The 487587-nt window shown below is 41.2% G+C and overlaps 7 protein-coding genes and 2 long non-coding RNA genes across 11 annotated transcripts; 3 read left to right on the plus strand and 6 right to left on the minus strand.

Moving 5' to 3' along the window:
- Positions 1-13682: 13682 nt before the first annotated feature.
- Positions 13683-29662, minus strand: LOC137676856 (V-type proton ATPase subunit S1-like protein). Its single transcript, XM_068423926.1, has 7 exons — positions 29568-29662; positions 23303-23343; positions 22421-22482; positions 20431-20672; positions 16152-16202; positions 15206-15449; positions 13683-13985 (listed from the first exon to the last, which is right to left on the minus strand). The coding sequence occupies exons 1-7, from the start codon at positions 29660-29662 to the stop codon at positions 13683-13685; spliced, it is 1038 nt and encodes a 345-aa protein (XP_068280027.1).
- A 9012-nt stretch (positions 29663-38674) lies between these two features.
- On the plus strand, positions 38675-40715 carry RPS23 (ribosomal protein S23). The gene is made up of 4 exons (XM_068423323.1): positions 38675-38755; positions 39037-39196; positions 39990-40110; positions 40520-40715. The coding sequence occupies exons 1-4, from the start codon at positions 38752-38754 to the stop codon at positions 40664-40666; spliced, it is 432 nt and encodes a 143-aa protein (XP_068279424.1). The 5' UTR covers positions 38675-38751; the 3' UTR covers positions 40667-40715.
- Positions 40716-50644: 9929 nt separating this feature from the next.
- ATG10 (autophagy related 10) lies at positions 50645-137906 on the minus strand. Of its 2 annotated transcripts, none has more exons than XM_068423260.1 (9): positions 137893-137906; positions 135852-135977; positions 130800-130919; positions 82864-82990; positions 75101-75198; positions 52192-52289; positions 51796-51915; positions 51526-51696; positions 50645-51411 (listed from the first exon to the last, which is right to left on the minus strand). In XM_068423260.1, exons 2-8 carry the CDS (start codon positions 135975-135977, stop codon positions 51681-51683), a joined length of 705 nt encoding a protein of 234 aa, XP_068279361.1. In that variant the 5' UTR covers positions 137893-137906; the 3' UTR covers positions 50645-51411; positions 51526-51680. The 2 variants fall into 2 exon arrangements, with proteins under 2 accessions (XP_068279361.1, XP_068279360.1); XM_068423259.1 differs by lacking the exon at positions 137893-137906 and adding an exon at positions 137414-137784.
- A 24115-nt stretch (positions 137907-162021) lies between these two features.
- LOC137676655 (uncharacterized) lies at positions 162022-163245 on the minus strand. Its single transcript, XR_011050112.1, has 2 exons — positions 163031-163245; positions 162022-162637 (listed from the first exon to the last, which is right to left on the minus strand). It is a non-coding gene; the product is annotated as an uncharacterized lncRNA (long non-coding RNA).
- Positions 163246-200395: 37150 nt separating this feature from the next.
- LOC137676664 (uncharacterized) lies at positions 200396-205034 on the minus strand. The gene is made up of 4 exons (XR_011050116.1): positions 204757-205034; positions 203948-204155; positions 203717-203843; positions 200396-201425 (listed from the first exon to the last, which is right to left on the minus strand). It is a non-coding gene; the product is annotated as an uncharacterized lncRNA (long non-coding RNA).
- Positions 205035-208792: 3758 nt separating this feature from the next.
- On the plus strand, positions 208793-403092 carry SSBP2 (single stranded DNA binding protein 2). Of its 2 annotated transcripts, XM_068423879.1 has the most exons (17): positions 208793-209006; positions 251728-251800; positions 257589-257650; positions 259347-259431; positions 337916-338005; positions 354740-354799; positions 357741-357807; positions 357988-358058; positions 362124-362191; positions 367959-368007; positions 369958-369993; positions 374504-374558; positions 377763-377833; positions 379165-379243; positions 382271-382299; positions 387119-387217; positions 389976-403092. In XM_068423879.1, the coding sequence occupies exons 1-17, from the start codon at positions 208948-208950 to the stop codon at positions 390003-390005; spliced, it is 1083 nt and encodes a 360-aa protein (XP_068279980.1). In that variant the 5' UTR covers positions 208793-208947; the 3' UTR covers positions 390006-403092. The 2 variants fall into 2 exon arrangements, with proteins under 2 accessions (XP_068279980.1, XP_068279981.1); XM_068423880.1 differs by lacking the exons at positions 377763-377833; positions 379165-379243.
- Positions 403093-407066: 3974 nt separating this feature from the next.
- ACOT12 (acyl-CoA thioesterase 12) lies at positions 407067-438380 on the plus strand. The gene is made up of 15 exons (XM_068422962.1): positions 407067-407199; positions 409856-409925; positions 413945-414005; positions 415066-415167; positions 416943-417075; positions 419269-419419; positions 423027-423146; positions 424504-424654; positions 426250-426305; positions 426696-426756; positions 428239-428322; positions 433644-433777; positions 436028-436156; positions 437281-437407; positions 438246-438380. Exons 1-15 carry the CDS (start codon positions 407067-407069, stop codon positions 438378-438380), a joined length of 1647 nt encoding a protein of 548 aa, XP_068279063.1.
- Positions 438381-441844: 3464 nt separating this feature from the next.
- Positions 441845-448861, minus strand: ZCCHC9 (zinc finger CCHC-type containing 9). Its single transcript, XM_068423090.1, has 5 exons — positions 448528-448861; positions 447408-447558; positions 447011-447103; positions 445813-445881; positions 441845-443680 (listed from the first exon to the last, which is right to left on the minus strand). The coding sequence occupies exons 1-5, from the start codon at positions 448852-448854 to the stop codon at positions 443565-443567; spliced, it is 756 nt and encodes a 251-aa protein (XP_068279191.1). The 5' UTR covers positions 448855-448861; the 3' UTR covers positions 441845-443564.
- A 13659-nt stretch (positions 448862-462520) lies between these two features.
- Positions 462521-487211, minus strand: CKMT2 (creatine kinase, mitochondrial 2). The gene is made up of 11 exons (XM_068422036.1): positions 487106-487211; positions 480892-480965; positions 475956-476128; positions 474493-474691; positions 473238-473333; positions 472381-472602; positions 470446-470531; positions 467823-467946; positions 465913-466047; positions 465430-465555; positions 462521-462763 (listed from the first exon to the last, which is right to left on the minus strand). Exons 3-11 carry the CDS (start codon positions 476105-476107, stop codon positions 462644-462646), a joined length of 1260 nt encoding a protein of 419 aa, XP_068278137.1. The 5' UTR covers positions 476108-476128; positions 480892-480965; positions 487106-487211; the 3' UTR covers positions 462521-462643.
- Positions 487212-487587: the final 376 nt, after the last annotated feature.

Below are 487587 nucleotides of genomic sequence, written 5' to 3' on the forward strand. Positions count from 1 at the left end.
CACCCTCTTTCAGTTTAAAACTGCTACCCCTCGTACTATCACTCCATGCCCTTGTAAAAAGTCCCTCTCCTGCTTTCCTGTAGCCCCTTCAGGTACTGGAAGGTGCTAGAAGGTCTCCCTGGAGCCTTCTCTTCTCCAGGCTGAACCGCCCCAACTCTCTCAGCCTGTCTCCATAGCAGAGGGGCTCCAGCCCTCTCATCATCTTCGTGGCCTCCTCTGGACTCGCTCCAACAGCTCCGTGTCCTTCTTATGTTGGGGGCCTCAGAGCTGGATGTAGCACTGCAGGGGGGGTCTCAAGAGAGCAGAGTAAAGGGGCAGAATCACCTCGCTCAACTCTATACACGCAGAAGCATATGCACACACATACAATGCTATGGAGTATCAACGGGGAGGACTGTTGTCCTTTCTCCTCCAGCTTACTATGGGCGGATGATATACTCCAGCTTCTCAACCAAATACTCCCCCAGCATCGAGAGGAGGACACTGCATGACAGAGGAGGAGATACGGGCGTAGGCAGGGGAGCAACAGGGCTCTTCCAGATGGTGCATTCCATCTGCAGAGTAGCAGAGCCCCTCTCCTGCTCCATCATCCCATGTGTCGGACATAGCCAGCTCACATCTGGGGAAAAGGAGGAGAGGATTGCAGCCCCGTGCTGCACATGTGCTCAGCATGGGTCCATCCGTGAGGACGTGCAAAACCAGAGCCAGCTACGTGAATCTCTCTTTCTGCACGCAAAGTCTGGCAGTGCAGTCGTATTCCTTACACTCCTGGATTTCCTTGTGTCATTCTCAACCACACATATGCACGACACAAATAAATTCAGCTGACTTGCCCAAAACATGTTGCCCTTATATGCTGCAAAGTGACCCCATGTCCTTAGATCAAGGGGTTTATTTGAGAAAATATCCCTTGCTTGGCTGTCTTTATATCCTCCAATAAAGGATGTCGCACTATCATATTTCCTCCTCCTGTTCGCCTTTCCGTACTAAATAGTTCTGGTCTTTTTAAAGTTCTCCTCATGTGGTTTCTCCTCCCCAGGCACTGGGTAATTTTCATTGCCGTAGTCTGGACCTTTTCTCTCATACAATAGCCTCCTTTAATCTCTTCTCCAGTGAGATGCAGTCATCTGCCACAAGGTTTTCAGGATATGAGGGGGAAAAAGATTTTCCACATCTTTAATTGTATCGAGTTGGGATTGTAGAAGAGCTGCCTTCTCCCCAAACATCTGCATCCCCTTATTAAATGGATTGCCTTCATCAGACTGGCAACGCTCATCACAACCAGCCTTGACCTGACCCTCTTCTGAAAGAGGAAGAACGCCTGAGGCTTGTGATCGCTCCTCTGCTTTGCATCGTCTCTGTAAGGGACCATGGGAAATCACATCTGACAACCACAAGGAATGAAGAGGGGAAGTGCAGACCCCAAGGAATGAATCTATGGGAGGGCAGACAGCAGCAGTGTGCAGGCTTGTTAAGTACAAAACCTCTCAGAGTTCAAAAAAAGGTTGGGAGGAAAAGGAGGGGGAAGAGAGCAGGAGGCAGACGGGAGAAAAATCCTTGTTGTCCTGTAAGGTGGTCCACCAAAGGGTGGGCTCTGGGTTACTCAAGTGTCACTGGTGAGCAGCTACGGAAAAGGTCCAGTAGGAATCATATGACAAGGGAACAAGCGAAAATCAGCAGAAGGAAGGCTCTCACCAGCCGTCTGAGTGGCAGGAGACAGAAACGGGAAAAAGACCACAAGAGGGATGCTCCAGGGGCTAATTAAGGGAGCCGTTCTGCACACGGCAGATGCCAATCTTCCTGACTGACAGCCAGGAGGGGAAGATCACATTGTGAGAAACCAAGATGAACAAGTAAAGAGAGGGAGAGAGAGATGGGCAGAGACAAAAATTAAGGTCCCCAGGAAACACGGAGCAAGAGGCTCCTCTTGCTGCCGGAGGGCACAGGCTGTGCCCCCACGGGCAGGGCTCCCCTCGGATGGACCGCACGGCATGGACTGCTGGCGTCACCCCAGGCTTCACCTAATCCCAGACTCCCTTGTCATCCACCGCTGATGGAGGGAGGGAGATGATAGACCCCTTGGTCTGACCCACCTGCACCGACTCCAAAGACCACTAAATCCCTGGAGAGATCACCACTGGCTTCTCTGGTATTTCAGTTAGATTCCTATATGAAGTGAGGAATATTCTATAGGAATAGACTCCTATTAAGTGAGCATGTGGCCAGAAGCGGTCAGAACACATAAGGCAAGGCAGTACATACATCGCCTAAAATTGATGACATGCCAGATGAGAGTCTGCCTCGACAGACCCAAGTGTTACGCCCAGTAAAGCCTTTTCATAAGGCAGAATATGCTTTGTTTGGGTTTTTCCTAAAAGTGGATCCAACAAGAGCAGTCAATCGGTTGCTGTGGCAGAGGAAAAGACTAGGGCTGATGAGGCAAGGCAGGAACGGTGTGGCAGCAGCTTCTGCCTGGGCAAGGAATGAAGGGGTCTTAACACTCACAATAACTTTTCCTTCTCTCCTGAGTTCATTTCTCCCGTCTCCCAGCTGGTGACTCAAGGAACCTAGAAAATGGCAGCAGGATGCCAGGCACAGTCTCATCCCATTTGTACAGAGCAGGAACTTGCCACATTTCTGCATGTACCCCCAGCTCACAGTGGTGTTTTCTTGCCTCATTGAGTTCCTAGGCAGCTTTTTCAGAATAAAACTGACATTCCTACCTAGAGTGCCTTGGGGCAGGTTAAAAGCGACTGTGGCGTTTGGTCAGCACGGACACCTATCACAAGTAGACTGATTTAAATTTATTTAAATAAAATCCTGTTGGCTGTGAGAAGCCACAATGAGGGTGTATGAACACTGCAGCTGCAAAATAGACTCAAAACACCTTACCACTGAGATTTCTGCATTATTTTCTTTTTCAGTGTGCTGGACTGAAAAGCTTAGACTAGAAATAACTCCATCTCCTGTTGAAATACTTAAAAGCTGCCTATTTTTTTTGTCCAGAGGTCTTGTTTCAGCACACAAGCAGAGGCTGAGAGGGGATATTCTCTGTTTTGTTTACAACAGACAGATGAAACTCCTCTGTGTTCACAAAGGGATGTATTTGAACCCCCTTGAGCTAGGGTAGGTGTTCATCCCTTACTGGGTGGATCTACCAGGGCAGCTCTCAGATCAGCTTCTGGAGGTTAACCATAAGACATCTTGAAGCTCTGCAGCTCCCAGTTGCCTTGGCCACTTCTCTTCCCTGGTCTGTCCCACAAGCCACACCAGCTGGTTCCAATCCTGCCCCAAAGGAGGGTGGGTGGCAGGGAATTTTAGCACTCTGGGTAGGTTTCCTTCTCTGGAACATGGGACAAAGCAAGACAATGGCTAAATCTTGCCTGAAGACAGTCATTTGGACACAGAGGGGGACAAATTAGTCAATATAAACACTTCAGGACAGGGACAAAGGGCTCATAGACTATAGAAAGTAACTGACCTTCTAATCAACATGTACTATCTTTTACTTGGTGTTTCCCGCAACATACAGCACAACGGGGACCTGATTCTGCTTGGCAACTCTGGGCTCCACAGGCATACAAATAGATAAATATCCGTAACCGATCTCACTTCTCACAAGAAGTTCTGACTGGATTAGAGCCACAGTCAGTTTCCACCCCCATCTCTCATTTCATTAGTCTGAAGACAGAAATTGTTTAATTTCTGTGGCAAAGAGTCCTTGTGTTTCTCTTTAAAAGTTTCTAAATTCAGAGTTAAGAAAAAATAAAGTCAAAATGTCCTCAAAATAATAAATAAATTCCAGACTTCAGAGAAAATGATGGTGTGTCTGAACCTTCAATGCTAATACCAGCAGTAATTTCATTAGCTTATAAAAAAATTATAGAGATTTGTTATAGAGAAAACGCCAGGTGAGGAAAGAATGTAACATTTTACCAGAGGCATCTTCCACTCAAGGAATGGATATTTTCTGGAAACCTCGAAGAACAACCTAGCAAATCTACTCTTGTATACCAGCTTACAGCAAGTGCTTTTTTTTTCCAGCTCAAATTACTGTTAAGGCTTTTCTGAGTATTTACATGGATGTGGGATCTCTGCTTTCCTGTGTGTTGTCCTGCTCCCATAAAAGACAATAGGAAATTACTCATGGCAGCAAGGCTGAGTCCACAGCTAATGACGGTCAATTAATTTCCTCATCAATGAATCTGGACAAAGTATTGAATCTGAAATAGAGACCTGAAGACACGAAGACAATATGTCCACATTAATGTCCTCAGTGATAAGGTCCAAGGTGATAAGGAGAAACAAAGACACTATGTTCACAATAAAGTCCTTGAGGATAAGGAGAGTCTAGCAGATTTTTGTTGTTGTTGTTTTATAGAAATTTTCTGTAAGTTTTCAGCCCTGTCTCAGCACCTCCTTACACAGCAGTTTTCTCCAAGGAGAAGGCGGTTACCTCACCACACATCTCCAATTTAGACAGCAGAAAACTGCATTTTGGGACATCCTGATGACTTCTGCTGAAACATGAATCTTGTATGCATTTTTGTGCAGTAGAAAAAACAACCCGGGGGCCTAGGATAGACAATATAAAAACAGCTGATAATCAAAATAAATATAGACAGGTTTACCATTTCCTTGTCTGAACTAAGAAAACAGGCTTTGCAGGAAAATTACCTGGTTTTAATGAAATCATTAAAAGCTTATTGCTACAGTTAGGATCTTGCAGGATCCTTTGAAAAGCAGTTTACACTAAAAAGCCTACTGCATATATCTGAGCAAGACTTCATACTCCCAGACTTGACTAGTCCTACTATCCTGGGATGAAAGGAGAACAGCTGAGTAGGTTTTTACAAGACTGAAGACTCAACAAAAAGGCATCCCAGTCTCCCTGTAACTGCTGAAAAGATGAAAAGAGATAAGAAATCATAAAGCTTAAGGAAGAGCATAGGAGATATTCAGCCAGGTCTTGCTCTTCCCTTGTTCCACATAAAACACTGTAAGCGTCTGAATGCATGGGTCAAAACTATTGATACTATCTTTTTTCTTTATGGCTTTACCTTCCCAGTATCAGGTGGCAAGTAAGAGTGGCTTCAGGCAGACGTTGTGGAAAAGGTATTGAAATCAGGTACCTTCTGGAGGAAAGAAGTATCTCCTGCCAGCTCCAGAGATGACAGGTCCACCAATGAAAGTGCCACAGGCACATTAAGTCTCACATTTCCAGCCTTGACCCAGGCAAGCCTATGGAGATTATTATTGTATTTAAAACCACCTGTGAGGAGTTATCAGAGGTACATCTGTCCTTCACAGAAGATGGCCGTCTACCTACAACCACCACCTTCACCCAAGTGACATGATGAAGCCTCCAGTACTGCTGAGAAATACCCATGAGGCAAACTGAAGGAAAGAAAAAAGGATAAAATAAACACAATATTTTCGAAAGTTTAGGATCCTTTTCGTATTATACAATGTTTTACTGTATTTGGATATAGGAAATCTGTAAATAATTATCTGTCTCCAGAATGAGGAAATGAAATCATACCTGTTGATTTTAAATATCATTTGTCACATTTTTGGCATGATTATACACTGGCCCCAGTCAAGCCAGCTTTCTGCTACGGCCTACTTATTAATGGCTGTTAAACAGAAAATTTATCAGAATACATGACTTGGAAGGCAAAATTAGCACCTAACAGAACTTTTTTATGAATGCTCTTGTTCTGTGAAACATACAGAAAACTTTTACTTATCTACCCTTTCAGGAATCAGGATTTTAAGTATGTGATAGAAAATAAGCTTTGACTGGATTATGTTGAGACATTAAAAAAAATATATATCGAGCACAGCACTGTGGGAAGGAGCCCCAGAAGTTTTTGACTGGACAACATCTGTTGGAAGTGATAATTTGGCTCCCTCAGTGGCCAAACTGATTACAAGAGAAGCAGAAGGATATACAGGCATTCTGGAGTCTCAACACTAAACTGAATGATTTTACAAATTTTTCCCAGATTTTACCATGGAAGAACATAGCACTCTATACTTATGTAAGGAATAGATCTCATCTAGATTAATAGTCCTAGTGGAATTTTTTCTTGTCTAGTGCATTTATTTTTCTATCCTTCTGCATATAACCACAACCAGGCAGGAGTGTATTAACTCTACAACTTCAGCAATATCATTCTTCTTTGCTTTAGTACTTGAAACTCAGCTTTATTGAAGACCAACCAAGCTGCAACAGGTGCTAAGAGTCTGCCAATGATTGAATTTTTTTCTTGTTTTCCCTGTGCCAGTCAAGGAGAAACATAATTGTCTTTAACGAGCATTGCATGACATTCACCAACATCACACCCTCCCACGTAGGCATCAGACAGTTGCTTGGGTTTGCACAGCTGTTGGCTCCACAGATAGGTGGCTCCACGCTAGGCGTTTTTCTCAGGTTATTGAGAAGAAATTTAAGTCTAGAAGATCACTGTGGTTGCAGTTGTAATGGTGGTGCTATTATTTTTCTTCACAGTGCACTGTATATTGCGCTAGCAACATGCCCCAGTCCCTTGCACAGCCACAGAGCACCAGGGTGGGCTTCATCACACATGCCATGGGCTGCCTGGAGTGGGGTGTTGCTGATTTGCAAAGGTCGTAGCCCTGAGTACATTAAATCTTTTAGAATTATCCTGTTAATTTGTAATCTGAGATGCTTTATAAATCTCAATTCTAGAAGTTTATGTAAGCTCTGCTGGTAATACATGGTGTATGGTAAGTTGGTTAAGAAGAACAAATAATGCCCCTAGCAAGAACAGAAAAATAAATCTAGATGAAGTTTACATAAACTGATGTCAGAGAAGCAGTCCATAAATTAAGCGTCTTGAATTTGGGATTGATTTTTCAGCTGAATTTTTCCTCCACAGTGAAGTCTTTTTGTTAACACATGTATGCAAACTAATTGACCTAATGAAGCTGTTCTGTTTGTAGAATTTTAATACAAGAAAGGGAGGTCACTTTTCCAGGTCATTGGATGTAGAGGGCCAATAGAAATATAATTTATTATTTGGTATTCGCTTACTAGAATTAATTTCAGATTGTTCTATAATTGCTCTTACAAAGCAGGTCCTACAGAGCTAGGGCTAGTCTAGCAATTCAGTGATGTCTCATGAGTTTTTACTTAATTTATTGGAAATGAAAGGGTGTCTGACAAAATGTATGACCTGAAGAAAACTTCTAAATCCATAATATTTAACTGAAGCAGTGAAGGTCCCCTGCATCATTAGAATCTCAGGGAGATCAAAAAGGGCTAATCAGACTCAGGTATCGATTAGTCCCAGTCTTTCTGTGCATTTATTAAGGACAGGGAACTGAAGATGTTGCTTCCTCCAGGAATAAGGGCAGGAAGAACGTGAACTCTTCAGAAAACAACGTGAGATCAAAAGAGAGCTGTCAGAGCCCTCGTGGACACTAATGGGCTTTCATGTTCCTGACCAGTACCATGGTCTAGTTGACAGGGTGGGGTCAGGGCAATGGTTGGATTCGATGATCCCAGAGGTCTCTTCCAACCTGACTGATTCTGTGATTCTGTGATTCTGTGACCAGTCTCCCCGACCCCTGCCCATTTCCCAGGGCCCCACTTCAGCCCAGCCCGGGCCCTCAGTCCCTCCTCAGCGTGCTCAGGGGCTGTGGGACACCTCCCTGACCCTTAGGGAGCAGCCCTCGCTTCACCCTGGCAATGGCACTTTGCTTTGTCCCAGATCATATCATGCTAAAAAAAAATCAGATATGTCGCTGCATGGAAACCTTATCATTTGTCTCCCCAGTAGTGGAGGTGGCACCTGGTCCCACATGGCAGGAGCCTTTCATTAGTCTCAGATCTCCTACTGGGAGAGCTGGGGGGGGCACATAGGCTTAGGCGATGAGATTGCCACCATTAAGTTGGAGCTAAGGTCCAGCCCTCTCTCTAGAGGGGCCCTTGGAGAGAGTTTGGTCTCCGTGGTGTACCAGTGTCTGTCCTTCAGCCCAGCAGATGCTCTCCTGCACCAGGAACAGCCATCAGGCACATCTCCAGCAGCAGCTTGTAGGGGTTTTCGTTCTCCATATATGAGCTCGGAAACAACATCTGCAATTCCTTTGAGATTCCCAGCTGCTCTTTGTAGTGTGTCCTGGAAGCAATGAGACTTTAGTAATTCAGAACAATTTGGACATTAGGCTTCCTAATGGGCCACAAAACATTTATTAATAATTGCAACCATTAATGCACTTTTGACTTCGGAAGTAGAGAAAAAAAATGAGTGAGATTCCAGCTCCCAGCCCAGATCCCACACACCTTGCTTGTGAAGTGAGGGTTCCTGCTGAAATCAGGTACCACTGAAGCTGACGGCGTAGCAGTAGTCTATGGCTTGATGTCACCTATTTGTGTAAGTGGTTTGCAGTGTCCTGCACCTGTAACCTTCTGATTTCAGTGGGGCTTATAGAGACGACGGACTCCCTCTGCCTGGAATTGCTTGCAAGACCCAGACTGGTGTGAGCAGCTCCCTCATGTACCTGCCTTTACTGCAACGGGGAGCTGCCATGATGGGAGGTGATTGGGGAGCTGCAATGGTGGGAGGTGATTGAGGAGCTGCAGTGGTGGGAGGTGACCGGGGAGCTGCAGTGGTGGGAGGTGATTGAGGTGCTGCAATGGTGGGAGGTGACTGAGGAGCTGCAATGGTGGGAGGTGATTGGGGAGCTGCAGTGGTGGGAGGCGATTGAGGAGCTGCAATGGTGGGAGGTGATTGGGGAGCTGCCATGGTGGGAGGTGATTGGGGAGCTGCAGTGGTGGGAGGTGATTGAGGAGCTGCAGTGGTGGGAGGTGACCGGGGAGCTGCAGTGGTGGGAGGTGATTGAGGAGCTGCAGTGGTGGGAGGTGACCGGGGAGCTGCAGTGGTGGGAGGTGATTGAGGAGCTGCAGTGGTGGGAGGTGACCGGGGAGCTGCAGTGGTGGGAGGTGATTGAGGAGCTGCAATGGTGGCAGGTGACTGGGGAGCTGCCATGGTGGGAGGTGACTGGGGAGCTGCCATGGTGGGAGGTGGTCAGGGAGCTGCAGTCATGGGAGGTGATTGGGGAGCTGCCATCGGATGCATTGAAAAAAAGTCCTTTATTTGGAAAACTTACTTTGATAAAAGAACATCTAGGTGCTGGAAATGCTGGAGTTTGCCTCGGAGCAGAGGTCAGTCCCTAGAGGTGGTTTCATCGCCCATCAGCCCACTCATCAGAGACGGACCACAGTGCTGGAGGCAGCAGACCCCAGGACACGGGAGATACCTCGGGTGGATGGATGGCACTCGCTCACAGCCGGGTTGTCTCTTTTCCTCCCAGCCCAGAGGAATGAAGGGGTGCAGAGCTCCAAGGGTGCTCGTTAAGTGCAAGTTGGAAAAATCTGTCTCTGCCTCTTACAGCAGGATTTAACGAAAGAAATGGAATAATGCACTTTGCTCTGACTATGAACACTGATAAACTAGTTCAGAAAATGGATCATCCAATCATGGTATTAAGATTAAGAAAGCTCTGTCATACGTAACCGGAGAGGGTTATAGAGCAGGTAAACGAGCAGAGAAAAGAGCTGTATGCAGAAATCCGTGCGAGTTTCCATCCTAAATCAATATTCCTTTATGTTCCCAAGCAGCAGTACTTACCTACAAACATGCTAAGAAGTTATTTGCAATAACTGATTCAAATCTTTACGTACAGGGCACGCTGATGTACTGAAATTATAAAACTATACCCAGAAAAAGCATTCAGAATTAGGCAGACACAAAATATTCAGGCAGGCTGTTCCAAAATTCGCAGGAATGTAATAGCTTTGTTAGGCATCCAAAATAACATGAGTCACTAGCAAATTTACACCACTGACTCAGAAGAAACAAATTACATTTTCTGATAAAAGATAAGCTATCAGCTTGAAGGAATAAAAGTGCAAATATATATATAAGGTTTAGCACTTCCTTCTGGTTTCTTATCTCATGAATGGCTTGATGTTAACAGACTGTTCCTCCGAGGTTAAGCCCACATCTAAAACTCCACCACAGGAACATTATTTATCAGCTTTTGTTCTAAGTTCCCATGGAGGCCAAGAACTAATTGTCATGAAAAATAGAGTTTCCAGCAGAGCCTGAACCTGTGTTGACAGCCGTCTTTCCGGAAAACCTGATTACTGGCATAGCTGTTCTGTCTCTCTGCTTCTGCCTTCCTGTTCAGAAGCAATACATCAGTATTACCTGTGGAAACGCTAAAGACACAGAAAATTGCATTTATTGGAATTATTTGCAGCATATATTGTTACTGTAAAGTTTGAGATCCCTTAGGTGGGTTACGTTGTTCACTTTAGGAGATACAAATTCTTCCTCAATAAAATGCTTTAATTTTAGAGCTATTCTACGATGAGGCTTTACCTGCACAGACAGACAGAGAGCAGCACTATACCAGGGCAGGAACAGAGTCCTCTCAGATGGTGCGCCTGCTGACTTGATGAATCCCAAATCAGCTGTTCAGTGCGTGTTCACTTCTCTTAACTCTCTCATGGCAAGCAAACCAAGCTTAGACCACCACACAGCGTGTCAACCCAACCAGTGTGCTACAGGCAAGTCACAGCTCTTGATGTGCTCCTTCAGCTGGGGCAAATTTTGAGTTTTAATGAAAAGTTTCTTACAATGAATATGATTCATAATAAACGACTGGCTGTTAACAGGGTTTGCACAGCTCTGAAGGTAGTTTTGAAAAGATGCTATAAGGCCTTTGTTTGAATGAATGTACACATGTTGAAAAGGCTGCTGTGTTGTCAGGCAGCAAAAAAATTTTGCATAATGTGGACCATGTAAAAAAGCTTATCTTTTATTAATGAGTCTGTTGATGTCAATGGAGCTTATTTTTGTAGCAATTAAATTTAACTTGAATTTTCTTGTTTCAGGACCAGAGCAAAGGAATGCCTCTGTTGTTCCAAAACAGAAACCACAGCCTACTGGGAATGCAAAAATCCACACTGTCTTTTTCAACCATGGGTGCTTGCTTCTACACATGGCACGAGGTGACAGAAGCTGTACAGATGATGATTTTTCCTTCTGGTGCTGTTTTTCCACTAAAGCATCATTAACTCTTCACAAATACGTGGCTCATAATTCCAGTCTTACAACTGAACGTTATCTTTCCGGTCTAACTCAATTGGTGTATTTATCCTTTCTAACTCTTGCTGTCACCTGAGTAGAAATGTGATGACACTGAGCATACCTGGTGGAGTAGAATCATCTGCCACTGCCAGCCAGGACTGCAACATGAAAAGTCCCAGCAGAGAAAAGATAACTCCTAATTGTACTCCTCCACCCAAGAGACCCTGGGTATAATATCAGTTCTGTCATAGTTTAGAAACAGCTGGAAAAGTAGAGGAATTTTCTTTTTCTTGACCTTTTTTTTTCTGCATTCTCTTTTTCTTGTGAAGTTTGCCTTGTAAACAAAAATTAATCTGTCTTGTGCATTCCTGCTGAAAGGGCCCCATCCATCTTTTAATTCTGCACCAAAAATTCTGCACTGACGCATGCAGGAGATTTGCAGTGCTGAGTCTCTAGAGCATAAAGCCAGCAGGTATCGCCTCACTCTCAAAACCAAGATAAGGTGAAGGGAACATACGCGGGTTGGAAAACAGCTACGGAAGGAGGTTTAGAGGGGCACGAGGAGCGAGGGGCACAATCAGAGGGAATTTCCCTTATTCCTGATTTATCAGTCTCATTAAGCACCTCTTAGAGCAACGGTGCTAATATTGCCTATTTAAAATTTACAAGAAAATCATACGTAAGAATCATACTGATGGCATCATCAGACACTAACCAGAAGGTTAAATGAGCTCTGCGGGATGGACTGGCACACTTGTGCCTCAGAGAACATGAGGTCTGCAGAGCACTGCCGTGCCCAAACCCACCACGCACAGCTCTGTGGAGTGGGTATTTTACATCAGCGAATGACGGTGATTTTGCCAGTCAGGCTCCCACTGATTAGTGTCAGGTTTTTATTGCCTGACAGGCAAGCAAACCCCAGGCACAACAGCACTGCTCTCCAGACTCTGAGGAACATCACTCATTTAGCACTGGCATCCTTGGCTCCTTCTCACATTGCCATCAGCCTACATCTGTCATCACTGTGTAAGCAGAGGCAACCAAGCCGGCGAGTGTTTCGCCACTCCACGTAGAATACTGTTGTTTTTATTTGCACCTTCTCATTTTACCTCATTCAAGTTCCCAGACATTCATGTTTTTGCTTGCTTCCTTTATGAAACAGATAAAGTTTGGCAGTAACCAGCCATGGGCAGTCTTGCCAAGTCCCCAGAAGCTTGTCTTTTATGTCTGGTTACGATTCAAAGATGTTTTTTTTTCTTCTGAAGTGCCTCTCTAAACCAACTGCCTGCTTTGGACTCCACATCTAGTCTGTGCATCACCTGTGCTAACAAACAGGATATCTTTGGACACTTCTCAAAGTATTTAAAGACCACTGCAGTATAGTTCACAAAGACCACAAACAACTAATTACATCTATTATCTAACATAAAAAAGGCATTTGTTTACTAAATCTGGTTTTGCAGAAGAATTTCTAACATGCTGGGTTTTGTACTACCTGTGACCTAAAAGCACTACAGTTAGTACATTACTATGTTCTTCCTTGCTAGGAATGAGGGCCAAATTACAGGCTAATTTAGAGCTCCCTAACTTTGACTCTAACAGAAGAAAGGATGAGTGGGAAGACAGTGTCTTAAACGCTCAGAAGGAGGACTGAAAATTAAATCACAGTATCCTTTTCACTGCTGGGGAACTTCCACCACTTTGTTTATATGTATTTTCAATTATAGCACTGGCTAGCTCCATTCAGGTAAAATCTCCAAGGGAGACTGATGGGATTTAATAGAAAAGAAATTAACCCTGAATTACAGGGTATAATGCTCATAATCCGTCTTTTGGCATGGAGTTGAGCCGGGAAGTTAAGGGTAAGCCTTTGACCAGATGTCTACTGTTCTCCCACTAGATCCTTACAGTAAGCACCCAGTTCAGACAGAGAGAAGTAACAAGATGTTACTGCACCGGAGCCATCACTACTTCATCAGTGTAGTGGATAATACACAGCTTATATGGCCCTGAAGACCCCAACGGAGGAAGAGGAGTTTATGAGGACAAAGAAGAAAGGATGTAATTTGGAAAATAAAAGGAAAACATACACTGAGAAGGGAATGGATGCTATTTTGTCAGGACACAGAGCAGGGTGGATGAAGCAAATACAAAATCAGGAAAAGTCTTGCCTTCTGAAAGAATAAGCAAAGAAAGTTTTTTTTAATTTTGCAATTTTTTTCTATCTTTATTTAATTTCAAAGGCTCCATTACTGATTCTCTCTTCAGGACTTGGTAAGCTGGCTGAAAAGATAGGCATTTTGGTTTTGTACTACAGGAATAAATTCCTATCACAAGAAAGCCCTTACTCACAATGGAATTGTTTTTCTTTCATCTTGTCTTCTGAGGCATCTTTGAGATGGTTATCAATAAACAACGGACAGTACCTGGCACCTGGCTAAAGAGTCTGTTACCTACTTTTCCTTTCATCAGTCGGTGAAAAAACCTGCACAAACTACATACAACAGTGCCAGCAGAAGAAAATACCACTTATTTCACTGAGACAGATGCATACTGCTAAATATAGATTTTACAGAACTGTTGGTTTCTAAGTTCATAGGACTCATTCCCACTGCTTCTCAGCGGCTCTTTCTCATCCTCCATGTCATTGTCTTTCACCTGTGCAAAATAGGCAGGAGAAGCTTTGCATTCATAGTGCCTGTCGAGAGATTTCAGGTGGATCAACATATGAAGAGCATAGGCAAGAACCAGCAGCAGAATCAGCGACATAACCAATCCCATAAGTATTGCTGGAGAGAAAAAGGATGCGCAGTCTTTTGCGTAGGCAAAATGTCCTTCTTGAATGTTAAAACCTTGAATCTACAAAGAGAACAAAAGAGCTCCTATTAAATAAAGTATTTGCTGTCTTGGTTACAAACAACTTCATGAATTTGCTCCTGATGTCAATAAGAATTTTTAATTTAGTATCCGCTTATTGCAAAATTGTTTCTGTCAATGCTAGCTGGAGTTAATGCTCAGAGTTTATCCAGGTCAGTCTTCTAGAAACCGCCAGTTATTGTAATCCCCTTCACTCTGCTGCCCAAAGGATTTGCAGTTGTGTTTTAAACAAAATCCTCTATGATCACTCTTGATAGCCCAGTAATATTTAATCGTAAGCATGGTACCTGTCAAGTTAACGGTGCATTTCCAGCATCATTTGTTGAGAATCAACAAGGTCTCTGTTTCAAACCGCATAAACTTCAACACAACAAACAAGGAAATACTCTCAATTGCCTACCCTAATATTAGATTTTTCCCACCACATCCAAGTGTATATGGTATATGGCAGCAAATCAGCTAAACTACATGAAGTTGCATTCAACTGTGGACAATACCAGTAAGTCTTACTTGTGGCTTCAGTTCTAACTTGAAGTTTACCACACTGGTATTCAGGGAATTGACTGTCTGCTCCACTAAATCGGTCCGTGGGCATTGATCACATGGTGAGAAAAGGGGGATCAGCTTTCCCCCTCAATCCCCTTTTTCAGTTATTCATGCCCTATGACTTAGGTGTTTAAAAGCAAGACATCCTAGCCCCGTTATCTTAGGCTTCCTTACTGCCAAACACAGAAAAATAGGCACTTTCAGAAGATGATTAATCTCATCCTAAAATAAGGATTTAAGATGAGTCAGGGGAATTATCCACTGGCTTTAGAGGCAGGCTGGGGTGACTATAATCAGGGCACAGGGTTAAAATTACTAGGCATCAAAATTTAAGTGAGACGAATCCCATACTCGGTGACTGATGCTGCTACTGACGCCGGGTTTAAGAGCCCAGCTCAGAGAGATGTAACACTGAAAGTTAAATTGACTCCTCACACTAAAGAGAAACCCAAGCAAGAGATGACAGAAAATCTATATAGCCTTTCATTTCCTTTGACAGGAAGATAAGTATAATAATTTAAGTCTTCATTTCTATTTCAAGTTCCGTGGAGATCCTGTAAACTACGTGGAAGGCCATTACACTTTCTTGGCAACGAAGTGCAAAATTTCCCATCAGTCTACCTGTGGGATCCATTTCGCTTATTCCGCGACATTACCTGGAAATCAATAAAAGTGACTTCCCAAAGCTTTGAAAGATCATTTGCAGAGCTGGGTATGAGGAGTGCATCGTATCTCTGCAAGCTGCTCACGTGTTCACAGTGGTAGGAGTAACTTGCTGGTGCATGTATTCTGGTAGCATTAAATGTCGCTTGTATGGAGTGGTTGTAAAGAAGTTGCAGTCTGTGTAAACTGAACCAGTTCTGAACAGACAGCTGGTAATAGCTGGTTGTTAATAAGAATCTGAAAATATTGGATGGGAAGAAAGATGAGTAAGAAAGCAAGTCTAACTAAGAGCTGGAACTACTAAATTCACATGTTTAACAATCTTAGAAGGCACACTGGTATTACCAGAGTTTCATCCATTTATATCTGTGTTAGCTCTAGCTCCTTCTATTGAGTCTGGAAAATTATTTGAGTTTCTTCATTGTTGTAGCTGAAGGAGATTGCTGCTCTCCCACATAGTGAGAGGAGAGGTGAAGGATTTTTCCTAAATCATTGAGAAAAATCTATATGTAACATTGGTTTTGTACTTCCATCCAAGATATAGAAAAATATTGAGATATGCTGTTTTCTTCGATTGCCAAGAAGGAAATATAAAGTAGGTCACAGTCTGATGCTTGAGCAGCCCACACTATCAGTTCTTGCGGCAAAATTCCCAGACAAAAATGTAGCTAATTAGCAAGGTTTAGCAAAAATCTCAGACATGGGAAGATTCTATGCAAAACAGATTACCCGAACTTTTCTCATGAATAGAAAAGTGAACATAGAAGAAGAAATGACTTAATAAAACAAGGCAGGCAAATGACAGACCTATTAAATGCAGGTGTCTTGATTATACAATCAACAGTTCTATCACATTATTTTTGCTTACACAAATTCTCCTAAAACAAACTGCACAATGGATATTAACATGCAATTATCTTCTTTATTGTATAAACTTACCGAATAACAAGTCCCTTTAGATTGCCAATGTCACCAAACTTCAGAGAAAGCCTAGGTCAAAAAGCAAGTAAGATCAGGCTAGATAAAAACTTCAGAAATGTTAAGAGAAAAAAGCAGTTCAAAAGATTAAGCATAGCTATACATCGAGCCTTTTGCTCACTGTACCTTTGAAATCAGTGGGAAAAAAAACTGAAAGGATTAAATCTTCCTGCAGTGAAATCCAGTAGTTCAGCTGTTAATTTGAAGGAGGCTTGGACTATCCAGAAAGAACAGAACTGCACACTCAACTTTCAACACAACTCAATTCCACTGCTTCCAACACCGGCTGGCAATTAGATTCATTTGACCTGTGTTCTCCTTCCCACGCCAGGGTATCTTAGTCATGAATCACCTCTGTATGTCATTAGAAAGTGTAAACAGACACATTATTCTCATCTTTTTAGATACTAGAGCATAACAAATGCAGATGACATTTGAGTTCAAATTTCATACCTGTGCATCACTACAGCAATATAAATACACCGACTGTGAGGTAACTCTGCAAACCTTATCTGCAGTGAGCATGGGCACCAGGTTAATTGTAAACTAATGCATATTCTACTATCCTTCTACCATCTCTGGAACTAATGCATTCTAGCACTGTATGATTAAGTGCTATGTATTTTTTTGGCTTAACAATATTATTTTCCCTCTTAAAACCTGCATAAAAGATTCTCACTGTTGACATAACATTTTCAGACTAAGCTAGAGACAAAACATAGTGAAAACCAAGCAGCATCAGAAAGACTTTTGAACCTAAAACTGAAGAAAATTTTAAGAAAAAACAGCTAGCCCTATGATTTCATACGAGTTCTAGACTTCTTGTACCTTGACTAACATTGGTTCAATAAGCCAGGACACTGAATCTAGAGTATCCCTTGCTTCATTAGAAAGGGAAATCACAGACAGTTGAGGATTAGACACAGGCAAATACAGAATTAAACTCAGTGGCCTGATCCAGAAGTTGGTGCATTAAAAAAAAACCCACAGGTTGGACTATTACATTCGTATAGCAAATACATGTAAGTTCAGTGCCAAATATTTTTTCCTGGCTCCGGCTACTTTGCATTGATCAGACAGTACAAAGCAGCTTGAAAGCTGACCTAAAGCCACAACAGATATCATCTTAACAGAGAAGGATGGAGAAGTGAGAAGTTTAAGGGACTTTTCTGGGATGAGAAAAACTGAGCAATGCATCATGTGAGCACTCAGCCATCAACTGGCATAATTTAGGTCAGTCCTCAACCTTGAGATTACAGAGCAACATTCAAGCCAGTTTTTCCCTTTCTTCTCTGCCGCAGTCAAATGCAGGTCGACTGAAAATCTAACCAAGACTTGTATTTGGCAATTACACTAAATCTAATCCTGATTTATGAGCCGAGATTATCCATTTTCCTACCTGTAGAGCATGATTTCTACATACAAGGACTTGGATCAGTACTTAGATGCTGTCAGTGGCAATGAATGAATGGATACTTGAAACATGCAGTTTCTAATGACTGAGACTTGGAATCTAGCAGAGATGCCACAGATCTGTTCATGCAATCTGTCAAATGACCTGACAAACCCCTCCTAGCAAATGTTCAGAATAAGCTAGGCCCTTCTTGGTTAGGATTCTGGAGCACATTCAAAGGGCAGGAGTCAGTGGGACTAGCCTTTCTCAGTGTATCCCAAATATGCAAAGTATAGAACATGCAAGAAAGCATAACCATTGGGAAGGGGTAGCATTTTCCCCTGTCCCTCCACAGAATGGAGGAGAAAAGGCTCAGTAGTCACAGTATATTTCTTGACCCCAGCAAAAAAATGCCAGCCTCAGCTTCAAACTAAGCATCAAGGTCCTGCCTGCCTTTAGCAGCTGTGTCCCTAGTTCAAGGCTACTCAGAAAACTATGGGAGAAACAAAGAGAAAGGCAGAATGCATGGCAGATTAGATGGCATTGGACCTACCGATTTTGAGATCAAACCTCAGATATTGCGAAACACTGATAAAAAGGCATGTCAAGAGTATGCTGTAGAATAGTTCTGCTTCCTGACTCTTCCTGAAGCTTTTTAAATGAATAACGTGTTCTATAAACTCTGAAATATCTTTCAACATAACGCATCAAGCAGAATATACAGCCCTGTGGTGGGCTGACTGCAGCTAGCAGCTAAGACCCATGCAGCTGCTCACTCACTCTGACTCCTCCCTGCCCAGAATGACAGGGGAGAGAATAAAAAGAGTAAAAGAGAGAGAACTCATGAGTCAAGATAGTTCAGTAAGTGAAGGAAAAAGGACAAAAAAAAAAGACCAAAGTTTTGCAAGGGCAATCACTGACTGCCTCCCATGAGCGGACTGATGCCCAGCGAATCTCCGAGCAATGGCCACCCTGGAAGACACAACCCTGACTCACTTCTTCTTCCTTCACCCCAGTGTTTATTGCTGAGCATGACGTTATATGTCAGGGAATATAACTTTGGCCAACTCGGGTCAGCTGTCCAGGCACTGTCCCCTTCCAGCCTCCCACCAACCTCACCCTACTCACTGCGGGGGCAGTGACAAACAGAGAAAGCCTGGATGCTATGCAAACATTACTCAGCAAGACCCAAAACACTCGTGTGTCGTCAACATCGGTTTAGCCACAAATCCAAAACACAAGAGAATTACCTCCCTCCCAGCCAGAGCCAAGACAAGTCCTAATTTCTCAGAACTCTGTATTTACAGAATGAAGCATCCGCTACTGTAACCAGACTACAGAGGTACCTGTGACAGGTAGTCAGAGTAGCCTGCTCAAATCCAGCAGTCTCCAAAAAGCAGCTCCAGTAGGAGTTTGCAGTCCACCACTGCACCGTCTTTCTGATTTTTCAGGCTTTATGAACAACTATAAAACTATACTTTGCTTTTTGAAACCCTTACTTTTGCACGAGTGTATTTTCTATTAGGTTACAATCATTACTAACAAGACTATTTCTGAATTGCAGACCAGAAGAGAAGAAAGAATGTTTGTTATTACTTCTTATTTTTAAAATAATGTTATTCCATTCTCTACCTCTGCCTGCAAAACACAGTGCTGGATTAGTTCACATGCTGATGACATAAAATTCAGACTGCCTTATTGAATACTGTGATAGCACAGGCAGAAAACCTGGCTTCTTTTTCAACTGCACTTTCAGTTTTCTTGTAACCTCACTAAAATTTCTGTGCACCTTGGGTTATTCTTCACAGATGTATAATGAGAAAGAGACAACACCTACTTTCTGTGGAAACATCTTTAGATGCACAGGTGAAATGTTGTATAGGAGCTAAATGAAACTGCTGGTTTTGATCATGTTATTTTTATCCTTGTGTGCCATTACACATTTAAACACCATTTATGGGGTAGACTCAACGCTCATGTTCAGCACACGCACAGTTAGGTATTCACCTCCTAACTTTTAGACTCTTGCCTACCAGAGTGGAGTCAATGACCTGGTATTAGACATGAAGCCAGCCAGCACACTACACGGAGGGACAGAAGTGGTCAGGTACATGACAAAGGAAATAAAGAAAACTACATGCCTTTCTAGTATAGCCATGGGATTGAAGGATTTTGGATCCAGTTAGGTTAATATATAGCTCTCACTCGGGTTTAGCAGGAGCAAAGCTGCTAAACGCTGTTCATGCTGAAGAAATTCATGACAGACTGGGATGTAGAGTTCAGGTTTTTGGAGACTCTTCAGGTCACATGCAAACCTGTACTGAATGCACTCTTTGGCTTCAGCAGCTCACGGATCACATCCTGGGTCTTGGATCTACCTGTCTCTGTTTCTAAAAACATGTCTGCATCTTGTACCAATGGTTTACATTATTGCTGGCACACATCCTATGAAGGGATGTGTCATGTACAGCCAGTCCCTAAGCCCCCATATTCAGCATAGGATCCACTATTCAATCTCCCAAGCAGCTATGTAAAACAGCTGGCAACTAAAAAGATCAACAGCTTCAGCCTCATAGGCACTAAGAGCAAAACTGGCTGGCCGCAAGGACTGACCACACCACTGCAAGAGATGAAGACAGCTACGTACATCTATGTGCCCCATGAAAGACCAGTCTGAAAGTATATAACCCATGCTGCCCTGCCGCCTGCAACCTCAGGACATTACAGGAAGGAGCTTGCCCCTGGGGCCCTACACCACATAATACAACGTCTTTTCTCCTTCATTATGTATTTACTAGGCTTGTTATGTGGTACTAGTTCCATTGGCAGAGTAGAATGCCACCTTACATTGCACTGTCTTCACTGCAGTTTGAATCTCCAACATCCACTGTTGCATGGACACCAAATGTCTTCTCCGTCAAATCCAGCTGCGTGTGGTTTTCAAACTTAATCATGATCCTCTTGGCCCAGAACAGAATGCAGGGGATGCCATTAACTGTGACGTTGAGAGGGCTGTAGTGGCTGTGGGTGAACGGCCTCCAGGATGCTCTTTCCCACTGTCCTTTGCTGCTCAAGTTGTAGCTGACAACCTGATGGACCACATAAAAGATCAGTATCAGAAGACGTGTATTTCAGGAGTTACTCTGTGTCCTACCAGAATAAATGAGGCCAGCACTTGGAGAGCATCTCTGGAGCCAGCTCTCAGCCACAGAAGTACTGAACTGAGGAAGCACAGAAACTTCTGTCTAACCCCTTCCCACCATGTGAATGGCACCATACAGCCTCTAGCTCCAGCACAACTGGCCAGAGAGCCAATATAAGTTATACTTATTCTACTAGGGTAGAATCCCTGGGCAAACACATTCTTAGCATGCTCCCATCTCACTGTAGAGCTGCCCAATATAAAAAATTGAAGCAAAGATAGAAACACAAGGTGGTCACTCTAGCAGAAGAGACTCTAGGATATGTGTAAGAATTACTTCAACACTCTAAAGAGGACTCAGCTTTGGTCAAGGACACAGCCTAGCTGTGCACAGCCTAGCTGAAAGCACACTAGGCAGCTGTCCAGCTGAAAGAAATGTCCAAGTCTACAACTACCTGCAGGCAGTTTGGGTCCTGATGGTTTTAAAATAGGAAAAATGCCTGGTGCAGAAGAGGATGGCTCAAGTATGGATCATTGCCTTTACAAAATCAATTGTTCACAAGATTGAAACCTGGAGACTGCAGCTTCCATGTCATCTGTAGCCATTAGAAAAATACTACCCCTTCCAAGCCAAATTTCACAGCAAAGGGAGGACAATTTGGCTGTCAGGCAATTTAATTTGAGACAGTGAGTTAGGGCTCAGAAAGGACTTCAAAATTTAACTGTCATTTCCATATTTCAAACTAAAATTTCTAGATAACAACCCTTTTCCATCTCTATATATGTCCTATCTGAATATGATAACATACACATTTTTATATATGTTTTGCACGTCACATGATTAAGTAAATTCAAATCATGTACAAACAAGAGAGGTACTCTGAGCCCCAGTCATAAACAGCATCTTACCAGGCTCCATAAGGGACGTGGTTAAGCCCCAAAGCTTTGTCGTGGCTTAAAGACAGATTTTTTTTTTTCTCTTCAGATTAGCGAATCACGTCTCCCAGCTCAGGCCCCGAAAGACCCCTTTTGATACTTGACCTTACATGTGCCACAAGACTGCTTTAGGATTTAAATTAGTAAGTACTCACAGCAACAAGCTGAAAGCAAGGTAAATCATGGTCAGAAAAAGCAATGCAACAGCCAGCAAGAAACATTGACTATACCTGTCGTTTGTATAAACAATAAGGCTGTCTTCTCAGAAGTCCAGATGAGAGAGATTTAATCAACAGATTATTTACACTACATTGTATCATTTGCAGGGTTTTTGATAAGGAAGCCTTTTATGCTCAGTTTTTGCTAACACCTACAGGCTGGACTCACGGAAAACTCCCACTAAATTTAAACAATCAGCAGTTTTGCTTCAGCTATTCTTTTAGGACTAAGTGATATAAGCAAAATACTTGCCGCAGCAGTCAAATGGCACTGTGCAGAATATGGGTTATAGGATTTGGTTCGTCCAGTAAGACCCTGTGCCCAAACCCACTGCCAGTCAGCACCAGCGACAGCAACTGAAGTCTCATCTCCCTTCTCAGAAAAGCAGAAAATATCTTGTACAGCAGGTGGTGAAATCAATGATTTAGACAGATTTGTTGGCTATTTCTTGTAAACAACATATTATTTAATTCAATAATGCAAACTAAAAGATCTCATGCTATGAAAAAACTTCACAGTTCCAGTTCCTTCGAACATTACCTGTGTAATTGCTACTTGATTGACATTAAATTTTGGCTTCACACCACCATCGTAACGTCGACCTGCAGAAGAAAGTGTGTTATTAGCCTACAAAGAAAACATCCAACCATTTATAAAAGCATAATCTTGCATGTTCTCATGCAAACAATAGTTATCCCTGCACGAAATGTGTATTTCAGAATAACTGATTTTGGTTTGGAAAGTATTCGGCTTGGTGCAAATACTGCCTTCAACACATCCATTTTCTAGTTTACCTTACTCATACAACGAGGTTTCTCTTCTTTTCATTGAACATCTTGCCATCCTTACTGGGAAGAACTCCAGTGCCCAAAACTGACAGGATTCAGCCTATACGTGTATTTATTCATCCCAAACACACTTAACAAAAGTTTCTACTTTCTTTATACAGCAAACTCTGTTGTCAAAGGGTGTGTGTTGAACTACATGGCAAAAGTGTGTAACTATGGGTGTGAATTTCTTTCCCTGCACTAGCCAGAGATGGGAAGGTGTGACAAATAACCTGATGGCCTGACTGCTTGCCAGGAGAGTGAAGTTTCACAGATGACAGAACATTTCATGGACACTTTCACAGCTCCATCCATCAAACATTTAACTCTCTTTCTATTCGGTTTAAAAAAAAAAATAGTGAATATTTCTTTCTTCCCCATTGTCAGACATATGTCAGAGTCAGTCAGTAAATGATTATTTTAACCAGGCAAAGCCTTTAAAAGGTATTTTTTAAAGAGGGATATGCTTTAACAACACGTTTGATAGAAGAGTCACTAATGCAAACAGAAGCAACATCTGTGAATTAAGACCTTTTACAGCCACACTAACAGAGCCAGTATTCCGTCATTCAGCCCACTGAAAAAAAAGCCTTACCATTTCTTTGCGGAGAATCTTCATCTGAAAACGCACGTGAACTAGAAGAGAGGAGAAAAATATTTAGTGTACAGCATCTGGATTTAAACTCTGCAGCAAGTTTACTGGGGAGAGCTCCTGCTCCTGCTTCATTCAATAAAGCATTCAAAACACAACTCAGATCCTTGGTTGGTTAATGTCACACGAACAGGGCAAATTAATCCCAAAGCCAGTGTACCCAGGCTAAAAATGCCTCATTTCCAGAGATCCCTCGGGGGGATCAGCCCCACCAGGCATTCCCATGTCCTCACCATATTGACTCAAGGCTTCATTACCCCTCTTGTCCCTTTCCATGGGACATCAGTTCTGGGTTAGAGACTGAACGAGTTCCAGCCCACAAGCAGGTGAACACAAGGACAGCGCTACACCATCCTCAGCCCCCAGTGAGGGTCAGAAGGAACATGTTGAATTCCTCCAGGACAGAGCAAATGCACTGGGCTAGTATGCCTTAAGCCCAGATGTACAGCCACCTAAAGACAGCTCCTGAACGGTCGCAGGCAATCGCAAATCCCATGGAAGTCAGCTGCAAGGTAGGAGCAAGTGAAACACACCTCAAGTAACAGCTACCAGGCTCGTGAAATTTTCAGCCTTTGATTTTCTTCTTTGGTATCATTTAGGGGTAAGACTTCAGCTGGTGTATGATCGGCTCTCCTGAACTAGAGAATAAAGCCTGGTAGATTCATGTACATCACCAGAAGACCTACAAGACCAAACAAAGCCCAAGAAACCAGGCTCTCCCTTAGGACCAGACTCCACTCCTTTAGTCACAGGAACACCTCCCTGCCCCCTCCACAACACGGCAGGTTCCTTGGGACCTGCAGCCCCCTACAGTCCATTGATCTACTGATCTAATGACACGTGTTCACTTCTCACGTCTGCTGCCAGCGCTTCCCAGCAGGTGAACACATCAGCCCTCCTGCACTCACGGTTGAGTATCGTCCCACAGAGACTCTGTACACCCTGCCCTGCTTTTGCCCACACAGTGCCTCCCAGGCCGTAAGCAATGGTGGGGCCAGAGCTGCCTCACAGCCACTCCACACGAAAATACACTTCCATCTTCTCTTTGTTAGCAATGGGGAAGAAAACTCACCCACACAAAGCAGATCAGCAGGCACTTCTTTATTGCAGCGCTGGGGACGCGGGGGATAGCTCCTCCGTATGTGTCCAACCAGATATTAAAACCCGCCAGGTTTCACACACTAAGTCACTATTACATAAATTCTTGTACATAAAAACGCATACTATGCTCACCTTAATTTTAACCTTTACAACGATTGGTTCTGTTAATTATAACCTCATCAATATTCTTATTCTAAAGCAATCATTGGTTAGTTCTGCTCTACTGATTGGAAACTATCCCTGATATTCAAATCAGGATGGGAAGGGGAAGGGGGTTTCCAAGCAGCACAACTGGTGTTCGTGATGGTCTCCTTAGTTTCTTAAACAAACATAGAAAACTCCAGTATTTTCCTGGTGAGGTTTCTCTGGTTATCAATTTCAAACCTAACAGTTACCTGTTTCAAACCTAACAGTGCCTATGGTCCCCTGTCTTAAATCTGACTCTTCTATATGATCAAATCTTGATTATTTTATCAAGAGTATTTGCAACATTTTCTTGCCTTGTTTCTTACCCGTTTTCCAACCCACCACAAAAGCAAAACACTTGAAAACATATACGCAAACATCAGCACATAAGGACTAGGAATAAAAGCAGTTTTCAGTATTTATATGTAAATTATACCATAAGTATTTGAATCGCAGGGTCAAGCCTTGGCCTCTCTGGGGAGCCCTTGGAACAGCTGGGTGAACCCACTCCCCAACGGACTCCCTGGGTAGAGGGATCTGTGTTATCCACTAGCACGTACTGTAGGAGTGATCCCAACCTAACTTCCATCGCAGCATCATTCACGGCAGATAAATATGAGTCTGAACAATGTAACGCCAACAAAGGAGAAACATGGGATGGCTTAGAGCCTGCCTTGCTTGCTGCCATGCCCATGCAGCTCTGGCAGTCAGGGAGTTTGATCACACTGAACCTGGCTCGCCTGAAACCCGTGGCAGTGTTACCAGCTCCAGCAAAGCCCAGATCTCACATGCAATGTCTTGTTTACACTTGAGGTTCAGGAGGGCAGCAGGCTCTTTCTTCTGACCAGTGTCTCTCCAGCAAGAATACCCTTTCGCAGGCATACTCGCTCCTGCCACAAATAGATCGGTTGTGTCCCCTTGCAAGCTCCTCAAACCCAGAAGGCAAAACAGACAAATGTGAAGCGGAGTCTGTATTCCAGCTTGTCACTTTGCCGCCAAACACCAGGTCTGATGAGCAGCTTTGCTCCACACCATCGGGCAGGCTGCTCAGTCCCTTCAGCAACCAGGGCAATAGAGCAGAAGGCAGTCTCCAGAGAAAACGTTATGCAGCACAAAAAGATGGCTAGGCTCTGCAGCACCGCAGCGGTGACTGTGATCTGAGCTGAAAGGACCTTAAAAAGATCTTCAGTTCTAAGAAGTCTGATGCAGGTAACACTGTCTAAAATCAATCTGGCAGTTTTATTTACATATAGTGAGACCAGCTTTCTCCTCAGTCGTAGCTGTTAAGTCCCAGTGACTTCCACGAGGCTGTGCACTTTCAGAGTGGGTCCCATTTTCTCCCACCATCCTCTGGGTGCCAGGGTTAGTGCTGGCCTGAGGTCTCCAAGCCACTCGAAGCTACGGCTAAAGCGGACCAACCCTTGTCTTCTTGCTCAGGCAAAACTCTCTCTCAGGTTGTTTAACGATCAGGAGCATGCATTTTGTGATTGGATGCAGCCTTATTTTTCTTTCCTAGTCTTCCTTTATGACAGATTGTGCCTTCAGGCTGGAAAGGCAATTTTGCAGCATTTTTTTAATCATAATAGCTACAAAAATGAGGCACACCAAAAGGAAATTAAATTATTTTGTTACGCTAACTTTAGTTATATTTAGTTGTACCCATATATATTTAGTTATGCTTAGTTATCCTTTTAGCTCCTCCCTATACACATTATTAAAAGCTCATAGCCCATTACTCCAGTTGGGAAATCACCATGCTGCAGTGTGCAGACTAAAACATTGGGATGAGAGGAGACTGGCATAAAATTGAGTAATTAATTGCATTCCCTCACTGGACTGGAAAGGTTTTTATGTTGTTCTGGGAAGAGGAAGGGTTATTTTTGCTTTCATGATTGCCAATTAAAAAAAAATAAGTCATCACTTAGCTTCCCATCTGGGATAAGGCTAATACCATGGTCGTGTCAATTAAATTGCCTTGAGGAATGCTAATTGATAGGCAACATCAAGCCCTGAGGAGAGCGTGCACTGAATGTACGAGGCACAACTCATTGCAAACGCCCCTGTGGGGTTACATCCTGAGCAGAATGGTTATAACCAGCCTCCACGCAGCCTGCGGGCGCAGGTTGGGAGCTCGTGACAATGCCATTCGACTCCTCTCCATCACGTGTGAAACCACAGCAATGAGCAGCCATGCCGCTCCAGAAGAAATGTCACATTTCTGCTCTCAGCATGAAGATACTCAAATATAGATGAATGTGCACAGCTAATGAAATATGCATGCTTTCATGAGGAACGCAGTGGAGAGAGTGACCTGAGAACCACTGCTAAGTACCACAGCATGACAAATGTGATCAGCCACGTGGCAGGCACACTTGGGAGGCAGGCGGAGGCATGCAAGTGAAGTAACCCCACCTAGGTACTCCCGTTCGTTACTCTGTTTATTAGTAATGCAGGCTGCCTCCTTTCTTCCTGCACAAGGCTGCCTTTGACACTCATAACCCTGACGTATCACAGAAGCGTGTCACCTGTGACAGGAACGTGTGGCCTTCAATAGCCATGTGGCTGTGAGATCAGCAGCCTTTCCAATCAAAAGGCAACCTGAGGAATTCACAGGTGATCTCTGGCAGCAAGGCTGAGCCCTCAGCTGGAGCATGTTTCATAGAACAAAAGCATTATAAGAAGAAACGGGAAAATAGCAACACATTAAAAACATGTATTCCCTTTTTTATATAAAAATGTTAAGTACATCTGTAAGAGACAGGAAACTAGCTAGCACTACACCTGCCTTCTCCACTGCCTGCAAAACGATCAGCAGCAGCTAGACCTGAAATCAGTGAGAGCAAATAATTTTTAGCACACTGAATCAGAGATTAGACTTTTAAATTTATCATTTTTTTCAGCCACTCTGCCCTAAAACTTCAAATTCAGTTGCACACATGGTATATGTTTTGTGGACTAATATTTTTCCTTACCAATTAATACATAACTAGCCCAGATACACCCAGATGTATGTTGTATGTTGAATTTACCATACCAAGTATGTCAGGAGCCCACAAGAAATTGGATTAGCCCTAATTCAAAGCACTGGGATTACTAATCACTACGTAAAACCCAATTAAATAAGATTATAAGTATAAAGAAGTGTAAATTCCCTCTTATCGGATGACATTATCCATCTACATAAGATAACCAAGTCTACCTTGTTTGTCTGAAAAAGTTTATATAGGCTCCAGCCCTTGAAGGCTTTCAGGTCAGCAGTCTTTTGTCCACTCAGATGAGCCATGCGAGTAAGCCTGGCACTCAACAGTGATTTGAGTGTGGAGGCCATAGACTGTTTTCACTAGTTTGCAACTAGTTTCAATTAATTTATGAAGCATTTAATTGGAAAATAACATGTGAACCTTCAAACGCACTAAAAACAAAAGTTATGATGAAAGGTAATGAATGCTTTCTGAGCACCTCGTAGTAATGAACTGGTTGCAGTCCCAGGGACATTCGTCATAAGTAATTTCAATTAAGTTATTAAAATTATAAATGTGTAAGCCTGGGAGCCCAGATTCAGGGCAAAAGCTAGTTCCTTCTAAGAAACATCCTAACAAAAAATGTTATTAGAGTTTTAAATGTATCTATTTAAGTTCTACCATTATGAAATATCCACAAAGCCCATGACCCCTACAGTTTTTAAATTTTAAGTATTTTGTGTCATATTTGTAGCCTCATGTGTGATTTGACACAGGGAAACAGATTTACGTACTTATTTTACAATATCCTGAGCACTGAGGTTTGATCTGCACTTTAATGGATGTCCAGTAAGAACTGGATCAGAATGACAAGATACTCAAGCATTCATTTTTAATACAAAAAAAGAAGAAACGGAGCTCATAGAACTTCGAGCAGATTAACACTGTGCAGGTACGACCCCACCTCACTGAATGCAAAGGCAAAATCCCCATTCAATTCACTGGCATCAAGATTGCAAAATCATTTCTTAATATTTATTAGAATAAAGTTCCTGTAATGCTCCTCTGCATGCTCTCTCCCAGATTTTAATGTGATTGCAGAAAAGTGCAATTATACTAAGAAGACACTAACAAATCTGAAAGCTGGCAGAGAACAGCAAGCAAGCTATTTAAATGAAAACATATTGTAGTATTTATTGGTAACTGACTACCAGATCTCTTACTACAAGCTTAAGCAAATCACCACATGTCCTTCTTCCCTTAATGCACAGATTTTACTGCCAGCTGTGATCTTCATCAGCATATTTGATCTGTGTGTTATTAGTGACTTTGGGGCACGACTCATCTAATGTAGTTTAGACTGTTTTCACTTTTGTAATGCTTGGCTCTAGAAAGCCCTCTTTTTCCCCTGCTATGATTTGGGCTTCCTATTTATATTTCATTAGGGAATGAAATACCACTATAAACAACGATAAATCCAAATCTCTCGTAATTTTATAAGTTTAATACTTCTTTGCAATATTGAATTCATGCTTCAAATATTCATTCTACATAAGCAGATTATTTTAGCACCTATGATTCTTGGAGTAGTTTTCACACCCTTGCTATTATTCTATTTAAAACTTTGTTTTTACAGAACAGGGAAAGTCAGTGTGAGAGTCATTAAAATGTAATGAAATATAAGACAGATGCCCAGAAAACACTCATTTAAAAACCATTTCTAGTATTGTTTATAAAATTGTTTTAAAGTTACATTTTTAATGCACTGTACTCTTCAAAATAACTCATTTCTGTATTAGCCGCAGGTGTTTTCAAACCCGAAAAGACAATTAAAACCACATCCTGGCATTCTACATTGCGATCGAATCCACTTCCACAAGCACAAATGACCAAATCACAACATTTAAAACAGGCACTCAACTCCACCAGCAGAGTCTGTGGACACGCACTCGGTTACTGACCTGCCAGCCGCTGTCGCGATCATTTGCTCCACAGACACTGCGAATCCCACATAGAGAAAAAGCAGCAGGAAACGAAGGGCAGCGCTTCTGTCCATTGAGAAGAGAGCCAGTCCCTCCACACCCAGCACATCTGCTCCTCTGGTCCAGCGGGGTGCCGGGCGCTCTGGCTGGCAGCGTGACAGGCAGCAGATCCAGCCAATTGCGGGAGGGATTCGCCACTCCATCGCTGCACCGCTACCCACGGGAGAAATCCTTCGTGTGCACAGATCTGTTCTGACGGCGGGCACCTACCGCCGGCACGTTCCAGCTGCCTCGTGAATTAAAGATCACACCTTCTGGGGAAATTGTACCAGGATGTGAGCTGTTTGTTAAGGAAGAAAGAAATGAAATCAGATGGTCTCTCCAGGCTCTAAAATCACACTGAAGAGCACTTCTTATCTGTGCTCAACCCTAACCTTAAAGAAAGGTGAAGGTGCTGTTTCCAAACACCTCTGAGATTTCTCCTTCTGTATGACAGCCAAAGAATTACATGTATTTTGAAGTCTTATAATACCTTCAGAGTAACAGTATTATCCCCATTTTACAGATGTGAAAGCAGACATAGCAAACTTAGAAGTCAAGTATTTGGAAGTAGTTTCCTTTCTTCAGCACTAATTCAGTTTGTGCGTGTCCAGCTGCCTGGCTCAATTGTTTTTATACTTACAGATAACTCTAAAACAGACCACAGTGGTTAAAACACCCACAGAATTACAGTGCCTCTGTTTCTGGACTGTCAGACCCAGACACCAAGGTGCATACACACCGCTGTTAATATGGCGGGTTGGTTCTGGGATGGGTCATTCTCAAAAGGTACATGGGTGGCAGCCACTGACACCTCTGCTGCAGACCCTCTGTCCTCATCAGCTTTCTCAAAATATACATCAGCTGTGCTTGTGATAGCAAAGAATAGGGGAAGGCACAGGAGCTGACTCCTCAGACCCTATGACCCACACGTATTCTCCACACACTGCTCACTAACTCAGCTTGCATTCAAAGGGTCTGCACAGGGCCAGGAAAGCTGAAATCAGGATGCTTACTGGAATGGTGGACCAGGTTCAACAACAGTGCTCTGCAGCGTGCTCATGTGCAGTCTGGCCACCTTCATCAACACAACCATGGATTTGTGACCAGCCTGGAGGGAACTCTGGGGCCCAGGCAGAAATGGGTTCCTGGTACCCACCTTCAACGCGAGCAGCTCACTCATGAAAGGAAGCTCAAACCAGCACTCGTCTGACATTTCATCACACTGCAACCTTCTCCACTTAAGCATCAGACAGGACACAGTCACAACCTGCTCCTGCTAACAGCTATGTGATGCCTCTCTATGTACACACAGACCCCCCCACACACACACACTGCTTTCTTGCTCAGCAGCTAACGTCAGCTACCTGCTGATGGGATCACACAGTAAACCCTACTTCACCGATTACAAGCTCCTGTCTCTTGCATTCCATATATAAGATAAAGATAGGGGCTTTAGCATCGTAACTATTAAAAAGGATTTACCTTCTTAATTAATTTCTCCTTCAGTGATACGAAGAGTATTCGCTAATCTTAAAAATCTCTCAACAGCCTGTCCTCAGTAGTACTGCTTCTACCCAATTTAAGAAGGAATCCAGATACTTATGTGAGAATCTCAGCTTGAAAAATAAGATAAGGGAGATTAGTGACAAAGAAGTAGCAGCTGCAAATAATCTCTAAATTTTCTCTGAAATACCAGAAATGCATAATGCTAAACTTAGAACCAGTACAGAGACATGGCTCAGCTGAAAACTTTAAGTCACCCTGGGAAGAGGCAGAAGTGTCACACACTCTTCTAAAAACTGAAGCCACTCATGTCACTGGCCTGTTAAAACATTTCAGTGCTCCTGACCCGTAGTCCCTCCTAAACAAGTGGGGGGAAAAAGGCACAGAGAGGCTTTCTGATGGTGCCTTGAGACTTCATTCATGCGCTGCTATTTTCTACGTGTTCTTCACCAGCATGGGAGCAAAAGCTAGGAAATAAAAATACTGAAATACAAACCAGTATGGCACAAATGAACAAATAATGTGTCCTTTGAGGGCAGAGAAAGTGAGAGAAAGTAGCATAAATAACACTGTCACGGTTTAGAGCTGGGCTGTCTGTTAAACTGATGGCAGATGAGCTCTATTAACTCCTTTCCCCCACCCAGAAGGGGAAGGAAAAGAGAAAAGGAAGAAAGACTTACGGGTTTGAAAGTTAAAACAGTTTTAATAAACAATAATAATGAAAAAGAGTATAACAATAACAATGGAAATAATTAAATGTATACAAATATATACAAATCCAAGGTCAAGCTCCCCCAGTGACAATCACGTCACTGCTGGCACTGCAGGGCAGGCTCCGGGGAGGCCCAGACTGGGCTCAGCGATGGACGGGAACTGGATTCGGGAACACACAGACTGGGATCAAGGGCAGGAGAAAAACGGACAGAGCCCTCTTCGGACACCAGCCACAGAAGAGAGCGACTCTCATGGTCCCTCAGCTTCATACTGGGAATGACAGGTATGGGACAGAATATCTCGTTGGCCAATTTTGGGTCACCTGCCCTGTCTGTTCCTCCCTGGAGGTGCGACCCCCCTTTGGCTCTTCACTTGTCATCAGTGGGGAATTTAGCAGTGACCTTGGTTTCTACAGGAGTAAGTCTAAGCAAGATCCTTTCTGCATAACATTCCTACTGGTACCTCAGTAAAAACTGTAAACTTCGAGCGTTATGAGTCCTAGGAGCAGACACTGTCTGCAAAACATGCAGTTAGTTTTAGAAAGTGCAGTTACTTAGAAGAGACTGAGCTGAAAAGGAAAATCACTGAAAGGAAAATTGGTTCTGTTCTGGTCCAAACCAGAACAAGCACGTGGCAGGCCACAGCTAATGTCAGTACAGGCAGAATCCAAGATAATGTCCTGTAGCCCATTCTGTGACAACAGAACGTATCTTTAATTGTACTTCCAGCCTCTGTGTTTCCATGGTGCTATCAACTCCTAGATGGAACCTGCCTTCTTAGACCATCTTTTCACATAGTCAAAGAGAAGAAAAGTACATGTCAATTTGCTCAGAAACAAAGGGTTTTTGCAGACAACCACGAAAACATGTAACGCCACACGGCTAACACAGGTTAAACCCATATAAACCAGTAAAAATATACTGTCTTCCTCACTATACACTAATACTATGGATGCTGATAGTAATTCAGTCATCAGCAGTCATCATCTGAAATAACAGTAGAAGGTAATGAAGAAAAGTCTTTCCTTAGCTCTTGACACTTGCTGATAATAATTACAACAATGATAGCAAATATGTGATACTGTTCTTTAAAATGTTGCTTTTTTGTGAGGTTCAAGCACAAACAGACTCACGTGGTATCTAAAAAGGAATTAGATCCACCGAAAGCAAACAAGTGATCCTAAGCATTTACTTCATCTGGTGAAGAATGATGACAAAATCACCACCTCTGCATTACTGAGTTTAAAAAGAAAACTCGAATGGAGCCTTACATGCAGTAGTCCTGACAAAGGCATGATTAGATGAGCTCTTGCTACTCAGTCGACAAATCACTGTTGTACATTTGCCTATTTTATGTTGAAATCAACCAAACAAAGCTTGCTCGGCCACATGCTTCAACTACATACATAGACAGTGGACAAAGGCTGAACAGAGGATCATGGGCAAACCCCACACACTGTTTTATGGAACACATGAGGTCAGGTCCAACTCCACAAAGGCATCTGATGAAACTCCTGCAGGACAAAGTCAGTGGGAAGTCAACAGTTTTGTTTACATCCTGTAAGATGGGCTATGGGGGGCTGAAAGTGGCCAATATTCCAAATAACAAGATTAAACTGTTGTTTATCATCTTTTTTTCCCTCTTTGGCAGTAAGTTTTTGCTCATGATTACTCTTCACGCAAAAATTGTCCTTTGATGATAAAGCAGCTACCACTCAGTTGTTTTTTAACTTAGTATCACGGCAGTTCAGACATTTCCACCACCAGGGAAGAGGCACAGCAGGAGATCTTTCTGTACTTTAAACACTGCTCTTTTTTTGGATCTACCTCGCAGAAAAGGTAGTTAAGAAAGCAGCTGGCAATTATATTCAGCGTAAGGGTTCACAGTTTTGCGAGGTTTGCGAAGCAAACAAAAGACTGATATGTTAGCCAGTCGATACTGCTGACATCCCACACATCCCCGAATGTGTCACCACTGCCCAGCAAACCCCCTGTCAAGCAGGATGATCACATAAACGTTGGTGGAGACCCCGAGATGACAGCTGTTCTGCCTGGTGCTGCAATTATACACATACTGAGTCTGCATGCAGCAAATGACACTGCAGACATAGTTTTAAATATGGATAATCTATCTTTTTGGCTAGCATCTCCTCAGGCAGACAACGGCACAATTTATTTTCAACACAGTTTATAGTTACCTGCAGATGACATATCAGGTCACCATGAACTGAGTAGCTTTCTAAGATAAGATGTCTCAACGAAAGTATGAGGTATCAGCCACTGTACAAGGTACTAGCACATTACTATTTTTTTCCTTTGAGACATGCATTGTTCCTCTGATTCAGATACCTTTACAATGCACTGACAATGCAACAGAAGCATGGACAGAAAATTTGCCTTACTATACAGAAAAAGTTTGTCTCAGTTTCAAGAAAATCCTCTCTCTGGGCAACTCATTTGCCTGCAGGCCTTTCAGCCTTCACCACGCACGCTGGGATGATGCAAAAATTAATCCTGTCACAACTCTCTTTCCTGCCTGCCGTCTATCCCTTGCACCCTTCCTAACAACCCCAAAGGATGCCATCCTATCCGAGAAATCTCCATACAGACTCCAGGCCCTACCGCAGCTGGTATGGATGGAGATTGGATCAAGAGGGTAAATTTTGATTAGATATTTGGAAGAAATTCTTTGCTGTGAGGGTGGTGAGACACTGGCCCAGGTTGCCCAGAGAAGCTGTGGCTGCCCCCTCCCTGGCAGTGTTCAAGGCCAGGTTGGATGGGGCTTGGAGCAACCTGGTCTGGTGGAAGGTGTCCCTGCCTGTGGCAGGGGGGTTGGAACTAGATGATCTTTAAGGTCCCTTCCAACCCAAACAACTCCGTGATTCTGTGAAGAATGAAGCTCCTGATTCTTGGTGTACCTTGGTGGGGGGGCAACCACACAAAAAAACCTCACTCTACATTGCAAGGTAGCTCCACCACTGTGGACGAAGGTCCCAACACTTGAGTATCTCCACTCCCCTGCAGAATGTAGCCGTGGCATCCAGAAGGTCTGGTTTGTTCGTATTACACCCATCAGCATTTTGTAAAGTACTTACCGTTCAAGTGAGAGCGAGCCACAGGCTCTGAGGTACCAGACAAGGTAATCAAATCCCTAACTCTCCCTCCGTTTTTCCCTTTAACCTCCTTTTTGTCGAAAGCATTTCACACACTCACAGACGGGGCCGTGCTAAGCAGAGCGCCGGCAGCGGTCTGAGCACAGAGCCGCCCACAGGACGTGGGGGGGACGAGGGGCAGGAGGGCCGGGGACGTGGGGGGGACACGGGGCAGGAGGGCCGGGGACGTGGGGGGGACGCGGGGCCGGGGGGATGCAGGGCAGGAGGGCCGGGGAGCGAGGGAGCACGGTGGGGAGGCCAGCGCCAGCTGCCCTCCGGTTGAGGCTTTTCGTTTTACGTCTCTGCGTGAAGTCAGAAACCAGATTTCCCAGGGAACGCTGGGGATCTGATTAAGTTTTAAGATAAATTGTGGGATTTCGGGTGGATTTATCTGCTCGGCTAAGCGAAATATTTAATTTTAGAAGCGCTTACGTAACAGCGCTGGCGTTCTCCAAAGAAAACCACCTGTTTCCACCCCGCTGCCAACAGTCCTCCCGGGCAGCTCTTTCCAGCAAAGTTACTAATTTGGGGTATTTCACGGCAAAAACACCTCACCAGGGAGAGGAGGGACCCCATGAGAGCGGGGTCTTGCAGCCGCCTTTGCCAGCACGCCTCTGCAGCCAGGGAGCGTCAGGGACAGGGCCACATCCGTGCCGGGCACGCTGAGTACCGGGGTGCTGCAGGGACAGGCCATGGGGCTGCCCCAGGTGAGGAAACTGCTGCTGGGCGTGTGGTTCACTCCTCCATCAAAAGGACCTGCGGAAGCGAAGCAGCCCAGCTCTGCCATCCGGCAACGTGCTGGTGTCCAGCTGATCCAGAACAGCAGGAAAATAACGGCCCTTGTTCCCAACCACGGTTGCCAGAACTTCATCGAGGTAAATAACCCGCATCCAAATCCAATATAGGTAACTGTCCCAGTGTAACTGCTCAGAAATATGTTACTCACCCTGCACTTTGCGGGGTGTAGAACCACTGTGTTCTGCTGGTCAGTAAAGGCAGAGCACGGCATCGCTGAGCTCAGATTTCCCAACTTGAGGCTATTTCAACAGACTCAGGGTGCAGCTACTCCACTGTCCATATGCATGTAAATCTACCACAGCGAGTCTTGGTTGTTAGCCTTTATTCTTATTTCAATTAAATCTTACAGTTGTTTTTAACAATCTGGTTACTGCTGAATTCTGGGAAAATGACAAAGTTCTGGTTGCTGGTTTTGCTTGGAAGGGTCACCCTGTTGGTGACCTTCGTGGAGTTCAAGGTTGTCAAAGCAGCCACGGCTTCTCTGTTGGCCTTGTAGAAGGGCAAGAAGGAGAGACCAAGATCCTAAGTTCCTTTTGTGCAAGCTAGAGAACTAATAAACATTTTAATTTGATGATTTGTGTATGCCTTTCTGTGCCATAATAAATGGTTTGTGTCTACAAATATATCCTCTGCATGTTAAACACTGGGTGACATGTCTGAGTGAACACTTTTGCAATGGGTGATGCTAACTGAACCTGAGCGCTTCTCTTTGGTTTTTGATCAAACAAAACTAATTTGGAAGAACACAGTGAAATGAAAAAAAAACTGTCGTAACAGAAGTGTTGCAAAGTCCTACTAAAGTTCAAAAAGAAACAGCAAAACCTACAGTAGCATCATCTCAAATCACCTCTTTCCTAGATCTTAAAGTCTTAGTGAATATTTGTGCACCCAATGCCATAGTTAATTCAGTATGTTCATTTTATGTATTCATCAATATCCTTCCTAATCAGCTTTTAAGTATTCCTAATATTTTTAAGACTGTAAAGCAAAGCTGTAGCATTTTTACAAGATTAACTTCCCTGTTCTTAACATGGCCAAGCAGCGATTGCATTCTCCACAGTGGAATTGCATCTTCTGAAGAGCTGCTTTTTATAATAGTAACGTGTTTGGTCCTGAAACTATTGCTGGGTTTTCTGGGTTTTGTTTGTTGTTTTCTTGATAGGGTTTTTTTTATTATTTATTTAGTGTTTCTTGATTATTTATTCTATCCAGATTGAATGTAAAAACAGCCCTGTATGAACAAAGTATGCATTTTTTTAATTTAAGCTGTAAACACAGGTTGTGTTAATAAAGGTAGATTTAGACCTAATTACTGCCCCTTCACAGCAGTCCCAAAGAGGGAAGTGAATGTTTATGACTTTTAGGGAGTGGATTGCTTGAATGAGGCAGCTGTGCCTGTTCAGGTGGCATCTGCAGATTGCTCAAGTTGGACTAACAGCAGCTTTCAGAATTCATAAATGCTTGTTTCTGTTACAGGGTTTTACTCTGGTGTAGATCCACTGGAAGACTTAGGGGCAGCGCAGGTGTTTAAGTCAAAAGTTGGGAGTGAGAAACCCTTGCTCAGCTGCCCTCAGAGCTCCTTGGTATCTTCCTCGCTCACCTAAAATACACCGTACCTGAGATTTCTGCTTCAGCTCACGTTGTGAGCGGCCTGGCAGGCGCCCGCTGCACACCTCTGATGAGGATGAGGAGGAACCGAGGGGCAGGGCGAGCCCCAGTGTTACCATTACTTAAAAATCAAATGAAAATTTAATCACAAAACGATAAGTTTGTGTTCTGTATTAGGTTTGTAATCTAGTTAAAGGATTGTTAAGTTTGAAACAAGTAACCACTGTTAGGTTTGAAGTAGGTAGCCATAGAAACCCCACTAGGTAGGATGCTGGACTTTTTTGTGTTGTTAGAGACCGTCACGGACACTAGTTTAATACAATAGAGTTACTTACTGGACAAACGAGTTACAACATGTTAGAGAGCCAAGATGCTACAACGCCTGCGCAAGAAGGAAAGGTGAAAAATGCATAGCGAGGAAGACATACGGCCTTCATCTCACAGACCCCGGCCCACGACCACGCGTGCGCAACCAGGAGTTAAAGGCAGAGACTATGGAAATGAATTCCCGGAACTCACTATAATAAAGACCACCTTTTTCGGGATAGGTTATGAATATGTATAGGCGTCCTTGGATACATGATAAATGTGTAATTAACTTACCATATAAATACGAAGTGAACTACTGACGCGGCGCGGGCGCGTTTTGGAGGGCTACCTCCCGTGCCGCCCAGCTGCAAGAAAGGTGTGCCTGCTTCTTAATGCTACATTGGTGTTAAGAGGTTTTATTCCCGATTTCTGTGACACCAGGAACGCTGCCGCACAAGAAAGCGGCCTCCCAGGCCACCCCTGACAGAACAGGGGTGACACCACCGCGCCCTCCTCACGTCGAAGCCTGCTCCGCGCCTGTTCGGGGCGTGGGAGCCATCCTCCGTTCCTCTCTCCCATGGAAAGCCCTGCGAGCATCCCTGATGCCACGGAGAAGGGCCGCGCAAGCGCCACTTGCTGAAGACAACCCGAACCCCCGCGGCCTTCGCGCCTCTGAGCCGCTCCTCCCGCTGCCTCAGACACGCCGGAGCTCCCCTTCGCTCCCTCGCTTCGGGGAGGCGTCCGACGCGCTGCGCTGCGTGCCCGCCCCGCTCCCCACCGAGGTCGGTAACTCCCACATTAGACACGCTACACCCCGGGACGAGCCGCCGCCGCCGCCGCCTCGGCGGTGCCCCCCCCCCCCCCGCCTCGGGGAACCGGCCTCCCGCGCTCCTTCCCGCCGGGCTGCCCCAGCCGGTGCCGGGCGCCGGTCCCAGTCAGGCGCGGCGCGGGCAGCCCTAGCGGGGCCTCGCGGGCGCAGCTAGGCGGCGCGGCGCGGGCGGGGCTCCCTCTTTCTCGCTCGGCCGCCGCGCAGGAAGGATGGGTGAGCGCCGCGCCGGGGGCCGGGCCGCGCCGGGGGCCTGGCCTGGGCTGGGGCGGCGGCGGGGGGTCCCTGGCGCTCTCCCCTCGCTGCCCCGCCAGCCTGCCGCCGGCTCAGGGCCCTGCGGGCGCCGCCGGGGTGGGCGGTAGCGGCGCGGCCGCCATTACCCACCGCGTTGCCGCCGCTCCTCGGGAGCGGCGCGGCCGGGCCCCGGGCCCTGAGCGGGGGCGGCGGGAGCGTCCCCCTCATCCCTCCCCCTCATCCCTCCCGCTCTTGTTCCGCAGGGAAGTGCCGAGGGCTCCGCACCGCCCGGAAGCTCCGCAGCCACCGCCGCGATCAGAAGTGGCACGACAAGCAGTACAAGAAGGCCCACCTGGGCACGGCGCTGAAGGCCAACCCCTTCGGCGGCGCCTCCCACGCCAAGGGCATCGTCCTGGAGAAAGTGTGCGTAGAGCTCCGCGGAGTGTTGCCGCCGTGGGGTGCGGGGCGGGGGGGCCGCACCCGCCGTGTGCCCGGCTCCGCGGCCCGCCGGTGCGCGGCGTGGGGCGTCTGGCTGCCCCGCACAGTCCCCTGGGCCGGGAAGTGAGGCCTTTGAGAGGCACCTCCGGAAACAAACACCGCTGAGCTGTTTCATTTTCTGAATGTGTGAGGGGTTTTGCTACCCGTAATATGCCACGTTTCTGTTACTTTCTATGTGCTAGACAGAAAACGTGGTTTATTTTTCCAAGTGGCAGTGCTGAAAGGTATTATTTCTCATGCACGTGTCACTTTAAAAATTATTTAGAACCAAAAGAATAAAAACAACCACTTAACTCAGTTTAGGATTTGGGGTGTGGTGGTTTTTCTGTGTGTGCCTTGTGTCAGAGAGCCCATTTACGTGTCTGCTGGCCTTTTTTTTTTCCTTTCATAATTGATAAGCTTCATTGGGACACTGCCAGGGCTCCACGGTGGAGTCTTTTGGGTGCTTTTTTTGTGGCATTTTTTTTTCCCCTTACAGATTTTTATGTACTGAATTACTATGTGTCTGTAGGTGATTAATTTTCAGTTTTTACTCAGCTTAGGAACTGTGTTTTTATATATTGAGTAGCTCTAAATTAGATAACTAGTAGTTTTTTGAAGTACAGATACAGCTTGCACTTAGTACAAAGTAATACAGTAATTTGTGGTGGTGTCGTGAATACCTGCTAGTATTTCAAACTGATTTTTGCTCATTTATTTCCATGCGCTTCCATTTCAGTGGAGTAGAAGCTAAACAGCCCAACTCTGCCATCAGGAAATGTGTTAGAGTCCAGCTGATTAAGAATGGGAAAAAAATAACAGCTTTTGTTCCCAACGATGGCTGCCTGAACTTCATTGAGGTGAGCAATTTTCAAGAATTGACCTGTAAAAAGTTGTATATCAAAGTAAAGAAGCACGTAATTGATGGTTTTAGGGGATGCTTAGACAAGGTTTCATGGTATTCTGCACCACATGTATCTCAAAGCTGTAGTGGCAGATGAAAAATGCGAGAGATGTTTTAGTACTTTTCTCCTCCCCAGCAAAGCCAGTTCTCAGCTGTGCTGCTGCAAGCTAAATGACACCTCTGCTTCAGTTTCCTTTCTCCAAAGCACTGAAGGGCGTAACAGTCCTTTATTAATGTATATCTGTCAATAGCCTTCAGTATTTCTAGCTTTTGAGCCGCACCCTAGACCTTCCAGTGTTCCCCATTAAAAAGTGTGTACTGGTTTAATGTTTACAGCTTTGTGACTCTCTGGTCTGTCATTGCAGGAAAACGATGAAGTTCTGGTTGCTGGTTTTGGTCGGAAGGGTCACGCTGTTGGTGACATTCCTGGAGTTCGCTTCAAGGTTGTCAAAGTAGCCAATGTTTCTCTGCTGGCCTTGTACAAGGGCAAGAAGGAGAGACCAAGATCATAAATTTAGATTATTTTGCCAAGAATGTCAATAAAACATTTGATTGGAAAAACTTCTGTGCTTGTTATTTAAGCCTTATGATTTTTTAACGTGTATCTGCAAGTGGCATACCTCAGAGACGTTGGGGCCTGCTGTCTTCTTTGTTGTCCTGTAAGAAATGCTTTGCTGTTGAATTGACAGCATCTTTACAGCCAGCAGGTGAGCTTGAAAAGCACTGCATTTCCAAATTTGTGTTCGGAGCAGCACAGTGCTCTACCAGCAACTTCAGGGGTTTGCTTTGTGGCATTAAAGGGTATTTAGTGCTTTGTGGACCGTCACTCGCTGACAGCGCTTTCATGAAGGCTTCTTCAGCTTAATAATGAGTAGTAACTGTCCTGCTGTCAGGATGGACTGCCACATCCCTCAGAGGCCTTTGTCCCCTCATAAACCCTTCTTCCTGAAAGCTGTCATGAAGGGGCCCCAGGACACAATTTCTGGACTTGTTAACACTGCCAGTGGTGCAGAATCCATAAAGATTTAGAAACGGGTCCAAGTATGGCCCTGTAACAGCTAACTGGGGCTCTGACCTGAGGAAGTAGGCTGCGTTGTAGAAGGGAAAGGTCTCCAGTGTTTGCTCTGTTGCCTACAAGGGCTGGAGTGCTTTAACAGCACAGGGAAGGAGAGCATTGTGTCACCCTGGCACACACACTCTGTGCACCAAAAGTGAGAGGGGGCTAATGGTTGCTTTGGTGTCACAGCCTGAACGATCCCAAGGGGGCTGTGCCATTGCAGACCTGGCTTCTGCACTGGAAGGGCTGGGGCAGTAACAAGTTCACTGCCACATCTTGGTGTTTCCTTGCTTTCCTCTGTCAATAAAGGTCTGGAGTGGGTATTTCTCATTGGATGTTAGCACAGCACTTACAGATAGGATATAACTTAGAATTAAAGTCAGGCAGCAAGATTAGATCTTGTGTATCCATTACAGCTACCGTGACCTTTTGCTAGTCATTCAGTATTTCTTTTTTAAAGAGGTAATTCCAGTTTTATAAAATACCACTGTCCTCTACAAAGAAAGATCTATTACTTTTCAGGAGCACAGGGTAAATGTACTTTTTCTTTGGACACTAAACAGTTCATTGTGTAACCATGTAAAGGTGGTTGGCTTTTTTTTCCCTGAAGCCTGAAGTATTACATATTATTCCCTTGTTTTTGCCTATCTGTTCAGTGGCTGAGCGTAGATACTGTTTGAGAGATGTTTGTATTAACTGTAACAAATACTATACAATCCAGAACTTAATTACAGACTCAAGTCTTTTCTAGAAGAAACAGACTGATGTAGCTGGAATTTTATCTTCAGTCATCACCCTTCCCATAGGAACTGAAATGAAATTTCTTACTGCTACGTCTGTCCAAAAAAACCCCTAATGCTTCTCTGGGACTATGAAATCCACCAGGAATCAAAACGTCCCCTCAAGCAAGTTGGGAGGAGAAATTCATGAATTTTAATGCGTATCTTGAAAAACAGCCTTCCTCAAATGGAAAATGGTCACAGTAGATGTTGAAAATGGTATTTGTTCATGGTCTTCAAATGATGACAGCATTTCTAGTTTCTAGTGTGAAGACAGGCAATGGCACCTGACACATAATTCATCACGTTTAGGTCCTGAAGGGATTATTAAACCATTTATCTAATCTCATCTCTGTCCTTCTCAGCCCATAGAACTTCACCCAGTTGCTTTCGTTTTAGGTGCAAATTAAGTGTAAATAGTTGGACCTGGGCAAGTCTACCTGATTTCAAGGCACCCATTTCTTTTAGTGCATTCCAGCTGTTTTCATTTAACTGCTGTGTTGCTGACTTGAACCTGTGTTTGAGTACAGCTTTTTGGCTTTCTTTGCTAGATTAAAAGAAACTTCTAAATAGTTGGATTGTTTTTTACTTTTCAAAGATGTCTGCACCATAATCAGGCTGCTTGAAAAACTGAAGTATTTCTTCAGTTCATATCTTCAATCATTTTTCTGTCCATTTTTTCGACATCACGTTAAAATGTGGATGCCAGAACTAATACAGAATTATAGAACAGAACATCAACCAAGAAGCCAACATGTCCCTCTGTATCAGCCTTTAAATCATTGCCAGATCTTCTGTTCTGTTCATACTTGCAGTTGTTTTTTTTTAACTAGAATTTGGCCCCTTGAAAGTACATTTTGCACAAAGCTTATAGTGGAGGGCTGGGTTCTTTGTTTCATGTTAGAGCTATTTCATGCAGTAAGACCTCAAAATATTTATTTGTCTGGAGTTAGAGTGTAAGCAATTCCCTCATTACAATCACAGTTAATCTGTGTGTTCATCCAAAAGGCTCTGCTTCAATTAGTATTCATTTATTTATATGAAAATGGAGTAAAATTTAAGAACAGATTGAGAATCTCTACTACTGGGTATCTTGTAGCATAGTCATCTGGGAATTTGTGAGATTTGGATTCAAATCCTTGCCCAGGCACAGAAGCGATGTTGAATTTGGGTTTCCCTTATCCTTGTAAGAGCCCCAGTCATGACGTAAACGGCTTTCGCTGCAGCCCCTTCCCCACTTTACGGGGGAACTTTGTAAAAGCTGCTCTCTGCCATTCCAGGATTGACTCCCTGTGGTGGAACCTGGCTTAAGCACCCTCTAAAATCTTCAGAGTGAGGCCTTAACTCCTTGACTAAGCTTGGACGCAGTGTAAATGCACACGTAGCGCCTATAGCACACTTCAGTCAAGGAGGACGTGGGAGCACAGGCGAAGAGGCTGGGCTGACCATGCCATCAGCTATCCCCACGGCTCCCCGGGGTACCTAATATCACCACTTTTTTACTGTGCTTTCTGGTTTCCTAGCCCTCCTGTTTTCTTGGACAGTAGAAGGTTTAACTGCTTGTAATTTTTTTCTTTCACGCAACCATATGTGTGTTCTGGATGTGTTCTCTTTCACCCAAAATGTTATGCGGATGGATTTTGAGGATCTTCTACACCTGCCCGGTATTTCTTACAGCTTCACTGAATCAAAGCAACTGTTTATGCACAGTAACTTCAACCATGCTATTGTATTCCCAGAAATCCCAGATACGTCCTTATCACGTCTGCTGTGGCTCTGCCTAATGCTTCTGTGAAACTTGGAATACATATGCAGTGATCTGAGGTAGCACGTAGTAGAGATACATACATATTCTACTACAAAGTCTCTGAAATCCAGCCTTCATCGAGGAGCTGAACAATGTGAGTAGACAGCCAGGTTTGAAAGCATTGGCTGCCATCAGTACAGCTATATTTGCTGATAATACACATCAAACCAACTGCAGGTACGTGAGAGAACTCAGGTGCACAACTACACGCAGAACAGCTAGAACGTCACCAGTTTTTTTCAGGTGATCCTTGATTACAGTAAGACTGGAAGGTACTGGATGAGCGAACCTCAGCACTGAACTACGCGTCACAGCTTGCAGATCTGACAGCAGTTCCTGGTGGAAGAGCCAGATCCCAGTCTGCTCGTTTAACCTAGAAATCACGGTCTCATGTATGCAAATGTTACCCTACACAACTGCGGGTGTTAGGCTTCCAGCTCAGTTCCTACAGGAGACACGCTACTTCAACCCAGAAAATCAGCACCTTTGGTTTTGTTATCACAGCAAATTGAGTCTGTTCGGTTTTGTTGTTTTGATTTGCTTTTCTTGTGTAGCAAAAATTATTAGTAGGGCTGCCAGTGATACTCCTTTGAAACAGAAGGATTTTACCGCAGCCAGCGAAGAGGACTATCAAAGTCCTCGCGGTTCAAATTCTTTTCAAATTCTGAAGTCAATCTGGCAGCAGAGGAGATGAAGATTTACCCTGAGGTAAATGCAGCTCGACCAGTTTCCAGAAGTAGGGCATTGTCATGGGGTGATCTTGCCACTAGATGTTGCTACCGGTACAATGAGGGGAAAAGCTGAAACGTAAGAAGTGCAAGCCAGAAAGTTGTTTACGTGGACTTTAACAAAGGAAATCTTCAAAATGGGAACTTCAGCTTTTAACTGATTGAGTGAGTTCCTGTTAGGAAAATGGGACACTTACAGCCTTGTGGCCTTTGCGTACCTAAATGGCTGCAGAATGCTACAGAGGAGCACAAGAGCTTATGGAGTAAATTCAGCTGAAATCTTGTTAGATGAAAAACATGGAAGAGAAGAACACAGGTGCTTATTACTCCATCAAGCATGTGCACATTTTACAGGTTTGGTTGAATTAAGGGCTTGTTTTGTTTTTTTTTTTCTTAAACTTCTTGCAATGTAGCAGAAGTGAGACTGCTATTAAGGTGAAGGGATAATAATAGTTAACCAGGAGTAGGAGAACACACAGAACTGGGAGCAAAACGAGTAAAGCACGTTATTAAAGCTAGCTGCACATTTTGAGTTGCATTTTATTATTTGTTTTACAAGCATGTTTCACACGTAACATCTAGTCAACACTCGGGCACCACGATTCTTCTAGCAAATGTGTCTGTGGACTCTGTCAGCACCCAGGAACAACTTGGGTGATCTGTAAGAAGTCAAAGGAAGATGAGCCAAGCCAAACCTCATCACCAGGTGATGAGGGGTTTTAAGCCTAATAACGAAGCCTTGAAAATGTGTTATAAAACCCAAATCCTCTGTAACAGAAGGGAATCCACTGAGATCAGAGAAGAGGTAAACTCGTGCAATAGATATGGCAGTCCATGTTTCTAATTCATTAGCAAAGCATGTGTAAATATTAAAAGACTTGGCTAAACATGTGAAGCTAACAATACCTGACTGCTGGATGCAGGAAAATGAATTCTACAAAGCCCAGAGAAGCAACCAATGCTTGCTGGAGTGAGGCCTGGCTGGAACACACCAAAATTCAGTTCAGCATTTCGATCTGGGTCAGGTGGTGCAAAGCAAAGAAGGATCAGTTCATTTCCACAGTTTGCCAAATCGTTTTCCACCAGCCCACGTTCTCCCCTGCTGTGGGCTCTACCTGGAAGTGGAGTGGCATCGACTGCAGCGCTTCCTCAGTGGAAGCAAAAATCATTAATACCAGCCTCTGCCTTTTAAGGGGATGTATTCCAAAAGAGGCAGACCCAACATCAGGGATTGTTTCTAGTGATGCAGATGACTGCTGGTGAAAATATCCTTACTGGGATTCTTCTCTATCCATATATAGCCTAATCCTGGGCAGTAGCAAAGGTGGGGAAAGGAAGCACCTGAATAGTATCTCCCTCCATCCGGCCTCTGCTGCTGAGGCTGATAGCGCACGGCTGCTCAACCCAGCAGTGCACAAAGCACGCGGCCTCGTCTCTTTAGACAGGGCTACCTCTCCCAGCGTGCTGCACTAACATTACTGAAAAATAATACTACAGGAAAACGTTGTTTTCTAACAGGCTTGAGGGAAAAGGTGTTCCAAGGCAAGGCTCTGTAAAACCATCCTCTTTTCAAACACAGCAGTAAACTCATCATCTCACCTTAAGCTGAAATTCATGACAGTTACAACAAGCTCTCACGTGGTGAAGTGAAAGTGTTTTTTAAGACTCTAATGACATGTAGGACATAAAGACCACAGGTGTGACACCATCCTAATTCTTCCCAAGCACTCCATACATGGTTACTCTCTTCGGGGCTACTCTCCTAGCATGGCTCTGTATCAGCCTGGCTTTTTAAATTCAGGAATTAACGCTGCAGCTACTCGACATGGGAGTTTTGTAGCTATGAACTTCAGATACACATTTCTTTATTCTAGACAGTAAGAACTTCTAAGAAACGCTCTAAACTCTCTGAAACACTTTTAAAAGCCTAAATGTTACTAAAAATACACACAGATACTCAAACATACACTGTTGTCTAGAAGAGAGTATTTTGGAGGAAATTGTTGTAACTTCACAATTCAGAGGAAAGAGCAATCGTTCTTCCTTTGTGCTGGAACTGAAATGCTATGGAATATAAATATAGATGTCGAAACAAACTCATTAAATCACAGTCATAGCAAATGGCAAAAAAAAAAGTTATTGAAAAAGTTTTGCTGACATTCATGGAGTTAAAACAAGAATTGATATTGATTACTTCACTATATTCAGCTCTAATGAACTAGCTCAACATTTACTGTTGTGAAAACAAGCATGCAATTTGACCGAAGGAATGTTTCTTTGAGTAACCAAAACCAACCAACTACAAACCTTCTGGCAGACCAGATGGGGGGTTAAATTCTAACCTGATCATGCTGACACAAACGAGGGGTTATGTAGATAGCAATTGCATTCCAAAGAAAAGCATATTTTTGGCTTAGTTGAACACATAATAGTCATTCTTCTTGCTGATCCTTGTAACCAAGGGCAGGTATGAGTCAGTTCTCTTAAAAAGAAGTCCCCAGAAGCAATGGTCCTCAATGTGTCTTCCCAGATTAGCAAGGATGAACAACTGAGCAAATTTACAAAACTGTTTGGAACTGGAAGTTTTCTTTTTGGCAGGCTGCAAGATTTCAGATAATGTATGTAGCCAAAACCCAAGTTCAGATCTAAGAATCTTCAATAGATTTGCTAAACAAAATTACAAAATGGTGCTGTGATTAACTTGCTTTTGAAACAAAATAGGATTTTTGTACATAAACATTCTGTATAAAATATCCTATAAGTCATTAAGGCACAGCTGTAAATGGGAAATTAGATGCCTACCTATGACTTAAGCCATTAGAAAGTAGATAGATACCTAAACAGGATTATATCTCTCCTTGATCCCAAATATTCATGTTATCCTGTATTTGTTTCTCCATGTAAGCTTAGTGTATTTGTACTAACTGAGCTGAACTTCTGTCTAGTGGTATTCTGGATAAATTTCAGGGAAACATCGACACTGACGATGACACTGCTGTGTTACTTCGTTGTTTATGATGCTAAATGGTTAAGAACTGTAGCGAGGCAGGGGAACTGTCAGCTTGCTTATCCATTCCACGTTCCCCATTATTACCATCGTGTCTCAGTAACTGTGGGAACAGGATCAAGGCACTGAGGAGGAACTTGGAGGGGCGTTATCAGCAGGAAGGAAGCAAGGCAGAGACAGCTTCAGAAACTGGGAGCAACTTGTGTGTCCAGCCAAGTGAATGTATGGTTATAGGATAACTAGGAGGAAGAGTGACTGCTGGGAGAGGACGTCTAGGAGTTAAGAGTCGACTGTCAGGACACTGACAAAGCAGCATCCCGCTGTGTGCAGCCATCCACTAGACAAGTGCCTAGGGCTGTCTCTGACAGAGGGAATCTTAAGTCTAGCACAATGTGCAATGCCCTGTCCAAATAATACTCGATTTTGTTTACAAATGCTAAATTCAGGTAGAAAGTAACGGACGTTGGTAATTCCTCCATGTAAAAGAAAAATATTTATTTATTATTTTCATACAAATTTGATTTTCCATGTAATTCTTGAAAAAAAATAAAAATAAGATTAACGTGCAATGGAAGGCTGACGGAGTGGAGAAAGTGACTGGAGTATATTCTCTCAGGCTTATTTCATATTTGCTTTGCCTACAAATACAATCTGTAAGCTACACTGTCCGATGCGCAGTGTCACATGGATGAGATGCTGACATTCTGAGCAGAGCCATGACTCTTCACAGACTTGCAATAAGAAGTCTTGCCTGTAGTGAAGAAACCCAACTGGCCAAATCCTGTTACGAATACTGCTGTTGTACTGCAGTTACTTGTTCCAAGACAGAAGCAGGAAGAGCTGGTCTCCAAGAAACACCCATGAAACTACGCTTATAAATTCTGCACAGCAGCATCTTAGCAGCTGAATCTTCTCAAGGTCTCACAACTAGTACTGAAAATAATACTCAAAGTTTTTCCAGGCTCTTTTCTTTTCCTTTATCAAGGAACAGCTCTTGTACACGAGAACACTAAAACTAGCATTTCAGCTGTAAGTTATTCCAAAGCCACTCTGTATTCAGGATTGCATTTTATTATTCCTATTGTTTAAAAGTGGGATTTCTTTCTGTTCCAGTGTACCACAAATGAAGATCACAGACCAGGGATGAACATTTAACAGCTCTTAAAACTGCTGTTACCTGTTTTTTTTTTATTTTTCCTCCTGTGTAAGTCTCCCTTAAATTTGAAAATGGGCTATGGATGCAATTATCAAGCATATTTTACCAAAAGCATTAAAAAAGACAATGTAGCTACTGTCGTGGTGCGTGAACAGAAAGCTGTATTTTATATATCTTACACGGAAAAACGGCTTTTCAGGTTGTTATGATCTAGAATGGGATAAATTATGTGCTTTCATTATTAATTCCCAACAGCTTGCAAAATAATTCTGCACCAATGGAATTTTAAAGACTGCACTGCATTTCAATCCACCAATAACATATGATGCAAGTTAAAAATATGCAACCAATCAACATATCTGAAAACTCAGAATCTGAAACCTGATGCATTTCACATTTCCAGCTCTGATGTGGCATACGTCGGACTCCGGATGCAAGTGACATATTGCTGAACACATAAAGTAAAATCTCTAATTCCATCTCAACTGCTCAGGACTTTTGGTCTGGTTTATACTGCAAATAAAATGTGATTGGGAAAGAATCCCAGATGACTTGTATGGAAGTTACTTCTAATCTGTTTTTTCACTGATTGCACTCCTATGCAATTCCTACTTGCCCAAAATTCAACAGCTGTCAGGGGAGGCTTGCATAAAGACTGCAGAATAGGGAGCAAACCTGTGAACAACTACTACTACAATGAGAAATACTAATTGACTACAACAGTAACTCCCACAGGGTATGGCAAAGCTTCCCTTGGAGGCAGTGAAGCACGGAAAAGCCAGATGTTTTAATATGGTAGCATTAGGCACCTTGAACTATAGAACTGTACATGCTTAGTCACATGTAGACTCTAAGTACTCTGCTTGCCTACAGTCCTGATCCTGTTTGTTCCCTGAACCATGACCTACAGAGAATATTCTCAGCAAAGTGTTACTCAGTCCTGGGATTAGGATATTCTGTGCGTGGTGTGGGACACAGCGATGGTTCATGCATCACAGAATCACAGAATCACAGAATCACAGAATGTTAGGGATTGGAAGGGACCTCGAAAGATCATCTAGTCCAATCCCCCTGCCGGGGCAGGATTGCCTAGACCATATCACACAGGAGCGTGTCCAGGCGGGTTTTGAATGTCTCCAGAGAAGGAGACTCCACAACCTCTCTGGGCAGCCTGTTCCAGTGTTCAGTCACCCTTACAGTAAAGAAGTTTTTCCTCAAATTTAAGTGGAACCTCCTGTGTTCCAGCTTGCACCCATTGCCCCTTGTCCTGTCAAGGGATGTCACTGAGAAGAGCCTGGCTCCATCCTCTTGACACTTGCCCTTTACATATTTATAAACATTAATGAGGTCACCCCTCAGTCTCCTCTTCTCTAAGCTAAAGAGACCCAGCTCCCTCAGCCTCTCCTCATAAGGGAGATGTTCCACTCCCTTAATCATCTTCGTGGCTCTGCGCTGGACTCTCTCTAGCAGTTCCCTGTCCTTCTTGAACTGAGGGGCCCAGAACTGGACACAATATTCCAGATGCGGCCTCACCAGGGCAGAGTAGAGGGGGAGGAGAACCTCTCTCGACCTGCTGACCACACCCCTTCTAATACACCCCAGGATGCCATTGGCCTTCTTGGCCACAAGGGCACACTGCTGGCTCATGGTCATCCTGTTGTCCACTAGGACCCCCAGGTCCCTTTCCCCTACGCTGCTCTCCAACAGCTCTGTCCCCAACTTGTACTGGTACATGGGGTTGTTCTTGCCCAGATGCAGGACTCTACACTTGCCCTTGTTATATTTCATTAAATTTCTCCCCACCCAACTCTCCAGCCTGTCCAGGTCTCTCTGAATGGCTGCGCAGCCTTCCATTGTGTCAGCCACTCCTCCCAGTTTGGTGTCATCAGCGAACTTGCTGACAGCGCACTCTATTCCCTCATCCAAGTCATTAATGAATATATTGAATAGAACTGGTCCCAGAACCGACCCTTGCGGAACTCCGCTAGACACAGACCTCCAACTGGACTCTGTCCCGCTGACCACCAGTCTCTGGCTTCTTCCCTTCAGCCAGTTCACAATCCACCTCACTACCCGATCATCCAGACCACACTTCCCCAGTTTAGCTGCGAGGATGCTATGGGATCACGCTGTGGTGGAGAAGGTGGTCCCTAGGCAAAGTAGTCTCAGCCCATACACTGATTGCCACAAGCTTAAACCACATCTTACAAGTATTTTGCTGTACGTATCGCTTACAGATGGTGCAGATTTTCTAGAGACATGATTTTTAGTAGGTAAATTTAAGAGTTTAATTGGACTAGATGATCTTTCGAGGTCCCTTCCAATCCCTAACATTCTGTGATTCTGTGATTCTGTAATAGATCCAAACCCAGCATCTCAACCCTGTATCAAGGAACCACAGGCTTGTGCATTTGTGTGCAGTCTTACTAAGTCCATAACCACAGTAAAACAGAGGTAGGGAGTGACTTCAAGGGGTCAATGCAATCGCAAGGGAGTTCAGCTCTTGGTGGTGCTTGCAGTTGCTGTCACAACAGCAGCCAGTTCCTAGGTCTTCCACTGTAACCAGGCAAGCTCTTGCCAGAGAAAGAGCCACGAACAGTTATTTTTCCACACTGCATTGCTTACCAATCAGGAAGGATTCCTTTTTTGATTTCATCCCTAGGACAGAAAGTCTGCAGTAGCTTTGCTACAGCTAGCCACCATCTGTCCTTCAGCTCAGAGGTCTGAAGACATCAAACAGAAAAAAGAGACGAAAATAAAATCATTGTAGCAGAGTTATGCTAGATCACACTGCCAACCATTTGCTGGAGGGACCACCATAAAATGCTTTTACACACCTGAGAAAGATCCCAGGACATCAGGGACCTTCTGACAGTCATGAAGGGTGTCAGCAATGTGCCAGGAACACCTCTCTCAGCACAAATTCTCATTGCAAAGTAAGCCAGCCAGTAAGGCAGTCATGTAAGCAAAATATCGAAAGGTGAGTCCTAAATTAACTGAACCAAGAGCTCCAAAGAAGAAGATAATTTTTTTGCCAGTTATCCATCCAATCTTTTTAATTTCATAGGAGGATGGGAGAGAAAAATGGTGATTTCATTTTCTCTTACCTTTCAACTGAATCAGCATTTGTACTCTGCTCAGGTGCTAGTTTTGCATAACTCAGGGGCAGATTTAGACCCACAACTGGGCCTACAGTACTGAGCCACAATATAATGTAATTTGTGTGTCTAAGGAAAAAAAAAAACAACAAAAAGGCACCATAAACATATTATCCCAACCTTTTCTGAATTGCAGACACACTTGACAGTCATAAAGTAACTTCAGCTGGGGCTATTCCTTCACTTTATCTATATCAAATGCATTTTAACTTTCAGCCCTTAGGTGACAATCCAGAATTTTACTCTATTCGGATCAAGGAAGTTGTTTTGACCATTTCCACTCCCCATCTGATTTACTTCATCTGCATTGCATAAAGCCTTGCAAGGCACAGTAGTGTTTCTCACCTGTTCTGTTTCCGTGAGCTGGTCAGTACAGAAGACATGAATTCATTAGTCCGGCAAGGGTGCAGAACAAAAAACGGCTGCCCAAGTAAGGGGTGCTCCTAAGAGGGAATATCAGTTGTTTTATCATGCGAGAAGAGAACAGAAATGACACCATTTGCATTTGGAAGAGACAAAGCAGGGGCCAATTAATCCTTGATGCAACTTTTCTCATTTCAGAATCTAACCCACATTGCTCTTCCACTGATAGTCACTGACAAATTAATATTTGAGACCATATTCTCTTATCTTAAAAGGGAAATAAGATCACCAACCAGGCTATGCCACCATTTTTGGTTAAAATGTAATGGTTTTCAAAAGTAACTCAAGTTATCAGCATTACCTGAATGCAAGTAGGCAAAGCTACTGCGTAAACAAGTATCTGATCAAAAGTAATACATAACACAAATCCACTCCATGGAAAAGCTCTTTAAGAACCTTGACCCCTTATCCTTGTATCATCTTCTTAAACTGGTGCTGGAAAGTAAACATGGTTTAATCTGGAGCCTGTAAAGGGGAGCAAGAAGGAAGAAGGAAGAGCCCTCAAGGTGGCTTTAACTTCCACTAGGTGGCATATCCTCATTTTAGGCTGTTCTACAGAAAAAGGCCCTGAAACGGTTGTTCTTCAGGAAGGCCAGTCAAAATCATCCTGAGGAAAAAAAGAAAATCATTTAGTGACAGTTAAGTTTGCAGTCAGACACACTCCCTACAACATGGTAAGGCTCCACCTTCACACTGCACAAAACTCAACCTGCTGCCAAAACTCAATCCAACGCTCCATAAAGCTTCCACTTTCATCTCCAGCCAGCACTCACACAGAATAGGTGTTCTGACTTCATCAAGCTCGCACTCAATGCAAAGCCATAACAGTGATCTCATCAGCTCTTACATGGGTGATACCACGAGATCAGCATATCTGACTATGAGGATTAACATCATGGGTGTTTTATCCTGGGTAAAAACCCTTCTCCTTAGATGTGCTTCTTGTTGTGGCTCTGTTTCTCAACGGGAAAGAAGAAGAAATACTAAATTTATGCTCTGACACAGATTCCCCTTGTCCAAGCTCATACAGTTGTAGCCAGACTCCCCTGGTTCTGTGATGGCATTTTATCTCAGCAAGTGGTAAACTGCCTGCACTGAGGAGAAGATGCTCTCAGAGTAAGTCTTCCTGCTACACAGTAAAAACTCCTTCTCCATCCCCTTGCCTAGAAACAAAAACCAAATCCTGACCTGTCATGTTCAGCACACAGGACACGTTCTGTATTATTAAAGATTAAACAGGGTCTCTTACAGCTCAAGGACACTTGGTTCTTACGCTCAAAATGTAGTCATGAGGATCAATCATTTTATGTCTAAGAGAACTTTAAAAAACTTCCAGAAGCTTCAGAAAATACAAAAATAATGTCCAGAAAGCTTTGTTTTACATTGCAGTGCAGATAACTTGCGCAGGAATGCTACCACCTGCTGTTGGTAAAAGTGAACTGATGCCGTTTTCTATTGAGAAAAAGTGGTAGCTGGAATTAAAAATCCTTTCTAATTATCTGCTAGCTTAAATCAGCTTAGGTCTCCAAATAATTCTAGAAAATACATAGACTATGCCAATGGTATTCCTCAAAGATAGCAAAAAAAGATAGATAGTTAACAATATTTACAAAACTATTAAGCAAAGGAAAAGAAAGTAGATTGGGCAGCAGTTTCAGCCAACTCCCTTACACAAAGAGAGAGGGTAAAGGGGTAGCACACACCCACAGAAAGAACAGAGAAGATAATCTGGGCTTTTAGTGACTTACTTAGCGCTCTGAACAAGGCATAAAGATAATTCCCAAAGCTGGATCTTCAGCCTGAAGTCATTCCCGACCATCCTGTCACCTGGTATTTGATTCTATCCTGCACTTCTTGCTTCAGCAAACCACCCAGTGAGTGACAACTGGAGGCCAGACTTGATTTTTTAAAATAATTTATTAACTTCACATTCTATGTCTTCTTTTAGTCCTTCTTCTTACAACGTGACAGAGTGACACTGAAAAAATTCCCAAACTCTAACAATTAAATGTCCATATGAAAAAGCAGAGTGCATTGCTACTCAGCTTTTCAAAAAGGTAACATCCTTGGTCCCACCATCTTTGGCATCAATCTATGACTTACAAGCCTGTGACAGAGGCGAAATCTGTTCACACTCTGAAATCCCTGCAATCCCTCCTCCACTCTCCTTGAACAGGTGGAAAGGCTCTTTCTTCCCCTCCAGATCCAGCGGGTGTAAAGGGAGAGGTTTTTGCTAGAGGATCCAGCCACCAGCTTCTGGGTCAACACGGAGGCTCTGAGGACACTGGGTCTTGGTTAGTCAAACCCTCTTGTCTCCTTGTTCTTTGAATTATCAAGGGTTGCTTCAACACATCCTGAAGTAACAGCTGTGAAGGTGTGGTGTAAATGTCACTACAATCCACAGAATTTTGAATGGCAACAATGAAAAAACCCAGGGGTTTAGCTAAACTCATGCTGCTCCTTGGCTGGGCTCTGAGAACAGCACGTGCACTAGAGCTGCGTGTCTGCACATTCAGGAAGAGTTGCTTTGGTTTCCATTTAGCAGGGTATTTTTGAAAACTAAGTGCTGTCACTTATTTGTTTACCTCTCATCCAGGAAACTGAAGTTCATTATTACACAGATCCTTTACCACCAAAAGTCCACAGGCACAATGTCACGCGAAACAGCTGTGTCCAAAGTCGGACTTTTTCAATAAGCTTGCTGCATGTAGCTCTCTTACCCTAAAGAAAAGGCATGAAGCTGCAAGAATGCCATGCTGTTTATTCAAAAACCTGAAAGATAGGAATAGGTCACACACTGACAGGAAAAACACAAAAGAAATCCCAAGCCAAGACCCATTAAGCAGGAGCCTCTAAAAAGGGAAAAGGCTGAGGCAGGGAAGCAGAGCTGTTGAGCACCAGGGAAAACACTCTGAGAGCATCAGATCTGAGTCAGTCAAATCCTAAATTCCAAATCCTGTACATAATGGCATCCCCATGAGGCTTTAATGTACACTCAAGGTTAAAGCACTGACACAGCAGCTCTGCGGAGGAAGTACCAGACAGCTGCCAATAAAAATGCAAGAGTTATCAAAGCCCTGAATGATTTCAGAATTGGTACTGGGCTACAGAGCCTTGTCACTGCCAGATCACCAGTTCACAGAATCACAGAATCAATCAGGTTGGAAGAGACCTCTGGGATCATCGAGTCCAACCGTTGCCCTGACACCACAATGTCAACTAGACCATGGCACTAAGTGCCATGTCCAGTCTTTTCTTAAACACATCCAGAGATGGTGACTCCACCACCTCCCCAGGCAGCCCCTTCCAATGTCTAATGACCCTTGCTGAGAAGAAATGCTTCCTAATGTCCAATCTGAACCTCCCCTGGCGAAGCTTGAGGCTGTGTCCTCTTGTCCTAGCGCTAGTTGCCTGGGAGAAGAGGCCGACTCCCACTTCACTACAACCTCCCTTCAGGTAGTTGTAGACTGCAATAAGGTCACCTCTGAGCCTCCTCTTCTCCAGGCTAAACACCCCCAGCTCCCTCAGCCGTTCCTCGTAGGTCAGACCCTCCAGACCCTTCACCAGCTTGGTCGCCCTCCTCTGGACTCGCTCCAACACCTCAACATCTTTCTTAAAGTGCAGGGCCCAGAACTGGACACAGGATTCAAGGTGTGGCCTCACCAGTGCCCGGGCTGGCGGCAGCTAGAACTCATTACTGTACAATGGCTGTATACGCAATTGTCAGGTTTTGCGCAGTCCAAGGGCCATTAATTAGTGCCCTTGCTGGCAGTCACTGCAGATGAGTCCAGAACTAAAGATGATGGTTTATCTTGTCACGCTGAAGTCAGGAAAAGCAGGAAACTCGCACTTCTGCTGCTCATGGCGTGCCCTGAGAGAGGGCTGCGCGTCCGCCATACGATGAATCCCGAGTGCTTCTCAGACACTATCAGAAGTGTGAGAATGAATGAAAGCTTGTGTTGCATCAGCTTCACGAGCACATTTACTACCTGCTGCAGTCACCTGGTGGAATGATGATATTCCACATGCAGTGAAATGTATCTGAGCAAAATATTAGGGCAGCAATAGCAATAGCCCTAGCCTTCAGCTAGCCTGATCCATGACAGTGTCCTATTGGGACTTCATGCAAAAAAAAAACCACTTTAAATAGTATAAAAGAGTCTTCCCACTTTTCGTTTACAATTTATCTTTTTCCAATCGGTCATGTAGCAGTGCATTTTAGAGAGTAATGAGTTTCAAGTCAATTCTCACAATTACTCGTGGGCATTGTACAGCAAGAACCCATTTGTGGGTCGCCCACAACTCTTCTGGACAGTAATACACTGACACACAGTTTATTTGAAATCAACAGCATTATTTTCTTGTATCTGTCTATGATCTTGTATCTATCTAGCTATGAGGCTGATTCATAACACTGTTCAGCACTGTATGCTGGAGTCCATCATACATCTGCATATCCCTCTGACTTTCATGGGAAATAAAATTTTTACAGGCAGCAACTAGCTCCATTGAATTTGAAAGCTCAAAACATTACTTCATTTATTTTCTGTAGAAAGAGCTCTTGACCAGGCGACTTCAAGAAGGATTTGTAAGGATGTTCTGTACCCATTCCTGTAGCTGTTACCTCAACTCCTCCCATACAAAACCATGCAAGAGACGGATGGATGAAAGACGTGAAATGTTTCATTGGGTAGTTTGAAAATGAATCTAGCTTTGTTTAGGAATGCTACACAAGAATGTGACTGAGCGCCGGCAGCACAACAGCTTACTCTGCATCAGGTGCCCAACTATAACCATCCGTGCACAGGTGCTGGGCTGCCTCGGTTGTAAGGTCAAACTGGTGAGCTTAAATCTCTTCCACTGAGGTTTATGTTAGATAGTGTGCCTGAGCCCTTGGCAACAACAACAAAAAATGAATGCTACAGGCTCCCAGAGGACTGAAAAACGTTTCAGCTGAGCAGCAGCTTGTTCTGTGTGGTGTAAGAAGGCCTCTTCCCATAAAGTCCATCAGGGATGTGAAGGCTCGACCAGCTGGCTTCACCTGTCCTGTTATCATTTACTAATGAAACTGGACTGTCCTTCACAGGATCACCAAGAGTTAAGATGTAAAAAACTAACTTCATCCCCTCTTCTGTGCAGTGCCTGTAGCACAGTATAACGTTAAGATATGAATCTGAACAGTGGCAAAGGTTGGGTAGTTCCTAAGTAGAATGAAGTATAAAACTTCCATCAGATTGGATTATGTCATTTTATCAAGCACTGCATATATAGGAAATACTATCCCTGTCAAATTTAAATTAAAAATAAACATTACTTCAGGTAACGGGTAATTGCCTGTAGGTATCTGCACTGTGTTCTGCTCTTCTTCCCCAGCCAGCAGGTATTTTGTTGTCAGTACATCTCTTGTAACAGCACCATTTATTTTCTCTGTCATAACTGGAGCTCTTCCAGTAGTAATGGCTTCTATTTTCTCCAGTGCTACATTAAACTGCCTTCGAGCATCCATTGTAACATTTATAGTCTCTCCATTTGTGATAGTGCAAGGGATCTCTGCCTGAAACTGCCCCTTCCTCAATCCAGTCCACATGATGTGGCTTTGCAAAAATAAATTCATGGAGGGGTGTGAAAACTTTCATGTAGTATACTACCTCCAAGCACCACAGCCAGGACCAATTTTTTTCAGGTATTTTCCCAGCAGTTCACAATCCCAGTCATCAGGTCAGAAAAAGAAGGCAGGACTAATAAAAACCCCATAATCTCTTCCATTTAGGGAAATAGAAATAGTGATACAATGAATAAAGAATTTGCATGCCTTTCCCTTTTCACCAATGTCTGACCACACTTACTGAAACAAATGCCTGTTTTTAAGTAAAAATCCTTCACTCAAGATTATGATACTGTAAGTGTTTTATGGTCTTGAATTCACAGTCTATCTTCTTTTTCATTCCTTATTTTTATATACACCAATAACAACTTACTTGTTAATAAAATCTAACTCTACTCATTCAGAAAGGAAGTAATAAAATTTTACTCTTCAGATTGGCTGTGTGTCCCACAACCAGAACAGCAACTGTGCACATGTGGAACTTAAACCGTGTCAACTCGAGGTCAAAGGGATTACTTTATGCTTGAATTACACATGTGCTCATGTTCAGGTGTAAAAAGTGAGTAACATTTTTACGAATGAGGGCTAGGGAGACTTCAAGCCTGAGCACTGAAGGCAGATGAGTACATGCACGTTGTGTTTACAAAGACGAGTAACAGTGCTTGCAAAGTTAACAGGACAGCAACAGCTGTCACAAGAAAAATGTTCCAAACTTCTCTCTCCCCTCTTCTCCTCGAAGATTTTCCTCCAATAATGGAATTACTACAACAGAAACTCTATTACCAAGGAATCGCTATGTTGCAGACGCAACGTTAAGGAACTGTAATTACACAGGGAACTTTTATCATCCTGATAGAAGGTATAGATCACAGTAATAAAGCTGTTGTTAGGATAGTCATTGTACAGGGCTTCTCCATCCTACTGCCATAGGTCGCAACATTTCTATTAATACAGCCATTTCATTAAAATAACGTTTTAGTAATAGGATTGGTATTGCTTACAGAGAAATTGTAATTTAAAAAATTTTCAGAGAGGGCAAAATGGCTGTTGAAAGAAATGTGCTTGCTGTAATAGCCGTCAACTCCAAAGCCTAAAAAGAAGTCATCAACTCAAAAAAAAAGCCATTCATCCTAGTGGGCATGAGATACAGTTTATTAGCTGGGACAGGTAACATATTTATAGTCGCCTTGATTTCCATTTACAAGCAGGAGGCAAGTCATCCTGCTGATATAACTGAGGAAAGTTTCTATAACTTTGCCGTAAAACCCAGAGAAGCACTCCCACTGCGAAGCCTGTTGAAGATGAAACAACCTACTTCTGTCCGTAACGGTTGCTGAAGAATGACTATGGAAGTGCAACTATTGCTGTTCTACTGTATTTTCTTAGGCAATCAAAATAAATCTGCAACGGTACTGAGCAAGGGAAAACTTGAAGGGACCCTGATGAGACAAAGAAGTGCAAACTAGACCAAAAAAGCAAATTTCTACCATTACTGAACCTCTTTTTGGAGCAGAAGACTGCAGAGGGATTTTGATTTATGCTCCAAGTTCTTTGCAGACAAGCAGTTGCAATTGCCCTTATGATTTAATGTATCTCCTCCCTGTGTATTTCGAAAGATGTACCAACTGACTTTAGTGACAAGTTTTTATTAATACTTTTACTACTACTAACCCCACACAGCCAGCTAAGCTGGGTCCTATCCTTCTTTCATCAAATACGAAGTCCAACCTGAACAGGCAATTAATCAAACGGGTAAGTTTTTCTGAGGAAAATGGAGTTGCTTTGGCAGACCCTACAACACAAACACGTGAGGAGACTTAACGCAGCCAGAACTTCTGTAGGGTGAGCCATTCGTACCACTTTGTACCTGCTGTTTCAAATCCTTCATGGCCACGAAGGTGGAAATGCAGGTTCTGAATAAACAAACACTTCATAGCACAAACTGCTCTTTCCATAAAGGACATCTTAAAACCCTGCTAATCATACAATCGTAGAATGTCCTGAGTTGGAAGGGACCCACAAGGATCATCGAGTCCAGCTCCTGTCCCAGCACAGGACAGCCCCAGAACTCACACCCTGTGTCTGAGGGCATTGTCCAAATGCTTCTTGAATGCTGCCAGGCTTGGTGCCATGACTGCTTCCCTGGGAACTGCTTCCCTGTCACGAAGCCTGGCTGATCACAGCCTGAATGCTGCGTCTTGACTACAGCTTGCGATAAAACTGTCTTTTCCTTTGGAGAGAGCTCTGACCACCATGCTCCATGCACACATCACTTCTATATTGCTAACTTATTGCCACTTACATTGACAGCTGTGGCTTCTGCTGAACGTGACTGCTGACTGCATCTACAGTTCGACGCCCCAAAATCATCAGTCTTGCTTTTCCATTTGTAAAGCTATCAGAACTACCAGGCTGCATCCAAAACAGGAACAATACCTCTACCCACTATCTTTGAAGACAGCTTTACTCCTCTTGCGTAACGCACAGTGCAAGTTAGAAAGTCACAGGCAAAGCCAGTTTGCCAGAAGTAAGACGTTTTCAAGGGTGGCAGATGGAAGCGGGTTTAAATCAGTTCTACTTTAGTTTACTCTACATCTTTAGGCCCTTCCTATTTTGGGTGTATTCAAAAGACAAACACATTCTCCATACAGTGATTTCTATAACTAGGACAATGATAACAACAGAGAAGACTGCCATAAGATCTGATGTGCCTATGCGCTTTTTGGGCAGAGCTAACTTATATTGTAATACTTGATACTATGGAATACAAAATATAATAACTAGATGGCCAAGACCTATTTCATCCCCAAAAACAGTTTATCTGCTTGATTTCTAGAATATTTATGGTTTTGAGGGGGTGCTGGTCCTTTTTTACAATTTATAATTTTATTATTTTTTTGAAAAGTTATTGCATAGCTAACACAATATTCCTGAAAGGCATACCTAAGAGGTAACGCAAGACAAGCACAACATTAATCAAGAACAGCCAACACTGCTGATATTTATACATTTATATATTTATATATTTTAGAGAGAGATATATATAAAATAAGGTTTTACTTCTTAATTTTAAGAACAAGAGGGATCAAAGCACTAGGTGACGCTCAGACAAAACTATGTTTTTAAGGCTTAAACTCCTCACAAGCATGCAACTTGCATTTAGGATTCTTTAAGAAAACTTTATAGTTAAAAATTGGCAAGTCCATAGTTACATTGTCAAGAAATGGCATCTCAGCCATTTTCCTAAGAAAATAAACAGATGATTCTTCTTCCATGCTTGCCAAAATAAGATTAATTCAGTTGTCACCATTTTAGTTATGCAGCATATAGTCTTAATTAATTACTATTTAAAATCTGTTCTTAAGTTAAGAGATTCATCTAAGGTGCAAAACTGAAAGATCCAACAAGCTGTGGAAGTATGAAAAAGATACTGGAGACAGATTTCCTACCCTGAACAAAAAATGGTAAGTTAAGAAAAAAAATCCATACTGGCATTTGACAAATGTGCCCCGAAAGGGTTCATTTTATAATCCCAGGAATTCCCAGACAAAAAGATATTGGGAAGAGAGATTTCGTAAGACTTATTGAGTTCGAAATGTTGTAACCAGCAAATGGGATGGCATATATTCCTACCTCCTCTTTACAGTTCATCAAGAAAGTGGTATGACTGATAGCTGTAACAGTCAGAAGACAGACAATTACCACAAGGTAATGAATGGAAAGAAAATTTTTGCTGCAGCAGAGCTAGAACACTAATTTAACTACATCAAATATCAGGAGGCAATGACGTGTCCGTAGAAGTGTGACTCAACCCTCATTTTGAGTTCAGGCCAAGAGAAGACTTTCTTTGTTCCTCATCTCTCCCTATAGCAGCAGATGTCTGTGCTTCCCTCCTCCAGTCAAAGCCTCTTATATTACCTATTATTTGAAATAACATTTGTTGGACCAACCACTATTGAAAATGAATACCCAGTGTTCTTGCACAGACATGGTAGGACTGCCAATATTCATGGTAACGCTCCTAATGACAGACTCAATATAATGCTACAAACTTCGTACTACCTAAAAGCCAGTTCTGTCACAGATTTGCCCAAGGTACTTACGGGTCTCTATTCGCAGCATGGTAGAGTCAAGAGGTTTGAACAGCGATTAGCAACCACCAGAACAGCGAATGCTGGCACAACAAAGGGGGGCAACAGAAAACACCAAAAGGACACCAAAAGTGCCTCCTGCCAGGCTAAAGTGCCTGTCTCAGGACTGTAGTTAAACGCTTTGATGAAACTGGTGTTTGGAGTTTAGAAAAGACTTTGATCACACCAGTGTCTCAGTCAACACAGGACCGAAACGCTGAGCTCTCTTCTGAGAGCACAGAAGAGCTACAGCTTGAACCCACCATTTCTATAGGAGCCAGAGCTCCCACTCTGCACGTGGATTTTGGGTGGTCTCTCTCCTTATTCTTGAATCAGGCTGGTACACAGATTAAACACTATACACAAAAAGAAGAAACAAAAAGGGACTCCGGTTGACTTTCAACATCAAGGGCTCTCAGCTGGTTTTGTGAGCCTTGGAGATTGTGTACAGCTTCATATACAAGTCTGACTACGTGCAGTAAACTCATCTCCTTTGAGGAGTTCACCTTCTTTTTTGAACATTTTTGAGCCTTATATTTTTAAGAAGTGCCTGACTGAACTGGACCAATGGTCCATCCAGCAATGCATCCTGTCTCCAACAGCAGCAGCTGGAAAGGGTTTTTTGGGAGAACATCAGTCTGGCGTCTTTCTGTGGTTCACTTCCCTTGTACTGCTCCAACATGTCTGCTGTGTTAAGGATGATGGAGGACACATTCCTGCCTGGTCATTTTACATCCATTTACGGTCAAGTGGTCTCATGGATTTGTCTAAATGCTTTTGAACTGCTGATACCATCTGCTTCCACAACTTGAGAGCACAGGTGCCTGGGCATAAACTGCTTTCTGTTAATATGGATACCTAACTTCCATTTAAATGGCACTCATAAAGCTTTATTAAAGAAAAAAAAATCTGCCAAAAGGCTTGACCAAAAGCCCTTGCTGCAGAAAAGAAAAAGGGAAATTGTTATAACGATTTCAACACCTTGTGACCATACCAGTTGCCTCTCAAATGGAGCTGAATGTGTCATATATGACACACACTTCTTTCACCTTGTCCAACCAATGTTGTTGTGTACTTTAGAATTTTTCACAAAAACATTCAGTAAGGGGGAATGTTCAGTAACCAGCTTCATTCCAGTAGTGAACTGTTAGAAGTCATGGCAGCGGGAAGACAGAAGAGCAACCCATCTCAACCTACAAGGAGAAATGCCAGACCAGGGAGGGAACATGCTATTACCACTTATTCCACGCAATCTCAGCTTGGAAGCTCTGTGGAAACAAAGCCACTGCTAGATAAATTATCTGTAAACACAATGTGTGGCACTGAAACAGTTTTTCTATAGAAGTAGAAAAGAATCAAGAGAATCAATACTGTTACATTGCGATTCATTCAATTAATTACATATCTGTGTGGAAAATATTATTGAATCTTCATTTCAGAATAACTGTTTAAGTAACAATAGCATGAGGAACTGGAAGTCTATCCTGAATTGTGCCCCAGAAACTGGCAAGGATCCTCCTACTGCTTTTTATCTCTACCTGTGAATTATCCATTAATCCTCTGTATTTATTCTACATCATTTAGTATTAGTCCACTGTTTGGTCTCTTCCTCCTATGAAATTAGCTGGACTAGGTTAATGTCCATAAAGTCTACTAGAAAAGCATGATTAAACTGCAGGGCAGCTATACATTATTAATTAATGCCTAGTTTTAAAATAAAACCTACTTGCTAGCTTGTACAATACTACTGCTTGGTTTAGACCACAGAAGTTCAGTATATCACAGAAAACTGTAGTTGGAAATAAATACCCACCCAGCTTTCCCATTCTTAGATTTCTTCCTGTGAACCAGCTTTCCAGTCTTTACTGGTTAAGACTCCCTTTCCTCAGGAAGTTGTACTAATAATTTTCCAAAAATATTAGCAGGGGATCCATAGCAACTGTTGATATGACTCAAAATGATTTAAGAGCCATCTTAGCAACCTTCTGTTAAGATACACTGTATACAGCCTCCCCCACTTAGCAAAATCCCACAATATGGCAAGAAAGATTTGTATGTCTAAGAATAGCTACCTACACACATTTTTCAAGATGACTGAGCCATAATGATTTAAATCCTCCCTACCACAGTTCCAGCAAGATGTGCCTCTACAACACTACATCAATGTGTTCTGTTCAGAGTTTTGAATCTTTCTCTTTTTTAAATCACACCATTAACATCCCTGACATTTCAGAAATAATGTTTATTGATTTTTCTGTTAACACTGCTATAAATTAAGTGATGTAATGGACAGGATTATTGAAGTACTATAAAGAATATGTCTTCCAGATTCTTAACTACATATTGAAAAAGAGCAGACTCTGGATTAATATAGAAATAGTGCAGTTCTGTGCTGTTATTTGGGTAGTTTGGTTTGGTTGACTACTTTTTATATGACAGAATGGACGTATAACAGAGATGATATTACAAATACCTGCTAAGTATCAAATGACAGACGAAAAACATCTCATTCAGATGAAATTGAGAAATAAATGTTGAGAAAAAAACAGACACATGAGAATTCCTTATCACTTACTATTCTGAAACTTAAGATGAGTACTTTGTGGGACAGAGCTGCTAACTCGTCTCTCTTTGTAGTAGAAGTGCTATTAGTAAACGGAATCAGCTCTATTCATTGTAGATGAGGACTCAAAAAAGGGTTGAATACTCCGCACCTGAAGATGCATGAACAATGCAGAAAGAAACCAGCAGAATCACCTTCAGACCTCACTTGACTAGCATTGCTATCAACGGTCCACACCTTTTTATTTTAAGGTGAACCTTTAAGGTAAGAGTTGAAGCACTGTGGAGGATCTTTTAATAGACCACCACATAGACAACAATGATCTCCTGTATTTAAGAATTTATTCAAAGTTATAGAACAGCAGGAACACACCAAAGGAGAAACAAACTTTGAAGGAAAGTGTATTTGCAGAGATTGCTACTCATGCATTAGACCATGAGGTTTATCTTTTCTGCAGTACCATGAAGGAGAGGCTCATGAAAAAGAAGTTTTATGAGAAGACAGAGTGGCAGAATAACACAATCAATGTGACCACAGGGAACTTCTCATTCTTAAGAATCCAGAAGGTTTTTGCACCCTTCTGGAAGCAGAATTCCAGACTGGCAGAAGATCTCAGTTCTTGCACTCCTGAGGCTTAGATTTGCTCTGTCCTCACAAATTGCTGCATTTACAGTCAGCATCAGGATGCCCTGAATGTCTTTTTCTGGAGTGACAGCAATGCTCTAAACAGGCAAAATGCTGATTTATTGTTGGCACATCCAGAACCAAGGCATCACACATGAAACACGTCCACTCCCATGGCTGGGGGGAGTGCCCTGCACACACATCTCTAAGTCACGTTTTGGTAATAGAAGTAACTGCATCTAAACAGTTTTGGTTAAAAAGGGCAGGAGGGGAAGGGATGTATGGACACATTTGCTCTGTAACTTCCATACTCCTTCAGAGTTCTGACTCTCAGATTAGTTTTTTAGACTATTTCTGCAGGACCTTCAAGCCACCAAGCTTTCATTCTTGTTTTATGGGGCAGTTTTTCAACTGTTGAGCCTCCTGCAATAATGCAATTCGATTTCTATCCTTGGATGTTTGATTTTGCATTCCATCATCACTAAGCATTGATTAAGCCTTCGCACGTATACTTGATTGTGTTTATGACTTTGTTTTCTCAGGGGAAGGTCAGGCTTTATGACAACATCACACTGTTAGAAACAAAATTTTCTGTGATACTTGGTACTGTGATCAGGTTCATTCATCAGCTTCTAAAATTCTCTGGCTAGTTTGCTTCCACACAGGAAAAAATAACTAAGACATGGCACCTATTTCAAGGGCTTGTACCTAAATTCGTAAAATTATTACTCAGCTTCATCGTAACCTTAGAAATGCATGTTTCTCAGAGTGTTGTCTCTCTCCACAGGAAAAAATACCCACATTTCTGTCACTGGACATGTGCATAAACAACTACATCTTGTAAAGGTGCTCAGTTTATGGCCTATGCCCTGATATGACTCCCAGGGTATGCCTGTGACAGCAATGCAGGTAGCCCGTAGGCATTCACACAGCACGCCTACCAAAGCAGGTCTGGCTTAAACATAAAAAAAGAGAAAGACGAGAAGGCAGTTATACCTCCCCTTTACTCTACAAGCAAGTAGAGAACTCACCTGAGACACAAGAGACCTAGATTCAAATTTCTTCTCTGCTTGATTTAGAGTAAATCTCTTGACTTCCTAGGAGAGCAGCTCACCATTGACCTACATGGTATTCTGAGGTGGGAATGCTTCGTTTCCCCCACGGGAGTCGTTCTATTATAAATACCCATCAGGGCAAAGAAAGGATGAAAATTTTTTTCAATCAATAAATATTCTACTATTCTTAAAGAAATTTCAGAAGGTGCCTGGGAAATAAATGGGTCTCAGTTTACCTTCTAGTAAGTGACTGTATACATCACCACTCCAGCACCATTTCACACTCTCTGCAGAAAACAATGACTCAACTGCATGTGGAGACTACACTACTGTCTTCATCCTTGATGCAGGTACTTCAAGTGGTTTGGAGCACCCAGCCACACCAGGATGAAAATTCATGCACTGCCAGTGCCTATCCCATACCCATTCTAACAAAAAAGGGCTTCAGACATGAAGACTGTCATCTCAGCAACTCTTCATAGACAATCAGTTATCTTATAGCTGGAAAAATGTAAACATGGATCACTAAGACAGCTGAGCATCTCTGTTCAGTTTTTTAATTTATATTTTTGAATAGTTTAATTATTATTTGAAATTTTGGCCATTAGACATACATTAAGATTTTCAAAGCAGCTCTGCTGCTGTGTGCAATAACGTGTATAGCTTACACACAAGCGTGTATACAGTATCTAGTGAAGTTATTATGCTCTTAATTCTTCCGGATTACTAGGCCACAATTTGAAAAGCAAGCTTCTAAAAATTAGGGAGAAAATCTGATATTCTCAGGTACTTATGGCCTCTGTATTTCCAACTTCTACAGCAAGGACCAAATACCACAGTCTGAAGACAGAAGTTCTGGCTATAACCACATAGTCACCTTCTGCTGCTTCACATCTCCTATTCATGTTGGGAGAGATTTCCAAAATGACAGAAGGTAAAAGGTAGCCTTTACAGATTAACTAAACTTTAGTTATCCTTGTTTTCTAAATTCCTGGTGGTTAAATCACGCACTACCATGTGGTAAAATATGTTCACCTTTATAATCAGGAAGATGTCTCCCCCTTTGTTTCATTTCTTTTCTCTACTCTGTTCTTTGTTTTGGAACCTTTTTTCCTGTTCTTGTGTTTTTTTCTTTTCAAGTTGCCTCATCATTTAGCATTTGACCATAGCACTTTTGGACTCCTGACAACTTAACTATGCTTCTGGTATATTATACCTGGATTTTGATGTGGTGGATCTGCTGTTCAGTTACACAAAGAAGGACCATTATGTTTGAGCTGTTTTACACAATGCCACTATGTATTTACCTAAAACTGTACTGGGCTCCTCTGCTGAATATCAGAGTACATGTAAGAGAAATACATGTCTCTCTTGCTGCCATCCTTTACCACGATGACTGACTTCATCATTCTTTCGTCTAGACTTGTCTTCCCATTTACTGTAACTTTCTTTTAGCTGGACACATTTGCCTGAGTTTTTGGAGAATGTGTCTTGGTTTTGTTTTGAAATCTCTCCAGGACCCCTAGTGTTATTTTTACATTCATTATTTGCAACTTCTCTCAGTGTGATATATCTTTTTCTCCCCCTGCTATTTTCCAAATATCTAGATCTTATGTGCTCTTAAGGCTGATATATAACTGGCTTAATAAGTACTTTTAAAAAGCAACGCAGCCAGGAAAAACACCAGCCTGAAGAGCCCAGAAGGTTACCCAGCATGGTGGTATGGGGGATGTAGGGCTGGGATTCCATCCTAAGTCAGGTTGAACGGGAAAATCCAACTGAACAGGAAAACCCAAACTGTTCTGTTTGTTTGTCTGCAGCTCAGGAAAGGCTACAAAGATTTGGAAGGGAGCTTCTTGTAAAGAGTACATTACTAGCATGCATTAATTCAAATAGGTGAAGAGAAATTCTTTTGTGTAGAATGTGTAGAGAGAAATAACTAATACGGGATATCCTCAAAAGCACCCACCAAGTTCACAGAATCAGAGAATCACAGAATCACAGAATGTTAGGGATTGGAAGGGACCTCGAAAGATCATCTAGTCCAATCCCCCTGCCGGGGCAGGATTGCCTAGACCATATCACACAGGAACGCGTCCAGGCGGGTTTTGAATGTCTCCAGAGAAGGAGACTCCACAACCTCTCTGGGCAGCCTGTGCCAGTGTTCGGTCACCCTCACCGTAAAGAAGTTTTTCCTCATATTTATGCGGAACCTCCTGTGTTCCAGCTTGCACCCATTGCCCCTTGTCCTGTCAAGGGATGTCACTGAGAAGAGCCTGGCTCCATCCTCTTGACACTTGCCCTTTACATATTTATAAACATTAATGAGGTCACCCCTCAGTCTCCTCTTCTCCAAGCTAAAGAGACCCAGCTCCCTCAGCCTCTCCTCATAAGGGAGATGTTCCACTCCCTTAATCATCTTCGTGGCTCTGCGCTGGACTCTCTCTAGCAGTTCCCTGTCCTTCTTCAACTGAGGGGCCCGGAACTGGACACAATATTCCAGATGCGGCCTCACCAGGGCAGAGTAGAGGGGGAGGAGAACCTCTCTCGACCTGCTGACCACACCCCTTCTAATACACCCCAGGATGCCATTGGCCTTCTTGGCCACAAGGGCACACTGCTGGCTCATGGTCATCCTGTTGTCCACTAGTACCCCCAGGTCCCTTTCCCCTACGCTGCTCTCCAACAGGTCTGCCCCCAACTTGTACTGGTACATGGGGTTGTTCTTGCCCAGATGCAGGACTCTACACTTGCCCTTGTTATATTTCATTCAATTTCTCCCCGCCCAACTCTCCAGCCTGTCCAGGTCTCTCTGAATGGCTGCGCAGCCTTCCGGCACATCAGCCACTCCTCCCAGTTTTGTGTCATCAGCGAACTTGCTGACAGCGCACTCTATTCCCTCATCCAAGTCATTAATGAATATATTGAATAGAACTGGTCCCAGAACCGACCCTTGCGGGACTCCGCTAGACACAGGCCTCCAACTGGACTCTGTCCCATTGACCACCACTCTCTGGCTTCTTTCCTTCAGCCAGTTCACAATCCACCTCACTACCCGATCATCCAGACCACACTTCCCCAGTTTAGCTGCGAGGATGCTGTGGGAGACCGTGTCAAACGCTTTACTGAAATCGAGATAGACCACATCCACAGCTTTACCATCATCTGTCCACCGGGTAACATCCTCATAAAAGGCTATCAAGTTGGTTGAGCAAGACTTCCCGTTGGTGAAGCCATGCTTAGTGCCCCTAATGATCCCCCTATCCTTGATGTGCCTAGAGACAGCACCAAGAACAAAGTTGCTCCATCACCTTTCCGGGGATGGAGGTGAGGCTGACCGGTCTATAGTTACCCGGGTCCTCCTTCCTGCCCTTTTTGAAGACTGGAGTGACATTCGCTTTCCTCCAGTGCTCAGGCACCTCTCCCATTGCCCACGACTTAGCAAAGATGATGGAGAGTGGCCTAGCAATGACTTCCGCCAGCTCCCTCAGCACCCAAGGGTGCATCCCATCAGGGCCCATGGATTTATGGACGTCCAGGTTGCTTAATTGGTCCCTGACCCAGCCCTCATCAACCAAGACAGATTCCTCCTCTATCCTGACTTCTTCTGAGGCCTCAGGGGTCCAGGGCTCCTCAGGACAGCCTCCAACAGTATAGACAGAGGCAAAGAAGGCATTCAGTAACTCCGCCTTCTTTTTATCCTCTGTCTCCAGGACCCCCACCTCATTCATCAGTGGGCCTACATTGCCTCTAGTGTTGGCTTTACCTGCAATGTATTTGAAGAAGCCCTTTCTGTTGTCCTTGACCTCTCTTGCAAGGTTTAATTCCAAGGAGGCCTTAGCTTTCCTAGTTGCCTCCCTACATCCTCTGACAACAGACTTATATTCCTCCCAAGTGGCCAGCCCCTCCTTCCACGATCTGTACACCCTCTTCTTCCACTTGAGTTTGCCCAGCAGTTCCCTGTTCAACCATGCAGGTCTCCTGGTACCCTTCCTTGACTTCCTACCTGTTGGGATGCTCTGATCTTGAGCTCGGAAGAAGCAGTCCTTGAATGCTAACCAACTATCTTGGGCCCCCTTACCTTCTAGTACCCTGTCCCATGGGATTTCCCCTAGCAATTGCTTGAAAAGGCCAAAGTTGGCCCTCCTGAAGTTCAGGGTTGTGATTCTGCTAGCTATTCTGTTCCTGCCACATGAGATCCTGAACCCTACCATCTCATGGTCGCTACAACCAAGGCTGCCCTCAACCTTCACCTCTTCAACCAGACCCTCCTTGTTAGTGAGGATCAGATCCAGCAGCGCTCCTCTCCTAGTTGGCTCATCCACCATTTGCATCAGAAAGTTATCATCAACGCACTGGAGGAACCTCCTGGACTGAGGATGGCTGGCTGAGTAGGCCTCCCAGCAAATATCAGGGTAGTTGAAATCCCCCACAACAACCAGGCCCTGTAACTGCGAGACTGCTCTCAGCTGCCTGTAGAAGGCCTCAACACCCTCCTCATCCTGATCCGGTGGCCTGTAATAGACACCCACAACAGTATCACCCCTGACAGCCTGCCCCTTAATTCGCACCCACAAACTCTCAACTCGCTCCTGATCCGCCCCTGGACAGAACTCAATACATTCTAGCTGCTCACTCACATAAAGAGCAACTCCACCACCTCTCCTTAGCGGCCTGTCTTTCCTGAACAGGACATAGCCATCCATGACCACATTCCAGTCATACGAGGTGTCCCACCAAGTCTCTGTAATTGCCACTAGATCATAGCCCCCCGACCGAACACGGATTTCTAACTCCTCCTGCTTATTCCCCATGCTGCGTGCATTGGTGTACAGGCATTTCAGGGAGCGAGCTGGGCACACCGGTTTCATCCCAGATTCACCCCCTGATTTCACCCCAAGTTACAAGTAAACTACTCAGGAGATGGGCATGCAATGTCTGCAATTCCATTTCTGACTCTTCATAAAAAGAAGCTAAAATCACAGTTGGCAACAGTTCTGAAATGCAACAGTAATCCATAAATACTCATTAATTTTCCTATCATTGCAGAATTAAGCTACTTCCAAGCTCACACAGATCTTACCAGGTGTGCTAAATTAATGTCATTATAAGCCATCAGGAAATACCCACAGAGACCTGTAGCAACATTTAGAACTTTTGTTAAACAGATGTGAGTTATAATTGACTTGTATTATTTAAAACAGCTAAAGCAAGTTATTGCCGGATGTAGAAAAGGGATGACTGAAGACTCCAGGGAGATTTAACTCAGAAGAAAGCCAATCACAGGAACTTCATTTGAGCATTTTAAGATTATTACTAGAGGAAGTGCAATTAAATCATCACCATTTATCAATCATCATTATAAAATACTATGCAACCTTATCATATTAATTTATTTATGAGAAAGTAACCAGTTGACTTCTGGTTTTTGCAATAAAAATAATCTAGTCAGTAAAAATATTTGAAGATGCTTTCTCTGGAAATGAGAAATGACTTACCACAATAATCAAAAGTAACTAAAAAAGTTCAAATTTTACCTAAATTTTGGTTTTGGCAGTGTTAATTCTCAAAAAGCTAAATTCTTTGGAGCTTAGGCAATGTCACAGTTCCTGATTTTAAATATATTTTACCATACAGAGTGTAAGCCAAAATATAGTTGTATCAAAAACATGCACAGGTGTGGCACTTACATTTCATAAAATATATAGAATATAAGTCCCAAATTATTAGTGTAAGATCCTGAATCTGGAAGCAAAAAAAGGCAATATGACTTTCTTTTCCTAATCTGCCAACTATTGAATCAAAGTGCAAAATCAGCCCCCGTTAAAAGTTAAGTAACATCATGCATGGACAGTGGTAAGCTCAATTTTTCTTCCCAATGGTGGATTGCTTGTAGAATTAAAATTTGAATCTGTTTTGGAGCAAAACCCTAAACCTTTTCTCTCTGCTGTTCATGTGTAGAGTTCAAGCCTGATTTGGTGAGTTTGCCCAGTGACTTGGATTATACGATCTGTGTCCCTGCAGGCAAAGCCTAACCCACATAACAAAATGGGTCAGCAGAAAAGGAAGAGGGAACTCTGTATTTCAGTTCATTTGAGGGGGAAAAACCTAACTTTTGGGTTGATCTGAGCCTTGCAGGCTATTGCTTACAGCATGTTTTTATTATCTTTTGTAATTCCTTCGAGAATACTCTGATTTTTGCTGCTGTTTTATATTTGGACTGGCATATGCATCTCTCAGTTTACAAGGGAACGGGTTTGTTGCACCAGTGGCTGCTGGCACTGAAAGTACAATAGCGTTGACACTGCTAATTTTGCTGGTGCTTTCCCCTGCTCCGATTCAGCTCCAGAGATGTACACTTCCACAAACCACACATCCCTTTGTCTTCATATCACTTGAGTGAATGACCATAAGCAAATGCACCCTCACAGCCTGGTGCCTTTCTGCTTTCATCTGAAGTTAAAACTGTAGACCTCTTAAAGCTGCCTTCCCAGAGGCTCTCTCTCGCAGCCATGTGGTAAAGTGCATTTCCAACCCAGGAATGCAGCTGGGGCCTTTGGACCAAGTTCAATACTGATGTAAAGCAGGCTAACCTCACTGAAGTCAGTGGAATTCAACAGCCTTGAGCCACAGGTACACGGTCTTCAGGGAGAAGGCATACATACAAATGGTGTAGGAAAAAAAGTAAAGTAATTCCAAATTATGTAGTGGGATTGCTGGAGGATCTTAACTTCTCTGGCTTCTGCTACCTGCCAGCAGTTTCAGTACTGTGCTACCAGCCTGAGCTACAGTCTGTAATACTGCATTAGTTTGTAATCTCCTTATTTAATGGAAAGTCACCCTGATGTTATGTTCAATATTATTTTGCTCCTATAACTTTGCTAATTCTCCAAAATATTTTTCCTTACATCCCAGTTTGTGCTTCTCACTGGACTCACGTTGGCTGAACAGCCTCTGGAGAGGTGTCAGAGAGACAACAGCTTCAGCACTCCACACGTTTTACCACCCATACAACCTGTTTCGGTGTATCTGTCTCACACACATCTCTAGTTATTAGATGCAGGACAGTTTTACTTTATTGTAAAATAATCTCTGCGTGGGGGTAACCTGGTTTTCCTTTTGGCTTCCACCACTCTGATTTTACACACTGCAAACATACTGTTTATGCTTTATTCTCAGTGGCATTGCACTATGATTTATTACCTGTACAGAGCTGTAGGTTCTTGCAGTGCTTTGCAGAGGAATAGGAAGAGGCTGTGCTTTCTACAGAGGAGCCTGGATGTGGCTTCAGGCCATAGTACAATGCAAGCATAGAGAAGGCACACCGCCTCTGCAGTGCACATCGCAGATTCTCCTGCACGTTTTTGCAGGTGGGAATATAAACTATCCACAAGCCAGGACAGCTCAGCTGGGAAATACCAGAGATGTCAGCCCTAAAGGATACCTAGCATCTGACCGCAGGGTTACTGGTCTCGGTCTACTAGGAATGCAAGAAGGTCGATGCAAAGTAGGCAAAGTTAGTTGAATCTTCTGCCTCTCTACGCAGAAACAGTAATGATTTAGCAACAAATCTGAAACTTCAGCTATAAATCATAAAACTTAACTGAAAAATCTAAACTGCAATACTTTCTTGCACAGAAAATCAGTTATCTGCTACCATATTACATTATTTTATTAAAACCTGATTTTCTCATCTTCATTATGCAGCAGACAAGTGAGGTAATTAATACTTTCTGTAAAAGCGTGTATTTAGAGAATCTGCAAACTCACAACTGGAATTCAGACATGCACAGCAAACACAAGAAAACCAATGCTTGTTAGGTTCTCATGGAGCTATTTTAATATAAATAATAGTCCATGGCTGCAAAAACATGAATGCTGCTTGTGTTCCCATGACTGAGTGCCATCTACAAATCGGCATCCTGTAATTAAATTGCATTAGTTGAATTAAAGAAACATCTGTAGAACTCGGTTGAGGTTACATCCCTGTGGTGCCAGCTGCTGTGGTAAGAGACCTGTGTACCTGGAAACAGCTAAAATCAAAAAGTCAAGGAAGGAAAGGGGAGGAAGAAAGGACACATTAGTATCTTTGTCTGATGACAAGAAATTCACACCTGGAGAGTTTCCATTCCTTGTCCCAACTTGCACTGGAGGCCTGGAGCAGAGGGAAGAAACCAGAGTAACCAACTCAGCTCTGAACCATATCTCACTCTTCCTTGAACAAGCGTGACTGTTTTCAGGAGCGCCATCATCACGAGTCTGGGAACGCTTGCTGAAAGATCTAGTGACTGTAAAACCACTTTAAATAAAAGTGTTTTTAATAGCTCTAAAAGGAGGCCATGATACCATAGTTCACTAATCTGCTTCCTCTTGTAAAACGTGACATTCATTAACTACTGATTCTTAAGGACATTAGTCAGCAATAACTTACTATTTGATTGAAAGACTGATTTTCTCTCCTTCAATCCTAAGGACTGCAAGTCTATTTAAAACTGAAAATTACACAGTCTTTTTTGATTAACAGAAAATCTGTGAAATGTTACACTAATATATTTTGCTTACATAAATAAGTCTACTCTGTATTTACCCAAATCCATGATTACTCAGAAATTGCCTGAAGTTTTCAGGATTGGCTTTGGAATTAAGTGAGAGATACTGTCATGTTAAGTCTTACATGGTGAACACCTACATATCCTTCAAAATCCAGGACTAAAACTACTGTTGATTACCGGCTCAGCACAACCTCAGTTAGACTTTTATATATTTTACTTGTGTCCAGGAGGGGAATAAGGCCATTGAGGATTCAGGTATATACCGCATTCATCAATTTTGTAAAGGACCAGTGGTTTCTCACCTGCTGTGTAATAGTGTCCCAGGGCCCTTCCAGCAGACGAGCCTGGTAGCATGCATGAACACTTCTCCATATTTCATCCAGAGTTAAAGGTCTTCCATCTGGGGAGAGAGGAGGGAAACAACCCCCCACAGTCAAAGCTCTTAAGCATGCTATATCTTTAATACAGAATAGCAAAAGTAAATCTCAAAATACTGATTATCTGGAAGTAGATGGGAAAAATAACAGCAAAATGTGACCGAGCCACTTCGGGCCCCTGAACTCCAAAGCAGCACTGCTCAAAACCTGACTGAAGGTGCATAGAAAACTATTCTAAATTCCCTGTTCAGCGTTCTTCTCTGTCACCTGAGAGTAACAACTTACTGTTCTGGTTGTAAGGTCTGAAGTTGAACTCGTTTTGTAAAACAATGCTTGGATAAGATAAATTTAAAACCACAAAATATTATCAAGAACAGTTATCTCACATAAATACATGCGATTCACAGTGAGAGAGTGGAAAAAATCTAAGGAGGAAAATTCTGCAGGCAAAAGTTTACTGCATTTTGGTAACCCACATGCCCATATTTTTTTCTTGAGCTATATTTATATAGCATTGTTGCATCAGGTTTTTAGTTGTGATGTTAGAATTATACCAAGATATTAGCGTCAACCACTTAGAAAATAAGCATGTCAGTTTTCCCCGAATATTTGTTTTTGGCAATCAGCAATAGAATATTTTGATATACTTTCAATAAGTAGCTTCATCTTGGCATTTACTAGGTGTCAGAAACCAGTATCCTGTGATAAACAGTGTTATCCTACTGACATTTTCATGTCTGTAAAATGAACAAGATTTATTCACCCAATTAACATTTGAATGCCACGTTTAGATGTAAGTTAAAACCAGCTGCCTACATCCTCTGTTTTATCTTATTTTCTGCACATATTTATAAAAAAGCACTGAACTTATATAAGCACCATATACCAGAAGCATATGGCAAATAAAGTATCTGAGAGGGTAACGGCGTATTAACTACCTATACTATGCCATCCTCATGAACGTGAGACCTGTTGGACCATCCTGCCCTCCGTCTTATGATGGCAGATACCAGAGCTGTGCTGGAGATGCTCTAACATTTGCTCAAAAATTTGTTACAAGAACATAAGTTAACTTTAGAAGGATGTATTTATGCTCAGATCATCTGTGTGCTGTGCAGGTAATACGAGATGCCACGCACACTTGCCATTTTCTGTTTTCTATTTAACCTGCAAAGACAATCCAGAGGAAGTCTAAATGTAAAATCTAGAACAGCACAGGTTCTAATGTAAAATTTTATTTGCCACTCTAGATTTTCTTCTGCACACCTTTGTATCTGTGAGTTTTTATAGTAACACTTGAACAAATTTAGATCGTACACGTGGAATGGGTTACTCTGACTCTAACCGTTAATCTCATTTACAGAAACGATCACGTATTATTGAAGCATTAATCATATTACAGTTAAAACTGAGCTTTGTCTTTACCTCATGGATTTTATTACTTCATGTATGAGAAGCAGTATATCTTCCATCACATTTCAGTATAGATTTATTTTCATTTCACAGAAAAATACAAATACATCCCAACTGAAAGTTTCACTTCACATTGCAGTGAGATCACAGACAGTAAAATACTTAAATAGTTAATATACAGTAAGTGCAATGTTTCACACAGGAACAAAAAAAATGATCTGGGCATTCTGATTATGCACTTATATATTGAAATATGCTTGGATTTAAATTTCCCTAGATTTTTTATTTTCTGCACTATTTTAATATATTTCTCTAAGCTTTAAATGAGTTTGAAGTGTGTTTTTTAAACTGAGTAAGCTTTCACACATGGTCCCAAGCGTTGTGTTCCCATAAATTCTTATTGAACTGACTAGCTCAGAAGATGGGACAGATGCAGCAGGAAAGAATAAGATTATCCATACTTAAAACGGATGTGAGGTTCAGCTATATAGCTGGGAACTGCAAGACCCTTGCAAAAGGAGAGGGGGCGGATGGGCAGTTTCACCATCCTCTTTTGTGGGATGACGGACCTGAAAGTCTATTGACAGAGTTCTCTCTCTCAATAAAATAAAATAAAATAAAATAAAACAAAACAACTACTCTAAGAACTTAAAATGACTGACCGAAGGACCCATTTCAGGTAATCTGGCTGGAGGTCTGTTTTGCATTTTAAAACTCCTCAGTTTGTGTGGTCATCTGCTTAGGATGCTGCAACTGAATCCATTTTTTCACGAGCTCCCAGATTTGCACAGAACACACATCTGTATTCTGTGGGCACTTTTAGACCCCTTTTTCCAGGGCTGCCAGCGTTCACATGTTTAACAGCCCTGTTATACATTCTTGCAGCCTACTGAGACCTCAAATATCCCGTCTGTAATTGCTGCTGCTAGCAACAAGGAGCCACTGCGGTACCTGCAGAGCCAAGCAGCCTCTCTGCTTCTTGTCTCATTCCTTCCTGTGATGGAGCTGAACTCAAAAGTTCAGCCAGAAAAAGAAAGCAAGAGCAGCATCAAGCCAAGAGAAGTGGCAGCAGAGGGAGGTAGAGGCTTCGTATTCCCCCAGCAGTGCGCTCACCCATCATCCACCCACAACACACAGCTGCTGAGGTGCTTGCAGCTTGTCCCAAGTCTTATCCCAAGCCTAGCTGGGAGCGGGTGTGCAGACAAGTGGAAGTTTGTGGTTGTATGTACATTTTGTATAATTCAGCTCATTAAATAATTACAGAGAGTGAAAGGAAATAGCTGCTTGTGGGTCACGCCAGATTTACCGCACCTTTGTCTGAAGATCCATTCCTGTAATGCCACCAGTCTGGCACACGACACATCATCAGCCCATCAGTCCTAACCCAGGTTCTGCAAAATGCAGACTTTGACACAACAACATCTGCCCAGCAAGAAAGGCCAAAAGAGGCTGCGAAATAAGCAGCTAAGATTTTTGTTGAGAGAAAGGAGACAAAGGATGGGAGTCAAGAACTAAGTATGGGTTCTGTCTCTGTTATTGACTAACTGGGGTCTTGAATCAACCAGTTCATCTGCCTTAACAGTCAGGCAAGAACAACTACAGCCTTTCTATCACAAACTCAGATTTTTATTATTTAAACTGTCTAGACTACAACAAACTTTTCTGAGAAGAGCTTCTTGATGGTCCACTTGGGGTTAACTCCTTTATGTCACCACAAATAAGAAATAGTTAAAAAGCAGATGGCTGAGTGCCCCCTCACAACAGCAAGGTGTGGCATCAAGACAACATAAGAGTTGCAGCTCTCAGCTGACTTGGCACCTTGTTGCTGTATTCTGTCTTCTTGATGTTTACTGAGTGCTTTTAATAATGTCTTAGATTTCTAATTAAAGGTTATTTGACACTTTTGGTGAAATGGTGCACAAATTGTTTGGAGGCTTCATTCTGGCGTACTTTCCAAAGAAACAATAGGCTTTTGTACTATCAAGAAACCATACTCACAAAAGAAAAAACACTCTTACAGCTTAGGAGAATATCTGATTATAAAAATTATTCAATTTCATTTATGTCCACAGCCACGACAAAACCAGTTCATACAGGACATGGTCTTACGAGGAGATATTTTTCTGAGAAAGGACATAGTGGTTACATGCTTCTAAGTTCAGGGAGTAAGTCTACATTCCGGAAAGCGCATCAGTCAGGCTCAGTATGGTTATGAATATAGAAAGTCATGCCTTCAGGGCTGGAGGAAGTTACATTATCTTACAAGCTTCCTCTCTCTAACCACTGGTTCGCATATTTTTTATTGGCAGGGATCTATCTATATGTCAGAGAGCCAGACGTATTTTGAGCAGGTCAACTTGAAAACCCCATTCCTTCTCTCTTTTCTAGAGGACTTCGGCTGCAGTCCTTACTGACTCCCATCAGTTCTGCTCTTTCTTTTCAGTGCTTAGCCAGCATTCATGATTTTTCCTCTACCTTCGTAGGAAAAATAAGAGGAGAAGTGTGAGACAAGCCATTATTTTCTTCCTGCAGGGTGATTCCTGAATGATGCTCGTGTCCACCTGTGATTGTGTTGCTGCTACCTCACTGTTGGTGCAAGAGGTTTTTGAATGTATGGCTTCAGACAATGACACTTCAGGAAGAGACCGAAGTTCCTTGACATCCTCAAGACTAAGAAAAGGGGAAAATACTCTGCTGGTTAAAGAAAGCTTACTGGACCCAGCCCAGCCCATCTGGCTGATGCTAGCGTTGCAGGGGAAGGCTAATTGCCTATACCATCTGTCTCTAAGAGGGCTAATTGCTGACATCAGATATCAGCAGGGGTTCATGCATTTCTTCAACTACCTATTGGTAATCAGAAGCCAGAGAAAGAAAGGAGGACTCCCATTTCTGAAAGGTACAGCATGCATAAGACTGATTTTGGAGAAATGACACTTAGTTCTCTGAGACTCTGAGGTATTGAGGACCACTGCCTTGAGCTCCTGACACAGACTGGGACTTCAGTGGGTCTGAATTTAGGAATACACGCCACGTGGGAAGTATCATGAGGCAGTGAAAAATGTTTCTTACATATATATATATGTAGCCTAAAAATATCTTCTTGTATCCTATAATGTTCCCAGACATCTTTCCAGACAGAGTCATCACACTTAATCATTATTTTCAGCTGAAGTATTTGTCCTTGCACAGAACAAGATCTTCCCTGTAAATCTATCCTCAGAGACTACCAAAAAGTTTACATGTCTCTCAAAATGTTTTAGTTCTTGCTGCAATTAAAAGTTCAAACCCTTACCTTGCACTACCTTACATATCAAACTTCGTCTCACTAAAAAAAGAGTTCTAAAGATGAATTCCAGAAAAAAAGTTATTTGATCCAATTTAGACAGCAGCAAGGCTAAGGATACAATGCAACTTTTGCCCTCCTGCAGGAAGAACTGATCTGTAATGTTTGAGCGCAACTGCTAGCAGAGGGGAGTGAAAACTGGATGTCCTCACTGACACAAGCTCCTGAAGATGCCACCCATGCCGAAGACGACAGGAAAATGTCCCCAGCAACTCCACTGGCAGCCTTTTTCCTAGGAGGGACTGCTGAAGACCAAGTCAATGAAAACTGGACTCACATACGATGGGAGAAAGGCAGGATTTAATTGTTCTAGAAAAGTTTTTAAAGAGTCTATTTGGAAGAGCGCAGATTTGGACAGGCTGGCACCAGCTGCTATTATAACACACAAAGTGAGGAAATGAATATTGCAAAACAAGCAAAACTACTTAGTCAGGTTGAACAGAAGAATTATTATTTCCTAGGCAGGCCTCGAGGTGTAATGGCCACTTAACATACTGCCAGAGAGGAAGTGGAGATTTGAATTCAAACTCTGTGCCCTGCTGCTGGGGAAGGCAAGATGGGGCAGGGCTGTGGAAACACTGGAAGGATTACAGCTCACCTTCACCTCCTGCAACAAGCTCTAATTAGCATGAGGATCAGTATGGACAGGATTGAAGGGAAACCATGAACAGCTCACAAGAGACTTGTGAGGAACCGATTCTGTTACTTAATCTACAAATAATGGTAGGCATTTAGACTGGGAAATTGATGTAGGTCTGAGAAGATTCTTCCCTGATTATTTCAGATGAGGAATGCAGTTAGTATTGCTAGTTGTCTGAGAAACAAGGTGAGGAGCCAATCACATGAAGACTATTACCTCAAAGGAAAAAAATCTCAGGGCATTACCTAGAGCTTTCCTCATACCAGGTTCAGGACAAGACAAAAGATACTTTGCTTAGATATCTCAAGTGATTGTGAGTGACTGTCATCTACACGTTCCTGAAAACTCCATGTTGGGACCTTCACACACTGCAGGCAAATAACTTGCAGGGATGACAGAATTTTTCATTTTCAAAAGTAAGCCACGCATAACTAAAATCAGAGAATATTAGCTGGAAACATCATAGGAAAAGTACTTATTGCCAGAATTTTGCATCCTGCTCTCTTCAAGAGTCAGAGAATGTTAAATGTTAAAAGAGAATGTTAAATGCTGAAGAAAACCCAGGTGACTTTAGGAATTACCTAAAAAAAGTCCTTGTTTTCCATTGTGAAAGGTTCCCAAGAAGCATTTTAGAGCGTAATCGTACTTGTAGGAACAATTACAGTTTTGTACTGCAAGGGGAGCTGTTGGCACGTAATACCACGATTGTGCATTAGATCATCCACTAGCTTCTGTAATATCCACTTCCAGCTATAAGGAGTCATGTTTCAACACCTCCGATTCCCTGATGCTGACAAGCTAAACAACTTGTTTTGTCTCTGGGAGCTCTTCTCTGGTGATTAACTGCTTATGGTGAATACTAATTATATGAAAGTACAGTACAGTAGAAATAGCGTCCTATTTCCTCTACCTGCAGCGTCTCCATCCCCTTCTGTAGAGACAGTGCACTATTAATGCAGCTAAAACCAAGAAGATGACATTTTTCAGGACCACAAATAGGTTAATCTATCTCTCACAGCAAAACTTTCTCTATCTTCCTGTGTGCACAATAAGTTTAAAGGCAAAACATTGCACATTTGTAAATGCCTGTAATAATTCTAGAAATAAATTTGCAGCAGGATGTGTGCAAATGAGTTCTGCTGGTGGTAAAGGCAGAGCAACGTCCCCAATTCCCCACATCCCACTTTGAAAATTTACCCCAAATTATCTATTCCTGAAACTGCACCTCAGACTAAAATCTTTCCACCAGGGAGTCTATGAGAATTTGTTCTTCAATTTTAAACCTAAAGTGTCTTTTAAAATGCTAACACTGCAAAATTAGAAACCATTAAACAATATAAGGCAGAGAGTGATTAAATCTACCAAACACTTTCAAAGCAGCTTAAGCTACTTTTTAATTAAAAAGCAAAAGATATCACTAGCAACATTCAGACATCTTTATCTAGATAAAGTCAGGAGATTATTCAAAACACAAAAGATGCTGATGCTACCATGCAGGAGACTGAATGAAACGACTTGGAAGATTTCAGTCCCTCCACCCGAGGTACACAGTCTTCGGGCAGAGAGGAACAGAGCACAGCCAGTGCTGCAGCGTGATCACTCTGTGTTTGCTGATTCAATAAGTGACACTAACAGCGGCCTTGGAGGGAGGCTGTGTGTTCCTCCTTCCTTCCTGACAGGATGGTGAGTGAAATCACAGTGGCTGCAGCAATTGAGTAATGGGTAACAAAATGTACGTATCAGGGAGGAGAGGACATTAGTTAGTGTTTCAAGAGCCAGTTTTAATAGACAGAAAAAGGCAGTACCTTATTGGTTTTGGGTTTTTTTAAGCAGCAAATTTAGACAGAAAACAATGTACGCTTTTAAAGGTACATTTAGACCCCAGCCGTGTGGCTCAAATTCAGGCTCCAAAGAAACAGACACTGTTCTGCTGAAGCACTTTAAGTACGTCCACTTATTTTGTAGCCAAATTCAAACCCGCACCTTTAAGTTTTGGTATTCGTTTAAAGAAAGGAATGAGAAAAATGACCAGCAGTTTTACTCAACCACAGGCAAGATGCCAGGAGCCAAAGATCAGTCTCCTTCAGGCTGAGATGATATCATCTACTCCAAGGTCCTAAAGCTCTGTGCTGTGAGTATCACAAAATTTACTGGTGAACTTACTCTTACTTTATTATCACATATGATCGCTACAGTGTTCCTCAATTTAACACATAAAATCTGTGTTTTTAACATCTGTTGCATCCAGCATATTTTTATTCTTCCCTTTGTCTAATAGAAGATTGGTCTTACCTAAAAAGCATGCCCTAAAATAAAGCACAGGCACTTGGTAGCTGCTGGAGTACAAGACATGATATTCATAGCGAATCACTTCTTCTGTTGCACAAACTCCAGCTACTTGAGAATCATCCAAAGACTCCTAAAACAACAAACATGAACACAGTGATACACCAACTTCTGTATTTGTATCAAGGGAAAAGTAATTACTACTACTGTAATAAAGCCAATAAATATACAGAGCAGAAATAACGGCAATCACCCCTTTCACAGCACTACTCATTTGAATTCCCAAAGGAATTTTTGAATACTTGCAAGAAAATCACGAAAGTCCAAAACTTACAAAGGCATCTCACAAACTGTGAACTGCGTGTCAGCATTTGCAGAATTGAGGTCTTCCTAAGCGCAGGCTGCTTTTGTAAGCAAAAGACAAAAGCTCTCTAAAATCTTTACAGCACAGTAACTGGTACAATAAGGTGACTACAGCTGCACCTCTCCTCATTAGCTTTAGTATAAACCATTTTAAAAGTGTATCCTTAAATAATCTGCTTTTGCTTGCCAAAAGACAAATCAAATATATCTATCAAAAACTCTCTGTTCTACTTTCTTTAAAGGCTTTTTGCCAGAGGTTGTTTTTGCTAATAATATATTTAAAACTGGGACAATTTTTTCCTGGTAATATATATTTCAGGTGTAAAGTAAGTAAAGTTTATTGTAGATTTGAAATAAATCAGAAGAGACAGAACTTATTGCATTGAGATATACCCCAGTTGCGGCACAAATTTCCTAACATTTCAAATTAATATTCAAGCAGTGCTAAGCACCCAGTTGTTTTGACTTTTCTAAAAATCGTCGATATTCAACACCTCTGAAAATGGAACCACTAAATTAATAATGTCATTAAGATTAAATGTTAGAACAAACTTTCCAAGAAGACATTATGGGTGTGGACTTGTTCGGTTTTCAAACCCCCAAATTTACATGCATGAACTAAGCAACCATAATGCCCCACAGGTTGGGTGTGCATTTCACAACTTGGCTCCTGCCAAGCAACTCCAAATATTGGCTTACTGTGTCTGTCCAAGCAAATTAAAAAAAAAGACTGAACAGAAAAGAAGAACCAGCATCCTTTGAACACCATTCTGGTTTAACACACATGAAATTTAAAGCTATTTTGCATTTTTATCTCATATCCTTAACTCAACTCAACAATGAATCAATCTATGAAGAGATATAAGAACTGATAAAACATAACAGTAATGACACACAAAATACTTTCAATTTTTTTTGATAGCCCACATAAAAGTGATTTCCCCAAAATTTAGTGTATTAGACAACTAGATGCTGCTGAGGCACATCAATAGAAGACCACAAATGGCAAGCCCAGACGTTGGGAAGGGACACTCCAAGGTACTGTAAATACATTTTTGGACATTAAATTAGAAAATCATAGATGCTCACAGAACAGAAGGTTTCTGGGAAATTCTGGACAGCTGCAGAAGGGTTGACTTTAGCTTATGAGGAAACAGATATCTAAAGCACTGAAAGGGAATGTTAAAGAAAGTGCTCTTGTGCTAACCTAGTTTTAAAAACTATATGTGAAGTGATACTAAAGACAACATGCCAGAAGGGACAATGATGATTACTGTATATGACTTCACGGGTAGGTAAAGTTAGGTATGCTATGCCCAGTTCCCATGTAAATGTGTAAGAGACTAAGAAGGCAAGCTCTTTTTCTCGTCACACATGTCATACCCTCTGATCAGAAGTGAAATACAGAGGCAATAATATTAAAAAAAATTCTCAAGGAGAATAGACATTTCTTCTCTCCAGTAGGCTGAACTTTCTTGAAAACAGATCCATTTTCAATGCTTTAGTGAGAACAGTAAAAGAACAGCAGCAGCATGTCTTAAAAGACAAAAGAAAACCAACCAGAGATTGGCTTTCAAGTTTGCAGGGGTGGGAAAGAGTCCATATTCAGAACTGAACCTACATTAAAATTTACAAAACCCTTTCAGATCGATCTCCTGGAATCAAAATCATACTGCTTTACAGACATTAATGTTTCATCAGATATTATGGCCTTGCCTATTGCTTAGTCCCTAGCTTACCTTGCCCTAAAAAAACACTTCTCCTGGAAATGGTAAGACTATCTGTTCATGGCAAGACTACTTGTTCATGGCAAGACTACCTGTTCCTGTATGAAATACTATTGTTCTAGAAAAAAGCTGTATGTATACACATAGTTATCCCTTCTGCTTTCTGTATATAAGGGTAAAACGACTGTATATCCTTACATAAATACTTGTATCTCATTTGTGACGATTTTAGACTGAATGATAAAGAAGCCATATTCTTTATTACCTCCAAATACTTAGGAAAAGAAGTTAATACTCACTCAAAAATGAAACACTCAGATCTGTATTCCCTTGGGGAAAACATGCTTTATAAAAACAGTACTTACTATCTCAGAAAGTCATAAACTAAGCTAGGAACAACTTCATCATAAGAATTCAACTTATTCGGTTAGCATGGATTTCAGCTGGTAAACAACTTCTATCTTCATTTTCTGGATTAGGAAAAGGAAAGCAAAGGAGAGACTTTCTAATTACATTGTTCCATGAGATGGCCACTGAGAAATCTTAAGAATTTCTGCCATTACCAGACAGACATTAGACGGTGAGGTACTTCCCAAGACATCTTATTACTTTCAGAGGAAGGCAATTTCACCCAGAAGTGGCCTTCCCAGAACATGTACATAGTTTGATGGCAGGAGAGGCAGCAGAGAAGGGAAGAAGGCGGCTTTACTGCTTTACTCTTTTGGAGAGCAGAATATTTTTGGACACATTTATTTTGCATTATCCTGGATTTTTTTTAATGATAAGTTTAGGCACTTTCTGAAATCAAGCATTCAGCTGAATGCCGTGCTCAAAGAGGCTTTGACACTGAGATTCTTCTGCTCTGCAACAAGATGGACTTTGGTCTACAACAAACCTTGTACACTTATTCAAAATAAGCTCCTGATACTCGTATCTCTTTTTCTGCTGTTTCTAGTGACAAGTGGGCGCATTGTATTTGTGATCTGCATATGAAGACAGATAGCTGAATCCTTCTTAGGGCTACCTCTAATCCCCTTTCCTGTCGGTAAACAGCAGTTTCAAGATTTCTTACATAAAAAGATACAGCGTGGATGTGTAATCCTGTACTTTACAGTCTCTGTAAGTACGATGCACAGTATTTATGCACGGGAAGTACGTGCTGGAGCCTAAAAGTTTCAACAGTATCACTCTAGCTGATGAGATGAACTTTGATGATGGGATAAATAAAATAAGTACAGTCATTTTAGATGATTTTTGGAACAGCTAAAAATCTATGCATGGCTGAATAAAGCCATGGAGCCTCAGAGAGTTTTATACATGCCCAAAAGAAGAGATTTATTTTTCACTCTTTAACCAACTACTGATAAAACCATAAACATAAAATGCAGGTGTAACATAAAAAAAAAACCCACAGAATTTTATTTTTATAGGTCATATGATAGCCTATTTAAATTTTTTCTTCAAGTAATTGCTCTACTTTCCTTTTTTATGTATACTGTTGTTCTATCTCCTTTTGAGCTAATGCTGAATTTCAGTTACTGTAGTGGACAATATAAAAATCAATTTTAACTTTGGAAGACTTTGTGACTGCTGCAAAACATGTATACATGCACACAAAACAAATCCGTAATTTTGCTTAGATCTTGTAAAGACAAAACAAACACACCTGCATTAAAAAAAAAATTAAAACATTAACAAAAAGGGGGTTTGACCAAATGGCAATCATTAAAAATGCTATGAAGTAATTTGATTTCTCACGTTTTTTGTTCCTGCCTTGCAAATTTGCTTGCATGGTTGCCATGCTTCAAGTTAAAACTGCGAATCCAGAACTCACTGACTGCTTCCTAAACAAATTGGGAAGTTGTCATCAGGAAGCATCTGCCTCTCTATTGCTCTCATGTAAAATCATTCTCATGCTATCATAATGGACTACTGAGCAGATGTTTAAAAGCAACGTATATATTCAAAAAAAGACAGGCAGCAACGACCTAATTAATTGTATTAGTTCCATCATAAATGAATTATCACTAAATTTAAGTGATATGAAATTGTTCTCAACCTTTAAGTATTCCCTAAACAAATTAAGTTGATTTGTTGCTTTTAAAATGCTGAATTATTTAAATAAATAGATGAGAAACGCCATTCTGAAGGCAAAATAACGTATTTGTACTATTTTTATTCATCCTGGTGAAGTGGGCAAGTTAAAAACCCCTGGTAACAAGTTAATTGAACAGCAGGAGAGAGTTAATAGTGTGTTTTGATACGCTTCAGTAGTAGCAGTGCTCCGCAGCCTGAAGAGCAGCAGGAAGGTATGGGTTAAGGCAGGTCACCTTCGGAGGCAGGACTCAGAGGCACAGGGAAGGGCCAGGGTAAACTGGGAAGGCGACAGAATTACCTGATAAGAAGGGATTTTTCTTTGCTGGCACCAAACACTTCCCTCTCCCCACCTCACCCACCGAGCCAGCCTTCCTCGCTCAGCCCAAACTCCCTTTGAAACGCAGCAGCAGGCCCTCATGCCCCTTTCTGGGGGAAGAGCTGGGAGAAGCGGTTTGAAGAACAGCAGGTCATTTCTCCTGGATCCCAAGTCACTGTCGCCTTTCTCCCGATTCCCATGTTCCTCATCTCCCTTCTCGCTGTCTTGACCTCCGTTTCCTCCTGCCGCAGCCCAGCCTCCCAGACCAGCAGCGGGGCAGGACTGGGCTGCGGGCAGCAACGGGAGGAAGAGGTGACGGAGGCACATTACTGGTACTGCTGGTTTCGTTGTGAGGAGGGGGGGAAGGAGATGCAATCCAGATTAGTAAGCAAATCTGACTGCACTGCTTGGAATACATTTACACTTAATTTCATTTCAGCCTCTAAAGTTGAAAACAAATTCATTGCTGTTTCTCCCGTGTGGCGTTTCGCTTTCTTCAGAGGCGACCGTGAGCTATCGTGTGAAACACAAGAGCTTTTGGGGAGCAGCTCCCCTCCCGGTTCAGCCCTTTCCCTTTGGCAAACAGGGGGATCTCAACACTAAAACTGAACAGTAGGACAGTGTTCATCAGATAGAATTAAAACAGAGCTTAATGCGGAGGGTGCGGCAGCGTGGTGAGATTGTATCTGCACTCTTTATTCTTCCTGCTGGGTGTTCTCCACGTTTACTTGGACCGTGTCTCACTTTTTTTGCCCGCAGCCCCCACGAGTCTAGTCTCTGCAGGTCATTTTGCTGCCGGTTTTCGTCCCTCCCATGCAGAGTCTCAAGTCATCCCCCGCCCTTACACAGACTTCGAATCTCTGCATCCCATCCTCCCTTTCCCTTCCATACTGCCAACGCAGCGGGGAGTCGCAGTGGTGACCCTGGTCGGAGAGGAGAGCGGGACCTCCGGGCAGCAGCCCACCTCACGCCCCCACGACCAGCTCCCACCGTCCCCATAAGCTGGAGGATGGCAGGAGACGGGAGCTTGGCTGACTGAGTGAAGGATGAACCGCCAACATGCCCGGTGCCTGGATTCAAGTCTCAAAATGAAGTATTACTTGAGAATTGCAAGGAGGCCTAGGAAATGAAAAAAAATCTCCTTGCCAAACTAAACGTGCCGAGGAAAAAACCCCCAACAAACCAAGACTTGCAAGAACCTCAAAGCCACCCTAGCACATGGGGTTTTTTTAATATAGTAGAAGAATTTCAGTTTGCATTAAGTGATTGTCAGTATTTTCTGTTCAATATTAAATATTCATACTGCACTAAAATTTATAGGCTCTAATCAAACTTACCCCACTGTATCATGGCCTGTAAAAATGCATAAAAACGTGCACATCTTCCTGAATAATTTAAGCGTAAGACGAATGGTGCACAAATGTCTTTGCTACCAGTTGCAGCATTTTTACACACATTAATAAATTGCTCTTCTATGTGAAGTACGTATGGTGAAACCAACAATCTCCATGTGTTTTCTGGGGCTACCACCATTAGTGACATAGGAGGCAATATGAGGGTAACAAAAAAGCTCTGAAGAATAACAAAGTTACCTTACAGATTTATTTTCTGTACACAGCTACAAATTCTCCCCATTCTTTTGGATTTCTTCAAATTTAGTTACCAAGAACCTGCTTAATAACAGAGAAAGAAAGCGTCCCTTAAATTAGACAGTGATGTTTCTAAATGCCACGTCCAAAGAGCCTTCTTTTTGGAAGATGCAGCTACCTTGAAAAGCCACTACGCCACCAATGCAAAAAACTCAGAGCTGAGTTAATGTAAACGGGGAATGGGTTCCTACAGGCACACAGATCCCTGGAATACTTCATTTCCCAAAGGAAAATCATAGAATCATAGAATGGTTTGGGTTGGAAGAGACCTTAAAGACCATTCAGTTCCAGCCCCCCTGCGACAGGCAGGGACACCTTCCACCAGACCAGGTTGCTCCAAGCCTCTGACTGCAAGTCAGCACTCTGACCGTGGCACCGTTAAACCACCCAGCCATTATTAGAATTACTGTTTTCCCCACAAAAATACAGGTTACTACCAGCCTTTTGTCATTCAATGCATACCAAAAGACCAAAACCAAGATCACCCCAAAAAGACGCAGCACATAGAATTGCAGTAGTCCCTCATGCCTTAACAATCGCTTCTAATGGCTGGAAATTAGATTTGCCTTTTGATTGCTTTAAAACCGCTATCACAAGTGAAAGCAAAACCTGTTCAAGCAAAAGAAGCAATGGACCATGAAAACAGAACAGTTGTGAATTTTTTCTTCATATAAAGGTGGGGAATTCTTTCAAAATCACTCTTCCCACGTTGTCACATATAAAATGCAGCATTTGGTGGCTTCTCCCCTAGAAGAAATGTTTTCTCCTTTTTTATGTAGGATGTACAAGACTCCACTCCGAACAGGGCTGAAGCACTGACAGACAGTACATTGGGAAACCTCTTCTGGTGGAAACTACAGTTAACACCCAGCGAAGCCAGGAAACGAGGCAAGGTAATCAAAGGAGCAGGAGAGACATGGCCCACCTGATGAGCAACGATGGACCAACCTAGACTATTCGAAGTTCTTAAAAAAGCAATTAGAGATGGTGGCACCCATACCTCCTCTTTCTGTAAGAAGAGCCATGCAGGACAGATAAGGTATGGAGACCACTCTGCATATGCCCCTCTGCAGGGACAGAAACTCCAGCCTCTTCTTCTGAGTACTGTAAACATCAGCCCAAAGTCCCCTTCCTGTGTCTCATCCAGTGTATGCTTAATTATTCCATATAAAACAGAACGGCTTCCACAATACCTTAATACCCAGTGGCCCGGGCTCTTTCAAAGCAGTTTCCAGTCCCTCTGCCGAAGGAGAGAACTGAGATCAGGCTCGCCTGTAACTTCCCTCGTACTATGGGCCCATACAGGTCAACCAGCATCTCCTCTGGCCATCTTTTGCCAGGCACATTTTGGCACTCGTGTTCTCAGAAGCCTTGCTAGATCTTGTCCTGAGGGCGAGACGGGCCGTGGAAGTTCATGGCGTGACCAACGTGGCACTGGACTCCCAGGACCCCCAGGCATATCCCAGGTCAAGGGGCAGGTGAGAAGGGATTCTGTCAGACCAAATTTTGGCCAGAACTGCCAAGTGCATCCACATCCTTTGGTAGATACAGACTCTAGTGATTTAGATCTGTCAATTTTCCTACTCTAGGATTACAACAAAATAACTACGTTTAATAGAAAGTCGTGGAATTTCATTCACAAGCTTTCATAAAAAATACTTGCAAAACACACCAGTTCTCAACAGTGCTACTGCAGGAGAACAAACTACGCACATACACAGGGGTGCACAGAGTTTTCAAGGCCCATGAAAAACAGATCAAGTAGATGTAACTACACATTGTTGCAGTTAGTTTGCAATAATTATTAGAGTAAAAAAATTAAAAATCACACAAGCACAAAGTTTTGTATCATTGAGTTTTATCCAGACAAACATAAACCAAACTGCAGTATTTTCCCATTTTTTTTTGTCATTATCTTGCATTTTTACAAATTGGGAAAAGTCACTACTTCAAGGTTAAGTACTATTTCACAAGATTATTGCTTTTTTTGAACTGAAGTGCTTCCAGGATTGGGCTCGATGCTTCATAATAATATGCTTTATAATAGGCAAAAAGAAAAAAAATCGCTACACTGGAAGACAAAGGTAGCAGTTCAGCTGTATTTTAGGTCAAGTTTTATTTTTTTTAGAACAAGGATTATTATTTCTGCTTAGAGAATCTCAGCAGCAACCCAGTTTTGGCCACGCTTAATTCAATAGGGAGACTGACGGCAAATGCCTACAAACCTTTACTTTATAGAAGACAAACTCAAATCCTCATTAATTTCTCAGATGGGAAACTGCATGAAAATGGTGCCAAGACTGACAGACAGTGTTTAGCAGTAATTGAAGTGAAAAAGTTACAGACAGAAAGGCACAAATTGTCACAAAATCTGGCATTACAAAAACAAGAAATCTGAAGTTAACAGTTACAATTAAAAGCGGCTGGAGGGGGAGCAGGGACAGTGCAGTTCTGGAGTCACCTGGACAGTGACTTACCACTGTCAGTGTCATAGTTGCATGCTGGCAACTTGAAAAAAGGAAATAGCATCCGATTAAGTGAGTATCAGGCAAAATGATACAACTTAAAAGTCACCTGAGATGCTAACCTAAGCTTGGCCACAGCCTATAAGCACCACAATTAGAAACAATAATCATAAACTAGCTGGAATTAAGCTACATTGTTTATTTGAATATGAGAGATCCAATTAAATTAACTATACGTTATGGCTAAAGCATATATATTATTCTCTTATTAAGATAACAGGAAAAGAAAATTAAAATATAATGATCTATTTCAAATTCAAAATAATCTTAATTCAAAAATTTTATCTATCACTCAAAATAATTACGGATTTCCTTGTAAATTCTCAAAAAAAAAAATCTGAATTTGTTGCTACACTTATGTAAAACTAGTAGCATATTAGGATCCAGTGATGTTTTCTTTTTGGAAACATATAGATATAATAAATATATTTTTTACGGAACAGGTCCAGACCCTACCACGTCAAATAACTTCAGCTTTTGCTTGCTCTGAAAAAGTGTTTGTTTTATTAATATATGATGTAATATAGATGTACTTACTTCCTAGTCTCTAATCACTGTTTCATAGGAAATGCAAAGCTCTGAATTCGGATTTGGGCAGGTCAAAAGCCCTTCAGTTCATTTTCAAGCCAAATACTCTGTATATTCAAAGTATTTTTAATAAATATAATGTTATCAAACGCCATTGATCACAACCAGCCCAAATGTATATTGCAGATATTCATAGTGGCTGGAAAGGAAGTACTGAATGACTTCTTTTATTAATGTGATCTCAAATGAAAACTGCCATGCGGTACATAATAGATCTCAATGCAAATCTAACTGCTAGCAAGCTTTACAAAGAAGTAATTGTAGTTTGACAAAATGCAGCTGAAATTCACAGAATTCAAATGAGAAGACACAATGCAACACGTTCTTGCAATTAAAAATTGCCTGTTAAGGCATTATCTAACAATAAAGAGCTATATTATATTCCTATGGCTGAATAATATGGTTAAGAGGCTCCTATGAAAAAATAAAGAAAATAAGGAAGCAGAAAAGGATCTCAGCTATAGTAATACACCACCAAGAGTTTTGTACAACTCAATACAACTGCACCTTGAAGCCAGCTATACTCCAAAAGTAACGATTTGGAATTTGCTTTACAATTCCTTAAAGCGAAGTAGAAAATCTGTATGAACTATTGACAATGTTTCTGTCCGGAATGAATCTTCTAACAGTCTCCATCTCATGCAAACTCTCTATTATTTGACAACAAAGGCCAGAGCAGAATACCCAAGTATTTCCACCGCAGTATGTGGTGGAAAACACCTGTAATGGTCAAAAATACCACATAAATACAATGACCAGACAACACCTCTGTAGCAGAAGGTTTACAAAAATCAAGGAATGGTACACACTGTACATAGCTACGCTTGGCCAAGCTCACACATAGTGTTACTATAGAAATTTTACATAGATGCAAAATCCACATAATGGGCGAGCTGTTAAATACACTAATTTATGCCATTTTAGGGAATTCTTGCAGTTGAATTTTTCAGTACAAGGTGAAGGAGCCTGAAGAGATCGTTCTGTACACAACTGTTCAACAAGCATTTCTAAATTCTCCTTTATAAATAAGGTATGTAAAATACTTTATAAATAAGGTATGTAAATGTCACGGTTTAAAGCTGGGCCAGCTATTAACCAGGTGGCAGATGCTCTCTGTTAACCCTCTCCCCCCCCCGCCAAGGGAAAGGGAAAGGGAAAAGGGAGAGAGACTTATGGGTTGGAAAGTTAAAACAGTTTTAATAAACTATAATAATGAAAAAGAATATAATGACAATAGTAATAGAAATAACCAAATATATACAAATATGTACAAAACCAAGATCAAGAGCTTGGAAATCCTCCTCAGGCAGAGTTGCTCCCCCCAGTACAGGCAGAGGGGAAAAGGCAGTACCTCCCCCCAGCACGGGCAGAGGGCAAAATGCAAAAGCTCCCCTGCCATCACACCTGCAGGCTTTTAACTGGAGATTTGGCAAAGCTGGTACCAATCAGTGGGAGACAGGAGGGCCCCTCCCTCCTGGGCCCCACCTCCAGGAGGCAGTGGGTTAGTGATAAACAGGAAAGTGAGAATGACATGTATGGGATGGAATACCTTGCTGGTCAATCCTGGGTCACCTGCCCCGTCCACTCCTCCCTGCAGGTACAACCCCCTTCGGCTCTTTACTCGTAAGCAGTGACCTTGGGTTCTCTAAGGCTATTTGGCCTGGTTTGAGCCAAACCAGGACATTCCACCCCTTATTCCATACCATTCATGTCATACTCAGATCACCAGTACCTTTTCATTTTCAAATATATATATACATATCACTAGTCTATGATTCATCTTTATGCGAAAAGTCCATCAAGTTCATTTGGTTCAGGATTGTGGGTTTCCATCTGGCTAGCAGTCTCTCAGCAGTCTCTCTGGCTAGCAGTCTCTCTTTCGTCATGGTTCGTGCCCACGGGTTGCAGGTTAAAGATGTCAGACTCGAGGAGGTTACTGGACGCCACTTGATGAAGCTAGTTCCGGTCTCATCAACACTGTCTTAACCTGAAAGACACTTATGCAACAACAACATACAGTTCAGGCTTAAGTAGTCTCACCCATAATCAGATCACCTTCAGGGACACATCGGACTTCACCATCTTGCAACATCACCCACCAAGTACATCCAGGTCCCTGAGCAAAAGCAATCCCACGAATGGGTTTACCTTTGCCCATTACAGGAAGAATCCAGACAGTTTTTCCCAATAGATTCCTTTCATGCACCACAGGGACTTTATCTCCTTCTACTGTATGTAGAAGGTCTGACTGAGCAGGGCCAGCTCGATTGATAGATCCCCTGGTGTTAACTAACCAGGTAGCTTGTGCCAGATGTTTATCCCAGTTTTTAAAGGTTCCACCCCCCATTGCTTTCAGGGTAGTTTTTAACAGCCCATTATACCGTTCAATTTTCCCAGAGGCTGGTGCATGATAGGGGATGTGATATACCCATTCAATGCCATGCTCTTTGGCCCAGTTGTCTATGAGACTGTTTTTGAAATGAGTCCCATTGTCCGACTCAATTCTCTCTGGCGTGCCGTGTCGCCACAAGATTTGCTTTTCGAGGCCCAGAATAGTGTTTCGGGCAGTGGCATGGGGCACAGCGTATGTTTCCAGCCATCCGGTGGTCGCCTCCACCATGGTAAGCACATAGCGTTTACCCTGGCGGGTTTGAGGGAGTGTGATATAGTCAATTTGCCAGGCCTCCCCATATTTATATTTCAACCACCGTCCCCCATACCACAAAGGTTTTAACCGTTTGGCTTGCTTAATTGCGGCGCATGTTTCACAATCATGGATAACCTGTGCAATAGAGTCCATGGTTAAGTCCACCCCTCGGTCACGAGCCCATCTGTATGTTGCATCTCTCCCTTGATGACCTGAAGTGTCATGAGCCCACCGAACTAAAAATAGTTCACCTTGTCCTTCTGTGGCTTCTGCGACTCATCATATGGGACTCCATACAGCAGCTTTCCACTTCCGATGCTTTCCTACAAGACGGCAGGATCCATCGGTGACCAGGGCATACTGCTTCTTATCCTCTGGTAATTCATTATGTGGTGGGGCTCCTTCAGCACTTGTCACCTCAATTAAGAAATGGATTCGTGCTGCTCACAGGGACTGGACCTTCATTTCTCCTATTCACACTTGGGAAAAAGTGATTTGAGGCCCATCTACCCTGACTGGGGTCCTGCTCACTGTTAACTGGAGCAGCCATCCTCCTAGAAAAATTCTCTCTGGTATTTCTTTTAGCTTGCAACTCACGTACTCGTGCCTGTAGGGTACTGGTAGGTTGTCCATGCCATCTGTTCATGTCCTCCCCATAACCACGCAGGGCAAACCACAGGATACCTCGTGATGTGTTCTGTTTCCTTTGAGCTGGTCCTGTAGGAGAACGTTTTCTCTTAACGGCTGCAACGCGCACCTGTGTAGGTAGAGAGTCAAGTTTATTCTCGATCATGGACAGTTTGTCTGACAGTTGTTTAAATGAGTCCTTGTTCTCCTTAGTCAGTTTTTCCACAGCCGAGATGCGTGCCTGCAGTGGGGAAGAAATACTATCTTCATACTGTCGCATACAGTTAGCCATTTCGCCCACACTAGATCGTGCCATAGCATCTTCTCCCCAGACTAATATTGACAATGTATGGGTATATGTCGGTGGAGCATTCTTCACAACCTTCCGGAACATGGATCGGTTGCATTCCACTTCATCAGGATCTACAGGATCTACAATTTCCCGTGGGTGTCTATAAATGATCTCTTGCACAGCTAGTTCTCTAAGGTAGTTAATACCTTTTTCTATAGTGGTCCATTTGCTCAGGTGGCTCATAACATCATCTTTATAGGGATACCTGCTCTTTACAGCTGACAAGAGTCGCCTCCAGAGACTGATAGTGTTTGACTTTCTTGCGAGCGCCTTATCAATACCACCATCTCTGGACAGGGATCCCAACTGTCTGGCTTCTCTGCCATCCAATTGCATGCTGTCTGCCCCATTATCCCAGCATCGGAGCAACCAGGTAATAATAGGTTCACTGTCATAACGGCTGAAGTCTTTCCTTATATTTCTCAGGTCCTTCAGGGATAAGGAGTGGTAGGTTATCTCTATGTCCGAGTCCTCCTCTTGTGATAGTTCTGCTTTAGAAGGACCTTTCTTCTGTGATGGGTCTGCTTTAAAAGGACGATCAAGGGAACCCCCATCTGTGTCAGGCCCTAACTCTGCCTGAGAAGGGCCCTCACCTGGGTCATATGATGGCTCTGTCTTAGAAGGCTCCGAGTCATCATCCTTCTCTTCACGAGCTGATTTCTTTTGGTATTTCTTCCTGGTTACAGGAGCAATTGGTACAGATTCAATAGATGCTGGGGTCTGAGTAGATGCAGTGGCTGTCGTGGGAGTGCTGAGAGTCTGAGTAGCTGCAGTGGCCATCTTGGGGGGTGTAGCAGCTGTGGTACAGGCTGCCAAGGTGTTAGTGGGTTTAGTGGCTGTAGTGGCAGTACACACTGTAGGATCTGAGGTGGCTGCATAACACCTACAACTGTCCCTGCACCGATATTTAATCTTATCCCACATCAGAAACACATTCAGGACAAACAAAAATAAAAACATGCCACCTAGACAGCACCATCCTAATTTCGCAAAATCTAGTGGAATCAGCTTGGCAGAAAAGGAGAAGGTACTATTTCCCAAAGTAAAACTGGAAGTGTAATCATTAACAGAATCAGCTAAAGGACGCCTGGAGCGTGCAGATGAAGTCGCTGCTACTGATTCGCGATTAAAGCTGCCCATCATTGTGTCATAGAGATAAGAGATCGGAATATTAACTGCCCAGTTTATCACAGCATAAATCAGTATCAAACCCCATACCAAAACAATACATTTCGACCAGCGCCCACTGCTAAACTGCATGTAAACATTCATAAGAAGCAAGCAATAACACAGTGCCCACGGCAGGTAAGGCATCATTGCAATACTCAATTGTGAAAGAAACTCCATAAAAAGATGAGATAACACAGCATTCAAAAATGACATCACCATCTTCACTATCTGTTTTAACTTTCCAACCCCTCGTAAATCTCAAAGGAAGAAATCTGATATTCTCTCAGCTGAGCTCTCCGGGTCTCCTCCCACCAGAGCCAGGATTCAACTTATCAGAACAACCTGTTGGAGCTTCTCTCTTGCCCCACGTTGGGCGCCAATGAAATCTGTCACGGTTTAAAGCTGGGCCAGCTATTAACCAGGTGGCAGATGCTCTCTGTTAACCCTCTCCCCCCCCCGCCAAGGGAAAGGGAAAGGGAAAAGGGAGAGAGACTTATGGGTTGGAAAGTTAAAACAGTTTTAATAAACTATAATAATGAAAAAGAATATAATGACAATAGTAATAGAAATAACCAAATATATACAAATATGTACAAAACCAAGATCAAGAGCTTGGAAATCCTCCTCAGGCAGAGTTGCTCCCCCCAGTACAGGCAGAGGGGAAAAGGCAGTACCTCCCCCCAGCACGGGCAGAGGGCAAAATGCAAAAGCTCCCCTGCCATCACACCTGCAGGCTTTTAACTGGAGATTTGGCAAAGCTGGTACCAATCAGTGGGAGACAGGAGGGCCCCTCCCTCCTGGGCCCCACCTCCAGGAGGCAGTGGGTTAGTGATAAACAGGAAAGTGAGAATGACATGTATGGGATGGAATACCTTGCTGGTCAATCCTGGGTCACCTGCCCCGTCCACTCCTCCCTGCAGGTACAACCCCCTTCGGCTCTTTACTCGTAAGCAGTGACCTTGGGTTCTCTAAGGCTATTTGGCCTGGTTTGAGCCAAACCAGGACAGTAAAATACTTCAAGCAATTAGCAAACTGTTCCAAAAAAAATGTTCAAATTTTTAGTTTTGGTGAGCAGCAGCCAACTTGAGAAGGAAAGGAGAGTACATTTTATCTGCTCTTACTTCCCTCAAAAGCCACTCTACGGCTACTGGAGTTAATTTATTCCTTCAATTTGATTAAGGTATCTCAGGGACTATTTCACGTGTTCGTCCCTGTTTACAACTAACTGAAATCATAGCTAAGACGATGAAGTATTTAATTGGTTAAATTGCTCTCGCTTTTCAAAACTGAGATATTCCAAGTGTCCCAAAGGCATTTAATTCCAAAACAGGAAGCCAAAAGGAGAGCTCTCAGTAATTCTAATCGTGTGCGGATCTCTTGGAAAGTATTTTCCTAAACATTTGCTGAAAGAACCTTTTCTTGTACTGCGTGCTGCTGCATGTACCCTAAGTAGGGTCCCACAGAAACGGCAAGATATTTACTACTTAAATTATTTCTGGTTATGTAAAGAAATCAATCTAGAATCAAGTAAGAGCACGCATTGCTAAATATTAAACTTCAGCCATGTGCAAAACAAAGGCTGTAGGAGAAGAAAAAGTATTATATTAAATATATTTTTAACATCCTATACAATAACTTTATTCATAAGGCAGAGGCTATGAATGGTAGTGCTGCACCAAAATCAAAGACACTATTTAATTCATTTTTCTTAACTTCAGTTTATAGGTTTCTGCAACTCAACTGCAATCCCTGAAGGAATATTTTTAGAATAAAGACCTGGTGTCCATATGATATTTCAAACTGCTGAGGTCCCTATTCTGTCATGCTTCAGGTAAAGGAAGACCTCTTCATTTTTGACTTTGCTGAGTCTGGAAACAATATGTGAGCAGCTCAAGAATTTATGGCTGTAGGAATCAGTTCCCAAGTACCACGATCTTTCGTATGTTGAATTCTACAGGACTGTATGCAGTTTACAGGAAAAAGGCAAATGTTGGCTTTTTATATCAATGCGTATGTTTTCACAAACATTTGCCAACTTATGCACAGCATGGGTGTAGAGATGTAGATTTTTTTTTTTACAGTAGACAGTAATTTTTTCCCAAAGGACTCTTCACCTTGTTCAGCACACAGGACAGAGAGTCAGCAGCAGTACCATACTTTTTATTCTTGTCACTCAATAAGCAACTTCCAAGCCCTGGATGGAGACAAAGTGTGGGAAACTCCACTGTCCGTCCCTCATATTGAGACAAACCATAAAACTGCATTTCCACAGAAATGACTCACAGACAACTGCACCAGGCAGAGGAAAATGCTCAAAGGAAGGTTTCATGGAACTTTCAGTGGAAATTTTCTAATTCTTCAGGATTTGGCTTTTCAAGGGAAGGAAGGTGGAGGCATAATATCATAGCATTGACTGGTAGATGACTTTCCAATTAACTCGGAAGGTTTGGGAATGTTTCATCGTTGGTAAACATTCACACAAAACTGAATTATCTCAACAAGAAGACATCATTTCAGCATGGGTCACTCATGTTTACAGTCTTGTCTAGCATACTTAGTAAGTGTTTTAAAACAGGAAATCAGGAGAAAAATGTTGTGAAAGATTTGTCTGTCATCCAAATAGAGAAGAAAACTAATTGAAGAAACAGTAATATATAAATAAAAATTTAAAAAATAAAAGGAAAAAAAGGAAAAGTTCTGGAAACATTGTTAGCAGAGAGGAAGTATGATCCTTGAAACTAGTGTTCACAGCAACCGGGCTGTATTTGAGTTATACAGGAGATGGGGAGAGGTCAAAGGGAAGCACTCACAGTGTCAGTATACTGATTCAAGAACTCTGGGAACACGGGAAGAACCAGAGACTTCTGGTGGATGGCTAGTGCAAGACTTGGAGGAAAATATTACAGTAGGTTTTCTCTTTGAGAGAAGATGATTTCAGCGCCTATATTCCCGCTCTGAATGCTGCAGAGAAATACAAATAATGCAGACGGAGATACCTCAGCTTGGGTGAAAAATCATCTGGGGGAAGAATTATAAAAATAGGGTCTATAAGAGTACAAATAGGACAGATAGGAATCCATTTGGATAGAAATCTCTCAAATACTGTTAGAGAGGCCAGTACTGCCAGGAACTGCAGGAGACAATGTTTCGAATATCGGCAAGACTCACTTTTTCTTAGATGCAATGCTTGAATTATTTCTTCACTAAAAGTCACTGAATTGACAAAAAAAAATTTTTTTGTGGATTAACAAAGTTTCAAGATGATTACAGGATAGCTGCTTATGTAAAATAAATCTGACTTAAAGATTTCAATTACATGTAAGTACAAACAAATACAGAAAGATAGGTGCATACATGATATTAAGCTTATCTGACTGCTGTGTCTTGCTCAAACTCTCAAAAACAACCAATTGCAAGACCATAAATCAGGTGGGAATCTCTCCACCGTCAAACTGGCAGAGATCATTGAAATTTTAATGCCTTGGACAGAAGAAATATGCTTTGCCCTGCAATATGGAGATGATCACAGAACAGGTATTTTATGGATCCTCCTGTACTGAGTATCTGTTGAGAGAAACTGTCGATGATAACCCTTTCTAAATCTATGTTAAGATTTTTTAAAATATTTGAGAAATTAAGGGTGATAATGAATTAAAGCAGTCAAATTAAAAAGGTAAAAGGACTGGAATTTGGAAAAGGCTTACATTTATTTAAATCAGAGATACAAAAACTGCCTAAAATTTGCACCCTGAAGCACTGAAAAACCTCACTGTAGGATAAAGCTGCAGACTGAACTGAGTGAATAATCACCTCAGAAAGGATACCAGGAGTATGCAAAAAAACCCCCTACAGAGAACAGAAAAGAGGAACAGCAAAGGAAAAAAGCTGCATCTTGAAGTCGAAGTTAGAAGGAGAAAGTGAGAACTGCCAAAATTCAAGCTGGATTTACACTTACAAATGGCAAAAGGCTCGCCAGACATGAGTAAAAGAAAAACAAGGAGAAAAAGTGGTGCAAAAATTAAGTAAGCCTGAGGTTCAAACGAGAAATAACAAAGGAACAGCCCCAAGCCTAATTTCAGACTTTGTCTCAGTGCCCAGTATGCACACTCAGAGCACTAAGGTAGAAGATGGGAGCACAGTGTAATGGTTAATGAGGATGAGGGTATGTTCATCCCATGACACATGACCAAGACATGTCTTGGTCACTGGTAGGAGAGCCAAGGAGGGTGACCAGAACAAGCTCCAGTCTAAAAGAACGGACACGTGAAGGTACAGATCCAGCAGCAAGGTTTTTTTATAAATGAGTCATGCTGGAGTGACAATACCTGAATGAAAAATAACAAATAAAGTATCTGCAATTTAAGGAAGGGGAAAAAGCTACTCGGGTAACTGCTGTCTGACCTCAGTGCATACAGGGTTTAGAATCATTTTTGAAGGAAAGAATAACTAAACATACAGAGCTATATAGAAACTGGGATAAAACATAACATTGGTTTCACAAAGAAAGAGTATGACAAACTAACCTGATATCTTCCTCTGATAAGTTAACTAAATTAGTGGACAAGGAAATGCAGGAGGTTTAATCTGTCTGGATTCAGTAAAACACTTGAAACTGCGCCAAATGGGAAATTATGATTTAAACTGGAGAAGATGGGGATTATGTTAAAAACGTAATAGATCAGAAACTGGAAAAAGGGGATATAATAATGGAATATGCAAAAAGCAGAATTATTGACCAGGAGACAGTTGACTAAGCACCTCTAAAACTGGTCTGTACAACGATCTTAGTTAAAATATTCCTTAATAACCCAAGCACAAAAGCAAGAGATTGTTGACAAATTTTGCTGATGATACAATGCCCGGGAAGCACAGTCCGTAGAGCAGGAGACAGAAACTGTTACAGGAAATAGAGTTTATAACACAAGTGTTGCCACATCAAGATTACCCACAAGCTGATCTCAGCTCTACTCTCCCTCTTTGTCACAGAAATATTGACAGTATCAACAAATCAAAAGATGAATGCCCCTCATCCTCCTATTGCAACTAGGGATTCCCCCCACACCTCACAGATCTCATTTGCTCAACCATGTTTTACACAAAGAGAAGAGAACTAGAAATGCTGAGATATGACCAAATACTGCAATTTACATTCCACAAGAAATTCCAGCACTTTAACACTTGTCTTTTTCTTTAATCAACATACAAGTTAAATACGAACGCTTTTCACATGACAAAAACTTTCTGGTTAGAGATGGTAAATATTAAAAAAAGAAAATGTCAGTATTTCCAAATTAAAGTGTACCATATAAGTCTGCTGAACTGATTCACCTAGAATCAGCTGGACATTTGGTTTGATAATCCTAGTAGTGTGCACAACTTAATGCACGGCTGATTCTCACCCATAAAACAGGGTTTCTAGCCAGCCTGCCTCTACCTTGAGGCATTCAAAGGCACTTCGCTACTCTAATGGCTATATAGTCAAAGGAAATACTATACCACCAAAAGTATAATGCCATTTTTCCCAACAGAGCATTGGTGGGGACAGATCTAAAAATCACAGTACTGTTGGGCAATGCAGCATATTGTTGAACTGTGGCTAAAAAAACTTTCATGAAAGTTTAATATGTTGTCACACTTTCAGTAAGATTAAACTGATCCTAGGTAAACTACTTCGTTTTCATTTGTCTAATTAGAAAAATAAATTCCTGAAGAAAATCTGAGTTTGTAGAAAATGAATTTTCCGTTAAAAAATTCTCTAACACCTTCACCTCTGCCACAGCATTCATACAGCACTAAACAAAAGAGAACTGCAGGGTTATAAATCTGACTGCAATTATAACTCTGAAAAAAGAAAAATAAAGCCACTTACTAGTCAAAGAAAATCCATGCATTTCATATTGATACCATGGACATTTAAAATCCTTTTATGAGGCTTTTACTACATGGACATACTGAGCATACTGAAAAATTACTTCAATAGCCAAAAAAAACCTGAATCAAACTAAATTCAAAGGTCTAACTTCCAAATAGCCCAGTCCCCAAGGTCTAGAGTTAAAGCATCCACCACCTCTACAGATCTGACTCATATATCACTTAAAACACCTAAGCTGCTCAATAACGTGAAGAACTGAGATAGCAGCAGCCTCTAATACGGCGCAGGAGGTGCAGTCATACACATAAATCTGTGGTTTTATCAGCCAAGTTTGTCTCATTTGGGGCTGAGGATGGTTCTACCTACTACCGCAGCAGCAATCACTAATGGTGGCTCTTGAACTATGCCCACGCCAGCAGCACTTTGCTGGTATGGCCTGATGGCAGAGCTCGCTTGGTGCAGACTTGCCATATTACTGAGACATTTCCAAGTAGTTTCTTACATTTTTCTAAAAGAGCTTTTTAAAATTTCTGTATTTCAATGGAATTAGAAACAATGTTCCTGTATTTCCCTCAGGTATTAACGTTCACACGAACCCGTTCCACCCTTCCCAGCAAGTAGAACACATCCAGTAAGAAAAAAAAAAATCGTATTTTCCTCCTACTCCCGCTAGAGACGCAGACCTCCAACAGGAAGCTGTATTTCAAACTAAATTTGAGAGTAGAGGGGGTTAAGGTAGCCCTCTAGTCCTCCTCTAATGCAGTTTCTTTTTCTTCATTTTGAATTGTCCTCCAGTTGCTCAGATATGGGTCACCAGAGAAATGCGTTGACTACTTACAATACAGTATGTTAGTAGTCAAATAGAAAACATCGTTGCTACTCAAGCCGAATAAACAACCTGCAGCAGGGGAATCCATGATGATAAACATGCTCTCATTACTACAGAACACGCAGTAGGAATTCCTCACATCATACACTGTGTTTCATTTGTGCAGCGTAATGTTTCCCTCTCTCCTCCGCTCTAGGAAAACTGTAAAATTAAAATTGGATTACAATAAAAACAAGAAAATGGGGTCAGATTTATTCCTTGCTTAATTCTACACGTTTTAATGTGTCACATGGAAGAAGAATGTAGACCATTGTACTAACACTGGTTATATACAATTCTATTGTGAAATAAGTTTGTTCTAACTTTAAGGTATAGGTTGATCATTTGTAACATAAATACCAAATAGCTCAGTCCTGAGATTTTTATTCTCACAAACAGTCTTTACTCATATGATTTTTTTAAGTTGCACTATGTTGGCTTATTCTACAGTTCCAGCTTTAAAAAAAAATTAGGCACAATTTTCAGTAATAAGCCCAGGAGGACCAAGATATAACAGGGAGACACAAAGTCCTAACTATATCTACTCCTTGTTTAAGATGGGAGTTGTTGAAAGGAAAGTAAACATCACAATGCAATGAGCGATTAACTGAAGGTAAAGGTCTTGCCTTAGTGGTTTTATTGGATATTATAAGGAGTTTTTTCCATACAAAGTGGCATTACAAAGTTCATTGCATATTCTGTATCAAGATTACTCTTTTATAAAGTTATTTTTGTTAACTTCTACGCCCTGCAAACACAAGCTGCTCTGAGAAAACAGAGACAGAAAGGTGAAGTGCTTTGATCAAGCTTACATGGTAAATTCACAATAGAACTGAGAGCATAATTTAATTATTCTGATTCCCAGTGCCAAAATGATGTGTATTTCCAAACAGTCAAAACAGTAATTAGCTACCTTACAACTCAGTATTTTAGCAAAATAACTTCAAAACCAGTTCTGAAGCTTCGCTAGGTAAACCATTTATGAACATTAGCAACCTTTAACACAAGGGATGACAGTAAAATACACAAGACATATTGAAGATGTTTTTGTTTTCAAAACCAAACATTCTAAAATGATCACATATTACAAAGCTGTAATCATTCAGTGGTAAAATATGAGGGTGTTTAGAAAGCTCAAGTTCAATTTTAAAATTGAAATCAGTAGAAATCATGCTTCACGACTTACCAAAGGCTGGTGCCACCTTTAACCACAGGACAATATTAACATAACCACGTCTCAGATGACCTTATAATACAACCTGGAACCTTCACAGCTTTAGCCACTGTCAAAACTGTGCTGTGAAAAAATCTAACAAATAACTTAAGAATAATAACTCTCTGTACTAAATACCTAAATTTAAGAACAAAAATACTGCCAAATTGTTCTGTGAACTAAGACAACGTGCTTTTGAAAGCTGGATGCCCCAACATTAGCAAAGGTAAAATTCAGTTTTCAGCAACCTTGAAGAACAAAATGCAGTGATACTTCAACCTGGTAACACCAAGATTTGTGAATTTCTTCAGATTGTGAAAGACTATGACTAGATATAACCAAGGAAAACCATATGACTGTGCCTGTAAAACTAATATTATCATGTTAGTAAGCAACCTCCAGTGTAAATGCAGGCACAGAACTTGATGCCAGAGAAGCAACAGCAGATACAAGACGTGTTTGTATCGTTAATGTAGAAGTATAATTTAAACACTGATACAGTTAACTCACAAATTTGTCTTCTGTTCCAGTAAGGATTAATCACAGAAGTAGGAGCTGAAAGCTTACTTAAAATATAGTTCAACGTGTTCTGATTAAAAATTATCTTCCCACAATTTCCTCTATTAGCATTCCTGTTAGCTCTTCAATCATACATTTTTTCCTTCTACAGAAGGATGATGTGTGTGTAAAATAGGACTGGTATCAGCTTTCTAAAACTGACTGACCAGCTACAGCGTATTTGCTTTGTTTCATTTTGCCATGGTTCATGGTGGTTGTACATGAGCAATCTTCTTGATACATGACAGAGTTTTACACAATTCTGTTTGATTTGGAGTAAAAAGGAAAAAACATACAAATAAATGCAGAATACCTGAATCATGTTAGCCTGGTAGATTCCATGTTGGGCTTTACTGAGGTCCAGGTTTCCAAAATGTGTAAATGTTAGATAAAACTCCTGCATGCACATTAACTGAAATACTTGAAATGTGAGTTAGGTGATCATGAACAAGGAACACGACGCAGCATCAAGCCTAGTACCAGTCTTGCACAGCAATTGCACATCATGTGTTCTCTTAGAGATGCTAGCTCCATCTTGAAACCATTACGTCTCCTTGCCTCACCCCTCCTCCTGACAGTCTTGAAATTTCATAGTGAGAAACAATCTAACTTTCAACAGGATTTCTGCAACTTTCATCCCTTTGATATCAGGTGCTCTCAAAATAACTAACTTTTTTCTGGCTTCTCTCTTAATCACAGTGTTATTGAAGGAACTGTTGATATTGCAGATATTAAGAAATATACATATAACTGAGCCAAAAGATACGTGCCATTTGGTACGTACAAAAAACCAAATCAGATGCTAGATAGAAATATGTAACTTTGCTAACTAAAAATGGAAAGAAAATAGTGACACTTAATTTTCTGTTACAGAAAGAACTCAAGAAAACAGGAAAAACCATATGCCATGTTGGGAAGTTAAAAACATTAGTAGAGATTTTATTTTGGTTTTAAGGTTTAAGGTTAGACACTGTTTTTATGTATGTATGTATGTATGTACTTAACACTGTTCTACTTTCACATTAACAAGCCTCTCTGAATGCCATGTAGAAGCTCTGCTCTGTTTTGAATTTCTAAAGGGTATTTATAAAACATCTGTCATCAGGTACTGCTACAAATGTTTAGCATGACTTTTTAGATGTCCATTCTGTTTTACATTTACACTTCTCTATTCTTACATAAGTCTTTGTCTCTGGTACATTACACATTAATTTCTTCAGCCCCCATGAACTCATTCTTTAGAAAAAAAGCAGAGCAATCATGTCTCTATCTGTGCAGAAAAGCAAACAATTATACTGTCTGCTCTGAGGCTTGTCATTTTGATGAAGAAACATGACTTAGTGCTCATATTATTGCTATTGATTGCCAGTCACAATTGGGAACTGTATGAGTCACTCAGACAAAATTAACCTAAAAAGAGCACATTAATATTAGATTTTCTTGTATAAAACCATAACTCTATAATCAAGGTTAGTGGGGGTTTTTTTCAGTACAAACCTCTACTAAGACACTGACTATACAGGTGGTCTATCCTCTTCCCCACTTGTGACTGCATGGACGCGCTGTAACAGGCACACCTGACCAAAGGACAGGCTTCCACGAGCCTGTATGGAACATATACAAACCTTGTATGTGTTACAGCTTGTCTCCTGGGGATCCTCCCAAGGCTTCGAGGCACATCACGGGGAGAACACCAATATAAACCAAGAGATCAGTGCCTACACAAACCCAGAACTTAGTCCTAACACAGAGATAAAGGCTGCTGAGCAGTTGGATATTAAAAATGAAACAAAAGTGAAGATAGTTTTTCTGAAAAAAAGCAGAATCGTCTTCCGGTTTAGGAAAAAGGAAATGAAAATTCAACACATTTGTAGATGACTTCTACACAGCCTTCATTTCATCATCATCAAAAAAGCATTCACCTCAAACTCCTTACTATGTATTGGCTCATTTTTCTAACATGAAAGTAAAAGAATAAGCTTGAACCAAGTCCATGAAGATGCATGGGGTTGAGAGCAAGGGCAAGGGAAGTTAAGAACCATGTTAATATTCAAAACTCATCTATTTCACTAAGGCAAGCTTTCGCCACAGATACGTAAAATGGCACTTTCAAAAACATTTGTTCTTTTTCCAAACAACTGCACTTTGAGCCACTAGAAGGTAAGTAATATGGACCATTTAATGGCACATATGCTTCAACTCACAGCATGGCTCCTGAATACCAGTCATTTGTAAAGACTGGGTAAAAAGTGCTTTTCTGAAGGCGGAAGTGTGCAGAAGCACGTATCGATCTGGGGGATTGCCCGCTGCCCTGACTTACTCCACCTGTACCCTGCCTGCCAGGATCTTTTCCTACCAGTCAGCAGCTGCTACCAGGTACACATGGACCCCTCCAGTTGGCAGGACTCATGCACAGCTCCAGAAAATCCCAGCCTCCTCTCAGGCTGTAGATCCCTCCTGCCTGACAGCTTTACATGCTGCTTTCCTAGGATACATCTTCTCTGGAGAAGTCTGTCTGTCAGTTCTGTTCATTTTTAACACCAGATGACTTACAAATAATAACAAATTTCACCTAGGAAAGCAAAAGATTATGTTCTTGGTAACAAAGTTGGAAACAAGATTACCAAGGAAAAGGTAAAGATCTAAAGCTATGGATAATCTAAATTGTATTCCATTAAAAATAGCATTTTTAAGCACCAAAGTGTTTTCTCTGCTTCAAGGCAAAGCTCGGCTACAAAGGTGAAGTAAATGACTAACCTTGCAGCACCCTCCCTGTTCAATCCATCGGGGCTCAGCTGCAAAGCTAACTTGCAAGAGCAGGGACCAAGCTTTTACCCTCTGAGGCTGCTCTCTCCACTCTCTTTCTCTGCTTTGTGTTCAGGATAGGACCTCTCAACCCCTCTGGTCCCCAGCTTAATAATCACTTCATGGTTCTTTTTACTGGATAAGAATGTAGTTTTTAGACTGATATACTATAAATGGCTATGACAACTTGCATTTCCAGTCCCAGGGGGGAAAAAAAAAAACAAACCAAAACCAAAAACAACCAAGGGGATTTAAAAATTTGACGGTCTCAACCCATCACAGTTCCTAAGTGTCTAGTGCTCATTACAGAGTGGACACAAGCCACCTGAAGCCCATGGGCCCTGCTTAGCATTATTAATAATAATACTTCTGAGTAGCTGTATCAGGTCTGAATCATGGAAGCACAAAAGTTCCCTCTTCAGCCTCTGGGGGAAAAAAAAGCAATGTGCATATTAAGCAAGTTTTAGCAGGGAACAATCTTAGTCCATACCAATGACTGTCTGCTTATCCTCTTCTTAGTCCAACTGTAGCAAACACTCCTGCCCTCTTTCTCACACATATGAAGGGTGACCATGCAGTCAGTCTCACCCGCAGACTCTCAGCCCACTTCCTCTTAACTAAACCGAATTATTTCCTTATTTTATTTTGAAAGCTTACCCTAAGACAGGCATTCCCCATGGGACACTGGAGTCCCAGTGATGAAGCACGACTCCAAACAAGGTGAAAATTCTAGTTAGCACTGTGAATTGTTAGCCTAATTCTTGATACACTTCCTGTATTTTCTTCCCTCTGTTTCCTCTGCAGTGAAGGTGAAGTATCGCTCAGATTTGTTTTGGGAAGGACACAGAAGAAGGAGAAATTCCTAGCTAAACTTTACATGAAAACAGAACTTGGGACACAGATTTTGTAAGAATGAAATGTGAGGGATTTTGAGGACTGCATTTTCTCAAAATCTGATCCCAGGCTTTTAGGACCCTTTAACTAGGACAAGAGTGAAAATCTCTCTCACACATAATGTAAAGATGAGGGTCCTGTTTTACAAGGGAAAATATGCATTCTTGTGCAATCTCTTCTCTAATTTCCTGACCCTCCAAGCAGCCTTGCAAAATCTGAGAAAGACAGATATAGATATGTATCTCAACACAGGTATTAGCTCTAAATACCTGTCTTTCACCACAGTCATGGATAACACAAAATGAATAATAATGATGTGTGAAATAGGAGGGCAAGGGACCTTCTGGGTCAATAAGTTCACTACCTCATTATCACAGGTAACAAACACCACATAATGCCTTTTACTAAATTTATATAGTTTCATCTGAAAACCAACTGGCTTCAGGATACTAATTGTTTCTTTTGGAAAGCCATTTCAGCATCTCACTTCTCCTCTGGTTGTAGTGCAAGTTTACCCAAGTTCAGTTTATAACTTTTAATTCCAGTGCCAACATTTTACTTCAGTTTAAACAGCTCTTTCATTCCCTGGCATTTCAAACCTTTTTTTCCCCAATGTATTACCAGAGATAAATCATATTTCCTTTCAGGCTTTGTTTTCTTCCTAGGCTAAACAAGATGAACTCCTCTGGTCTTCTCTCATAAGACAGGCTTTTCCCAATCTGATTTTCCCAAACACCACAACAATTCTACTATTTTTTTTTAAATTCCCTTTTTTTTTTTGAGTGGGAGTAACTGAAATTAAACATACAGCATGACAGACGAGTCCTCAACATTTTTGTTGTGTAATACCAACTTCAGCTGAGAACAACACCCAGACAGAACCTAAAACTGTCTTTATTTCATTCATGCCCATTAGCAGCTCACAGTAATCCTACGATCAACTAAAACACCCATTTCTTTCTCCTCCTTGTAATTTCCATCTGTAATTCTTACTACATGCTAAAACCAAATCGGAAAGAGTTTCAGGTTTTGCTCATTAAGAAACCCAACTGCTGAAAAAAATCCATCAGCTGTTCCATACAGAAGACTCCTACCATTTTTAGAAATAATACCAGAATAATACTTAAATTTAATAATGCCATAGTTATCAACAAACCACTTGCAATACACTAGTGGGGAAAAATAATTCCACACGTTTGCCTTCAAATGCTACCACCAACATGGTAAAAACTTCTTGTTTCAACTGTTTTTTTAATCTAAAAAGTTGTAAATCCCCCAGAACTGATTTCTAGTTCGGTAATAAATATTCTTCCTAACCTATTTTTGGAGAGACGTGTTGAGGAAGCTTTCTGTATTCTTCCAAAAACTATTGATACAATTGTTTATTTGTCTGCCATTACTAAAAATACTCAAGAAAAACATTATAAAGTGCAGCAAAAGGAAAGATGGAAAATAAGGACAGAGAAAGGATTACATGTATTCCTGTTTATTTTACAGTAAGATTTAGGGAATAACACACTATTGAACACATATACGGAGAGTATGGACAGATGGAAACAATTCAGTATATGCAGTCATTTTACTATATGGTTTGGTTTCCTGACATTGTCAGAATGAATCATCTGTTTCATCAAAGGCATGTGCACAACTTTGAGAGAGATGCTCAGGTACCAGAAAGAACGTAGCCATATTAGTACAATACTCTACCTGGGTTAAATAATATCCTACTTCTCCATGGGGCTAATTTTGTCTTACAAAGCAATGCATGATAATAGGTACTCTGCCTCCAGAAGTAAGCACTTATAGCTCCTTCAAAAAGAGAATAAATAGAAGGTTCCTGAAAACCAGCTTACAACCTAAGTTATTTCCTTATTATAGCCATGTTTGAAACACGTGGAAAATGTTTTCTCTTTTTATCTCTTCTGTGTTATTTGCAACATACAATACATAACTGCAAACTGTGAGTGTAGGGGGAGAATCCATTTGCATGGGTTCTCCCCACTCTATGTGGCATCCACTACTGGCTAATTCAATACATTTCATAAAATTTAGTTAATGCATTGAATTTCTAGCATTTTACTCAATTATTATTTAAGGACAAACATTTTATTTCTGTATCGGCTGAATATAACTGTATTTACTCTACAGTCAGAGATAAGACATTTTTAAATACCTGTTCTTTGATACTGGCAGGGGAAAATTTAAGAGACAGATCAAAATATGGAAAGAAAGAAGAAGGGAGGGAAAACCCACCATTCTTCTCTCCTGATCCTGAAAATGAAACTATTTGTAATCTAACTTCTGGCAGTCTGAAACTGCTCTAAAAGTAGTCTCTAACTTAACAGAACGGGCTCATCCCCCTCCTTACCAAAGTATTGCATCAGCTCACTTCCCTCGTACTCTTATTTCCATTCATCCACTCACTCCTTGTATGTCTACATATTATTAGTAAGTTCAGTTCAAAGTGTTAAATGTTCAGTTCTTAAGAATTATTATTCAAAAAATTTTTGAGGCACTTGATTTTGATTTGATTTGCTTAAGCACTTTGTTGTATTACTCATGTATGGTTGTTAAATGTTCTTCAAACACTAAACAAAACTGATTATGCTTTTTAATTATGTATTATTTACATCTTTGAAGAGTGCTGTCCTTTACGAAAGACTTCACACATATAAGGGAACAACTCATCACAGCAAGATTTCTACACCTGACTGAAAAAAGAGATGCCATTTACTGGAACACCTACAACATAACCAGCTGTCAGTACGGTAAACTCCTATAAAACTGATGTTTACACATAGTTAGGAGGTCTATGATAAAGGGCTGCCTTTCAAAAACACAGGTAGAAGTTAATTCTCATATGTGGCTTAAAATAATACCAATGGACAAACTCTGAAAGGACCAGCTAAAGAAAACACAGTGAGGACACCTTCCAGAGCAATGAGTGTATCAGATTACAACAGGGATTCCAATTGAAGATAATGAAGTGCATTAACTGAAAGACATCAATAACAACCCCACTCATGTTATTTTTCTGTTTCTTCCTTTTTACCGACATTTCTGTCACAGTAGTATCTGGGCAGCTTACAGAAAGAAGACTTTTAAAAAAGGATGCTAAAGTCTAGCTATTTTTAGAGGTATTTCTAGAGATGGGCTTGAAATAAAATCCTGTAATGAGACTCTGCTGTGGCAGCAGAATGCTCTTTTTGTGCAGAGACAAAATAAGTAATGTTAGTAGAAGAGGTGAAAAACCTGGAGAACTACCTGGAGCAGCAAATAAAGTCTGATACAACAAATCTGATTAGCAGTGGCAAAAAATACCTTGTCTAGACTACTGATGGCCAGATTATTCCGGGTGCCCAAGAAGTTCTACATAAAAGAAGTTCATACTAGCCCCAGTGTTTGAAAACATGGTTTAGAAATACCTTTACTTCATCAGTAAGGTAGGATTCACTTTAACTCAAACACTTGGATATGAAAGAGTTTTGCGTGTCTGGCTACTAAGACTGTTACCTGCAAAGCAGAATCGGATACGGTTCACGGTACAGTGAGTCCTTACATTAACTTCTGTGAAAGCTGGATAGAATTTTACTATATCCTTGCTCTGAAATCTGCTACAGCAACCAATGCCCATGCAATACTATAGTTATAAAATTATGAAATCAAGCTGAAAAAAACATCTTCAAATACGCAAAGAGACAAGGAAAGTAAGTATTCCTCACACTGAACTAAAAAAGAGCATTTCCATTACATCTTTCTTTCAGAGATAGCCACCCACCATAAGTACGAGAGACGCTTAGCACTACACAGTGCCTGCACAGTAACTCCAGTGCTTCCCCTGGAAGCATTAAGAATTTTTGCCCATGTGAAGAGCTGGATAATAAAGCTTGGTGGAATCACTGGGCTTGCTGTATAGATTATGGATTTCCTTTAGTACCACACACACAGCAGCTTTGGATAGAATCGTATACGTCCAGAAATTTAGGACAGACTTAGCAAGTCCTGAATGTTTATATAATATAGCGTCAAAAATACTACCAGAAAGATTCAGCACAGTTTCACTATTCGCAGCCATTCAAATCTTCCATTCACAGGGACAGATGTTGTATCAACTAAAGGTATGCTGGGCTTCACCAAAGAATGCAATGTTTTACTGTCCATCTACCCAGCATATTCTGACAGGGCTACAAGGCTGCCCATCAGGAGACTTTACTCGCAGTTAGTCAAATGCACCTTCTGTCTTCCCAAAGCGCAGGTGCTTGAGGAAAGAGGGAAAAAAAAATTCAATAACAAAAAAATGAATCTTTTATTTATGTAAGCAGAGTTCTTTAATCAATTCATGTTTGCTTTTTAACACTGCATCAAATCCACATGACAAAACATTTTGAAATTGCCCATCAAGTTGCTCATTAAATACCATACACTCAGAGTTACCTGAATTGTTTTGAAATGTTTTGTCTGATTGATTTTTCTTTCCTTCAGATTTGCATCTTGTGGTCAACTGAATTTTAGGTCCAAGGAAGGACAGGGCTTTTCCTTCAGCTAGGATTCTATAAGGTCTTTCTCATGTGGATTCTCTGGCACATAGTAAGTTATCAACACATGCTGCAAGTCTTCCCTCAGGCAGAGAACTTTTATGGTCTCTGTCCTCCACTTGGCCATTTAATTCCATAAAAATTACAGGAGCTTAATTATCTTTAAAAACCTCTACCTTGCTCAAATGCAATTAACATCATTCCACTGATGGAAGAATTTCTGAGTAGAGGCAAGGGCAGAGACAGAAACACACACCAGAGAAAATCGGATCAAAACAGTTTTTCTAATATAATCCAAAGGACGGTATTATACCTTGATAACTCTTGGTATAGCAGACCTTTTGCATTCTCATCTTTCCAACATTTAACATTTTTCTTAGAATTCAAATTTGTGCAGTTATGGTTTACACAAAAACTATGTCTTTGATGTTAAATGGCAAGTATGTTTCTACCCTTTCAAAATGTGTGAAAAAACCTGGGGAAAGTTAAAACAAGCATCTAACAACAGCCAGCAAATAAAATATTTTAAAACTTAGAAACTTGTGAGAGTTTCTACCATCTCCATTTGTATTTAAATGGCTGCAGTTCTAATACCTACTTTTGAACATTACATAATTCTAGCTAATACCAGACCATAGGATCAAAATTTTGATTTCATACTCTCTTCAATTGTTCTTTAATTGCATTTCTACAAGTTAACCATAGGACTAGTCAAACATTCATTAAACACACGTTAAACATATATTAAAACACATGCTGTGACACTGCTGAAGCACAAGGAGCCTACAAGGGAGATACTTAAATGTATTCCATGCATCCTACCTGGGATTTAGGATTTCATATAGGTAGCTTTTTCTTGCTTTTGTGTTCATTCTTGCAAACCCATGTAACTACTCAAGACAATTAACCTTGCCCTAGCTTCAAAATTTTGGACAAAATCCTCAAAATCAGAAACTTCCATTTAGATTAGCAGATTTCTATTTAAGTGCCTATGTGGCCTGATTTTCCAAAGCGTCATGTACTCAGAAACTTCCACTAAAGATATCCAAGGACTCACCACTGCTAAGCATCAGGTGAGATCAGAAACCTACACGTAGCTTCTAGAGACTGCTGAAAATCATATGGCCCAGATGCCAAAAACAGGATGATCACTAATTCTTCTGGCACACCTCACTTCTAACATGATCAGTATTATCTGCTAACATCCCAAAAGTGTGGATTTGACTGAGCAGTGCATAAAGGAGGGAAAACAAAAATTTCACAAGCTGAAGAAGTAACAAAGCTGGAAGATGGAATTCAGCTTGCTTAAGCTAGACACTTAATTCAGATTCATTAGTTTAGATTGGGACCTTAAGTTTCAACCTAGTTGCTGAAGAAACACATGGCTGTGAAGGTATGCAAAAGCAGACCACGTCTGCATACCTGCTGCCTAAACTCAAGCAGACAAGATCTTTATTTAGAGATACTAAAAAGCACCTACTGCTCTCCACTGACTGCACAGGAACTTGGGTCCTTATTTTAGGAGGACTTCTTTACTAGGCACAAGCGCTGGCACATTAAGGTACTTAGGGCTATGCCTGCATCAGCAAGTACTACAGCATTACAGGAATAGAACAAGGGCATCAATAGCTGGTACACAGAACCCAAAACCTACAGTGTATGCAGCTCCAAGATTTTACTGCAAACTGGACTTACTCTGATTCTCTGAACTGAAAGACCAACTACACGTGGTTCAAAGCTGTACATAAAAACCTCTCATTGGTTTGGACTCTTACACCTCCATTAGGAGTTGGTGCTCATGCAGTACGTACCTGGAACAGATCTCCTAGTTTAGTTTCCTCCAAAAGTCATCTAGTTCACATGCACCAAACCAACCAACTCATGGCAAGCGGGGACAGTTGTGGGCTTTGCTCCAAAACTACACTATTGCCCTGAACTGCAGTACTCATGTAGACACAGGCTAAATAAATCCCAGGATCTCTCTATGGCTTCCATTCCTCCCTCCTCTTTTCTTCATCCCTGAGTGGAAACCAGTTGAGTTATTACCAACGACTTTCTTCTCCACCTCACTGACTGGTATTGCAAAGCTTGTTAGGAACTTAGCATCATCAGAACACGAATAACCTCTGCCAGATGTGAATGATGTTGGAAACAACTTCAAAAGTACATTGTGGTGGAGTTGGCAGATAGACAGTATGAGCTCTCAAGACCATTTCCAAAGGAAATCAGTCAAAAGATGGTTACTCACAACCACTGGCCTATATTACTGCCTATAGGAGCTATGCTTCATCCTAAATGTCCTTGATACTGAAACCCTTTAGAGAAGACCTCAGCATAAACAGCACTTTATACAAAGTTTCACATTTATTTATTTTGAAATCTTGTAACACAGTAGCTGATTGTTTGAAATAGAAATGTGCGTGTTATCAGCCTATTACAATCATGAACTATAAAAAGTGCCCAGGATGTGAACATTCTAAAACTGTGTAGGGAGAACACACAGTGCGTGTTTACAGAAACTTTTACAAGCACATTTACTGCACGGGTGCGATGCTATATATATCTGTACGATGTTTATACCCTCCCAATTTTTTTTACAGTACTGCCATGCTACCAATTACAGCTTATTTTTTCAAACTTCTCTCACTAGCTGTAAGACCAAATGGGTTTCACTTAATTGAGCCTTTTCCTTTCCATGAAATATTGATTTTTTTTTCCTCCCACAAGGAACATATCAACAGCAGATGAACACCAGTGATGTTCTAGATGCTGCAAACTGCTCCTTCTTCACAAGGGCTCTGCAGTCCAGTAACTGGCAGTTAGTATTTCAGTCACTGCACCTGTAGCACATAGGTATACAACACAGAGTGACAAATTCCACAAACTACTGTCATAGTTACATCAACAGAGAGAACACCAAATCCTTCAAGAAAAAGGTGAAAAAGACAAAGTTACATAGTAAAGCACCTAAAAGCTTCCACGTGCCAAAATGAACATTTCCCATGTAGTCTCAGTTCACTCCCTTCTTGCTCACACTTTCTGAAGGCAAGACAAGATTTACATAAATGCATATTATTATACGACATTTAACTAAAACGGGCAGAATGCTAGGAATTCCTGTAATACTTTCACGAAAACTATTAATAACTTCATTTACCTGCTCCCTATTGTGGGACTGAAGACATTAATTCTGGGAGAACTGAATGTAAGATAGGTGATGGCTAACCCAGCAAGCTTGTCTTGCTACGAACATATCGTCAAAGACTTGCCATATGAGCACAGTTATTTCAGATGTTCAGGGAGGACCAACAGTTGGACATTTTTAACTGGTTTGTGCTCAGAAATTACATATAAACTCCTTTATCTCCTGGTCTGGCAAGAAATAAGTGTCCTTTCTCTGTCTTCACTCACTTTCCTCCTAACAGAACTCTGAAGCTTTTCCTGTGAAAGCTGTAAATACTAACCCTGCCAGCAGGCTGAGGCCCATCTTTCCTCCAAATATTCCTCATGAGGACCTAAGATGGTCCTTGTTCTGCAGTAAAGTGACAAAACTGGCATCCCTGATATTGCCCCAGCTGGCAACCAATATAAGAAAATGAGGAAGTATGTTCCAAAATAAAGTTGTCTCATTTTGCTACGGGGAGTGAAAAGCACCAGCTCCAGCTCTTCCTCATCCTTCAGTTCACGAAACCATTCTTCCCTCTCAGAGTGACAGCTTCCTCCCAGTCAGTAGCTATCTCACAGTCCTGAAAACTAACCAGTCCAGATGTAACAAAGAGAATAACTACAGAGATTCTACGAAAAGAAGGAATTTTAAGGCTGGGATGTTAGCTAACATAAGCCAGGATATTTAAAACAGAAATTGAAATTTCAGTCTAAGACAGACATCTTGGCATAGATATCGCATGATTTTCCTTTGAGTATTGTCAGTCAAGATCCTCGCTCCTAGGACTACACCTTCACAGTACATTCCAAATATATACAACATGCGGAGATGCTTTGAAATCTGATGACATTTGCATTCAGACTGACATCTTCTTGTAGTGTGTTTGACACTGAGCACTTTCGTAACAAAGAACTGAGCCGATTTCAACCCAAGTCTTTTCCAAAGAATAACGGGCAGCTACACATGAATGAATAAGTGAACAGTTTGCTACAGCAATGAATGCCTCTGAAAACAGCAAGTTTGCAGGCACCAGATGGAAGAAGAACATTATTGCAATTCCTGCATCCCATTGTGTAACAGCCAACAGAGCCGTTAACGCTTTCTGGTGATTTCTAAGCTTTTTAATGTGCTTTCCTTTGAAGGTGTTTTTTTGTTCCCTGTCAGTCTGCAAGCTAGGTTCAGATGTCTGGGAAATAAATTTCATTGGCAAGCTGTCAAATAGGGAAAAATACAAGATAGAGATGGAAATAAATACTAATGATCGTATTACAAAAATCACTAGATGGACACAAAGCTTATGTTATAAAGTATGACCTACAGCACACGTCTTTCACCTCTTACAAACCACAGCTTCCTCTCTTCTATTCAAGAGCCGTCTGCCTTTCTGCAGCTTAGGTTATCATTTACCCCACAGAAATGTCTATCTCATGATCCCAAGGAGTTTTTACACTCTATTGTTTTCTTTTTCAGAAAGTAAACTTAAATCTTACTTAGCATATGACATTATGTCTTCCTCCAGAATTCAGAGCAAAATGGTAAAAGATGTTTCAGTCAATTCAAATTACTTACTTTCATTGCTGCCACCAGGGATAATAATGAGAAAGCTACCCACTGAGCAAAATACGTCCATTTATGTTAAGCAGTATGTTTTCCTGTCCTCAAACATATATGAACATTTAAACAATGCTCCCTTTACTTGGAATGTGCTTTCAGTATCTTGTATACAGTAGAAGTGGGAGTGTCTCATTTAAATTGTCAACAAGCATCACTAAGCGATGTCTGAACTAGTCCCTGGCAAACCAGGGCAGAGAGATTACCCAACTTTAACAAGCTGAATTCAGGTGAAAAATACCTGCAATGTATTGAAGATATATTGTCTTGCTCATTCAGGAAAATACCTGTATCTCATACAAATTCACAGAACAATTTCTGCTGTAAACCAGAATAATAATAATTTTTAAATTGGAGCGGTCACAATCACATGAGTACCAAATTCTAACACTCTGCTTTGGTATTATGATAAGTATCAGTCCAGTACGAAAAAAAGTCTTATTTTCATAGCTACATTTTTAAAGGCCTTACACTAAGACTTGATTCCTAAAAGGTAAGAGAGCAGTGTCTCTTCGTTGTGTGTATGTCCGTATGAAGAAAGATAAGTTTTTGTTATTATCAACAACAAAACATTTCGTAACTCTAGAATATATTTTCCTGCAGCAGAAGTTCCTAAATCTCAACCAACTTCAATGCTATTTAGTTATATCTAGGAAGGACTAGACCTCAAAATCACACACTGACTACACGGTATAATTCTATAACGTCCTCGAGGAACACGTGTTCTGATCTCAAGAAGAAAGCTAAATCGCTATCTTTACAATATTAACATAAAACCAGCAGTGGCTGCTTCTTAATTAATAAGGCTAACAAACAAGATTGGCAATATAGAAAGATTTAGCACGCAGGAAAAAAGTATGGGACTGCATCTTTTTCTAGAGTAGGAAATAATAACTGTTCCTTGTAACAAAGGGGAGAAAAGGATTGTTTCATGCACCTTGAGAGTCATCCAAGTGAACCCTTCAGAGACTACGATGGTGAGATGGTGTTGGGGAGGAAACAACACTCACCGTTAGACATCACAGCTAAAAGGACAATAACAATGATTAGGGAATCTTAAAGGTGGGTAAACAAACTGGAAACTAGGATCACAACTGTGCGGCCTAACTTTGCAATAACAGCAACGACAAGCACATTTAAAGATGGCATACTCTTCTTAACTGTGAAGATAATTCGCTGCTTACATTTCTGATCTATTTAAAGCTTCAGTAGTATAACTGAAGGTGGTCTAACCTCAATAGCCCCAGGGGATGGAGTCAGATCTGGCATCCCCCTGCTCCCCATGTCCCCCAGCGTAGTCCTCTCGATTGCCTGCTGGACTGCAGTCCACGCTACACAATTTAACACAGCAAAAGGGGAAATTACTTAAGAACCTTTTTAAGAGTAGTAAAATAATTTTCAGAAACAAATAGAACAAGAAATCTATAAGCTTTTCAACACTGGAATTTTCTACAAAGCATCAACATGTGGACGTTTGGCCATCTTGCCTGGTTCTCAGGAAACCACTGCTCACTCTAAGGCCCTAAATCTGCAGTACTCACTCCAAGCCACCATGACCTGTGTGCTGCAGGCGAATAATCCAAACACACTGAAAGATGAATCATGTAACGCTGCTACAAAATACAGGCACTTGGCCAAAACAAGAGTATTGCTCCAATACAGATGAGCATTGTCCCTAGAAAATTAGAGCATAACACTGTATCAGTATAATTTAATTTAAAAGGAACAAAGGAAGGCATATATATTCGAGACTGGCAACACAAAGTATTCTGAGGTTCAACATAAAAAGTAAAATGCTAACAATTGACTAGATTGTGATTTTATTTCCTTTGTGGTAAAACAGTATTGACAAATACTATAGTGTCATGTTTCTTGTTTGTGAGCTTATGTCATAAACATTCAAAAAATACAGGCTGGACAAAAAGACAATGTTCTGCCCAGAGTCAGGGCAGCGCATCATCAGACTGTCCCTGGAGCAGCCAAATGCTGAAATTATTATTACGGTGTTGCAATCTCCCTCGGGACTCTGCTGACGCTCTGGGAGGGAGCAAACTAATCTACACCTGGCACAGCATATACTGACCAACGTGCTGGTGCAGCAAGGCCACCCAGAGTGCTGGGAGCAAGGCTCATGCTTCTCCACTTCGTCCATCCCTATTTGCCACCGTCACTAACTGATGACATATGCAGGGGCATAAAACAGAAGCACACTTTAAAACCCAGGCTTCCAAAAAGTTACATGATTCAGGTGCCTCTCTTACATCTCCATACCCTACATTGCCCAAACCAAAATTTAACTCTGTATCAATTAATTTCAAAAGTATTTCCATTGCTCAAAAATCCCGTCCCTTTACCTTCTTAAGGCCAGATTACTCCAAACACACGTGAAGAATTGTTTTTAGGAATGCAAGAATTTTAACATTAATCTTCTATTATATTTAACACCACTGTCAGTTTCAACGTACGTGCTTCGAGCATAATGCTTTTGCACTTTGCATATCTCAGTGATTAATCAATTCTGAACAATTACCACCAATATGTATCGTGTTCTAATGAATCCTGAAGTGTATAGTCTTAATATGAAAATGCACACAATTCAGAGGTAAAGCAAACTGTGAGAGTAAAACTCAGAGTAATGCATGTGGGTCTTTTCTGCATTCTAGTGAGCTTTCATCCATGCCTGTCCCCGTTTATGAGTTGTACTGAGTAAAAACACTGTAGTGTACAGCCTCTTTCAACTCCTAAACAATCTAGTTTTGGAGGTTTAATTGGGAAGTGTTTGGTATCTACTTACTCGTACGTGATGAAGAATCATTGTATCCTACTGATGGGCTCCCTCCAAATTCCTCATTCCCGTTATCCCCAAGTACAGCACTGCTTACGAAATGCCACAGTGGTACTATGTTACAACACACATGAGTTTTAATATATTAAATAATATAATAAGATGCCATATGTGCCACCATAAGCACTGGTGACATGCCCACCATCCATCACTTCAGTATCTCTTCCACTCACAGAAGCTCAATTTGAACATTTTTTAGAGGGGGAAAAAAAACGCGGGGGGGACGGGACAGACCAATATATTGTAACAACAAACCACTGTACTGTGAACGTTTTTTTTAAAATAGTAACATGACAAACAAGAAATGTCTATTTTTTAACAGTTTTTCTTATTAAGACTACCACAGTAATATTTTCGAATTGAAAACAGAAAAACAGATTTCAATTTCTCACACGCCCTTCCATTGCTAAAATTGTAGTAGTTGGAATCTCTGGATGTTTTGCCCAGGTATCAAGGCATGTCAAGCATGTGGCTACCAAACATTTGATGCAAAAGTCACCAAGCCTTGAAAAAAAAAAGACATTACCCTAGAAAACTGAGAGGGGAAACACACAGCCCAGGTAGGTAACTATCCGAATGTGTGGCCTATGTATCTCCGACACTTGTTCTGTATATGCAGTTACACGCAGTTTTAAGGTAAATTAGTCAGAATAATTTACAGAGCAAAGACAACTGTTGTTGAAGTCCACTCTGGCACCATTTTAAAAAATTATTTTTTACAATTTCTTAATAATGACTTAATTTATTAAAAAGGCACACACAGAAAAAGACAGACTGTACATTTATGGAATTAAATCATTCTTTAAAATTATTTAATTAAATTTCAACTTGAAGAATTAAGAAAGTTTAAAGACTTCAGTCTGGATTTCTTTTTTTTTTGTCCAGATGCTCTAAAACCACCCATATAAATTTTTCAAAACAACTTTCTAGATGTCATGAAAAAATGCACTAAAAGGAAAAAAATAACAATAATCCTTTTTAATGTCTGTAATACAGGATCACTGGGCCAAATGAGGGAGCTTATAAATAATTTTGTCAGTGGTATTACCAGTCTCTCAAAGTTCACATTCTGGGAGAACCAGCTTCACTTACCACAGTCTCAATGTGTGCTCCATAGGAAATGGAGGTTTATTTATTGCAGAAGGAAGACATTCTGCTGGGATTACACCATGCCTTCAGCCATGGTAACTCTAACTAAACTGTCACATTCACTTACCAAATCTGAATTAGGGCATCTTCTTCTGTGTTTGATGTAGCATTTGTTTGCTAATATTAAGCGACAACTCTGAATACTAAGATAGCAGCGAAAAGTTGAAATCACTGTATGCTAACATCTAAACTAAAAAGAAATCACTTTTGGAGGTCATACAACGTGCTGCTTCAGTTCTCTCAAAGGCTTCATAATCAGTTTATGTATTTGCTTTGATATAATTTCTAAGGTTTGTGAAAACTTATTAAGCATATCCTACTGGGTAAAACAGAACAACAACCAAAGAATGCGTAAGATGGAGAAATAAGATCAGAGTCCCACCACCCACAATGATAGTCAAGCCAACAGCATGTCATCAAAGCTGTTGAAAACTAAATGTAACTACTGTTAACAAGATTTGCCAGGATACCAAAGTGACACACACAAAATGATCTACCAAGGTCTGTGCGTGGGAGACAAAAAGTTCCCATGCCTCCAGAACTTCACAGGAGCAGAAGCATTTAGCCTCTTCCATGAAGACTGAGACATCCCATCAAGGAAGGAGTCTAGAAGCAGGACATATCTGGGATTCAAATGACTTCTGTCACCACAGCATTCTTCCTTTATTGAGGTCTCTCCAGCTCAAGGAAGGGGTATAATGTCTACACCAAAGTTTCTTCCAGCCTTGATATTTCTAAACAATGTAATTCTTTTGCCAAGCCTTTTCATGTAGAACACAGTTAATAAAATCCACAGCAGAATATTTTTCTTGTGGTTTAATAAAGGCTAATTCCATTTTCAGATCAGTACATTTTTAAGCAAAATCACAAGTATCTTCACTGCATTTTGCAACACACTTTAGATCTCCTTAGAATAAGTGGTTTCTTGACTTATTTTTTCCAGGTTTCCATCAACAATTTGTGTTTCCTTTCTGTGACCTGGCATTTGAAAATGTTGCTGGTGCATATGCTAGACAATGAAGCATTAAGGAATTTGGAAGATGGGGCCAAACACTGGCCTGGTTAACACAGAATTATAGGGCACAAACGTGTACTGTGGCCCAATTAAGGATGACTAGCAACATTTTGGACAGCAGCACCAAAGGAAGAGCTCACTCCCAGGAGACCTAATGGAACTGGAATAGGAAGCCAAGCATGATGAAAAGGGTCTGAGCAGATCTGAGACAAAACAAAATTAGAATACTTCCTTCCTATCAAAGTTACCAAAGCTTCCCACATCAGTTTTTCAAGGGAACATATTTTGGGTTGAATACAGATGCAGCGTGATTCACTTGTGTTCTCAGAGCAACAGGGAAACTACTGAAAAGACATGGGGTAAACTCCCCTGTTTCTGAGCAACTGCCCTGCTCTTAAGCTCAGATCATTCATTACAAACTGATGTTTTAGGTGAGTACGTAATACTTGATTTTCTCCCTCTTTACTAAGGTCCTTTCATTATTTTCTGCAGTGACTGCTGGATTCCATTAAATGTATTTACATTTTTCTCCTTAAGTACTGTTTGCTGGGTTTTCACTTCACATGTTTTAACCATCCAACAAATACTGTGGTTATGCAAATGTTTACACTGAGTTCATCTTATTTACTTTTGCACAAAAAAAAGGAGTTGCTCTTAATTCTAAAAATACTGGATTTGTTTAGAGAAAAAATGATTAATCATTACTAAGAACTGTAATTTTCTAGCTGTTATAAACTGAACAGCACAGCTGAACAGTAAATCACATAGTATTATGAAGTTCAAGAAAGATGTCAGACTCATTCCCACATCCTCCATCAGGCAGATCTTCACTAACACTAATGAACATCTGCCAGCAAAGGTGGAGTCCACGTAAAAGTAAATATATACCTTAATCAACATGTTTGTGAAGCCCAGTGCTCATTTTCCAGAGGCAACATCAGGTATTAACAGACCTTCAACATTCCCAACCTGCCCACTCCTCCATAAAGTAGCAATGGCTCTAGCTTCAGAAATGGTTCCACGCTGACTCACTTCTTCTGCAATACCCAGAACAGTTCAGACAAACCACACACAGAGAATTATTACTCCAAGTTATTGCTTCCCTTGAGCTATTTGAATAACAAACAAAACGAATGCATAAAGCGAATCCAGATTTTCCTATTTTACTCTTTTAGGATATAAAGCTCTTTGAGGCAGGAGAACTATCTTCTTTTTGAATTTTGTACAGTACTTTTCACCTTATCAACAATCCACGTAAGAATATATGTAATTGTTCTGTCCTTGCTTAAAATGTGTCTGCATGGCACTTAACAAAAGCTGGAGCTGGATGGTGGTAAATACTAAGGTCTAGAATGAAAGGCATTGTTTCAGTGCAGTTGGCTACCTGGACTCATAATAAAGTAAGTTAAATATGACTTTGTAGTATTTGAATAGTTTCAATCATAGGGAGGAAAAAACATTATGTTCACTATGATCTACTTAGACTAGAAAAAAAGAAGGATGATTGAAAAAGGAAAAAACCCACAAACATAGAAGGGTAAGACTCCAGTTTAAGCAGAAGCTACTGCCTCACACAATCAAGATACCAGTGCCACGGTATCCCTCAAAACCAAGCCAAGTTCACCAAACTTACTACCTCCCACAGCTGGTCACCATTGCATCAAGTCTCAGTGAAGAGCTTGTGATGAACAACTTAGATGAATCTCTTTTATAAATTTGGGTAATATGATTGTCAATATAGAAGTATTTGAAACATGTTTCCACATATAAAATAAGTTTTTATTATTTTAAAAATTTTTTCTTTTATTAAAAGAAGACATGATTCTATGATCATTGATACAGACCCTGACAGATCTCTTGGCAGGACAGATTTGATTTGGATCAAGAAAGAATATACACTGAAGATTGTTGTTGAATTAGACAGAACGCAGTACGGTGGTTACACAAGATTTATGCTGTTTGCAGAAAAGTACAGATGACACTCATCTGGCATAAAGTCAGGACAGCACAGAAAGACAACAATTGATTCAATAAAAATTTAACCAGACCAAAATTGCAACTTAAAAATTTTCAAATGGCTCTGTGTGTTTGTATCAGTTCCTTGCTTTGCATGTCATGCTATTTTTACTCTATTGGAAGATACTCCATAGATTTATGAACTCTTCAGCTCATATCCTAGGGACTGAATCTGATCTCACTGGATAGAAGGGTGTCCTCCACAAACTCGGTCAAAAGTTTGTTTATGGTTAGTCACAATGTCATTAGTAGTTTCTGTTTACCAATCTGGATGTTAAAACAAACATCCTGATTAAACGAAATCCACAGAAATCAGAGAATGGCCTTCCAGAGGAACATTCTCAATCATTTCCTAGTAAGATGGCAAATGGAAAGACGGGGTCTGCATAGAACAGGATCCCCAGGCACCTGGTTAGATAAACAGCTTAACAACTCAGTTACTGCCAAGCATAAAGAGAAAAACTTTCTTAAACTGCTCTAAGTAGATATTAGCATTTAAGCATACTTATCTCCAGATACCGTCTTTATAGTGCCAATGCATCTATGTGGACATAAATCCTTTTTTACATTTACCCTCACCTAAGCTTGTGTTAAGGGTCATTTCAATACAAGGAGTACAATCCAACTCATGGGGCTTATCCTGTACACACTCAAAGCTGTGAGCTTTCTCACAGCTCCCAACACCCTACACAGTCCTCACATGAGTTCATAAGGTAATTCTGCTACTGCCTAGGACAGCTCAGGAATTAGCAAGAGTGTGTCTGGAAACTAGCAGATATCAAAGGTTCACCGACATGCGAAAGGATAACAAGGAGACAGCCTGAATTCCGCAGGCTTGCCAGTGAGCTGAAGAAACCATCAATTAAGTGCATGGCAGAAGCCTTCAGGTTCCAGAAAGTGGAAAACCTGCTTCATACTAGATAACATGCCAACATGCTGCAGTACAGCACAGTGATTCCCACACCTGTTCTTAGCTTCTACTGTATTCCTGCTGGTCCTATAGAGCAGGTTGCCTCCCATCACAGCAACTCACTGCCAATCAGCTGATCCTTAATATCTCACAATACCTGCAATACAGGAACCTCTGTGCAAGTAAGAAGTTCCAACAAGAGCTGGAATACAGCAACTCGCACCACCATCCCCCCCCAAAAAAGGGTGGTCCTTTGGCATACTAGCACGTGCACATCCATTACATGTACTGACTGTACCTGCCAGTTCCGACTCCCAGTATCACAAAGGCCACAGCATTCCACTGCACAAGCATGCCAGTCTCAATGCAAGGATTTCAATCAAAGCCTCAGCCAATGTCAGTTGGTCCAATGGTTTATCCTTAAATCCCTTTTTTTTTTTTTTAGTTTCTACTTTACAAAATACAGTCCTCAACTAAGTATAAGCTTTACTGTCAAAAGTGAAATCTTGGCCTCAGTGAAGTCACCAGCAGAAGTTACTATTGCTTTTAATGAGCTCAGATCCATATTTTGTTGTATGAGATCCACATGCCAAAATGCAGACTTCTACATCCAGGTTAACCACCTAGCTTCCCTTTATCATCAGTGAAGAAAAACAGCCACTTCTAAACTCATCTTCTCCTACAGAAAACACCTAAAATAGGTTGACTGATTTATATCAAAAAAATGCTTTTTTACCTCCTAAGGCTGAAACAAAGATTTAAGTGACATGCTCTATATTGCAGGTATCTAAAATAAGCAGAAAGAAACCCACACAGAATTTTATTCTTGGTTTTCAGATGAAAACACGACTTGTATAAATGGAACCAGGCATACCAGATAATACAGACTGCTCTGTAGAAAAGACTACAATACATAGTTATTCATCACTCCTTCACCAAGGAGGCTACAAATATTTAGATACCAGACAATAAGATGGAATGCTGGAAACGTTAACCGTCCATACGAACAATGAGCTGAAATCAACTTTTCAAATAATTTGATCAGGTTCCGTGGAGATCCCATAAGATTAGCGCATTTTTCATACTGTGGTAACTGATAATTGATTTTCTATTTGAATAAAGTTACTTCAGCTACTCTGTGTTATCTTCTGCACTGTATCATCATACTTCAGTATCTCTTCACAGATTAAAAATTAACAGAACAGTAATAATTTTCCTTCTCTGCAGTTTCAACGTCCTAATTGTACTCTTTGCTTCAACAGGATATACTCACTGATTCATTCAACATCATCTCTTCCCTGATGAGTCTTCAACTCAATTACTCAAATAGGAGTTATATCCTCAACTACGGATAACTTTCCTGTATTTCCCTCCAGCTTCAAAAATTTGTCTGCTAATTTTCCTCCTAATTTTCACCTTGTCTGCCAAAACTAACATTCTATTCATATCTCTGAACGGGATTCCCAGGAACAGGAGAGGAAAACCTTGTGGTCTCTTATGCCCTGTCATATATCACAGTACATTTTTTCCCTTGTCTTTTTGTCAGCACTGGTTGTTCCTAACAATGGATATTGATTACTTGGACCTTAATTTCCTAATTTTTCCTTTCTTGCTCTTCCTAGTTAATTATCTTACATAAAACTACGGTCATATCTCCTACCACACCTTGAAGGAGAAGATCAGACTACTGACAGATGGAAATATCTCAATAAGACACAAACACCAGAGACACAATATAGAAAAATCTAGATCACAACAGTGATTATGAAACTGAAAATGGTGAAATATGCAACTAACAGACAATGGCCACAGTTTTTCCAAAACAAAATAAAATCCTTATCTAGAGCTCCTTTAGACTTCAAGTACATTAAAAAAAATATATATATAATTTTTCTAAGGGAAAAAAAAGCTAAATATTGAAGGCATATAACCAGTAGAAACCTTTTCAAGTTCTACCAAGACCACAACTTTTGCTGAACCCCATTCATGAGAACGTATTTCAATAACATATTGAAAGAGATTGCAGTAACTCCATAACACCATGTCATTTATGAGTGCAATACGTATTTTTACAAAAACAAAACCTATTTAATTAACACACTGTTGACACAGTGCAGCAGGACTCTAGCATTCAACATCTGTGGAAAAGAACTTGACTCTTACGCATGAACTGCTGTGTTTGAGCAAATTTATCTCCTCTAGAGTCACTGTTTCCATCTCTCTCCTTAGTGTTAAATATATAGTTTTACTTTATGTATCCATAGCAAATTTCATTTTCCAACTTGTTGGTGTGCTTCTCCCATTTTCTAGATTAAATAACTTTAACAGCCTGGTTACCCTTCATTTCAATGAAGAACATAAATCTGACATAATCTCTATCAAGCAGGGAACATTTTGGAGAGGAAACTCAATTTTTTTCTTATGCATAATCTCATGTCTTTTATCTACATAATTTTCTAAAACCTTTCTCTTGCTTCACTATTCATCTTCACTGCCACTATGCAACATGAACAAGGGCTCCTTCTCAAAGAGGACCAGCTAATGTTCAAGGTCCCTTCCAACCTAGACATTTCTATGACTCAAAACACCAAAATCTTATTAGTTTGCGTTAGTATCCTGATAAACAAGAGTTTGGCCTGGAATCATATTTCAGTATATTAAGGACTGTTTATTATTATATTTTAGTATATTAAAGACTCTGCTTCAGCACCTTACAGGCTCTGAGGCCTTTTTTCTGTTGTGCTACTTTTTCCACAGCTGATATGTCTTTCCAGATGAAAGACTCAAAAGAGGTTCTCTTAAAATACACTCTATAATGAAGACTCGATTCATTACCAAAAAAAAGTCATAATCATCAAAAGCAATTTGGAATATAAACACTAATCTGTTCTTACAAGTCAGGACTGAAGTATACAAACACTATTGTAGTGACAATTAAGCAACAACCTCTGAAGCATTGATATTAGCCTTCATTTTAAGAAATAACTAGAATTTAAATTAAAGGAAAACTTAAAATGCTTCAGCTACCCTTCAGATGACTTACATACTATGCTTATAATTGGTACTTACCAAACAAATGCAAGGTAATGATGCTAAACATTACATGGATTCCAATTCATATCAAAGCTGGTGTATCAGCAATGAGGTTGTAAATTTTTTTTTTTTTTAGTGGATCGAACAAGTTGTCTTATTGGTAACAGAACCACATCTTGTTGCCAGCTCACTTGTGTCATTTGAACCCCAGCTGTTCCTCACAGCACTCTGAGGGGACCAAGGTGCTGCTTTAGTCCAGTCCTGTACTTGCACTGACTAGCCAAACAGAACATAAAGATCAGACTTCAACCTGCCAGTAAAAGTCATCATGCATTTAGCCAGCCATCTGCTTTCACAAAATTTGTAAGAACTAAATACTTTTTGATATCTGCTCCTCTTTAAAATACAGCTGAAATCTGTGAGTGAACTCAAAAATCAGTAGAAACAACTACATCACAGACTAACAGACAGCATGACTGTTCTAAGTGCCATTTCCTTCAGAAACCAGGCCAAAAGAATACTCATTTCAGACCCTGTACCAGAGTCTCTGTGGAAAAAAAAGAAAATAAAAATCAGTGGGCTGATGAAAAAAGAAAATGAATTGTTGAAGAAAAAGGTAACTGGAAAATACACCATGTCCATCTATTCAACAGTTTATAATATATAGAATACATTGTTTTCAGTCCATTATAATCCAAGATTTCGTTTCATATTTATGGCAACAACATCACAAGGGAGTGAATTTCTACTGTTTATATCTTGATTAGTTAATAATCTGGAGTTCTAATGCAAAGTCAAACAAGCAAATAATTATTCAGATCAGTTCACCCTGAGTTTAAAGAACAGTTTTCATTTTCTGGAAGAAAGAAGTTTATTCTCCTTCAAGAGCACCAAATCTGTTTTATTTCCCACCACCAGTTTCAAAAAATTGCTCAGTATTTTAAGTTAGTTCCACAGTGGGAAAGTATACACTGAGTATAAAATTCTTACACACAACTTAATTATTCAGCAAATATCACGTCAAAGCAATATTAACCTCAAAGTTTTATTTTTTAATTAATATTTACCTCTGAGATAACTAAATCTTGAAGCTTAACCTTTTTCCACTAAAAAAAAAAAGTTTCCTTAACATTAGTGCAATGTGCAAAGAAATATTATCCTTCCATGAGGAAAACATATAAAGATGCTGGAGCCTTTCCATTTCCTCCCAATTTTCATCACCAGTATAGCTGTACACCTGAATGAGAACAACTGTAGGCAGCATAATTAAAAGCCACTGGTAACTTAAGATCTGAAATCTTTCTGGAGGGACTTAATTTAATAGCATAGTATTTTAAAAAATCCTGTTCATGGTTATTTTATAAACACAAAAGTCTAAAATCTGTACTTACTTCAACATGTGTAAATAACGTTTGTTCAGCGTTATCATTGTTTTTCTCCTTGAGATCTGGTGGGATGTTTCTACTTCTTACTTGGAAGTGTGTTTTACTAAGATAACCATCACCAAGGTCCTGCATTCAGAAAACAAGAAAAAAAATTTCTGTAAATAAAATGGTAAATGTTCTAGAAAATATAACGCTGTTCTAGAAAATAAACAGAGCGTGGTATTTAGGCATAAGCTCCAAGTCTCTTTATAGGCACCAATGATTGCATTGCTTTTCAGCACCTTCTCACAGGTAGTTTACACTAGACTAGTTCTTGATATTAAAGGAAGTCAAAGACCTGAACAGTAAAAATAAAATTTAACATAGCTATTAATTGAATTAGACAACTGCTACCTGGGGATCAGGATGAGAGCCAAAGAACTGGAAGACTGTGCACTAAGGTCATGAAGAGATGAGCAGCTACTAACAATTTTGACCTACCTATTTCAAGCAATGCATTCATGCCAGTATAAATCTCCCAGTTCTTGGCAGATTGGTTTATTTTTGCTCCATTCCCCCGCTAACTTTCTTAAAGCCCTGGCAGGGGAGGGGCAGGGAACCAAAACCCACTTCAGAACTTAGGTCTGCAGAGTCACAATTTGTTCCCTTCTCTTGATCACCTCTGAGGGTCAAATGTAAGAGAAAACAGACAAAGCTGTACCTTCTCCCAGTTCCCTTTTTATCATTCTGCTTCCCAGGTCACACAGTCTACTGTTGTAAAAAGCCCTTGTGCAATTTCAGAGTGGCAGGAGAAGGTTTTAGGAGCTTTCCCCCCTTGCTGACCTGACCATCTGCAAATATATATAATTTTTTTTTAGATTAGAAGAGGAGAGAAAAAGTTTAATAACAGATCACTGGAAAAACATACACTCTGAAGGGGAGAAAGAGTGTGAAGACCACAAAGAACAGTAGTTACATGTTAAGAACTTATTTCTCAAAGGAAACAAATAAATTGGGGTTTTATTAGCTGTTTCATTACATTTTATTTTCGACAAACACAGAAAGCATATGCACAACATCTGATGAAAAAGGATTCTATTCAAAACAGTCTTTCTACAAAATTCATTAATGTAGCATTAAATTGCTCAACAAGGCTACAAATTTAACTATAATTCAACTCTTTGGTTAATCTGTCATTGCTGACACTGTTTATTTCATGTATTCTAACCTTTAAATCAACGTGGGTTTTATTCTGACACACTAGTTCTCTCCTTTCAAGGACACTGTAGAATATATGTACCTCCAAAATCTGCTATGGGCTATTTGTTTACTTCATTCTTATCAAGTTTCACACCTGATAAAAAATGATAATGCTCTCTACATGTATTTTTGTCCACGTATTTTTAAGTATGAATCATACTATGAGCAATTACCTTGCTCGTAACTTCTCCTACTGCTCGTAACTTCTCCTACACTTATTTTCTCACTAAATTTCATCAAGAGCATAAATCCACCAAACTTTGCTGGATGTCCTAGCTGCAGAACCAACTTCATCCTGTGCAATGAAGAATCAAGCATGCAGAGGACAACAGCGACAGAAAAACTAAGCCTAACTTGGTGACACAAAGGCCACCTCTCTCTCTCAACACTCAAGTCTCTCCTTGTGGAGCTTCTTGTGAGCCTCAGCAGGAGTAAAGCTACCTGCACTGGTATTTATCCCCCTGAAAGCATCAAAGAAAGTACTACAGCCACCCACAGAGGTAAAATGCCCCAAGGCACAATGTGTTTTGCCAGAGAAGGGCTGGATACAGCATTCACCTCCCTGAACCAGTTCTTCCTGTCAGCAGAAAGGAGCCAAGATCCATAGCCCTCACATTCTATAGCATTTGAGTGCCATGAAAAATATCCATGGATAGCTGGAAAGGTGGAGTTAGCAGTCTCTGTATTTGATAGTTGTATGCCAGAGGCTAGAGGAGAGGTGGCAGGAAAGAGAAGCATCCCTCCTGTTGCACTCTCCGTAGCGTTATGTATTTTGTACACTTCTGCCCCTATAAATAAATCAACAAATTAGCAAGGGCTTTGATCCCATTAACGTGGAAAGGGAGTCCCCTTCTACTCCAGCTGTCTTCTGAGTATCATAAGCAAAAGTGAACTGGTATAGCCTTTGATACGATTACCTAGATTGACCTAACTAAATATGAAACAAACATAAAGCAGAAAGCAAACGGGGGGCAGGCTTCACGGACAAGATTTATCTATCCAGCCCTAACAACAGCACCCACATTTAGCTTCATCATGTCCTACAGCAGAGGTGCTCTTGGCTTTTTTACAGCTTTCTTCCAGGGAAAAAAAAAAAAAGCAGATTATAAAAATAACATCGTTTAGAACATTTCACTTACAGCTATAAATACAGGGTTCTGCTTGGGCCATGTGAGCTTATGCCACAAGAGCCAGCTCCACAAAAACAATGAGAATTTCATCATCTAAATTTAATCTCTACAGAAAACACAGGAACACAAGAACACAGTTCTACAAGCCTGGTTTACTTGTGTGGTCTTATTGCTATCAATGGGTCTATTCACGTGAGTATGGAATGAGGAATGGGATCCAAGTGCATGACATCAGCAAAATTAAGAGCGCCCAAAACTACCCACAACACATACATTGGTAAAAAAAGCAAAAAGACAATGAGACATCTTGTTAACAGAAAGCTTCCTTCCCAGGCCACGTACTGTAAATGGATGGTCTCAGTGGTCAGGTTTTTATCAGACACTGAAATCACAGAGTCGCCAACTCTACCTGTTAAAAAAAAAAACCTCTTACAATTTTTTTATATGTGAGAACAAAAATCTATCTCATTCTGCTATTTCCAGCAAAGCTTCTTATTTCACAGAAAGTTCAAACTTTGACCCTTGTATTAAATTCCCAATAGAGGCTCAGAGCATCTTTCTTTGTTGAATAAATCCTCACAAATATAGCCTTGGACTGAAATCTAAAGTTTCAAATGGTTGCCTGTAAGAAAGGGTGTATTGTAACACTTGGCTAATATTTGCACTCTTTGAAAAACTTCTCAACAGAATGCATCTAAGGCGAAGATCCTGCTTCTTACTGAAATTGTGCTTCATCTCTGATGAAAGTGTTACAAATGCTAATGTATAACTACTTATGTAGAAATGATGGCATACATTCATTCTGGGACTTCTTGCATTTCAAAATGGTACAAGCATGATTTTTCTCCCCAAAATTCATGAAAGCATGGGAAACCACTAAAGCCATTAAAGTAGGGGGAAAAAAGCTAGAGAAGTACATTTTCTACAGCAGAAAGAAGAAATACACAGATAATGAGTATCTCAAACCATCCATTATTGAAAACCAGTCAGAGAACAAGAGAACATATGAAAACCTACATCACCCACACATCAAAAAAAGTGTGGCAAAAAGAAATCCTAGAGCAGTGTAGATTTATTATTAGATGGAAAATAACAGAAGCATTCAAAGTAGACAAAGCAAGTGTTCAAAATATTTCTGTTGCTATTACAGAACAAATAGAAATTATGTAGCCATAAGCCATAACTATTACAAAGTTTTCATTTCAGCAGTGGTTAAGCAGGACATTAGCATGAAGTGGCTAGCATTAGGTATTTTTAAATCAGCATGTAAGAACTGATGATTTTCTTTAAGTCTTTAAGCACTGTGGAAGTTTCAGAGAACTTTGGAGAAAGCCAGCACGTACCAATATATCCTTATATACTGGCTAATTTGTATAACTATACAGATATCAGCTTGACATCATCCCAAGCAAAATAACAGAAGACATCATATAGAATTCAGTAAATAAAGAAATGTATACAGTAAATGTAGTTATTTTTTAAGAAAAATAGATTTTGTCAGGGTAACTTAAAAAGACATGTTTGGTTGATAAACATGAAAGTTGTAACAATATATACTCAGACTTCCATAAGATGACTGTTGATCCTACAAGCAGAAATTAAAATAATCCCACGCTAATCTGACACACACTAAAGGACGAAAAAATTATTAATTCACAGATCTCAAATGTAACTTAAAAATGGGGAATCATCAAAAAATAAGTTATTCTAATGGGGTCCTGTGAGACTAGTCTTGGCCCCGCACTACTTAAAATTTTGATTAATGACCTAGAAACAATATGTAATTATTATTGGTGAGGTTTGAAAGTTATGGGGAAGTAGCAAATAATGAGGATTGATCATTAATACAGACAGATTCTTCTGGCTGCCGTATGCAACTAACATGTATTTTAATACAAAATATTAAGTCACATCTAGAACAAAGACTGTGTCCTATTTCAGCTTAAAAGGTTAAAGTGATCCTTGGATATATAGCCACAAGCACTTGCCCAGAGTAGGACAGTTTGAATTTCACAGTGATACCACATTCATTATCTAGTTTTGCCCACAGCTGAAAAAAGGATTTTTATATACTGGAAAGGATTCAGAGGAGATTCACAAGAATGATTAAAATATTGGAAAACACGTCAAATGGTCCGGGAGCATAACATGTTTTGCTTTTATACTGACAAGGTTAAGGGATGAATTGATCTGAATCTGAAAGTACCAAAACAGGGAGAGTTCTGATAAAAGAAGGGTCCTCAGCTTAGCAGCCAGCTACCAACGCCTGGAAGATGAAGCTAGGCAGTTAAGATTAACAGCTTTTTTTTCTTAATTCAATTTTAAGCGTAGCCAATCATTCTAAAGGCTCATTGGGAGCTGTGACTGATTCCCCATCATTGGGAATTCTGAAAATGAAGACTGCATAATGCCTTAAAAGGTAATCCTCAGGTAATCCTACCCCTTTGTTACACAACAATTCGCACTAGACTATCCCAGCAGCTGTTTCTGGATTCATGAGCCCTATTCAATCCCAAATCCTCATGTAAAGCACCTATGCACTGCTTTGTTCTCAGACCAGCTGTGTAAAATGCCATTTACTTCACGTGATGTAAAACCCCCGTAAAGGATGTTCCAGCTTGTGGTGGCTGTCAACAGCTCAGAAAGACCAGTAAGAGTATCTAAAAATTAACACTATGATTATTTTTACCTTGCTAGTTCTCCACTCCCAACCATCTCCTATCTGCTGTGAATGTTTAATAAATTCTTCACAGTACTGCTTGAATCCTTTTTCTTCCAAAAAGAAGTCCTCTTCACTCGCCATGCTACAGGACATCTGCAGAGTAAACTAAACGTTAGTACTGACAAATAAAATGAACACTAAAAACTTTCACTGATTTATAGCAATTGGAGAGTAAAATAACAAAGCACTGGGGAAAAAAAACCTGTTTCTTTAAGTAAAACGACACGTTTCTTTGAGTACATTAGGGAATCACAGACACACCAAACAGCTGAGGCTGGAAGAGGCCTCTAGAGACTATTTATTCCAATCCCCCTGCTCACAGTAGGGTCAAATAGAGCAGGTTGCTCAGGATCATTTCCAGTTGGGTTTTGATTATCTCCAAGGATGGAGATGCCACAACCTCTCTGGGGAACCTCTTCCAGTGTTCAATTACCATAGAAGTGAATAATTTTTCTTCTGTTTAAATGAAAAAATGTATGTATCAGTTTGTGCTCACTGCCTCTTGTGCTTTCACTGCATAGTACTAAAAAAAGTCTGGTTCCATCTTCTTTATTCTCTCCCAGCAGGTATTTATACACATTTACAAGATCACACTGACCTTCCCCTTCTCCAGGCTGAAGAGTCCCAGCTCTCTCAGCCTCGCCTCGTATGTGAGACACCCTTAACCATCTGTGTCCCTTCACTGGACTTGCTCCAGTATGGTGTTGTCTTGTATAGGGGAGCCCAGAGCTGCACACAGTACTGCAGTTTTGACATCTATTTCCTTCTGGTCCAACTGGCGACCAGAAACCTGAATCCATTTATGGGCTACTTCCGTGGGCCTACCACTTTTTCATCAGGGAACTTGGACGGCTCCACAAAAGCTTAACATCTCTAGTGTTTGTGGACCCAGAGCCTACATGATGGCCAGCAGAGGACAGCTGAAGCAACTGTTCCTGCTCATGCCAGGAGCACAGCTCTCAATGGCCCAACAATGTGGCTTCAGGAGGTTACAGCGTGCTGCAAATGAGCACGTTCCCTACTCCTTGAATGCTTCCCTCCCAGGGTCTTGAAGATAACAGAAAAACTCCCTCAGCGAATCGTCTAGTTTTACTTTTTTCTCCCCTTTCAAAGAGGTTGTATCACAAATATCTGTCCTAGTGTTTATAAACATCAGGCATCACTGCAGTACCATCTACTAATCTTCAGTAACTGTTACAACCAGACACACCTTATCTTAACAATAAATACAAAGGACACAGCACCTCATGGGATGTTATTTTTCAGGACCTGGCCCCAAACAGCAACATCACCCTGTCTGCCCATCACATAAATTATTTATCTAGCACTTGGAAATATATTATTTTCAACAGCAGTTAACCCAAGCCGCTGTTAATCTGTTCGTGCTTCCTGGATGTCAATAAAGAGGAAAAGTGCAAAACAAGACACTGCACGTTTCGGCGATGCCCAGATTTCCCAGGCGATGGACCACAACGCTGCGGTAAGCGCACGTAACGAGAGCGTAGTTCTCACACACGATTTAAGCATACCTATGCGCTTCAGGAAACCAGCAGCTGTGAAGAGGTACCAGGCTGCTGGCGCCTTGCAGCACGCCTCCCTTCCTCTCTTAAACTACCTCGAAAACAGTGACGAGCAGCTACGAGCAAGTCCGTTCCCCTCGGCCACGGGCCCCGCAGGCACCGGGGACGCCACGCAAGCCCCGTCCAGGCCGACTCCTTCTCCTCCTTGCCCGGCCCCGCCCTGCGGAGCCCCTCCCGCCCCGCCGGGACGGCTCCCCCGGCGCGGCCCTCGCCCCCTCAGGCCCCTCGCCGGGGGGTGCCGGCCGGGACAGCCAGGCGGGCGCCGTGTGCTGGGGGTAAGGCAGCGGCGGGGCCCGGGGGAGAGGGGCGGGCGCCCCGTCCCGCCTGAGGCACAGGCCGCGCACTGAGGTAAACGGGGCCGCTCCGCCGAGGCCGGCGCCGAGCGGGGCACGGGCGGGAGCAGCCCCGCCGCGCCGCCCCCCACATACCGTGCCCTCCTCCTCCCGCCGCCTCCGCGCCGCGCACCCGCCCCGCCCACTGCGCATGCGCGCCCCGTGGCGGCCGGCGGGAGGCGGCTGCGCATGCGCGGCGCGGGGAGGCGGCGGGGGAGGGCGCGGTGTGGCGGCGGCAGGGCGGGGCCCGGCGGGGCCGTGTGGCGGGCGGCGGCCCGGCCGTCCTCCGGCCCTTCGTGTTGGCTTTGCGAGGCGGTGGGACGTGAGCGCTGTCAGCAGGGGCTTGGGAGCGCGCAGCGAGCCTCTGGACAGGCCCAGCTCTCCTGTCAGCCCCCTCCTCCCGCCCCAAAAAGTGCTGGCCCCGGATGAATTCAGCCCAGGCTGGCCTGCTTCCAGGAGCCCGACAGTGCCGGTTTTGTCTGGATGTTTCTGATTCGTTTTGCAGACTTAATCGCCCTTCTCTCCCTACAATATAAATACATAATGTTACTACTTTTCCCTCACGAGGAGGGGGGAATGTGAAGTTAAAATGTCCGGGTCACCCAAGCGCTGTCTTGTAACATGGGGGATAAGTAGAAGAGTAATCCAAAATGGTTATACATTTGTCAGGGTGTAAGTAAGAAGAAATGCGGGGTCTCGCCAAAAACTGTAATCCTGAGCTATTTCCAGGGGATACCTAGCGTGGATTTCAGTGCCCATTTTGTTACCCAGCTGTGTTGTCTTTATCTGGTAGGTGCACAGAAGCTGTTGTGCTACACAAATGTTAGAAGGACTGTTCTTAAATTTACAAGTCTATTAAATCATACATTTTTTCAGCAGTAAGGTCTTGCCTGGCATGACTAAGCTATCCAAACTATAGTGTGTGCAGAGCGCGCAATGTTTGCATAGGCTTCGGTGGAAGATAAAATGTTGGCTTTACCTATTTCACTGTAAACTGCCATTTTAAAGAGTTTTATGACTTGCATTAAGAGTAAACAGGAACTGTCCCATCAGCTTTGGAGTCCGTGCTGCTCAGGGGAGAGCCTCCATATGCAAATGGCGCTTTGCTCTACCTGGTTGTAATGTGACATTCTCCGACTTCTGCAGTTCCTAATTTGCTTGTAATTTGCTGAGTGTGGAGACCTCACAAGGGCTGAAGCCTTTTGCTGGAATATTCCTGAGGTAAACCATTCATCTTTGTTCTTAAATTTCCATTTTCTAGATTTTAGCTGTTAGCAGCTGAGTTCTCCAAATACGTACCACAATTCATATAAAGATAATTTTCATTACTCTTTGTGAGCAATGAAATGTTCCATCTAGGTCTCTAGTTTCCAACATTAGGTATATATAAGCAAAGTTTTGTTTCGTGAAGGTATTCTGGAGAATGATTCATTGTGTGATGTGCTTTGAACAGATTACGGTACCTCCATAGATTACTATTTTGACTGCATATATTATTTTTGAAAGCAGTTGCATAGCTTGGGTGATGCCATTATAACTATCAGTTGTGATGCTACAGTCATTATTTAATAATCAGAATTAATTATTTATATTGTTCTTCACTGTTTCTTTTAAATGTGGGGGTTTTGAACTTTGGTAAGTAAACACCATGTTGTCATCCAGCCCTGAGTTCTGAAGGAGGATTTTTACATTGTGGAATATATTCTGCCGTTTTTCCTAATGCCTGTGGTATTGAAAAAATGTCACGTAATGTGCATTGCTGTGGAAGCTACAGCTCCTGATTTCTAATTTTAGCTTTGTTACTGTCTCTGTGGATTTTCTTGGAGAAGAATCATTGGGTTTAAGACATAGCTCATTTAAAAAGTGGCTGATAGGGCCCTGATTTTGCATTGCAGTTAGCACAGGAGTTGCCATGACTGGTAGTTTCCCAAAAACTAAGCCATAGTTTCAATATATTCAGATCCATTTACGTTATTCCAAACTGTGACTACACAGCCCCTGTAAAAATCACGGACACCCAGTAACTAGGATCTCAACACTAGTGGTCGTTTTTGAAGCATATAGGCTTTAGCTATACTGTTGGAGTATTGCAAACAGGCAATACTATCTATGGACCTTAAACTGGACATATACAATGTTAAGTGATTATGTATTGTTAAAAATAATAAACAGTTGGCTGAATATCCCCTTTCAGGACTCGCTGGCTTCCTCACGACGAGCATGACTAGCTCTTTGCCTTACAGAAGTTGAAAAACTGTTAGTATCCATACATTATTGCCAACAGAAATATTATATACCTCCATCTAGACAGGATACTGTACCTAGTAGAGGTGGATTCTAATCCTGGCTCTGCTATTGACAAATGTGGGCTCATAGTTTCAGTTTTCCATGTCCGTTTCCCTTTTTGGCTGTCTTCAGAGCAAATCAGACTCATCATATATTCCTACAGCATCTAGTATCAGCTTGGTCATCTCCAGTGTTGTTGCCAGGGCATTTCAGTAAGTTCCAGTGAGTGCCTCTTTATCAAGGGAAATGCATTTGCTGTAGTTCTAAAATTACTGGACAAGAGGTCCCAGCTGGGGGTTTCTCTCCTTTCTCTTCCTTCTCTTGCCTGTACTCTGAATAGATGCCTCAGGTTTCCATCTCGTCTCTGCCATGCAAAAGCATTGATAGTCCTGTTTCTTGTGTCACCACTTAGATGTTTATACAGCTAAAACAAATGCATAATAGGTCATCAGACCAGTTTGGTTTATTCTAAACTTATTAATATATTATCTATATTAACATAGTAATACATAAGATATTATCACATATTGATAATTTTTGAGAGTAAAATACAGTTGTCGTAGCAACTTTGTTGGTTGGAACTTTTAGAACTAAACTGAGCAAAGACCATGGAGAATAATCCTTCATCAGCCAGGCAGGGAACTGGATGACCTCTAAAAGGTCTTTTTCATCTCTTCATCCTGTTGTTTGGTCCCAAGAAACACAGCTTCATTCAAAACCCATTGATCAGTCGAGCAGTTCAGGCAACACTCTCCAAAGGAAAAAGGTAACATTATAGCTCTCAGACTGATAGAATTAACACAATGTACGTGCAATTTCACAGATCCTCCTTAGTATGGCTTGGATCCTGAGCAATTCACAGCAATTCTAATGCTGTTTCCTCCACTTTGATTTCTGATTACTCTTGATTTCTGATGCTGAGCAATGTTGCTAAACAAAAAAGAGATAATAATCAATTATTGCCGGGGCCTGGCAGTACCTGGGTTGCAAAGTTTGATAGTAAAGGAATATTGCCAGGTGAGCCAAATAAGAAATAATGGTATAGCCAAAGCACAGTGCTTGTGAAAATGTCTTGTGAGGCTATCTGACAGCATGTTCAAACCCAGCTTATCATTTGTGCTATAACAAATCGTTTCTTCATTCGCTAATACTAATATGGTCACAGGACCAAATGTACCCTATCTACAATTTAAGAAGAATTGCATATAAGGGCAACATCTGCAAAAATTAAATGCTGGACTTCATTCCAGTTGAAATTGGTGTTAGCAAACATTCACCGTGGCTACCTGCTTAATTTAAATCTCTTTATTGTCTGTCATTAAATTAATAGTGCTTATGGAGATTCTGCACCAATAATACATAATAAGAATTAAAACTAACATGTTCTGCATTCCTCTGCTTCGTTTGCCTAGGGGACTTAATAGTTGAAATACCCCTGATAGAACTTGGTAGGTGGAGAGTTACTACTTCAAAATTGTTAATTGAGTAACAAACCTTATTTTCCAATAATTGCAGTAATACTACAGTGCTCTGATGAAGTAAACAAGCAGTGTTATTTTCCTTTTGCTGGCAGAAAAAGAGGAATTGAGTAACTTGTTGAAGGCTGTGGTGACTGTGTTAGGCTGGCAAATGGAGCTGAATTCTGTAGATGCACAGTCTGTGTCTTCAACATACTTGCTCTTGGGCCCTGTGGTTGTTCTGAGAGAAAGTTCAAAAGGAAACAAACCGAGAGGTATACAAACAGCATACATTTTTCATGAGTATTTTTATTCCACTCCAGCAGCTACCAACCAGCACTGAAGAAAGTACTAGCATAATGCAGCAATTGTTGCCACCTTCTGTTTTTGGCCATTTTTCCTACTTCTGTCTACTGATTTTATTTTATCTAAAGTTTCATAATTCCTTCAGGCTTCAGATTTTTTTTCATTTGTTTTGTATTCTCTTTCTCTTTCTGTTATTCATGCTCCATTCTTGATTTATCTATTTTTTTTTCCTATTAGAGCAATACATATTGAAACCAACTCAAGACAGGCTACATATGAAATATGCAGGTCATTAATATAAAGGGTAATAGCAGTTGAAGGCCTCAAAAACGTTGCTCCTGAGCAGGGAAATTGGATTTGGGGGATGTTGACAATAATGAGGAGGACTAATTGATATAGAAAGAGAAATTTTTAAATCAGCTTCTAAGTTCATGGTCAAAACAGCATTAAAATATCTGCAGATGGTGGAGCAAAGGTCATTATAACACAGGGTTATATGAAATTACAATAACAGAATACTGTTAGAACTTATAGTAAATATATATAATTGTAATAAATAAGCAAGTTACCGTCTGTCGCTCTTATTAAACGAGCAAACCTACGCTACCACTGTCCGGTTTGCTAAAATCAGCAAATTAGAAATGAGTTCAATGTACAATATGTGAAATATTTTTGTTCAGGACGCTAGCTAGATCAGAACTAGGATTCATTTTACACATATAAGGTAAATAAAACCTAGTGCTAAGCTCCAGAGTAAATTACTCCAATTATTCATCTGGTATAAGTCTTCAGGCCCACATATAAAATTAGCAGCTCATGATTACCACTGAAGTGAGTCAAGATGGACAGATATTGATGCTAGGAGAACAGGATTTTATTCTTGATTTTTACAAAATATTATGAACCCCAAATGATATAACGTAACGTGCAAAGCTGTGTTTTGAGAATAATTTCCTCAGATGATGGATAGAAAGGTCAAGAGGGAAGCTGGCTGGATAGGAAATGACAGGGAAGAGCAGACCAATTATCATCTGCCTTCTGTAGAGGAAAGACTCGGAGCTTAACTTGAAGGTTTACTGTAGAAATTAAGAACTCTGTTATTTAAGGAGACTGACTGAATTGAAGAATGAGAGGGCATTTCTTCATGAATGAAGAATGACAGATTGTACATTTTTTGGTAAACAATTCAACAACAGAAACCTTCCAAAACTGAAAAAATAAAAAGCGTGCACCTTCCACTATCAGTTTTGCAGAGAAAAATATATGAAGAAATTGTCCATTTATAAGCCAAGCAAAAAAGTAGTACAAGTAGTAGCGGGCGTCATGTAACGTTACTGATCGTCAGTCAAAAACTGCAGATTAATTCCTATCATTACAAGGCAGATACTTTTGAAAAATGAATGGTGACAAGAGTTCACATCCACCAAAATGCGTAAAACATTACTCTAAACAAGTGCTGTTTGGTATAAGTCATAACACCCAGGCGTATTTACTAAGACATTTGGGCACCTCTTTCTGACCAATCTGACTAACGTGCAGCTGCTAAAGAATTGTCGTGTGGGAAAGGGCATCGAGGTGATCTCCTCTGTCATGGCAAATTCTGGCTGCAGGTGTGCACCCTCATCCAGGGAGGTTTTTAGCAGTACTTCGCTTCATTCTTAACAGGTTCTGTTGAGGTGCAAGACAAAACATACTCCGAACCCTGCCTGCGAATTGCGCAATGAATCAGGACATTAGCCTTGCCTGTGCTGATGCTGTGGCTAAGTGAAAGAAAGCCGAGGGGGCACAAAGCCACCTTTCCTCATTCCAGGCTGACTAGGGGACAAAGTTTCCCTTATGGTCGCTCTAATTTACGCTGCCTGAAATAATCCCTTCAAGGCTGTTTTCCAATCCATACCAAACCCTTTTCCTGCCTTGGAACCCCCTCTGAGCATTCAACACACAGCCAACAACATCACGAGAGGTATGGCTGTTAAAAAGTATTTGCGTATAGTTCACTGCACGTTGTATCCCAGCAAGTCTGACTTAACATACATTATTCGTGTCACAGCATTGTATGCACACAACATCCTGCACCCTAGGGATGTGTATGATCTACGTGTTTGATTTCTGGGGATCATCATAGGTGTCTTTCCAGAAACTGGATCGTTTCTTGGGATTCATTTTGCTTTGCAAAGCCCTGTGTTTTCCCTTCTGGTCCCAAAGGGGGAAATAAATGGCTTTGAGATATGAATGCTTTTGTAGCTGAGCAAGGTCCTGGATAGCTCAGGAGATACTAAGTGACGGCAGATGCCCCCGGTTTGTCCTTAAAGTGTTACAACAGCCAAAGGAGCAATGGGCTTAGCCCAGTAAAGGCGCAGTGGGTGATAAGGGTAGTGTTCTGAATAGCAATGGAGGAAATGCAGCAAGGTCTGTGACACCAAAGTAATGAACCTTAGTGCTTAAGCTCACGGGGAAAATGAGGTCCTTCCCAGTAATGTTGTTACCTGTGGAGTAGTACTGCTCCCTGTTATTTTAGTAACAACTAATTTCTCTTATTAAAGATCATGAAATCCTTCTCTAACTGCATAGGCGTCAAGAGAAAAATCAGTTACATACCTAGCAGTGGAACGGTAGAACTGGAGTGTGCATTTGGCTGAATGAAGACACACTGCTGCTGTGAAAATAAATTCTGATGTCAGCTAGGTAAAAGCTGTGGATATGTCTCTGGACTTCTGTACCCCAAAAAAATGTTTTTTTGGGCTATGAACATGGACCTACAATACTTGAAACTAAACATGTTTGCTCTGTCAGAAAGTGTGCCTAATAACACCAGTGCAGGTTTCTGAATGGCATATTGGAGATACTTCTGTAAGAAATTTACAAGTTTAGGTGGAAAAAATGTTATTAAGTATCTGTCAAGTGGAGGTGCATAGCCTGGTGATGATCTTTCTGTTGCCAGTTCAAAGCCACTTTTCGGAATGTAAGATAAATGGGTGCAGAAACAAAGTAACCTAAAACATGGAACTTGAAGTTAATACGCAACAGAGAGAGCAATAAATAAAACTGCAACCAGATGGAGTAAGAATTGTGCTTGCTGTCTGGTTGTGCCCCTTGTCTGTCTTTCCTGATACCTCATTTCACGCCTGTTGCACTGGTTCAAGCCAAGGGTGAAGTGTGCTGGCCCCTTCCCATGCCAAGGCTGAAGGTGTCTGGTCCACAGGATTTCCAAATCCCGTACAGCTGGTTACAGCAGTGAATGGGAGGGATTTGCACTTGCACAGCCCTTCCTCTTATTTGGAAGTGCCTGTCACAGAAATGGAAAAAAAAGAGTATTTATCCAGTTTGATGTGAAGCACTGGGAAAAAGCCCCGTACTTTATTGTCTTCATCAACATAAGATCATGGCCTCTAACTTAACATTTTTAGTATACCTCTTTCTCCCATTTGTGAGAAATCTATCAAGTGAATAGTCTCAGCGTGGTAACAACATCATAATCCTTTATAAACTTACATTTCTTTTATCATACAGCACGTATTACGAATCGAGAACAAGGCTGATCACATCACCTTTTATTGTCGTGAGTCCTGTTTTCCAAACTTACCACAGAAATTATAAATGCACTGAATGTTTCAGAACGCAAGACAAAAATGTCATTTCAGCCAGTGATGGAGTTTTCATCAGCATGTGCAAATGAGATTTTTAGAATCCCAGTGGTTTAGAAGTCAGTCTGCTGGGTTTGTTTCTTCATCAGTTTGGACTGACAAAGAACATTCTCGATGCCTGAAAAAAATATGTGTCTGTCACCTTGCCAGGATTGGAAAAATCAGAAGCCGTCCTGATAAAATGACAAAGTGAGCCACGAGCAATTGACCATTCAATGGACACCAAATTATTAGTGAAAAGATTTTTCTTTACACCACAGAAAGGGCCTGCCATTTAAAATGAACAGGTTAGCATGTCTCTATACTAGACTTCACAACACTCTCTGTTAACTAATATAACTTAATATACAACACTCATGTTTTGTTTATCCTTATTTGGACAAGGCCAAAGGCTTTTTTTCATTTCTTTGAATTATTATACTCCAGAAATTAACCAAACATTCAAAATTCAAATCAGCTGTTAAATTATTGAGATGTTATCAAATCCAGTTTGTAGGGGTTTTTTTCCCAGAAAAATCATGCATTTATTCAGGCAGAGTTTAACTTGCAGTATGGCTGCATAAAGTCATTGCATGTATCAAGATGATCCTTTGAATGATGCTGGAATGCTTTCCTGACCCTGAAACTGCTGATGATTGCCACCAAAGAAATAAGTGCAAAAAAAGGATTCGTAGGGATCCAGTCCTACAAACTGCTGTCAGCAGAGCTCCAAAATAAGTTATCTTGCATTCTCAGTACTCTTTTTTCAAACCCCAGTACTCACCTTGTAATTTCTTACTTCTTGTCTACGATTCCCAAGTGCACTCACCCAGCTGACCAAATTTACCCTGGCCTAAGAGGCTGTAACCACTTTGTTCACTGAAGTTGTATTTACCCATCACACCTGGGTAAATACAGGTGTATTTACACCTGTAAATACTCCTGCTGCGCTGGAGTATTTCACAGAGGGAAGGTGTAGAGGGTATCCAAACCACTGCCAGTCCTGAGCTTCTGCCATTATGCTTTAGCCGTGTGCAGCGTTTTCACAAGGTAAAACAGTAAGAGTCAAAGAAAGTCAGGAAGACAAGAGGATGAAGAGCAGACTGTCGCTGAAATTGGCATGATTTATTTAATAACACTGTGAGGTGGCACACTTGAGCTTCACCAGCTCATCGGTCTCAGCTCCCGTCATCTACACGGCACTGACAGCTTCTTAACATAACAATGAAATCCACGGGACAAATTCACCTCCAGTGTAACTCTGCTGAAGTCGATGAAGGTGTGTCAGAATTAATTTGGTCCAGCGATTACACTCCATTATCTGGAGTAACGGTGGGGCTGCAGCACCTGATGAATGACAGACCCGGATAATACAGGCACATGGGTGAAAGCATCACCGTGACCGTGCTTGGAAACAGCTGAGATCCAGCATAGCCAGCACGGCCCAGAACTGGAGGTGAAGTGACTTCTGCGGAACTTCTCGGGTGTCTTTGCATGCTGTTCCAAAATGCTGTGGGCCAAGCACAGGCTGCAGAGCCAGCACGTCCTCCCTGAGCACAGAGGAGCATAGTGCAAAGGTGCAGCCGCCGGGTTCCCTCTGGCTGGATTTTCTAGCTCCATTTCAGCGTCAGCCAGGCAGGTCCATGCAGAATCAGGAAAGCAACCGCACCCCCATGCTCCTTGTAGCTGGAGGACAATGCTGAGACATGGTGGCTGGATCTGCACAGAGCTGACGTGGATTTATAAGGGGGGTTTAGCTGATGGATAGCTAAAATACAGCTTGTAAGCATTTAGCTTACATACAGCTCTGCACCAAAATGGGCCACATCTGGCACATATTGTCCGCAGGTAATTGAGAGTTAACTGGATATGATTCAAACTAAATCATGTTTCAGAGACAGATTTCTTTTCCCAGGAATTTTCACGAAAACAGCCAAATTCAAGAAGCAAAACCGAAATAAGACATAAATTTAAACTGTGGATCCCTAATGTACAATGTATACATATTATATGTGATTTGTAATTTAGAGGCCAGAGAGGTAGTAATTTCATATGTAACAATAGTGGAATGTACCCCCAAGCACCAATTCAAATGAGACCCACCCAGCAGAAGTGAACTGGAGTGCTGCGTTTTCCCAGCCCTGTTTCTTTTGTCTGCCATCCAGAAGGCTCACGCAAATCCAGGTCGCTTTCTGTTTAATCCCCTTTATCCTAACACTTCGTAACTTTTCCTGTCCTCTTACCTGCTCACAGTCAAGCACCATGATTTTATGGATGGATGTATTTTGTTTATGTAAAAAACATTTCCATGCGTGTTTTCAACAGCACTTAGGATTGTTGTTTGTGTAGTAAATGTCTTCTCATTTACTTCTTTGCTGTATTCACAGCAAAGAATTTTTTCCTAATACCTAATCTAAATTTACCCTCTTTCAGTGTAAAACCATTACCACTTATCCTATTGCTACAGACCCTACTAAAAAGTTTGTCCCCATCTTTCTTATAAGCCCCCCTTAAGTATTGAAAGGCCACAGTAAGGTCTCCCCGGAGCCTTCTCTTCTCCAGGCTGAACAGCCCCAGCTCTCTCAGCCTGTCTCCATAGCAGAGGGGCTCCAGCCCTCTGAGCATCTTTGTGGCCTCCTCTGGACTCGCTCCAACAGCTCCGTGTCCTTCTTCTGTTGGGGGCCCCAGAGCTGGACGCAGCACTGCAGGGGGGGTCTCACAAGAGCGGAGCAGAGGGGCAGAATCCCCTCCCTCGCCCTGCTGGCCACACTGCTGGGGACACGGTTGGCTTTCTGGGCTGCAAGCGCATATTGCCAGCTTGTGTTGAGCTTCTCATCAACCATCACCCCAAGTCCTTCTCCTCAGGGCTGCTCTCAATCCCTTTATCTTCCAGCCTGTATGGATATCAGGGGTTTCCCCGACCCAGGTGCAGGACCTTGCACTTGGCCTTGTTGAACCTCATGAGGTTTACATGGGCCCACTTCTCGAGCTTGTCCAGGTCTCTCTGGATGGCATCCCGTCCCTCAGGCGTGTCAACTGCACCACTCAGCTTGGGGTCATCTGCAAACTTGCTGAGGGTGCACTCGATCCCACTGTCCAGGTCAGTGATGAATTAAACAGTGCAGGTCCCAATACAGACCCTGGGGGGACACCACGGGTTACTGGTCTCCACTTGGATGCTGAACCATTGACTGTAACTCTTGGGATGCAGCCATCCAGCCAGTGCCTTATCCATCTAACAGTCCATCCTTCAAACCCATCTCTTTCCAATTTAGTGGCAAAGTCTGACTCTAGTGAAGCCTCACGTAGAGCTAAGTAGTTCCCCTGGCTATAAAGACAGAAATTATTTAGAATGCAAAAGAAATCTTCTGTCCTACGGGGAATAGCTGTATGCTTAATTTTGAAAGTTCAGAATTGCCTTATGGCTAAATATGTGCATGTGTGAAATCTGAAATTCGTGTAGATGGTGGCTGTTTAGCCCCAAAATACAGAAAAGAAAAACAGGAGAAAATGTAAAAGAAGAACATTTAGGAATGTATCCTCTTCCACAGTCCCAAAGAATTCTAAAAAATGATTGTCTTTTGAAAGAATACTGGCTAAATTTTGTATCTAAATTCAATTATTAAAGATATCTTAATTCTGCTTTAAGGGCCTAATTACTGCCTCATTGAAACTAATGTGGAGGGGCATCCAATGAAGAGAGAGTATCTATAAATAGAAATCCCAACTAGAGGGCTGCCACTGGAGTGTTCACGATACTGTGTAATCCAAACAAACAGATAAATTAAAGAACGTTCAATAAATGAAATGTAGGGTAATATAACCTCCAATCGCTTAGTGTTATATCTCATTTGTGTCTGACTTTACATCATGCGCAGTACAGTTACAGTTCGATCTGATTTGTGGCAACCTGAGCTTTATAAATGTCATCCTTTTAGCCTTTTCTGGATTGAGTTGTATATACTCCATTTGGTGAAGTACTAAATGTTCTCTGAAAAAGAACATTAGTTACAGAAGTAACACTGGCTTCTCAGGAGCAGCCAGGGGACTTGAGGGCAATGTGGGTTAGTTCAGACCTTTCATCTCTAATAAATCCAAATATGGTAAATCTTCAGGTACTTTTTGATTACATAATTCTTAAAAAGTCTCACAATTGTAATAAACTCATATTGTCTCCAGCAGACCTTTATCTGATGATATAAGCAATAATAATAAAACAGTAGGGACCTAAATCTGTGCTTACCTTGTTAATGTTGCATTCACTGGGAGTGTGAATATGGCTACAGGACCGGGCCCTTAAAATTCTATTTTGCAACTTCCTATTTCCAATCGTACTGCAACATCTTACATCTTGTTTCAGATACCAATATGAAAAGAAAAAGAATAAAATTAACATTGCTTGCTAGGAAAACCCTCCCTAAGCTCAGTTAAGTGTTGTGCTTTTTACTTGTTTAGTATCATGTCTCAAAATCCTTCAGTTCCAGTGGTCTGATTATCTCATCATCCTGCCTTCGATTCCCTTTTACTCTAAACAATAATGTACATTTTCATAATAATTATACTTTGATTTTCTATACACCCGTGTTTTCACTTGAGTGTCTGAAAGGGCCTTAAGTACTATTGAGTTAATCTTCAAAACACCTAGTACGTTATCATCCTCATTCCGCAGTTAGATGAAAATAACAGCAAGCAGCAAGTAACCTGCCAAAGGTAATAGAGAGAGGTAGTGGCAGAGGTGGAAGCAGATTTGAGCTGAAAATGGATGACACCACCCTCAAGGACACGGAGCTGTTGGAACGAGTCCAGAGGAGGCCACGGAGATGCTCAGAGGGCTGGAGCCCCTCTGCTCTGGAGACAGGCTGAGAGAGTTGGGGCTGTTCAGCCTGGAGAAGAGAAGGCTCAGGGGAGATCTTCTAGCAACTTCCAGTACCTGAAGGGGCTACAGGAAAGCTGGAGAGGGGCTTTTTACAAGGGCAAGTAGTGACAGGACGAGGGGGAACGGTTTTAAACTGAACGAGGGGAGATTGAGATGAGATATTAGGAAGAAATTCTCTCCTGTGAGGGTGATGAGACCCTGGCCCAGGTTGCCCAGAGAAGCTGTGGCTGCCCCCTCCCTAGCAGTGCTCAAGGCCAGGTTGGATGGGGCTTGGAGCAACCTGGTCTGGTGGAAGGTGTCCCTGGCCGTGGCAGGGGAGTTGGAACTAGATGATTTTTAAGGTCCCTTCCAACCCAAACCATTCTGTGATTCTATAATTTTAAAGGAAAAAAACAAAACCAAGAATTATTCAATCCTGAGCACACTTGCAGTGCAGCCCTTAGTGCAGCTCTCAGTTATTGTAGCTGGTGCTATTAGCAACATCAGGAGTGACATTACAGATAAACATTTCTCCATCACCATCTCTTGTCTGACATTAACTCGAACACCAGTTAAGAAAACTACGTGCAGTAGTTTTCGCTATGTAATGTATGCAATCTGTACTAACTGTGCTTATTGTCAAAACCTAATTGTACATGCTGTGCCTGCTCAAGGTAGGGGGGTTCAGTATGTCAGCTGCGGATGGTGGGGACGACATGGCAGAGGTTTGGAAAGGAAACCTGTGAGTGTGCAGGGGGGTTGAATGACATCGCTGTGTATTTCTTTCCTCTGACTCTTTGGGCTGCTTTTTCAGTGTGGAAATTTTACTCCAAAATTACCTTTTTAGTGTGTGGGAATCAGACAGAGAGCAATTTGGTGAATGTCTTGAGGGAGCAAGGTGATTTGAGTGATGAGACTCATAAGCCTTGTAATTACAGTAATTATGAGACCATACCTCTACAGGTAAGAACTCATAAGTAAAAACATTAGCATGACCATTTAAGCAGCTCGATAATTCATTCCAGGGCATGTGGTTACAGTGCAATGCTTAATGTAAACTTCATGACTCTGTTGGCACTTGGTCTCACCTGTGAAGCGTGTATCCATCTTGTAAGTATAGGTCCCTTTGTGCTGTACTATTTGTACGTCGTCTTTTTAAGACCCTTCTCTAGCGTCTATAGCAGCTGGTTATAGGTGGTCAAATCTTACGACGTGTTTCAGACATCATTTGCCCTGCAGCTTTATAAAGAAATAGCCTGAAACACTGGAATGTTCTGACTCAGATTTTACTCAGAGAAATGCACGCTGGAAAAAGCATACACTCCCCAAAGGGAACTTTTCTGTCCGACGTGTCCTACATCTGCTTTACTCTAGCCCTGACCTGCTGCCTAATGGGATGGATGAGTAAGGAAAGTTCGGTAGTATGAAGGAATGCCTCCTTCCCAGTCATTCTGTGCTCTTCTTCTGAGTTATTTACTCAGCACTTCAGTGCCAGGTATGTGTTGTGTGAACTCGTAACGCCACAAACCTTTTGAATGGAACTGAGAGAAGCCTGTTGGAAAGAAGAAAGCCTCTCACCGAGCAGACATGCCGAGACAGAGAACATAAAAAACACAGGGTCATTAGATGGGATATTGTTAATATTCTTCAAAGTTTGTATCCATGAGCTATAACGCTAAATGCCAGTCATAAAATGATGGTATCATATGGAAACTGCAGATGATCCTTTTGATCGCAGCAGTGTATAATATTTCTTGAAGGTGTGTGCAGGACAAGTTTGTACAAATCTGCGCTTGTTTAGTTTTTTATTTAGATTCGTTTTGCTGAGTTTTGTTCTCATTGGGGAATACCTGCATTGTTCATCATTTACATTTATGATGCTAACAAACGTATTTTATCATCCAGTGATTTTTCTATTTCAGTGTTACAATTTTGTTTGGAATTTGGAGCGGTCTAATCATAAAAAGTTATTACTCCATACTAAAATCACTTTCAATATCTATCAGTTTCAGCTACAGCTGAAATTACATATTTATTTAAAACGTTATCAATGAGGAGTCAGGTATAACATTTGCAATCTGATTAAAACATGCTTTTTTAAAAAATCAGTGGGCATAGGCTGAAACAAGAGAAGTTCTGGCTTAGATACTGGGAGAAAACTTTGCATCATGAGGACGTCTGGAGAGGTTTTCCCATCTCCAGCCTTGGAGGTTTTCAAGACCCAACTGAGAAAAGCCCTGAGCTACCTGGTCTGATCTCATAACCTGCCCTGCTTTGGGCAGGAGGTAGGACTAGGGATCTCCTGAGGTCCCTTCCAGCATGGGTTATCCTACAAGCCCGTGAGTTGTTCCGGTTATCTGAGATGGTTGTTGACAGTGTGTATCTCACACTCGGAGCAACAAGTACGTATTACACTCCTGAACAACTACCAGTGTATCCGGACATCTTAAAACTCCTGTCACAGAGCTCAGTTTTACTGTACGGTTGTTTATTTTGCAGTTAAAACATAATTCCTCATAAAAGCTGCCGTTTTCAGTCAAATACGAAATCACTCCATCTGTCTTTCCAAAACCTGCCATATGAAGCAAAACCAGCCTCATAACCTTTTCATTATCTCTGTCTTCATATTTGTGGTGATCTTGCATTAAAAGGTTGCAATTGCTACTTTCCAGATAAGGTAAGAATTTGCTTTTTGATATAAACATATTTTTAAGCGTTTTCTCCCCTCTGGCCTTTTTAGCTTCTGTGTAATAAAACAACTCCCCCTAAAATATTGCACCCTTTCTCACTTCCAGATATGTTTTTAAAGGAGATTTTGGTAAAAATATATAAAATAAGATCCTGAATGCACTGTTTTGAAAACAAGCTCAAAATTCTTTTATTTTTGTTGTTGTTGTTTTATTTTGGCTGAACTTTTCTCTGGAATCTTTGCTTTGATTTTGGTTGTGTTGGCCTCATTAAGGAGAAGTGCCCTTCAGTATTTCAGGAAGACTGCTGAGGGATTAAAATACATATACAGGCTTATTTCTTTGGGTACTTTTATGTTTATTATTTCTTTGGTTTTATAAAATGGGGATTTTAAGTGACCCTCCCACCAGTAAAGTGGCCCTCTGAAGAGCAACATTCGTATTAGCAATACTATCAGCATTTATACATATTGTACACAAAAGAGCATGTTGGAAGAATATTATTACATTTGCAAAGTCAAGTACTCAACAGTCACAAAAGACAGAATTAAGCTTTCATTTGTCCGCCTTACACATGAGCATTCTGGTATAGTAATTAGTGACTGAATTGTACAGTACCTGCCCACCTGTTTGGGGCACAGAGTAGATTATGTTCTTTTAATGAGCACATGTACATTTTTTATGCTTTTCCTCGTTCTCTAATATGTTGTTGCAGGTCTTATTTACTGTACTGAATTTAAACTCTGTTTGGAAGACTGAATTATTAATTGCTTTTCAGAGCGTCTCATAAAGCAAGCATTCCACTTCTCCAGAGGAACCTTCACAGTTCCCGTGTGAGATGGGGCAGTACTCCCTATGACCTTACGCTGCTTCGTAAGAGAGAACTGCAGTGCACAGAAGAAAACCAGAGATATCTGTTAATTTGGTATGCCTAGGACTTAACTTTTTTTCAGAGAACTTACGTGTGCCAAGGACAGTGCCCTCTGATTTTGTTTGCAACCATGAGCACGCACAACTGCCAAAAATTAGGTCGCTGAGTCTCCAGTCAGGAAGCTAGAAAAAGAGGAGGGCACAGACAATGACCACCTGTGATAACTTTGGTCAAATGACTTGCTTCATGTCACATATGAATCCCATGACAGGGACAGAGTCCTGCCATGGGATTTACCAGAGTAGCATTCAACAGTTTAAATATGAAAGCATCTTTCTGTGTTAGCAATATCCTGACTCCAAATAGCTTCCACCTTACAGACCAAATGAGGTAGAGGTCCTACAGAAGACATCTTCTTACAAGCCATGGTTCATCTACAAGCAGGTCCACCCTGGCCACTGACAAGGGGAGAGTGCCTGTGAAAAACACTACAGGATCACCTAACTCCAAGATACATGTTTATGTGTCTAAGTGGGATGTGCACAACTGGCCTGGAATACTTCAGCCAGAAGACTGGCGAAGTTCTTACCAACTGAACACACTCATGTCAGCAGGAAATGTGAGTCTCAGTCACAGGAAGTTACTATCAACACCTGTGCTGGTCTTGGCTGGGGTAGAGTTAATCTTCTTCACAGTAGCTGGTATGGGGCTGTGTTTTGGATTTGGGCTGAAAACAGTGTTGATAACACAGGGATGTTTTAGTTACTGCTGAGCAGTGCTCACACAGCGTCAAGGGCCCTTCCTGCTCCTCACCCCACCCCACCAGTGAGTGGGCTGGGGGTGCACAAGGAGTTGGGAGAGGACACAGCCGGGACAGCTGACCACAGCTGACCCAAGGGATATCCCACACCATATGGCGTCATGCTCAGCAGGTAAAGCTGGGGAAGAAGAAGGAAGGGGGGACATTTGGAGTGATGGTGCTTGTCTTCCCAAGTCACCATTACATGTGATGGAGCCCTGCAGTCCTGGGGATGGCTGAGCACCTCCCTGCCCATGGGAAGTGGCGAAGGAATTCCTTGGTTTGCTTTGCTTGTGTGTGTGGCTTTTGCTTTACCTATTAAACTGTCTTTACCTGAATCCACCAGTTTTCTCACTTCTACCCTCCCGATTCTCTCCCTCATCCCACTGTGGGGGAGTGAGCGAGTGGCTGTGTGGGCTTGGTTGCCAGCTGGATGGGGTTAAAACACGACACTACCATAACACTTACAATAAACTTTTAGCAACACAAATATTGATGAAATAAGTGGTCTAATACTCAGGATTACCAGAACACATGAACTGGGTGTATTAGGCCTGGATTAGGGGGAAATACAGAAGGGACAGAATACATCAGAGCACAAAGCTCAGCGAGCAGAGGCTTGAAGAGATGCACGCAAAGACCAGGGACAGGAGACCAGGAGCACACAGAGAGCAGTTCACACAGATGAGGGGTTTTGTAATCCCAGGAAGGGGTTGGCTTGAAACCCTCTCCATGGAAACAAAGATGAAGACGTTGGTATACTAGTGTGAGAACCATCCTGTGACTGAACTGCAGCAGCTCCTTTGCCGTTTAAGCACCAGAACTTTCTGACAAGACCAGGAGAAGGGTGGTTCTACAACCTGCGCTGGTGGGTAACCTGAACCCCAGAGATGGAGGGACCAATCCCATTGTCACTTTGGGAGCTGTTTTGTCATCCCCAGCCTCTCTGAATTGCTCACTGATTATCTCATGATTGCTGTAACCCACAAACGCATGAAGACTTTCATAGCGAGATCCAAATTCAGGAACTGCTTTTCTGGTACTGTCATCGCTCTTGCACAAACCCACAAGAAAAGTCTGGGCTAGCTGGGTATGGGGGATCCTGGGTCCCTTGGGAATCCCTCTTCTATTGCTCTCCTTCCCGATGTGCAAGAAAAAACTTCCTAACACATGAAGAGCGAGTTTTGGTTCTACAAGAAGGAGCAGAAGTTCTAACTATTCCCTTTACAAAAAAAATCCTAAAGGAACTGATTTACTCTTTTTTTTCTACTCTCTCTTTCTCCAGGCAAAAGAAAGTTGCCCAAACATTCTCTTTCTCCAAATTCCTCACACACCCTTTTTTAGAAAACAGCAGCACGAGCTCTGCTTTGGTTTCACTTCTTCCTCCTCCTCTCCCAGAAACAAGCCTGTGATTATTACACCCTGCTCAGCTATTTTTTTTAGAGGGAATACAACTTACATTGTACAACTGAGTAATCTGCTTCTTTAACGCTGGCTACAGTGTTCCATGCTTATATTATTCCCTCCCAGTTTACAACATGTACATTTTTAGAAAACTTGCATAGATCTACGCAAGTCTGAGGATGTGACAGCCACTTATTCTCCCCGGCGGAAAACAGTAGTATCTAGACTTAACAGTGTAACAGTAACAGTAACCGTTTTCCCCCTGGAAAGAGAAAAGATGAAGGACACACAGAACAGTCCACACAAATTATAGTGGTAACACAGAAAAGTTAAAAATACAAGCATGCTAGTCTGCAATAGCTACATAATCATAGAATCAACACGTTTCCTAGTACCAATCAGATCAATCAGTTTAATTCTGTTCATAAAAAAACTCCTTTACTACTAACTCCTTGCTAATCCCAGCAGGAGCGCACCTACAAACTAAGCCGATGCCTGTTAATATACTTTGGAGAGATACTTCTTTTTACATCTTTGCTACATCTAACTCCTGGTACACAAACAGACAGGATAGGTCTTTTTACTACCACAGAACAGTAAATGAACGTTAAGGCGGAACAGGGTGGCAGCAGTGATGAATGCTTTCAAGGCTACAGGGAACACGTTAGCTCTCGTGGGACTTTTGTAAACAGTATCTGGACATTGTAAACTGGTGGTACATGTTTGTAACAAAAACATAATATTAAATTGGCTTGTTAGCTGAGTTCCGTAGCCTTCATCAAACTCCGCTCTTAGATGACAGATTTAGTCTTTCTCATCATCAGTCAAAACGCTTTTAATTTTGGGACACATTTAATATGCAATCTGAGAGCACCACAGCACTGCTTCAAAAAATGTACAAGCAAAAGACCGAGAGTGCTTTCCAAGTGGCATGCCATTTATCCCCGGTGTATTGCAGCATAACTCCAGCTACAGTTAGTGGGAGCTGTGTTAGCACACAGAGGTGTATGAAAACAGTCATCTTGCACTACTCTGAAATAACCTTTTCCAGACCGCTCCAGGGGAGAGCCACGTTCACTCCTCCTTACCTGAAGAATGGCTCCTGCTATGCCACCTTGCTGTCAGCTGGCGTGGGCTGGCAGCACCGCAGGAGACCCGCGCTCTTGGCAATACAGTCCTTGTTCGCACTGCGTCACGCCGATCCCCTCCCCCTGCAACGGGCAGTTCTGCACACCCTGACGTCACCGCAGGGGTCATCACATCAGACCTTCGACTCACACGTTCTCCTGATCAGCTGTGTGCAGACCATGACCCTTCTTTTCAGCAGGGAAGAAACTCTCTCAAGACCAGTCTGACAGTTCTCAGTCATGCCATATACCTGAGCAACAGAGGTGCACGAAGGCTCTGAAATCGCTCGACACTTGGATCAAGATTTGGCCCCTAACGACCGATCAGAGGAACCAAGTACTTCCAGAGCGTCCCCCTAACTCACCAGTAGTCCAGCCAGGATTCAGAATAAAATTTTCTGACATATGTTACATATTGAAATGTTTTAAATAGTCAGCAAACTTACTTGACAGGAGCTGCATCTTGATAGTTCCAGTATTTACCTCCTCTCTGTCTTCTGTTAGATTTATTGCAAACAGAAGTTAAGATTAATATGACTGTTAACTTGTGGAGCTAAAAGAAATGCAAACAGATGAAGTGCATGAAGAAAGAACAGGGCAAGCTAGATGTTTGTTAGTTTTATGCATCATACTTCTAGTAAGCCTCTGCCCAGACAATAATATTTAATGAGGTAGTGAGCAAAAAGGTTTACCTTACGTATGGACTGTCAGATACAGGATTGTGCGGTCACTAGTGGCATCCTTTACTCTGTGGTTCAGACCTATATCATCAGTGGGATATACATACAGATTTTAGTTCTCTACTGAGTTCATTTGCTGACTGTGTTCACATTTTAGAGAGCCACTGAAACGTTAAATGCACACTTCAGGTGTTTATGTTTTCTTACGGTATGTATCAGTGAATCAAGCCACATGCTAAATGGGCATTTGGTGCATTATTTAAGTAATTTCCTAACACACAGTAAGCAAAAACACTTTGGAAGTTCTGCCATAAGAAGGAAAGATTTAGATTTTGTCCACAGGGGTAAATTAAATACTCTGCCGTGATTCATGACTAGAAGACTGGTAGCCACTGTACCGGTAAAACTGCTGCCCAAATCTAAGGTACTTCAAGAGATAATAACTGTCAGTTATCAAATTATTTTTTTCAGCATTTGCTCCTTCTACGCTAATAAATTTCTCTAACAGTTAGACAACACAATGCCATTTTTTCAGAAAAAGTGTACATTGAGAATTTATTATCATTTAATCCATTAGCAACTGCTTATCCAGACCTCATTAATCTAGTTTTTACCATCTTCATTTTCAAAGCTAAGCATTGTACGTGTTTAAGCTAAACATAAAATTAGCACACCCTCTACGTATCATACCTTCATTAGCACTGCTGCTAAACATGTAAAAACATGACAGACATTTTAAAACAGCCACAGATTCCAACTTCAGGCAAGGAATTCTCGGGTTAAAACTGGCATCAACACTAACATAAAATTACTCTTGCACAAAACATCATGGAGATGGTTATCAACTGCAGTGAAGAACAAAAAGTGAGCGTGAAAACTTGAGAAAAACATGAATTTCATCTGCATGGGCCATGGAAGAGCTTGTTTTTCCAGTTGTTTACTCTTCTCTCCTTTTATTATTATTGTTTCTGTTTATTTGTATTACCATCATATTTTTAGAAAACTGATCTCGTGAGATCCTTGGGAGTTTTGTCACCAACTTCAGTGGAAGCAGTTGTAGGGTCCTGTAAAGATACCTTATGTTTATGGGCTTTGATTATCACTACTCTGCCCAGATACCATACTGCCCTCTTCATGAATGGTAAATACTGCATTGGAATTGAAAGTATGCACAAGTTGTACTTACAGTTACCAGGCAGTTAAAATAAAAGTATTTTTTGTATCAAATATGGAACAGATTATAGCTCAGATTAGATTTAGAAAAACCCTTTAGCTAATTTTAGAAGTTTTGCACACTACCTAGTTACCACGAGGTAACACGCAAGGAAAATAAGTTGTATCTACTATTTTGAGGACTCTTTTAAAACATTAGTCGATTATTTACAATGCAGTCAATTCTGACGTTTTTCCTCAGCTGCAATTGAGTTAGGATTTTAGGATTTAGCCTTCACTGAATATACAGTGGTCGCACTCTAAAAAGATTAAACCTTTTTCTTCCAGTTACTTTCATTTGATCTGTATATTAAATCATTACACCAGCTGTGAACTGAGTGTAGTGCACAAACTGTTTCTATTTATCTTAGCTGTGTCTACTGCCCACCGTATTTCTTTTGTGCAGAACAATGCTGCACCAGACCTATCTTCACTCTCATGCAACACATTCTCTATACCTGCCTTATTATTAAATATGCATAAAACAAACCCTGCAGGACATGCTAATATATATGTAACTGGGTGTTTGTTGTAAGAAGAGTTAAAAAGTTACAGCATGAGAATACTAAACACTGAACTGAATATCAAAATATTCCAATAATTCCAAAGATGGTTCCAACATTTAAACAGTATTTTTAACGGAGATACTAAATAAATAAAAAAAGAAAAGGTGTGCACTTAAATGCTAACTATTGACAAGAACAAGAAAATCACGATTACTGTGTTCTGGTCAACCTTGTGTGAATTCACTCTCAACTGGTGCTGATGATCAGCTTCTGCTAACACTGTTATAAACAGAGATGTTTTATAAACACCATTTGTTAGGGTGACGTTAGGCTGCAATGGGCGTCTACAAACTAAGAGTACAGAACACAAACCATCACGCTGCGCTTACCTTTCACTCCCCACACTTTTATTTTCCCTGTTTACCTCAAGTTAGACTAAATTTACCAAAATTTGTCATGGGATCTGTGTGATTAATGACAAGAAAATTCGAATGTTTGCTAGTTTGGAGTCCTCTGTGCAGGTAAAAGTTATGCCGCCTTCTGTGTATGAGGATCAAATTCTGCTCTCCTAATTATGTGCCCTGCAAACAAAATGGTGGCGAGTGGGTGGAGTACAGGCATTTATTTGTCATTTTCAAAGAAATTTACGTAGGCAGCCTCTAATATGCCTCAGCAAATTTAGGTGAACGAATGGGTCATCTCAGCAAGCGCTGATATTATACACTATATAAGCATACATGAGGCCACGAAATTGTTTAGTCATTCACTTTCAGTTACAAAAGTGCTTCTATAGGTACAGACTGGAGAAGGAACCCCTTAAAAGTCTCAGGAAATTTCTCACAATGACGAATGTGTGCCTCGAGACCTCATTCAGAAACAGCTTTGATAAGCAGCTTGATTGAATAATTTGTGCCTCTTCCAAGGAGATTTAAAAAGTCCAACACACAGAAGTCACTATTTATCTACAACGCTAAAGCATTATATTATCCACAGATTTCTCCACGGCAGATCCACGGCAGTCAAGTGAGGCAACAGACTGAGAGCCCAGGGCCCCATCCATCAAGATGCAAACCACCTCGTGCACAAAGAGCACCACTGCTTCCAGCAGAAGCCGAAAGGACTGAAAACACCAGCTCTGCCAGAGGCCTGAGCAGCTCACAGGGTTTGGTGTTTAAACAGACCAGTGGTCCCGTTAGAGCAACACAAAATCAAATACACTGGAAGGATCATACGGAACGATCCCAGGGTTGTGGTTCATATGGGTTATGTACTTCCAACAGGAAGGTACACATTAAGATCCCAAAGCCAAGTGATTTCCTTATCAGTTCTGTAAGCCAAGGGTTGTACCCACATGATGTTATCTTAAAATAGGCCTTAAAATAAAACCTTTTTGAATGAAAATCATATAATTACAACCTATAATTAACATACAACTTTAAAACGCGATAAAAAGTTCCAAGGAAATATGCAATTAACAATCCATTTCAACATCTTCAGCACCCAGCCCCACACACGTTCTGTACTTGGATGTCCTACTTTGGCCCTACACTGACTAAAGCATCTCATACCAACATTTGCAAATTAATTTACTATTTAACTTACAGGTAGTTGAATCCAAATGAGTACAGTGCTCAGAGTTTTCACATAGGCCAATACCTTTCACTAGACCTGGCAATTAACGTTGGAAAAAAATGCAATTAGAAGGTAAAAGCATCACAAAAATATGAAGCACTGCATATTTCAAATGTGTACAGCCCCACGTTCATTCATTATTTTCCTGAGCCAGTCAGCAATTTTTGAAGCTTTTAAAGACTAGGCACAGTTTTCATTGCTAGTATAGTTTGTTACAGTTAGAAATAAGGGCTGGGTGAAAATGACTTGGTTGTGTATCTGGAAATTCATCCTGAAGCACTGTCGCTTATGTCTCGTCTGCGGCCCACAGCTGGCAGAGCCAGAAGCATATACCAGGCAAATTATTATAGGAACTCCAACTCCTTTTCCCCAGAACATAACTGTACTAACTAGAAAGACACAAAAAAAAAAAAAAGGAAAAATAGGTCAGCATGATCATCCTAAGCACTAACACAGTATTTTCCAGAAACTTTGTAAGAGGACGGTAAGATTTTTCTTAAAGAGCAGTGAGAGCATCTTTGCTTTTTGTTCAGCTTCAGACATTTTGAAATACATCACTGATCTTTCATTTGCCTAATCATAATTTTTATTAAAAAACCCCAAACCACAGCTATTCACCAGCTCTTATCAAGTTTAGAGGCACTTAAAATATATCTCTGATGGCCCCAAAATAAGGAGGAGAGAGATCTGAGGAGTCAGAGACAAGTATTCCCTCTCTACTGAATGGGAAAATGCTTCTTTGATAGTTTAAGGTAAATATTCCTCATTCAAACTGTAACATATTTCTTCAGGATGTTTTTATTGTTAGTAGAGAATACAAAACTACTATTTCATTCAAAAAAGTTGATCAGGATGAACGGTCTGTTGTCTATAGCACAGCAAGTAAAGGTGATCATCCTGCTCGGTCCCTCATGAATTGGTTGCCCTCAGCCAGCCCTCACAACACCCCTCCTCACACCTCCTTCCCCGGCACACGCACACCCACAGGCACGCTTATTTAAATATTCATCTTCTCCTCCTAGTTCCTTTCCCCGTATTAGGGATGCTGGACTGAACCACTGCTACATCCTTATCAGATACCATAAGATCACTGCAGACAGATGCTCAGTTTAGGCTGAAAATGCACAGCATGTTTGGGGCACTGCGGGCAGCGGGGTTCCTACACAGAGAGCACCGCGATTCCTCCCTTGCAGGACCACATCCTGCCAAAGTGAGCGGGACTGCTCACTTGGTGAAAGAAAGGTCAACGTGTCCTTCGAGCCCTTCCTCAGCATGCGCCGCGCTGAAGGTCAGCACTTCGCAGGCCAAAGCTTTCCAGCGTTTAGGCTTTCTTCATACAGACGAGGGCACTGGCGCAGGCACGCTTGCATGCTGTCTGCTCACCGACCATCCGATGCTGTAAAACATAAAGTGAGAGGGGGGGAAAACAGCCATCACCAGTAGTTTCAGCTGTTACCACTTTGCCTGCTCTCCTTCCTCCCTTCAGTCATGACCCTCAGGTATGCCCAGGTTATGGCTTTGCCAAAGAGGCCCATTATTTTTAAGAGGTCAGAGCTGCAAAGGGCTGTTTGTGTGGAACGTGCATTTTGAGCCCTGCAAAGAGTTAATCTTCCTTCCACAAAGCCTTCAGAGGACTCAGAGGGCACGAAGCCAACAGAAAAACCATCCCCCAGAAACCTCCAAACCCTTAAGATTATACAGAAGCAGCTTCAAACAACCTCGGTCCCATGTGAGCGGAAGGCATCGACTGAAGTCTTCGGCCTGCCTGACAGCACAGGTGTGGGCATACCTGCTGGTGCACCACGTGTGTCTGCGCGTGTTCGTACGCTCAGCATTGCTCAGTTCTGCTCAGTTTCAAGAGGCGAGGACGGACGTTTTTGGCACCTCTCTTTGTGCGAAGGATGGCCACTGCAGGAGCGGATGCCTCCATGTGAACTCCACCCCTGACGTGGCCGGCCTGACCTCTCCAAGTCACACAGCGGGAAGCCCAGAAAGCCCTGTCACTTTCCCCACAGATGAAAAAAGAAATCACAGAATCACAGACTGGTTGGGGTTGGAAGGAACCTCTGGAGGTCACCTAGTCCAACCCCCTGCCAAAGCAGGTTGGAGCTGCCTAGAGCACAGGGTTGCATCCAGGTGGGTTTTGACTATCTCCAGAGAAGGAGACTCCACAAATAAACACCAAAAAAGAAAAAAAAAAAAACCAACCAAACTAATGGGCAGAACTGGACTGCCTGCCACGCCTGCCCGCCCCCCAAGGCAGGCACAAACCTCGCCTCAGAGGACACTGCACCCCAATCCCCCACCACAACAACCCACAGCCCACCGCCTCATATAAGACACCCTGCCCCACAGCCCACCGCCTCACACAGGACACCCCACAGCCCACCGCCTCACACAGGACACCCCACCCACAGCACACCCCACCCACAGGACACCCCACAGCCCACTGCCTCACACAGGACACCCCACCCACAGCACACCCCACAGCCCACCACCTCACATAAGACACACCACAGCCCACTGCCTCACAGACACAGGACACCCCACAGCCCACCGCCTCACACAGGACACCCCACCCACAGGACACCCCACAGCCCACCGCCTCACACAGGACACCCCACCCACAGGACACCCCACCCACAGGACACCCCACCCACAGCACACCCCACAGCCCACCACCTCACATAAGACACACCACAGCCCACCGCCTCACACAGACAGGACACCCCACAGCACACACCACACACAGGACACCCCACCCCACAGCACAGCCCACACACACCACCCCACAGCCCACCGCCTCACACAGGACACCCCACAGCCCACCGCCTCACACAGGACACCCCACCCACAGCACACCCCACACACAGGACACCCCACAGCCCACCGCCTCACACAGGACACCCCACCCACAGCACACCCCACAGCCCACCACCTCACATAAGACACACCACAGCCCACCGCCTCACACAGACAAGACACCCCACAGCACACCCCACACACAGGACACCCCACCCCACAGCACACCCCACCCCACAGCACACTGCCTCACAGAGGACACCCCACAGCCCACCACCTCATATAAGACCCCCCACCCCACAGCCCACCGCCTCTCACAGGACACCCCACCCCACAGCATACCCCCCACACAGGACACCCCACAGCACACTGCCTCACAGAGGACACCCCACATCCCACCCCACAGCCCACCCCACACACACAGTCTGACGGGGGGCGGCGGGGGGGGGGGTCGCCCCTTGCTGAGGGGCGTCGCGTCGCCCCGTTCCCGCCGGCGGGAGGAGCGCGCGGGCAGGGCGGCGCGGCAGCCAGCCTGTGTCAGCACAACTTCCAGCAGGAGGAGAGGCAGCGCGGCGCGGGGCCGGCGGGAGGCGGCCGCCGGGACGGAACAGCAAATGCTATTCAGCCCGAGCAGTTTCAAGCCGCCCATGCTGGGGAATTACTGTAGTCGAGCTACGGCTCTGAGCGCTGCCTCCGTGTGTGTGTGTGTGTGTGTGTGTGTGCGAGCGAGTGTGTGCCCGCGCGTGTGCCCGCGCGCGCCGGGCGGCAGCTCGGAGTTGCGGCGCCGCAGCCCCGCGCCCGCCTGAGGAGAGGGGCGGCGGGAAGGGGGGCAGGGGGAGGGCGGGGGCACCTAACTTGTCCCCGAAAACTCCCCTCTTTGTCCCCCTGCGAGGACTCTCCGAATTTAAAAATAATAATAAAAAAAACCCCACACACCACCCAAACGCGTTCTCGGGCAGAATGACAGCCGGGGTCAAGAAACAGCTGCTGGAGTTAATGTTTCTTCCTCCCACTCCGTCTGATGGCGGTGCCCTGCCAAGACGAAGTGGGAGCGGGAGCGCGGCTCCAGCCTGCCCGGGCTTGGGGGCGGGCGGCACGGCGGCACACGCCGGCCGCAGCGCCGGGCCGGGGCCGGGGCCGGGGCGGGGGGAGGCAGAAGGGGTCAGGAGGCAGCGGTGTGGGGGGATCTCCCGTCGGTGGGTTCTTTATTTTCCCCCTTCTGCCGCCTCCGGGCACCTGGCAGCGCAGGGAGGGCGCTGCGTCTGCTGGCGAGGGCTGATTCACGCTGCAGAGCGCTGCCCGGGGAGGGCTGACGGGCACCCAGCCCGCCCTCCGCCGCCGGGCCCCAGCCGCCGAGTTGCGGCCGGACGCCGGTCCGCCCCGCCACCAAGTTTGGGGCGGCCGGTGCCTCCCTCTCCCCCCGCCGCGGGGCTGACCCCCCGCCGTCCCCCCGGCGGGGCAGGTGCCGGCGGAGCGGTGGGTTCCCCTCGGGCTCTGCCCTCGCCCGCGGGTCCCACACGGCCCAGAGGCCCCATCCCCGGCACCGCCCGGCCCTGCCGTGAGCCCTGTGCCCGGCCTGCCCGGGGACCCCAAACCAGCCGCCGGGCTCCAGCCCCCCGGAGGTCTGTCCGATCCTGGCGGACCCGGGGGTGGCTGGCCGTGGGGGGGCTGCTGGGCTGGTCCTCCTGAAAGCACGGCGTTTTGGGTTCCGAAACTAATGTTTGGGACACATGCTCAGAGGCCCGTTTTGAAGTTTAAAAATGCCCGCTGCCAAACAGTTCCCCCTGAGCCAGCTGCTCAGCACCTCCTGAGGACCAGGCTCCTAAACAGGGACATACGGACCTACCTTTGGGCACCCATTTGTAAGGAAGTGGGGCTGTATTTCATGTTGGGGAGCAGTAACGTTTTGTCGCTCTTGTTTTTCCCACTACAGACGAGGCGGCCCCTCTGCTCACGGTTTATGCACGTCAGATCAGCCCCGCTATCTGCAGAGTTACGGTTGCCGTTAGCTGCAGCATCCTGATACTTCATCACCACATCAGCCACCGCTTAATGTCATGGCACGTTTTACCGTGTTGTGACACAGCTTCATCATGTAAAGGGGTGGCGTCGACTGTTATGGTTTTGTGTCTTTGGAATATTTATGTATTCACCATTGCCACAGAGATGTCTATTCATAAATAAAATAAATGCAGCATGAGTACTATTGACATCCTGCAAACATGGCTTGCAAGAGACTCATTAAAATCAGAGCTGTCCAGTAAACCCTGCTGCCTCCTGGCAAGCTGGCCTATTTCATTTCTTCTTAACTCCCTGTCCAGGATGGTTCACTATTCCAGCCTATCGCTTTATATCATTCTGTGAACTCCGCTCCGTTTGCTGCATTTTCCAGACTGGTCCACCTTGCTCTTCCAGCTGTATTCTCCATGCAGCTCTTTGCCCAGCTCCACTACTTGCTGCTAATTAATGCCTGATTTTTTACTATCTAAAAAAGATAGCACTTTCATTAGGCACACATACACATGCACGTATACCAACATTAACTCTTCTCTTTCTGAAGAATAAGTGACGCGAAATCCAGATCCTGAAATATCAGTTCAAAATTCCCATTGCGTTCAGTGACAGGAAGGTTTTACACATGGCACCCAGAGTTATGTACCTTTAGCACGCTCTCATCAAACGGATGGGCCCCCATTACCCTAATTCAGCCTTCCCATGCCAGACTTGCCCATTGCCCTAATTCAGATTCACCCATTACCCTAATTCAGCCTTCATGTTTAACTCTGTAATTCTAATGAAACATCCATACATACTTAGTTTGTACTAACCAAGGGCTTTTCTGAGCCAAATCCTTGCCACTGTAACCTGTACAAAACTGAATTATATTTTTTTCTTTTGTCAAGTTTTTCTACAACCTCAGAAGAGTTGACATGTTTGGTCTTGCTATTTAGAGACTTATTTCAAGCACTCAAGTTGGAGTTCATGAGAATTAGCTCCTTGGCTTTTTCAGCCATCTTTTTTCACTCAAGTAGCTTCCAAGCGTTAGCTGCTCTATGTCCAAATTTCCTCACGCACAAACAACATGGAACTTGGAACAGTATCTGGAGTTGGGTAAAGGAAGAGTTTGGTCCAGAAGCTCCAAGAAGCTCTCTAAGAAGATCTCCAAACATCCTGAAGGTCATGAGAAGAAACCATCCACTTATAAGGCTTAGTGCCACAGCACAGTGATCTAGCACACCAAAAACCTGAGTTTGGGAACGGGGAGTAGGAAAGAAAGAGTGTTTTCAGTCTCAGGCTGGGGAGAGACAAGCTATGACATGTACTGTTTCAGTCATATTGGAGGAGCTCTTTGCAGGAGCTATTTGATAATGCTGGATGAAGACAGATGTCCTACAGGAGCCTGCAGATCAGTCCATGAGCGGGCATCTCCATTTGCAGAGTGAGAAGTGTGTATTTATGAGGAATTGGTGGACTGCACGTAGGGAGTCCTAACGCCTGAAGCCAAACAATTCTTCATGTTACACCTTTAGAAACTAGCATAGCACAACTGAAAAGTTACAGAGGAGCATAGGACCCCATTAGAGTCTTTATTTTAGTGTTTTTCGGAGCCTCTAAGAGTTATTCATAACTAAAAATCAATTATTTTAAGATACTGTTTCCAAAAGATGTACAATGTTGACGCACGGGCAGTAGCCAGGCAGCATTTTGGACAGTTAGGTCTGCGTAAAGATCGCTCTGTCCTTACTTGCTATGCCAATGCTGATTTCATGGTTTGTTGCAGAAAAAAGATTGAAAGCTTCTGTTCCCACAGTTTGATACATGAGGACAGTGGAACAGTCACTGAAAATGAAAGTTTACAAATTCACTACCAATGAAAGAAAACATTTTATCAGACCACATGATTGTGGATGAGGGAGTGCATTGCCACAATAGATAACTGAGGTCAAGTAGTTTCAAAGCTACAAAAGAAAGGAATGGTTTTTTATGAGTAGCAGGAACATTCAAAACCATAATAGATAAACTAAAACAAACATGTACAGAAGGAGATATAAAACCTCAAGTTCCAGATCATCACTCAATCGGAGAATAAACAAGTGAGATAAAGGCAGATACTGGGCAGATCACTACACATCTTTACTGATGGTTTCTTGAACTTTTATTTGAAACATCTGATTCTAGCAACTACTGAAACAGATTAAAGAACCAAAGAGAACAGGAGATCTAATCCCTAACTGATACACCTATGTTTGTTTTGAACAAAGAAGAAATTGCAAATTAATGGGTTGTTTCAAACTGTGTGGTCACTTTCATCTGCTGGAAAATACCTACCGTGGAGACATACTCTTTCAATTACATTTGTTGGGGCACGTGACTTGGGTTTCTCAAGCCAAGAGACTAGTATTAACCCACTTTACATCCACCAAAACATTTAGTCATATCGCAGAGTCTCATTTTACAAACTTGGCTCTTGCTTTGATGGCTAGGAAGTCATCCATCTCTGTTTCAGGACAGTAACAGTCTCGCTTCCACTGTGACACTGTGTTAGGCCAGATTGCCTTGGGGTGTGAACACATGGACAAGTCACTGCAGGGTGAGTTAGGGTGTGAGTTTGCAACAGTCAGCTCCTGCGGTGGAGCTGACTGTGTGCATGCATAAAATGAGGGTTAAGACTACCTTGAATTACCTCACTTTTGTCCCCGAGCAGAAATGTACACACAAGCTGTTACCGTGGAGTGGGTAGCACACCTTAAATTCACAGTTTCACTTTCGCCTGTGCTCAGGGCCAGGATGAGGTTCTTCCACCCCACTGAAGTGTCTACCTACCACACGTCACTTAAGGCTGCTGGCAAAGGCTGTGAACAACCTGCTTTCATTCCTCCTGCTGCAGGACAGAGCAAAGAGCCAGGGATGTCAACCTGTTGAACCAGGCAAGCAAAGCCATGGTAGCCTGATACAACTCTGTACCCAACGGCCTGCCTGCCCCTGTGCACGGGACGACAGCACAGCTCTACCACCAGCTATCCCGGTCTGCAGCCTGCACTCCACAGCCTGTCGCTGGTGGGATTGTCAACATGGTTGGCTAAAGGGCAGGTGTATTTCTGGCCCCGTACAGCCCACTGCCTCCCCCATCCATGGGTCCAGCTGGTCCTGCCTGCTATGGCTTGTCTTGGGTCTGCACCCTTATGTCAGAGAGATGTACAACAGCGTCGTTAGGGAGCAGCCGAGTATCTTTCTAATTTCTACCCATGTTTACATCAGGTGAAAAATAACAATAGAGAAGTGAAAACAACTAATCTTAACAGAGCGTTTTTCAGTATATCTGACTATGCTACTCATATTTACCCCAACACAGACAACAGAAATTTGCATTTTAGCACTCTTAAAAGTGCAGCCTATGAACATCACTGTTGCAGGGCACAAGGTTGTTGCTTATCAAATCCGGTTAGTCATTACTGAGATCTTCGCTGTAATGATTATGAAGGGTGACAGGCCTACACAACTTCTGTCACTCCACTAACCGAAAGCTGTGTGCTCCATGCTCTGGTGCATTTCCACCAACTCAAAGCTTGCTCTGGTGTCCACAGATTTGACATAGATAGTGACAGGACAAGGGGGAATGGTTTTAAACTGAAAGAGGGTAGATTTAGATTAGATATTAGGAAGAAATTCTTTCCTGTGAGGGTGGTGAGACACTGGCCCAGGTTGCCCAGAGAAGTTGTGGCTGTCCCCTCCCTGGCAGTGTTCAAGGCCAGGTTGGATGGGGCTTGGAGCAACCTGGTCTAGAGGAAAGGTGTCCTTGCCCATGGCAGGGGGTTGGAACTACATGATCTTTAAGGTCCCTTCCAACCCAAACCATTCTATGATTCTATGATTTGTCTCCTACTGGCCTTGGTTCTGTAGTTTCATCCACTGGCTGAAGTTTCATCAGTGTACTTGGACACTAAGTAGTCCTCCACATGGACTGATACAGCCAAGGAGTCATGGCTGGCCGTAGGGTGTTTTATCCTCCCATTCTCCTAACGCTGTCCCCAAGAAGAGATGGGCAAAAGTGGCAGAGTAGTTGTGCTGAGTGAATGCCTGGCGATGGTTTTAAATGCACCAAAGGAACCTAAGCCCTGTATGCCACCACCGCGTGTATTTCCTCAGCGTGTTAAGCATCCCTCCTCGTTCCCAGCCCTTGTTCCCGTACCGCCCGCTGCATTGTGCTGGCACAGCTGTTTCTTTGGCTGTGGGCGGCCCAGAGGTGGGAAGAAGCAGCTGGAGGGGTGGGAGAGCTGCTTACGCTGGAGATCCGCGGGAGGTGCTCAGGAGGCAAGACCCTACGGTTTTCAGGTCGCATCCGAGTCGCCCCCGTGTTTTTTTCTGAAGGTGTGGTAGGCGATAGCTGTAGTATTCCAGACGCCATTGTATGGTAATTGTTGGTAAATGGTCGCTTATTCATGGCGACTGCTACGTATCATTTTTCTTTAGAAACGTAACATAAACTGGAAGCACTGAAAAACAGCGAGAGCAGCAATTATGCATGTGATCATCACAGAGAGTTTTAAAATCATGCTTCAATAAAGCCTAAGTAGAGAGAAAGAAAATTCTTCCACATGAATATGATCTGGTTTTGCTTTTACTATGTGACAGCAATTACCAAATATATTATTTTGATATTTTTCACATGATTTTGTGACAGGGAGTGTTCTACATTATAAAAACCATCTTCTGCTAACCTTAAAAACACCACCATACCCTAGCTAGTAATGTTCTGGAAAAATCCCAGAAAATAAGAACCTGTCTCCCAAATTGTTAAAAAATTTCCTGAGAAGCTTCCAAACCCAGTCCCTGTCATCTACAGAAAAAAAAAATGAGATTAATTAATAAAAGTTCCTCTTAATATTTGATCCAGAGAAAGTGCTTAAGGGGCTTTCAGAAGACAAAGATTCCCATGCAGCTGATGATTCAATGGAATCAAAATAAACCTTTTTTTTTCTTTTTTTAAAAACATCTGGTAGAAAATGTGCTTTCACAAGATGCTGAAAGGCTCTCCTAAATCCACCCAAATTTCTTCCTAATAGCTTCTCTAAGTATCTGTAGAGCTTCAGTAAGACAGGGAATTTTATTATTATTAAATAGCACAAATTTTCACATTTTTTCATTATTTCTTCAAAACCAGGCCTTATTTTAACAAGCATTTCAAAAAACACCTTTCAGTTTAGCCCCTAGTTCAGCCTACTATTTTATATATATTTTTCAGTAGGGTTCTTGGTGACTTCTGGTAAAATTACATTATTTTAAAGGAGTCTTTGTGATTATCTCCCTTTGCAAATATCAGGAAAAGGAAAGAAAAAAAAGCATCACTCATCTTCAAAAAAGTAGAGAAAAGGCAAACGTCAGAATTCATGATTTTTCACACAGCTGGTGATAGTTGTGGACAGGTCAGAATAGTGCCACTGACGTGCCATTTTGAGTTCATGATGTGGGCTGCCTTCAGAGGTCTAAGTGAGATACCCAGGAGCTCCCCAGGTTTCAGTTGTGCTACGGTTCAGTGAGTTTCTTTTTACTGGTTTCAGTCTACATTTGTTCTAGGTCTATATTATTCTGGGGCTTAAGCACACGCCTAAGTCCCAATTCTTTATAAAGCCTAAACATCAGCTCACTGCTGTGCCACTAGTCTTGAAAAAGCCGTATGGCTTCTGTGTGTGAAGGAGCTCAGGTGTAGGTGCAGAATGACTCACGCTTAAATTCTGACTCTGCACCGAGTACGGATGCACAGCATGAACGGCGTGGCGGTGAGACTGACGCCCAAAGCCAGGCATGACTGTGGAAGGCAGGGCAGTAACCAGCCAGTGCAGCCCCCAGCGTCAGCACTAATGTGTCAGCCCATCCTGGGGAAATCTCATTTACCCTTCTTTCAGTCATGGCCAACGTACTTGTACCTCAACGAAACATCTGCTTAAAATTTTCCCCTTTGCCATGGTAATACGTAGAAATTGGGCAAGGACTGCTAACTTAGCAGTAGAATAAAGGATTTGGGGAAGAAAGACCTCCAAAAAGTAGTTTAAATACCTGTTTATCTTATCTAGACCTCTGTCCTTCCTGACCGCAATCCAGACGTCTCTCTGTGTCTCAGTCTGGTTCCCTTGAACAAGTAACTTCCTCTGTGTGAAGGCTCCTTTTTAAGCCTGCCAAGTTTACTCGGATCTCCTGGTTTAGCCAGGCCTTTCCTTCCTTGCTTCTAGCTACCTGCAAGTTAGGTGGAGAGGAGGAAGTGTCTTTAAAATGAATCGTTCTGATTTGTCTTTGTTAATTGGGATGGCATAGGCTTGCAACCCTAGTTATGAGGACATTAAGTTAGAAATAATGAGAATTTGTTACAAGAATCCATGTGTTTGTTAGAAAAGAATAAGTTCAGCTCAAAGGCCTACAAGTAGAGTAGCAAGGGGTGTTCATAATGGGGTTATAGGAGGGACAAGGAGGAGGATGAAGCCATCTAGTCCAGTTGACACAGTGGTGTCAGGTCAAAGGTTGGACTCGATTATCCCAGAGGTCTCTTCCAACCCGATTGATCCTGTGATTCTGTGATACTGTGAATTGTTCTAAGGTGCAGGGCGGGAAAGAAGACAGTTGAGTTGTAAGTTTGTGGGTGAAAGTAGTAGGAAAAAATGAGGGCACTGTCACAGCATAGGCTTTTGTATGCCACTGAACCAGGAAGATGAAGTGAATTATGCTTTTGTAAACTGATAGAATTGTGTGAAAGCACTGGACTTGGTGAAATGCAGAAGTTTAACTGGTCTGGTCATCTGGTAGGAAACCAGAAAAATAGGAGACAAATCAGCAAGTTCTAGAAAAGTGTTGGAAACAATTTTATAGAATTGTGGGGTGGAAAAAAGGAAACTCTTCTAGATTTTATTCAAGCCAGCCATTGGGGAGTGATTGAGAATGTGAAGGTGTAAAGCAGCTTGGGTGAGACTGACCACAAAATGTCAGGGTTCCTAGACCTTAAGCTGGGAAGGCAAAACAAAACCGATGAACATCAAGAGGTCATTATTCAATAAATACACAGAATTGGAAAGATTTTCTGGGAAACAAGTCTGAGATATCGAATAGATTTGACAGTTCCTTTAGAAAGTTACATTAAAGGCAGAAGCATAAACTCTTCCAATGCAGAAGCACATTAAGAAATGAATGTAGCTAAATCATGAGTGTTTCAATGACTTAAAACACAAGAAGAGAGGAAGTTGGAAACTAGGTCAGATGACAAAAAAAAAAAAGAGTATAAAAACATGGGGACAAATTAAAAAGGCTGAGACGAAAAATGAAATACAATTAATGAGAAATATAAAGCATAGCAGGAGTGTATTCTAAAGGTGTTGTAGTAGGAAGAAGGAAATCAAGGGAGAAAGTTTACTTCTCAAAAGGAGGAGAAAGATACTGATACTAAAAAAAGCCAATTTTTAAAATTTCTATCTTAACAACAGCGAAACCCATGATCAGACCACAAAGGTAAGTAACACCAAAGATAAAGGGGTAAGAACTGAGACTACAGTTGGGAGCGAAAAGATCTGGGATACCTGAACAACATGAGATGTATTAAAATGGGTTGTGTGTGATGAAATTCAGCCTGGGTATTATTTAGAGATCTAGCTGTGGTGGTTGCAACATTATTACTAGTTATTTCTGAAAGTGCAGGAAGGATGGTTGAAGTTCCATCATCAAGAATAGGAAGAAGCAGTAGACATCATACATCTTTGACTTCAGTGGGTTTTTGTCACTATGCCATATAACTCTCATATCCAAGGCAGAGAAACATGGCTACATGAAACTACTAAACAGTTTACCGAAAATGTATTTTGAGAGCATAGGTGTCAGAGGTTCATCATTAAAGTAGAGACATATATCACATGGGGTTCCACAAGGGTCTTTTCTGGTCCAATACTGTAGAGCAGTTTTAGTAATGACTTACGCAGTAGAATAGAAAATGTTTATTGAATCTGAAGATAACAGTAAGTGGAGGGCAGTTGCAGTCATGTTCAAGGACAGGGTCATAATTCAAAATTTTGTTGAAAAATCAGAAAAATTCTGAAAAACAGGTTAAAATTCAATTAGGATAACTGCAAAATTTCACTCCCAGGAAGTAGTAATCAGCTACACAGGGTAAGGATGGACTTTGTACTGCAGAAAGAAATACTATAGTTGTAGTAAACCTAGGTTTAACAAGACTTAAAACCATCCGACTGTTGAAAAAAAAGGTGGACATTATTCATGGGTACATATTTGTGAGTGTCGTCCTCAACACTTGCAAAGTAATCCTTCTGCTTTACCCGGTGCTGGTAAGGCCTCCTCTGGTACACCCTACATAGGCTTGTGCTCCACAATTTGATAATCTAGAGAGAGTGAAGAGACAAGCAGTGAGAATGAGGACTAGAGAACTTCATCTGTGAGGGAAGAGTGAAGGAAATGGGGTTGCGTAGTCTACATAGAAGAAGAGAGTAGCATGGTACAAGACTTCAAATTCCTAAAAAGTAGCTGCCAAAGAAAGGCAATGCATTCTTTTCCATGTTCACTGGTGGATTAAATTGCAATTAAGGAGATATAGGCTAGGTATTAAGAAAAACTTTCTAGCAGTAAGGCTAAAGAAACACTGAAATAGCCTAGGATGAAATCTTCATCACTGGAGTTTTCTAGGATGAAGTTAGACAGACAGTGTATACAGAATGATGTGTCTGGAACTGAATCTGCACTGAGGCACCAGCATCAACTAGAATATACTCCAGATATTTCACAGAATCACAGAATCACAGAATCAATCAATCAGGTTGGAAGAGCCCTCTGGGATCATCGAGTCCAGCCATCGCCCTGACCCCACCATGTCAACTAGACCATGGCACTAAGTGCCATGTCCAGTCTTTTCTTAAACACATCCAGAGATGGTGACTCCACCACCTCCCTGGGCAGCCCCTTCCAATGGCTAATGACCCTTGATGAGAAGAAATTCTTCCTAATGTCCAACCTGAACCTCCCCTGGCGAAGCTTGAGGCTGTGTCCTCTTGTCCTGTCGCTAGTTGCCCGGGAGAAGAGGCCAACTCCCACTTCACTACAACCTCCCTTCAGGTAGTTGTAGACTGCAATAAGGTCACCTCGGAGCCTCCTCTTCTCCAGGCTAAACACCCCCAGCTCCCTCAGCCATTCCTCGTAGGTCAGACCCTCCAGACCCTTCCCCAGCTTGGTCGCCCTCCTCTGGACTCGCTCCAACATTTCCTGTGACTTGTCTGATTGAACAACTTTAAATTATTATGGGAGAGGTGGGGCCAGTCGATTCAATTTGTCTTCAGCTGCCTAATTTTTTTCAGTCACTCTGCTTTGGGTTAAACTAATATAATCATAAACTACTGTAGTAACCGGATCAACATACTGGAGCTACTGCAAACCCTCTCCAAATCTGTCACAGCCCAATGTGTGCTGCGAGTTAAAATTTAAGAAGTTGTATACTACTTTTTCCCCATATGTGGATTCTGAGGTTTTAATAAATTTACCTGCACAAATGCAGCAATTTTATTTAATCTGGTTATATTAGTCTCATATGAGTGCCGCAGATGTCTGCAGCTCCTTCTCAGTGACTGTGGTACATGTATTAATGAATAAAAAATTGATGAGCTTTAGGCCTTCCTCTTTGCTTCTCTTCCCCTCTCCCATCAACAACTCAACCGATGAGCTAATAGAAACTTTACTGAGAAACAGAAACCTTCACGTAAGTAACTGCCAGTCTGTTGCAGAGGATAGAAACACATGGATAAGTTGGAGAGACATATGAGGTGCTGAAAAAAATACCCAGGTGCAGGGAAGTCACTAAAGGACAAAAGCATGTTTGCTGTTAAGAAATTTGATTTTTAATATTCAGTAGTTGTGACACTTTACTGAGGTTCAGTGGGAGCCAGGATTAAAATGCGTTTAATCACTGGTGTCTACAAAACAACATATGACTTAAATTATATGTGCGAAGGCATAAGCCACAAATATTTAGTCTGTTGCCTTTCTTGAGTCAGGTAGTAGCTGAAGTTTATAATCCTGCAGGTTTTGTCTGTGAGGAGAGAAACAGATGCGGCAGCTGACACGATCCAGTTTATTTACCAAGAGTGTACACAAGATGAATAAAAAAACCAGATTGTTTCTTCACTTTTCCTTTGCACTGCTCTGCTGTCTCTGATGCTGTGCCTGGTGCTTCCTTGCTCGCAGCTTCCCCGCATTTTTGCTCACTGCATTCATAGGCGTGACAACAAAACTCAGAGGCTGGTAATTCAGACAATGCCCAGCCTCCATACGCCTCTGTGTCGGAAGTACACAACCTCCAGTTGGCAACACAGTCTAGCCTCATTGCATACCTCTGCTCTTCATGGTGGCCTCTATTGTTTAAATTACCCGACTGCACAACAGCAACCAGGTGATTTTAACAGCTTCTTTACATTTGCACCACATGGAAGACGCCTCTGAAACTGATCAGTATTAGCTGTGCTTAAATGAGCCAGTAACATCATCTGTTGCCTCTATTTAGATGCATTTTAACAACTATTCACAACAATTACGAAAAAAGCACTGGGAATTGAGCGAGTTCAGGCAAATGTACCTGCACGTTCACCCTGGGCCTGATCCAAACTTCACTGAAGTCCATGGAAATATCCCGGCTGATGTCAGTGGGTGTTGGATCAGGACCAAGGCTACTCCAGCCTTTGCTCACATCTTACTCTGGCAGTTCTCCCATTGAAGTCAATGAGATTATTCCCTGCTACAATAGAGCTCACTGTCAGGAAGATTTTAATGACATTCAACCTACATTTTCCATGTCTTCATATCACCCCATTATTCCTAGTTATGTCTCATTATCTTCTTTTTTTCAGGGACCCAATCCTAACCTCCTTACTCAGGCAAAACTCCCACTGACTTCGATGAAGGAAGCAGGATCTCACTGTCATCTTTACTATTCGGAGGCTGTTGTAATGCCCCACCATGATGTCACCATGTAGGCAAACCATGCATGGTATTTTTGCTTGTCAAGACCGCGGTATTGAGCCTATGGCAATGCTGAAGAGGAGAGAAAAATGAAAAGATCTGCCAGTACAATTTCAAGACATAGAGCAATATGAATTTTTAAATAACATTTGATCTTATAAAAACATTTTATCATCTTTCCATCAGACGTACATCCTCACAGCTATATAAAAATCAGTAGTAAAATTATTGTAAGTAGTTTCTTTGATTAAGAACTCAACATTTGTGGTTTAGAATAGCTTTATAATTTGCTGTGGACAAGACAGATAACGTGATACCTCTTTCTCAACCATCATTTATTATGTATAATTTGGCCTTTCTGGACGGTTGGATTGGAACATGTCCTAAATTACCAGAAGTTAAATACTTCTTATATGTGCTAAAAATGGTAATTTCCTATAAAGTTGTATTAAAAGCTTGGATTTTGTTTAGAATTAAGACATCACATATCTCCCATGGTCTTCATGCAAATAAATTTTTTCACACTTACAATTCTGCTAGCTTAAAAGGTTAAACTCTGGTAGTGGAATCGCATCATTTTCTCCTCTCGGTCTGCGATGCGCCAGAGAAGAGTATGCAGAGTCCCTTGCCCTCCATCTGGTCACTGGTCAAAAGAGTACCAAGGCAGGGGACACTACCAAGGCAACCTGGCTAAAACACTACAGCACATCAGCGTAGAGCAACGCCGAGCCCCAAATCCCCTGGTCAGGTGTCACGGGTAGCTGTACCTTTGCTTGTTTTTAAAGTTCTTGGAACAAAAGCCCTGGTTTTGTCCATGTTTGCACATCAATGGGCACTGAATGATGGGGATTTTATGGTAGAACAGCAACACTAATGATCATATTGATGGTAAATAATTAATCCTAACTAAAAGAAAGGGTGTATGGGCAGTACATAACAAATACTCCAAAATATGTTCCCATGCCTGATGCCCTGTGCTTCACTACTCTGTTCTGGAGACATAGTGCTAATTCCTCCAGCATACATACATGGGACTGCCTCGTGAGGACCTGATTTTTCCAGTTAGGGGTATCAGCTATACCCAAACAGCTATTGTAAATCACTTTTTCTCTACATGCTATATTTCCCCTTTTTTTTAATCATATCCTAGTAATTAATCATTGCAGATATACATGGGTATTCCCTTTGCTATTAGTTACATTCATTTTTCAGTAACTGCCCGGACATCACATACATTAAGATTAAAAATGTAAAACATTATTGCACGCTCTGTTCATCACCGTTGTCCTTATTTGCCCTACCCGCTCTAATGTTATGCTGGTTTACGGCAAATGGAGGTCCAGCTCTCAGGTGACTGTTCAGACCTATTTATTTAATAAGAGAAATCAAAACACTCTAAAGATATTGGAGTTACGGAATTCTTCAGGAACACTGCTCTGAAATTCAGCGTATTCAAGAGGCATTTACTCACCGTCTGAAGAAGTGTGCTTCTTTATTCCAGCCCATCTCACCTTTGCAGATATGAGGAAGCACAGATAACTAATATGCAGCAAGGTATGCTACGGAATGATCTGAAGAGTCCATCTGCATTATCATTTTTAGTTCAGACCAGTTTGCTTTTCAAGTGGATTTCCCAATTATCTGAACTTACATTTCTTTTGTTTGCATCGTGAAGCGTGCAAATTAGATTCCTTCCAGATAAAGCTAAATGAAAAGATGCACCCTAAGAGCCCATCCAATTTGTTTCAATACAGCATTCAGTCCATGGGACGAGACTTGAGCGAAACCTGCAAAAATACACTTCAGTGAATTTCACTTAAATGAAACCTGCAAAAATACAACGTGGACATCGAGTCCACAGCACCAGCTCAGTGGCTCTGTAGATCTTCGTTGCACTGCGCTAATGGGGACATACCCTTTGTTGTCTGTTTCAAAGAAACCATTCCTGAAGTGCCTTTTCTCCTACGTCTTTTCCACCCTATCTCCTGGTATTTAACCTGAACCTTATTTGACTGCATGCGGATGGTGGGGCTTTTTCAGTAAAACAAATGAGACAAAAAATCAGCAGGTAAGGAGGAATGCGTGTCACCAGAGCCCAGACACCTTCTTAGCTTGTTTACAGAACAACTAAGAAAGAGAATGGGGATGAAGTTCACCCCTCAAGCTTGGGTATACTGTATGAGAAGGGCATTATCAGCTTGTTCAGAAACAGCATCCGCTTGGATGTTGAGCCATCTCTAACGTTTAATTGTAACTAGTGAAATTAGGCTGTCACCTTAATGCACGATGTGTCTATCTACTATTTATATGTAGCTTTCGTGTCATATTCTAAAAAAATGTGCGGTTAAATTCAGACATGTTTGAAAAGCATCAGATTTTGTAATCAGCATGATACGAGTACTATTTTTATCTGATGTTACATGGGTTTCACAGAACGATAAATGCTGGACTGTCAGCATCTCCTATTTCCATTAACCTTCTTTTCCTCATTAATAACTGACCTAGAGCAGTAAGAGCCACCCATGAATTCAAGCAAATAAAACAATCCTCTAGGCCCACTGCTTTTTGCTGCATTGAGCCTTAACAGAGTAAGCAGCAACACGTCTGCTGGAAACTATTTACAGCTCCACAGACAACAGCTTTCTACTGCATTTCTTCCGTTTCACCCATTTAGCCCCTCTATCCCTAATATAATAACCTAATCCACGCATACTAAGAACCCTGTTAATATTCTGGACTGGGACAATTAGCCAAAAATCCTTAGAAAGGTAAGCATAATAGAACACAGATTATTAACACGTATGCTTAGCGTAACGGATCCTGGTATCAGTGCCTCCTGTATATTCTTTCCAATTGAGACCAACTTTGTAAATCTCGACCATGAGGTTACATCTGATGAAACAGTAAAGCTACGCTGAAGAAACAATGCACAAAAAATGTTCGTAATGCAATGTGAAAATGGTGTTTGGGATTTTAATACACTGTAATTGACCACAGGGATTTTTTGTGTGAACAGATAATTTGGTTTTAAAATGGTGCAGTACTTAAATAATGTAATTTTGATAATGACAGTAAAATATTATTTCTGTAATGCAAGTGAATCATAAACTTTTTCTCATTCAAATGAAGTATGTAATATGTCTGAATGCTGGCGCTATTATACATTTTAAAAAGAACTCTGCCGTGAACTATTATTGAATACTATTATATTTCAGATATGTAACACAAACTGGTGAAGCCACAATATAAACATATTGAAATGCCATGTTGCATTTATTTGGGAAATAATGAATCCTGTGGGAGCAAGTCAAACTTTTTCTCCTAGACAGTTTTATTACAGGCTTTTTAAAGAGCTGAACCTTAGGAACCCCTTCCCCATGTTAAGCTGAAAACTGAAACTGTGATGGGTTTTGACCTTCCAAAGATAAACATGACTTCCCATGGATACGCAGGGTTCCCATTACTTCTTGCATCGTATCAGGCTTCTGAGATGAAGGGTTTAGACTACAAAGGATCTGACCAGAGTGAAATTTCACTAATCGTAAAAGTGCTTCTTATTTGTGGTGTTCATCCTGAGACTTTTTCGCTGCTGTTTGTGCCAGGGGTAGCGTTGCACCACTTCTGAGAGATCCTAAAGGGATTTTAATGCATGGAGCAGTTAGAATGAAACAACCTATCTGAGTAATTTCTGCAAGTTAGTTCAGTTAGATTTTTATATACAACATTCCTGCCTTTTTTTTTTTTCCCCAGGTCTCCTTCCTCCTGCCCTGCACAGGAGAGGTGCACTCTCCTTCCCCATGAGCAGAACAGGCTCCGTTACGAGCTGTGCAATCTGGGGCACTGCAAAAGCAAACTTTGATGTTTTTAACTTCTGGTGCTTTTCTCTTTGCAGCTGGCAAGTGGAGTGGTGCAGATAAGTCTGCACCACATCACGGGGATCTTTGTGTAAATTGAGGTGAGTGTTGGGTGGATTATGACGTGCATTGTGCCCCCTTTGATCTGTGTGTATATTCGCATTTGATCCCTGCACAACACGTTCAGCTGTGTACGAAGAAATTCTGTCTCCTTTGTCTATGACTGCTAGATACTACACTGGGCATTCTCTTCTGTTTTCTCAAATGTATGTTTAAAGTAGGAGATATATATATATATATATATAATGTTCCCTTAGGCTGCTGTATTTCATTTTCAAGGATATGCTTTATATACTGTAAATTTTACTTCTTACCAAAAATACGTTATCCTGGAAACAAACTGAGTCAAGTGTTCTCAATGTGCCTGTAATTCCTTTGCAATTGTGTAAGGTGTGAAATTCACTTGACTGTTCTTACTGAAAGATCTGAAGGGTGGAAGATGATAAAAAATTGTTTCAGTTCTGCCAAGCAAGCATGGAGAAGCAGAGATTATGTACATCATTTCTGGAAAGAAGATGGAGGAGATGTGGTTCCAAAAGACATATAGAATCATAGAATCATAGAATGGTTTGTGTTGGAAAGGACCTTAAAGATCATCTAGTTCCAACCCCCCTGCCACGGGCAGGGACACCTTCCACCAGACCAGGTTGCTCCAAGCCCCATCCAGCCTGGCCTTGAACACTGCCAGGGAGGGGCAGCCACATCCTCAAGAGAAAAGGTCCTAGGACAAATATTTTAATTTTTTTTTCATCGTATGTATCATATATGTAAAGAGAGAGCAACAGTTTATTACACCAAAAGATAAAATAAATGGTTGATTGAGCTAAAGTTTGAAGTAGAAAAAAATATGCAGAATGTCCCTGGTACAAACTTCTTAAAACAAGAGATTTCTCTAACTCGTGATAGAAACCAGAAACAACCTTCCTGGGGGTGGGCGAAATGGTCTTTTCGATTTTTTCCCAAGTGGATTTAAGATCATTTTCACTCTTTATTTGAAAATGATGATCCACCCATAAAAGCAGGCGTTAAATTTCATAATAAGAAATTCACTCGTCAAGTAAATGCGGGACTCACCAGAAAATATCTGCGCTGGCATCGGTGATTTGGTATTTTGCCTTCTCAGTCATTACCTTAGCGTGGCACTAGGAGGCAATCTGCTATTAGAGGTGTCATCCCTCAGATGTCGAGGTCTTCGAATACTGCGGCATTTCAGCATCCAATGGCGCTGTTCACGAGGAGTTCTTTGCGCATCAAATCCCAGCCTGCATTACCACGGTCTGCCTTGGTGTCTTCCATATACCTCTAGAAAATGGCAGACTGGTGAGTGAGAATACCTTCCTGAGACTCTGACCACAGGTTTAGCCAGTCACTCCAATTTCTAATACACCAAATATCTAAGCGAGGTTAAGCGAAGCGATATTTAGACTGCCGGTCTTGGCAGGGCTGTGATAGCCAAATTGCTTGTGTTGACAAGACATACGAGTTTCCAGGTATGCCCAGAAGCAGATCAGCTTAGATAACCATAACAGGGAAAATTTATGCATATCTCTCTCTACTGTGGACATCTCTAAGGTAGAAAGTAGCCAAAAAGGGTTGAAAACGCACAGTTTGGATTCAGGTACCAATGGGGCAAGTAGGTAGAGTTTAAGCTCTTAATGGAAATGAACATACAGAATAATAAAAATGATAACTGGTCAGAAGGCAGAACAGGGACACTCTCAAATTGGGCACCAAAATCATTCCTTTTTAATTTCTGTTTACCTCGGTTTGCTTCCTTGTTATTTTGACAGTTGTTCTGAAAACGAACGGATTAATACTTTTGTGCCTCCAAATGTTATAAACATATGAAAATCATAGGCAAGACCAGGAGAAAGGTAACGGTTCTGTTTTCACAATAGGGTCAAAAAAGTGCACTATGCTATACATAAGGCTGTGGTCACATATTGAAAAATTAGGTTGAATAAATATTCATTAGCTTGTAAATCTATTCCGTGTGCTAAATTAGCAGGTGGTCTTTCAAAAAAAGTAGCCTAAGTACGTCCTGCATGACTGCGTATGGGTAGTAAGTAATGTTTCATGGGCAAGAGTCATGCCAGCTCTTCCTGGCTGTTGAGTGCTTGACTTTGCCGCCTCACATAGTTTTATTTTTATAAAAGTTCTTTTATTGTTGTTTGGGAGCAAATGTATATTTATACATTTTGTAATTCTGTAAAGAGCAGCGTTTAGAAGTTTTGCAAGTTCCAATGCCTATCACAGAGGGGCTCTCAGAGCTGGAAACATGCTTTTAGAAATGCTTCTGCAAGTGTTTACCAATACAGAAAGTTGGATTTGATTTGGCTGTGTTCGTGCTCCTTTTGTTTACTTTTTGAAAATATTCTAGCTAATAGGTTTACTGTTAGGATTGTTATAGAAACAGCACATTTTAAGCAAATATTTCAAAGATTTCATGGATAATATATTTTAGACTGACAAATGTAAATGTTTTAACTAGAAATCTAATTATAATTTTTACTGTTTTTAATGTATGTGTTATTATGTAATCATTAAATCAGGAATTATGTCTACGCACACATGGTGTTACGTTTAGTTAAGAACTGCTAACTCCTGGGTTAAATAGCAACTACAAAGAGCATGCAGATCACCCACTTGACTCTCAAGGATTCCAGATATTAGGCACTTTCAACAACGTAATATAAATCCTCAGGCCTTTTCATTCCCTTAGATGCTGCCCTTTGCATAAGCCAGTCTTAAAGTATGTGTTTCAAGTTTTGGGAGGTGTTGTGATATTGTTAGGTAGATCAGCGGATTTCAAGAAAATAGATGATACTGCGCAGTTTTCAAAGCAAACGAAGAATCCTGAACTGGGATCGTGACACATGTAACAGCGGAAAAAATTTCTAATAATTTCAATTTTCAAGGCCATTTAAATGTAATTGTCTACAAATTCTCTTGCAGGTTTGAAATCTTATATAGAATTTTGCCCTGTTTTTTAAAACCTCTCCCTTCACCTTTCAGAAAAGAAATAATAATCATGTTTGTGTCTCTCTCATATAAACATAATTAACATCAGTGGTATATGGAATTAATGCTGCCTGTAAGGAAAGAGCTTCACAATTAAATCTTAGATTTGCTGCCGTGCAGTTTGAAGACGTGAGCTTCGCTCACGAGACAATGGGTTTATACGCCATATTCCATAGATTCTCATTACATGTCTTGTGTCAGCAAAATTATATTAAGCAATCTCACCACTTGCATCAGCTCACATTAATATTGTTTGTAAGACAAAATGGTCCTTGATATTATGCTTCTACTCATTATCAGAAATCATTTTGCTCTAGAATGTTAATATTAAAGTTTATATATGATAACATTACTATTTGTTTTAATAATTTCCAATAAAAACAACTACTGTTTTAGTGACTCATTTTATTTTCTTGTATTTCCTGGCAAGTGCTGCGTGTCTTTTCAAGGAGCACAAAACCAAGCTGGCTGCAGCTGAGCCAGGAGGCTGATTCCGTAGGCTGTGCGTGGTGGTGGCTTCCATTCAAACCACTGGTCTGGACAGGGCATGTAGGATGGGCTACCTTTTCAGCTTCTAAATCATGCTCTCTTGTACTGAAACACTATCAAACAACATTAACTAAGACTTAAACTGCTAATCATGAAATAAAAGTGAGCCAGGGAAAGAGAGAAAGACTGAAAAAAAGAGGTGGAATACCGTCAGGGACACGCCATACCAACGTCAGCTCGTGAAATGGCAGCTCCTGGGGCACGCAACAGCATCGTAGACGTGCGTTACCTACAAAACTATTAAGCAATAACTATGTGTGTAGAATGTGCTACCAACTGCAGGGTTTGTTTTTTTTTTTCCTCGAGGAATAATACAGAATAAAAAACAAGTTCAGAGTGCATTTTGGCATAATTAAACATACTTCGGTTTCAAATTCAAGAATAAATTCACTGTCCGTGCGTAGCCAAAGCTCTCAGTGAATATAATGCATACGTCTTGCCAGATCATTCCACATTATATAATAATTGAAACGTTGAAGCCTGCTTACAAAAAAGAAATCATGGAAAATGTAATTGTGTTGGTATATTTTGAGAAGTTTTGTTAATGAAGAAAACTGTAAACCCTGGAGTACACAAATGTAGTTCTAATTACTACCCTATCAAGGATATTTCAGCAAAAAATTGAATTTCAAACCTTTGTAAATTATTTTTTGGCCAGTTTAACATACTTGTTACTGGTCATCGTGATTTAGGACAGTAAACATTTTCACTGTTATCTCTTTTCAGGAAGAAGCAAACCATTCAGACCTAAAATTGAGGGCTGCTCTTACTCTGCTTGGATTTTAGTAAGAATGTGAGATCATTTTCTTTCAGCATTTATATTTGTTTCAGTGCTCTACTTTGGCTAGTCTGGTTTATATTGCCACCTAAAATGGACAAATTCTACAGTCATTTAAATCCATCCAACCTTATCGACCTCAACCATATTCTTACCCTGATTTACAGCCTCATTAGGATTTTAATGATGTAAATGAAAGTAGAATTTGCTCCTAAATCTTCACTCTAAATTAAAGAGTGTGTTCACCTCTCAGTGCAGGATGTGGGAGTATGTGCCTCGAACAGAGAACACACAGCTAAAACTTGGCAGGCAAGGTCTCGGCTAGAGGGGGGATTTTTTTTTTTTGTTTTTTAAACGTTGAGCTCACTTCTTTCCTTAGATAAGCAGGCACACATTCCCTTGTATCTTGTAAAATCTTTAACAGTTCTACAGTTGCATGTACAAGTGTAGTGCTGTTTTTACAAGACAGACAACAATTCCTACCTACATATCTTCCTGATGAGAGAATCAAGTCATCAGTCTAAATATATTTGGGTTTACTGAAGTTGCAAGACTACGGAAAGAATAAGACACTTACCAGCTCTTGGTATTTTCCTGGAGTATCTGTAGTACAAAAATAGGTCCTCTTGCACCAGAGGTCCAGTCCTGAAATCTCTAAATGGGTGGTGGATGAGAAAGTGTGTGTGTGGGGGGGTATTTTTTTATTATTTTTTTATTTAGAAATCTTAGCCTTAAAGCCTGATCCAAAGCTCAGAGAAGAATTATTCCCATTAACTTCAGTGGCCTGAATCAGTTCCTGAAAAAGAAAATAACATGTATCACTTTCAGTATCTTCCATATATTTAAGCCAGAAAACCTTTATTGCTTCTAACACACCGTATATTAAACAGGAGCTATAAAGGACTTAATATTTATATTACACAAATCCCATTGTGTTTAAATGCATTTTACAGCACAAACAGGCAAGTGCCATAAGCAGCACATTTACGGTGCCCTTATGCTCTTTGTAGCTTAGATGTATGTGTAGCTCCTGGCAGAGACGCACGTTACCTGAAATCATTCTCCTCTCACCCTCAAAACTGCACCTATCACCAAAGAAGATATTTGCCAGAACTTGCTCCAGAAGAGTCATTTCCATACAGCCTTCTCTTAAAAAAATTAGAAAAGCAGAATGATGGGAGACCAGGATGACCCTGGGCAGCTGAACTGATATGCTGAGCTGGAGCTCACCCAGCCATTGCCATCTGAATGCCAATAAATTGTTAACAGTTGTCACGTATATTATATATCGTTAATGGGGAATGATGGTGTAGCTGGTTACAGGCTATGGTTGGGGGGTGCCTGACCAGGGACACAGACCCACAACTGCAGCAAGACCATTAGTGCGAGGTCAGGCTGCGTGTCATACGGGCAGGTTTGAATAATTAAGCACAAGAGGAAGAAGCTAAGAATTTCTTGCTTATATTAAATTAGGACTGTTTGGTTCTGAGTTTATTTTAAAGCATATTGAAGCTTGATTACTTTTAGTAATAGGTGAAGTGCTGCAGAGTCAAGAAGCAGAAGAGTTTTTAAAGATCTTACATAACTCCAGCGATATTTTTAAGCATATTAATTGGCAGGTGCTTCTCACAAATAAGGAGGTGACTTTCTGAAAATACACCTGCCCCTTGAGTACAGCATGGCTTATTTTGCAGCTTTTACCAACAACAGAATTCATCACCCGTAAAAATGGAGAAGGTGGCACTCATTTCTAGACAGAAGTAACCAGAAGGAAGCTTTCCTCCCCAAAACAGAATGAAGCTGCGAATGGACCAGACCAGGATGGGAACACGAGAAAAAACAGGTGGTTTTTGAATTCTGCACCAGAGTTCAGGCTGATTATTGGCACCAGTGAAGTCTGCAGGACCTGGTCAGCGTGTGTCCAGCGTGAGCGTTGCCCCAGCGAGCCCATGGGCGGGCGGTGGCGAGCCCCATCGCTCGGCTGCCAGTGGTCCTCGCAGCTGGAACAGGCGGGTTGTGGGAAGACAGGGGAAAAAATCGAGTGTTTAATAACAGTGCTGTCAGTAATTGTCAGTAAAAATTCTCATTTTCTCTCTTTTGCTTGATAGAGCTGCCCTAACACCCAGCAGAGAGAAACACCGGGATCATGCAGCGTACACGCGGCTGAGCAGGGGGGAGAACTGTGTCTGCTGCGTACCTCACCTCGAGGGTGACAGGCGGGGCATTTGGCTATCAATGTTTATGCATTAATACGCAGAAACCTGCCTTGGTGGGGTTTTTTCTGGGTATCTTGATTCTGCCAACGCGAAGCGAGAGTGAAATTACAGGTGCCGGTTTGCAATGTCGAGCGCTGATAAACAACTTGCCATTTCGCAGTGGCTGGTCACATCTGGAGCCTTTTGGGATGCAAAAGTACTGGAGGATTATTGCAAAACTTAGAGACACTTATGTTACCATAACTTTTGTTTTTAACCTAAATTTGTAGATTTTTCTTTTCTTCTGGAGGGATTTTATGGGTTATATTATACTTATTTAGCTAACCGGCTAAGTCAGCAGCAAAGCAAAAAGAGAGGCAGACCTATAGCTCTTGTCAGGAAACTTTTCTAGTTTGACCTTAGACTGAGACAGGCTGGTAGAAAACCCTGGATCGGTGGATTGTGATTCATTAGTTTCAGCATATTTTACAAACTCCATAATCTACAGCCCCCAACTCTGAGCTAGTGCTCTAAGTCAGAGCGCAGTGTTCAACACCACCGTACCATGTCAAAAAAACCCTGCGTGATAAATTTGCATTTTTTTTTCCACCTTTAAATTATTGTAACATTTCCATAATGTAGAAAATCAACAGATGCACTTATAGAGACAGATAGATGGATCCACGACACAGACTGTGAAGGCTATGGCAGTAAGAGCCCCTCGCTCTCGCATTTTGTTATTTTAACAGTTATTCCTGTATGGACTATGTTGATATAACATCCAATTTGATTTTAGGTATCACTGCAGTCTTCTACCATTTTCAAAGCGCTCAGTTACTCTCTCTTGAAAATCCCTGCTGAAATTTGAGAGGCTGTTATGAATTAATATCTGTTTAGAATATTATTTGTCATTTCTATTTGTTAGCATGTGTATGGAAACACAAAGGGGCTCAGGAAAGGTTTCACTCTTCGTGTTCCTAGCACACAGTAGTATTTTGAAATCCTTGCAAAATTTCCATCAGGTCACTGTAGTAATAATTATGCATGTATGCAGTTAATGTTCCCTGACTGCTTCTGATCCGCTATGTCTGTTCCCTTTCTGTGCTCTCCTGTTGAGATCATACAGTGTGAATGCAACACACAGCAGACTGGTCAGAACTCCACGCCCTGGCAAATTTATAAACCCTGCTCGTGGAAGAAATATTCCAACTCATACAAAATAAAAACCTAAATGTTAATGTGCACAATTTTCTCCCTAACATTTAGCGTGTACTTGTTGTGTTAGAAATATCTGAAATGGCTTTGATGTCTTTTCTGTGATTATCCACAATTTCCTGTTATGTAAGGTATCTCTCAGGAGACTTTATACTCAAGAATAGGTTGCATTGGGAATTATAACTAAGATCTGGCCCAATCTGGTTTTTTAGCTCACTGAGCATTGCTGTTGTGGAGAGCACTGCATTTTTCCTATACCGTTTAGTGTGTTTATATAAAATATTCACTCTGAAACTGAGAATGCTCCAAATTTATCCTCTTGTGGCACACGTGATCTTTCATGAGAATCCAGTTAAATATAGGTTTTTTGCTTCAGAGAAGATATTGTCAAGTCGGGTCTGGCTTTCTTCCCCCTTCTGTGTGAAGGTCAGTGATCATTTAGGACAGTTTTCTATTGTGCATTTCAAGTGCTAAGGCGATGTTTGTAGCTGGATACGGGCCATAATTTATCAGTGAATCTCAATTTGTTCTTCAACCCCTTTCTGGTAACGTGGTGCAGAGAAGCATGGTTTCATTGACGTTCCTGCTTGATGATGGCAAATATTTATAACCGTGTGACTTTAGTCTTTAGTCCTGTGACAATGCTACACACGCTACTTTATGCCATCGAGAAGTATTTGGTTGGGCATTAATAGTTGTGGGAAGAGAAATCTGATGGTTCTTCCCCTTGACCGTATGTGCTGGCTGCTGGTGTCACCTTTGGTACCTTTCTTGGGAAGAACAGTGTGGGGGACGTAATACTAAAGGTGGACACACGCCTTAGAGTCATCAGCCTTGCCACCTCCCCCATCCAAGCATATCATCATCCTTCCACTTTTGTGCATTTATTGTACCATCTCCTATCTCAACTTCATACCTGACAGTATCCTTGACTTTCAGTGTTGTCCTCTTACTGTCCTCTTACAACTGCTGCATTCGAAGTCTGTTCTGCTCCTGATTCCATCTTATTCTACTCCTCCAGCACAAAACAGCTTTACACAGAGCCTGTATGTGTGTGTCTGCAAATGTTAAGTGCATGTATGAAGAAGTATCAGCACATGCAGGATTTTTTCCCATTGTTTCCCATACCTGAAGCTGCCCTTTTTGCCTTTCTTGACGTTTTCTGTGCACAAAACATCATGAGACAACTTCTTCACAGTTCCACGGCTCAGTGCAGAAATATCTATGGCTTTAACATTTTGCCAGTAAAATGTTTTAAGAGATATTTAAACCTTTAAACGTGTCACATATATTCAGTTTTTATTAACTGAGCCAGCTAATAACATACAGATTTCCTTCACTATTTTTGGCCTACCTATCTGCAGACAACAGGGCCCCAGTTACGCTCCTGCTCTTAGTGCTTTCCTCTTCTCCATTCCTGCCTTCCAGCACCCAAAACGGAACAGAGAAACTTTCACATTCAATTAAAATATATTAAAAAGCCATACATGCTATCTTGAAGGGAGGTTGTAGTGGAGTGGGAGTCTGCCTCTTCTCCCGGGCAACTAGCGATAGGACAAGAAGACACAGCCTCAAGCTTCGCCAGGGGAGGTTCAGGTTGGACATTAGGAAGCCTTTTCTTCTCAGAAAGGGTCATTAGACATTGGAAGGGGCTGCCCAGGGAGGTGGTGGTGTCACCATCTCTGGAGGGGTTTAAGAAAAGACTGGACATGGCACTTAGTGCCCTGGTCTAGTTGACAGGGTGGTGTCAGGGCAACGGTTGGACTCGATGATCCCAGAGGGCTCTTCCAACCTAGTTGATTCTGTGATTCTGTGATCTTCATGCACACAAAACAAAAATGCAATAAAGCACTGGCTCAACAGTATCCACAGAACCACCTCTTCAGAGGGCAGCACGGGCGCTCGCCACGCCATCCTGCGCTGTCAGCAGGCAGAGGGCAAGAATTACAAGGATTTACAGCTCTCCGAATGCTGCTGATTCACCAACAAAACGGAATTAAATTGTATGGTATTAGTACTATCCATAGCCCTCCCACCCCTGTTGCAGGCTGCGATATTTCTAAAGACATTGCCATTGGTGACAGGAACCGAAGATCATCTGCGAAACTCTCTGACCAGCACTGGATCAGAAATCACTAGTAGTTTCTTACCCACAACTTTGCTCTTGTTGGGATTTTGTAAACTACCTGGAAACGCGGCACCTGGGTAACTTGATAAGGAGTATGACGTCCAGATTTAGGGATGCATTTAAGAAAAAAAAATATAAAATTAAAGGTTGCTGTTCAACTGAGAAGCATTATGGATTAGTGTGGTGGAGGAACAACTGCATCCCAGTGGATGATTTCCATATTGCTATTCGCTTGAGCGGCTCCAGGACTGGATGCCTGGATGCGATACCTGACCCTCAAGCCTTTCCTGACAGTCGGCTGCAGCGCTTCTGCTGCATTGGTAAATTATATAATGAATGTGGTTAAAAGGAGGGGGATACATGGGTTAATAAGCTGTTGGCATTTCTCCTCTCCTTTGTGGTCTGCTAAGTGCACAAAATAACTTCATGCCAAATTCAGCACATTTGGGAGTTCATATCAAAACAATCTAAACTTGGGCACAGAAGATCTATGGTGAAATGGGGATCCCTCTAAAAAGACGTGGTTGCAAAGAATTCACTGATACTGAGATTATTTGTGCCAGGGAAAAAAAAAAAAAAAACAAACCATGTGGCTTTTAAGCTCCGTCCCCAGGAGGGTAGCCTAGGACGGGTTGTAAGCCCAGGGGCTGCTGAGCAAAGCGTGGAGCCCCAGACGGCAGCCAGGTTGCTGACTGGGGAGGTACCTTGAGACTGCAGTCAACACATCTGGGGAACGCCAGAGTTCTGAACTGTGCCCACAGTTCTCGTCCGATGACTGTCTAAGATAGCAAACTGCAGAAAGTGTCCTGGGAGTAATGTAAATGCCCCGATCTCTAGTCTGCAGGGTCATATGCACCTTTTCTATGTAATCCTCCTGAACTCTGGCGTATGTTTTTCTGGGGAGGTGGGTCTATCTCCCAGCTAGCCAAGGCTCTTCTGTCCCTGCGGTATGTTGAAAAAATGTGGCTAGAGCTGTATTATTGGAGGGTCTGATCCTATGTAATGTATCCTGAGAATATTTACCAGGGGCGGTGGGGGGAACCTGAACGGAAAGACATGTAGTTTCCATGGTGCAGCGGAAGTCAAGGCAGAGATGCTGCGCAGCGCCTGACAAAATGCTGAGTCAAAAACAGAACAGGCGTATGAGCCCACAGCTGCCGGCAGCTGGAAGGGGATATTTTAGACCACACTATTCAGCTTAGTGCTTCAGTTCCAACCAAGCCCTTTTTCAGGTACCTGCATACATCCTTCACTGAGTCTAGCCCATCTAGTTGACATAATATTTTGAAGAATTAAAATGTTGTGCAATTAGTATCGATACTGTAATAGCTCAGGCAGGATCGGGGCTGCATGGTGCTAAGCTCTTCCAGGCAGCTGGATAAAAGTCTGTGATCCATAAAGTAGACGAGGCACTAGTAGAAACACAACAGATAAAGCTGAAAAAACAAAGAAAGCTGCAACAACAGCTCACACATTTGTCCACGCTGAAGGGTTGACAGTCAAGCTCATATGGCATGAGAAGGAGACAAGGAAAGGTGGCTCTGCTTGGCCTCACAGAGCACTAACTGTTATTACAATCACTATCAAAGGTAGAGGAAATTGCATCCGTTTTACTGTTGAAACGTACAAAACGTACAAAGCTTTCCTAGCATCCATAAACAGTCAAATATATTAGAAAAGAGAGGACATGAGCTTGCTGTTGTTCTTCAGTCTCAACTTGTATTGCTTTCAGTGGCCACTTCACCTCGATAAAGACAGAAGGATCCAGGCGCAATGTTTTTAATTACAAGTGGCATTTCTAAGCCTTCTGTGGTCGGCGCCTAATCCAAAAAAGTGACTTCATTTTGGACTCTGGCAGTATGGATGCTCTGTGTAAAAGGCAGACTGCAAACTAGTTTCCATCCTGCTTTAATAATAGGTTCACAATCCAAAAAGGAACTTTAAACACTTTAATATTCAGACTTAAACCTTTCCTTCTGTAAAGGGGTTTATAGCCCGGCAATAAAAGACCGCCTTTGAAAGTTGACTTAAAAGGTCTTAGGAAAGGAGTGGGTTTTTAGATTTAAGCTTCCAGTATTTAAAAAAAAGATTAACCATTCAACAGAGATAAACAAATTGGTAGCTTGCATGACCAAATCTGCCCTGGCTAGGTGATGGAGTTAACCTTTGCACAGTCAAAACGTGCAGGATGCTCCGACACAGAGACACACTCAGCAGTGCTTCCTGCGAAGTGAAACCGATGGGGATTGATGCTGCCGGGAAGAGCATGGAGCACGGCATGAACCAAGCTCTTCTGCAACTGCAGAGCCAGCCCTTACCAATGAGGGCAAAGACACGGAGAATGAGTGGGAAAGGAGAGACGGCACGTGAGAATCGTAAAGGAAGAACTGAAATGAACGCTAAGATCTGGTTTCTACATGGCAGATAGCCAGAGGCAATATTTTTCTACTGAGTGGATAAGGGCTTGTCTTCTGCTGAGGTGTAACCAAGCCCCACTGAGACTCCTGTGAGCTTTCAAGGAATTGGCAGGGGCCAGGGGAATCCATGCGGAGAAAAAACAGTTTTTATCCAAATTAGATGTAAATGTTCTGATGGATGAGCTATTTACTGTCTCCTTCGATAACGTTGTAGGACGTTCACTGTTAGCAGTTTTCCCTTTAGTTCAACTACTTATTTCTTTTGCTGATTTCAGCCCAGTTTGCCTAGTTACACCACTTTCTCCACAGTCAGCTATTCTGCATAAGCGCCAAGGACCCATCTTTCCCTCAGGATGGTCCTACTGGAGTCAGCTGGTAAAGGCCATTTGTATTTGTATTCTTAGGGCCTCTAAATGCTGGTACCTTGCCAAACCCCCATGGCTGCCTTTTAGCCAAACTATTTATACTACATGTGTGTATATATATATGTATAAAACCATAAATTCTATCACATCAGCATCTGGACGTTTTGCTTTGCTCCTTCTCTAAAATTACCTCTGTTTGTCAATATTTTTTTCTTAGGATGATGCCTTCAGAACAAAATGTGAAATCACAGCAGAATATTTAATGTAATGGTGTAGTGTCTCTTTTCCTTGACATAGAGGAACAAATCAGTCTTAGGATAGTTTGTGTTCTTTAAAGATCTCTGTCTCCTTTACTTTACCTGGTAAACAATCATCCTTCTAGGGGCTCTCACCCTCTTCCCCACAAGGCAGGTGGGTTTTACTTTCGTTATCCCCCGTCCCCCAGCACTCTTTGAACAGGAGTACCACAATCTTCTCTCTCAGATGCCAGCATCACTGACTTCCAGACAAGCAGCACATGACTTCCACTGTGACACCAAGCCCCGTCCCACATGGCAGACGGGTCGCATGTTCCCTGATCACATCAGCAGGCAAAGTTCCACCCTAATCAAGTATGACCATGTCAGCGCAGCCAGACTTGGCGGGCGCCCACGGAGAGCCTTGCAGCTGCATCTCCTTGCGGAGGACCAAAGGTGATGTCCTCAGAGCGCTGAGGTCAGGGGCACAGGCAAATCTCTGCTGCCTCTTGTCGTCCTTTTTCATCAGGTTTGAGCTCCTTGTCCCACATGACAGCGTTCTACTTGCAGCCAATCTGAATTAATTTTTCAAGTAAAATTTCATGAGGCAGTATCAACTGCTTTCCTGAAATCCAAATGTGTTACATCTGCTGCTTTCCCATCATCTGCTAATTTTGTAATTCCATCAAAATGCAATCAAGTTTGTCTGGCGAGGTTTATTCTTTATAAATCCCATGATTCAATTTACCTACCAGTGGAGGATGAAGGACTGAGTCAACCTTTGCAGGCTTAAGCAAACTCATCCAAACCTCTGTGTTCAATAGATTGAACTGGAAGTTTTGCAAGGAGAGGCTTGCTTTCAGCATTTGCCTCACTTTGTGGTTTCTAATGGGATGGAAATGCTGGAAGAAAACGCTTTGGCACTGCATTTCAGTACTTCTCCACTGTTTAGAAAAAGGGAAAAGCACAAAAAAAAAGTGTTTCTTTTAAAGCAGACTGTTTCAGACTGTAAAAAGGGGTTCTGGACAATGAAAAATAAAATTGTTAGGTAACAGCTTAGGTCCAGCTTTACTCTTAACTAGTGTTTCCATTACCCTTGCTGAAGTTGCCAGAAAAAAGTAAATCAAGACAAATAAAAATCCCAGACAATTTCGGTAGGGTTTTGGTGCCCGAGATTCCACTGGCACATCTGGGATCCTCTGGAGCCCCAACCTAAGAGACAGTTGACAGACATACAATTGCATGACAGACAAAGTCTGCTACTTAAGACTCCTAAATTAGCACAGTATCTGATGAACTTTGAGACCTTGCTCAGTATACTTCTCCCCACTTCAGAAATAAAACACCATGCCATTGCGCATGCAAGCACAGTGAGAACATCTGCCCACAGGTCCTCTGCTGCAGCTGCAACAGCAGCATCGCTCACGTGATGTTGCATCTGTGCGGCTTGTGCTACAACTGGGGGATAGCTCACTTTTCGTCTAAAATAGCTTAAGCAGCACGTGCTGAAGCAGCCTGCCTGGCAGACCTGGAAGCACAGCCCTCGGAGGGGTGACAGCAACAGGGCACCATGCTAGAGAGTCATTTTCTCCGGCTGGTAAAGCTGCAGCTGGAAGAGGACGTGCCCACAGCCTGTCTTGCCTGCTCCTTTCAACTTGTGTCTGGCCAGCCTGGTTGGCAGCTGCTCCTTTCCTTCTAAGTCCTGGGTAGTGAAGCGATGGTCTCTTATTTGCAGTCAAGTAATTCTCCAGTGCCTTGGAGAGCCATTGTATCTGTACCAAGACACGCAGGCAGTCCTTCTTTGGAAGAACTGGTAAGTCATTGTATAATCATTTCTATGGTGACAAAGACTGAGAATATAACTTCCAAGACATTTAGAATAAGGATGTGCCTAAGCAAGTGCATGTTTTAAAATGCGTTGCTTGCACATGAAAAGGTCCTAGGCAGCTTCTGGCACGCAGGAGAGACAGTCTACCATAAACCTCCTCACAGCAGGCAGCCACCCAGTCTGAAAATTAATTTCAAGAAACACAGCTGACCACTGAGCAATTTTAGCAGTAGTTTTTGCTGAACCTTTTGTGGTAAACAATGTTGCACAGAGTGACTGGACTTCAAAATTAAGAGCCAGGCCTACAGGCAAGTACAGAAATACTGTGCTGCCTGTGGTATGCTAGAGCATCCTTCGTTCTGAGGCACGCTCACCCCTGAATTCTCACACCTGGAAAAGCAAAACAGGCAGCTTTTATATGTGATACCCACTTGTGTTCATCTGCTTGCCTGAACTGTTTCTGAAAAAATAATTCCTAAAATATTTCCAATAAGTCAGCTAAAAAATGGGCTTAAAGACCTGTGTCAAAAGATATTAATAGTTTGTAAGCAGTAAACAAATGCTTTTGCTAATACTTCCTTGGGAAATGCAACTGACTGAATTCAAATTCAAATTGCAAGACAAGACCAAAAATAGATAGATATATATATTCAGGGAAAGATGCATCAGGTTATTCTTAAAAGAATGGGAGACAGTGGAGTGAATCTTGCCTTCTCTGAGTATTGAACATGATCCTATACAAACTGGCTTTTCTCATGAATCTTCACAGAAAAGATAGTATCATCAATAAACATTTTAATAGCTTCAGAAGATATAGATAGCTAATTCTAAGAAACATGTTGACTATTTCTATGCCTTTTGCTTTGGCTTGGTCGTTTTTAGCTCAAGCCTTGATATAGTTGGCTTCTAATGTACACTTCAACAATGAATATAGAACATATTTTAAACTCCAATATGCTTTTCATTATGTAAGACATTTTCTATGTTTCAGATAGCTTGGACAATGTCACTAAACTTGTCAGATTCCCCTTCTGCTTCTCATAAGCTAACACAATACTGTTGAGTTAGGCTTCATACTCCTGCAGAGAAATATCCAAATCCATCCAAAAGATTGTTTACATTGACATCAGAGGGGATGGAAAACAAATTACGACATTTGTATTTGTGTTAGGAGTCAGATACTGCCAGAACCATCGAAATCAGTGGCAACACTCTGATTGGATGCTAGCGTTTATAAATCCATTTTTTATTTTTAAGCAGACCTAATTTGGGAAGCTTGAAACAGTTTATTAGTCCCCTACTGTTTTGACTTCCATCTGTCCAAGTACTTCTTGAATTAGAAGGAGATTGTTGGGTAATAGCTGTTGAAGATATATATATTTGTGGTAGATTCACTGGAAGGGGTTAAGAGAAAGATTTTCTTCACAGTTTCCCTCATGTCCTTCCAAAAATTTGAAGTTTGCTATTTCCTTACTCCTTAGAAGTAATGCCTAGTTCTACACCATGATCCATCCTGGTTTCAATGGGAAACTCACTCATGAATAGACAACATGATCAGACCTGCTACATATGATTTTAAAATTCATTGTTTCCCTAGACATTACAACCACCTATGGAGGTGAAAGGGGATTCACAAAAGACAGTGAAAGAGAAAAAAAACAGTCTCAGTGGAAAAAAGGTTATTTCTTAAAATTGATTTTAAGGAATCAGTATGCAGGGAGGAAGAGAAATATAATCTAAAATGGACTCCGTTATTGTGTATTTCTTTGCTAGATTAATTTGTCATTTCCATTAACATTAAGGTCATCTTTAATACTGACAGCTTTTAAAAAAAGGACTGTTTGTCAGGACTGAACATGCTCAAACAGCAGTATCAAATCCAGAACAATTCTCACGAGCAGCCACCAACTGATGATGGAAAATGGAGTATTTGGGAAGTCACATCAAGTACCTACTCCTGTTTCCACTTAAGGCAACGAGAAATCAGGGCCAAACTCTTTAAAGAATGGTAGTTCTCCAAAAGAAGGACCAGGGAGAAAGCTAGCATGTGGAAATGAAACGGCTCCCTGATTCCTTAGTATTCTGGGCAATTGAGGTATCTTTTTCCAGCGACACATTTTTATCCCCACATTCATGTATGACATTTTTTCCATTTTAAGGTGAGGCACTTCAGGCTTACAAGGAATTTCAATACACTGAACAGAGAATGACTAAAATCTGAGGTATGACCCAGAGTCTTGTCAAGAACAGATGAAATAACGTAACTTTTCAGAATCACTAATAAATGTCTCACTAGCCTGGCATAAGCATGTGGAACTCAACATGCTGGAAAGGACTCTATATTGGGGCTAACTAAAAATGGCGTTAGAAGGACCAGCTATGCAGGGAAATCAAAATGGTCTCTTTCAGAAAACGTTTGCGATAGGACAGACCTGCCAGTCTCAGGACTGCTACAAGGGTTTTGTACTGGGCAAAGAGAGTAATAAGAAACTAAAAAACTTTTGGCATTTCAACTTTATTGAAAAAGGGTACAAAGGAACCACCTCTGGATATTGTAAAACTCACAAATAAATTCTTTACAGCTGCACAAGGAAAGATAACAATGAGAGCCCAAAATTTCATTCCTAGCACAGTAAAAAATCCTATTACAGCCAATGCAGTTATGGGTGCACCAGCGGTATTCTGGGAATTCTATATAACTCCAGTCTGTTTCTGAACCAAAACCCCTGAGGCCAGCTTGCGAGATTAAAAAGTCCTCCTCTTTCACATACATGCCCTTCCACATCCCTGTTCATTTACCAATGTCTGGAATTAAGTTGCCATAATCAGACATGACGCCCTTCCAGGCCGGGGAGGAGCTTCTCAAGAACTGCCTACCCTGCACTCTTGTGTATTAGCAACAGTCATATAAAAAATGCACCTCTTCCTTCCTTACTAAAATCTATACCTTGGGATGCACTAGTCAGACATACCTCGTGCTGCTGGAAGAATGTTTTGGTGGGTTTTTTTAAGTGCAGAAGAGCATTTAGAAAGAAAAGAAAAAGAAAAGGAAATGGAAGAAATTAAAACATCTCCGCTTCTCAGGCCCACTTTTAATTCACTGGGGAAAAAGGCTGCCACAGGTCAGGTAAGTGTCATGAAGCTGGGCTATAAATTTTGACCTTGGGGCTGAAAAACAATAAAAGAAAGATATTCTAAATAACACTGTTCACCTTAAATCTCATGCTTCTTACTCAGATATCCTAGGAAACTACCACGCCAGCCAGACTACCAGCAGTAAGCATGTGGAGAACTCAACAGGAGATAACAGATGGGAGAAGCCACTGTTTCTGCTACACCCCTAAGGCATCTCTGTTCCCTTGTTCAGGACTTCATTTTGTAACCTTCCTTGTGCCAGCTGCTCAGACCAGGACTTGATTCTCCTCACAGACCCACAGTACCACCCTTCATCGGACAGAAAGTCAACCTGGGGAGAAAGCAGGTGGCTTCAACCATGAGAACCACTCTGCCCACATAAACAAATCTCTCACGGGCCAAAACAGAAGGTCAGAAGAGTGCATTCAGTTCAGCTCCCTACATAACTTCACCAGACTTAGACACGGGAAGCGTAACTCAAGAAATCAGCAGAGAAGTCATCAGCAAAGGTTTTCATTCAAATATACTGTTTATATGCAGAAATGGAGAAGTGGGAGATCTTTTGGAGCTCTCAGTTCAGTCCAGTCCCGTGACTTCGATAGTCTCCTGGCAGGCTCTCACATCCCTTTGTGTGCAAAGAGTACCTTTGTGCTAGAAAGCCCCAAGAGGGTTAACTTCATGTTTGCCTTAGACCTAGCAGTCCCTGGAGACCCTGCATAGAGGTTGTCCACTCTCATTCATCACACTGGATTTCCAGCAGTTGGCTTAAATGAGAAAGAATAAAAATAAATGTCCTTTAATCTAAAAAATTGTAATGTGCTAAACTTCAGCAATTAACTTCAATTTCTTGCTCAGCTTGATTGAAAGTGAAGCCAGAATGGATCTAGAGGTGAACAGCAGTGGAAGATCTATTATCCAGAAACCTTCCTAGATACATCATTAAACGATGGGAGTTAATGGCATCTTTAAAGACATTCATGCTCTAGAGACAGCAGAAGTGTAGATATGCACCATATTACAGACTGTGCTACTGTTTACTGCTATTAAAGTTCGATCATTTGTGCCTATTCATTTTCAATAAACGTTTAATATTATCCTTGCTTTAGAAGCCAGAAGTGATTATTTCCATAACTCCCCCTGGCATGGTGATGGCAGAGTATTTCGTAAGTCTTTCAGAAGGAAAGCCTGAAGATTCATGAAACATCAGTTTCTTAGTTGAATAGATAATTGCAGATACATCAATGAATTGGATTTTTCTGTCTCGAATATTTATAAGTCAGTGTCATATGACACTCACTGAAGTCGATACACAGGATTTTTAAAAATTGGGCTCTACTCTTGCTTTGTGGTTCATCCTGGATTTCCACAAAGGCAATTTCAGGACAGGGACCTTAAAGAAGAAAATTATGAAGTGCAGAGAAGAAAGGCAAGAGAAAGGAGAAGAAGAGTTTGTTCTTTCCACTAATATTGAACTGTCCATTTCCCAGCTGCAGGCTCACGAAAAGGAGACTTCTTGGTGATTACCTAGTAATTCAAACCTTACAAACCCACCTCAGAACACACAAAGACAAGGCAAAAAAGACTTTTTTTATTGAGGTTTCATGAAATCTGATCCACAGCAGAGCTTGAAGAATTCATTAAGCTTTTGAACACATATGCAGACTGGTATCAATTTATTTTTTTATTTCTTCCTTACCAGATGAATAATATATATGAACAATATAATGTGTGTGTGTGTGTGTGTGTGTGTGTGTTTGTGTGTAAACATTAGTAGCTTTTGTAAGTGCAAATGCCAAGGAATACAAGTAATAATCTGATTTCCATAAAAGGCTCTGTCTCGCAAAACAATCTGCTTCACAAATACAAAACAAATCTCTAAAACAATATTCACCTGTTAACATTACAGAGTGTGCTTGCCTTCTACCTGTTTACCTATTCAAAACAGAAACCAAGAAATATTGAACCAAAGACGAACCTAAGTAGCAAATTATCTTCACAGTCCCTCAGTACTCTTATCACAGAAGATATTTAGAGTCAAAGCGTTCCCCTCTCAAGCTAGTGCACCCTCAGTGCTGTGACACTGCCTATACCCCATTAGAACCTGCTTTACCCTTCTTTACCTATAGACAACTCAGAATGAAAAGGTTGCAATTTGGTCCCGCTGGTGTAATTGTGCCTGTGACGCACAGTTGTAACAGGGACTGAATTTGCTGCAGTTCCTCATATCTCCCAGTTACCCAGGAAAAGCCAAAGGATATTGACAAAGGATATTGACAAAGGATATTGGCCTCTTCTCCCAGGCAACTAGCGATAGGACAAGCGGGCACAGCCTCAAGCTTCACCAGGGGAGGTTCAGGTTGGACATTAGGAAGCATTTCTTCTCAGCAAGGGTCATTAGCCATTGGAAGGGGCTGCCCAGGGAGGTGGTGGAGTCACCATCTCTGGATGTGTTTAAGGAAAGACTGGACCTTGCTCTAGTTGCCATGGTGGTGTCAGGGCAATGGTTGGACTCGATGATCCCAGAGGGCTCTTCCAACCTGGTTGATTCTGTGATTCTGTGATTCTGTGACAAAGTAAGTTCTGCATCTACTTTTGGTTCAGTGAAAGCCTGTGTGAGAAATAAGCAACATTATCTATCAAGCATTTTTAGTCAATTTTCCTTGTTATTTTGCTGGATTTTTGGGAAGGTTATATGGATTATATTCCTGTAATGGTTTTGTTCATTTGCGAATCTGTGATCTCTTGGAAGTTTAGGAGAAACAAAACATATAGAAATACAAATTAATGAATAATGCTGTGGTTTTCTTTCTTACATTTAACACTGCTATTGGCCAGCTGTTAAACAATCCGTCAGATCTGGTAAAACTTTGATTTGGCATGTGGCAGCGTCTTTAATCATCACCACCCTCTCCCTGGGCCCCAGGTCCAAAACAGAGTGAAATTTTAGCAGCTTTCAATGTATCTATTCTTAACCGAACATGAAAACCTCAAATAGTTCATAAAAAGCAAAAGAAGCTCAAATGTTGGTGTGGAAAGCAAATGAAGTAACACTCAGCTATCAGAGTCCACTAGCACATCTCGTACTGGTTGAAAAGAAGAGCAAGCCCCCAGACAATTATTTTATTTTATATGATTCTTTAGATCCAGAGAAATTAGCTCCTTTGAATATTAAGCCCACAATACAGGCTGAAATGATCTCCGTCTTCCCCGGGTTAGACACATCAAAGAAGTCAGAAAAGTTCCACAAAACTGCTGTACGTCTGAATGTGTTGACAGAGCATGGCTGATATGGTACACCACTGGGATGATAGTTAATTCACCAATATGTGCTCAGTAAATATGTGGAGAGAGAGAACCGTTTTACTCATCTTTTGTGTTAAGTATGAACTTCTAATGTAAAGACCTACTCAGAGTATAAAACATCACATGTGTTTGTTTTGCAAAGCTGTGTAAAGGTTTGCCAAACCTGTCAGAGTATGATAGCTTTGGCCATTTATTTTCCCAGATCTTCACTTTGAGTGCTACTGCTTGCTTGGGAATCTTTTTTTTTTAACGAACAGAATTTAATAAATGTAAAAACATTGAGAGTTCTGAAGAGGTTATTTGCCCTAATCATGGTTAATTGCTGGCTAAAGCCGAAGTCTTTCTGTTGATACACCTGTGCAACCCCAAGGCTGCAACTCCAGGTCTACAGCCCACAATATGCAACCTCATTGGTATAGCTTCACAAAACTGCATTTTGACTAATCCTAAAACCAAAAGGAACAAATGTGTTAAATAAGCTTGTTGAAGTCGACAGCAGTCTGCATATGTCAAACCAACTCAGAAATTATCAGCAGCTCCAGTCTGGGTTCATCGTTTTTCTGTAACATATTGCTGAGTGTAGTGACCCCAAAAATAAAAGCAATTTTGATTCTGCTAACAGCAGTTTTGATTCTGCCAATGTGATTTCTGGGTTATTTTTTTTTTAGCATAGCACTAAATGATAACAGTGCCAGCTAAGGCACCATAGCAGTAAAGTCCTTACCCACAACCCCCTGCACCCACACCATGCAAAGATAGATCTGCCCATGTGGAGCTTTGCATAGGATCGGGGTCCAATTTAGCCTCATATCCACCTAGATCCCCAGTTTTCAAGCTGTTTTTCTTCTAGTTATTGGCACATGCAGCACACAGAATCGCATTCCTGATGTGACACATCACTGAACCAGCAATGGTAACTTTTGGCTATCCTTCAAATGATTAATAACTGAGGCTATCTACTATTTTTTTTTTCCCACAGACTAGGTTGTCTGGTAACATATAGTCTCAGTCAGATAGCTTAAAATAACCAGTTTTAGCTGTGCTAACCAAAGAAATGAGGGCGATCCCACATGCTGTGGGTGTTTATGTATATGTCAGTCATTATTTTATCCCATTACCCAATTATGAACCAAATCTGGCAAAAAAGTAGCAATGCCAGTTCTAAAAGTGAAAATACATGGCTGGGGACAAGAGGGAGACGTTATCTGAGCTTTTCTACATGAGAGGCAACATGAGTTCAACCATTAGCCAGCACCAAAGAAGGCATGCACGTGAGTGTCTGTGTGTGAGAGAGTGAGCGAGAGGTTGTGAAAGCCCCTCCGGTGGAAATAGCATCAGGGAGATCTGAAACCACATAAGAAAGCAGAGAACAAAGTCATAAGAGCTAACATGGAGGAAACCAGTACTCGCAAACATGGTTTTTTTCCATTGTATGAACTAAGATTCAGACTGTGTCTCACTGTGTGCCCTTTACAGATAATTTCCGATACTCTGAATTGCATCTGTACACAAACTGGAAGCCAGAGTACTCACTTACATGTAGAGCAACCATATCATCGTCAGCAAGAGCAAAACTAATGAAAGTTTTATTCTTACCAAGTTTTTATTTTTAAGACGAACATATTGAGGTTCTCCCTGGCCCCTTCATGGATGAACTGTGTCACAGCAGGCTGCAGAGCATCCTCGCTTCCTCTCCAAAGACAGGAGGAAATTGTGGTTCTCACTGGAAAAAGAAAGTGCAAGGGGGAAGCAGGGCCATAACTTAGGTTTCATGGGAGAATGAGGGTGAGAAAGCAAGGACAGACTGTGTTACAGAAGTAATTGTACCGGATTGCTGGTTTCAGCGTACAGCAGTGCTTCTCCCTGTCCTCTTGCTCTGTGCTGGAAGATGTCCCCAGCTCCCTTCAGTGAGCTGCTCTGCATCTCACAACAGAAGCATCCTTTAGCAGGAAAGAATTCAGGCAACCAAACACTGTGGAGCAGTATCGGCTCTCTGTGGTGGTGGAGACTCCTTCCAGGAGAACTGCAGAAATACCTGTAAAAGGTATCATGGAGGGAAAGAGAGAGCCCTTGCTGGCAGGAAACCTGGGTGACAAACAGGTTACTAGTAAGCCTTTCTTTGAGAGTTAGGATCATGGAATTCATAGACTACCTCAAGTTGGAAGGGACCCATAAGGATCATCCCTCCCTACCACTGAGCTGTAATTACTGTTATTTCCTCCCAATTGGAAAAGAGGGACAAATAAAGCTTTTCTTTTGCACTAGTGACCCATGCATTCCTCGTATCTTCATTCTCCAGTAATGATTCAGGGCTCATCTCCCTCACCTGAGAAATTCTTACTCATCTGTACGGCACAAGAATGAAAGCCTGCAGATGAGGTTCATCGTTAGAAACTCGACAGAAGGAGCAAACATTCTACAGAAGGAGGAAGGATTCTTCAGAAAGGCTTCAAAGCTGCCTTGGTCACACTATCTGTTGAAAAAGACCAAACAAAAGCATCTCTTTCCCATGGTAGCTTGTCCAAAAAATCTTTCTCAGCTACGCAACAGTAACTGTAAATAACTAGAATTAATTTTAATTCTAATGCTAATTAATTTTAATTCTAATTATTAGCATTAAAGGGAGTGCCACTTACCAGCATATTTTCCTGAATAGACCTTTTTTAAGAGCTGTGTGAAACCTGCCAGTTAGATTAATTGATTACTTTGAAAATCAACAGAATGGGCATAACTATATAGGAATTGTATATATTACTGTAAGCATGTGAGGAAAATAATGATTCTGTAATATAAGTTACATTGTTTAAGTAAGCCACACAAGTAATGTTTCACTGCAGACATGCTTAACATTAATCCATAACGTAACTAGCTGCAGTAAGAGACAGGGAAAAAAAAACCCACCCAGTTTGTAGCTATCCTGTATCTCAGACAGGGTGATATAACATAACATATGTTTTAAAATGATAAAGACTTCCAAGAATAAGACGCAGTTTCCAGAAAAATATTCATACACGCCCAAACAAAAGCAAAATCCTGTAATAATTGAATAATTGCAGCTTTCTGTATCCAAGAAGTTAAAAAAAAAAAATCCAGCCCAAACCAGCTCTTTTCAGTGGCTTAGCTGGTCAACACTCTTATACACAAAGCCCAGTGCACTTCCCTAAAACCTAAGAATTAATCAGCATTATGTAAGAGATTTTTATAACACTCTAAAAATACATTGTGAATTCCTTTCCAGTGTCGGACTGAGAAGCTTTAAAGTGCTGCCACCCCTTCATCCCCCTTTTTAACAAACACCAGATCTTCATTTCTGATATCAGAAACTTAAATTTGTCTCAGTATTTGTGCCTCAAAAATCTCATTAATTACAGTATTGGCCTCGTGAGATACAACTGCTGCTGCTAAGAGCAGTGTTTGTGCTCAAAATGATTAGAGCAAGGGCACAGATACAGATATTATACGTGTATAAACACTTTAAGAAAGAATTAACGACACATAAAACTTCGTAAGACTATTTGGATGTTTTCATGTTAATTTACCTGCTTACTAAGCAAACTTTGGTATCCACGTGATAACGTTTTGTTGGCGTGGTGCTAATAGATAATACACCATGATAACATTCCTGCAAAGGCAGTTGTAACGTTAGCCTGGCAGATTGACAGCAGAGCCCTACGAGTACCTTATTCCTTTTTGTGCTCTATTTTTCACAGGCATGATAAATAAGTACTAGCACTATTTCTGCATTTTCCACTGAAGGATCTCTAAGCAAAATTACAAAGTCATCACCTGAATGTTAATGGTAGCCCAGGAACCAGACCTGTAAAGAGGAGTTTTAACATTTGTTATGAGGGGACAGAGCCATCCTGCTCACGTCCGAGCGCCCATCCCTGCCCTCACAAAGTTTGTTCCACTCTGCCCCAAATCACAATTTAATCTATGAACATGGAAGGCATTTGCGTCCTTTAGACCAAAATAAATCACAAGAATGCAAATAAATTACATGAAAAACAGGAACAAAGCATTTTCAGCTGTGAAAATCTTGTCATGGAATGCATATCCGAAGACATTACAGCAATCTCATCATCACATTTTTAGGAAACACCTCAACGTTGTCCTTTTCCAGAACAAAACTTTTCCCCATACAAGGCTGACACAACACTGACACAGCCATCTTCTCAGAATAACCCCCCACCCTTCAAACCACAAACAAATCAATCAAAACTATTGAGGCAAACAAAACAAGAGATTTCACGGGAGGGGGAAAAAGAAGATGCAAAGACGACTGCCTTGCCCAGGAATGATGTCGCCATGTTACCAGTGTCACGTGGAAGCTGTGCTGATACTACGGCTGATGGGTGGCAGCACAAAGCCTTGCGCAGGAGGTAGTCAACGTATCTGATGGGATGATAGTGGCTGTTCCACAAGGGCAAGCAAATATTTAGATGAAAATTGTACTCTAGATTACAATGATCCTGTACCAGAGGAAGTGTCAGCTATCCTTTGTGTGCTTGCCCAATGATATCCGTGTTCACTCTTTTCCTTCCCTCAGCAACTCTTATTTTTCTATATTTTACCCACAACCCAAGTCCTTCTTTGTTCTCTGTCCTATTTCTTTCCTGCCTTTCTTTCTTTGTACCATTTTCTGCTACCCGTATTCACACTGAATGCAATCAGTCACATGGCTAGCCTCCACCTGAACTCCACAGTACAAGACATACAAGCATTATTCGGTACAAATGAGGGCAAAATACGTCCCTTTGGTTCACGCTTCATTAACGTGCCCTTCTCAGATTCTCTCTCTACAGTCTTTCCCCCTTTTTATCACCCAAATGCATTGTGCATTGCTCTTGTACTTTGTTTCCTTTTTCTGTTCTTACCCACGGTCATTTTCGCCTCCTTCATTTCCTCTGTCAGTTTCTCCAACCTTCCATTCACTCCTTCCTCACTCTTTTTCTCCTGCCATTTCCCACTTACTTTCTTCTCCCACCATAACCCGCTGTTGCCACCTTGCTCATCATTCTTCCTCTGGTTTCGCTGGTGTAACTTGGAAGTAAGCAGGAGGCTCGGTCCTGCCATGATGTGGAGGCCGGGGTGACCGCTGCATGGAAAGCCAAATTTACTTCTTTCGCTAGACCCCCTCCAACCACTCTTACCCACTGCGTTGCTAATGTAGCGGGGTGAAAGCCCAAGACAGACAACCAACTTTGGCACAAAATGGCTTTTGCTGTGGTATGCTTCAATACCAGGAATTACTGCAGCGAGTTGCAAAAGTGCATATCCCACACAACCCGCGCCACAGGGAATTGCCTATGTGCAGCTACGAGCACCTCAGACTCTTCAGTCTCTCGCTCCTTCCTCTTGTCTCTGCTACTCCATCGCTAATTTGTTCCAGTCGCTCATTAATACTCTCTTAATCCCCCCCCCAACCAACAATTTCACCTCACCAACCATTCCCTTCACTCTAGCAGCTCAAAAGCCAGAGGATGTTTTTTTTCCCTGCGGCTCCAACAATGATAAACAGATGCTGGTGGTCTATGCCTCGTACAACTTCCCTCCCCGAATTTTGCGTGGCGCTTGTTGTTTGTGACCTTTGCCTGTCGACACAGCGGCGAGATGGGTATATTTACAACCTGGCCTGACCAAAAAAGCGCTCCGAGGGCTCGGCATTAAACACTAAAAGCCCCCTTGGGTTAGGTTTACAAGATCAGTCATAAGTTTGTCAAGATAAGCAGGTATCAACATCTGCAAAATTTGGGATTATACTTTAGCAGTAAGGGCAAAAAAAAAAATCCAGAGACCGGTACTTCAAAAAAAACGAGTAATAAACGGTCCCAGTGGTTGCTCTCTTCCTATCATCTCTCCGGAGCATGCAATTATTTGCAATGTACCTTTAAAAAAATCAAAGCATTTCCTTGAATTTTCTTTAGATGATTTTTTTGTGTGTGTGTGTTAAGCTTTTCCAAAACCCTGTTTTGGTTCAGGAAATGTTTCCTCCCAGCCTCCAGTTGCTCAAGGCTGGTCTGGGCTCTAGCCCACGAGGCCCAGCTCACCCTTCGGCTATGGGACCTCCGCCGTGGGGCCCCTCCGCCCGGGGCTCGCCCTCCCGGGACAGAGAAGGCCCCCTGGGCCCGTCCCCACCCTTCCTAGGCCTGCCCGAGGTGGGGGGGCAGGCTTTGGCCTTCGACTCTGAGGAAATGGGGGCGCCGGGCAGGCCTGGGCGGGAGGTGCCCGAGCGGGGGTGGGGGGCTCGGGGGAGTCTCTGAGGGGCCCGGCGGCCCTGAGGAGGCACAAGGTGGGGGAGCGGGGCGCGGACCCTGAGGTGACTTGGGGCTGGCGGCCTGAGGGGCTGGTGGCGGGGGCGACCGAGCGACGGCTGCGCCCCCGGCCGCGGGGTACGGCAGGCGGCACGGCGCTGCGCGGCCGGTGGCGGAGGGCGGGCGGCGGGGAGGCCGCGGGCTGTCGGCGCCGGGTGCCGTGCGAGAGCGAGTCCGGTCCGCAGTTTGGCGCTCGCCGCCGCGCTCTCCCCGGCCGGCAGCGGCGGCGGGCGGGCGCCGGGCGCTCGGAACAGCCGGTTGTTTAAAATCCTTCTAGAACCGTTTCTAATTCCCCCTTGCGCCGGGGAAGGGAGAGCGCGAGCGAAGGGGGGGGAAGGAGGAGGGAGCAGCCCGTCCGGGTCTCCGCCTGTCGATCATGGCGGGGGAGGCGTGCCCGCCCGGCCGGCCGGCCAATGGGGTGTGTGTGTGGCGGCGTCTCCATGGTGACGGGGCTGTTCCCGGGGAGGCTGTGATGGGTTGACAGGTGCGTGACAGTCGGAGCTCTCCGCAGGCATGTACGGCAAAGGCAAGAGCAACAGCAGCGTCCCGTCCGACAGCCAGGCCAGGGAGAAGTGAGTACAGCCCGCCGGGACGCGCGGCCGCCACGCGCCCTTACGCGGGCGCCCAACCTGCGCGCAAAGTAACTTTCCTGCCGGCGGGCGGTGCGGGCCGGGCGCGGGCGCGGCGGGAGGACGGACGGACCGAGGGGGGCCCCAGCGCTGCCCGGGCCGGCGTGAGGGGGACAGGCGGCCGCGCTACTCAGGCAGGAGGAGCCGCGGAGGGGGGGTCTCCGCGGCGGGACAGCGGCGGCTGGGCGAGGGGGGCCGCAGCGGGCGCGCCCCCCCCCCCCCTTCCCTTCCGCGGCCGGTCCTTCGCGGGGCGGGCGGCCGAGCGGCGCCGGGCGCCCTCGCCCGCTCCGTTCCCCGGGGCCCTCTGCGGGGCTCGGCAGCGCAAGGTGCCGGGACAACTCGGGTAACAAAGAGCCGCGGGGCCGGCGGGACGGGCGGTGCGGGGGAGCCGCCTCCCGCCGCTTCCCAACTCGCCGCCTCGCAACTTTTCCCCGGGACCGCGCGGCCCGGCGGCCCCGGCCCCGCGGCGCATTGTTCTGCGGGGCGCACGGCGAGGCGGGGGGGGGGGGGGGGGGGGGGGGGGGGGGGGGGGGCCGCGCTCCGGCTCCCGCCCCGCCACACAAAGGTGCCGCCGGGGTGGGCACCCCTCGCCTCGTTGTGTTTTTCGGGGGAGCCGGTGCGCGGCGGGGCTCACTCCGTCCCCCCGGCCTGAATGCGGCCGGTGCCCCAACACCCTGCGAAAACTACTGCCGCTTTTTTTCCCCCTGGAAAAAAAAAAGGGAGTAAAATATCGGCGCGAAGGCTCCGGTATTTTCCTCTCCCCTGCCCGTGTAAACGCACGGCTCTGGGGAGCGCCGAGAGACCGGCGGCGCCCGCGGGAAGCGGCGCGGAGCCGGCCCGGCGGGATGCGGCGGGGCGGGCTGGGGGTGCCTCCCCCGCTCCCGCTGGGTCCTGCCCTGCCGTTAGGGCAGGCGGGGAAGAATTGGGGAGGAAAAGGAGTTTTTGGAATGGACGGCGCGTCTGTAAGTTGTCTGTAGCTTCTTGGTGCCGAGGCCGGTGGAGCGCGGGGAGGAGGCGGCGGCGAAGCGGGAGGAAGAGCCGGTGTGAGGGGGAGGAGGAGGCGGCTTCAGCCCGGGGGAGGTGGGGGGGAGGCTGCCGAGGGGGTCCGGAGGTGGAGACCTCCGCCCAGAAACCGGGTCCGCACCTCCGCGCTGCGCAAATCGCATTGCTCCGGGATCGCGTTTAACATCAGGCTCGATACTCCGGGCACGGCTGGTGAGTTTCCCTTCAGGCAGTTTGTCTTGAACCTTCACCTAAAAGTTTTTTTTTTCCTTGTTGTGTTTTTTTTTTGTGTGTTTTTTTTTTTTTTGCTACGGTATTTTGGCGACTTCCTAATTCCAGAGGCTGGCATGCATGCTTCCTGCAACAGCAGCAGGCCAGGCGTCTCTGTTGCTACAGGAGAAGGAGATGCTAAGGGAAATTTAAAGTGTTGTTATGTTTGGGAATTTCACATGTGACTTTGCGATGGAAAGGTAGAGGAAGGCAGGCAGCACTGCTAATGAAATGTTAATTGCTTAGATGGAGTGGGAGACGCAAGTTGGGCACTAAAATCTAATCAACTAGTGGCACTTCTTACTCCCAGTGTAGGAATAATTTCAAAAATAATTGCTTAAGTGGCTAGTGGAAGCGTTGTTTACTTAGTATAGCAAAATTATACCATTAAACCGTTTTCTTGCGCTACATAGTTGCTGGCATTTGTCAGTGCGCTTGGCAAGCTCCTCAAGGGCACAATAGGATCGTACTGTGGGACTAGATAAAACAAATCTATAGGGCTGCCGTTTGTGGGATCAGATGAAGACCGTGTTCTTTTAATTCTGCTTTGCAAAAACCACCCAATATGAGCCACATGCACAACTGTTCTGGTCCTAGGGCTGAAAGTTTAAACTGTTTTTTTCAGTCGTCTTCTTTCATTGTAGCTGATTTTTCTTCTGGATTCTTGCTGCCATAAAGCACGTAATATTTCATGCGGTATGAAAACACTAAATAATTTTCAGGGCAAGCCTGCCAAACGGACCTACTGCCAAGCAGCAACTGCCCTCCTCAGTAAAGTTACGAGGGGCCTGCTAGATGGTGCTGTTCGATTTAAATACACTTTGTCTCCCACTCATGGTAACTAACAGCTGGAAATGTGAATTCCTCGTGTATAGATTATTTTATGCAAAATACTGATAGGGATTGTTCGTAAATCATGGACTTGACAGACTGGTAACTTCTTGGTAGCGTCTACTTATGGATAAACACAACTGGGAACTTAGAAACACCCTCCTCTTCTCTCATCTCCCCCCTCCCTCCATAGCTGTCCTTTCCTCTAATGAAAAAAAAACCCTAAAGACTTGGTTTTTGGCTGTGGAATGCCGTTATATAGTCTACATTCCAGATTTTTTTTTATTACTTCTTTTCAAGTTTCTTCTTATAAGATCAGATCACATCATTGCCATTTTCATGTGCTTTCTTCCTGACATCTAAAAAGCTCTGATTACGTTTTTCTTCTCTTTCTTATGACATTGTTTTACGGCCATGCAGTGCTTCTCCCAAGGTGATGCAGGAATTCTTGTTCTGCTCAAAAAAGTTGCCATCGAATTAAATATCTCTACAAAAATCCAACTCTGACTTCTGCGTGAGATTGTGTTAGTTTGAAAACCACAGAGGAAATATATATGTTTGACTGATACATTAAGTACTTATTTAATCAAGAAGAGCAGGACTATAATTATGTTTAATTTGAAAGTTTTTGGAACAGAACATTTAACTGAACTCTGTCGTGTCTCCTCAAGCTTTTAGGTATCTAAAATGTGTAGCCAGTAACCAATCTCCAAAATATACTTGTAATAATTAAGGAAATAATTTTTTTAAAAAAAACCCCCGCTACCTTGGATTTGTATGCCTAATTACATGGAACATGTTTCTTCCCCATGAGGATGCGTGCCAGAGACAGGACTAGGGTGTGAAGAGAGTATTTATCAAGTGTGGAAAAGATGTGTGTTGTTCAGATGTTGTTTGTAATCAAGGATGTGATACATTTTACAGACCAATCCAGTGCCAAATACGTTTGCAGTGTGGTATCTCACTATATGCTGCCTTTAATATTGATGTCCTTTGAGGTTATGTAATTTCTATTAAAATGAACAAGTTTTGCAAGTCATTTATAGTAGCCCTTGGCAAATTTTCAGTTCCAAAGATGGCATTTGTTTTATGGTCTTCCCCTTTGTCCCTTCTGCCTGACCTTAGGGGTGAATTGTCTGTATTATGTAGCTTAACAACACGTGTGAAGTGTAGATAGATGAATTCAAGAAAAATAATACCTAATTTTATGCCAGAGAGGTACAGTACAGCACAGCTAGGCAAAACACTAAAAATGAAGGCACGTGATACCTGTGAGGGACGAAGAGAGAAAAATCACAAGTTTTATTCTGCCTCTTCCTCCTGTTCTGGAAGAGCTGTGATTTAATTTTGGGTTCAGGCCATCCCTACTGCGTAAAGGACGGGAAAGTTGTATTCAACAGTATCTCTTCCACCACTCATGCTGTGCTGGGGCCAAATAAGTCTCATCTACACTGTAAAAAAGAAAAAGACTAAAATTTTTCTGAGCATCCTCTTTTGTTATCTCTTCACAGCAAATGTAAGTGTTTTGATTTTTTTTTTCCTTACTACTTAAAATTGGATTAATGCAGATTAGGAGCTTGGACCTGCTGACATCTCATTGAATGGTGAAACTGTAAACTTTTAATCTTAGAGAAAGAAGGACCAGACTATACAAATTTTATGTAGCTTTTCAAACAGGACTTCTATAGGCATTTGCAAGTGGACCTCTCTATCTATATATAATTCGTGTTTTAAGTTAGAAAATATATGTAGAAAAATAGTTAAAAAGAACATATGTCATAAGGAAAACTAAATTCTGAAGGGATTATGTGTTTTGTGTTCAGTTGCCTTGATCTTTCAGCGCTCTTCTAAAGTATTCTTTTGCCCAAGATGCTCTTACCTTGTTGGAGCTCAGCAGACATGCAGATTTTGTTTAAAAACTGACCAAGTGACTGGAGACTGTGATTTACTTTGTTGTAAAGGGTTGCATGGTCAAAATAACAATTCAGAAGCAAGCGTTAGAGTTGGCTATTCGTTGATTTTTCAGCTTTGTGTGGGAGAGGACATAGAGAAAGTGAAAATACTTGATTGCTGCTGTCATGGTATTCTTGCTCCATTTTTTTGGCGTGACCCTAGTTGTACATGTCTCCTAAGTTTGATCTTGGCCAGTTGGTCACATGGAGGAAGATGGGTGTTTTTCTTTTACACTTTGCTGCTGCTGTGAAGAAGAAAGAAGATGTCTCCTTTGCTGTTCTCCTCAAGGCTGTTTTGGGTGGCTGGCTGTTCCACGAATGGCTCCTTTATATGAGTGGTGTGGGTGCCTGCCTTGATAGATCCCTCTTCCCAGTCGGGAAAGTGGAGTGAAATTCACACAACTTCTGTCATTTTCGTGTCGGTGCCAGTGGGATTCTCTGTAAATGGAGGAAAACTCACCAGGGCTTTCCTCATTTGATTCTGCTGCTGTTCAGGAAAACAGATTTCTGAGGGCTTCTGAGAATTTGTGGATTTCTGGAGATTTTTTTTTTTTCCAAATTTGGAAAGACAGCATTGCATGAATTTGCAATAGTTAGGTTACCTTTTTCCAGTGTAATGTTTTTAAGCTACATAAGAATAAGATACAGATTAAAATTAGTTGGCTTCAGTGATAAATTTGCTGCCCATCCCTAGAAAATGGTGAGCTAGTTTTTCAAGTTTCAGGTGGTGAAAGATATATTGATCTCTCTTCCCCCCTGCGCTTTGACACCAAAATTGGTAGTTTAATCCAGCCTGTTTTAGGCAATTTAGCTTTGACGTTTGTACACTGGCTTCGCCCATCAGATCTAACTTGTAAAACCTGCAGGTGTACTGCTCTGGGAGTCTATGAACATACGCTCTTTGCAATTGTAGAAGAATACACTGTTTAATAAGGAAGAGCATAGGGGAGAAGGTTCTGGAAATAGTAACTATTTATCAGTATTAATGATCACAGTGCTTCAGGTGCTCTTTTACGCTGCACAGGTATGTTGGACAGCGGATGAATGTGTTTCAGATAAGGTATATGCTGCGATTCAGACCACTAAGAATTACTGCTTTTAACAGGTGCTGGTAGTCAGAACAATAGCTGTGGTGGACCATAGGAACATGCATCAGCATAGCAGCGTCCTGAAATACCCAACTTTTAAGTGTATTGCTTAGGGCAGGGATGTTTGTTTCCATACAGTTAAGCACATACAGGTACTTAATTGGACTGGCCAGAACCAAGGAAAAAAGGATGCTTCAGTTTCTGCATTGCTTTCTCTACACAACTGGTCTGCTCACAAAAGGTTTGGTTTTCTTTCCTAGTGCTTTTTTTTAACGATGAAGATTATAAGGTGTCCGATTCCAGCTTTCGCAGGCTCTAGTGCTGAGAAAAGTTTAGCTACTGAAGAGCAAGGACTTCTGGAGCCTGCTCAGACGCACTGAGTACAGCAGATGCGCTCTTGACTACAGCGAGCATGATTTGGGCTTGGCTAAGAGATAATTAAATCTTCCTGGAGAAGACAGTAATTAACAGAAATGGGTATATATTAATAATTCATTTTGCTTAAATTATAGGCATATGATAATGTCACAAGTATTAAAGTAGCCAAACAAGATTTTCATAACTTTGACAAACTTGAACTGTTTGGGTGGAATATTTAAAATGGCTTATATATGCCCTGTGCTGATTTATTTAATTTCTGTTTGTGTGAAATTTAAGTTGAAATGGTTTGGCTGGTTTTGAAAATTCAATAAAGAAGAAATGTGTTTTCCAATGATTTAGAAGTTCTTGCAACTTTTACTGTGGAAGACCAATACTACCCTTCTCCTTTGAAACACTTGAAATCTGGTTGAAAAAGGATGAGGGATTTTATACCAGGGATGTGTCTTTTTTCCATTTGCATGACAAAGCGTCTGAATTTAGCCAGGATACAGACCTTTTCAAAAAGATCCATTTGCATATGCTTAGGGATTGCTAACTGTGATGGCTGAATATTTCATCTTTGGGAGCGCAGCAGATACTGGGATCAGAGGAGTCTGGGTGCTGCTGGGAAGGAGGGTGTAAATATGAGCAGTTGGAGCCTGCAGCCGTGAGATGCCAGGATAACGGGGGCTGGCTCTTGAAGGATGATGGAATAAGTGGGGTGGAAATGGCGGGTCTGGACAGACGAGACAAAGAATTGCTCCCTAAGGGGACCGGCATTGGGATCAGAGATCTGGGTGGGAGCTGGTGCGTCTAGACAAGGAGGATAGATGCGAAGCAGGGAGCAGATCCAAAACAGCGATGCCTTCAAGGAGACAGGTCAGGAAGTGGAAGGTTTTTGTTAAGTTGGGAGGAACATACGATTGCTCCAGGTAACTAGAAAATGACCATTCCTTTGCTGCCAGCAAGTACCTGTGAGACCAAGGCGTAAAATGTCTTCTCTCCAAGATAAAACCTACAAACAGCTATGAAATACATACTTGACTGAAATGGCAGAGAGGTGTGTGGTAGTCCTAAAACCTGTAGCTCGGATGAGATGTCGGAGCTTCAGGAGGGAAGGATAGGATGTGCCATTCGAATGCAGCTGGAATAGTGTGTCTGTATGTGTCTGAGTGCAACGTCTGGCTGTTGCACTTGCATTCTCAATAACGTTCTCTTAACTTGGAAAATAACGGCTGTATATTAAGCGTTGTTCTTACTTTGTCCTCATTTGCATGTTCACTGATTTATCTTTTTCCTCTGGAAAGACTTTGGATTTTTCGTTGTGCAGAATAGAGCATTGTTTTCCTAATGAGTAGCTGTTTGATAATTTGTTACTTTGCTGTCATGCGGCATGTGCCCTGTGACTGACTTGCTGTTTCATGTTGTTTCTTTGGTGCCCAGCACCAGGGTGTCTGAGTTTGACAAACCTTTAAAAGCGTGCATCGAGCCACGCCTGCCTCCCTGCCAGTTCTAGAAATGGCAGTAAGGTGCAGAAAGGTGGAAGGCAAAAACATTCGCTGATTATTGGGTGGCCAGTTGGAGATTCACAGCCCTGAATTCTTTTTGGAGCATTACATACACTAGCTTGCACCGTCTCTTCTGCCACCGATTCTGAGGATGAGAGCCATTTTATCACATTGGACATCTGGAAGATGAGGAACAAAAGATGATTCAACTGCTGCATGAAGTTTGTTTCAAACGAGTGGCTTGTGACACAGAGCCATCCTATGGTGCGCCCAGAGATGGAGGACCATGCCAAATGCTCTCAGAAGGACCCCTCTGCAGTACAGTCCGCTCCACCCCAGAGTCTGCCATCTCTCCTGGTATGGCGCACTGCTGAAGCAACTTCTACAAATGTAGTAGTTTTTTGAGACTGCTGTCTCTCTTTTGTATATACTAGAAATTGGAAAATGAACTCAAACGTTATCCAGTTGCGTACTTACAGCATGGCCTCACAACCTGCTTTCCTTAGGGAGGGAGACTACAATTACAGGATTGTATGATTCAGGGTGGCATCGTAATTGGATGGAGCCACTCCATGATGACGGCTTCATGAACCCTCAGGGTGCAGAAAAGGGCATGACACTGCACAGCCTAGTCTGGTACTCTGTCAGTCCAGGTAATTAGCAACTGCTCAAAACGGTTGCTTTTAAGAGTTTTCTGCAAAAGTTTCTTTGGGCACCAGCAAGAACACAGCTAGATGATGGTTTTTCTCCATGAATATTCAGTAGCTACAACTTCAAGGCTTCCCAGCTGTGATGCTTGGGATTAGGGCCACTTGGTTCATGCTTTGTTGGTGTACAAACAGGCCAGGAAGGAGTGCGGGTCCAGGCTGAGTCAAAGCTGACGTTTCTATTTCTCAGTTGAGCCGCAGACCCCTTAGGTAGTGGTCAGGTAATACATAGCTGTTGTTTCAACTGCTAAGAGAACTTCCTCAGATAGCAACAAACGTGTTAATTCAGAAATCTTGATGACCTCCATGCATGCTTCTCTAGGCTTTAGGATATTTCTCTCTTCCAGTCCCATGAAGGTAACAGGTGAGAACATAAAATCTTATTTTCTAAGAAACTGAAAGGTGGCAGTAGTCAAGACCTTAGTGTCCTAGCTTTTTTCTTTCCTGCTTCATTAAACATAAAAAAAATAGAAAAAGAAGCTGAAAACTTTTGTGGTGGGTCATATTTTCCCCTTCAAACCTTCTGTGAGTCTTGCCTCTGGACTATTTTTTGGTTTTCTCCATATAGTAGCATGTCCAGATCAGAGCATAGAACTGAGCAGAATGAAATAATTATCTCTCTTTTGAGATAATATATACTACTTGAGTTCTATATATAAAACATTGCTGCTAATACTCTCTAGAACACTTGCCCGTTTTTTGTTATTAGGTTTTCTTGTTTTTTTCTTTTTTTTTTTTAAATAATCCATTTTGCAGTCCACATGCCCTCCAGGTTCTTTTTACAATACTGCTGCCTAGCCAATTATTCTCCATTTCATATTTGTGTATTTGATTTCTTATTCCTGAGCACAGTACTCTCTGCATTTGTCTGTATTGAATTTTCTCTTATTAACTGTCCTTATTCTGTTCGTGTCCCCAAAAGGGCTTTATAATCCTTCCCAACGTATCATGTAAACTTCTGTATTTCTACATACAACTCATTAATGAAAGTCTTTTAATGGAATTGGCTGAGGATAGCAAGAGCCTTCTTGAAACGTTCTCTCATGTGTAGAAACATACTGATAATGACTCTTCCATTATTTTTTTCATGTGACTGTACACAGTTTTTTCATTTCATGAAGACTGTTTGCTTACGTAGATGTCATGGGATAGGCTAAGAATCAAAACTCTTTATCTTAACTTGTAGTAAGCCATCCATGTGTTCCTCCTCACCCTCTGTGCAGTCGTCTTCCATGTAAACCAAACTGAGCTGACAAGTTCTTTTTCTTGATAGATGATGTTGACTCTTTCTTATCTATGTATTCTGAAGGTGTTTATAAATTTGTTTCTGGAATTGTTTTCTGTATATTTTTTGATGGTCAAGCTGATGTCTACATGAAATTACCTTTTTTTTTTTTTTTTGCATTTTATACATGCTATGACATGCTAAGATTTTTCTGTTCCTTGGGTTTTTGTTTTCATTTGTTTTCTCCAATACCAGACTAATGCAGTATGTGTAAACAGGCCAAAATGGTGGCTCCTGCTCATCATGTGAGTGCTTAGGCAGTCGGACAGAGAAGTTGGACAGCTCTTTTCTGCTTGCCTGTACCTTGCTTGCTTTTCTGTGCAGTGGCAGAGCGTCACCTTATACTGTGGTGTGAGTTGAGTTTAACCTGAAGAGCGAAGTAAGTTCAGATTCTCTTTTTTTGGTGGTGTTTTTCTCAGAAAGTGGCCTAACATCTAGGCGATTGTATACCAACTTGACAGACATCTTGCCGTCATCCTCTCTCAAGTGCCTCCTTACGACTGGCGCCTGAAGCCCTTCCTCTTCCTCTTCCCTTTGCACCTCCGTTCCCTGTGCCCAGAGCGATCTGAGCCTCTTGTGTACCAGCCTTTGGCTCCTCCAAACCCCACCTTTCACGCAGCTTTGACATCCACATCTTGTTTTTAGGAAAACCAGCTTCCTTTGTGATAAAACAGTCAAAATGAAAATCAATGTAATTTATGTTGCTCATTTATTTTCTGTAGGCTTTTCAAAATGCTTGCAGTCTTTCTGTGGGCAAGTGTGTTTCTGGGGTTTAGTTTTAAGCTGACCTACCCATGAAAGAACAGTGACCACGTGGATTTCCTTCTTCTAAGTGTATTGAGAGCATGCTTTTTTCCCCCACCTTGTTTCCTGTGCAAATATCAATTAGGAAGTTACTAATTTGTAAAAATCTGGATGTCAGAAATCACTCTTTTGATGGCAGGTACTGTTCGTCAGCTGTGGTTGTGGATCGTGAGGGTTGTCTAGCTCCTCAGTGCCTCCTAGCACTGAATTCACAGGCTGCTTGATCCCACCCTTGTTAGGCTTTACAGTCTGCCTTTGGGCTTGTGTTTTGGTGTGAAGTTCAGGTAGAAGTGTTTAACTAGGAGCTGACCATGATGTAACCAATACTTTTTGCTAAGTTTATATGGGTCTAGTTGAAGTACGACCCTTAATATTAACTCCAAACTCTTGATGGGATCCATCAAGCCTAAATTGCCAAGGAAAGTGCTGGGTTGCTACTTAGGCTTCACTCTTTTGTTTCTTTCCTATCTCCCATTCCTAAAGAAAAGACTGTCTTTGAAAGAGGGAATGTCAGTCACAAAGAAGTAATTAATTTAAGAAGGTACTGATTACACAGTGTCCCATGTTTTATATTAACTTTACTTTTATTTGCAATGCCTTTGACTTTTGGGAGTGATTTCACCTTAAAACAAAAACCCCTGTAGTTTTTTCTAGAAAGAAGCCAGTGTTCTGAAAATACAGAAACAATAAGTTATCAGTAGGAATAAGGTATCAGTATATGTAAATTCCAGTGCATGCAATATTTTTTTCATATTGATATCGAAAATGTCTTGTTACTATAGCAGATGCATTTTTAAATTCAGGTAATGAGTTTGGAAAGTTCGTAAGAGTGTTCCACCGTTGGGATTAAGTATTTTTGCAGTTAGCTAGAGGGAGGTAAAATACTGTCTGTGTTTTCTGTGGTAATCAACTTAATGCTTATAAAAAAAGTGCTAGCATTAGTATTGGAAACCATTTTTATAGGTTAAAAAAAATTACAGCAAAATCAGTGGCAACCTGAGGTAGCCTGTGTTGTCATGTTGGTCTTTCCCTGGGAAGGGCTGGGCTTTCTGAGGAGAATACTGGAGTGCAGAAATGGAACTATAATTCCTTCATAAATGTGTTGTTCTTGACAGTCTCAGGACAAAGTGGATCATGTGGCCGACAGGCTATATGGTTGTATCATAAATATTCTGTGATTATGAGCCTGGAAGTAAGGATGCCACTTGATGCTCTACTACGGAAGTTGTGGTGCTCTGTCAGATCCTTGAAATTGCCACAGCAAGGTTTGATAAACCAAAACCCGTTTGCTTTCTCCATGCTAAATGTTTTATTTACTTTTCTTCTTTCCCAACTAACCGTCAAAGAACGGGGGCCAGTCTTGGATGGCTCCGATCACCCCTGTTTAGCTCATCCTTTGAATTGAGGTGGTGGTGGTGAGTCGATAGACGCTATTTACGTGGTCAGGAGTGTGGACGAGTTAATGAAACTTCATCAGGTGTATTGGGAATAATGAAGCTCCCCTGCCGAATCTGAAACTGCCCTAGAAAGGAAGGTTAGGACTCCTATTGACAGTCTCTTGAACTGTTCAGCTCCTTTAATTGTTGATTATTAAAACCCTGCTAAGTCGGTGTGTATTGTTTCATCTGCCTTGAAATGCGAATTTCCAGTCAAAGGCCTTTGCTTAATATAGTGAAAAGTTGAATTTACTGCATCTTCTGTAAGTGCTTCCTAAACGTTGGAAACTGCTGCCCGGTAGCTTGTTCCAGCAGTCAGTCATCTTCGGTGACGGGCAGCAGAACTGCTGGTGCCTCCTGCCACCACACAGGTAGGGAACACGCTCCCTTCTGCAGGTCAAAAAGAGTTCTGTGATGATGCCAGTGTTAATAAAATATTTATAGAGTATTATACACGGAGAGGATGTTTTAAAAACTTAAAGGCATATATCCTGGCCTGACGAATTGTTTGTTTTCCCTGTGTGTTTATACGCATGTGGTAAAAGAATATAAATGAAAGTTGATTTTCTGGATTGGAACAGGAAAAGTACGTGATCAACAAATAAACACCTAGAGCTTGCATACAGAAAAAAACAAAGCTAGAAAAGATAAAGGAGAGCTTCTGATCAGAAGATGAAGAGCGGTGTGAGAAATATGAAAACATGCCTCTAGTAATGGTAATATGCTTGACAAGCAGATCTGAAAGGTACAACACATAGGTGTTTCTGACTTCTGCTGCAGCTCCTCAAATTCAGTGTCACTTTTAATTTTACTATCTGTACATCTAATTCTTTATAAAAGATGTTTACTCTTATGAGACCAGTATCTGTGGACATGTGTAACTGCAAACATACTTATGTGTATTTTAAACTCTTCAGAAATAGAGACTATAGCGCAGCAGAACGCAAAGAAAGCTGTGTCTTATGCTTTGAAGATGCAAGAGTTAAATAATGTGTCCAGCTGTAGTTGAGGAACCTGTAAAGAGTGAATGAAAAAATTGTTTTGAATGATTTCACAGAACATCTTAAACAGATGATTAAAACCAAAATCAGACCGGAATACTGGATGCAGGTGTATTCGTATTAATTCTGGTAGTTGAGAAAGTTGCTTAGAAATCTTCGCCAATATTCCCCAACCATCCCTGTAAGTTTGTAGTTAATTATTCAAAATTAGACGGAAAAAAAGTTTCGATTTGCCTGGTGTCAGTCTCCAATTCTGTGTAGGATGACTCATTTGAAAAAAAAAAAAAGCAGAATAGACAGGAGAAGGTTTTCTTGTCTTAAAACCGTAACTGTTCCCCCCCTGTGAAACGATACAACTGAATTGAGCAGTGTTTTACTTGTATTACTGTCTAGCAAAGCTCTTACAAAATACTTTAGAAAGTTGAAAAACGACTCTGTGGTTTTAATACTTAGACTGCCAGCCAAACAAATGCATTTGAAAATGCATGGCCGTGCCTAGATCAGATTGTGGGTGTACTGGTTCCATGTACTGGTTCCATATTCCACGCGCTTGGACAAACACTTTTGACAAGGAGCATCGTCTCAAAACTGCAGACTGTGTCAGGGACTGTAGGAAGAGTCACAGCGATACAGCAGTGAGTCTTGTTTCTCCCTCTTTAATACCATCTTGATCCTTAGTAGCCTGGACTGGTAAAACACTCAGGACATCACCCAAAGCTAAAACTCTTTGTTTCCTGCTTTGTTGGAGCAGCCAACTTTGCACACATAGCATCAGTTCACACCTAACCCCCTAGTTGAGGTACACGTGCAGCAATGTTCGTTTTCACAGCTATAGTGCTTGAAATGCTCCAAGTGCTGTAGCTGGATGTCCCCTGTCGTGGTCACAGGCTTTGAAACGAATCAGGAGTGTTTGTCGTAAGGCAGTGTGGGCAAAGCACAAGAGAAGGTAGTGCCAAAGGGACTTTCTGCTGATGCAAGAGTGGGGGTGATAAAAGTGCCGCTGAGAGGAAACACATAAAACTTATGGAAGTGTTTTGGTATTAGTTTCTGTTTAATTTCTCTTTGCACAGTGTATGCATTCAATAGACAAAACAGAATTAGACACTCTTCTGTTCAGCACAAACGTTGGAAATTCTCACTAATTCAGGATAGAAGTGGAAAACTAATCGAGGAAAGTGAAGGGAAACCTAACCTATGACAGTGTTATATGCCTGTTATATTTTGAAGCATTCCAACAGGGCTGTAAAGGGAAACAAGAAACTAGATTAGAGACCAGCAGTATAATTTGGCTATGTATTCTGTGAATCCTGTGTATTCTGCAGCATCAAAATGGATTTTTTTTTCATATTCATTTTGCCTTTGTGATTCAGTTACGGATTTCAGCTACACTTAAAACTGTGACAGTTACTTTTTACCATGGACACAACTTTCTTGGAATTTGTTTTTCCAGTCCAATAGCATATTTAAATAATTAACATAACTGAGGAAAGATGACCATTGCATTCTCCCAGTCTGAAATGGAACGTACTGGTTTTCCATATTGTATTGTGCGTGTATGTGTGTATGCATAGTCTATGTATATATTCAAGCTTGGAATGTAAGTTTAGTATCTTTGCCCTTAGAGTGGGCAACTGGACATCACCTGCATGTATGGAATCACAGAAACAAACAACAAACCATTTTGATTCAAATATGGGATAAAATTAGAAGAGGCATTTTCGTAGTTCATATACTAACTGCACTCTTGCCCCACCTCTGAGCTTATTCAGTGTGACCCTATACTCTTGTCACGTTTCTTGGTATGGAACCATGAAATTTACTGTTTCCTACCTATAGCCTGCATATAGTCTGTTGTGTAATAACTGCAGTTACCTCAACAAGGCTGACTTTATATTCAACACCCATGATTTACTTCGTTTTGGGAGCAATGACAGGAGTACCCAACAGCCAGAATTCTTAAAGCAAAGTATTTGTTTAGAGTGACATGAACAAAAGCATCTGAAAACCACAAAAGCTGTCTATAGATGTAATTTTTTTTCTGCCTAGGAATGTACAACTCCTCTAATCCTTATCTGGTAAAACGAGCTTCTGTTTCCTCCAAAAATCCTCCATCAGTGTGTCTCCCTGGATAGCCTTCTGGCAATTGAAACAAGCTGATCCAAAAAAGACAAGAGTTTTTTCTTCCTTTTTGGCAGTCCAAGTGACCTGAAGAAGTTTTTGTGCTACAAAGGTTTATCCTTTTTTTGTTTGCCTTTTTTTTTTGTTTGCTTGTTTTTTTCCCCCCAGCTCTATTGATTTGGTCTATTGAATGATGGTACTTACAGTGTCCTTAGACCATCATACCTCAAACAGTATCGTGTCTGGAGGCCAGGGTAGCATCTTCTGTCAGTAAGAGAATTTCACAGTCTGATTTCTTGGTTTGGGGAAATTCTGAAAGCAACATGAAAAACAGGATGAGGTACATGGTCCTGGTGTGTTTTCTCACCTGATGGTCCTCTCCTAGCTCATTCCTTGGCATGTGCATTGCGAAAACAATGTGTTTGTGTGTTGACAATTAACTTTACTGCAGTTGTTTGTGAAAGGCGTGTTATATGACGTAGTGTACTGAGCACAGTAGAAGTATGTCAGACGAATGGAGAACTCGTGCTTTGGGAAGGACGAGGTTAATGTACTGGATGCAGGGGACTGGGTAATGTGAGTGGAGTGGGACCTCTGCCCTTAAACTAGCAGTGGATATTTTAGCTAAACACAGACACTCAAAGAGGACAGGCCAGATGTTCCACTTTTTAAAATAATATCTAAACTGTCTTAAGTATTGAGGTTGTGTTTGAACCCTGTTTGCTCCACAGCCTTACGGCTGTAAGGACCATAAGATAAAAATGCTGTGTATTCTACACTAATATATCATGTGCAGAGATGCTCCTTGGATCAGGCTTCCCATCTCCTCTTCTGTCAGCCCACTGTTTAGCATGGGGAGCTTCCCAGCATCTCTCTGCGTGTTTTTTCATCCAACATGTAAAAGCAAGAAATTAGTTCTATAAATTACTAGAAAAGATCATAACATTCAGAGACGTGATTTAACCCATAAGTTATGCTGTGTCATTCCTTCACTGAAGATCTTGAGGTGTCCTTACGTAGTAGTCTAGGGTTTTTTTGCTTTACATTCAACGTTTCAAATTCGATAAGCTGTCATTTTCCAGCCTACAGATTCTCTGTCTGTAAATATTCTGTATTTGTTATTTAGAGTCCAAGAATGTCACTGCCTGGAGTGGGTAGGATGTGAGTATTTCCTAGTGGCAGAATTATCTTTGATTTTTTTTTTTAATGTCATCCAGTTTGTAAAATTACATAAATTTCAGCTATCTCTTGGACATTCATGTAAGTGATGTTCAACTACAGTGTCTGCTGGGGGTCAGCAGCTTGTACTGGTATTCTCTTCTGAATTTCCGTTTCTCAAAGTAAGTGGAGATGTTGGTGTACAGAAGCATCCTGCCTTTCTGTCAGGTGATGTGTGGAAAGAGGTCCTTGAGATGGTTCTAGAAAGACCAAACCTTTCTGAGTGTCTGTAGGGTGGTACAACCCAATATGATGTACAAGTAAGACTGTGTGATATGCTTTAGCAACCTCATTTCTCTTCATGCAGTTCCTCCAGTGTTTTAAGAATTTTCCATCCAAAATGAAGCAATGTGATACCATTGTAGATTATTTGCTGCTTTAATTGTCCTAAAACATCATGGTTGCTGTGTTTCTTTTATAGTTGATAAGAGACAATTCTGCTGGCCGCCTTCACGCTTCTGAGTGTGGAAGGCTCTTAAATGTGGGTGGATTGTGCTTGCTTTTCAATACCCTGCCTGCTCACAACAATGAAACAGCTGAATGACACACATGTGTCTACCTGCAAACCAAAACAGAGCTGGCTCGTGTAGGTCTGGGTTTACTCATTTGATTACATCACCTTAAGTTTGAAAAATAAATAAGAAATAAAGAATACAGCCCGGGTCTGGAAGTCTTGTTGGCTGAGAGGTTAATTGAAAGTATCTATAGCCTTTCAATTCCTGCCGTAGGTGTTAGCAGCGTTGGAGAGGAGCATCCCACTGGAGAGGAAGAGTTAACCTGGGCAGAAGGCTCCAGCTGCGATCATTTACTGGGTTTGGTCATTTACCTTTCTCTGAAGACCTTCAAGTGCCTCCCTCAGGTCACCCTGCAGGGCAGGAGTACTTTTATGTATTACGAAACTGTTGTGGTAACCATTCTGGATTGATGCCAATCGGAACGGTGTGTTTATGTGGTGCGGGGAAGCAGGGAATGGCTGTTCTCCTCCCACCAGGGCTTCACGGCTGGGTTTGCATCCCCATTCCCCCACCCCACGCCTCCTTCCAGTGTGTTCTGTGTGTTGATAGGGGTGAGTCACCTCTTTTATTATGTTTTGAATACTTTCCTCCCAAATGTAGTTTATTTTTTGCAGGGAAGGAAAAGAATTTACGCTGTCCTTGTTCCTTATTTTTGTCAGAGTTCTGCTAACAGCTTCCAGCTGAGGGAGTTCTTGATATTTTTAGCCTGAGATATTTAGCTATTCGAGCCTCTTTACATGTTTTCCCCTGATATATATTAGCTGGGGGGGAAGAATGGTTCTTGTCAGTTAATATACTCATGAGCATGCTTGCCAGATTGCCCACACTTATTCCCAGGAACCTGAACACTTCAGAACTGGGGGGAAGTTTGAGTCCTGGTCTGAAGTATTTGAGTCAGCCTCATTACCCCATTCTCTGACTGATGCTGCTGTAGCGATGTCACTGAATCTTCCTCTTTATTTTAAGAGGTTTTGTTAAGTGTTAAAAATGTATGTAATTGGTATTCTGCTTTAAAACACTCAGAAGTAAATAAACTAAAAAAAAGCAGAGAATTGTACAATGCGTACTTGTGCTTTGAAATATAAATTCTCTGAAATTCTCTTTGTTCCCCTTTTTTCCAAGTATCTTTTAAGCAGCAGAATCCTCTGTCTTATTACTAACGTTACTGTTCTATTGATTGCCTGGCTTACAGTCTGATGAAGTTCTTTAATATTCCAGATATTGAACTTGCTGGCACATCTTGTATACACAGCATTTTCGAGTTTCTGAATAACCTTACCCTTCCACGAAATTTACATGAATGTTACTTTGAAAAAAAGTACTAAAAATACTTCATATCGACCTTTTGCCTTTAAGAACCACTTCAACCTGTTTAACCATATTTTCATAGATCCTACTATCATCAGTTCTTTTCCCTTTTGCTAACGAAGTTTCAGATTAAAGATGAAAAGCTATCTTGGTTTTTTGGCAGGGCTGTTCCTGTGTGTTGAAAACAATGATCTGTTTGAATAGTAATGCTGTTTAGGTCACTGGACCTAATATCTTCTTTAGACAAATGATTCCTCCAATTTTATTTGAGAGTATTATTATTGTTGTTAAACTTACTGTTTATACATATATTTGCCTCAGTGAAGTGCAGTGATTCCAGCAAATACTCCAGAGCTGTCTCTGTAGGACTGGGGAGGTGGGGGTGAGAGGGGCAGATGGTGGAAATCATGGTCAATTTAAAATGAGAATTAAATGACATTTGCTGTTGGGTATAAATGGTCCATACTACCTTTTTCTCGTTATCCCCTCCAAGATGTTTGTTTATATATGACAATATATTACATTGCTCTGCTCCTATGCACTTAGCTATCTGCTGCAGTTCTGCATAGTGGGGAGGTGACTTTGTGTCATCTATGCAGAGTCTTTGTCTTGAGTCCTCTGGTTGCCAGTCTGGTCTGTGGCATAAGTTAGAGCCGCCTGAAGGCTGCCAGCAACCACCAGGATATATCCTATTAATTGGGACCAGCTGGATACAAGTATGTATTGGCAAGTCTACAGCAGCTCTATGCAACCCGTTGCAGCAGCTCTTCACCACCCAGCTATTCCTTTAGGGACCCTGAACCTTCCAGTAGTCATATGCGAAATTGAAGCCTTAAATCTGGCACCTAAAATAGTAGTGGTTGTTTTTGTTTTTTTTAATATTTGTTTAATCCTAACTCCCTTGCTCCTCCCTGAGATTGGGCAGTCACCGCTCCCTACTTAGACGTAAATCTCTGAGGATCCAATTTAATGCATGTGCACCAGTGGTTTTTTTTCCAAAGCACTTAGAAAAATGTTTGTGTCTATACTTATTAAGCACTGTGGAGATTTTTTTCTTGGTGTTAACATTTTTGGAGACTTGCCATTCTCAAGCTGTAAGCTGTGGGGCCTTTTAAAGACAGGTTCTGTGTTGTACCCCTAGATATCATCTGCTTTTTGTGCCTTTTTGCACAGAGGGTCTATATGCATCTTTCAAAACGTGATTTTAGGTAAGCTGCTGTTGTTTTGCGCTGTCACTCTCTGTGCTCCAAGAAGATGTGGGGCAACTCTGCCACCTCAAGTATGTTGGCTGGTCTGTGCTGGGGCTTCTCAGTGAGACTGCCAGATTAACTAAATACTAATCTTGAGCTTCTTAACACTTAGTGAGAACAATCAAAATTTCATTACTTTTAATTGTTTTGTAACAGGCAAATATAATTACACTGTTGACATCTTGGTTGGGAATTTATTGACTTTTTTTTTTTCCTTTGCAAATCCAATCCTAAAAGTTTTTTGTTTTTTTTTTTTATTTTGCTGACTGAATTTCCTGTACAACTTCTTTTAAACTGCCGTGTGAGTTGCAAGGACCCTAAATAAACTGAGCATCTGTTCCGTTATTTTTGCCATTTGTACTAGTTTTTCCAGTGGTCCTTCTTGAACATGAAAAGCAATAGAGTAAAATACTTGGAGGAAAGGGAGGATGTTACAGAGAAGCTGCACTGAGTGACTTCAACTTGGTGTACAGAAAGTTTCATAGGCTTGTTTCAAGCTTATATTTGAAATCTTCTATTCTAATAATGACCAGGCCAAATCTTGCTTTGCTTATGAGATCTGACAAGATCACCGTCCATGTGATTTCATTTGTTGTATTCATGGCAGCCCTGGGGAGCGAAATAACTAGAGCAGGAATGAAGCTGTGCTTTCCTGCACAACACAACAGAGCTCTATGGCAACTTGGCCACCAGGAAAAAACAGCAGAGATTTTAAATAGATAAATAGATTAAGTTTTGTGTCTGTGTATGTATTTAAATAGATAAATAGATTGTTTTGTCTCGCTGTGTATGTGTTTATGTGAAATGCACAGTCACATGCAAGCATTAGCCCATGTGGAGTAAATGGGAGATAATCACCCATCCTGGTCCCAGGCAGGTCAAGCTGAACTGAAGTTTGGGGAACTACAGTGCTTTGTAAAACCAGGCGTTACCAAGGTTCTCCTGTTAATCTTCAATTCCAGTTGACTGTGCTTGAAATTTAGTCCTGACCTTGTAAAGTTAGCACCTACCCAGAAAAAAGTTTCTATGCATTGTTCACCTTGAACAAAGTGTAAAAAGCACGTTAGGGGGGTGATCTTCCCTTCTTATCTGCAAATGTGAGAAGAATGCATGTGAAAGAGAAAAGCAACAGCCTAGAGAGCTGCCAGTTGGCTCTGAAAAGTTGGTTTTAGAAATAACAGGCAAATACTTGGAATAGAAGCATATGGGGAACCTGTTCTCTTTTAGGGTAATGTACTGAATGCTTAAGTTTGAGATTGAAATCATAAACACTAATTTGAGAGGGTTTTTTTTCTGTGTGTTAGCTTGATTTGAGGATGGTGGTACCACTTCATGTTCAAATCCACATAAGTTTTATAGGTCATCTAGGCATTTGGTGCATCATATATTAAACACAGCGAACTTGGACAATGCAGATATACCAAGTTTCTAACAGAGATTATTAACTTTCTGAAACAACAATCACATAAATACTTTGTCAGCGTTCAGGGGGGGAAGACTTGACACGTCTTGAAATGAGAAGTGGGTGACGTATTCTCTTACTTTTTTACTGCTTTAAAGAAAATTCTTTTGTAGACTTTTGAGTGAAAAAAAAAAACCTTAAAAGTTTACAAACAACGGGAAGGATCATTCTGGTCTGAGGTGAATGATGAGAAATTTCAGCCTCTAGATAACTTTTACTCTTGCATTCCCTTATAATTATTTTAGCAATGTTATCTAAGGATGAATATAAAAAGAAATCATTATTACCTCTTGTATTTTACTTCCAGAAAAAAATGAAAATACTCTAGTATTTCAGTGGTTTAATGAAATGGTCACTGTAGAGGCGTGATCAAACTCATACCAGAGTAGCAAATGTTGCCTGCCTCTTGAATTTGATGAGAGATTTTCACGAACAACCCATGGCTTGTTTTTCTTAATAGGTAAGATTACTAAAATAGAGAGAGGTACTGAGAAAACAGTTTTCTCTGTTTTAGTAAGTGGTCCTCCCAATGAAATGAAGGGATGACAATGATTTTTTTGCATAATTAGATTTTTAACTGCTGCACTGAAAATTAAACAAATGAAGTATAAGGTTTGGTTTCCTGAGGAATACTTGCAGCTGTTGTGCTGGCCAAAAGAGTGTTCTCAAGTAGTCATAAGAAAACATCCAGCTTGTCTAAAAGCTGTAACTGCTGTAACTGGGCATAAGCAACGCGGGACTGGGGATAAACCCCAGGGCTGCCAGAATACAAACACCAAACCGCCTGCAGCAGTGGAGGAGAAAGCTTCACGGACAGGCCATGAGGAGCAGGTCCTCGGGCTTGTGTAGCACTTGGCACAGGAGTGCATAAATTATTAGAAGGAGAGCAAAAATACCAGGTGGTCTTGAGTGTGCTTTGTGTCAATGCAAAACACAGAAACCCCCTTTCTGCAAAAAAAGGCCCCATTTTGTGAGCGTGCCTGCACCCAGCGCTCATGAAGCAGCTCGCCCGTGATGTCCCCAGCAGGTCTGGATGGGAGATGAAGTGGGAGCTGGCCTGTGAGTTCCCCCCCTTCTCTTTTGGGGGAACTTGGTCTCACTGCCTTGACCTTGGGCAGGACATAAGGATGAGTGGAGCGTGACAGCCTGGATTTGGGGGCTGCAGTCTGGAAGCAAATTGGCTGTATGGCGTGTGTTTCACCGCGAGCAGCCCACACCCAAGCCACGGGCAGGGTGCTGTCCTGGGGTTGATCTTTAGGTATAAGGGTAGGAATCGCTCGTCTTTAGGATTTGCTTTCCACGGGGCTGAAGCGATCCCTCATCCCTCTGGGTGACCAGCTGGGCTGTACCGTGCACCAGTTAGCTAGTGTGGGACAAATTGCACCCCTCCTTCAAAACTACAGTGGAAGAAATGTGTGATCCTGGTGATACCAGCCAGGATTATCTTTCTGTGCCCCAGCAGGCCCCTTTGCTGTCTGTGTACAGAGATGGGGGCTCTGTGGTACTGGCTTTGTGAACAGGCTCCCCAGGGAAGCAGTCATGGCACCAAGCCTGGCAGCATTCAAGAAGCATTTGGACAGTGCCCTCACACACAGGGTGTGAGTTCTGGGTCTGTCCCGTGCTGGGACAGGAGTTGGACGCAATGATCGTCGTGGGTCCCTTCCAACTCAGGACATTCTACAATTCTATGATCCTTTTTTTTTTTTCTTTGTTGACTGTAACATCTGGTTGGTAAAAAGAGTTTTTGTGATTGTAAGGAGGTCTTGGTAAAAGGCCTAGCAGAAAGTAAATGCTCAGAAGTAGAAGGTGAAAGGCCCAGTCAGACTTTGCTCACCATCAAATCCCAGTATTCCCCTGGGGCTTAAATCCTATCTAATGGCTGATACCAGTAACAAGCTGCTGGAAAAAAGATATTTTAAGGAATTATCTTTCTGTTCCATTCTGTGGCTATTGCATCTGCAGGGAGAGTTAGGGAAATTGCAGGATATTTTACAAAGGTGGGCTCCATGGGGCCACAGATTTCTCTTACTTTCATCCTAGCACGACTTACATTTCTCCAGTGACTCCTTTCCCCCTGCTCCCCGTTTCCACATTTCTGGGGATGAAGAAAGACTGCACAGTCTGACAGAAAACACTGTGGAGATGAACTCCGTCTGTTGCAGTTTCTCGATTGATGCAATTACAGGCTTACCCACCTCTCGTTGTCCCTTACACTGTTTTCAAGGGCATATCATTTTAGGTCTTGGGCCTCTCTCATTTTCCTTGGGGTGGGAGGCAGCTGAGTCCATGGGGTTTGGGTTGCAGTCCCTTTACCGTTTTATAGTGATATCACAGCAAGGCTTGAGATGCCTTGGAATGAGAGAGCAATGAGGAACCATAGAGTAGCCATCTTCTGAAAAGCAGGGACACTATTTAGGTCAGAAGCACTGCGAAGAGAACACATTACAAAATAACAAGCAGCTTTTAACCACGCTGGTCTTGCTGGGGTTGTCTTGAGTTTCACGTTGGATTTGACAGATCTTTATCTCAGGTTTGCTTGTTCAGTTGTTATTCGAATACATGCATCTTTTTCACTACATATGATTTTTCCTTTATAGTTTAGAAAGATTACATCACCTGTACAGCTATGACCATCTATGAATATGCCCATGTGCCCTGCATAGCTACATCTGCTCTATTAGCACTTAATTTGCCTTGGTAGAAGGAGACCAGAAGATGTCATTAGTGGATGCTGAAGTTCCTTGCACCGTGGTGTTGTCATGATGCTAACATGTGTTCTATCCTGCTGCTGTAACCATCGTATCTGCTCTCCAGACTCCTACCTGGTACCTCTGTCCACATCCAGCTTAGGCTGTCTTGGCCCAAGGATCTTGAATGCCACGTAATGTTGTGTGTCATCCTGTGGTTATTTCATAGAATCATGAAATCGTTTTGGTTGGAAAGGACCTTTAAGATCATCAAGTCCAACCGTTAACCCAGCACTGCCAAGGCCACCACTAACCCATGTCCCTCAGCACCACATCTACACGGCTTTTAAATCCACCCAGGGATGGGGACTCCACCACTTCCCTGGGCCACCTGTTCTGATGCTTGACAGTCCTTTCCGTGAAGAAATTTCTCAGTGTGTGTGCTTTCCTTATGTTTTCTTTTGCCTGAATGTACATGGGTATTGTCTCCTATGTTTGCTCTGTTTTCCTTTTTCCTCACATATCTTATAAAGCAATGATTAGTCTCTCCTCATTTATGAACTTTACACTTCTTTTCTCTTTTATTCAAATTATGTAGTTGTTCCTTTGTCAACTTTCCTGTCAACTTCATAGGGGCGAGAACTCGATTTTTTCTGTTTGTGCTTTTGTGTTGAGGTGACACATAGAAGGCGTAACTTAGATCTGAAAAGGACATATTATTATTTAAGACAGGCATTTTTTACATGTACAAAGAGCAGCCTTGACTATGATTTGTGTTTTCTAATTGACTTAAAATAGATGAGTAATTTTGAGCTGAATGAATTAATTTTACACTGTGAGCCTTTGCTTTTGTATTTTGTTTTCCACCAGTGCAATGTCTCTTTCCTGAATGAATCCAGACTGCTGGGAACAAGGAGTTAAGAAGCTGTGCTGCGTTCTTCCTGATATCTGGGTGGGGTTTTTTTTTTTGCATGTGGTCTTACTTGCGGTTGTTGTTCTCCGACAGAACATGCTTTCAGAGGTGGGCAACACAAGTGATACCTGTAGCACCACTGATACTTTGGCTTGATGTTCCACCACTTCACTTAGGTCACATCAGATCTCCTAGTGTTGTTCAGAAAGGATGTCTTCTGTAACGAAAATTCTGACTTTAATCAAACAAATGCTGCAAGTTTAAGCACTGTTGCAGAGCTGTGGTTGATTATTCACTTACTGAGTTGGAGAAAAATCCGAGGGAAGGGAGGTGCAGACAGCGGGCTTGAAAACTTAGGGAAGTGTTGTTCCATGTGTCTTGCCATTAAGGAACTTTTCTTGCATTTTGCTATGCTTAAGTATTTGTTTTAAATTTAATGCAGTTCTCACGTGAGAAGAATAACATTTATAGTAAAAGCAAGCCAGCACAGTGCCACAAGGAGTCACAGAATGCCTTATACATACTAAAACTAATAACTGATTTTAATACTAAAATATATATAGAATGTCAGCTGCTCTGAAAGTGAAGATTGACACTCAGTTAGCATACAGTACTATTTCCAAAGTCTGTGTTTAAAACCTATAAAAAAAATACACAGTTTTCCTAAAATTCTCATTCCCTGTTGAGCAAACAAGAGATCCTAGGCAGCCTCGGCTGAGATGATCTTGTAAAAGAGAGTACTTCTGAGACTTTCCAACCTGTACGTGATCGGAGAAGTAGGAGAGTCCTCGTGCAGGCTTTTGAGCATCCAGCATTATCTGCATGGGAGCACCCTGCCACTGAGCTGCTGCCTCCGGAGATTGTGTCAACGGCAAGTTATCCAGAGAAGCTGGAAAGACTTCTCGAGCAGCATGGAGGGAGATAAAAGCTGGTCATAGTCCAGTGTTGGGGCAATGAAGATGTGTGTGAGTTTTATAAATAACATATGGGTACCAACCTGGCATCTTAGCTGCCTACCTGAAATAGCACACGCAGATCACAGAGCTGGGGAGTGGGATTTTTCAGAAGAATTTAGCATACGGACAAGCTGCTGCCAGGAATTTGGTATTAAAATTTGCCTTCAGTTTGTTGGTGGTGGGTACCAAGGCAGCCTACCTGAGTGGCACCTCCTGTGCTCACAAAACCAGGTAGTTAGATGACAGAGGGATAAAATGCTTCTTTTACTGTACCTAAACGTGATTCTAGTTTCGCTTACAGTGTCATTGTAACCAATTCACATACATTTTTTGGGAATTCGCTGCATATTACTGAATTCTGAGATAAATGATAGGCTGTGCTATTTGGTTGTATTTTTATATGACAAAATGTGTGTCACTGTTAAGTTCTCTACATGTAGGGTTTACTCTTTAATGCAGTAGTTAAAATACTGCAGACTGTTTTGTTGTGGAAGTAAAGGCCAGTCCAGTCACGCTTTATAGTAAGGGTACATTTATAAATTGTTTATAGAGGGCTAATAAATAATTAATGTCTGTTATTAAATAGGTTACAGGCACGAAGAGTGTGTATTATATATGGCAGTAAGCATACCAGTAGGTGTTAAAGGTAGTGTTTTGTCTAACTGCTACACTAAAATACATAACAAATGACCCTTTGTTAAAATATATATTAAACATTTACTTTACTTAATATAGGTTTATAAATGCTTTATATTTAATACCAGATACAATCCAGGACTTGACTCCAACCCTTTAGTAAAACCCTGCTGAGGAGGGAATGAAGCAGAGTTGGCTTTTTGAGGTGACAATGAAATCCAGAGCTGTGAATGCCTGGTGCTGTGCTGACAAGCTGTCTTCTTGTAACATGCTAATAAAAGGAAATCTCAAAAACAAATAAATATGTTTTCTAAATAGACATAGGACCATGTTGAGCATCAGTAATTTGGAAGATAAGGTAGGGTATTATAACTTGAGTACAAGATTTAGAGTCTAATCTCATTTTGAGTCAGGTTGAGAGTAAAAAATGGTATTGCTAGCCAAAATTAATTTCTGTATTTAAGCAAGCAGTTATGTTTTGTTTATTTTTGTTTTTAATGCAACCAGCTGCTGATGCAAATGCAGGTCTTGGATGTAATGCGGATTTGTGTATATGTGTGCTCTTTCTTGTGAGATCCGTTTCTAATTTTTCCTTTTCTTTCAAGGAGGGAAACTTTTGCAGATAACATTTCACATCATACTAAATTAATATGACAGAGATATCATGAAGCTTTGTTTTCTGATCATGGGAGAGGTGGGTCTTTGTGGTGTCTGCTCCCAGTCCTTTATTCGTAATTGATTGTTTTCATTCATTTCAGGTATAGTCTGTCCTTTTCTCAGTTTTAGTCTGTCTGTGCTAAGTGTGAGACAGGTCTGAAGGATATTCAGTTCTTAGCCTTTTGGGAAGCCCTTTTCCAGTGTGTGAGTGGCATGAGGTTTCCAGCAGCTGTTTGGTGGAAAGGAGATCTGAGCCTCTTCTCTGATGTCGTCCCAGTGTTGTCTCCTCTCTTCTTGACTTCTCTTTTTCTTGGAACTGCTCTGTAGAGAAACTTCATGTGCGATGGAAGGGATGTATGAAGGGTAGGACTCAGCTCTGAATGGTTGTGTCTGGTGTGGAGGAGCAGGGTACTGAACAGGCTGTATGTGATGAAGATGAGAGAGAAGATGGTGCAAATGCATTCTTTGACAACAGTTTATAAAATCATAGAAATGTTGGTTAGAGGGAGCCCTTGGAGGTCATGTAGTTCAGAAGTTTTGCTTGAAGAGCGTCTCCATCATGAACAGTAGATCAAGTCAGCCGTGGGTTGTGTAGCTGGTCTTCAAAACCTCCGATGATGGAGGTTCCCCAGCCTCTACAGATCACCCTTCTCCCGTGCTCTTTGTTCTCCCTAAGGGTATGTTATACCACTGGAAGAAAACAGAGGTCGCATACAGCTAACTCACTCCAGAGATAACTGGGCAGAGGTTTTCAGAGTGGATGTCTGTGTGGTTTATACAGGACTCAGGACAACAAACCGAAAACAAGGTGGACTATTTTTGTATGTCAGGTGGAAGATTGCTTTGTGCAGGGGTTAGTTTCTTCCATGTGTTGCTGAGTTTTACTGAAATTTAAGTGTGGAAAAGAGGCAGTTTTGTTGTTAGCCACACTCTTGTGTGACTTGTGGTAACTTCTCATCCAAACAGTAAAAATTTTTACAAAAAGTCTGTTTTGCAACCATGATTTGACTGTCATTCTACCACGAAAATATAGTGACTTGTAAGCCCACTGATTTAAAACATTTTTAGTGAGAAGTGAAATTTATTTTTTTTTATTTCAAGGGAACAGTTAATATAGAAACAGGAGAGTTCAGTAATGAATCACAAGTGTGGTCTTTCTTTTCACTTTAATGCTACTCATTGCAAGTTTAATACAACTCTTTTCGCTCATAGTTTTTGCAGTTATGCAGAAGCTTGAATTAACATTTATTAGGAAACAGCGTATACATGCTGAAAGAGTATAGTTTGATGCATAATCTCAATTGATCATTTAAAAGTGTTTTGTAACATAAAATTACAGTTTCATAATAATTTGATAATTATGCATTGTTAAACTGAAGTGGTTTTGTCTGAAAAATTCTGATGTGTTCAGCCTTTCTTTTCCGTGTATAAAACATGAAACAGGGAAGCGTAAATCGATTTATTTGTGTAAGCTGGTAAAAAGAAATATGTAGTTTGGTAGAAAGAGTAAAAGAATCTTGCTAGCTATTTTTCATCAGCTGGTACTTGAAGCAACTTGTACAATACCTTTGGAGGAGTCTCAAAGCTTCCCCCACCTTTCCCACCCCTGGCAGTACTAACATTTCGTCAGAACAGTAGAGATAATGCTGGTAGACTGAACAAGATACAGTAATAAAAAAAAAGTAAAGTCTTTTCGCTTGCTTCTGCAGGTAGGAGTCTTGTTTAGGATAAGGTTCAGCACAGCAGATCTCTTGCTTTTTATTTCAAACTCTCATATGCTGGGTAGGCTACTGCTTCATATGTTTCCAGAGTAATTCAAGATTAATTTATTTTTTCCTGGTAACAAACAGCAAATGAAGAAAGGATGATGAAGGGAATAATTGAAGCATGGAATAGCAGCATAACTACTGCAATGTGTGTGTGTGTGTGTGTAGTTTTGTGGCATGATATCAGATCTATTTAATACCATATAAATAACTCCATTCAATTTCAAATAGTGTGTGTAACCAGCCCCTTAAATACAAATATTTGCTGAATATTAATATTCATATTTAACTGAGAAATGAAGAACACATAAAAGTTGTGCAAGTCTTTTTAATCAACTTTTCTGTGCTCTCAGGCAGTTTGATCAGAATTCTTTAAGATGTCACTGAGAAGAAATTAAAAATGCTACTGAGGCAGTAGTTTGAACCTGAGCAATAAGCAAAGTAGTGTTTATATTAACTAAAACATTTTTGAGTACATTTTGAAGGTTAATTTTTTTTGCAGTGTTATTACAGGGGTTTTTAGGTAAAAATGCCTTATCATATTTTGGAAAATGTTTTCTGAAACTCTCCTCAGCAAAACTACCTCCACGCCTAAAGTTCTTGCATAGAGCTCACCAGTATTTTTAAATTGTAAACCTTTGGGCCCATTAAGACATCTTTACTCTCTTTTTCCTTTTGGTCACAAGCTGACAGTTTTAAGTACTTCTTTGCTATGCTTGGTTTTCCACTGATGGTAATCCCCAAGGGTGTTAGTGATTTGGATTGTGCTCCCATAGCTGGGGCCAGGTGTGGACCCATTCAGCTATGTTAATAGGTGTGCAGTGTTGGGGTGCATCAGTTCACTGAAGCATAAGCCTTGATGCTAACTCCTGGAAGCTTAAATTGTTTGGCTGCCAAGAACTCATCTGGTTCTGGTTTCTCCTCTTCTGTTTCCCTCTGTTTTTTTCCTTCTGCCTGCTCCTGGCATCTTAAAACCTGTCCATGGCCACCTGAAGTCTCCCGTTTGACCGTTTACTCTTCTGCTGCAGCAGTTGCATCTGGACAATGACACTGACTGACATTCTGTGTTTCCTGGCTTGCCTGCCTATGAGGTATCAATGAAGTTAACTCAAAGACTGAATCCAGTGTGGATTATAGTATTATAGTAATAGCTACTTACAAAACTGAGAAAATAGAATTTTCTGTTTACCAGTGTAAGCCAAATGTCAGATAACCTTTTCTCAATTGAATATGTACCGTACAGAAATGCATTTGTAATCAGTAAGAGCAAAACAGCCAGTCTGAATTGTGTCCCTCTCGTGGCAGAACTGCAGTTGTTTTGATGCTTATGTCCTTTATTTTTTCGATTTAGAAATAATAAGTGCTCAGACAGAGATTGTACGAGAAGTTATTTGCTGATTTTCGCTGTTTTAATTATGAAGAAATACAGGTTTTCCACCAAACATCGTCTGTCAGTATGGAGTCAAATACTTTTCATCCCTTTTGTCCAATATCTAGTTTCTTCCTTTCAAAGAGCAGCAAGTAGAAGCAATTTGGAGAGTTAGCATTAAAATTTTCTAGACTGCTAGTCAAACATTTGGTAATATAGCTTCACAACTGCAAGGTTTTATTGTTGCTGGGATTTTTTTGTGGTGTGTTTTTTGTGTGTTTTTTTTTTGTGTGTGTGGAGCAAGTCTTCGTTAAACAAATTTTCAAGTGTCTTCCTTCTGTTGATGAAATTCTTTCTGTTTGAAAGTGTTCTCACTATAAAGAATTGTGGGAGGATGTTGAAACTAGTATTACAACCTGCTTTTCGAAAGAAAGTATTTCCAGTAACTTCCAGTTTGGAGTCTAAGTAAGATATCTGTAAAGTTATAAAAGACATGTTTGGGTAGTAGACCATCCCCTGGGCAGTTTGAGGGAGGACTAGAAGCTTGGCAAACTTGTCATGCGTGAGCTGTAGCTGGCGGCTGGGTGCTTGAGCTTATCTGGAGTTGTGGCTGAGTGGAAATGTTGACTAAGCTGGGGGTCTTGGCTAATCCTTCTCAGCCGTGATCCAGTTTGGGGAGCAGCGAGAGAATACCTCCAGCTGTCTACTCAGCGTGTCGTCTACCAGCCAAGGGGAGAAACGGCAGGCAAATGCTTAAAGCCTTCTAGCAGGTTAGCCAGATGTGTGAGGATTCAGCAGAGAGGTGCGATAGGGCTGGCAGCCATACGGCGGTTGGTACGTCTGATAATATCAAATTGCGTGCCACTGACCTGTGGGTGAAAATCGTAGTGATCTGAGGAGGAATACTGTGCATGAAGTTTTGCAGGATCAATTTACGTGTGCTGAGAATTTCTGTACATATGCTTACCCTTACACCTGTACAGATAAAGGCTCTCTTGGTTGGGGTAGTTGCTGTTGTTTTATTTTTCTTTTTAGATAAATGCCTTGAGTTCTTCCACCTCCGTCCCCTGTGCAGAGCTTCTCGCCCAACACGAGTTGCAGTTTCAAAGCCAGTGGGTCATTATTCTCAGGGACCAGCATCGTAGCTGCCCACTTCAGAAGGGAAACTTTGTGGTTCAGGCAGATGCTTAGTTGTCACCTACTGGACCGCAAAGTTTAGAAAGGTGAAACTAATAGCACACCATTGAAAATTGCTTTTCCTGGTGGCCTCAGCTGTCTGAAGCTGCTTGAAATTTTGTGGTGGTAAGGATTATTTCTGAGTGGTGTGTAAATCCCTGGGCCCTTTATTTTTTCTTTTTCACAAGACAGGTACTAGACTTTCTTAAGTACTTCCAAGTTCAGAAAACATTTTGGCTCATTCTTAGCACTCTTGAGGCAACGTGCTCCACCCTCTCTCCCCTGTACTACAGCTGTCTTACCAAGCTGTTTTTAACGTGTTGCTTCCTCCTGCTGTGCGTATTCCTGTTGTATTTAAGTAGTAATGCTTTCTTCTGCTGTTTCGTGGGGGTAGAAACAAAGCATGCACAGAGACTTCAGGCTTCCCTACCTTCTCTTTGCTTTGCATGCTTCTTGCGTTGAATCGTGGAACTCCAGTTCTTTGGTGGTGTAGGCTTCGTTCTTGCTGCGTTATTAAAGTCCTTGCTCATTGAAACTCATTTGGCGCTTCAACCTTTCTGCATTTGTCACCTGCATGGTTGTCTTGTATTAAAATACTGTTACATGCCTTTACTTTCTTTTTTTGTTGTTGCACCTTTTTCTTCAGTCAGTGAGGATGTTTTGATGCAGCCAGAGTAACCTCTTACTGTTTCCCGTCTGTCTTCCACTGATATTTGCCACTGAGTTTTTTTAATATAGCCTGGATTGGCTATTATTTGTCTTTCACCTTTTTTTGTTCTTCAGGTTATCTGTGTTTTTTGAAGAAACTCTTTCCATCAGTTCCCTGAATTTGTTTGACTTCTGAGGTTTGTTAGCTTTGCTCTGATGCTTTCAGAACTTCCTCTCTCCAAAAGAAAATGCTATCATTTCATAATCAGTCGTACAAATTATTTCCACCTTCACTTTTTACGTAGATACTCATGGAAATTCATCTTCAATTTTCTCATCCCATGTGATTCCTGTAAGATTCATGAGGTGGCTTGTTGTTGCTTGTCACTTCATGCTTGTTTTCTCCCCTTCCGTCTTGAGACTAATTCTCTGTTTCGTGCTTGGAAACTCCAGAGCTCCTGGAACTCTACTGTTTTATTGTTTTGTGATAATGTTCGTTATTTCAGCTTGCCATTGAGATAATCTGCCAGCCAGGAGTATTAGCGGTAGTCAGTCCTTGACTAATTGGTTCCAACAAGAAACCTGTGATGAAATTCAGAAAACATTTTGCTAGTGAGTCTGAGATGCATTTCAGAATCACAGAGTCAACAGGTTGAAAGAGGCCTCTGGGATCATCGAGTCCAACCATTGCCCTGACACCACCATGTCAACTAGACCATGGCACTAAGTGCCACGTCCAGTCTTTTCTTAAACACCTCCAGAGATGGTGACTCCACCACCTCCCTGGGCAGCCCCTTCCAATGGCTAATGACCCTTGCTGAGAAGAAATTCTTCCTAATGTCCAACCTGAACCTCCCCTGGCGAAGCTTGAGGCTGTGTCTTCTTGTCCTATCGCTAGTTGCCCGAGAGAAGAGGCCGACTCCCACTCCACTACAACCTCCCTTCAGGTAGTTGCAGACTGCAATAAGGTCACCTCGGAGCCTCCTCTTCTCCAGGCTAAACACCCCCAGCTCCCTCAGCTGTTCCTTGTCGGTCAGACCCTCCAGACCCTTCACCAGCTTGGTCGCCCTCCTCTGGACTCGCTCCAACACCTCAACACCTTTCTTGAAGTGTGGGGCCCTGAACTGGACACAGTATTCAAGATGCGGCCTCACCAGTGCCGAGTACAGAGGGACAACCACTTCCCTAGATGGGCTGGCTACACTATTCCTAATAGAGGCCAGGCTGCCATTGGCCTTCTTGGCCACCTGAGCACACTGCCCAGGTTCACATTTCATCTGAACTGGCCACTGAACTTACAAATCTTCTCTCCAAAACCTTAAGCCTTTTACAGGAGGAGAACTGGTGAGTGCTACAAACCGCCACAGCTGTGTGCTGCTCTCTGAACCCGAATCCTTCAGCTCTTTCTTATTCATGGGTTGCCGTACGGGTACGTTGACCGGCTGGGCAGGATCAGCTCGGTGGCTTTCCACGTAGATGACTGGATTTGTGTCTGTTACCAGTTGGCTGCACCACCAGCCTGTAGGTATGCTGACACGTATGCTGACATACTCCTATGGTGATGTGCCAGTTTGTGAAACCTGGAAGGGAGCTCTTCAGAGTGTCCTGCCAACCTCCAAGTACAGAGTTTGTTCTTGACAGAGTTAACAACGTAACTGGAGCAGGCAGTGAGTGGGAAGGAACAATACAATCTTTATTTGACTAATTATCTGCATCTTGGTTTAACCATGATACAGTGTAAAAGAAGAAAAAAAATAATCATTTGCCCAAGATTAACTGTGGCTCTTACAAAGGAGATCAGCAGTGTGATCCTCCAGCCTGTCTGTGCTGCTGGCCAGGGTCGTCCTCTTCCACTTTTTTATGCTGCGTTGCGACAAGTGAGATGCTAATCTGCTGTCTCACTCCGCACCTTTGAAGGGAGGACTTTGGGTTTCCGTAGTGATCCCTGGTAATCTTCAATGTTGTGGACCCACCCCCCATATTTAACAAGATTATTAAACCTAGATTTCCTGGGAAGAGCTGGGAAAGCTACTGACAAAATCATGGGTCCTTCTAGGAGCCAGATACTCAGAATTTTCTTCATAGGAATGAAAATCAAGTTGCGTGATGCTTGCTTTGTGGGTCTGATGGGCATTGCATGTCCAGTTGGTGCTGATCTGAGGCAAGTCTCACTCATCCTTGGGGAGCGGGCTGTACATTCATGCTTCCTCCTTCTTCACTGCCTTCACTTGGTGCTGGTGTGGACAGGGAGAAGTGCTTTCTGCTCAAGGGTAGGCAGTTGCTTTAGGAACAGCTGTAATATTTTAAGATAATATTACTCCACTGCTTGGAGCTATTACTACAACAGAGCCATGGTAACCCCTCGCTGGCATCTCTGCAACGTAAGCCATCATGGCTCCTGTTACTGAAGCTGGTCAAGGGTGACCTGGCTGGCTTTGCACTGAAGCAGGCCAGAAGCACCCGCAGTTCTCAGTAGTGCATCTCGCCATGGGGAGGAGAGACTTTCCCATCTGAAAGACCACCGAGAAGTGCTGAAGGTGGTAGCCCCTCAAGCTGTTGTAGCTTGAGAAGGTGTCACCTGCCTGTGCTGTAGGCAAGCAGTGCCGAAGCACCGGTTGTTCAGCAGCGATGTTCTCAACAGCCTGTGCGTGCTACCAAGGCATTGGTTAGAAGCCAGCCACTGCTTTTCTGTTGGTGTATAAATACAAATATGACTTTTCTTCATACATGATTTTAAAACATTTCAGTCACTGGCAGATTTTGCAAATTAACTTTCCCTTTGGGTACAGCGGTGAGGCAAGTGGTGAGCAGTGAAACCCCGTGCTCACATTGTCATGGGTCAGTGTCAGCCTTGGTTTCTTCTGATACAGGATTTTAAAGCAGCCTTGTCTCACACGTAACAAGTGTTTTAAGTCTGCACAGAAATGCCATGTACTAGCTGCTCAGCTGGGTACCACCGGTAATCCTGTGGCACATGTATAGCTTTAAATTTTGCTGAGGACAGTGTCAGTGCTTTGCTCTCCAACGGTGACTCTCCTTATGGTAGCTCCATGCTGCTAGCTCTGCTTACTGCCAGGGCAGGATGCATTGCATTAAACTTGTTAACTACAGCAAATGATATACCAGGGAAAAAATAGCATGTGAAAACCTGTTACTATCCCATTGAAAGCAGCAGGGAAAACCAAGGTTAGCACCTTTATTATCAGGAAGAGGTGGAACCTCATGTATTTTTATAAAAGTCTTGGCTTGCACTTTAAAATGTGTTTTGTGATGTAACTGGCTTTTTACTGCCATTTAGCATGTTCTAGAGTTATGGTAAGTTGAATAGTTTATATGGTTTAAGCCCAAGAATCTACTTAGAGGTTACCTTAAAAATATGTATATTTGCATAAAATGCCAAGTTAGAGATTCTAACCAGGAGAAGGAACTGGAGGTGTGGGCAGAGCTGTGTTGGCAAAATGAGCGCTCCTGCCTCTTGCTCCTCCGGTGTGGCTGCTCCGGCCCTTGGCAGGCTGATTCAGCTCACTCATCAAGCAGAAGACTCTTCACTTTTTTTGGTTAGGTTAATTTTCTAAGCCCTTAGCTGGGAAAGGGGGAAGAAAGGAGAGTAGTGAGATGAGAATGTTTTTGGCCCTCAGTGTCAGTGAGCAGTTGGATGAACTCAGCCTTCTCTCTGTTCGCATGGGAAGGAGTGGGGTTGTTCCGGTGTGAACAGCTTGCTCTTGATGCAGAAGCAAACAGGGCAAAGGCTACATGAGCATCAGACTGGCTTCACGTTGGACAGACCTGAGAATTACAAGATGAAGGCGTTTTACTGCCTATGGTCTCTGCAAGTCACCAGAGCACCCACAGAGCTTGTCTTGCTTCCTCTGCTACAGCAAACTCCTCTCTGATGTTAAAAGAATTCTGTCAGCATCAGTTTGGCTAGTCTGGAGTTTCATCCGTCAGTTTGGAGTAAGCCTCCACGTCCTGGCCCTCAGGCGCAGGGGAGAAGGAAGGGGACACAGTCTTTCAACCTGTATAGAGACCAAAGAACTGTCTGTAATGTGACTTCAGGGATGGTATGTCTGAATGATTTAGCTTTCTAGGTTGGAGGAGGCAAGACAGTGGGAGAGGAGACTACAGAACCACACAATCTGTTAAGCAAAGGTAAGTGGCACCTGAACAAACTGGAGGCACAGAGCACTGGGAAGTTAAATAAACACCGAAAATACAAAGTCAATTAATTTCAACATGTTTCACTCTTCATTTGCATCTGTCATTTGCAAATGAAAGCAAGGTAGTCTTATTTCTGAAGATTGCAGCTGCTGATGCATGTGAGATGTTCAACAGCTTTCACATAGGAATATTGTGGGAATAATGCTGTAGCTCTAGTGGCCCAAGAGAACTAGGTTTGCAGGAAGCTATGTTATTTTGCTACACCAGCACATATAGCTGGAAAAAAATGGACAAGCTTCCAGGTGCGTAAGCCTTACTTCTTTCCTAACCGTGGACTAGGAAGCCTGTGAAATTCTACTGGAAAACTTTTGAAGAATACAGGTGCAAAACATAGGTGCAAAAATAATCACAGAATCACAGAATGTTGGGGATTGGAAGGGACCTCAAAAGATCATCTAGTCCAATCCCCCTGCCGGAGCAGGATTGCCTAGATCATATCACACAGGAACGCGTCCAGGCGGGTTTTGAATGTCTCCAGAGAAGGAGACTCCACAACCTCTCTGGGCAGCCTGTTCCAGTGTTCGGTCACCCTCACCGTAAAGAAGTTTTTCCTCATATTTAAGTGGAACCTCCTGTGTTCCAGCTTGCACCCATTGCCCCTTGTCCTGTCAAGGGATGTCACTGAGAAGAGCCTGGCTCCATCCTCGTGACACTTGCTCTTTACATATTTATAAACATTCATGAGGTCACCCCTCAGTCTCCTCTTCTCTAAGCTAAAGAGACCCAGCTCCCTCAGCCTCTCCTCAGAAGGGAGATGTTCCACTCCCTTCATCATCTTCGTGGCTCTGCGCTGGACTCTCTCTAGCAGTTCCCTGTCCTTCTTGAACTGAGGGGCCCAGAACTGGACACAATACTCCAGATGTGGCCTCACCAGGGCAGAGTAGAGGGGGAGGAGAACCTCTCTCGACCTGCTGACCACACCCCTTCTAATACACCCCAGGATGCCATTGGCCTTCTTGGCCACAAGGGCACACTGCTGGCTCATGGTCATCCTGCTGTCCACTAGGACCCCCAGGTCCCTTTCCCCTACGCTGCTCTCCAGATGCTCTCCATAATAAAAGATTTTGATTTGAATTCTTAGAGGTCATCAAGAAAGTCTGCCTTTTGCTGATGTATTAGGAATTTGGCAATCAATGGAAATCATCCCATTCAGGATGGAGTCTACAGAAGAGTGTTTTAATTTTGCAATACTTTGGGTCTGTAGTAACTTCTACAAGCTGAGACCTGAGACCAAAATGAATGTGAAACTCAGCCAGAGTCAGATGAAAGTAATGTGGGGAACTGTGCAGTGTGACATCTTAGCATGAACTGAGACATCTTTAGCAGATGAGAATATGTAAAACTATGCAATTAAGTGCTTGTGGGAGAGACTGCAGGCACCACCGCAGCATGTATCTTTGATTTTTTTCAGAAGATCAATGGATACTAGATATCTGTTCAATGTTTAGTTACATACTGGTGCACGAGTTAATGTGTTGCTGGAAATAGTTACGCTAGCGCTTGAAGCCTACAGGAGGTTAAGTAGCAAGAGCATGTGAAATTAGGATGCGAGAAGAATGTGAGTTGCAAGTGTACGGGTAAACTGAAAAACCCCTGCTGTTGTTTCTAATACTGCTAGAGTAAAAGGGCACTTAGTAGATTACAACTGTTTTTGACACTTGAAGCAGTATATATAATCAAGGGGAGGGTGACCAGACTTAACGAGGTGTATTTTCAGGACGTCATGCATGCAGTCAAGTGGAAGAGAGACTAGAGGTGCCCAGAATCATGGTAGGAGAAGGCTTCTCTTATCTGTAAAACTGGAATAAACAACGGGAAGGATCGTGTTCGAGAAGTACCATCAGCCTTAGACAAAGGCACTGAGGCCACTATTCAGTATAGCACTGGGTATGAGCCCCAAATATTATGATGCCTACAGGGAGAGTGTTTTCTGCTGTCTACAGAGAGAGGAAGAAATAAATGGATACGAGTGATGTTAAATACATGCACTTTTATGTTGCCTGTGTTAGCAGGGCTGTGACGGGAGCTCCCAGAAAAGGCAGTGCACACAGCCAAACAAACACCGAGTGTCTCCTTTGGGACATACTGTTTCCTCAGACCAGCGTTTGGGTTTCATTTGATTCCCAGGTGTTTCTAAGAAAACTCTTCACATGGTTGGTAGGATATAGAACACTAACATTAACATAGATCGTGTTTTGAGCTGCAAAAAAAACCCAGTAGACTGCATCGCCTAAATCTCAGGTGAGATGTGTAGGAAAAGGTTTTATATATATCTGCATATGAAAAAAAAAATTAAAAATCAATGTATAGGGAAAAATTATATTAGTATATAAACATATGGGGGGGAGAGAGAGAGGAGAAAATTGCTGTCAGTATGATCAAATAGGGGAGAAATAGTGGCTTGGCATACATGTCTGTTAAAAATATGAAACTTTCTAAAGAAAATTGTTTGCTGTTGTTAGTTGAAACTTACCAAACCAGCTTGCCATCAAGAGCTTCAGAGCACTTTTAAAAGTACTGGAGTGACGGATTCAAGAAGATTTGTTCAAGGAACCTCAAATCTGAGATGTTTTTGGCTGTTGTATCATATTTAAAATACGGACCTGTGCTACTTTCTCTTATTTCAGAGAATTAGGTTTATATTTGAATATGAAATGAGTGAGATTCCTAGGAATCTCTGGATTTGAAATTAAGTCTATAAGTCTATATATCTTTTTGGAAACAAAAAAAAAGCTGCTTCTCTGTATAGGTCACAGCAGTGATTTTGAAATACTGCAGGTCTCCCGAACATGGAGAGGAACATTTAAGATCTTTTCTACGGAGCTACTTTTGAACGCTACTCAGCTGCTTCACTCTTCTTCACAGAAACTAAAATTATGTATGGATATTGATTTACTAGTTTTCATTGTGTTTTTTAATTACTGTTTAAAAAACCAGAAGTTCAATGGATGGTGTGTCATATGCAGAAGTTTCCATACATTAATAGTTTTAAAAAATTAATCCTTAACAATCCAAAAACACTGGGTCTGTCTTGGTGATGCTCAGATGTGGATACCTGTTGCTGGCAAAGGAAGTGGTAGCATCTAGGGACATTTCTGTGATGTGTGGTTGTTCACCATCATAGATCTTGTGGTGAAGAGGCCGCTGTTGCTTATCACAGTGGTAAGCTGCCTGTTGGTGCTGCAGAAGGCAGGTACAGTACCTGGACCGTGCTTTGACGCGCTGCTAAAGCTGGGGAGCTGCAGGCTCTTACTCCATCACATTGATTTTATAACTTCCTGGATAATGGTTATACACCACTGTACCCTCAGTTAAATTACATATATTTTTAGTTATGACATGTGGCTAATAAAGCAGTGAAAGCAACTGCCCTTTTTCTCAGCTGGATGAGGCTGTGTGTGATAGTTGCCTGCTTCTGGCAGGTTCGCTGGGCAGCTTTCAAGAGAAATCAGAAGCTAATTTATTGCAATTCTTTACTCTTCTAAGCCCAGCTTTTGAACTTCATGGAAAGATGTGGCCGTTTTCCTTTTGTTCTCTGTCTCCTTAGAAATACCGCTAAACCAAACTCAGTGCTTGAAGTTCAGTCTGAGAGACAGAAACTTTCTCGGTAGACATCTTATTATGGAACGAAACAAAGATACTACTGTTTTACCTTTTATGGACAAATTATTTCCTGAAAGACTTCGTGATAATAGCTTGAGCCCTTCTCCTGTAGGCATACGTTTGTCTGAACAGCCGGTTGAGTGCCCTACATATAGTCACTGAAGCTTGCTGGGATGGTGCAGGCAGTGTGACTCAGAGCACCTAAGTTAAATACCAAAAACAGATAAGGTGAACATCTTTGTGGTGCTTTCAGGTTTTCACTGCCTTTTATGGAAAGTTAGGTGTTGTCTTAATCTTTTGACTTGGAATTGGGAGAGTTTATGACCTAGTTTTTGTCAATGGACATGGTGCTGCAAGGCTTTGGTTGTAAGTTCTCGTTGAGCTAATTGCACCTAGCCACCTTAGCGTGTGAAAGGTAATTTCCACAGCACAGTTAGAGTGATTACTGTTTATTTCCTGGTAATATTCTAATAACTGGTTGACTAGAACCACTGAAATTGTTCTTCTTTTTGGAGTTCAGTCAATACTTGTAGGGTGTATGAATGCCTTGTCCAGTTAGAGGAGAAACTTAAGCAAAACACACCAGCTTAGCAAAATGAGCACTGGAGCAGTAAGAGCTAGACAGCAACTTTTTTTTTATTTTATTTTAAATAGAATGTCTCATCAGGCCATAGATGAATGTGTGATCTAATTGTCTTGGCTGGGGGTGGGAGGGACGCCTCTGGCCTGTGGCATGTCTAACAAAAATTACTTGGGCTTCCAATTTCTTCCAATTGATTGGAAATATTTGTTCCTCACATTACTCATGGGATGTCAACAAGTATGCAAATGTGAAAATTTAACATATGTCTCCTTGCTGCTTTTACATGGTTTTTCACACCAGTTTAATGAGCAAAAACTGTCTGTTAAAATGCCACTTCAAACCCAAGTCCTTTGTTGTTGAAGACCATCTCGCTATTATTTTCTCAATCTTCTGCTGAGATGTTACATAGTTTATTAATTTGTTAATTTTACACACTTGGACTGTAGCCATTTTTATCTTGTTTTGGTTTTATGCTGTATTTAAAGTTCATATATCTGGTAATCCGCCTTGTTACACAGTGTTGCATCTTTTTTTGGGTTCTTTGCTATCTTACCTCAGAGCATCAGTTTACATTGATTTTTTTCTTTTTTTTTTTTTTTGCTTCAACACAGTAAAACATTAGTATCTTTCTTTTGATCTCTGTGGTAAATGCATTTATTTCTGAATGAAGCTGTAACGTTGTTAACTTCTGTAAAGACTTCCTGACAGCATAATAACTAGGGATGGACCAGTGATTTAGATCTAATAAGACCCAATCGCGTCATTTTGTGTTGTGCCTTCTGGCTCGCATCTGTTTGGGGAAGGTGGTCCCAGCTTTCCTGTCACAGGAGCCGGCCAGTCCCCTTGTCATCGTGGTCCTGCTCTTAATTTACCACAGGTGGATCGACTGGGAAGCCTAAAACCTGCAATATTTATTCTTTTCTTGAAATCTGCTGTGTTTACCCCCCACACTTACTGAACGCAGTTGTTTCACCATACTGCTAGTGTGTTTAGACCAAGATGTAATAATGGATGTCAGAGAGTTGGAGATGTTGTTAAAGTTTTAATTACACTTAATTAGCACATTCCGTATGTTTCAGTCAAAGTTTTAGGGCTGTCTTTTTTGGAGGGTTGAAATATCCTGGTTTTTTTTGACCAGTGCAGATGGGCACAGGGTAGCGACGTTGACTTGGGCTGAAGCACAGCTGCGTGTGCTGCGTTTTGCAGGTAGACTCGAGGAGTCCTGAGATGTGACTCACAAATCTGTCTTGATATTAAAGTATTGGGTATCATGGTGCAGTATTTGCTAAAGCTTTTAACAGGTGGCAGACTTACAAGGGTGGTGTACCTGCAAAAAACTCCTGGGTTTTGTGCTGTTTCGCTTTACTTTTTGGGTAGAAAGGATACGATCACGCAAATCCTTTTATCTGGACTGCAGGCTTCATGTGTTGGTAAGAACAAAAAAGGGAATGTGGGAAGACAAATGGGATGCTTTAAAGCGTTATTGGGTATTCAGGACATCTTGGCTGTTGCAGAAAATGCTGCTTCTCTGCCTTTTATGTCTGTCTTAGATCTTAGGTTTTGTCTACAACATTTATTGCTTAAAAATTGGGTGATTGTTGAATTGGTAAGAATTAGGTCAACAAGATGTGACTTTTTTTTTTTTTTTTGACAGACACAGTTGTGCTTTTGGGATGAGAGGCTAGAGAGTACGTGATCCTCTCTCTCCACAGTACTTACAGAGGCATATCACTGTGTCCTCTCTGAGCTGCTTCGCAGTTGAGCACTGGATTGTACTGTGCTCCATTAGAAGAACTAAGTGCTTTCTGTGTCGCACACCGAGCTCTTCATTTGTTGATACGACACAATCCGAACTAATGGATAACTGTTTTGTAAAAAACTGGAATTAAAAAGTGGATACGACCTTTCTCAAGGTTCAAACTAAAACCAGTCACATCTTTGAATATCAATTTAATACTTTTTTAATTTGAGCAGAAAAGTACATTTTTGCTTTCCAAGTTGGAGAGAGAGTAAAGTAGTGTGTGTACTGCCTATATTAAGTATAAATGACTAATGAAAACGATTTCTATGGAATGCCTCTCCTAGATTTTAAAATTTCATACTTAATAGGTTACTGCAATAATAACTACTCTGTCAGTGCCATGATGACAGTTATCTAATATTGCATAACATTTTGAACAGTAGCAGGAAAATAGATATTCTCTGCCTCTCTACTTTGTTTAGTTAAACTAGGTATTTTTGAATATGAATAGTAAAACGTTTCAAGTAAGAACAGTGGTGTATCACGAAATGCATGCAAATACGTTTTACTTCTTAAAAACAGTTCAGCTAGCAAATTTAAGACATGCAGCCTGACTTTCTTTTCTCAGACTGAAATGTTTTATAGACAATTTCCAAGCATTATTACTAAAATCATTCTTTTAAATGAGTTTTCATTTTGAAAGACTTGAAACATGCAGACAGACGGGAGCCTCTCTGGAGAGTCAGCTGAGGAATAGGAAGTGTTTCTTCTTTGGTTTTCCAATTCAAATCTAGCCTACGTAGAGTATATCAGTAGAAATTAGTTGTTACAACCCTCCTGTTCTTGGGTTGCTGAAGAGGGCTGGGTAGTCATTCAGGGAATGAGTCCTCTTTCTGCAGCGAGGTCCTTATTCCAGCTCTTTGGACTTAGTTGGAGATGTGCCTGGGTGCTGAACATCACTTTTTGGTAAGCTCTTTCAGGAGCTGTGAGAGTCGTTTGTCGCTCTGTTGTCATCGGAGCTCTTAGATGCACAAGTCCGAATGAATCTAAAATTCTGTTTGCACTTTGCTTGAGAGGTGGCGGGCGTACTGCATGCCGTGGATGGATGCTGGGGTTACTTGTCCTGATGCAGCCCGAAGTTTGCATGTTCTTAGAATAAACACAGGCTGTTGCTCAAGAGTGCTAACAGCTTGGTACATTCCACGTGTAAAAATTCTGATCTGGAAAAATAATCGTCGTTGCTGTATGTATATATGGTATTTACAGTAAGCGTGGTATAGAGTACGCAAATATACAGCAGTACGTCAGTCGTTAGCTCACTGGGCACTTGCCCAAACAGCATTAAAAATGTTGACATTAAGTAATTAGGGGTTTAATAATATTTAATTAACTACTATTTAAACACCTCTGCTCAGATTGACCCGCATGTCTAGTTTAAAAGTTCTGCTGTAGATAATAGATTGGACATGTTCAGTGTATAGCGGTTTGTGAAAGGCAGTAGAGCGCACCTCAGACTTCTGACCATCCTTTGTTTCTAAAGAAGAAGAACAAACAAATGCACAATACTAAATATTGTCCTTTTTGTTTATTTTTCAGGTTAGCACTGTACGTATATGAATACCTGCTCCATGTAGGAGCACAGAAGTCAGCCCAGACGTTTTTATCAGAGGTATGTTTCCCCATCCTTTTTTTTTCCTCACACAACTTTCCAGTGTGTGCAAGTGAAATAAATATACATTGGTCTGGAGTAAACAGCAGTGACAACCTTGAATTTCTGTTTACATTGATCACCGTAGATTTCTGATTCTGCAGAAGCCACTTTGCCATGTCATTTAACAAGCCTTTGCATAACTGTTTTTGCTGTGATTTGTTATCCCCGTTCTGTGATTTGCTGCTGCGTTGGGGAAAGATTCATCTATTTTCTGTAATAGATGTGCATGTCAGAGAATGCACTGACAGTACTCTTTTTTTTGTGACCTTCTAACTTATTGTAGGTATCTCCAGTTGTGAATGATGTACCCTTCCAAAATACACAGCGATGATGTGTTTTACATCCTGCTGTCATACACTTTCAGTTTTCATTCTCCTAAGCACTGCTGCTCTCTCTGTGTATCCTTACCATGCTTCTAACCACTTCACTCCTTTTTGTCTGGCAAATCAATTCTGACTACAACCATTTAGCTCCTGTTTCTTAAACACTTCCAACTGCTAATGGAATTTTTACCTTTACACTATAGTTATTACTTTTCACAGTTTTTCAAAGGCTTTGTATACATCTTTTGAAGATTGAAGTAAATTATGTCTCCTTAGCATTTTATGTTTACTCTGGGATACAAAAATACCTGTAAGCCAAACATATTGAGGTCTCTTGGATTTATTATTGTTTTTAATCTTTTTGACAAGAACATTTAAGATAATAATAATAATTGAATAGTGAGTAGAAGTGAGGAAAACCTAGGCAAGATGTTGTACTAGGAAAATTTGCTGCTTCAACTGATACTCCTCGAAAAGCTAATAAAATTACTATACTGGTGATGACATTTTGGAGGTGGGAGAGGGGAGGATGAGAACCCAGAGCATTCTTTGTGGTGTTTATAGAAAATTCACATAGCAGAGATAAGGCAAAGGGGTAGAATTGTGGTAGTATCAGTTTATGTTTATCGTAAAGTATGTTTTTGACAATAGTTTTTTTCTCTTTGGTAAAGCAATGGAAAAATAAGAGAGAGAATAATGGAAATTATCATCTTGGCTTTCCCAAAACAGCTGTCATTTGTAAATAGTACAGTGCACAAGATTCATTTTGCTCATGCTGTTTTTATGATGTATTTGCAAAATGAGCATTTGGCAGAAGTTTTAACTGGTGTGACATTTGGATTTCTAGAAAACATCCAATACAGTGTCTTGAAACTTAGCTTTTAAAACAAATTCAGTCTTGTTTTACAGCGAAACTCTCAGGTCTGAATGAGTGTAGTACGAGAATATATAAAATCTTTCAAATTAAGAATAATACTAGCCAAAAGATGGTAAACATAGGGCAGGGACAAATAATAATGTAGAGAGTTGGTATGAGGTGTCTGTTAGGTTTCGCACAAAGCTGTCGAGTTTTTTTACCTCATTCATTAGCAGTGCAGAAGGGTAAGTACTATGTTGACAATACTTGTGAATGGTTGTATGTTGGAACCAGAGGCAGTTACCACTGATACGGAGAAACCTGGAAAAGATTATATTTGGGTGGACAGGTTCAGACTGAGAAAACTGTGCACTTGGAGAAAATAAACTAAAAATGCACTGGTTAAATGGCAAGTGGTAAAAGCAGCAGAAAAAAAAAAGGTAGGTGGTTGTGTAGTAGACAGGTCTTAGCATCGTAATCTCCATTCAGTCCTGGGCTGTAAACCACAAATAGCTCTACCCTGACTCTGTACCCCATGTGAGTCAGCTGTTTTTCTTAGAGAGTGAGTATTGGCGTGTAGAATGAAAACAAGAGAACGTCAGTTGAGAAAAGTGCAAAAAAAGCCTTCTAGTCTTCTAGCAAATTTACGATCTAATGAAAGTCACAACTTACCATGTGTTTTCGTCCTTGTCAGGCCCGTGGCTGTTGAGAAGCAACTGCCCTGTTGTGGCGAGCTTCTTGTGAGAGTCCTTCAGGTGTAGGAGACACCCAGGCGGCACAGGAAGGAATTCGTGTTGGTTTGGTGCCTCCTTAAAAAGCATGGCTGTCTGGGCTCAGTGCCTTCTCTGCTCTGTCAGTCTGCACCTACCAGAATAGTTTGGTTGGGTTTGGTTAAAGACGAAATAGTTCAGAGTGGCTCTAAAACTGAACCTTGGGGGGTAAAAGAAGTAAGCATACATAGATTGTCCGAGCTGTGTGGCAGTCAGTGGTATCTATATATGTGTAAATGACAAAGGTTAAGAGCTCTTCCTTAAACATCTACCAGGGAACGTGGCTAAGAGTAATAGAACAAAATTAAGAAAAGGAAAATGGTATCCACTCTGCTGATAGATAACTTACAGCTGGTTGTCCTAAGCATTTCTATATTTTTTTAATGCTTTGTGTCTAGTTTAATTTTCATAGAATTGATCCACAAGTGAAAGGGGTGGAGTCACCATCCCTAGAGGGATTTAAAAGCTGTGCAGGTGTGATGCTTAGGGACATAGTTTAGTGTTGGCCTTGGGAGTGCTGGGTTAACGGTTGGACTTGATGATCTTAAAGGTCCTTTCCAACCAAGATGATTCTATGGTTCTGTGAACCTGCCTTGTGAGGAAAGACTGAAGGAGTTTTGTCTTTTCTCCCTGGGGAGAAAAAGACTCGGGGGACCTCATCATAGTGTTCCAGTACTTAATGGTGGCTACAAAGAGGACAGAGGCTCTCATATCATAAGGACCCACATGGAGAAGACAAGGGACAATGGGTACAAGTTGCACAGGGAGGGGTTTCATCTTGATACAAGAAAGAAATAATTGTGAGAACAATAATTGACTAGAACAGCCACCTCAGGGGCATGGTAGAGTCCCCATGACTGGAGGTTTTCAAGACACAACTGGACAGGGTGCTAGGTAATCTCATCTAGTCTCTCTTTCCCACAAAGCACCGTACCAGATGATCTTTCAGGATCCCTTCCAAGCTGAGCTGTTCTGTGATTTTATGATTCCATGAGTCAGTGAGGTCTAGAAGTCCTCTGCTGATCTTTCAGTTAGAAGGTGAACTGTGCTTCATGGTCCTTGTTGACTACAGCCTTCAAAGCTTTGTTGCCTTCATCTTTAGAACACAGGACCTCAGGCTCATCTAGTGTTATTCCTAGATCTCTTGGTAGCAGAGACCTCTTCAGTTTGTTGGCTATAGCTCTTGTATCTTGGTCTGCAGGTTTACTTCCTTTCAGGAGACGTGGCATGAAGTACTAGGTTGAAGTAACTCAGCAGCTGTTTTATACCAATTCATCATACAATGGGCAAAATGGCAAGGGGCTAGCACAACTAGCTTTCGTCTAAACCATGTCATTGCTTATGGGGGTGGAATAGAGCTATTCAGATGGGGTACACACATTTTTGAAACAAGAGAAGCTGTTCTGCTCCAGAATCTTTCCTTTGGTGTCCCAGCTGCTGTGTTTCCACTGAAGAGCTGATCCTTATCCCACATATTTTCTATCCTTGAAGTTAGGTTCTAACCTTGGAGAAATAATTCCGTTAGCTTGGATGGACCAGGAAGATGGGCATTCCCAATTAATCAATCACCAGTTATGATCTTAATCGGTACAGTTGACAATTAGGGCATTTGTATAAAATTAACAATTCTATAAATCTCTCTAATTCTTTGTGATCAGACAGACTGACACCTGCTGTATGAGACAGAAGTATGTTTTTTTTTGAAAAACAAAGGAAAACACCTTCAAAGAAGCCCCAAACTTCCACATTCCCTTCAAGCTCCTTCTCTGAATAAATTTCTCAAGATGAAATGTGTCCTGTTAAAAAGGACCAGCGTAAGACCTGTGAATTGGGTAATTTTCTCATCAGGCCCTGCTTTGAAGAGCATGAATACTGCTTCAGCATAGTGAGGGCTTTCTACACAGACATAATTTTTACTCTTAACTGAATGATTTTTCAACATCAGGAACAATATTTTTCATTTGCTTATATGTTGCATCTCTTCATTATATTGCTTTTGAAACTTCTCAGAAGTACTGTGTATTCTGGTGATTAACACAAGTCCTTCCAAGCAGTTCCCAGTGCATGTGAGGAGCAATCATGCCTCAGAGGAGTGCATTTGAAGAGTGTGTAATACCTTCATAGTAGCTTTGGCTTTTATTTATATGTTTCATTTTTATTAATATTTTTATCTGCCAGTGCTTAAACAGGAGCTTTTTAAAAGGTGCTTTTTATTTACTAACTACTGGTAGGTGCTGGTGGTGGGGTTAAGTGTCTGCCAACTTCACCAACAGAGTTGGTAGTTCCTCAAGGTTACCTTTTGAAAATAATTTTTAAATAGCAAAATTATTTTTGAATAGTTTTTGAATAGTTGTATTCATATAATGCATCAAAATTACACTAGGTTACCTCGTATGAGTGCAAAGAACATTTTTAGGTTTATGAACTACATATTCTTCTGCAAGCTATTGGCAGAACTTGTATGTATTTAAATTCCTCAAGAATTGGATGTGGAAATGAAGTTGGGGTTGAGAATCAGAAGTTTTAGCCTCTTTTGGAAAATGCCAGCTCTACCAGTGCCTCTTGCAGTATGAACACTGTATCTACATTTTATAGTAAGCTTTTATGTACTTTTATATATATATATATCTTTAATTACCTTTCATATTAAGGCTGTTGAAGCATTTCATTAAAATAACAATCTTTTTATCTGCCATTACTTCTGTGTCTAGAGCAGAATATGGTTTGTGTTTAAACAATTTTTTTTTCTTAACAAAATTGGACAGGAAGTAATGCTACGTGTCGTTGTAACTGGAGGAATTTGGAGTGCATGCAACGCCTTAGTTCCCACCCAGTTCTAACATGAGACGTTCGTCTGTACAACGTTGTGTGGATTTCTGCAGGACCTAGGTTATTTGCAGTGGAGCTCCTTCAGCAGTCACACAGGCTTTATGGTAGTCCAGACTGTTTAATTTTGTAGTTAAGGAGAAACTAATGACTATGGCATTAATAAAATGGTCGTGTGATCATAGTTAGGATACAGCACTGAGAGACAGGACGCCGTCACCGTGTGTTATGTTGTCTTATGGGGTCACTGATGAACAGGAAGATTGTGAAGCCAAGGGTAAGAATTCTTAAACTGTATTTTGTTTGAAAAGAGTGTTAAACACACCAGGCTTCCTCGGTGGGAAAGAAGTCACAGCCAGGATAGCTGTTGAGGAGACAAACCAAGCCAAACTAGCTTTACATTTTCACTGAGCGGTGGGAGACTGGGTTATGACTGATGCTGCTCGTGTTTGCCACATTACCTCTAACAGTAAAGCACTCCTTGAGGATTATAAAACAGTGGCTCGCTTTGGATGGGGAGGGAAGACTGCCACCTGCTGAATCACTAACGTTAGTTCTGTGTCTTCTGTGTTTTCCTTAGTGCAAGTTGGAAAATCTTTTAGATAATTTTAAGGGTACTTTTTAACACTTTTTTTTTTTTTTTTGGTCTTGCATTTTTGACCTTAAAATAATGCACATCTCAGTGGTCGAGTGAGTCAAAATACGTCGTTAATAAAATTGTATTCAGAATCTAAAAATAATGTTCTAAAATATGCTTTCCTAGAAGAAGAAAAGCTTATTTTAAGTATAAGTTGTATTAATAAGTGTAATAAAATAAGTAATACAACCATCCAGGTTGATGATAATAAAGCCTTTCATAGCTACGAAGTATTTTCTTCTTTCTCTTTTTGCTAGCTGCATGAATTATGTAATGCTTTTCAGTCACAATGATCACAAAAATGTACACCTCTAGTTTTATTGATTTCTTTTAGATAAGATGGGAAAAAAACATCACACTGGGGGAGCCCCCAGGATTCTTGCATTCTTGGTGGTGGTAAGTATCAACTTTCTTCTCTGATTTTTAGAATATGTCGATTGCTAGTTCCAGCAACTGGAGGCAAGAAATTCATGTGAATGCTGTAAAAGGAATGTGAAGATGAGGATCAAGAACCATTTTCTTGTTAAGAAATGAAAGAACAGAAAATTAGATGTAGAAAAAGATACAGATACTATATACAGGAAAAGAAATATTGCATAGTGCATTGCTAAGAAAGCATCTTTGAAAGAAGGTGGCTTCATTTCTTTCTTCACCACCTTCCAGTAAATTGTGCATTTAGGAGATGATTCTACATATCCTAAATAATTGCATTTGAAAAAAACAGGATATACAAAGACTTTGCATACAGATGTGAGCTTCCTCAGTCTTCAGTCCACATTCTAGTCACGGGAATAGCATATGAAAGTAATTAGATGAACGCGAGCTACCAGCCTTTTTGAGAGGCAGCATGTGTTAGCATGGGCTTGGTGCTGCAGTGTCTGCATTTGTGCAGTTTCTCTCAGCTCAGAATATGGGTAGACACGAGGTTGACTTGTAATTTTTTATGCATGATACCCTTTGCTTTTACATAGTGGTGTGCAGAGACACATTTGTGTGTGTACAATTCCCAAGGAGAAAAGAGTGCTCATAGTCACTGCTATTTAGCCATGGTATTTAGTAGTTGTCACATATTTGAATATATCCAGTATGCTTGTGTTTGAAAGAATACAAAATACAGAGAATATGTCCAGTTGTCCGGAGTACAAGAATTTACAAGTTTTAAAGTGACCCCATTTGAACCCAAGTGATTTGTACAGCTGCATAGAAGGTAGCATATTCTTCAATGACCTTTCATTCACAGCTTTCAGCTAGGTGATGGAAGCCTGGCAAGGAGAACATGTTCCTTGTATGTCTGGTGTCTGCATTATCCTTAATTTTGATCGTCTGCAGCAGAGTGCTCAGATTTTCCACAATTCCTTATTATGGTGCTGGACGGAGTTACAGAGTGTTTCTTTATTGTTTTATTGTCTAAAACAATAAAGAAACACTATGAAACTCTAACAAATGTTATTCTTCTTGTATACTCATAATGTTATTGCAGAAACTTTGTGTTAAAACTGATCTGTGTATAACTCTATTTGAAGAGGGTTGTGAGGGGGAAGACTGGTGGGAGTATCATAATTTCCTTTCACTCTTTATAACCCAAGAACATACCTGTCTTTTTCCTACTCTTGTCCATATACCTGTTTCTCTGGGAACTTCTGTTTAAGGCACAGTACTGGACCTTGGAAGAACTCCCTGTTTTCTCTCCAGATTCTTGCCTTTTCATGTTATTACAAACCTGTCCCTTCCTGTGCTTTGTGGAAGTTAATTGCAGCAGTCGACAGAGGGATGAGGTTAAATGCAGAGTTTTAGTAATATGCTTTATACCCTTAAACCTTGTATATTAGACTAGCTTTTTGGTCTGTACTATGGTGGTGTTAAAGGAATATGGCACTGCTTGCCTCGGAGAATCAGATAGCAGGACTTGATTCCTCATAGATGTTTTACAAAGCTAAATTCTTCTACAGAGGTAAGAGTTTTCATCCCTTGGCGAGGAAGTGATATGTCTGTTTCTATATATGAACATGCGTGTGTGGTGTGCGTACACCATAAAATACATACGAGTATTACAATGATTTTCTCACCATCTCTGTAACTTCTTAACTTGCAGTGTATTTTGGGATCTCTACTGTGCAGCTCCAGAAAGACGAGAAACATGTGAACATTCAAGTGAAGCAAAAGCCTTTCATGACTATGTAAGTTTTGTGTGTCTTTACCATGCTCTTATTAATTGTATGAATAAACGTGATAAAGTATTTCTGCATTACAGTGACTCAAAAATGCAGGTGTCAGTCATATATAAGTAACTCTCAGTTTTCTGGGGATGCGTTAGAATTAGGACTTCCTAATTCTGTGATTAACCAGCATCATATGGAAAACTCCTGGAAGCCATCTCAGACATCAAAGTGCTGTCCCATATATTAATGCAGAATGAAGAATGTCCTTCTGTCCGTACCACACAGACACATCAGGCTGGTCACAAAGGCACAGAGCAAATGCAAGCACAGATATGTCCTGTCCAAATAGCCATACTCTTGTCAGTGCTAAAGAAAAGGCTGTTCAGTAGATGAGTTGATCACGTGGCTTCTATCAGGACTATACTGCCTTAAAAGTGTGATTGTTCTTCAGCTGTTTTTATATCCTAAAGTAGGTGTTTTTCATCAGCGTAATAAACACTTCAGTATCATAGAACAAGTTAAATGCAAAATCATCTGGTCTAAGAGAACAGGAGGAATAAGGGGCAAAAGTATTATGCCAATTTCGATGCCTTTGAGACTTAGTTCAAAACACAGCAGGGAGTTTGGTGGTGTTTTGCCTGCAAGACTGATAATAATTAAAAAGTACTTCTAGAAACTAGGGTCCAAAACATTGCAACTGTTACATTCCTGTTTCTACATTCTCATAATGTAAATGGAGCACTCCAGAAATATAGAGTTGCATTCCAGAGTTAGGGTGGAATTTGGGTTCCTTCTACTGTGTCAGCTTCTTTCCATCTGGTGATTTCATTTTTACTGACGAAATCATTAGAAGGCTGAACCTCTGGGTTTGTTGTTCCTTTGGGCTATTTGCATAGTCTAAGGACGGAGGATAGCTCTCTCATGATTCAACTCTGAAACCTCTTTCCTTGAGTGTTTTCCAAGTCTGTCTTAGAAATACTATTTACTACAGAAAAATATTTTTACAGATAAAATTAAAATTGGACTTCCATAGCCATTTGTCTTACAAACACAAATTTTGAAAGACAGAAATGAATCTGCTAAGTGGCCATTTTCCCTTTTCTGTTGTCATAATCTGATAAAGTCTCGACATCCTACAGTATGTGAGCTGATGGCGATCTTGCCTTGTTCATTGTTAACAATGACTTACGTTGTAAATGCACCATCAACACAATTAGAACTGTTCAGCATATTTTACTTACAGACCAATGCCACTTTATGTTCTTGGTGGTTAGATTATGAGGCTAACTGGTAAAGGAGCTTGGGCAATTTTGCACAGTCATGTCCGGGCTACATTGATTGCTACTCATAATTAATGAAAAAAAAGTGTCAGAGGAACAAAGTTATAAGGAAGTTTTCCACCCACAGAGATGTTAAGGTCAACCAACTTGGTAAAGCATATTCCTCAATGAAAAGTGAAGTAACTCTGGCAAGTACAATTGCTTCAAACTTTTTTACCTGTTCTATTTTAAATTTGTAGTTGTTGTGAAAATACAATATTTTGCTGTTGTTTTGAATCCTTGCTAATTAGAACAAGGTTTAATTCCCCACTGAAGGAGAAATAGTTTTACAGGAATAGTTTATGTCTGCAGAGAATGGCATTAAATTTGAATTAATTTTGAATTAATTTGTGAATTAAATTTGTGGAGATCAGAATCTACAGTACGACAGTTGACTTCAGTGGGGGACATTGTGCTCTCAGAATATGATGTGTATAACAAAAGCCAAAAATCTGAAACCTGTGAATGTTGTGAAATAATTTTGAAACGAAATGATCAGCGAGAAGAAATTTTCGATGAAAAAGTACTTGGAAATCTAAAAAGGAGTGGAGTCCACAATTCTTTAAACTCATGAGAGTTTCACTGATCAGTAAATTCACTATTGAATCTAAATTTTGAGGTATACTAAGAATTTGAGTAGGTGAATCAAAATAATGTCTAATAAAATAATGTTGTCATAGCACCACCCTTTTAGCATTTCTAAGTTGTACAGGTCTTAGAATATTCCATGGCCTTGTTACTGAGTTCTGTCTGCGTTATGATGTGTATTGTCATAATTAAAAAAACCTGAGAAAATACTAAAATGAGTTCTGTGTGTGATACAATTTTGTGATTGTCTGAATGTTTAAGTTACTGTGTAAAGTCATGTTTGATGAAGGAAAAATAAAATCATGGCATGATTCTATACGCACATCAGTCTGTGTTAAGACAGGATGAATGTTTATTTTAGAAATAAATTTTATTTTAGAAGGGTTTATTTTAGAAATTAATTCACCAGGTATTTCTAAAACCTATTCACTCTTAATCTTTTAAGGTTATGGATAAACTACCTTTTGCATTATTTTTGTCACAGTTGAGATAAACTCTTCTAATATCTAGCAAGACTCACGGTGTTCCTTAACATTATGTGCTTTTTGCTTAGTAGGACAGCCTGCATCACAATAAATGCATACTTTTGCAATTTTACATGTACTTAATATTTCATGAATGTATTGTATGTTCATATAAAAGCACATGACAAATAGTTATAAAATACAGCCAAGCATATTTCACAGCAGTGGAAGATGAACCAGTTATTAAGTGAAATGCTGACCCATGTAGTGTTTTGACATTTGACTCCAGAGGGGTCAAAATTCCATCGTCAATGAAGACCATCAGAAAGCCGCTTGCTGGATTCAGGCTTCCCTGTCAGGCTGAGGGGTCTGGTAAATCAAAACCCTGCTGTCACATTGCAGGTCAAGTAATGAGCATTTGTAGCTGTATGGTCATACCTGAACTGCAAGTACAAAAAGCACAGAAGGCTTGTTTATTAATTCATACTAGCAATTCAGAACTTTTTATTGGGTTCAGCTTGACCCAAGAATGATTTTTATTCCTGCTGAAGTTGCGAGTGGTCTGGTTACATCAGACATGTCGTGTTTAACACTACGTAGGCTGAAATAGCTGAACCAGTATCTTGTCTGTCTTTGCTTTTGTGAAGGGAGAAGGGTTTAAGAATGTTTGATGGAGGAGGGAAGCACTTGTGGATGATGTAATGATTTGTGAAATACTGCTGTCTCAGACACCATAGTTGTGAGTCAGTCTGGAAGACACACAGGTTGACTTATAAGATGAAGAGATACAGAAAGATTTGGGGTTTTAAGTTTACTTTAAGTTTCACAGTATCTTAACTGCAGCTGCAAATATAATACCATTTAATTCCCCCCCGCCCCTTCTCAGACAATGCTTTTTTGAGAGATTAGGTTTATTTCATTATTTACTCTGCCGTAAGATTTCAGAATGTGCTTTGCTTGTCGTTGAGTACGATTAAATATCTTCAGCTGGACTTTGTACACCTGCAGTATACTTGGGTGAGAAGACTGGCAGGATCCTTCTTGGACTCTGTAGTGCTTTCCTGGAAAAGAGCGCATGCAGAGTTTCCTCTAATGTCAACTCTGCCTAATCAAGGAAACTGAGTCTTAAGCTGTGTGTGCCTATCAGTCTGTGCTGCTGAGTCTGTTCTGGACTATTCGTGTAAAACAACAGTAAAACCAAATTATTCTAGTAACTTATTTAAATTTTCTGCTATATATGTGGGTACAGGTTTCTTTATACCATAGCGTCCCTGTTCTGCAGAGAAAGGGTTTAGAAGTACTATTTCATTGTGTTCGGATTGTACTAATACAACTTTTGATTTTTATCGAGCTAGTGAGAGGAGAAGAATCTTTCATGTCTGACAGCAGGAACATGAAGTGACTCTCAAGGTGGAGGCTGTAACTGCTTGCAGTACTGACAATGGTCATCTTACTAAAAATCCAATAAATAGAAAAGCAAAGGCCTAGCCTGGCTTTACAAAGAAGATTCTCTATGCTCAGTCCTGAGGTTAAGTATTTGCAGCTGCTCCATGTTATCTAAAAGGAATTCTACTGTTATTTTCTGTTGAGATTTGCAATTGGAAATGTTTTCTTCTGAGTAAACAAGGTTCTGAACTCATTAGGTACATTTATATAATATATTTTAGGCTTGAAAAGGCAGATGCGTGTCATGAAAGTGCCTGTGCTGGATCAGGGAGATAGGTTCTGGCCTTGAAGTTTTAACATAAATGATTTAGAATTAGAAGTTGTTTACATTTCGAGTAACTCAGGAAAGAAAACCGGTGATTGCTCACCTAGCCTGTTAATATTGCAGGCGTTATGGTAGGAGTAGCTTATTTGAAGCAGAAAAGCTCCCATGTTTCTTTCCAAGGTACCTGTTACTTTTCCTGGAGGAAAACCTATCCGTGCTTTGAAGTCTTGTGAAAAATCATTTACGTGGATGCTCTGAGACAAAATTTAGCCTTCACTGTGGAATGGATTTTTCTTTCTTCCCAGTGTCCTGAGGAGATCTCTTCAACTCTCTAGTTAAGATCTTGTTTCTCTGGGTTTTGAGCTGAGATCTTCTGTTGAGAGAAGCGGGTTCCAACATGCATCTTGTTCCTGCCTTTTTTCCATTTCTTTAGAAGCTGAAAATGTAGTTGGTCAAAAGGGGAAATAAATGTAAATCTTGGGATTCCTTGAAGAAGAATGGAGTATGAGCAGCACCCCTACCAGTGAACTTCTGACTGCCAGAAGTGGCCATTCTCCTCTTCCTCAGGCCTGGCCATTCATTCACATCTCTGGTCACTGGTTTGGTGGGATGGTACCTGAAAAGTTCTTTCTTACAAGGTGATTTCTTTACATAATTGTAAAGGTACAATTGTAAAGGTACACAGAGGTACTGTGCCTCTCTCACTCTCCTTGTTACTGGAAAATAGTAACCAAGAAAACTCTCTAACCCAAATGATAGTTTAGAAGCCGACATTGGTTTACTGCAGCGCTGGGTGCATGGGGGATCTCTCCTCCTAGCATGCACACCTAGGAACAAAAGCATACTCATTATATACAGTACAGGAAAATGAATATTCATATAATTCCAAGAAAAGCCCACCTATTCCAAGAAACTTATGCATATGCTAATACATTATGTAATTGTCTTTGCGCATGCGTACTAAATTGGGGAAGGGGCCTGGGGTGGTCCCTGGGGGTCTCTAGTGGTCACAATCCCACCATAATTGTGCTTCTGCGCAAGCGTGGTCGAGGCCTTCTTGTTGACAAGTGCAGGTGGCCTCAAGGAGAAGATGTTGTTCTGGTTCTCACTGGACTTCTCTCTCCTCCGGCGCCAGAGTTTGTGAATCAAGTTAATTTAGACATCACAAAGTTGTTTTTCGCAGTCCTGTTTGTCTTTGGCCCTTCTTTATAATTAGCAAGGAATTTAACAGAGACCTTGGATTTTCTAAGACTAAGCGCAAGCATGAATCGTTGACGACTATAACGCTGTTATCGGTCCCAGAAGCAGACTCTATCTACAAAACATGCAGTTTGCTTCAGAACATACTGTTATTCTTTGTTATTCTAGCTGAAAGGAAAGCTACTGACAGGAAAGTTGATTCTGTGTAAAGGTAACACAGAGCAGGCCTTTTAGAGCCTACTCTGAGGCCTACTCTTGCTAAACTGTTGCTAAACCATCCAGTATCACTTACGATGGAAGTTCTTCCATGTGGTGTTGGTGTCAAGAGGGATCTGTTCATTCTCACAAGTAGCTATAGTAAAATCTTGATTACTTTCCAGGTAAGATTTTATTAGTGCCTTCTCTACCACTCTTTGAAAGATCACTTTTGGTAGGAGTAAGGGTCTCTTGTTTGATTTAGGTCTCTCAAAAGAATGCCAGGTAATTTACAGAATAAGAAAGAAGACACATTCATTGCCCCAGATACTGTACAGATAATATCACATTTCAACATGACTTGTTAGCACATTTTAATAGTGAGCTGTATGACAGGGAGCTTAGCTTTACGTGAAGGATCATAGAGCGTATTAAAGACTATGCTATAATCGTTTCTGTCCAGATTATTCCATTTAAAGGTCATAGTGATATAAATCAATTTTTTCTAGAAGTTATTTGGCGTCGTATTTGGACATTTGAGATGGCTGATCAATCTCTTTGTGAGTCTTTCATGAGAAGAAGTTGGTTCTCTGCACTTATTGCTATGTTTTATGGGAAAAAAATAACACTTTCTTCTCTGGACCAGTCTTCTTTCAGCAGAACTGAGAGGCAGTTGCCTGCCCTAAATGCCCCAAATTCCTTAATTTAGCATTAGCAGTACTCATAATTTCAGGGAATATAAATATTTTTACATCTTTTTGGGCGGAAGATTACCATGAAAGGCATGTGAGAAGATGTTCTCTGAAGGCATCATTAAATGGATGTCGGAAGTGACCGTAAATCTCAAGCCATATGTTCCCATAGCACAGTGAAACTGTATTCTGGAGTAAGGACTGCTTTATTCTAGTTCCATTAAACTACCTTTTTGTACTTCTAAAACCCACACAGAACTGTCTTTTAGGTGCAGATTTTTGATGGTCTAAACGCATGGAAGCTTATTCTGTTTCAGGATAGTTTTTTAAATGTATGTTCTTATTGTGTTCCCCAGGTGGTCTGAGTTCATGCTTAACAGCAGTCACAATCTTTTCCAGGCAGTCTATCACAGGACCTCTTTCTCTGCTGTTTGTGTATCAGGGGTGGAAGAACTTTTTAGCTGTTGATTTTCTTGCCTTCCCTGGCTCTTGCTACTGTGATCTTCTGCAGGCGGCCTAGCTAGGGCAGCTTGTGCTTCTAGGTACTCCCAGGTTTCTTGCTGAAAATTGAATTCTTGATCTGATTTCCACCTGTCTATTTCCATGGAGAATGCATGTTCTGAATCCTTCTGCTTAAAACAAAAAAACAAAACAAAAGCTCCCCATCGTCCCCAAGTGTGGAAGATCAACAGATGACAAGTACTGGGGTGGGTGTGGAATCAGAGATAATGTACAAAATGCTGAATTCAGTGTCACTGATGAATGCCAAATTGTATGGCCATGTGATCATGAAATCTGTGGTCCATGAATGAGATCAACAGATTTCAGATCTCTGAGCAATTGGTAGCCTTCCTGCAAACTCAGGAGAATCTCTCTCCATTGCTTTCTTCTCTGGTTTTGAGGTTCTCTGTGGTCTGATGGGCTGTTGTTAAAAGCAGAGGTTCCCAGGTGCAATTCTCTGGGTAGGTGTGATTTCCTTTGACTGAGGAGTATGTGTGATACCCTGCATAGTTTGTGCTTGGCCTGCCTTGCTCAGTAGTGATCAAGGACTATAGTACCAAAAGCAATGCTTCTGGTCTGAGTTACCTATTAATTCCTCACATGAATTCTGCAAACTTGTGGAAGGCCCTTTACATGTTTACTGGTCATCACTGTATCTGTAATTTCACCTTCAGAGTATGTTCTTCAGACATGTGATTCTTCCTACTATGTAGATACTACCTGTGTCCACCTGGAGAACAGGCTATTTCTTAAAACTAGAAAAAACTTATTTGAAGTGGCGATAGCATTCTTTTTGTAAGTAATACTGAAATGAAAAGCATCTCCTTCCATACAGTCATTGTTAAAACAATATCCTTTGCTTTTTATGTAAATAGCATTCATTTTTAAGTATGAATGAGATGTCTTTCTTTACTGCTCTTTTCATTCAACAGAGATCATGTCTCACTTCCCGGTGTTCAGGTATATGTATAGTAAAATGTATTCTTAGATATGAAAGCTAGAAGCAGACTAAGGAGATCTGGCATTTGCTTTGAGATGCCATATCTGAACGCATTAAGTAAATCCATATGGTTAAATTAGAAAAATAAAATGAACGATTAATAAATCATATTTTGTGCAGAATACTCTTGTTAAATGTGTCTCACAAGGTGGTAAGTCCTTGGCTTTCTCGTATGTGCCACCAAAAAGCTGCCAATCTGAAAAACAGCGATATATGTTTAGAATTCTTACCTTTCTTCAGTTGTCAATTGTGTGGGAATGCTCACATAAAGGAGGTGAATGTCTTCATGGGAGGACGGTACTTACACAGGAAGGTTTGGAGAGGGCAGTGTGGTTGGTGTTCACAATCTGAGAGTCTCGTACAATGGTATTGGCAGAATTGTATACAGGCAAGCTTAACTTTTCCAGTCTCTTCAGCTCCTTAATTTTATTGCTTAGTAAATGTTCTTTAATGAAATTGTGTGGAAAGGGTTAATTAAAAGCATGCTCCAGCCCCCAGTCAAAGTAGGCTTCACTTTCTGCAAAACTGGATTGACTTGTATCAGGATCGGGTCCACATTTTTATAGGCATGTCTCAAAATGTTGCACTGTTATCTCCAAGACTATGAAACTGTTTTTGTTTGCCCTTCAGTAATTTTCAAAGTTGAGAAATTGTTACTTTTCTTGGATTGTAGAGACCCTTTTTGCAGGAAAATACGGATTTTTTTTTTGTTTGTTTCCTGTTAAGAAATCCCCCAAGAGAATCCTCGTCCTCACATTTCCGTGAAGAAGGAAGATGTGCTCATTCTGCTCCTACCATCCTCCGTCATCATTCCTTCCCATAAATTGTTGTATAATATACTGATTAGATTAGTAGATTAACTACTCTGTGTCACAAAAGTTAATTGTAAGCTCTGATACAGAAGTGTGTTGTTTCTTACAGTCCACATAATTTTTTCTTTTTATGGAGGTAATTTCACAGGTAAATTAGTGCTGTGCTTCTCTTTTAATGTGAGGACTAAGCCACTTGTTTCAGAGAGAAAAAGCAACATTTCCTCCCCAGAATTTCAACACTTCTCCTTTGAGTGGAGATTTAATTTTCTCGGAATTTAGAAGTAAAATGGTTAATTAGTTTGAGTTAAGTGGAAGCCTCTGACAGTAGAAGGAACCACCATCTCCCCTGAAGGCAGTGTAGTGCCTCTTTCATGGTTCCCAGAGGGAGGCAGTGGACATGATGAAAGAATGCCTCTTTTCTAAGAACCGTTTTACGCTTCATTTTCATTGAAAACAATAGGAGATAACAGCCTTTCTAATGAGGAGAAGCTTTCCAGAACGTTCTGTGCAAAAAATGGTGTTTATTCAGAATAGAGCACTAATAAGATTTGTATACCCTATGTGTAGAACCATGCCAAATTTATGAAATAGGACAAAACTTTATGTTCTTTTGCTTGGAGGAAAGGGGGAGTACGTGAGGATTCAACAAGTTAAGGGAGAAGTCAGTGGTTTAAGAGATAATGTGGAGTGCACAGGATGAGGTAGAGGTCAAAAGATTAAGGGGAGCGGCTGGAATGCTCAGACTGCGTTGCAGCCTTCCAGAGTAGTTTACTTTTTACAATATACAGGTAAAATCTGGTTGTAAGATTATTTTTTTTTATGTTGATAGACACACTGTTAAATTACGAGATGCTTTAGTCCATAATAGATGTCTCAATAGGTTCACTTCTCTGTGTTGTGAAGTTTAGGTCTTTCTTTATAATTAAAATAAAACCAAGGCACTTCTTCTCTAAAGTTATGACATATGTTTTTGCCTGGAAAAAGTCTCCACTGGAAATTTTTGACCAGTTTGATGGAAATCCCAGGATGCTGCAATTTTTTTTTCCTGCTTGGTTGTCCCAATGAGCAGTTGTTAACTTCAGCCATTTCTCAAAGTGATGTTGTTAAATGTTTCTTAGTGTAAAATTTCATGTAACAGTCCTGATGTATTTGGAAGAGAACTCTGCTGATTCAGATTTTAATTTTCTTTTTTTCATTTGCTATAATGGAATATTTATGGTACCAAAGTGAAAGTTGTATTACAGTTTAAGTTTTAAACTTTGTAATTTGGAGTGAACTCAAAATCAAGGTTTCAATGGACAGAGGATATTTTTTCTTTTACAAATGGAAGCACTCATGCATATACACATTTCCTGATGTGCGTTTTAATAATTTAATGTGTAGAAGTGTAAACCTTGTGCATTTTAGCTATTTGCTCAAAAATTGTAGAAACTTTGCTCCTTTTGATTTTATTTTGTTTTTAAGAATGAGAAGATACATCCTACCTGAAATTTAAGTAGCGTGCACTGAGAAATGCCCTATTTCTAAACTTTTGTTTTAGTAGTTGTGTTTAAAAACATTATATTTACCACTCTTGAACTACAGATCATTCTTATTCATTGCATAGTGTACGCAGTATGTTTTTACAGCACTCCAGAAAGTTATTAAAGGAGGTTAAGTTGTAGCTTGGTAACATTGGGAGTATTAAATTGACTAACAAACGCTCTGAATTTAGAGTTAAAGATCTTCTGACATGAATATTTAACACTGATTGTGCGTAATGCTTTACATCAATAAAGTACTGAACAAACATTTGATCAATAGAGAGCAAATGTTGGATTAAATCCTTGCAACAACCCACTTCCTCTTCCTCCCCCTTGATATTCTTTCTTCTGATGCTTTATTTTCCATATCAAGATTCCATCTGATGTTTATAATGCTAAATGATTTAGCTAGCCTTCTATTAAATGTTTGCATTTAGCAGTTCCAATTTAGCTAGTGAGATTTCTCCCTGAGCTAATTACGAGAGGGTGTTTTGAGAACTCTGCAAAGGTGTGTGCCTCCATGAGTGCCTCTGTGTGTAGCGGTACGTTTGTCTCCACCAGAATTTAATGAAATATAACAAGGGCGAGTGTGGAGTCCTGCATCTGGGCAAGAACGACCCCATGTACCAGTACAAGTTGGGGACAGACCTGTTGGAGAGCAGCGTAGGGGAAAGGGACCTGGGGGTCCTAGTGGACAACAGGATGGCCATGAGCCAGCAGTGTGCCCTTGTGGCCAAGAAGGCCAATGGCATCCTGGGGTGTATTAGAAGGGGTGTGGTTAGCAGGTCGAGAGAGGTTCTCCTCCCCCTCTACTCTGCCCTGGTGAGGCCGCATCTGGAGTATTGTGTCCAGTTCTGGGCCCCTCAGTTCAAGAAGGACAGGGAACTGCTAGAGAGAGTCCAGCGCAGAGCCACGAAGATGATGAAGGGAGTGGAACATCTCCCTTCTGAGGAGAGGCTGAGGGAGCTGGGTCTCTTTAGCTTAGAGAAGAGGAGACTGAGGGGTGACCTCATGAATGTTTATAAATATGTAAAGAGCAAGTGTCATGAGGATGGAGCCAGGCTCTTCTCAGTGACATCCCTTGACAGGACAAGGGGCAATGGGTGCAAGCTGGAACACAGGAGGTTCCACTTAAATATGAGGAAAAACTTCTTTACGGTGAGGGTGACCGAACACTGGCACAGGCTGCCCAGAGAGGTTGTGGAGTCTCCTTCTCTGGAGACATTCAAAACCCGCCTGGACGCGTTCCTGTGTGATATGATCTAGGCAATCCTGCTCCGGCAGGGGGATTGGACTAGATGATCTTTTGAGGTCCCTTCCAATCCCCAACATTCTGTGATTCTGTGATTCTGTGAATACAGTGCAAGACAGTCCTGCATTGATGTGAAGCATTTTTCTTTTTCAGATACCAGTATTTGGCTAGATTTGAGGCACTTTGCCTGAATGTATTCTTCTTTAGCCTCATAAAAAGTAAAAGTGAAAGTGAGAGTCTTATTTCTGCACAATATGCCGAGCACAGTTTTTATACTAAGCTCGACTGCTCTGCTAATACGTCTAAGTGACTCATTTCAGACTTGCTTAGCACATGCCTGGAAAAACCAAAGACTTGTAACTTCCATCTGCTCCCTCATATGATGAAAGATGAATCCTGAAGATCACAAATTGCAGGAGACATGCAGCTCTTAATAAGAACAGCTGAACAACAAATGCCTTATGAGAGGTGCTGAAAAATGAAGTAATGAGGAGGAAAGGCAGGCAGGCCTCTTGGGGGGACATGGATATCCATGGCTGACTAGAACTGTCACATCCAAACGTTACACTAAATATGAAATGCACATTATATAGCACGAGTCACAGTGAACAGATAATAGTCTTCTTGAATTTTCTACCAAATTAATGTCTTAGTATTACAACCAATTGTGCTAACATGGATTCTTGAGCTTGCACAGAATGTTTTACTTGAGAAGAAATGTTGTGCAGCTCTCCATGTTAGAATATCTTTTTTTGCAAATGAGGTTTTGAAATCTTGTTTCTTCATTTGAAGTCTTTGCATTCTAAACATGTTAACTTAGCTGCTGAAAATGTGTAAGCCTTCAATGTATACAAATAGAGCATTTCATTCCCATGTATAGTATTGCAGAAAACAAAATACATGCATACATGTGTACCTAGAGAAAAATGGAGATTGTGGCGTAACCAAGGAGAATCAAAATTAAGCTTGACTTAAGGCAGAAGTCTGCTTTGCACTTTGTCATTGTAGGCTGTTTCATCGTGACCCCTCCTTAACTTAAGTGGACATCTCCATAGTGCTGTCACAGTAACATCCACAAACTAGATTTATGCCAGTTAGCAAGGATGCCTATAACAAAACTAAAATGTGGCAGTCTGCAACCCATCAGAGGCTAATTTACCCTGCCAAGAAAGTATTACTCTGCGTTATTCACACTAGAAGAAGTGCATGACCTGTCTACTTTACTCTGATGTAGGAAGAGGAAGACAAAGCTCGTTATAAGGTATATGATAAATATTATGTTCTGGGCCATAGAGAATCTGGAAAACATTTTCCAGTTCTACTTTCAGATCTGATTTCCATAAATGTATTGCAAAACTGAAATTTTAGCCTATGAAATGTACAAAGTTCTTAACTATAAAATAGTTAAGGGAATATAATCCATAAGGTGAGTTTTAATATAATTTCTGATTTAAGAGAGAGGCAGAAAAGTGTAGAGATACTGTATATGCATGTAGTGGAGTATGATGTTACACTTCATAAATAATTTTACATGTGTGAGGTTTGCAGTGAGGTTTGTAAGGACAGACACTTGAATCCCTGTGGAGCATGACCTCATTGACTTTATCACAGATCTGCCTGTACAGATCCAGTGGCAGGATCAGGGACTTTGGCCCTAATCTGGCAAACAATTTCATGGTCAAGTAGCATTGTATGTGTGAATACTCTCATTAAACTCACATATATGTTTGCAGTATCAGGATCATAGGAAATTAACATACGAACACAGTCGTTCATTCTTTTTTACTGTCCAATTTTAGAGTTATTTCTCTATATAGAAACTAGCTATTAATTTATTTAGTCTTCTTTTTCTGAATATTTGTGTGCAAAGAGACCCTTTTCAGTTTACCTCTGTTGTGAAAAAAATCTCAAAATTTCTGTTTATAAGGACAAAACTGGGTTCCTTGGACAGCTCTTATACATCACTACAGAAAGCTTTTTACTCCATCCTAACAGTAATTTATAATATTTTGTTTATTTTCCCATTATTTTCATTGTTTTACGTTATTCTATGTACAGCAACGTGGTGTTTTCTCATTCCCATTGCCAGTTGCTTTATTTTTCTTGCTTCAACTACTTTCCTGTCGTTGTTACATGGTGGACGTGTGGTGGATTGGGAACTGATGGATCACAAGAGTACTGCTCCTACCACTCCTGAGCCAGATCCAGCTGCTGTCTTGGCTTTCACTCATTTAGAACAGTTTACTTTGTGCTAGTTGGATAGTTTAATTTAACATTTCCAGTAACTGCCCTCCTCCCTTGAAAGATAAACAAAATTAAAAATAAACAGCCTCCTACCAACTGTTCTTTTTCTCACTGTGTGATGGCCATCCCTCGAGGGTTTGTGGAATCTTCTGTCCTCCTTGACGCTGGAGAGAAAGAAGGCTTCCTCTCATTTGTCTGTGGGGAAGCCTTTTCCTCTAACATTAAGAAGGAAGTTACGGATCCATCAGCATGTCAGGTTTCTGTATTCCCTTTGTTGGTTGGCTTTCTTGATGATGCTTGGCTGTGGTGGTCTCTTGGAGCTTGGCTACTTCCAGTAGCTAGCTGAATACTGTTAATTCTTGGATAGTTAATACAGTGCATTCTCTGTACCCCCATGAATACTCAGTCTGGGCTTTGAGGTTTAATCTCATGCCTTTTCAACAGTGAGACAACAGCACAGGGAAATTGCCATTTCCTTTTCCTCTTAATAGGGCAAAAAAGAGCTCCTTTACATCCCTGCTGTCTTTCCTGATAATGTGCAGAATCTTCCTGGAAGAAAATTAGTATTGTTAATTCTTTTTGCAGCATCACAGTATGTGGAGGGTTTTGTTGAAGCTTCTGTTCCCTAAATCACATTTCTTACATTCTACAAGGAACTAAGCTTTATTTTTAAAAAATACCTTTTTTAGCCTGCTTGATTGCTTAGAAAACATGACCTGAGTGAATGATGGAAAATTATTAGGTACTAAAAAAAAAAGAAATTTCCCCTGTAAAGTTGACTTCACTTATATTCAGTTTCCTGAAATCGAAATTATCACAAGAAAAAGGTGTTGAAGGTGTATCCAAGGCCGTGGTTTCAAAAACGGGCTTTAATAGGTTTTTAATGTTCTACCCTGTTACTAGATGTCATCTCATCCCATAGTGGTAGTTCTAGAATCTTTATAATTAATAAATGTGCTTTTTTTTAATTACCACTGAAACAGAAAAACAAGTGTAACTTTCAGTTTTCTTACAGTATGTGTAATAATTTTATGAAGTGGAATCTGTAGTTTAAGATTCTTTTAAAAAGCCTATTTTTAGTTACTTAAAATTCTCTTAAATTTCAGCAGTTCCAGACAAATTGTCTGTCCAAGGTGTCTGCTTCAAGCTGAGCTCTTTTTTTTTTTTTACCAGTACCCTTCAGCAGTAATGGTTCTCTGAGGGTTTATGGAGATATCTTTAGATGGATGGGTGGATAGAATGAAAGAGAAAATGATTGAGCACCACTGTTACATTTGGTGGAACCATTGTGTTTTGTTAAGGGAGAAAGGAAGGGATGATCAAGGTCACCCACCTTGGCCAAAGTAATCTTTGATTATGTGACGCTTTAGCATATTGGAAGCATTATTAGAGACTGGCATCACTGTTTTGTAAATGACCTAAATAGTGTATTTGTAAATATCGTCCTTGCATGCAGTATGCTTCACCATTACCACCCTCTTGTGCTACATGATTGAGTTGAGGGAATGTGCAGCCCAGTCCGTCTGTGGAGCAAGGGTCACGTGGAAGAAAACCCTACATGGAGTTACTGAGTAATTCACTATGCTTACAGGCAATTTTTTAAGGAAGAGCAGGGATTTGATATCCCCAACAGTCGTTTGAGGAGAGTGGTGGTCACCACTGCCCTTCCCATGAAGCTTGAGTTCAAGTGTTTGTCTAGTGGAGTTCTGCTGGGAATGCCTGGTTTCTGGAGCTGTACCGAGAGAAACTGCAGTCCGAGCACTGAACTGCAGAGCCGCTAAAAACCGTCGCTTTTGGGAAGAAAAAGGAAAGTTAAACGACTACAAACTTGGGTTTAGAAAAAGAGGCTGTGATAGCAATTAGACATCTCTCAAGCTACATGGTGGCAGAACTTGGTTTTTCTAGAAGGTATTTTTTTGTTAAATACCTGTGTTTAGCTATGTTGTATTTAAATCCCGTGGTAGGCACACAAATTATTTTGAATGGAACCTTCACGTCCTCCGAAAGACCCTCTTCTACTTTACCACAGTGTTAAAAGTGTTTGTCAATGACAATTTGGGTTAGTCCGTGATTCTGTGGATTAGGCAATGCGAACAAGCAGTGTATTTACTGTTGAGTGGCCTATGGCTTAAAAACTTCAAAATAAATGGAAGAGAATAAATGATCACCTTGATATGTTTATTTTGCGCTTTCTTCTTAATTTGTCAACTACCCAAAATGCAAAATAAATCAATCTTAAAAAACAAATAAAAAGATAGTTGAATGATATTATGCGCGTTGCAATGCATTTCAGCTACCCCATCTGTTCTGTTCTTGTGAGGCGGAGGGGAATGATGTTAATGAGGTTCCTGTCTCCTGTTCTCGGGGAGTGGGATTTTGTGTAACTCAGGCCCCCACTGGTTCAAAAACAGTGCTGGCAGAAAGAGCAGAGGATGTTTCGTTAATAGCGTTAACTGGAAATGGCCCAGTTAACGTTATTAACGTTATTACCATTGAGCCTAGGTTTGAATGATTGTTAAAACCTCTGGTTTTGTTATGTGCCTTAAAAACATGTTTAAAGAGAGCAGGAGCTGAAAGACCTAGTAATTTGGGCTCTGCTGATTTTGACACTATGAATTAAATCTCAGCTATGCATGCCTAAAGATTGGCTACAAGTTTTTACTAGTATAGGTAGGGTTTTTTTCTTTTTTTCCTTCTTCCCTTCACAATTTCTTGAATATGCAGAAGCTTTTATTGAAGTGAGATGAACTCCAGAGGTGCTCCAGCTGTTGTAAATGAGGCTGCCTATTTCACAGAATCACAGAATCAATCAGGTTGGAAGAGCCCTCTGGGATCATCGAGTCCAACCGTTGCCCTGACACCACCATGTCAACTAGACCATGGCACTAAGTGCCACGTCCAGTCTTTTCTTAAACACCTCCAGAGATGGTGACTCCACCACCTCCCTGGACAGCCCCTTCCAATGTCTAATAACCTTTTCTGAGAAGAAATGCTTCCTAAAATTTAAGAGGCTGAGTGCATATATAGGCATTAGGATACTTATCCTTAAAAATCTCGGGGTTTATTGTCTCAAGCTGTGGCTCAGTTCGTACATGTGTCTGCAGTAATATCTTTGTTCTTAACAAATAGGCAATTTTTTGATAGCAGGGGTAGTACTGGGTGAACCAAAAGGACGCCGTAAACTGGTCGTGTAAAAGTCATGGTATATCCTGGCTCTGTCAGGAACTTCTAGTTTAAAAAAAAATTATAGTAAAACTTTGTAATTTGAATACCTGTTCTAACCTCTTTTTAGATTACTAACAGTTTTCAGAATTTCGGGGTGAGATCAAAGCAAATTTTTCAAGAAATAGATTGTAAAGCGTTTACATATTGCATTTCCTATTTATTAGTGACTAGGAGCCATGTCAGAAAATATGTTCCGACTTTATTAAATGGGGCCTGGCAAACGTTGCAGTTGTTGAGATACTGCCTTGATAATAGCAGAAACAGAATTATTGTTTCTGCTTGTGTTGTTAAGCAATTATAAACAACCATTACCTAAATGTGTATATTGCATCTTCTCCTGAAAGAAGAATTCTGTCTGTGAAAATTGCCTTTTTAATAGTAATTTCTATGTTATGTTTTTGCTGAACAAGCAAATCATGGAGCTAGTGAAGCTGCAGAACTGTAAAATGCATCTGTTTTTGTGTTGTGGATAACGGCTCGTACTTGAACTTTTTAAAACATGTGCAGTTGCACAGCATGGTGCAGTTCTCCAGGACGGGTCTTTGTTTTATTTCCTACAACACTGAATCTGTCCATCCTTAAACTTTCTTTTGGATGAGTTCAAACTCTTCCTTTGGCCAAAAGATTGTTAACTATGACTGTCTACTCTTTCATATGTGTGAGGCCTTATAGGCCAGGTGCCTTTTGCTCTTATGTTAAAAATCTCTATTTTCACTGTCAAACACACAGGTTTTTTTCTGGTTTGTCTGTTCAGGGGTGGACGCTTGATGTTTCGACTCTGTGTAGGTTCCAGAAAGCAAGCTCTTTTGGCTTGGCCAGGAATATCTAGACAAAAAAAATCAGCTTGCATGCTCCTGGCTCAGTATCTTCCTTCCTGGAGCTTCCCAGATGCTGAGGATGCTTTGCCTTCCTAGGATTCCTCCACCCATCCAAAGGGTGTGCTCTCTTCCTAATGTATAACTAGTTTTCTTCTTCAGCTGTTCCCATGCTCACACTGCGTGGTCTGCTGTGAGAGCATACCTCTGGTTCACAGAATCACAGAATCAATCAGGTTGGAAGAGCCCTCTGGGATCATTGAGTCCAACCATTGCCCTGACACCACCATGTCAACTAGACCATGGCACTAAGTGCCATGTCCAGGCTTTTCTTAAACCCCTCCAGAGATGGTGACTCCACCACCTCCCTGGGCAGCCCCTTCCAATGGCTAATGACCCTTTCTGAGAAGAAATGCTTCCTAATGTCCAACCCGAACCTCCCCTGGTGAAGCTTGAGGGTTCTCCTGTGTCACATTTATTGCATCTCTGGGTCTCCCTGTGTTTCATCGTCAGATTTCTAATCCTAATTTTATTGTCTGCTCAGTCTTTTGAGGCCCCGGTGGTGACGTTTGAATCCTTTGGTTGTCTTCAGCAGAAATTCAGGTGCCCCAAAGAAACAAAACTGTTGAGTGTTGTTTCCCAAAGCGTGCCTTCCATGGAAGGTACAAAGGCTTAGCAAACCTTGTGCTGGTGCTGGTTCAGAAGATACGTTACATATGGTTAGCTGTCCTGCACTATTTGGTATTCTAGACTACTTGTAAATTTAATGTAATTAACAGAACTGGTCATTAAACCGTGGTGAAGATGAGTGAGGTACAAAGGAAAGATAGTTGCAGGACAGTGTTTTAAAAGCACCATTTGTGATTTGTCTTGCTTTCAAGTCATCAGCATGTAGTAAATAAAAGTGATTGACTTGAAAATCTGCCAAACATATTTATTTCTAGAGAAGAAAAAATACCAGAGTTTCTCAAAAGATGTTTTCCTGTCACAGCAGATGTATCCTAAAGCCTCCTCAAGTTTTCCTCATAATTCTATCTGAAATTTTAGTGCTTCTTGCATATGAAAGGGCTCCTTGATATGGAGGGAGAGGGAGTTTTGAACCTAAAGCTTTCGATAGCCGTGTGGCTCATGAACTCTAGAAGACATTTGGCTGCTCTGAATAAAGGCATTTCCATACTAGATAACTGGTATTGCACAAATTGCCGGAGTAAAATGGAGTAACATAACTGTTGAATGTCTAAACTTGATGTTCTGATTTTTAAGTCTTCTATGTGTTTACAGTATTTTAGAGCAACTTTGCCAGAATCTTGCCATGAATATCTTCCAAGTGTGCATGTGGAGCTGACTCATGTAGACCAGCTCCGTGCTCCAAAGGGGCTGTGAAGGTCTCATGAGGCACCAGCACGGAGCCCTCTGGAGCATCACCAGTGAGGGGGTTAGCTGATTCGGCATCAGAAGATCTGGACACAGAAAAGGAGGGGCCTCTGAGGGGATTGTCATTATTTATCGTGGGTTAGTTTTCTCTCTTTATCTCTTTCTGCATGCAGCTTTTTAAAATGCTCGTGAGATCGCTCCAATAAAAAGGCTCTCTAGGAGGAGACTTCTGCAATTTAGCATTTAAACATTTATGAAACAAAATTATTTCTTTATTACCTATAAATGTAGACCTGGAGATGTTTCGTTATCTACCTCTCCCTCTCCTTCTTCTCCCTCTACCTCTCTCTTTCCTTCTGTGAATTATTGAGCACATGGCCCCATTATTTAACCCCCGAACTTCCCCCTGACGGGGCAATTCTTTGGCTGCTGGACTTGCGTACTGCAGCCCACTGTAGTTCCTAGTCTGCCCTTGACAAGTACTGTCATGTTGACATCTTGCCTGTTTTGGGGAAATCAGTCAAATGCTTGTCCCTAGAGCTGTCATTTTTGTGTTCGTTCGTGGATCAAGCAGTAGGAGGGGGTAGGAATTACCTCTTAACCTGTAGGCTCATGAAATACACCATTTCCAACAGCCTAGGATCTGTCAACTTCTCATCTCTACATGTGTGGAGAAGAACATGTGTTATTAGGAAATGCCAGTCCATTAGCACAGTTTTCCACTAACTACTAGCTTTAGCTTGGTTTAGCTTTTTATTGTATCACTTAGGGAAAAATAATTGTATGATAAATTACGTAAATGTAAGCATGCAAACACATTTTCATGTTAAAAAGTGTTGAGAAGAGCGATGCACTGAGCCGAAGTTTTCATGTGTGTTAGTACACAAGTAGTTCCAAACTTTAAGTTTAGCAGTCCTGCTTCAGATCCATTTTACTTTAAAAGGTTCTTTTTCTCTGAAATGTCTTTTCAAGTTTATAGTGGAGGAACACAAAAGAAGGCTCTATAATCACAACCCCCCCATTATAAAATATAAAATATTTTATTTGTTTTAAAAATAAATAAAAAAAGATGACTAAAACAAAATTACACTTGCTTAGTATTATTGTTACTGTGTAAACCACTAGTGCTAGTGCTTATGCAAGAAGAGTGTTTTGTACAGCTGAGGAATTAAGCTGGTAGTTCTGATTTAACTAGTAGCACAAGTATAAGAGTGGCTTTTAGTCCTGTCCTCTCCCCCCATTCTAGTGAAACACTGAAACATAATTATTTCCTCTACAGTGAAAAAGACATTTTAAATAAACCTTTGGAGTACAGAGACGAGGTGATAACTCTGAGTGCACCTCTTTGTGTGTGCACGTAATAAATTAAGCTGAAGGCACAGATTCTTCTTTCACCTGTGCTTTCCTTGCAGATTTAGCAGTGTTAGATCTCTTGAGTTTATTTAGCTTTGTTTGAGAGCTTAACCTTGATTTCTCTGAGACTCTTTTAAGGTAACTTAGTTAATGCTTTTATATCAGCTTTGCTGTGTGCAGATAGAGATCTCATCATACTGTTGAGTAACGTAACCAAACATTTTTTTTGTAAGCCATATAGTATCAGCCAGATGATACCCGTTTGCAGGCACAACTAACACTACTCAAATTGAACCTATGCTCTTGATGCTGTGCACAACAGACAAATCCCTTGAGCTCTCTGATTCTGTTTTTAAAATTATCTTTTCACTTTCTGTACAGGTATTTAGTGTCTTGTATAAAAATGGTGAAAAAAAGACTGAAGTATTGCTCTCTCAAGCTTTCTCAAATGTCTGTCTCAAAACTGGCTATCAGCCTTGACAAAATATGCAAATTTTTTTTTCTAGCCTCTTCTCCTCCTCCTTTTCTCAACCCACTGTCACAATTGTTCTGGTAATCCCCCAGTGCTAAGTGATTTTGCTTTTTAATTTTTTTTCCCCTTTTTTTCTTTTTCTCTTCTTTTTCTTTTTTAATTGGAACTTCTTTAACATTCTCTTGTGGTTCACAAGTGCTATAGGCAAAGATGCAGCCCTGCATATTTCTTTGTGAGAAGCCTTGTGGTGCGTTATGCCTTCTCTCCAAGCATTACTGACTGTTTCAGAAAACACCATCAATTCCTGACACACCAAGACCTTTGCTTTAATTTTTAATCGTGACCTGACAGGCGTTCAGATTCATTGCCTGTAACTGCACTAGAATCAACATATTATTGCATATGTTTGATGAACCATAGAATTGGTTCAAGTATTGTTTCCAGTTACTTGGTTTCTGAATGTACTCTTCTGGGACCTGAACAGTGTTGTCAATATTCTTTGTTCTAGTTGCTCAGCAGTTTGCAGCTTAATGTTGTCAAGGAGCTTTTGTATTGCAGCAGCTGCCAAAGTTAAACCCTTGTTATGGAATGGGAGAAATTTAGAAATGGGCCCCTTATCCAGTGTCAAACTGTGGAAAATGTTTTTCTTCTCATTTCTGTGTTAGGTACAGATTAAGTACAACTATATTCTCATAGCTGGTTTTCACCTGTAGACTCCTTGGTAGCTTTTTAATTAAACAGCAACCTCAAAATTAATCAAATCATCGTTGTATCGAGAAAGTTATATCTGCTGCTTAAAGTAGCTGACATTTTTTTTTCTGTATTTGAGTTCTTCCAGTGTGGTTTTTTTTCCTTTTATTTTTGAAGATATGCAATTAGCACATGCTGTGTCTCTACAGTACTTTTTCTTTTAGATGCAAAGTAAAAGAATTGTGTCGAGTACTTCAGATGTTGCATTACTTTTGTACTGAGTTCTGGAGCCAAGCTTTCATCTATTGTTTAGTATAAAACCCCCTTTTGCATATTAAGTGATACTGTATAGTGTTAAAACAGTGCTCCTAACATGAAATCTACTATGTAAGAATAATCCATTACTCTCCAGCAAAATCCGATTTCCTGTAGTATGGCAAAATTCTTGGAAATTTCAGGAGTATTAGGGAGTAAATAAGGACCTGAGTTGTCAGGATTTGGTTAATTTGCATGTCTTCTAATTTAATACCACTATAGTAGGGATTTGGAGAGGATTGGGAGGTTTCAGAAAAGACTGCAGTTTGGACTCCCAGAACAATCGATCGAGATGTAAGATAATCTTTTCCACAGGATGAATAACAGTATTGTATAGTCGTCATCTTCAAAAAAATCAGCATTGCTGCACCTGAACTTGAATTTTCAAGGTGATTATTGAAAAAGTAATTTTTGGAGGTAGTTCTAGAGAACTTTTTTTTAAAGATAGCACTGGTGTTTGGATTGCACTACAGTGAAACTGGAATTAGGTTTGCAAGATGTATACCTATGTATGTAAATATATCTGATGAATGCAGGCGTTGTAATCTGTCTCAAAATGGAGCTGATTTCAATATTTAATTGGTGAGATAAAGTCAAGCGTTTATCTTTCAGCAGTACTTGTGTTGAAAACAACTACGTGTTGCAGAGTTTCTATTGTATTACTGCTCCTAATGATCACTGAAGGAGGAGGCGTGTGTTTAAGCCTGCAACTGTGTGGTTGGTGTGAGCAGGAACTGCTTGAGTGTTGACGTGCTGGTATGTAAAACTGAAGACTGAAATATCACTAGTCTTGTTGAGAACTTGTAATGAGTATTAGATCAAAACCACTTCTAGATCAAGGGACCCGTAGCTTACGCATGTAGAAATATCTGATAAGCCTCCCATTCTACACGTCTATGCTCTGTGCCGTTGGGAAGCTGGGATTCCCCAAATCAAAGGGGAGATTTCCTGGAGATAGTTAGTATTTTAAGGTAATTAACATTTCAGTTTTCTGCATGCTCACCCGTCATTTCCTTTGTTTTTTTCCCCATCTAAGAGCAAGACTAAGCCTGTCAAACCCCCTGCAAATTCTGCTCTGCAGGAGCAAACACTGCAGGTCCTGACCTTTGTTTGTTGACTCCTGGGTTTGTCCTCCCCTAACCATGTATTTGAACTGAGCTCTTAGGTAAATTTTGCTTGTCTCTTTCTTTTCCCCCTACCAACCACTGGCCCTGGCTGTCTCCCAACATCCACTTCCTCCAGTCCTGCTCTCATGTAGCACAGCATCTCTAGCGGAAATCCTGTGACCAGCCCGACTTCCTTTCGCTGCAGATTTATCTCCTTTTTTTTTTTCCAGCTCTGCCATCTTTGTCACTGAACAGCTTTACACTCAGGCATAATCGGATCCCATACTTGCTATCTCAGTTGGCTCTTCTCTGCTTCTGGATCCCTGCTGAAGTCTTTGGCTTCGCATCGTTCTCCATGTGTGATCTCACTGACTTCTTAAAAATAATAAAATAATAGCAGAATGACGTATAGCGTGACCTTTCCCCTCCTTTGGTTTGCCTTTCCTTCTCCCCTTTCCTTGTTAAGTTTTATTCTGTCACAGATTCAAGAAGGGGTTTTAACTCTCCTTCTTCTTGTTCCAGTTTTTCAGTTCTCTTCTCTTGCATCCTTATCTCGCAAAGACCAATTTTGGACTTCCTCAGAAATAGTCATGCTTAGAGTTGCGTAGGAAGATTATGTTCTGTTTAGAGCAATGCAGTCCTCTCTATATTTGCCATAGCAAGAAAAAATTCTGGTCTTAACGTGACATTACAGAGGATGACTTGACATGCAGTGCTTGAACAAACGCTTTTCCCAGAACTTCATCTAAGCAGACTCTGTTCCACATCAGCTTCTGAGCTGCTGCTGCTCTGTCCCACAGTGACAAGCCTTATACAGACACTTCAACCTTCCCTGCTATCAGAGACAGTCTTTAACATACTGTGGAGAGGGACAGGACTTGGAAGACAGAGAGACTTAAGATACATGGTGTCCCAAAAACAGAGTAAATGATAGCAAAATGTTCCTCATTTTGCCATCTGCAGTGACTGGGCGAGGCACAATGGAAAAGTCCAAAAAAATGTTCCTTTTGTTCTCTTTCCTTCATACATACAAATTGGCAAAGTTTTTCTTTTTTTTAGAAAAAACATATCTGGTTTAATTTATTAAATGTAATTTTCCTCTCTTTCTACTCAAGCTGAAAAAAGATGGAATTACATTGGAGAAATTTGATACCAGCCTCAATTCGAGCATTTGTTATTAGAGGGACGATGACTTGCGCACACATGTGTGATGTTTTGTTATCTACCAACTACAGGGCTAGCAAGGTCAGATTTAGTTGCCAGAAAAGTTAAGCGACCCTTAAGGCTATTCTGTAGCTGTGTGTAGGCAAGAGTCTATTTTAGTTATTTGTTTTTCACATCTTGGCTATTCCCTGCCCTCAAAGTCTTTCCCTAAATATTAAAATATGTTAGAGGTAGGTTAGAGAGATGTATAAACAACTGAGAAAAACTGATTAAGAATGATGATTGTTTGAGTAGGGTCAGGCTGTAACAGCAAGACCAAAACTTTTGGACATAATTGTAGATAACAAAATAGGCCTTTATATTTGAACCAGAGGAGTACATACTGTTTTCCATTTATGCAGAAAAATATATATTTTCCAGATATACATAGCTCTCTTACTTGGAAATATTCAGGCCTTGTAAATTATAATGTCATAGATAGTAGATGGCGGGGAAAAAGAAAAAAGAAAAAGCCAGTAATCCTGAGAGGGAGATTTTTAGGGTTGAGTATTGCAGCTCCTTAGGCTGAAGAGTGAGTAAGGCCTTATGACCAAAGATGGTACATGGGAGATGGAAGCAACGCTCACCATACCAGTAAATTGGTTTAAAATAAATCAGAGGATTCAAAGACATACCTCATTATATTAATGTTTTTTGGAAAATGCTGAATTCCCAAATACCAAATCTTCAGAAGTAGAGGTGTGATCAGTAGAGTCTTTAATCATGCAAACAGTAGTTCTGAAAACGAGGTACTAATCAAGCAAAAGTATAAATTTTAGGGACAGAGTTAGACAGCTATGGAGAAAGATTTGAGAGAATGATACAAACCCAAGTGGAGAAGATTTCATGAGTATTGTCATACGTAACATAACGGGTTTGAACAATTTTAGCAGTTACTCAATGTGCTGTTTGTGTTAGGAACTTACTTACCAATTCACTGCTGTATGTTACGTGGTTCAAATATGGTAGCAAAATTGTTTTAGAACTTTATATTGATTTCTGTTTGTGATATAACCATTTTACTTTTCTGTTCTTAATAATGTTAAGTATTTTCGGACTTTCTCAGAGAAAGTATTATTAGCATAATTAACAATGCTGTTATAGAATACAAAGATTACTATTAAATGTATTAGGATTTTTTTCTGGAATTTATTGCATTTGAGTTCAGCTGTCTTCTTTCAGTTCATTCTTTGCAGCTGCAAGTGCCCTGATTATAAATCAGTTCAATGGGTCTTACTCTAGTGGAGCGAACTGTCTTTCTCCCTTTTCTCCTCGTTTCGAGTCTTTGCCTGCCACTTTTGTATGAATTCCATGCAGAGCAAGCGAGGTGATCCCTTATGTCCCAAGAACGCAAACAAACCCCCAGTCAACCTCTGTCATCTCTCTTGAAATGCGACTTCAGTGTGTCTGAAACTTCGCTGTGTCGTAGTAAGAAGAGGTGCCACAAAACCTTAGTGTTAGTTTGATTGGTCCTTATTTTCCAGCAAGGATATCAGGAGGAAGACTAATCCCTCTTACTTAGAAAGGAGAAGTTGGAAAAGAGTATTTTTTTTTAATTTAGAGTTGAAACTCCTCCTCAAACAAGTCCAAAGATGAAAGAAAAAAAAGAAAGAAAACCCTGAAGATGAAGAAGCAAGAGCTTGTGCATCTCTTCCCCCTCATCTGTAGGAGAAAAAGAGTTCTCAGAGCTGGATCTGGATAGATCTAAGGAAGAAATTCAGGAAGGATTATTCCCCTAGGGTGTACATGTTTGTTTTTTAAAACAATGATTGAGTTATTTTAATACCCTGGATATTCATCCTTATGTACAGCACAGGAAAAAAAAGAATAAACAAACGAGAAAATATTTTCCACTCAGCAGCATTAAAAAAAATCTTTTATCCGTCTCTATGCAGATTTGGAAGACCTTGTCTGAGTAGAATAGGAACACAGTAATAATAGAAAAATCCAAACTTTTATATCCTTAAACAAAAAAATTGTTTGAATGTAGCTTTAACCTCTTCAGTCAACCATGATACAACCTGGAAATAAATTCTCTCCCAGAGATTCAACTAGCAGATAGTTGTGCCTGAAAAAATATTACTATATCTAAGTGACAATTGTAATTTCACACTGAACAGAAGATCTCAAGCAAAGCAATTTCCCTTCTTCAGGAAAGGAGACTTGAACATGTGTTTTTATTTTATTCTCTCTTTTCTCATGACTCCCTGTGCACAGTTGCACTAGTCAGTCTGTTGCAGTCAGTTCTGTGTCCTGGAGGTCAAAGGGACCTTGGTATTTAGAAAATCATCCTGTTGTAAGTAGTGCCAAGTCTGATGTGTTGAGGCCAGCAAGATAATCACAAGCGGAACTGTTGTGTGCAGTTTCTAAATACTCAGTTGGAGAGCTATGAACTAAATATTAGATGCAAATTGAGCTTTTTATTCCCTATTTTCCTAAGCTGTGAAGGAGTGGCCAAATAACTTTTTTCTAAGGAACAAAGCAAAAAAACCACAATAGATCTTGTGCTTTCTGTTAAGCTCCAAAGGTGGGCACATTGATAACAAGTAGGATGCTTCTCTGGTCCCTTATGAACATCCAGCAATATGCACAGCTTAAGCCTTGCCATGTCTGAGAGCTAAGTAGTCAAGTGAAAGACAGTATCAGCAGCCTAATATAAAAAGTATGCTTCACTGAATAAAATAAATGATAGATCTTGGGTCATATCATATTATCAGTGTATTTCAGATGAGAGGTTCTCAGATTTTCCTACTTCTGTTGCCGTTTCTAGATGTGTCCTTCCTCTGCAAAGGCAAGACCTGCCTGAGTAGTTACAAAACTCTGAAGTTTTCTCTTGCTGCACTGGAGAGGGAAATAAACGTCTGTTTATTCCTCTAGTTATTGTTCTACAACAGAAAAAAGCAGCGATAAAGCAACGTTTCAGTTACATTGGTAGAACTGAATTATACTTCTCAGTCGTTAAATGAGGCAGTGGTTAACCTGATCATAGGGCACAGATTAAAATCTCTCTACACTGGTGTACGTGTATGTGTAAAAACTGATATTTATGAATGTTTTTAGAGCAAAGAGATGTGATATCAAGCAGATTAGCTTATATAAACATGCAGGTATAAATTAAATGCAGTGTATAGTTTAACAGTACCAGTTTTACAAGGGTGAAGTAGAACTGTCCTGCTTCAGAGAAGTCGTATTTTTATTTCTTTTACGATAGTTCATGGAGGGGTCCACCTGTGTTGAGTAACTGTTGTTTCACATTCCTTCTGGGATACCTGGATTATACAAAAATTTATGAAGTCCTCTGTGGAGGTATTCCTGGCATTGCCAGTGACACAATAGTTTCCAGTTTTCAAAATCAGTGTCTTCAGTGTGTGTGAGTGATTTCCTTTGTAATGCATGATCAGACTTTTAAGTATCAACATCACTGTATTTCATATGTTACGGAAAGTATGTTTGTCAGCATACAGAATAAAGAACAGGAAATATGATTGCATTTCTGACATTTGTTTAATCAAAGAATGCAGAAATAAATACAGACAGTAAAAAAAGGCAGTGAAAGTTGTCCCTGGTCATTCCAAGTAGTCTGGGTATAAGAGTTTCATTAAGTTCTTCGTATGGCAAAATTAAATGTTAAAAGCCATAAAGGAGGGTAGTCAGCTGTTGCTACCTATTGTTTTCAGTTGTCGTGTGTGTTAATGAACTTGTTTTCCATCAGTAAAGTGATGGTGAGAGACACTTCAATGGCTTGCATCAAGGTATCGTGCATGCTTGTCTTCTGCGTGATGATTATGTGTATTTTTTTAATGGTGTTTCATTTTTTTCTATCTAATCTCCGCAGCATATTAGAAAAAAAGTAGTAGAAGTACCACAAACCATTGTCGCTTGTTTAACAGACGATGTAAACATGCTTTACTTTCTACATACAGGCAATCCAGTTTGACTCCTTTTTTATGACAGGTTGTCATGGAGCATAAAACCACAGAAGACAGAGGTAGAGGGAGAACTCTTAATGATTTCCTTTTACTCCTTCCCTTCCAATCCAGAAAGAAAGGATAGTCTTGTAGTTAAATATATATATATCTCCACACAGATACAAAGCAGGGAGGACTGAGGAAAATGCCCAGCTTGGAGGCAGAATTCCTATATGAAGATGATTTTAGTTTCTCTGCCTCAGTTCCTCATCTGTAAGCTGGGTATAATTGTCCTTTTCTCAGGGCCTCTATTTAAACTGTAAATTATTTGTGGTAAGAATTTTTATTTATACTATGTATTCTCACTTGGCTGCAGCATTTTTATTAAAATGGAAACGATAAGTAATAATAGGCATGGGATCTCATTGCGAATTAAAAACGCCCTAAGGCAGGCTGACATGCATTAGCCCCTGGAGGCAAAGATTGCCAGCATATACAGGTTTTTGGCCATATTTTCAGATCTGCTGTGCATTTGTGTGTGGAAGTGAAAAGTGAAGTGTGGCAGTCAGTCATATAGCTCAAGCAATGCTTATTTTATTCAAATTTAACTTATTTTTTTATACAGGCATTGTTAGCTGCTGGATTTAAAGCCACCAGTTTTCAGATTTTCATCCCCAACTGAAAGAAACTAAATATGTTGTATAATCAGACATAAATCAAGGAAAGGATACTGATGTAACAACAGAGAGGGCTGAAGAGTCTCTGCAATCTTGTCTAAATCATTAAAATACAGGACTTCAGTTAGTCAGAATTGAAGTGGTTGACTAGCACAAAACTTTAGGTATGCTTTGTGGAACATTAAATAACTTCTTCAGAACAGTTAGTTGGAGAGCCAACATTATTCTCAATTAAATAGCGAACTGAAGTTAATTTGAGGTGGAATGGCTGAGCCACCAATTTAATAATAATTGCATTATAATTAAATTCAACCTTCTAGGGGGAGATATAGAACCAAAAGGCAACACAGAAGGAGACTAAACTTTAGAGGAAGTGATTTCAATAAAATGAGATAGATAGAGAGACCCTGCGGTTAAAAGTTAAAAAGAAAAAAAAAAAACAACCTAGACACATGCTCTGGATGTTGCTTAAGAGAACACCAGCAGTTTCTTAGAAGTCTGTGTGCCATTGAACAGAAAGGAAAGGTAAGATGGGTTGCTTAACCAGTAAATAGTAAAATGAAAATGCTCTTCAAACAAAAGCACATGGAAATTTGAAAAATTTTTGTGAGGTAAGTAGTAAGGAATGTAAATTTCAGCAGGCAGTGTTCAAGGGAAAATTAGAAGGGTGAGAATGGATTTTCAAGATTATGTGGGCAAAAGTAGAAAACTAAACCAATTCTTTTAAATTGTATTAAAAACAGCCTGTAAGAGAGTTAGGATGGTTAGGAAAGCTAAACCGAGAAATATTCCATTGTTTAAAAATTAGGACTAACCCATAAAGTACTTAACTGTCATAACAAACTATAACAATAGAGAAGAGGGTCTAGACCGTTGCAGGTAGTTCAGTGGGGACCTCTGAGTAGTGTGTTAATGTGTAATTGTGATCCGGAGCACTGATTAAGGTAAAATTAAAAGCAGAAGGGAAGATCAATGCGTCAGTCTGACTTCCTGGCTTTCTCAGACCATGAAGTGTCACCCAAGATCTCTCTGTCAAGTCAAAAGCTAGCTTCTGAAAAAGGGAGTCTGTGTTACTTCAGAGCAGTGGTCATCAGCACCTCTTCACACGCCAGCCTCTCCTGCTTCAGTGAAAAGGGAAGAACAAAAAGCATAAGCCAAACTTTTGTTCTGAATTGCTCCTGGACTCTGAAAAGCAACCAGCAGAAGACATTAAGGATGGTATTTTATTGTGACTGATGCCACCATGCAGGGTCACAAGTTGAGGGCAATGCAAGCAACCCAGTTCTCCCTAGGTAAATTTTTTCTCAAAGTGGGTAAGAGCATAACTTTAAAAAGACCCATGGTCTCACCCTAATGACTGCCAGCCAGCAGTAAGCCCATGACCCCCCTTGGTGAGTGAGATCAGAGTTTAATAATCCTGACTTCTAGAAAATAGCATTTAGTGTTGAATACTTTTCAAATTTAACAATATAACTTTAACCTCCAGTGACTGGATCTCGTTATGCTCCAGTAAGACTGGTAAGCCCTTTACAATCAAAGATTGTCGTGTATGTGAGTGCCTGTATCCACAGACTGAATGATTTTAAACATTTTCTAAGATGGATGTTTCGTATCATAAATATTCGGTTCATAACTTGTGTTGTTCAGCAGCTCAGTCACTTTTTATAATTGTCCTTGGGAAATCCCAGTATTTCCAGAGCTGAGTGTGGTATTCTAATTGTGGGCATACCACTGTTTGGTTTGCACATTTATCACTGAAATTTGTAATCCTTCTTAATATATAAACAAGTCTATATTGATATAATTACTGCATAAATTAATATATACACAAATTATTAAAAAAACCCTTTGTTTGACAAAACACACCGTCTGTGAAAAACACTACTTAATTATTCCCATGATGTATAAATCCAGAGCTGAAACCAACCAGCTTTTCTGAAACAAGCATTTTGTATTTACCCTTCTCATGTTTGCAGTGCTGCTGGTCTCACCTCATGGTATTTGTGAAACTGGGATTTAAGGAAGTTTACTCCTTAGCTATCCAAAAGATAGTCCTCAGTATGAAATTGTTTATTATAACACTAGTTTATTATAACGCAGGAAAATAAGCTTGTGTAAGACTTGCGTAATAAACAGGGTGGAAAACAGTACGGAAAACTTTATAACCTTATGAAAAATAAGTGTTGTGGCCTCATCTGGCTTCTGTGTGCAATAATGGTCACCTCGGCTGCAAAAAAAAAGGATACTTCTGCAGGAACAGCAAGAAAGATGACAAGAGTGGTGAAGGACGCAGAAATTAAATGTGACATTGAAGAAAGTAGAGCTAATTACACAAGTAGTTTTATTTCCCTTCTCAACTTATGCTTTCTCCAAAACTGTCCAATTTGTGTATTTTGGTTTAGAGAGCAAATAGAAAGACTACTTCCCTTGCAGAAGTAAAAACTATGTGAAAAACATTATTTGTGTCATAACTAGAATTAAACTTTTTAAAAAATTGAATGTAAGTGGTTAAAATGAGGATTTATTCTTGGTTACCAGAGTTTTTGCCTACTCAGCGGGTAATGATAGGAAAGATCAGTCTTTTGGGTTCAAAGGGTATAAATTTGTGGGCACAGAGGCAGGATGAGCATGAAGTTAGTTGGTCATCAGTTATAATGAGTAGATTTGGATGAGAGAGGCTGTTTCTTTATAGGAGTGGAGCAATGTAAAAATCAATGTTTATTGATTAGAACTGATGATGATTTTCACAGCTATTCACAACAGAAGAGGTACTGAATAAAATTTTAAAATGGTGAAGGCATAACTGATAAAAGGAAAAAATTTCTCACCATGTATGTTTAGGCTGTAGAGAGCTCTGCCATTTAAAGAGTGAAAGAGTGCAAGATGTTAGAAGGGGTTTGACATTTTGGAGGATAATAGCAACATCCAGAATGATTGGTATAAAAATATTAGAAAGTTATGTTTAAACCTGCTATTTCAGTGATGAGGCAAACATCTAACATTAGGAAACCAGAATGAAGTACAATGCCATGATCAACTTAACTTCACCTCTGCTTTCAGCTTACTTTCAAGTTTTTTGTCCCCTTTAGCAGTAGGGTACGGTTCTAGAAGGATCTCATGTCCATTCAATTTCCCCAGCAGTATTGGTAGGCAGCAAATGGCTAACATCGGGCTAAATACTGGTTTTTTTTACTATCACGGTGATGTAAGCTTTTGTCCTGTAGTCTGTGTGTTGAGGGATTCTCTGTGTCTTGGTCCAGGTCTTGAAATGGCACTGCTCAGTTATAGTTGATTAAAATGTTATTTTAACCAGATGGGTCTCCTCTCTCTTCTCCTTCTGAGAGACTTATTTCTCCTTTTCCTTATTCTCCCTACTTACTGCTTGACCCTCTGTTGTGGCTGCACTATTTGTCATTGCTTTATCTTCAGTCAGCTCCTCGGTCGTAGTCCCGTATCTTACCATATTTGTATTCCTCAGATGCATATCAGGCATCCGATACTCAACAGAATCTTTTTTTGGCTAAAGTCGTTCAACCACATGTCGAAGACAATGTCATAAGTACTTTGCTGCTAGATTAAATTTTAAGAACTACAGAGGGGTTTTTTGAAAGGTCTTGGAATATGGCACAAAAAAAAAATAACATGCACTGAAGGGCACATATCATTTGTACTTCCTGTACTGTCCATTATTAAACTTAAAATTTTCAAAAAAGCTGCATCTACTCCACAGGCATTCTGTTAATATTATTTAAAAGTGGTTGTACATTAGCTTTGTGTACTGTGGAAGCATAAACGACTTGTTTTAAGGTGTGGTATAACTCCACTTGTTTTATAACAGTTAAGTTTTTTTGGGTTATGAAGATTACAGTTTATTTGTGTGGAAAAGTACTGTTTTCAAACTCGTACTATTGTAGGTTTGAATTACGAGAGATTTTTTAGAGTACAGTGAGCTGTCACTCACAAAAACAATCTTCTATGTAATTTTAAAAAATGGTAGAAAATAATGTAATAACTTAAAGAAAATATTTATCATTGTATCAAATAATAAATACGGATTTCAAGATCAGTTTCAAAAAATATATTTGGTTTAAGAATATTTCTGTTATTCTGTTATTCATAAACATGTGAGGGCTTATTTGATAGTATAATACACTTTATAATAATTATCAGTGTAGTTTTATTGAAGGAAATTTTAAAGGAAAATGTTGTTTAATTACATGCTAGCATTTACCACCATTGCTGTCAATTTAGATTACTTTTACTATGTAAATAGTTTTTTAAAGTGAAGAAATATTTTATTCTGAAAGAACATGGTGATGGAAGAACATACCTTTTTTATTTCGTAATTTATTTTTTTTCTGTGCTATTAGATTTTATTTTATTAAAATATTTCATGGTCATGCCATATCAAATCCTGTTAAAATTACAAATCCTAAAAATTCAGGTTCGACCTTTTCTAATAAATAGTATCCAACCTACCTATGCTTTAATGATTTTATAACACGCACAAGTGACATCTGTCCATTATATTTCAACATGGTAAGTATGAATGCAAATGTTAGATTGATATCTAACAGACATATGGGAAGCACGTTTCCCTTCTTGGGAAAAACAAGATTTCTGGTCCGACTGTTGCAAGTTTTCTTCCTTCCAACCTTCTTGCACATAGCCTTGTTGATAACATCAAGTCCTTGTTGGAGCATTTGTATTTAATGCAGAACCAGCTTTGGCTTGGGATTATGTTTTCCAGAAAGGATGCTAAACAGTTACTCCAAATAGTACATTTGGTATGGGAAATAATTATACAGTAAGCTAGATTTCAAATATTAGATGTTACAGAGTTTTTTAAAAAATTAGAGTAATTTTGATGTTTATAGCCTGGGGGAGTAATTGATTGGATTTTGAATGGTGAAGGTGGAGGTTAACTTTCTAGAAACTCTGCAGTGCTTGATAGTGGTGGTGGCTTAGCCTATTAAATTATTGATAGAGGGCTGGAGTATGTTCAGAGTGCAAGTCTCCCTGTGTAGACACGATGGGATGTTCTTCTGTGAAGAGCCTAAACTAAGAGAAGGTGTGGAAAGGTTCTGATACCAAAGTAAGTCCATCTAATTTTAGCGTCAGATTCATTTTTGGTGCCTACTGTAGAAAAATAAATTTTCTATCTTTACTGTGATACAGTTTTTCATTTAAACCCTTCACTGATGAGTTGCTTGTGCCAACAGTTGATATCTCTTAAAACTTATCTTTTATAATAAAAGATAAAATATGATAATATTTTCTGATCAAAGTCATTCCTTGACATACTTATTCCTATGCAGCAGTGCACCAGATTTTTCTTCACTGTCCAAAGAAGTGTCTGATCTTTTTTTTTTATATGAAAATGTTAATATTTTAAGATATTTTGGCATTTTTAAATATTCTTTTATATTTAATACTTGCAGCTTGCTTTCAATGGAAAAGAAATAGTGAGATTTCTAGTCAGGGGAAGGACTTATTTTGGTTTTATTTAAGGCAGTATTCATGCACAGTCCCTTTGCATAGTGACAATAATATTTAAGGTAACTGCAGACAGTGTCTTCAAGAGTGTCTTCCAGAAGAGGGGTGAGGTGGTGCAGTGTTGAGTAAAGGAGAGAAAGAAAACATGCTTGATTATGGTTGTTTGGACCATTTATGGGAAATTTTATTTTAGTACAAGCTCAAGTACGTTAGTTCACCAGGATTTTATGTCAGGGATTTTTGCTATTGCTAGTTATTTACACATCATGCAGTAATTTTAGATATTTTTTTTTTTTTAATAAGAAGAAGAGTAGGCATAATATTGTGTTTTGTGTCTTATCTTTGTGAAAGAAGTAGTAATTTATTTAATTAGGGTTTATTTTCTGTTATTATGTAAAATACTCATATTTAATGTAGAATCAATTTGTTACTGGGATTTCCAGCATTTGCCATAATTATTTTTTTTTTTAGAAAGTAACATAATAGATTTATATTTAAATTCAAGGACATTCTCTGGATTTTGGTACCTCACTGTTCTTAGGTGACCCCCTTTCTCTGAAATTGAATTTTCCACTTCTCTATATACAGTTATTACATGCCTAGAAAACTTTGTGTTCTAAAATACCTTCCACTGACCCGCACTACAAGCGATCATCTTAAAATGACCAGATGCCATCTCTTGGCATCGTGGGTGAAATGTGACGTCAAGATAAATGCTTGTCTATTGTTGAACATGATTGCCTTTTCCTTCTTTTCCCCCACCCCCCCAGTTTTGTTCAAGTACAGTTTGTTCTCTTGGGTCCTTGCAACTGAGCAGAGGTTTTCTGGGACCAAAAATAATCAGCTCTCCTGCGTTACATCGGGTCATGACAGTAAGCAAGTGGTTTCGGTGTGGTTAAGTTTGTAGACCAAGTGTTTGGTCACTTGGTGCAGTTTATATTCCATTGCACACTACTCCAGGAGGTATGAGCCAGCTTTTGCACGTCTGTCTCTGGTGGGCTGCTCGCCAAGACGGTAGACAGATCGCGTGACCCACGCTGCTCTGCAGCGCCTTAATGCAATTAACACGTTGTGTGGCTTCATCAGTTGGATGTATGCGGATGTAGATTTGAAAAATACGTACGCGACCGTGCATGTTTATCAGATCACGAGTGTTCAGAATTAAGAGAAGGATTTATATGTGTTATGTAAATACAGAGCTGTAACAGCACTTGATTAAACAACAAAGCCAGGAGATTGGCATCTTCCTATTCTTAACCTAAAAATACTTGCATTGTGCACTCAACATATGGTTTCAGAAAGAGATAATGTGGTAAAGAGAGTTGGATGTGGGGCTGGGACTTCTGGGATTTGCTGTCTGCGCCTTGTGTTGCCGTTGTTCTGCCCTGTGAACTTTTTTCCCCAAAGCTGCTGTATCTTTTTTGTGCTCCTGTAAAATGAGGGAATTGAATATTACCACCTCTAAAGGCGCTTGGAATTTTTTACTGGTCTTAAATATTAAAGAACTTGTATTATTTACATTGTACGAGCATTGAGGGAAACAATCTAATTTGAGTACTAACTTGCAAGAGAAAGGGCTTAGGTTTATGTTTTCAAAAAAACACCTTACCTTAGTTGTTTCAGTCTTTTGTTTCTTTTTCCCTGTTCTGCGCTACTGGAAGCAAGATTTGACATTAATGTTTTGGGGCAGCTTTTCATCCAGGGTAACTCAGTGTAGCTTGATCAAAGTCAAAAGAAGCATAACAATATTTACAGTTCTGTTTGCTAGGAATTTATCTGGCGTTATTTTGATCATAACAGCCTATGACCATATTGCACAAGACTGTTACAAAATGGTGTACTATGTGAACACAGGCATGAGCACATTTAACATTTTTTTCCAGCATTTTAGGAAAGTAGCAGTTATGAAGGAGATAGAATTGCTCACTTTATGCTTTACTGCAAAAATATGGGAGCTGGAACAAACCTGTTAGTATAATTTTATTTCTTTTCATTTTAATTGCTGATTTTGTAATACGGTTTGGGTGAACCTATCGTCACACCCCTCCTCCCCAGCCAGAAAAGAGGCATCATGTTATTTTTTGTTTAATTTTGTACAGATGTTGTGCTTCAAAAGATGTCAAAATAAAAATAATATACTCTATCTGAAAATGCTTCGTCTTAAATTGCTTCCGCCAGTATTCGTGATGTAAATCATGAAAATAGTCATGATTAATAAATGGCCATAAAAGCCTGATTAGGCCTCCACCACCACTTAATGGTCAAACCTTTCCCCACTGTTGCAGTTGTTATACTAGTGTTCCTCTAATTTGTTCTAGCTCAAAATAATTTTATTTAAGACTGAATGGTCAGAGTTTTCACAGTGTCCCAGGTGGCATCTCACCAATCCTTTCTGGATTGACATCAGTGTTTTCCTACGCTTACCAAAATTACTTAAAATTTCAGATTTATGTTTGCTTTCATGATCCTCATAATCATTCTTTAATATTATATATTTATCTTGCTATAGATGAATAACTTTGATTGTTTAAAAAAATACATTCTGTTGATTTGTAGGTGTGCTATTCATCTTCTAGCTCACGCTTGTTAAATTTAATCCCTTTGAGGGTCATCCTGTCCATCTGTTTCCTCACCAGTGACACTCTGATCCTTCTCTTCACTACTGAAACCTTTCAACTTCATGAACTTGCCAAATTTTATGGGTGCACTCCTACTACAACATGATGTCCATAAATGCAGAGTTAGCCTGTGTGTTCACAGAGGGGAGCTTTAGACCGTGTTTATGCACACGTGCACCATAAACCAGAATGCAAAAGTTCTGCTGATTTCCATGTTCATATTTCTTCATATTCAGACAGTGCTTTTTGTGGTGGGAAATAATATGTCACTTCACACTTCTATGCTGCCTCTACTGACTTTTAATTTCCCTGTGTTTTCAAGTTTTCGATAAACGGTTTGCACAGGTCAACTCTAATTGAGCTAACAAGGGCTTGATCTCCTTAGTAAGTTCAGGCTTGGGTAGGAAGAGTTCTGACAATTATTTAACCTTTTTTTTTTTTTTTTTTTTCCTTCCAGTTATTTGCAAAATTACATTTTGAGTTATAACTTAAAATTTTGTTAGTAGAGAAAGTATTTAGTAGTTTCCCAAGCTGAAAGAAAGGTATCATGAATAAAAGAGAATATAATTCTGACATAGGTTCACTGAACAGCAGCAATTCCTCATGGTGACTTACTGCTACTCTTCTGCTTTGGGGAGGAGGGCATCACTGTCCTGTGTGACAAAAACAAAAATGCAATGAAAGGTGGCTGATGGCTGATGGCAGTGTAACTCCTGTTAGAATGTAAATTTTTCTTTCCCTAAAATTGCTCACATCCTCCTCCTTTAAAAGTCTTAGCCATAACACCCACCGGCTCCGTAGTATCTCAGTAAATTATATACTTCAAATCATGAGTTGTTTATTTTATTCATAAAATAATTAATTTTAGGTACTAGGGGAATCTGAATAGTATGGCATTAATAATTACGTATTTAGATCTCTTGCCAGAAAAAAAAGTTTGTTATTGTGAATTTTATTTTTAATTAATTTTTGCCTAGTATTTACATGTAAGATCAAAATAAAGGTGCCATATGTAATTCATTTATTTCTTAGTCTTACTAAAATGGTAACATTTGCAGGTTCTGACATCCACCCATCTGTCTATGTGTTTATATTGGACTTAACTCTAGTGTGTTTTATAATGTCCACCTACAAGGTTTTCACTCAAGGTAGATTTTTAGTGCACAATCAAGAGATGAAGTCTTGATCAGACACACATCAAAACTTCCACTTCTGCGAGGCCAGAATTTGCAAGGATTTTGTACTCAATTCTTACAGCCCTGTTCTTATGTAATAAAGTCCTTCAACAAATCTAGTAGGACAGGGTTTTGAAGCTCTTCCTTCATGATAAATTTTCATGTCAGAGCCATTTAATCAGTTCTTTTCGTTTAACAATGTAAAAACTAAAAAACCATGAATGTGGCTTTGAAGATGATAAAAAGGAAATTCCACTTAATGCTTGCAGATTGTGGGAGGTGTAAGGGCTAGTGAGATCCCCGTGTCAGATCAGCTGCACTGACAATAGTTGTCGGGGAGCGGCTGCCAAAATTGACATATGGTAGGACAAGAGGAATCATTACAGCGTATTAAAGCTTTTTGGGAGCATAACCATTGGAGATTTTTGTGTGCACTTGGTTTTTCTGGATAGTTTTTATTCTTAAGTTATACTACTTCTTTATAGTTCAAATCTATTTTTCCTCTGTGTACAATTACCAATTATTTTATTTCTTTAGGTTTTGTAACAGAAAATAAGATACTTTGGTTCAACAGTAAGTTTCCTTAAGAAATCATATGTGTTAATTATTTAATTTGGAGCTGTAAATCTTAATAGCTGTTTTTACCTAGCTCTTTTCTTTCCAGTGAAATGGGATTTTAAATTCAACTTACTATACCTCGGGTGGAATCAGAGCAGCTGAATCCTTGTGTTAGTTTCATGAAAAACTTGAAATATATGAATGGGTTTGTTATACTTTGCAGTCTAAAACTGTCCCTCCCCTACCATTGCTAGTCAGTAAAAGTTTGATGTTTTATTCAAGTGGCAGCTGGGGAATTAAAAAAAAAAAATCAGAATGACCTTGAACACAATTCTGCTGCTCCTTTTGTGGCTGAATTTGGGACTGAGCACGAAAAGTGCTGTGTTTTCAGAAAGGGCATCCTGCCCCAAAGAGGCACTTGCAACGCCATCAAGCCCCCGGTCAGCGGTGGCGGCGCCTCCAGCGCGCTTGGCTTTGGCTAAAACCGCTGCGGTGGCTCCCGTGCTGCTCTAGGATGCTTCGATTTTAATCTGGGGTGTAGCAGAACTGTTGAACTGCTTTTCCCTTGTTTTGTTTTCATGCAAGGTTTTGAAACTTTTTAGCTACCGTATTTTGGAAATCACGTAGGGCTGTCTTGAAAGGACAGGGCAAATAATAGGTAGCAAAGAAAAAAAAGCACTGAACTTTTTAGTCTAGCAGTGGAAAGTAGCTGCTTTTCCTCAAATACTGAATGATATGAAGTAAACAGAGGGATTTGGTTTTCTGCATTTCCATCATTTTTGCCATCTCTAAGCTTCCCAAATTGTTTATGGTATGCAGATGGCTCTGCGCTCTTTGCTCACGCTCTTAACCTGTCAGCTTACACTTACAGTGCATTCACTGAGTTTAAAATTATATTCTTACAATTAATTTCCTCCTCTAACTTAAAAAAAAATAACTGCCATAAATGAAATACACAGAGAATACATTTCCTCTACTTTAAGGTAGTATAAATAGTGAAAACCAAATGGACAAAATATATGAAAAATCAGTTCTGCCAGGTGAATTGACTTGAATAAGGTCTGACTGGAACATAGGAAATTTCAGATAAATATAAGAAAAACCTTTTTTACGATGACTTAAAACACTGGCACACGTTGCCCAAAGAAGTTGCAGTATCATTTTTTGAGATACTCAGAGCTTGTCTGGACAAGTCCCTGGTCTAGTCAAACTGACTTTGAGCAGAAGATTGGAGTAGATGACCTCCAGTTCTCTTCCGAACTGAATTATTTTATGATACTATAATAATCTTAAAATGGGGATATTTCTTCTCACTACTAGTAGCACTGCAAGCATTGCTGGAATTAAAATTGTACAGATTTTAAGGATAAGAAGAAAACTAATTGAAAGAAGATGAGGAGTCGTTTTCAACCCATACAGAATTCATGGAAGCAAAGGGAAATAGTTATGATTTTTTTTTTCTTAAAAAAAATTAAATTGAAGGTGGGAAATCCATATAATATAGCCTAGACTCTGTGACATTTTAGCCTAGGAGAAGATACGACTGGATATTGCGTTTCTTCCTTCTACTGTATTTTGTTTACAGGAAAGCTAAGATGGCCTACGTATAAAACAAACATGAATCAGTGTAGGTATACTGCTGGATAGATACAGCGCGGGTACAGGATAAGAGAGTCTATAATTTTGATAACTCCTAGGTCAAATGAAATGCTATCTTTGTTCCTGTGTGTGGCAAGAAAAGCAGTCTTGAGGAAGGAATCAGTATATCTCATTAATCAGTATTTCTGTGTATGCCGTGAAGATCCATGACTTGGGTCCTTCGAGGAAGATTTATGTGAGAGAAGCCTGAGCTATCTCCTGAATTCAGGTGACTAAATTGTACTTCCACTTTGCACTGCAGACACATAGAGAAGGAAAGGGCATATTCTTTCCCCATGCCTGGGCCTAGTTAATTCTATTTAGATGACCGCTTTCTGTGTAATACCTTAAAAGTATTAGGTTTAGTATTACATGTTCTTCTGTCCTCTCATGCTGCTTCACACTTACAAAACTAGTGATTCTGGGCTAACCTGCCTGATTTGAGGGGTTTTGCATGATGTACTTGTCAGAAAAACAATCTTGAGTGGGCAGTAACAAGAGTTTGGAGCAATAGGTCCTGAAGTGAGCGTTTGTCCCACAGCTTTGGGATTGCCTGCACCAGAGGACCACTCAGCAGCAGGATAAATGGTGTTTCTGGTGGGCATTGTTCTCTGTTTCCATACAGATTTGTGACTCTCTTTACTTTGGAGTAGCTTACTAAAGAGGTAGTTTGGGAAATCAGTGTCTCAGACAGCCCTCTCCTGTCTCTTTGTTTATTAACGTTGAACCACTCCTTTATATTCGACTTTTTTACAGTTTATCTTATGCATTAAAAACAATTAGGATAGTAAAATTCTGCATTTCAAGACTTCACAGCCAGTTACCACCAGTTTTCAATGCTGTGTGTGTTACTGGAAGTAAAGTTGGAGGCCTGTGTCTAGCGGAGTCCCTCAAGGGTCGGTACTGGGACCAGTTCTATTCAATATATTCATTAATGACTTGGATGAGGGAATAGAGTGCACTGTCAGCAAGTTCGCTGATGACACCAAACTGGGAGGAGTGGCTGACGCACCGGAAGGCTGTGCAGCCATTCAGAGAGGCTGGAGAGTTGGGCGGGGAGAAATTGAATGAAATATAACAAGGGCAAGTGTGAGTCCTGCATCTGGGCAAGAACAACCCCATGTACCAGTACAAGTTGGGGACAGAGCTGTTGGAGAGCAGCGTAGGGGAAAGGGACCTGGGGGTCCTAGTGGACAACAGGATGACCATGAGCCAGCAGTGTGCCCTTGTGGCCAAGAAGGCCAATGACATCCTGGGGTGTATTAGAAGGGGTGTGGTTAGCAGGTCAAGAGAGGTTCTCCTCCCCCTCTACTCTGCCCTGGTGAGGCCACATCTGGAATATTGTGTCCAGTTGTGGGCCCCTCCATTCAAGAAGGACAGGGAACTGCTAGAGAGAGTCCAGCGCAGAGCCACGAAGATGATGAAGGGAGTGGAACATCTCCCTTCTGAGGAGAGGCTGAGGGAGCTGGGTCTCTTTAGCTTAGAGAAGAGGAGACTGAGGGGTGACCTCATTAATGTTTATAAATATGTAAAGGGCAAGTGTCATGAGGATGGAGCCAGGCTCTTCTCAGTGACATCCCTTGACAGGACAAGGGGCAATGGGTGCAAGCTGGAACACAGGAGGTTCTGCATAAATATGAGGAAAAACTTCTTTACAGTGAGGGTAACCAAACACTGGCACAGGCTGCCCAGAGAGGTTGTGGAGTCTCCTTCTCTGGAGACATTCAAAACCCGCCTGGACGTGTTCCTGTGTGAGAAGGTCTAGGTAATCCTGCTCTGGCAGGGGGATTGGACTGGATGATCTTTCGAGGTCCCTTCCAATCCCGAACATTCTGTGATTCTGTAACATTCTGTGATTCTGTAAAGCCATAATGTCATGTATGGATCGTGTGTATGAGCTTGTTTTTTTTTTTTAATATATGTATTTTTTTTTATCTGTGTAGATTTTGAAATGAATTTGTTTTGGCTATGTAAGTGTAAAGGTATGCATGATAAATCACAGTTGGATTAAATGAAAATATGTACACACAATTCATAAAGTATTTTTTTATATCAGAATGACAAATCCTAATCAAGACTCTCACAAATATTTGCATTAGTACTTCCTGCTGTCATCTGCTTGTAATCTGCAGCTCTCCTAAATTGTTCCCTTTTACTTATGATGCTCACACAGTTGTGATTCTTTAGATTCTTTTTTGATGTGAAAAATGTAAAATAATGCTATTATTTAAAAACTCAAAGCCATTTCAGCAACTCAAGGTAGTTATTTATAGAAATATGAACTTTGGCAAAGGGTGCCAAAAGTACTGGGATACCTTGGTTTCATTAAAGATTTATGGTTTAAAAAAATCAGTGATGTTCCCTCTGCTTAGGTAGCACATTTTAGCAAAAGTATCAGCATGTTGTGGATCTGTAGGATTGTAACCATGAAACTTTCTCTTGTACTGCTGTAAAAGTACAGCTATTTCCTTGAGTTTGCAGTAGTAGGATTTTTTTAGAGTCCTTGGAAGTGTACGTATCTGTCAAAATCCTAAATTTACCTAAAAGCAAAGCGGGAGAATTTTTCCTCTAATTTAAATCCATGGAAATTAGAGCAAGCAAAAGCAACAGCATCTGAACGCTCTTTATATGAGCAGCAGTCAGATATTTCTGCTCGTACGCTAAATGTATTAGATCCTACTCGATTCCCCTGCTCTGCCGTCTAGCTGGTAGAACCAGGCTGACTAGATTCACCCTGAGATCACATTGAAAATAAAAGGTATTTTCCTGTGAGTTACCAGTTTACTATAATCCTGGCTAATGTGGTTTTGAAGCGGTATGAAAAGAATATTGGCTACACTATACTAAGTTGATATGAACTCATCAGTTGCTGAGTTTGATATGAAATCATCATGGATATCAGAACATCAGGCCCTAAGTGGTTAAAAGTATCAGCAGGGACCTGCTGGCTGATGCAATCTTGTAGTTATTCTTGGAGGAAACTGTTCCTACCATATTAATCTTGAAACAGAATTACAAATCTTCCAAGTAATCATTTATTACAGAAATAAACCTAATCATTTAAAAATGGCAGTTGGAAAGAGAATTGCTATAACATTGTGTGCTGGGAAAAATGTCACTTGCTGTGACATGTTCTATTATTTTGGGTGATTCTTTACGTTATTTTCATCATATTTTGTCTCTAGATATGTTCTTAATTTAAAAATACAGAGTTTACAGATGAAATGGAACTTAGGATTCATTTGAACCTCCTCAGAGGCTGCAACTCTGGAATCAGTCAGTCATAAACAGCACAGGTATAATTAATTTTGACTCCAGGAGACACAGGCTCGTAAGTACCATTGAACCACGTTACACTGCCATTATTATTACAATAATGAGCTTTAATTTATTGTGACTCTTAAGTTTTGGCCATGTTGTCCAACAGTACTAAAAGAAATCCTCTTGTGTTTAAACATATTCAGTAACAGCTGTTGCTCCACCAGTGTGGAAAAAAACCCACAAAGTGCCTGACAAGAAGATATTTAAATGCTGGATTTTGTTTTTAAAGTTATTTTATTTGTTGGATGAAGGCACGAGAAAGTTTAATTTCAATGTGTAAAATAATGACATTTTAACTTTATGGTATAAAGTGCTTTGGAATATTTTTAGCCACTGTTCACAGTCAAAGAAAAGAAACTGTCTAGGAGGAGCATGAATGAATTTTAACATAATGTCTTCCCTAGATTTTGCTCTTTATGCCTACCAGCTCTGCTGGGTTAGCTCATAAGTGCCTTATTCCATGAGACTGAACAAAAAGAGAATGTTTTGCAGCATACATTTAAGAAATATGTCTTTTACTCCCTCTGTTTGGTCTCTTGACTGGTTCCCCTTTTCCATTTTATCATACATACACTGCTTACCCTTGCTTCCCAAATCCATCCTTTTTTAACTTGCAGTCTCACAGTGCTGTTCTGTGCAGTCCAATGCTCTGTTTGTCCCCCAGAAATAGCTTACAGTTAACTCTGTAACACCAACATTTTATACTGCTTCAGAATCTTCAAGACGAACCTTTTCTGGATGCAGACGCTACCAATATGCTAGGAAGGTGATTAACGTTCTGAGAATTATTTACACCTGGCAATTATTGTTAGTGTAGATCTCTCGCCACATATTTCAGTCTCCTGTTCCGTTCAGCTGGCTGTTAAACGTTTTGAAAGTGAGCCACTTTGAACATTTGGACAGTTTGAATTTTGATTCAAGTAGGTAAAGCCTCAAGCCAATAAATACATAAGATTGTACGACACTGATGAAAATGCTTCCCCTTGGAGTGCAAAGATGTAAAAATTCTAAAGGTGCTACGTTTCTCATGGATGGAGGTTTCAGCATGCAAAAGGGTTTTATGAGGGCAGTAAGAAACACATCTGCCTAATCACTGGAAACCACAGATGATCAGAAATTGTTAAGATACTGCTGGTATATTTTAGTTGTGTTGAAGTAGAGGAGATCCCAAAAAAAAGGCACAGTGGTTGCATTCTACAAAATTTCAGCGCAATTTTAAAAGAATTGTCAAAAATGGCCTGCCATTCATAAACGAGCAGCCTGTAAGAGAGTAGAAAGCCCTTGCTGTGAAACAGAAAATGGACTGCCATCCTTTATGTTATCTTCATGGGTCCCTTGTACTTTCTCCCTCCTCCACCTCCTGCTTTCCCAGACATGGGAGACAACATATTAGTAACCTACTTAGGCATTGGGACATCCAGGTTGTAGGGAGCATCACATCTGTGTGCAAAAATACCTCGTTGAGCAACCCGGTGTATCTTGTGAGGAGGCCCAGAATCAGCACAAGTTACGACCTAGTCTCTTAGGACTTTTGGGGAAGTTGCTTAAAGACCAGGAATGCTTAAAATAGTTTGGAATATTGACTAGAATAATTAACTTTTTTAATTAGAAAAGGCTCAAAGTGAGGATGTAAGAACAGACATGAAAAAACAAGTTTAAATACATCTTCTACCTCTTCTTTGACGGACTAAGAGCCAGTGGAAACTCCTGATCTCCACCACCTTTGTCTTCTAGTGTACATAATGATTAGTTTTCTGATTGCTTTCTCTGTCCTCTTCAGGCACTCTAGAGCTTCTAAGGTAGTGCAAGAGCATGGAGTATTTGCAGTAATCCCCCTCCCTCAGCTTGTTTCTAAGAAACGTACCAATTAGTGTGGTAATTAATTCACCATGAATGCCTACTGTGTGCAGAGGGAAGGAGGAGTTCAAACTTAGTTGCTTCCAAACTGTGAAAAAGCAAATGTGATATGACTGTTTTCAAATTAAATACTTCATTTAGAGTGTTGAAATGAAAGCTGGGGAGTGGGGGGCAACAGCAAAGACTTCTACAGGTGTATCAACAGCAAAAGGAAGACTGGGGAAAAGGCAGGCCCACTGCTCAATTGGGATGCATAGCCAGTAGGGTGGGGAAGGTTATCCTTCTTCTCTGCTCAGCCCTGGTGAGACACATCTGGGGCGCTGTGTCCACTTCTGGATTTCCCAGCACAAGGAAAGCACTTACAAAGATGGTTAAGATCTTGGAGCATCTGTTGTACAAGGAATGGCTGAGAGCACTGGGGCTGTTCAACCTGGAGAAGAGAAGGCTCAACGGGATCTTATCAATGTGTATAAATAACCAATGGGAGTAAAGAAGATGAACCCAGACTCTTCTCAGTGGTGCCCAGTGAAAGGACAAGAGGCAAAGAGCACAAATTGAAATAAAGGAAATCCCTTGTAAACATGAAAAGACTTCACGGTAAGGGTGATAAGGTAGAAAACATTGCCCAGAGAGGATATAGAGTCCATCCATGAAGATATTCAAAAGCCACCTGAACATGGATCTGATCAGCCCGCTCTAGGTGACCCTACTGTGAGCCCCAGAGTTGGGCTGGGTTGTCTTCAGATGTCCCTTCCAACCTCAGCCATTCTATGATTCTGTGAATTTCTTAACAACTTTAATTCTGCCTTAATTTAGGTGGCACTGAATTGCCCATGTATTAGTTTATCTAGATAATACTGCCTGTTTTGAAGTTCTGTCAGCAGCTTAAGGAAATGACTGTTCTACTTCTGCGAAGTGGTAAAAGGACTTTCTGTACTCTTCCAGTTTACTAGGCATGGTGTGGTATGGAAATACAGTTAGCCTGGAACAAAAAAGTGCAACAGAAACAAGCTAGAAAGAAAGCTGAAAGTATAGATGGAGTCAAATGCAGAAGATAGAAAAATAAATATGAGGCAAGACGTTTCAGACATTTAAATAAAAGTAAGGATAGCGTCAGAGGATGTCAGTGTATCTAATTGCCATCAATACTCCCTTTGCTCCAGATAATTTGCTGCTTTTCTCACTCTAATTCTCTTTTTATTCGCTGCTTTCACTGAATTTATGGGGAAATGGCACAAGTTTTCAGTCACTGTTGGTCAGTGTTACCTCTGTACAGGTGTTAACTTTGCAATGCTTGGTATAGAGTTGTCAAAGACAAGAGTATGGAATATTGTTGAGCAAACAATGACATTGGTTTTGTTTTGGCAGTAATATAAAATTGATAGACTACTGTATTCCCCAAGAATATGTTACAGCTAGGCTTGTAATGTGCGTGTAGAAACTTAAATATCAGCAAGCTGTACACTCTAATCCATGTAATGAGTTCTGCATGCTGATTGTGTTCGAGTTATTAATAAAGGAATAGATTTTCCATACATGATTAATGGTTTTGCATGCCTCAGATTGTGGCTGCCTAAATTCAAAAAAAATAAATGAGGTTATCTCTCTCTTCCTTTTACAAAAGGCCAATTTATAACTACTGGGAAGTCCTGAGTTGGAACAGTGTTTTCCGTAATACTAAGAACTTTAAAGTGTGGGTTATCTAGGTTATTTTAATAGCCATTAAATAGAAACAGGTGAAGGATTGTGGGGGGAAAAAAAAGAAAAGGATGTAATTTGTTAAAATATAACCCAAAGAACATCCAGTTTGGATTATTAGCAACAACAAATACATCGTGTTTCCTTAGTTGTAGTATCAGTGAATATATCTCAAGTCCTAGGATAGAAATTCACAAGGGTGTGATCTTTACAGACTTTAGAAAACTCAGTAGAAGTCTCAAGTAAAATTATCTCCAGTCCCAAGTTGTTCCAAGATAAGCCTGTGAAATTGCAGACTGTATGAAAAGTCAGATTTTTGTTTTGTTACCTTCGAAGCATTGTAAGCAAGACTGTTAAATAGAATATGTGGGTTACTTGGGTGTGATGTATCCTACAGTTTAAAATTTTTATTAGTCTCAAAAAAGTCAGCTATTGACAGTGGACTGTGTTGTGTTTTCATCTTTAAGTGTATTTGAAATTACATTTCTGTTCATGTAGTCACTGAGCATCTGAAATGTTATTTACAGAAAAAACATAAACCATACCCACACAGTATGCCATTACATTTACAACATCATTTGGGGTTTCTCAAAAGTCTGTAGAAAGGGAGGAAATTGTGGAATAGAAAACCACCATTATAGTTTTTATTCATGATAATTACAGTTATTTTTTAAAAAGTTTGTACAGAGTGTCTGTGTCTAGTGAACACCTTCCATAAATTGTTAGTTTTTCTTGCCTTAGAGTAGTTCTAATGATATGACACAAGTTTGAAGCTCGACACCCACATTAGAGGGGTGTTTTGAGTATCCAGACCCCAGTGTGTAAGACGATGTGCTCCTCTTGCTCGTCCACATTGCTCAGTTCCTCAGACTGGATTGCCCATGGTGGAAGCCCACCACCTTCACCTCATTCCCAGCCTTCATTGACCTTGAGATTGAGTTACCAGAAACTGAAGTTCAGAAGATGTGGCCTGTCAAAATCATAGACAGGCGACTAGGCCACTTCAAGATGGTTTTGAAAGGAATACACTTAAAAAAATCACAGGCTTGAAATGCTAGCCAGATACGGCATTTTAAAGTTTAAAATAGGGGTTCAAATCAATCCCCACATTAGCAGCATCTTCGTTACCATCTTTTGGTTATTTGTTTCTGGGTAAATAGGTGGCAGTCTAGCAAAACCACTGTATCATTTTTGGCACTAATTGCCTAAACTCTCATGGAGAAGCAGTGAAATATTCATGTCCTAGGAGGGAGCTTGGATTTTCTTCACAATTGTACTACCTAGTAACTTTGTTTTTTTGTAAGAAAGGTAAAATTCTGTGTGACCATGGAAACCGAACTACTGTGAACATCAGGTTGATTTCCTCCTTTATATGGTTTTTGGCAGAGGTGTTCAAACCATTGTGAAAAGCTCCAGATGCAGCACAGGTCATCAAAATAAATTACATTAAAATATATTAATATATCTGTTGAAATTAAAAAAAAAAAAATTTCCAGGGTTGTCTGTCCATGTATTTCACAGTGATTAACTGGTATTTCAGAAACATAAACTGCTGTCTTTTTCATAGAGCTTCAAACATAGGCATGTGTTGACATGATTAATGGATTCACCTGCCAGAAACTCCAGGAGGAAGACCCTTCAGTAGACACATTTCCAGTACATCAGGATGTGATTCTTCTTCAGAAAGTCCTCCTACGTTTACCTGCATTATGTGTTATTAAAGGCTTTTCATGTCTATCTACAGTAAACTCTCCTAATTCATCTTCACGTACATTTGCAGCTTTACTTGGGTGGGGAAAAAAGCTTATACCAGTATAATTTATGCAAATTCAAGATAAGTCAGTGGTTCTTCATCGACTGGATGACCCCTGGGAAGCTGCACAGTGAGTCCTGTAAGGAGCAAGCCTGAGGAAAAATGATACGCATGTGGGAGATGGGAGAGATCTTCTTGCCAGCCAGCCTTGGGAGGGCAATGAAGAGGGAGTGCTGCCTACAGAAAGCTTGAAGCTGTGCGTGCAGTAGCCTGGAGGACAGCCAGCAGAGAAGCAGCAAAGGGATCAAGAAGCAGAGAGCAAGAACATGAGAAATAGAGGGGTGAGGAGTGCAGGGAGAGAGCGATGGAGGAGAAGCTGGGCGAGAAGAGTAATGCAGCAGGAGACAGATGCAAACATATATAATGCTCTGCAAAGTCCTCTGCTTTACTTACCACCCAGCACTTCAGAGACTTGCAAGGCTCCCCAGTCCTGTCACCAGTGCTCCTCTACCAGCAAAAAGTAGTGTTGTAAACTTCCTCTTGGATTTTTGGCTGCTTTTGCACAAGGTTTTTACATTGGGTCATGCCATGCAGAGGTTCGCCAAGTCCAAGTGTACTTTTTGAGCCTTCTGGTGTCATTAGCTAACATGGTCATTGGCAAGTTGGCCAGAACTGAAACAGAGACGTTAGAGTCTTCTTATGCCTGTCTTCTTATTTTGCTTTCTTGGTTGTTCTGCAGCAGTTTTTTATAGCTCTTCTACCTTGTGGAGGCTGAAAGTATTGGTCCTTCAGAGGAATATTTTTTGAGTTTGTGTCTCCTTGAGTTGGAAGTTCAAATAAGGAGACATTTTCCATTTTCACCAAGTTCTCAGTAAACTCATTGGTGCATGAATATTCTTGAGACAGTCTGTAATTAAAATCTTTGAGAAGCGTCTTTTTATCTATTCAGCGGGCAAGTTGGAATTACTTTTCATTAGCCTGTTTTTCTGCCTAGCTGTGATTCACCTGGATCCAGAATGCTTTCTGACTTTTTTCTTTCTGTACTACAGTGGTGCATTTAGTGTCAGGTACCTGAGCAAGAATAAATCTGAAGTAGGATGTCATGTGCTGTCCAAGAGGTGCTCTTTCATTTAATGCAGAAAGATAATAAGAATGAGAATTTGGGCGTAGCTTTTTCATCTCAGTTGACAGGTAATACCCTCCCACTGAGACTGCACTTTCAGATAGTTGATTATATTGCTCTGGGTTGATGTAATCACCACCCTTACCTCAAGTATCAGACTTGTGCATAGTGCTTCTTAAACTACAATGAAAACCTTTCTTTTTGACTTAAAATTGCAGGATTTGAGGAAGCTTTTGCTGTTTTGAATTCATTCATCTTCAGCGGTGTTTGAAGGACCCTAAGGACATTGGAAGAGTTCTTTGCCAAGTAATCTTATGGCGAATACCAAGATGGTTCATCTCAGACTTTAGAGAAATAGTATTAGAAGGCCAGATTATTTTTGTGATTGTGGTACCCAGAAGGATCTTCCATCTTATGATCAGACAAGCAAACTATATGTTTCTGAGCTAGATTCATAGATTTGCTTACTTGACTCATTTTTTGATCCTGGGCAAAGCAACTAATTCCACATGTACAATCAAAGCAAATCCAGTCTTTAGATACGAGAAAATTTTAGGTTTAGAACATCTCAGTATTCATGATACCCCTATGAAAATGAATGTGATTTTAATCTAAGTTAGGGTGTTCCTGTGCATGTGTGTGCACACATATAAACAAGCAGTGGTTATTGCTGGGGGAGGCCAGAGACCCTCGTGTCCTGAGCATCCCTCTGAGCAAATGGTGGGTATGAGGGAGTCCAGCGGACTCCTGCTGCAGGAAGGGAGGTTGCGGGTCCCTGTGCTGCGGAGGCTGGGAGCGGTGCCGGCTCGTCCGAGGAGCTCTGCTCAAAGAGGGCCGAGGAGCTTGCTTATGGAAGGATCAGGTAAGGCCAGGGTGGAAGGACAGCACGAGGTATCTGACCTGCATGGGCGCATGGTGTTACAGATCTGTAGTTAACCATCAGGCTCTGCTCACGGACAAGTTCAGTTCGTGTGATTGCTGTTACACTTGCCCTTCGTGTTGCTCTTATTTACATCCCATTTTAAATTTGACTGGAAGTACCATGAAGATGTTGTCAAATTTTGTGCTTATGCAATGAAGTCGTAATAAAATACAGTCTTTAACGTACGAATGACATTGAACATCTCCTTGTACAGAACTTTTTCCATAGAAATACAATGACTATTAAAGCTCTTCAGCTTTTGTTTTCTTTTATCTAAAGACTTTGAACTTAGTGCAGCAAATGCATAATACTCTGTGATAAATATACAGCATTTAGGTCCAGAAACGAATTGGAATAATGTATTGATTTGAAAGTGCTGAAAAACTAGCCAAAGGCTAGCATGAGCACTCAGATTCTTCTCAAAAAGCATTTTGTGATTTTCTGTGTGTTCTCTGTCTTCTTCTTTGATTTGCCATTCATCTTCGTATTTGCTTGAAGGTTTTATAACGTCGCAAAACTTATAGTGTACACGTATTTCTTAACATTACTTAGTAATTTATTTTAAAAATTAGGCTGGTTTTAGTTGTGTTGAATGGTGACCGTGCTCAGCATGATGTGTGATGTGGCAAAGAATTTAAGTTGTCTCTACTATTAAGGGAAATATGGATACTAGTATAATTTGGATCTAGCAAAATGCAGTATACCTTTGGGATAGACTGGTTTCCATGACAACATTTTCTTTTGTATTTTTGAGGCTAGAGATGATGGGCAGAAGCTGTTTTATTCAGCAGTGATTAGGCCAGTCTTTGGTTTTGGGGAAAGAAAGAATGAATGCCACCAGATCTGAGTGCCAAAATAAATGTTAACCCTTCCTGGCTGCACTCACCTGGCAGCCTTTCAGGTGTACATCATTATTGCAAATACCTAAGTAGAACGAAAGGTGTTTTCATTTCTTAGAAATTTTATCTAAGAGCAATTTAAAAAGCAATATTATTTGAATTTCATAAAAACTCATGCTCATACAAAATATGATGCCTAAGTAGAATGCTCAAAATCTGGTTTTAAATTGTCGTATGGTTTCATAAAACAACCATACTGTAAAAAATATTCCGTTCACCAAATATCCCTGTAGACGTGCTGTGTGTGTGAAACGGTGCCTTTCTTTTATGCTCTTTTAGGAATTCTGTCTGTGCTGGAGAATGACAGTTTGTTGGTCTTCTAAGTTACTGTGGAGGACATTGCTTGATGAGAAATGTAGTATCTCTATGAGAAATTCTGTTCATCAGAATCATCACCATAACAGTCTTTGTTTTTAGCCATTAGTACAGCCAGTACAAGGGAAATGAATATCTTAGATCAGAAGGTTAAATCCCAGAAAACCTAAAATTGTTTGCCTTATGGCCTCCATTTAATCTGGCTGCAGTGGACAGGTAGATTGGAAGGGCCCAAACTTGGGAGGAATTGGTTAACTATTGGCACTTTTTTTTTGCATTTATAATAATTTAGCTTGGAAACAAATTGATAATCTTTCTTTTTCCAGTTCTGTGCTCTAGAGGAGCACAATCAATCTTTTGAATGCAACAGCTAAGGTCAAGCAGCTCTGGATACTGCAGTTGCCTTAAAGCATAGTGTGAGCCTGGGCTTTTAATTTCAAAAATCCTAATAACCCCTATTTATTTGTAATCTTTGCTCATCTGCTGAGACCTGCGAGTTGTTTCCATATCCTTTCAAAGGCAGCATACACAGATACTGAAAAAAAAAAAAGGTAATACGAGAAATTCTCCCAAATCCTTGCAACTCAATTGATATACCTCTTCCTGTGAGTGTGAAATTCCCATTGTTGTTAATGAGATTTACATATATGTATAGCAAGATTATGAAATTAAGTATTTTCTTATATAGCTGTAAAATAGATGAGATATAATGGTGCAAGTGAGCTCATTTGATGGGAGTAGGATAGTAATTTTATGTATCAATTTAGAGGTGGAGAGCTGCTCTGCCATATTTCAGAAGACAACTTCCATTTAGTTTAGTTCACGTACAGATCCGTAAGTTCTACAGCTACAGAAAGTGTACACCACATATGCAAAATGACTGTCCAGAGTGTCATTGTCCATGATTCCTTCGGGTAAAAACCAATGTTTTCTTGGGTATTCTATAGCATTGTGAAGGCTCTTCAGATGTTGTGAAGGGTTGTATGTTTCCAGTTTGTTTTTTTTTTATTGGGTCATGGAAGATGTGAATTGCAGACATGCTTTTAATAATGCTTGTTCAAGTGAAAAAAGTGCCTTTTAGATTTAATAGATTCTGTCATTGATTTTTGTACTTGTTCCCATACAGCCATTAGCACAGCACCTAAGCTGTGAGATGTTTGTTATAGATAATGTTTTAGCATCACGTGAGGTCCTCATTTTCGTTATTTATCAGGGAGTCATATGCTTTCACATACTTCTGCAGACTTCGAGGAATGAAGGTAGTAGGTGATAATTGAGAGCTCATTTTTTAAATAATCTAAAAATAATATAATGATTTCTGATTCTGTTTTAGACTTGCTATGAATAGCTTCATATTTATACCTGTTCAGTTAAGGAGTTAAACATGTCTTTAAATTAAACTACTAAGTTAAGCTTAATTATGAAGAAAAGATACTCTTGATGATGTAATAATCTTGGGCATGCTTATACTTACCTTTGTATTTCATACCTCCAGGGAGTTCTTCCTACCTTCTTCTCTTTGGAATTGGTTAAGAACTTTCTGTTTTATCTTACTTTCAAGCTTATTTAAACTTCAAACCTCCACAGTACTTTTCTGGAAAATGTTTTTATTCACTGACTGGTTTCTTTCTTCTGTGTTAGATCCTCATAACTCAGCATAACATTGTTGAATTGGAGCCTGGCTAGGGAGGATTCTTCTTAAAAATGTATGGTTTAGTATTTTTTTTTTTTCAACTCGAGCTATTACCCTTCCTTCAGTGAACTTTTTTGAACTTTTTGTGTGTTTGTTTTTGGAAGTAATACCACAGTGAGCAGTAGCTATAACTTGCATCCATAGCAATAGGCACACCTTAGCAGTGGATAAGGTGTTTCTGCGGTACATTCATTACTCATCCAGCTAAGAAGGTGTCAGAAGTGGCAGACAGGTTGACTTAAACCAAGCTAGATTTATCTAATTAGCCCTGATCACTTCATTATTATATCAGTCTGTTGAGAATTGCTGTCATTGAGATAAGTTGATGTGGAATATCTGCAAACATTGAAAAATAGAGAGTATGAGCTTGTGTAGTATTTTCTAGAGATTTACTCAATCCTTTTCCCTTCTGTCATGTAATAATACAGGTGTGGTGGCTCTACAACCTTGCACGTATCATACTTGAGTGCCGAGTGTTGATGTATGCATGAATTCCAAAATGACAGGCTACTTGAAGCGCACACTATACCACCTTCTTGCTTTGCTTTAAGCAAAAGTGTACCGGAAAAAAATGAATTCTTCAGTTTGTCTGATGGAAGGGTCAGGCCCTTCCTGGTCATTGAAATATCCAGCTTTGGATATCCAAATATCCTTTTTAGTTTTTGAGCCCTGGTCACCTTGGTAGTCTTCAAAGTTTGAAATGAGTGGAGTTTCAGTGAATTCCTTTGAAAAAGGAATACTAAAATAACAGACTATTTAGGAAGCAATGTAAAAATAATCTTGTCAAACAAACAGCCTCAGCCCTGGTTTTGAGCTTGGATTCAGACTTCTGAGCTGGACAACCAGCCCTGGAATGTGTTTATGAGGCCAACAAGCATACTTTGTACTTATGGGTCTATTTGATATATTTCTATTGAAAGTTTGGTGAAAAATCACCTCTTTTCTAAACTCTACTTGAATTGTACCTATTACTCAAGGAAACTCTTTAAGTACTGTTTCTTTTACTAGCATTGACTACATTTTTTACTCTTCTGCGTAAGATGACAGCCATTCATGTAGAATTGACTTAATTTTTTTAAGTGATACCACATGGTGAACTGGAGATGCCTTAGGAAACTAGCAGGAGTCATTGTACAGTGCTTAATTCACTATAATGCAGGTCTATTGTAACTTGAACATTGAGCACAAATTAATACAAGATCTTGCTAATTGAGATGAGTTAATATACATGGGCACAAATTGAAATACAGGAGATTCCATTTAGACATCACAAAAAACTGGTTTACTCTGGCGGTAGTCAGACACTAGAACAGATTCTGCAGAGAGACTGTGGAGCTTCCATTCTTGGAGAAAGTCAAAATGTGGCTGGACCCAGCCCTGCTGTAGCCAGTTCTGCTGTGAGCAAAGGGGTTGGACTAGACTTAGTAAGAGCCCAGCTTCTTAAGAGTGTTGTAGAGGTTCACAGGATTACAGTAGTCATTGTGCACTGGGCATATTCTTTTCTATGCTTGTTCTTTCTTTCACTCTTTTTGAAGTAGTGACAATTGCCTTGAGATACTTTGCCCTATAAATTATCTGCCTGTATGCATGTTTCATCCTAATTTGCTTTTATGGAAATCAGTAAAAATTAAGCATGACTTAAGTGCTGACTGCCTCCACGAAAGTAGGCTGAATAGCAACGTGTTCGTTTATTCTTCTGTCAGCCTCAGTTGAATTGCTGACTGCTTCTTCCAGAAGAAGAGAAAGCGTATGTGTTGTGCTGATCAACCAGAGACAGGTTTTGGTGAAATCCTGCTTCGTCTGTCTTTTCATCATAATCATAGAAGTTTATCCCTTAATCCTCTCGAATGAGACTACTTCCAAGTTTCTCGAACAAAAATCTGGAGAAGCCTCTGTGGGATGTGCGGTGTCTTTTAATGCTCATGAAGACCTTCATGTCATTGATTCTACACAGAGAACACTTAAGGGCTGATGGTGCTCAAAGCTAGGAATGGTCACAGGTGTCAGCCTACCCAACTGAAGGTACCTTTTATGGTGTAAAGATACATGATACAGTGATTTTATTCTTTCCACGAACAAAGACTTCAAGCAAATGTCTTTGAAACAAATACGATCTTTAAAGCTCTCTTGAAACCGAGGAGCCTGTTGTGAAAGGAAACCTCTCTGAATTTGCTATGAAACCACCACAGGCAAGAACTACTGCTTAGGGACCCATGGAGGTCTGTCACAGCCAGATGAACATTTGCTAAAGCTACAAGAAAAGTTACACCAAGATAAGAAACTACTGAACGGAAAATGTTTCTCTAAGACAAGGTATAGTCCCTCCTTGGACCTTTCTAAAACCACCTCTTAAGCTCTAATTTCATTCACTGACTTCAGTGAATATAAATAACTTTGAGGACTGGTTGTTTCTGTTGTCAGTTTTGTCTGCGTAGGACTTGCCACCTCAGTAACAAATTGTCTTCTAAGTCATAAATTAAATAATTATAGAGTAGTATGTTCCTTTTCTGATATAACTTAATTTTGAAAGAAATTGACTGAAATCCCCTTAAGTGAGATTTAGCTGGCACAGATGTAAGCACTGTGGATGGCGTAAGCGCATTCTCTCCCCTCAGATGCTGGGAAGGTTTTGACTTTTCAGGTTGCTCCATTTCTTAGGAAGAACTTTATCTTAAGGGTTTTTTTCCCCCGCTTTGTTACCAGGCAGTACAAAAAGTCTAGCTGTGCATATTTATATTTACATGGTGTGTGCATTTACTCCACCTCTCTCCTCCTGTGTTAGCTAGCAATATGGTAATTACAGGGCTTTTATTTTTCTCCCTGCTGAATAAAAGAAATTTTATTTCCGTCCATGGTACGGGTATTTTTTCTGTCCTGTCTGTGATCCCTAGCATTTTTTTTGTAAGACATGCAAGTGATGTCCCACCCTTAACGCTTCCTTTCCTGCTGCTGAGGGAAGAGGAAGGAGTTGACAGTTTACACACAAGGCCTCTTTGGTCCCCAGAGAAGTTATATCCTGCTTGGTCTAGATTTTTTTTTTTTTGCAAGTACAGACTGCTGATTTATGTTAAGATACTCCTCATTGTTATTACTGCACCAAAGAAACCGTTATTTTTTTAAATACAGAATGGATGTGTGAGGTTGTAGCTGTTAGAAACCATGTAATTACAAGATACTTCTCAGGGAAGCTTGGTTTACTGTTTTGCAAAAGATATGTCAAGAAAGGCTTTAATTTCACTTTGATGGTAGCTTTTCTGTTGTTCTTTTTTAATCTTGGATAGCCATTGTTATAATAGTGATTGCTATAAAGCTGCAATAGTCGTTACTATTGTGTGCCACTGCCTCATAGTATTGTAATGGATTTAGCTTTGAGGCAGCCCTGTAAAAACAGCCTATATTAGTTTCAAATACTAGGATTTTCTCTTTCAGTTGTATTATTTAAAGTCTTAACTGCAGTAGTTAAGCTCAATTTGACTCAATTTTTCAGGACTGTTAGTTGTCTTAGTTCTAGACATTCAGTTCAAAAGGTTTTTGCTGTATCGTAAAAATCTGAAACGGTGATTTAGTGCTACATAAATGCTCTGTTTATGCCTTACCAAGCAGTTGAAGTGCTGCAGAAGAAGTGGGTCTCCCCCTGAGAGGGAGTAAAAAGTATGAGGGCAAAATGAACATGATTTTAAACAAGGGTTAAAAATATTTTCTGAGCTTTGATGAAATCATTGTGCAGTCTTTTCTGTCTTCTGAAGTAAAAACAGTGCACTCAGAAATTCAGAAATCCAAAACTGCCAGCTCTGGAGTTCAAAATCTACAATGGGAATGAAACATTACTATCTTTAGGCTTGGTGTGGGAGGCGTTCTTTGAATACTCGCATCTTAATTTCATAGATCTGGAATACTTTAAAGATAAACTGATTTCTCTGCCCAGCTCTTTGGAGATCTCCAGGTGAAAAGAAACTTCCTCTTCATATGGATATTAAGCAAAGTGTCAGTATAATGGTCCAAAAATGGAGAATCTTACTGAATTCAAATGGATTTTGAAGCAGTTCTGATTTTTTTTAGCATAGTGGAGCAATTTTCTCAACAAAAAGCATGACAGGGCGTGTCGAATGAATGATAATGTAAGGGTGTGAGAGTAATTACTGCTTCATTATTTCATTATTAGGAAGTTCTTTCTTTCCAGGGAGGGGGAAAAAAATCAGAATAAAGTTTTCTTGCTATCTTTGGTTCTCATCTTTAAAATACTTACAAATGATCTCTGTCTAGAGACCCAGAGTTTATGTTTGGGCCCCAGAGTTTATGTTTTCTCTCTGTAGCAGAGAGCTAAGTGGATGTGTTTTGGACTGGGGCTAGCAGGCTCAGAGCATCACCTGCAGGTAAGACAGAGGGCTGTCCCCTGGAGAATACAGTCGTTTTAAAATACCTGTGGTGCTTAAATACCTTTCTAATCTTGAGGTGATCTTTAGTCCCTTTTGCTGGCTTTGCAACATGTGATCAGAAAAAAAAATCAGAGAAATTGAGTGGTTTAGTACATTCGTGTTTTAATGTAATGTTTATTGGCTTTTAAATGAAGCAAAAATGGTTGTTGCGTGGAGGGGTAATGATTCAGGGGTTTCTGTGAGGTTTAGATTTTGTTTGGCTTAGCTACAACTGATAAGAAAAATGATGGCAAAACGTTCTGTGTATTTACAGTTTACACTGATATTAGGACAATATGCTGGTATCAGAAACCACAGATGTAGAGGCTCTGTTGTGTAAGAAGCTGCAAACTGTTAGATATTTGGCAGGTGATTAATGACAAGCTTTCTGAGGAGTGTGAAAAAACACGCTCAACCAGATATATTCGTGGAATTAACAAGTGCTAAAATTTAACTGTTCACTATCATTAATTTCTGTAGAGTAAGAAACACGAAGGGTTTTATGCGTGTATGTGCTTTTTATTTTGCTGGGAGTGGTTTGATTGTTTCTGTCCACACTGCAGTGTCTGAAGGCATTCCGCTCTGCAGGGCTGCAGCTTAGGTAGGGTCACTGGGAACAAAACGTGGTTAAAACTGACTAGTGCTGTTGGCCTCAGTCCAGCTTGTCCTTCTACTTTGTTGAGGAATTGTCTTCAATAATTTAAACTCGCTTTGTTTAAAACACTGTTTAGGTATGTTCATAGTTGTTGTAGCCAAAGGCTGTTGGTATTGGCTGGAAATAATAGCTGTGCTTATTGAATGGGTGAACAAATCAGAAAGGAAGATTTTCTTTTTTTTATCTTTTAAGTGTGGTACATTAGCATCACTTATACAGAGTCTATCTGCAATGAGTAGCAAAGGAATTTAATCAGTACGGATTAAATGACACATTTTTGTTGTTTTAAACATGGTGTAGGGGCTCGTGTGATTTCTCTTTAAAAAATAAGATCCTGCAATTAAATCTTGAGGCTCAACAGGCACTGTGTCATGTTGGCATATTGCCGTGTCTTAATTTCCTTGGAAGACGAAAAGCCAAGCATCTCAGCTACTGGTGAAATGTTAAGAGCCCAGTGTGAGACACACTCTAAAATGTCTTAGTGTGATTATGAAATGGCCCTGTTTTATAATACAAGTACAATAAAATAATGCATGTATTGTAACACTAGGAAAAGGATGCGTAAAATTAAAATTATGTAAGTAAGCTCTTAATTATTTTGTTTTCTACATTGTAAGCGTTGTTTGAAATCAAAACTAACTAAATGGCACGTAAAATAATTCTGAGCCAGTGTTTAGATACAGAAGAAGTTACAGAATACAAATACTGGAAGAAGCGATGGCAAGCAGTTGCTCTCTCCTCATTAACTTCATCTTTTTTTCCGATGAGGGCTATGGGCTGCTGTGTGCACAGCCCAGACAGTGCACCAGTTGCGGCGCTTTTATTCCCCAATCTTTTTTGCCAGTAAGAGGTAAACTCAAAAATTTGGTTAATTTGTCTAGCATCATATTAAATCTCAGCAACTAAACTAAATCAGAAGAGGTAAAAGGAGTAGTGGATTGAGGAATTGAGAGGAACGTAAGGAAGGCAAGGAAACAAGCAATTTATTGAAGAGAAAAGAAAAGGAAGTGAGAACAGAATAAGCCAAAGCAGAAGAAGTGGATTTTGCAGGTGATGTCTTGCAAATACTGGAGAGGAAAGAGGAGAAGAAAGCAGAAGGTGCTGTTGTACATGGGCCCTACCCAAGAGGTCATTGTAGATGCCACGAAACGCCATAGGGCACATGGGCACTTATCCTGGAAACACACCAGTAGCCTTCACTGGTGGTCATGCTGAGATTGTCCAAAAAAGCCCAACTCATGCTGAGTAGCTATAAACTCACATACCTCATGTGCCTGTGATCAGAACATTAATGAAAGGGTCCTCCTCTACAGGGAAGGTTTGCTCCTGTGAAGACTTCAAACAGGTGCAAAACTTCACTCTTTTGTATTTTATTCACTTCGGATGGTACTTGCTTACATTTTTGCAGAATCACCCCTTAAATTACTTACAGTAACTTGATTTAAAAGAAAAAAAAAACAACACACCAAGAAAGAATTAAAGTAACTACAGTCCGAAATACATTATACAGGTTAACTATGTGGAAAATTTTATGATTTTGACTTAAGTCTTAATGTAATTTCTTTAACATAGATAGATGCAGAAATATTTACATTCTGTTCACTGAAAAAGTTATTGCATTTTTTAAAGCTGAATAATGCTGGATGTTAATAACACGGCAGGGTCAGCCACTGAGCCTCCATAAACTCGGTGTTCGGTATTTTGTTTATTTTGCAGGCTTTGGCTGTTTCCCAGATTGGGAAATCCCCCAGTCTAAGGAACATCCAAAACCTACAAAACGAACCAAACAATAAAAGCCCAGATTTGGGGTTTTATTAAGCGGCCCTAAATTCTAAACAATAAAACAAATGAATAGGGTAACTCGTAAGTAAGCTCATGGAAAACACTCCTTAGAAGGAGCTGTTTTGTCGCCCAGCGTGTTCTCCCGGAGGAAGTGATGAGAGCAGTGCTGCTTTTGGGTCGTTTAAAAGCAGAGTGGACAAAGTGCTCTGACACAGGCATGGTGTGGTGGTGCCTTCGAGAAGCTGGCCTGGTACTCCTCCTCCATCCAGGAGCTGTGTGTAGCTTTAATCGTACGGCAGGCGCAGCCTCTGGTTCCTTACGTACCGATGTTCTTTATATTAATGTGCTGCTCCTTTATTCAGGAAGCGCCTAATGGCATTTGGGGGAGGGGAACCTCATTAGCTTCCTTCCTGAGTAATATAATTTTTATTTCCTGTCGTAACAGCGGCCTCGGCCAAAAGCAACAGCCTAAAAAGTGGGGGGGGGTGGGGGGAGGGTTGCCTGTGCAAAACATTTTCGTCTCTGAAGTGGAATGTTGGTTACAAGACAATTTTGAGACAAACAAGCAGTTTCTAGAGGGGTATTTAGAACTTTATGTCCTGCATTGCGATTTTGTTTTTCTTTAATTACGAGGACGAGGTGACTCAGAACTGCACTAAAGGGACCGTTCGCCTTTACCTTCCCTGCCGTCAGTCCTAGGCTGCTTCACCATCTTCCCCTCTCCTCCTCCGACCTAAGGCCACCCAAAATGAACCTCCCCGGCTCCAGGAGCGGGTTCTGCAGCTGCTGGCGGGCGCGGGGAGCATCGCTGTCGGTGCCTCGTGCCACTCTCAGCAGCATCCTTGGCAGCCGGAGGGGAGCTCTGCAGGTGCTGGTTAGGAGTACCCCAAATCTGGGGTGTCTTTCTTTTCATGTGCCAGCTATGGCTCAACTTAAATTTGAAAATCTGGAACAGCCTACCCTTGCCTTTTGTGATTTTGTCTTGGCACTGTATAGAATCACAGACTGGTTTGGGTTGGAAGGGACCTTAAAAACCATCTAGCTCCTAAACCCCCTGCCACGGGCAGGGACACCTTCCACCAGACCAGGTTGCTCCAAGCCCCATCCAACATGGCCTTGAACACTGCCAGGGAGGGGGCAGCCACAGCTTCTCTGGGCAACCTGTGCCAGTGTCTCACCACCCTCACAGCAAAGAATTTCTTCCTAAGATCTCATCTAAATCTCCCCTCTTTCAGTTTAAAACTGTTACGCCTCATCCTATCACTCCATGCCCTTGTAAAAAGCCCCTCTCCCACTTCCCTGTAGCCCCTTCAGGCACTGGAAGGTGCTAGAAGGTCTCCCCAGAACAGCCCCAACTCTCTCAGCCTGTCTCCATAGCAGAGAGGCTCCAGCCCTCTGAGCGTTTTCGTGGCCTCCTCTGGACTCGCTCCAACAGCTCCGTGTCCTTCTTGTGTTGGGGGCCCCAGAGCTGGATGCAGCACTGCAGGGGGGGTCTCATGAGAGCGGAGTAGGGGGGCAGAATCCTCTCCCTTGCCCTGCTGGCCACGCTTCTTTTAATGCAGACCAGGATACAGTTGGCTTTCTGGGCTGCCAGCGCACGTTGCCAGCTCATGGTGAGCTTCTCGTCACCCATCACCCCCAAGCCCTTCTCCTCAGGGCTGCTCTCAATCCATTCTCCATCCAGCCTGTATTTGTACTTGGGATTGCCCCGACCCACGTGCAGGACCTTGCACTTGGCCTTGTTGAACTTCGTGCGGTTCTCACAGGCCCACTGCTCAAGCCTGTCAAGGTCCCTCTGGATGGCATCACTTCCCTCCAGCGTGTCACCGCACTGCACAGCTTGGTGTCGTTGGCAAACTCACTGAGGGCACGCTCAATCCCACTGTCCATGTCACCGACAAAGATGTTAAACAGGACCGGTCCCAATACTGACCCCTGAGGAACACCACTCGTCACTGGTGTCCACTTGGACATTGAGCCGTTGAACGTAACTCTTATGAGTGCAACCATCCAGCCAATTCTTTGTCCACCGAGTGGTCCATCCATCAAACCCATGTTTCTCCAATTTAGAGACAAGGATGTCATACGGGACACTGTCAAATGCTTTGCACACATATCGTGGCAAAACCACTGGGTTTTTTTTTATTTTAAAACCTTTATTTTCCCCAAAATAAACCATACACTCAGAACCAGAGTGCCTGACAGATATCACAGGAATAGGCACTGGTGGAGTTGAGGATTGTTGAGGATGAGAAGGATCTAACAATGGTTACACCGAGTCAAGTGATGAAGTGCAAGCTGTTTTTTTACAGCGCCTTATCAAGTGCGCATACCTCATTGTGATGCTAAAATTGCACGCTGTTCTGTGCATAAAGGAGGATTTTAAAAAATAATTGGAAGGCTGTATAAGTTCACTGCTGTGACTGATTGATAGCAATTGTGACAATGTTACTTTAGCCTGAGAAGTTAAACATTTGGTCCAAGCTTCGTCTTGTATATATTTAAGCCCAGATTTTTGTCACTTTTGGTTATCCTTCTGCTATACAAACTCTGCACCTTTCTCTTGGATTTCAAGGCTGGAGTGGTAAGGGTTTAATTATACACCTGAGTAGGAATTATATATTCCTGGCACTTGAAACTTTATTATTTAATACCTCTTAAACCTGCTTCTTACCAAGTTATCAAAAAAATCCCATATTGTTTTCTTTGTCCAGCTCATCTGTTCTGATAGAGTTTGGTGTCCATTAATATTTGTGATGTCCTTATACCTCAGTGCTGATGTGAAGGGGCTGATAGGACAACAGGAGTGAGAAGAAAACTTGTAACAGAACAAACAGTATTTGTTGCTTACAAACTGTGTGAAACATTTTCCCTACAATATGAGCAGTTTTGAGAAGGTGGTGGTCTAGTTATCAGTTTTAAAGAGGTGGCAAATTGAGTGCTTGGAAAGTAAGCAGAACAGCCTCTATTGTGTATGATTTTGATCAGGAAAATATGAATGCGAGCAGTAATCACAAGGAATGAGGAAACAAACTATTTTCTAGAAAACAGACCCTGGAAAGTCACTTTCATGAAGCAAAGGCACAGTGGTGCACTGCATCGTTGGAGAGCGGTACTCACAAGGAAATTTAAACGTGGTGGCTCTTCATTTCATGTGAACGCAGAGGCATGAAGGACATCAAGCATGCAGTTAGCAGGTTTAAGCTTTGCTGAAGTAATTTGCAAAAGGGTCTACATAACTATCCCAGAAATCTGCGTCCTTTTCCTTTCGTCAGCTCTTGCTGTGTTAAGGCTGCTAGGGTAGGTTAAGAGTTAAATGAAGTACTACTTAATTATCCGCGGTTACCTGACACTAACTGAGTTTTGTCAGCTTTTGTACTAAACATGGGTATCCCTCCCCAGGGACCCTCTGTCCACAGAACTCTGGTTATTTTTGCGAGATGGGCTGAAGTCCCTGGAGAGCGAAAAGCCTGGAGTTGTTTCTGGGGATTTGAAGACTTACAAGTGGGAGCAAAGAAGAAGAAATGATGGGATAGATGAGCTTTAAAGTTCTGTGCCTTGGCTGTCGCTCAGAGGAAATCCCAATAAATGCTGCATTTCCCTCGTTATGTTAACAAAACACCGCGTGGATGTCAACCCCGTATCTGGCAGCTCAGCCACTGTCTTTTACAAGTGTGTCTTATTTTGTCAAAACTTCCTCCATTTAAGATTGAAGGAAGAATAATGTCAGCTCCCCACATCTTATTGATGTGAATCTTCCCAGCGGATAGCAAGAGCTGTGTAATTTCCCATCAAAAGTCTGTATCACCACTGCCAGCTTCCCCAGCATAATACAGGCTATTTACCTGATAGTAGGGGACGCTGCTACAGTGCTGGTTTTCTTCACCAGTTGGTAGCTTGTGTTATCCCCAGGTAGCGCAGCACTTGGGACCTGCCAGCTCTCTGTAATTAACCAACCTGGCTGAGAAATTGTTGGGTTTTTTTCTCTTATCACAGAGAGGAGGAATAGTGTCATAGAAGGATGCACTGGAGTCAGGGCAGAGAGGGAAAATGCCTCTGACTGTCATAGTTTACATAGTTTGGGATAGGGAGAAGGCTTCGATTTTTTTTTTCCCTTTTTCCTCTTAGTTTAGGGTGGGGAGTAGGCTTCAATTTCTTTTAGTTCTCACTTTCTCTTGTTACCAGCCTGTACATTACATAGTCTTCGACTGCTGTGGTTTAACCTGAGCGTAAACTAACTTCTAACAGCACTACGGACCAGGAGGTGTTAAGGTGGCACGTGGGTGTCTAGCTGCTCTCCTCCACTTTAGACAATTTTCTTCGATGAACAGACCTAAACTGGATCTATCTGTTCTTTTCCTTCCTGCAAGCGTCTCTGTGTAAGTTGAGTGGAGGAAGCCAATTTTTTATGTAGTGAAATATGGATTATTGCAACCAGTAAGTACTAACATTTACCTCTAGTCTTTTAGGTCAGCTTGGACACTGTGCTGAAGCAAAGGTGACTGTGACAGGTTTGCAATCACAGAATCACAGAATCAACCAGGTTGGAAGAGCCCTCTGGGATCACCAAGTCCAACCATTGCCCTGACACCACCATGTCAACTAGACCATGGCACTAAGTGCCATGTCCAGTCTTCTCTTAAACCCCTCCAGAGATGGTGACTCCACCACCTCCCTGGGCAGCCCCTTCCAATGTCTAATGACCCTTGATGAGAAGAAATTCTTCCTAAAAGAAATTCTTCCTAAGAATTTCCACACACCTTGTTAGGGAGCTCGGGAAAACGTGCTTGCTTTTGTTTGGAACGGTGTTACGTGACCTGACTTATTTATATAAATAATGGGTTTTATACCTCCTTTACTTTATAAAGGTTCCTTCCCCGTAGTATGTGCATCTTCAGCAAAAATGTGTGTACCCATAATTCACGTTTAAAGCCAACCTATATCTGTATGCAACCTATGCATGTATAAATGTTTATTCCAGGCAAGGTTGGACAGTACCATTTTTATGACAGGTGCCTGACCGTTTCCAGCTGCTTATAATTCTGCCAGTTTGTGAAGGGAATTTCTCACACCATATTCCTGGTTTTGGCTGATTTTTTTTTTCATGGGGTGCAATGAAGAATTACATGGTGAAGCAGGACTTCTGGCAATCAGTCTGAAATCAGCTGGATTTTGCTTCTTGGTTGCTGTATAACATACGTATTTAAAAGTAGAGTGTCAGTATTGACGTTTTCCATGTGTGTGACCTGATGGTCCGCAAGACAGGACCACCCCGGTGGGATAGGTGGTTGTGTAAGTGGAGGGTGTGCGTGAATCAGCATCCCTCCAGGAAAGGAGGTGTCTTCACTTCCTGTGTCCCAGGGCTTGCTGGCATCATGGAGGAAGGGCCATGCCAGTGTGTGGGCACTAAAAAACGTTAATAATAATAAAATAAGCAAAAGGTTAAGGTTTTAAAAGTGTGTGTAAGAGCCGTAGGAGCTAGTTAACCCTAAAAGACCCAAGTTCTCATTATCAGCGCTATAGATTTTCACACCACGGGGTGTAAAATAATTGGTTCCCTGAGGAGAAGCAACGTGAGACAACCACTTGGGTTCTACCTGCTTTGCAGTGTGACCTGGGGACCCAGAGAGTTTACTCATGGCTGAGGCAGGGGCTTTTCCTGGCAAAGCTGTTTGTTCCTGGCTCAAGTCCTCAGCAAGCTGTGGGGTGTGTGCCGGGCACTCACAGATTTTGTTTTCTCACATGAGGCACTGCATGTAATTGCCAAAGAAAGGGGAGAGTTTAGTTTTTTTTATCTTCAGTAACCCATTTGTGTTTAACTTTAGCAACGCTGCTGTTATGCCTGTCTTCCGTGGGGTGGCAGAAGAACTGCTGGGTTTCAAATGACATTTATTGGGGTATTTTGGTTTTGTTTCTGTTTTTTTTGGTTTTTTTTTACTCATATCCTAAATTTAAATAAAAGTCTCAGACATGTGCATCAGACCACCATTCCAGATGGAAAGTGTTTGAGATACAGGCAGATATTGAAACATTTAGAAGAAGATCTAAAAAGCCTTACACAGGCAGGTCCTCGGAGGACTGAGCCCTCTGCCTCTACTGTCCCTTGACTATGGATGGGTGCCTCTTGAATTCTGGTACCCCCCTTCTGGTAGCATGTTGGGCTCCTGTTACTGATAGACTACCCAAGATAACTACTTTGTAGCAAGCAGTCACCAGCATGAAAATGTTAGGTCTTCATAGGCACAGTAATAATTCTGTTTTAGCACTTAGAGGTGTTAACTCTGTGCTCAACAAGTTACATTTATCCAAAGATAGATATTCAAACAACGTGAGAAAAATTAGATACATTACAGGCTAGCTTTCCATGAGTTTTAACTTTATCATGTTTTCCTTCTAACTGGCAGTGTTTTCCTCAGACTCAGAATCAATCCCAGAATCAATCAGGTTGGAAGAGCCCTCTGGCATCATCGAGTCCAACCATTGCCCTGACACCACCATGTCAACTAGACCATGGCACTAAGTGCCATGTCCAGTCTTTTTTTAAACACCTCCAGAGATGGTGACTCCACCACCTCCCTGGGCAGCCCATTCCAATGTCTAATAATCCTTTCTTGAATATTAAAAGTTAAACATTCTAGCTGTTCTTGAAAGCCCAAGTTACAGACAAGTCTCAAAAGTCTTATCTAGTGGACTGTATTTTGTTATAAATTCTGCACACCATACATCACATGCAACACTTCAGTTAAACTAAAAATGCTTCAATATGAAGAGGGTTTTCACAAAGGTGAACCTCAGTCTTGGTAAGGCTGGTCTTCCTGCACATCCTTTGTAGATGATGGGAGAAGATACGCTCCTCCAGAGGCTGTCTCAGAGCAGCTTTGTCTTTGTGGTGGCTGTAGAGGGAACCTGAGGAGATGAGCCTCACTGGGCTAGTTAGTCTTGCGTGGCAGGGAAATATTCATAAAGGGTTTATTCAGTGTTATATGTAATTTGAGATATTCCAGCATGTATCTTTAATTTTCAGTTGCTTGTTATTTTCCTGAAAATTTTGGCGTTGTGCTGACATGTCTGCTTATGGAATTAACTTCAGAACATTTAGGGAACAGCTTCACTCTTAAGGAAAACAGAGAAATCTCTTTAGAAGAATAATAATATTGTGTGGCAGTTTTTTAACTGCAGTCTCTCGGTGTCTTAAAATGAACATGTACTTGTTATGGGATTAAACATTTATTTTTCAGCACCTGTATATGCCAGAAATGCCACTGATTTTAAAGTCATGAAGTTCAGGCTGGAGACTGAAGAAAAGTCTGTATTGTGTTACATACCACTAACTCTATCAAGAATGGAGCTAATGTTCAAAAAACCCGAATGGCTGCTTCAGTATGTTTTGTCTATGAAAATTTGCTGTCAATATTACAGTACCTCTGAAGTCACATGTTTTAGGGAAGAGGAATAACATTTGCAGCACAGCCTTGTAAAAGACAGATGTATATCTGTAGTTAGTATTTTAGTAATGGTTGTTAAGGATTAATTTAATGACACGAAGGTCCAAACAAGAACACCCAAATACACTGTTTCTTGAGCAGAGGAGCAGTTTCATCATGATGTAAATTCTGCATCTCAGCTTCTTCTGAAATAGCATTTAGCTTTCTGTGCATATGCTTTCTTTTCCAGCCAGCTACATATGGAGACAAAAATCCATTTTAGATAGAGAGAGAATTACTGAGTTTTCTTGGGTTTTTTTCTGAAGGTGTGCACATGTTGCCAGGATTGCTGAATCACTCCCAGGTGACCTGAGGGTAACCCCAAACCAGTCTGCTTTGCATTTCATAATCAAAATTCAGTCTTTCAACTCACAGCATATTTGTTCGTTTGTGTTTCATAACTTGGAGAAGTCCAGGAGATGCAGAGAAACCTTTAATCTTAACGTTATCAGTGACTACATTCATAAAATGGGAAAGCACTTGATTGTCATGTGGAGTGCAGTGGCATGAGAACTGGAATACAATACTATGGCAATCTTAAAATCTTTGGAAAACAAAATGGGTTCAACAGTTAGGCTAATTAAATGATTTAAAGACCCTGTGCCAGCCAACTTAATTACTAGAGAAAGTTAGGATGTAAGATAGTCTTGTCATACGAGCCTAACTAGCACAGTTGCACCAACTGTGAGTATTCTGTAGAGCATCGATAGAACAAAACGGAGCGTGTTTGGAGCAGGAAGAAAAGACTAGCAGTGGTCAGCCCACCCTGTGCAGTCTGTCATGGCTTTAAGCACAGTGGTTGTCTGAGTATTACTCAAACTCATAGGTAAACTAAGCACAGTATTTCTATAAATTATCTTTAGGTACCTGTCTTTGACCTGATCAGAGAGGATGCTGTATGATCAGTCACCATTTAAAATTATTTGGAATAGTGATTTCAGGAGCTAGCCATATTTGACTGCATATATTAAAAATCTGCAGCAATATTTCTCTTTCTTTTTTGTAGTCCTATTGTCATGACCCCAACAGCTGTTGAGGAAATACTGAGAAAAGTCAATAGATGCGGTTTTGTATTTCAGCAATTTTAAATGTAAAAGCAATGCTTCAATTTGATAAGACAGATTTAAAAAATTTGATGAGATACACGTAACGTGTCACAGTCATGTATTGATCCATTTCCTGCTAACTCCTTTTTAAGAGAAGCGTCTTTGCAGATCTTCATTCGAATTCCTTGTGATGAGAAAGGCAGTGGGTTAAACCCGTGGTCTGCAATGTCAGTTACTCAACAAAGATGTGCTCTGGAGGTGCAGCTTGGAAAAAAACAGTGCATTGAGTATTTTGTGGTTGTTAAGCTAGCAGACCGAAGCAGTCTTGGTCTCCAGGGAATCTGGAGGAGGGGTGTAAGTGTCACTTCTGGAAAGAAGTCATTTCATTGAAATATCACTGGAACTTGGCTCCAAGCTGCAACAACAGTGTTTCGTGTCCTCAAGTGCCTTTAGCTTGTCAGCAGCGTGGTTATTACTGATGAATCTGATCATACTGTTGCATTTTATCAAAAGTGTAGCATAACTCACTTGGCTAGCCTTTGGTGTTTTGATTTTGTACGTAGGTATACATTGCTAAATTACACAGGGCTTGGGATTAAGCTGAAATGGATGCCCTTACTTTCCTAGAAAATTGTCTGACAACTTTATTTGAAATGTTGTGCTTATTTTTTGCATCTTCATAAAGAAATAGGAAAAGCCAAGTATTCGGCTTTTAAGGATAGTTCTGTTCAGTTTTGTAGAGTAGACAGAAATTCAGTACTCTATTTCCATATTTAAAACGCAAATTATTTTTGCACTTTTTTTGTAAAGTGGACGTTCTGTTGATACCTATGCGTAGTAGTGATTTTAGTATCTTCCAGTGAATAATAAAGGTTCGTTTTAAAATAACTTTTCTTTATAACCGTATTTCAGAGCAATCTTTGTCTGGAGATGGTGTTCTAAGTAATCCAAGCAGCAGCGGCAGCTAAGAGACAGGACTGAAATGCTCTTTGACAAGAGTTTGAAATCCTTTTATTCATTGATAGCAAAGCTTTCTTTAAAAATAATTTCTGTTACCCTTAACAGTAAACTTCCAACCTAATAGCTGTTTTTCAGTTCTGTAATAGAATTTCACTATCTCAGCTAAGTAGAATGAAAACCCCAGATTGGGCACTGGGATACAGTAAAACAGACTGTAATCCTACTTCAGATATGGGGAAGCTCTGCTTACAGTGAGGTTCTTTTGGGAGTAGGATTAATTCATGGGGAGAGAAGAATGGATGGAGTCCTGGAACATACCGGCCTTGTCAACAGGTCTGCTCTTCGTGAACTGAACAACTCTGCTGATGTAAACTGAGGAAACCAATTTTTCCCCAAAAAAAAGATTAAATGTGATTTTTTTTTCTTCTCGGAACATATATACCGCTTGGCTATTAATAGAATTATTGTTATGTGACATTTTATATTCTTTATAACTTATAATAATGTGTCAGATGGAGTGAACAGGAGTACAATGCCAGAGTCCAGATCAATCTGTAAGGAGCAGCAATTTGGAGGAGGAATACGAGGAATAGCATTATGACCTTCTACAATTACGCTTCTCAGACTACTGCTGCCACCTGAATGCCTTCCTGATACAGAACAGAAATTAAACATTTTAGACAAATACATATCAACGGAACGTGTGATTCAGATCTTTCAAATGGCTTGCTTCTACCAATGTGATGAATCCACCTTTTTGAGAAGATTTTAAACTCATTGTGAGCAAACCGTTCTAGGATTTGTGTTTCTTTTGTGTACAGCTGAGCATTCAGAGGCTCTACAGAAGGAATAATAGCTTATTGCCAGTCAGTTTTTATAATTTTTTTGTTCGGAGTGGTGAGTAGTTTTATGTTCTATCTTGGAGAAAAGGAGAAGGTTTCTACTGGTTAATCAATATAGTACCTCAATATTTATTTCTCCGATTTGTGGTAGGTAAAAAATAATGGAGCACTATTATAATAACTAGCTAATGGCTTAGAAATACTTGATAAGTTACAAGTTGAAGTATTTATAAATGGAAATTTGCTGATCTTGGTACAATATTGGCTACAATATGTCTGGCACTTCAGAGCTATCAATGACTAGGAGTCAAGCACGTGGTAAATGTGATAGGAAATAGTAATCATACGTCATTTGTCTTTCTAGAAAAAAACCCCTAAATTTGAATTCCCTAATTCCTATCATTTCCTAAATTAATGAACTTGAAAAAGTAGTACCTAAATATTTATCCTTTGTCCTCAGAAAAAAAGAGAAATAACAATTATTTTAAGTGTTCTCCTAAAGAAGACAACGTAGTTGTATCAAAAATACTCAGTAAAATGTGATAAAACATAATACACAATTTTGCCTGGCTGTGTCTGTTCAGTTACTTTCTTCTTTGTTTGAGGTAAGCTGGAGAAGGCATGAAATACTGTGTATTAGAAGTATTCTTTAAGATAATAACTAGTAAGTCAGTAATAAGCAGTTAGCTTTTTGGTGCATTATACATATCCATGCCTTTATGGGAAATCAACCAGAATGCTGTGCCTAACTTAACAAAATTGCTGGAAAAAGGAGGGTATGAGAAAGTAAAAAAAACCAGACAGCTGGCTTTTGGATTTTTTTCCTCTTAGTATTGCGCTTTTAGTGCACCAGGGACTGGTCACAGCTAAACACGATGGCCCCAGTGTCATCTCTTCCTGTGTTTATTTACAGTTCTCTTAATTGGCATCGCTGGATGTGATGAATTCAGCAATACTGATTTGGAAAGATGTCTGACTTTCATATGAACTTACTTGTACATTCATCTCAGAGCTCTCAACTGACTGTAACAGAGTCTTATTTATGCTTAGCATCACTGTGAGCTTCCAGCATGGGTTTCAAGGAGATACCTACCAAAAATTAAACATTTTCTGCTTTTCCTGCCAACAATATGCTGCTGTCATCAGTGCTTCAGGCTTGGTACAACTGCAGTTGTAGTTTCCCTGCCTTGTCCGTCACATCCATCCTTACACATTTGCGGTTCAGTTTGTGTAAAATACCTGTGCATTAATGTCATATGAGCATACACAAAACTAACCTGAGATGCTGAATGTTTCTGCCTTTGTGTTGATTCAACTGATTGAATTACTATCCTCCATGACAGAGTATTTTTGTCTGGTTACTGTGTATTTTGGTTGCATATATGAATATATGAAAGCATTATATTAATACCTACACCATAATTTTAAAAAGACATATAAATTCATTTAGGTAAGAAAGCTCAGTGATTTTAAAATAAAATAATAAATGTTTGATTTATTACAGGATAAAAATGATCCTTAACACCAGGTTAAGTGCCAGTTGTCTCTATATTTGAGTACTTGAACTTAAGGAGTGAATACATCTTAGTCACGTTAAAGTTTAGATGAAATGTAAAATGATACTGCGCATATAATACAGCTAGTTCTCAGAATTGCTCTGTAGTAGATTTCTTATGAAAATATCACTCTTGATGAAAAACCTGTATTTCAGAGAAACTGATTTAAGTGTTATTATTTCTGAAGATCTTGCCAAAATTCTTACGACCTAAGTTCTCTCTGAAGCAGGATTCAGAAAGAGGAAAGAAAGCTAAAGTACGTCTGGCACTGCTTACAGTAGTTCAGAGTACGTTAGCAGTTTTTTCTGGTTATCACTCAAAATCAGATACAAAATTTTGGAATAATCAAGAGCAAAGCTTTCACTTGTGTCATTAAAGTAAACAGTCTGAGCAAAAGGAGTATAAGAAGTAGGAGTTCCTACACCAGAGTACTTTCAGCAAGTGCTGCTTAGGCTTTGGACTCTGAGATATGACATACACACGCAGTTTCTTTGGTATTTTTGGTTGGTTTGTTTTTTTCTTGACCTTGAACCCAGAAAAATCGTGCACACAATATGTGGTTGCAATAATTTGCGGCCAGTTCTGCAACAGGATGTTTCTGCTCAGGCTCTTCAGCTTGTGGGACTCACGAAGGCAGGTTGGAAGTTTGTTCTTCCATAATGCTGTCAGCCACATTTGCGCTACAAAATTTTACCAGTGTGAAAATTTTTAAATAATCATACTGATGCTGCTAATTAACTTTTGTGTGTTCACTCAAGCTAGCACACTTGACAGCACTGCTAAGCGTCTGTGCCTTACTAGGTCTAGCTCCACACCTTCTTCCAAATCAGAGTTATTAATGCAGCTCCTTCTTCATCCTGACGCTATTGCCGTGCTCTCTACAAACTGTTGCTCCCTCTTCCTCTTTTGATGCCAGTAGTAGCATCGTTAAATCCTAAGATAGGGATTTAACCTTGCCTGCATCTTGGACACTGGTGCCAGTAGTTTCAGTGTCATCTAGAGGCACTACCTTGTCTCTGTCTGCAGAGAAGTCTCTGGACTTCTAGTTGCATGGTCTTCACAACACACCAGTACCGTTCTCATGCTTTACCACAGAAGACAGAACACAAGGACATGTCTCCGAATAAGCCGGTAGCAGGAGGGATTGGCCTGATGCCTGATGCAGCTGAAGAAGTGGGTAATGCAGCAAGAAGTAGGACTGACCAGCTAACTCTGCAAATTTAGGGCTAATGTAGAGGAGGTTTATGGAGGAGGTGTGGATGATGAGGGAACTGAGTGGCCAAGAGTGGCCATAGATCTGTCTTATATGTGAGGTCCAACTTCTCTCATCCATCATCCAGTAGATTTCATCATTCATCATCAGACAGACTTCTAAAAAATTAGAAATTTCCTTCTTGTGGAAAAGTTTAGTAATGTGATAAGCTTCTTACTCTGGATGAAAATAAGGATGTCTTACTCTAGGCAAAATAAATTTTATTTTACCTGAAATAAAATGTCCAGGTCAGTGAATAAGCTGGATGAGGAATTTTACGGTAAAGTCAAGTCCTTTCTTTGTAAAAATCGTTGATTGCAAATGAAATTCTTCTGTGAGGTGAGCTTCTGTCATAAACCACTTCTTGTGATAGTCTCAGAAAATGACCTATGTGTTTCAGACTTCTCTCTGGCTTTTTATGTTTCACATAGTGTACTAATGGTATAACTAACCTATTTTATTGTTTTTTTTATTTACTTTGTGATTTCTTTATTGTAAAAAACAGCCTAAACCATGGCTAATTTTAATTTTTTTAATATAATCATCCATTTTTACGGTGCTGAGAGTAGCTTGGGTAGAGCAAAGAATGACCACAATAAGTTTAATTCACTTACACCATTTTGATTAATAATTGTAAAGAGATACCGCAAATTCAGTAGTTTAGCTACAAAAGCAAATACAGTTTTCCATTTTAAGGAGGTAAGATACTGTACAAAAAGATTAGACCATTTAAAATTTCCTGTTTCATCTTTTTATGAAAAGCAGGGAAAGCAAATTGCAAATATTTAAAATGTCAAGCTAATAGAAGTATAAATGATGAACAACTTGTAATGCTTGCAAAAAGAAGCCACGGTTTGCTGTGGAACTGTGAAAAAAGAACTGAGTAATTCAGCAGGATAGAATAAATAAGAATATTTCAGTGCAGCAGTTGCAGGTTTGTTTATTGATCTACCTGGTATAAGTTCTTGAAACATTCATTGGATAGCACAAGCTAGAAAATGTAATATACCTAAAACACTGAAAATGCTTTGTTTCTGGTTTTGGGACTACCTTGCCCGTCAGGGAAGAAAATCCCAAACTAAAGAACATGGAAACATAAAAAAAAACCCCAGTACATTACATAATGAAAGACAGAAATTGAGGTTTCAGTGTCACTTAAGACTGGACTATTGCAGAATGCCTGTAACTACAATACTCCTACAACTATTAAGCGGTACTTCAAATGTCAGTAAAACTGACCTACTATTATGGCCACTCAAACTTGGCATCATTCTGTCCTCCCTCCCACTCAGAAATACAGAGAAGAGATGGTTTTGCACGTGTGCCTGTAAACTGCATGGTGTAATCAAGTCTCAAATAATTAGGCCAATTAAAATGAACCCATTGAATACCTCCCTGAAACATCATGGTCCACAATCAAAAAATTGCCTACATTAGTAAATGAATTTAATTTTGAGTAACTAGCCTGAAGCAAAGAGCTAGTTCCCTTCTAGTTGAGACCTTTTTTCTCCGGAAACCACGAGGAGCAAGATTGAGTAAATCAGTCTGGTTCATTTGTTGTGTAATCACCTCCACAAGACCTTGCTTTTCTTCCCCCTTCATCATCACAAATGATTCCTCCAATACCCACCCAACAGCACTGCTCAGATCTCTTGGCCACCCTCAAGGGAGCTTTCCAGAATAGGACTTCAGTCCTCAAGCGGAAGGCTTCCTGAAGAGGCTGTAGGGGTTCTCCAGTCTCATGTGTTGGCTTCATCCAGCTCGTTTCTACATATCTTCTTATTCAACAAAGTTGTACAAAACCCACTCTTCCTAAAAAGTGATTAGTTTGGAGCCATATCCCCTTCACAGGAATCAGCAGCACCTCTGAAAGAAATGCATTTTGTTACATGTGTAAGGTAAACTTACGGTCATTCATTGCTGTGTCTGTAGCTCAGTAGACAAAGAACCGCCCTGTGCCCATTTTACCAGTCCTGGACAGTTGAATGCTGATCTCTGAGGTTCACCAAGGAACGAAACTGAGTTCCTCTGGTATCAGTGTTAAGTCAGATTCAAAAATAGGAAAATAATTATATTTAAAAAAAAACCCCAACCACTATTGAGACAATTATGAAAATGTTATCTTTAGGTATATTTCTTGTACCTATTCTAGGTTTATTGTCTAACATAGACCTCAACAGATACAATTTTAATCCTTTTCTCCCCCTGTTTTGGAATAATCATTATTTCCTTCTCTCCCTGTTTTTTTTTAAACTGTTGAGTATATTTTACCATTTTTCTATTTTAAAGTGATTTTCAAATTGTGAGAAACGGCGTGAACTCAGCGGAGGCAGATGCCTGTATCCTTATAGGAGCACTGCATCCTGAGAAGTTGTTCCCTCCTTCTCTTAGAAACATCCTTGTGTAACCTGGGGGCTCTGGCAGAGGCGGCAGTTGAGGACGACATCTGAGACCCACTGAGTGCATTAAGGCACTCTGGCATGCATTCATGCCTGGTATAGTTTAGTGTAAACAACACAAGCAGGAGTGAGGGAACCTGGGATGGGAGCCTTCTGAAAACTGGTCATGTATCAAGGGAGGTGCTGCTTAGATTTTTCTCTGAGATCTCGCAACTTAACATTATTTTGCCTATCTGACTTCATACCTTTGAGATGTGTTTGCCCAGTGATTTATTAGTCTGTTCAAATGCTTTATTCTGTAGCATTGGCTCCACTGGACATATTACAGTGCATGTTACATGGCCACTGAAGATGGACACAGCTAAGGTGGCATGGGGGCAATCAGGAATTAGCATGCAAGGAGGGATGGTATTGTCATAAGGTTCATCATTATTAGTGCCCCTTTAATGGGCTGCTCATTCTTACTCAGAGACTGCAGTGCAGGCTATTTTGGACATTTTAAGATGCTCAGGCTTTTAACATCATTGATTTGCTCCATCAGTGATGCTACTGTTGTGATTCTTCATCTAGAAAACCTGTACGTATGAAAGTAAGATCCCAACATACTTCACTCGAACTGTGTCTGGGACTATTCACGATTTATTTCCGTGCATTCACACCACTTGCTTATTTCCCTTTCTGTCTGGGAGGCCAGGAGACTGCAACAGGCCTCAGAGGAGTACCTGAGACCTTCCAGGGAGTCGCGTGATTTTGCTTGCAGCTAAGCAGCACCGTCCTCCAGTCTCATGAACTTCAGGCAGTGCCCAAAGAACGGCGGTGGCTGGCGGGGAACTGTCTGTATTTGCTACAGCTTTATAGGCGGGTTTGGTTGGTTTGTGGTAGCCTCTCACAAGAGGCGGTAACGACTCCAAAGCGTTTGCTGCATCCAACTCACCTGACTGGCTTTTTCTGTCAATTGCCATTACATAGTATTTTAACGCTGATCCTGCAGACTAGATCCTCGCCTACGTAAGACCCTTTCTGACAGGGTTTTCTAGTGAATCAAAAGTCTTGCAGTCAGTTCTGAAGCCAGCGCTTTCTGCAGTCTTTGTATTTTAATGATATGTTCTAGACTTTTGTTTGAAAAGAACATAGAGCGTAGATGCTAAATATGCTGCTGCTAGTTGTTTAGAAATTCAATTTTGAAGCACAGCTTAAACCATTGAAAAATCTGTGGTAATTAACTGAATATTTCCTTTCTGCTTGCTTTAAAAAGGTTAGCCCTTCTTTGTGCCAGTTTTCAAATCCTTCCAGCATTATTCTTTAATTTCCTAGCTAGTGTGCCAAACACCTGGAAATACGATTTCCAGATCTGCATCTTTTGGATATCAAGTGTGAGCGTACAATAGAGCGATAAGTTAATAAACATAAGCCATTCCTATTCTGTGGGGCAGATATCGGCAGGTCATTAGTAAGCTGCAAGTGGCTCTCAATGCGTTGTGTGTGCATGAGTACTTTCACAGAAGATTGTAAGCCTTTATAGGTGATTCAGCCTTATGCCCTGCAGAAACATATTGCAGGAAGGAAGACTGCTAGAAATTAAAAGTAATTGAGGTTCCAATACATGACAACAATAACAGTTTGGCTTCCCTTTTTGTGACGATCTCCTGCTTGTAAATTGCCAGAAGCAATATTCTTTACTTGCTTATTCCAACTGAAAGATTTGCAAAGGTAACTAATTTCATCCACTGATTCACTTCTTAGAAATCCCTTTTTATTTTGCCTTCTGAAAATGTAACCTGAATTATTCTAATTTGTCCTGGTGGTTATTTAGGGGTTGGTAAAATCGTAAGCATTACCAGCAGAATCGTGAGCGTTCCTTCTTGTACTGTTTGTAACAGAATCCTGTTTTGAAGCTTGATGTAGTTCTGAAAGAATATTACAGTCTGCTGAAATTATCTTTAAAGTGCTTGGAAATTGATGATAAAATGCATAAATTACTTTCTTTATGCTGTATGTATATCCTTGTGCATGTGTGAGGATGTTTATACACATAACACAAGAAAAAGTGTGCAAGTTACATTCACATCTGTATATCTATAGACACACTCAGATGTGATATATTATAAAATCTAGTCAAGATTTATCTAATTGACGCATATTTGTATATCCATGCAATCTCTAGCATCCTTCCCCTCAACATACAATTTGTATTTTAACAAATCATTATACTTGTATAAACAAAGACTAAGCACTATACAATTTTAATTTACCTTCAGATGAAACAATGACATTATGGCATATCCAGAGAATTACTTTCTGCATTTTGGTCAGGTGTTGGGGGTCTTTTTGGTTTGGGTTTTTTTTGAGGGGATTTAATGCCTACCATGCAATGACAAAGGTTTATTCTCCCTTTGTTCTTTTCAGAGTGCTGCAGCAGCTCCCAGTCCAGTGCTAGGAAACATTCCCCCAGGAGATGGCATGCCAGTAGGTCCTGTACCACCGGGTTTTTTTCAGGTATTCAGAAAAATTATGATTACAGGAATTTTAGGATAGAAAATCCTCCGTAATACTGTTCACAAGTCTGTAGAAAAGGTCGTGTTCCAAACTATGTCTCACTATATGGTGCAGTACTTGAGAGTTTATTTTTTGACAAAAGTGAATAGGTGGAAAGGAGGAGATCTCTCCGACTGACAAGTATTTCAATTATTAATAGTACAGCACAACTCATTTCAAAGTTTCAAGGATAAGAAATGGTGCCACTTCATGAGTGGAGACTGAAAATGGTTGAATATAATTTTAAAATAATTTCTTATGATAATATACGTACATTGCATTGAAACTTTAAAGTAAGAACGTTGTTGGTTGTGTTTAGCTTTGTGGTAAAGCCACAGGCCAGATTTTTAAGATGTTCAAGTTTCAGTGGGAATTAGACCCACGCAATTAAGAATATCCTGCTGAGTGTCTCCTTCCACATTGAAGATCTCAACCATAATGCCTGAAAAAACAAGCCAAGAATTTAGACCGTGTGTTGCTTCTATGAAGTTTTGCCATAAATAAAACTAAATACCCACTTTGGACATGAACAGTACAGAATACTATGATGGAAAAAATGGCAGCTTGTAGTGCAAGGCCAACCTAACAGTTGTAAACCAAGACTGGACCGCTCCTATGAGCGAGCTTGCATCTCTTCTTCACCAAAGCTTGGTTGTATTTCTCCACACTGACAAAACTGTGGATGTGCAGCAAGAGCAAGAAGTAGCAGCATCTCTAGCATTGAAACAGTTCTTTAGGAAGAACAGCGATTTCCACTTCACGTACTTGATCTGATGACATGAAAGGAACAACCCAGGTTTCCAGGATTCTGATGTGGGGAGAACATCGTGGTAGGATGTTCTGTAAAACCCAGGTGCTGAAAGCCAGGTAGAGACCAGTGTCTTTCTCCTTCTTCCCTGAGATGATACATAAACAAAAGAAGCGTATTTCATTGGGAAAAAAAAAAAGGAAATGTTTTATTTATTCTTTTATTCGAATGATGATTGTACAAAAATGGCAGGATGTCAGTGGTCTTTATTTACAGTGTATGTAAGTGACAACGTTATTTGTGTGGTGTTCCTTTTCCCACCTTCACCGAGGGAAAAACTGCTATCTGCAGTATTGACACCTCCATAAACAAACCCTGAACCTGGCATGAGCGTGTTGTTTCCTTGATCAACTCAAAAACTGAGGTGTGTTTTTTGATACATGAATGAAAAGATACTTGCAAGTGAAGTAGAAAATATCTTACTTATCGTACACAAAATCCTCAGGAGTTCGCAGAACTGATTAATTATTTTATTTCTGCTTTTCCTGTTTTGAACAGCTGGCTAGGTAGATTTTTTTAAACATAATCTTATCTTAATTTTTAGATTGTATAAATATTTCACTTTTTCTTATTTTAGCCACCCACTCCAGTTGTTATGTCAAAGGAACTAAAGTTTAAAGTTTTTTTCTTTTATTGTCTTTGAGGACAATTAAGAGGGGGAAGGGGCACAGATAGGACAAGTCTGTGAAGTGTAGAGGAGAGAGTAACTATTTTAAAGGTTTTGCGGGAGGCGAGTGTGGGAGTTTTGGTTTTAAAAGTGTGAAAAGACTTTTAGCCACTCTAGATCTTTAAACATGTAAGAAAGACGATGGAAAGTTAAGTGTGGGTAAACTTTCCTTGTCTGTCAGTATCTGACTTCAGTCTTACTTGAAGCCCCACCAACAGCCTGCTCTTTTTGCAAGGCCTGGGACTGGAAATAAACAGAGGAACATCCATTTTCAGTGTAACACAGTTTGTGACATTAATCAGAGCTATCATCAGCTCCCCAGCACAGCCAATGAGCCTTCTGCAAGGCAGGTTCCAAGAGCTGGTCTGCATGGTTTGGTCTGGAGGAATCACCCTTCACCTCTCCTTGAAACTGCTGGGTCTGTGCCATCACGTCTCTCTGTAACATGCAATACTCCAGACGAGTCCCTTACAGTTGTAGTTGGCGAGATCTGCTTTCCTCAGTTGAATGGCCTTGTCAACAGAACAAACGTCTTTCAAGAAATTATTAGTTTTCGCTGTAGTCATCTGCCTAAGAATATATGTAAAGAAATAACGTGCTAGTTAGCAAATCTGACCGCAAGCGTGGTAGCGCGTGCATTGATGTGGTTGGGAGCAATCCCAGCAAGGGGAGCTAAGCCAAAATCCAGCCCCTGACATAACAGTGTGCTGGAACTGGAAGGTGTGTATAAAGCAAATATGTATAGACAGCCAGTGACAAGGTGTTGTGGTGTTGGAGTGAGAGTTGTCAAGAAGCAGTTAATACCTGGTTGTAATACTTTCAGACGGAGCTGAATCTTACCAATGTCAATGTGTCTTAAGAGAAGAAAATGTATTGGCAGACATAGCCATGTGTGTGAACCTCAAAAACTGAGGAGCATCACCAGCTGCTGTAAAAAGCAGGTGAAAAGACAAGCAAGAAAGAGAAAGTCATGGTCAAAGCTTCCTAATTCCTTCATAGGTGCTTTCTTTCTAGTACGCCTTTAACTAGACGATGAGTTTCTGTTTGCTCTTCTGCAATTCCTCTGGTCCTGACTGGTCACAAGAGCAAATCAAAACCACCACAGAAAACATCTGTCTTAGTCTGAATACTGACAGACTTCCATGAACTGCCAGCCTTCTTTCACTGAGAGGCTGGAATTTAGACGTTCAACTCACTCAGGTTATGAAAATGAACAATTTTGGTTTTTAAAAGTCAGAACAGTAGGAGAATGGTGCTTATATCGATGTTTAGTTCACTAAGACTTTGCACTACAAAAACATTGTAACATTTCAAGTTTTTGCAACCTAAAATTTATCTAGAAGGTCATCCTGAAATGATAAAGCTGCCTTTTGTCGCTTCATGAAATGTTTGGATTGGCCTAAGCTAAAGCTGTTGACAGCCACTCCCTTCCAGCTCTGCTTGACTAACTCAGAATTGCTAGACGATTTAAAGTCATTGCATTTCTCATCAGTACTGGCTCTTGGTTTTGCACTGCAACTCTTATTTTGGCATGTGGCACTTAACCACTAACTGGGATGTAAGCAAAATGTATGTTCTTGCTGCAATTGCTTCTTACCAGACGGTTCAGGGGAACATGGCAACCTAGGTGAGGACTGTGCTGGGAACCAAGAAACGTTACTTGGGTTCCAAATTTATTGGCACTGCTGACACTAGTGTTATTTCTGTGACCTTTATTTTTTATAAAAGAAAATAAATCTATTTTCTATAAAAGAAAATAATACAGTACACTCATATAGCACATGGAGGTAGATAAATATGGGAGAAGTATGGTTTCTCAGACAGTATCTGGTAAAACTCTGCTCTTCGTAAAATGAAGTTTTCATGTACATGTAGGCCACTAGCACTGATATTAATTAGCAGTCTGTGGCATTTTATACTTTGTTCACAGAGGTGGAGTTCTGCAGCCAGCAGCTGAACTTGTCTTGTGTCTCTGTGCTTGTATTTTTATACTTCAGTTCAGGTGATGGATGATGAGCACTACAATGCTGACGGTCCAAAAGGCAACGCCTTACAATGATACAGTGAAAGCAAGGTGGTGGAGTTGTGCACAACTATTGCCATCAACTAAATTACTTTTTTTTAAAAAAGAAAATTGTTTAGAGTGTCAAAAACTTATTTTTGAAAAGTCAAGAAAACAGGTTTACGTGGAGTTAGAATGTGTCTCAAATTCATCTACTGTTGTGTATGTATTTTAAAGTAACTTTAAACTTCATCGCTACATGGGGTTTTGTCTTCATCTTCTCTCGGTACATAGAATAGATTATACTCTGGAAATAAATTGGGGTTATACAGTAACTGCATCTGCTCTTGGTTCATTAGCAGCAAAACTGATTGTATAGGACTACAGGAGGAGTGAAGACAATAGTTTTGTCATACAAGACTCAAACTCCAAACAGGAGAACCCAATCAAGTTTTAGAGGTGATTGTGTCTCAGGCTGAAATAAGGGGTCAAGTGCAGTTCAGTGAGGGTGATGTCTGGCGAGTCAGCCCTTCTGGTAAGTTGCTTTCTTAAACATGGAGCCTCAGAAAAGGATAATGGTTGGGAATCAGAGTGCGAGGCTGGATGCAAAAAACTGTGTGCAATTCCTTCCCGAGTTTCCCCTGTTTTTCCTGGGTAACCCAAAATAGGTCATTTCGATTCTTTTTTTTCATGTTTCTCCACCTATAAGACAGAATGTCATAAGGAAAGATGCTTTTAAAAGTTTATTAATTGCTTGGGCAATAGACATCATAAAACAGTCTTAGGTTGCATAAGGGTAGGGTGGCTGTATACATTCCTGAAATGCTCATCTAACTCCCGTCCGAGTCTCAAAATTCATCATCGATTTGCCAGTTTTCCTTTCTAGACCACGTCCTGTACGTGGAGCTAGGGTGTGAGGAAGGCACGTAGCTACTATGTAAATAAAATAATTTAGGGCATTTTCTGTGCCATTTTTAGTGTCAGTTACTCTGTTGTTGGTTTCGTGGTATGGCCACCCGCAGAGATGAATCTGACCTAGTCTTATCCCTCTTTTTGGAGTCCTCTCTGATACTGAAATAAGTAGGGCAGCTGGAGGACTGAGTAAGATTATAGCAGTTATTTACCTTCAGGTCTAGACGTTAGAGGGTGCATATAATGTCAGGAGCCAAAGCTTTACGCAAGGTTCTAATAAACTCCTTTATGGTGAGTTAAATCCAGCTACTTGTGATCAAAGAGGATTAGGTCATAGAATTCAAAGACACTCAGATTTTCACATCCAATCTCACTTCACTTTCTGGCCGGAGGACGTCTGCGTTTTTCACCAGGGTTGGTTCTGTGCAGTACAGAAGTGTTAGTGCCTCGGCGGAGCAAGGTCTTCGAAGTGTTCAGGGCTAGCCTCACTCCCTTCTTCTTGAGGACAATGAGATCGGGAAAAAAAACACGGTTTATACTTGGACATCATGGTACAGTGTGCATTTATAAAATAATGACATGAACATCTGGAAATACTGTCATAGCAGTTTTGAAGCCCGGACACGCTTCTGTTCCACAGCACGCACCAGTGTGCCCTTTTGAAGCTTGAGGGTTACATTCAGGTGCAAGCTGCTGCTCTGCGTGCCGGCCCATTTCCATCCATCTGACCAAAAGTTTGCCATGTCTGCGTTTGTATAAGCAACCTGTCTGGTTTTTTTAAAGGCACTCAGGCAGGTAACAGCATTGGGTTTGTACTTAACTCACCTGAGAGACACTGCTGAATAGTTAACTCATCAAGTGTCAACTGAAATTTAGAGGAAGCAGGTTGTTTGATAATTGACAGTTCACTTGTTCAGTTTGGTAATTTTTTTAAAAGCTGAGTTCTACCACTGACTGTACCTTTTCACATGTAAGTAAAGCACTTGCTCTTTTAAACGCATTACTTTTTTTCAGCAAATTTGTTAAAATTGTCCTAGTTGAGCTTACTGCTGAACCTTACTTCCATAGTGCGTACATATTCTAAAGGAATTGTCAAGGAGTTTGCTTCATTCACCAATTTGAGATCATCAGATATACTTGGGATGACATGGGAAAAATGACCTGACACCATGTTTGAAATACAAATGTTACATATTCCTCTTATATAAAGGGGAAAAAAAAAATACCCAACCCAACCCACCAGAGTAATGTAAGGCTGTCATGCCATCTAGTGGCAGTTGCTCATTTTCATTTTAGCTCAATCCATATTCTAAAGTATTATTTTTAGCCTTGTTGTGCTTTAGTAGAGCTGACCTAATGCTTTAGGAGAGCATCGGTACAGTAAGACACATGAGCAGAAAGAACTTTTCCATTTCTCTTCCTGCCTAGCATTACTATGTGCCATAAAAAATCAGTTTAAATAGCATTTAAATAGTGAAAACAACCAAAATAAATTAGTGAATTAAAAATCAGTAACAACACACACTTCTTGCATTTTGAAACAGAAATAGTGACCTATTTATAAAAAGCAAACAGATTTGTAGGCTTCTGTGTAAGGGTGTAAAATGTCTTCTCCTTTTTTAAAAGTCATTGGTTGAAGTCTCCCAAACAAATACAGACGGCACCTTTACATCTCTGCTGATAACACAACAGCTGGGGTTAAACCAGCCCATTTGGGGTTCCCCTCAGTCCTTGAGCTCACTTTAATCTAGCTCACGTGTATTAGTCTCCCAGAAACTATTGTATTGGCTAGGGGTCTGCTGGGTATGCGATCCTGCGGCTCAGCCCCTTTGCACTCTCAGAACGTCCTCCCAGATCGCTTCTTTGAACAAGCACCCAGCAGTAAGGAAGGTGAGGAGGGAGAAATCCTCCAGCATCCCTTTAAAGCTATTTTGGAGTGACTGTGTTGCTGCTTTGAATTGTACACTGAGGGGCTGTTGTTTGCACAAGGAATGACGATTCCTAATTCCATCTGCTAAATTACATGACTAAAGCTAGAAGATGCAGACATCTCTCAGACTGGTCTTTGCAGGACCAAAATGTTACAGCGCTGGTGGATAGGGGAAGAGCAACTGAAGTCATCTACCTGAACTTGTGCAAAGCATTTGACACTGTCCCACACAACATCCTTGTCTCTAATTTGGACAGACATGGACTTGATGGATAGACCACTTGGTGGATAAGGAATTGGCTGGTTGGTTGCACTCAGTTACAGTCAACAGCTCGATGTCCAAGTGGACACCAGTGACAAGTGGCGTTCCTCAGGGCTCGGTGTTGGGACCAGTCCTGTTTAACGTCTTTGTCGGCGACATGGACAGTGGGATTGAGTGTGCCCTCAGTGAGTTTGCTGACGACACCAAGCTGTGTGGTGTGGTCGACACGCTGGAGGGAAGGGATGCCATCCAGAGGGACCTTGACAGGCTTGAGAGCTGGGCCTGGGCAAACTGCATGAAGTTCAACAAGGCCAAGTGAAAGGTCCTGCATGTGGGTCGGGGCAATCCCAAGCACAAATCCAGGCTGGATGGAGAATGGATTGAGAGCAGCCCTGAGGAGAAGGACTTGGGGTTGATGGGTGACGAGAAGCTCAACATGAGCCGGCAACGTGCACTGGCAGCCCAGAAAGCCAACCGTATCCTGGGCTGCATCCCCAGCAGCGTGGCCAGCAGGGCGAGGGAGGGGATTCTGCCCCTCTGCTCCGCTCTCGTGAGAGCCCACCTTTAGTACTGCGTCCAGCTCTGGGGCCCCAACAGAAGAAGGACATGGAGCTGTTGGAGCGAGTCCAGAGGAGGCCATGAAGCTGCTCAGAGGGCTGGAGCCCCTCTGCTATGGAGACAGGCTGAGAGAGTTGGGGCTGTTCAGCCTGGAGAAGAGAAGGCTCCAGGGAGACCTTCTAGCAACTTCCAGTGTGTGAAGGGACTACAGGAAAGCTGGAGAGGGGCTTTTTACAAGGGCATGGAGTGATAGGATGAGGGGGAACGGTTTTAAACTGAAAGAGGGGAGATTTAGATTAGATCTTAGGAAGAAATTCTTTGCTGTGAGGGTGGTGAGACCCTGGCCCAGGTTGCCCAGAGAAGCTGTGGCTGCCCCCTCCCTGGCAGTGTGCAAGGCCAGGTTGGATGGGGCTTGGAGCAACCTGGTCTGGTGGAAGGTGTCCCTGCCCGTGGCAGGGGGGTTGGAACTAGATGATCTTTAAGGTCCCTTCCAACGCAAACCATTCTGTGATTCTGTGATTCTATGATATATATTGATGTAAAACCATTTTATTTCATTTTAAACCCTTTTGAACAGTTTCAGCTATTGTATTCCCCTAACACTCACGTAGTTCTGGGGTTTTCCAGGGCATGACCATTTTTATCCCCCATCTGAATTTTCATTCAAGCAGCCACACTTCATCATGGTAGCATGCTGCTTTGTCACTTAACCTTTCACTGCTGATCCTCGTGTTTTCCCCGCTTTTGCAGCATTGCCTGTACTTTTTTTTTTTTAAGCAAAAATGTCCAAATCATTAAAAATGAACTGGAGCATGACTGCAGAATTAGCTGGATTTGCTACCTGTTCACACCTATCCTAAATTCCAGTGGAGCAAAGGAGATAATGGCAGGTGAAGGAGTGAAAAGTTAAAGAATTGGGCGCTGAGCAGAGCAGATACAGTGAAGTCCCAGAAGCTTGGAGAACATCATGGATTGTTAAAACATTACTGTAAGCAAATGGAACGTCACCCGAGCTTGTGAGTAAAGCTGGCAGCTTTGGTAGGCCTTGAAAAGCTTTGAAAATAGATTTTAAAGTGGATTTTTTTCCTCTGGGTTTATATAATTAATGTTAATTAAAAGAATTTTATTGTATTTTTGGAATCTCTGTTGTTTGTAAATGCATACACCCCAGTGTAGCAGACTGGCACCCACTGGGAATACTCAAGTGCATAAAACTATGCGTATGTCTAATTATTTGCAGAACTGGGATCTGCGCATTTTTGTCCTTGCCAGTATCACACTGTATTTTAAAATATTTTAATTTTTAAAATTGTTTTACTTTTTAGACTGTGTGAGAGGTGACTAACCTCTAGAAAGATCTGTAAGTAGTTTGCGTTTGTTCCTTTCTTTTTTTGTTCATTTTCTCTAAATACCAGGAATAAAGTCAACTTTAAAAAGATAAAGGTGTCCGACATCTGCTGGCTTTGATAATTCTATCCTGCAGTTGTGGTGATGGTTTTACTGCTGGTGACTGTTAGGACAAATTAAAAGTGCTCAGCTTGAGTAGCTAAATAAGCTCTGAGCCCACGCTTCCCACACCTCCCCTTCCACACTGCTCGCTGTGGAGCAGTGCAAGGGGAAGGGGTGGAATTTGGCACAAGCCATTTACCTCAGAGGTCTGTTCTGAACTTTATCATCTCAGCCTGGAGAAAAGAAGGCTCAGGGGAGACCTTGCCGCTCAGTACAACTGCCTGAAAGGAGGTTGTAGCGTGGTGGGGGTCAGCCTCTTCTCCCAGGCAACTAGCAACAGGACTAGAGGACACAGCCTCAAGCTTTGCCAGGGGACGTTCAGGTTGGACATTAGGAAGCATTTCTTCTGAGAAAGGGTCATTAGACATTGGAAGGGGCTGCCCAGGGAGGTGGTGGAGTCACCATCTCTGGAGGGGTTTAAGAAAAGACTGGACATGGCACTTAGCGCCATGGTCTAGTTGCCATGGTGGTATCAGGGCAATGGTTGGACTCGATGATCCCAGAGGGCTCTTCCAACCTGATTGATTCTGTGATTCTGTGATCTTACCCTGAAAATGTGAGTTCTCTGTTTGTGAGATAAACCTCAGAAATGTAAGGGTACTGACCATACACCAAAATTGGCATTATGGCTGCTGCTGAAGTGGTACTAAAGAGTAGGGGAAAGGTTGTCATTTATATATGATGTTTTCTTCTGCTGAGGTTAATTCAGTTCCTGTTGTAGTCTTGACTCTTGCTTTTTACGTGAGCCACAAGTGATTGGGTTTGAAGCCAAAACCCTTGGACGGTGATAATGCATGTAGCCTTGAAATAATACATTTATTAAATATAACAGCAGGAATAACAAACTCCAGCTTGTCATTGTCAAAATTGTTCCAAAAAATCCATCGTGTATCATAATCATGGGTCACTAGAAGGTTTGCTAAATTTAAGGAAATACTTTCTTAAGCTTAGTGATCTGTGTATGTGATGTCTGAGTTCTAAAAATGCAGTTTGTTTATTTTTTAAAAAAAGGTGATACTTCTTGATGTTTTTGTTCTAGCTTGTCAGGTTTCAAATACTCTGTTTTCTGTAGTGTTTGCATTTAATAAAAATTAAAGTAAAAACTTAATCTGGTTTAAAATGCATGTAGGTAAAAGCACTTCCAAAATGGCATTTCTTTCAAAATTTTCATTAAATTTCATGTGCAGAACTTAGCCCCTTTCTCTTGCACTTGCTAAATCTTCTGAGGCATGAAATAGTGATATTTCCCATAAAGTGAGACAGATGTAGTAACAGTGCAGTTCTTAAAGATCATTTATCATCAAAATGCGTGTTCTTTACTTCCTCAAATTTCTGGAGAAGTAGCCAGGAAAGTGGGCAGATCCTGCTTTTAGCATCACACAGAAATGTTTAGCTAGGGACAAAAGGATTTTGTTCGTTTTTTTTCCTTCATTTTTCTATGCCGAGTGTGCAAGGTATGTATTGCAGTGTTCTTCCATATGGTGGAACGAGTCCTGTATGTCTTGACCAGGGATAAAACATTAATTTTGTTTGAAGTGCTACTATTGTTATAACTTTTGGAATTTTACATGTGGAAAGACAGATGTCTGTGGAAGGCTTTTTGTTTTTTTTAAAAAAAAAAGTTTAATTTTGCTCTATAAATTAAATCAAACCTCTTACTGTTGCTATTTATAGGCTGCTGGAGCATGTCAGGCTGCTCTTAGAAAACGATAAATATGGAAATTATTTTTTCAGGGATCTTCATCAGAGAAGAACTTGCTCAGGGAAATAGGTTTGGGCAACAGGAAGGGCCAATGTAGAGAGAAGTCCTGTCTCGGTGCTGAGAATCTAACGTGATTTTATGTGAAACAGCATAGACGAAAACAACTAGTTTGATTTATATTGGTAGATTGCAAGTTGTGTTGTGTGTAACCCAAATTTCATCTCTGAAATACTTTAGCAAAATATAAAACAGAGACCTCTAACACTGTGGTGACCATTTGAGGGGTGAAGGAAGACAAGAAGGGTTATATAATTAACAGTAAAATGCAGTTGAACAGGAAAATAATTTTTTGTTAAGAATTGTTGATAGCCTGTCCAAGCTTTGCAGAGGATAAGTTACATGTTTGTGCTTATCAGCAGGCTGTGCCAGCGCAAGAGTGTCATTTTGAGAGCTAATTTAGTTTAGTCCTGGTTAGAATTAAAATGTGTTAATGAAGAGTGTCTTATACACTGTGGTGACTGTTATTGCTGATGGAGATGTCCACAAAACAAAAAAAAAACGGAACTAAAATAACTAAAATAAATGAAACTAAATAAATGAAAGTGTATGAATTGTAAACTAACTTGGATAAATTCAATTCACATGTATTTTATGGTTCACCACTGGTACTCTTCAAGAGTACAAAATCCCATTTCATTGAGGATGGAAGCATGTTCACTAGTGGTAGCTGTAAAGCATCTCTAAACCATTACATAAAATGGGAGTCCTAAGGAGATATATCAAAATGCTACTTCCTAGTCATCTTTCAGTATTGCTGCCATAATGAGAAAATGAAATAAAAATATCAAGCAGTCTTATTTGTCACCACTTGGACTGTAAATAGTTAAGTAATGTCGATCCTTTTAACCAGGAATAGTGTTTGAAAACCAAAAAAAGATTAATATGATTTGTATTTTCAGAGACAGAATATGTAGCTTGTCAATTGAGTTCCTTGTTAATGGAGGAGAGGAGAACAAAATTTTTGGTTTATTTAACTTCTTATAATTTGGAATTTTAAATGAATAAATTAAAAGATTTGGTCACTATGAGTATTCCTATCTGGTTTACGACCTTGATGCTGGCAGCCTGGACAATCTTATAATACCTGCTCTTCAAGTAGCGGCGCAATTAATTTAAAATTTGGTATAGTGTGTACAAATTAAGTCTGTGGTTCCTTTTGTAGGTTCTAGTGATAACTAGTGTTTGGAGTTTGTGCTGATTATGGTGATTGAATTATACAAACCAATTAACACCATTTCAGTCCTTTTCTATACTGAGTGCTAAAACTGTGTTTCGCCTTGTATTTTTTAATTTGGGGTGTGCTCTTGTTGTTCCCCTAAGAGATGTTCTCCAGTTAGGAGCATCATCCACCTCTCAGGGTGTTGAGACATATAATCTAAGGAGATTTTTTGAAATTTAATAATGTGGGTTAAAAAAACACAGGATGCTGAAAAACAGTTATCACTTGGTTTTGTTTGGTTCTAAAACCATGAATTTAGAGGTGGTTTTGGGAAGCCCTGCAGAGCACTGTCTGGTGCAAGCAGAACCCATTCCTCTGCTTTCCTAAGCCATGTAAAATGCAGCCAGAGCGCGGCATGGGCATCCTCTTTTGTTTTCCTGGTATGTGTGTGTGTGTGTTACATGAGGTTGTGCTATCCCGTCTAACAAGTCATAGGGTATCACGTAATATGTATGTATTGGAACAGATATGGGTATTTACAGTAAATTCAGTCTCAATAGGAGTTCAGTCTCAACAGGAATTGAAATGTGAGCAATACTCAGGATTAGTTATTTGACTGTGGATTATTGTAAATTTTGCAATTTATGTGGGACAAAATGTGGTTGATAAATGTAACGGTATGAGTAAAAAAAGGATAATAATGTCAATGAAAAAAAAAAAACCCAGTATTTGGAAGCAGGTAAATTATATTCCCAGCTTTTGGCAGGGAAGTAAATTTAAAGAAAAATAGATTTATTGAAATCTGTCATACTTAGTAGAACACCATCTTTTAAATTCTTTTATTCCACCAGTATTAGGTACAAGAAAACTAAAACACACCATATTCTAGAGTCGCCCAAACAACTGAAAAAAGGCAGAGTAAGAATTACACAACTGGCAGAGAAACGTGCCAGCTTCTATGCCTTTATGTCATCAGCTTTCTGGTGGATATTGTTTGTGTAATCATTTTTCCTGACTGGAAACCCTTGAGAACCATTTCAGCACCTGCAAATTACTGTAGGATGGAGCTACTCCGGTAATACCCTTCTTCCTCAGTCAGATCAGCTTCGAGAGACTGGTTTCCCTTAGACAGGCTTTGCAATATCTTAAGCAAGATCTGGCCCTGAAATGCCAGATATATTATTTGAAGAGCATCCTACATCCTTTTGCACAGAGAAGGCTCTAGGAGATAATATCTTTTGCCCCTCTGTCTTCTTCCTACCCAACAGCTAAAGTTATTGCTGCGTTATTTAATCACGTTACCTATCTTTTGGCATATTTTTCCAGCTTAATTATGTCTTTCTATTTTTACCCTGAGGATTTTTTGAAGAGTCATATGTCTATAATCCTTAGGTGGAAGAAGTGCTCTTGTACTCTGTGCTTTGCTAACAACCCTCTCCCTCCCTGCTAGCTGGAGTGAGCAAGGAAGTATTTGATTCATTGATGTGGCAACTATCCAGTCCCCATCGGTGAACTCTGAGATAAAGAGTCTGCCTCGCTGAGGATTTAGTGTGGGGTTCCATTAAAGGTTTTCGACTACCAAGATGCCGAATTTTGAATTGATACAAGGCTGAGGTAGCAGGCAGAAATGTCCAAGTCTTCAACACATGAAGAATTTATGTTTTGTCTTCAGAAGACAAGTGCTACACCGACCAATTCAAAATCTGTGATGATTGGTTTTAATTTAGTGCCCATATTTTGAACCCATTACTTCTTGTGATGTGAGTGCTGCAATATCATTAAGAGAAGGGGAAGAAAAGTTTCCAAGAAGTCAAGGAAAAAGCTACTAGCCATAAGAACTGTAAGTCCACAGTGGTTCCCCCCTAACCCATGGTTATTTCAGCAACTCAACAACAAAGCAAAACTGATTAGAGACTAAATGTCAGCTGTTCTTATTAATTACAAAGGATGCAGCAAAACAAGTGACAAAAAGTGCCTACTGCTTGAGTTTGTGTCTTTCAGAATGCTTGGTGCTTAATAATGTGTGTGTGAGGCTTGAAAAAAATGCTCTCAATGTAGTGAAAAGCTGTTCATATTTAATTTATTTTCATTAAATCATTGGACAGAATTTCTTTGTTGTCTTGGTAGGTCTCAGTAGAACTTTTTGTGGACAAACATGACATTGGTGATGGAGAGGGAGAAGTTTAGTAACTGGCACAAAAATGAGAATATTTAAGGTTTTCTTTTTAATGGTAGAATTTTTGTGGTAAACTTAAGTACTAAATCTTGTTCCAAAACAGCATAAAACTTTTTAGAATTGTCCTTGACATCACTATCTCACCGTTTTCTGCAATGCTATATGGACCTGTAGTGATACTTATATTCATCAAAACATTAGCTGTGCTTCCCAGTTGTTTATATATTTTCTGCCTATAGAACTGTGCAGTGTTTGTACCCATGGATCATCAAGAACCATAAGAACTATTTGAAATTTACTAGGTGAAGCCATTTGTTGCAGTTCTACTTGGGTTCGGTTGCTTAAAGAACAGGAGAAGGTTTAAGCACTTCCACAAAGGTGCTTAAGGGGACTACATAGATACATAAATATTTACAGAATATAAACCTTCTTGTAAGACAGAGTTGTATCAAAGAGACTCCAGTAGTTATTCCATGCAATGAACTAACAGGTCAGTTAAGAATAGATGCAATGGCTCTCAAGTCTGCTTTGATGCCTGTTTAGGAAACAATGCCTCAAAAAAAAAGAAATTCATGACATATATATAATTTCAGAGAAGAATCCAAGATTTACTATGTGAGGCTTTTATTAGGTAGACTTGAGACCTACCTAGATCCAGACCTTCTCAAAAATCTGAAGCAGCTACTGACCTCAGGGGCACAGCAAACCAGAAAATACAGACTCTAATCGTCAGGCATTGGAAACAATGCAAGTCATATTTTGAAAAATGAAATTGCGACTTTATATGAGCAAGCCTCTTTCTCTCCTTATCTCCTCCTATATCTCCTTAATGCAGTGGGATATTTGTTTCAGCTTTTAAAATAAAACTTGTATTCTAGATGAAAAATAAGTTTTTAGGTATTTTTATAAACTGCATAGAAAGGCGAACCCACTGGGAAGAGTGGGGACAAGAAGATTTCCATCCGGCTTGAAAAGCATACGTGTGCTGCCACTATTCTATAATAGCACACTATTATATACTAATATTAGGAGCATGATTCTACATTAAGATATGGTTGACTTGAGAGACACTGCTGATTTCCCTTTTGTGAGGTGTACAATTGTAAATAAAGTCAAGGTTTCAGTTGGTGAATGAGGTAAACCAAATCCAAGATACTCACTAGAGTGTGCTGCTCTCCATACAATGCACTTGGTTGACCTTGATGGAAATTGTTGAAATTCTAATTTCCTCATGCTTTTACTGCTTTACAAGGGCTTGCATGTTTACAGCCATCACCACATGCACAACCCTCTTTTCTTTCTTTCTTATCAGAGAGTCTCGCCATCAGAGAGAGGGCGTGAAGAAGCCTCATTCTTCTATAGCACAGATTTTTCAAATGCCTTTTTTATTAAAGTAATCTTTTCACAATTGTGAATTGTTAAACTCTCCAGTTTGCAAACCCTCTGTATTGTAAATTGCTTTCTAGTACCTATTACTGAACGCTTGGTTTTGTAGGTTACATTATTGCAGCTTTCATCTGATTCTGAGATGTGGGAGGTTCTGTTAATTTTTTTTTGTGCAAGATCATAGGAAAATTCCATTACTAATTATTGGTAACATAATTATAACTCCTTTGCTAGCTATTGCTACTATTAATACACATATTACTAACATTGATGATCACTGGCATTTTAGTTTGTAACGCAGTGCTGCTGATGGAGCTGAAATATGCCATTAATTTGTAAAACAGGGATGTTGGTCGCAGACTTTCAGTGACCTGCCCATGGTCCTTAGCTACAGCAGACTGGATGATACTTGTGCAGGTATATTTGTTTCTTTTTGAAGAGATGCCAAAGAGTGGGTTTAACTGTGCAGCAGCTTATTTGTCACCAGAGATTGCCCCTGGGAAGATCCAGCAGACTCCTTTCCTTTATCTCTCCCTTGTCTCCACTGACAGTGTCATGAACAGAAGTGAGCTCCACTTTTGTGATATAAAGATTTAGTCTTTTTTGTCCCTGTATTCACAGTCAAAGCATACTTTCAGCTCTTCATTTTCTTTTGGAGCTATAAGTACGTTTGCTTGCCAGAATGATCCTCTTCATCATCTGTTTAGTCAGATGTTTGTGCCTTTTTCCTGTAGATCTCACACTTGCCACTAATCTCAGGGCTTTTCAGATTTCTAGATTACTGTCACACTTTGGGATGTAATAAGTAGAGAAGTTAAATGTATTTGCTGGTACTGCCATTTGTTTATCATAAGGGACTGACCTTGTTTGTGGGCTACAAAGTAGTACAGTAGTAGCCAAGAGCCACTAGAACCTCACAGGGTGCAGGATGGTACAACAGATTTGGGTGTATATTTGGTTTTGAGAGAGGAGATGTACTGAGTGAGTGTGGAGTTACATATGCAGGGAGGAGAGGAGTAACACTGAATTAGTATGGTTCATTTAAACCATGAAAGTTCTAAATATTTATGACATAAACTTGAAATCTGTGCCCTCACAGGTTACATCTTGTATTGCATTTCACTGTATTACTATGTAGAAATGAACGGAAAGTATTTGCAAATTATTTTGCTGTTACTTATCTCTCAACTCTCCCAAAACCAGTTTTCTTCCTATTCCGGGGTCTCCATCTTCCCCTTCTCCAGTGGAAAGTACAGATGTGTGATTATATGATCTAAATGGTTCATTATTCTTCACAGTTAATGCATTAAGTAGTTTATATCCTGCATTCACAACAGCTGTAACAAAGTTTTAAATAGAGTATCATGGTAGATGCATTCACTAAGAATCTCTATATTTATTTAGTTCTGCTAAACATCATGGAATAATATACTGAATGCTCTGTGAAAGTATTTAAGCTGGACGCCTGAGGTGTGGGCATGGCACAAACCATACACCCAATGACTCAATGCGGTATTTACAAGCTGAGTTGAATTATTTAGCAGTATTTACTTTTTTTTCATAGCCTTTCATGTCCCCTCGGTACCCTGGAGGTCCAAGGCCACCTTTAAGAATACCCAATCAGGTAAGAATTTATCACTGATGCACTCTTGTGGTCCAGGGTAATGCTGCAGTGCTGGGAGCAGGGAATGTTGTCTTGCTGGCTACCAATGGCTCGTTGCCTACAAAAGTCACTCAGTCCCTCTCCACCCCATTTTGTCTGACCATTAAATAGTTATTTTGAAAAGGTGTGGCCATGCCACTCCCAGCTCACTTTCCTACGCTTAATTAGTGTCTACACCTCAAAATTTATTGTGCATTAAGCCTGTCTGCAGAAGGAGGGTATAGTTCCTCGTACTGTGCTGCATTAACTTCAGTCAGCCAATGCTGCCTGCTCTGAGGTGAAGGCAGAATGTCCCCGTAGCTGTTGAACTCTCTAAACTTTCCTAACCACATCAAGGAGGTAGCTCTGAGATATTTTTTACTTAATTTACATAAAATGCATCACTCCCTCCTATTCTTTGTTGGATACATGAAGTATATTTTTCACAGTAAATATGGAGGTTATTGGTGAGAAACAGATATCATAAAGTGCTCTATGACTCTTACAGACACTCTGAGGACTTTATAAAAGCATCAAATTCCCAATATTCTCTCATCTCCATCAAAGGATATGCATGCCAGTGTAAGAAGAATGAGTCATGAGCTGCTGTTCGTCAGCACAGACCTTTACTGGCCCATCTGTGAAAAGATGGTTCTGGAAGCAGATAGCATTTGTATTTTTAAGTTCTCCATAGTGCAGATAGAGGAGGAGAAAGCGGTTGTCAACAGATGAAAAAGTAGAGATAAGCAGATGCAAAAATATCTGTGGAGCTCTGAAAGAAAAACTGGGTTGTATACAATATTGGGAAAGGTTGATAGGACAGATGGAATGGGTTTTTTGGTGCAACTTAGACTTCCAAGACTTGCCTTTCTTGTTTTTACAGCTTGATGAGGAGTGTTTTTTGCTCCAGCCTCACTTCTGGCTATTTTTTATGTCTGTATAACACAATGTCACCAAACTTGTCCTCAGCACTGGCACAATATTGCCAGAAGGTTGAAGTTTAAAATTTAGTGAGCTGGATATATCACGCCACAAGACTTCTTCAGATGTTCCTCCAAATCAAACATGGTGATGTTTGGGAGCGGGTTAAGTTACCTGTACCATAGCTACTTTCTTACAAGGGAAATGTAATTAACCTTGTTGAAGTGATCATCAAGGGACAACATAAGTGCAGCGTCATTGGCGCTTTAGTTAAATATTTACTACAGGCATACTTTAACTCAGTACAAAATATCTTCCTGATTTTTGCACTTTTCAGTTCTATCTTGGCCAAAGATACACCAGTGTTTGGGTTTCACATATTCCTTTGTTTTTCTTTCTGTGTTTCTGAACACTGTAAATACTGGCAGGTAGAGACTGGATGTGGTGAATGCTGTGAAAGCGCTGCCAACCTGCAGTTTTAGTTTCGGAAGCATTTTTGTCTGCACGTTGTGATATTTTCAGTTCAGAACTGTAACATAATCATATAATCTTAGTGAATTACAGCTCTCGCAATTCATTTACATTATGCTGCCTTCATGAATTACTGCTTTTAACAACGCTGCCATTATTTAAGTTACACTATAGATGGGCAGTGTGTGGAACTAATAAAATATTGTAGTGCAGCTTTAAGGCTGAAATTTTGATTAGACAGAAGTCAGTAAAAATCAGAGTTAAAATTCCCACTGTAACTATAACTCCGTCCCTTAATGCCTTGCAGTAGGGATTGTGTTTCTTAGGCCAGGAAGGGTAGCACGGGGCATGCGTGCACAGCACAGTGCAGTGCTGTGTAAGGGTTATCTGAGCTAGATCCAGGCTTTGTAGCAAGGAAGGTTAGTACCTACCCAGTAAGTAATAACATGCATCTTAATTTTGAATTTCCTACCTCTTGTGGAAACAAACTGTGTAGTATTTGCAGATGGGTTCCCTGTTGTATGTATCCAAGACCACTACACTATTTCCAGATCGAGAGTAATTTATCCATTCCCTCCGTAAGCAATACCTGTATTGCCTGAGTAGGTTACTTTCATAATAAGAGATTTACTCATTCTGGATACTTTTTTACTGAAAATGTGATGATGTTTTGAAATACTAAATAGCACCTAGTGGATCAGCTACAAAGATATATTCATAAAAACATTTTTCTGGTTGACTAAACTATAGGTGAGAGACTGTAGAAATTAGCCTTAAACCTGATTCAGTTACTGTAAAGCCAAAGGGCAGATTCAAATGTGGGGACATAAAAGCCAGGCATTTGAGTTGGACCAGAGGTGAAGTAACAACACAACGTGCCTTCATGCTTGAAGGCAAGATTAGGAGCAAGTTTTGTGACTGTTGTTATCTTCCGTAGATGAATAACAAGCTTATCTTGGCATTGATGCCCTTCAAGAGTAAGGCAGAGTGGAAGATAAAATGTTCCTCACATCACCGCCCTAATGAACTGTACCTGTGGGTGCTGTGCGGTTGGCTCAGTTACAGCTCACTCTCAGAGAATATCAGTGTCCGCATCCTGAGCTCTGAAAGGAAAAGTTAAAATAATGGCTAAAAGGGAAAACTGTAGCAATATAAACTTTGGATAAATTGCCACGTACCCAAGAAAAAGGCACTGTTTGAAGGTTAAATAATAGGCAAGCTAAAGTGAAGGAAGTATTGGGGGGAAGTAGGCAAATGAGGCAATTATATTTTGGGGATTATTTATACATAATTCCACAGAAGTCCAAGAGTTTGTCCATGCAGATCTATAGTCAGGGTCATAGGACATTCAGGACTTTTAGTTTAGTTAGGCACTTAGGACATTTAGTTAGGGCATTTAGGAAAGTCAACTCTTCCACATCACTCTTGACTCAAAAGAAACATGCAGGAATTAAAAAGAAAATATCTGCTACTCTTTAACATAAATTTCTAAGCATTATATGCTTTTAACATATGGCTTCTGTGCCTGCAGGCACTCGGAGGTGTCCCAGGAAGTCAGCCATTACTGCCTAGCGGGATGGACCCAACACGGCAGCAAGGTGAATGAAATAATTATTTGGACCATTCGAAAGTACTGTCTGCTCAAACTTGCATCTGTCTTTCTGTGTTTCAAAGCTTACTGCAGCTTTTTAAGCTTTTCATTAATTAGAAAGGAATGATTTGTTGTAGAAGGTGCTTGTGTATTGCACAGTTTTTAATTTACATGCTTTTATTTGCAGGGCATCCAAACATGGGTGGGCCAATGCAGAGAATGACTCCTCCAAGAGGAATGGTTCCATTAGGACCACAGGTACCTTCCACAGATAGATACCCATTTTTATTCATAGGCCTATACTTATACTATATTACTCTGGCTTTCCATAGCTTGAAGATGGCCAGGACCTGTTCTTCTAATCCCACTTTAAAATAAACTTTCTGTTTTACAAAAATTAATTCTGAGTTGCAGCTGTACAAAGTCTGAAATGAAAACATCAGTCATTTTAATTAAGATTTGAAATTAAAAGAGGACTCCCTTAACTTATTTCAGAAAAGTTGTTTGTCCTACAGCCAGTGTATGTTGTAACCAAAGGCTGACATTTATAAAGGAGACCAAAGATCGAGCAGATATTTCCTCATCCCCCCAACCTAATTGATTATGCTGTTTAGGAGGAAAGGATTAATACTTCTAACTTATGCAAAGTGTTTGTACCAAAAATACCCCCCAGAAATTCTGTAAAGTTTTTCTTTCATCCACTGTTGATCTACATTTTTGGTGAGTGCTAGAGAGATTTTAATGTAAAAGGAGAAGTTGATGCTGCCATTCCTCCCCCTTGTCAATCACAAGCATCTCTCTAGCTGTTCTCAAGGAGTGAAGCAACCTTGCAAGAATCAGCCTTCTCCATGGTGCTGACCTGGTCATAATTGTTCGTAATTGCTCTTTCTTCAAAACTGTGAAATACGAGTGGAAATTTGTCAGTATGACGTTTCAACAGTAAACTAAGGTAGAAAACAAATCAGTGCTGATGCATACTTGAAAGATCAATCCAAAAGACTACTCTGTATTTTGTCAGCGCTCTCAGTGAGAGGTGGTGGTGTTTCATACTGGTGTTGCCGGTATTTTGTTTTACAGATGTGCTTGTTGTGCCTACATTTTGCATTTTTACTTCCCCATTTCAGGTAGTCTCTCTAGTGATTTCTTTGTTCCTTGGAAGAGCAACTGAATTTTAAATTATTAAGTAGCTTTGCCTTTCATATCTGTTCGTAGCTGACTTTACAATTTTGGGTCTTCTTGGTAGAAAGCGGTTGTGCAGTTCTACACAACATCTGCTGTGTGACCAGCAAACCATTATTAAATACATTTGTTATTTTTTCTGTAGCATTGGAAGTATATTTACCACTTGCCTTTTGGAGGTAGAAAGAGAAGCTTTGCAATGCTGCCATATGAGATTGAGCTGATACTTTGTGCGGCACCATTAGTCACACAGCAGGCAAATCTCATGCCAGTTTTCATAAGGATAATTTTTCCATTTTTACTCTCTTAAAATCCACTGTTTTTGTAGGGGTTTTCTTTCTTGTACTGAACATCCTCTTAAAATGGGGAAAAGTGTAGCTTATCTACACAAAATTTAAGTTCACAAATCAATCTTTTCTATAAATGGATCATCATCTGTCTTCATATCTGGCATTTAGGATCTTGTCAGAACGCAGTTCTAAAACCAAATTTGATTAATCTTTCACACCTACTTTTAACATCCTTTTGCTACAGTGCTGTAAAGTTGACTTAGGTGTGCCCATAGTGGGAGGCCCTGCTGCTTTGCTGCACAGGCAGTCAACTTGCAAAACACTAAACGTGCTGATACAGAAATCCTTGTGTCCAGTATAGCAAGTATAGCATGCATATGCTTGAAAACTTACAGAAAATTTACCTCAGTTTTCTATTTTATGATTCTAGACTGTTTCAAACTAAATAACATGAAGTAAAAAGCAGTGGATGGTTGTAAATGCTTGAATCTGTGAAAAGCTCCAAAGAATTAGGTTCAGGCTTTTTTCAATCTGTAGTTATGCTAGATGAACAGGGTACTACCTCCAGTCTGTGACCGCTGCTTCTCCCCATCCTTCATATCTGCTGGTGAGCCTCCCACATGCTCCCTAATGCTTTCTAGTCAAAAAGAATTGGGTCGTCTTAAATATTTAAGAAAAAGGTCTTGGCTAATCTGGCTTATTTTGGCCATCTGACGTTAGGGAGCACTTTTATGAACAACTCAACTACCAGATAAACAGTGGTGGTGGTGACTTTGAGTAAGAAGCTGTAAGGAACAAATCAGAGCACGAACTTCTGCAGAGAGCATAGCTGCAGCTGAAGGAACGTGTATATTGGTAGTGTTAGTGGAAGCGCTCTTATTTTAGGACGAAGGAGTACATTTGAATAGAATTAGCAGTAATTAGAGTTAGAAGTACATTTGATTAGGATTCTTCCATTCCTGCAGGATTCCATAGAGATCTTTTACCCTGGTCCACACAAATGATTCCTGAATTAAAATAAAGAGGGGAGATACCAGACAGACCAAATAGGAGAATGGCTCAGCCCTCCACATCAAGATGCAAAAATGAGATAAAACAGATACAGAACTGCTGTTTTGTTTCAGTCAGGCAGTGTTCTCTTCCAGATTCAGTAGTGCCAGCGGGGTATGTTCACAGAATCACAGAATCAACCAGGTTGTTACTGTGCCCAGCTGCTTTGACTACCCACCAGTTACTGCCCTGCAGTTCTGACAGAGGAGTTGCTCAGGCAAAATCATCTACTATAACCTAGGTGAAACAGGAGGTTTGAGTCAATCTGGCTGTCTTTTGCCTGAGCATGCACACCAATCGGTCTACTGCCTGCATACAGAAAGGCAGGAACAAGTAGTGATTGATGACCAGCAGCTGTGGATAATACTATCTTCAGATGGCACTGTTGGTTCTGGAAGAGGACATCTGTTTGCAGCCTCTGGTTGTACTCTTGCAAACCAGCTATCAATGGGACACTTTCAGGATTGTTAACCATGAAGAAAATTTTAAGCTTGGAGGTTTTTGTTTCCAGCCCCAGAACCTCCTCTCTGAGTTATAGATCAGTTCTAGATCAGGTCAAGGTAACTGATATGTTGTATCAGTCAAGGTATAAACAGCACCAGACCTACACCGTGAATATGTGTAGGTACATATTATGTGTATATGTGTACACCACACACTTAGTGCCATGATCTAGTTGACAGGGTGGTGTAGGGGCAGCTGTTGGACTCGATGATCCCTGAGGTCTCTTCCAACCTGGTTGATTCTGTGATTCTGTAATATCACTGTTGTGTTTCTCCCATGTGTTCATGACTTCATGTTTACATGGTTTTGTGAATCAGACCAATATAGAGAACACCCATACGCCTGAGTCATATAATTTATGGAGTTTGTAGTGTACTATACATGAAATAGAGTGCACTAGTTTCGTTATTGGAAAATAGACTGCAACAATGGCCTATTTTTTTTTAAAGTAAATCGATTCTTTGTCCCCCTCTCCTTCCAAAATGCACAGCTCTTCATTTTAGAGAATTTACTATTGTCGATTATTTTGAAATACCAGAAAAATGTAGCAGGATTAACACAGATTAGGGAGTGCATTATGGTTCTGAGTTGAGATAGACTGTTCTGCTTGTACTCCTCTGAATAAAAATAGGTATAATTTAGTTTTTCATGTAACTGGTACAGTTAAACTTTTGTTGTAATATCGGAGCATAAACTCAGATTTTGTAGGCATTGGGCAAGTCATTTGTTGGCATTGCTATGACATTCATTATCATATTAAATACTTTTCATATTAGTTACCATAGACTTATTAGAATTGACTGATTAGAAGAGAAATGCAATGGTTATGCTGTATGTTATAAAAGTGGTATCATATGGTGTAATTTTATACACGCATTTATTGATATCCTAACAAAATCTAATTAAAAATAATTCTATTTAAATTCCATGATGTAGAAATCTTAGAATCCAAGTCCAGGTTTCTGGTTTTGAATGAACTCCCTTGTCATAAAAGTGGAATAAAACCTGCCCCTTGCTGGCCACTGACTTGACCTCTATATGTGTAAATAATTCCTCCTGAAACAATTGACATTTTTGAGTATTCTTAGTCTATTTCTATTGTTTGTAACTCTTTCTACTTGGGGTTAACTATATTATTTTTTTAAGTCAACAGTGGAAAATCCTGAAAGAATGAATTACTTCGGCCTGTCCAGTCAGCAGTTGTGTAGGGATATCATTAACCTGCTGTCCTTTCTTTCCCCCTCCTCTTTGGTTTTGTTTTTTTGTTTTGTGGTAGTCTGACCCTTGGTTATCATTGCAGAACTATGGAGGTGCAATGAGACCCCCACTGAATGCTTTAGGTGGCCCGGGGATGCCTGGAATGAACATGTAAGCACAATAATAAAATCTTATAATATTTAGAAAAATCATTATTTCATTGTAGTAGTAACATTTGGGATACGTAAGACAAGGAGAACATGCTTTGATGAGTAACATGCTTTGATGACTAATAACTGCTATTTTTAAAAGTGAACCCACAGCAGTTTCCTCCTTCTGCATGCATCTCTTACAGGCGCCTTTCTGTCCCTACAAGTCTGTAAAAATACTCAGTTTCTTTCACAGGTCAAAGTTCAAATATTGGGAATATTTTGTCAGCGTAGTCACCGATATATCATTGTATGCGTTTTTTTAAAAAATTACATTATTTACATTTATGTTTTTACTTTACTGATTTAAGTACTTTGTGAAGAATGGTACAAGTATGGTTGTTTTCTGCAAAATAAAGAAGTACTTATTTTTAGCAAAATAAAACCATTGTGTAGAACTATTTATGAAAAAAAAAGACATTTGAAAGAAGCAGTGTGAATGATACTCTCTCTGTTGCTGTTTTTATTTCCATAACTACGTTTATTTCCACTCTAAACAGATAGAAGAGTATTACAGATAGGAGTGTAAGCTTTTCAGTGTTTCTATGTACTTCTGGGACTGGATCATCTTTTGGTAAAAACTGGTACAGACTAGGTTCAGTTAAGCTATACTGATTTATTTCAGGCATGGATTTCATCATAAGAGTGTATTATGCCTTTCATACGTGTGGACAACCCCCCTTTTCTAAGTGTGTAGAAAAATTTCAGATGTAAAATTAGTCTATCTAGAGTAGAGCAGATAGAAGCTGAGGATTTTAGTATAGCTAGTGGCCCAAGTATGATTTTACAACCTAAAGCAGAGAACATGTTCTTTTCTTGCTCCTTGTACACCTTTGTCTTTCAAGAATGAGTTTTTAGCAGATTGACACAGAAAATACAGTGAAGATTTATATATGCCTTGTTATCATTATATCATAGATACCCATTTTTACTCTTATTTTTATAGGAAACATAAATGAGGCATGATAATTTGCATTTCAAGTAGAGAGTTACCAACCTGAAAAGGTAAAAAAGGAATTGAGATAGATAATACCATTAAAAAAAAATCTAATCCACCATATCCTTAATTTCTTCTGATTTCCAGACATGCCTTGAATTCTTGAAGCAAATAAAATAAAATATAAAGTTGGGTGTTACTCTATCATAGACATCATATATTGGACTCAAGACAATTCTAGGAACATTCCCAAGGGGTAGGCATTTCTTCTTTTAAATAAAATTGATGTAGAAAAAATATTTAGATATTTGAAATTCAGTGTGAGTATAATATAAGCACTACAGAGACTGTCCTCAGGAAGAGATTGAATTATAAGAAAAGAAAATTAACTTTCTAAAATAAAATGTTATAGAAGTAAAACTGAGGATAGAGAAGATATTTTGAGGCTACTTATCCACATAAATGAGAGTTTACGTAGGAAAAATAAGAAACCAGGTTTCCGAATGACAAAAAGAATTCCTGGTCTGACAGAAAGAGAGAAGATGGGTTGAAATTCTGACATTTCCGTATTGCAGCATTTAATAAGCACATTTAATCTTGTGTTGAGCCAGTAAACATGCACCGATCATGTGGGAAGTATGTTTTCCTTTCTGTGAGCTTGTATCTCCTCTTGAAGGGGACACCATGAACTGGAGTCCTTTACTTGGGAAATTAATGAGCTTTGATACAGTGTATGATCTTCTGAGAAGAACAAGATGTGAAGCAATAATTATGAAGTAGGTAACCATAGCTGTCTCCGTGTCTTACCAGGCAAATACTGCACTCAACATTTCTTTACAAACTCATCTTCACTCCAGCTCAGCTGAAAGACGAACAGAATACTCTGTCTTGGTTTTGAACAGGACTTCATGCTATCCCTTTGCTTATTACAATGCACTTTAAAGGCATAACAGAGTCCAAAGTGCTAGTGCTGGAATATTATGCTGTAGCATATCCTGACCTGTGTTACATGCTGGATCACAGACCATTGTAAGGAGCTCCATTATTGTATGAGTGACTACGTGAATAATTTTTTTACCGTCAAACTGGGAATGTTTTTTCCTCTGTCAAATGGAGCAACGTATATTGGTCAAAAGGAAAACAAAGGGGTCACTATGGTCTGGGTTTCTTTTAATGGTATTTCCAGGACATCAGGGTTTTTTTCTTATTGTAAAGTTACTTCTGTAAAAGCTGTCCTTACACCAAAATCTTAGTGAAGACTCGTCGTCTGGTCAGTTCCAGCATTCAGGATCAGAGTGCATCCAAGGATAACCTGCAGGCAGTGGGAATAGGTGGACCCAGCTGTGTTAAATGTGTTCTTTGTATTATCCCTTACAATTCGTCTAATGCACAGTGCTAAGAAATAACAGTGTAAGTCATTTAGTGCACTTACATTTCTAGGAAACAGGATAACCATACGTAAGGCTGTTGCCTTACAGTAACATACATTTGTCTTTACATAGCCATACCTCTTTCTTACATGAAAATTTTCCAGTGTTCTATTCCATGTTTTTGGATTTTTGGCAATGTTAAAATATAAAAACGTGTACTCTACAAAAACAGTTGCCATTTAAAATCCAGCTTTTTCTCCTCAGAGAGTGGGAAAGGAAGCTGTTTTGGTTAAGAGCAGACTACAACCAAGCTGGAACTTGATGTGGCCACTTTCAGTAAGATTTTTAATTCTTTGTGGAAAAACGCCCGTTTTGGAACAAGATGGCAAATTTCAGAGAGCAGTGTTACATTTCACAGGCACTTTTTAATGGCCCATGCAACCTGCAGTGCTGTGTCAAGCGCTAAGAATATATCTTAGTCATGCCTGAAAACAAAAAAAATGTGATTTTGTTTTTTAACTTCAATTCACAAACTTGTGCCTAGATGTTTAATTTCCTGATTGAATATATTTGCCCTTTGGGAAACTGAAATTTTACAGTTTATTTTTTCAAGTATGAGGATCAACTCTATAGGACTAACTTTAAGGATAAAATGCAGCTGTGCTGCTGTCAAATCTATCGCTATGACTAATTACATATGACTATGTAATTAGTCATAGCGATAGATACTTCATAGATTACTCTGTTCTGGAATTGGTACATTCATAATGTTTTGTGACTCTTGATGCTTCCAAAATAAACATTTAATAAAAGGCAAAATACCTGCTTGCATTGCATTGGAAAAAATTGCAGGTAGCTTTTTTTTTTAATGTGTGTTTTATAAGCTAACAACATTTGGCTGCACAAAAACCATATGGCTTTCCAGCAGAATCTGCTACAGTGTCTTCTAAGTCTATAGTTAGAGTTATCCACGGCTTCCAGTAAATTTGAAATTCCAACAGCTTTTTAGATGACAGGTGAGTTACCCAGTGTCCTCATGAGGCCTGTCTAAATTCCCATGTTGCTGTGGCTTAACCCAATCATGTATCTGAGTTGGCTTTTTAGTATCTCTGTAGTTCAGAGTAATCTGCAGTGTCGTCACAGCTATTTTCCATTTGATGCTTTTCACTAGATATATTTGTGTTACTTAATGACACACAAACATGTGTGGGGTTTTGGGGTGAAAAGAGACTTCCAGTGTTGTTACAATATTCCTGGTTTCTCTGAAAAAGAGGATCAAATAAACCAAATATGGTACAAAGAAAAAAGAAAAACTTTTTGAAAAACAAAAGAAAAAAGAACACCTAATATTTCACCTTGTAATCATTAGCAGAGGAGAAATTGCTGAATATTTGCCCTGAGGAGCCTGCGTACTGTGAGTCCCTTTCCTTGCTTTGCCTCCCCTCCTCTCAATGAATAAGGCAGAAAAGACCCTCACCTACATTCCTGTTTTCCAGCCTTCCAAAAATAATGTCAGTGGGAATAAATCAGTTTTCACTGGATTTATTTCAGTTGATTGTCTGAGCTAATTTCTTTATAGTTTCATCAACGATGTAATAAAAAGAAACGATTCAATAATAAATCCCTTGGGCAACGTATCTACTTAATAGTTTTTAGTTTTGCAAGACTTGAAAATAGATAGCAAACTTCCTAAACTCGTTAATAAAGCCTGCTTTCTTCTTTATATTTAAATCACTCTCCCATGTCTGGTAAGCTGTTGTGGCTAGTGTTGCTTTTCTAAAGCTAATGAGGCCAAAATGCCATTTTAAATGCGAAAGTTTTGTCATCTGCTCTGCCTCTCAGTTGTAAGGGCCTTCAAAAAGCGATTTCACCTTATTTATAAGTAACTAGGAGTTCTTAATGCTCCCAGGAATAAGTCTGGTTATTAAGATGTTATGACTGTAAGCACGGAGATTTCACCTCCCATATGGCTTAGTTTCCTCAGGACTGTTAAAAGACGAAGCCTAACCACCAAACTATTTTTCTGAGCTCAGCTAAGAGTGAGGAACTTAAAATAACAGCAAGAGTTGTGAGAAAAACATGGTGTATCTGGACATTTTTTCTTTTTTTTCTTTTCCCCGTTCCCTTCTGGTTTTAGTACCCCTCGTAGGAGTTGTCTTTATCAAACAGGTCTTCTGCCTGTGAAACACTCTTGTCTCCCTCCTGCTGGGCAGCTGCCACTTAATCACACATAAACCATTTGGGCCAAGTGTAACAAGAATGTCTGAAAAGTTTCGAAATTTCCATTTTTCTGGCTGTATGGTAAATTTCATGTTTCTGTGACTTCTATGGAGATAATGTAGCCTTAGTCAAGTAGCAAACTGGTTTTAGGTACATACCTAAACATATCTTTAAAGTGTACATATAAAATGGCATGTTTTAAATTTTTAATACATGAGATTTATTACTGTTATTTTTTTATTATTATTATCAGATACAGGTTATAGCAACGTATTTTCTGTGGCTTGTTCTTTTGAAAAATAGGGTTTTTTTCCAAAACATTTATAAGGTACTAGCATCACTTTCACGAATGAAGCCTTACTATACTTGCAGTATTCTAGATCCATAGTCAATAAATGCATGCTCAATTCTTCAGGAAGGTACTTAATTATGTAGGGAAGAGTACTGTTTCTGTGACTGAAATTACACTTGTATTTTAGTACCTTTCTGCCTTTGTCTGTGCTGTAAGTAGACTTTCATGGAATGTGTGATACTTCCTCCAAGTATTTTAAAAAACGGTTAACAAAATACAAGGGAAAACACTCCTCATGAGAACTTAAAGAATTTGGGAACTCGTTTTTTACTCTTTCCAAAATTTCTGTGCCACATTAAAATGTTGCGTCAACATAACACAGAGATAAATTCTCCGTGACCTGAAGGCAAACACTTTCAAGAGGCACAAATTTTTAGAGTCTTTCAAATTTTTCTATTGAGAATATAAAAGGGGAATGTCTGGCACTTCCTAAATTTGCAAGTGTTTGGGACTGATGCAGAGCTGTGCCATCTCCAGTGCAGCCTCTGGCAGTGTGGCTGCTGGGGAGGGGATCCTTATGGTGCCTTTCTGGCAACTCCTGTCCTGAAGAGTACAGAAGCTCCAGAGCGAGTCAGGAACTGAAGTGTCTTAAGTGTGAGTGGCGGGGTTGTGATAATATATAAATTATCTTTAATCAGCTCATAAACTGATTAAATGATAACGGTAGTGCAACTGTAAGAATTTTGCTATACTCTTACAACTCGATGTAGTTATGGTTTATAAACACACTTTAATTTGGAAAAAGCCATCTCCTTCTGTACTCTGGAAACAGATTATTTTGATTTGCTTCCTCAGAGCTGGTCAGAAAACGGGGATTGTTCTGTGTCTCATCTTTCACCTTCTGTTACAGGGGTCCTGGGGGCGGTAGACCTTGGCCAAACCCAACCAATGCCAATTCTGTAAGTAAATATTTAAAATGTATTAGTCATCATCTTATATTTAGGGAAGTATTTCTCATCAATGCACCAGGAAAAACATTCCACTTTATTCAACAAATAAAATACCACATGCTTTATATTTTTCCCCATAACCCTAACACAGAGCAGGTACAGTGAGGAGCACGTCTGCACAGATTGCTCATTAACCTGCAAACATCCAGCTCTGTTCATAATCACATAACAGCTCTGCATCTTTACATCAGTTACAGCACTTCCATAACACAAAGGTTGTCCTGGGGTATATTTACAACACATTTTAACTTCCTTTAGCGCAAGTTAGGTCAGCACTGTCTGGCCAGCAAGCTCTTCAGGAATCACAGCTTGTTAAGAGACAGCTAAATGTGTGCTTACATATTTGAAGTAACAAAAGCACTTTTGCTGCTCTTAACTAGGGAATATGGAATCATAGAGCAGTTGCTTGCGAGACATCAGCCATTTTTATATGCTTTTTGTAAAAAAGCAGTGCACTTACTGAATTTCATTGCAACAACAACATGAGGTAGTCTAATAGCAGCTTGAAGGACACGTTGGTCCTTGAGGCATCCCACATGAACAACTGTGTCTGGTATTTCTTCAGAGAACCCAAAGGTGAAGTTTTCATTTTCGTTCAGTGGCCATACATCATTAGTATGAAAATGTGTCCCTGTTAAGCTCCTGCATTTGGATAAAATGGGTCTGGCTTAACATACTAGCCTGGTTGTTCTCAATTTTGTTTTTTTAAATTCTTCTAATGACAATTGGGGAAAAAGAAAAGAGCTGAAATTCTTCCTCAGTTTTGTTTTGCATCTACTCAGCTAAAATGTGTATTAGGATATTTTTCAGCTGATAGTTGAAACATATTCATTCTATGAAATTAATTGAGAAGTCCAGTAATAGATGTATATGTAAAAAGGAGTTGGCTGACAAGTGTCTACAATCATGTAAGATGCTTATGCTACAAATTAATTTTCTGTTTTGTCAGTACAGTTGCTCAGTTCTTACCCCATCCTCCTACAACAGCATTGGTCTGTGCTCCTTTAGAGAGAATAGTTGCAAAGGGTATCATAACGAAGAAAACCAGATTATTCACAGGCAACTGGATTTCTCCAGATATCCTCTGTAACAAACACCACAATAGAATTTGAAATGAAAATAGAACACTGTCCTGGAAAAAAAAAAAAAAAAAAGAGTAATGCAAAGAAATAAAATCAGTATCTTCTAGAGTGAAAGATATGAGTTGCTTTTCCTTTTATGGTCAAGATTTTAATCAAGATTGAGTATACATAAGAACATACAAATTCAGTCCATGCTTGGGCTGAATCTGAAGTCCTTTTGACTTAAAAGCAAGTATGTGCTTCTTAAGTTTATAAACCTTGTAAAGCATATTACCTTAATAATCTTACAGTTTAACCTTTTACTATAGACTGCAGATCTTTACAGACCTTACTGTGGCTCCCGCAATAAGACGACTGTTGTGGTAGATGCAAGAACTGTATTGGTACTCAACCTTGTAACTTGCTATCTTAAAAGTGATGCTGGCTGTTAAAAATGCATGCCTCACTTATTGTGAAACAATGGAGAGCAGATACCAGACCTCAGCCTACAGGCATTTAAATGTGTGAATTACATTATTCATTTTAATTTCATTAGAGTGGCTTCCAGGGCGCAGTAATCTTAGATGGAAATATTTTTATTTGAAATACTGGGTCTTAAATTTGGTTTGTGTCTATATGTCTAGTTTGGGACTTTCAGTGACAAGTTGCTGAAAAGAAGAGGTGTTTGTTTTGGCAATAGCGTTTTTCTGTAATCCTTAACTGCATCTTTGAAATAAATCAAACAAATAAGCATTAACCTACAGCTGTACATAAATGTATGTATGGACTCCATCTCACTGCAGAAGAAATTACTGTTTTGTTTCTGTTGATATTACAGATACCTTATTCTTCAGCATCTCCTGGGAACTATGTAGTAAGTACACTTGCGTGTGTTTGCTTACTAGAAGAGATGTTACATTTTATTTAGGCAAAGAAGCAGCTGTCCAGATGTTAAGAAGAACCCTTGTGTACTGGTTGAGAACTGAACATCTGAGCTGCACTTAGGGTTTTTTCTGCCATCGATGGTGCATATGTTGATGTTCATTACTAGAATTATTATCAGTCTGGTCAAAATTGCCCTGAGTGCCGTTTTATTTCAGCAAACATTTATATAACCGATACAATATATTGTCTTCAATAATAAAGGACAAAAAAACCACCAGCTTTCTTGGTAACACAGTATAGTGTATGAGTTTCTGAACTTCTTCAGAAAAAAAAGCGTTTGAAGAATTAGAACAAGCTTTTATGTCCTTATAAGCTAACATTTTAAGGGAAATTTTTATTTTTGTAATTACGTTCTGAAGACTCAAACATTCTTTTTTTCTCCATAGTCTGTTTTATCTCTGTTTCACAGACATTGTCTTAATTTATTATGGATTAGTTGGGATCATTGTTCTTTCTTTATCTGTACTTTAGAATGAAATAGTTAAAACTTTGTGGTAGGCCCAGCACTGAGCTGTCATTCAAAAGAACACAAAATGCTAACCCTCTTCTCTGGAATTTAACAAATACACTTTACCTGTCAACAATATGTTTTTTGTTGGAGTACATACTGCTGTTTGTTGTCTTTATCCTGAGAGAATAACTTTGTTTATCCGTTTAGGCTCTTTGTTGTTGCTGTTCCTGTTGTACTTGGATTATTTGTACTTCTGATGTACTCTTCTAAGGCATATTGTTTCATCTGTTTTTATCACATGCTTAGTTCTGGTGTCACAGGGTAACGAGGGAGAATTATATATATGTATATGTTGGATTCCAAGTTTTTGTTGGTCAGGTTTCAGTAGACCTCTCTTTTGATATTTCATGTTTTATCACCTGAAGGTTAGACAGCTGCAGGGCATTGGCTTTAACCAGCATAAAACCTGAAGATATTTCAGAATGTGGAAATAGCAGGTCCTTCAGCATGAGGACAATATACCAGTGTTTTTTCATCTGTTTGTGCTGCTTATAGGTTTCTCCTACTTTCAGTCTTCGTAGGAGAGATTATCTTGCAGAGCTAAAGCTGAAGGATGATTTGAAGAATGAGCTTGTTTTGCTTAGACAAAAGCAATTTCTTTTGGCCTTTAGTAAGACAATTAGCTGTGAAAAAGGTTATGATTCTCCTAAGTGTCCATAACTGTAGTACTCATTTTGCCACATATTTAGTGGAAACAGTCCAAATCTGCTGATCCCAGACCAGTTCTTTTAATGCAGAACTTTATAAATGTCTTTCTCTTGGAAAGTGGCTTTGTTGGTTTTGCCCTAGACATTAGTGATCAGTTATTGTTGCATATTTTGAAGATTTTTTTGAATATTTAACTTCATATTCTCATTTTTTTCAAAGTGTGAAGTCCTGAGAAACTAGAAAAGGAGATACTATAGAAAATCATTTTAAAGAAGCACTCTTAAGTAAAATGCAGATCGTAGTAGCAGACTGTTGGTGTACTCACATCAAGTCAAAGGTCAGCTGGGACAAATGACTCGGACAAAAGAGGGCATCACCATATTTCAATGTATAGATAGAGGAGGAGTAAGAGTAAAGAGGTGATTTTACCTCTTTCAGTGACAATGATGAGACTGATGCTGGAATGTTGCATCTAATCAGCAACATTGAGGGGAAATGCAAAGATAAGCAAAGAAGCAAGAGCGAGACACAAGGAAGATTGAGGTGTTGGAGAAAACGCCTGAGCCTCTGATCAGATGTGCTCTGTGAACTCCAGCTGTGCTCATGGGAAAGGCTGCTGCCTGATGCCTTCTGCAGACTCCTTCAGGTCTGCCACTGGGGTTCCTCGGATGAGTGACCCCCTTCGTCCAACACAACTGAAGTTGACTGAAGCATTTAAAGAACCAGGTCCTTGCTGAAGCACGTCAGTTCACCCAGAATAGGTGGAGGGATGCTCACAGAGGGAGCTCCCAGCAGAGCTGAGGCTAGCAGAGGATAGCGGTGGAGCAGCTGAGGTGGGCCACAGGTTGAAATCTTCTGCCGGCATAAATGCTTGTGCAGTGCATGTCTTGTCTGACGCTGAGAGAGTTGTCTTGCTTCAGAAAGGCTCACCACATTTTGGAAAAGGAAGGCACGATCTCCAGCCATACAAACAGCTAAATAAGCAAAACTGGTGGGCAGTCGCTTCCCAAGAGAGCAAGTGTGTGGGGACAAGGTGTGGGCTGGAGAGCTCTTAAAGCAGCTTTTCAGCCAAAGGATCTGTGATCTGGAACTACATGCTTTGAGAGCTTAATCTGGTTAGTTTATCAGGTGGTTTTTGAGACATAATTCCATTACATATTAATATATTCTCAGAGTGAAAATAGTTGACACCAAGAGGCTTGCTAAGAGAAGAAAATATACAAACAGTGAGAGTAAATGCGAATTTAAAATTAGATGCAAAAGTTAATAGTGAAGATAAATAACTTTTCTAATAAATGACCAGTTAGTGGTTCCTACAGCTCTTTAAGTGACGCTGAAAAATATGTATAAACCTAAAAAAATCAAGTTAGTGAGCTCAGTGGACAAGTACATGGATAAAAAGCCACAGCCTGTGATGCTTAGACGGTCATATTTGTGATCCAGATCTCCCTTTGAATTTGGAGTCTGTAGCTCTGCAGCAGCAATGGGGGAATTTCTCGTTGCTGAGGACTGAACAGACCTTCCAGATAGTTTTGGCAAGCCCGATCCTAACACATTTCTGACTCAGTTGTAATTTGGGAGGGTAAAAAAAAGCTATGTGGCTTCTGGCAGCGTGAAATTAAGTTGTGATGATGCCTTGATATTTATGGGCTGATCTGTGGGTTTCGTGGTGGAGCAAGCCTTCGTCCTGGCACGGTCTATAAAAGATAGTGACCTTCTTAGTTCACAAGCAAGGAGAGGCACAAGATAAAGAACTGGTCGGTGGGGTTATGTATAAGGGCGTAGAGGTATGTATATGTTGGCTGACTGCAGGGATGTGCTGCTGGTTCTGGGTGAAAGATTTCTGTTTCATCTGCAATTGACTGCGAGTTGATCACTGGCTGGCAGGCAGAGATGCTTCCCCCCGCAACTGTTTTACTTGTATAGATCTGTATGGATCAGAAAGCTGATACATCACTGAGTCGGATTGCCTGAAAATTGTATTTACTAGTACATTATTGCTAAGTGTTTAGTAAGACATGTTATTTTAAGTAGGCCATTGAGAGACAGTGTCTTATTGTTTTAAATCCAGGACTTCTCTGCCTCCTTCCAAAATATCTCAGTGAATTATAGCAAATCTCAGCAATGTCCTTGTAAGCAGACAGGAACAACCAAACCTTTATACTCAGTGCTACCGAAAAAAATGTTCCTGTCTGGAACAGTATATTTGCTATTTTAAACTATATCAAAAGAGATAAAAATATAATGAGTCCTATGGCAACAAAAATAATAATCTGTTGTTAGCAATCTGTGTATTTTTTATTATGGAAGGTCAATATTTATTGACTTTTATTGACACGGACATTTTTACCAAACTGGAATTTGGTAGTTTTTTATGTTACTTGAACATATTAGTGGATCTGCAAACACAGGAAGGAAGAAGTTATGGTTCTGTTCTTACTAAACAATTTGGATGTTTAGAACAAAATTCTTGAAGAAATTTTTAAAGAACCTTAAAAAGCTTGTTTAACAACCAGAGCAGTTTGTGTACAGTTCTTAGTCATAAACAGATTTGCAACACAGAAATACCTGAAACTAAGAAAATAGATTTTCCTTGGTGGGTTTGGGTTTTTTTAAATCTTTGATTTAGCAGTCTAGGCAAGTGATATAACTGTACCCAGCATTATCCTGACTTTTTAAATCCATTTGTCATTAATTTGAGAAGAAATTATGTATATATGTGGTGTTTTAAAAAATTGTAGGATATTATACAGACAGAATTAAGATGCCTATCACATCGAGATACCAAGTCTGCCTAAAAAAAAGAAAGATTTCTTAAGGTAATTAGGTCTCCCCATAGGATACCCCCTTGTTTTGTGCTTAGCAAACATTGGTTACTCAACCGTTGACTGGGTACAGAGTACAACAAAACAGAAATGCCAGCTGAAAAAGACAGTGGTAATAAAAGTAGGTTGAGGGAATTAAATATAATTGTCTTAGGCCCTGCTCCGAGTATTTCTCTTGTCTGACTCACAGCATGACACAGAGTTATTGACTAATGGATATTCTTGAGTCTGTGTACCTACGTCCATCAGAAGTCTGTGCCAGAGCTTGCTGACCAATTACCTTGTCTTAATCTGTGATGAGCTCTTTCACTAGCTTAGCAGAAAATGTGCATGTTTTTACCAGAGTAACTCATGACATTCACGATACTTCTTTTTTTTTTCATTTGTACTGTGCTCATTTTTCACTGCAGTATTTTTTTCCTTTCATGCTAACTGACGTTTTCTGCTCTCTCTAGGGTCCTCCGGGAGGTGGAGGGCCACCAGGAACGCCTATCATGCCTAGTCCTGCAGGTATTGGAATATACTTGGAAATAACAAAGGATAATTATAAGGGATTTTAGGAAGTGCACAAATTATTTTTCAGCCTTTGATTTTCATAAAGAATCAGATAATGTTAGATTATTGGTTTCATACCTTCTGTATCAGCTTTTTTCCTGCGCTTTCACTCTCTTTCTTTCCCTGCTGTGTTGCAGAGATACCAAGCGCTGTATCTCTGCAGTTCAGAGCAATTAATTTCTCTGGCTTTTGAGCCCATCTTTTCTTGCACAATTTCAGCAATAGCAAGTTAAAAACAAAGGAAGATGCAGTCTTTATTTACTTTTGCTTATGTTCTTTGGGACAATTCCACCAGTTTGGAAACAGGAGGTTTCTGAAATTTCCCCTGTAGTACCCTATGGGATAGACCTGACCAACATGTGGCTGCTGAGTGATGTGCTGCATCCCGTGGCTGTGTCATCTGACTGACAGCAGGTCATGCTGGACAGGTTGCTCTCCTCTGCCTTGCAATGGAGGAGTAAGGCCCCAGAGTAGCCATCATCATGTCCTACCAGTGGTCTGTTCCCAGAACATCAACTGTCCCATTGTTTCCCCAAGTAACATGGTCTGTATCTTGCAACTCGGACCACGTAGAGATTTTGGGCATGCAAAAGGTTGGCCACATTCCTGCTAAGGTTTGAGCAAACAAGGACAAGGACGGCAGGATTCGGGATGGCTGGCTAGCTTCTCAAGGCTTAAAGATGGTCAGCTTGACCTAAGTATTTCCCTCCGTGGAAGTTCTGCAAAGATTCTGATATGAAAGTGGAACTGCAGGATGTAGAGGATGCTGTTCTCCCGCATGGACATGATCAGAAATCTGCTAAAATGAAACTAATTACATCTTGTGTAACCCAGTATCCAGTAGGTACTCCTTTTGGCCAATGTCTGCCTTTGTAACTCACTTTCACAGGCTGAGAGGGACCTGTTCACCTCAGCGATGTTACGGCATCCTCAGTTCTTATGTCCTACATGTTCTTGCTGTCCTCTACAGCACAAGAGGGTGGAGAAGTTTCCTAACTGGCCATGAAAACTTTGTGCATTAATATAATATCTTCACCAAATACAATTCCAGGGCTTTAAAAAAATGCAACCTAAGATAAAGCATAGGGCTTCCTCGTTCATATCATTAGTGAAAAAGATAATTAGTGCAAGCTGGCATTTAAAAGTTAAGAGTCTGTTTTAACATAAAACAAACTTATGGACAGCCTGCACTTTTCAAAATAGTCAGCACTGCAGTTGTGGCACGTTAGGCTGTCTGTGGGCAGCTCAAATAAAGCTTCTGCTGACAGTTGTTCCCATTTTCAGTTAGAGACGCAAAAGATGTTTTGAGACTCTGTTTTCCAAAGTGTGAAAACACTTAGAAATTGGCCACCTGAGAATTTTGCGAAGGTATTTACTTGCCTTTGAGACAAACCAGCTCCAAGGGTTCCCATGGCCCAACTAGCCTGCATGTATTTTCACATGAGCCAGCAGAACATGGGGAGAGCCAGGGATGTGTGCTGTAAAAGGATCTGGTGGTTGAAGAACTTGTTGCCTACCTCATCGAACGTTAAAAGTAACTTTTTATGTGCTAATTTTACTTTGATAACTTTAGGCTAAAAGCTTTTTGTTCCCCCTCTTCTTTAAACAGCATATTTGAATGTCATGGTGATACATAGTGCTCTGCATATAATGGAATTATATACTCACCGAGGTTAATTAATGCTTAGAACACTGTCTCGGGAAGATTAAGGAATAGACAAAGACCTTGATTTTAACTGCCCAGTGTACATACAGATACATTCTTGCAGGAGGTCAGGCCACATTCCCAGTTCCAATGCATTTCAGCCTGCTCTAGGTGTTCTCGTCTTCTCGCTTTCACTGCTTCTGACTCAAAAGTCCCCTGTCATTTCGTCTTGGAAAACGGATTACAGCTCAGCAGTGGTTTTTGCGTGTGTTGTTAATCTCAAAACTATGGTTCAAAGAGGTGGAATGGTCTTTGGGAGGAGCTAGGTACAGAGCACTAAGCTATTCTTTGTTCTTTTTGCAGATGCAGGTAGAAGTACTGATTTTCCAGTGCTGACAATATTTTTTTAAGTCATGCTGTTCCCTTAGGGATGTGTTTAGACTTTCTTTAGGTCATTCTCCTCTCAGTAGACTTTTCCATTACATGGCCTATGTCTTGTCAAGTTCCCTTGGGAAAGGTTTTTGCCTAATTTGTCTACTATCATCTGCTGCATTTTTTGCCTTCTGTGTCTTACCAATATTGATGAAGGGTGTTAAGACTTCATGCGTGTTAGCAGTGGGGATAAGTTGGAGATCAGAAATGAATAATTTGTGTGTATACTAATGGTTCTTAGGCATTGGTTTCTTAAGTTCAACCAAAAGAGCTCTGTGGGTTGTCTTCTGTGTGTCTTGTTAATTAAATCTTGCATTTCCACTCTGGAGGTGCTCCACTGGAAAGTTCACGTGCGCTGATTGGAGGAAAAGGGCTGAGATGCAATATAGCTGTGTTGACGTCTGGCAAGGCCAAGTGGAACTCTTGGCAGAACTTGCTGGCTTAGGCACCACGCTGTGCCAGGGTGGTTTTGTCGGTTTTGGACTCAGGTTTTTTTTTTTGAAGCATTGCACCACACTGTACCATGAAGATCATCAGTTAAAGGTGTCCTTAGAGCAAGGATCTTTGCACAATGTTCCACTGAATAGTTAGATATATCTAAAACCAAAGACTGACATGAATGAAAATAAAAAATTTTCATTTGCTGTACTAACTTGCAGTCTGTATAATGAGAAGCTATTTATCATTTTTTACAGATGGAAAACAAATTACAGGACATATTGATAAGAAACTCACTCCTGTGTTACAGAGACTATTGAAGATGAGTGAAGTAATTTGGAACTCCAGGAAAAAGGGTTTATGGAATTAAATAGTTACAGATATTTGGTGATTTATAAACCTTTTAACAGTCATGAATAAAACTAGAGTCTAGAAGTAGTCACTTAGGGACCATTGCAATTATTTCTTTTCGTAGCTCTTTTGTGTGGTAGCGATAGAAGGGGAATTAAATCTTCCATTATATTGCCACTGTGTATCAGTGATTCAGGCACAGAAATAATATCAACAAAATAACAGGAAGTGTATTAGGTGAGTAGTTTTATTGAAAGGTATATTTTAGCACTGAAAATAATCTCTTATTACAGATTCAACCAACTCTGGAGACAACATGTACACTTTAATGAATGCAGTACCACCTGGACCCAACAGACCTAATGTAAATATGAATCTAGTTATATACTTTTTTGAATTATACAGCCTTTTTTTTATCCAAACTACATTTCCATCACATATCATTAATACTGAGTTTTCCATTGTTACGGGTGACACTTCAGTTGCTTCCCTCCCCCCTCTCCCCCGCCATGTACTTTTGATGTTTCCCAAATCAATCAATCACACCAATACATGCCAAATAATGACTGGGGAATATTTTTATACATGGAAAAGGCCTTCGAAGCTTGTGCATGGATATTGGGACGACTTAGTTTGTCACAGTGCAGTGCAAGAGACTTCTGTGTGATGGGACGTCATCCTAGGAGCTGCCACTAAGCATTAGTTTCTGCAGGGTTCAAACTTCTGTTATAAAAAAGTATGTACCCCTGAAAAGGCAGAAGAAAATTGCTGAAAGTGACCCAGTATTATGTTGCCCTACCGTTCTGTAAAAAAGGATAAAATTAATACCTCTAAGAAGAAGCAAACTTCCCTGTTTATCTAAATGGGATGTTAAGAATGACACCTATTGATGACACTTAAGTGTTTCCCTAATGAACTAGTTAACTGGTGACTATTCTAGCCTAAATTTCAGCAGTTCTAGAGCTGACAGAAATCTGGATCCTTAGGTAGAACTTGTTTCTTCTCTGATCTTTCTCTGTGCCTTCAGTTTTATTGTATTTCTCTGATTACAACCATATTCAATTTAATTATGATCCATATTACGGGCCTTTTTAAAAGAAGGCCAGTAGAACTTAAAAATATAGATGTTTAGATATTGCTGTATCATTATGCAGTGAATTTTAGAAATTTTTCGATAATATTAATGCCTCCAAGATTTTAAGAACTGAATTTAAGATTAATATCTGAAAACAGACAGAAACTGCTTATGCTGCAAGGTAATGCGGAGCAGTCCGACTGTCTGTATGGATAGGGTGGGGTTTGAAAGCTGGTAATTAATCACTTTTACTCATTGAAGAGAATCGTAAAATTCCCTGTAACTTCAACGGGAGCAGAGCTAGATCAGCACTAGCAGGTTTGAAAGTCAGACACAAAGTGCTGAAGTAAATAATAAATTACTCCTAAGTTGTATTCCAGCCTACAGAGGTGAGAATCTCCAAAAATCATGAAGGTAGCATTGGAAAAAGTGAACAAAAGCAATGATGTTTTTGCAGTCTTCACATGAAGGACTTTCACTAGACTTGTCACATTCAGAGCTGGGATTGTGCATTTTTTCTTTTTTTTTTTTTTTTCTCCTGAGAAATATTTTCTTTTTATTAGATTATCTACAAAAAATTGTACAGTAATACCAGTTTTTAATGTCTGATCCTTTTGTAGTTTCCAATGGGGCCAGGGTCAGATGGACCTATGAGTGGACTGGGTGGAATGGATTCACATCATATGAATGGATCATTAGGTAATGATAGTAAATATTACAAACATTGTGAATTTTCAATGACTAGTGCCATTTTCTATGACTAGTTCTCTGAGTTGTGTGGAAGACACTATGGGAAAATCTTTTAAAAACTGAAAAAGCTTTATATACATCAATAAGGAGTATTAAGATACTTTTAAAGCGTATGAGTTGGCCTACATAATGCACCTCTGGAAGAGAAATACTGTGTTTTATTTCTGTAAGAGGGTATAGTTTTAATCCAGTTGATGAAAACCACTCTAAAAGCATACCATGACAGTCATGTAGAGGTGAAGGTTTAAGAACCATTTTTATTTACCTCTCTTCCTCTCTCAATGGGGAGGTGTCATTGTGACATGCTGGAGCACGTTCTTATCAATTACCTGGAAGTAAGTTATTACATATATTGATGTATGTGTTAAACTGGTTTTATCCTAACATTTTTATATCCTCATTTGTTCTATAATTAGCCATGTGTCTGCCAAGTATGAGTACTATTACTCTGTCCCCGTTAGCAGCTTCAGACAGGTGGCAATTTTAATGCACCCATGAATTCTTGTCAGGGCATGCAGAGGCAGGCAGAAGAGTGTGCTGTTTGACGTTTGACACGTGTGATTTTTGAAGGACTCAATCTAGGGGAGAAGCCTTGCACAACTCTGCCAAACACACACTGCTTTATCTCCTGACTATCCCAGCAAACTCTTTGCTCTTAGTCTTTGCTGGAAGGATGATAGACACTTGAAAGGGATTTTATGAAACAAGCCACAGATAAATAAATTGCATTTATACTTTCCTCTTCCATACCCACAAGGTAAATAAATACCTTGTTTTTATTTCTGCTCATACTGTAACACCAGGCCAGTAGCTCTGAATGTGGTTTTTGTGTTGTACTCTTTCACTTCTGTCTGCACCAAGGGGTGTTGGTCATGCAGGCAACAACAGGGGGGGAACCTCAGGCTGCAAAGCCTGCAGATCTCGTTCTTCTTCTGTCCCCCTGGTCCACCAGCAAGGTTCTCTTTTTATGTCCAGGAGCTGGCCCGGTGCCCACAGAGGCACCAGCAGCACACTGCTGAGCAGCGTTTTCCTTTATGGGGAGAAACCCAAGCAAGCTAGATACAGGTCAGGCAGGCAGAAGCCAAGCTGCCGGTGTTCCCCTTCCTTCTGTCCCCAGAGAAAAGCTCTGCCACCTTGCCAGCACAGGCATGGATCAACCTAAGCTCCATATCGTAAGCCTGTGCTACCATGGTGGGTAGAGATCTGTCACTCGTAGCCCACAAGTTGGAGGTTGTGAGACAGGAAGGCGAAGGGAGAAGTTCAAAGATGCTGTGACAAGATGAGGAAAAAACCCTAAGCCGTCAAACCTCATTTAGCAGACGTGTTCTGAACGATTAAAATACAGCAGTAGGCATCTATCTCCTAATAAAATTATCTTTTTTCCTAGGAAAGCATGTCCCTGAAATTCCTAGATTACTTTGCATAAGGACACCTTGTGTTTTTACAGCCTTTCTTTACATATTACAATCCTAAAAGGGATTGTTCCTTTAATTAATAATGATGTACATTACACTCAAATAAATGAAAAACTGTGTAAAAGGTAATCACATCTTTTTCTGTCACTTTCTATAGTCTGAGAATTATTTCTTAGCTAAAAGAAAAAATTAAATTGAAACAGTTATGTAAGGATTTTACATGCACCTAGCATTTGATTAGTTACTTTCTCTAGTGAAAATGATGACGTGCTTCATCAAATTAACGATGGCTGCTTGCTAGGGGTAACTTCATATCCAAACTGGAACTTGAGTTCTTTTAGGAGAGGAGGGTTGGGAGAGATACGCTGCATTCATTTCCATGCTGCAGTAGGCAGCAGTGTCTCATAATCAGATGGATAAATTGGTCAAGGTCCATCTTGAACGTCTCCAGCGTCTTTGACCACAGCCCTTCTTTGGGTATCTGTTCATAGCTCTGGTGGTTGGAAAGAAATCTTTTCCTGATTTCCACCAAAATTTATCCTTTGGGCCATGACAAAATAACTCTTGATAACATTTATGTATCTGATGTATTTATAGAGAGAAATCATATTCCTTTTCAGCCTTAATTTGCCTGGCTAAGTATAGTAAGCTATTTCAGTCTCCTCCTGCAACTCCATTTGCTTGATTGTTTTTCTCTGATACTCTTGTAGTTTTATACTCAGTACTCTTCTAGAATTTGTCTTCCTGAAAATAGGTGACCAGAATTGTTCGCTCGCTGTTGCTGCTAAAAATGCTTTTCTTGTTAAATCCATCCTGAAGTTATATTTCCTTTATTCTTGGCTTTACCTGAGTGAGAGATACAGCACGTGAAAAAAATTATTTTCAGTAGTCTTGCACTCGTATTTAATTTTACTTTGCTTCTGTTAGTCTGGTCCTCAGGATCATCTGCTTTCTTCTGAAAGGTACTGTCATCATCAGTGTTTGTAATGCATCAAAAGTTGATGTCATTTCAGCCCATTTCGGTAGTAGGCTTCTGCTTCTGGCAGGAAAGACATCGATGAAGCCCTCGTAGCTGACCTCAGTGATAATAGTGGCCTTTTTTTCCCCCGGGAATATAAACTTTTACTAGTCAGCCATGATTTTGCTTTTTTTTCTCAAGCTGAAGCAACACTTCCCATAGGTGGATATACCCCAAATTCATTGTGTTACCTGTACCTTACCATGGCTAAGAGGACAGGGAGGTTGGACGTACGGTTTCTTGAGTTGTGCTGGGCTGTCTCGTCCTGAAAGGATGCCATCCAAATAACCCATACAGATCAGAAGTGTGTCCGTCATTCTTTTCTCACTTTTCGCACTGGGTGTGCACACAGAGAAAGGACTAACGTTATTCCATACTGACTGCAAACTTTTACTAAGAGAGACATTGGGAAGGAAGTGAGATGATGCATGGTTGGTTATGTTTTAAAATATCGCTGTTACACTGTATATTTACTATGAAAAAAAAATTCTTAGGTTAACTTCAACTCAAAACTAACTGAATAATTGTCTATTTTAATTTAAGGCTCAGGAGACATGGACAGTATTTCCAAAGTGAGTATCTAATCAAATATTTGGAATTTTAAAAATGTTTCACTCTATAAACACGTTTTATCTTTGTTACAAAGCTTTTTGTTATGTATCTACATTTTCTGCTTGTCAACTCTTTGAAGGCTGTGCAGACAGAAGTAGTACTAATTGAATATTTAAAAACAATACAATCAGTAGGGAGTGTAAGTAGACTTATTCCCTACCACATAATAATGTGTATTAATGAAGGTGATTAATTATATCCAGTTCATAATCTGATCAATCATGTTATAATCTTCCATGCTGTTAAGACAAATGAACATAGTTCTAATAGTAAATTTTACTTAAATGTAAATTTGGGAAAATGTCATTAGGATGTTACTTTTATGCACTGCATGATTGCTTTTGTCACCTCTGTAAGGCAATGTTAATATCTTAATCATTAGTATAAGTTCCTAAAAGCTGGATTAAGGATTAGTTTCTGAAGAGGCACTATTTTGGTATTGCAACCATTAAATAGTTGGAAATTAATGTGAGTTTAACCTGCAGGGTTTTTGCATCCACGAAAATAATATTGTGCTTGAATGTGTCACTTCTTCCATAAAAACAATGATACTATATAGGTGATCATCATTAATTTAGGAATTAATGAGCTTATATGGTATTGATAAAGTGGCATAAGTCTGTCCCCTGCAAAACGCTATATTTTATACTCAGTGTCTTCAGATATAATTGACTGAAACAAATAAATATATTGCTACAGCAATCTCCTTGCACTTTGGTGCTCTTGATCTATAAATACAGAAATTAATGAAGAGGTTGTTTCAGTTAAAATTTTACTCCTTCATTTGTAACAAAATCCTGAACAATCTTCCAAGAACGGAGCATGAGTGTGTTTTGGGCATATCAACTGCTGGTGTGTTCTGGTTGCCCCAGGACCAAGTACCATGGTGCCGTTGCTAGATCTCTCCCAGGGCAGAGTTTGCCGTTTCAGATCTGCCTCAGGCTGGTCTGCACGTGCTCCAGTCACGCCAGGGACCTTGCCGTAGGTCTGTTCTCAGGAGCTATGATGAGATGCCAACATGTAGGGAACAAAATGCTCACATAAATTCTCATGGGTTAACACAGACGTTTGTAGTGCGAATTTATTGAGAATGCACTTCCATGTGTTCAAAGGCCAGGAATAATTCTTTGTTTAGTGACACATGTTTGTGTAGCCAAAGAGAAGGAGGAGGACCCTGTACAGGTCCCCAGTTTGTGGTCTTCTGGTGGTGTGGTATGGAAGAGGGATAGCTTGTAAAGTGTGCTTAGCGTGTATCTTTCCTGGAGAGAAGGACCTCGGCGATGTGTCCAAGGCCACTGCTGCTTATGTGAGGGAGCAGCGGCTATAGCAGTCCTATATTTTTGTACATTTTTGAGATCTGTAACATTTTCAGGCTCTGCAAAGAGTAAAATGATGGATTGAGATGACCATGTGTTAGTTGTGCCGTGCTTAGATGTGCAGTGATGAATTCGATAAAAGCCTCCAATGAGATAGGAAGCATACAGCACTTTTTAAATCAATGTCATATTTTTACTTCAGTGTTTTTATTGCAGACTGCAGCATTTTTTAAGGAAAAAAAAATGAAAACATTTCCATTAGCTTGCCATAGGATTTTTTTTTAAAGCCTGTATTCAGCTTGCTGGTATTAAGTATCAGTATATGTGCTAATAGAAGTATTAGGAGCTCTGAAAACTTGGATCCAAAAATTTACCTGGAAGTCTTGTAATTCGTTAACCTCAATAAATAACTCATGGAAATCACATTTTTTCCAAACAACTAAAAGAAAAGTACTGCTAACTTTGGAAGTGACAGAGTTTTCCTGTTACACCGTTATATCTTTTTCCGGGTGGCACTGCCCAATACGCAGCCTTCATGGGTAGTGGTAGAGTGTGTGGGTGGCATTGGTAATTTCAGGTAGGTAGTAGTACATAATGCTTTTGAAACTTGAATGGAAAAGTTCTGCTTGCAAGGAATAGCGGATTTCTGGGGTCGACACGTGCAAAATTATTGTGTGGCTGCCTTCTAATTTTGTACGCAGCTACCAGCATTGTTCTTGCTGAGGTAACAGTCTCCCCGTGTACGTCACTGGCTAGTTTTGCAGTTGGCTTTTTCACAAGTAGATTTACAGCAATGGAAATAGTTCGCTGAAGCTGGGGGTGCGCGTTGCTAGATGCACAAGTGCAGGCACAGGACTTCAGTAGAGTAAAACGCGTATTAGAGGAGCGGATTATCAGTTCCCAGGAGATGCAGAAAATTAATCCAGTCTTGGTAGAATCAGTACAGCTCAAGGAATTCAGAGCCACGTTTTCTAGAGAAGAGTTTAATTTAATTGGCTGAATGGCAAAACATGAAGATTTCATGAAGTAGGCTGAGATGGGGGAAGTAAATTAACTATTATGCATATTAAATAAACATTAGTAACCAGTGTTTCTTGCAGTGCCCATGGAATTTGTGCAGGCATCGAAGACATGCTTGCTTTGGAGAAACTCAGCTAGTGCCACAATGCTAGACCCCATACTGGCTGTAAAAGCAGCCCAGGGGAGTTGCTATAAAAGCATTTATGTCAGGAATTTGAACCTTTGTGGCTGGCGCACTGTAGCGATTGCAGAATGTCAAAGCTTTGCGCTACACAGAGCAAGATAATATAGGGGTAAATCCTCCAGGAATGAACAAAAGGGCGGGACAATCATATAAAACAAATGTGACAAGGACTTAGCGGATTTTAAACTTCATATTCATAGACTTTAAGGCCAGAAGGGACTGATGTCCTCCTGAATAACACAGGCAAGAGGACTTCCCTGAATTAATTGCTGCTTAAGGTACAATAGCTGTGGTTGAAGTAAAGCAGTAGTTTTCAACCTTTTCCAAGCTGAGGATGCCTAAATATTTGCTGAATAGCAAACTTAATTGTCTGATGTTAATCAACCAATTAGCCTTTTAGTTGTCTTTGATGGACCTGTTGTCCAGTGATTGCTGGAGATCTGGGGTTCACGGTTTCAAAAGCAGTGAACTAGACTGAAGATAGCAAAAGGGCAAAGGCGGGGTTCTTGACACAACTCTGTAAGTTGCATTTCAGGTGCTAATAAAAAACAGTTATGCCTGCATGTCACTTACATAATTAATTTTATATTTAATCTATAACTGAAAATAAATACACTGAGTTGGACCCATAAACGTACTTGGCCATTTGGATTGAGAATGGTGATCTTCCCTCAGGGGAATATGGTGAAAACTTAACAGCAGCCTTTCATTAATCATACAAAATACATTGCAAAGCAGACAGTATATACAGCCATCAGGCGTACCACTTTGCTAATGTAGTAGCAAAAAAGTTTGGTGAAACTGAGAACAACAGTTTTTGTTCTTCTTGGAGGTGAAGTAAATCTGTGGAACAGTGCAATATGTTGCAATATTTAGATTATGGACGGTGGTCAACATGGGACTTCATGATTACAAAGAGAAGCATGCAGAAATATGGTCTGAAGGGGAAGAAGAAGTCACAGCTATCCCGTCCCATTTTCTGTTCAGTGAACGCTCCAATGTACATCTTTAAAGCGCCAGTGTACAATAGATAGCCTTTGTAGTTCTGAGGAAGGTGCCAAGAAATTAAGGGGACTTTCTCTTTTTTTGATGTTTCCAATTTTTCATTCAAAGTTTGACCTGTTGCAGATTTAGTTATACTAAATGAAGACTGCATGCAGGTATTTTCAAAGTGCAAAATACCTGTTTTTTTTAAGGAAAAATCTCTATGCTAACAGACATACTGCTCAGGATTGTAAATGAGAATAGCATAAGAAAAAGAGGACACATTCACTTAGGACTTACAGCCATTATGGTTTGGTCACTTTGATCAAGATCACTACCTGGAGCTGCGTTTTGTTAGCTTGCCCATTGACTGCACCAGGTTTGTGTTAAATTTATTGTGACATACCAGATTTGCATTTGTATAAGTAAAATCTCAACAGCAGTATTGCATTCAGTTTTTCTGGATTAAAAAAAAAAAATCAAGGGAAGAACTGTTATAGACCTAAATGTTTCATAATGAAGTTCATGACTCGCCCCTTTCCCTAACTGCTCCTTTCCCATCACAAATCCTCTGTGAGTAGGAGTCTTAACAGTGATGGAAAGAGAATTGCCCGTGCTCCAGGCATGGTAGGGTACTGCAAATCAGCTTTGTAAAAACACCTAGCTAATTGTAGTGTCTACAGTAATCCTGTATTAGCTATTAACTCAGAATAATTCCTGTGACAATTACCTTGTTCCACCCTTTCTTTAAGTGACTGAATCTTAAAAGCATTTTCTGAACATTGCAGAGATGGTTGTGCACTTCTGTAAAAAAAAAGGAATTTATCTTCAGAAGCCTTTGTATTGTTATTATTTAGTAGCATTTCAGTTATACCTGGACATATTCATAAGTCACACATGTCAAGGCACACGCTCACAGACTTCACTGAGTTTGACCACATGATTTAATGCAGTGACAGAGCTACCTTGTATACCTGCTCCAGCCATTTATAGCTTTTCCTGACTTCAGCAGGAGAAGATGCTGGCTATGACCTGAAAACAAATAATTCTTGCTTCAGGGAAGAAAACATTACTTTACAGGCTAAAATTAGTGACTGAATCATGCAGAACCCCACAGAGGCTTATTTTTCATCTTTGGAAATCTCAGTGTCTTGCACAGTGCATCTTTGTGCACTACAGCATCGTGTAAAGCGTGCCTTCATCACACTTGGTGAAGCTGGGAAATGAACTGAGATCTTCAACACTTAATCTGTATTTTTACATCTTATTTAACAGAACTCTCCCAGTAATATGAGCATGAGTAATCAGCCTGGCACTCCCAGGGATGACGGTGAGATGGGTGGAAACTTCCTAAACCCTTTTCAGAGTGAGAGCGTAAGTATTTCTTTACCTAGGTTGTGTTTTTTTTTTTTTTTTGCTTTGCAAACCTTTATCTCTGCCATTTTGTTTAAAAGAAGAAAAATAACAAGAACAAACAGTTTTGTAGTGTACTTGTAATGCAGTACTGTGCTTTACATGTTTTTTTACTAGCTTCTAAAATTATAGTATTGATTCGACAAAATTTGTGCAAAATACTGCTAGAAGTTGAGCTGAAACTGGAAGATATGGGAGGTGTAGATTTACTGCAGAAACTCTTTTTCTAGATTAAGAGGTCAGTTGTCAATGAAAGTTAGACGGGCATTTGTGAGGCAGTATCCGAGCAGCTTAAATACGCACAGGTGGCAGATCCTTACATCCGAGTGTTTCAGTGTGTGGTTGCCCAACCTTTGATTCCTAAACAATGTGTTTTGCAGGGAATGTCTTCTAGAACAGGATCCACACTTAAATATATAATTGGAGCACCAGTGGATCTCACGTTGCAAAGATGCAGAGTGCTGTTAGAGGCAGAAGAAGCAAATGTTCCCTCTAGTGTTCATGCTGGGACAAATGATGCTTTTTTAGAATGGAGAACGCTTGAGGCAGCAAAAGGTGGTGTAAGACACATTACAAAGCAAGACTACAGTGTTTTCATACTCGTGTGCCTGAAGCTGAGTTTCTCAATCCACATTTAGGAGTGGCCTGATTTTTCAGAAGTGCTGAGTGACTTCAGCACTCTGTTCTTAGTGGGAATCACTGCTGCCAGAAGCGAGTGCAGCTTCATTAACTGCGCCAGTGGTGAATTTCAGCTCAGAAGTTATGACGAGTAAACACTTTCCATTAGATCACAAAACAGTCGAATTGCATGGCAAATTTCATGGGAGTCATATTTTGGGTTTTTTTGGGTGTGCTTCTTTAACTAGTGAAAAGGAAGAGTTTCTGCGTGTTAGCTGTTGGTGTCTTCATAAGGAGGGCACGTGTATTGGAGAAAGTTGGTTCATACAACCCAAACAGACTGATGTTTCAATATCTGCCGAAAAAACAGTAACCACAGAACCTCCATTAACTGTGATCCTTGGTCGTGGTAATCCTTGACTCACAATCTGGTGTGCGTTGCTTGTGCTGAGGGCAGGCAGCCCGATCAGCAGGTAGGCCAGTTCACCAAACTAAGGTCATGAAAAGAAGGACATCAGCTGTACTCAAAAGAAAATGAGTTTTCTCAGACACTTACTGGATTCTAGGTGCTCCTAGATGTCATTTTCCTACCTGGAAGAACCTGGGACCCAGTTTTCTCAAGGTCTTACATGAGATGTATGCCTACAAGGCGTGCGTTATGCATGCGACAGGCTTTCTATTCTACTTCTAGGTATCAGTTCCTCTCTAAGACGAGTCACATTGTAGTCCTTGGGAACTGTCTTGCTTTCTGATTCATATTTCGTTGCTTGGCTACTTAGAGTAGGCGTTATTATGAAGTCCTTTCTCAGGCAAATTTGCTGTTCAGTTCACCAGGAGTTTTGCTTCAGGGTGGGGAACAGCGCTTGGCTAACAGTAAGTTAAAAACCACAAACATCTTTAGATCATCTTTAGATTCCTTGTCCAAAGTGATTAATTGCCCAAGTACTTTGGCTCAGATACAGGAAATTGCTTGGACAGATGCTTTGCTTTAAGCATTTGGGTCGGTCTCTGACACTGGCTAAAGATAAGGATATTCTTACTGGCTTTACTGGCCCACTGTGGGAGAGCACAGCACATGACGGGACAGACACACCGTCAGAGACGTGACATGGGACAAAACAGACTTCACCCAAGGAGACCATTCTGTGCAGTTTACATGACAGGGAAGGCCCATCCAAAATACTTTTTCTAATATTCTTGGACACTTGGAAATGACCAGCTTGAAACTCCAGCTTTGGCAGGATTTCTATTGCATGTGTTTTTGCAAAAGCGAATTTATCTTTCTGTTTCTTGTATCAGTTTTCATAGTGCTAATACTTTCTGCATTTGAACATTTTCCTCTGCTAAGAAGATTTTAGGCCAAATTGAGTATTTCTACAGTCCACGATTTTCGATTTAAAAACAAATTAGGCATATAGATGTGCACTTCTTCTAGGCATTGTGGTGTCCCATTGATTATTGTGATGTGCTGCTAACTTGAGGGTAACTATAGCTTGTATAAGGGCTGCAGTTCACTTTGTGTTACAGTAATAATGTAATGTGGTGACTGAATTTTTGCTTCACGTAAAGGAGAATGGCCACTGATCCTTGATTCACCTGGCCTCCTAAAATTGATAGTACAAAATAATGTAGTCCAAAAAGCCTAGTTTAATTCCAGTCAGACATATCTTCACTCCCTTTTTTCCATAAAGTGATAAGAAGCTCTCCAAAATACTTGTGTGGTTCAGCTAACCGTGAATGCAGCTGGTCGACTTGAGACTAGCCATCTGCCTAGCTAAACCTGCCTCAGTAGCCACCACTGACCAGGAAAAGGTCTGCAAAGCATCAGTGAAGTATCAGTTCATCACACCACCCAGGTAACAGCAAAACAAGTCTTCAAGGGAGTTGGCTTTATCAGTAATAGTTGTATTTTTACATAATGAGAGAAGCACAACAGAAGTTACGATGCCACAAATTGAACTACAGCCTTTGCACGGTAAAATTTTAGGAGGACGTTCAAAGAGTGTGTTGACATTGGAACTCATTGCTGTGGTCCAGAAGTGGTTTTAGTTACCTGGGGGAAAAAAAACGATTGTTAAAATGTGGATTCCTCTTTTTTCAGTACTCCCCTAGCATGACAATGAGTGTGTGATCCATTAACAAGTCTCGCCATGAAGACCACAGTGAGTTGGCCCTCTTCAGAGAGCTACTGCAGAAGAAAAATATTCGTCCCAGTGTACAGTTTAACAAAAGGATCTCAGACACAATCAGACCCACCATTTTTTTTTCTACCATCTTCCCCATTTTGTCAAGAAAGTGGGTCCCAAACATGATTGAGGCAACTGTAAAGAGTGGCGTAACAGAACTGCCCAAGATGGAACTGCAAACAATTATCTGTGTATGTACGTGTGTGGGTTAGCGTATATGTATGTGTGTGTGATAGAGAAATACACACATACATATATAGACCTGCAGGACATTGTAAAATATTATCACATGACATCTTAAGTAGAAATGAGAAGTAGGGACTTTTATTCCATCTTTTTTTTTTTTTTCACGTTTACATTTTAATTGTTAAAATTTGCTTTCCCTCTCCCCTCCTGAACTGTTTTATGTTGCATATATCACTGCTTTATAAGTTATTTTTTAAGGTGAACTCAAACGATAAATTCTTCTGATTTTGTAAATGTCTGCCATTATGGATAGGAATAAAATTGCTTATAAGAGCTTTCATTAACTTGTGTTTGATACCAGTTACCCTGTGAATCACAAACTGTACTGTCTCAAGAAATAGAAGAAAGCTCATCTTAATTTTTGGAGAAATTTAATAATTTTCACCTAGTTTGGTGATTTTTTTTTAATCCTTTGCCTTTAAAAAAAGAAGCACTGAAGGTTATTTTTCTTCTTTAATTGAAGCCTAATATCTGCAATATCTATTTTAAATGGAAGCCTGAATTTGATACAAGCTTCTCAGTTTATATAGAGTACTATAAGGTTACTGTAAGTGAGCTCCAATTGCTATAGAATCTAGCAATAAAGTGTCAGGGCTTCTTCTGCCCTTGGAAATGAGTTTTCTATTTAGCATGATCTTCCGTAGTGGTGGTAGTTAGTGGAAATACAGTAGAGTCCTTATCACCAAAACCCTTTCTAACAATTTACTATTATGTTTCCCATTTTCATTGATTCTCAGCTGAATCTTAACAATCCATGGTCCTAATTATAAACAGGATTTCCCAAGCCCATTCAAAAAATCAGGTCACCCTGGTACTTGGGTATGTATTTTTTCACCACGTCCACCAGAATTAATTCCCCCAAAAACTTTTGAGTAAGCAGTCTTTTTTTTTTTTTTTTTGAGCCAAAAGAGGGAGTAAACTTTTTATGACTACTAGCCTTGTGAGGGTCTTCTTAACTTTTGCCATGAACAGAAGAGGAACAAAGGTCTGGGCCATTTTATAAGGAGGTCAGCCTATTAGACATGAAAGCTGGGGACAGAATGGAGAAAAGCGTATGGTCTTAAAGGAAATGCTTCTGGAAGCAATCCCATGTCTCTTCAGGCAAAGCTCTAAACCCAAGATTATGGTACATTTAGTTCCTAGTGACTTCTAGCTCCCCCAAGAAAAGAGGAGTTTTCAGTTGTGCAGTGATCAAAAGGTTGATGATCAGGAATGTGGGCACAAAGTGGCTTAACAAAAATTCATGCCGCAAGACAAAAAGCAAAGTCCCCTCCTTGGACTATGCATATAGAAGAGCCACTTACACAGGAAGAGCAGTTCTGAGATGTGGTATGTCCATGAAGTCTTGCGACGAGATTTTTTTCATGAAGTTGTGATAAAGAAGTGTATGTAATGGGCTTATTGTGACGGTAGGTGCACATGATGGGTTGTGTAAGGAATACTACAATCTCTTAACTCATTTTTATTTACATATATTCTATATATATATAGACACACATATATACATATATAATATATGAAAATAAAAAGGTGTAACACTTTCTACTCTCTTGTTAGGGCTATTCAAAGATTAAACTCTTGGAGGCTTAAATTTATGTTAAAATGTCATATTTTGGTAGCATGACTTTTTAGTAATAATAACTACTTTGATTAGTTGTAAACATAAACCAGATAGTCATTATATTGTGGACTTTATTCCCAGTGATTGTGAAGGTTACATTCATTTGCTTATCTTTGGAAAACACTTTGTTGCTGTCTCAAACGATGCTAGAAGCCCCTACTATGGGTTTGAGTTACAAAAACACAAAATCAGATCCAGTTTCCTCAGACCCTTCGCTGTTGTCACGAACAGCACTGGTTTCAGTGGCTATGTCCCCAGTGCACCCCAGCTCCTCCCATAAGCACTGCTGATCCAGGCGTCCCCTTAGCCTGCATTTGACACCTGTAGTATCCTTGGTAGCCTCCTAAGAAGGACTTTAGGACTTTTCTCTGCCCAGTTTCAGTCAGGTGAGGTCCCTGCTGCTGGGCTAAGGTAGATGGATATGTCTGGGCTATGCACCAAGTGCCATGCATGAGGTGAGTGTGCCCTCGAGTGAGCTCTTGAACTGTTGAGCGCAGCTGGGGTCTGTTGTGTGTCTCCAGGAGAACCCCCTGTCCTGTGCCACGCCAGGCTGGGCTCCTGCAGGCGAGCAGGGTGTCCACTGAGCACGCAACAGCTGGCCGCGGAGGCATCACTGAGGGCTCACTCACAAGACAGAGTACGTGCTGCTTATTACTCTGGCAAAATTAAGCAGAATCAGGGCTTAGTATTAATCAGAGACCATATTTTTTTTTTCTTCCTGAATTTGGCATTATCTGCAATAGTTTTAGCTTATTGGTGCCTGTTAAGGGTGGAAGTCTGACCATTAAATTAAACCTGCGCAAAGAAACCCCTTAAATGGAACTGCCAACACGTATTGAGTATCCTTATCAAAATATGTTATCCTAATTTATATATGAGAGTATAACATCCTTTCAGGCAATTAATTTTTCTTCTGTAGTTCTTTCGAACTCCCTTCTATACAATTTTTCTTACTGCCAGCACATCTTTGTTTCCCCTTTCCATTTCTTTTCCAAAACATTTATATCAAATTAAACATGGCTGCACTGATCCTGCAGCATTAATCTCAGTAAATACATTCCTGGCTTCACAATGAACAGGATCAGGCCCTGCTTCTCATGGCCTGTCATTCTGTGCCCTAGTATTGCAAGTTACTAGGTATGTCTGGCACCAATCATACCTACGTAGCCCCACAGACTGGTGGAATAAAAGATGTGCCAGCTTGCAAAATTTTAGATTTGGAAGATCTGCTTGAATACTCGCTGCATACCTTATTGTTAGAATTTTAGTCAGATATAAGGAGACCTAATCTCTTGCTTTCTGTAGGGAATGCTTACATTCCCTGTGCTTACATACATGAGTAGAGTTATTTACACAAGCGTTAGCAGGACCAGGGGATTATAACTATATGTAGGTTCTGCAGCTGAATATTAGAAAACACTCTTATGTGCTAAATACTCAATTTTAAAATTATATGTATCCCTTTGTTTTTTTAAAAAATATGCATAGAGCTTTTTGCTTGTTCATTTCTTTTCTTTGTTTTGCTTGTAAATCCTTGTAGGATTTTTGTCATATCTAGAGTATTAATGTGGAAAGAAAGACTATTTCCGAGCACTGACTTTTAACTCCCGCTTATATTTCTAATGCACTAGATATCAGTGTGTAGTGTAACTGCTGCTGTTTATAGCTGTCCTTATGCAACAGCATTATTGATAATGTCAGAACTTCTCCAGCTCTGGGAGGAATTTTATTTTGAGTGGTGCAGGATCATTTTTCCACGCTGGGTTTTAGCTAGATTTCTCTCTTATTATAGAAAAAAGTAGATCATGATTCTGTAAATGGGTCTTTCAGGCAAGGTTAAAGTAAGGCTTTTTAAAAACAGACATCCAGCTGTTGCTTTCCCTTGCAAGGGGAATATGCAACAAGAAATACATAGGCTGATTATTTATTTTAAATAATTCAAATTAGGAAGAAGTGAATAGAATCTTGCTTCTTTATGGATAGCAATGTGTCAGAAGGACAGCTTCTTGAACTGGCTAGAAATCATTTGAATTTTCCCCAGTTCTGTGGCTAGCAAATGAAATACTGCATGTAAAGATGATTTGGATTTAGATAGGTAATTTAATGAGGGACCAGCTGTTACAATATTCAGTGTTGAACATTTTATTCTTTTTTTCTCTTTACCAGTCAAATTGAATTTTCAGCTGATACATGTTGCACCAATTTCTGTTTCTCAGATCAGTTAATTATTTTTAAGTGTTATCTCCTGTTCCTAGTCAGCTCTGATTTTTTGTTGTTGTGGTTGCTAAATATGGATTAGATTCTTCAAGATTTGACCCTACACGTTTTCATTTGGAGAATGTAAAATAGAGCTTAACAATGTAAAAAACAAAAAAAAAATCAGTGAAGGAAAATTTATTTTTCTTTAATTCACTGTAAGTGATGATACAACCATCCCAAACACGCTTGGGTTTGGTTGCGCCCCTAAGGATGGGAATCCCAACAAAGCACATCTTTCAAATAAACCCCAAAAAACTCTTTCAACAGTGGCAGCTCATTTCTCTTCAAACTGATCACACTAAGGATCTAATTCAGGATTCAATGATACAAAACAACGATAAAAATTCAGTACACTCAGAGATAAATGAGTTAGATTTAAATTTTAGTGTGTGCAGCTTCCTTTCTTTTCCAGACATTATTGGCTCAGTCCTATAAGCGGCTGCTCCTGCCAGTTGTCCTGCTCAAACTTTGACGAAACCGCTCACATAAAGTAATTTTTTTGGTAGGATTTCATCCTGATCTAGGTGAAATATATAATTTATCTGAGGTGTGACGTTATTTGACAGATGTATAAACTGAGTAAATACAGCAAAATACAGAGGGTCCTGATGAAATTACCGAAGTGATGGTTCAACCTGAAAAACAAAGTCCTTACCTAAAATACTGCTTTGAGTGCATGCATGCAGATTGCCTGCCAGTGCTGTTATCTTGGAAACAAATTACAGTAACGAATTTAGAGAAAGTAAATGGATCGTCTACTCAGCACAGTAAAAGTCTGATCTTGCCAACACATTCCCATTTGTTTGAAATAAAGCCTGCACGTAGTTAATTTCAGACAGATTTAAGAATACTAGTAGTATCCCGCAGGAAAGTGGGAATGCTAATATGCTAAAACCATGCTTGAGTGTGGACAAGCCTAGAAGCTCAAATTAAGTCTTCCCTAAACAGACATTATTTTAAAGATTTTACCAGTGCAGGTGAATATTTATGTATCAATAGTACCAATATGCGGAACAGATTTGGCTTTCTTCTGTTTCTTATTTTACTAGAGCATTGTTCACTGCTACGTGAGCTATTTTTGTGAACCGGTCCTTCCGTCTTGTTTTCAATTGTGCAGCCGTAGTTTCCCTCAACATAGCTAACAGCTTTGCAATTTTTAGTCCAAACCTCTGTTTGGTCACTGTTCTTCATTTAAGCTTAAAATGTGTAAGAAAGCCTGTCATGTAATGGGAAAACTTGCCATAAAAATGTATAAAGGTTTTCTTGGGTACCTGTTTTCACATTTAATAAAAATGCAATTTTCAGTTATAATTTGAAATGGTCACTTTCTAGCCACTATTTAATTTCTATGTGCAAAAGGAAACAAATTACCTTTTTTAAAAAAATTTATTTGAATTTGGCATCATAAGTATTTGCTGAAAGACATTGTTTTGGGGAAATCAGATAAAAACGAGATTTACTGCCCAGTTGCTCCAAATAATACAGCTGGACTTTTATGTTGAAAGCTCCTTCCACGTTCTCAAAAGTGGTTTGCCTAACATCTGATACTTCTGATGAGTGTGTAAGAGCCTAATTCACAAACAGCCGTTTCATTTGTCTGTTCCGTGTGTTCACTGTATCTCATGGATGATTCAGGGTGCCCCTTAGCTGTGCAGGGTTATGTGGTTGTATCTCGCAGAAGAGTAACCGAGTGGTCAAGCAGGCTTGTTCACAGGGTCTGGTAATTAAGGACTGGATAATTTATCCACCAGCTGTGCCCAGCTGTGCGCTCAGAAACTACCTATTCGTACACTACCTCGCTGTTCTCTTGAGAACTTGTACTATTCTTCCTTGCAGTTAGGTCTGGGGGCTCCTTTAAGATTTTACAATGCTGAGAAAAGAGGTTTAATTTTGCTAAGAGAAAATTCTGGCAGTTCAGTACCAGTTTTCATAGGGAATCAGCACAAAACATGGGGATTTTGAAAGGTGATAGCATTTTCTGAGCACGCTGGGCATACTAGGAAATAGACCATACGATTTAGAAGTTTGGTCTGTTACAGAGATACACACAATTCTTCAGATTAGGGGGGAGTTACAATAACCATGACCAAACCTATGTTTGTCCCTATAGAGTGAAATCATCACTAATTGCTTTTGATGTGAAGAATTATTGGTATGGAACAACTGCTCCGATCCTTGAGGAGCCAAATTATCAACTGGATGAACTGGATATTTGTAGGCTTTATTTCTGTCGTTTAATCTTCATGTTTTCTTCTCATTTGGATCTTCCCATTAAATGTACCGTGCCAGATCTTTGCACAAAAATAGGAACAATTTGCCCAATAAAGTTGTTCACATCTCTAACTACAGCCCCTACTACAGAGAGTTTATTTCGTTAGAGACATTGAGCATCACAAGAAATAAGGAGTGGCAGTGCAATCCCCAGCAGAGGGGTTTGGTTTCTTCATCTGGGCAGGTTGTAGACCAGGGACTGCGATATCCATGGGCTACACCTTCTGTTACAGATGAGCGGAGTGCAGGTGCGCTTCCAGCGGGTGTCAAAGTCCATCTCCAGCTGGAGCACAGAGCATGTCGAACAGTTGAGCGGAGAAGACAAGCAGCGTTTGCTGAACTGCCACTTAAAAACATGACATTCAAAAGCAGATGTGGGCTGTTCCCAGGTCTATTCTCATTTTTCTGATTAACCTCCTGGTTTTGATTTGGTTTACATTTCCATTAATGGTTAAGGAAGAGAGTAAAAGTTCCTAAACTAAGGCTGAACTACAGACATGGAAGAGTGGCATGAGTAAAGTGGAAGCTGGAGCTTTCTGTTAGTTGAAAATCAAGTAAATTTTTATGATTTTTTTTTTCAGGACAAAAAGCGTCCATACAATAAACTTTCTTAGCCTTGTAGTGGCTATTTGAGAAGTGTGAAGCAAAATGCTGTACATGCTTAGAGACCAATTTTGAGGGCTTCTTTTTTTTTTTGTGGCAAGTATCCCCTTGCAAAAATGTGGCGGTGCATCTATTTCGTGCATGTTTGCCTAAAACCACAAAAATAAACCAATTTTTTTTATGGATTGCTGTACATGCGTCTGTCAAACACTTGTTTCTGGTGAGGAGAGGAGGAATATTTGATAACTGGTGGGTTAGCATATTTATGTGAATTACTTAAAGCATTGGTAAACTATTGTCAACTTTGTTCACGTTGCACAAGATACTCTGTGTAGTCCACTGCTGGCATTATAACCTCAGTGATCCATGCATATTCTGTAAATTCCTGTAGGTTTTGTGTAAGAAACCTTGTCACCATTGCTTACTACTGTAAATTCTTGTTTTGAAGCAAGAGGTGGCTTTTGATTGTACAGCCGTGTGTATTATATCCTACAACAGTACTTGTTCTGTCATCGAAACTTGCTGTTCACGTATAGTTAAAGCTTTGTTAAGCACGCTTAGTGGTTTCAGAGTTTATTTCAAACAGCAGATATATAAGCCATTTACAGGAATCGTTGAATCAAATGTTAACGTAAGAGAATTCAACCCAGTTCGTGTCCATTTTTGAGAGCGTGGGGTTGGGTTTCGGCAGCCCACGGGCAGCTGTCGTTGAGCACACGTCGTGGCTCCATGCAGGGGACTGCACAGGAGGGAAGGTCTCTCCCCAGCCCAAGGCAGGCTACGGGACCTCAGCCAACTGTCACAGAGAGACCTGCAGGCTTCCTGGCACTAAGTGAGCAAAGACATAGTAGCTTTTCCTCTGGTGAATCTTTTTTTTTTTTTTTTCCAAAATCTGCATCAGTGCCAGGACAGAAACCTGTCTCTGAGGGTATGCAGGGGGTAAGGAAGCACTGCATCATATTGTGTCCTTGTCCCCAGCTACCATAGGCTATACATGAAGTAATGTTTGAAGGGGAATTTAATTCTTTGTCTATTTATCGAGATAGAAGAATAACCTGAATTCTTGGACTCTGGATTCTTCTTTATTAGTATGTTATGACATACAACAAAGGCCTGAAAATGTGTATGTGTTCTTTGCTGGTTTCTGACATCAGAAATTCAAGTCCTGTCTAGACTGAAAGCCAATGATGGGACAAGTGAAAAAGCTGGGAAAGTTGAAGGGGATTCTTACTGGGATTTTTTAAAGTCCTGTGTTTTATTTCTTTTTATTGATAGTTTAAATTACTAGCTTAATCTTTTGAATAAAGGCAGTCTTTGTTAGTGGCCTTGCACCTTCACCCTTTCACATAAGACTTTGAGTACTTGCAATAAATCATACTTCCAAGCCACTCTGTAGATAAATTGCCTGTATTTCTAAGGTAAAAAAAAAAAATGTTTCTACAGATTACGTCAGCCCTTTACAGAGAACAACAGGGTAATCCCAATCCCATAATCCCAATTATTTGCAGGTCACATTTAAACAATTACGCAGATGTATTTTAGACAAAGAATGACTTTGAACATCATAAATGAACCTAATGTTCAAACTCCAGTCTTTGGAAATAAAGTAAACCTCAGTAATTTTCCAAACCAGCAAGAATTAAGTTTGTTAATATAAATATTAATGTAGAAAATGCATGCAAAACTTGATACTGCCTCTGACCTTAATATTGAGAATATTGGGGATCTCACAAAGTTTGTGTATTTCAGAACAGCTGTATTTCTCCTCCATGTGTGCTTCATCTTCATTATTGATGGCTACAGCAAAGAGCCAATCCATGCTGCACTGAAAGAGTTCAACGGCGTGGCGATACAAAATTCTCATAGCGTCATAAATACGCGGACCTGCGCGCGTGTCATGTTAGGATGAGTAATCTCTCTCCTGCAAACTTCCCCAGACCTTGTGTGTAACTTTTAAAAGCAGCCCCTGGGATGGTTTCAGAAGGGCAGCGGTCTGTGTTGATGAGAGGTCCAGCACGCTGCCTGACAGCAATCCCTTTCCAGACGGTTTGGGGTCTTGCTTTGGGGAATTGTAACTATCCCAACTGCAGCCCTTGGAAGGAGTTGTACCACAGACACATCTTTTGTTTGAAGCCCGTAGACTGTGTCAGAAAACAGACCTGCCCCTGAAGGCTTCCCTGCTTTCAAAATCCTTTTTGAAATATACAGCTGTTTTGCACAGCTGTTGAAGTGCTCAGAGGTTCGGTGGCGTTGGCTCTGGTGTACCAGAATACAACCCTGTGTGCGTTTGTATGTTGAGAGAGGGCCTCCCCTCAGAGAGTGCCTCTGACAGCCAGCGTAGCACAGCTCTGGGAATCTGGTCTTCAGAGGAGCCACCTTGTCTAAGGACCAAACAAGGTCATAAGATCAGCCTCACTGTTTTCTCTTTTAAAAGTTCCTTGCAAGACTGGGGAGCTGCAAAGACAGGGATTGTGTGGGTCACTAACCACCAAGCGTACCTGGGCTGGAGCCCCAGACAAGGCTGTTACAGACTGTTTTTTTACTGTAACGGTGACGCTGTACCACCACATCAGACTTGTTTCAGCTCCACGCTGTGGCCTGATTCATCCTACTCTAGCTGCCTAAAAAATTACCAGCCTAGATCTCTTCCGTAAGTCAGAGGAGGGACAGAAGAGGAGGTGCCTCTTGAATCCAAAGGTTTATAGCTTCACATCCCCGTACACACAAGTGTATTTATTTGACCCCGGTATGGGCAAGAATAATGCAGCTCCTAGGAACCTGCATCTGTCTGGCTTCCAGATGAATTTCTGAATCCTTCAACCTCAAACATGAGATTTCTGCCCTAGTTTGCCATTTTCTCCATTTTTATTTCCTCTTTTATAAACAGGTGTAACTTGAATTAACTTGCTTGAACAATTCTGGAAGGTTTACGCCTGCCTAGAAAACCTCACGTTTATTTGTTAAGCGGGCTTTCTCACTCCTTGCTGGCACCGATTCATTCATTGAACGCAACACATGAAGAAACCATTGCATAGATGAATAAACACCAGCAATAGCATAAGTTGCTTTTAAATTCAGCTGTGAGGTTGTAACTAGGATATTAATGTTCATACTTCCTAGGGATGGCTAAAGATTCCTTCGCTGAAAGCTTTAATAAAGCTAGGAGCTCCTAATTCAGGATTGTGAGAATACAGGTAGTAATGGCAGTTTGTGGGGGATTTTTTGCTAAACTTCTGGTAAATGTATATGATTTCACATGCTGGTTTGGAGATGAGGAAAGTATAGATAGACCAGATCTTTGCAGACAGCGTTACTGTGGATTAGCAAAGCCCTTCTATAGCAGGTTCCCCCTCAGGCTTGCACCACACACCTACCTTATTCTAGTTCAGCTTGATATCTCTCTTCATTAACTGCCGGTACAAAATCATAACAGCAGTTGTACCAATTCTTGTTGCGAGCTGAGGAACAGCTGAAGTTTAAAAAAAAGAATGTTGCAGCTGTCACCTTTTCACCTTCATGAAGTGTCCACATTCTCGCAGCTGGGCCTGAGACAGCAGCTGCCTCCAAAGTTGCCATATAACTTCATCACGCAAAAGTGGGAGTAACTTTTTGTGAGTTTAACAGGAGTGGTATTGATATATTTGCTTTCTTTTCAGAGTTGTGAGTCAGCCGGTATTGAAAATTATATGCATCTTGTGTAGCTATGAATAGAAAAATTGAGAATTGTTTTTTATTATATGCTAGTACAATCCCTGCTCTGCTGTTCAATAATTTGAGTGCCGAACTTAACCAAAATGTTATCTTCATGAATTCTCTTAGCCTCATCTCTGCATGAAAATGGGTATGAATTTCCGGTTACTGCTTCTGGGTTCTCAGTGAAGTCAGGGCCAAAGGTAAAACAGTTGCGGTGGGAAAAATTGCTGTGGCAGCCACTTACTGACAACTTTTCAGCTGCATAAAGCCATTCTGTCTGTCATCTGACACTCTTCCAGTTTTCTCGGTGGATCACCCTGTTCTTGAATATCTTGATGGATATTGTCAGCCAGTGGAGGAGAGGTGGGCAAGCTCACCACCCAGGAAGGGTAGAAATGTAGCAAGTAATGAGCTATCTTCTCTAGCGATCATTTATTTTTAGTGCTTATCTTTTAATTAACATTTGTATCTTCAGTTATTATTTTACCATTCAGTATCTTGAGGTGGTATGAGCAAAAATATATGAATATATATAATTTACAAGAAATATAGGCTTGTATCATGCCTTTGTAATTCTCTTCAGCTTCAGTATCTATAAGCTACGAGCAGACAAACTTCTTTCTTCCCTCTTTTGAGGTGTTCTTTACTATTTAGTAGCCGCTGGCTTCATTAATACTGGCTATTTGAGTTTTCTGGGGTTAACATTTGTGTTTTCCTGGGTGAAAATGCCATAGTATCCTCACCAGACATAAGCACAATGCCGTATCACTGCAGTGCATGCTGTCTCTTAGCTTCTCTCTACATGTGCTTGCACGTTGGAAATTTAGAAATGCTGCTGTATAAATTGCTACGTTGCTTACCCAATACAGGTGTTTTTTCTGCATCCCTTTTTTGCTTGAAACTCCCATTAACTTGAAAGTTAGTGATGGATTAACAGGGGGGTTTTGGAACCACAAAGGGTGCAGGGAGCAACTCTTCAGTAGTTTACAGGCTGCTGTAAATTAATGTCTTCTCAGCAAAGAAATGTAGCATTTTAGCAGTAACTTCCTAGTGAAAACACTGAGCGTGCTTATCACTTAAGATTTTAGGGGAAAAAAAAGTGTCAGACTGTGTAACTGTCCCTCATCTAATCTTGACACTTAACCAGTAATATCCAGTGAGGTATGAACTTCAGCTTTATCTACATGTTCACAATACACCAACCAACGCAGAACTGCCACGTTCTAGCATCGCAGCTACACAAGAAATCGCAGTTTTTTTAAGAGTTTTGATTTTTTTGTTTCTTTAACAACACATTTTCACCGCGGAAGTATTTTTCTATATAGTTACCTGAGGCTTCCTTTCACCAACCAAAATAGTCTGTAGCCTTCTGCACTGTGAAAGGCAAGCCCTGTGGAGAAACATGGGCTTTGCGCTTGCCCAGAAAATCAGCAGAAATTTCATCCAAGCCATAAAAGCCTCTTATGTTATTCTGTGTTTAGGTAATTAAAGCAATTAGGGGTAGGAGCTTCAGGAATAACGAGGTCTCTCTATCCTCCATTTTACTCTCTCTCTCTGTACTTCATAGGGATCGAAGAGTTCTTTGTTCAAGGCTCAGCTGTGTCTCTTTAAACCAGTGCAGTTTAAGCATCATGTGAAATTCAATTTATGGGGATAGCATTGGAGTGTGAAAGATTTACTTTTGGTAGCAAGGAGTAACACATGTCCTTGCGGGCATGGACGCTTGCAAACAAGTCTGATATCGAGAATTTAAAAAAAAAAAAAAAAAAAAAAAAAATCAAGATGGTACCAGTACGTCAGAATCTCTACTACAGTGGGTTTTTTAGCTTTTGTCATTTGTATTTTATTTTGCGGGAGCGGAATGGGGAATCTCAGATCACATGGGGAATTTTAGAAGTATATCACTCAACAATCATTTTATAAAGTCTAACTTCAAAGTGCACTATGATTTATTACAAAAATATATTTTCTTCTGTTTGCCGACATGGTGGTTCCATTTTGTGATGAGTTAAACTAAGCAGTTGTTAATTTGTTGCACTGCCTAGCTGCATGAATTCATCCAGTGTACATATGTACCTGTGCAGCATTACTTTGGGTTTTGTATTTGAATTTGCAGTATTGATTATTATTTTTGTATTTTACTTTGCCTCTGTTATTGGAATTGTAGTAAACATAATTTATACATAAGATTTTACAACTGTTTTGCAACTGAAAAGTCTTCTTTAAGTTGTAAAGTTTTATTGATGGATACTCATTAAAATGGTATAAGAATTATATTAACAATTGTTTTGTGTTTTGATGCTCTCTGTACATAAATATATGTCTATTTATCTGTTTAATGGTGCTTGTGTCTTGCAATTTTGGATACATTTTAGAATAAAGTTTCATTTTACAAGAAGCACTTGTATTTTCAAAAGCTGTGTCAACAAAACCCCCTTTTTTCCATGAATAACTAGGGTTATGACAGAAACATATGAATCTCTAAAACATTTATAACTTCAGGCAGTAATACATTTTTTTCAATAATATAGAAGTAGATAGTCTACAGATGCACAGCTGCATACTGTAGTTGATTTACTGCAGTAAGTGACATCAGTATTTAAAACTTCCCAAAAAGATCCATTCTGGAGGTGTGTCCTACAGCTGCTGACTCCATTGGTAAGAAAAGATTTGTGAATGTGTTAACGATGCCACGATTATCACATTAGTCTGTTATTTTCCAGGGAATGCTAAAGCTCTCCAGTCATGCATACATCTGTTAAAATACAGAAAGAATTCTGGTAGAAACCGAAAAACCAATTCCAGATTACAGGCTTCTGTGGAATTTTGGTTCTTAATCAGACCTCCTTTGCAACCCCCTTGTTCTATACCATTTCTCAGAATAAATTCTAACCTGGATGAAAGGCAGGCCTGGAGCAGTTACGCTATTAGTTGAGTGGGCTGCTAGCTATGTGCAGTATGATTTAATAGTACTCCTTGCTCGCTCTAGTGGCTTTACTTTACGTAAGATTTATTCACATCTAATACTGAGCTCATCTTTTATTAATAAAATGCCTTACCTCTTCTGGCACGATTCCTCTACAGGCATTGCACTGTGTCTCATTCTTCAGAGTGCTCATGAGATACGCTATTGTGCGGCACAAAGCTTTTCAAGTTACGTTGCTTCAATTACAAATGCATGTAATTAGGAATTGACAACGTAATATCCATTCTGTTGTTCCTTTGTGAATGTATTTAAGACAGTACTGCACCTGTTGTTGTTACTGTTTTTACTATTTCCGTTCAGCAGGAGAAGCCTCGAGCCATTAAGTGCAAATCACTTACTTTTTTAAACTGTATTAGCAAGAAACAGTTCTGAAGGGAAGTAAATTCTTAATTGGGTAACCAAACTTTTAAAGTGGAGCTCACTCTAATTCACCACCCATCCTCATTTCAAAAGAACAATTTCACCGCAGTCGGTGACTGAGTGATGTATGGGTTTGGATGTAAGGCATCCTCCATCTGCCTTTGACCATTTCTTCCTCTTGCCACAGCGGGCATCAATAAAGAGAAATCTGATGGTTCACAAAGATGCTTCCCAGAGACTGCCTTAACCACGTAGTGTTGGTCCAGCTACCTTCATCTGTTGGTGATGCCAGAGGTGCTGGTATAGGCTACTGTGCCACAAAAGGTACTTTTCAGATGGGAAAACATTGGAAAGCGTAGATCTACTCTGTGAACTTGGGCCAGTAGCTTAATTTCACTGATTTTTCAGCTGTGCAGAAAAATACTGCAGGTATTTTCTGAGGACAAATATGCTGAAGGGTGTAAAATACTCAGTTACTTCAATGGAGACTGTGTTAAGAAGCTAAAGAAGGGACTGCAGAGAAAGGAGTCACTGAAGCCACCTGGAAGACAGGCGTTACAGTGTGTAAGCTCAGCAGGCAGGGTCCAAGAAGAGAGGCTGGAGGGCAGGAGAAATGCAGCTAACAAAAGCAGAGGCTGTTTTGGGAAAAGGGTGTTTTAGGCTGTGAGGTCCTTCACCTGACTCTCCAGGTGTGTCTGCCAAGTGTCCACAGCAGTGGAAGCCATGTGCATTGCTCATTTGGATCCTGGGTGTTCTGGAAGGGCAGCTCCTACTTCCAAAGGACATATTTCAAATTACATCCTTCCCTTAGAAATCAAGAGGTATGTACAGATCTGAGGTGTGTTTTTCCAATACTAGCTTTCCCTTACCCCAACAGAAACGAGAGAAGGTACCTTTTCTGTTTCTCTAAAACCCCTCCATACAGCCGAAGAGAGGTCTGCTGACTACTCGCCCCAAGCACGTACTCCTCCACATGCTTCAGAAAGTTTTAGATGTAGGAAGATTTAGATTTTACTTTCACATCTCTGTGATACTAACAGCTTTGTAGCTCCCAATCTCACAGCAGGCAACAGGTGTATTATGGGCCAAACACCTGATCACTGGGACTATGTCAAATGGAGGTGGAAGCTACCTGTGAAAGAACAACAAATAAGCATTATCTTAGAGAAAGCCTGGTCAATGAGTGTGACAAGGTAAACCTGAAAACAAATTTACAGCTTACTGGCCTAGGCTGGCAAAAGACAAGTTATTTTTTTATAAATAAAAAAAATGTTTAGTTCTGTTTAAAGCTCTTCCTTCCGAGATCCAGGATCCATGGTGTGAGAAGTTGATACCGTATTTTTTGTCATCTGGACTGAGCAGACTAGGAAGGAGAAAATACCGGCTCCATGCTGTTTACAAACCCTGTTCAGGTAGCAAGACTGAGCTATGCCACTGCCACTTCCAAGAGAGTCCGTTTCTTTCCTTCACAGAAGCCAGTCAAAAAAAGAAAGAAATCAGTACAAACTTTTTTTCTGAAGCAACAGATTAGAAATAAATCTAGGGAACAGCACAGCATGCTGATGATTGTCAGAGCCAATACCCTCTGGAATGTAACTAGTGTGGTGGGACAGCCATCCTGTTGCTTGCTAGAAGAGTATGTGATGAAGAAACCAATCTTGCTATAGTGCAATGATAGTAACAGATCATGTGGGAAGAAAAACCCTATTACACTGAGAAACTCTTATCTTGGTGAGGCAGGTTGGTTAAAATTAAAATTTTCCTGGCTATTACAGGTTAAAGCTGGATCTCCAACAGTGTTTAAATGAACAAGCATTCATGGTATGAATTCATTTATGTATGTTCTTAATAAACATGGGAAGCCTGCGGGTCACAAGTTGTACCTAGATGACAAAGAGGAAAGGCTGTCAGGAAAGGCTACAGAAAACAGTCTTGCTGCTCTGTTGAAAACCATGCTATTTACAATACCCAAGGGGGGAAATATCACAGACTCAGATACAAGCTTTGCAGTCTTTCCTTAAAGGCCGTTTACAGATTAAACGCTCCGCTATGCTGAAGCAACACGTCTGCTCCACCGACCAGCCCTGCTGTAACACCTGACAAGCCCAGGCGCTGAGCATCTCCAAACTGCCCTCTTCGCGTGGCTGAGCCTTCAATAGTCGTAAGGCATCGCAATAGTCAGACGTTGACCTTCCTGACCAATTCAGAAGCGATTTCTCTACTCTTCCTCAGCAGTACTCGTATTTTCATCGTTTGCATGAGCAACAACATCCTGCGCTACCTTACCAGCCACGTAAGGAGGAGGTAAGAGGAGCCCTCTGTGAGGTCTCCAGGTATGAACTCCTGTGGGAATACGTGACGGGGAGGCCGTGGCCAACGAGGTAGGTGCCAAAATGCCGGTGCCAGCCGTGACAGTGGTTCACCGGGCCACGGCACCTTCCTACCGGCCTCACCAGCATCTGCAGGTGGGAACGTGTCACCAACTCGACAGCCTGGCAGATGGGCCCCGGGGAGACAACACGAGCGAGCAAGATTTAAAAAAAAGTTAAAAAAAAAATAAAAATTAATCTGACCCAGATTATAAATATTTCAGTGGCGACGCGCCCGCCAAACCCCGCCGGGCCGCGGTGGTGGACGCGAGGCCGCCCCGGAGGTGCCGGGGCAGGAGCCGCGGGGCACGGAACCGGGCCACTGGGTGTACAAAGGGCCGCAGCCCCGCCGCCGCCCTCCTCCCCGCTGCGGGGGCCGCCCTTCTCCGCGGTGCCCCCTCCCCTCAGCCCGGCGGCGCCTTCCCGCAGCGGCGCGGCCCCGGCCCCCGCCGGCGGAGGCGATTGCACCTCAGCCCTGGGCGCCGGGGCGGGGCCGGCCCGCCCCAGCCCGGGAGGCAGCGGAGGGGCCGGGCCGGGGTAGCGCTGCCGCTCCGTCACCGGGGGGGAGCCTCGGCCGCCGGCCCCTCACTCCGCGGCCATGGAGCGGCGCGGGGCGGCGGGCGGCGATGTCTGTATGTGCCAGACCGTCTTCCCGGCCCACGCCGACCACCGCGGGGAGCTGAGCGCCGGGCAGCTCCTCAAGTGGATGGACGCCACCGCCTGCCTCGCAGGTAGAGGGGCGGCAGGGGGTGGCGGCGGGCGGGCGTCGCCTCAGGGCGGCGAGGAGAGGCGCCCCCGCCGCCATTTGCTCCGGGGGCCGCCGTGAGCCCCCACTTCCCCTCAGAAACTCGTCGGCTGTGTGGGGACAGCGTGTCCTGCCCGGGCAACCGGTAGCCCCGTCCCGGTATTTGCCGATGACAGGCGAGGAGGACGCGAAATTTTGCCCGTGGGGGGCTGGTGGAGGCTTGAGGGAAGGTTTAAGGCGGGGGCAGAGTGTGAGATCTGGGGGGGTTCAGAGTGGGAACGGGCGTCAAGGGAGTGGGAAAGGTCGTGGGGCTGGAGAGGAGCATCAGTCTGGGGGAAGAGCAAAGAGGGGGTGATGGGGGCGGTTGGGGTGAGGAGAGTGAAAAAAGAGAGCAGTGGGGGGAAAAAAGGGATGGGAAAAAAGAAATACTAGAAGAAAGAAAAGTACTAGTTTAAGAATATCGGCACATGAGTGGGGAAAAAAAAAAAAACAAACCACAAACCCAACGAGTGTGCAGAGCGCTCTGTGTCTGGTGTAACTGGGCTTCAAAAGCTTTTAAAATCTCCTCAGCTGACTTCTGGAAGCGAAAGCTGCATCTAAAGCACTAAGAATACCCAAGGCTCTGCCATCTCTGCTGTCAGTGAACTCCGTTTCCAAGTACAGCTGCATACATTAGCAGTCCATAATGAGCCTTGCGGAGAAGAGCGGGTATATTTGGGGAACTCATGTCTGGATGGCGTCTCCATGCGATGCGGTGACCGTGGTGTGCTCGCTGCGGAGGTGTGTGCCGCACTCGGTACAGCTTTACGTAACCCGCTCTTCCTATATAGAAAGAGTTGGGATCCTGGAGAACTTGTCCCACACAATAACCCAGAAACTACGTAGCATGTAGCAACTTCCCAATATGATCACACCTTTTTTTTTTTTTGAGATTTATTCTTGCTCAAAGGAGTAATTCGATTTCAGCCCTGCAGTGATTTACCCCTTAACAGTGCTCTTTGTGGAGACTCTGAACTGATCTCAGCAATGCCTGAACCCGAGTCCCTGCTCTGAAGTTGGCAGAGCCCCAGCTGCTACAATGGTTCGTCCTTGCTCCCTGGATTAGGTTAAGCTGTGATGATCTTCATCAGCTGCAAACTTGCCACCGGAGCTCACTTTCAATCCACCTTTCATAATTGCTTTTACTTGTTTAGGCTTAGGGCAGCAGCAGCCATTCACGCCACGGGGCTAATCCCATTGCACACAAAGGATTTTTAACATCTTTCCTGGCTTTGCTTTTTGTGTCACAGCAGACTCAACATGCCAGGCAGGGATTTGTTTGGCTTTACCATCTTTCACCCGCATTAGTGCCAGCTGGTGCAGTTACAAGTGCCTGGGCTTTGCACCTTCCTCCTTTCATATCCTGCTGCTTTAGATGTGATCCACCTGTCTGTCTGCTTCCTCACTTTTCAGGCTATTGATGACTATCACGATCTTGTATTACGTGTCACAGTGGCAACTCCAGCCTCTTAGTTGTTAGTGACCTCTTCCCTTTCATCACACTTTGCTGTCTTTCTGCTAAGTGCCTTCATGTGTTTTACCGTCATATTTTCAAAGGGAACGCTTCAGATACTGATATAACTCATGCACCATCCTCTCTCTAATTCCTCCAAGCTTTTTCTTGTGATGCTTGCTAAAAATATTGGGCTGCTTGGCCCAGTTGGGCAGTGCTATTTTTTAGGTGTCCTGCTAGTCCTCTCTTTAGCCTCTGTCACTCAGGAAACTTTTGGAGCAGGAGTTCCCTGCGGTTTTACAGCTCCTAGTGTGGGGGAGATTTAGCCTCTGAGTTGGAACTCTAGGTGCTATGGTCAAATAAACAGTAAATCACAATAACTTGCTGTAAAAAGATAACTATTGGGCTATTAAATATTAACAGTAAAGATCATGTTTACCTTTTCCAGATTAATGTTCATAATTAATACAAATAGGGTGCATTATTTTTCATAACCAAATGCATCCTGGGGAGATGAATAACACAGTTTGAATTTTGGTAATAATGTTTTACGGTAAGTAAATACTTGGGTTTGATTTTTAAAATCTTGTTTGTATTTGGGTTTTTTTTTTAATTCCTGCAGTTTTAGTACAGCACTGACATGTGCTTACCTGCTGCCCACTGCTGTGACCATGCTAATAAGCCAGTGGATCTTTCTCTTGTGTCTGAGAATCCTCAGCTGACATAAAACTTCCACACTGGTTTGACATAGCCAATATTCACGACATCCTGTTTTGAGGGAGATTGCTGAGATTCTGTAGGCTTGTTAATGCTTTGTGACTCTTTTTGTCCTGTAGCATGCTTGTTAGCTCTCTCTTATCAGAATGTTCATTTTTAGAGAAAGACCTTAAGTAGAGCTTTTCAAACTGAGTAGAACCATTATCATCATCTAGTCTCATCTCCTGATGTTACCCTTATTCCATGGTAAATATTTAATCTTATTTAGTTTCTTTTTTTTCTAAGAGGTCCACTGCAGACTTGCCTTAGGCTGATCAAAGGAAAGAAGTGGGATCTACTGTGATTCATCTCTGTCTCTCATGCTCTAGTATGTAGGTGAAGAGTTTGCTGCAATGTGATGTGCTAACTGTGTGTCCATGTGTCTCTTTTGAAGCTGAGAAACATGCTGGTGTGTCTTGCGTGACAGCATCTATGGATGACATACAGTTTGAAGAGGCTGCCAGGTACAAAGCCAGCTAACAACAGTCAAATGGTTTCATTCTAGAGATTCTTATTTGGCAGAGATAAACTGAGGCATTATAAAATCTGAGGTAGCAGGTCAATGAACTCCCCAGAGTCACAGGGTTAAGTCTCAAAATTGCTCTTTTCTATTTGTGATAGCCTGACCCACCTAGAAAACAGATCAGTCACACAAGCCAAAAATAAACTGTAGTTACTTTGACGTGGCAACCTAGATGCCAGGTAAGAAACTGGTGGCCCAGTGATCTTTGGCTCTAGTTAAAGTGAATGCTGCAGGCCATTACTTATCTCTGTTAAATAAGGAATACATACCTATACAGGTATTGTATGAATTTTTTTATTGTTGCACGTGCTCTTTCAGTTTGTTTCTTACCATCTCTTTCTTTCAGCACTTTTTAAAAAAAGTGTTCATGTAACAAAACAAATGTTTTGTATTTGTGATTACCAAATATTGAGTGAATCTACAGAGGACTTAATTTTTGTTTTAACCCTTTTTCATTATTTTCCAAGGGATAAAAGGAAATAGCACATTTATTCCTAAACCATATCTTTAGAGAAACTTAAAGCCATTACTCTGTAGTTTTTGTGTGTTTTTACACCTTGCAATCTGGAAATTAATGACTGCTTAGATGGGATGGACCTGGTTACACAGACCAATGAACGTTCAGTTGTCATGACTGTGAGCCAAGCAATACTGGCTGTCAGATGTACAGCTGATGTCAATTTAAAACTGTTTGCAGTACACAAGGGTAAAATAAGCATCCACTCACCCTTCTGAAAGCAGATTTTTAGAGTAGTGGCCATTAGGATGAGAACTAGAGCCAGTAACAAAGAAGTGAACGTGGTCATACGGAATCTAGAACTCAAGAGAATTTCTTAATCTGTTTTACAAAATTAGTTTTAAAGTGTTTGTCCTGCCTGTAATTGTTCTGTGTTTTTAATTTTGTCCTTAGGGAAAAATCTTGTCTGTGAAAACTGTAATCAAGGAGTCCTACAGATGAAGTTAGGGTAATGTTTTCCTTTCAGGCATAATATTTCAGACTTCAGTAGCTTCAGAGCAATTTTCTCTCTTGTTTCTGAGAGCAGAACAGAGCTTCTAAAATGTAATGAAAATACTTCTCCTTCCAAATTTTTTTCCAAATATGTCTCTAGTTCTCCTTCCATTTATGGTGCCAATGTTTAATTTTTAACAAGAATTTAGGGTACAAGCGTAGTAACTGTGAAGTGGTTGCAGTAATTATTTTTCAGCCTCAGGTCAGCCCTAACATCCTGTTGGTAGCATACTGTGTAATTTCCTAAATTTTGCCAGATCTTGTTGGTTGTACAAGCATCTTGCATAAATAAGAGAGCTCATGTATCTCGCTCTAGTAAATTAAAAAGATGATTTGTAAGTTACCTGCTGTAAGGTTTCATTTACCTAACTCAGGTTACCAAATGTTCTATAAGGATTAGCTCTTCTGTGCATATTTCTTTTCAGTTGACATGGAAACAGAGATTTCCACAAATGGGTTTTATGCCATGATAACAAATAAATCCTTCCTCCTTGTCTTTTAATATGCAGCAGTTCAGTGGTAGTAAGAACATCTGATTTTAAATTACATTTATTTAAAATTTGTTAGTGCTCCATATGTGAATCATGTTCAGTTAATTCTGATACATTTCAAAAGCTTTCTGCCAGTTACAAGTGAAAGTGTGGCGTTTGGTGACTTCTGCCCTAATGTATATATTTAAATGCCCAAGCTGATCGGCTTCCTTGTCTTAAATAAATCAGTTTGTCCAAAGTCAGAATATGTGATGCAATGTAAAACATTTAATTTTGAAACAGCTCCCGAAAGTATATGAAAAGACATTTCCGTATCATACTGTCTGACCATCTCAGGTCTGACATCTTTGCTTTCTGATATGGCTGTAGACCCCAGAGGACTAGTTTTCTACAATGAAATGTGAGTCCAGCTGCATAGACTGCTTGGAGCACCAGGGGAGATGTCAGTCAGTCGGGGAGTCTCATGTCTGTGGTGTCCAAACCTCCTTTAGGGCAGGACTGGTGTCTCTGGCTGAGTGAGGTCATGTCCAGCTTTGTTCTGTTGTTCCCACCCTACAGTTTCCTCAAAGGCGGACAGACACAGACTTACCACTCTCAGCCTCTCTTGTGCAATGTTCTCGCACAGAGGAAGAGAGGTCAACAGGGAGGTGTCACTGACAAAGGTCAGATAAACAATCTTTGTACAGAAGAATAGTGCCCTGCCAGCAAGCCTGAGGTGGAGACCCCTGCATCCCCTGCTGGGACCTCATGGACAATCCAGCATCACCGTGTGCTTGACACAGGGACCATGACGTCCTCTGCAAGCATCTGTAGAGACTCTGAACTCTCCCTCTTTTAAGGAAAGCCTCACACTCACTACCAGTATGTGTCGTGTTCAACCATAGGGTTTATCTAATGAATACAGTCTGTCTTTTTTCACCTTGTACTTGTCATTACCTCTACTGCTGTGTTACTGTAATCCTCTTGGGAGTTTTATGACAGATACAGCCTTCAGAGGTGTTTCAGGGTACTTGTCTGACTTCTGTCTCTAAGCTTTCTAAAGAATTTTACGAGACCGTAATGTTAACTTCTTTTCCAAGCTTAGACATAAATATTGTGTTATTGTTCTGAACCCATTCTCCTTTTTGTAAATGAGCTGGTGGTTGCCTTAGCTGTGCAGTTTAGAACTACTGTGTTAATGATTGTGCTTTTTCTTTGCAATGAATGGTGGAAAAACTCCTTCTGAATACATTCTTCAAAAGCTAATGAGTGCTGTGTATCTGCAGATGGTCTTAATTCTTTCCTCTAACCATTTTTCCCCCGTCTACTCAAAGGCTTCCGCGTGTGTTCTTGAACGTGAACACGAAAGTTTCTGTGTAGTTGGTTGTTCCTGTCTGGTACTGTAAAGGAGCACATTTCCTATTCCATTCTGGTGTTTGGTAACAATTTATTTGAAGTTCTGGCACTGAGAGAAGCAATTTAAGAAAAGCCTTACCTTTAAATGTCAAAACCCTGTTCTTTAAATTAGGAAGAAATTATAAAGAATTTTTTTTTATATAAACTGGGGCCATAACTGTGCCAAATCCTTAGCTGTAAATGCCTATTTCATAGGTACTCAAGTGGTCTGAGTTGTATTTTGCAGTCTCGGATGTAGCTAGCTGCACTTTGCCTGCTCTGGGACTGATCTTCAGGAGTTGTAAGTCGGTCTAAATTCCCTGAAGGCAGTGGCCTGATGCCCAGTTGTTTTGGCTGTGGTTCTGACTTACTATGCGCATCATGTCCTTTTACTGCTCTGCTCACTAAGACAATTTTAGGGGAAACTGCCTTCTTTCCACCCTTTCAACATTGCCTTGTGTTAGGATATTAGGGGTTTGAAAACAAGGGTTACTCTTGTTATCAACACATAACAGGTACTTCAGAAATTCCAGAAGGAAAGAAATCATTTTCTCATTTAAATTTGATTCTATGTAGGTAAAAAGATATAATTCTCTTTAGGTATTCTATGTAGGTAATGTAGGACACTTTTTGTCCTGGGTTTATTTCCTCTTGTGCATGTATCTGTACGCTAAAGAACGCACATGGAGTATATCTTGTGTGGTTTTGCAGCTAGGTATACTCAGAGATTTGGTGTAACTCACAGCAAGATGTGCCTTTGAACAAAAGCAGAATGTAGGCCAAAATTTCTTGGGGAACCTGGGCCCTGGAGCACACCTGATGTCATACAGACATCAGCAAGGAGGAGGAATGCTAGTATTAAGCTTATGCAGTTTTCTGAGTGACTAAAATCATTATTGAGCATGAATGAAGTCTGACTGATGAATAACAGTGCTAAACCTTTTTGGGTGCATTTTCAGAACAGTATGGAAGACAGACTGATTAATGAGATTTTCTTCACTACTATTAGGAATACCTAGAGAGGCAGGTTCAAACCCTTATTAAGCTGCATGATTACATACCATAAGGTGTTACTGTTCTTAACAGGGTTGGACAAATTATTACCATCAAAGCAAAGGTGAACAGAGCATTCAAAACCAGCATGGAGGTAAGAGATCATCACTGTTATTCCTAATGATATTTAAAGGGTATCAGAGAGGTGGGAGCGGTAGAGGAATGCAACATGGGTCCAGTCTTACTTGTTTCAGAAGGAGCTTTGTGCAGATATCTAAACAATAACACTGCCTAATGAAACTGTTTTCGTGATGGCTATTATAATCACATGTTTCCTGTAAAATAATCCATGTTAAAATAGAAAGTGGACCCTGAAGACTTAAAATCTTTGGCAGGTGTAATGGACAGGATGGGATAGGTGGTATTGGTCCAGTCCAAAGCTATTGACCTCTAAGCAGAGCTAGGATCCACCGAATAGGTGGAGTTTTAAGTATTTCTGAAACTTCTGATACAAAATATATTTATGTCAGGTGTATGCATGTTCTTACTCATATTGTAGCAAGTATGCAATGCGTTGCCCAATCACTTCCTTGAAATCAGAATTGAACCTTAAGGGTAGTTTTCTCTGCGTTGTCCCCAAGTCCAGTTCTCATTAATATTAATGGCAGTGATGCATCTCACAGAGAATCACAGAATTGTTAAGGTTGGAAAAGAATGTATTCCAAAAGGTTCTAAAAATTAGAAAAAAATCAGAAGCTTTGATGCATGTCAGGACTGTCTCACAGGATCAAATACAGTGTTTCACCTTCAAGTGTTTCATTGTGTTTTATACATTGATACAGACTTTTTTGCTCATACAGATCTTAGAAAGATTCAGGTGGGGACTCCAAATGGCACACAACTAAATGGAAAGAGGTATCCATAAAACTAAATCTAAGCGTCTTTCCTATTTTTTATTTTACCCTACAAGTGATGCTAAACATACATACACAGTTGTTGTACTAAAAAAGCTCTTCAGAGTTCAGCGAATATTGTGATGTTCTTATGTGTTCAAAGATGTATCAGTGACAGTAGACCATTTTTTTTACCTTTTTTCTTTTAGGTTAAGGAGATTGGACGTGATTAATTTGATAAACACTCAATCATTTTGTCTCAACTGACAATGATGTAACTACCTTTTTTGTCTCCTTCCTCCACTACCTCCTCCCTTGTAGGTTGGCATCAAGGTTACAGTACAGGACGTTTTGACTAATGTTGAAAAAATTGTGAGTGTGGCATATGCAACATATGTAGCCAAACCAGTTGGTGCTGGAAAGGTATTCTTTCTGTTTTCTTCTGTGCTTGTAGTTACTGGGACTGAGTTTCTGTGAAATAACCTGACTTTTCTGGTTGTGAAACACAGGAAAATGTTCATATCTGTTTATTCTAATCAGTAATAGAAAAAAAGCGTGAAGTCCAGACTATATGGAGATAATTTTTTTTCCACGTCTCTGCTCTGAAGTTGTTAGGCTTTTTTTATTGTTTCCACTTTCTGTTGCACATTTGCTAGAAATAGAACTGGAGCCCTTGTAAGGGCTGCAATATTTACAGAGGCAAGCACTGAAAGAGAGATCCCTGTGAGTCTGCATGGTCTCTCCCCGTTTCAGAAACTGATCTGTATACATCTTGAAACCTGCAAGGGTGTTGAGGGTGGAGTTTCTTTATCCTTCACTCCTTTTGAGGAGGCTGTTCAGACATCACTATTCAGATAGAAGACAATATTTTTAAGGTAGCTTCCAGTCTAAATTGATTCTTTGCCATTTATGTTAATTAGTTTTCATGCCAAAGTTGTTTCTTCTCCCCAATGTTTGGCTACCCAGAGGTGTTTAGAAATCAGTCACAGTACTGTTTGGCCTTCACACTGCTGTGCCAAACAGGCACAGTTCTTTTAAAGTTTTCATATAAGAAAGGCCAAATATTCTTCAGATCCTCTTAAACTCCCTTTGTATGTAGTACTCCACTTTATTGAACATGAGTGACTGGAATAATATTTCTGACTTCCGTGTCTCGTTGAATGCGTTATGACAGTGCTTCTGCCTTTTTAACATCCACTGCAGATTGGCAGAGAACAGTCATCCCATGAGCAATTAGTATATCCAATCATTTCTGCTTTCTCTCCTGCAATGATATATTACAGTTTGTGAAAGAAACAGATCGGAACAGTTTTACCAAAACTAAAGCCCAGCTTGTCTCTGGAAGGTTAATGGCTAAATCGGTTAATGTGGAATCACTAAAATGGTTTAAATAAGGATTGTTTATCATTGGTTTGATATCATATCCATGGCATCAACCCATTTACCTTTTGCCCAGATTTCCAGGGAGGTTAGTTCAGGATTAAATTGGTGATGACTAACTAAGATTAGTCTTAAGACAGGAATGCCCCAGAGGGAGTTTGAGACTTCAGTTCAAATTCCATCACAAATTAAAGTATTTGAGAAATTAAAGAACATTTTTTCAAACCCACTTTTCTGAACAACTGTTGCTAAAAAGTTGTGCAGAGAGCAACAGTATGCACTCACCATCTCAATCTTTCAGCTGGGCCATCTGGAAGAAGCTGGGAGGCTCTTGAGGAGGGCCAGAAAGGAGGCAAGGAAACTGGAAGAGGGTTTGAGTGAAGACTCAAAGACTGACAAACATTAGCAGCACCACTGCAGGACACAGAATGTTGAATTTGTCTGTGTTGCAGTGCTTGTGCATTATTTTAAGGTTTATTATTTAAGGCTAGACCTTGTAGACAAATCACACAATTGACTGTTCAGTAGCACCTCTGCAGGATTTATCTAAATGTAATAATTCTCTTAAGCCAGTACAGGTTTGGATGTTTGTATTTAAAAGCTAAAAGCACTTTGTCTTTGAGTTTTAACAAATGATTCTGAAAGGATAATGCAGAATCTCTTGAACTTTAACTCTGTGCTTGTTTGTATTAATAGAAGTTGTTATCTTGGACAGTTGATAGCAAAAGGTTGTAGAAAATGCTGATGCCATTTTAAGTTCAAAGTGCACTTTGTTATGACTATAGCATTGAGAACCTTTTCTTTTTTCATTTGCATAGATTGAATTAGAACCTGTAAAGCTTCTGTCTAGAGAAGACCAGCTGGAGCACACCCTGGCTATTGAGAGAAGAAGAATCCGACTGGGCTATGAACAGGTCTTTCAGAATCTAATGCAGGAGAGTAATAAGGAAGGTGATTACTGTGGCCAGCATAGAAGATGTAACAAATGACTTATGGGCAACTGAAATGGAGGAAAAAAGCAGACAAAATGAGTACAGAATCACAGAATCACAGACTGGTTGGGGTTGGAAGGGACCTCTGGAGATCATCTAGTCCAACTCCCTGCCAAAGCAGGTTCCCGTATAGCACATTGCACAGGGTCGTGTCCAGGTGGGTTTTGAACATCAGCAGAGAAGGAGACTCCACAACCTCCCAGGGCAGCCTGTTCCAGGGCTCTGGCACCCTCACAGCAAAGAAGTTTCTCCTCACTTTCAGATGGAACTTCCCGTGTTTCAGTTTGTGCCCGTTGCCCCTTGTCCTGTCACTGAGCACCACTGAGAAGAGTCTGGCAAGTAGAGCTCCTTGAGGTTGTGTATCATGTAGAAAAGCTTATGCCAGATTTGTGCAGCTGTGTAGGACAGTTATTCTAATAGAGTGGTATTCTTTTGTGTTTCAGAAAGTACAGATTTAAAAATGCAGGATTGAAGGCCAAGCATGCATTAAATAGATGTGAAATGCAGATCTTCATGTAGGTTGTATGTGTAAGGTTTAACAGTTCACAGGGAACTTTGCAATACGGTAATAAAGTCCCATGACACTAGTTGTAATGTTGATAGAAGGATAAAATTCACTCAGGCTTATGGCTGTGTCTTTGCAAGAAAGCACTAAGAACTATGTTTATGCCATGAGATCATTCCCAACAAGCAGGAGAAAGTTCATGACATGGAGGTCAAAACAGGTAAAATTTTAAGCTTCTCATGACCAAATGAGAAAAGTTGAGCCAAGAAACAGATTCATCTTTATTTCTGAGAGTAATCTCTGTTCTTAAAGACAGTTGTGCTCAAAAGTTGCGGTGTTCCCTTGCAAAAGACATTATTCACAACAGTTAAGAAACATGCTGGTATTTAGGAAATCTGAGCCCTAACTCTGTAAAAACAACAAGTCATTATGTGTTTTTACTGAGGAAAGATGAAACCTGTTGTAAACATAAATTCTAGTCTTAAGAATTTAATAAGACTGTGTAGAACTGAAGAGACTTGTTTGCTACAAGCAAACAAATTATTTGTCTTCGTGGTAACTGTCTCATAGGGAGAGCTTAATACCATGAAAGACAAATCAGAGGTTGATGATTTTGGTTTCCAATGCCTTGCCTGGAAACTTCCTCAAAGGATCTTATTGTTAGCACTAATTCACCTCCTTAAGGAGACAGAACAAGCAAAATAGGGGAAAGAGAGAAGAAAACATTGTGTGTAAAGGCTGCCAGGTAGCAAAATAGTTATAAATCATATCCGGAAAGTGAAGTTTGTCATCTGAATGCATCTTATGCAACAACTTAACTAGGTCCAAAGTGCAAATTAGTCAAATGTGTCCACACATTTATATAATCATAAAGTTAGTTAATTATGGCAAAAGTCAAAAGTACAGTTCAGGTCAAGTAGCTTCTAGCACAGATATGCACTTTTAAAATGATTGACATAATCTCATGCCTAAATCTGTCCTTGAAAAATATAACTGCAAAAAACAAAGACTAGAGTGAGGATGTATGGCTAAACATTTGAAAGTGGAATGGGAAATCCTGAGATAATCGAAGGTGGTTACTGATTCAGATCCGTATTTCTCCCTTTCATGTGTTCTATATTGTCTCTGGTAATCACAAGATTTGTAGCAGGTTATTAAATAATCAGGTCATACTCTAACCTTAATTAGACACATTTGCACAGGTGCCCATCATACATGGTGGTCAAAGTCTATGAAAAAGGCATTTGAATAAGTGATAAACTGCTCTGACGACATAGGAACCATGAATAATCACAAGCACATGCTGAGCCTGTTGGCTGCCTGCATTCACAGCTAGCCAGCTTTCACAGTAACTGCTTCTGACACAGCTTTTTTGAAGGGTATCATTAGGGCTGGGAAGGATCACTGTGCTGTGATAGACTGTGGGGTGCACCATCTCCCACCTCTTACATCTCTTGGAAGAAGAGAGCAAATCTTCAGCTTCTTGCTTCCCTTGCAAAGAACAGAGGTCTTCTGTGTCTTTCTTTTTTGCTTGTTTTCATTGTGTCTGAAGCAAATTGCACACTTCAGTAACTGGGGGTATTTTCTTCTTGGCTATCCGAGTTACTAGCTGAAATAATTTATTAATATATTGCTGCTGTATTTCAGATGCTTTTGAAGAGGAAGATGCAGTTTCAACTGACCGTACTCATGTACAGAGTATTGAGCTTGTCCAGCCTCCTCATGCAAACCATCATGGAAACACTTTCGGTGGCCAGATCATGGCTTGGATGGAGACAGTGGCAAGTATTTCAGCAAGGTACTTTTCTACATCGTAGTCTTTGCATATGGTTCTAAATGGATGTGATTTTAGTATTAAGGGTTTCAAAGGGATTTATTTTATGACAAATACAGACCCAAACTTTTGTGACTTTTCTTCCTCCTCAGATTGCAGGAGGCCTTTGAACTGTTTATATGGTACAGTTCCCACAGCATGCCGCACCACTGTGGGAGTCTTTATTCTTTTTCCGTTACACATGCAGACCCTAAGGCAAAAGAGGCTATGTTGTCCTGAGAATCTCTGCAGAAAGTCAGCATTGGACATAGGAATAGAGATTTGGGCTCCCTGTGGTTGGTGCAGTGTTTTTAAAAGCAGAGTTAATTGTTAAGTGAGGATAAAACAGATACTGACCCTGTTTCAATTGATACTCAAAAATGAACAGGCTTCTAGATGTTAATCTGCAGATCCTTATGCCAGAAGACTAAGTCAGAGAAGAAGAATCAAAAGAAAGAGGTTCTCTTTTGTTGGTGCACACACAGAATGGATGCATAACCTTCAGCAAGTCACTTAACCTTTCATTCTGAGTCCCACATCCTATAGGTTGCAATATTTTTAGCAGTTTAAAGGGCTCTGACATCTTCTGGTAATAAGTGCGAAGCATTTTTGTGATACTGCCTAGTATTGCTTGTCAGTATGGCCTAGACATACAATCATTTAATTCCTCTTCCCCTGAAATCAAATCATTGTTTTTCTCCTTCCTTGTTCTTGGACACTGTACAAAGCTTCTTTGTAAGCAACACTTGGGTTTCAGTTTGAATTCTCCTTGCATACCAAGTGACCTAATTCACTGCAGGGATGTTAGATATGTTTTCACTTTTTAACTTTAATAATTAAAAGACTTCCCATTCATTATTCATATAGTTTTGATTTGTAGCCAGTGGTTGTACTGATAACAACAGATTTTCTGTAGTGGTTGGATAAACAGCTTGTTTTAGTAACATTAGAATGCACTGACCTTACCCCAGTGTGTAATTTCATTGGCTTCAAAGGGTTTGTTTCAGAGTTTTGCCATAAAATGACCCAAAATATTTACCTGTTTTCATTTGATAAATTTAACCTAGTGAGAGTCACATTTGGGTTTAAAAAGGGAAGGAAAACATCAGCAAACCGAGTACTGAAAAAATTTTCTTTGAACTAAGGAATGTCAAACACGATTTGTTGTGTTGAAAATTTCAGGAATAATAGCTGGTGACAGAGGCTTGTTGAAAACAGAAATTTTGTAGTTTATGCTTGAGAAATAGCTAGTCTTGCTACAAACCGTTTGTGAGGCCACTCACAATTAGATCTGACCTTTGTAGGTGCGAGATAAGAGTTGCTATGGCCACAAACTTTGGTGGAAGAACAGAAAAGAAGGGCTAACCCTTGACAAATAAATTTCTAAGGGCATTTTAAAGGTTACTCACCCTCCTTCTCCCCTCTCCCTCCTGCCTCCACTTTTTTGGCTGAACAGTAAAGGAAAATCTTGCAGATAGCAATAAAGTCATTTGAACTTTAGTAATATTAGTTTGAACTGCATCTGTGCTTTCTTACACTTGCATTAAAAGCATTCAGGGCTTAGTTTTCCAGGAAAAAATGAATATTTAGGCCAAATTTCTGTTTTATTCCTCTCTTATTTTCAATAATACTGTTTGCATCTTTATAGTGAACATTGTAAATAAGATCACCATTTAGCGTTTTAAATCAGAAGAGCAAATTATTCTTAATGAAATTACAAAGTCATTTGAATGTATTAGTCTATTAAAAAGATGTACCAGTCAATTAATTAGCTACAGATAATTGCATACATTTAACAATACTGACACATTAGTTTGCAGAGTTCAGTTGAGTTAAAAGCTAGGAACTGTATTTTAAAGTTTAAAAACAGCACAATGAAAAGTCTATTCTCAGATGTGCATATGAGATTCTTACTGAGGAGTTTTGCACACATGCATGAGCACAGAGCGTGTTTTTTCAAAGCCTAAAAATAGATGGCATTATTGTATATTGTTCCCTGTTCATGTGATGCACAGAGATGCCGGTAAAGAGTGGGGCTTTGACTACATTCAGAATGGCTGAAGAAACCTAATTTTTGCCCACTCTGGAGAGCTTGCGAACTAGATCCCAATTCCACAAACCTTTAACTTGTATCTGTACTGCAGATTTTTTTCTGGAACGTCTGTGAAGGTCAGAGAAGTGATGAGTTGTTGGAATTCCCTAGTGTAGATGGCACAGTATTGCAGAACTTTTCCTTTAGCAGTGTATCTGGATTTGATCAGGTGTGTATCTATTTGCACACTGTACTGGTTGTCCTGGTTTGGACCAGAACAGAACCAATTTTTTCACTGATTTTCCTTTTCAGTTAAGTTTCTTGTAAGTAACTGCACTTTCTAAAACTAACTGCATGTTTTTCAGACAGTGTCTGCTCCTAGGACTGATAATGCTCAAAGTTTGCAGTTACTGCTGAGGTACCAGTAGGAATGTTATCCAGAAAGGATCTAATATAGTTCCGTTTAATAGCCAGCTCAGCAATAAACCATGACACTGGTCCAAAGAGCAGCTGTGCTAGTACGCTCATGGAAAGGGACTCGGCACAGACTATCTTCTGTACTAGACCAGCAAAGTTTTACCAGAGTGGCTGAAGCCTATTTGACAAGCAGTTCAAAGAGATCCAGTACGACAAGCCAGCTGATCCTGACTACATGTAATTGAACACAGTACAGGATCAGATCTGAAATAAGAAGAGACAGGTGAACAGATGCACTACGTAATTGGAAGGACAGAGGGAACAGAATTACTAAGATTTATGTGTTTGTAATACACTATTGTGCCCTCAGCTTTTGAAGCGTAGCCAACAGTTCTGTGTTTCTGAATCGATAAGTGATCAGTTCAACATCTTTCTATCCTTTTGTATGTGCAAAGATGAGTCTCCCAGCTCAGCATCAGTAGCGAACTGCACATAAGTTAGTAAACCAGACCAAATTAAAAAAAAAAAACCACCAACTATGCATTTGGCAGTTATATGAGTAGTTTTTTATTCTTATTTCATGTAACACTAGCAGAAAACATCTGACAAACAAGCAAAAAAGTACAAATATTAAAAAGAACAGATAGACTGATGTTGCTTTGCTTGAACACTGTTCCTGGTGCTCAACCTTTCTCCTCAGGTTTCTTTTAATTGTGTAAAGGCTTTATGATGTGGCATTTTTACGTACTGAGCAATATCCTACTCCCCATGCAGTCGTACAAAAATTAATGAAACTCTGTGAACTAAGTGGTTACTCTGTAGGTAAGGGATTCGTGGTCTGGCTCCAAAAGAAGGTAATATCAAGCAGTGAGAATTAATTAGTTGGTGTTTGTAAAGTGTGTTGAAAATGAAACAGCATGACATAAGTGGTATTATTATGTTTGAAGCTCGAATTATATGCTCTTGGAGCTGAACATGTTAACTCTGTTTCCGTGGGTTATGGAATAAATTAGTGTAATATAGTGATCTTCTAGGTTGTGCAAACATTGTTGCTCTAATCACTGCCCACTTCAAACCTAACAGAGGAGGTTCTTTAACACGACTGTATGTTTTGCTCTCTGTCTCTCTTGGTTTCTTTTTCAGCCGCCTTTGTCGTTCATATCCCATCTTGAAATCGGTCAATATGTTTAAATTCTGGGGACCATCCGTTGTGGGTGACCGCCTGGTCTTCAATGCAATTGTGAACAATACGTTTCAGAATAGGTAAAGCTCCTCACCTGCTTGTCTTCCTTGATTTCTCCAGCACCAGCCTAACTGCATGTTTCAGGTTTCAGCTGTCAGTAGGATTTGCGTTATTGAATGAATTATTTTTCAGCTGGTGCTTTGAGGGATGTATCTATAACTATCTGTCTATATGTGCTTTATTTTACTTTTATCAGTGAAATCTTTTAAAAATTTAATCTCTGTCTTTCACTCTCAATTTAAAGATCATTTGCAGCCAAATCCCAATCCTGCAAACTCAAACATCACTCTGAAATTCAGGGATTTTCAAGGGATGAGTTGGTCGCAAAGACTCTAGCTTGCTGCTAGCATCTTCCTGTCTTGGTATCTGTTGACAGATCTGGGTTCTATTTATTGCTGGTTACTGGCAAAATTCATGCTCTGTTTTGTTTCTTTCTTCCCAGCGTTGGTTAGGGTGTATGCAGAGGTGAGGCTTTGCCAGTTGCAATTCGGAATAAATGACTACAGCCCATGCTGAAATTTCATCTTTAGTTGAGTATATGGACACTGTAAGCATGAAACAGATTTTGGCACACTGAACACCTGCTTCTGGAATTTGGTGGTGTGGCTGTTGGCCAGTCTTGCACAGATCCTGCCTGCTAATCATTTTTCTCTCTCTTTCTCTTTCCTATGCATGTGCTATCTCCTCTGCAGTTTTAGGGCTACTGTTGTGTTTGCCTCACAGAGAATGACTCTCCTCCGACCTTTGGCAAAGGGATAGCACCTCTCTGCTAGGCTCTTTCCCCATCTACAGGAATGACAAGTTGGGCCAACAGACCCTCTGGTTATGCCGGGGGTGTGGCACAACTCATGTGGAGCCCTGTTCGAGCAGGAAGACATGTTCAGAAGTTGCGAGGGGTATAGCAAGACAAGCCTCAAGAAGGCAGAAGCTAAAGGAATTCCTCCTCCAAATTCTGTACACAGGACAAATGTTATCCTGGCTTTGGTGTTATATGGCTGTTTTCTTTGTAGGTGTATTTGGTCCCCGCAGAATGCTGGCAGGGCATGAATTACCTTCATACTATGCTTCTGCTGAATGTCAAATCAATATTGTCTGTTCACTTTTGCTGTCTGTTCTCACAGTATGCTTACTGGTGTTCATATTTTGCTTCTTAGCACAATTTTCGTTCTTTTCATTAATGCTATTTAGCTAGTGCCACCTTTTATTTTATTTCTGAAACATGTCTGTCTGGACTAATTTATTTTGTGTGCTACAGAAGGTATTTGAGTCAGGCTTCCTGCACACAGGAAGGTGTACAGCAGCCCTTTTTAGTATGTCTCAGGGCTGCTTCTGCATCACTTGTAGTAGTTCAATAATTAATTTAAACTTCCATTTCAGCGTGGAGGTTGGTGTCCGTGTTGAGGCTTATAACTGTGAAGAATGGATCACGGACGAAGCACGGCATATTAACAGCGCATTTCTCATTTTTAACGCTGTAAATGACAAAGGAGAGCTGCTCACCTTCCCCAGAATCAAACCTACTACAAAGGTCAGCACTTGTCTTCAGGAGTGGGATGAATGCATACATGAAATTATGTGGTCCAGCCCAGGACACTGCCTGTCACACAGCCAGCCTCTAGAACCTTGCTGGGAAAGCAAGGACTAAACAGGGCACTGAAATGAATCTTCTTGCAGAAGAGAAAACCTCTAAATAAAATGTTTGCCTTCAAGTGAGAGATTTGTCATTGTTAGCTTCAGTCATCCAAAACTGAGAGGTGTAATGGAGGGTAGTAATCATTAGAAATTCTCTAATTACGTGATGGACAGGAAGGAAGAATCTGCTTTTTGCAGATTTTTGCACCCTTCTACATCTGTCTTGTGCAGTCTCCACTGACTGTAGATGCAACTCCTAAGTGTTCCGTGAATAAAGTTATTGTTATAAACCCTTAATGAAGATGAGAAATAGAGGTAATAAAGAAGTCTGTAGGAATCAAATCCCATGACACGGGTGGGCTTTCCAGTTCCTTTGATGTGGAGATCTCAGCATGTGTTTCCCTGAAAGTGGTTCATGAAGCACTCAGAGCAGTTTGAATATTGTTGTCTAATTATTTGCTGTGATGTCACCTGTCATTAACCTTACTGCTCCAATTATGAGATTTTTAGAGAGCCACTGCAGACAGAAATGAAACGATTATTTAATATCAGAGAACCTATTTTTTATAGGATGGCAACAGGACAAAAAAAATCAAGGTGTGTCCTGTGTACTAGCTGAGGCACTACTGCCCATTACAGGCTGCTCCAAGAGGAAAAACTGACTCTTCCTCTGAAGAAAAAAAAAAAATCTGTGAAAACTAGTATGTGCTCAAGGTAGTTTAAACTTTCAGTGGTCATTTGACCGAAAGTGACAGCTGGTATAGCAGTGCTCTACAAAACAGGCAAGAGATGTCTTCAAAAAATACTGTATAGTTCTTGGTTTAAAGAAGGCTGAGATGCAGTAATCTGGAGATTCTTCTTGTTCTACATGTCAGCTCTTAAAAGCTGAGGAAAAGAAGCTTTTCCAAAGTGGCATATATTTCAAGGTAACAAGTGCTATTGACCTTTAATGCAGTGTATGCTCTTGGGTCACTTCCATGCTTCAAAAAAAATCCACCCTGGCAGAGTAATAATAAAGGAAGGGAAAGACCTGCCACCTTGAAGGACAGATGACATCTCTTTGCACAGTGCTTGCTCTGTGTCCCAGATCCATGTGCACTAAAACAGGAATTCTTCCATGCTTCCTTCGTGCTTTGAACATCAGATGATGATGAATTGGATTAATAGTTTATTTGGTGGGTGGCATATTTAGAAAGACTAGAACGTGTGTGGTGCACTGCCCAGCTGCCACTGGTTTAGGAGTACGCTGCTGTGCTACAACTTTTTTGTTGGATCGTTTTTGCAAATTTAGGGGAATATTGTCAAGTCAAAAGTAAACCACTGACTTGGGTTAATCTGGGGAAAGGCCAATGTACAGAGTACAATTCTTCATTTATTTATAATACATCTCTGGCATTTGTCCATCTGTAAGAAATAATTTTTAATTGTCTTTTTTTAGACTATGCCCTAAAATAATCAGATGTATTACTGTCTGCTTTACTTTTTATAAAGGATGGTATGAGGCGATACCATGGAGCTGTTGCCCGAAGGAGAATTCGACTAGCCAGGTATAGTTGGGTTACAAAAACTTGATTTTGAAGACTTAATTTTTTAATGTATCCTCTAAAAAAGTGATCATTTGTTAAGCAGTCAGAGTCTCCTCAAACACAACTGTTATGTTGCTTAACTTCCCAAATAATTCTGCCTGAGTTGCATTGAAATTATTAGAGGCTATTTGTCTCAAAAAGACTTTGCTTTATTGGTTATTTCCTTTCCCTTTCTTTTTTGGGAAGAAGAAGGAGTTATTGCAAACCTGTCTTGCAACTGAAAATTGATAAAATACCCGTGAAGTATTTAGAAGACATTTAAGCCTACGGAAGTGGTTGTTTCTAGCATATATAGAAGAAGGTGTAAAGAACCAATTCATGCTATTATTTTCCCTTTGAATTTTGTTTTAGAAAATGCATGCTGTCTGCTAAAGAAGACAAACCTTCTGATCCCTGGGAGAGAAGCAACCAGGTAATCTGTAGATTGTGTCCTACTGTCTACTTGCATAAAATGGTGTGTTTGTGTGTATTTGTATGCTTTTTGGGTGTGTAAAACAGTTGTACAGGCCATATCAGTTTCCAAAGTGAACCTTCTGTACTTAAGCGTTATCATGGTCATGGAAGAACGGATAAACATGTAATAAGATGAACACTTTTTTTTCTTCTGAAAAAGAATCACTATTGATTTAAGAGTAAGTTTCATACAAAGCATAAAAAATGTCTTTAGGATGAACTCTTTTATCAAGTGGTCCCTTAAGCAGCAGAGTTGTAAGGTCTCCTGCAGATTTACATCCCAGTGTCCCCAGCTTTTAAAACGCTGAATTCTCCTGTAGAGGAATTAGTTTGGGTTTTTTTTTCCTTTATCCAGCCACTGACCTCAAAAATTGCTTTGAGGAGACCATTCAGGAAATGCTAAAGTGAGGGGAGAGACATGGCAATACCAACAGACATATAAACAGTGAAACAGCGTGAAGTTTGTTTCTATGGGAAAGAGAGGTGAAAACATATGTTCATTCCTAGATACTCTGCATCAAGTGGTACGTGTTTCTGTCTTGGACACGCTAGGCCCTAGAATGTTCCTGTGTCATTAAATGCATAGTGATGAACCTGAATTCAGGTGGATTTATAGACACCCTAAATGTTAGTTTAGTGTTGAATTCTTGTGGTTAAATTTTCATTGCATTTAAGATCTCAGTGGCTCCCAGAAATTTTACCGGATCTTTTCCCATTACCTGAAAAAATAAATAATTGAGAATTATAATGCAGGAAGTGATTTGCTGTTAACAGTGGCATCTCCACTGTTTGAAGCAGCATTTCTTTTCTGCAGAATAATAAATATAAATATGCACACAGTGATAAAAATGGCTTACTTAGGTTTTATTTAATATTAAATTAAAACCTGTCATTAAAGACTCTAAAGCTGTGTTCTTTTTATACAGTGGTTAAATGAGAACTCCAACCACTGTAGTCAAGCATAAATAATGGGTATATTTGCACTTGCTCTGCTCTGAGCCTGCTGTGCAAAGCAATTGACAAGATAGACTACAGCTTGATAGCAATGAAGAGGTTAATTTTCTAGTAGATTTTCATTACTTAGGAGGAAGATGTACAAAATCATTAATTTAGTGGTCTGAGAGCTTACCTGTATTATCTCTCTGGTGGTCACAGTTTTTCTGCCCTGCTTTATAATTGGAGAAGCCCAAACTAGTATTTTGTTGTTGTTTAATTAGGATTGTTTTGCCACCAGCCATGTGAGCACATAATCTAGCTACTGGAAGTATTTAATTCAGAAACTACTGGACTGTGTTTTCTGGAAGGAAAACACTTATGAGAAAATACACATTTTTTTTTTTGTGATTGCGGGATAATGATAGAAAAAGAGCATCTAATTTCTGAATGTTTAGTGAAATGTACGTTTACCTCTTCATTTTCAGAAATGTATCTTACGTTTCAGGCATATGTGAGTTACAGCAATATAGCTGCACTGACACACCTTGCAGCAAAACCAGGATGGGAAATAACCAGAACACTGGATGATGTAAGTGCATAATTGTGGAATAGCTACATAGCCACTTCAGTTATGTGTCACCAGACGAGGTGGGAGGAGAAAAGCAATGTTTTTCATTTGTAAATAAATACATTGACTTGGCAGTGTTTGGTTTTACTGTAGCTAGGGTTGAAAACCAAAACTCCCAGAGCTTCCCTGAAACGTTGCGAAGCAAACTCTGTCCAGAGCGCTGTGCAACCTGGAAGTGCCGTGGAGGAGTTTTAAGATGGTCTGAATGACTGGTGAACACAGGACTTGGGATCCCACAAGGGCAGGCTTGCCAGCAACCCATCAGTTGGGCTTGTTGAGCAATGCACAGGAGAGTGTAAAAACACAAACCAACCCATGTCTCATTTCTGTGAGACGTTCTCTTTGCCATGACTAACGTGCTTCTGTGGTTTTGCCAAGTTGTTTGATTCCAGCAAAACAACAAACTTGGACATCTTTGTTGATGATCTGTGGGGCTTCTCATGTCACTGTGATAAGCAAAATGTGTGCAGCAGTCTGTAATATACTGCCTGTATGAGCTTTGCAGCATGGGAGATGTGTCTAAGTAGCAGGCATTATCTTGTGACAGTTCCAAGTGGACACTGCCAGGCGGCAGGTGGCAGCAATTTATATACCGTATTTTTCAGTGTCTGTCTTCTCAGAGGACCACTTGACTCTTTTTCTATGCACGTTTTCCCTTTTGGATATCTTTATTTCTGCCTTTTTTCTATTAAAAAATTACAAAAGCCTGAAAGCAAAGCACCTCTCTGTTCATTGATCTGTGTTATAAGCTCAAAATCAGTAAGGAGTCTTGCGTAAGCCAGTTTTAAGATAGGAAGGTGCTGTTAAGAAAACCAGTAGCAAGATAATTTAGCCGAGAAAACTCAGTTTTAACCTAGTTGCAGTGCATGCTTTCGAAACTATCAAGAGACATCTGTTAAGGTTTGGTTTCTGAAATACGGTTAGTGACTGGCAGATTACTTTAAGATCATGTGGATTCAGAGGCGGTTTGGGACAAGAAAAGACTGTTACAATCTTTTAGTCTGACCTCCTGCATGTCACAGGCTATGAAACTTCATTTACTGATTCTTGCATCTAGTCAATAAGCTGCTTGAGTAAGAGCATATATAAATCATAAGGAATTCCAGTGATGGAAAATCTGCCAGTTCCATGTGTAGGTTGTTCCAGTGGTTAATTACTTCCAGTAAACACTGTTGTGCCAATTAAATGACAGACAGCATTCATATTGGAAAAAGCAAGCTTGAACAGTCAGACTGAAACATTGAGCATGATTCTCAAGCCTTTGCTAAGACTGTGTCATTATCCTTTCTGCATCCCCTGGGACTGCCACAATCTCAGTTTCTTTCTTAACCCTAAATGCTTGAAGCCTGTAATAGAACCAGCACCAAATGTTGTGAAGAAATTGCTTCATACAAAAAAAACCAAAACCAGTGCGCATTCTGGATGACATTTTGAACAGCTGATGTTACTTCTCTCTCTCAGCAAGCCACCAGGTACCGTCCAGTATTACTGGAGTCTGGAACTTTCTTCTCTTTTTGGATATCTTAAAACAGTCTTGATAGTAAGATTTGCCTCTAAACCACTTAGGCCTTATCTGGTGGAAAATCTTAAGTAGCTTTTTTAGCTGTTCTTTCATCTAATTGAAGTAGGTATCTTAAATCCAGCAAAATCTCAGGCAGGATGTAGGATTCAAATCACACTGGTGCTGTCAATGGATGGAGAGTAGCCATCCATTCCCGTTGTTCTGGACATTTCTGCGTAATCTGGCATTGTCAATCATTAGATATTCCTTAAAGAAGTGGCAGGAATCCAGGGCAGCATGCTACCTTTTTTTTTTTTTTTTTCTGGAAGGCTGTATGCAGTGAACAGCAAACCATACTTATGATGGTAGGCCACTTCGATTTCTGTGTACCGTGTATTCCATAAGTAAGTCTTCTTTCTTATTTAGCATCTACTTGCAGGCAGAGGGTAGACTGCTGACAAAGTGTGGGTGTCAGCAGTAGGCAGAGGGTACCCTTGCCCCCATATGTGACTGTATGCTTGCCTCTAAATTAACCTACCAGGTGGATTAGATTTGCTCTTTGGAGAAGAAAGTGAGAATGAAACCAATCTTTGACTTCACCTATACCAATCCTCCTCCAGTCAAATTTACATGTGTGCTCGAATCCCTAAATGCTGGTATAGATGCAGCTCCAAAGAAGGCTTTCTGCCAGCTCCAGTTAATGAAACTTACCATCTTGGCAACTGTTAGTTTTGTTCACTTGTCACTGTTTCACACTCACTTTTGTCACTTTTGCAAATGTGAGCACAAAGGAGTATCCTTTAGAAAACTGTATCTAGCTCAGAACATTACATCATCTTCCCTTAAGCACTGCAGGCCATCAAACACACATCCTCTTGGTCTTCTGTTCGCTGCACTCATGTACCACCTCTTGATCCCTGTATTTAGGGTATGTAGCGGCATAGGCACAGAGCAACTAATTAGCCTTCCCTGACAGACACGCGTAGCAGCATCTCCACTCAAACAGATCTCTTCAGTGTCCATGAAACAGTTTCTTCGGAAGAGGCTGAAAGAACAAATAGTGGGAATCAGGTAGTAGTGCTGATCAGCGCTCTGCCTGGAGGCAGCCATTCTATGGGAAAGGAGTCTGTCAAAGACATTAGACTGAGCTGTATTTTAGGATGAAATATCCTAGTAGGCAGATCTTGCAAAGCAGCTTGAGCTTCTCTATATGCAGAAGATTTGTTCCCTTTTCCCTGGAATCAGAATGACCCCCAAGTTGATTGACGGTTTTGAAGGTAGAAAGTGGCACTGTGAGCTCTTTGACACAGAGCCACAGAACTTGCAGGCCCGTAGTAACAGCCCGGCCTTGCCAGTGTTCACTTAGCAGAGAGATGTTTTTACAGCTCCACCTCCTACTTCATTTTGTGATTTTCAAGTCTGGAAGACTCCTAAGACAACATGATTTCTCTTCTATGCCTTAGAGGAATGTTGATCCATGCATCCTGTAGCTGGTTTCTAAAGCTCTTAAGCCTTTTTTTTTACCCTAAACTTTACTCCAGCAAGATGCTTGCTGGATTATATTGGGGTATTTTTTTTTTTCCAAAACATGAAAACATGGAAACATACAAAATCTGTGTTGTTGCACAAATGCTCCATAAACCAAAAGATTGTAACAGAGATGATGAAGCTTCATGAATTTTGTATCACTTCAAAATGAAAATCTGTTAAAATTTTCTAGGATTTGAGAAGCAATTTAGCATATCAGATTACAATTTGGGAATAAAGTCCACTAATTCTAAGCACTCTCTTCTACCCATCTTCTTCCATTATGCAGGGTTTATGGAAGATGCCAAGCCCTTCTTTTGCAAGGGTTGTGTGTACATTGTTATGCACAGGTTATTGCTTTTGAATTCTCTGTATTAGGGTTCAGGCCCACGACTAGAAATAGACCCAGAATAATCAAGACAAGATACTGCAACTGTGGGACAAGGGAGGCAAAACTATGTTTTGAAATAATTTTCCAGTATATTTTTAGCTCCAGGTGCTCTGCACAGTAAGGAATAGGGAAGGAAAAAAAAAGATATTTTGGAAGGAGAAATGTTGAGTCATTTTAGGGGAAGGGGACACAGGCCAATGTGTGACTGATGTGCATGGACAAAGGGAGCTGAAGTAGTTGAACTCTACTAATTACTAATTAAAGACAAGCTACTGGACTGCATAGGTTGAAGAGGTTTATCAAGGATGTAATCCATATATCATCCAAAATCATCCCTCGTAAAGCCCAGAAAGTGCTTTTGTAAAAATCTGGTCCCCTTTCACAGAATCACAGAATCAATCAGGTTGGAAGAGCCCTCTGGGATCATCGAGTCCAACCATTGCCCTGATACCACCATGTCAACTAGACCAGGGCACTAAGTGCCATGGCCAGTCTTTTCTTAAACACATCCAGAGATGGTGACTCCACCACCTCCCTGGGCAGCCCCTTCCAATGTCTAATGACCCCTGCTGAGAAGAAATGCTTCCTAATGTCCAACCTGAACCTCCCCTGGCCAAGCTTAAGGCTATGTCCTCTTGTCCTATCGCTAGTTGCCCGGGAGAAGAGGCCGACTCCCACTTCACTACAACCTCCCTTCAGGTAGTTGTAGACTGTAATAAGGTCACCTCTGAGCCTCCTCTTCTCCACGCTAAACAACCCCAGCTCCCTCAGACGTTCCTTGTAGGTCAGACCCTCCAGACCCTTCACCAGCTTGGTCGCCCTCCTCTGGACTCGCTCCAACACCTTAACCTTTGGATGTCTCTAGGTAAGCTCCCCAAAGCTGCAGTGCGCAGGACTGCTGGATGTGTCCCAAAATCCTGGTGGCAGGGAGGGCAGTTCCTTGGTTTGTCTTATTTTGCTAAAGTCTGTGTTGCCTCACGTATGCTGCAGGGATGTTCGTTTCATCTAGTGGCCTCACTCCAGCTTGCTCCTGCTCACTAGTGCCACGTCCAACGGATCCTACTCTTGACTTTTGAATTACTGGAAGCTTTAAGTAACCATCGCTACTACTTCAGATAAATAAAGTTTAATTTAATAACTTAATAAAGTTTCTTTCATTCCTTTCTAAAAATCGTATGTTACCTTCCCTTGCTTTCCCATATTTATGACATATTTCTTTAACTCAGCCTGGCTGAAGGGCCATGTTAAAAACCAGCAGAATTCTGGACCAGTACCTGTCCAGATTTAAAAAGTCTAATCTGTTGCCTGTCACTGATGCCAAATTCACAAAAAGAATTGCCTGAGGTCCTCAGGTTGCCCCATCAGCCTTTGAAGTCAGTGAACGGAAGCCTCTATGAGGAGACTCTCTATACCAACGTTGAGAAAAGGTTTTTACCTTCATTCCTAAGTGTATCTGCTGTTGTTTATGAAAGCGGGGACATCTACATGGTCCAATAATGTATTTTTTTCCAAGACATCTGCAGTGTGAAAGGTATTTAGAGAGTCTGTATACATAGTGTGAGAAAGAGGTCATACTGGCCTTTAGCTTATTCATTTCCACTTGCAAGCTAATTCAGCTACCCCTAACCAGATGTAGTTAAAACCGTGTGATGTTACTATGCTATCACTGTATTTGATTTTATATTGTGCTGTATTTTAAAGTAAAACTAATGTTGAATACTCATCTGCCTTTCATCTGTCAGATATAGTTTCATATGTACTCCTGAGAAAATCTGCTGTGTCCTGAATGTGTAACATTTTTAAGTGTTCAAATATTTATAGCAATCGTTCTTTGTTTTTAATATGTTATTAACTTTTTTTCAGATAAAAATATGGACTCATGAGGAGGGTGATGTGTTGTCACTCAAAGTTGAAATGCAAGTGAAGATACCGTCACATCTAGCTTTCTCCCTTTTGTCTGACTTCACGTTCCGCCAAGAATGGGACAAACATTTCTTGTAAGAACTTACCTTTCTTTAAGACTGTTCAAATCCACTGACAACTAACCTTTTCTGATACAAATATTTTTGAGATGTTGGCACTTTTCTACCTAATTAAGAAGAAACTGCTGTAAGAAGTTGACATTAAAGATTCATTAGTCAAAGTACGGATTGGGTTTCTTACCTTAAAAATAAAATTTAATTTCTCCTAAGTCTGATTTAAAAGTCTGGTTGGCCTGGACTGTCAAAAGAGAGAGCTGGGACAGAGGTTACCATTTTCTAAAATGAACAAAATTACATGCCTAGACAAATGTATGTTGAAAGGGTTAATTTGAGTAGGTTGCATATAACTTGAGGTCAATACAGAATCACAGAATCACAGAATGTTCGGGATTGGAAGGGACCTCGAAAGATCATCTAGTCCAATCCCCCTGCCGGAGCAGGATTGCCTAGACCATATCACACAGGAACGCGTCCAGGCGGGTTTTGAATGTCTCCAGAGAAGGAGACTCCACAACCTCTCTGGGCAGCCCGTTCCAGTGTTCGGTCACCCTCACCGTAAAGAAGTTTTTCCTCATATTTATGTGGAACCTCCTGTGTTCCAGCTTGCACCCATTGCCCCTTGTCCTGTCAAGGGATGTCACTGAGAAGAGCCCGGCTCCATCCTCTTGACACTTGCCCTTTACATATTTATAAACATTCATGAGGTCACCCCTCAGTCTCCTCTTCTCCAAGCTAAAGAGACCCAGCTCCCTCAGCCTCTCCTCATAAGGGAGATGTTCCACTCCCTTCATCATCTTCGTGGCTCTGCGCTGGACTCTCTCTAGCAGTTCCCTGTCCTTCTTGAACTGAGGGGCCCGGAACTGGACACAATACTCCAGATGTGGCCTCACCAGGGCAGAGTAGAGGGGGAGGAGAACCTCTCTCGACCTGCTGACCACACCCCTTCTAATACACCCCAGGATGCCATTGGCCTTCTTGGCCACAAGGGCACACTGCTGGCTCATGGTCATCCTGCTGTCCACTAGGACCCCCAGCTCCCTTTCCCCTACGCTGGTCTCCAACAGGTCTGCCCCCAACTTGTACTGGTACATGGGGTTGTTCTTGCCCAGATGCAGGACTCTACACTTGCCCTTGTTATAGTTCATTAAGTTTCTCCCCGCCCAACTCTCCAGCCTGTCCAGGTCCCTCTGAATGCATGCATCCATCTGAATACATTGTGCATGCTCTCTGTAGGAAGTGAGGCAATGCTGTGGACTCCTTCATGTTTGTGTTGTTTGTGACACATGCTCAGATTCATCATACAGTCAAAGTGAGAAATCAAGAAATGGGTATCATCTTCAAAGTGTCTTTTTTTAAGAAAAATAACATTTTATAAAGTGTATCTGAATGGGAAAGGGTTTCAGAATTGCTGTAAAAGGTGTTTGAGGTTTTTTTTATTTACCTTATGTGGTATAGAATAATGACTAGAGACAACTAATTTGATTTGGTGAATATTCTCTTAAAGGAGAAGCTTTTTCAGTTAGTCATTGTATCCTGAAAGACTTTTACCAGAGCATGAAAGTGGAAGCTTAGGGATATTTGAAAATTTACAATCTCTGCTGAATGTATGACTTGTAACAACTGAAATCTGAAGAAATATTGTGTTGATTTTACAGCCAAAGTCTCGGATTTCTTATGACTACCATGAAGCCTGATTGGTCAAAATGGAATACCAGCTTAGCAGTGCTTATTGCTGAGGCAGTAGAAGCTGAAATTAAATAAATCAATTACTGCCAGTGTACAGGACAATTCAGACCTTTTTTTTGTAGTGAAAGCTCAGAGATAGTGATCCATACGTCCGAGACAGTGAGCGTGTCCTACCCAGGTGGCCCTGTCTGAATGGAGTAGAACACAATTTTTAATAAAATTTTACAAATGTTTCCTGACTCTCTTTCCTGTGGTGGGTCAGATGGACAATGTTTGCTCATTCAGCAAGTAGTATGGCATGTAAGTATCGACAGTACACAAAAGATAGGCTTTTAAGACATTGCTCCAGCACCTTGCAGCACTTTTCAACAATTTTGTGGAACAGAGGGGTAGTGTCAGGTGAGGTGTTGCAGAAAACCTCAGTTTTTCTTTCTGTGTTCCTCTCTCTTCCTGGCTGCCTGAACAGGAGAAGAATCATGGGCTTAAGGTTAGGATGGAATATATGTTTGTACTGTGTTTTCCTAAGAAATGCTATTGCATACATCAGGGTTTGCATGTGTGTGTTAAATGTGTTTGCAGAACTTGTGTGGTCCTACAGGCTGTGAATGAAGATGAGAAAATATATTATGTTACATGTCCACCCATGACTGGCTGTAAACCCAAAGACTTTGTGATTCTTGTGTCTCAAAGGCAACCCTGTAAGCCAAGGTGAGTATGCAATTTCAAGCTTAACTGTGAGCACTTTAGAGACACAGTTTTGATTACTTTTGACCTTTATCTGGGCCTGTCATTGGGTGACAAAGATGATGATACCTTATTTTTTAAGAAATCAGATTAGTAGCTGATCTAAAATACAATATGTTGCTGCCCGAGTTTGCACAACCATATTTGTTTTGCAACATGAAGGTGCAATGAACTAAATTCAAAGCATCACAGATTTGAGGCATAGTCCAGTATTGCTTCTTTGATAGTGAGTCTTTGGGAGTGTTCTGTCATGAGGGAAAATAGGCCATAATACCAAACAGGCAATTTGGAAAAAAACATGTCCCAGAGGGCCTGTCAGTGTGCTGAAGCACATAACAGGGAGTTTGTCCGTTTGTTTGTTTGTTTTAAGTGACTTTGTAATCTCATTTAATGTAATTCTGGAGATTTTCTTATTCAAGGAAGTGCTTGGCCTTTCTTGAAACCTCAGTGTGACATTTATTGTATGTGTATATTTTGCTGCTGATTTTGGTTTTAACATACAAACTGATTTCATCAGTTTAACGTACATTTGATTTTTTTTTATTAGATTTCCTTTTGTTCTTGCATAATGAAACATGGATAAATAGGACCATTTGGTGTATCTTATCGTTCTTTATTCTCAGTTTCTTATATTCAGTAATTATTCATGTTAATAGAACATTGCTTCTAAAAGGCAGTATTCTGTACCGTGCTTGCTTTCTCCCCCGCCACACCTGAGAATTGAACCTTGTCTGCCTTTCCTGGGGCCACACTCTTAAGGCCCCTTAGTAAGGGTTGCTCCTAGACCCTGATTCTGTAAACATGGGTTGTGGAGAGCAGGATAAATTAAAAAAAAGGGGGAGTTTTATGTGGGTGAGTGTTCTGTGGCTTTCCACAGAAGTCTTCTTGATTGGAGTCTGTGACAAAGCCTTAATGAGACTTAAGAGAGCGGAATCTTCTAACAAACACGTGTCTTTAAACATACAGGAGCTTGTTTTCCTTCATATGGAAACATCCTTGGTATAGCTGTGCATACTTTGCAGTCATTTACAAGTATCTTTTTTAACATATTGTTAAAGAAATGTTTGATTCTTCCCCTTGCCCTGCAGTGAACCCTACATAGTAGCTGTGAAGTCAGTTACCCTCACGTCTATGCCGCCTTCTTCAGAATACTGCAGAAGTGAAATCCTTTGTGCTGGATTCCAGATCTACAGTGACAGCAACAGCTCCTGTACAGTGAGTAGTTCTGCAGACCTCAGCTGTGTCTCCTTTCCTGTAGTATTACACGTGCATATCATCTCATTTGAGCTGACAGTCTGGAACACTAACAGCAATACAACAAAAAAATGAGGCAGTTTCCCCGGAGTTCAGTGTGGTTATTAAGACATATTTTATTCCACAAAGTGGAACCCATCTTGCCCAACTTTGGCCAATCTGAATGTTTGGAATGAAATCTGAGCTAAGCACTGGAGATGGCTAGGCACCTCCAGAGAGTCATTCATTCCATCCTAAAATACACTTCTGGAAGATGTGCATTAAACTGGTGTCTGATGGTGTCCATCTCTCGTCACTGACTACAGAGGAAGTCCAAGGAATTAGTTCAGATTAAACACTTAAACTTTCATATGTTGGAAATTATGCAATCTGAATCCCATCTCTGGACCAGTGACGATGTTCCTCTTCTGTTCTTTTCCATGGGAAGGCTATAACTTTTTCATTTAAGAAAATATATTTCTGAAAACATTCAGCAGCTCTCAGTGGCTGGGATTCTTTTTTCAGGAAACAGCTTTGTTCATAAAGCACATACATTTAACAGGTTACACATAATGTCTCTTGCTATACTGCTGTGCACATTTACCTACAGATGCTGGCAGTAGTGAGGACACTGAGATCACTAAAGTACTGTAAAAAAGGCATGCTCTTTTATGTTAATTATTGCCTTCAGTTTTGGAAGCATTATATGTTTCTATTTGCATTCATAAAAACTTTGATACTCATCTAGGCTTGCCAAAAAAAAATGGCTAACTATGGCAATCCACAGTGTTCTTTGTTTCATTTATTTTTGTTTAAACAGGTGTGTTACTTTAATCAAGTGACATCAGGTGTTATGCCTTACTTAGCTGCAAATCTTGCTGGCTCATCAAAATCCATTGAAGACACTGCTTTGGAATGTATAAAGTTCTTGGAGCTGAAAGGCATCAAGGACTGAAGTTAAAAATGGGTTTCTGAAGAGACCTGTGAAGATTATGAAGCAGTACTGGTTTAAATTCCTGCGTGTGTGTTGATCATTTTTCTACAGGTTAGTTACTTGGGATCTTGTAGCCAATATTGGTCTTGAGCCTGAGAATATCTAGTACAAGCATTTTCTATCAAATTAAGATTAGGCATTAGGCTCTAAATTCAATTTTTAATTTTAAAAAGATTAAGGGACAGATTCTGCTCTTGATTGCATTAATGAATTTTATATAAACGAAGGCAGAACATGGACCAGTAGAACTGTAGCTCATGAGACTATTTCACTATTTTAATGTTATATTGAACATAATGGCATCCAGTCAGTTTTAAATCAGTAAATACCACCCTGTGTAATTTGCAGAGAAGTGGTGCTACTAAGCAGCTTATCCAGTGCACTGACCTGGTCGTCCAGGTTCTTGCACGCCCATTGTACATGAATTGATCACACCCCATGTAAGTTAGTGTTTGCTGATGTTTGTACTTTACCTGTTAATACTTGTAGTTTATCTGTGACTTCCAATAAATTATTGTTTCTGAGGTTACAAATCCATCATAAATTTTACTACAGTATGCCTGGAATGGCTTCAGACGTTGTTCCAGAAAGACTGCTTTGCAGTGATGATGGGGGCTGTTGGCCTCTTACAGCAGTGCCATGACCTCCAGCTGGCAAGTTCTATGCAAGGCTGTTCTGCTAGCGTTGAATAAATGCAGAACAGTAAGACTCTTGGATCCACTCCCTCGCAGATGAAAAGGGAGAATGGTTTCAGAGGTTTTATTGTGGTGCGTCTACTTTCTGCTCTTATTTTTGCTCAAAAGAGCCTAGTTCAGAAACAGGAGTATGATCATCAGCAGTTAGATCGTAACATGAATGAGGGGGTGTTAAGAGAATCAAAGCATGTGAACTGTAGCAGTTCCATTTTATCTTACTGTAGTCTCATAATTGGTAGAGCGAGAGCTCGAGGGGTCTGGTCCAGGTCCCACTTAAACACATCTTCAGTTTAACCTATTACAAAATCAAAGCTTTCATCGGTGATTTATAGGTTACAGCATGCCTGCACGTTTTGCATGTGGCATGTCCACTACGTGCAGCAGAAGAGACACCAGCTGGAGTCCTGGAAGCTCTCTGGATGTGCTTGCACCATGAGTCACCTGGCCTCTCAATAAGACTAGTCTAGCTTGGGTACAGCCGTGCATTGAACCAAAGCATTAGTGAAATCAGCCACGGTCTTCTACATTTAGTGAAGGCTGGCCCTGTATGCCGTACAACACGGGGATACCTTTGCACTAGTAATAAAGTAAAGCAGGTCCTGGCCTTTGGCTCTGGAGGAGAGACTATATAGATCTAGATCCTGACTTTTGGATTATCATTTTTATCATGTGGGTAAGGTGCAATATCTCAGTTGTGCGAGTGAAGACAGCAGCCTCAGGGCATCCTTCTCCAGAGCATGAAAACCACTGAGGCCCTGCTTCCTCCTCCTGGCTCAGCTGGTAATGGAAGGGGTCCAGGCCGGCTCCAAGGACCAGGAGCTCAGCTCTCTGAGCCCTGCCCACACTTGATGTGTGCAGGTGATGGCAGGCAAGCTCTTGAGTGGGCAAGTCAGTGCCTGTGGTCCCAATTTTTAGTGAACAGAGACACCTAATGTTCAGCTCTGAATACATGCGTGACACATCGGGGAGGACGAGCACAAACGCTGCCTGCACCAAGCATTTCTTACCAGCTGTTTGGGTGGCTTCCTATGCAGCACAGCTTGTAACTTGCCTTTAGAGACACTTAACACAGTGAACGCAGCTGTGGGGCTACCACAGGGGCCATCTGGACAACATTATTTGTCATTTTTGAAGTATTAGCGTTCTGCCGAGCTCACGCCTACATGAGGGGTTCTGCCCTCTGCCCCCAATGCTGAGACCTTGGCCCTTGTAGTGCAAAGCCAGGCCATGTGCCAGGTGCAGCTACGCATCTTCGGGGGTGTAGAGGGAGAGTATCTTTTTGACATAGATCAAGGATTGTCTTTTATCAAGCTCTGTGCAACTGCTGAGACAAGGAGATTCAGGTTTCTGGCACACAAACTTTGCTTAAACCTCCAATTATTATGCTTAACTTTTAAATCTATTTGTGGGTACGATGCATCTTTACATGCAGCACCTTTTACAGCTGCTTTTCTAATAGCTTTTACCTACACCTACCTTTGTGAAATCATCTAAAAAGAGATTAGTATGTGCACTTAACAAGTAGTTTTGTCCAACAGTTACTGAAGATGGCTAACCCATGCAGCTGGTTTAGAGAGTGTGGTGCAAGCATTTCAGTGCCTCTTTTTCCTCAGCAGTCACTGACGCAGAGGACAAGGTGGCATATGTGCTTCCAGCCCCATGCAAGCACATGCGTGATTACCTGAAAACAGCTGTTGCCTTTATACTGAAATTCTCTCAGAGACCATACCCTGTGGTGGTCTAAGTATGAAGAAGTCTATTATTTCATCTCAGGGGACAACAGAGCAGTAGTCAGGTGTAGGAGCCCGACAAGTGTTTTCATAGTGCAAGATGGATCAAAGCAACAGGTATGAAACTCAAGGGAGTCTTATCTGGTGGTGGTTGTTAGGCTCACTGACCTCCAGAGGAGCACTACAAGGAGGACTGCATCACTGTGCTGAAGAGAAGGCTGGATGCTAGCATGCCCTGCTTGTGCTCCACCATTGTGAGAACAAAGATTAACCCACCGCTTCTTGCGGGATTTCTTTTGCCACAACTTTCCTCTCGGTCATCCTGGTTTTAGCAGTTCCTTTCAGCAGGCAGAAGTGACAGTGATCAGCTGTGGGAAGGGAACAGTGAATTTTCTTTTCCTCCACGTTACACGTACACCATGTAACTTAGCAGCCTGTCCAAGGGATGCTTCTGGCTCAGCTTGCAGTAGCGCAACTGGGTGACCATGTCTGAGAACCACGGACCCGCAGCAGCCATTGCCTCAGGAGGAGAGGCTGCGCTCTGAAACCACAACTCACCCACCACCCTGCCTACACCAACCCCTTATCTGGGAAGTACTGGGAACTCGAGGAAGGCGAAGGTGCAAGGCTTCAGTTCTTATAGGTAAAATAACATGTTACAATACCAAGGAGTTTTTAAAGACAAGAAATTATCTAAAAAGATGCTTTTTAACAATATACCTATTGATATAATAGAAAGGGAAACACTTTTTAAGCTGGGATAAATGTCTGTTGCAAAATGTCCACATCAAAGTGATGCTGGTTTGAACTTTAATCCAGTAGTTAATTAAAACTCTGCAATTAATCCTTGATTTCATCCAGATCCACTCCTCCATTTAAATGTATGCTCTGATTATTATAAACTGAATATATATGCCCTATCTTAGTCACCTTAACATGGCTTTGTATCCAGAGCAGAACCAGGAAACCTAAAATAAGAGCTCTAACTCTTGTATTCTTTACCAATGTTTTATTAAAAATAATTAACATGTACAAACACAAAATATATCCATGCAATTAAATTCCTGTATTTCTTTTTTTGCTGTAAGAAAAGGATGTTCCAAACCCCTGGTTTCAGTGGCTGGTCCTAAGCACCTCAAAACCCAGTCCTGAGCTCAAGTTTGCTGTCTGGTGTTCCGTGTTCTCACCAAGGCGACGTATGGACCGTTAGGACACTTTTATTGAAAGGGTAAATGAATTCTTTAGAAGCAATAGCTTTATCACTGTGTAGCTTTCCCTCAAGGACTGTTGCTTATTACTGTACAACATGAGCTGAATTTTTCAGAAGGCACATTTAAGGTTTTTGGGACATGGAAGTACCGTTATTTGTCCGACGGCAACCACGGCTGCAGCAGAGCCCTGAGAAGGCTGATGTGGTGGTGCCTGCCTACACAGCAGAGCGCTGCACAGAGACCCTGCACAGCACCTGCCCACGATGCCCTGGGGAGGTTCAGGTTGGACATTAGGAAGAATTTCTTCTCAGAACGGGTCATTAGACACTGGAAGGGGCTGCCCAGGGAGGTGGTGGAGTCACCATCTCTGGAGGGGTTTAAGAAAAGACTGGACATGGCACTTAGTGCCCTGGTCTAGTTGCCATGGTGGTGTCAGGGCAATGGTTGGACTCGATGATCCCAGAGGGCTCTTCCAACCTGGTTGATTCTGTGATTCTGTGAACTCCATTTTGAGCTGGTTTTTTAACTTTTTTTAAATATGTATCAGATTTTCTAAGGCTGCAGTTTTTCAGGCTGTAGTCTCCATTTAAACATAAATAAATCTACCATTAAGTAGGCATGTATAATACAAAGCAAAGGTTACTCCCAAGTCACCAAGGGATAGAAACACTGAAGATCTTTGAGCACTTTCCTTGAAAACAAGTAAAGAAACGAAGCAAGCTGCTCACTTGCTCTCCAGCTTTTTTCAGGTGTACTTTACCACGGGTATCAGAGGAAGGGCATGATTCTGTTTTTGTTAGTGAACAAAAAACAATCCAACATGCATAAACAATCAGGTCAATGCATGTACATATTTCACCTGACCTACCACGAGTAGCGGGAGTTGCACTCCCAAGCTCTACAGCTGTAGGGTTCACCTGCTAACTTCACCACAAGACAGCTCAAGCTGGCACATACAGAGCAAGAAATCATTGTGTCCAAAAGGAGACGGCAAAACCAAACCAGAACCCAACAAGACTCTTTAGAAAATACCCACAATCCCGTTCAGAGAAATACTTTTAGTAAGATCAGCGTGACTGTGTTCATCTCTGACATGTAAAAGCAGCACTCTTAAGGTAACAATACCGACCACCGAAATCCAGTGGTCATAGACCCCCGTGATAAAATGCACATACTCTGTTCGCTTACTGCAACCAGGTCCCTCTTACGAGAAGAAGCCAATTTCCCTCTGCAGAGAGCTGGCAGTGAGAGGGAACATGAATCAGAGGGAATGCTGTATTTCAGCAGAAATACATAATAAAATACCCACTTGCTGTATTTCTGTTGTTCCCAGCTTTTCAGTGAGCTGGGTGAGTCCGGGAAGCAAACTGGAAAAATGAGGGGGGACAAAAAGAAATCAATTAGCAGAAGCAGTCTGCTTGGTTTTCTGGAACCATCAATCCAGTCTGTGTAGTCACTACTCTGGGGTGAAGCAGTGCAGGCTAACCGTGGTTTAGAGCCAAGAGGCCTTCAAAAAGTAACAACTTTGGGTGCTTTCACTTTTGGTTTTTGCAGCTTTGGTGTTCCTGTGATTTCTTCATAATCTGCGCTCATTCCAGTGGCCCATCGCCCAACCGTAAGCTGATCTGCAGAGTGAGAGACGAGAGATCATGGAAAGGCCAAGCATTACTATTGTACCATGCTTTTGCATTTGAGGAAGATTTGGCCCACAAGAGCCTGTCATTAATTCACCAAAGATGTCTGTTTACTTCTAGCTATGAAGCAAACTCTCCTTACACAACTGTTGGGTTGGGTTTTTTTTAATTGTTTTGTAAACTCCCTTTCTTCCGCCACTCAGATTAAGGTTCGGAAATCACTACTACATGTTTTTCCCTGTTCAGCTGTCCAAAGAAACATTCAAAGAGTATGCAGATGATACATCAGCTCTCGCTTAAGTCCAAATAACTCTTACAACGAAGGTTTCAGAATATGTCAAGCATCTCTGGATATAAAGGAAAGACATTCTCTGTTATACAGATGAAAAAACTAAGCCTGAGGAGGCACAACAGAGCAAAATTTAGATTTCTCAACTCACCTCCCTGCCCGTAATCAACATCATCCTTGTAATGTTTAAATGCTATTTAGACCAATTCACGCCCCTTTCCTAGGGAGAACACTGTTAACCAACTGGTACTTCTTTTCTGAATGACAATCTAATTTTGAGAGCAACAAATCTAATCATACCAAGAATATCACACGGATAAATCAATGTTTACTTGGATTAACTTTTGTATATAAAAGCAGGCCAAATAACTCCACCTGAAGAAATTATAAGCTGTAGTGCCTAAACTTCTTTGCCAGCTATCAGCTATCTTTCTCTAGTCTAAAAGTACTTCGCATGATGCAATTTCAAAGAATATTACAGTTCTTACCAGTGGTGTCACAGTTCCAATTAATTCAACTGTTTTTAACCAGCAATACTAATTTTGAAACACCAGTGTAAAGACTAAGATGTCGCCTGGGAAATTAAACAGCAGTTGTCCGTATTCGTTATGGACATAAAACTTCTCAAAAAAAGGTAGAAAAAAATGCCAGTTCTGCTTCACATTTAATTTAGAGGCCGACCGCCAGAGAGCAGAAAGACTTGCGCTGGACTGCACTAACAACTGAAGACTGCCATGCCCCGGTAACAGCTGGCCCAGCTTTGAGCAATGCCATTCCCTGCAAACATTTCTTTTCTGCTACTGCATCTGTACAGGTTTTTGACTTACAGAGAGTGTTAACCACACAAAGGAAGCTTGCCACAAATGCGGCGTGCAGAAATCCAACAAGGGCTATGTTACAGGCTTCCAACCCAGCAGTCATCTGAGTGGACACTGCACAACAACCTGCCATGGCCAGTGAGTCTGGGGACTTTAAAGAGTCTTTTCACATCAGAAACTTCTGTCGTAGCAGTTAAGACTCAATCTCACTTGGTCTAAACTAGCAAAGCAGCATACATCGAGAATGTTCCACATGGTCTCGGATGCAATAATACCGTATATATAAGATCAGATACAGAAAACAGCTAAAGTATAGGCCCCTGTAAGTATTTCTTACATAAATTCCACAGAAGTGGCATATTATTAACCCAAAAGTTCTATAAACCATACAAAGTAGAAAAATGCACAAATGTGCCACCACTTCAGTAACAGAATCATTCTTCAAACCCTTGTTTGATGCTTTTGCCTTCCTTAGCACTTTTTTTTCGTAGATAATGTAATTTTTCCCACCCACACGGATAACTGAAGAATATGGAAGTAAGCAGCTTATTAGCTGATGAATCTAGCTGGACAGATCTCCTGTCTTAAATGACTTGATGCTTGCCTGCACACGCAGCTTTTACAAACTGCCAGTACCACCACCTTGCAACTAACATTATACTCCGTTCCACCACTTCACACAGAAATCAGAAGAAACCAGTTTTGTTCAACAGCTGCTACAGTTGTGAACAGCATCGTGAATACTAGCTAACAAATACACATTAGCTCATACTATCTTCGGAAACCCCCAAGCTAGACTTTTTTTTCTAACGGAAAGTTCAAATTCTGCATTGCAACTTCATGCCTCCTCTGTACCCCTTAATGTGAGCACTCATTCCCAAAGGAAGGTCACCTTTGCTATGTGGAAGTTCTCTTCTCAAACGCCTTCTTCCTGACCAAAGTCAGGCAAAGCAGTAAATAAACATTCCTCAACTGTGCACTCAAAACTCCACTCTGTACACTGCCCTGCATCTCACCTGCGTTCTGTTTTTCTGGACAGTCTTTTCTGAAGTGCTCCACAGAGCCACAAAGTCTACAGCCGCCACCTGTTAAGAGAGAATGTTGTTACTCATCTGGGAAAAAAAAAACACACCACCACCACAACCCATCAAACACAGAACGACCCCCCTACACTGTTTTGCTCTTATATGTATATTGAAAAATCTTGTTCTAGTTTTCTGTAGTGACAACACCTGTAAATAAGATAAGGAAATGTCCCTGTGGACAGGTCAGCACTCCTAGGCACAATAATAGAACACTGTGGAGTACATACGCAGCCAGCTTTGGAAGCCTGCAAACACAGCTCCCTGTCTCTATGTCGTTGACAGACAGCAATCACGCTGCTCTGTAAAGCATCACATACTACAAATTCCAGTCACCACATACCAAATACTTCCAATTTGTTTGAAGGTCTCTTCTTGAGAAACAAGCTGAATTCTACCGAAACTCAATTATTCAAAGGAACTTTTGAAAATAGTAAGAGCTCCTGAGAGACAGGTAATCCAACTGCAGGTACTGAGATACGAAATATAAATTCCGCTCCTAATCCAAGCAGTGAAAGCAGAAGTGCAACGCCTCTGAAGTGATATTTCTTCCAGTTTAACTATTTTAAGAACAAGTCTTTTGAGTTTGCAAGAGCTCGAGTTTGTACTAGGAGACAGAATGTTATTTGCTAGTGCCAACAGCGAAACCAGGCAGAGCAGAATCTGAGTGAAATCTTCAAAGTTACATTTCTCAATAAAGTCCCTTAAACTGACAATGTCCACTTTCTAGTGAGAGCCCTTGTTTTGTATGAACACCTCCCAAAATCTTAAGCTATACTATGAGAGTATGATTTTACCACATACGTTGCTATATGTACGTTTGAACATGCACTGACTACTTAAATACAGACTATTATGATTTTGTTTTTTCGTGTGCCTCTTGAAATTGCAAGCACAAGCAAGTTCTCGTCTTTTGCATTTCATCTCGTTGTTTAACACTAAGCTTTACAATTAAAACTGAAATCCCTAATCAATATCAACACTGAATTCCCCAGACAATCTTTTTTATCACAAGTAAAAGATATTCAGAAATTCCTTTTAGTTGGATTCTCATTCACTTGCAATGTTACTTTCTTCTGTACCAGGTAAGTATGAACAATGTGATTTTGTTTTAGTAAATCAGTACACTCACCTTCGGCATACAATCCTTTGGGATTACCCGGACATGACCTTGACAGATGCCCCATCTCACCACAGATGAAACATTTTGCATATGGAAATGCCCCTGCAAAATGCCATACACTTTATGATCCACACTGAAAAACTTTATAAAATCACAGACAACTGTGAACACACTATAACTACAATATTATACTATCCTATTTTACTATAAACAGTACACTGTTTCTTACACTGTTAGGCTTGTTGTTATAGTATATATATATATATAGTATATATATATATACTCCTTTGAACATATTAACCTATCTCCTCAGAACACTTAAATTACTAAAACACAAAGCTTGTATTTCAGTAGTCAGAAAACTCAGACCAAAGCACCTCGAAAAATATAAATTTCTGAGACTTACCTACAGCTGGATCTACTTTTGCTTTGCACTTGCTGATGTCATGTTCTGTGGATCCACACCGGTAACAGATTCCTGTACCCATGTCTTCACTTTCAAGTACTGCAGGACAATCAGCAACACCATGGCCAGGTTCTCTACAGTGGAAACATACCTTTAAAAGTAAAAATTAAGTTATATGTATTTTCATAGACAGTTCACGTAGGAAAACACAGCACTTACACGTGACATTACTAAAGAATGCAGTTACTCCTATTAACCTGATTATCACCCACAGCCAGTAGACTTTTACTAGATCGCTGTTTCTCTTGGCTGAAACCTTGAGGGCACTACTGGATACCCATTGCTAGCGTTGAGATTTGAGGTTACCCTAACAGAAAAAGACAGGATTCTGTGACTGGCACTCAAAGACCTGAAAACCCCAGTCTAATAAGGCCTTCTGGCTATTTAGAAGGCAAACATATTAAGGGATTTTCTTGTCAGGTTAAAACAGCTAGACAGAAGAGGCCTGTCACAAAATAACTGTCAGTGGTCTTCACCATTAAACCATACTATTATGAGTACTTTCCTCCTTCTACCAACATCACACCATATGGGGTATGCTCTCATCGACAAGTGAGTGCCCCGCGTGAATGAGGATTGTTGATTTTCACTACAGCACAGTTCCCCAAGATCTTTAAGTACTACTGCAGTAAGTACTTAGGTAAATAGAAGCCATGTTGCACCACTCCTGCAATTTACTCATTAAGAACTTGGGTATCTCAGCTTAATTAGTAGCAGACTCCTTTTACTGTGCTCCTGGATTACATTCAGCATAGGTTTATGCTGAATGCATAAGTTTGTGCTGAGGTAACTGCTTTTAGACAGTCTCCTTAGAGCCTGCTGGAGATCTCACTCCAATTCTCCAGCAGAAGACACTGCAGAAAGAGGCCCCAAAGCAGCAGGAACATCGCACAATGAATTACATATAGAAACACACTGAATTAGTGTCATGCAGGAGACAAGGGGGTCTGTGATTTCATCAAAGGGCAGCAAGAACAACGTTCAACCAGAAGAGCCGTGCTAAAGGCTAACACTTCAGCCGCGGGCAGGCAAACACCCACGCCTCCAGGCGAGCACTCACCATAGCATTTTTCTTCATTTCTTGCCTCTTCAGCCTCCTCTCCTCCCGCCGCTTGTCCTTCTTCAAGGCCACCGCCACCTCCCTCTCCAGCTCAGCGCCCTCCGCCCCGGCCACCTCGCCGCTCCGCCTCAGGTACGCCGCGAACCCGTTAACGTCTTCGTTCGGGTAATCCTTTTTCTTTTTGTTCTTCTTCTTCCTCTGCTCCTTCTTCACGGCGAGGGGGCCCGAGCGGCCCCGCCGCCCCCCGGGGCCGCTCACCATCTCCTCCCAGGGGGTGGCGTCCAGCGCCCTCCCGCCGGCAGCGCCGCGCCGCGCCCAGCGGGTCATGCCGGCGGCCCGGGCGCCCCCCGAGCGGAGGCTCGCAGGTGAGCGGGGGGCCCGGACGCGCCCCGGGCCACACGACGCAGCCCCGCTCCCGCAGCGAGGCGCCTTCCGCGGGCACCGCCGGCCCTCACGCCCTTACCGGGCGCCCGCCCCGCGCTCCTTCACCCCCGCCCGGCCCCTCGCCCGCCTCCCGGGGCGGCGGCGCTGCCGGGGCGGCTTGCGGGGACCCCGCGGCCCGTCCCGAGAGGGGCCCCGGCAGCCGGCGGGGCGCGGGCAGCGGAGGGGCCCGGTCCGAAGCGGGGGCGGAGGGGGCCGCTCGCCCGAGTCCGCCGGCGCAGTAGAGACGGCCTCGCAGAGCGGCCCTGCCCGCCGCGCGCCGGAAGTGGAGCGGCCTCCCCGTGACGGCCGGTGAGGGCGGGCGTCTCGCGGGGGCCCGGCGCTGACGTCACTTCCTGGCGCCGCGGCGTGCCGCGCTGGCTCCGCGCCGCGCCGCCATGTTGAGGCAGGGCCCGGGGCTGGGGGGCAGCGGAGTGGTGAGGGCAGCGCGGCCCAGCCCAGCCCCTCTCCGGAGCCAGGTGGCGGGGCCGCTCCGACCGCGAACGCGTGGGAGAGGCCGCAGTGCCTCCCGAGGGGGACTGTCCACCGGCCGCGGCTCTCGGCCTTAGCGCAGCGCGCGTGCGGAGTGCCGGTGCTCCCGCCGTGCTCCCGCCGTGTTCCTCCCTGCTGGTTAACAGAGTAACGTGCACGGGTGTGTTCTGTATGATCTCGTTGAAGCGGATGTGCCCAAAAATGGTGCCCAAAAGTGGCATCTTCTACCCGGTACGCACGCCAACACACACAGGGTCGAGGTATTCCTTTTATTGCAGATTTGTACAAGGCCGGGAGGTAGGTGGTATTCGACAAAAACTAGCTCAACCTTGTTATAAATATTTGAAATTAAATAAAATTTAATAGAAAATCATAAGTTTAACAGAATAGGTATAATAATAGAAGTGCTGTGTTCTGCTTTACAATCTATAGAGTGAGCTATAGGATTGTTAAAACAGGTAAGCATAGACACCCCACTAGGTGAGTTACTGGACTTTTTGTTTTGTTAGGAGACCGACATGGATGCTAGTGAAATACAATGAACACCAGTAATGCTACCTGGAAATCCCCTTACCCTTCCTATCTTGATTTAAATATTAAGGATATTGGGCAGCAGAGCTAACCAATGATTATAATAAAATTAAAATATTGATGTGATTGTGTGATGGAGAGCTGACCAATGATTATAGTAAGACTGGAATATTGATGTGATCGTGTGATGGGTGAAACCAATCAATGTAGAGGTTATGTAACAATGACTTGACTGAAAAAGTGTATAAAAATCCTTAAATATTGATGCTAAGGTGGACTTGTAAGGTGGAGCTATCCCCCCTGTCCCCAGCGCTGCAATAAAGGTGTGCCTGCTTCTTAATGCTACATTGGTGTTAAGAGGTTTTATTCACGATTTCGGTGACAACCTGAATATAAAATCATCACAAATTTATAGGGAACAAATTATCATTTTCTCTCAATACACTTTCCTCTCGGTGCTATTCGAATTCTCCCTTTCCTGATTGGAATATCTTTTCCTTGCTTTAATTTAAAGTGATTGCTACCCAGAAGAACATTGCACATGCTTTTTTGGAAGGGGGGGCAGCAGGTCTGCTCCTTCCTTCTGAGTCGGAGGTCTCCATCTCCCCCCCTGCCACTTCTAACTGTACCCTACGTGTCTTTTCTTGCATGTCTCCTGGCGATCCTCCAGTTAAGACCGGTGTTCCCTTCTTGTCCCCTAGACCTGCAATAAATAGTGCCTGCACAATATGCAATTACTTGTTCTTGGCAGTTTTATATTAGTAGATTAAGTAATGCGTGATCAGTAACCAAACAAACCTATTCCTGTATTTGATCAGTTATATGGGTTTAGTAAAGCATAAGATTAATAAAATTTGCTCATATTGTTCAGTAAAGTCAGTCTTGTTCAGATGGAGTTTATCTTTCACCAAGAGTGATGCTGGGGTGCCAGAGTGGTCCCTATGTCCATCGTGCAGAGGTAAAGCTGATTCAGCCCTTCAGCTGAAAAATTTACAGTGGGCTTTCTCAAGGAGTGTTGCCTTTTGAAGCATAATTTAGGACACATTTTACTCTCTCCAAACCCTTAAGGGACACAATGTAAATCTCCAGGACTATATTGTTAGAAGCCCCTGCTTGGCAATGAAATGAATGTTAATAAATCCAATAAGATTTTTTTTTTCTCTAGTGAGTCTTCTGAATCTTATATTTTTAGCATTTCGCTACATCTCCATTACCTTTCCTGGTAATCTTGAGCTATGTTATAAGGACAGCTGGGCACCATTCCTTCTTTATGAGTTGTCCTTAATATTTGTGTCTCCCTAGAGAAATTGCCTTGCTCTTAGTTTGCTGGTTTTCCGGGGCTTTGGGTCCACTAGAGGGGGGTGTGCACAAAGCGTGCGTTGGTCTTGCTGTTAAACTGCATCACTGCCAGTAAGAACAAGCACAGATTTAAGAGTAATTAGAGTGCCTTTACTGCAGGTAAAAATAATCGATGAAAGCCATTTAAGAGCCACTGTTAATAAGCTAGGAAATAAAATCAGAAAGACTCAGGATTTCATTTTAAAATTAAAAATAACAAATTTGCCAATGTACTTACAGGTCAACCACAGCATGATGTCCTAGTTGTTCTGCAACGTGCTGCCAGCGAGCCTGTAGATGAGAAATCATGGCCAAAGCTGGTTCATACAACCAGAAAGGGCTACTAGAAAGAGGCGACACTGGCCCTGTGGTAGGGAGGACGAAGGCAGTTAAGGATCCCATGGCCATCACACGTTGCACATGTTTCAGGCATGCGTACACTACGTGTTTATTACACTGTGTTTTATGAATAGCTGCATATTGATGTGTTAAAAGGTTTTTTAAATGGTTGTTAGGGGTTTTTTAAAGAGCTGGGGTGCAGTGCCTGCTAATCTGTGTGTAGCATACGTGGCCAGATTAATTTTATGTATTACAGTGGGTGAGGATTGATTTACTTGTCAAATGAAAGGAAAATACACGCACACATACATTTAGTTACATCCATCTGTCTATCAGCTTATTTTCACTAAGTGGAGACAGCGGCGTGCCTTCTGGTGCATGCCCACTGCTCGCTGGTTTCGATTCAGTGCAGGTTTTTGGCCGCAGCTTCATCTTTCCTCCTTACTGAGCTCACAACAGGTCATCAGTTGCTGTACTGGACACGAAATGGGTGTAGAGAAAAGCTGAAGAACAGCATAAGCAAGACCAGTGAGAACGGTCTTGCTTTGCTTTCTGTTCTGCTGAAGTATTAAATATGTTGTCTTTCTTTTCCACAGTCTGAAATTTTGTGTGTGTGTGTCTAGGCAGGATCAGTGGCCCTTAGGATCCCTGACCAGGTTTGCAGGGAGTGGAAAAGGCTGTTTAACACCTTTCTGCTAAACCAATAAGACAGTATTTCCCTCACAAGTAAAACTTCTTTGATACTGACTACACCTGTTTAAGTTTGCACTGGTTTAGGTTTGTTCCCATTGGACATTAGTCAGCTGGGAGCTCTGCTGCACACTGGCAGCAGGTGAAAAACGAGCAAGACAGCAGTCATGCAAATCACTGTAAAATTTTGTTGCCCTTTTTTTTCATGTTTTGCTAAGAGACACCAAATTGCCTGTCCACAGCACAGTGTTCCTAGCAGCGCAGTCTAATGCCTCTCTTAGGAGATTTTCTCATAGTTCCATCACAAACATAAAATGCTTTGGAGGTTTGACACGACAGAATTGAAAATCTGGACCAGTGGATCCTATAGCACTTTGGTAACTCGGGATGAAATCTCCTGGAATATTGTGGTTTGAATCATTTGATGTTAATAACCAGAGAAAGAGGAGCATGTGCGAATCCTTCTCTCTCCTTCAAAGATGCTTTTCTCTTTCTTTTTGGTTCACCCATTATTGTACCCAATAGCATAATTCAAGGCCTGACTTGGCGTTCTGAAGTCCACGTCCATGGGATTTGTCGTCTTAGATTGCGACAGCACATCTGAAAGCAGCACATCTTGGGAAGATGGCTAGCTGGGAGGGCCAGCACAAAAAATGAGAGTGTTTGAATGCCAGACAGGGCCTGTGATGTAGGTTCAGGGGAGTGAAAAATGCAAAAGGACGAGAAGGTTGTGGTAGTAAGAAACCATGAAGGAATACCAGGGGAAAAAAGTCTGCCTGCAGACCCCGGGATTCACAGCTGTGCTGCAGCTCCTTTACAAAACAGGTGCAGGTGCATTTTTGGGGCCCGAGGAAAGACTGCAGTGAATTGGACACGGAATATGAAGACGTCCCCTGTAGTCTGGTGTTTGATACAGGCACAGCCGTGAAGCTGAGCATGTCAGAGAATCAAGTTCTTCACGAAGTTTGACAAGTGACTTTGGTTTTGTTCCGGCTGATAATGTTCATAATCCTCAAACCCAAAAAGGGAAGTTTTGTCTGCTGAAGATGTATCAGAGGCTTTAGCTGTACGTACGTATGACTGATGGTATCTTTGTTCACTCTTTTTTGCCTGTGTTGTTCAGATAGTTAATACTGCGTGCCAGAGTGTCAGGGTGACATTTTCCTGGTTGTTTTGGTTTAAGCCTGGGGAGAGAAAGGAAAAAGTAAGGCCTGTTTCTGCTTGAGTTCTTTTATATCTGCAGTATTCTGAGGACTCCTGTACGGGGGTTTACTTTGGTTTATTGACCGTAAGCTGAACAGATTACTGACCCTATTTTTGGCTTTCTTGTCTGTGTTAAATGGTTACATATACTGTATTTAATATTAAATATTTATGGATTTTAATTGCTACAACCAAGGCGGCATCACCTTCAGTAAGCCTGCTCAGCTGGCCATCACCCTGTATTATTTCCATCAGGCTGTGTTGCTTGTGGCTGTAATTCTTTCAGGATATTTAACAAGTTCTTAAATGTGTTGCTCAATCAACTCACATACGTTGCTGGATCAACTCGCATATTTAACGGTTTATATTTAGGCAGGTGCTTAAGTGCCCTGATGAACTGAAGCCTTTAAAGGTTAGCCTGTGGTCAGCTATTTTCTTTAGTTACTTTACACTGCAAAGAAACACTGCTATTTACTATTTCTATATCAAAATGAATATCTGGAAAACGTGGCTCAAGTGAAGTAGGGTTATTAGACATGGACTGTCATGACAGCACAAGAATTTTCCCTGTTGTTAGTTTTGGTGGCTGCCTGTTAAGGAAACATTGTTTTCTCATAGGAGAACATAGTTTTTGAATTTTCAGAAACACACAGGGAGGAATTATATGACTTTAAACTTAAATTGCACAGCACTCCACTTTAGCTAGTATTTTAATATCACAGAGCAAGTTTTAATTTCTAGGGCTGAAGATATGAAAGAATGAAGAAGTGAAGAATGGATTATCCTCTGCAGTTGACTGGCATACATTTGGATGCAATGGCCTCTTCCTTCAACGGTATTGGCTGTGTTTTGAATAAAGCTGCTGTGTTTCACAGAATAAAGGAAAAATAAGAGTCTAAAACTGTGAGCAGCAGCAAACAGAGAAATACGAGCAGGCTAAGCAGCAAAGGAGGGTGCTCCACGCTGCTTCTAATCTTTTCAGTCTTACTCGTTTCTCGTATTCCTGTCCATGAAGGAAAATACAAATCCCTAATTTCTACAGAAGAAAGTCAGAAGTGCCAGTGGTCTACGCCGTTATTTGCCAGGTACCAGCCAAATAATCAATAGCTTTTAAGTCCAAAGGCATTTAGATAACTAGCTCTTGTTTAGGCATCTGATGTTTGACTTCTGTTGGAGCTACACACCCAGACACGTTTTCAAGATTTGCTACTAACTTTTGGAGTTAGTAATTTATCTTTGCTTTCTTGAACAGTTTGGGTGTGAGAAGGTGTTCCGGCTTGGAGGAGGGAAGTCCACCTCCAGATATGTGTGTATGTAAGTATCTCCGTATTTGGTGATACAGATCTAGCTAGCTAGGTAGTCTCTTGAACATATGAGCCTTTTCAGACTTCAAAAATACAGATACTCATTATTTTTAATGCGGTTGTCATTGGTGTCCGTGAGGTGCATACATTTTCCTAATAGTTCTGTTCATGCTCATTTGTTGCCAAATGATTGTCAGTATAACTGAGAGGAAATTCTGGCTCAGAAAGCAGAGCTACAAAACTGGAATGAGAGCTAAGACAGGTAGTTTGATAAAGGCATAGACAGAAAACTTATGCACAACATTTCATCTCAAACAAGAATATGCATGTGCACAAAATGAACTAAAATTAATGGACATCATTAATCAGCTTTTTTCCCCTTTGTCTAGGAAGCTCTTAGATCCATCCGAGTTCCCAGAAAAATGGGTAGGTGAACAAAATAGTTCATTACCCTTCTTTACTGATAAACTTAGTATTGTTATATAGCTGGTATTTTCACATTAGGAGCCCAATCTTCTTCTATAATAATTTATACTGAGTGAATTAAAAATGCAATATCAATCAACAACAATATGCTGTGCAGTAGATGACTGTATGTTTGTACCCTCTCGGAAGAGATGGCTTGGTAGGACTTCTGTGCTATACGTAGTGCACTTCTGTAGGCATCTTTGCAGGCAAAGGAAACAGCAGTTTAAAGTCTTTAATCTTTTAATTAAGCCTTAAGCTGAGAGTAAACTCTAAAAGGCATTACAGTGAAAAGATGAACATTAATTATTTCAGCAGGTCTTAAATTACATTCTGACAAATCTTACTAGTAAAGTAATTCTGCATATAAATATTAGCTGTAATTCATTCCCCATGTTATCTGCTGCCTTTTTTTGATACGTACAGAGAAAAATTACGTCAAGTCTGTTCAGGTTTGCATTAGTCTTGTAAGAGTGACAGTTTCATGAACTTTCTAAGTCTGTCTAGTCAGTTCTTGTTAGGGCAGCAAATGATTTTAGATGTAAGGTGTCACAAGTGAAATCAATTACAGCTGTCATAGCTACAGGCTTGGGTCTTAAGCTTTTAAATCAGGCTTTAGAAAATAAATCAGTTCAGTGCATGTGGTCCCACCTACCAAAGTTTCCATTACAGGGAATGCTCTTAGCACAGCATGAATTTTGTTTGCTCTTTCCGTGAGTTATGTGAACACCAGTGCATGGAATAAAGCCAGAATTCAAAGATATCACAGTAGGTCAGTCTTCAACTGTGCTGATGCTGTTATAGTGCATGTATTTCTTGGGGAAAAAAAGACAGTGTTACAGTAAATCCTCCACTGTCTTGCTGGTTTTCTGTACCGACAGCTCATATTCAGCCCTCTAGTGATGGATAGACCTTACAACTTACCAGAAAACTAAAGAGCTCCAGGCAGTGCGTGTTTGTTCCATAGCTTACTCAGTCACATGAGACCTGCCTGTTAATACGTGACTGGAGGCTGGCCAATGTGATGCCCACCCACAAGAAGGGCCAGAAGGAGGATCCTGGGAACTACAGGCCTGTCAGCCTGACCTCGGTGCCCAGCAAGGTCATGGAACAGATCATCCTGAGTGCCATTACACGGCACATACAGGACAACCAGGGGATCAGGCCTAGTCAGCACAGGTTTAGGAAAGGCAGGTCCTGCCTGACCAACCTGATCACTTTTTATGACCAGGTGACCCGCCTAGTGGATGAGGGAAAGGCTGTGGATGTAGTATACTTGGACTTCAGCAAAGCCTTTGATCCTGTCTCCCATAGCGTTCTCCTGGATAAGCTGGCAGCCCATGGCTTGGACAGGTGCACACTTTGTTGGGTTAAGAACTGGCTGGATGGCCGGGCCAAGGGAGTGGTGGTGAATGGTACCACATCCAATTGGCGTCCAGTCACTAGTGGTGTCCCCCAGGGCTCAGTACTGGGCCCAGTCCTGTTTAATATCTTTATTGATGATCTGGATGAGAGTATTGAGTGCACCCTCAGTAAATTTGTGGACGACACTAAGTTGGGCAGGAGTGTTGATCTGCCTGAGGGTAGGAAGGCTCTGCAGAGGGATCTGGACAGGTTAGATAGATGGGCTGAGACCATTGGCATGAAGTTCAACAAGGCCAAGTTCCAGGTCCTGCACTTTGGCCATAACAACCCCATGCAGCGCTACAGGCTGGGGGGAAGAGTGGTTGGAGTGTCCCGGTGGAAAAGGACCTGGGGGTGTTGGTCAATGGCCGAATGAACATGAGCCAGCAGTGTGCCCAGGTGGCCAAGAAGGCCAATGGCATCCTGGTTTGTATCAGGAATAGTGTGGCCAGCAGGACTAGGGAAGTGATTGTCCCCCTGTACTTGGCACTGGTGAGGCCGCACCTCAAGTACTGTGTCCAGTTCTGGGCCCCTCACTACAAGAAAGACACTGAGGTGCTGGAGCGAGTCCAGAGGAGGGCAATGAAGCTGGTGAAGGGTCTGGAGCACAAGCGTGATGAGGAGTGGTGGAGGGAACTGGGGTTGTTTAGCCTGGAGAAGAGGAGGCTCAGGGGAGACCTTATTGTTCTCTACAACTACCTGAAAGAAGGGTGTAGTGGGGTGGGGGGTGGCCTCTTCTCCCAGGCAACTAGCAACAGGACAAGAGGACACAGCCTCAAGCTGCGCCAGGGGAGGTTCAGGTTAGACATTAGGAAAAATTTCTCCACAGAAAGGGTCATTAGGCATTGGAAGGGGCTGCCCAGGGAGGTGGTGGAGTCACCATCCCTGGAGGTGTTTAAGAAAAGACTGGACATGGCACTTAGTGCTGTGGTCTAGTTGACCCAGTGGTGTTAAGTCAAAGGTTGGCCTCAATGATCCCAGAGGTCTCTTCCAACCTAGTTGATTCTGTGATTCTGTAATATATGGAAATCTGTCTTTTGCATATGTCATAGGAGCCCAGTTACCAAGTACAGGAAAGTTTTAGCCCTCTTTATGAAGCGTGTGTGCGTGTGTGTCTCTTTCTTTGGATCTGCTGTCCTGAAGCATCGCTTGCCTCCTCCTGAGGCAGCCCCATGCCTGTTAGTCCGTGCCCTGAACTCGGCTTTCCTGCGTCCCTCACCTTGGTGCAGCCTCCAACCCCGCTCCTGGCTTGACTTCACATTTCAGCCACCTCTTGACTTTGAAGTTTATTGACAATGCTTCTTAGCCAGGCCATGGGCTTGTTGCAAAGAGCTGGCTTTTCTCGGGATCAGTCTCGGTGTGCATTATCTTCAACACAGCTCCAAACCCAGTTCAGGCTTGGCACAAATAATTCGGCTTATGTGTCTATGCTTGCATCTGCCAATATATGTAATTGTGCTCTGACTGGCTGAGAATTGCCTAACTTCTGTTGTCCTTGTCTCTTCCCTTCTGTGCTTTCAGCCTGTGTTCCTCCCATCCACTGTCTTGTGTCTTCCTTTACCTTGCACGTGCCCTGAAAAAGGTCTGTCATAATGCTAACATTTTGGTAGCCCACAGGTCAAAGGATCCGTAGCTTCCTGAGCACTTTTGGTGCTCCTGTGGTGCAAATGCAAACCAACACATTGTATTCCCATCGCTCTGGCCGTTTAGAGAAGGCGTTTGTTGTCAGAGCAATATTTGTATGGCAGTTCCAACACAGATGAATGTGTTCACTGTTGTACAGAGGCACCTCTTGCAAAGTCATTTTCCGTTTCCTGGTAGAGCTGAGAGTACGTTGCCCACTTTTCCCTTGTCCTATAATGGCAGATTCCTCTCCAGTTCTCACCCTGCATGAACTGCCTGGTGGACCACTGGTGGGCTTTGATGGAGCATGACCTGAGAGTTTACTCTTGCTGTTTCCTAGTCGCTGGTGTGTTTGGCAAGAAGATTATAAAAGTAATTGAGGCATGGCATATAGCTCTTCTTGGAGTACTTAATCAAATAAATTCCAAAGATTTATAGAGAATCAGTGTCTGAATCTATCAGGAGAGAGTTTTATTGGCAGACAAGGATCTCAGCAATTCAAAATCGGTGGCATGAGAAAATTAAATATGAGAAGGCAAGAAGTAAAATCTTATGTCTAAGGTTAGTGCAGCAAGCCAGCTTTTTAACCTTTAATATCTTCCTATTGAATCATAATCTGTATGATTCTCTTTTTTTGTTTGATAACCTTTCAGGTTGTTTATTTCCTGCTGCAGCCATTCACCAGATCACATCCTCTGTTGCAGCTGCAGTCTTGGCAACCTTTAAGCTGTCATTGAAGGCTTACAGGAACAGACCCCCCCTCACCTCCCCACACCCCCCAGCCACAGGATGTACTGGACTTGAAGATAAACATGGTCCAAGCAGACAGCAAACTGATCTGAGGACTGTAATGATGGAGTAGGACTGAGTAAAGATGTCCAGCGTAACGTTAATAGATAGGTGACTGAGCAAATTTCATTTAAAATATTAAATAGTGAACTGGAATGAAGAATGAAAATATATCATTCATATTAATCAGCTGAGTTACTCTTGCTGACAGTATAAAGGTCAAGGAGAGTGAGAATGATTGCAGAAGTGAAAAATGTTGATGGCAAATAACAAGCCTTTACAAAATATTCGGGACGAGGAAGAGTATTTTGATTGTGAAGGACACACTTGGAAGCCAACAATGCAGAGGAAGCCACTGTTTAATTGTAGCAGAGAGTAAATGGTGTCAGGGTATCCATATTTTGTGCAGGCTTAGCATTCACAGAATCACAGAATCACAGAATCACAGAATCACAGAATGTTAGGGATTGGAAGGGACCTCGAAAGATCATCTAGTCCAATCCCCCTGCCGGGGCAGGATTGCCTAGACCATATCACACAGGAACGCGTCCAGGCGGGTTTTGAATGTCTCCAGAGAAGGAGACTCCACAACCTCTCTGGGCAGAGCACAGGACAGCCAGGGCATTTCTCTGGCTTGTTTACTCATCTGCAGGCATTTTGCAACAATTGATTCAATCATGGGATCACAGAATTATGTAGGCTAGAGGTCTGGAGGTGATCAGGTCCAACACACCCCACTCATCCCACCCCCAAGCCAAAGCCAACTTAGATCAAATTGCTCATGACCTTCTTCCTTCAGTTGTTTCAGTCTTTGACCACCTTCATAGTGCAAAAGGTCTTCCTAATATCTAACTGGAATTTCCAGCGTCCCAGCTTGTGTCTGTTGCCTCTTGTCCTGTCATTGTGCACCTCCAAGAGTAGTCTTGAGCTTGCCTTCTCTACATCCTCTGATCTAGACAGCAGTTCTGGACATCGGTAAGATTTCCCCTGAGCCTTCTTTTCTCCAGACTGAACAAACCCAGCTCCATCAGCTTAACATCATACATCATGCTCCAGCTCCCCTGACCCTCTTCTGGCCTTGTCCAGGACTTGCTGCAGTTTGTCACTGTCTCTCCTGTACTGGGGAGCCCAAAACTGGACACCGTACTCCAGGTGAAGTCACACAAGCACGAAACGGAGGGGAAATAGTCATGTCCCTCAACCTGTGGGCTACACTCAGGTGTAACACAGCCCAGTATGGGCATACTGCTGACCCGTGTTCAGCTTGCTGTTCACCAGGACCCTAAGTCCTTGCAAAGCTGCTTTCCACCCAGGTGTCCCCTGGGTTGTGCTGTTGCATGTGATTGCTCCATCCCAGATGCAGGACTTTGCCTCTGCCTGTGTTGAACTTCATGAGATTTCTGTTGGCCCATTTCCACAGCCGAATGCCCTCTGAAGAGCAGCCCTGCTCTCCAGTGTACCAACTGCTCCCTTTTATTTAGCACCAGCAGTGGAGTGGCTGATGGTGCAATGTAACCCATCATCCAGGTCATTATTAAAGGTGTAAAACAGTATCATCAGCTCCAATATCAGCCCCTCAGGAATGCTATTAGTAAGTGGCTGCCAGCTGGACTTTGTACCACTGCCTATCAGCAGTTTGCAAGTCAGCAGGAGGAAAGCAAGTAGAGGCTATAATCTGAGCACACTGGGCCACAGTCAGATTTTGTGTTGATCTGAGTGTTTTTTAAGAGCTAACAAACAGTGAAGTCTTTCCAGTTTTACTTGTTTGCCTTCTATGTGAAATCAGCAGAATTCTCTTTCCCTCCCCCAGAATTACTATTATTAACCCACCATTTAGAAAGCCGGTAGTGAAATGTTAGGGAACGTACCCAGCGTAGATGAGAAAGAAACCGCAATCATATGGAAGCTCCAACCTACTTTGTAGGCAACAGCTCTCCATCTGAGCGAGAAACAAGAGTGTGCCATGCTGCTGGTTTCCAAGAGCTGCTAATTCACCATCTAGCTCCCGGTTAACTTCCAGTTGTTGTTTTTAAAGTCTGTAACTGGTGTGGCCTGACTGTGCAGTCACAGCTCTTCAGATATGACTCGCTGAAAAACCTTCTAAAGGGGCTTTGCACCTGGCTGGCATTGTGCAGTAGATGTCAGCTGAGAGGTTTCTGATGAAGGATGCTTTGTTAGGGGAGTTTCTACCACACGAGAATTAAACTGACACTGACACTTGTTTTCTCATTCTAAGAGCTTACACTGCATGAGTTTTATAAAAACTAGCACTGCTCAAGGTGCTGCAGCGGGCTCCAGAGCACCAGTCTGGGCTGCATGCCCTAGACATACCCATACCTACTGTGGCAGTGGGCAGCTCAGCAGTGTCCTTTTCCTGCTCACACAGACCTGAAACATTTTTTGCTGATAGTACTCCCCGCTCCACAGCAACACAGACAGCACATTCATCAGAGCATGTTTTGACTTCTTTTTTCCCTGAGAACTGGTGTTTTGAATGTGATTACTGTGAAACACTGAATATGTTTCAATATGCAAAAAAGAAGCAATGGGGCTGTTAGCGTCTGCTGTTTTTTTCTTTCCACCAAGATGCTCACCACATGGAATAGTGGTGAGAACAGAGAAGATCTTACTCAGGGTGGCAGCACGTCCTAAGGCACTTCGATGAGTGACGGTTAGCTGAGCCTGGTCCCCATTACCTGGAACCTGAAAGCTGTAGGAGAAGACTGGGACAGGCCATGCTAGACAGGTTTATGTTGGATGCAGAATATCAGCAAACTGATCTGCCTGCCGATTTTTGGGCCAGCTTGCTGCAGCCCAAGGCCACAGGCCAGAAATGATTCCTGAGGGAAACAGCTGAGCAGTGACCTGGTGAGTTCTCCAGGAGTGAAAAAGTCTGAGGATTTGGGATGACATGGTAAAGAATTTTGTGTGCAGACCGGTCCCGGACACAGAAGAGACAGCTCCCATGCAGAGACACCATTGAGTTCCTGATGTGTCAAGTGGTGGACTTCAGTGACTGAAGGCATGTGCAGCTGTCTGCTCCAGTCGACTGCTGAACTCACCATGGTGTTCAGTGGTTGGACAATAAGCACTTCCCAGCACCTGCCCCTCAGGCTGGCAGATTTTGGGTGACCGTCCAGGCAGAGAGAAGTGTGTCTGTGAGTGAAAATAGGGTGCTCGTAGGAGACTTTGTAAGTATGGCCATAACTGCAAATCTGGGACAGAATGAGAGATCTGTGCTTTTTGCATTACTGAGGTAGTACTTTTCTTACCACCAACCAAGAAGGCAAGGGAAGCATTCCCCACAAAAGAGTGTACCGAGGTGGTAGTATTGGGTGCGTCTGCACAAAGACTAGTTTCTGCCAGCGCAGCCAGGCATCTAAGGAGACATCAAGTATCAGGTAGTGTTTTATGACACAAGATATTTATACAGAGATATACAGAGGTGCCTTTCTGTCGGAATGGCAGCCATATTTACCATCAGTTGCCACCATCAGTTGCCGCCATCAGCAGCAAGATCACTTCCTGCCAAACTGAGGCAGTGGCGGTGGCACTTTTATATCTTGACCTTTTTCCAGTTTCTTCTCGCAGTCAACTAGGTAATTGACCCCATCAATGACAATCTGGACTAGCTCCACCTGCAACAAGAAGAAGAAAATAGTAGTAATAGAAACTTTAGCTAATGCTGTTAATAGAGGAAGGGAAAATTGGCTTGCACTGCAACGACAGCAGGTAAAGCTATGAGTAAGGAGTGTCATGACATAGAGATCACAAACTCTGTCGCACAGGGAGTATGAGGGTCATGCTGTGGTCATGCATTTCAGTGGCTTAGCAGTTTATTTTATTGTCTTTTACAGACCAGCTGTGTTGGGAAATCAGAGGTCTGAATTTGCAGCCTCCAGGAGAAAAGGAATTTCATATTAAGTTTGCATTGACCAGTAACTGAAACAAAGCGAAAATGCAAACAATTTTATCTTGTACCTTTGGGAACATAATTCAGTTCAGCAAACACATTTACCACATAATGGAATTTATTTTATTATGTACTGAAAAAAAAAAGATGTTTTATAATAAAGCATTTCTATCCCCTTGAGTTTGTCTTGTCTTACTTAGATTTCAAAATCTTTAAGGTAGGGACTGTATCTTACCTATTGGCTTAATCCTTTGAACCCTTGCTGTACGAGGCATCACTGACTTCAGTGGAAAAAATTTGTACACTTAGGCCATCTGTCAGTAGAACTTGTTAATTAATCATGCCGTGTAATCCTTTTGTATTATTAGTGTTATTTCAGTATAAAGCACACATGGTGATGTCTCAGGTATTAATAAATGACTTTGTCACATACTGTTTTTGCAAATAATACAGCTTAATAGTTTTTCACTCTTATTTATTTCGGTCTAGATCCAAAGGTACATAGCTGCCTACATCAAACTCCAAAACGTAAAATTTCCAACCCCCTGTCCAAGTGCCTCTTGGCTGTGAAGACGTTCAAGGGCACGTCCGAATGAGAAAGCACAGAAGACCTGACTTGGCTCTGTCCCCGTGGCAGAAAACCCAAGGTGAGCGTGGAAGGGAAGCCAGCTGGCTGGCTGTGGACCAGTTTGCATCTAGTTGTAACCCAGGTGCATTATCCCAGCGTTATATTCATGTTATGAAAACCTACCAAGAACCAGACTGAACTCAGGTGCTGTGCTGCAACAGCAGGACCAAACTGCATCCATATCTAAGCTGCCAAAGCCTCTCGGTGCTGTGCTGTTCTGGATAAATACACCTTGACAGCATGCTTTTCTTTGCAATGGAGCTTTAACTTGCAGCAAAGCCCCCAAGGTAGTTAAAATTTTGCTGCTGGGCAAGCAGGCAGCCCTACAAATCCTGACGTGTACAAGCAGGTTGGCTTCTGAGCCCAAATTGTGTATTGCATTGCTAGTGGAGAAGAAGGGTCCTCAGGAGACATCGGTGCCACGAGGGCCTGCCCAGCTGACCATAGCTGAGAGGTTACAGCACACACCTGGGAGGTTAAAGACGTGTTTGACAGAAGGTTTGAACCTCTGTTTCCTGTGTACTAGCAGAGTGCTCAAATCACTGGACTTACAGGGTCTGGCAAAGTGAATTTTTATCTCGGTTGTTCTTGATGTGGCCAAGGGTGAACACAGCCCTGATCTCGGTGAGGAAAGAGAAGCTGTAGTGGTGCCACAGGACCTACAGCCTGTGACCTGGAGTAAGGGTTTGTCTCAGGCAGAGCTAGTGGGAGGAGGCTGCAGCTCTTTGATATGGCTGTTTCTCCCCCATCCTCCAGCAGATTTGCTCTGAGGAGCTGTTCTGCTTTATAAAATACTTAAATATGAAACCAGAATGAGGTCTGGGACATGAATCTCTCAGGAGAACAGCAGCACCACCAGGCTGTAGGGTCATTTCCACTCTGGCACAACAAATACTTGTTCAAACTGAAATAGTTTCAAATCAAATGTCTGAGATGAACCCATCCCATCGTAGCCTACACCCCAACAGGGAGGTCTCAGAGCTGACAATTAAATCTTTCCCCTGATTTGAACCTAGCTCTCCCACGTCGTCTGCTCAGTGCCACACAGGACACATGAAGATGGCACCATCTCCTCCTCCTCAATTATTTTGGAGTGAAAGACTGGCCTTGTCCTGCAGTCTAATTGTGGAGGAAGTGCATGACTCTCGATACTAAAAAGAACACAACACCTTAAACCAGTCTTGCTCTCAGTGCCTGATTCCCTGGGTGGGTTAGGACTCAATCCAAGCTTCTTTCCCCAACATCTTGCAGCAGGTACAGCAGGTACATCCCAATGTGTAGTAGCTAGCTCCGTGCCCACTGTCTGACTAATAAACGTGTCTCGTGTCCAGCACTGCGGAGACCACCAGACACCGATCCCAGAGCTGGCACTCCAGCAGGCAGGCAGGTCTAAGAGATTGTGCTGTGATGCTGGGAAACATAGTCCTGAGGGCTGTCTGTTACCAAAGCCAAACCTTTCCAGCACCTGCATGCTCTCAGCAGAGATCCTTAGCACATGGTGGAAGCAAGTCACATGTGTGGAACTTGCCCAGGGTTGTTTTTTTTTTTCATTGCCATAACGGGAATATTTGTCAAGCACTTCATGCACGTTAATAATTTTTCTGTGAGTAAGCATTTCTATTAGACCAGATTCATCAGGAGTGGAAACTGCCATGGCACCACTGCGGTCAGTGGAGCGAGCCTAACTGGAGGGAAACTGACTCATATCAGTACAGATCTGAGCTAAAAAGCAAGGGGGAAAAGAAAAAAAAAGAACCAGTTACCTCTGAGCGACCCATGCGGTCCAGGTTGGAGATGTCGTACACATCTGCTACAGCTGCCGTGTCCACTCCACCAGTGCCACGCTTTTGCAGACGCAGGTTCTCCAGGATTTTTGGAAACCTGGGATCCTATCAGAAGAAACAGGTTTGAGCTTACTGCCTTTTACCCTGCATGTTGTGCTGAATCGTTGCAATGCTGTTATCCATGACTTAATAGCAACTCCAGAAAGACAGGCAGAGATGGATAGTTTTCTTAGTCCTTGGATTACAGCCTGTCTTGGCAGCTGGCTGCTGAATAGATTAATTTCTGTAACAAATACAATAATTTGCAGGATAAAAGCGTGCTCAATTAGTCGTGCATTATCCCTGGGACCTTGTCACACATCATGCTGAAGTGCAGTCGCTGTAAGCTGTCATTTTGCATTTGTTCCTTTATAAATCAGAAGAGCTGATTTATGTCACTGGCATTTTAAATGACTTACATACCTTGCTGAGTTTGGGCAGCTTAACATGGACTCCAGCACGTAAACCAGTGCCCAGGTTGGAAGGACAGGTTAGAACATATCCGAGACGCTCGTTCCACATGAACTCCCAGCCCCGTTCTTTAATTAATCTTTCCACCTATGGTGGCAAAAAAGAAAGCAAAAAGAAAAGGGCAGCACACAGATGTCTTAAGATGTCTGCTTATAGCTGAGATTCTTTTCACCATGTGTCTGTGTTGATGATGAACTTCACTATCACCAGTGGAGTTCCATGACTTTACACCTGAATACATGAAGATATGAAGCCATATCTTCACACAAGAGTTACGACTGTTGCTGTGCATTTCTAACCTTCACATTTTTGGAGCAAGTCTGCAACACACAAGCCCAAAGGACTGAATGCTACGAAGCAAACAAAAGGAGCTGAAGCTGAGTTTTGTGTAATTTTCAAGGCGGTGCCATGACTCTCAAGGGAGGACACTTGACTTCTAAATGCCTAGTATTAACAGCCACACTTCCATTGTAAGGAGACAACATAGCTTGTACATAATGCTTTTCATTAGTAGATCTCTGACCGGATAGAAAGGAGAGTGAAATAATTATCTGCAGAAAAATCACAAGGGTCTATTGACCTTTGAATAGGCTGGTACTCTGTTCACTCATCTACACTTCCTTGGACTTACTTCTGTGATCCAAATACAATTTCAATTCAGTTCTCTTCTCCTCCAGAGGAGAATCAGATACATAAAGTAGCTCATGCTCACAAGACCTCTGCAAATATAGGTGACTGCTTTCTTTCTGCAGAAGGACACAGAATGAAGGACTCTCCTAACATCATTCCTGTATTGTGTGAGGACGCCAGAATTGGCGGTGGGTTTTGCCAAGGTAAGAAGAATGAAGCAAGCAGTCCAAGGCTGGCCCAGTACTCATTTCTGTACCCAGGAAGAAAAGCAGTGCAAGGGAGACAAATGCTGTTCCTCCACAGCTCAGGTGAAGTGCGCTTGCCAAGGATCCCAATGGGGAGAAATTGTTGTTTTATGCAGCCTGAATATTCTTACAGTCTCAGAGACAATCTCAAGCCAGTTTCATTCTGACGTAGTTTACCCTCTAGGGTTTCATCTATTATGGCAATCCAACCAGGAATGACGTAGTAGGGGAGAGTAGCATTTGGCCATGTCACCTGTCCCACTGCACCTTGCTATATCGCCTGTGGGACACAGTAAAATCCTCTCTCTCTGTTAAAGCAACTTTTTCTGTGCCAGAGCAGTACACAGGGCTGCTCTGGCCCAGAGCCAACTTGCAGCTATACCTGGATTGTCTAGACAAAACTGTTTTAATCCACACGCCATCTCATAATGGCTTTTTTTTGTCTTTTTGAATAGCTAGACCAGGAGCCCTGGCTATCAGTTTTTAGTATTTTGATCACAAACCCCCATATCCCCCCCAAAAGCAGCAGTGAGCCAAGGGGTCCTAGGTTCTGAGTCCTGTGCGCAACCTCGGCAGCATCCACTCTGCTCTCAGCATCAGAGATGAGAACCAGGAGGCTGGGCCAAATAAATTCTTTGTTCACGCAAATCAAGCATATCAAGCAGTCCAAATAAAATGCTTGATTTATGAATTCCCACAGCCTGCAGGCACAAAATGGCAAAAAAAAAGGATATTTCCTTAGCGACCCTGTGCTTAAGATTTTAATGGAAAAGCTACAAAGACATTTTATTTATTTTTCCCTACAACTCAGCTAGCAATTTTCCTGTGTTTCCTTCTTCAACTGCATTAGTGTGGGTTGCTGTGTGGACTGGTGTTACTTCATTTTGTTGCTCCCGGAGCTGTCAGTTCAGTATGAACCACAGTAAACAGTGCTGACAACAGCCCAACAATAAACAAACAGGAATAATAAACCCATTGAGATACTACCTCTTTTAAACCACGGCAAAATCTTTCAAACACCCGTTTCATGTTGCCACCCTTCTCCATGGAGATCACCCTGGTGTGGTCCTCTTCATTAATCCAGACCAGAAATGTCTTGTCATTGTTATGCCTGATTGAGAGGGTAAAAAAGGAGTATCTTTAAATAAACAAGCCCTGAAAAATAATTCTCAGTGTTCTTAGTTTTATCACATTCTTTCAGGGCTGTGGAGAGGTTAAGTGCAGCAAAATAACATTGTTCTGCGGAGTTAGGGGTTTGAGCTGCTTTCGCAGTTGGATCCCCATGCCAATGGCATTACGCAGGTTTCTCGGGCACAGCAAGAGCAGTTTTTCTGATCACGACACGCTGCCGCGGTGCTGAGCAAGATAAAACGTGTTGTCCTCTAGCATGAGCACAGCTGGGAGGTGCAGCAAGGGGAGAAGCCAAGATCTGCATCCTCTGTCACCAGGGATGGCTTTTATTGCTCTTAGAAAACTGTGCAGCTAGGAAAAAAAGCCTAACAATTACACGCTGCTGGGGGCCAAGCAATATGTCCTTACTTAATTGTATTCTCCCCTAAATCGAATCCCAGTGCCCTCTGCATCGCGTGGTAGCACTGGATTGCCACATCAGTCAAGTTACGTGCCTGAGGACAGCAGCTGCACGTTGCTTCCAGACAGCACATGAGCGATGCTGGCGTGTCAGTCAAGATAAAAATGCCTGAAGGTACCCACTCCTGCTTCAGACAGATCACCTGTGGCTCGGTTTATTAAGTGCTGGGTCAGACCTGAGGTCACTTTTCCTGGCTTTTTCTCCACTTTCTCTGTCTTCTACTAACAGCCTTCCTACAGCACGTAGAAGGTGATCGATGGGATCAGACTCATTTGTACAAACAGTGGAATATTACCAGGTTTGAAACGCATGAAATTGGAAAGTTCAGGTTCACTGAGAGCCTTTCAGCTGGTCTTTTACTGCGCCTCTCTGGTTTTGCACTTTGAGTTTGGCAATGCAACACGGAGCAGGAGTAAACATCCTGTGCCCTGACATTACGGTCACCCGAGGTCCGGTTACCTCGTCCTCAGTCACGTTCAGATGTTCAGGGGAGGGTTTTCCAAATAGTCTGAGGTTGGCCTGACTCAGCTCCCCCTTTAATTAAGCCTTCCCATTGCTTTAAGGGACTCAGAGGGAGGCCACGCTGAGTGCATTTAAACTGTGCCATTGCCACTGGTGAGGTCGGTGGGAATAGTCCTGCAGCCCATAACAAGGACAGGATTGCAATCGTTATAAGCAAAATAATTTCCAGAACGTGTACTCTTTATGACAACAATTTCTTGCAAGGGAAAGGCAGGTTTTCCAAATGTGACTTACTGAAGTACTTTCCAACCATACTAATTTTTTTTTTCCAGTCTGCCTGATATTTCACATGTAAAACAAGCCAAAAACCAGGTCTGTTTTATTCAGGAGATCCCTGGATAGTAATTAGATTGTTGGTACTTCTCCTGTTTGTTGGTAGAGACAATGAATGGGATGCCTCAGCTTTATACTCTTCCTGTTCCTCAGATTTTTATGGGGACCAGGGAACTAATCTGAAGCTTGTTGAAATAAAAAAATCCTCACAGCTCTCTAGCAGGTCATCAGGTTTCGTGGGTGATCAGGTTCCACAGCGCCTGCTCCCTGACAGAAATCAGGTTTAGCTCATTGCTGTAATACTGGCCGTGCTTCTGAACACGAGCCAGTATTGTCAGACACTGCTTGGAGAACAGCTGTTTTTTTTTATTCCGCATAAAGTCCCATCTTCTCTGAAAGTCCTGAACCTGCCTAGGGCAAGGAGTTAGGCTAGGTGATTCCTCAGAATCGTTTTTAACCTAATTTTTCAGAATTAAAGCATCTGGCAATGCCTAGAGGTACACCAGGATGGATGCAGATGCTATGCACAGCTGACCCATCCTCTGCTAGCGGGTGTGTGCACTGATCTCAGAGCTATTGTCCCTTTCTCTCCACAGAAAATGTCATCTTTGGGCACAAAATACCTCCAGTGTGTTGTGAAAGTAGAAGCAGACCTAGAATAAAATAGGAAATTCAACTCCCGTGTCTCTTTTTTGTCCAGTTCATTTGGAAATAAAGGGTTACTTTCAGCTCTGGGAATTAAAATAGCACTCTGTCTCTTGACAGTGAGGAGGGGGACAGGAATTTGCAATGCTGTGTCCTGCAGCTGTATGGCCGGTGGTTCCTAGCTGACAGCATGGCTACAATCAGGTGTCAGAGCTGCTTTTGTAACCTCAGCTCTGCCGACCGCATGGTGACTCACGGGCTCTTCCCCAAATCAAATTTTTATCTAGAAATAGAAAAAATTCAGATTAAAAACTCAAAGAAGGAGCCACGCCTATGATGCTCTGTTGTGCGGATGATATTAGCGATGGCTTCTTGAATATAAAGGTCTTACCTATTCTGTTGTTCATTACTGGATTTTGTTTATTTTTAAATTAAGCAAGAAAACATTTTTTTTTTTAAAAGCAAACTGAACATGCTGTGAGCATAGGGACAGAGTGGCTGCAAGGTTAGGACAAGCAAGGAGATTTATAATGCAATCTTTAAAACACGACACAAGCTTCTGCATGTCACACAACGTACCAGATTCCTCTGGCATCTGGCCAGTCACGTGCCATCCCAGCACAGGTTAGCAAAGGGGACACTGGCTTATCAAAGAGAAAATGATCCTGGACACCGAAATGGGGCCAAAGGGAGAGAGAAAGAGAGAGAAAAAAACAAAGCAAGATTCCAGTTTATTCGAGGAAGCAGTATAACGCTGTCTAATACATTTTATGTGAAGACAATCAATGTACAAGTAAATCACAGAGTACAGCTCGTGAATCTGGTTCCTTCTGAAAACAAAAGGCACTTCACCCAGGTGATTTTCTTGAGTCTTGCAGATTCTCACTGACGTTGGTAATATGACCATGTTTTGCCAGAAACAATTTTCAACTGTGGGGAGGAAAGGGAGGTGGGGACCTAATACCACGTACACACACCAAAGGGTACTCTGGAGGGGCCTGACTGCTAGCACCAGAGATGTTTTCTGCATACAGACATATTTCAGGGTAGGAGATGGCAATGCATTCGTGAACATTGAAAAAAAAAAACCCTAGTTCTGAAAAGATGTTTCTCCAGCACAGAGATTTAGCAATTTATTCTGAGCATGAAGTCAAGGTAGGAATTAAATCAGTGCTAAGCTTGACCTTTTGGAGTCACAGACTTGTTCTGTTCCTTAACAGAGATGCTATTTCTGATTTAATAAATGCAGCACTTGCTGTGCCACCGACTCACCACACTCCGGATCATTTGGATTTTTTTTCAAATTGAGCCTTTTTTTTCCCAGAGCAAATAAGTATTTGATTTTCATGCGTGTGCTGAAAAATTATTAGTTCTTAATTCCTCAAAGACTGCCATATCAAATGTTGGGGGAGAGAGGGCTTTGGGGGGTTTGTTGGTTATTTTTTTTTAAATCTAGCGTTTAATTAAGAATAGTGAGGCAAGATATCCAGAATAAATATGACATGGTAGACGAGGTGATATACTTTACTTCTTTTTCCCCTTAGTGGGGAATTTTAGGTTTTCATCTTTGAATACCCTGTGACAGACATGATGCAGCCAGAACCCCAACCATGCAGAAAGAAATAAAACCTACTATAGGTCACCAACACCTTATCAATAAACATATTACCAAGGACATTCAATTAAAAAGTTACTGACCTTACATAAATTCTTAATTCCTGGTTAATCCAGACTGTGACACCTAGTTCCAGGGTTATAAATAATTATGTTACTTCATCAGCTCCCTTTTGGTTGATGTTATGGATTAATGTGCCATGAATATAGCTAACAGGGCACAGCCATTCCTTTGGGTATTTGAACTGCACATTCAAGGTTTGTTTGACATGTCACATGCTGTGACAAAATCCGTGATGAAAATCCTTGTGTTTCCGTGTGACAATGAAAACTCTCGTTATGGGCCTGATCCTTCAAGTCCTTAAACACAGTTACAGGGCTGGGAAAAGGTCACCTGGGTGTAGTTGGCTACAGCCATTTTGGTGAAATTAGAATTAGTGTAGTTTTGAGATAAAGAAATTACAGCCAAAGCCCCCCACCCCTACAGTCTAGAATACAGATAATACGTGATGCTTATCTCAATGTAATATTTTTAGTTAGAATGGTTATTAATATAGAAAACATCCATCTTTGCTCAAGGAAATGATCTAGAAAAAGTCCTGAGTTTACTTTGTTATTTGTGCAAAGAGGTGGCAGCAGCCATGTGTATTTGATTTGACACAGATCTTTCTATCTGGAATATAACTCCACATTTCGAACCTGCACAGTTATGTTCTTAGCCAAAATATAGACCCTGGATGATTTGCCGTTACATTAAAAATATTGACAGGCCGTTAACTATTGGTTAACGCTGTGCTTGTCCTCCTTAGCTGCACAGGAAAGCATGTACCCCAAAGAAAGATGGAGATTAAGATAAACAGGAGTAAATGAAGGTGGTGTCAGCACTGGAGCTGTACTTACATCAATAAGCTGCTGCTGATCCTTCTCGGACATGTTGGTCAAGCTGTAGTACTTTCCAGAGAGGTCTCCTTTCAGCCCAGCCAGCGCGGTGACCACGACGTTCTCCACCTCCCTCCGCTCTGCCCTGCTGCAGGCAGGAGGAAGGCTGAGGCCGCGGATGCTGCGGCCAGTCCGCACCCGTGATGAGAGGACATAGCGCTCGTCAAATTGACCATGGGTGACCTGAAGGAAGAATGTTTCATTAGTTCACACGTGGTCCACTGTGTTGTACTCCACCATGAAAAAATCCAAATCCAGTCGTACAAAAAGAGGGGCATCTTTCTGGCCAGGCACGAAGGGTAACCAGCTAGTCCTTCGTGTTCCCAAAATACAAAGGAATCTGCGTGGCGTTTGGAAACATGGATATGGGCAGAGGCAGGGGGCCAGGTACAGGAGATACTTTGAAAGAGGAAAGCCCAAAAAGGTGCTAAACCACAGTGTAGTTGAACTATGAAGGAAATATTAAGCAGAAGGTAAGGTTTGATCACGTGTATGTGGGCGTAGTGGAGTCAACTCCTGCTTCCATTCCAACCATTAAGACACACAGTTATCTGCAAGCTCGTGAACAGACCCACAGTGCCAAATGACCATGGCCCAAATGCTTAGTACCGTTGGGACTGATCCCACTGCTAGGAACAAGGTAGGGATGCAGCTGTCTTGCTGTTAGGGCCAGAGTGACATCCCACTTTCCTTAACCTTAAAATTACTGTCTTTGGACTTGGATCAGGAAAAATAAAAAAGTACTATTGCATACAATATCATCGCTGTAAGAAGCAGCCCTGAGCCTTTATTGTCTCATTATTTTATTTCAATCCTACCTTGGATGCATCCAGGTCTGTGTGGTGCTTCATTGTCCGTGGATCATAGCCGTTATGTCTAACTTTAATGACAGGGTCAAAAATGTCAGCAAACACCTATGGAGTCAAGAGAATCTAGAAAGACTCTGCAGCATCATAGAAATGCTTAAATGCACCAGCTTCAGCCGCAGGAGAAGTCCCCTGGCACAGGCTTCTGGGTGACAGACGTAAAGGGGTCTTTGCAAATGCAGGCAGGGGTAAATATGAAGGGAAGGGGTGCTCTTGACCTAGACAGTGCTCTGCAGCAGTTGCTCATCATCACAACAAAAAGAAGGTGCAATTGCACCTTACTTAAGTTACAAGCTTACTCTAGTTACCACAGACAGGTACTGCATGTGGTGGCAACCAGATTAGGTATCAGGATGTATTACCAACCAAAGCACACACTCAGAGTCCCCCAGCAGCTTGCCTCTTGTTTTTAGGTCATGCAGGAATACCCTATGTCTTCACTGCCATGGGATACTAGTCCTCAGTAGAGCCACTTGGCTCAGGTGCGTCAACACCAATCACGGCCACACCTTCACGGGGATGAGAAGCAGTGGCACATCTAAATGAGTAAACCGAACGTCAGGAGCTGATAGTCCAGGATGCCAGATGTCCCAGACCATCCTCAGCAGCCCCGTGTTTGGGATGTTGTTAGGAGACCATATAATAACAGGTGCCATTGTATGGTAGACTGAAGGAAGCAGACCACAGAGGTCAATAAAAATAAGGATTTTCTTCCCTTTTCCTCCTCTCCTCATTCCAGAGTTAAACCTGTCCATCCTAATGCTGTCTGTCTTCAGCTTTCATCATGATCCCAAAGCTGTGGCCTAATGATGTCTGGCACTCCCCAGAAGACATTTTTGTTTCACTTCTGCCTCTGCTGTTCCACAATGTAATTTCCACATTACCTTTATTTTGTGTGTCTCAGGGTTGCATACCTTTGCCATAAACTAAGTTTAGTCGCAGGAAGGAGGGCAGCTGCTGGAGGCAGGTAGCAGCTGCTCCCAGGCAGGTACATTTTATTAACACCTCATGTTCATGCATTTCCTAGTGTGGAAGAGCAGGGAAAACACCATCTTTATGCGCTTGGCCTGCCCCTTATGTGCTCTCTGGGACACAGTTTATCTTGGGAGCTCGTACCCTGCCAGGAATCTATCTTCATCTAAGAAGCTCTTGTGAATGATACCACAAAAACTGCACCAGATACAACAGTGTTGTGGACGTGTCTTACCTCATAGGATTCTTCATCACCTGCGACCATGCCCACAGTTTTAATGAAAGGATGGCCAGGATTGTCAACCCCGGTTTGGATGCACTGGTCCAGGGTGTAACCACCGGGAGTCATCTTGTCCCTTAGCCTGGAGTAAATGGCTGGTGTGAGGCACTCAGCCATGCAATTGTTATGTTTGCGGAGATCAGGATAGTCTGCGCTGAAGAGAGGAAGAATCCCAAGCAATTAAACGTGGCACCTTTGAAGAGTAATCCTTGCTAGGGTATGAAGCTATTAAAGGGATCAGGAGATACAGACTACACAGCATGGTTTAAAAGTTGAATTAGTTCTTGGTTTATATGTTGCATTGAATTTTAGGAAGGGAGGAAGTTCAGGTCACTGAAAGCACCCCACATTGCACAATGGTGGGCCACCACACCGACAGGCAATTGCAGCTTTCTGCTACTCGGGGCCATCAGGAAAATGAATCCCAGTCAGCTCTGAAAGTGGACTAAGCCCCATTAAATCTCTGCTGAGACACTCTTGTTCAGAAATGAAAGAGCTCTACATTGTTTTGTTCAAGTAGGAAGGGAACTTGAAGCCCAGGTGCTCTCACAGCTTAGTGGGCGTCAGTGGGACTGTCTGATTTGTGTCAGCTGGAAAGCTGGTTCTTCCACAATATCTGTGTTTGCTTTAATGGAATTATAATTTACAGAAAGCTGCATGGTGTACTAAGCAAAGGAAAATAAGGATGTTACACTTTAGCAAGGCATATTTGCAACTGGGTCAAACCATATCTACCTTGTACTGGTAATGATTTGCTTTATGCACGACTCCGTTATTTCTCTAAGAATACATTTTAACTAGGATATTATTCACTACTTAAAAAAAACAAAAGGTCTATCAGAGCCTGATCCGTATTGTTTTTCCCAAGTATGGCCAACAAAGTCAACCTACAGTGAAGAAGGTCTGTAATTAGTTCCTAATCATCAGCCAGCCAGTTTGTAACAGAATTAGGAGTATTTCAAGTACAGCAGTTATATGGGAGATTTCTTTACTCCTTGCATAATGAAAATATTTTCACATTTCCTAATGGTAGGGTCCGTACAATCAGCCAGTCCAATAGGTTGATCTGCAAAGCGTTCGGTAGCTGATGAGTTGAAATAAGGACAAATATGGTGCTCTGCCTAAAATTTGAAACATTTCTTAGCCTTCTCATTGTTCAGCAATGGGTTTTTTTGAGTGTTGACACTATCTCACATCCCTGCTTTCTGGTCTTGAAGGCCATTGTTGGTGCTACCTAAAACTGGGGTTGATAATAAAGGATGATGTTTTTCAGGTCACACAGCCCATGGACAGACACACAGACAGTGTGGCCACATGAAGACTCAGCTTTGATAGGGATCTTCTTTCTCCAAAGAGTTACACGTTGCTCCCAGCCCAGTTAAGTGTGCTCAGCTGACAGCCTAACCCCACGCCCTTACCTTGGAGGGAAGAGTTTCCGTTTTTCGTGAACAGCAGCCTTCACATTTTGCTGGTTGAGGAGGTACCCAGTGGTTAGCACCCCTGTGCCTGCAGCTGCAAAGAGTGCAGTGGTTGCACGGCCAGCCAGGAGACGAGAGAAGGTGCTAGCCATTCCTCTTGGAGGATGAGATGTCTAGAAGAGAAGACAGGCCAATGTCAACCCTTAAGTCCTCATACAGTGCAAATGACAAGTAAACCCTCATTTTTAATGGTAGCCCTGTAAAAGAAGAAACTTATTTCTATTACTAGTTTGCACTTACATAGCATGTTCAGAAAAATGGTTAGTATGTACGTGTGTTGTTTCCATACCCATACCTTAGGGAGAGTTGGAAATCCGAAACAATTCTAAACCCAACATCCTGAATATTTTAATTGTTTTAGTGACTTAGGGCCATAATTGAATCCTTCAGCTTGCTTCGTAGCAACAGCACGTTACACAGAGACATCTCTTCAGTGAGGTACAGTAAGGTACGGTTACATGTGGTAGGATGTGCCATTAGCTAGGTTGTTCCTTTCAGTGCTCTCACCTACAGATACTCTTGTGCCTTTTCCATGGCACCTTGACCTGTTAAGCACTTTGTGCTTTTTCTTCCATATGAATAAAGTTGGGGTAGGCTTGAACTCATCATCTGGCTCACACTATGGGAAAGGGGATATGCTAAGACCTAAAAATCTTCAGTGGTGCGGAAAGTGGGAATAGAGGTAAACTCTTCTCTGCCTTTTCCAATATGTGAATACGCTCCATCAAATGGAGTTAGTGGGAGCAAACAACAAAACAGAGGTAGACAGCCCTTCACATCAGTGGTCATAGACTTACAAAATGCCTTGTTGAAGGTTGATGTGGGTGCAGTAAGTGTGCATGGCTTCAGTGAGAGGCTGCACAAGCATGTGGAAGAGAGATGAGTTGTGTTCTTTAAGCAGACAAAAGAAACAGGCTAGCAAGAAAGACATGGGCCTGTTGGAGCGGGTCCAGAGGAGAGCCGTGGAAATGGTCAGAGGGCTGGAGCACCTCTCCTATGGAGAAAGGCTGAGGTAGTTGGGGCTGTTCAGCCTGGAGAAGAGAAGGCTCTGGGGAGACCTTGTTGCAGCCTCTCAATATAAAAAAGGGGCTTATAAGAAAGACGGAAGACGGAGAGAGACTTTTTACCTGTAGTGACTGGTTTTACCAGGGCAATGGTTTTAAACTGGAAGAGATTTAGGTTAGATATATGGAAGACATTTTTTACAATGAGGGTGGTGAGACACTGGCCCAGGTTGCCCAGAGAAGTTGTGGCTGCCCCCTCCCTGGCAATGTTCAAGGCCAGGGGATGGGGCTTACGGCAACCTGGTCTAGCGGAAAGGTGTCCCTGCCCATGACAGGGGGTTGGACTAGATGATCTTTAAAGGTCTGTTCCAACCCAAACCTTTCTACAAATCTGTGATCCTATGAAAATTCTCTGGTCTGAAATTTGTATGCTCCATTAATTTTTCCCAGCAGCATGTTCATAGTGGAGCTATGGGTTTGGGATTGTGTCTGGAGTACCGGAGATCTGTAAGTCTAGCAGAGAAAATGGTATGTTCTGTGAAAGCCTGAAGCAGATGATGCACATTTTTTTTCTTCCAAGAACCAGAATTTGACTAGCATTGCCAGTGACTGTGAGTTCCTCGGGAAGACATAACTTTTGTTTTAATAAAGGACACAAATTTCAATTTGTGTCACTGACAGAAGCTTATTCTTAAAACGGTACTCTCGTAAATCATATTTGGGGAATAGGCATGGAAGAGTTACAAGAAAACGTGAACTTTCCCCCAGGATTTGCTGCTTCAGTTGTTTTCTCAAAGTTTCAAAAAAATGTAATTATTTATGTCATCTCTTCACCGTTGTCTCAGAGGTTAAACTAAGCACCTCAAAGCATTTCGTTTTATTTTCAGTGAATGAAGTGTTCAAACGTCCAAGAATTTTCATGTAGATCTGGGTTAGTTAGCCCCAAACCCTGTAACTTTTTGCCTTTTCCACTCCCATCTAAAGACAAATGCAACGTTGCATCTCTTGTCTTCTCACTTGGTGAAAAGATCTTCTCATCTGCCTGTATGGTTTTCTGTTGCAAAGCAATATCTTCTCTGTACATTAGAAACATATGTGAGATGAGACACACAGGTGCATTTCAAGTTTGAGTAGTTTGTTTCACGTCCTGCATCTTGTTTAAACAATTTTATACCTGAGTTTTGTTATTCTCTCTCTTCCGTGCCTTCCATATGCAATATACATTTATCTAACTTTCCTTCCAGAGAAAGGTGTTGACTGATTGACAGAAATTTCAATATTTTTTCACTTAAAGAATTTCCCTAAAACAGAAATGGGTAGACACCACACAGGGAAGGATTTTTTTTTTCTTTTTCCCCTTTAGGAATACGTTGCAATTTCCTCAGCGATTCTGAGTCCTCGAGAATTATTTGCACAGCACTGGAGTATAATGAAATATGTGCTGACACTGGGCTGGGACAGGAGGCAGATCATTGACCATAGCCTTGCCTTATCTCTGGGAGTGGCTCCCCTCCATCCATGAATTTGTTTAGGTGAGTTGCAGGACAGACTTCGGTGACTGCAACAGGTTTTCTCCCTCCCAAAATGCAGTGGGAGAATGTTTAACTGTAAATCAAAATCAAATATGAGGTTTGTGATGGAGGTTTTTGTGCTGCTTTCTTTCCTGTGTGTTTAGCAGATGGTTCTTGTGCCTTTTCACAGTATAGCATCCCCATCCTACACTCTGGAAATATTTGCTTATGACTAATCTGCACAGAACTATGATTGTTACACCAAAGTGTCTGAGAAACAATACATGTATTTTCATAGCAGCTTTATGTATTTATAGTTCTGTTTCAGCCATCTTTACTGGAAGGAATTGGCTGGCAGTCAAAATCCCGTCCTGAAAACGAGAAGCCGTATTAGAATCCCCTTGCAGACAATGACATTATGAGTTCAACGACCCCAGGCACTCAGCATCTCTACCAGCCTGGGGTTTTTTCTGGGAGCTTCTAAATCCTGTGCAGTGTGTGTTTACAAAGACGTGTGAGGCACAACAGTGTAATTATAATGCTTCAGAAATAACGAGAGCAGTGCGGCTGTTGGCTGCACGTCCTGCAGCCTAACGGGTAAAGCCAACAGCCTCAGAGAGGTCGTTGTATTTCGCCATGTCACGTATCTGCTGGCAAGGCTGCCCTGGGTTTCTGGCTGTTTCCACACAACCTCCGTTCCTTGCACCAATGCAACGTGACGGGAAGGTCCCATCCTTTGAATGGCAGCTATTGATCGACTGGCTGCATGTTTTTCTACCTTCGAGCCTTTTCCAGTGATCGAGGATGCACAACAGATAGAAGCAAAGTCCCAGGCAGAAAGTTGCTCTCCAGATCAGCACGATGTTGTGGTCTGGGACCGGAAGGTAAGCACAGCGTGCTCTTCACGAGGCACTAGTCATTAATTGTTCTGGAGGAGCTGAGAAGTGCATGGGAGCTCCGTGAGGGTGGAGGATGCTAGAATCATAGAATCATGGAGTCATAGAATGGTTTCAGTTGGAAGGGACCTTAAAGATCGTCTAGTTCCAAGCCCTCTGCCATGGGCAGGGACACCTTCCACTAGACCATGTTGCTCCAAGCCCCATCCAACCTGTCCTTGAACACTGCCAGGGAGGGGGCAGCCACAGCTTCTCTGGGCAACCTGGGCCAGTGTCTCACCACCTTCACAGGAAAGAATTTCTTCATAAGATCTAATCTAAATCTCCCCTCTTTCAGTTTAAAACCGTTCCCCCTCGTCCTGTCACTCTATGCCCTTGTAAAAAGCCCCTCTCCAGCTTTCCTGTAGCCCCTTCAGGCACTGGAAGGCTGCTATAAGGTCTCCCTGGAGCCTTCTCTTCTCCAGGCTGAACAGCCCCAACTCTCTCAGCCTGCCTCCAGAGCAGAGGTGCTCCAGCCCTCTGAGCATCTTCGTGGCCTCTTCTGGACTTGCTCCAACAACTCCATGCCCTTCTTACATTGGGGGCCCCAGAGCTAAAGAAGCTGCTCTCTGATTTCTTTGGGAGACAAACCATGCTCACTGAAGCTGATAAAAACTAAATGTTGTTTAGCTGCTGATTCAGTGCTGCTTGTACCCTTCGCTTTGCCCTTGCAACAGCTATTGGGTAAGAGAGCACCCGATGCTGAGAGCAGCTGAGCAGAGCAAACCTTCTGCGAACTGTGGTGTGCGAACAATACCCGGGGTGGCTGTGGGTAGCTTGGCATCCTTGACTTACAGGCTGAACTACACTGTGTGCCTGTGGTACAGGGTGGTAACAGAAATCACAGCCTGTGAACAGAAAGATAAACCACGTGGAAGAAGAAATAGATGAACATGGGGGAGAAGGAACCAGCTTGAAAAGGCAAAGGGACTTCCTTGGTAACTCAAACGGTGAAGGCTTTGTGCCGTGGCAGATCTGGGAAATACAGGGACGTTCTGCCTTACTTCTGCTGCTGAATGAGTATGAGTTCCCCCTCCTCACTCTTATTTATGCCTGTCTCTGGATGTGCAATGTCGAGCTTTAACCCTAAAGCAGACCCTCTCGGCATGAGCAGTTTCATTGTCCCCTCCTCCCTTGTTCAGGCAGCATCAACGTTTTTCTCACCCTTTCAGGGTCTGGTACATTAAGCGGACCTGTACCTTTGGGACAGAACCACTGACTTTTGGACATCCAGTCAAAGGCAGATTTAATGCTCATGAAATTGTTTTCCTTTTTGCGTTTTAATTAAGTCCCATATGCAAATATTTTTCTTATTGGTGATGTTATCTATCTTCCATTGTGGCTGCATGCCTTGTCCCCCAGGACATTCTTGCTGTGTTGGATCACAGAAAAGGTTTCCCTTACCCTGAAGCAGGCTCTACTTTACCTGACAGATGCTTCTGTAACAGCTCTTAAAAGCCTCCAACACTGGAGATGCCACAGCCTGTGTAGGTTAACTACCTAAAAAAAATAAAAATCAGAGTAAGATAGGCTTTTTTTTAAAAAAAAACCCAAACAACTGATGGGTAACTACACATCTCTTGTTACAATTGAAGCCCAGCACTCCTCATCCTAACAAAGTTCAGTTTCTCTCTTTACCAGCAAATGGCTCAGCTTTTAGAACCCAGTCACTCCTGCAGAAAAGGTGACTCTGCTGAGAAGGTGACCTGAAAGTATCAATCATAGCATCATGCGGCTGCTGCCTGCAGGAACTGGGAGACAACAGCTGGCCTGATCTTCTGCTCCTTGGGTAGGACCTTCTGACTGCAGCGTGGCGTGGCCATCGCAGGGACCATCATCTGTGACTGTCAAATGCAAAGGGTCTAGGGGAACGTGAACATTAGGATTTCTTATGGGAAGAAAAAACATCACCTGGACTGCTGGGGGAAGGTGGCTGTAATCCTTTTTATCAAAATGGTGTAACTCCTAATTCAATAAACACCTCTTGGCACAAGGGTGGGCTAGAGTTCTGAATATAAATGCACATAATACCGCAGCACAAACCCATGTTCTGCCTTGCACAGGTAGTCCACATACAATCAAAACAGCACAAGCAGACTCGCACAAGTCCCTGGTGTGTAAGTTCAGCAAACAAAGTTTTTACATAATGAATACAACTCTTTATTTGACAGGAAACAAGACCGTTTTGGTTTGTTTTTCATTGGTTTTCCCTCTAAAAATAGCGTGACTTCTAAGTAATGCATTGCTTTAAAACAAACGTTTCAAAAAGGCCCATTTTGAAAGAGTGTGAACGGAATGGTCTCAAACTCAAAAAAAATTATCATCAAAGCTATCTGTCAAATCTGACCTCAAATCATTAGCAGATTCAGCTGTTTTTTCCCCACAGAAAATGTCAACCTGCCCTAACAATAAGTGTGCACCGTCACCACCTCTGTGGATTCAGAGAAACGTAATTATCCCATCCAAATGTGTTGTTAAAGGCGTAAGGTTTTTCTAAGAACTCTTCACCAGAAACACAGTGCTGTGATTGAAGTTTCACTGCAGACTATCACTAGGCCTCCACTGTAAGGATTTAACTTTCGTCAGGGAAATTTAACCACTGCACAGCCTAAAAAATGGAAGTGCACACCATTCTTTTGTAGGAGTTTCCTAAGGGTCTTCCCTTGTGCCCATGATGATAGAAGATCCATTTTCTCATAGATGCCTATAGTGCTTCCATAGCGCTGCTGGGAAGGGGAAAGAGTAATTTTTGAAGATCAGAAGAACTTTTGTGATTATGGTTTAACCCTTGAAAAGGAATCGAGCACTTGTCTGCGCTGATCAGGTATGCTGGAAGGAAAACACCTGCATTAGGAAAGCATCTGTCTTGCACTCAGGGAGCTATATCCGATATGGACACAGATACACTGCGAGTAAGATTGTGTGATGGGGCTGTCGGCGATAGCAGGAACCTGGTTAGCTTAAGTCTCTGTCAGTCCCAATCAATTTTTTTTATTATTATTTTCCCTTTAAACTGAAATGCTTCCTAATAAGCAGAGAAGTTTTCTCCTCTGTTGTGGGATTCTGAATGTACTGATAAAATATTCTTAAATGGGTCCCAATTATCATTTATGGTTTTCTACTTAAAATGTTTTCTCTGCTAAGTGGTTTATAACTGCGCCAGCCTTGAGGAGGTTTCAAGTTCTTTCAAGCTACTTGTGAATTTGGACTTTATTTTAGTAACACATAAGAGAGAATTAGCTGCATCTAAACCTGCACTGATTTTTAGTGCTGTAAACCTCTCTTCTTCAGTTGTCCAAACAAGGTCTAATTTCTATGATATTGGACACAACACTTTTTTTGAGGTATAAAACTTAATAATTTTATTTTATAGATTTTAACAGGATTCTTAGGATTCATGGCATGAGACCTCAAGCATGTGTCACTCAGGTAATACGCTGATAGTAATAAGACTGTTTTTCCAAAATGTAATGGATAGGCACATTAAGAGTCACACAGCTTCTTCATTACTAATTTGGTGACTTAGGGGTTTCGGCACATTGTGTAAGAAATACTCAGGGATGTGACCTAAACTGAGGTGTTTCAGTGTAAGTCTGTGATGAAGCTGGAGCACCGTAAATATTCTGTATGCAGATCAGCAGAAGCTGACACATCAGGAGACACAGCAGTCCAGAGTGAATAGATGAGTGGGGAAATATAAAGTGGAGCACTAGCTCAAGTCCACAGACTAGGACAGCACTGACCTTGTTGCAGGCTAATGGGAAGAAGAGCAGGCAGGGAATATCAGGGAGAGAAGAGCATGTGCTTCCCAAATCCCTTTGCAGGTGGCAGAAATACAAAAGTGGACCTCAGGAGCACTGCGAAGCCAGCCTGCGCTGCAGCTGAGAGGGTGCACCTACTTCTGCTGCGCGTGGCATCACGGTCGGACTTGGCTCATGCTCTCTCTAATGGGAGCGCCAAGGTTGCTGGCTCTCATGCGATGGTCCTGTTCAAGCAATTTATCTCCTGCTTTTCCTTACCACAGTCAGGGCTGATCTGGTCTACTGTCACTCAGCACTTAGGACATGTCTCTCTTCTCCTCCTTTGCAGATACCATGGTCTTCAGCGGTGCCCACAGCTGGGCATCCTTTAACTGATGAAGGTGGAGGGTAAGATGTACATGTCTCAGCTGGTATCCAGCATCAGGTGGATTTTCTACAGGTAAAGTGGCAGGGAAGGTTTCGGGGTTTTTTCTTATTAGTCAAGTGTGCTGCAAGACACTTTGAAGGCTCCCAGTTTTTGAATCTAACAGCTTTACAAAATGCTTGGACAACTTGCCTTGCACATTTTCCCCTTCTTATGTCATTCTGCTCATGCTTTGGATACTGGCTCTGCCTCATGGTAACTAGTTAAGATGTCTTTTGTATGCCTCCAGGATTACCTCTGGCCCGAGGTCGGGGCATGGAGCACAGCTCAGTAGCTCTGAGAGTGGCAACAAGTCCTTTATTTCCAAGGTCGTTTGTACTTGTGCTGTCACTTGGAGAAAGCAAAAATACTGCTGTACAGGAGAGATGAAACAGAGCAAATTGGCTCAGAAACAGTTGCTGTGTGTCCTCCATGCACCAGGTTCCCTCCTACAGTGAATAGCTTCAATTAATTCCTTACAGGTCATCTTGTGGATCAATGTCTGCCGTGGTTAATTGTGAGGGGACTAAATGCAACACTGCCTTAAAGTAACAGCCACTGTAGCATCGTGTCTGCAAAACCAAGGTTTCTTCCTTCCCATTCTCTCACCACATCAGCACCATAAAGGGTAAAGAAATTCAGAGTCAGACTGGTGTTGCCTTTTCCAAAGCAGTATTCCCACACGCCGTGATGACTTATGGCCAGTGAATCAGCAAAACCTGTCTGAAAGGTCAGGATCTTAGAGGTCATAGCCTTTATCTCTCTGCTGTCCCCCAAGACGTGCTCAGACACCTGTAACCAGCCTTCAGGACATTAATATCCTGCAAGGAGCGTATTTGGGTTTTAAAACTGTGTTTTAATGTGTGTATCCCCTAACACGCACAGAGGCAGGGACAAAAGCCAACAGCAAGATTTAGCAGAAGTCACTACTGCAAATGTGGTGCTGGCTGAGAAACAGCCCCAAGGATTGCAAGTATCATTTAAGGTGGAGGCGCTGTTTGTAACCACATTCTCAACCCCAGGATGAAAAAAAAAAAGGAAAATGCCTATTTCAGGGCCTCAAAACAGTTTTCCCTCTTATTAACAATACACTTAGATGTAAGCCTCTGTAAAACGTGAAGGTACTCTCCAGAAGAAAGTTGGCATTTCTACAGCAAGTCCCTCGCCAACACTAACTAAAAAGATCCTTCTTTCGAATCAACAACATAAGAAAACTCTGACATAGCGAAACTTCCCTTGCTGCTCTGGCTAGAGGCTGCAGAGGGTCTCCAGGACATCTGACACACAGCTACCACTGTGCTGGGGCTGCCTCAGCCGTGTCCCATTGCCCACGGAGAGCCTGTGGTCTGCACACACGTGAAGCTGCTGCATCCCTCTCTGGAAACTTCACAGAATCGCAGAATTGTTAAGGTTGGAAAAGTCCTAAAAGATCATCAAGTCCAACCATCGACCCAATGCCACCATGCCCGCTAAACCATGTCCTGAAGCGCCACATCTAGACGTTTTTTGAACACCTCCAGAGATGGTGACTCCACCACCTCCATGGGCAGCCTGTTCCAATGCCTAATGACTCTTTCAGTGAAGAAATTCTTCCTAAGATCCAGCCTGAACCTCCCCTGGCGTAACTTGAGGCCATTTCCTCTCGTCCTATCGCTGGTTACTCAGGAGAAGGGACCGACCTCCACCTCACCACAACCTCCTTTCAGGTAGTTGTAGAGGGCGATAAGGTCTCCCCTGAGCCTCCTTTTGTCCAGGCTAAACACCCCCAGTTCCCTCAGCAGCTCCTCATAAGACTTGTTCTCCAGACCCTTCACCAACTTTGCTGCCCTTCTCTGGACTCGCTCCAGCAGCTCAATGTCCATCTTGTAGCGAGGGGCCCAGAACTGACCACAGGATTCAGAGGAGAGTGAACCATCAGGAATGCACAAACCACCTCTTTACCCTTTAAGGAACTTGCAAACTTTACTACTACTATTAGTATTTTAAAAAATAACACTTTTGCTATTAATTCTTTACTTCCCTGAACTACTTCTAAAAAGGAAATTGTCTGCTCTGTTTTTCTCTTAATGTATTTGAGCACAGGTATTAGTTATCCTATATTTCACACTTGGCAGCACATGTGCTTTTAGCCAAGGAGGGAAGGAAGGTACAAGGGTTACAGTGACATTTCTAGAAATAGAACTAGATTAAATATTTGAACCGTGTCATGGGTGGTATTAATTGCCACACCATGTGATCCTGAGCGACATTTTAGAGGAATGGCAGAGTCGCAGCTAAAGTTCACACAGGCTCATAACCACAGATAGTGTATACGCACGTCTTAAACTGTTAAGCTGTTTAGCTAATGGTATCACTGCAGTGAGCTGAACTTTCACGTGGTGGAGGGAGAAGGAGGCTGGTCTTTTTTATTTGAGAAGTAATTCCTTTGAGTCATCCTTAGCTTGAGCTAAAGCCTACAGGTGCCAGTGGAAAGTTTTCTCTGCCCATCTATGGAAGTTGCTGGCACCTTAGAAACCTCTGCAATAAATGTCACAAATGACTATGTGCATGAGAGACCATTTTTAGATGCCCAGAAAAGTGTTTACATTACTCTTGCCTTGCTGTATCACTCTACAGGTTTGGAGGAGAAGATATAAATTAAAACACTAAATCTCATAAAGCAATGTTGGGTTTTTTTTCAGTTTCTCACAGCTCACTCTAAGCAAGACCTGAACCCTTTTGACTAGTCTGCGTTTAAGATAGAGTCTCCGGAGTGCAGAAATTGTGCCAGTGCAGACACCGTTCTAACTGTGCCTTAATCACAGCACGGAATATCTCTATGAAAAAATCAGCTAAATTTCAGTTTCTTTCTCCTTGTAATGCCAGAGGTCAGTGAATAGTTATAAAAATCTAATAATTTGGAAAAAAAAACCAGTCCAAACTATGAATCTATGAATAGAGAAGACCTGGAAAATATTGTGACTCTTCATAGATCAGACAACTATCCCTTAGTAACTACCCCTTAGTAACAATATGATTTTTGATTTCTATCAGCTGCAGGTCTGGCTGGTCAGACCCAATTTGGTGAGACTCAGAAGCCCAAATTCTCCTACCGAAGCCCAACCAAGGTGCAGGACGTGCTTGCCCTTCTGAATCAATCTGAGATGATTTTACAGTAGAAAACTGTCATCTCCGCAGTGCAGACAGCTACAATCAAAATCACCAAAAACTTACTGAATTAGAGATGTTTTCTCTGAACTTGTTACACATCTGCAAGGGGACTTATTTTTCCCCTACTTAAACTGTTACTTAAGGGTCAGCATTTGGAGCAGCTGCACAGTGGGCTGACACGTTTTCCAGCACCTAGTTATATGAATCAATAAATTATAAGCAAATTACACCACATCCTGTGGTGCTTTGAATTCATTTTTAATAACCCTTGTATCTGAAATGCTATCATTTGAGGCTAGAAAAGCAATATAGGTAGTTAAACTGACCTTGAAAGCTGAAGGTAGAGACGTCCTGCTGCCTGCAGCGAGCCCAGAGATGTAAAGGGAATAACAAGTTGGTGTGCTGACAGGAGCCCAGGTAATATGAGAGGGGGAAAAGGAGGTGAGTGAAACGAAAATAATTGCTGCAGTGGCCAATCCTGTCTCACTGGGTTGCATGAATGGCATTTGCTCGCACAAGGGTGCCCTTGAGGAGGCAGGTGGGATGTGGCAGGAGTGGGGGCCTGTACCAGTTGGGTGACAGCAACATCATCTCGCAAACGCTTCTCAAGGGGAAGGGGTTCACGTCAGCAAATGGTTGGCCAGGTGCTTAACTGCAGCGAGGTGCAGCTCCGCTGAGCCTCCCCAAGGGCCCATTCAGTAACAGCCAAAAGAGAAAGGTCAAGAGCAGCTTCTGTGCTGGATTGCCTTGCCTGCCTGAACAACTCCTGAGAGACACGGGGAGCAGGATAAATCCACCTGCACGCATC

Source organism: Nyctibius grandis, chromosome Z (assembly GCF_013368605.1).
Source record: "Nyctibius grandis isolate bNycGra1 chromosome Z, bNycGra1.pri, whole genome shotgun sequence".
Classification (NCBI taxonomy): domain Eukaryota; kingdom Metazoa; phylum Chordata; class Aves; order Nyctibiiformes; family Nyctibiidae; genus Nyctibius; species Nyctibius grandis.

Coding starts and splice junctions, on each gene's coding strand:
- LOC137676856 (XM_068423926.1), bottom strand. CDS start 29,662: ATGGACAGAAGCGCTGCCCTTCGTTTCCTGCTGCTTTTTCTCTATGTG. Junction 23,344..29,567: donor ATCGCGACAGCGGCTGGCAG/GTCAGTAACCGA, acceptor CCTCTCTTCTAG/TTCACGTGCGTTTTCAGATG. Junction 15,450..16,151: donor CTAAAGGGACTTGTTATTCG/GTAAGTTTATAC, acceptor CAATATTTTCAG/ATTCTTATTAACAACCAGCT.
- RPS23 (XM_068423323.1), top strand. Junction 39,197..39,989: donor GGCATCGTCCTGGAGAAAGT/GTGCGTAGAGCT, acceptor CTTCCATTTCAG/TGGAGTAGAAGCTAAACAGC. Junction 40,111..40,519: donor GCTGCCTGAACTTCATTGAG/GTGAGCAATTTT, acceptor CTGTCATTGCAG/GAAAACGATGAAGTTCTGGT.
- ATG10 (XM_068423260.1), bottom strand. CDS start 135,977: ATGTCCTGTAGCATGGCGAGTGAAGAGGACTTCTTTTTGGAAGAAAAA. Junction 130,920..135,851: donor GGGAGTGGAGAACTAGCAAG/GTAAAAATAATC, acceptor TTCTGAATGCAG/GACCTTGGTGATGGTTATCT. Junction 82,991..130,799: donor CGTTATTTACACATGTTGAA/GTAAGTACAGAT, acceptor TTGTTGTTTTAG/GAGTCTTTGGATGATTCTCA.
- SSBP2 (XM_068423879.1), top strand. CDS start 208,948: ATGTACGGCAAAGGCAAGAGCAACAGCAGCGTCCCGTCCGACAGCCAG. Junction 374,559..377,762: donor TATCATGCCTAGTCCTGCAG/GTATTGGAATAT, acceptor CTCTTATTACAG/ATTCAACCAACTCTGGAGAC. Junction 387,218..389,975: donor ACCCTTTTCAGAGTGAGAGC/GTAAGTATTTCT, acceptor CTCTTTTTTCAG/TACTCCCCTAGCATGACAAT.
- ACOT12 (XM_068422962.1), top strand. CDS start 407,067: ATGGAGCGGCGCGGGGCGGCGGGCGGCGATGTCTGTATGTGCCAGACC. Junction 414,006..415,065: donor CATTCAAAACCAGCATGGAG/GTAAGAGATCAT, acceptor CCTCCCTTGTAG/GTTGGCATCAAGGTTACAGT. Junction 426,757..428,238: donor CCTGGGAGAGAAGCAACCAG/GTAATCTGTAGA, acceptor CTTACGTTTCAG/GCATATGTGAGTTACAGCAA.
- ZCCHC9 (XM_068423090.1), bottom strand. CDS start 448,854: ATGACCCGCTGGGCGCGGCGCGGCGCTGCCGGCGGGAGGGCGCTGGAC. Junction 447,559..448,527: donor AAATGAAGAAAAATGCTATG/GTGAGTGCTCGC, acceptor TTACTTTTAAAG/GTATGTTTCCACTGTAGAGA. Junction 443,681..445,812: donor TCCAGAAAAACAGAACGCAG/GTGAGATGCAGG, acceptor CTCACTCTGCAG/ATCAGCTTACGGTTGGGCGA.
- CKMT2 (XM_068422036.1), bottom strand. CDS start 476,107: ATGGCTAGCACCTTCTCTCGTCTCCTGGCTGGCCGTGCAACCACTGCA. Junction 474,692..475,955: donor CGGAAACTCTTCCCTCCAAG/GTAAGGGCGTGG, acceptor TCCTCTCTTCAG/CGCAGACTATCCTGATCTCC. Junction 467,947..470,445: donor CCAGATGCCAGAGGAATCTG/GTACGTTGTGTG, acceptor CCTCTCAATCAG/GCATAACAATGACAAGACAT.